This window comes from Lissotriton vulgaris, chromosome 2_1 (assembly GCF_964263255.1).
Source record: "Lissotriton vulgaris chromosome 2_1, aLisVul1.2, whole genome shotgun sequence".
NCBI classification, from domain to species: domain Eukaryota; kingdom Metazoa; phylum Chordata; class Amphibia; order Caudata; family Salamandridae; genus Lissotriton; species Lissotriton vulgaris.
The window spans coordinates 2,068,106,214-2,068,682,929 of NC_141687.1; the positions used below are offsets into that span (position 1 = coordinate 2,068,106,214).

Here is a 576,716-nt window from a genome sequence, read left to right on the forward strand (position 1 = left end):
AACCATGCTATTGCAGTATTATTTTATCTTACTGCTAATGCTGTACGTATTATACTTTGCATTCTATCTTACGATTTCAGCAGTTCATATCTCTTGCACGAGAAAGAAGACAGTTCAATAAACCATTTTTATTGAAATGTCCGTCTACCTATTTCTGTGTAAATTCTGTAGAAACAAAGCATGCATGATTGACTGAGTGAAACTGTTATCTATTGTTTCCACGATTCTGAGACTGTTCTGATTCTAAGGGAAACAAAGTTGTCATGTTTATGCGGTTGTCAGAAACGAGTCCCTTCTTGTTCATTCGAGAAGTTTCTAGTGACCTCTCAGTTAGCTGCACACACAAGTAATTAAGTTAATGTACTCGATAGAGGCATACTGACCTCAGTCCTATGCCACGACTATAGTGTATATTATTTCAATGTGCAGAGCCTATCAGGGATATGGAAACTATAGTACAATACTACCTCTTTAGGAAAACCCTCTCTGGAAAATATTCCCATAAGGGCTCTCGCCACAACAGGAGCTAAGAAGGATTGCCTCTGGATACCAAGAGGCACGGTCCACCACCACTCAAATGATTCTGTGCCCAGATGCAGTTTGAGGATCCATGGGACTAACAATGTCAATCCCAACCATCTCAAAGGGAACCCCCGCCACAGGTAGTGGTATCAGGGGGGCCTTTGTAGTACCACCTGCCTTACCACTGGCTTAAAAAGTGATACAGTTGCAACAAAACTCCTTTGTGTCCTCTGACATATGTGCCCAATGAAAGTGACGAACAAGTCTATCCCAAGTCTTGTTTTGGCCTAAGTGTCCTGCTAATGGGATATCATGTGCCAGTGTTAATAGGAAGTCCCTAAACTTCAGAGCCACAAGATAGCTGCCCACTGCTCTTGAGGGACCCTCTGTACCTTACAGGCCCTCTCTTGTGCAGTTATCCATTTGTGTATGTCATTCCCATTCTGATAGGGAGGGACTATCTTGTTCAGGTTCCTATGATCATGAGTATATGCTCTAGGTCTAGGGCCACTGTTGCTTCCCCCATGGGACTCTAGTCCCAACCTTCTGCAAACTCTCTGAAGTTTTAGGGATTCCCTGTCTAAGGCCAATTGTTCCTTCTTGAGCCTGACCTTAGCTCTTTCATAGTCAAGAAATTGGCACTTCTTATCATCGGAGGATTCTCTTTTATGAAAAGCAGAGATCCCTACAGATGAAACTCAATGCAGTATCACGCATCGCAGCACTTCAAAGATCCTGATTGGTAGTCTCATCAGAACGGATGCAACGTGACACCGTTCAAAGGAGGACCTTGCATCGCAGCACCCTGCAGCTCCTGATTAGCGGCTTCATTGGAACAGATAAAGTGCAAAGCAGAATCGCTCATCTTAGCCCAAGTTCCACTTTGTACACTTTCCAGGGGGGACACACCTGGTCATATTACCAGCCCGTACTCCATCAGGGTTTGCCTGAACTTTTGACTTTGTCCTGGTCTGGTGCGACAAGATAATCCCAGTTGGTACTGTGCTTTTTGGTGCTATTTTGAGATAAGGCTTTGAAATTGAATACATCCTGTTCTACTGATTGGATTTTTGTTGTTTTGGTATCCATTTATTTATTAGAATTGACTATTTTTCCAGATTAGTGTGGGATTTTTCTAGTATTGTGTTTTGATTTATTACTGTTTGTGTGCTGCATAAATACTTTACACATTGCCTTACTGCTTCGCGCCAAGGTATCAGAGGACCAAGCATAGGTTAATTTGGTGACTTTTGGTTCAGCCTGACAAGGATTGTGGTTGTTGCTTGAGTGGGGTTTTCACTCCCCTCAATCAATAACCCGATTTCTTACGTACAGTATGTGTCAAATGCAGCATCCTGTATTTCTTGTACGAGCAATGGTAAAAACAAATAGCTAAATAAAATAGCTTTACTGCAGACTATTAACTTTTCAAGTGGAAAAGACACTCAACTAGAAAAGTCAAGAACTTTCTTCTTAAAATATGTATTTATTATACATTTGTACATACCTTTTAAGTGCTTTTATAAAATTACAGGAAGAAAATAGAAAAATATTGTTATATATTTTTACAATAAACATATAAACGTACTCTTGATTGCAGCAGCCCATTCTTATATAGTAATACTTCCAGTGGTCATGTTCTGGGTTTCAAATATGCTGCTCAATTAAGCGAACGTCTCTTAAAACACAGTGTATACAACTAATATGTTCTCAGGCATTTGAAAGGCAACCTTTCATTTGAAAGGGAATTGTCCCTGAGCAACATTTTATTCCTCTCCATACTCACCTGCATACTCACTTATCTGGATGAGCCTATTGCGGTCTTTCATCAAAACATTTATCGTTGCCTCAAAGTCCAATAATAAAAAAGTGGCATTCAGTGCAATGAGCCCCATGACTTCTAGACATCCCAGGCAGCTTGTAATTCACCAAGTTATATTTGGCCACAACAGAAAGCCAAGTCCATTCATATATTGTCACCTAGTTTGCATAGTGATGCATCTGGAGGTCTTTGTGACAACAAAAAACCAAATATATGTTGCAGAGTACATGCATATTGAATAACATCCTATATTTGTTCTGATGGTAGCACTTTCACTCATTATTGATCGTCATACAACTTTAGAAGAGGTTTGCACTCTGCAAGGTCTACTTCATGCTTTGCGTACCTCATTCATAAAATATAAGACATGGCAGCGAACAAACTGCAAACAAATAAAGATAAAAGACATTCTATGGTGAATACTCCACGGGTGAGGGCTGTTTGGGTATGTAAACTTTGTCTTGCAATTGTTTGTAAAAGAGGTGCTATTATCATTAGTAGTTTTCCAGCTCCTCTTGACAATAGTAAACTAAACAGTCTGGAAGCATAGAAGACGGTGATCTAAACCACAGCACCAACATTCCCGCTTGGATCCTGCAGTGAAGCAAGCAGGGGGTTGATGGAAGTAGCTGGCATGCAACCAACCCTTCATCACCTGCATAAAAAATAGAGAACATCAGTTGATGAAATAACTTCCCAGTATAAGTTAAACAGAATTTGTAAATTATCATTTTAAATCATGAGAATCTCTAAGACATTCAATTAAATTTGGGTAGACTGTGTACAGAGCATGATGCTAACTGTGTGACTTACCTATTACCTCAACAATATGAAACCTCAGTTTTTCATGAAAGGTGTTGAGAGCAACAACCAGGGATTCCTGAGTGCGTGGCAGCTTTATGTTCTGCTTCACATCATTGGAAAATGAAAGCCAGAGCTTACCAAATTCTGCAGTAGTTAGTTTCAAAGGCCTAAAATTGCATAACCAAAAACAAAAAAAACTCAATGAGATTTGTACTCTTGCACCATTCTCCAATTATCTATCACATTTCTTCCCATTGACTGAGCCAGCAATAACTCAAATCCCTTACACCCACGCTGAACATTCTCTCCAAAAATTACATTTCTACCAACCAACTACATTTTCACTTATTCAGCGGACTAATAAAACTACTTCTTTGATTTGCCTGCCATAAAAGTCAAGAGCTGTCATAAAATATGCACCTACGTCTACATTTGTAGTCTATCATTACAGAGCTTGATGTTTCACCATGGCAGTTTAAAAACATATAAAGAAACTACCCTAAAGAGAAGTACCACCTTATTTGTATTAGCTGTAGGATAATGAATACACAACCTTTGTGATTGGCCCAAAGCCAGTATCATGAAAGGAGGCCATTGTGGTACCTGGGTTTAAAAAGGGGAACAGAGATGACCCCACTTGTTACAGGCCAATTTCCCTCATTGATGCCACTGTTAAGTTGTTGTGGAGGGTAGTTCTTGCTCGACTTGAGTGAGTGTCAAGGGTATTATCTCAAAAACCCAATATGGCTTCCGCAAGGGGTTGGGCACCACCGAGCAATGACTAAATTTGTCCCGGATTATGGGCAAGTACATGAAGGCAAGGAGGGGTTCCGTCCACCTTGCCTTCAAGGACCTGTCCAGTTCTTTTGATACTGTTAACAGGAAGCAATTGTGGGCGCTAATGGGAGAAACAGGCATAGCGGAAGCATTCATTTTGCTTCTGATAAGACTCCATGCAAATACCACACAACCCCCCCCCCCCGCCCCCCCCACCCTATACTTCTGTTCTGGAAGCATCTGTTGCCCAGACAATAAAACTCAACACAAACTAAAACTATAAAGCTTGATGCAGGAGCAGAGTGGTGGACCTGTCCACGGAACAGGATGTTAATTCCTCTGGAGCAGGATCAGTTACAATGCTGGATTCCTGTTCAGATCTTTGGGCATCGTGGAAGGTCGGTATCGTTTTATCCCGCTGCTGGAGATGTAAGGAGGTTTCCAGTAGCTAAGTCACTGCCATTATTTATACTCCACTGGAGATTTGGCGTTCCTCTGGGTTCCGGTGATCAGTTTGTTCTTTTGGACGTGCCGGCAGGCAAGGAGGAGACTACCATACGGTCACTGAGTCCCCTACAGGAACGGGTGGGTCGTCTGCAGAACCCAGTGTTATTAGTCGTTGTCAGAATCATCAGGGGGGCAGGTGGGGAAGCGGCTGCCCTTGGGTGGAGTGGACGTTCCTCGGTCACCCAGGTCCATGCTGCCTCCGGGGTTTCGAAGAAGTGGCTCTTTTTTTTGGAAAACCACTCTGATTGGGGCCGGAAACAGAAGTTGATATTGGAGGTTGAGGGCCTGCAATTTCTGCTTGACTGCGGAATATGATCTCCTTTGTGCCTGTAACTCTTTAATGTAGTCCGGGAAGTTCATCCCCTTGTTTCTTTGATAGGACAGGGTGGAATGGATGCAGGCTTCTTGCAGGATTCAAAAACCACAGTTGATGACCAGAATGCAGAACAATGCCATACATTCACCCCAGTACAGAGATCTGGGCCTAAATCCATCGTTTTTTTGCACTCCACACCACCCCAGTTCAGACATGGCCATATGCAAATCAGTCTGACCCTGTGCCTCATGGGAACAGTCCAGCCCGAACTGCCAAGCCATGCCTTCCCTGGACCGGAAACAAGCTCCCGAGGACCGGTTTCTGGCATTCCAGCCGTCTTCAGCCCATCTTGCTTGAATCCAGTGGTGTGGAGAGCATGGGACTCACGTCTGAGCATACCCATCCCACTCGGGGTGACAAATGCAAAAACCACAGTTGATGGACAGAATGCAGAAAATGTCATACATTCACCCCAGTACAGAGATCTGGGCCTAAATCCATTGTTTTTTTGCACTCCACACCACCCCAGTTCAGACATGGCCATATGCAAATCAGTCTGACCCTGTGCCTCATGGGAACAGTCCAGCCCGAACTGCCAAGCCATGCCTTCCCTGGACCGGAAACAAGCTTCCAAGGACCGGTTTATGGCATTCCAGCCGTCTTCAGCCCGGCTTGCTTGAATCCAGTGGTGTGGAGAGCATGGGACTCACGTCTGAGCATACCCATCCCACTCGGGGTGACAAATGCAAAAACCACAGTTGATGGACAGAATGCAGAACAATGTCATACATTCACCCCAGTACAGAGATCTGGGCCTAAATCCATTGTTTTTTTGCACTCAACACCACCCCAGTTCAGACATGGCCATATGCAAATCAGTCTGACCCTGTGCCTCATGGGAACAGTCCAGCCCGAACTGCCAAGCCATGCCTTCCCTGGACCGGAAACAGGCTTCCGAGGACCGGTTTCTGGCATTCCAGCCATCTTCAGCCCGGCTTGCTTGAATCCAGTGGTGTGGAGAGCATGGGACTCACGTCTGAGCATACCCATCCCACTCGGGGTGACAAATGCAAAAACTGGAGTCAAGCTATCCTGGCTGAAGACGGCTGACAGCCAGAAACCGGTCCTAGGATGCTTGATTCCGGTCCAGGAAAGACATGGCTTGGCAGTTCGGGCTGGACTGTTTCCATGAGGCACAGGGTCAAGACTGATTTGCATATGGCCATGCCTGAACTGGGGTGGTGTGGAGTGAAAAAAACGATGGATTTAGGCCCAGATCTCTGTACTAGGGTGAATGTATGACATTGCTCTGCATTCTGTCCATCAACTGTCACATGTCGCATTTGTCACCCCGAGTGGGATGGGTATGCTCAAACGTGAGTCCCATGCTCTCCACACCACTGGATTCAAGCAAGTAGGCTGAAGATGGCTGGAATGCCAGAAACCGGTCCTCGGAAGCTTGTTTCCGGTCCAGGGAAGGCATGGCTTGGCAGTTCGGGCTGGACTGTTCCCATGAGGCACAGAGTCAGACTGATTTGCATATGGCCATGTCTGAACTGGGGTGGTATGGAGTGCAAAAAAACAATGGATTTAGGCCAAGATCTCTGTACTGGGGTGAATGTATGACATTGTTCTGCATTCTGTCCATCAACTGTGGTTTTTGCAGGCTTCTTGCAGGATGGCATCCCTGTCTTTGAAGTTGAAGATTTTGGTAATGATTGACTGGTGTGGGGCTCTGGGTGGTGGCATGGGCGTAAGGGCACGGTGAGCCTGTTCCACAACAAAGCACGATGGAAGAGCGGCCAGAGGCACCCATGATTTAGTCCAGTCCTCTACGAAGGTGGCTACCTGTGTTGATTGTGCCCCTATGGGCATGCTCAACAAGCAGAGGTTCTTGCGGCGTGAGCGGCTTTCAGTGCCCTCCGCAAGCTTGTGAAGGTTGCTCTTGTGGGTAAGCAACTGTGTGACCGGCTTCTTCAGGCATGTTACGTCGTCTTCCACTGTGGATATCCAGGATTCAGATTCAGTTATGCGGGCAGTGGCAATGCAGAGGTCTTGCCATATGAGGGCAAGGTGGTCTACGCGTACCTCCCCTATTTTGGTTTTTACTGAGTTTTGTGAGGACTTTATTGCCTGTAGTATTGTGACAAGGTCTCCGCCTGGGAGAGGGGCTTTTGCCAGAGCGATGTCCTTGATGCTCATCCTACTTGTAGTGTACTGATCCATGTGGGTTTGTGACGGGGGTAACTTCATTCTTTTGTCTTTTCCTATCCTGGGATGCCTCGGAAGGAGCAGTACAGGATTATTGTATGCAGTTGTTTGCTCTTTCTCCTTTTTTAACTCTTTAATCCACCTCTATATTTATTAATTGCCCGAAGGAGGCACAAAAGCTCATTACATGGCTTATCATATCAGGGTGGCTAACATCTATTTAGCATTTCAGCCACTGGATCTGACTCAACTCTCTACAGCCCCCGTACTGCCTGCTGGGTTGGAGTCTTTCCCTCTGCTAGACTTAGTCACGGTGGAAAGACTCCTTGGGACTCTTAAATCAGGCTCACCCTCAGATGTTGCGCCTCCATCTGTCCTTAAGCTGGCCTCGGCCACTGTTGCTCCAGTCATCAGGGATGTTATCAGTTCGTCCCTGGCTGCGGGGCTGGTTCCGCCAATGTGGAAGCAGGTTAGAGTCAAGGCTCTTTTAAAAAAAAAAACAGCCTAGACCCTGAAGACTGGGCAAATTACCGCCCTATCTCCTTGCTGCCAGGGTTGGGTCAAAATCGCGGAGAAACATGTTATTTCCGCACTATCATCGTTCGTGGAGAACAACGAAGCCCAACATCCTACCCAGACGGGTTTTATAAGCAGGCAGGGTTGCCGTGGTAGAGGAAGCCAGGAAAATTGTCGACGCCGGAGTAGGCATGGGCGGAAAATCCGTTCCGCTCGCGGATTTTGCGGATTTTCGGGAAATCCGCAATCCGCGAGATTTGCGAATTTCCTGAAAAATCCGCAAATCCGCGAGCAGCGGATTTTGCTCGCACTGCTCGCACTGTTCGCGTGAGTTCGCGCCCCGCGAATAAGTGCGAAATTGCAGAAATACGATTTTAGCAAAACTGAAAGTAACTACTTACCAGGTTCAAAAGTTCAGGCTCATCATTAGTAGCCATTTCCTGTAGTGCTTCCTGAGGGGCCCCTCCAGAGTTCAGTTGCCAGTTGCAACTATTATGTGACCCTGCTCTGAACCTCAGAATAGTTACACATATGCCACAAAGGTCCTGAATTACAGCTAAGGGAGACAAGCAGGAGCCAGGCTGGAAGTTAAAATCCATTAATCAGCCCCTAATTCATTATTGTCAGTTGGGGCAGGGCAGGTGTTGTAACTAATTTTGCAACAATGAAAGCACTTAGCAAGTGCAAAAGATCACTAATCAGGGCGCACTAAGGAAGCAGGTGCCAGCTAAAAAAATATTCTGTGACACATTAATCAGCCCCAAATTAATTCAGGTCACTTGAGGCAGGGAAGGTGTGCTTTGCTTTGCCAAAAATAATGTACACTGGACAACCAGAGGGTGTGGTGATGAAACAGAGGGTGGCATGGGTGGGCCAGAGGGTGGCATGAGTAGTCAGAGAGTGGCAGTGGTGACAGAGAGTGGCAGTGATGAAGAAGAGTGTCCCAAACAGGTTGGACACGTAGAAACAACAAGTTCGCAAAACTTGCGACCCGAGAGGTAAGTTCGCAAATTGCGAAATTGTAAAAACCCTCGCGAACTGGCAGAAACACGGGCGAACACAAAAAAAAAAAAAAAATCCGCAAATTCGCGGGAATTCGCGGATTTTGCGGATTGCGAGTTTGCAAATCCGCAAATTCGCGGATTGCCAATCCGCAAAATCCGCTCATGCTTACGCCGGAGGCTGCTCTGCGGTGGTCCTTTTGGACCTCAGCGCAGCCTTCGACACGGTTAATCACATGCTCATGATCCAATGCTTGAGGGAGGTAGGAGTCACTGGGACTGCCCTCAAATAGTTGCAGTTCTTTCTTGCTGATAGAACCTTTGCCGTGTTTGAGGATGATGCCATTTCCAAACAGCTCCCCCTGCAATATGGCATTCTCCAGGGATCCTCATTGAGCCCTACCATGTTTAATATCTACATGAGGCCTTTGGCTGAGGTGGTCCTTCCCTGGAGAGTTCAGTTGGTCACCTATGCCGATGATACACAGCTGGTGGTCTCCCTCTCACGGACAAATTCAATCGAGATAGGGGAAAATAATCCGTGCCCCTGTCTTAGTAAGGTTCTTGCATGGATGGACTCCTCTTTCCTCAAGCTTAATGGTTCAAAGACCGAAATTATGATGTTAGGGTACAAGGCCCCTATTAATTTAGACCCTCTGTGGCCGGAGTGTCTTGGCCCCCCTCCCCCTCTGAAAAATCAAATTAAGAGTCTGGGCATATGGCTAGATCCGAGCCTAGGTGTTCAAGTGCAAGCTCGCAAGGTTGCGGATACTTGTTCTAGTCTGCTCAGACTCCTAAGGAAGGTCTTAACCCTGCTTCCTCCTGAGGCTAGACGCCTCTTAGTCCAGACACTTATTTTATCTCGTCTGGACTATGCTAATACGGTGTATGTGGGTGCATCCTCAGGGTACAATTAAAATATTACAGACTGTGTAGAACTGTGCGTCCCGACTTCTTATGGATGTCCCGAGACGCAGCTCTGCCAAGGCGGCACTGCGGTCATTACACTGGCTGCCGATGCAGGAAAGGGTCTGGTTCAAGGCCATGTGTATGGTCCATAAGTCAATTACTGACAATGGCCCGGCCCTCCTGCGCCCTATGTTTCATCTCCAGCAGAGCTCACGATCTCTCAGATCAAATCATAAAAACCTGCTTAAAGTCCCTAGGGTCAAACGGACGCGCATGGGTGGCCAACGTTTTTCATTTCATGCAGCAAAATTTTGGAATCAGCTCCCTGACTCTTTTCGGCTGGAATCCAATCATTTGGCGTTCAGGAAAAGGTTGAAGACCTTTCTGTTCCGCTGAGGGGTTGAATATTTGTTGGGTCTGAAAGCGCTGGGATGCCTCCGGGTAGCCATGCACTATAAAAATATGTAATCATTCATTCATTCATATCATGGCTACTTCTACTGCATCTCAGAATCTGCGACAGAAGCGACCAGCTCCAAGCAGCCAGCGTTTTATACTGCCAATTGTCAACTTTTATTTTTCGTAGAAAAAAAAATACCATTTGAATCAATCATCACCCTCTTTGATTGACACTTCCATTATTTCTCATCCTGTATTACCAAACGGAGCAATCCTGGTGCCTTTAGATTGGCAGTTGCAATGAAAAAGTCCATGTGCACCCTCTTAACCATAAACATATGAGAAAAAGACAAGGTAACACAAAAACCAACCAAGAAGAGATGAATTAATTTGAACTTAAAATTAGCTTTCTCAACAAGATAGCTGCAACACTGCAATCAAGTTGTTCTTTCATTTGGCTCTTGCTTTTTGTTTGACATAAAAAAAAACAAGTTAATTTGCCCAATGGAAGCATTTGTGTCTCCTCATCTTTTCCAACAACTATCTCAACATTCAACCAACTCTTTCATCATCCCCATTGATTATGTCCGAGCCATGTATAGCTCCTTAGACACTTTTTCCTACTAGCAACCTACCATCTATTCTAAAAACGACCTGGTTCAAACACTATTCTCTACCATACATTGATGACGCTCGTCCCAATATTTACTAAAATTGGTGTAAAAAATAAAATGCAGGGGAAGAGTCACCATCATTTGGAATGATTTCACAGCATTCAAGGTTCATTTGAATACCTCCTACTTATGTAAATTTCCTTCACCAGCACCTTACGTTATGATCCCATGACGGTAACAACCACTCCTTCCACACAGAACTACTTGACCTCGTCTGCACATATTGCTGATATCCATATCCTCAAAGAAAGAATTTGTTCCTTGCAATCTATATGCTTAAACAACTATTCATAGTATGGATAACCTTGAATGCGGTCAGGTCTATAAACAACTTACACAATGACACACCTTGTTTATATTTTTCTAACAGATCCCAGACCTTAAGATTTTTCACTATGAACAGTAATCCTCGACTAACCGTTACATTTCTCCATCGTCATTTACCTCAGGTAGAAATAAATGTGTCACTCCGATAGCTTGAAGCCTATAGCAACTAGAACTAGTACTGTTGGAACTGTGTGATGGTTTTGCATGCCATTCAAAGCCAAATCTTTCTTCTCTCAACATTAATTTCAACCATTCTTTATCATCAGTATTATCAATGTGCTTTACCAATCCTCTCCCCCGCCCCTAAAAAGTCAAACTCTAGCAAAAGATAAAAATAGTTCAACGAGATGACTGCGCACTAACATGCAGAAGTGCAGCTGCCAAGAGACGACAGGGAAAATCCCAACTTCAGTTGACTACCTTCTCTGCAAGGTACATGCCAGTAGCTAGAAAGCCACTTGTACCAAGGCCAAGAAACCTATATCCAAGTATATATCAAAGAAGCAAAGAACTGCTTCAAAAACTGTTTCAAACCTATAAAAAAAACTGGCAACACCTAAGCCTCATTTCTCAGCCTCCTTAACCCACCAAAGATCTCTTCTTTTATTTCATGAAATTTTCACCAACAAATTCTTCACGCTTAGGCGCCTTGACACCTTCGGGTTTAGTTTGCGCGGTACAAATTGCATAATAAATAAATAAATAAATAGTAATTACATTAAACCCTCTTCCACCACCTGCTCACAACTCTGAAACCACCAACCCCAAAATCCCCACCACCACTGGAATAATTACCTATTTTGCGAACGGTTTGGTTTGCACAGGAGTCATCACTCAATAACACAAACATGCTTAGATCCTCCTGTTCCTCAAAATGTTAATTCTCAGAAGGCATTTTAAAACTAACTGTAATTTAAAATATTTCAATAACGTACCTTATAAAATCCAAGAGAAGCAAAGTCAAGGAAAACTCAAACTGAGTATGGATCTCTGGCTCCATATGGCATTCAATGTGACCAATGATCACTCCTTGTGTACAAGGCTGTTTCATCTCAATATAACCTTGGTACATATCAACTGCTTGTGATTTGATCATTGGGAAATGACAGCTGAGATTGTCCACAACCTAATAATTACAATAAAAAACAGATTAAAGATTTGGAATAACTGTGTGCTGTTTACTATATGTCCCTGCATAGTCGTTTATCATTCAGAAAAAAAGATTAGCTGCCCATACTAATGATAATCTGGATACATTTGATTGCATATTAATTGCTTTTCAAATAAGTTCAACTGCCATGCCAAGGGAGAAAATGTTATCATGCAGTTGTAATGCCAGGGTAGGGTGAGTCTATGGTGTTGCACAGACATCTCATAGCTCGATCTTGAAGTGAATGACCCCCTGAACTATGCACAGCACTGCAAACATTCTGAGGTACCTGAGGGGAGGTGTATGGGTGAAACAGACTCAGCAGATTAAACCAAATGCCTGTCAAAATTAATATTACCGGTATCTGACTTTTTTCAACAGAAATTAGTTACTCTGCAGATTCTTAACTTGTGGAAGATGTAGCAAGCAATACTATGTACATTTGCAATACAAATAAATTTAGAAGGCATAACTCGGATAATGTACATAAAAAGAAGGCACTTCAATTAAATAGGATGAACATTAAACATTGATTCCGCTCAAGAATCGTGTTAAATCAATATTTTTCAGAAAGTATGCTGAGAAGACCATGTGGCTACACCTGAAAGTGGTCTAGAATCGGAATGTCTGTCAAGAATGTGATCAAAGTGAGCATTCCTTCATTGACATAAGCAATAATCAATTAGCAGAGCACTGTTTCCTACCTGAAAGCAGGCAGTCATAAATGCTACTTTTCATCATGTTAGTATCTGCTTAAACACCATCACTGCATTGAAGAATCCACCATCTTTACTACATTCACTAGTCCTACATTTACCCTGTACATTGGAAGATAAGATTCATTGTCCTTAGATTTGGGTAGTGGCCTTTCCTGAAACATCTAGCCAGCTGGCGCCGTCCAAGTGAGAACACAACGTGCAGGGGCTGAGTCCGCTCTGAAGAATCATTTGAACACGTCGTATGCCTTTTCCCAGTGCAGGGCTAGACTACGAAGAACATGGAACAAACTGGGAGCGCAGACCTGTCGGCAGGCAATAATTGCCGCCTTAAACCCAGACAACAAAGCTCTGAACATCTTGTTGACTATGTTTATCACCACTGTACCCAGCATGTTTAGTAGGCTGGGGGTCCATAGTGTTGGTCCTTGTATATATCCTGATCTAACGTTTACAGTGATCAGCCGCATCTAACTACAATTAAACCAAACCAGTTCCTTGAACCCTGCAAACCCGAGGGTGCCAGCCCTGAGGACCATTTTGCTGCAATTAAAGGCTATATTACTTTGCACCCGCATTTAAAAAGACCTCAGCTCCGCTGGTAATAAGGAACAACACACTACCCCCCTGGCACAAGCGAACCAGATGGGACATATCCAAGGCATTGGAACTGTACTTAATTCTTGTTTGTTTCCAACAAAGTACATTTAGCAGACGTTTTCAGCTAGCTAATTTATTTGTTGATCCTGACCCGCCACATTATCTTCTGCAAAAATAGCTGACACAATGCACCTGCACTTTATTGAATCCTTGTGGTGGTTTAATTGAGGAATAACCTGCAGCTTTTCCTGCATAGCTCACCCATGTGGTAACCTCGTCCTGCTGTCTCAATGCCTTTGCACTTTTTCTAACTTTTGTGCTGCTTTAGATGTGGAATAACTATCTGATATCCCTTTGTAGCTGTCCAATATGGTAACCATAGCAAGCTTCCTTATTACAGCCGAATATACTGTTTTAATATCCAAGAACTTGACTTCTGCTTAAATCGTATGAATCCAACTTTGTGCTGCTTTAAATGAGGAATAACTAGCGGATACCCCCATGTAGCCGATCAATGTGGTAAACGCCGTATGTCTGTCACTAGCCGATTAAGTTGTTTTAATATGTTCAACTCGCATGAATTCGACTCTGTTTTACTAATTGTACTTGCTGTTTTACATTGTAAAGGTTTTAAATAACCGTAAACAATAAAGTATTATTATTATTACTAATCCATTTTAGGGACACTTCTGCAGTACTTCCTCCCTATTAGTTTAGTTTGATGCAGGAGGAGGAAATCTAAGCAAACCGTCATGCCCCTCACAATATACTTATATGCAGAGCTGACGCTTTGTTCAACCAATGCACTGATCACTGAATCTGCAATCATCTGTCCCTGATACTCGGATAACAAAACAGAGTGAACAATTCTCTCCTCATAAGATGCTTTCATTGGTCCACATCCTTAGGTCCTAAATCAGTTTATGCCAAATAGTCAACAATTCTATATCTTACCTTAATGCAGGATTCTTAGTAATCTGAGCACCCACAGTAATTCTATTATTCTTAGCACTTCCTACAGCACCAGGATTTCATCACTCCCAACAATTTCTGTAAAGCTACTAATTGCAAATGCACTCTAAGATAAAAAATCGCTTTACCTAGAACTACAGTTCTACGACTCGAAAGAGAGTTTAGAATACGTTTTCAGACTTCACGAAAACTCGCATTTGATGGTACCAATCATTAAAAACAGGGGCGGTCTGCCCAGAGTATTCTAAGAAGAGCCAAAAAAAGCCCAGAAGTTGAAGGTGATCAAAAGGTTTGTATGCTGCTGTCTCACTTCTGACTATACACATGCAACCGGGCAGAGTTCAAATGTCCTCTAGGAATACAGAGGTGGGTACCTTCAATTTCACCCCAATATCATTATCCCAAGGTGTGTCAGTTAGACAGTTGTATGTGCAGGCAGGCACTGCCGAAAGCGTAGTTTGGCCTTGGCTCATGGCGAGACAACTGTAGGAGAGTAGGATCTGCTTACTATGGTTACCCCCACTTTTTGCTGGTGTTTTCACTGTTTTTCGACTTAAGTCAGGCTGGAGCCCTGCTAACCAGGACCCCAGCCTAGCTGCTTCCTCTCTAAAATGATTGGTTACTGGGTTCCCCTTGTGAGTCCCTAGTATATGGTACCCTAGGTACTAAGGGCATAGGTACCCCAGAGGCCTACTAGGGGCTGAAGCATGTATTATGCCACCCCTGGGAAGCCTTCCAAAATGGCACCACAGGTCTGCTACTGCAGGCTGTGTAAGGTGGTGCATGCACCCCTTACTAAGATATAGGTTACCTATATCTACCTTTACTCACTGACACATTTAAACCGATAAGTCACTCCTATGGCAGGCCTTATCAATCCTGAAGGCTGAGTGCTTGGTTTTGTGTGAGAGGATGCTCATGCATGAGCAGGACCCCTCTGCAACTTTCGGAATGTATTCTCTGTAGCTGTTCTGTTATGCAGCCAGACCATATGCTCTTAAGTGCATTATAACCTCGCGTAAATGCTAACTTTGGAATGGCTGCATGGAAACATGTCGTGTTTGGTGTCAAACACTTTGGAATCCTACCCCCCGCCAGACCTGGCGGCGGGGGTAGAATTTTGCCCTTCCATAGGGAGAGACATGTACATACTGACCTAACCGGTAATAGTTTAAAAGAGCCCCAGCATCACAAAATGGATGCTGCAGCCACAGACACGAGTCTGACCTCTTGCTGCTGGACGAAACTCCGGCAGGGGAAGCCTGGACAATAGGTTTCCTGTCACAGGGAGGTGTAACCACCTCTCAGACAGGCTTTAGTGTATTGGGCCTGGGTGGGTGCATTCATAGAATGCTTTTCAGACAAAGCTGGGGGCACTCTTGGTGTCCCTGTGCATACCCCAGTTCAAACCGGTTGCAGGGGTACTCAGTCCCTGCTCTGGCGCGGAACTGGACAAAGGGAATGGGTGTAACCACCCCTCCTCCCAGCCCCTCCCATAGGTGGGTCTCCAGAGTATGTCCAACCCCGTTTCTTAGTATAACTATGGGAGCTCAGTTCTTAGGACTTCAGATACACCTGGACGAAACTCTGCAACATATATCCTGGAACTTCATTTTATACCGACTAGAAAAATCTCCCTTGGGGTCAAGGAGTGACTCCACTGTTCAAACAGGCACCAAAGAAGCATCTTGCCGGTCTGCATTTCCAAGGCTCCCGCCGGACCCTGAAGTATTTGCGACTCAGGACATGGACTTCCAGACTTCTCAGAGGCCGACTTGAGATCCCAGCAAAGCTGAGACCCGCAGCCCTCACGAGTGACGTGGGACTGGAACTCCTGAAAACGTGCACATTTGCTAGTGCATCCACTTCCCGAGCTTTCCTGAAGTTGTGCATTGGGCTACTTCACCGAAGATTGTGGGCCTACACTCTACGAGTGTCTCATGAGCCCGCTTCTAGCATTTCTGCTCAAGGCCCCTTCGCGATCCCTGGTTCATCGACTGGTGGGTCCCCACGAAGGTTACTCTTCTTTTTCTTGGGCTTCCCTGGTTGCTCCAGATGTGCCCTGACTCCCCTCCAAAGGGTGAGTCCCTCAGACCTTGCTGGTCTGCACCTAAGCCAATCTCTGCTTTCTGCGTGGGCTGCTGTTGCCAAGCTCAAGGGTCCAATCCGGAAACCGACACTGCAGCACTTGACATTATTCGTGGGACAGCTCGAATCCAGCTCCTGGTCGTCCTCGACGCCTCCTGGTCCTCGTGGCTGAAGATTCAAGCTTCACCTTCTTCACCTGAAATCACCCGACCTCGGTTGGCATCTTCTCATCGCCTTCCTGGTCACCGGCAAGTGACTCAGATTCTGTCACCTCTACTTTCAGGTTCTTCACATCTCCGACCCACCCTTGGATCCACCCGGACACTTCGCACTTGGTCACCTGCAGCATTTTTCAGCAGCTCGCCATTGAAATTGGTGACTAAACCAGACACGAAAAGACACCTATGCACCCGGCTTTCTTAAGTGAGGTAACTTGAGTACTCCAGTGCTCCCGTGGGTGTTGACTCTAGAACCTCCTAGTTCTAAAGGGGTTTGCTCCAAGTCCTCTTCTAAGTGTCCTTAATTTGTAATTTTCCAACCGCGACTTTCCCCATAGACGTTAATGGTGATTCGCGGCTGTGTTTAGACACTGCACGCGTCCCCTGTGGGTCCCCCGTGTCACTACCTTAGGTGGTTCCTGGTGGCCACAGCGGTTCTAAAGGCCCTAGGCCTTGTATCTATGTCAGTCGTGGTTCTTATACCACTTTCTTAATTTATGGCTTGGTACGCCCCAAGGCTCAACGTATATTGTGCTAATTTACTGTGTGCTAAATAAGTTTACTGAATCTACTTCTGCCTTTAGCCTCATAAAGAGACTAGAGGGATGTGTTTAGAATTAATACATATATTTTATATATATACCTGGTGTGGTTCTCCTTTCATTTGGTCATTCATGAGATTATAGACTGGTAAAACAAGCTGCTTTACATTCCTTCAAGACTTAGCCTGCTCTCCACAGCTACACTAGGATAGCTTTCTATATAGGTTGTCTTTAAACCTACCATCAATAAGGGTCGTTTGGACTGGTGTAAGGTGCCCACTAGAATAATGGACAGCATATGCCAGGCCAACTTCTCACAACAACATCGTGGCCCGAGCAATGACAGTTGGTCAGCTCACAGGCGCCCATCTCTACTCCTAAGCCAATATATTGGAGGGCTAAGAAATTATGTGAAGAGGTGGGATCTGGGAACGTCATAACACGAAGCAGCCACTGCACTCTCTCAATGCTGCCTGCTTTAGGACTCCAGCCGACTCTGGCCTCTCCTCCACTGTCCATTATTAGGCCTTGTCGGGGCTGAGGAGGCAGAGAAGAATGCAGCAATCAGCCCTCCGGCAAAAGACTGTAAAACAATTGATAAAGATACCCAGAGCACGCTACCACCATCTGAGAGGTAGGTGAAGAAGGGGAGTTGTGGGTGTTTCCATGTGTGTGCGTGTTAAACAAAGTAGGTGGTGGATGATGGGCAGTTCACTGGTGATACTGATATGTTATGGCTCTGGTATATTATGGTCATTTAGCTATCATTGGCATAATCATGCCCTATACCTGATATATGGGAAGCATTACAGTGGACATTTAAATACAAGGGATTTTCGAACATTTGGTCTGCCTCTGCCATAATAGTTGCCTTACTTGCGCACAAGCTGCTCCAAAGGCAAGAAAGTATGCACCCGAACGCCACCCCCTGCGGGCCAGGCTTAATTAATTATAATTGTATTTATATAGCACTTACTACCCCTGACGGGGCATCAAATCGTTTTTTGAGGAGTAGCACTTCGGAACCCGAAAAGGATTAGGGGTGAATTAGTATAGGGAAGTAGGAGTTTGTTTGAGGGATGGACATATAAGTCTGTGAGTTGGACTGAAAAGGATGATGGAGGGATGGATAGCTGTGCTAACAAGTACTAACCTGTGGCATGGATCTTTGACTTACAACTCTGCAACCCCACTTTAACATATCTGTATGGAACAAGCCATAGGGACTGTCATAATCTCAAATTTAGGATAAAGAGCCTCTCTCATTCAATACCTCTTCATAAGATGGAATCTAACAACACACCAATGAAATCGAAAGAAATTGGCATTAAGGCCATGTTGTGTAATGTCAGTTCATTAAAAACAGAGCAGCTACCTGCACTGACGCAGCATTCAGTGGCAGCTAGCATCTACCAAGATGGGGTTGAAGGGGGAGGGGATGGGCGATGAGTGCAAACATAAATTAAAAACATACTTCACACGTCCTCTGCTACGGTCTTCTTCTGACTGCAGTGGGGCACAAGCAAAATCCCTTGCCCAAGTCTGGCGCTGCTCACATGCAGCATGAGAGCAGCGTCCTGGTTGGTAGGAGCGCCTTCTCTCGACGCTCCACAGCGCACTGGAGGCTTGCACTTGCTCTCTACCCATCTGTTTTTAGACAGCGGGCTGACAGGTTTAAAGGGAACATGTCTGGATGGCCGTCGCAAGACAGTCAGCCAAAAAGACATGTGCACTTTAAACAGTGCACAGGCACCCCTCTACCGAACACTCCTCCCTGATGTCACTCAGCAGGTCCCACCCAGTTCTGACACTCGGTTTAGGATAGAATGATGAGAAATAAAATGTTAATAAATTACAATTTTATTTTTCATTTCTGTGGTTTGGGGGGCATGTAAGTGGTGTGACGCTCTCCCCTGGTAACATTCTCTTGATCTTCTTTGTCTGCGGAGACCTGGTTGACAGGACATTCTGCTCAGATTATTTCCCAACTGATTCCTGAAATATTACAATCTAACTCATGGGCATATTGAATCGTAGTGGGAAGAGTTGTAGTTATTATTAGTGAAAAACTAAATCTGGTGTAAAAATCCCTTCCACTAAACTCTGCTGATGAGGCCATGGACCGCACACATTAGTTGCTTCTATTGAAGGATACACCCGACTCGTGCCTTAGTAAAAGTGAGATTATGGATGCCATGCTTTTCTTTGCCTTACAATACACCTACCTTGCCCTTCTAGGATGTGAATTCATGGCTTAAAGTTCTTAAAGAAAGACGGTTGATCTAGTTAACCTTTTGATTTTCAAATTTGTTCATCTTAAGAAAAGCCTACACATACTGGAACTAAGTGTACGTAGATCAAACAATAAATCATCATTATCTAAAACTGTCACAACTGGACCAACTGAAAGTCTTAAATCATAACATCACACATCCTATGAAATCTTCCATCTTAAACAAGTAAAGATCCCTACTTCTCATCCATCATCCCCACTTTTTATCCATCATCCCAGCTTCTCACCCCTCATCCCTGCTTCTCATCCCTACTTCTCATCCATCATCCCTACCTCTCATCCATCATTTTTATTTCTAATCCCTATTTCTCAACCATCACTCTCATCTCTACTTCTTATCCATCCTTCCTGCTCCTCAGTCATAATATTTAAGGATGATGGAAGAGACGTAGGGAGGATGGATGAGAAGTAGGCAGGATGGATGAGAAGTAGGGACGATGGATGAGACGGGGATGACGGATGAGAAGTAGTGATGATGGATGAGATGTGGGGACGATGGATGAGAAGTAGGGATGAGGAGTGAGGAATGAGAATTTCCTAAAATGGATGCAGTACCTCAGATATTAGGTGGATGGTGGTGAATGTAGGGCATTAGCCATATCGGACCTGCCAGCGGAGTCATAACCACCAACCACTTCAGAATAAAGATGTGGCTTCATGACCCTGTATTTGAGGGGCAGGTGGATAAATGGAAGCAATCGTCTTTGACCAACCATTTCCAGTGTGTCATTCTTTTATCTTTGAATCCCACCTTAAAGAACACAACTGTGATATCTCACAGCGTTCAATCCTATCCCCTTTCTTATTTAGCATCTATCTGCATTTTGCTAACTATTTAGATAAGGCAAGGGTGATAGTTTGTGCATATGACAGACAGATTTATTTAAGGTTTCCTAAAGACTCCCTACTCAGAAAAACCATGTGCTGCTATACATGCTAGCACTCATTGGATGGTGGATAGTAAATAACGTTCTGCAAGTAAACCCTGCAAAATGGACCTTCATCCAAAACTTCAGTATCATGTCATAACTTATCTACTAGTTATGGTCCAAGGCTTGATTCCTGCTAAATCTTTGTGCAAGATGGAGCTCTACGTTGACCAAAACCTCTGTTAGCTGTCCAAGCATCCAGAGGAAAGGGTACATGCATCTTCCAGTTAAAAAGTCTGACAAAAATTCTACAGTGGCTCTTTACCCACATACTCATTACCAGTTGTTATTGCTCTTATTTAATCATGCCTGGACTAATAAAAGTCAGTTTATCTGGTAACATTGAGAAAAGCAATACGCCGTTTGAAATAAATGTAAAGGTTGCAGCACTTTGCACATCTAGTCTTTCATTAAGGAAGTATTTCAATTCCATTCTACAGCCACTTCACTAGCTTCCTGTATGCAAGCACCGACCATAGTATCAGAGTCTCCAGACTTCATATCAGCTAAATTTAGCTGGAATCAACATTTCAAACTCTGTGCTCTGGCAATCTTGCCCTCCCTTTGCGGCCTAGAGCGTAACACAGAACTGGTGAAAAGTCCTTTATGGTGGCTGCAGGTAAAACCTGGAACTCCCTCCTGGTACAGATTCAGGCTAAAATAAGCATGTCAGATTTAGGAATTTTCCAAAGACCTGGTTGTTTACTCTTAACTTAAATATTAGATTTCCTTCTTTTAAATCAGAAGTTATGTTACCTACCTCTACAGTGCCAAATATTCTTAGCAGCATTCTAGCATAATTATCAGTTATTATAGGTTTTCTGGATGATACTACTCCCCTAAATTGCTCACGCTAAACGGTACTAGATTGATTTCTTGTTTGTACCTTTGGCGAAAGAATATAGGCACTTTTAGCTGCATACCATTCTGACTATGTTTAAACACTGAAATATGTAATTTGCAACACATTAGAACAATGGGAAGGATCACCTATAATGCATGTCAGGAATTTTAAAAGGTTTATAAAGTAGCATTGACTACAGTTTTTATTCACGTACCATGAAGGTCAACATTCTGCCAAACTCAAGAAGAAACATGCTTTGGTTTTGATTAAAAATGAACATTTCTAGACCAAACTGGGTTAATAAAATGTTAAAGGCCACAAAGGACTACAATGTCTGCAAATAAATGTTTTAAAGCATAGATTGCCCAACAAGCAATACTATAATAAAGTAACCAAACCAAAAGTCACCTAATGGAGCAAAACATTATACTGGCAGTGAAACCAAGTTACTTTGGAAATGCTGTTTCCAGTGAATACTCTATCTAGCTACATGTTCTTCAACTTTTAAATATCCAGGAGCTATATTGGATATTGAACCTTCTGCAGTATCTCCTGCACACCAAAAGGTGGTCTCATAAGCCCACATGCCAATTCCATAACACCTTTGGATGTTGCATCACAAAGCTGCATATAGGCTCAACCTAGTGCACTGTCGTCAGTTTTCTCTTTCACACTTTCTGCCCCCTCAGACAAGGAGAAACTACAAGTCCTGATGAAGCACCAAAAGGCAGTGAGGAATCTGTAGTTAGATAGAGTATCCACCACAAAAAATGCTGTTCTTGAGAATGATACTTCATACCAGACTTCTCACTTTTTGATTTGATAGCAAAGCAATACTATTAAAAAGATGGTGGGATTGTGGAGTGAATTATATACCTGGGAATCTTGCATGACTGACTGGGCAAAATGGCCATCCCTGCGATGCAGTAGAACCTGATGAGGATGTGGAAGGATTTCCATGTAGCTGCCCGACACACATTCAACATAGGAATAACCATAACTCAGGCCTTAGTGGTGGCTTGTGCTTTAGAGGAATGAGCTTGAATTCCCTCAGGCCCTCCATCTTTCCCAAGGTACAGGATAATTTGACACAAGGAACAATTAACCTCAATAAGGTCCTATTTTGCATGGCCTTTTCTTTCTTCGACAAAGAGGTGGTGGTCGATTTGATGCTCCTTAGTATTATCAAACTAGAAGCTAAGGGCTCCTTCAGGACCCAACCAGTGTCGCCTCTACTCCTCCTTACGGGTATTAACCGGACAAAAAAAGGCAGGAATTAGAATGGAGGGGCACACATAAAAGGATGACACTACCTTAAGAAGAAAGGACGATTAGGCCTAAGCACCAAGAAGGTGGTATTGCAGTAACACACAGAGTACCTGCAGCTCACTGATGTGACATGCAGAAATAATTGCAAGAAGGAAACTATTTTAATGGTCAATAACATAACCGAGCAACTATGGAGGTGCACAAAAGGAGTGCCCATCAAAAACGTAAGGAACACATTAAGGTTCCCCATGGCATAGGAGAATGGACAGGAGGAAACATATAGAAAAAACATTTTTAAAAATGCATCATTATGGCTAACTTGATCTGCCAAACAAAGAAAGACTGAAAGGGCTGACAACCAACCTTCTACAGCATCCACTACAAGGCCATGCTGGGCCAAGCTAGGTAACTGACTGTTAGACAAATCCTGTAAAGAACAGCCAAAGCTGCTGTGTCTCCAGACAAAGAGAATGAGAATCCACACCATCCTGCATGTTGCAGTACCACAAGGCAGTCATGTGGTCAGTCTCGACTTAGACATATCGGCTTTCAATAGATGACAGAAAGGTCTTCAAGGCCACCCGGATGGCACAAAGTCCCAGGAGACTGATATGATGAGGTGACTTCATTGGAGACTAGAATTTTCTGATCACATCATTCAGACAGCTCCCTAGCCAAGATGGATTCATCTGTCACAAATGTGAGGTCTGGGTAAGGCAAGAACAGTCTGTCAGATTGGCATCTGTCTCCATTAATGAAGAGCCCAGGCCACTTTTTCTGAGACACATATGTAGTCTGGCAGTCATTCACAATTTTGGGCCTCTGAAAATTAACGTTTCACGGCAGAACCCATGTGTGCTAGCAGGTATGAAGTAGCAGCAGGACGCACAGGGCCACAATACCAAGAAGCTTCAGAAACATCAGGGCAGGAATCGAAATATCAATAACATAGCCTAAATATCCCAGACACCCTGAGACGGAGGAACGGCCTTCTAAGTCGCTGTATCCAGGAGGCTCCAACTGAGGTAATCTGGTGGAGAGGCCAAAGATGGGATTTTGGTTTGTTGATGGAGAATCCCAGAGTAGACAGCAACAAAATAGTCGCCTACAGAAGTCTGAGTCCAGCAGAGATGATCTTGTCCTCAGGAGCTGGTTGACGAGGTATGGAAATACATGTATTGTGCCCAGGATTGCCCCAATTAAGGGACTGTAGACCTGGTCTCTTGAAAACATTCTTGAGTAAAGCCCACCTTCTCACCAAAGAGCATGGTTGCCCCAAATTGAAAAGCCATTTAAGAAGCTTGGGCATCACTGAAAAGCCGATGGTGTGCATCATGGCACATGCATGATTAACCACACTGGTGCCCATGGCACAAGCGACATGTCAAGATAGATTTTCCCTGCCATCAAGAGTGGGCAGGCAAAATCTCACTTACTATGTTACAAAAAGCACATGTCTAATGGTCTAGGAGGAACACTGTATTGAGAGACTTGTGGGTCAAACTATCAGATGAAAACACATATTTGCTGAAAGCATCTCTGCCAGTGGAGCCAGGGGAAAGGTGTCTTGTTTAATCCTACTAGTGAAAGTTTGCACCACTGATTAGTCAATAAGCGCCTCATTAAAAGGCAACCAGGGTCAATGGTGGATGACCTGGGTTGAATCACTTCTGTCAATAAATTAGCGTTCATGTCCATCGTAGGCAGCTACAAACTCAAAGTATCTGTGGCCCTGTGGCCATACTACCAACATAAAGGAGACACTCTGCTTAGTGGAAGGACATACAGGAGCATTAAGGTCAGATCCTGGATAAGCATTGAGACAAGTAATATTCCCTAAATCCAACTAAAGATCTTCAACCATATACACCGGTGGAGAAGCTGGTCTGTCAGGTCGTCATCATCATAGTCATGGGAACTGGGTCAAGCCCCAGTGAGGCGTCAGAGTCAAACCCAATCAAGGTCACATGCTTCTGATAAAATTAGTATTGAGGCAGGGGAGCAACAAAGGAACCAAACAAAGCGACAGGGCACACTTTTGATGTTTCACAGTCGGACAAGGGACAATACTTAGCAGATCCAATACCACAACCACTACGGAATTAGAAACTGGTGTACCAAGCCAAAGGCATCAAGGCACAGCCTGGAACTGGCAGCGGCCTGGATTGAGGTCAAATAGGGACAGACACCACCGGGAAGGTCCTGATGATGGAGTTCTAACTGGAGCCCCCAATGGATCCAGGGGTGCCCAGAGGCCCATTAGAGGGAATCAGAACACCTTGAAAAAAAACTTTGAAGGAATCAATTTGTTGCAGAGCCAATGATGGCTTGGGAAACTAGGGTGCATTGGCTCCAGATCCGGAATCAAGATCGTGACAGAGGATGGAGCCAGAGGGCATGATTTCTCCCTGCAATGGGATGACTAGGGAGGGATTGACCCCACTTGGATTTATTTTGCTTACTCCTCAAGACTTGTCCTTCGACCTCATCTTATACTCACCAGACAGCGGCAAACTGGAATGGGCCCATGAGCGACTCTGGGTCTTCGAGTGGTAATAGCCCCCTATTCTTGTGTTTGGCGATGCAAACTTTGGCTTTACACTCCCCGATAGCTTTCAGGTGCATAAATGATTCTGAGACATGCTTCGTGTTGAGGGACCACAGGCAAACGTTGTAGGATCCGCTACAAATATCTGCTTCTGGCAGTTGCAGCATGGTTTAAAGCCTGTAGTCTTCGAGTGATACATCCCTAGCAAGCTTTGTTAAAAAATAAATTACAGAGAAAAATGGCAAGAGCTGAAATCAAAGTAGTGCCCCGAATCCATGTCCAAGTGCACAGAAAAGACACATCCAGACAGCGTGGAGGCAACACAGAGGCTCACTGCACCACTTGTCAGCACATGTGAGCAACTGCAGAAGTTTCAAAATCCAGTCTGGGGCTTGGAAGATTCTAAAGGTGAGGACTCTGCGGCTAGAAGTATCCATGAGAATATATCTTACTATGCTGTTATGATTCTTTAATTTAAGAGAAAATATGAATATGCTCATGGAGGATATCGGGAGAGAACCACAGACTCAAAATCAAAACCTGAGCCAATGACGAACATTATTTTCTGAGCTAGATTTCCTTGGAAGGGGACTAAATAAAAGTAGATTTGGTTTGTAATAGAAATTAACAACTAGGAACTAGGAACAACAGTGTCTGCAGCGCTAGGCAATTTAATGTTCCCCATCTCTCCTGTTTTCCTATCCATGTAGTACAACGTTAGGAGGACATTCTCCTTCAGGAAAAGAACCATATCTCCTTATAATGAGTAAGGGTAAAAAGTAATTATAATGTCATATGGTGGTAGGCTGTGTTTCAGCAGCCGCAGCACAGTAGAGACTAGTTACTCTTCTCAGGGCATTGCTAAGAGAGGGAGAATGAGCATCAAAGAAGAGAAGTGCACAATGAGGCTTTGGCTAGGTTCTCTCTGTAGGCTTCATGTGTTTTCTTGGAGTACTGTACAGAACCCAGCATGATAATTGAAGATTACAAACTAGACTTGTGTTTGAAAGGGCTCAACCATTTACTAACTATGGGGAAATGCAGTGATACATAAGTGTAGGAAGCTGGCTCCTTCGAAGGTATACCGAAATGAGGTATACTGTGCAAACAGTCCAGGTATTCCCGTATCAGTGGACAGGGGCTTGCTCTAGCAATCCTAAGGTGCTCTTTTAGGGGGTAGTGTGGTCAAACAGCCTTAGGCTTATCAGAGAGGAGTGTTAGACATCTGCAAATACACACAATAGTCAATAAATGATGCACTTGACTCAATAAGGAGATCCACACCAGTTTATCAAAATAACATGCATCTTTATATGTTTAGGCACCAGAATCAATACGATCAGGTAACTGCATTTTTCAAGAGGAATACTTTTACATTTAACCCTTCCATGCGTGTGACGGCGGGAGCCATCCCACGCCACAGTGGGCATGGGTGTTGGATGGCTACCAGCTGTCCAAGCACCCACCCACGGGGAGCGCTGGAGCTACCCTAGGGGAATCCCTTTGAGTTGCCCCCACCAGGGAAGGCAGCGAAAGCCCTTCTGCTGCCCCCAGCACCCCCATTCCACGTCACCCAATAACCTCAGCGCGCGGTCATTAGATGAAGTTGGATGTGCTGTAAGTCATTTGCTTCCAGGAGACAGAGGTGAGTTTCTCCTCGGGGAGGGTTTTAAAAAAAAACAAAGAGGCATTGCGGGATAGGAAAGGTTCTTCCTTTCCTCCGATGTCTCTTTGGAGCATTCCTACATCAAGATGTCTCATGGGACACGATCGTGCATTAAGAATGCCCACTAGGCATCAGGGATTTTTTTTAAATCAATTTCGTGATTGTGGGGAGCAGTCTTTTGGGAAGATCGGCAGATGTTTTTTTTAAATCTTGTGTACCCCACTAGTCCCCCGGGGATTTCTATGTTTTTTAATGTTGTGCAAGGGTCAATCCCCTTTATGAGGGGTCATTATTGTGGCCTTATGGTTTTAGGCCCATCTGCCCCCAAGGGGGGTAGAAGACATTAGACACCAGGGATTTCTTTGGCAATGCCGGGGAGCTGCACCTGGGGCAAGGGTCGCGCCCTTTTATTAGTGTAATTTTTGACGGCTGTTTCTGCCCCCTTCGGGGCAGATAGGCCTTATATTTCTAGGCCCATCTGCCCCTAAAGACAGCAGAAGCCACTAGACACAAGGGATTTTTTTTAATCAGTTTTGGCGATGTGGGGAAGCACCCTCTTGGGGAAGGGTTGCTCCTGTTATTGGGGTGATTTTTTGGGCCATTTCTGTCCCCCTTAGGGGAAGATCAGCTTTATGTTTTTAGGCCCTTCTGCCTCCTGTAAGGGTCTGAAGGCAATGGACACCAGGTATTTCTTAATGGATCAATTTAGGTGATGTTGGGTGGGGGGGGCTTGGGGGGCGGCTCCTTGGGCAAGGGTCGCTCCCCACTAATGGTATGATTATTTTGATAGTTTCTGCCACCATTGGAAGCAGATCTGCCTTATATTTTTAGTCCATTTGCCCCAAGGGAGGCAGAAGCCACTAGACACCAGGGATGGCTGAATGTTGTTGGGGAGCGGCCCCTGGGCAAGTGTTGCTCCTCTTTCAGGGATGCTTATTTTGGCTGTTTCTGCCTCCCTTTGGGGCAGATCTGGCTTTATGCTTTTAGGCACACTTGCCCCCAAGAGGGGGCGGAAGCCACTAGACACCGGGAACGTTGGTTTCACAAAGTTGTTTTTGGGGAGAGGCCAATTTTGGGAGTGCATGATTTGGCTTTATCTTTATTCTTAGGCCCATCTGACCCCCAGCTAGGCTGGTAGATTGTGTGTGGACAGGTGCATTTTCATTTCTCTTTTTAATTCTAGTGCAAAGCTTTTGACTCCTGTTTGAGGTTTCAGCAGTTGCTGATCTGCAATTTGCGTAGTTGCAGGTGTTTGGTAAGAAAAACATTTTTGTTGTGTTTACAGGATCACTGTTCAGTAGGTGGTTGGTATGATTTTTGAATCTTCCTCTGACCCAGATTATGAGACTGACACTGCATCTGAGGCAGAGGATGAAGATCAAGATTCTGGCAGTGAGTTTTCTGTCCACAAGGACTCATTGGCTGATGAAGCTACTCTCAGTTTGGCTAAAGTGCCTGTTTTAGAGGAGGACACGGATGTGTTGATGGTGCAGCAAGAGGCATCTGGATTGCAGCCTGGGGCTGCAAGGTTTCCCATTGGAAGTGCGGGGCTCCGGGTTGATCCAAACATGGTGCAGCCAGTGTTGCCTGCCTTTAGTGGTAATGCGGAGTGTAGAGCGATTTGTGATTTCCTTGTCCTGTACAGTTTTTCCAATTGTTTATGGATGATGTATTGTCGGCTGAGATTGTGAAGCAGACTAATTTGTATGCTGAACAGTTTTTGAGGGAATACAGTGCCGGACTTAGGCCTGCTCTAGAGCTAACCGGTGGACTCCCGCAAATCTGGATGAGATGAAGACGTTTTTGAGCTTAACTTTTTTGATGGGCTTGATAAGGAAGCTGTCCCTGTCTTCATATTGGTCTACTAGTCCCTTGATGACAATGGCCATATTTCCTGCAATTATGAGTCATGATCGGTATTTAATTTTCCTTCAGATGCTTCATTTTGTTGATAATGCTTCGGCGTTGCCACAAGATCACCCTGACTGTGACTGTCTTTTTAAGATTCGGCCTGTCTTTGATCACTAGGTAGATTGATTTTAAGAGATGTATACTCCGGGGAAAGAAATGGCTGTTGATGAGTCTTTGGTCCTGTTCAAGGGCTGTTTGGTTTTTAGGCAGTACATTCCTAGCAACAGGGCTTGTTAAGGAGTTAAGACGTATATGTTATCTGAGAGTAGGACAGGATATGTCGATAATTTTCAGGTGTACACTGGTAGGGTTTGCACTATTGACTTCCCTGGTAGTTCGTCGACTTTAGGAGTCTCAGAGAAAATTGTGTGGAATTTTGGTAGATGTCTTTTTAACAACATTTGTACCTAGGTAACTTCTACACTGCTGTGCAACTGTAAAGGAATTGTTCAAAGTGGACACTCTTACTTGAGGCACAATCCACTCCTACCATAAAGGTTACCTAAAAGAGCTTGATTGCAAAAAGCTTGAGAGGGGACAGTTCAATGCTTCACGTAGTGATGAACTGCTACCTGTGACATTTGTGGACAGGAGGGATGTCTACAAGTTGACTACCATCCATGATTAAAGTATCTCACCTGTGACTAATTGGGGTCAGTATGCTGAAGTGTGCAAACCTGTGTGCAGTGTAGACTACATTAAGCACATGGGTGATGTAGATAGAGTAGATCAGAGACTGGAACCTTACACCTCTGTTCGTAAGCCTTACATCTGTTATAAGAAGTTGGCCATCTATCTCTTCAATTTGGCAACTTTAATGCTTTTGTTGTGTTCAAGGAGTGTTCTCCAGCACCATGGATGACTTTTGTTCAGTTTCAGGAGTCTGTGATGGGCAGCCTTGTATTGAACCAGGCAAGTGTTCCTAGCAGTGGTGTGGTGGGGGGTGTGGCTAGATTGAAAGATCATAACAGATGGATAACCTGCAGACTTAATTCAGTGCTCCAATTTTTTTTTCTGCTTATTATCAACTTACACAATCTATAAAATGGTGCAACCCGAGACAAACCTGACTGAACCCACGTCAGGTGAAAATATGTCAAAAAAGTCAAACAGAGCCTGCTTGAGTACTAGGGTGCACTATTCACATGCCCAATATGGTGCTGAATGTATTCAATTTTTCAAATAAACATTTCACTTAATGCAAAAAATCACTTCCTCAACAGTGAGTGAATGTACCGTAATTCCTTGGTTGTACATCAACCATAGTTAAAGGTTAAACATATTTTTAAGATAAACAAATAAAACAACACACACTGTGTTGAACTGCGATTATTTTGCCTAGAGAAATTTTTATTAAACACATATTTCTGTTTATCTTAACTTTTTTGATAGATTGAAAGATCGCCACTTTTCCAATGTAATTCCTCCCACACCTAAAAAAACCAATCCCTGTAAGAGATGTAGAGTCTGTTTGCTAAGAGGTATGCTGAAGGAAAGTCGTATGCGCTGTGCCGATTGTCCAACTAATCCCAGCTGTGTGTGCCCACGTTTCAGATTGTATCACACTCAACAATTTTTTGGGGAGCAACCGTAAGTCTAATAGTGAACTGCCTGGTCTGTATTATTTTATATTTCTAGCTCTGTTTCACGGTTGGCATTAGAATGATGTATTTAGTTATCACTATGGTGTTTGTATTTATAGTTTGTATCTAGTTCCAATTGGTTTTCTTTTTCTTTTTTGTTGAAAACAAATTTGATGACTTGTGCGTGGACTGGCGTTTGAAGTGGCAGTGTGCATGGACTGGTGTTTTACTGGCGGTGTGCGTGGACTGGCGTTTATCTTGCGGTGTGCTAAGACTAGCGCTTTGCTGGCGGTGTGCGTGGAGTGGCGCTAGGCTGCTGGTGTGCGTGTACTGGTGCTTGGCTGGCAGTGTGCATGGACTGGCATTTGGTTAGCAGCGTGCATTGACTGATGTTTGACTGGCGGTGTTAGTGAACTGGAGCTTGACTGGCAGTCTGAGTGGCTTGGCACTTGACTGGCAGTGTGCGTGGGCTGGTGCTTGGCTGTGGTGTGGATGGACTGGCGCTTGGATGGCAGTATGTGTGGACTGGTGCTTGACTAGCGGTGTGCAGGACGTGGCGCTTGACTGGCGGTGTGCGTAGGCTGGTGCTTGGCTGCTGGCGTGTGCATGGACGGGCGCTTGGCTGGCGGTGTGCATGGACTGGGGTTTGGCTTGCGGTGTGTGAACTGTGACTTGCTGCTGGTCATTACACACACTGCAAGCAAACACCACTGCACACACTAAGTCCACTGCCAGCCGGTGTGATTGCTGTGTCAGTCATGTGGGCGTATAAAAGTGATGGGCCCTTGAATGGCGCTGTCTGTTGATGGGAATGTTGTAAGGTGATGGGCCTTCGGCTGACGGTGTGAATTGTCTTGTGTGTGTCACATATGAAAGGTGTGTGAATGGCCTGCAAACATGTTGGTGCCTTGCAGTGGCTTTACAGCTCAAAAGCTGCGAGTCATTGGTTCAGGTTTTTTCCTTTGAAATATTAACAGTGCATTTCCTTTTTGTGAAATCTCTTGTTAATAAAATATTACGCTCTGAACCTTCACTCATCCGCGTGCGAAATCCAACCAGTATGTGTGTGTACTTACGGAATAGTTAGTTCTGAAATAACATTTGTCTTTACTGTCTTTCTCTGCCAGGGTGTACATTGTCTCTAAGTTGTCTGTTGATGTGAAGGTTTAATGTGCTGGGCCCGCAGCTGGTGGTGTGAACGTGTGTGTCAAGCATGAAAGGCATGTGAATGGCCTGTAAAGAGGTTGGTCCCTTGACGTGGCTTTACAGCTCACAAGCTGATTTATCGGTTCAGGTCTTTAACCTTTTAATTATTACAGTGCATTTCCTTTTTGAGAAATCTCTTGTTAATAAAATATACATTTTGAACCTTTCACTCGCCCTCGTGACAAATCCAACCAGTATGTGTGTGTATAAGGTTTACAGGGGATTCTGGGTAGGAAAACATTGGGGGATTCACACAAGCCATACCTACCTAGACTCCCCTGGGTGTCTATTTTTCAAAAACATCTGGGTTTGGTAGAGATGGCCGCCGCGCCTGGGGCTAAAAATCCAGGTGACCCCCCTTGCAATACCAAGTTGTTTTGTGATAGGTCATTTTGATGTCTCCACAATACCTTATGGACCCTTGCCTGTCCCGGTCACTTAGCCCACCTACACAAGTAAATTACAATTTGTATCTGGAGACCTGGGGGAACGCTGGGTGGTGTGAAATTTGTGTCACCCTGGTGATCCCACAACTTTCCCACACAGAAACAGGGAAAGAAGGAGTAGTTTCTGTCCTGTAACTCCAGTTCTGTAGTAGGGGTATCTCTGTTATAGTCATAATCTAGTGAATAGTCCCGCCCATGTGCGTGGACCCCGGCAATCAAAAATAATCTCTTAAATTGTCAAAAAATGCAGAACTGCAAAGACACTTAAGAGAGAATTTAAAGACAAATAATGCAGGCTACACTGTCCAGTACTTCAACTAGAAATTCCACCAAAAAAGACCACACACACAGCACAGCCTGCCCAGTTTCCTCCATAGAGAAACTTGCCTCTACCAGAAAAAGCCTCTGGAATGATAGAGAGGAAAGCATGGACAGACAAGCCCCACAGGCTGCCATTATGTGGCTTAAATAGGATACTGTTTTTTATAGTACAAGGGGACCCAACGGATAGCTAAGTACCATGGGTATAACTACGTTATAAAGAACAAGGGTCCTTAGCTTATTCAAGAATCAAAACAATACAGTATAGGTACACAATGGAAGCTATACGAGTTTAAGGTTTCCAGACCCAGCCGGGAAAGGAGTTTATTTTCTGGAGGCAATCTCCAATCTTACAATGTAGACAAAATAGCTAGACACAAGCCTGTGCCGTACAAAAAGGAGGGGAAAAATAGTAAGGATAGCGTAAAAGTGAAAGTGGTGTCTTTCAGGCAAAGGAAAGGAGCAAGGACAGGGTACTGTAAAGAGTCAAAAATTAATATCAGTATCGCCTGGAGTTGGGTATACACAATCACATTTGACAATAATACAAGTGTAAAACCCACTCATGGGTGTCGACGTTTCGATCCCTTTAGCTCAACTAAATACACGGGATCATCATCAGGACTTTTGTAATAGACAAAAACATGCCTGAATGAAATAAACAAAGCCTCCGTAGGTCGGGGGGAACGACCTCTAACGGTGGGTGGTCCTTCTCTTCAAATTACAGCGATGGTGCACGTAAATACACGTCAGGGAGGGCTTTAAGGGGGTCCGGAGGAAGGTTACTTAATTAACAGGTAAGTGGAAGTAACTCGAGGTCCGTTTCCAACTGCAGGTGATAGCAGCTCTTACTCCACTCTGTGTGTGATCAAGGAGTAGTTTAGACAATGCAGGCAGCGATGGCCGTACATGTAGAATGCCAACAGTGTGGCGTTAAGGACGCAAGTCTGAATGTAGACGCGTCTCTCGTGGGGCTGCTCGGTCGATACCGGAAGCATCCGGCATCGACCGAGCAGCCCCACGAGAGACGCGTCTACATTCAGACTTGCGTCCTTAACGCCACACTGTTGGCATTCTACATGTACGGCCATCGCTGCCTGCATTGTCTAAACTACTCCTTGATCACACACAGAGTGGAGTAAGAGCTGCTATCACCTGCAGTTGGAAACGGACCTCGAGTTACTTCCACTTACCTGTTAATTAAGTAACCTTCCTCCGGACCCCCTTAAAGCCCTCCCTGACGTGTATTTACGTGCACCATCGCTGTAATTTGAAGAGAAGGACCACCCACCGTTAGAGGTCGTTCCCCCCGACCTACGGAGGCTTTGTTTATTTCATTCAGGCATGTTTTTGTCTATTACAAAAGTCCTGATGATGATCCCGTGTATTTAGTTGAGCTAAAGGGATCGAAACGTCGACACCCATGAGTGGGTTTTACACTTGTATTATTGTCAAATGTGATTGTGTATACCCAACTCCAGGCGATACTGATATTAATTTTTGACTCTTTACAGTACCCTGTCCTTGCTCCTTTCCTTTGCCTGAAAGACACCACTTTCACTTTTACGCTATCCTTACTATTTTTCCCCTCCTTTTTGTACGGCACAGGCTTGTGTCTAGCTATTTTGTCTACATTGTAAGATTGGAGATTGCCTCCAGAAAATAAACTCCTTTCCCGGCTGGGTCTGGAAACCTTAAACTCGTATAGCTTCCATTGTGTACCTATACTGTATTGTTTTGATTCTTGAATAAGCTAAGGACCCTTGTTCTTTATAACTTAAATAGGATACTGTGCCTTTAAGAGAACTTTCCAGAACTTCTCCCAGTATCCCAGAATGCACAGCAGGTCCCTCTTACTTTCAGTTCTTTTTGAAGGCGTAACACGCCAGACCTGTAGCATTCCTTACATGAATATCTTTCTCCACCGGGGAGGAGTGCGGGCGCTTATAACTATAACAGAGATACCCCTACTACAGAACTGGAGTTACAGGACAGAAAGTACTCCTTCTGTAGTATGTTATGTTATGTTATGTTACTGGGTGTTTTGTAGAGCGCTCAGCTGCTCAAAGAGCGTCCCGGCGCTATAGATCCTCTTCACAAACTACCAGCAACCAACAAGACAGCCAAACGGTACTAGAAATCCAAGGAACAACTTACAGAACAAAGAGATACGTTTTAAGTCCTTTTCTAAAGGCGGACAAATTAGGGCACGTTCGCAGCATCAGGGGCAGAGTGTTCCAGAGATGGGGGGCAAGGTAGCTAAAAGAGCGACCTCCACAGCGAACACGTCTCACTACCGGTACCATGGCATAGGCCTGGGCAGCAGACCTCAAGGGTCTAGATGGAAGATAGAAATTGACCCTTCTCTGCAAATAGCCAGCGCCGAGATTGTGAAGCGCCTTAAAAGCTGTAGTTAAGGTCTTAAATGAGATGCGCTTGCGAATCGGCAGCCAGTGCAGAGTGGCAAGGAGATTGCTCGCCCTGGCTCTTCTGGTAAGGCCAAAGATTGCCCTGGCTGCTGAATTTTGGACTATCTGCAGACGGGTCAGCAGATATTCAGGAAGACCCAAGTAAAGGATGTTGGCATAGTCTAGGCGAGAGCCTATCAGGGCCTGCACCGTTATCTTCTTATGTTCCAAAGATAGGTACGGCAGAAACTTTCTCAACATCCTTAGGATGGCAAAGCACTTCCCTATCAGGCCAGCTACCTGGGCTTTGAAGGAGAGGGTGTTATCGACCAACATGCCCAGATTCTTTGCTGTAACAGAATCGCTGGCCGGGGGGAACATGGCCGAAGGCCACCAAAGCTTCCATCTCGGGTCGGCAGGACAGCCGAAAAACAATATCTCGGATTTGTCCGAGTTGCATTTGAGGCCGCTTTTCCCGAACCAATCAAACACAAACTCCAGGCACTTCCGGATGGCCGCCCCGTTGAAGTCACAGCCCCTGTCACACGTGAACAGGAGCTGTGTGTCATCCGCATAGGATACGATCTGGGCCCCTAGCTCCTCCACACGTGCCGCCAATGGTGTCATGAAGATGTTAAAAAGGGAGGGGCTGAGTATGGAGCCCTGCGGAACCCCCACCTCGAGCTGCGGCATAGGGGCGGAGAAGGGGGGGGCCCAGATCGTTTGTCTGCGGTCGGCCAAGAAAGATTGAAACCATTCGAACACCGTTCCCCTTAGGCCAATCTCCCAGAGTCTTGTAAGGAGAAGGTCGTGGGGGACGGTGTCGAAGGCCGCCAACAGATCTAGCATGATGAGCAAGGCCTTTCCACCCCTGTCCAGAGTTTCCTTCACAGCCTCGGTCACCTCGAGTAGTGCAGTTTCAGTACTCAGGTTAGATCTGAACCCCGACTGTGACTGATGTAATAAGGAATTAACCTCTAGATAGTTGGTTAAGGTGGTGTGTACATGCTTTTCCGCTAATTTGGCCAAAGCGGGCAGCAACGAGATTGGCCTATAGTTGGAATGCAATTTGGCATCTACATTTGGTTTTTTTAACAGGGGAAGGACTAGGGCCTGTTTCCAAGTTGAGGGGACTTTGCCCGTGCTCAGGGATAAGTTGATAATAGGGTTGATGATAGGGTTGAGAGCAGGTGCCAGAGTCGCAAGATACTTGGCAGGGCAAGGGTCAGATGGAGAGCCAGATTTCAAGTTGGATAAGAGGTCAAGCGAGGCCTGAAGCTCTAAAGCAGGGAAGCAGTCAAGAATAGGACCAGGGGTATACGTGTCCGATACAGATGAATGTACCCTGGGATTAAGAGAGCCGTCAGCCCCGGATCCCGAAACCGAGATGTTATGGGCTCCTTGCAAGGCCGACTGAATGGTGCGGATTTTAGTAGTGAAGAATGCTGCAAGCTCCGTGATCCATGGTTCCGAGAAGACAGATGTAGGAGTGCAGCAGGAGGGAGAGATAAAATCTTTAACAATCTTAAAGATCTCTTTGCAGGAGTTATCTGCTTCCTCAATCCTTTTAGCTATAAAGGATTTTTTCTCTGCAATGATTTCCTTATGATACTCCTTCACTGCTTCTCTATAGGACTGCTTAGCAGAAATATCATACTGCCTCCGCCAAATTCTCTCCAGCCTCTTGCAATGCCTTCTCTTGCCAGCCAATGTAGCAGAGAACCACGGCGCCGACACTCTTGCCGGTTCTGATCTAACCTGGCGGGGTGGTGCCAAGGTTTCCAGACGTGCGGTGAGCCAGTTCTGAAAACACACCACATCGTCCTCCAACCTGCCTGTAAGAACACAAGGATAGGTTTCTAAGGCCTGGGTAAGCATGGCTGGGGTGACTTTGTGAAAGGCTCTAGGCAAACGTGCTGTTTGCCGCTGCACCTTGCGAGTGGTCGTCAGATGATGTTCTATCACGAAGTCCGCTAGGAAATGGTCCGACCAGAGGACTGGGGCAAGGGAGGAGAGGGACACCGGAATGGTCGAAAAAATTTGATCCAAAATGTGCCCCTTCTCGTGTGTGGGGGCTTGCAAGTACATGTGAAGTCCCACCGAAGATGTCATATCCAGGAATTTTTGCACTTCAGGATCCTCACCCTTGTCCATATGGATGTTAAAGTCCCCTAGAATTAGGCAGTGTTTGGCCCTGAGACTAAGTGTGGAGATAATCGAGAACAGGTCCTCGGTAAAAGAGCCAAGAGGACCAGGAGGCCTATACAACAGGATCCCCAAACAAGATTGATGGGGAGAAAGCTTTAAGGAGAAGGCAAGAGTCTCACAGCCTGGTAGATCATCCACAGATAAGATAGTGCAGTAGGGGATCTCTGTGTATAGTCATAATCTAGTGAATAGAATGGCAAGCCCATCCCCACACCAAAGCGGCGGTGGAGAAGAATAAAGACATAACACCACTGCTGTGCGAATAAATTTCGCAGCGAAGCTTGCCCAACCTGAGCGTTTGCCCTGGCGTCAGTGTCCAGGCAGTAATGCTTAGCAAAGGTATGGACCGACTTCCAAGTGGCCGCCTTGCAGATTTCTGCAATTGGAACGTTACGGAGCAAAGCAGTTGTGGCCGCTTTGCCCCTGGTGGAATGATATTTAACAACAAGGGGTGGTGATGGACAGAGTCTCTGAATTAAGCAGAATACTCTCACCCAGTCAAGAGATCAGGGCTAGATCCAACACCGTTTTTTAGCTCACTGCACCATCCCAGCTCAGAACCTGGCTATATGCAAATTAGTCTGTTCCTGTCCCAGTGCATGATGGGAACAGGGCAAACCAAACTACCAAGCCAATTCTTACACTGGGAAGGAAACAAGCTTCCCGGGACCGGTTTCTGGCATTTCAGCCGTCGTCGGCCCGGCTTGCTTGAATCCTGATGGTGCAATGAGCAAGGGACTCACATCTGAGTATACCCTTCCACGCTTATGGTGGACAAAATATTTAAGCGTGGAATGGTATGCCCTGTTCCCATGATGCACTGGGCCAGGGACAGACTAATTTGCATGTAGCCAGGTTCTGAGCTGGGATGGTGCAGTGAGCTAAAAAACGGTGATGGATCAAGCCCTGATCTTTTGACTGGGTAGGAGTGTTCTGCTTAATTCAGGTACTCTGTCCATCACCACCCCCTTTTCTGAATCGTTTTGTCCACCATAAGCGTGGAACTGTATGCTCAGACATGAGTCCCTTGCTCACTGCACCATCAGGATTCAAGCAAGCCGGGCCGAAGACGGCTGTAATGCCAGAAAGCGGTCCCCGGAAGCTTGTTTCCTTTCCAGTATAAGAATTGGCTTGGTAGTTTGGTCTGCCCTGTTCCCATGATGCACTGGGCCAGGGACAGACTAATTTGCATGTAGCCAGGTTCTGAGCTGGGATGGTGCAGTGAGCTAAAAAACGGTGATGGATCAAGCCCTGATGGAGAAGTGTGGTTCAATGCTTAGAGCGGCAGACCTTGATGCAGAACGCTGGCCAGGGACCAGGGTTCGATTCCTGCCTCGGCGGGTTCGGGCTTAAATTCCTCTGACCGGATATTCTCGCCTCTGTGCCGATTCTAAGCATGGGTCCCACGCTGCAACTCTGGGCAATAGCTTGCTTAGTCTCCACAAAGGCCCCCTGATACACAAGGGATGCCTTGTTTCACCATGGGATGCCCAGGAGTGGACACCCCACAAGGAAAAGCCAGGAGGGGTTCCCTTGTGGTAGGAGTACAAGCGCCGGGATGCCTCCGGGTCACTGTTCGCGCTATACAAATACGCCACATTTACACATTTACCTGATCTTTTGACTGGGTAGGAGTATTCTGCTTAATTCAGGTACTCTGTCCATCACCACCCCCTTTTCTGAATCGTTTTGTCCACCATAAGCGTGGAAGGGTATGCTCAGACATGAGTCCCTTGCTCACTGCACCATCAGGATTCAAGCAAGCCGGGCCGAAGACAGCTGTAATGCCAGAAACCGGTCCCCGGAAGCTTGTTTCCTTTCCAGTATAAGAATTGGCTTGGTAGTTTGGTCTGCCCTGTTCCCAGGATGCACTGGGCCAGGGACAGACTAATTTGCATGTAGCCAGGTTCTGAGCTGGGATGGTGCAGTGAGCTAAAAAAACGGTGATGGATCAAGCCCTGATCTTTTGACTGGGTAGGAGTGTTCTGCTTAATTCAGGTACTCTGTCCATCACCACCACCCCCTTTTCTGAATCATCCTGGTGGAATGAGCAGTAGGTTTACCCCGTAAGGTCTTATTAGCTTTTTGTTAACACAACTGTATGCAGGACACAATCCACCTAGAGATGGACTGCTTAGAGGTAGCAAGACCCGTCCTGACCGATCCATAATTTATAAAAAATTAGTCTGACCTACGAATATCTTTGGTTTTATCCAGATAAAATTTCAACACCCTCCTAACATCCAGGGAATGTAGAGACCTTTCCGCTGGAGATGAAGGATTCTGAAAAAACGTAGGCAAAGTTATGGTCTGGTTGACATGAAAATCAGAAGTAACCTTGGGAAGAAATTTAGGGTGAGTACGCATAACAACCTTAGCAGCATGAAATACAGTATAAGGTTCTTGGCAACACAACCCCTGAATTTCACTCACCCTGCGGGCCGATGTAATGGCCACGAGGAACGCCGCCTTCCAGGACCGGTGCTGCAACGAGACCTTATGAATAGGTTCAATAGGCTCCTTCATCAACCTGGACAGCACCACATTCAATTCCCATGAAGGCGAAGGGAGCCCGACAGGAGGGAATACTTTCTTCAAGCCTTCCAGAAAATCTTTGATCACAGGGATCTGGAAGAAGGAAGTCTGTGAAGGGCATTTCCTGTAGGCAGTCAATGCAGCGAGATGAACCTTAATGGAATGAACATTAAGTCCTGACTGCACCAAATGTAGAAGGTAAGGAAGGATGACATCTTCCTTGCACGTCGTAGGGTTATAGTTCTTGAACTTACACCAGTTACAGAACCTCTTCCACTTGTAAGCATAGGAAGTCCGAGTGGAAGGTCTCTAAGACTCCTTCAGTATGTCCATGCAATCTTTGGGCAGATTTAAATGGCCATATTGCTCTATCTCAGGAGCCATGCTGCCAAACTCAAGACGAGAGGTTGGGGTACAACATCTGCCCCCCGAACTTCGTGAGAAGGTCCGGCCTGCACGGCAGCCGTATGTGAGGAAGGAGAGATCGGTGAAGCAGGTCCGTTAACCACCACTGCCTGGGCTATTCCGGAGCAATGAGTATCATCCGCGCCCTGGACCGGGCCAGCTTGATGAGTACTGCTGGAATCAGGGGAATGGGTGGAAAAGCGTACAGAAAGCGGTTCGACCAGTTGATCCATAGCGCATTCCCCAGCGTCCCCTGCTGGTAGTACCTGGAGGCGAAGTCTCGGCATTTGCTGTTTTCGGCGGTGGCGAACAGATCTATGTCTGGAGTCCCCCACCTTGCGAAGACTTCTCCTAGTACTTCGTCATTTATGACCCATTCGTGGTTTTCCGAAATCAGTCTGCTCAGTGCGTCTGCCTGAACATTCTGCACACCTGGCAGATGGGTAGCCGTTATCGTCAGTCCTCTGGCCAGAAGCCAGTGCCAGATCGCCTGCGCCTCCTGCGACAGAGTGCGTGATCTCGAGCCCCCCTGCTTGTTGAGGTAATACATTGTGGTCGTATTGTCCGTCTGTACAAGCAGAGAGTTGGTCTGAAAGGACGGATGAAAAGCCTTCAGTGCCAAGTGAACAGCTCTGAGTTCCAGGAAATTGATGTGATACGTGGCCTCCATCGGGGACCACGTTCCCTGAATCTTTAAGTCTCCAGAGTGCGCCCCCCAACCTTGGAGAGAAGCATCCGTCACGACAGTCTGCGTGGGAATGTCCTTGTGGAATGGAACCCCTCTGAGGAGATTCTCCGCTGAACACCACCACTTCAGAGACTGAAGAGCATGCAGAGACAGTCGTATCTTGACGTCACAAGATCCTTTCCTCTGATCCCACTGGTCCTCCAAGCACTCTTGCAACGGTCTCATGTGCAGTTGTGCGTGTGGCGTTAGGAAGATACAAGAGGCCATCGATCCCAGTAGAGAAGAAACCGTCCTCACTGTTGTAGATGGAGTTGTCATAAGAGCCTGAGCCTTCCGAAGGAGTGATAATCGTCGCTCTTCCGAAGGAGACACGCTTGCTGACAGCATATTGATGGAGGCTCCCAAGTACTGTATGCATTGGACCGAAGTCGGGACAGACTTGGACATGTTGATGTGCAACCCCAGCTTGTTCAAGAGAACGCACGTCTTCTGGAAGTGTGCTCGCGCTTCCGAGAAGGAGGAGGCCTTCATCAACCAATCGTCCAGGTACGGGTAGACGACCACCTTGTTCTTCCTCAGGTGTGCTGCTACCACCGCCATGCACTTCGAGAATGTTCTCGGCGCAGACTTTAGTCCGAATGGGCGTACTGTGTATTGATAATGATTGGCGCCGACTTGGAATCGCAGGAACTTCCTGTGCTTGTGTGCAATGGGCACATGGAAGTACGCATCCTGTAAGTCTATAGCACATAGCCAGTCTCCCTGTTGCAACTGAGGATAAATCTGATGCAACGACAGCATGCAAAACTACTCTCTGCGAATCCACTTGTTTGCCTGTCACAAGTCCAGAATGGGCCTGAACTCGTTCTTGTCCTTCTTGCGAACCAGGAAGAACCGGGAGTACAGACCTCTTCCTCTCTGAGACAGAGGTACGTCTTCTATCGCCCTTTTCCTTAACAGGATATCGGCCTCCGCCTGGAGCTCGTGCAGTTGATACTGCGAGCTGACCGGAGGAATTGATGTAGGCGGGCTGGTGAACCGAAGACTGTATCCATTGCAAACAATATTCAGCACCCACTTGTCCTGAGTAATTTTTCTCCACTCTGCCAGAAAAAATTGAACGCTTCCCCCCACCGGAGTGGGTAACGGATGTAGGGGAAGTAAGCGCTCAGGGCCTAGACCCTGCCGGGCCTTTGGTCGCTGGTGCCGACTGCTGGCCGCCTCTGCCTTTCTGGCGCTTCTGGAACGGCCTTCGGAACTGCTGCTGTTGTTGCTGCTGCTGCTGCCCCGAAGCTTGGCCACGCCCTCTGCACTGTCCACCGAACCGTCTCTGGAACGGGCGGTACGATTTCTTTGTCTCCTTGGGCTTTTCCAGACCCACAGCCGTGTTTCGGCCTCCGCCTTCATGCGGGCCATTTCGTCATCCGCCTGTTTCCCAAATAGGGTTTCGCCAGAGAATGGTAGATTGGCAACCCTTTGTTTTGCGTCAGGTTTTAGTGACGTGAGGCAGAGCCAGGCGTGTCGCCACTGGTTAATCTCATGGCAGAAGCCATGCGCCACCAAGAGGGAAGAATCGGCTGCAGCGCTGATGACCTGATTCGCCACCAACATCCCCTCATTTAACACCTCATGGAAATCTTCTCTCTTCTCACGAGGCAGGTGTTCCGCAAACTGCTGGAGGGATTCCCAGAGACAACGGTCATAGCGTCCCAACAAGGCTGTGGCACTCGCAGCCTTCATGGAGGTTGCCGACGTCCCACACACCTTCCTCCCAGCCGAATCCTGCCATCTAGACTCTTTATCTGGAGGGACTGTGGATGACGGAGTGGTGGCATGCTGTTTACGAGCCGCCGTCACTATCACAGAGTCTGGAGGGGGTTCCACTCTTAGAAAAGCCGGATCAGAATCGGGAGCCCGGTATTTTTTCTGTAGTCTTGAGGGGGCCGCCTTAGTCACCGCCGGGGTGAGAAAAAGGTCGATGGCCGGATCCTCCAGGCCTGGTACCAGTGGCAATAAAGGACGAGACAGATGTTTCTGGTGCAGTGTCTCGAAAATTACCGATGTCTTGGGCGTGGGCACCGTCAACGAGATGCCCAATTTTGCTGCACCTCTTAACAGGACATCGTGAAAAGCCACCAGATCGTCAACCGGTGACACCCTTGTCTCCGGTGACCCCGACAAAGTCGGAGAGTAGTCCCTGGTCCCAGAGAACCTCGTCTGGGAACGAGACCTGCGCCTCCTGTGGCGTCGTCTCGACCGCGTGGATGACCTGTTGCGCGATCGTTCCCTCCTCCTGGAACGAGAGCGCGACCTCCCAGCTCGTGGGCGTTCCGCAGGTTTCCGCGGAGGCGTCTTCCGTGGCCTATCCTGGGGTTTCGGTCTAAGCGTCCCCTTAGGCGGTGTAGGAAGTGGGGGCAATTACACCGACCTTGGCGGAGGAGCAGGAGGTATCTCCGACCGAGGAGCGGGCCCACGCGGCGGAAGCGGTGGTGGTGGTTGTCCTGAGGGCGGAAGTGGTGGAAGCGGAGGGTTGATGGGAGGTTCCTCCTTAGGTACAGGAGGAGGGGGTGACTTCGGCCGAGGTAGTGTATTTACCACCGAGTACACCGAGCCCGGTGACTTCTTCGGGGGAGGGGACTGCGAACCAGCCCCTCCAGTAGGAGACCGCCGTCTCCCGCGTCCTCCACCAGACCCAGCGTGACTTCTGTCGCAAGAACTCCTTCTGCGCCGCTTAGGAGAGTTGGAACAACTCCGAGACGCCGATCTCTTCCTTCTCGACGCTGAGCGCCGCTTTTCCGGCGTCGACCGCCGCCTCCGCGACTCCGGCATCGAACGCCGCCTCCGCGACGTCGATCGCGTCTTCCTCGACGCCGAACGCCGCCTCCGCGACGTTGAGCGTTCAGTCTTCGACGGTGAGCGTCGACTCCTCCTTGATGCGACCGCTTTCTTGAGGTCCACCACGTCGAGGATCCCCTCGACGCCGACCGTCTTCTCGACGGCGACCGGCGGTGTCGCCTCGATGGCGAGCGCCGACGCCTGTCGCTCCTTCTTCGACGCCGATAGCTCGACGCTGACGTCGACGACGAAGACGCCGTCGACGGTGGTCTCGACGGCGGCCTAGCCAGGCCCTTCGACGTCGATCCTTCACACCGTCTCGACCCGGAGCCCCGGGGAGATGGGGAACACACCGTCGTCATCCCTCTCGACGTCGTCGTCGATGCAATCGACGCCGACGGAGACTGGGACCGTATGCTGGTCTTTCTGCCTCTGGGGAGCCCCCCAGAAGCCTCAGCAGAGGCAGAGGGAACCTTCCCAGCCTGCCGAGACCCACCTGCAGCCTGCAGTCGTCTCGCCTCCAGGCCTTGAAGCCTAATCTTCAGCCTTTCCTTCAGGGTCCTTGCTGAAAGGTTCTTGCAGATGTCACAGTCTTCAGGGACATGTGCTTCAGGGAGACAGATAATGCAGACGTCGTGTGGATCAGTCTTGGACTTCTTCCTTCCACATGCTGGGCATTTGTCGAAAAGAGCAGGCATTTTAGAGCCCTAAAAAGCCTGAACAAACACACAGGAGAGAAGGGAAACACCAAGATACAATAACTGAAAACACTTTTATCCAAAAAGTGCACAAAAGATCCAATAAACCCTTGAAAAAAAGAGAGCTCAATGCCAGGGTCCTGTTAGCAGGAGCCGGAAAAAAGAACTTAAAGTAAGAGGACCAGCTGTGCATTCTGGGATACTGGGAGAAGTTCTGGAAAGTTCTCTTAAAGTCACAGTATCCTATTTAAGCCACATAATGGCAGCCTATGGGGCTTGTCTGTCCATGTTCCTCTTTATCTGGATAAAACCAAAGATATTCGTAGGTCAGACCAATTGTTTATAAATTATGGATCGGTCAGGACGGGTCTTGCTACCTCTAAGCAGTCCATCTCTAGGTGGATTGTGTCCTGCATACAGTTGTGTTAACAAAAAGCTAATAAGACCTTAGGGGGTAAACCTACGGGTCATTCCACCAGGGGCAAAGCGGCCACGACTGCTTTGCTCCGTAACGTTCCAATTGCAAAAATCTGCAAGGCGGCCACTTGGAAGTCGGTCCATACCTTTGCTAAGCATTACTGCCTGGACACTGACGCCAGGGCAAACGCTCAGGTTGGGCAGGCTTCGCTGCGAAATTTGTTCGCACAGTAATGGTGTTATGTCTTTATTCTCCACCGCCGCTTTGGTGTGGGGATGGGCTTGCCATTCTATTCACTAGATTATGACTATACACAGAGATCCCCTCCTACAGAAGGAGTAGTTTCTGCCCTGTAACTCCAGTTCTGTAGTAGGGGTATCTCTGTTATAGTCATAAGCGCCCGCCCTCCTCCCCGGTGGAGAAAGATATTCATGTAAGGAATGCTACAGGTCTGGCGTGTTACTCCTTCAAAAAGAACTAAAAGTAAGAGGGACCTGCTGTGCATTCTGGGATACTGGGAGAAGTTCTGGAAAGTTCTCTTAAAGGCACAGTATCCTATTTAAGCCACATAATGACAGCCTATGGGGCTTGTCTGTCCATGCTTTCCTCTCTATCATTCCAGAGGCTTTTTCTGGTAGAGGCAAGTTTCTCTATGGAGGAAGCTGGGCAGGCTGTGCTGTGTGTGTGGTCTCCTTTGGTGGAATTTCTAGTTGAAGTACTGGACAGTGTAGCCTGTGGATATAGGCTGCATTATTTGTCTTTAAATTCTCTTTTAAGTGTCTTTGCAATTCTGCATTTTTTGACAAATTAAGAGATTATTTTTGATTGCCGGGGTCCACGCACATGGGCGGGACTATTCACTAGATTATGACTATACACAGAGCTCCCCTACTACAGAATTAGATTTTTTCAGCTAAATTTTAGGTTTTCAGGGGATTCTTGGTAGGAAAACGTTAGGGGATCGACACCAGCCATACCTTCCTGGACTCCCCTGGGTGTCTATTTTCTAAAAACGTCTGGGTTTGGTAGTTTTCCCTGGATGGCAAACAGGCCTGTGGGAAAAAACCCAGGTGAACCCCCTTGCAAACCCAGGTTGTTTTGTGATAGGTCATTTTGATGTCTCCACAATATGTTTGAATTCTTCCCTGCCGCAGACACTTGGCCCACTCACACAAGTGAGGTACCATTTGTATTGGGGGAATACTGGGAGGGCGGAATTTTGTGGACTCATGTAGATTTGCAAACTTTCCATCATTGAAATGTGAGGAAAATGTGTTTTTTTTTGGGTGATTTATTTTACAAAGTTTGAGGTTTGCAAGGGATTCTGGGTAACAGAACCTGTTGAGAGCTACACAAGTCACCCCGTTCTGGTTTCCCCCGGTGTATAAGTTTGCTAGGTTTCCCCAGGTGATGACTGAACTAGGGTTCAAATCCCCAACTAGGCACTTTGTAAAAAAAGGGTCTGTTTTCATTGTAAAAATGTGGTGTGTCCACGTTTCAGTCTGGACCATTTCCTTTCACAGGCATTAGGCCTACCCACACAAGTGAGGTATCATTTTAATTGGAAGACTTTGGGGAATGTGGTGTGGGTGAAAGTGTGTGGATACACGCAGATTGCAGAACTTTTCATCACAGAAATGTGAGGAAAATGTATATTTTTTTTTTTTACAAAGTTTGTAGTTTGAAAAGGGTTCTGTGTAACAAAATCTGGTGAGAGCTACACAAGTCAGCTCATCCTGGAGACTCAGACACTTGTTTCTGGTGGCAGGCTGACAAAAGGCAGTCAGTCAGCACTAGGTGCTGGTAGGTTTTCTGGGGCACCTCGAAGGTTTGCTCTGGGGTCATATATTACTAAATCCGACACTGACATCTGTGTGGGTTTATGAATAGAAGATGTTTGACACCAAACATCCTCTTTTCATGTAGCTGGGGAACTCGTTTTCACCAGTGTCTAGCCCATGTTTTAAAATGGCTTCCCTGTTCACTTGCACTAGCAGTAATGGTACTGACCAGCAGTAGGGAATATCTACTCATGCAGATATGCACTTGCATATAATATAAGGCACCCTGCCTTAGGGCTGTAGTGGTAATTTGCATATAATGCATGCAGTGTTAGGGGGACATGGCACACAGGGATGTTGACATTCATGTTTTCACTTTTGTCTGCACCAAGACATGCAGGCTGCAGTAGCAGTTTGCATGAGCTTGGAGAGAGGTCCTTAACAGTGGCATAATTTGTGCTGAAGCCATTGGGGACCCTCTTCAGTGCCTCAGGCCCTAGGTACCAGGGGTACCATTTACAAGGGCGTTACAGAGGGTACTACAGGTATTGCCAATTGGGGGAAAAAATTGCACAGTTTTGAGAGAAAGATCGGTCTCTGGGCACCTGGTTAGGAGGAACCCAGTGCACTTCCAGTTGAAATCATATCAAATACCAGGCATAAAGTGGGGGTGACCATGTAAAAAAAGGGCCTTTCCTACAATAAAGTTCCAAATTAAGTACGAAATACTAACTCCTCTCATGAATATCCCGATCTACTAAATTTGGAGCAGATTAGTTTACAGAGAAATGCAATTGGTTTAAAACAACATACTTTATATGTCATGGAACACAAATCACTTGTAAATTTTAAAAATGACCGAATTGGGAGCATCCACAAATAACATAGCTTAGATTCATTTGTATTCACTAAACAGCATGAAAGTCTTTTTTGCATTGAATTTCCATGGAAATGAAACCGTATTGCTGAATAAAGAAACAATGATTTGTCAGATCAATACTGAGATTATCCCCTACATAAAACTCTTCAGAGGTCTCACAGTTTAATCTTTTTCCTGAGACGAGCATCTGAAAAGTGTACCTTTGGCAGTACTTGTGATTTCGAATATAACACAGCAAGCCTTTCGAACATAACACAGCAAGCCTCCGTATGAGGCTTTTTAGGAAAGAGATTAATACAGCACATCCGAAGAAGTGAAACCTTATGTTGATTATGTCATTAGGATGCATGCTATTCACAATGGCTGTATTAATTGAGATTTTCTGGCAAACAGCACACTTACTGGAAGTCAATCTTTAATTCAGGCCCAATATACAGTCCCCCCTATTCATTAACATGGGTAAATTCAAATACTAAATCTACCCACCAAATAACAGATCACCTACCACTGCAACTGGTTACAACACTCTTGTTTCCCATAACCCTATGAATAGTTTCCAAGGCATACAATCAAAGAACAGCCCACAGAGGAGGGAATGGGGGGTCACTAAGGTCCCTTTCAGAGTTGAGTTATCACCATCAAAGTATAATAGGTTAAAAAGCTTTGCTTTAGAAAACAAAATAAATATTATTTTGCGCTACATCTAGAATAGACAATAACGTTTTCAGTCATAGGTTTACTAACTTACCTTGAAGGTTTCTGTGTTTGCGAATGTTAGGCTCACAGAAGTAAGTGTTGAGGTACTCCTGTTGGCAATAATTAAAACAAGCAGAAAGCAATCTTCTTTCCACACTTTGTAGGAATATATACCCAAGGACTCCGTGCGAACAATTTCCTTAGCCTCTGAATGGGAGTGTTCAGCTAGGTGATCAGGTAATGGCGGAGACGGCTCAATCAGTGAGCTTAAAACAGTTTGTGGTTGCCGAAATACTTCAAGGCTAGTGTTTGCAAACAGGTAAGAAAGACCCTCATTGAAACCAGTTCCATTTAGAGATTTAGACTTGCCCTGATTCCTACTGGTGTCCAGCAAATCAGAAGCAACAACTGAGCTATTTCTGAAACTTAAAGGTTCAGTGTGTTGAAAAGGCTGAGCTGTATTTTCCTCGGTTTTTGGTAAAGGACTAAAAGAAGTAGTAGTACTATTTTGCAAACTGGTCATCTTTTCAATTGGTGTGGTATCTTTGGTTTTCGTTTTTCGACGGAATTTTTGAGTGCTGCGGTCAGCTTTTCCCATCTGCAAAGCAAAAAAAGAAGAAAATCTATTTTAAACGTCAGCCTTATAATTAACTAGTAGGTGCAGCAGGTGGTATTAAAGGAAAACAGTAAAAAAACATATTTTGTGAATATAAACTGTAATACATAGCCTAATAAAATTACAGACTTACGTAAATATCTCCGTGAAAACATTTTGATTTACATTTAATCTTACTATCCACAACTTGCTAAAAAATGTCCAGTATTGTACTGAGAGTAGTCGGTTATTGCAAAACCAAAATATGGGGGAAGTGAGTATGGCTGGATTTAAGAATTGAACGCCGGTCAACATTTTTGTGGGTAGATATTAATGTCAGGTCGAGATTTTGGATACAGTGGATGTTTCGAAATTCCAGGCAATGCTAATGTGACTACTTCACTTTGGCGAATGGAGCAAGCAAAAGGCTAAATAAAAAGAGCACAAAGTGTTATAAATAGGGGAAAACGCTGCCTAGTGCCTCTATAAATCTGAAAGGGTTCGAAGACCTTGCCATTAAGGGATATTGCTACAGAGGCTCCCTGATACAATGACGCTTTTGACAATGTGAACTGGGGTTGGAAACCCCTAAGCCTCCATTGCCAAAAACAAATAATCCCATTTCGCAAGAGTAAAAGCCTTCTCTGCATCAATGAACAAGTTACTTACCTTTGTTAATGATAAAGCTGTAAGAGACATATATTATTATAGATTCCTTACCTTAGAATTACCCCAGACGTCAGACTAGATCCGGAGAATTATTCCCTCAGCAGTACCCCTGCGCGTCGGCAGGTGGCGTCCGCCGACTCCACGTCTGTTGTCGGCATCTTGGTTGCCGGGATAACGTCACAGTGTCTACTTAGATGCCACCCCTATGGGCTGACGTCAGTTCTGACACGACTTTCCACGCCAGAAGCGCAGAGTCATTTAAGACACTGACCACTGGTGCACCACACTAGGGTCCTTGCAAGGGAGTACCTGTCCCTAGAAATCAGTTCGCAGAACGGGGAGGATGGGTGGGGCAGTAATGAATCTATAACTTATATATGCCTCTTACAGACAAAGCGTTATCGAAGGTAAGTAACTTGTTCATCTGAAAGAGACTACTAGTTATAGACTACTTACCTTAGAATAGATACCCAGCAATACTAACCCCGGAGGAAGGACTACGAACCAAGTTCACACCAGAAAGTCCTGGAGGACAGAACGGGCAAAGTAACCTTCCCTTCGGACTTGAATATCCAGGCAGTAATGTCTAGTAAATGTGTGCATAGAAGCCCACGTAACCGCCTGGTAGAAGTCAATGAGTGCGACTCCACATAACAAAGCAGTAGCTGCTGCTGTAGTTCTAGTGGAATGAGCTTGCAGCCCCACTGGAGGTTCCTTTTTAGCTACAGTGTCACAAATCTTTATACAAAGGATGGCCCATCTAGCGATGGTACACTTTTGCACAGCCTGACCTTTCTTGGCAATTACATAGCCAACAAAGAGTTGATCAACCATCCGGAAATCCCTTGTGCGGTCAAAGTAGAATAGCAGCGCACGTTTGGGGTCCAGACGGTGGAGTCTTTCCTCTTCCTTGGAAGGATGTGGATGCGGGAAAAAGGTGAACACAGTGAAAATATGTCTGATGTGAAAAGTAGTGACAATTTTAGGTAGGAACAAGGATCTCGTTTGAAGCACCACTTTGTCCAGATGCACCGAGAAGAAAGGGGGTTTAGAAGAAAGGGCTTGAAGCTCAATCACACTCAATCACACTGCAAGCAGAGACAAGAAAAGCAGACTTCAGCATGACAAGCCTAAGAGGGCAGTTGTGAAGAGGCTCATAGGGAGCATACATAAAGTAAGTTCAAGTTCCACTGAGGCATTATGAAAGGGGATGGTGGAAAAAAGATAAATTATGCTTTTAAAGAACCTACTTACAATAGGGTACTTGAACAAACAGGGCTGATCTGGTAGTCGAAGAAAAGCAGAAATCGCTGCCATATGTTATCTTATTTAGGCTTCTAAGGCACGCTTATACCCAAGGGTGTCCTGGCGCTGAGCACTGTCTAACTGGAATCCCTCTGCATCTGAACTAATCTGTAAACAACCATGTTTTCAACCACTTCTTAAAAGAGAGGAGATCCGTGGAGTTCCTAATGTTATGTTATGTTAAAAAGTCTTATACCGCGCACGTTCACCGAAACGGTTTCTTGGCGCTCATAACAGATGCGGAGGGCAAGGGCAGAAGTTTACTCAAATTCTGACTCAAAGAGGAACGTCTTCAGTGTCCTGCAAAAACATTCATAAGAGGGGCAGTGGCGGAAGGGGGAGGGGAGGGAGTTCCAAAATGTAGGAGCTAGAAAAGAGAAGCGGAGGCCACCATGTTTCTTGCGGTGGATTTGAGGAGTGAGCAGAAGATTGTCAGCAGAGGAGCGTATGTTTCTCGTGGGTATATACCGCTTCAAGCTGGAAGAGAGAAAAGCAGGTGCAAGATTATAGAGGGCTTTGAAGATGGTGCAACCAAGTTTGAAAGTGCAGCGTTTGGCCACCGGGAGCCAATGCAGGCTCCGTAATAGCGGCGAAACGTGCTGGTGCTTAGGCTGGTGATATACTAAGCGAGCAGCCTGGTTTTGTATCAGCTGTAGCCTCTGGAGCTGGTAGGCGGGGATCCCTGCGTATAAGATGTTGGCAAAGTCAACTCTGGAAATAACAAGAGCCAAGATGACGAGGATGAGTGCATCTCTGGTGAGGAATCTACAGATTTTGCGTATCCTACGTAGGTGGAAAAAGCAGGATGATGTTACAGAACTGATCTGAGAGTTAATGGATAGATCGCCAGAGATGACTACACCGAGGCTTTTCACAGAGTTGACAGGGCGGGGGGGGGGGATCCCGAGTGAGTGGGGCCAAAAGCTGTCGTTCCTTGGGTTGGCCTAAGATGCATTAGAAGCTTGTTCCAGGCATTGGTGGCACCTAGGAAAAAACTCCTTCCACCCCAATTGGCCTTTTTTGCTCTTGGAACAATCACTTGCTTTGCTTCCATGGAGCGCAGCACTCTTCCAGGAACATACCATTGAAGGCGCTTTCTTAGGTATTCCGGGCCACTGCCCATCAGGTACTTAAATATAGATAGCCTTTAAGAGTGCCCAGAGCCGAGCCCTGCTGGCCCAAATAGATAATGAACAAAAGAACCTCAGAAAAAGGGGCAGAACGGGGATCCACAACCTTTGCTTTGCGCCATGCCACAAACTTGTTCCATCGACAGGCGCATACAGTATTGGTGGAGGGACACCTGGCTGCCAAGATGACATTACAAACTTTGGAGGGTAGGTCAAAAGCTGTCAACTGTCGCCGCCCAATGTCCACGCATGGAGGTGGAGGCTGGATAGGTTCGGGTGGCGAACAGTCCCCTGCTGCTGTGACAGAAGATCCTCCCGAAGGTGGAGTCTAATCGATGGCCATGCTAAGGACCTTGGGGTACCTCTTAGCCAGATTCCTACTCTCTCCCTCTGCAGCTCCGCTGCTGTGCCGCTGCCCTGCGCAGTGATTGGTGCAGGTAAGGTTTCGAACATTCTGTTGTGCCTTGATTGTGTTTTGCCCTGTTTTTGCCTGCTTCACTGCCCTCTTGTTCCTTGATTGCGTTTTGCCCGTTTTTCTTTTTCTTTTTCACTGCGCCCTGTACCTAGGCTCTTCTCTTCTTCTTCTCTCTCCGTTTCCTGCTCCCTTTCCCGCTGCCGCCCCGAAGCACCCCTCCCCCTGCCGATTCCTGCCTCCCAGCTGCGCCTCCCTCCCCTTTCCTACTTAATGGCGGCCGTTGCGCGACCATGCTGAAGACGCGCCAAAGGTAAGCCCATCTGCGCCCGCTCGCGACCTGCGCCAGGAACTCTGAATCTCCGACCACCCATCGCTACAACTCAGCTGCCCTCCTCGCACTCAACCCAGGAGGAACAACAATTGCCAGTTGTCCACGCCGAGCACCACCCACGGATGGACCTCCTGCCGCCACTTCTACCAGATCTTCACCACTGTCTGCACCCCAACGACCTCAGCCCACACACCAAACACCAACACCTCTGGAGCCCTGAGATGCATCCTCCTCAACGTGCGCTCCCTGCACAGACACGCCGTAGAAATCTGGGACCTCCTTGACAGCCTCGCACCAGACATCACCTTTTTAACAGAAACCTGGACCAACTGCACCTCTGCCCCCGACATCGCCTTCACTATCCCCGACGGATACAAGATCCAGAGAAAGAACCGCCCAGGAGGAGGACTTGCCATCGTACACAAGAGCTCTATCTGACTCAAGACCTCCAGCTTGAGCGACAGCTCGCCCACCACCTCTACTTCCAGGTCCAGACCAGCCCCAGAATGACCCTGGGAGGCACCCTCACCTACAGACCACCCGGACCTCAAACTGCGTTCACCACCTCCATTGACAACCTCCTTGCACCCCATGACATCGCCTCCATTGACTACTTACTCATTGGAATCCTCAACTTCCACCTCCTGAGCGACCCCAACTCCGCTACTCTCCTGGACAACCTCACCAACCTCGGACTGAAACAATTCCTCACCACTCCCACCCACAAGGCAGGACCTACACTTGACCCCATCTTCGCAGGAGGTAACAACATCCACTTAAGCCACACCACGCAACCCCATGGATGGACCACCACTGCGTACACTTGCATGTCGACAAACCAACAGCGCCCAAACCTACCCCCACCCTCCGCAAAGAAACTGGAGCAAGATCACGGAGGACTAGCTAAACTCTGTCCTCAGCCGCAATGCCCCCACCACCTCGACCAAAGCCAACCTCTCAGCCAAAGAACTCCACAGATGGATCTCCAACTGTGCCGTCAAACTTGCACCCCTACGTAACCCCGACAGACTGCGCCCCAGGAATGCCACCTGGTTCACTGCCGACCTCCAAGAATCCAGGCACACCTGCAGACGCCTAAAGAAGAACTGGAGAAACAGGAAATCCTCACAAGACCGCACCACCTACAAGAACGCCATGACAGAATACCACCAACACATCAAATCCACCAAAAGGACCTTCATCCAGAACAAGATCCTCGCCAACTCCAGAAACTCCAAGGATCTATTCAGCTGTATCCAGGAATTCACCAAACCCCCCAGAAAAAACCACTGACATCACCCCCTCCAAGGACCTCTGCAACAAACTCTGCTCCTATTTCCATCTGAAGAGCAAGGGCCTCTAAGACAACTACTACGACTAGACATCTTACTCCGAAACCACTCCACCCTCCAGCAATGCCAGCCAACCCACCATCGCATCCTGGACCCCAGTCATCACCGAATACACTGCATCAACCATGAAAGGCATACACTCAGGAGCCCCCATGGACTTCTGTCCCCTGCACATCTTCCACAAAGGCTCTGCGACTATCGCTCCAGAACTACGAAACAGGCATCTTTCCCAACGGACCTAAAAAACTACTGTCTTATTTCTCTCCTCTCGTTCGAGGCCAAAGTCACAGAGAAGACAGTCAACATCCAGCTAACGAAATTCATTGAAGACAACTTCATCCTCGACCCCTCCCAATCTGGATTCTGCAGCAACTACAGCACCGCTACACGGTAATGCAGCAACGTTATGTACTGGACTTAATGCCCTTACTGGAGGGAGGGGTCTGTGCCAAGATTGGAGCAGCCTGCTGCACATTCATCCCAGGCAATGACATGAAGAATGGAACACTGACTCTGACCATTCAAGCACTGCACAATCTACAAAGAAAAATGTGTGAAGAGCGAGGTGTCACTGAGCAGGAGTGGTTTTTGAATTGGTTCTCCTGGCTCGGACGATGGATATCTGGTTTATCTAATCATTGTTGCCAGTTATTAATATGTTGCTATTGGTATGCAGGGTTGTACAATTGGGGATCACCTGCTGTAAAACCGCAGACCTCAGACTGGGAAGAATGCAGGTGATTAGAAAGGTAGATGTTGTCAAAAGCGAGCATAAGGAACAATAGGCCCCAAATAAAGTAAGTATCCAAATGTATCCGTTAGGTAGTGTAGCTGAAGAAATCGATGCATTCATCGATAAAAATAAAATCTTGTTCTTATTAACAGAATCGCCCGTTATGAACTCCATATCAACCTCGACAGATATGAAGTCAAGCAGGCCCTGAGACCCAGGCCTGGGATTGCTGATTGATAGGTCACAGGTGGAATGATACATAGCTGAAAGGCAAACACTTCGGCAGGAAACTCTTGCTCAATCCCACAGAAAGGCAGTAACCAAGACCCCTTAACATATATTGTACACTGGAAACTTTTATAACCGGTCATGCTTTGTATAAAAGAAGGACATATACCGATTGTAAAGGGAGACAGTCCTTAAACCTTGCACCTGTAACTGTTATCCCGGGAATAATGTTTAATTAAACAAACTCAAATAACATTTGGCTGAATGAGGCTGGTTGCAAAAAGACAGTGGTTGAAAGAAAAGCACCCAAAGCCCACTCTATGTAGATTATTAGCTGTGCTGTCAAAAATTGGACCTAAAAAGATAACATCAAAACATGCTAAATTGTATCAAAAATGTCTGGGGACAATTGAACTTCCACATCAGAAAATGTAGAAAATGTCAGTTCTTCTAGCAGCAGGAAAACAAAAAACAATCTGGATCTCCAACTGCCACTACTAAACATTATGGGACTGAAAAGTTGCAGCCCCTGTTAAAGTGCCAATTACTTTATTTTAGATTTGTAAAGACCGATACATACCTGGTCTTACGTTAAGACCTGTCATTTTGTTTGTTTTATTACAAAAAAGACTGTAGCAAGGACTAATTCAGTCCTTACTTTTTGCTTAGCCTCTTTTCTAATTGGAATTATCATTTTCAATAAAGGTACAAAAACAAAATAACTAAAACCCCCTAGGTATGTATGTATGTTTTGTATTACTGAAGCTTTCTACTGTAAAAGTGCTAGGGAAATTAAAAAACCCAAAGAAATATATTCAGTGTTTATGAATGATGAAGAACCCAGTTCATACTGAAACCATATGTAACTTGGCTTCCAATCTAGAGTCTATATGCAAGCACTTTCCTAAGATATGCCAACACTTATTCTATGTTGCACATTTTTTTATAAAAGAAAAACGTAAACTAATATTGTAGGAGCAGCTTTTTCTTGGTATCGAGTATTTTGAGGGCTATAACCTTTGACGCACGTAGGTGAAGGAGTGCTTCAATAAACAACCTATATATAGACCATAGCAAAGTGAAGGTCCACTAGTAGATGGCCTTTAGAACTACCATAAATGTTACTAAGGCCATTAATAGCCTGGAATATGAGCTGACTTTGGACTGGACTCGTGGTTCTAGTTATTATTAATTAGCATTTATTGAGCGCAGGGCTACCCTAAGGCATCCCAGCGCTAATGTGCCGCCAAGTGCCACTGTGCTTGACCCATTTGAAGGACAGCCAGTGGAAAAGCTTGAATCCCAAGGATACAAACTCCAGGGCACTCATGATCTAGGCCCACTTATACAAGTGTGATCCGCTTTGACAAATGTCTCACCAACTGCAGAGTAAGAAAGCCATCACCAACTATGTCACTAACCTCACATCAATGAATAAAATCCAGTGGGACAGGGTTTGGCAAACTTTTTATTATTCACTAATAGAGCCAGATGGAAAATAAATCAATGAACCAGATGAAGTGAGGCAGGCTAGTGACCACTAGAGTGTGGAATTTCCAATGGCCACCCAGTTGTCAAGATATGGGCCCATTCCATATCTCTCACACAGCTGACTTAAGCACAGAAAGAATGAGTCCTAGAGCACTATTTTGAAAGACTTGCGGATTAATATAAAGAGGTGGTAGTCTAGAACAGTGTGCAGACCTCTATTCCTTTTGTCCACAGCAGAAACCTCGGGAAAAAGTCTCAGATGCTACTCCTCAGTAATGGCAATCTTGATTGACTACTTTGCCTCCTAGGTTTCCAAGAGCTATTCAAACACTGGCTAGGAGCTAGGGAGAGCATAGGGTGGCACCCTGGAGATTAAAAGGCCAAGACTGAGACCCACAAACAATAAGGTCCAATGATTTAGGCATGCCCACTTCACCACCAACCCTTCACTTGTAGCCAGATTTAGCATGTTCAGATGATGATTGAGGGGGCCTTATAAGGAACCTTCATCTCAGGGGACTGGATGCTGGGTAAACAGAATTAGTGGAAGGAGTGATTACGGAGGAGGAGCTTACGGAGAACCTTCAACAGCTGAAGGCCGGGAAAACCCCAAGGCCTAATGAATTCACAGTGGAACTGTCTAAATTTGCTGGGCCAAAAGCTAAGCTTATCATGACGGCTCAAGGAAAAAAGGATACTGCCTCCAGATGTTCGTATAGATGACATTGTGGTAATACATACACCAGGATGCCCACATGAGTATTGTTCCTCCTAATACATAAACCAAATTCTTACCTGGGTATTGTTCATCCTGCCACCCTATTTCCCTACTGAATGTTGAAGGTAAAATACCTGCCAAACTCCTCGCAAATCAGTTGTCCAAGGTCATTGGCTTGTTAGTGCAAAAAGCCCAATCAGACTTATTGCCTGGACGAGAGACAAGAAACAATATATTAGGAGGGATTTCAATGCGTTAGCTCTCATAGACAGGCTCATGGCCCGCTGCCACTTTTCCATCAGTTTAGAAAAACAGAGGACTCCACTGGCCTGGAACCCCAGTTTCCCTTTGGCCTTGCAAACCAACTCCTTTACAGCTAGGGCGGCAGGGGTGTGCCACACGATTAGCGACCTATTTGAGGGGGACACCTTGAAATCATTTGACCAATGCAGGCAGGACTTCCCACTCCTGGCCACTGCGCAATTGCAGTACTATCAACTTCAACATTGGCTACATACACCCAATGGAATACAGGGAGCCACACGCCAACTTAACTTATTTGAGACATTGGTATGTGCTTTCGATGGCTCGCTGGGGCTGATTTCAAATACATACCGAGTCTTGCAACACTCCAATTCGCTACCAGGATATACCCAGGACCTACAGAACCATTCTCAGCAGGAAACAGCTTATAAGGTGATGACCCGCTGGTATTACACACCAGCACAAATCTACAAGATGTTCCCTCCCTCCTCACCCATGTGCTGGCGCTTTGGCTCTGACATAGGTTCCTACATTCACATACGGTGGTCTTGCTTCATGGTACGTTTTCTGGAAGGAGGTGCTGAGCCACATCAAATATATGGTTGGTTTCCCCATCCCAAACACACCACAAGCCATCATCTTAAGGATTTGACCCCAAACTCTCAAAGGCATGACACACTCTGATTGGCGCCTAATTTTACACATGCTACGGGCAACCAAGCAGGTTATCGCTCTGCTTCGGAAAAAGCATTCAACCTACCTGGCGCCGGTGGGACTCGCTCGCCTGTGGCTCAACATGGCAATGGAACTCCTAACTAGTAGTATCACACATACGGATGCTCACTTCACATGAGTATGTCAACCTCTAATACAACATCTGCCTAAAATAGAGCACTCCAGCTCCCTCCCACTGTGCTTGCGTGCCCTGCAGCTCTTTGGTGATTCCCTGCTTCCGCGAGGAGATGCACCCCAGAGTGAGGCCTCGCACGTGGCTTTTGGTGAGTGATCCTTTATTTCACCGCCCTACCCATCATCACACTAGTTGCATCTCTTTTAGTTCCTACCTATGCAACCTTGGCATCTACTGATACCTGCCTTGTCTTGAGTAACTTTCCCCAGGGCCCCCCCACCTTGTTCCCTCATTGCCCTCTTTTCTTCAGTTAAAATATTTCTATGGACACTGGTCGGATGTATACTTGTGTGGCAAATCACCCTCTGTTACCAGGATTATCTGCCCATAATGGACGCGATACCCTGTAATATATCTCAAATATGCAAATATATGACACTGGGCCGTGACCCGATGGACTTTCTTGTCTCGCCAGAAATGTAAATCTTGATCCTCCAGAGTGTTACTTGTCCATATGGGTGATATAAGCACTGTATGTATTGTTTGTTGGTGCACAGTTTTTATAAAACAGATTTAAACAAAGAAAAATAGAGGAATATTTACCAAGTAAAAACATACAGAGATCATTAAAATTCATTAAGGGAAACTGGAGATGTGATTTTTTTACGGTTTTAAGAGAAAAATCACCTAGAAAAACGAAAGCAAATTACAGCTTACTGGGACCTAAGCATGATATCAGGCTAACAGTGATGGAGCAGAGATCGGACAAACCAAATAGGTCATTCCGGTCAAAGAATTTACCTTTGGACTTAGTTTCTGAAACGGAGTCCAAGGCTATGGTCAGCAATAGTACCTCAAAGACAGACAAGTGGTCATCAAGCTCCCACTCAAGCATTAGGCTTTGGTACCAAAAGCTGTGAGCAGGACAAAGCTGGATTTTGTGGAAGGCAACGTTTGCTTAGTCATTCAGTAGTTTTGCCACCTTTATTTGTGCCAAGGTTTTACTTTCAGAATTTTCAGTATGGTAAAAAGCTGTGAGTGGGAAAAATCTGTCTTTATTGCCTGCTTCGGATGTGACCTTCCTGAAATCTCCTGGTCCTGGCCCTTTGGAGAGTTGTAAAAAAACTGCTAAGACTCACTTTTCTACAACTATTTTCTTGCAGACTCCCACCTCCACTTCCTTTTGAAGCATGTCCCCTTTGCCTTACTAAAAAATTACCCAGGAGCACGGTTTGAACATGGCAGATTCTTTTTGCCACCAGGCAGGCCTTTCTTCAGCACTTCAGGCACTCTCCTATTTAGATGAGCTCTCCTAAAGCTTGACTGAGCCCAAAAACTGTGACTGGAACCTGGAACTGTGAATGAATAGGAGAAGCTATTCCTTGCATCTCCAAGTTAAAAGAGATAGTGCTTTGGCTGTCCTATGTTCTGCCAAGTTTTCCCATCCCCTCCCAGACAGCTAGTCACTACTAAGTGGTCAGCATTAACAACCACAATGTCCTTCGTAGGCTAGAGGTAGGTCATTGTCTTTTGAGTCAGGGAATTTTCAGTCAGCCAAGTCTATGTATTCTAGCTCTGGGGGCGTAATGAGTTGCCAAAATGGTGTTAAGTCAGTTCTGGCGCAAACAGCGCAAAAACTATTTTATTAAGTTATATTTCCACTTACGTTGTCACAAATCTGACTTCACCATTCTAGGAAATGTGGGCAAAGGAAATAACCCACATAAATGGGTTCACCCATTTCATACTTCAGCTGTTTCAGAGTCAATTGGAAGGGCAAAGGGAGGGCTTTGCACTTTTATATCGAATAGTCTGGAATTAATGAAGACAGAGCTTTTCGCAGAGGAAACATACTATCAACTGAACAAAAATCCACGTTGCTAGAAAACATTGTATTGCAGTGACACCTTTTTATAATATTATTCCCCCGGTTAAAGCTAGGGATGTAATACAGAAACTGGGTAATGATTTAAAATCTTTATGTAGTAACAACACTAAAGATACAATGTTAATTCTGGTAGGGGATTTTAATTGTGTCTTGTGCTCGTCTGTTGATGACAAATTAAGCGGTTTATCAGATGAAGAAGGGATTAGCAATACCAACTTTCAACACTCATTTCTGGGGGAGCTCTATAATGAAATGATTTTTTGTCTTGATCTGAATTTTGCAAATGACCTAGTGCTTTGCCTGTTCCCATGTGCCACACCTTTAATGGTAGGGGTCTATCTAGTACTACAGATTATATACTCTTGTCCAATAGCCACGCGTGCAGACTTCACTCTTTCTCTGTAGACGATAACTCATTGAGTGATCATTTTCCATTGTGTCTTTCTGTATCATTGCCAATAAGCAAGACTGACAGTCAAGATAAGGTGTCCTGGTCTTAGCAAATATTACAATTGATAAAACACACAGCTCTTTGGTCCTTTTTCCTCCTACCTCGAATCTGAGGAGGCAAGGTTCAGGGTCAACCCTAAATACTAAATTTAGGGTTGTTACAGGGGTGTGCAGGTTGAGACCAATAGGTCTCTTCCTTGGGGTGAGTACACTCCCTATTATGCCACCCTCCAGTGACAGAGGGGGCATGGGCCTTTCTCTAATTGGCTGTGTCCCTCATCTTCACTCCAGGCCAGAAATTGCTTTTCTGCTCAGTTGTTTGGTTAAGATTACTTCATGGAATCTTTTTACAACAAGCATTTGCAATGCAATAGGTCTCGCATTTGCGAAATTTTAAGCTATTGGCATTGTGAATGACCATGCCTTTCATTTATACGTTTTGAAAACCAACACATAAATTAAGGGTTTGTTATTTACAATGCCAGTAGCTCAAAGTTTTGCAAATGCGAGACCTATTGCATTGTAAATGCTTGTTTTAATATGCGTTGGCTTTGAAAATATATAAATTATTAGCATTGTTATTCACAAAGCCAATAGCTTACACTTTCCTAATACGAGTCCTATTGGATATGGCAATGTTTGTTGGTAGCAAGCAAGGACAGTGCTGTTGTGGTGCTGAGTGATGATGTGGTTGGGCTGATGTGGTGGTGTTCCTGAGTGATGTGGTGGTGTTCCTGAGTGATGTGGTGGTGTTCCTGAGTGATGTGGTGGTGTCCCTGAGTGATGTGGTGGTGTCCCTGATTGATGTGGTTGTGGTTGTGCCCCAGAGTGATGTGGGGTGTCCCCGAGTGATGTGGCGGTGTCCCCGAGTGATGTGGCGGTGTCCCCGAGTGATGTGGTGGTGTCCCCGAGTGATGTGGCGGTGTCCCCGAGTGATGTGGCGGTGTCCCCGAGTGATGTGACGGTGTCCCAGAGTGATGTGGCGGTGTCCCAGAGTGTTGTGACGGTGTCCCAGAGTGATGTGGCGGTGTCCCAGAGTGATGTGGCGGTGTCCCAGAGTGATGTGGCGGTGTCCCAGAGTGATGTGGTGGTGTCCCAGAGTGATGTGGTGGTGTCCCCGAGTGATGTGGTGGTGTCCCCGAGTGATGTGGTGGTGTCCCCGAGTGATGTGGTGGTGTCCCAGAGTGATGTGGTGGTGTCCCCGAGTGATGTGGTGGTGTCCCCGAGTGATGTGGTGGTGTCCCTGAGTGATGTGGTGGTGTTCCTGAGTGATGTGGTGTTGTTCCTGAGTGATGTGGTGGTGTCCCCGAGTGATGTGGTGGTGTTCCTGAGTGATGTGGTGGTGTTCCCGAGTGATGTGGTGGTGTTCCCGAATGATGTGGTGGTGTTCCCGAGTGATGTGGTGGTGTTCCCGAGTGATGTGATGGTGTCTCTGAGTAATGTGGTGGTGTCTCTGAGTGATGTGGTGGTGTCTCTGAGTGATGTGGTGGTGCCAGTCGTTTTACGTCCCACTCTGCTTCAATGCAGCAGCCAGACAGGCTCTCCCGTCAGAGACATATGAGGCACCGCCGTGTTTGATTGTGTGTGTGGTGCGACGACCCCGTGAAGCGCCGACCTCACTTCAACTGACAGTCAGGCCGCTAGGTCCGCGCTATGTTCTGATGGGTTGACCATTGCATCGGGTGCAGAGAGCGACACTGAAACAAACAGACATGTTGTACGACGGCAGTTAGTAGTGTTGCTACCGCCACTGGTGTCTTTTAGAACCCAAAGTTTAGGCGCTATAGTGCCGAAATATACTGTATACCATACACGCAAATTCATAGACGCCAAACCTTACCACCCCACACAGTGCTATGCCATTACACAACGTAATGTGAGATAACAGTTCAGAACAACACAGACTTGCTTCATAATACAGCCTAGCATGGCATAGCAAACCATATGATACTGTACACTATAATACAGTATGAATATGGGCAGTGTGGCACAATATAAGAAAGCTTAGCACAGCATAACAAAGCATGGACTGACATGACAGTGCACAGCAGGATATAGCAACACACACAATAACACAACATGAAAAATTACGATATAAAATGAAGCTTAACATAACATAAAATATCACACAGTAACAGGTGCGGTTAAGGGAGAAACTCTATTTTCTGAAACACCCCAGAAAAATATATGACCACCGTTATACACAGAAACACAGAAATAAACTTAAAAACACATCCAGAAACACAGAGACACATACAGATCAAACATGCAGCCAAAGATATTACAATAAAACACTATCATTTCCACGCACAAAAAGGCACCTACACAGAGCCAAGACACCCAGCAGGAGGCTAAGCATGGATATGCACATTACATACACACATCCCACACCACAAGGGGACACAAGGCAGCACCATCAGTGCAATGGTAAATGTACAGCTATACAAGAACACAGAGATGGAAAAGGAGAGACATATTTGGGAATATATGCACAATCACCCTCGCATTCACACAGAAGTACAACAGACACAAGTGCAGCTTAAATGCACACAACCGACCCATTAACAACAGCTACATTTGGGAGCACACCTATACGTGACAAGCACTCACACGCACACACACCGATGAACATGCACGCGATCCATGCAAAGATAGCTAGACCGGAGAATAGATTGGCGAGGTTGTACACAGACATACACACCACACACACACACACGTAGCCAAGCCTGCAAGTCTGCACGCACACACTAAGATATGTCAGCATTCGCACACGCACACAAACATAGCTACACATTAAATATTGCACCCAGACTTACACTGAAACAATTCACTTCAGTTCCCAAAAAGCCTACACACAGACACGCACTTCAGCACACATATAAATGTTGAGACATGTGTATAGAATACCTAAACAGGCAATGTCGAGGAGACACACATGCTCACTTACAAGTGCAAAGCCACACTGTCAGAATGTCCCACCTCAGGAACAGCCCAATGGATAAATATGTACACGCTATAGGTTCACATACATATAATCTGAATACAGACATACGCCTATTGATTCAAGTGTGCACGGGTAGATTCATGCGCATCCATGCCTACACACACTCAAGCACACAGGCATAAAAACATCTGTAACCATGCATTTCCGGAAGATGCCCGGGACAAATCAGATCAAGCACACAGGCTGCAGATACATATGCACACGCATGTTCCTTTGACCCCCCCAACACACACAAATACATTGATTACACAATCAGGTACGCAGAAATCGGCATGCACCTAAACACACGTGCAAACACACATGCACCTAAAGACATGTAACCACTGTACATCTAAGGATATGGAGCTATAAACATGCATGGACGCAGACCTTCTTCAGACACAAGCATACATACTTGCACACCACACATGCAATGCACCCATGACGAGCAGGTGACTTTGCACGGAAGAGACGCCCCAGGCAGAGAAATGCAGAGAATAATTTCGCTGAAATGACTTACCCTCTTCTCTGCTGTCTCCTGACTCGTGCCCCTGGGTAAGAAGAGAGGCAGGGGGTTGCCGGCAGCAGAAGAGACGCACACTTGTAAGAGGCTCACACTCTGGAGAGACCGCTCACACTGAAAAGATTGTCCAGACAGCAGAGTCTGGAGAGACCTCACGCACCACGAGTAACCACACACTCCTCACGTTGGGTAGTAGAGACTGCGAGTAGGAAAGGGGCAGGAGAGGGCACGGCTCAGTGTAGACCGCATACTCCACCAATGGGCAGAAGAGACTGCCAGCTCGTGTTATCGAAGTGCCAAGGAGTGCAGTAAGAGAGACCATGGGTAGTTTAGGAGATACCTAGGGTGGGGACAAAGAGACTTGACTGGGGCATGAGAGACCACGAGTGGAGGGGGCAGAGCTCATGAGCGTGGTGTGAGACATCGTGAGTGGAGTAGGAGAGACGGCACACTGCAGACGAGGCCTGGTAGCAGACAACCATTCTGTGGGGTTGTGTTGGATGTGCAGAGAAGGTGGGGCTGCCCGGGGGTGTTGAGTTCTGTGGGAAGATCTAAAGATTTCGCCTTCCCACACACACAATGTGCAAAGGGAGCCTGACCACCCCCTCCCCCCCAAACAAACGCGGGCGCGTTATCTTTCTATTCTCATTGGGCTGTGAGGAGGCTGCCTCCTCTTCCTCGCGCGGTGCCAGGGCTGTACCCATCTCTGCGCCAGCTCACCGGTACCTCCGCAATGAGCATTAGAGGGGCAGACACAATGCGATAATGACAAAAGCAGGGGGAGGGACGGGAAGAGGCGGACAGGGGGGTGCGAGGGAAGCGGAGGAAATGAAAACGGAGGAGTCTGTGACAGCAGCGGGAAAGATCGCGCAGAGAGGGGGGTCGAGGTGAGAGGATGGGGGGGGGGGCATAAAAATGTGGGTCAGGGTGATGGGGTGGAGAGGCCACGCAACAGGGGGTGATGAAGTGAATAGGCAAAAGAAGGTCGCGCAGGTGAATATAATTACCATTCGTGGAAGGGGGGCTAGTAGGCTCGGGAGGACCACCCCGGGGGTTGGAGGAAGGGTGGGGAGGGGATCATTCAGAGACCACCCAAGCGTGGACTGCGGAAAGTGGTGAAGGGATGGAGAGAACACACAAAGGGGTGGCTGCGCAGTAGGGGTGCCTGCATAGACAGGGTGTGGGGATTGGACCACACTAGAGGGGGGCAAAGGAATGAGAAGACATTACGGGTAAGTATTGAGGGGTTGAAGAGGTGGGGATGAGGAACCACAGAAGAGGAGATGTTGGAATATGGAATGGAGAGCCCCCGTCAGTTATGGTGGCGGAAAAGAGGGGAGAGCTCACACGATGAGAGAACTCATAAGAACGGTCTAACGGGATGACACGACTTCGGGGGAAGGGGCGGCCATTGGAGGCGTGGAAAACACTTTCAAACAACGGGGGGCTATCTTTAGAACCAACATAAACACACAAAACAAGGGAGACGATGGAGGCTAAACAAAATATAGAAAGTGCTCCCCTGCAGCTCGCCCCCTGCTCGGTCTCTCCCGGGGAAAGCTCGGACTCCTCACCGTGCTGTGTGCAGCGCCGACGCCGTCACGAACTCGACCGAGGGGGTGGCTCCGGCTGTGACTCAGAAGAGCACAACATGGCGGGCGCTGATTTCACCGAGCAGCACAAGATGCAACAAGCACTGGCCGCGCGGCAGTAAAGCTGTGCGGCCGTGAAAGCCATCATTTGCATACACTGCAATGCCTCCTTCCAGCAAAGAGAACGAGGCAACAATGACGAAAAACGCACGCACCCAAAAAAAAAAAAGGGGGCGGAAACAGCTACTGAATCCCTCCCCCCCAGGACTCCGTGACCGGCCTCGTGGTTGCCTTAGCAACGTTTCTGGAAATCGGTTTGCGACACCAGAAGTCAGGTCACGGAGTCTTGAAAAGGAGGGATCCTAGCAGGACAAATCATCCGGACAGGGGCATTGTCCAATGGCAGGCCTCCGTTTCGCGAGGCCGGCCAATGGCAGAAGGGGCGTAGTTTCATGCCCCTTCTTGTTTACAAGAACTCTTGCCTGCAGCAGCGCATGCGCTGCAACGCAGGCTTCTACCTAAAAACACTCAAAATGTTACCATTAAAGTCGCCATCTGTTTCAATAAGTGTTTGGACGTACAAAAAGTATTTATGGATCCAATCCATAGGCATTCAATTGTATTAATATTTACAAAGATTCAATGATGGAGAAATACACGAGGTCTTAAGTGTCATATGTGTTCGGGTGAACGGTGAACAATATGTATCAATTAGTAAGGAGTTTTTCATCATAAATCAATGATAATGAGCTTGTAAAATTAAGTAGGGGAAAGGACCTAAAATCCTACTGCCAATTCAAGTGGCTCTACAGTACCAGCAAATAAAGACATTGCAATTTATAATTCTGAAGAAGCATCAAAAAAAGAGGAGGAGCCAGCTCCCATCATGGCCGCTCGGAGCTGATGCTCCATTGCGAACTCTTCTTTCAGCCTCCTGAACGGCATTCCTCTGCATGGTTTTCCCACCCTCAACAAAGGTTCCGCAACCAGAAAGAAGATGGCTCACCTAGAGACCAAGTTCGCCTGTCTCCGATCGAGCATTGCTGAAATATTTGCTGTGACGTCCCTTCAAGTGAAAATGCCAAGATGGTGCCCGGGGAGCTATGAACACTCGCCTGGTGCCGAATGAAATGCACCGTGATGCCACCGACCTCCGTTCTATACAGCAATCAACGCCCCCACCCCTCATCTTGAAGTCCTTGCTGACCCTACTGGGATGATTTTGCCGCATTGTACAACTTCGTTTACCTGCTCGGAACGGCTGCGGTTGGAGGGGGAGGGGCACTCGAGCCCGACCTGCAGAGTCCCCTGAGATCCACAGAGGAAAAGCTTCAGAGGCGGTGAGCGGGGAAGCGGAAAATAGCCTCCAGCGATCCCAATGGGAGTTTTGAGGACCTGATGGTGCCCAAATTAATCCCCTAAAAAAAACTGGCCAGTACTGGTAAACGTGATTCATCGAGCCTCACCCCAAAATGGCGCCCGCCAAGTTAATCCCACCTGAGCAGATGCGAAGAGGAGGAGGGATAGAAAGACGACGATCTATACAAGGCTCCCGCCTGGAGTCCGCTGAATCCGGTGAATTAACTTAATCTCCTAACATCAAACTGCAAGTAGTAACAACCCAATAATACTGGTGTGATTTGCTCTGCACCACCTCTGCTGATGGCTCAGTATGTGCCAGATAGTTGACATTCCAATGCGACATACCGAAGCGCTCAAGCAAAATGGTGACCAATAAATAACTCTGGAGCGTCGCTGAAGAGCCCGTACGACCACATGCTCAGCTGACCAACATACCCTATACATGCTATGCACGTTATCAACCAGTTAACACCACAGATCATCCTGCCTTACGTGTTATAGCCAACTCACGGGCTGCAATCACAGTTGGTGAAAGAAACGGTCTGCACACATCAGTCGGACTTGTTCACATGCATTAAAAAGGTCCAATGAGAGTGTCCACTAATGCTCATCAGACAAAAACAATCACTTTGATTCCCTTTTAATTTCTTGAGGGTGCTAGAGCATTGTTCTTGTACAATAGCCCCTTGCAGCTTGAATGATCGCCTCACAGGCTGCCTGACAACCTGCCTGTTCTTAAGATGGCGACTAACAGCAGCTCTGAATCATGCCATACGATTCTCAGCGTTCCAGGTGTTGCCTCCTTTAATCGAATCAAGAGAACTTTTATGACCTTAATATCCTACATCCAAAGAACTCCAGTGTCATTAGCAGTAGAGGCAAGCAGCGTTTTCCCTTAAACACCGGGACTGGCGCGGCTGATGGAATTATGACGATCCGCTCTGGCGGAAACCTTATATGTTTATACTGACTGCAGACACGAGCTACATAGCCATACAAATGCAATAAATAAATAAATAAATTTACCATAGGGAGCACTTGCACTGAGGCACTGAATAGCAGTGGCACAGTGCCCAAAGCATCTATAACCAGCAAAAACACGAGGCAACAGCAAAAAATGGAAGTGAGACCCACACGAACAGTGGCAGGTCTAACACTATGTTAACTCATTTTTATGACATCGTAACAAAGGCACACACAGAAGACTACTTCAAATTGTGCGGTTAAAAAACTTTGGGTGGGGACAGACAAACTGTCTTTGTTGACTTACATCCCTCCAGCCTGGTTAATTATAATATTTTGTGAACTTTAATTTGTAATTGTATTTTTTCTTAACTTCCACATCAATGATTTACCCTGAATTTCACTTGGTTGGAAATTCAAAACATGGCACTCACGCCAAGAGTATAGCCCTGCTTGAATTTTCTTGAACTGTGGCAAATAAATAGTGAGAATAGCTGAGCATAGGTGGGAAAGCCCTACTCAGGAAGCTAGTTATGGATCATGCAGAAGTTACTCCAATTACTCCATCTGATAGATACCATCAGTCTACAACCTGAAGTACAGATTCTACCTCCTAATAAGACATTGGGGGTAGATGTTTATTAAAATATGCAGATGAATCAACTGATATACTTAGCAGATGAGGTCAATAGACAAAAAGTGACAAGAGTGGACTACCATTTCTTTCTCCGACAGAAATAAACACTATAATTTGGCTTGCCAGGGCATCCCTGCCATTGCAGGTAGCTGGCTATGTTACAGTGGATGTTAAACTGTGTTTAATGACAAGAAAAACCAACAGGACACTGCTGGTCTTCTCTTGCCACTCAGCCATTAATTAATTTCCTTCATATCTAACATGACTCACTCTGACAGATGACTGGAACAAAACAGGGATTGATGGCAATCCAGCAGTAAAACATCACTATCTGCCACTGGAACTGAGCACAAACTATGGATATGCTAGTAACAGGTAGATTGGGAGCAAGATGATTGGTCTACGGCTTCAACAGAGGTGGCAAAGCATTCTAAGAGGATAGCCACCAATGCCATCTCAAGTACAGGAGGCACCTCGCTCACATCAAACAAAATACTACTAATCATGGTTACTGCAGGAGCTGGTGCGTCACTCTACACTAGAAGAAGCGGCATGATACAAGAGAAAAGATAAATGTGCAAAGTAGACTAAAAAGCAGGTAATTTGATCCTCTGTGATCTTGTACCAGACCCCAATTTGTCAATCTGACTCGGTCAGGATCACCATTTAAAGGTACTTTTCAGCTTTACTGACCAGAATGGTTCTCTCAATAACACAAATTTCCTCATAGAAAAAAATTTCTGCTGGAGGAGAGGGCAGGAGGATCTCTTTCCAACATATCATGGTAGTAAGTTCTTAAAGCGGGCTAATAAATTACTAGTTATACAAAATAATGAAGAGGCAACTTGAAAAGTCAATTAATGAAATTAAGCTCCCAGAGTCAAATGCTGCAATTTTCAGTAAAATAGTCTTTCAACAGTCCAATGTTTGTGAGAGGAAAGTCAAAATTCATCTTTCATAATTCGGAATCTTCTTCAATAATGGATATTCCGCACATACATCACAGTCAACACGTTTTATATCTATATATATGTGTGTGTGTGTGTATATATTTATATATATATATATATATATATATATATATATATATATATATATATATATATATATATATATATATATATAAAACTTTATCAGAGCTGTAAAGCGGTCTTTTATTTCCTATAGCACATAATATGTTTTAAATGACAAATTATGAGTTCGCTTAAGTACTAAACATGATCGATATCAGCTGTCGTCACCTTCTGCTTTTCTGTTTGGGTACTGATTACTCAATCTGAAGGGTGCATATCAATACCAGCAGTATATTGTGGTTATTTAACTTGATGCATTCTGTTTCCCTTTTCAAATGTATAACCATATATCAGGGTAATTAATTCATTTTTTAGTGGCATTTTATAATCATACAAATTAAACGAATCCGAACAAAATGAGTTACTTCCACCCCTTTCTCAAGGCACAATGCCATCATTAGTACTTGCATTGGGCACTATATGACTTAACCATATATGATATCTGCCCAAATTATCTACTTTGTCTTTGCATTTAAAGCAGGATCTGTGTGGATATTACCTGGTATTGCAGATACTGGAAACAATCATATATAGAAATCTATGTCTATATATAAAATTTGAAAGCATTCTTTGTTTTTGCAGCAAAAACCACACTCAAGGCATTATGGAGCATGTGGTAGATTTCAGGAATTCATAGAATAAGCTTATTTGTGTTAACCAATGATCTGCTTATTTGCGGTTATTATTCAGCTATGAGTCATATTTTATTAAATATTTCACTGTTTACAAACAGTAAACATAAGTAAACATAACCGAGAATCAGATAGCAAATTAGATCACTGTACCCATTTTACGGGGTCACATATGATTCTCTAGGAATGACATCAAGTGCACATGTTGAAAGCCATGCATATAGCATAGAGGTGCATCCGGTATATTTTTGGTGAATACTATGTATACCTACTCTGTACCCAATGTGTAAGCAGGTATTTTAAATAAATTAAGGTAATGGTGCTGCTATTTACATTACACCACCATTCCTTTGGACAATCCTTTCCCACGTGAATAGCTTGTAGAACACTCAATCAATTATAAATGTCTGACAATATAAATGTCAGGAACCAGGTCGCTCAAAAAACTAGGTGGAAACATATTTCAAACAACTTCATAAATTCCTGTGTACAAACGGACTGTTATTTCTTCATCAGAATACAAGGTTTGTGTCTGAAAATACCAGGAATTGGAAATTGATAGAGACTTGGTGTAGGAACACTGCTCGAATGCTGTGGATGTTATTGGGAAAGTTGTCAGAACTTCAATTACATATATCAATAAGAATATTTCATTACTTTAATAAAGTATGTTATTTAAATTAATTGTTCAGGGTACCTATAGTGTAGTGTACTCTACTTTCGACACCTATTATTATCATCAAATGGTATAGATGAAAGGAACAACAAGATGATACAGACGGTGACCAATCGTTAAGCATAAAGAAAAAAATAGATACAGCAAGTACAGTAATGTTCAACTAAGAGAAAAATAATATTAGTAATGTACTAAATTACTGATGAAGGCCTAACTGTTTTACAAGGTTCTGTGCAAGTTCCTTGAATGGTGGTAAACTACTATGGATGACTATACGGATTATGTGTTTAATAAGAAATGTTCATGCTCTTCGGGCGTGGCTACTTCAGTTGAGGAACATTTAAACATTTAGTAACAGTTTTAAGTTTTAACTTGTAAATATGTAAATGGTTTTAATAACTTTTGTCTTTAATAGTATGTGCACATATTATATATATATATATATATATATATATATATATATATATATATATATTCACTGAAAAAACCATAGGTTATAGACCATATATGGTTAGGAATTCGCATTTACAAAACCTTATTTTACTCACACAAAACCATTGAAGTTCCATATATAGTTAGTTGCACTAACTATATATCGCGCACCCGCAAGCCACTGCTGATGATGTCACATATTACATCATTCATGACATGGTCAGTGACATCACTAATGACATCACTGATGACATCTCAAATGACATCACTGATGACATCTCAAATGACATCACTGATGACATCTCATTTGACATTACTGATCACATCACTGATGATATCATTCATGTGATAATACGATGAACCTCTTCAGACTCTAATATAACCTTAGATACAATCAGTGTAAACAGACACTCACAGACTGTCACTCATCCATGGAGTTACTCACACACCTAGTCAGTCATGCAAAGAATCAATCACACCTCCATTTCCTCAACTATACAGTTATACAAACTTTACTTATTCAAACATATACTAACACATATTTACTCTCTTATACAATCCCTGATACAAGTTCACAATGATCCATACAGTCACTCACACATTCACTGGCTCTTATGCACAGTTATTTATATATGTCAACTCTCACATGTACTGTGTTTTACATATGTACTTACTTTGACATGTAGCACTGAGATATCCATTCACTCACCAATACACTCATGCACACAGTCAACCGCCCATACAGCTGTTTCCACATGCACTTTTGAAACCATACATCTAGTGAATCAACTGCTCACACATCTATGCACAGAGTCATACACCCCCCAGCCACCCACACACACACTCAGTCTCCCATACAAATACTTGGGCAACCAATCAATAACCCATATAGTTACTCATATAGCTACTTATCAACACATGCAACAGTTTACAGAACAACAGACATAATGATGCACAAATTAAGACAGTTTAGTCACTAACCCATGCACTCAGTGAGACACATTTAATCACTCACTCATACAGTCAGTCATGCACCTACTAAATCCTTCATCCAGACACTTATACATCCACTCATTCTTCAATATGTAAGACATATTTTAACTTTACAGAAACATACAGTCACTGGATGTTGTCATCAGTGATGTCATTTGAGATGTCATCAGTGATGTCATCAGTGATGTCACTGACCATGTCATGAATGATGTAATATGTGACATCATCAGCAGTGGATTGCGGGTGCGCGATATATAGTTAGTGCAACTAACTATATATGGAATTTCAATGGTTTTGTGTGAGTAAAATAAGGTTTTGTAAATGCGAATTCCTAACTATATATGGTCTATAACCTATGGTTTTTTCAGTGAATTTTCAAGGTTTTGTAAATGCTAATTCCTAACTATATATGGTCTATAACCTATGGTTTTTTCAGTGAATTTTCAAGGTTTTGTAAATGCTAATTCCTAACTATATATGGTCTATAACCTATGGTTTTTTCAGTGAATATATATATATACATACATATATAAACATATATCATCTGTATATCTATATAAATACAAACATAAATGCATGCATACATATACTTATATGCATACAGATGCATGTTATTTACATGAAAGTTGAAAAAACACTAATAAAAGCAAAGCTAAAAAGCCACCTCATTACAAACAGAATGGCTTTAACTTAAACGAGGGCGAGATCTATTGCATTTTCAATGCTTGTTTACTTTGGTTCCATCAAGAAGGCATTCAGATGTGTGACACATTTGCCATAAATTCTGAATGTTAGCACTCTAGTTGCACATTAGATCACTGTAGTAAAGCTACTGCTCACCAGGGACGTCTGCTGCTGGTATTCAAAGTGCATGTTTCAGTCTGCATGTCAGAATTTTTTTAATGAAATAGAAGAGGATTTGAGAAGTCACTCAAAATGATCCCTAATTTTTCTTTCTGAAGCACTAATCATACTTTCTATGGCAAAATTAACCCCCTCATGTTGTTCCTTTTTAAATTGAGTGTTTTCAGACTTACCACTTCATTCCAATCAAGATGGCTTCTGGTGTGCCATACTTTTGTCATAAGTAAGACTGTTAGCGCTCTAGTTGTTCTTTAGAACACTCTGGGACATTCTGTCATTGGGCTATACTTGGGGTACATCTGGGTGATATTTGGGCTACATTTAGGCTCTTTTGTCTCTGGTGGACATCTTGGGAGACTGTATGTCAGAATTTTTTAATGAAATTGAAGAGGGTTTGAGAAGTCACTCAAAATGTGCCCTAATTTTTCTTTCTGCAGCACTAATCATAATTCATATGGCAAAATATACCCCCTCATTTTGTTGCTTTTTAAATTAAATGTTTTAAGAGTTACCACTTTATTCCCATCACGATGGCTCCAGGTGTGCTATACCTTTGTAATAAGTAGGACTGTTAGCGCTCTAGTTGTTCTTTAGAACACTCTGGGACATTCTGTCATTGGGCTATACTTGGGCTACATCTGGGTGATATTTGGGCTACACTTGGGCTCTTTTGTCTCTGGTGGCCATTTTGGGAGACTGCATGTCAGAATGTTTTAATGAAATAGAAAAGGATTTGAGAAGTCACTCAAAATGTGCCCTAATTTTTCATTCTGCAGCACTAATCATACTTTCTATGGCAAAATATACCCCCTCATGTTGTTTCTTTTTAAATTAAATGTTTTAAGAGTTACCACGTTATTCCAATCAAGATGGCTTCAGGTGTGCCATACCTTTGTAATAAGTAGGACTGTTAGCGCTCTAGTTGTTCTTTAGAACACTCTAGGAGGCTGCAGTAGAACACAAAGGAATCAACTGACAGTCTCTGTCCTTGTTGGATGTACATGTTTTACTGAGAATGTCAGACTTCATTTTCACATGACTGAGAAAGATAATGTGAATTTACAGAAAATATGCTTTCAGTTTAGCTTATAGATCCCCTTCCAAACCACTGTGGGAAAATCATGAGATATTAGTTTTCTTTCAAACAATATTCATGATATCACAGCAGAAGGTTTTTTCACATGGTAAAATCACCTTAGAACCCACCACAATTCCTAAAACAAGTATGGTACCATCAACAAATGATTTATAATGTAACTAAAGTCCTAAAACCCTCTATTAACTACAATGCTTTTTAACGAGGTGCTATCATGTATATTGGTCCCAAGATGGCTGCCAACACTTCTTGGATGAAGTGCTGACAGCCAATCAGATCAGATGTGTGGTTAGGCTCCGCCCAGATATATATCTTTTTTTGAACCTAAATTACTCAAAATCCACTGGAGCACATATATTGAGACCTAGCAAAGGCACATCGGGCTAACAGTCCCTACAATTTTGCCAAGTTTCGTGCAAATCCATTCAGCCGTTCGAGCTAAAAGTGAGGCCAACCGCCCTATGGAAATTAACATGGGAAAAACGCGTTTTGGGACCCCCCTTTTTTCTCGGCCCCCCCTTGATGAAACCCCCCCAAATTGTCAGGGGCTGCTCAGAAACAAAATGTTCCATTTTCCTGAAAATTTCAGCCAATTCCGTCCACAAACGCCAAAGTTATTAGACATAGCATTTTCAAAAATCCCATAGAGAAAAAATCCTAACTATATATACCTACTGGCGACCGCCAGTAGGTAATATATATATATATATATATATATATATATATATATATATATATATATATATATATATATATATATATATATTTCAGCAAAGAGCCCTTGAGCTCGAAGAGGGCACAACCCATGCTGCCCACCATCCGGTTTTTCAGCCCTGAAATGCACGCATTGCTGACCTTCCTTCATTTTAAGGTAACCATGTCCACTCAGGGTTTTACACTGACACTCACCTTTTCAGGACCGCAATTACCAGCATGCAGCTGAAGTGATTCGAACTGTGCCACGCCCATTGGGGGCGTCATTTCCCTCAATAAAAGGTCGGAAATATTGAAATGGTGAGCCTTTCATTTCCTCTGAGCGAAGTCCATGATTAAGGGGCGACAGAGCCCTGAAATGCGTTGGACCTGGTTACTTTAAAATGAAGGAAGGTCAGCAATGCGCGCATTTCAGGGCTGAAAAACCGGATGGTGGGCAGCATGGGTTGTGCCCTCTTCGAGCTCAAGGGCTCTTTCCTGAAACACATTTTGCACGGCTACCCTTGGCCGTGGAAGAGGAGCACCACTTCTGCCTTCAACTAGAAGTAGTCGGAGCATGAAGGCGTTCCGGAAAGCAAACTGTTTCCTTTCCTCGGGACACATGCTGCCATTGTGAATTTCTGCGCGCATCAATGACTTTCTGCCTACTCAAGGACACAGAACGCTACAACTATCAGGGGAACTGAGCCCACTAAGGGTTTTACACCGACACTCACCTTTTTAGGACCGCAATTACCAGCATGCAGCTGAAGTGATTCGATCTGTGCCACGCCCATTGGGGGCGTCATTTCCCTCAATAAAAGGTCGGAAATATTGAAATGGTGAGCCTTTCATTTCCTCTGAGCGAAGTCAATGGAGAAGGAGAAGTGTGGCTCAATGATTAGAGCGGCAGACCCTGATGCAGAGGTCTAGCCCGAGACCAGGGTTCAATTCCCTGCCTCAGCGGGTCTTGGGCTCAAAATTCCACGGACCTGATAATTTTTGCCTCGGTGCCTATTCCAATCATGGAGTCCCACTCTGCAACTCTGGGCAACAGCTTGCTTAATCTCCACAACGGCCCCCACAACGCTAAGGATGCCTGGCCTCCACCTTCGGGGTGCCCAGGAGTGGACGCCTCACAGGGAAAGCCAGGATGGGTTCCACAGTGGTATTCGTACAAGCGCCTTGAGACCCTTGCGGGTGAGTAGTGCGCTATACAAGTATCAATTTACATTTACATGATTAAGGGGCGACAGAGCCCTGAAACGCGTCGGTCATGGTTACTTTAAAATGAAGGAATGCGTGCATTTCAGGGCTGAAAAACCGGATGGTGGGCAGCATGGGTTGTGCCCTCTTCGAGCTCTTTGCTGAAACATATATATATATATATATATATATATATATATATATATACATATATATATATACACACACACATACACATAAATAAAAAAATGCGTATCATTTGCGTATTGTTGTTTTAAGAGCCCTTAGGAAGTTCCATGTATAAAAGAGCAACATTTGTTGATTGTGATGTATGTTCTGAAGATCTATTATTGAGAAAATAAGGAAGATTTTGCATAATCAAAGATAAACTTTGACTTTCCTTTCACAAACATAGGCCTGTTTAAATAACCACTCATTGGGTCCTGGAATGTAGCAGGGTTGGGAACGAAGCTGTCAAATCCAGAGTGGGGAGAGCTGATGGACAGCTATGATCTATGCCTCTTCCAAGAGACATGGCTGCTGACCCCGCCAGTTAGGGAAGGATATGCTTCCTTCCATATTCCGGCAGTTAAGGGACTGAGGGGAAGACCCTCGGGGGGGGGTTATGCATTTGGGTTGCCCTCCATTTGGTATGCACAGTAAAGGTCATAGACTCCCACTGCCTGGACATCCTGTGTCTGCTACTTAATTTTACTGATGGCACGTCGCTGGCAGTGTTTAACATTTACTTGCGTACCCACCCGTTCCAGCTGGGTTTATCAATTCTGGAAGCTCTGGAGGTTCTCCTTCATTCTTTTCCCCCCGTCGGTTCACAAAATCATTGGTGCCGATTTTAATTGTCACTTTGAACCACTCCTGGGGATCCCCTCTATAACCTTGGACGAGGACGAAAGTTGGCTGATCCCGGATTGCACTATGTACCCCGAAAAGCGCCTACTGCCTTTGGCCCTTGAGATTAATAAAATGTTTTTCACACATTCATTGAGGGCCTGTAATGGTAGATTGGCCCCAGATGTCCCTGGAACTAGCACGTTTAATAGACCAGGGGGAAGCTCGACAATCGATTATATCCTGGTGAATGTAGAGTTCTGGGTTCGCCTTAGAGCTTTTTCCGTGATCCCAAGGGTCGACAGTGACCACAATTTACTGTCTTTAGAATTACTAGCACCTTTGGGTCACCAAACTGAACTCGGGCAAGAGGAGACTGCCTCCAATTTAAATCTAGTCATAGCAGCAGGAGGCAGACGGGTTAGATGGGAGAGGATTGCGTTGGCGCCTGATAAGTTGGCAGAACTCTATCAACTTGTTGTAAGCTCCTTCTCAGAGGTTTTAAACCTCCTGGGCACCATTAGTGATCTTCCTCATTCTAACTCCCAGGGGCTGCAGTGCATACACACAAGCTCTTTGGCTCCCTGGCTAGTCACTTCCACTCTAGTGATCCTAAGCGTCACATGGTAAAAAAGCAAGATCACTAGTTTAATAAAACATGTAGACACGCAAGGTAAATTCGGGGACAATGCAGAGCATTAGAAAAGCGAGGGAGACGTATAAAAGCCTGATCAAGGAAGCTAGGTCTGAGTGGGAAGCCTCAAGGTGGGATTACATCAGGGCAGCTCTGGGAGCTCGAGATTTTAGGTCATTCTGGAATCTTGTGCGAGTCGGGTCGGCCGAGGGGATGTCCGCCATCATCCCTAACCTTAGCAAAGATGTGTGGCTGGATCACTTTAAGCCCCTCTATTCACTTGGCCACGTGGAACACCATGGCGAGGCAGTACCTCAAACTAGCCCCCAAGAGTTTGCTCTTCCTGAGGCCTCGGTCCAAGTTTGTCCGCCCTGTTCTATCCATGAAGTGCGGGTGGCCCTCGGAAGCCTGAAGCTTGGGAAAGCTCCGGGCCTTGACAGGATTCCCGGTGACCTTTACTGCAGTGAACAAAAGGTCTGGGCCCCCTACATCTGTGTCTATTTCAACACCATCCTTCAGGGCCTGGAGATCCCCAACACCTGGCTGGGAGCGGAAATAATCCCCATCCATAAGAAAGCCTCTCCCCTTGACCCGGCTAACTACCGCCCCCATAAGTTTGATTGACGTGCTCCAGAAACTCTTTGCCCGCCTCCTGTTATCAAGGTTGCAGAGTTGGATGGATGAACAACACATCTTAACCTCCCTTCAGGCGGGCTTTCGTACGAAGGTTTCTACAATTGACCAACTGTTTAGGTTACAGTTGGTCTATTGGAAGACGGTCACTATTGGGGCGGGTAGTTTGTACCTGGTCTTTGCGGATCTTAGGTCCGCATTCGACCTGGTCCATAGAGACAAGCTCTGGTCCTTACTGCTGGAGATGGGTGCTCCGGCCTACCTGTGCCACCTACTTAAACGCCTGCACCAGGGAACTTATGCAAGGGTGAGGTATGGGAGGAGTGGGCAGTTGTCGGCCCCTTTCCCGGTGGAAAGGGGAGTGAGGCAGGGGTGTGTTTTGGCTCCTACCCTCTTCTCCCTTTTCCTCAACGGGTTGATAGACCACCTCTCAGGGGCTAAAGACCTGGACTCTCCCAGCCTAGCAGGGCGAAGGATACCTGCCCTAATGTTCGCTGATGACACTCTCCTAGTGTCCAAATCGCCTAGGGGCATACAGCGGACATTAGAGGCATTCTGTTCTTTCTGCAGGCTGAGAAATTTGGAGATTAATCTCTCCAAAACAAAGTTTATGGCATATAATAGCAAACTGGCCAATTGCCCCCGCCAGCACATGGATGGAACGGTGTTGGACCGAGTGTCTACGTTTGAGTACTTGGGGGTCACACTTAATGATAAAATGGATTGGGGGAACGATACGGCTAGGGCCAACCTAAAGCTGGCCCAATCATCGGGTGGCATCTTAAAAGTTTATAATAACATGTCATCAAAGCTGCTCAGTCCGCCCCTGGAGATTTAGAAGGCTCAGGCAAGAGGGGCCGCGCTCTATGGCGTAGAGCTATGGGGCCATACCAGCGCGGCCCCCCTGACGCTCACAGAGAACAATTTATTAGGCGCTTGCTCCACTTGCCTACGAGCTCTCCCCTGACTCCACTGCGGTTGAACCTGGGCCTGGTAACTACCAGGAGATTGTAGCTAATCGTCCTCTCCTGTACTGGAGATGTCTCTGGTCGACCCGTGAGCTTTTGAGCTATAGGGAGGACCTGATTGGCATCTTGCAGAGAGGGACCATGGGGAAAATACCTTGGCTAAATTACATTAAGCACCTCTGCCACGCTCTAGGTAGAGGTGACATGTGGCTGTCCCCCTAGGTGACCTGTCCCCTGCTCTCCAAGAAATCACTGTACATGGCACTAAGGAGTTACCGAATGGAATCTATCACGAGTAACCCTTCTAAGGGCAGGTTGACTGATACATTCTTGAATATTAAGGCCCATCCTCGGTTTGAAGTCTTTTTGGATGATATTCAGCCTCCTTTGGCCAAGAAACATTTTATACAGTTTAGACACGGTTCTTTGCCATTGAGGGCCGTAAGACATAAGTGGCTGAATGCCCCCCTTACGGTGAGACCTTGCCCGGGGTGTTTGAGCAGCAGAGAGACAGATCTGCACGTTCTGCTCTTCTGCCCCTCCTACGCCAAGGCAAGGGAGAAATGGATCCTGCAGCTATGTAGGGCCAGGGGCTTCAGGGACTACAGGGAGGTTTTTAGGATTCTTAAATACGACACCACCCCCGATAGTGTTTGCCATAGCTAGATTTCTTCAGTCTATGTGGTACACGAGGTGTGCAATAGTAAAGTTGGAAGCGCACACTTCGCTGCATGTACAGTGGAACATTCTGCTCTTTTTGATGTCTCTTGGCCAAGGGTTACTTCCAGGGGATGTCATACTTTTTTAATAATATTTTTATATACTGATATACTAGTTTTTAACTGATGCCTTTTAACATTTGTAAGAAGTGTACTATATGAGATTTTTATATTCAAATCTTCCATAATCTGTTTTTACTGTGTAATTTTGATGAGTGTATTGTCACTCATCAAAATGGTATTTTACCGAAATAAAGCTCTTTTGACTGACAAAAATAATATTAGGTTATTGAAGACTGAAAAATGTGGCCCTAGACTTAATTTAATGTATTGACTTTTCAAGTTACCTCTCCATTATGTTTTATTGGTATAGACTGCGTGAGCCATGGACAGTGAACTTGGGGAGGTATGCAAAGCTTTGCCTTTTTGACTAAACAAGATTATATTCTGGAGGGGCTGATCACCAATATAGTTGTTCATCTGTATGGTTGAGCTACTTTAACCTCCTCCTTCAGCCTAGACCAAACGTTTTCTTGGACTCAGGCATCATTTTAAGGCCATTTGGGCTCTTCTGCATGCACTCTGATGTACGGCTAACCTACGTTTTCACAACTTCCTCCCCAAAGAACTACACTCGATAAATCTCCCTTGGAGCTCTTCTGTAACAAATTGTTTTTCTCCTCTAGCAGGATTTTATGTCTGAAGATTGACATGGTGCACAAGGATATCAAAGGGACAATCCATCAAACTGAGTGGCGAATCTAGTTTCCCAAAAAATAACTATTTTACTTGCATTTTCAGTTCATCGATTTACCCACCTCAGAAAAGAAATTGCTATTTGTTTCCCACTTGACACAGTGCTTCTTCTTTTATCCTCTACAAGGTTTTGTAATGGAAAAAAGCAGAGAATAACTGATAAAATGATGGTGAGCCGAAGGACACCAGAAGCCAACTCTCATGACCCTGTTGAATTGACTGGTCAAAAAACTGGAAGGTATGAGCTCAGTTAGGGCATGCTGAATGTTAGGTACAGGCTAAACTAATCCATTGCAAAATTACGCTTGCAAGTCTTGTTTGTACAAACAGACCTATTCCACTACATTGTGGGTACGGATGTGGGTTGTATCTGCAAGAACAGTTTCTACATCTGCAGATTCGAAGATTAGATAGTTTGCACCGTGCAATAAGGTGGTGCCACTGCATCCTGAAGGGGAATACACTAACTGATCAAATCATCTGATGACAGTAGACTGGCACACATCAAGTGACTACACAGACTTAAGTCAAACTTACACCCTGGGGTAAGCCCCCAAATGACAATTCTAGAACACCACTCAGAACTGTGTTTTAAGAGGCATCCATAATGTAGCATTGTCTGGTGTATAATGCCTGCTGAATATATGAGCCCTTACTGCCACACAATGGTTAGGTCAGGAAAGAAAGATGGCTGGGACTAGTGTCCATGTGACAAGTCCTAAAACTGCTAAAGACAGTGCATACAAACGTTTTTCGTCCACCAATACATTCAATTCTTCAAAGGCCTGCATGCAAAGTAATCGCAAAATGGCTGTACGGCATGGCCTTAGGAAGCCACAAGCATTTTAACCACTTACTAAAACATACAAATGCTGTGTAAACTGGCACACTGACAAGGCAGTAAAAGAACAACCAAGCCCTACGGAAAAGAATTAAACAGCCTGCAAGGATCGGCATCCCAGGACTGGGCGCAGAAGCATTGCATCAATCCAGATATCTATGGCACACATTCAAACCCCCAGGAATCGGACAGGCAGAAGAAAACTGCAGTGGTTGCAAACAAAGCACCAAAATACACTAAGGCCATGCTGAACCCAAGGGCAGCCTATGCTATTCTTCAAGGCCTAGGGCGCATACAGCCACAGTTTTGTGCTGTATTCCAATGACCTACCATACAGACGACCTCTGAAGAAAGAGGGCTAAGATGTAAGATTTCACAATGTACAAATATAACATCTACTATTGCAAATTATTCTTCCATTGAAGCAAGATCTTGTAAAGAATACAAACTTACCAGATTCACCGAAGTGTTGAATCCAAGTCCAACAAACAATGATGATGCTAGCTGTTGTTTTTCCTTTTCTTCTGGCGAGACCAGATCAACCAACTGATCAGTGCAGGACAAAGAACGAGAAATGTCCTCTCCCAATGAAGTACAGTTCAATGTGGATGTTTTGACTTCAGTTGGAGCCTCTATTCTGCTTTCCTTTTTAAGAAGATATCCCTCTTTTCCCCAGACCTTTTTCACATTAGGTTTCCGATGATTTGGTCTAAAAAAAAAAAATGAGTAAACTTGACAATGCTTTGTCACAATCATCATGATACCACCCAAATCTTCCTAACCAGGGTCAAAAATGTTCCCCTCTCACAGACTTCATTGAGCTTTCAATGTGCTAAAACTTGGAAAGTGACCGCACACACAACTGTACTCACGTATAACCCTCACCACTTCATACCTCATGGCTGCCCGTTTTTCTGAATTACACTATCAGCAGTAGGAATCATTAGATGCAAAGTAGCTGCCAACAATGCAGTGTTTAGACCGGGGGGGTCTCCAACCTTTTCTGTAGTGAACTATACCTCTGATCAGGGAAAATCGTAATGAGCTACTAAAGGCCAAGCCACTCGCACAACTTTTATTGAAGAGTTAAATACCTCAGTTTTTTGCCCTCTCGTCTCCAACGACACCAGGAGTATGGATTCTACTATAACGGGGAAAGCCTGGGAGTCTCTTCACAAGAGCAAAGGGATGAAATAGCCATTAATTTACAAACTGCATGTCAACTAAGTTCATCCCTGTCCCTAAAAGAGGTTGAAGACGCCCTAGCAAAGGGCATCTCCGCAAAAGCCCCAGGACCAGATGGGGTGCCCTTGGACTTATTAAAAAGCAACCCCCCCCCCCCCCGACGCTAAATGTTTTTAAAGAGGTTATATTGGGCCGTATTCCATTATCATGGAGAAGTGCAATGGTAGTCCCGATTTTTAAAAAAGGTAACAGGAATAACCCCAAATGCTATAGGCCAATCTCTTTAATTGACGCCACGTGCAAGGTAAAGGGGAGGGTAATCCTTGCACATTTAGAGTCATGGGCCAATGCCTCTGGACTTATATTAAATACCCAATATGGCTTCAAACAGGGGATGGTAACAAATGAACAGTGCCTCAACTTGTCCATGATCATGGGCAAGTACATTAAGGCCCGGAGGGGGCGATCCACCTGGCCTTCATGGACTGGTCCAGTGCTTTCGACACAGTGAGCCGTGGTAAGTTGTAGACACCGATGGAAAATAAGGGCTTTGAAGAACCCCTCATTACCCTGTTGCGTTGGCTACATGCATCTACTACTGTAGCCATTCGCTTTGGCCCTGGAGGATAGAAGACTAGGCCAATTGCTTCTACCGAGGGGGTACCCCAGGGATGCATTCTGGCCCCTTTTTTATTCTAATATATACCAATGTTAGAACAGCAATTGGATTTCCCAAGAATAAAAGGTAAACGGGTCAATCAATCAATCAATCAATCAAAGCATTTATATAGCGCACTACTCACCCAGAGGGTCTCAAGGCGCTAGGGGAGGGGGGTCCGCTACTGCTCGAACAGCCAGGTCTTGAGTTGCTTCCTGAAGGCGAGGTAGTCCTGGGTCAGGCGGAGGTGGGTCGGGAGGGAGTTCCATGTCTTGGCGGCGAGGTAGGAGAAGGACCGTCCCCCTGTGGTGGCTCTTCGGATGCGGGGGACGGCGGCGAAGGCGTGGCCGGTCGATCGAAGCTGGCGTTTGGGAGCGTAGAAGTTGAGGCGGCTGTTGAGGTATCTTGGGCCTTGGTTGTGTAGGCCTTTGTGTGCGTGGGTGAGGAGTCGGAAGGTGATTCTCTTGCTGACCGGGAGCCAGTGCAAGTCTCTCAGGTGTCCGGAGATGTGGCAGTGACGGGGGATGTCCAGGATGAGTCGTGCTGAGGCGTTCTGGATCCGCTGGAGTCTCTTCTGGAGTTTGGCGGTGGTTCCGGCGTAGAGGGAGTTGCAGTAGTCCAGACGGCTGGTGACGAGGGCCTGGGTAACCGTCTTCCTGGTCTCGGTGGGGATCCACCGGAAGATCTTACGTAGCATGCGCAGGATGTTGAAGCACGACGAGGAGACGGCGTTGACTTGTCTGGTCATGGAGAGGAAGGAGTCCAGGATGAAGCCCAGGTTGCGTGCGTGGTCTGTTGGTTTGGGTGCGCTGCCTAGGGCGGGAGGCCACCAGGAGTCGTCCCAGGCGGAGGGTGAGGATCCCAGGATGAGGACTTCCGTCTTGTCCGAGTTCAGTTTCAGGCGGCTGTTCTTCATCCATTCGGCTATTCGGCTACCTCTTTCATCCCTTCGTGAAGGTTGGCTCTGGCGGTGGCGGGGTTGTTGGTGAGGGAGAGAATCAGCTGGGTGTTGTCGGCGTAGGAGATGATGTTGAGGTTGTGCTGGCGTGCGATGTCTGCGAGGGGGCTCATGCAGACGTTGAAGAGGGTTGGACTGAGCGAGGAGCCTTGAGGAACGCCGCAGATGACTTCGGTGGCTTCAGATCTGAACGGGGGGAGGCGGACTCTCTGTGTCCTTCCGGCGAGGAAGGAGATGATCCACTCCAGTGCCTTCTCCTGGATTCCAACGTTGCTGAGTCGTGGCACTAGTGTACGGTGGCAGACAGTGTCGAAGGCCGCGGAGAGGTCTAGGAGGATGAGGGCTGCTGTTTCTCCGTTGTCAAGCAGTGCTCAGATGCCATCGGTGGCTGCGATCAGGGCGGTCTCGGTGCTGTGGTTGGCCCGGAAGCCAGACTGCGAGAGGTCGAGGGATCCCATTGCTGTCTTATGCAGACGATACAGTATTGATGTCCTTAACGGCCAATACCCTCCAAATGTGTCTGACGCATTTACTGAATTCATGATAGAATTGGATTTAAAATGTTTTTTTATTGCAAAGTTATATAGAATTTTCATCACAGTACATATATGTGCCTACAACCCTGAGGCCGGCTTGCAGCATGACGTAATGACGATCTGAACAAAGACCTTGTAGCCTTTTCTGGTCGTAGGGACAGTATCAATTATTCAGGATATGCAGTCATGCGGAACGAATGAAATTCACAGTGAAATACAATTTGCATTTTGTGTTTTTGTTTTCATTTTTAAAACTTAACTAATAAACTTCACACATGAGTCAGTACGACATTAAGTTGCACATGGTGTATTATCTGGCATCGAAGCTGCCCTGTGAAAGAACAGTTGTGCAATTCTCCCAAATTCCCATCCCGCCTGCACACCCCCCCTCAGCCAAACCCCACTGCAATGTACCCAGCCCCGTTCCCTTCATGCGAGTTGCCTACCGCTGGTCTCGACCCCTATTCAGTGTCCTCCTCGTCCTCAGAGCCTTCAAGGTCCTCCTCCGACAATGGCTCACAAATATCCCCCCTATAAGTGTTCCACGGTTGCCTAACCCCATTCCATTTGCGTGGGTTATCTCTTAGTTTGTAAACTGCCCTTTCTGTCAACATGAGCATATCCATGTTCCTGCTCCATTGTGCCAATGTGGGGAGATCCGCCGTTCCCCATTTTTGTGCAATGTCTCGTTTGGCTGTGATCAATCCTATCGTAGTCCACACCCTCTCATAGAATGTAAGATCTGTAGGCCCCCACACATTCAATAAGCATACCCGTGGGTCCAGTGTAAGTGAGGTGTGAAGTGTTTGAGCGATAGTGCGGAGTACCCGCTGCCAGTAGCTGACAATACGTGGGCAGCCCCAGAGTGTGTGTATGAACGTGCCCTCCTCCCCGCAACCCCTGAGACAATATGGATGCTCTGCTCTCTGTAGTTTGTGTAGTGTAGTCCTTGTGTAGTGTATCCTGTGCAAGATTTTCAATTGTACCAGGCGGAATTTAGACGATATACCAGCCTCACGTGGAGATGCCATGGCTGCGTTCCAGTCGGATTCGTCTAGGTCTCCGACGTCGGTCACCCATTTGTCTTTTAGCCTCTCCAGCGGGTCAGGTAAGTTGTTGATTAACTTACGATATGTCAATGAGGTTGCACCTTCCTGCATGAAATCTGTGAGCAGACGGTCCTCCAGCGGGGAGGACTCAGGTGGAGTCGTGTCTGGTGGGATCGCCGTCTGGAGGGCGTGTCTGATCTGTATATATCTATACAGCTCGCTATCCCCCAGTTCGTACTGTTCCTGAAGGGTCGCAAACGGAATCACTCCCTCCCTAGTCCACATGTCTCCCACAGTCGATATCCCAATGTTATCCCACTGGGTGAAGCCCTTAGTGCGCCGTAGATGTCCCAGTGACTTGGTGTCCCACAGTGGTGTGAGCTTTGTGATGGCCCCATACCAGTGTAGCTTCGCTTGCGCCTTGTACCATAGTTGTACGGTTTGTTTGGTGGGTCCTATAAGTTTCGCCGCCGTGCCCCGGTTGTATAGAGGTGCTAGCAAGCTATTTGTACCTAATTGTGCCCTGTCTGCTTTGAATGCTGGGTCATCCTGCGGGGCATGCACCCATTGGTTGAGTATCTTGAGTTGGGCCGCCCAATAATATAATTGCATATTAGGCAGTGCAATTCCTCCATCATACCAGCTCCTATTAAGCTTCGTGTGGGAAATTCGGGCTGGCCGGTTTCCCCAGAGCAGACTTGAAATCTGTGCTGTTACTCTCTGGAGGAAGTTGGCGGGTATCAAGTGTGGGGCGTTTTCGAGGACATAGAGAAAGCGCGGCAGCGCCATCATTTTAAATAATGCTGCTCTGCCCAGCAATGTTAGTGGGAGTTCTTTCCAGTGTTGCACATTGTTACGGAGCCGAATTAAAGGGGGTTGCAGATTGAGCAGTGAGAACTCAGTTTCACCTCGAGTGATATGGATTCCCAGATACTTAAAGAAAGAGGGAGCTATCTCCAGCGGACAGGATTCTGGCAGGGGCGGGAGTGGCCCTTTGAGCTCAAAGATTATCGACTTCGACCAATTGATAGTATAGCCTGACACTCGCCCATGTGAGTTGCAGATTGCTAGGAGGTTCGGAAGACTGTTTTCTAAGTCTGTGAGGTATAACAACATGTCGTCCGCGTATAGGGACACTGTCTTCCCACTGTGGATCCCATCTTATCCGCTTCAGAAGTTGTGTAGTGCGGATAGTGACCGCCAGCGGTTCTAGGACCAGAGCAAACAAGAGGGGCGAGAGTGGGCACCCCTGTCGCGTACCACGGCCGAGACGTATGGCTCGTGACGTGTGTCCATTCGCTACTACCCTGGCCATGGGATCCTTGTAGAGCATCCTTATCCAGGAAATAAAGATGGGTCCAAAGCCCATGCGAGTGAGCATGATTTTAAACCACTCAATGGGCACCCCATTGGGGCCCAGAACCTTACCCGAGTGGAGGGAGTTAATGGCCGACTGAATTTCGTCAGTTGTTACGGGGGCGTCGATGTCCTTCGCCGCCTCTCCCGTCAGCGTTGGCAGAGGCACACTGTCGAGGGTGTCCCGGGCCACGTCCTCCGCCACTACTATTGTCGGAGTATATACTTCAGTGAAGTGATCAGTCAGTACTTCTACTATTTCCTCCGGCTGTGTGTGTACAGTGCCACATGAGTCCGTAATTTGTAGTATGTTCCTACCTCCCCCTTGTTTCTTGTCCAGCCACGCTAGGAGTTTACTAGCTTTGTCCCCAATGTCATAAACCCTGTGTTTAGTCGCGGCGATGTCCGCCATGGTCACACGCCTCAGATGGTCGTTGAGGCGGCGCTGATGTATCTGTAGGTCATGAAGTGTGTCTTCCGATGGGTCTGCCATATGGGCTGTGTTGGCCCTCTCGAGGCCCAACTCGAGCTCCAATTCTTCCCTCCTGTGTGCTCTCTTGTGATTAGTTATCGCCGCAATAGCCTGACCCCTGAACACTGTTTTGTAGGCTTCCCACAGTATTGAGGGGGAGTCTACCGAGGACTGATTCTCCTCAAAATATAGCCGGGTCACTTTCTTCAGGTCTTTACTGATCTGTGGGACTTTGAGATACCCCGGAAAAATCGGATACATCCTCCTACGTTTGGTGCCTGTACTAGCCACGGTCAGAGTGACCGGCGAGTGATCCGAGATGCCCCTCGGCTGTACCCCCGCCTCACCGATGTTAAGGAGACCGTTACCCAATGTAAAAAAGTAGTCTATCCTTGAAAGGCTATTGTGGGCCGCTGAGTAATAGGTGTATTGTTGCTGATCTGGGTGCAGTATACGCCACACATCCACTAAACCCTGCGCTTCTAGAAAGTTCTGTAGCTTGCTAGGGCCATCCATGTGCGTTCGTGTGGGGAACCGATCAAGGGTGTTCGTGAGCGTCTCCACCAATAAGTGAATGCCCTTCAGGGAGTTCCAGCTGGAACTTGCCGAGATCCGGCAGTGCTACTGCTTGCAGCGCCATCGGGATATAAACGGAGACCACGTTCATCAGTCTGCCCTCCCACTGGCCATGTACTGCTGCAAAGCGGCCTTGATCATCTATTTTTGTGGATTTCACAATGTACTGGGAAGACTTTCGTAGCAATATGCCTGTGCCACGTGACCCTGAGGTAAATTCAGCGTGCACTATCATATGGTACCCCTTCTGTCCAGAGCTCGTGTGGCCGCCCCCATCAAGTGTGTTTCCTGTAAAAGGACTAGGGTGGGCCCCTGCCTCTTAATACCTTGCAGCACCAGGCCCCTTTTGATCTTGTCGCCCAGGCCCCTAACGTTCCACGACATGATTTGCAGCGGGGCTGGTGGAGTGTGGCTATCTATCCTGGCCATAAGGATTGCTGGTGTTGGGGCCCGAGGGAGCCCATAGGGTGCAGTCCCTCTCCAGTCTTACGGAGGGATCACTATAGGCCGCCAGGCCTTTTCGCCATGTGTGAGGTATTGTATGGAGACATGTGCGAGGCAGGTTCGACTCTACCGTTCCTCCCGCCATCGGGCCGTCCCAGTGACTTACGATGCTTTCCAAATGCTGAGTCATTCCAATTAACATGTGTGTGTGCAAAACCAAAACTTGCAGGACCAAGTGGTCCCAAACTTTACCCATCCCAGTGCCTCTACCTACCCCCCTCTCTGCCCCCCTGCTACACGGACTCAAAACTGCCCGCTCCCCCAACTGAGCAGAGTGCATACCCCAACCCCAAACCAATGTACTTGCGCGTTGGGGTGAGGGACTCTCCGCTGCCAGCAGTCTCTCACTCACACCCTCAGAGGTCCATCACCCAGTGTCCAATGGCGGGTAGCATGGGCGCAGCACAATAAGTCAAGTAAAGTATGGAAACCTGGAGGATACAGTTCCTCGTTGTCCTCCTGGCCGCCGTCTTCTCTTAAGGGAGAGCTGTTCTCTGGACCCCCTCCCGAGGCCTGTGAGTCCGGATGTCTTCCTGCATTTCGGCCCTTTGGGGGCCGATTGGTTCGCCGAGGGTGGTGGCCTGGTCTCCATCCTTCCAGCCAGTCCTGCACCGCTTCCGGGGTGTCAAAGAACCAAGTTTTGTTTTCTGCTACTACCCTGAGCCTCGCGGGGAAGAGCATGGAGTATGGGATTTCTCGTGACCTTAGTTCTTTTTTAACCTCAAAAAAGGTTATTCGCCTGCGTGCGACGTCCGCCGTGTAGTCGGGAAAGAAGGCTATGGTGGAGTTCTGAAGCTTGATAGGAGGGGACGTCCTGGCCGCCTGTAAGATGGCGTCTCGATCTCGGAAATTGAATAGGCGGGCAACTATAGGCCGCGGAGTCGCCCCCGGCTTCGGTTGACCGCCTGGCACGCGGTGGGCCCTCTCCACGGAGAAGAAAGTGGACAAACCCTTTGGCGTAAGTTAGTCTGTAATTAGGCTCTCCACAAACAAGTCCATGGCTCTTGTGCCTTCCGATTCTGGCACTCCAATAATGCGGATGTTGTTCCGCCTAGAACGCCCTTCCTGCTCATCAAGCTTCTCCCGCAGCAGTTTATTGTCCTGTGCCATCTTCCCCATTGCCTGTTGAAGTTCTGAGACATCCTCCACGAGGGATTTTGTGACCACTTCCATGTCTTTGACCTTCTCCGACATTTTGTGGAGGTCGGCTCTAAGCAAAGTGACATCCGTGGAGATCGCGCCCAGCGTCGTTTGTAGCTGAGCCAATGCTTGCATCACGTCCTCTAACGTTGCCTTCTTGCCTCCCGGGGCATCTGCAGTTTTGCCTCCCGTGTCTTTCCCCGTCACGGGGGAGGTAGTTGGCTTGTCGGACGTGTATCGTTCAATGCGGGTCTGTGTGGCGCCGCCCTTCGGTCCTTTCCCTGCCATGCCTTTGAGTTTCGTGGCTTTCGAGCCTCTCCGTTCCAGCTTGTCCGGAGTGGCTCACCCATTTTGGCCACGGAGTGTTAGTGTTCTCGTCCGCACGTGAGCGCGGCCAGGGAGCCTCTCAAAATGTCCGCCGGCACCAACGAGCTGTCCCTCCCCGGGCCCCCGGGGGGTCGTATTGTGCTTCCGAACCGGGTGTAATCTGCTATGTTTGTTCTGGCCCACCAGCTGGGTGACTGTAGGGCGTTCCGCAGGGCGAGGTATGTTAACGGTCCATAAGTGCGCAGTGTCCTCCTCCGCCTAGAAAATGGCGGCTGCCCTTCACCAACCGAGGCTCCCCTCCGCGTGTGGCCGCCGGTCAATCAGTGAACAGGGCCGAAGGTGCCGGTCTCAGTGCAATAGTGCAGTCACACTTCCTTGGATCGTAGGCGGTGCCCAGCCTGGCTGCGTAGTTTCGGGTTTCGGCCGTCCTGTACGGCGTGCGGGCACTTCCGGCTCGGGTCCCCCGGAACAGCTGTACTTCCTGCCGGGCTATTCGATCTGGGAAGGTCCCGGTTCAAGTGGTCGATGTAGGCCAAACCGCAGCTTCGACGGAACTCGGTCCCCAGGCGTCGGATTTGAACGCCGCTTCTCGCTACTTGCTCCGCCCGGTCCTAGGCTCCGGTTCCCTCCTGCAGGGCTTGAAAATTGTGGCGGATTATGAGCCGGATAGTCGAAGAGGCCGCTTCAGCCGCGGAGCCTGTCCCTCATGCTGCCGCCATGATCGGCTGCTAGCCACGCCCCCGATAGAATTGGATTTAAAGGTAAATTTTAGTAAATCATTTATTATGGTATGCGGTCCCAATTCGACAAAAACAAGGAAATTTACTGTAAAGGAAAAAACAATTGATAAGGTGCCAAATTTTACCTACATTGGGAATGTTTTTAATAATAAATTAAATTGGGATAATCTAATTGTGGCCAGGAGTTAATATATCAGCAGAATAATAGAGGTTTTTTTTTCGCTTTGCTGGTAAACTCGGACATAAGCCTGTAGCAGAAATGTTAACATTATATAAATCGAAATGTCTGTCAGTATCCACCTTTGGCGCAGGAGTATGGGACTACCATAAAAGTTCCCAGATCCAGATTCTAGAGAAAACATTTTTAAAAAGGTTACTGATGACTCCTAGCAGTTCTTCAACATTTTTTGTCACTCTGAAGTGGGTCTGGAATATGTAAAAGATAGAATAAACTCTGCCCCATTGATTCTATGGGGGAAAATCTGGACCTCAGAGGACTTATTGTTTTCAAGAAGTATTCTAAGAGATTGCATGAATCTTGATAATGCAATGTCAATCCCTTGGCTAAGTTATATCAAAGATACCTTTTATAAAATTGGCTTGGAAAATTAGTATGATAACCCCAAGGGAATCCAACAAAACATGAAACAGGTTATAAAAAAAGCTTTTTGGACTGAAATATGTATGTCGAACCCGAATCATGGATTACTAGATTGTATGTTTCCAAGCCAACCTCAATTTTATTTGTCTTTTACCATGCAGGGTCAATCACATTTCCTAATGACCAGATTCTGTCTCTGCACATTGCACTTTCTGGTGACTTTCCCCAATCGGGCCGGTTGGTGTGAGAGACCCCCTGTGCTTGCAATAATTTAGCCCAGCAGAGCACAATGCACTTAATGTTGTTTTGCACACTTTATAAAGACCCAAGGGCACGTTTTATCAAACCCATTTTAAAGGAAATCTGCCCCTGCTCCCATCAGGAGGGTTTTAATTATTTGCTTTCATTATCTACTGCAGTCATATGAAGTGCTGTGCTCAACTTCATTAGAATTGCACTTTTAATCAGGAAACGTTATAAATTGTAAAATGAACTAACATTTTTAGTGATTTTAGGGGTTTTTAATATCTTATAAAAATATGTAGTAGAACGGTAGGAGGCTTCCTTTAAACTCTTAGAATTGGGATAAGATGATCTAGGAGAAGAAAATAGGTGTACCGCATATTTAAACTTTGCACAAACATTTTTCCCAATGCATATTAAGTCATTTTTTTAAATGTTTTTAATGTATGAATATAAATGTCAGATTTTCGGGGTTTTTATTATCTTGCATGAATATGTCATAGAACGTTAGTAGGTTTTTCTTGAAATAACTAGATTCAATGCTGTGATAGTATGACCTAGGAATAAGAAATAGATGTATTGTATATTTAATTTTTTCACAAAATGTTCCTATGTATATTCTGTCTTGCTTTTTTTAATGTATGGATGCAAACTTTTATGATTCAATTGAATAGGATAAAGAACATGAACCTGAACCTCAGTTTTTCAACTCTGTACCCCAACTGCAGCAGGGGTCGTAAATGTAACTGAGCACTGATCATTATCAGGCCCTGCTATTTGCAACCTGATGCTACCAATGCACAATTAACATAGCCTTCCCTTAACTTTAAAAGGAAAATGTGATCCTGTGCTTGGGCCGCAAGCTACTCTAAAGGTGTCTGGGAGCTAATGGTAGCTCACAAGCCACTGGTTGGAGACACCTGGTTTAGAAAGTGAGGTGGAGTGAGATGTCAGAGGGCTGGGGTTGTAAAAATTTCCTGCATGTGGCTGGCTGGTATTGCAGTAGATACCAAAAATATGGACTGTCATGGACCCTGCAGGATAGAGAAAACTATTTTGGAAATGCAGTTATTTTACCTTGAGAATGTTTTGAGTGGAGGCTATCTCAAACACCAATCACTTTCCCCCAGCATTTACGTCAGCATTGGTCAACATTTCTATTTCAGAAAACAAAATGCAACATAATATAGTAAGTCAGTTACACTCCACCTCCATTTTGACATCTCAGTTTTGTAGTAATAAACTAGCATTTTACTAAGAAATTGGCTGGTGGGGAAGAGCATACTAACAAACTGTTATCATAGAGTTCCATAGCTGTTGCCTCATATTTTAGAACTTGTTCAATTTTGAGATAATATGTACATTACAAAAATAATATGTAATGCTCTATAATTGTTCATCCATTGAAATACAAACGGAACAGGAAGGAATTATTCCTCGCATGCCGACTGGCTATTACTAATCTGGTGTGAACTTACAACGCTATTTGAATATCACTGATTCTTTCCTACACCTCAACCAAGAAGGAAGCATGACTTGTTTGATAATATCTGGCCTCAGGTTTAACTTTGAGTGCCAGTGAAATTTACAATTACCTCTTGCAGGAGGGCACAACAATTTTACTTGCTGCAGTTAAGTGTGTTAAATTATCATATGCTCTAAATAGTTGCAAAGATGCAGTTAAAGAAGTGTTGAGAAATGTGCTGGTCACCAACAGAGGCATATACACTTTGGTTGTTTGTTGTCGCAGGACTTGTCTGCTACTGATATCATAATGATGCCGAGGTGAATTATAACTCCTAGCTTTATGACTCGGTCACTGTCATAGTGGTGCCATCTCAAGTGGTAAGAATAAGTGATTGAAGGAGGAAATATTTACTTCTGGTGCTGGAAGTGTCTGATGATCTGGGTTCTGTGCCTGATATCGGGTCCTTCTTGCATGTGCATGGATAGCTAAAGTCAATATGTACATAGAAAAAAAATGAAGCATGTTCCTCTCCACCTTAATATAACATTTAGTAACTGACAAACAGAGGAGCACCGAACAAAAACATTCTACAGTATACACACCAAGATCGGATTGCTGTAGGGACCACACAGTTTAGAACTAACTGGCTGCGGTGCTACTTCACTGAATGCGAAGCATGAATTGGCTCAAGAATCCCTCACTCGTAGTGAGAAGACCTGAAAAGCCTGCTACTCAAGGAAAGCATGTCAAAGGTTGGCCACACATGGATGCATGTAGGATCAATGCAAATGGAAGGATGCTCAGGAACTTTTGGCTTAAATACAATGTGTTTTTCGCGCATTTCCTGTGACCACCCACACAGGAGTATCATTCCAAGACATTGAAAAGGTACAAGTAAGTAGTAAGAGAAAACATTGTTGGCAAAGTACATAAAAACTGATCAAGTATGATTAGTAGAATCATATTCTAGTCTTCTAACAATTGCTGGACATAACACCTTAGATTTCATGACAGATGTGAATTAAATATGTAAGATTACAAGAAAATGATATTGTTAATTATGATCTTGCAATTTTTTCACTGATCTATGAAGGTTTGTGAAATTCTCTTAAATTGAAGTTCAGCTGTTGTTCAACAATAAACTTTAATGAACAGAGCTTAGAAGCATGGAATGATTACCTTCTCGGAGTAAACAGATTGAGTATGGGCATCTTGACCCAGCATACAATAGAGACTTTAACATCTTGGTTGCATCTGAAAACTGTTCACTCATTTTCTCTGATTAATTTACAGACCATGTGAAGGCAATATATGCCCAGATTATAGTTATAATGTACTTCAAACAACAAACTTAGAATAAACTTACTCCTTTAGTCCCACTTCAGCGCTATTGCCTGAGAGCTCCGAAGCCAAAGATATGCCCGTGGGAGACTGCCTACCACTCACACCAGACAAAGGCACACTCGAAGGGAAGGACAGCTCGTAAGGCTCAAAGTTCAGGGCTGCAATAAAGAAGAGAATTATCATTCAAAATGACCTACAAGGCTTTCCATACTGCAATTTTTCTCTCAAAATTTCTGCTCCAAATTGTTAAGGGAGCCCAAATAATATCTCCTCCCAGTGATGAGTTTCCAGAGGATATGCGGTAGTTGATCTTTCAGTGACAAAAACCGGATTTTGAGGGAAAATCCACTAGGCAACGTGTGCTGTCTGTAATGAGACATACTGTGGGCTTAACAAGAACAAACAGGGGCTTGGAGTTTGTCCGTACTGTCACTCTAATTTTCCTGCTACTTAGTAGATGGTTTCCGCCAATCTTGTGTCAGTCCCTTCAGTGGCGCACTGTCACTTTACAATGTGTTTGACTGCCTGGTTCTCATGTTCGCTTTCAGGCAACTCCTTCTCTCTTTTTGAGAAAGCACTCCCTAAGAGTGCATGTGTTTTCCATCCCTCTATCTCATGTGATTCCCTAAGTTTCATTTGTCTGTTGCTACTTCTCCCCACCTCGCACTCTGTGTTGCTTCTCTTCACACACGCCAACCTCTCTCACTTGTTGCTTATTTTCGCCACTCCCATACTCTCACCCATTGGCTGCTCCCCCATGTGCTTCTTCATTGACAGCTCTACACTGCTCTCCCTCTGAGTCTACACAGGTCTCCCCTTGCTTCTGCGTCCCACCACACCCTCTCTGTCAAATCCTGCTTCCTGCACCTTCTTTCTTTTGACTGATGCTTCTCCTCCCCACTTCCCCCCATTATGTTGCTTCTCACCACCTCCACCACACCCCAGTCCTCTGTGTTGCTCGCCCCCACCGCGCTACAATAAAAAAAGAATTGCCTGCCTCATATTGCAGTCATGTGCCTGTGTGTTTTAAGTGCCTGCAAAATGACATGGCAGCTGTCTTATAGCAGCTTTGTTTTCTTTTCATGGAAGCTGCACAGCATGGCTAACAACCATCCTTAATGATAAAACCTATTGGCTTTATCAGTGATTGGTCACAGATGTAGTAGGCACCCTGAACATGCTAAGAAACCGTCCCCTCTTTGCATTCTGGAATGTGCAGTTTCCGCAGGACATATTACTCACATTTTGAATGTTTTTCATGCCAGTATAGGTGCAGCCAGGGCATATCGTGGTGTGTGCCAATCATCAGTCAATCAATCAAAATAAGCTTTATTCAATTTTAAAAGGAGAAAACTCATAAAAGCACATACAATACGCAACACAACGGTTAAATACAATATCAATAAAAAAAATGTATATAACATAAAATAGAATAAAAGCCAAATATCATTGCTATAAATAAAAACACAGCTAATACAGTCCATGTTGCCAGGTAGTACAGATGTAGGCCAGAAATCATTACTAGATGTGCAAACGCAACTAATGCAGTAGATATTACGAGGGAAGATCCACAAAAGACCTCAAGTAATTCTTGATCACAACTGTGCCAGTCTTATAGCAGCGTTCAAAAATGAGGTATGCTAAAAAAATCCCGAGAGCATTTGTAAGAATATGAGGGCTGGTGTAACCTGGGAGAAATATGCCCTTTTCAAGATAATAATGATGAACGCTTTCCTAGGCATTTCATAAAAACTGCAAAACATGGTAAAATTGAGAGTATCCTGTGGGACCTATTATCACATTTACGTGGTGACTGCCCCGAGGATGAGCTAGCAGGAATTGCAGTAAGTCAAAACAAGAAGCAGTTATACCTACTTTTAACAAGAAGACCATATGTCTCGGTATTGTATAATTAAATAAAAAAATACAAAGGCGGTTCATCATCACCCCTCCGGGTTACGGTCAGGGACGTGAGCACATCACAGGTATCATCAGTCATTTAACATTACAGCAGCTTTGAAACAGGACCCGATTCTAAACCAATGAACAAAAAATCAAATACCACTTTTACCACTGCCTTGATTTTCAGGTGAATTCCTGGTTAAATGCGTGCGCAGGAATGGTTTGTCTATGTATCGATTTAACTGCACTTCACATCGGTGTTTACTTTATTTCCGGTCTGGTCATGCAGGCGAGGCAGCATGCGAGAAACATGAAAACTGTTATTCGTGAAAGGTACAATGAATCACGCAATGTGTCAGTGCTGCTCGGGGGCTCAGCAGCAGAGGCTGAAACCGAAGCTCTGGAGGCCACAAAAGAGCTCAAGATGCGCTGCCTACGTATATGCAAACCGCGCCCCCAAGAAAAGTTTAAATCAATAGCTCAGAGTTGCTTAATTGCAGAATACAAGGAAAAAAGGAGGAAAGCAAATTTCTCCATACACGAGCAATAGCTTTGCGTAAATTCGCTCAGTGCAATTTGTATTCTTTGTGTCCGCAGATTGTACGGATGTGTCTACAACACATAATTAGCACTGTGGGGTAATGCAATCGTAGCATGTCTGTAATTATCTTCACATTTGCTTTTTTTAAGACTGAAATCATACGTTGGGTCCTACTTACAAAGGGCGGCAATGCACAGTGTTGTTTCGTTGCACATTTTTTTTCTTTGCATTCCCGAACTGAACAGCAAAGCAAGCTAATTCCATTGACTCTGGCTCTGCCAATCAAATCTCGTCCCAATGAAGCTTGATTGTCTTGGCTCGCACAGACGGGCGGGTTGACTGCACCCAACGTGTGCCCCAACAAAACCAGCATTGTCCGCATGGCTTCTTAGCACAAAAAGCCATCGCTAACAGCTGTAGTCCTCAAAATACTAGCTTGCAATAAGCATGGTCTGAACCAATGCTAGCTTTAACTTGATAATACGTGTACGCGAATAGCGTATAGTGCCAATATCGGCAACACTTCCCGTCCCTCCCAAAGCAATACTTTGCGATAATAATTAGACACAACAACATTTTTGGTGGAGAAAATTGCTGCAGGTTTATTTGCATAACAATATGCCAACATGGTGGGTTAACTTACGGGCGATCCCAGGGCAGGCAGCCCCTCACCGCCTGCCCACCTGATGAGCCAAAACACACGGTGGCCCTAGCCAACCGGTGTTTGTCGATTTAGGGGAGGGGATAGCCCCTCCCACCGGCGGACCGCCAGTCCAAACCCTTACTCACGCCCCTCTCCTAAAGGGGGCAGAGCGTTGCAGGCAACCCCCGGTTGCTCAGGTCCACAACCCCCCGTAGGACTAACGGGGCGCCGTCGCTCCTCCAGGGTCCAACGCGAGGACCTCCCTGGGGATATTTGGCTTTAGCACCCTTACTGTGCTCCTGTAGAGGGTACCCTTCTGTACCTTAAAGCCTTTGGATCGCCCTGTAACTCCGCCACAAACCTGGGTGTGGCCCCCGTCACCCCAGGGCCTCCCACCACTATAGACCTAGCTACCTCCACCCTGCTGAGTCCAAGGTCTACCTAAGATCAAGCAGGATCAGGTCCCTTCCCACTCTGGACAGTTGTGTTGACCAGCAACCACAAGCCCCTATCAGTTCTGCCACTCGACAGGCCTGTGAGCTCATATCCCGGGTCAGATTTATGGCCTCCTAACCCTTACTTAGACATGCCGGAGCTATACCTCACATATAAAAGGCCTGCCGACCGGCTGACCACCATGCAGTCCCAATATTAGCTGACCTCTCCCATGGAGACTTTGCTTAACTGCAGCGCCTGGTAACATACAATCCTTCTTGATCAGGGGACATGGAGTAAACCTAAGAGTAATGTCCTTGTACCCTCTCCACTAAGACTGCAAACTGTGCTCAGGTAGTTGTCTGTATTAGAGCTCCATCCACTCCCTTTCAGCACTATCAAGGCAAACCGCACCCTCTTGGGAATAGCACACTCACCTCCCTGCTGACAGAAAGTGCCTATTCGAAACTTTACTGCTACCCATGTGCGTAGCTGCTGTTGATAATGATGGTCCCCTATAGCACCGGAAAACCAGCTGCTGTACTATAGCATTAGTGGGCCAAAGCAATGATTATATACGTTTGTGGCTAACCTTGTCACAGATGGCAAAACAAGGGGCTCCTACGCCCTTAGAGATCACCATAAACCCCTGCAGTGGCCAGACGTCAGGCACCCAGCGGCACCTGTCCGTCCTAAATCTTACTAACTCCTTTCCGCCTGGCGGCACTCCCTGCTGCAGGCGTCTTATTGCAACCCCTACTCGCCCCCTTGACCCTTAATGCTTGACACTGCTGAAGATGTGTGGTTACCTGAATGGGGTCAGTGAAACGTATAACATGTTTCCTGAATGTATCATGTATGTGGTGTTGTGCCGGAGTAAAGGGATCAGAACCTGATGGTATTAAACAACGGTGATTCCTGATAATGCACGACAACTGTAACCTCTGGCATATGCGCGGTGCCGCACCAATTGGCCCATCAACTCCACTTATGAGTGATGTGGGTGTCACTGGGACCGCACTGAGGTGACTGCAGTCCTTCCTTTCTGGGCGGACTTTCTCAGTATTTGAGGACTATGCATTTACACTGTGGCGTTCCCCAGGGTTCATCCCTGAGCCCAACCTTGTTTAATATATATATGAGACCATTGGCTGAGGTGGTGCTACCTTGGGGGGGTGCAACTAGTGACGTACGCTGCTGATACTCAGCTTATCATCACTCTATCTGGACAGATGTCGACCTATGACAAACTTTCCTCTTGCCTTAGTAGAGTCCGTGAGTGGATGGATGACTTCTTCCTAAAACTTAACGGAGCAAAGACGGAGATCATGATGCTAGGGCATAACGCACCCTCCTCGGTGGATGGCTGGTGGCCTAACACTCTGGGCCAGCCCCCTCCCCCAAAAGAGAAAATCAAGAGTCTGGGAGTGTGGCTGGACCCAGCGCTTAACTTTCTGGGGCAAGCCCAGAAAGTAGCAGCTACTTGCTACGCTATGATGAGATCACTCAGGAAAACCATTGGGCTGCTCCTGTTTGAAGCAAGGCGGATATTAGTCCAGGCCCTGATTTTAACGCGCCTCGACTACTCCAACGCAGTCTACCTAGGGGCCCCACAGGGGACACTTAGGGTCCTACAGACTGTACAGAACTGTGCAACCCGGATGCTTCTACAGATCCCTCGTAGAACCTCAGCCAAACCAGCGCTCCAACAACTACACTGGCTGCCGGTACAACAAAGGATCGAATTTAAGGCTATGACCATTGTCCACAAAGCCCTAACCAAAACAGGTCTTGATCTTAGTCAACCTTTGTTCTGTCCCTATCAAACCAATAGGACCCTTAGATCCAGCAACAAGAACCTTCTGGCAGTTCCCAGAATAAGGAGAAGCCGTATGGGTGGCAGGCGTTTTGCTGTTCAGTCAGCAAAACTTTGGAATAGCCTGCCCGACTCTATTCGGATGGAGGAGAACCATCTTAGATTCAGGAATATGCTGAAAACACTCTTATTTCCCTAAATCATCGGGGATGAATTGGACCACTGAAGTGCTGGGATGCCCCCGGGTAACCATGCGCTATACAAATGAGTAGTCATTCATTCATTCACTTACAAACCCAGGAAGCAGACCTGTGCTGGTTACCCCCCAGGTATGACGATCTATGCATGTATGCCTGCTATACTGCTCAGTGTTTCAGATCTTACCCTGCTATCCCCAACCAGATACCTACTGTCTCTGACCGCAAGTGGTAGGATACTCAATTACTAAACCCAATGTACACCTAGAATGCAAGCAGAGCTTAACAAGAGACAATACATCCTCTGTCCTTCATGCGCAGTAAACGCGGCAATCAACGTTACAGTGCTGACAAGCCTGTGCTTAACTTGAACTCGAGGTGAGCCAACTGAGGCAAGCCAGGCCCCTTAAAGGCTAAGAAGATGGCATGGGCCAAGGGCAATCGTCACCCAAGCACTTAGCTTACTGAGTGCTTGTTGTAGTGGTCCTCTTCTAAAGAGCCAGACCGTGCCACCTTGTGGCCGACTGTCAGAGGTGCTGGTGTTGACAATAGTGACGGTCCTTGCATCAGAAACATGCTTAAAACACCCAGTCAGATTTAGCACGGGAGGACTTGCTGCTGGAAATAGGAGTGGCGGGCCCTTGCCGCACTTACGGAAGCCCAGCCTTGACTTACTCACCATGTGGGAATAAAACAAGGTACAAACTAGAAAATTGCGTACCCCGTGACTACCTGGACGGGTAAAAAACGTAAGGACCCCTCCCCCTGCTGTGTGTAAGACCAAAAGTGTGTCACATATACTGATCTGTCTGCAGATAACTTAAAGAAAAATCCCCCGTGTACCCCAACATGAGTACCAGACAATTCTACTATCATTCTACCCAAGTGGTTACTCCTCCTGTCACCTGTGAGCTGTGGCCAGCCCGAACTGTTGACTTTGTCGCTGTTAGGAATTGGATACGGTAATGAAGCAACAGCTGTGGCTGTCGTGTAAGAATATCAAAAGCCGCCATTCTGAACTGCTCAGACTGAGCCAAGGGAGAGTACCTTCATGATATTAGCAAATCCACTACACCTATCTGTTTTTCTACTCTCCCCAACAAGTAGTCTAGACCGGGTTGTCTCCTTGCCCAGCACTGAAAATCTATCCGGCTATCCTTGCGTGCAGCAGAGAACTGATCTAAAAAAGAAAACTTTCAACAACCTTGAAATCTGTCAGGCTCGAGGGATTCCAAGGAACACAGTTTTCTAAATGACAAAAATGTGCCTTTTCGGAAATCGGGTGACCCATTTCCCCTAGAGAGTATGAATGCACAAGTGATTCTTATGAGCAAGCAGTAGAAGGGCCCGTGCCGCATCTAATCTACCACTTACTTTCAGACGCATTACCAGGTGTATAGATCCACCCCCCTGCCCTAGACAGCACACACCTGTCCCACGTGAAAGGAATCCTCTCCCCCAATGTCCATGCAGGTTTTGCCCCAGCTCAGAGAATGGCCAGCACAGCTACAAGGACTCCTCAAAACTAGGGTGTCTGACAGATGGCTTAGGAGAGGCATTCATTGCTTACTCAGTTCCCTTGCCACTACCCTAGGGTGATCAGAATTTTAAAGCCAAAAAACCGGTACGTTTCATAAAATTAGAAGAAGACAACAATTTTACTTCAAGCGATAAGAGCGCTCCTCAGCAGAGAATTACAGAACAGGCAGTAAGAACATACATAAAATGCCATTTTTAAACCCAGTAGCTTGCATTTTAATTAAATTGCTTTCTTGAAACAACTGCTAACTATCCCTCTTTGTTAAATATAAAAAACACCCCCCACCGTTTTCAGTCGACCCTCTTTAAAAACCAGGACATGAGCTACATTTCGTGAAATTTGCTGGGACAGCTGGTTAAAAACTGGGACCGTCCTGGCAAAATGGGGACGCCTGTTCACCCTACACTCCCCTACAACGCACCTGCTAACCTTACACTATAACTACTTTATAGTCATGCCCATCAGCCAAAGACATCCATGTATGGCACGCAGGATGTTGACCCGAACCAGTGTTGGTACCTTCTTCCTGATCTCCAAGGACGGCATGCCTAGTGTTACTACAAAGACCATCCCTAACCTCACCGTAAACAACAAAAAAATGCATCACCCGAGGATGTATTACATAAATTAATAATGGGACAAATAGTTATGACTGCCCTAGCGCTAATGTGTCCACCATACCAAACATATTGTGCTTCAGCGTGGAGCTACCGGTCCACTCTCGATTGTCCTGTGTGTCTAGCTTTCCCGTCGGCAGGGCGGGATCGGCCAGTGTCCTATGTGAACTCCTTAATGCATTCTAATGTGGGTCCGTCTCGGCATGTACTTCCCTTGAAATACATGTGTCCGAAGTCTACCTGAATGTAACCGGTCCAAATGTAAATAGCAGACACCCGAGGGAAAACTACGCTCAAAACCACATTGCATTACCCAGAACAAGCCAATCCACCCCTGGTTGCTCTCTGTCCCCCCCCCTCCAGCACTGAATCCCTTGAGTCCTTGTATGATACGACCGCAACAAAGATTGTTGATCAGGGATTTGGGTTTAAGGATCTGGGTAATGAGAGATAGAAACAGTGACCTTTGGAATAGGAAGGTTTCTCACTGGAAACAGGAGAAAACCATCCTTTTCATGCTAGTGATGGCGGTGTGTCAGACCTGACCGGGGTATTGCAATAAAATACATCTTCGTACCCGTGAACTCTCCCGCAGGATAAAGCATATGGAGAAACGTCTACCCACTCATCAAAAGTGGTTCCTCAGATGTATGAAGATTAACAAAACTGCAGTTGCAATTCAGTGCGTAGGTGCAGTGCTTAAGGGTAGATTACCCTACAATTCAATGCAATTCTGATCCACCACTGATTAGAAGAGCCTAATTATCAAGTTCTAAATACGGGAGCTGGACCCAGCCCGCAACGCAACTCACCCTGAACGACCAAGGATAAACACCATTCCAGCCCAGAAGCGACGCATCCCGCGTGTCCAAATGGACACACATGAAAAACACGGGACCCGGAAAAACACGCCACCTGTCCCCCAATTAGCCTACGAAAAGGAGCCCGTTAGGCAAGGGGTAAAGTGTAAAGTACCCTTGACGTGTGCATTGAAGTCACGGCTCGCTAAACAGCTTGCCGCCAAAGAGAGGATGTACCGAGTTCCAGCGTCAAAATGCACAATCTTATGCCCCTAAAGATAAATGCTCGAATGGCCGGATACGAACCCCCTGTCCAGGAGCCTCCTGCTCCATCAGAGGTGTAGGGCTATCCCACTGATCTATAGCGGGCGAGACACACTGACGGAGGTTCGGACCCTGGAGGGGAGGCGTACGCGCTGCCCCCCTGTAAATTACTGCTTCACAATAAATAAATCCAAGTAAAGAATGAAGCTAGTACGGGCGCAGCGGGAGCGCCGTTTGCGCGCCGAAGGCGCGCCTAAGGCAAGCCCGTCTGCGCCCGTCCGCAGCCGGACGGGGCTAGGGGCACGACACCATGCCAAAATCATGTCATATTCCTCCAAGGAACTTATCGCCCTCCAAGGCCATTGGCCACTTCCGGATCCCGTCCGCAGGCTCGTCTCCTCACTAGGCCTTGCTCCTTCCTCCCCTACGACACCACACCCTCCGTTACGTGCTCCCCCGTCACCTTGTCCCCCCCACTCGACCCTCACCCCATCACTCCGTCATTGTCTGTCTTCCTACTCAACACCAGGTCAGCGGTCAAGCACCACCACGAGCTGTTTGTCCTACTCGACTCAGAGAAGCCTGACCTACTGCTCCTGACCGAAACCTGGTATTGTGATTCCTCCCTCCCTGTTCTCCTGGCTACCCTACCCCCCTCCTACGTGGCCTTACGTGCCGACCGCCCGGCAGGCAGGGTTGGTGGTGGGGTCGCCTTAATCGTTCGGTCGGAATTGAACTTTCAATCACTTCCCTTTCCCCCCATTCCTCCTGCTGACTTCCTGGTAGTCCGTTCTCTCTCATCCTCCCCCCCTATTACTTGCCTCTTAATGTACCGCCCTCCTCAGCCTTCGTCCTCATTCCTACCGGCATTTCAAGACCTGCTGGCCAACTTGGTGGTCAACTACGCCTCGGTCTTGGTGCTAGGGGACTTTAATTACTGGCCCTCAGACCCACATGAGTGTTCAGCCTCAAAAGAATTTACAGAATCCCTTTCGTCCCTCAACTTTGTACCGCATATAACTGTCCCCACTCACTCTCACGGGCACATACTTGACCAGGTCTGGTCCCTAAACCTCCCAGTGGCCTCGGCGGCTGTTTCTCGTTGCCCATGGTCCGACCATGCCCTCATCTCCTACTCCATTCTCCGTAACCCGTTATCCAAAACCCCGCATGCCAAAAATACCTGGGCACGGAATTGGAACAGACTGGATTTTCCCTCCTTGACCTCCCTGCTTCGAAACTCCATTCCCACCCTTTCTGGCTTATCATCTGCCTCTCAAGCCAAGGCCATTAACACCTGGCTGGCTGGAGGCTGCGACTCAGTGGCTCCCCTACGTCGCATTTCCATCCGTCGTCCTAAGGATTCCAACAGATGGTTTAACGACCACCTGAAAGAGCTTAAACTGAGCGCCCAACGGGCGGAGAGGCAATGGAGGAAAAATTACTGTCCCTTATCAAAAACCCACTTTCTCACATCACTGGCCAAATACAAAACAGCAATCCTCGCCGCAAAAACCACCTACTTCTCAACAAAAATAACGTCTGCTGAAAATAAACCCAGGGAAATCTTTGGCATAGTGAATGACCTGGCATTCTCAGACCGAACCTCCCCCCAAATCCCTCCATCCCAGCTTCTTTGTGATCAACTCAACACCTATTTCTTGGACAAGATCGTAACCATCAAGGCCAACATCCCACCACCCTCGTCTGCTTTTGTTGATCCCCCCCCCCCCCCCCCCCACCGTTCAATGCCTTTTCACCTCCATTCCCCCCCTCACTCAGGAATCATTTCTGGAGATACTCCCCAAAGTGAAGTCGGGGTCTCCGGCGGACGTCTGCCCGGCACGAATCCTGCAGCAAATTTACTCCGGCTGTCCTGAACCCCCCATCGCTTTCCTCAATAGCTCCCTAGCACGGGGTGTAGTGACCCCTGTGCTAAAGGCAGCCACCATAGTGCCCATCTTGAAGAAACCTGGCGCGGACCCTTCCATCTCGGCCAACTACCGCCCCATCTCCCTGCTGCCCTTTCTGGGCAAGGTGATGGAACGCCACGTCACCGCGGTACTCAGCGCCCATATTGAGGCGAATGGGGGGCTGGCATCCCGCCAGGCCGGCTTCCGTCCCAGGCATTCGACCGAATCGGTTGTGGTCTCAGTCTTAGACAACCTCAGAAATGGTATGGATGATAACAAATACCAGGCACTGGTCCTCCTTGATCTTTCCGCCGCCTTTGACACGGTGGACCATACCATCTTACTTTCCCGTGTCAAGGCGGCCGGAATCGGGGGATCAGCTCTGGTTTGGCTCTCCTCCTTTCTGAGGGACCGCACCCAGGCGGTCCGGCTAGGCGACTTGACTACCACTCCTCTCCCTGTCACTTGTGGTGTCCCCCAGGGATCCTCTCTTTCTCCCTTACTTTTCAATCTTTATATCTTTCCTCTTATCTTCGCACTCCAGCAGCTGGAGGTCACCGTGTACAACTACGCGGATGATCTCCAGCTCATCTTTGATCTGTCCTCTTCTTCCCTCTCTGTCTCCAACTTCCAGTCAACAATGATATTCATCAGGGACTGGATGAACCACAACCACCTTAAGCTGAACCCAGATAAAACCGAATTGGTTCTCACCGGTGGTTCATCCAGCCCCTGGAACTCCCTCTTCTGGCCCCCCTCTCTTGGTCCCGCACCCTCCCCTTCAACCACGGTCAAAACACTGGGTGTCAAAATGAATATTCAGCTCACCCTCCATTCACAAATCAGTTCCGTGGTCTCCTCCTGTTTCCTCACTCTCCGAACCATCCGCTCTGTCTCCCGCTTCTTCTCCCCTCAGGCACTTAAGATTATCATGGCCGCCTTGGTGATATCGCGGCTGGACTACGCCAACGCTCTCTATCATGGCATCCCTGCATACAGCCTGCGAAGACTCCAGACGATCCAGAACCAGGCGGCCCGGCTGGTCTATGGCCTCCCACGTCATCACCACTCCACCCCCCTTCTCAGGGAGCTTCACTGGCTTCCCGTAAAAGAACGCTCCCTTTTCAAGACCGGCTGCATGGTCTTCCAGGCCCGCCAGGGCACTGCCCCCGCCTTCATCTCTTCATTAATAAAACCTTATGTTCCCGCAAGAGAGCTCCGGTCTTCCTCTAAGTCCCTTCTTCAGATCCCACGACGTATGTACTGATTTATAATTATAACGCATGTGCTCCTCCTACAAGTGTGTGCATTGCTAGCAGTGTCATAGGCTGTCTGGAGGACCGGGGACCTGAAATGGCAGACTGGCAGGGGGCGCATCCCGATATCCACAGCCCGGACATGGGCACGCACCGTGCACACACAGCCGCGCCCGCAAGTCCTGGGTGCGAATTGTGTGAAGTCATGTGAGATCCCACATCAGTGATGCTTGGGCCGGATCCATGTGGAGCATACGCGGCGCATCTAGGAACTACTGCACCTTTGACCACAGGTCCCCTGAGAGGCAGGTAAACTGACTCGCTGAGCCGTGAACAACAAACTGGCCCAGAGCTTTGCACACTCTACCCTTCGCAGCTGCCTCATCAGTTTTCTAAAACGTGAGTTCGTCCCAGAATAAAAGCCTACTACCCACGCAAAGTTATCGGCAAGGACGGGATCGAACCCCTGGTCCCGAAACCTGACAACAAGCGTCATCGACTCAGCGTGGTTCATAGGTAATGAAAGCTGGCTGAGCACCTGGCACCCCCACCAGGAAAGGGGAGACAGAGACCTGCCGTGAAACACAGGCCGTCAAGGCTCGGACCTGGCTCCATTGAGCATAAATAGTCGCCACCAGGGCAACATTTTCATCACGAATCGGTGTCCTGATTTTGACTTGTGGATGAAAGCCAATTATGGTAGGCGAGAAAGACAGCATTCCAAAATGACCACCACCTATAAATATAGGAATAGAAGATGTTTGGGTGAACCACTGCCTTGTTCCTCTTCTTCGAGCTATACGTTTGTGACTATCGTTCAGACGTACTTCAGGTGACATCCTAAAGAGATGCTCATAGAGCCATAGTCCGCAATGCTGACCCGCGCATGCGTGAATCCTGCAATGTCACACCGCGGCCATGCCGAACAGCTCAACAAACACAGGGGACCCCTAGCCTAAACGTGCTGGGGCTGCATGGGTCTGTCGTGGGCCTCTAATGCCTGCTTCCTGATTGGTTAATGTAATAGCGTCAGGTTAAATTACTGATAGGCTGCGCCATGCCACAGTGTGTTTTAGCGGTAGCCAGCCACAGGGAGGCACGCACAGATGGCCTGAGTTCCCCAGTGCCCGGTAACTTACAATTGTACCCGGTCGGGGCTCGAACCAACGGCCTCAACCTTGATAATGCCCCACTCTCTCCCCAGTGCTAAGCACCCACACCGGGCATCCACTTGTCCTACCCAGTGCCCCGCCGTGGCCGGTCACGACCCAGGGGATGCAACGCGACCGCCCAGACTCCCCACTCCCATAGCGCCAGCCCTCGGCAGTGGGCGAGCCTTGGAGAAGCATCCGCCATAGACATAATGGGGAAGGGGGTCCGGGGGCATGCACTCACCCCCTCTCAGGCCCGAGGGATCGCAGGGCACGGAGTGCGACGGGACACGAGGACAACCAAAATGGCACACGGGCAGCCAGGAAGGAGGGAGAGCCGGCGTCAGGGCAGCAAGGAAAAGAGGGCGATCCGTAGGCGGGAGAGGTATAAGTACCTCTCCCCCCGCCCCCTCCTCACCGGATGAGACGCTTGTTTGGGGGACCCACCAGGATCCCCACACACACTGGGAGGCTGACTAGTGTGCCATTTTGTGGCACTAAGGGTGGCCGCCCTCTTAGAAGGGCCCACTGCGTGGGCCCGGGGGCAGCCTGTCATTGCCTGCCTGCGTTTGCACCTGTTAGCAGATTAAAGCACAACCTATTGGCTTTCTTTAAGAGCGAATATCACAAGACTACATTTCCACAGGCTGTTGCTAGGTTCTTCGAAAGAGGTCAGGACATATCTGCAGTACCACAGGCTGCTACTAGAGGTACTCAGCAGCACAAGCCTGAAGTGCCACATTCTGTTACCGGGTGTGCTGAGAGTGATCAGTACAAGCGGGTAGTGCCACATTCTGTTACTGGGTGCGCTGAGAGTGATCAGTATTAGTGGGCAGTGCCACGTTCTGTTACTGGGAGCACTGAGAGTGATCGGTACAAGCCGGCAGTGCCACTTTCTGTTACTGGGTGCGCTGAGAGTGCTCTGTACAAGCCGGCAGTGCCACGTTCTGTTACTGGGTGCGCTGAGAGTGATCGGTACAAGCCGGCAGTTCTATGTTCTGTTACTGTGTGTGCTGAGAGTGATCGGTACAAGCTGACAGTGCCATGTTCTGTTACTGGGTGTGCTGAGAGTGATCAGTACAAGCCGGCAGTTCCATGTTCTGTTACTGGGTGCACTGAGAGTGATCGGTACAAGCCAGCAGTGCCACGTTCTGTTACTGTGTGTGCTGAGAGTGATCGGTACAAGCTGACAGTACCATGTTCTATTACCGGGTGTGCTGAGAGTGATCGGTATGAACTGGCAGTGCCACGTTCTGTTACTGGGTATGCTGAGACTGATCGGTACAAGCCAGCAGTGCCATGTTCATCTACTGGGTACACAGAGTGATTGGTACAAGCTGGCAGTGCCATGTTCTGTGACTGTGTATGCTGAGAGAGATTAGTACAAGCCGGCAGTACCATGTTCTGTGACTGTGTGCTGAGAGTGATCGGTACAAGCCAGCAGTGCCACGCTCTGTTACTGGGTGCGCTGAGAGTGATTGGTACAAACCGGCCGTGCCATGCTCTGGTACTGGGTGCGCTGAGAGTGATCGGTACAAACTGGCAGTGCCACATTCTGTTACTGGGTGTGCTGAGAGTGATCGGTACAAGCCAGCAGTGCCATGTTCTGTTACTGGGTGTGCTGAGAGTGATCGGTCCCAGCCGGCAGTGCCACGTTCTGTTACTGGGTGTGCTGAGAGTGATCAATACAAGCCGGCAGTGCCACGTTCTGTTACTGGGTGTGCTGAGAGCGATCAGTACAACCAGCAGTCCTACATTCTGTGACTAGGTGTGCGGACAGTGATCAGTACCACATTCTGTTAAGAAGGAGTACCGAAGAGCAGCGAAAAGCAGGAACAGAAGAAGAAGCAACTGACCTGGCACCAACCCTGCCGACATGTTCATCTATTCTCGACAATGGCACCAAAGTCATCCTGCCCTGCTAGCTGCTGATCCTCCAAAGCCTGGGAGCACTGCCAGCACTTCTCTAAATACTCAGGAACCCCTGTGGAGCAACACAGCTGTTCCCCTCAACCTTGAGGGTACCAAAGATCAAGCTGTGAATGCTCCGGACCGCAACGACCTGACACCGGAGAGCACCACTGCACCGGAGCTGTCTAGTCCAAGGTGTAGTGGGCCAATGGTGCCAGCGTATTCCTCCGGCCCTTCTGGGACAAAGCCCACCTTGGACTTTCCCACTGTACCTCTGCACTTGTCAGTCGTGGATAAGAGGGCCAAAGGTGTCCCCATGTTTCAGAGAATCAAGAGGCCTGATCCACCCTGTTGGTACAGCCCGACTGGACTCCCAGTCCAAACCTACAGCCTCTTTTAACAAAGTCCGATCCCCACAGACTAACATTGGGCACCTCTGCACCCGGCCTCCCCAGTGCCACCCGGTGTGACCTCTTGGTCCTGTCTTGGACCTCACCCTAAATCCAGGAGATTGGTTTCTATTTCGAAACATACTTTCTGGTGCCAATATATATATAAAGATAAGTTTTATTTTTATAAATTGGTGTGATCTCCTTATCAAGTCGTGTGCATCATTTATTGACTGTGTATGTATTTTGCACATGTCTAACACTCTTGTCTCATAAGCCTAAGGCTGCTCAACCACACTACCGCCTAGAAGAGCACCTTGGGATTGCTAGAGCAAGCCCCTGTCCAATAGTAAGGGAATATCTGGACTAGTTGCACGATATACCTAACTTTGGTATATTATATAAAGAGCCAGCTTCCTACAACACATGAGTGGCTACTCTTTGAAATCCACCCGCATCACGCTGTCAGGCTGAATAGAAGAGCTGAGAATGCCGGGCTGGTAAAATGAAACTAAGCACCACACATCTCAGCCAATTTAAAAACTGCTCTCAAGCTGTTTACAATAGTAAAGATCATAGGAGCAGAGCAAGGATTGGTTGGGACTGGCGACCATAGCATTCCATTCGAGACCAATAAGGTTGTGTCTCTGCTTCACTAGCTTCCTGACACAGATGACTGGGGAAGCCTGAACTGGGCTTGTCGTGCTGGCCATAAACAAAACCTGACATGAACAGTTCAGTTAAACAGCCCTAGTTGGTTGCCAATAACCCATGCCTAATAGTAAGAATAGTTTGCCTACTGTCTGCTGGGAGAGACAGCTTCTTGGTGGTAGAAATAATGAATTTGTGGGATATAATGGCTCGCAGGCAGGGGGAAATGCCCCTATTGAGAAACCGCCCCTGCTGTATACTACAGTCTCCTGGCCATTAGGATGACTTGGACCTGGTCGTCCTCATTCCTGATCTTCTTCAGAAGAGGCAGTGGCGGGATAATCAATCAATCAATCATAGCATTTATAAAGCGCACTACATACCCGTGAGGGTCTCAAGGCGCTAGGGGGGAGATGCTGCTACTGTTTGAAGAGCCAGGTCCTGAGAAGTCTCCTGAAGGTTAGGAGGTCTTCGGTCTGCCGCAGGCGGATAGGGAGGGTGTTCCATATCTTGGCGGAAAGGTGGGAGAATGATCTGCCCCCGGCGGTCACTCTTCGGATGCGGGGGACGGTGGTGAGGGAGCGGTCTGCGGAGCGTAGCTGGCGGGTGGGGGTGTAGAGGCTGAGTTGGTTGTTGAGGTATGCCGGACGGTGTTCTGGAGAGCCTTGTTTGCGTGGGTGAGGAGCTTGAAGATATACAAGGAGTTCCACGTTAGATGGAAGGGCTTCTGAGTGAGAGCTGCCTTGGAAACTCCAACATATAAAGATGATGGTCGGAATGTTGAACATTGTCAAACATTCACCCCGGTCACAGATCTGGGTTTAATCCATCGTTATTTTGCTCACCACACCACCCCAATTCAGACATAGCCATATGCAAATCAGTCTTGACCCTGTGCCTCATGAGAACAGTCCAGACCGAATTGCCAGGCCATGTCTTCCCTGTACAGGAATCAAGCATCCTAGGATCGGTTTTGAGCTTTCAGCTCTCATCAGCCAGGATAGCTTGATTCCAGTGGTGTAGTGAGCACGGGACACACATCTGGGCATATCCTTCCCACTTAGGGTGAAAAGGCAACACAAAAAGAGGATGGACGGAATGTTGAACATTGTCAAACATTCACCCCCAGTCATAGATCTGGGTTTAATCCATCGCTATTTTGCTCACCACGTCACCCCAGTTCAGACATACCCATATGCAAATTAGTCTTGACCCTGTGGCTCATGGGAACATTCCAGACCGTACTGTCAGGCCATGTCTTTCCTGGACCGGAATCAAGCATCCTAGGACCGGTTTCGGGCTTTCAGCCCTCATCAGCCAGGATAACTTGACTCCAGTGGCGTAGTGAGTACGGGACCCATGTCTGGGCATACCCTTCCCACTTACGGTGAAAATGCAACACAAAAAGATGATGGACGGAATGTTGAACATTGTCAAACATTCACCCCCAGTCACAGATCTGGGTTTAATCCTTCGTTATTTTGCTCACCACACCACCCCAGTTCAGACATAGCCATATGCAAATCAGTCTTGACCCTGTGCCTCATGGGAACAGTCCAGACCGAACTGCCAGCCCATGTCTTCCCTGGACCGGAAGCAAGCATCCTAGGACCGGTTTCGGGCTTTCAGCCCTCATCAGCCAGGATAGCTTGACTCCAGTCGTAGTGAGCACGGGACCCACGTCTCGGCACACCCTTCCCACTTAGGGTGAATGTGCTGAAATTGCATTTCCTCTGCAGTCGTGAAAAAAAATCGAGCCAGAGTACTACCCATTGCTAGAAGACACTCTGCATCACCTGCAGGTACAACCCCTAGCCGTCACCCTTAACTCCAACAAATTGATGTGGAGTCAAGTGGCCCCGGAGATCAGGGGCCTCTGCTCTAAACCCTTCCCAGGTGGCCTGCCCAACCCAGTAGTGAAGCATGTGTAACCACCATCAGCTCTGGGTGAGGTAAAGAAAGGGGCCTGCCACTGATCCAATCGAGGTCCAGTATCTGCCACTACAGATCTTTTGCAGCCTCCTCCAAAATCTGCATACAATCAGCCTGCCTGATCTTGTGCCCATTAGGATTTAAGGTCCCACTGCAGATCCCTCATGTGTCATCTGGAATATGTGGCCAGCAGGATTCAGGAAACAAACCCAAAGACTAAGTAATAGAAACATTACCGCCACGTCCCTTTCGCTTCTCTCCAGTACGCAATAGAGACATAACAAGCCAAGAAAAACCAGGCCAACTTTCCTAGCCCAGAACAGCTTAACAAAACGCACCAAAGAAGGGCAAACAAACAGGAAAGGCAAGCCAGACGCAACACAGCCGACCAAAACCCAGAGGCAAGCCCAGCTCCCAAACACTGGCAAGAAAGAAGACCCAGAAAACAAGGAGCAGAGGACCCCCCAAGCCAGCAAGCTGACACAACAGGACGCAAAACAGCAGTGCCAGAAGGCGCAACCCCCACAGACAAAAGACAAAAGGGAGACCAGAGAGCCCGGCAAACAGGAGGGAAAGCCCCAAGAGGGACACATCGACGGAGGGAAGGACCACCCCACAAAGAAACAGAAGACCAAACCGACTAACAGACCCCAGCAACTTGACCGCGAAGCCCAGAAAGGCTAGCCCGGGGCACCAGAAGCAGAGAAACAGAAAAGGGAACCATGTGCGCGCAGACACACCAAGCTCCCAACCAAGACCCAATGCATAGCAAATGGAGACCAGGCAGACCCCCAAAAGGCTTCCAAAGCTGAGAGACCAAGGCAGTGACAGCTTCCCAGCCCCAACCGCAAGACGCCAACCCTGGAAATGCCTGAGAAGGCACCAGGAGAAAACGCAACCACAGGGCCACAGAACTGGAGAATACAGACCACCACCAGCTCAAGGAACCAAAAGAAAGGGACAGGCAGGAGGCCTCAGAAACCAGAACCCCAACCCACCGAACTAGGACCGCGGAGCAAGGCCAACAGAGGAAAACCAGGAAGAGGCCCGCAGGCCAAGGAAGCCGCAGGGGAGCCAACCCCAAAACAATAGCCCCCAATAGCCCCAAAACCGGTTCGAACAGACATCAGGGCAACCCACGCCCTGGCCCCACAGCAAACAGTCTAGAGCCCAAACGGCAGGAACTGGAAGGGCCCAGACATAACAGCGAACCCCCCCCCCCCAAAAAAAACGCAGAAGACCTGGACAAACGGGGAAGCACAGGAACGCAACCAGCAAAAAGAAAGCAGGCAAGAAGGGCTCAGAGTCAAAAGGCAAACACCCCAACAGGAAGAACCACAGCAACTAACCAGCCACAGGACAGGAGCGCACAGAACTACCTAAGCCAGGAGCCCATTCCGAGGGACCCGCGGCACGGTGGAAAAAAGACGCCAAACCCATTCAGGCCGAAAGGGCCCACAGAAGGAAGAGGAAAGGGAAACTACACACCGGAAAAAACGGAGACCCAGGCAGGAACAAGGAGCAGCCACAACAACCCACCAGCAACCAAAAGAACTCACCAGGACAGCAGAGGAGGCCCCCGCTGGCGCCCCAAGGAGCAAAAAAAGTAGAGGCCACAAGATGAGCCAAAAAGGAACCATGCAGAAAGCACAGGGCTACCGCGCCACCCCCAACCACCAGAAACGGGATAAGTAGGATCCAAAGAAGACCACCCAAGCAGGGAACCAAAGAGGGCAAAGCCCCAACCGGACCACAGAAAGCCACAAAACACAGAGCACAGGCCTGGAGTGCCGAGCCAACAGCCCCAGGCACACCCAGGTGGGCACCCAGCCAGGCAGGAACCAGTCCCGACCCTGCCTAACCCCTGGGAGCAGACGAGAACCGGCAACTCACGGCGACAGGGCCAGAGAAAGAGGAGGCAGCAAAGCCCACAGCACCCAGCAAGCCCAGACAGCCACACAACCAGGAACGAACCAGGGCCGACAATGTCGAACGCCGGAGAACAGGAACCACTATGGTTGAAAGGCCACAGGACCCGGACGCCTCCAAGCAGAACCGCAGATGCAACACCTTGGAAGTCCACAGGACGAAACAACAGCACCCAGGAAACCGGTACACAAGCCCCACCGGCACAACAAGGCAGGCAATGCCAAAACCTGAGGCCAGCCAACAGACCGAAAAGCCACCAGAAGCCGGCAAACCATCGGAGAAGCAGGCAAAGAGTCCCAGTACAAGAAAGAGCCAACAGGCGGAATCAAGACGGAACAACCAGCAGGAAGAAGCAACCACAGCACCCTGCCAAACAGAACACAGGGGAAGCCGAAGAGAAAAGACGACTGCCATACTCAAGGGGGAGAAACCGCACACAGAGAAACCCCCAGAGCAACAAGCAACAGCCCAAACAGACACCGGAGCCAAAAACAGGGACCCCGGCAGGAGCACACCCCACCCCGAAGGCACCCATCGCCCCAACCCATAAGAAGCTGAAAACAGATGAAGCACAAACGCAGGGGAAGGCTGGCCCGAAGGCCCGTCCAGCATCCAAAACGGACGACCAGCAAAAACAGTGCCAGACCTGCAAGCACCGTAATGCAGGCACAGAGGCAAAACACAGGAAAACCCACAAGCAAAGGGAAATGGATAGCCCACCTGCCAGGAAACAACCCAACAACAACAGACAGAGCACCGCAATGCAGAAAACAAAAAAAAGGACGTCCAACCCAAACGGACGGATGGGCAAAGGAGCACTGCACCCACTACCAACAGACCCCCCACCACAGAGGCCGAGAGGCCCAGCACCAAAAACAAAAGGGACACAAAAAAGTGGGCAGCACCCTTACCGAGGAGCCCAACAAGCCACTGCGACAGCCAGAGCACTGCTCCGAAGCGCAGCGCAGCAAAGCGACAAGCCCAGGGACAGCCTCAGGTGAAGGAGGCCCCTAAACCCAGGAGCCACGGCAGAGCTGAACCAGCATATGGAACAGATCAACGGCAGACACAGGTAGACAGGACCACCAGGACGAAGGGAAGCCCCTGCAGCCACCATAGGACAAGCCCCAATAAGGAAGGAAAGAGCCGAAACCCAGAAGAAAAGACACAAAGACTACTAAGCAAGACACAGGGCCCAAAGCAGCAAAGGAACCCCACCCGAGAACAAAAGAGGGAGGACTAGCCGCCGGCCCAGACACCCACAGCCAGAGGTCACAGCCAAAGACTAGAGGCCGGCCGATCAACCCGCGCAGGAGCAGGCCCGCACACCAACCCCGGAAGCAGGACCGGGACCCTGAACGCCAAGGCCAAGCATTAAACAGGCGCCAGGCCCAAGGAGCCTGCACGAGGCCGCAGCACAGCCAACGGCCAAGAAATTAACCCCCACAGAGGCAGCCACAACCACCCCCGAACACCACTGAGAGAGAAACCGGCACAACCCATCACCGGACAAAGGCACAGCAAACCACCAGGCAGAAGAACTAAATCAGGGAAAACAACCCGCCGCACCGCAAGCAGGCACAGCCCCCCACGTGGGCCACAGGAGAAACAGGACAGCACCCCAGGCCACACAACGAAACAAGAGAGGCAAACACCCCATGCGCCCCCAATGGAACCCAAGAGGCCAGAGGATGCTCAAAACTAGCAGCCGCACTCCCCCCACCGCTGCAACACCCGCATAAACAAAGAGGTGAGAAACAAGGCAACAAGGGTATACACGGAGTACGATACATGCGCACCAGGACAGCACGCACAGCAATGCGGAGCCACGTGCGGGTGCCAGGGAAGCCTACAGCACCAGGCTTACCCAGGCAGCTACCCCAACAAGGAACCAAACGGATCAACCCCGCACAACAGGACAAATGAGAACTGAAGCAGACCAGGGGAAATGGCGGAAAGCTCAACAAACACCCCCGCCAGCCACCACAACACAAACCACTCACCTGACCGGAGAAAAGCCCAGGCAATAGGCCACGCCCACCCCAACCAAAAGAAGGCACCGCCGACCCCCGGTCAGGGAGAAAAACAGGAGCTACACCCCAGGGACAGCCAGGAAGAGAGGACGACACAGTGGGGACAACAGTACCCGCATACGCCCACAAACCGGCCGGAGGCAAGCACCGCAGATCTCCGGTCCGGCAAGAAAAGGGGATGAAGGAGGTGTCCCATGCCCACAGGCAGACCCACTCCATCATGCACCAAAAAGATAAAGCCCCTCGCAGTCTACTGTGACGCCAGCCCACAGGCAGATACATACCCCAGCCAGAGGAAGGTACAGCAAACCTCCGGCCGGGGGAAGCAACTGAGACCACAGGCCACCCCCACCATGACCGGAGGAAGGCACCGCCGACCTCCAAGCAAGGCGAATAGCAGGCAGGAAACCAAAAAGGTACCAAAACACTGAAATGCCTCCCTGCAGTGAAGGCGACAGACCCCCCCCCCCCCCCCCCCTCCCCCCCGCAACCGCAAGGTTAAAACAGGCAGGCATGCACATCCAGAAGCTGGCCAGAGGCAAACATCGAAGACCTCCTGCCAGACAGAACAAGCATTTGCAATCAATCGGTTTCGCATTTACAAGCATTTGAGCTATTGGCATTGTAAATGACATGCCTTTTATTTATGAGTATTTAAAAAAAAAGATAAATAAAAGGCATTGTTATTTACAATGCCAATAGCTTAAACTCTCGTAAATGCGAGACCTATTGTATTGCAAATGCATTTAGCACCCGTGGTATAAAGATGTTAAAAAAAGCATTAGGAGAGAGCATGGCCAGCCTGCAGGCAGGAGAAAGGTATTTGAGAAAATAGTGCCCGGAGTGAAAATTGCCATTAATTGCCACTTGTGCTATAACACCCTTTGTGCCTAATCCGAGGTGAGCCTCTCAGGGGAGGAGGGTGGGCGTATGTGAATCTATGAAAGCTGCCAATACTGGAGAACTACATTTACAGGTAAGTAACTTGTTTTCTTACTCCAGTATTGGAGCTTTCATAGATTCACATACCTGAATCAGAATAGCGAGCAGTAAAACATAGCACATTCTGTTTTGTCACCTACTTCTCCCAAATAGGCAACACATGATCTTCACTCAGAGCAGTAGCTGTATATAAATATGCATACACAAATTATTCATAAATTATATACCAGGCAGCATACAACAATAAAATGTGCTTCTCTTACCAACAATGGAAGGAGGGATGACAAAGAAGGCTCACCATTACTGGAAAAGGTTCCTCAGTACAGCTTGTCCCACTGCTACATCGCCTCTTGCATGCGCGTCTAGGCAGTAATGTCTGGTAAAGGTATGCGTACTCCCTCAGGTAGCTGCCCTGCAGATGTCCTGAGTGGAGACGCCTGAAAACAGAGTAGAGGTTGACACCGTCCGTGTTGAATGTGCACAAACATGTGCACCCAATGGCTTCCCTGCCGCCTGATGACAGAACTGAATGGTGTTTGAAATCCATCGTGCAATTCCCCGTTTTGACAACGGGAACCCTTTCCTAGGGGTGCTAAAAGCCACAAACAATTGTGTAGATTTTCTGAAAGATCTTGTTCTTTGCAAATAAAATTTCAGACAACGCTGAACATCCAGAGTGTGGAGAGTCCTTTCTACAGCTATAGATGGTTGAGGAAAGCATCTTTTAAAGATCAATGGCTCATTCAAGTGGAAATCCGTTAGTACTTTCGGAATATATTTCGGATTTGTTCTGAGCACCAACCTGTCCTCTCTGAATTGCAGAAAGGATTCTTGCGTTGTAAGTGCCTGTATCTCTTCCACTCTCCTGGCTGATGTTAGAGCTAATAATAGAGCCACCTTCCAGGATTGGAATTTTACATCAGTATTGTGAATTGGCTCAAATGGTGGTTTCATCAATTGTGATAAATCAATGTTCAGCTGTCATAGTATAGGTGGAGGCCTGATAGGTGGGTAAGCTCTAAACAACCCCTTCATGAATTGTTTTACAATCCTTTCCGACCACAGAGACGGACCCAATGAGTTTCTCCTGTATCTAGCGATTGCCGCTAGATGCACTTTAATTGAGGCATGGACTTTGCCAGCCGTAGTAAACATGGGATGATCTGATGTGCCTCTACGCGCAGAGTATGTAAGTCGTTCTCCTGACACCACAAGCAGAATCTTTTCCATTTCATCTTATATATTTTATTAGTGCTTTCAGCCCTTGCTTTTGCCAGGATCTCTCTGCATTCTGCCGGAATGTTTAAGTGATGAAATTCTCTGTATTCAGGAGCCAGGCCGCTAATTGCAGTGATGTCGGTCTGGATGCCGCACTTGTCCCTGAGCCATAGTCAATAGTGCTGGTATTGGCTGTGGACGTATTGGATCGTTTTCTGATAAAAGGAGCAGTTCCGTAAACCAGTGCTGCCTGAGCCACCATGGGGCTATCAGTATCATCCTGCACGGCTCCTTCTTAATCTTTGTGAGAACTCGCGGTAGAAGGGGAATCGGCGGAAAAGCGTAGGCAAAGACGCCTGACCATGCCATTGAAAACGCATTCCCCCACGATCCCCGTTGGTGATGCCAGCTTGCAAATAATTGGCATTTCCTGTTCTGGGCTGTGGCAAGCAGATCCACTGTCGGCATTCCCTATTTGCGAAAGATTTCCAGTAGTATGTCCTGATTGAGTTCCCACTCGTGACAGGTTGTCTTCTGCCTGCTGAGAGTGTCCGCTGTCTTGTTTTGCTCCCCTGGAAGATGTACGGCTTTTAGAGTTACTTTGTGACTTATAGCCCATTTCCATATCTTCTGAGCTTCTCTCGAAAGGGAGAGTGATCTTGTGCCCCCCTCTTTGTTTATATAGTGCATCACGGTCGTGTTGTCTGTCCGCACTGACACCGATCTTCCTTCTACTCTTGGCAGGAAAGCTAACAATGCCAAATCTATTGTCCTCAATTCCAATAGGTTTATGTGAAGGTGTTGTTCCTGTTGTTTCCATCGGCCGCTGACCTGTAAGTCCTGGAGGACTGCTCCCCATCCTTCCAGAGAGGCATCCGTGGTGACCACTAATGGAGCTGGTCCGGTAAGGAAGGAAAGACACACCGAGATGTTGCTTCTGTGAGTCCACCACGTTACCGCCTGCAACATTGGTTGCGTGACCTTGATTTTGTCCTCGAAGGATCAATTTTGCTTGGCACCACTGTAGATCTAACGCCTCTTGTAATGGACGCATTCTCAATTGACAAAGGGGAATGAGTGGTATGCATGAAGACATTGTCCCCAGAAGCGGTTTGTACTTTCGGACTGAAAGACACTTTCTTCTCCTGAACTCCTTGGCTAGAGACACGAGTCCCAATTGTCTTTCTATGGAACGGAATGCCTTGTTCTGTGAAGTGTCTAGGATTGCACCTAAAAACGTGATCCTTCTGGATGGTTGAAGAGACGATTATTCCACATTTAAAGTCAGAACCAGATCTTCATGCCGAAGTTGAAGCTTGAGCCGCTTTCTCCGATGGTGCCTTTATCAACCAATCGTCTAGGTATGGGAATATTTGGTGTTTTTGTCTTCGGAGATAAGCTGCCGCGGGCGCCAGATATTTTGTAAAAATTCTCGGGGCAGACTTGAGGCCGAATGGTAGCACTCTGAACTGGTAATGGTTCCGGCCCACTGTAAATTGAAGATACTTTCTGTTGAATATATGCATCCTGCAAATCTAGGGAGGTAATTTGATCTCCTGGGTTTAAGAGTAGCAGAATATCTTGGAGGGTCACCATTCTGAAAGACTGTTTTTTGAGGTAGGCATTTAGAGACCTTAGGTCCAGGATCGGACGCCACTTGAGAGCATTCTTCTGGGTCAAAAAGAAACGGGAATAAAATCCTTTTCCTCTTTGAGAGTTAGGTACCGGTTCTATTGCTCCCTTTCAGAGCATTGCCCGAATCTCTGGACGCATCTGAGATAGATGTTTGACTTCTTGATACGTAGGTGGTGTGGGAGGAGAGAAGTGTAGAAATTCTAGAGTATATCCGAATCTTATTATGTGGAGGACCCATTTGTCTGATGTTATCCTCTGCCACTGATGTAAATAGTGAGTTACTCTTCAACCCAGGGGAATATTTGGAGGGGTAGGAGCATAAGAATCCGGACACCGGAGGTTGTCATTGTCTTTTATTGCTGTCTTTACCTGGACGACCTCCTCGGACTCTGGGAGCAGTTTTAGAGTAGCTTCCAGACTGTCTCTGTCCGTACTGCTGCTGGTATCGCTGTGATGAGGTAGAATAGGAGGTGTATCTTCCTTGTTGGTATCCACCTCTATAAGATGGATGTCCTCTTCCTCTGCGCCTCGAAAGGGCACCTTCCGATACTGCAAATGTACCCAAGGTCTTCGCCGTATCCATGTCCTTCTTAATACTTTGAAGGGTTTCATCTACCAGATGCCCAAACAAATCCTCCCGTCAAATCGCAGATCCAGAATCTTTTTTGGACCTCCGGTCTAAAGGCAGTGGCCCTCACCCAACCCTGGCGCTGTAAAACTGCTGCTCCTCCTAAGGAGCGAAAGGCTGTGGTAGCGATATCCATTGCGCATTCGATTACTTCAGGTGAAGTCCTCTCACCTTCTTGCAGAACGTTCCTCGTCTCCTGTTTACTGTCTTCCGGAAGGTCAACATATGGTGCTATATCGCACCACATCTGCCTGTCATATCTGCCCAGAATGGCAAGGGCATTAGCTGCTCTGACTAGGAGAGCTGACATCGAGGAGAATCTTTTTCTGCGTTGTCCAAACGCCGTCCCTCCCTGTCCGGAGGCGCAGAAATAGGCGCTGATGGGTTCTTTGATTTTTGTTGCGCTGCCTGAGAAATTATAGAGTCCGGTTTAGGGTGGCCCAGCAAACACGCTGGTGCGTCAGAGGGCGCCTTATACTTTTTGTCCAACCTAGCGAGCACAGGTGTAACCGTCGCTGGGGTTGTCATCACCTACAAGCCTTTCCATACATGGCCAATGATTAGTATGAATCTGACTGATTTATGATAAGGCTCTTTAAAGTAATAAAGAAAGCATTCTGCCTGAGTTGTCTTTATAATTCAGGAAAGGGGGTGGTGATGAACAGAGTGTCTGAATTAAGCAGACCACTCTTACCCAGTCCAAAGATCAGGGCTTGATCCATCACCGTTTTTTAGCTCACTGCACCATCCCAGCTCAGAACCTGGCTACATGCAAATTAGCCTGTTCCTGTCCCAGTGCATGATGGGAACAGGGCAAACCAAACTACCAAGCCAATTCTTATACTGGGAAGGAAACAAGCTACCGGGGACCGGTTTCTGGCATTTCAGCCGTCGTTGGCCCGGCTTGCTTGAATCCTGATGGTGCAATGAGAAAGGGACTCACATCTGAGTATACCCTTCCACGCTTATGGTGGACAAAATGATTCAGGAAAGGGGGTGGTGATGAACAGAGTGTCTGAATTAAGCAGACCACTCTTACCCAGTCCAAAGATCAGGGTTTGATCCATCACCGTTTTTTAGCTCACTGCACCATCCCAGTTGTCTTTATAGGCAGCTGAAATCTTTATGCAGCTCTCTCCATCAAGTTGTGGAATTCACCAATATCCACTGTTGGAGAATCCGCTGGCTGTTGTGTGGGTGATGCCGGAGATGGGATTAAATAGTCATCCCATTCTTTGTAGGGCTCCGTTAGCTCCCCTTCTTCATGATCGTCCTCATCCGTGGTAACCGAATCCTGGTGATGCTGGACCGGAGGTGTTTGTGGAGTAGTGTCAAATAGCGATTCTCTATTGCGGACTGGAGTAGCCGGAATAGAACGGGGACGTGAAGAAGGAACTTCCTGAGGGACTACTGATGGAGGGAACCTCTTCTTATAAACTGCCAACATGAACTGTAAGTCCATCATCATGGAGGATGGCATAGCGACTATCTCTTCCTGGGGTCCTTGTTGGTAATAATGCTGTGAGAGGCTGTGATATTCTTCATAACCCTCTTCATCCTCATCCTCTTGACAGATTTTGAAGGATTACGCCCTGGTCTTTTTTAGTGCCTTCTCAGGACGTTCCTCTGAGGAGTGAGCCTGAGGAGATCTTGATCTTTTTTGAGATCTCCTAGATGGTCACTATCACTAGAGACCACCTCCTTTCTGGCCTTGATCTTCTGAAGCCATATCAAAAGGCGTCCCTCACGATCTCTATGGGTCTTGCTAGAGAAAGTGCGACATACCTTGCAGTCCTTGACTTGGTGGTCCGGATAAAGACAATAAATGCAGTCTTCATGTGGGTCATCAGTGTAGAGTCTCTTCTTAGAGCAGGTGGCTCAGGCTCCTAAAAAGACCCTTCTTCTCTTTTCCGGACATTCTACAGAATGTAGATGAGAACAGGTCACAATAATCTCAAATCCAAGAGAAAAAAGGTAGAAGTCAAGTTTCTATAAAGCTGGATATCAAGAGTTTGAGCAGAGCTCAAAGGAGACTCCCTAGCACAACGTTCTGGTAGAAAATCTAAGGGGCAGAAGGTTCTCTCAGGAGGGTTCTAGAAGGTGAGGAGCTCTGATTGGCGAAGGGAAAAGTTTGGTCCTTTTTTACATAACAAAGGTTATGGGTTGCAAAAGAGAAATGGGCCTAAGCCTCTTTTCAGTTGGCTATACTACTAAGAATTGCTCTTTTATGTACCGGAGACTCCCGTCTCGACGACTGGGAAATGATTCAGGTATGTGAATCTATGAAAGCTCCAATACTGGACTAATGATTTAAAGTTATAATAAAGTAGTTTTTGAGGCCCACATGGAACATTTCTGTATTGGTCTGAAGGGTCGGGTTTTTTACTCGCTTAATTGCTTGGCTGAAGCAGCAACTTGATATACCTGGTCTTTGGGGCTGTGAAAGAAAGCGAGGGCTCTGCCAAAAACATAGCTACAAACTGGTATTGTTTTTTTTTTTAAACGTGTTTATGACAGGCCTGTACTGTGAGGGAAAAATCAATGTACCTTTTCGGACTAGATAGAGCAAATATTGGTTCAAAATAATTGATGCAGCCAGGAAGTTATTAGAACAATTTGGGGGGTGGGGGGGTGGGGGGGGGGATCTGCATCGTAAGACTTTTTTTGCTGCAAAATGCTTGTCTCAGGTAGTCTCAGCTATTCAGCCTCTTGTTTGTGGAGAGAGAAAAAGAATACAGAAAGATGAACAGAGGGTTTCCAAATATTCCCGACTGCTCAGTTCTGATACAGGGGTGAAGGTGGCAGGGTTAGGACACATTATGCTGCTCTGTGCGCAGCTCCGATTGTTTTCCCCTTTTAGCAATAACGCTTTGCAGCCTGTGGTGTGCCTTTTGGCAGGGCATGCAAAGTTATTTATTGGGCGTTTCTGATGTTTCTCTCAAAGTCATTATCTCGCAGTTTTAGTAGCAGAGCTGTACAGTCATCTAGAAGAGGTCAAAGGCCTGGACAGGGGTTTCCAAACTCTGTTCATGGTGCAAAGGCTAGTTTTGGTGGCGCACCAGGTTGCCACGGCACACAGATTGGGAACCACTGCCATAAACTGTCATCACTGCCTTTTATTTTTTAGAACAAACCCTCATAACGCCAGCGGTAGTAAATGGTAAAGTACACATGCTGTAGGTCACTCGGATTGCTTTTGTTTAAATAACCATTTCACATGCCTAGAGGAGATTCCTTGCACAGCGAGTGCTACGAAAGATTCCTGCTGTTTTACTTTACTTTTAGACCCGTTAATCTTGGGGTGGCTGGATGTCGTCCATCATGCCCTAGAGAGAAGGCCTGGGTGAGGGTGTAAAATGAGATTTGGAGTGGTTTATCTGCATGTCGATGGTACAAGGTCTAGGTAGAGATGCGGAGAGAGAAACGCTGCAGTAAGCAAGTCCCTATGGAATGCGCACAAAGTACATTTGGAAGAGGGCATCGAATCACATAATACATCGGTTCTATTTTGAGATTAATAGTGTCGCTGCTGTTGAGTAATCACATCGAAATGTAGCGCCACGAAAATTCAAGCAGAAATAAACGTAGCGCCAAGCACTTTTTTTTTTAATGGCCACATATGACATTTCCACAAATGTGCAAAAGAAGCACGAACATTTCCGAGGCGATTCTTACCGGACTAGCTTTGTTTAATGCTCCATCTTGTATAGCTCTCTACCTCAGGGGCGCCTTCATGCCACCAGTAAGGTCCCGCAGTGAGGTGCTACCTGCTGAAACCCTATAACTCCGTGTGGTGGCTGCCAGGGGTTCATCTGTCGGAAAGTTTCAGATAACTTTAAACATTTAGAAAACGAACCCGAGCTCTTGTGCCCTCCCTCCACTCGGTTGTTGATCAGCTCTTTCTCTCCGCAGCTTCTTTTAAGTTGTTGGCCGCTGGCGGGGAGCAGGAAAAAATAGTGTGTCATGCGCAGGAGGTCTGTTTAGCAGCTGCTGGACGACGCATGCGTAATATACCCGGCTGGACAAGTCAGGCAAAATAAAGTGCGCGACTCAGCCAGCCAATACGATGAAAAAACAAGTATTTCTAAATGCAATAGGACTCTTATTACGCGTGCCCTATTGCATTATAAACAAAAGTGCGTGCCTCCAAGATCGCATTATCGGGAAGGGAGTTACAGACATTGGGAGGGAAGGGGGGTAGAGGAACAAAAGAGTTTGTAAAGTAAAGGGGCCGATAGCCATGGAAGGAATAAAATTACGACACTGCCTTGAGGAGGAGGGACAAACAAGCCAAAAACAAATCAGAATGCAGCATTTCTGATTAAAGCCAATGAAAAACATGGACAGAAAGTGTGTGGAGCTTCCCCCCACTTTACTGTATACTGCATGTTTCGCAAAGCGAACAGTGAGATGCACTGCAACGCTATGCGAAACCTAAAAAAGAAAAGAGGGAGGCGCCCCACTCCCACTCCTCCAATGTACCTAAAAGCTCCGCACGACATGCAAGAGGAAGACAGAAAACTCCAAGCCGAACGGAGAAAGAAGAATGCGAAAGCCGGCCCATTCCAACCTCCCAGCAGGAAGCACCACGCCGGCAGAACCTAACACAAATGAAGAAACTCACCCAGGAGTGAGCGCACCGCACCCACCAGTACCATGTCTACAGACACAAAAGAACAGGTATTGTGGAGGGGGAGCCTTATTATTTTGGTAACGGGTGTGTCTACGAGGTGCAGGGGCCTCATTGCATAATGGAGAGAAGAGAGAGAGGGACGTGGAGGTAATATATCACACGTCTTTAGCTTGTGTCCAGAGCCCAGGGAATCAAGACACCTCATGCGGGACCCTGACCAACTTTGGATTCCTGTTGTTGATACCGTGCTTGAGTCCTGTCAATTTCAGTGGGGACATGTTCCCGAGCACACCGTGAAAAAACGTTTGTAGTCATCAAAAAAACAAAGCAGGCGGGAGCACAACTTTGGATCTGTGTCAGACGGTGCAGAAAGAAAGCAATTGACGTCGCTTATATGTGAGACAATCCATTGCGGAGTGAAGCACCACAACGACAACTGCACAGGATCACTACTACAACATTCTACTTATCCAGTTCGGCACGAGTGGGATGTTCAAAGGTGAGGAATCTGCGATTAGAAGTTTCCATTAGAAGTAATATTTTGTAACATTAATTCGGGAAAACTAACCCCCTGATCTGTGATGCAGGGTGTGAATAGAAACGTGCGAATTTCCTTGCACATTTATCTAAAACTGCTGTATTTTACCTAAATATAAAAAATCATGCCTAGAACATAGACTTTTGATACACTATGAAACTATAAGAAAAACACGGGTTTGAATAAACCTGAAAGTCTGCAGTGTCAACCTCTGTACGGGTTTGTTTGTTTTTTACAGAAATGTATTAATCTTCTGCTAACTGGAGCAGTCAGAAGCATTTATTAAGAGCCCGAGGTTTAAACATTCTCATAAAAACATGCAATATTATTTTTTACCACTAGAGGGTAGCTCCGAACCACATAAGAATCAGATTCACTAGAAAGTCTGAACTACATTTCAAAGTGTTACAAAGAGGGCAAATTAACAGTGCACCCTGCGCAGAAACTAAACGGGTTTAATATTTCATAATTATTATGATCTCAGAGCTGAGAAAAAGCATCTAAGCAGTAATTATCCCCGTTGATAATCGAACCAGTGATTCATACAGTAATGCATACTTGCCTACAATCTGTTACTGAACAAAAGAGGTAGGCATAAAGATGACATCTTTTTTTAAATTTTTTTTATTTATATTTTTATATTTTTATTGGGATAGTGGAACAGGAAGGTCATAGAAAATTCATACAAAATTACAGATTATAAACATAATCATAGCTCTCTCACTAAAATAGATATAATTTACATTTGAACTGCAATCAAACCATACACATTAGGGGGGATAGAATGTTAGATAATAAATCATATTCTTGCCGCCCACCAATTAGTAACCTGAGCCCATAATCGCTCCCCCATCTCGCGTTTCCTTTTTCCTTTCAATTCATAGAGGCAAGACTCGATATTGTGAATCCCCAACAATCTGGAGAGCCACATTTGAAAGGACGGGGCAGTCACATCCCTCCAACCTGCAGAAATCAGGATTCGAAGTACTGCGACTGATATAAATACTAAAGCCTCTTCATCCTTCCCCGGACCCCAGGCTCAATTTTGAATCTGTACCAAGCAACATCAGTGTCGGGGATAGGTCTATAACATGGTCTAGTAGCCCCACCCAAAATTTCATTATCTCACATTTAATGGGGTCAAGCCGATTACAAAGAAAAAACATATGTATTAAGTCTGCCTGACCATCTTTACATCGGGGGCAGCTATCATTTTCACTCAATCCCCATGCATATAACTTAGCTGGTGTATGGTACAGGTTGAATATAGTTTTGTAATGTTGCCACCGGAGATTGGAGGCTCTGAATACCCGTTTATTCAATAAAAGCGCGCGATCCAGATCCACTTCCGGGTCCCCCAGTTTTGCAGCCCAGTTAGATTCAATCTTCTCTATATCGTATGGAATTCCCTCCACAAGACAATTATAAACATTCTTGATCTTCTTACAGCCTCTTGCTAATATCCTAGCCAGAGGGAAATCCACTGTGGAGGAAATCCTAGGTCTTATAGCCCCTATAGTGCGAGCCAATTGGCCGTATAAAAGCCAATGACTCCCTGGGATGCCATATCTGTCCTGCAATATCTCAAACCCCAAAATCTTATCGCCATCCATAATATCCCCTAGGGTAATAATTCCCATTCTCTTCCATGTCAGTAAATTTTTATCATCTTTAAACTGAGGAAAGATACTAGAATTATATAAATGTAAATAAGAATTTAATCTTGGGATATTATAGAATTTCAAAATAGATTTCCAGGCCTGCTATGCACCAAACAGTGTCTTTAGGCGTGCTTTTTTATAAAATCTACGTTCTAACTCACACAGCAGCAAACCTGGTGCCTTGCCACCCAACGGCATCCAAAAAATTGGAGGTGGATTCTGTACGTGTAGAGGGTCAATCCTTAAATCAGCGTCAGGCTGAACTAAAATAGACATTTGTAACAGGAGGCACGACCAATGATATAGCCTTAGGTTCGGGAGAGCCATCCCTCCCCTTTCCTGAGGAAGCGACATTAGATTAGTAGAGCGCCTACTCCTGCTATATTGCCAAACAAATCTAATGAAGATTGACTCCAAATTTTTCATTATTTTATCATCTATTAATAATGGAATAGCCCTAAACATGTACAGCACTCTCGGAAACGTTAGCATTTTTAATGCATTTACCCTTCCAATCAAGGAAAGTTGCAGCACATCAATTCTCTTTAATTCTTTTTCAATAGATTTTATAAGAGGGAGAAAGTTCTCTTCAACTATTTTTTCCACCGATGCATTGATCTTAACTCGTAGATATGTTGCAGAATCCACAAATCAGTGATCAGATTTGATAATGTTTTCTGAGCATATGATCTGCGTTTTAGTCTCATTTAATAAATATCCAGACTCTGTTCCAAAAACTTTTGCCATCTGCCCCAAGAGAGTAAGAGCTTGTTGTGGATTGGTGGTAATCACAGCTAGATCATCAGCATACGCCAAGATTTTATTGGGATAGCCATTACAGATCACCGGTGTTATCCCAGGGCAGGCTAATATCTCCTGAATAAGGGGGTCAATGTACAGGGCAAAGAGAATCGGGGAACAGGGGCAACCCTGGCACGTTCCTCTCTTGATGTTTATTATCCCCGATTTTTCACCCATAACTGTAACTCTAGCTACCGGATCAACATACATTGCTCTTAGGGCTCCAACAATTTTAGGACCAAAACCTCTATCTACCAGGATATCCCACAGAAAGCTCCAGGCTACGCGGTCAAAAGCTTTCTCCGCGTCGAGCAGGATCATGGCGATTACTACCCCCCCCCCCACCCCGTCATCAAACAAACTTATTGCTCTGATTATATGGTCAGTTGTTCCCCGACCGGGGACGAACCCATGCTGCCACGGAGAGAGAAGGCCACCTATGACCCTGCTCAACCGTTTAGCCAAAATTTTAGAGTACAATTTAATATCAGAATTTATTAAAGTTAAAGGGCGGTAAGATCCTGGTTTTTCCATCGGCTTTCCCTTCTTATGAAAAATTATAATATTTGTTTCTCTCCAAGAATCCGGAACCACCCCTAAATACAGGATCCCGTTAAATAAATCGAACAAAAGTGGGGCGATTTCAGATTCAATAGTTTTATAAACTTCCAGGGGAAGCCCATCTGGGCCTGAAGCCTTTCCAGGGGCTAATTCCCGCAGTGCAGCTATGACTTCATTCAATGTAATGTCCTTATCTAATTCCTCTTTGCATTTTCCTTCCAATCGAGGGCCCTTATCACAGCAATCCACCCTCGAATTTCTACCTGGTACTTCATATTCATAAAGCCTCTGATAGAAGTTCTCAAAGGTCCTAAGAATATCTTTCACTTCGGTATATTCTTTTCCGTTTTCTTCAATGCAGGTTATAACATTCTTAGCCTTTGCCTGCCTTAGCCGGAGGGCAAGAGCTCTCCCTGCCTGCTCCCCAGTTTCATATCTTTTGGCCCTGGAAGATTGGAATTCCCCTATAGCCTTCTGTGTGACTTCTTTTTGCCGAGCTGCTTTCACTACTACAAGTGCATTTAGGCTCTCAGTGCTGTCCCCAATGTTGACTATATCCCTTACATGTTGTTCTTCCGCACTCCCTAGTTTCAATATTAAAGTGTCCACCAGACTTCTGTCTTCCCTTCTAAGCCTTGCAGAGCAGCTGCTTAAAGCCTTCTTGAATGTATCCCATACCATGTTCCGAGAAGTGCTGTATCTGTTTGCGTCAAAAAACTCTGTCACCCATTTCTTAAGATGGTCGGTAAACGTTCTATCAGCTAGAAGTTTTTTTTCAAAATACCAGGGATTTCTTTTCCTTTCCATGCTGCCCAAATCATAGGATAATATTAACGGGTTATGATCGGAGATTAACCTCGGAAGTTTAATAATACCAACTTTTGATAACTCGGATGACGAAATAAGGAAGTAATCCAATTTAGTATAACTCTTGGCTGGGTTGGAGAAATAGGTGTATCCATCTTTCAGAGGTTGTTTGACCGCCCAAACGTCCTGTAGACCATGAGAGCTAATAAGGGCCTGTACTGACCGATAAACCTTTGATTTCCGGCCTACATATGGTGTTAAATTGCCCCAATCGGCCCAGATATTGAAATCGCCCACTACTATTACAGGGGTGGCCACCCAGCTAGTTCAACTTCGAGGAAATTGAACATCTCAGGATCGTCCTGGTTTGAACCATAAATTACGCAAAGTGTAAAACCCAGTTCCAGTTCTGCTATTACCCATCTGCCCTTACAATCTGCTTTTACTTTTTTAACCTTCCCCAAAGATGTTCGAATCAAGATTGCAACTCCCCGGATTGTAGATGTTTGAGTCGAACATGCGACTAGCTCAAAACCACTAAGAAAAAGCTGGTTACGCTTAGCCCAGGGAAGAGGAGTCTCCTGTATACACAAAATGTCAATTATCTCATGCTTTACCAAATATGCCAATCTCTGCCTCTTTTTCCAGTCGTTCAGGGCCCCCCCATTTATAGTACAAATTCTAATGTTTGCCATTCAGTTGAGCTAAAATTACAAAAAATAAATCCTTAATCAACTTGTTTGTCATCATGCAACTACCTTGTCCTACACTGTACCACTTCACTTTTCCCCCTTTTTCCCCCACCCCACACACCACCCTCACCATACCCCCATGCCCCTCCCTCCCTCCACTCCAAAAAACCCTCTGCTCTCCCCCCCCCCCACACTCCCTGCTCTGTGAGGCGCTCAGACCTGGTCTGTGCGAATGATGGAGTGAGGTGACAGCAGTGAGGACAGATTTATACTAGTCAGTTGTCCAAATCTGATTTAGAGCCTCCCAAAACTCTTATAGAAAAAAACAATAACACAAAATAATATAAATGTCAGATATTGTCCTGGTGCCGCCCTGCCACTTCTTAATTTTCGTGAATCTCATCTAGCCATCGAGCAAACCTAACTAACCGCAAAGAGAGTCTAGGTATTCTTTCGCCTTAATCTCTGAAGAGAAGAACAGTGTTTTCCCATTATTAATTATTTTCAATTGAGCCGGGTTTATCAGGAAGGCCTGCAATTTTTTATCCTGGAAGGGCTTTATCATTTCTCTCAGCCGCCAGCGTCTCTCAACTGTTGTGTGGCAAAAGTCTGGCCTTACGTAAAAAGAAATCCCTTCAACATTCCGCTTTGCATTTGGCCTAGCTAGATCCGATATAGCTTGCCTCAAATTCCCCCAAAAAATCTGAACTGCCCTTGGCTTATTTCCCTCCTTAGTGTTCCTTCTCAATTTGTAGGGGGTGCAATGAATCATTTGCACTTCGGTGGACCAGTCCAATTCACTCAATTCAGGAAATGCCTTCCCAAATAATTTTATGATGATTGCCTTGATGTCGGACCCTTCGGCCCCCTCGGGAATTCCCAATACTCGCAAGTTGTTTCTGCATTTCCTCGAGCTTCTAGTGTATGTCAACCAATTGCGTATGTTGTGAGCGGACATTAGAAACAGCCTCAGCAACATCAGTTTCTGTTGTGACAATCCTATCCTCGAGATTCGCCACTCTGTCACAGGTATTTGTACAAACCTTTGACAGCTTCCGGACTACGCCCTGCATCTTTTTCATAGCTTTATGGGCTTTTTGACTGTCTTAGCGGGTTTCTTCTCTATGGGCTATAATTTCCTGATGTATTGTCTCTAAAAGTGACATCTGGGCAGATTCCAGCCCTGGACTGCCCTGTGGAGGGAGAACAGAGAGGTGATCCCAACTTAGTTCTCGCTGGGCTGCTAACGGGCCCTTGTTTGTTGCTCTAGATGCTTTTAAGGCAGTGGCTGGTTGATCCATCTCAAGGTCACTCTCGGAGTCAACGTACGAAGAACATACTTCCTCCTCCTCTTCGGACAACTCTAAGCCATCTGACGCTGAGAAAAAAGCCTCACTTGGGACACTTTCTTTCCCATCCCCAGTTCCTTCCACAGTTCCAACTCCATTTGTAGTCGGGTCATAGCCCTGTAAATCACTCACTGCATCTGTCTTCTTTGTAATTTCCAGATCTATTACTCCCAGGTCTGCCCCTGAACTGGTATCTAAGGTTGTAGTTTCCATTTCTTGGGAGCTATTTGCTTGCAGACTGACAGTTATAGGATCAACAATACACTCAGGAAGAGTATCCACATCATTTGGGGTTTCCCCCACTACTCCTATGATTCTGCAGATCCCGCCATTATCAATTGTTGCCTCCTCCTCCACTTGTAAGTAGTCTCCCGCTGTATCTAACATTGGGTGTGGTGCAAAAGAGATAAGGGAGCTGCTGTTGTCAGCGCTGCCAGCATGGGATTCCTGCTCTGCTTCTACCTCCGCTGCAGCCTTCCCTGAGGCACTGCCTGCTGTCTTTGAAGCGTTCTCAGCCCCCCTCTCCTTACCAGCTTTAGCAAACAAGTCGGCAATAGATGCTGTTGCTTGTCGAGTTCGAGTTCGAGTTCCGGTCTGCTGCAGTTGTTTTTTTTTTAGTGCGCTCCTCGGCTGGGGGTGTATGTGCTCCTATGAGCTCGACCATGGCTTCTTCACGCTGCTTCTTTCTCCCCGCTGCAGCTTTGCTCACAGTATTCACTTTGGGGGCCATATCGCTGAACAATGCAAAGCTTCTCCACCCAGGCTGAATCTGTGCACTTGGAAGCCGCCTCTTACAAGCCCTTACGCCGGAACAGAAACTAGAGCTCTGGGCAGCCTCAAATCTCTGCCGCGTACGCTGCCGAACCTTGCTCCGCCCTCCCGTCGAGTCTCGTCTTCTCCACCTGGGCAAGAGGAGGGTCAAAGCTCCCGCTAAGTCCAGCAACAGCTGATTAGCAGAGCCACGGCAAGAAAACACTGTTTGGACCGTTTGCATGCTTCGTGAAAGACTCTGTTTGCTCTGTTTAGGTTACTTTAAAAAGTTCTCCATTTTAGGCACTATGAAATGCGGCAACAGGGCAGGTGTCTAAGGCCATATCTGACACTTTCGGGCTCCGATCCGAGAGTCCTCACTGCTCTGCCGCTCCAGCCACAACTAAGCGGCGCCATCTTGCTCCCTCCCTCTAGCGTCGCGTACAGGCATAAAGATGACATCACTGTAAAGGACATCACGTGAAGCCCAATCACAGCAAAATCAAGCGTTCCGACGGGCAAACGAATGCTGGCTGTGCGCTGGGTGGCAGAGTGGGCTAAAGAACCCATACCTGTTGACATATCTGTTGACTGGGTGTGAGTGTTTGATTGGTTCAGATGCTCCGTCCATCACCACCCCCTTTTGTACCACTGTGCGCCAAACTGTGACACTCAATACGTGAGACTAGTGACCCAGAGGTGGCTCCTCCTCTAAGGCAGAGGAGCGTCACCCCACTGCCTTAAGATTATTATCATTTTATTTGTTCCTACTGTGGCATCTCAGCAGGGTGGGCCGGGCGGATCTGCTATGGCATCCGAGCAGGGGGAGTGGTGGTGGGCCGGCCAAAGGTGCATGCTCACTTTGCATGTTTTCCATGCAGGCTGCATCGCACCCTGCATTGAGAACATGCCCAGGCTACCATTCCATGACTTAGCACCGACCCACGGTGTTCAGACCAATCACAACGCTCCATTGCAGCCTAGGACAGATGAGAAGCGGTGGACGGCCAGCAAGCCAGACGGGTGGTAAGTGATTTTTAATTTTTTTTTTTAACCCTCCTCACCCCTTTCCCTCTCCCTGCCACACTTCCGGGAGCAGCCACCCCTGGAGACTACGCTCCAAGGTGTGAAGCTCACACTCCATAAGTGGATTTGTGCTCCGAAGTGGGAGACACATACGACTGCCAAGTTTAAATATTGCTTATGAGTGACATTTTCAAGGTTTCGGAGTACTTATGAGTGACATTCAAACCCTAAATGTGTGACACTTAGAGTGACACTTTCCCGGGAGCAAAATCAAGGAATGAAGTCCATAGAAGCAGATAAACATAAGAAATGACACCCATCTGAGCAAGGACAAGCTATAAAGAGATCTTGAAACTGCTGCAAAGCATCTGAAATGGAAAGGCACTTACCTATTGACCCTTTCGTGGTAAAATGATGTAAGGACAGCGTGTGGAAGGGAAGAGTCAGAGGGAAGAGTTTAGAAAGGCTTGTTTTGGGGGATCGGCATAGTAAAAGAGGTGTCAGATGAAGCAAGGAGGGGTAGAGTATGGGAGAGTCTAGAAAGGGTTATTTGGGGGATTATAGTAGTAGTATGAGATTTGGGATAAATGAGAGAGTGGATGCAGAGGATATAATGATAGAGGTATAGGGTGTGAAAGAGTAGTGCATTGGAAAGAGTAGTAGAAAGAAGTTTGAGATGAGTCAGAAAGTTGGGGTAGAAGATATATTGTATAGGGTGAGAAACAGGATAGTGCATTGGATATGCTGAAATGGAAGAAAGTGATAAATATATAGATCTAAAAGTACATGGAAAGTATATAGATGCATAAAGGAGTTAGTTATATGTAGATTAAAGATATTGATAGAGGTATTGTATGAGAAATTGAGTATGTGCATTGGGAATGCTTTTTTAGGAGAAAAGTAATCTGGTAATCTGGAAATCGAGATGGAACCAGTGTCTTCTTGTCTTTTGCACACTACTCGAGAAGTTCGGCGCACCTGCTTTTTGCCTACCCCAGACACTGGACGATCCGAATACTGTTCCCGAAGGCGTCTTACACGTCCTCGCAGTACGGCTCACCCGCCTATTGCCTCCTCCAGAAACTGGACGTACTAGTAATACTTTCCCTAAGGAATCTTACACTTCCTCGTGCACTCCACCCTCATTTCTACACATCACACCAAGACGTGTCTTAACCTCCAAGAGCCCTGAAGAAGTCACAGGATAGTTCCCTCCTGTGACGAAACACGTCGGCTGGTTGTTTCTTTGTTGTTGCATTATTAAATACTTTTGAACAATATACTGGTGTCGACCACAGAAATTGGTACAATACAAGACATTTCTCCCATTGTTATACCCCCATCACAGGTGTCCAGGACTGTGTTCTCACATATCTATAGTAAAATAAATGCTTATATACAGAGGGATGGGCTGTAAATTTCTGTTTGCGTATGGTGCTTATGTGGGAAAAAGACAATTCTTGAGTAGTTTTTTGAAGATAAGTTGGTTGTCCTTGGATCTTATGTTGTGGGGTAAAGAGTTCCATAGTTTGGCTGCTTGAAAAGAGAAGGATGTGCCACCAATGTTTTTTTTTCCTGCATCTTGGATTTTGAGGTGAGGTGCCACTTTAGAGCAGAGGATCCTTTGTTGAAGGTTTTTGGTGATTTTTTCCTGATGAAGAGCGGTACCATTCCATGAATTGCTTTGTGGGCGATACAAAGAATCTTGAAAGTGGATCTTCTGGCAACCAGTAACCGATGCAGGGCTTTTGAGGTAGGTGAGATGTGGTATCACTCTTTGATATGCCAGAGTAGTCTGGCAGCTGAGTTCTGAATCTGTTGTAGTCTTTTCATGGTTGTTAAAGATGATCCGTGGTAGAGGCTATTGGCGTAATCGAGTTTGGACAGAACAAGCTTGATGGTAGCTTGTTGAAATCCCCAATGGGTGAAGATTCGTAGCAGCGTTTTTATAGTGACAAAGCTTGATCTTGTTAGTTTGTCCACTTGGGCATTCATCAATAGCTTGGAGTCCATGGTCATTTCAAGGTTTCTTACTTCCTTCAATACTTTGGGAGGTGATCCCTATTCATCAGGCCTGGCGCCAAGCGGGTCATAATGTTGTCAATCGACACACGTGAGTATTTCCGTTTTGGAAGCATTCAATTTGAGATAGCTCCAAGTCATCCACTGATCCACGGCTCTGAGACAACTGAAAATTGGAGAGTTTCCAATGTCTTTGGGGCATTCCAGTTGAAGGAGTATTTGTGTGCCATCTGCATATTTATAGCACGTGAGGTGAAACTGAATGATCAGTACCAGTAATGACTTCATGTAGATGTTTAAAGCATGGGATGATAGAGCCTTGAGGGACCACTCCTTTTGTGGAGTATGATTTGGACGAGAAAGTTGGGTTAAGGATGACATTAGTTCTGTTTCGAAGGTAGGACACAATCTAGTCTAGAGCAGTCTCCTCTATGCCAGCTTTGTAGAGCCTTGTTTCAGAGTGTCATTGTCAACCGTGTCAAAAGCAGCCAAGAGGTCCAAGATGTGTTTGTTTTGAGCCAGGTACGTTGCAGCTTTCTAATTTGTTGTTTTATGTCTTTTATCTCCATATTTCCACAAGACACCTTTTTTCTTTTATTCTGTCAAGTGGTTTTGAGTGGTATCAGGATGTCAAAAGCTTCCTGTAGCCACACTTATAGTTTTTTAACACAATTTGTTTCCAGATCTGTACTGGATGTTAGTTGTTTTTCAAAGTGTTCCAAATGAATTATTTCCATGGTCGATAGTTGGATGCATGAAAGGCAGTTTCAGGTGAGTCGCTTATTGTTGCTTTATGTTGGAAAGCAAGCAAATGGTGGTCTGACCATGTGACTGGAGTTAAAGTTTGAAAGGTAACTAGTTCGTCAACTTAAGTGATATGTAATGTTTGCCTGAACACAACAGCTAGACCACCTTCTTTTTTGCCTATATGATTTTGGGTGATCGTTTGATAGCTTGGAGCAATGGCTTCATGCAGGATTGGAGCCATATCATCTCCCAACCATGATTCAATTATGAATAGTAGGTCTGATTTTGCATCGGTGAGAAGGTCATAGATGTGATGTTTGTTTTGAGAGCGATCGAGCATTTATTAGTAGACAGTTTAGAGAATGTGCTTTGGTGATAGTGAGACTTTGTTTTGTAGGAGAGTGATCAGTATTGTGTGGGATTGTAGTAGGTGTATTTTAAGTGCTGGTATTAGCTGTATCAGGTTAGCAATTGTATAGCTGTTCTGTATTGTGGTCCTCGTCCAGCAGGCTAAGAAGGCATCCCAAGGTTTGAGGCTCACAGTGAGAGAGTTTGAGCTTCTTAGTCAGGCTCACACATAACGTGCAAGACTGTGCTTGTAGAAAGACTGTTTTGCCAATTGACACTGCTGCAAACATTAAGACACACAATGTTAGAACCTCAACGAAGAAAAGAGGCTGTGTTTCATTGAGTAAGTGACTGTGCTTAAAGGTGTGAGGCTGTGCTTAAAGGTGTGAGGCAAACATTCAAAGACAGTGGGGAGTGAGGGGGTGCAGCTACGCTGTGAGCAAAGATAGCAGCTACCGTGTAAAGCTCCAGAGCCTCCTGCTTCATATGGCGACCTACCTCGGTCCTCCTGTCTACCTCAATACCCTGGTGTATTAAGCCATCCTCCTTATCTCTGCTCGCCCCACCAAGACACCCGAAGGCTGCTCTGTGTTACAGAGAAATGTTTGCAGCCTGCAGAGCCTTGACCACACCATGATCCCACATGGCGGCAGACCGTGCCCTTCTGCCTAGGTCTCTCACCACCTGACGGCCCTGGTGGTATTAGTGTGGTCAAAAGACCTCTTGCAGCAAGCCACCACCATGGCGTGATATTCCGCCAGCACCTAACCTCGGTAGAGAGTTCCCAGTAGCTTTCCTATCTGGCAAGCCGCCAACTTTGAGTTCCTTCCAACAGCTTTCTGACTTCTCCTGTAGCACTGTGGTGAGACCTCTGGAGGTGATAAGGACCTTGGCCTCTATCTCTGTTCCCATGGCCAGGGGTGCTGCGGGCGTGTTACCTAATGGCAAGCCGCCCCTCAGGTGCCTCTCTTGGGCCCCTCTTCTCTGAACTTATTTTGCTCCTATCTTCAGCAGTTTTTCCTCTTTCCTGGATGCTGCCTCCTGGGGTTCCTCTACACTTTGTGAGGATACCAGTTGATTTTGGGATTCCTGAAATTGTCTCACCTCCCACTATCTCAGGGTACTCATGTTTTCAGGCAAAGTAACATATCGATTAACCTTCGCGGGGGCTACTCAGGCCACCAAACAGCTCCCGGTCCTGTCTTCCCCTGGCCCCACCGGACGTAACCCTGGAATCTATAATGAGTGTCTTGAAGACTATGCAGACCTCAATCACCACTGCCGAATCCGCCACTACGGAAACGAATGCAAAACTCAAACTCTTGAAAGGCAATTTGACACAATTCAGACACTGAATAGATACCATAACACAAGGTGGATGACCTTGACCTACAGGTGACGGAGACCACGACTTGAAGCAATGAACTCTGGAACACCCAGAAGAAGCTGACAGACCTGGATGATCAGAGCCACAGAAGCAATGTTCGTATTTTGGGGTACCTGAATAGGCTGACTCGCACGATGTCCCCCAGTTCCTTCAATCCTTCCTTCCACAGCTAATGGGCTTCACCTTCACCTTCCTCTGGAGTTTGAACAGGCTTATCACACTGCTTCTCGTTTCACCTCCCTCTCACCCCCAAAGGGGCCGCTCCAGATCATAGCCTGCTTTCTCTGCCATCAGCAGGTTCGGATGGTCCTTTTGGAAGCCAGAACACATGGCCATTATTGTTATAATGGCAACCGGATCACTTTCTCATCAGACTTTTCCTACGAGACCCACATCTTGCGATAGAAGTTTTTGGCCCTACAGCCGATCCTGGACATACAATTTGGACTGTTACAATCAGCCACCATTTGAGTGACTGTTAATGGTTCAGTCAAGGAATTGCAGGATCCCCCCAAACTGGAGCTCTGGCTGGAGGATATGGAAAGCCAATGGCACTCATTGATGGATGCTACTAAGCTTCTTTCTCTCTCGTCAACAGTGCCATGTAAGGAGATAGCTAACAGGGCCAGCAATTAGAACAAAGATCTCCGGTTGGATCATCGCCATGATAGGGATAAATCCAGGTGCCTTCATAAACCATGACACTTACCAGTCATTGGCCGGACACTGACTGTTGTATATCTTGTCTCCCCTACACTCCTGGCAAGAACACCTCTTCTCCCTTTTATTTTTTATGGAGCGGTGGGCACTTGTGGTGACCTATCACCCCCTCGGAAAGTCAGGTTGACCCTTCCTATTTCACCATGCCTCATTATCTTGTTAAAAAACCTATCTCTTTAGTCACTCGATATGAACGGCATGACCCACTTCCTCAAATGTAAAAAGACTCTCACATTCTTAGGTTCCAAACATCTCGATATTGTCCTTCTGCAGGAAGTGCATCGTACAGCAGAGGACTCAGCGAAGATTAAACGTGACTGGGTGGGCACGGTCCTCATTTCCAAGGGATCTGATGAGGACCTGCCTACGACCTGCACGGACAAGTCTCCTCCCGGGAAAATGAAGTGGAACTTCTGTTACTGAAAAGGCTCCCGGTCAAAGTCCCAAAATCATGGTCGGATGACCACGGTTGCTATATTTTTTCACAAATCAGAATTGTGGACCATATCCTGGCTATCATTTTCATCTACGGCTCTGTTGGGGTGAAATGCCCTTGGATTTCCAATCTTCACAAGTCGCTTGTGGAATCTGACTCCCATAAACTCATCATAAGGCATGACAGAAAATTGATTCTGGATCCTCTCCTGGAAAAATAGCTCACAGCTTTATTGATATATTTAGTGTTGCCCTAGAGATTCTGCTTTTATTCTTTATGTTTGCAAACATTCTCTGATTTATATGAAAGAGCTATACACTAAATAATGTGGGAAAGGTCATGGTGTTACCATGGATAGAAAGGGATAAAGTATCTCAAGCAGCACATGATAAGGATATTGCAAGTCACTGAGGAATTTCATAACCAAATACAGGAACAAGGCTGATAGCTGAGTTCCTTTGTGAAAATATTTAACTCCAAGGTCAATATTAGGGTGCAATAGCCCTAAAATGTCTGACAGGGGGACTTTATCCCATATATAACAAGTAGGAGGCTGAAATCCTTGTGGGAAAATCACGTATCTAATCCCTTTATTGCAGGCGACATGTGACATTGTTAATCAACTGTAAGAATGAAATGATGCAGCTGCTCAAATGCAATAAGTTATTATAGCGGAGTTGTGACGTTACAATTCCTATTGACAGAGCCAGCAGCCAAGGTGAAAGCCAGTTCATAAAGCATAATTGCATCTGCAACATAAAAACTGTCTCTTTCTTCCTATAATCTGTTTTTCTAAAACAAATCATGACGTACAGAAATAAATATTTAAGGAAACATGTTGATTTTTTTGCACACTAAAGGTCATTAGAGGGAAAATTGAATCTTTCTTCCTTTTTCTACATATGGAGTATCAGCAATTTTTCAATCAGACTTACATTAAATGGACCTTACTATTTTTTTTCTACCAAATAACAAAATGCTTTTTTGATCTGTTTAATGTCACACTATATTAAGTTTGCATTATTCATGTCTTCAACCATACTACTACTTTCATATGCAAGAGAATGACACCAAGGATTTAAGTGGTTTGCGGAAAGGGTGATGGTATGACCCGGAATTATACGTAATAAAAAACCCTTTGCCGTATACTTTAAGTATACTGCAAGTCACCACGGAGTTCCATGACCATATAAAAGAACTTTGCCTTTAGGCGCGTTCTTTTACAAGGTCATGGAACTCATGTGTGACCTGCAGTACTTTTGAAATGTACGAAAGAGGGGTACTTTATCTCGTATATTATTTAGTTCAACAGCATCTAGATGATATTTATTTTGTGGCGTATGCCTAACACATAAAATACATAAATAACTGCCGAGTGCGAGATGTGCCGAAGGACCAACGACTGATAAGGCGGAAGCCTTCTCTCTTAAATTCAGGAGTACACAACTCAGATATGTAGCAAACAAAGTTGTCACAAATTATAAATCTGCATGGGATCAGAGGCGTAGCTTCAGAGGGGGTGGGAGGTTATCCCCCCACAAAAAAAATGTATTATGTAAGAAATAGTTGGGAACAGATGCTTTCAGTCAGGTATGGTGAGGAGTCTTTTGGATTTCACTCTGCATTTTTACATGCCCACACTGATAAACATCCATACTATTGGGATTTAAGTACCCCTAACAATCCTCCCTCTTTCCACTGCCTCTTAAACCTACATTGTGTCCTGCTTCTCATAACGTATTTTAACAAGATATGCCGGTGCGCTTCTTAGGAAATCTGAAGTTTACCCCCCTCCTCAATCTTACTGACCAAGCTACAGCCCTTCATAGGATCATATTGCACATACAAATGAAAAAATGAAAGTGTGACGGAGAACAATTAAAATAGACAAAAAAGATAACATTTGGACTGAAAGCTAATGTATCATTAAGATCAATGAAATTTAGTGTGTAAACAGGAAACTGATTTTTTTTAAACAGTCAATAAGTCAAAAAATTTAAAGGAAACTGATTTAAAAAAATTTTTTAAGTCAATAAGCAAAAAATGTAAAGGAGCAGCAAACAGGATTAGGAGGTCTGCTGAAAGCAAAACAAAAACCTGAGGTTTGGCTGTCATGAACAGCTTTATGTGGCCTTTTTGCTCTGAATCACGTATTTTTAGGCAGTAGCACGTTTTATATCAATACCTAGGTGTTACATGGTACTGCTACTATAGGGCTGTATGCAAACAAGTGGGTCTATGTAGCGCGTATTATGAAAGTGTTAAGGTTTAAAAAAAACTTGCAGTTCCTACATTCATTTACCAGTTTCTTTATTAAAATTACCTTTTTCTTGGCAAAGCTTTTCCTCTTGTCGCTGGTGGTGAGGCTTGTAAGGTGCAGCACCACAACTCAGAGCTTCAGCCACAAACTCGTCAAGGAAAGACAATGAAGCATCTACCTAAATTAAGACCAGATAGTGAAGATTTTATTACAAGAGACCATTACAAGAAACTTCTATGTTAATAAACAAGGCATATGTAACTGGATGTAAGGGTAAGGTTTTCTTGGTAATTTACTGTCCCCTGAAGCTTCAGGGCATCATAACTGAGTGAAGACACTTTTCAATGGGTTGAAAGAAGTATTCCACGCAAATAGCTTTCTGGAACCATTAGATTTTCAATAGTAAAACAGATGGAATGGAAATTATTTTGGAATATGTATATGTGTTACATGTCTAGGCTATATTTCAAACTGTGAGCAAATAGCATTTCAAGGTCACTTCCACCTAACATCATGCATTACTCACCTAACTAAAGAACCAGCACAATTTAATATACGCATGTATGTATTTATGAATGTTATTTTTTTTAACCTAGCAAAAGGCAGTGGATCACTGTAGAGTGTCAAAGACGAGCATAAAGTCGACGAACGACGAACTAGAGACAGTTATCTGGGTTGTGGACAGTTAACGCATTGTGATGCAGCGCTCTTTAAAGAAGTGAGTCTTCAAATCTTTCCTACATTTGAGCAATGCGGAGTCTGTCCTGATGGATACAGGGATGAGGTTCTAAATTCTGGGCGCATAAAAGGAGAAGACAGTCAGGCTTTTTTTTATATTAGTCTTTAGTCAGGCTTTTTTTTATTTTAGTCTTTAGTCTGATGGTGTACTGGCTGAGGGTGTGCAAAGAACCAGTAGAGATGGTGAGCTTGTCTGCAAAATAAGTGGGGGTGCTGGTCGTGATGGCTTTATAAATTATGCAGCTGGTTTTGAACAAGATGTGGGCTAGCAAGTGGAGCCAATGGAGTTCCATCAGGATAGGCTGCGTCTCGAGGGTTCCAGGGGCAAGCTGCGATCTCGACTCAGAGGTCCAGCCATCCCATGTAGGAATCAGGCAAAATCGTCCCGCTGACTTCTGGTCGGGGCGCAGGGACTGCGACACATAGGTCCAGCCTCCCTATACCAGAGTCCGTCGTCCCGGTGAGAACAGGCTCCGCTATTATCTGGTGGTCGACTCAGCAGCAGTCACACCAGGTCCTGCCGTCGTGGCCAGATGGACGCCCGGAACCGCAATGGGCAAACAGCAGACAGCAGACCTCCGGCAGTAGAGCAAAACAAAGAAAGAGTCCTGGCGTCTTCCTGCAGGATTGTTGGGACGCCCAGGACCGCAATGGGCAACACCGGGCAGCCGACCTCCGGTAGGAGAACAAGCATGAAAGAAAGAGAAAGTTTGGGCGTCTTCCTGCTTAATCGTTGATAAAGAGTCTCCGTTGTTGCGGACAGAGCGACATCCGGTCCGGGGCCCACATCCAGGTAAGCGCTGGTAGTATGGTACTGAGTTGAGTAATATGAAAGCTAGTTGATTCACGATGATGCTGGCGTAAAACCAATTACTCTTATGGGGTCGGTTGCAGTAGATGGTTGTCGCTGACAGGGATAATTCCGGTTAGGGGATCCCAAGCGGATGGAGCTCATTCGGAGAGCTCCCACTCGTCAGCCATCTTTCAAATGACCTGCTATTACTGCAAGTATATTTCACTAACAGTAAATACACTGACAAAGAAGTTACTTATCTTCTGTAAGATACTCTATGTACCCACAGATTCCTCACTTTCTGAGTATTCGCCAGGAGTCAGACTAGATATGGAAATTCTTTAGAAATACCCCTGCACATGAGTAGGTGGCATGGGGTGGCTCCACCACAATGTTGTCCAGGTCCAGATCAGCTTCTTTCTAGGCTGTCAGACTAAAAGCCCAACAGCAGATTGGGATCTTTTTATTCAGAAAAGGTTGGCGGGGGGGATGGGAGGGGGGGAAGGAACCATCAGTTAGATTAAATATCCACCAGAAAGAGTATTACCAAAGGTAAGTAACTTGTCCTTCTCATGCATAGATATATCTAACCGGAGATTCCTGATCTTTTGAATAGATACCAAAGCAGTACCACCCAGGTGGTGGTTTCGTGACACTGCTCAAAAAGTTCTTCAGGACTGCATGAGCAAAGTGCCCTTCTCGTCAGACCTAGCTTCCCAGACAGTAGTGATTTGTGAACGTGTGGAGCAACGCCCACATAGCAGCCTGGTAAAGAAATGTTGATGTGACACCAGACCTCCATAGGCGACCAGAGGCCTGTAATCTCCACCTCTACAAGATGGCTTCCCCTATCCAGATGCAATGAAGCAGTCACCATGGTTGGCTTTGTATGATGCAGGAAGAGGGGTCTGCCGATGACCCAATAGTGATCCAGCAGCCTCCACTGCAAGTCTTTTGTAATCTCCTCCGACATTTGGACATAGTTAGATAGATCCCCATGTTGTGTTGAATCAGACTTCAGATCCCGCTGCAGAGCCCATATATGTCCTCTGGCATGCTTTACCAGCAGGATGCGGAAGTCAGGAGGCCCGCAGCCCAGTGTTTAATTTGTGGGGGACAAAAGTAAGTGTCAGGGCCCTTCTTGAAGGAAGGCCACTGATGCCCGCCTCACACATTGCCTCTGCCAGCGTTGCCAATGATAGTACCAACATAACACCTAACCATCACACTCCTACATGTGTGACAATTCATACTATTAAAGTCACACTAGCTATAATAATGGTGTGAGAGACTGGTGATATTTATTTTCAATGCAATTTGATGTAGCAAACACATGTTGTTCACATCACAAAATTTAACAGACAGCGGCCGGGTCTAACACTAGGCCGGTGCTGACAATTAAGTGCCGGTGATGAGCACCGGAAACCACCGGCTCAAATTAAGCAATGCAACAGCCTCAGAGTCATATGCACTGAGATCTAGGACAGAGAGGGAAACAGGGATCATATAGCCAAAATGCCATGGACTATACACTAAGGTAGGATGGGACTTGGGGGTGGAAGTGCTTGGAACTGACCATGTCCTGAATAGCTCAAATAAGAGGGAAAGTCTGTGAAGAGTCAGATGTGACTTCAGCACATTGGAAGTGATTCCGAATGATGTTAAGAGTATCTCTGTAGCCTGGAGGTGGATGATAAATGCCTAGGGCGAGACACTTTTGGAACCCCTGACCTCTGAAAGGGAGCTGCAATCAGCATCATCACTCTTGTGAACACCCAAGCGGCACTAGTGAGACCAAAGAAGAGCACAGAAAATTGAAAATCCTTCTGCCCGATCGTGAATTGCAGGTAACTCCTGTGGGCCCGCAAGACGGGGATGTGCAAAAAAGCACCATGCAGGTCCAACATTACAATCCAGTATCAAGGGTCGAGGGCAGACAAAACCCGGGCCAGAGTGAGCATCTTGAATTTTTCCCTCCTCAGAAAAACATTGGGAGTGTTCAGGCCTAGTATGAGAGAAAGACTTTTTGTCTTTGTTTGGCACCAGAAAGTAGCGAGAGTAACAGCTAGATCCCAATTCTGATGCCAGCACCATTTCCATTGTTCTATTGGCCAGAAGGTTTGTGCTTCCTAATGTGAGACGGACAGATGGTCCTCTGTAGGCAATCCTGAGGTCAGTGGAACGTGCATTGGGATGGTAATAAATTAGAGGGCATAAATATGACAAACAATTTGCAGGACCACTTGTACGACGTTACTGATTACCATTCTGGGAGAAAATACCAGATCCTGCCTCCAAAAAGGTGGCATGTGTGAAGGTAAGGACGAACTTAAGAAGGTTTGCTGCTGCGGCAGCTGAAGGGGTTGGGGATAACAGTGAATGTTGCCCATGTTCATATTGTCTAAGGTCTTCTGGGTTGACTGCATGGTTGGCTGCTGGTGATATTGAAAGCTTCTATCATGGCCACAGAGGAGACAAAACTGTTGATGAAACTGATGCATTGGGGTAGACAGGCCCAAGGAGAGCAATGTAGCCCTGCGGTCAAAAGCTCTCAAAGGTTGAGACCATTTTCTTAACAAAGAGGTGATAGCCATCGAAAAGCATGTTCATCAGTGATAATTAGACATCCCCGGAGAAGTCTCCAGCTCTCATCCAGGCATGTTTCCAGAGTGTCACAGTGGTGCAGATTGCTCAACCAAGGCAATCTGTAGAATACAGCCCACTACAAATGATGAATTTGACTGCATAGTGGCCATCCTGAATGGCTTCAGTAAGGATAAGGAGAGAGCAGTCTGATCCAGTGGGAAGTACCTGGGTAACGGAGTCCCTAAGAGCATGAGTATATAAGTCCAAAAGCAATTGCCGCTGATGAAGCTTACTCAGGCTGGTGTTGGAGAGCATGTCCTTGAAAGGTAACAAGACACTCAGAGCCTCTATCCCATGGTGTGGTAGGGAAGGCATTTGGACTAACACTGCTAGTGGATGCTTGCTCTAAGCTTTCTGGGGTCGGGTCCTGCATTACGAAAGTTAGGGGTCGCGAGGTGGGGCCTCACTAGCTGCCTGTTTTTTAGCAGTCTGGAACATGGCTTTGAACATGTTCCAAGAGGTGTATATGGGGCTCAGAATAGTCTGTCTGGGATGATGGACATAGTAGTTGTTTGGTGGCCAAGAAAGTCAGCCATATTTCACTTCACTACTGCATAGAAAGCACGTTCCTGAGTAGCTGGTCCAGGTGTAGAGACCAGTCCAGAGCCTGAAGATGAAGCCAGCTCACAGGCATCTTGCAACTCATCATGGATGATCTGAGCCCTTCCGTGGGGCTAGGGCAAAGTGTCAAAGTCGAATGGATTTCTGAAAGTCTCCGAGCCAGTGGGATCAGAGTGCAGCACTGATCAAAGTTAAAGTAGAGTCAGATCAGAGTTGAAAACTACTCTTGGCTGCACTTTGTAATCCAGCATCAATGCTCCAGGTCAGGAATGGCTTCCTGAGCCAATGACCAGGGTGAGCACCAGAGCAGGTGCAGGGTCCGAAACTGGTCCAGAGGTTCCAATTAGCCTAGAGTGTAGACCCACCGGTGGAGTCCCAGTCAGAGTACCACACAGTTCCCTGGGGCCTGAAGGTTGAATGCTGAACAGGTGCAACATACCTTCATCGAACTTTTAGGTTTTCTGCAGTGTTGAGGAAAATTAAATTTTGGCCATGTTGTGTTCCCTAGCGCGTACCCCACCGACTCCATGTACCAGCTTAAAGTGCATGTAACTTCCCTCCTGTGCCAGCTATGAAGACGCAAATACATTTGCGTCCAACGTTAACATGTCCTCTTTCAGATCCACCATGAATGGATTATATAGTCCGTTCCTAAGTATGCTATGCCACCGTCTTTTTGTGGTACACTTTTCGTATTTTTCCTGCTCTAGCAAGAGTAGGCCCTGAATTCCTGCCATCTGAACCTCTTGTGTGGCTCCTGACTCTGCCCAGGCTACCTCTGTACCCGTGAACTCTGTCCTACTTTCAGCGCGGCCCCTCGCGCTCAGCTCAAGCCTGCTTTCTGCCAAGACTGACTATAACCTTCGAGTTATCTGTTCCGTTCCCCGAGAATACATTCCTGCCTACTAGATCCTGTAAACATCCTCCCCAGCTGCAGAACCAAAAGGCCAACCTGTCTTAATGCAAGTAATTCATAGCCTCTGTTGCCATGCTTCCATGGAAGGCCCCGTGCCCCACGCTTCACATGTAGACACTCAGGCGCTTATACACGCATCCACAGTTAGCATAGAACAGCTTCTGCCCTAGAGACCTTTCCGCCCAGATAGTATAGTTCCTAAACACCAGATATCAGATATGATAGAAGTACAAGTTGATCTGACATGCCAGACTTCTGTCTCTTTCTGTCAGTGTGAATGTCAAGTCCCCTGCACCCCGTCAATCACACGTCATGCAGCTGCGCGCGCACACAAGCTTCCGATTTCTGCTGACATTGCAACATTCTGTTAGCACCACCCCTTGGTGCCACCCACTTGCGTCACCTATCAGTGACGTTTCTAGTTCACGCCTAGTTTACGCCTCTTTGATGATGTATTAGTACCAAGTGTATAATGTTATCTTGTCTTCTCTCAGCTGTTACGCCTCTTACATTGATTCTTATGGTATAAATCAAGTATATAAGCTATGTATGGTTAATAAAATTCAGCGCTCTATCCCTTCTGACACCCCTGTGGTGGTCAGAACATGATATCCTGATTCCTTTATGAGGAATAAAACCCTTAGAAACTCTAACACCACGGACTCTGTCTTTTTTCATTCTGATTGAGTTATTATTGACTAGGTACTTACCTGCATAGAAATTAAGAGAGTAAATTAATTATTTACGTCAGTGTCACAGAAGGATCCGGAAACTCGAGTTGTCCCAGGATGAGAGTAAGAATCTTAGACCATCACAGGAGCTCGAGAGTGGAGGGAAGAAGTAGAGTCCCACTTAGACTGCTTGGGCTTCTTTTTCAACTAGTCCAAGGACTTTGATCGCAACTAACATCCGTCACAGAAATGACTTCAGGAGTGTGACCGTCCCTTCTACTTTGACCAGTCACAGTGTGGAGTTTTCCAGTGTGTTTGGTGATATACAGCTTTACCTCATGGGCCCAGTTGGCATTCGAGTTCATTAAGACGCAGTTGCCATAGGCCTTAGGGTCATGATCTAACCCCAAGCGCCAAAGACAAATCTCGTGGGGATGTGTCACAGATATTTCCTTGCGATAGTCGCTACAAGGCTTGAACTCTGCATTTTTAGAGGGTGGTACTATCCCTTGAACAATGTTATTTTAGAATATTTACATATTTTGGAAAGTAGCCTCATGAATAGACAAGGGGAAACTCTGGATCTGTGTCTGGTGGCGTGAAAAGAAAAGAACTGTTGTCAGCGCACTTGGGTGGCGCAAGACACCACATACGGTACTGCTAAAGATTTTCAAGATTCAGTTTGATACCTGGGGAACATTCAAAAGATACGGATTCTGCAGTTAAGGTATCTATCAAAAATAGTTGATTATGCCTAGTGGAAATCTAAGATGGTGTACACTGAGGGAACTGATTTACTGATCAAGTCAAGGAGTCCATGTTGACACATGCTTAAGGAACTCCATATCATCCAACAAAAATGCTGGACTCCTGGCACCACAGGCAGAGATACTACTTTGACAGTTGGTAAAAGTGACCTTCCATGGATTGCAAAATCCATGAAATCACCATTCCATAGTGAAACTGTGTGAGAAGTAGTGGTTAGAGGCCTCCTAAAACACCTTCATCCTACCATGCTGAGGAAACACATTCCATTTATGGTGTGCTGCATTACTACTATGAATGAGAAGAAGATGCTAGTAATTGTTTGTGTTGATTTAAGGAACTTCTTCCTTTGTATATTTCTTGGGGCTATCCTTTCCGGGCTGTTGGTGCACAGGTCTAAAATAAGCAATGAAACCTATTCAACCCATCTTGATGGAAATGTCAAAGACATTATGGTGACAGCTATAGTCTCAAACAAGGTTTGGCTGTCACCACTCAGAGGAACAAAAAGAACGTCACTGTCAAACAGCACGTGCAACGTCTATGTTACAAACGGTCAAAACATTCAGGCCACCAGTACATACATGCCAGTAAAGCCACTCTTCTGACTGAAGTACTACTAGAGTGCTGGCACTCATCAAAACCTGCACTAATGTGGCGGCTGAACTACTCTTCAAAATGTATTTTTGTTCCTTCGTCTAAATCAGTCTAAATAATTTCACTTCAAAAGAAAACAAAACCTGATATGGGTTCTCCAAACTACTGAAATCTTTGAACATTCTCTGGTTGTCACGGTCTTGACAATATCTTTGTTTTGACTGCACCCAGATCTTCCTGGGAAATTTCAACCTCCACTGGAATGACACAAATGACTAAGCTTTAAACAGCCTAAAAGCCTCCTAAAAGCCCTTAACCTGTCCAAAATCTGCAACAGTCCGAACCACATCTTGGGTGACTTTGGATCTAATCATTGCTAAAGCCAACTCTATTCAACTCGAGTCTGTAGTCACATGTGATTGGACTGAACACCACCACATCACCTTCCCCATTATGGAATCTGTTAGAATTAATAAGGAAACCCAGACACTAAAAAAGAAGCCTGCGAAATATAAACCTGAATGAACTAACACCCCTCATTGATCCCATTCTGCCTCCTCCGGCGGATAAGTTAGATATCCAAGTTAGATATCACTACAATAATTTCATGAAGAACATTCTGGACAAGTTTGTGCCTTTCAGCTAAAAAGACTGTCCACCAAACACACCAAGCCATGGTACAATGGCAGCATGAAAGCACAAAGATGTAATCCGAGACAAGCTGAATGATTATAAGGATTCTCACCGTCCTTCGAACACCTCCAGCAATTTGGATCACTGAGAAGCCTGTACAACAAGCTCATCAGAAGCTCAAAAGCGAATATTTTCAGAAACCAACTAGATCATGCCAGAAATCGACACAGAAATATATTCAAACTTATCAAACAACAAACCACTAGGCATCAGTGCAGTTATCCAAGGTGCTAATTTACATATTAACTTCCTTAGAAAAACAAAACCCTTCCTTCCCCCAGAAGACTTCAAGTCAGCTGTTCAATCTCTAGTGATTACCAGGCTGGGTTATGGAAGTGCAACCCTCTATGGCTTAACTAGATCCAAGATCTAAGCTTGCCCGCTAAAGGTTTCTCTTAACTCTATTGCAAGACTCATCACTGGAGCAAAAAGAAACTACCATATCTCTCCCGTCCTGAAATCTCTAAAATGGCTCACATAAGATGTTAGGATAAAATTTAAAATTGAACGAAAGACCCATAAAGCACTACCATTCAACACCCGAGATATCAGGCACAAAAACTTCCCCTAACGGGCGGCTGGAGATACTGTAGAAGCACCAGCACTTTATTGTTGAAACCACAGAAATTTCACACAAAAAAAATATATAACCAGGCCTTCTCGGGTATTGCTCTGTGTATTTGGTACCCCTACAATCAGAATGAACCCTTTAACTGCATCATTCCAAAAAAAAAAGTTTAAATGCTTTTTAAGAACACATCTCTACTCTTGAATCCAAAGGACCCTACTCCGGGAACACTGTTTTGATATCAATCCATGCTTTCACTTGACGGTTACCACTTTGTATGGATATCTGTCACCTTGGACCTTGTGATTGCAAATTCCTGAACCCTATGAGCTGTCACATTCTATGTTGTCTCTAAATTGGTGTTGTTTATTTCATTGTATTGCTCCACATGACCATTGGTAAAGCGTTTCGATACCTTCATGGGTCACTTTCTAGCTATGTAAACTTTTATAAATAAATAAAAAATCTTGTATGATCTCCACAGTCTCTCTAAATTGAGTGGTAGCAATGCTGCATGAGCCTGTAAGATTTGTGTAGCTCTAATAATAAACACATGTGGTACTGAAATTTGCAAAACATAATTTCACCACCATAGATGTAGATAACAATTTATAGTTTGAAAAAGAATTGCCTACATGAAATCGCATACCCAGATGTTATCAACTGCCTATTATACATGTAGCACTCTGTAGAATCTTTAGGGAAATTGTGCAGGAAAATCCACTGTTTTATTACCATTTGTCTATTGTGGTGAATATGGCTTGCCTGACACACCATGCTAAAAAACTGCACCCAGGTTGAATACCAAGTTTGGACACAAAAACTTCACTGCAGATGCATGCAATTAGTACAAATAGTTTTGATTAAGGCAATATTAAAATGCACAATTACAAAATTAGACAAATATAAACTTGAGCTCCTTCATAGTGTGTCACAACACGTGCACTGACATACACCAAAGTGAATGGTCAAATTTGAACTTCTCAATAGGACTATATCCCCTTGCATTTCTCCCTACACCCAGATTCTCCCACCAAGATAGAGTTACTGATATTGTTTTCAGCTGCAGCTCTTAACACTCACTCTTGAAGCTCTAGTGTCTGGTTACACAAGATAAACTAGAAATTCATTAAATGAATGTTATTACTGTATTGCCATAACATGTAATTTAGATATTTTGCCTGTACAACCGGAGGCCTGGTTCGCGCTAAATAGCTACTTTATGTGCACACAATAAAAACAAGCTATAAATGTCTCGTACCGCCAGATCTTCACAGCTTGCGTCAACTGGGAGAAGGCTCGTCATCTTTGCAGTGTCTTCATGTAAATGTTTTAATTCAAGGGCATGCTGTCTAATGCATGTGTCGGCTGATGTGCTAAAGTTCTGGACTAATTCATCTACAGTGTGAGAAGATGGAACAAAAGCTGACAGTTTGGTGATTGCTGCCATTGCCCAGGCTTTTGTTTCCGAGGTAACATAGATATTTTCAAGTAGCCTAAAAAGCTTTGACATTATTTTTTCTGGGTCAACATCCTTTTGCAGGTACGAATATTCTCCAAGTACCTGCAGGCAAACAAAGAGAGGTTACAAATCAATGCTGTGTCCTCTAAGAATTAATCTGTTAATTGTCTATTTTTACAATGAATCAATGGAATGACCACAGTAAAGAGGGCATCCTTAGGCTGAAATGACACAAACACAGACTAATGGATGAAGTCTCACTGAAAACCTCTATAAGTAACTAAACAAGATTTTAGCAGAAACAAAAGCTCCTGACTAACACAAATCCAAAAATCTCATCAGCCTGGTATTGGCTGCTAGCCTGCTGTCTTTGAGAAAGAAGGGATGAAAGAAAAAAGCCAACAAGGAAATAAATAAAGAAGTAATGAATGAAGAATTAATGAGAGAAGGAAGAAAACAAGAAAATAAAAATAAAAAAAGCCAGCAAGAAATAAAGAAGTCAAGATAGAAAGAAAAATAAGGAAATCAACAAAGAAAAAAGGCAAAAAAGAAAGACCAAGAGAAAGAAGGCAAGAAAAACAAAATATAGAAGCTAAGACAGGAAAAAGAAAGAAGGCAATAAAGAGAGACAAAATGTAAAACCAAGAAAAAGAGAGAAAATACAACAACAAAGAATACAAGAAAGAATGAAAGGCAAGAAAGAAAAAAGAAAGACAGGGAAAGAAAGAATGCAATAAAGAAAGAAGACAAAATAGAAAGAACGCAGGAACGAAAAATTAAAGGAATAAAGAACAAGGAAGATAAGCAATAAAGAAAGAAAAGATTGCAAAGCAGATTTGGATAGCTTACTCAGAATCAACCCACTGAGCTACCTCTCGGTAAGTATCAGGTTGTATTCGGGGACATGTGGTTTCAGCCTATAAATTAAAACCCTCTTGGGTGTCACAATTCCAAAACATAATTAAGAATAGTTCCATTGCCCCCAGTGAGGCTGCTGCTTCTGTCAAAGTCCATTTTTGAAAGCCCCACTGAAACTCTGTTTCTGTCCAGTGATTTTAGTCTTCTGCCTTTTCCCCTGAGTTTGACGAGAGTGCTACTTCGTCTTTCGTGGACAGGTTTACATAATATTTGAACAGTCGTCCATACCATGAAGTAGAACCGCTCCTAAGAAGAGAACAGTTGGTCCTTATGTCTTCGCACTTGCAGACTGAAACGGAGCGTCCATGGGGCTTTCAAATATTGACTTTGACAGAAGCAGCAGTCTCACTGGGGGCAATGGAACAATTTTTAATTATGTTTTGGAAGTGTGACACCCACGAGGGCCTTAATTTATAGCCTGAAACCACATGTCCCAGAATGAAACCCGATACTTACCCGGGGCCATTAAGAGGAGGAAACTAAATAAATATGCTGGTTTGGTTGTGAGTTGCACTTGCTTATCTGGCAGCCTGTGATAAAGATTGTGAAATCTGAAACGCGTTAGACAATAAAGCCAGTTCCAGTGATTTTAGTCTTTTGTCATCAAATCTACCAATGGGGACGATGTTCCCAATATTTGAATGAACTTAGAATGCTGCATGTTTTAATCCTGCATTCCTGCACTGAGGAAGGAGAGTCCTTCGCCGAAACGCGTCGGCAAAATGGAATAAACACAGTTTTTAGCAACCCCATGAGTGCCCCATATATTTATGGGAGCTTGAATTTAAAAGCGTGAATTCTGCCATCACGCTCACGGAGGAACCCGCTGAGAGTTCGGCGGCAGTTGGTGGAAATGGAGCAGAATTATATATATTGGTTTTTTTGTATGCTGCAAGGTCCCTGCACGTGGGCGAGACTATTCAGTGCTTATGACTAATAATGAGCATCCCCTGGAAGAGAACCGCAGAATCTAACATGTGAAGCTAATGTGTTCAATGTAATATCAATAATGCAATAAATAAATTAAAAAAAAATAGTTGCAGTTAAAAACAATGTCACCCTTCCTTCTTCATGTCAGGAGGTGATTTGAAAACGTTAGTAACCAAGCAAAGATCTGGTGTATTGGCATGGAAATATCTATCATAAAAGATGTAGAGGCTACATCATTTAGTTTCAAACTATGGTAAAACCCTTGTTTGCAGATACAAACTTGCATGTTTTGTGCATGATAATCAGTTTAGTATAATGAACAGAAAATTGAATGATCTTCAATTCTTATCAAATGTTTTGACATTCAATGCCCTAAAGAAAGCCATTATTTGTTATGGTATGCATATAATTATGATACTCTGAACATATACGTTTTAATATGCATGTTAACATTCCAGTTAAAAGTCATGAATTTTCAAGTATTCATCTTCTAATGCAACTTCCTGATTCAAAAATTTTGTTTGAAGCACTAAATACAACACCTTTTAGCAGAAAGCACATGAAAAAATTAGTTAATAACTCTGGAGAGCTGTACTTTCAGCCAAAGTAGATTGATATCCTTGCTAAGTCAGAGTCAAGTCTGATGCTAAAACCCGAAGGATTTTGCCTACAATACAAACTAAATCCAATTGCACAAATTTAAAGATCACTTTACCTATTCTTCAAATACCAGTCCATATATTTACTTTACGAGCTCACTGAAATATGTAAGTATTGTACTTTGTAACTTGTAACATACGTACCCAACAGATAACATGAAGGAATCTCTGAGGATAATATACATTTGCCTGATCTAGCAATGCAATATACGATCGGACTGCATTTAGTCTTAACTGCAGATTTTCTTTTTCATCCTCAAATCCTACAGGGAATGAAAACAAAATGCAGATGTTGAGTCTTGGTGTTACACAGGTTTACAGAAAATTAACAATTGCAGAATCACAATACATATTTACAGCAAAGTATTTCAAGTACGACTAGAGAAGCGAGTAAAACACCTCAATAACAAGACGTTTGAGTTGACCCCCAACTACAAACATAAAATGAAAGTAGATGATATATATATATATCACACCGATCCCGGTAGGAAACTGGAGGCTGTCCAACGGAGCTGTCCGTTTGCAGGGTACCGGAACCCCTCAAAATTCAAAACATAACTCTTTCCTTCTCAGGGTAGAGAAACGGACACCTTGGTTGAATGCACAAAAGTTAAAGTTTATTGCTGCCAAAAACAACGCGTTTCAGCTTTCGCCTTGATCACGCTGATCAAGGCGAAAGCTGAAACGCGTTGTTTTTGGCAGCAATAGACTAACTTTTGTGCATTCAACCAACTTGTCCGTTTCTCTACCCTGAGAAGGAAAGAGTTGTGTTTTGAATATATGTATATATATGTATATATATATATGTATATATATGTATATATTATTTTTTTTTACAAAGGCGTTTAGCCGAAACGCGTCTGTCGGGCCATTTTTCTGTGGAATAAAATATCTGAAAATTACCCTCTTGTGTGCTCCTCACTTAACGCTCCAGTAGAGAGAGGAGCGAGGGACAGGAATATATATTTATATATTTAGCTGGCTGGGTGCGCTTTGTCGAAATAAAACACCTAAATTGCTCACCTGCATTCCTGGCTCGACTCACGTTTCTTGTACTCTAAACGCTCCGTGCACTGGGCGCTCGGTGATTTGAACTGAGTCTACCGTATATATATATATATATATATATATAAATCTAAATTGGATTCAAGAAATCTGCTTCGTATTGTGCCCCCTGCAGTAACAAGGACGCTAACAGGCTACGTTGCGCGTTGTGGAGGTCGGGTCGAGTCTGACGGCGTGGTAGCCGAGGGGCTAACCGGTCGGCCGACTGGCGGGCAGCCCAGCACCGATTCTGGTAAGACACTCCCCTTCCATTTCGTGTACTTGCCTGAGCTTAAACTTCATAAACTACGGGTTGCGGGATACACCTCTAATACTTGTTTGCAGCGAACGTTTTGATCTACATTGAGCAGAGCTTCGGTGACAATTTTTAAAGTCTAATTAAAATACAGAAGAAAGATACTTTAACATGATATCCAGTGACGCGCTCAGGAACAGAGAGGCTACAGCCGAGGCACGTTTTGATAGCCTACCAGCCCGACTCCTAATCAAAGTAATGCAGCATCTACTGTTATAAATAATGATGCAAAAACACTATTGAAAACGTTAGAAAAGCTGCTCCGCAGCGAACTTTCAAAATGGTGGGAGAAAAAATCTCTTGAAAAGTACAGAGACGCTAACAGAGTTTCACGTGGGCTGCGGGTACTAATTGTGCCCACATATGAGAATCCTAATCCCCAAATGCTTCAAGAATGGGCGGAAAACAATCTAAAGAGCTTAATGAACATGATTCATATACTTATTAAATATGCTGAATCAGACAGGGAAGCATTATTGGTGGAAATCGACCGGATTAATAATCTCCTGGAAGCGACTGGTGAAACTGATTTCATCGCAAAAAGCAAGGCAGAAATTGATATTCGTATCAAAAAATTAGAAGAAACTATCATTGAAAGAAAAATTACAAAGTTTGCATGGGACAAAAATGATTATGCCACGGGCAGAATCTTCACTTTCTCCCGCAAGTATGATAACTTAAAACGCAAAGCTATGTCCAACAGAGGCAAACCGGCAAATGACCAAATCACAATACACAGTGATACTTCTTCAATACCTGCTGATAACACTGATGTTCTATCTCTTAATTCACTGACCTCCAACAGTGATGATGATGTTGCACCAGAAAGGTCCATACCAGGTCCAAGTGATCGTGAGAACTTTTCCTTAATCGAGGAACTGAATTTTGTAAGCGAGGACCGACGTTACTCCCTGCGCTCTCGGAATCCTCAAATAAAGCAAGGAAATGAATCAGCCAACGCATGCGCGCAAGGAAGCGGATCCGTAAACAAAAATACCACTCAAGGCAGAACAAAAAAGAGCTGGAAAAAGTAACAAGCACAATAGAAAATACAGTCATTAATCTCACTGACCTTGTCTTATCAAAAGCTGAAGAACAACTGCTTTCATTAGGACTTTCTTATTGCCCGCCAAACAGGTTTTCTTACAACCAGACAAGAATAGATGTTTTTAAGTTTCGTCGAAAAATTAAACTTATTAAACATTTTCAACTTGAAACTAAACGTAAAAAAACAATTGATACCATCTCAGCTGCAGATCCAGCTACTATTCTTCAAGTACAAGACATCACTGGCTTACTAAACCTATATGATTTGGCCTACATGGGCGACTCACAAACCACTCCTACTGTGAGTCAAACCATCAATGTTAATTGTCCAGTTACCAGTCCTTTTCGTCCAAAATCGACGTTTCTACCGATAATGCCAAGAGATGCGGTGGATGTTTTTAGTGACAGAGTAACTACAGAATTGAAAGCTTTAAATAGACAAGCCATGACCCAAAATAAACAACATGACTATAATAACAGCCAATATCATTTGCTTGTAAAAAAACTACAGAACAACAACAATGTGATAATAAAAAATGCTGATAAGGGAGGAAATACAGTTTTATGGCAAGTAAAGGACTATGTGATTGAAGCTGAAAGGCATCTATCTGACACTACTTGTTATATAATATCCACTCAATTCACAATGTCTCAAAGCCATGACAAAACCCGGGAACAGATTGCAATTTGGAAAAGACTTGGGTTACTGTCCAATGATAAATCTAAATTTCTCAACAACGAGCATCCAATTACACTGAGTTTGTATTTTCTCCCTAAAATACATAAACAAGTCACACCTACTCCCGGCCGTCCAATCATCTCTGCCATTGGGAGTATGAATGAAAACATTTCCAAATATGTATGCTTTTTTCTGCAACCCCACATGATTAATCTAACGTCATACCTGAAAGATACTACTGACTTCTTGACCAAAATCATGGATTTAAAATGGAGTGATGATTCCCTGTTTCTGGTAATGGACATAGAATCACTTTATACATCAATTAATCATCATGATGGTATCAAGGCTTGTGAATTTTACTTAAACAAACGTGATATATGTTCGAGAGCATAATGCAATGTTGATAAATATGATTAGAATCTGTCTTACTTCTAACTTCTTCCGATTTCAAGGTCACATCTACCAACAGCTTCGAGGCGTGGTGATGGGCTTGTGCTTTTCCCCCAGTTACTCATGTTTACATGTGGGCTGGTGGGAGGAGCAGGACCGCGCACCAACGTTGGTTGCCTAATATTGTCAACTATTGGCGATTTATCGATGATGTGTGTATAATTTGGAGGAGGACAGTGGAGGAGGCATCAACATTTGTATCTGATTTAAACACAAACACTCAATTTGAAATTCAGAGCTACTATAACATCAATTGATGTACAGATGTTTATAAAAGATAAACTAGAGACTAGTTTACACCGTAAATCTACAGCAGGCAAATCAATTCTTCATGCCCATAGTGCCCATCCTTCCCACACCATTAAAAGCATCCCGTATGGGGAGTTTATACGCATCTGTAGAATTTGCAGTGATATACCATCTCGAGAGCAATGTCTAATTGAATGCAAACAACGCTTCTTGAATAGGGGTTATCCAGAATATATTCTGAAACAAGCTTTAACTAAAGCTACTTCATTGGACCGCAAATACCTACTTGTACCTAAAAACTCTGGTAATAGCAGTTCAGAATGTTCAGTTAGACTTATTACCACTTTTTGTGCACAAGAGCGTAAAATTAGACGCAACATCTGCAGTGAATGGCCGTGTCGTCCGCATAAAGCAGAACGGGCAGACCCCTTCGCCCCACATATGGGAAATCAGCCCCTGTTTCTACCAAGATCTTGTCTAAATCATTGATATAAAGATTAAAGAGAAACGGGGCTAGAATGCACCCCTGCCGTACACCCCTTTCAGTACTGAAATCCCTAGAAACCCTGAGATCTTGAGCAAATCTAATGTTTGCCTTTGTATGCCTATGCAAATCCCTCAGAAAGTCAACCAGGTTTGCCTCCACTGCCATGGCCTTCATGGACTGCCACATCTTTCCCCGGTTAACACAATCAAAAGCGGAGGAGAGATCCATGAAGGCCATGTAGATCGTTCCCATGGCGGGCAACCGTATACTTTCCGAGGATCAGATATAGGTTTAAGGCATTGTGCTAGGGTAGTGTCCTGGGCGGAACCCATATTGAATGTCAAAGAGAATCTTATTATCTTCCGTCCAGGCAGCCAATCTATTTAACACAGCTCCATCTACAACCTTAACCACAGAGTCGATAAGGGATATTGGTCTATAATTCAGAGTACTATTACGATTGCCCTTTTTAAACACTGGTACGATTGTAGAGGTGCTCCAAGACTCCGGACACCCTGCCTTTGCCGCCGCATTAAGCACGGCCACCAAGACGGGAGACCAGAGGGAAGGATTTGATTTGAAAAGGTCCAGCAGAATACCGTCCGGACCCGGCGCCTTATTAAATGACAGACCGACAATACCTTTTCTCTACTTCACTCTGGGTTAATACAACCGTGGCATTATTTTGATCTCTAGCTTGCAGACAAGATAAGGTTGGGGCACTCTTAAAATAAGGATGAAGTGGGACACCCATTCCTCTTCCGTTATATTGGTGCCTAAATCTTCTGCTCTGTCCCTTTCAAAGAGGGGTCTATTAATAATACCCCAAAATCTAATGCTACTGCATAACTAGCTTGGATCTAGTAATTCCCGCCAGGTTGCTTCCTTCAATTCCATCTTACGGCTTGCCAGTGACTTTTTATAGATGAGACGGAGAGCACGAATCCGGGGTTGATCCCTCAGCTTTACTTTCAGTGCGGCCTTTAAGTCTCTGGCAGCTTTGGAGCATATTGGATTAAACCATTTGGGATCACCAGACAACATTCTTTATACGGGGACAGATAATAATGCCCCCACCTTGGAGACAATCCCTTCAAAAGCTTTAAGAACGCCCATAGCGGGAGAGTCAGGTTCCACACAAAAAGTGAGTTCTGCAGCACAAGATTCATGGACCTTTTCATAAAAAAGGGACAGGGCTACCTGGGACCATTTAAGGCGGCGCCTGCCATCCGTAGATTTCAGCGCTCCCGACGCTACCACCCTGGCCTGTCTCTTCAGCATACTGCCCACCAAATGCACACACACAGAATTATGATCGCTGTATGCGCTCTCCATGATTATAAATCCCCGAAGGATGGACTGGAGGCTAGTAGAGATCAAAATATGATCTTTGAAGGACCCACTGCTACGACCTTTAAAAGAGGGGATGGGTTATTTATTGGACAATGCTGCAAAAGACATGGACGAGATCAAATCGTATTCATTGAGCAAATCATTAAGTGTGTCTACCTGCACAGAGTGATCAAAATGAAGACCCCGAATCCTGGCACAACCCATATCGCCCATACTAGTGATTTCAGGATTACCGCACGGGTGAACATTAAAATCCCCTGCTATCATAAGGCTGTTACAAACATGACCACAGTACTGCCTAACAAAACTGTTCAGCTGTGTTATCTTGCAAACCCCCTGTCTGTTCAATGCATTGTAGAAATTGATCAAACACAGACTAGCGTTTCCACTCTTTAAAACAATAGCTTGGGAGTCACTTTGGGCAGAGGAAATATCCTTAATCCTGCAATTCAGGGATAAAGATGTAAAGATGACCAAACCACCCCTAGCTCCTCCGCTGACTGATGGGGAGGCGGGGACAAAGAAAGCTTTGTACCCCTCCAGAAATAGGTTGCAGTTCACCATCCAAATCTCCTGGAGACAGATCACAGAGAATTGCCTGATGAAATGCACCCATAACGGGTCTATGCTCTTCTGTGCTAGCCAAGCAATGTTCCAAGACAGAACAATATAATCCTCTAATTTGGATGGATCCTCAGATGGTACAATGGGTAAAGCCTCTAATAACTCAGGATTAGACAACCCAGACATCCACTGTACTGGTTTACCGGCACCCAAAGAACAAGGATCAGCGAACGCATGGGGCCGAGCAATTGGATCTAGAGGTTTTGATCTTATACTCAGTCAGTCACAGTCATCCAGCTTTGAAAGAGCTGCAAATCTATATGGCCCCTGCGTGATAGATGAAAAGTGGCAATTCCCTGTCATATTATACCTCTCAGACATGGGGGTTAAGAAATTTAGCACTAGTTGGCTCCGCCGGCTTCTGTGACCACGTATAACGTGATAAATTCAGGTTAACGCACAAGTTACTACTTGTGTAACGATATATCTGTAAGAGACATTAGTTAGTGATAGATTCCTTACCTTAGAATATCCCCAGGCGTCAGACTGGATCCGGAAATTTTTGCGTAGCAATACCCCTGCGCGCTGGTAGGCGTCGTCTGCGGCTCCGCGTCCGTCGTCGGCGTCGTGAGCGCCGGGATGACGTCGTCGGAGTATATAGACGGCGCCCATGCGCGCTGACGTCAGTTCTGATAACACAGCTTTTCCGCGCCAGATACGCAGAGCCATGATAGAACTAACACTGGTGCCATGAAACTAGGGCCCTGAAAGGGGATGACCTTAACCCTAAATATCGGTTCGCAGAACGGGGAGGATGGGAGGGCGGTAAGGAATCTATCACTAACTAATGTCTCTTACAGATATATCGTTACACAAGTAGTAACTTGTGCATCTGAAAGAGACACGTTAGTGATAGATTCCTTACCTTAGAATAGATACCCCAGCAATACCAACCCCGGTGGTGGGTCTGCGAACCAATATCACACCAGAAAGTCCTGGAGGACGGAACGGCCAAAGAAGCCATCCCTCCGGACTTGACTGTCCAGGCAGTAGTGTCTTGCGAACGTGTGCAGCGAGGCCCACGTAGCTGCCTGGCAAATGTCCTGCAGGGGGACGCCGCGGCCCAGGGCAGTTGTCGTTGCCGAGGCCCGAGTGGAGTGAGCCCGCAATCCAGCTGGGGGCTCCTTCCTCGCCATGGAGTAGCATGCTTGGATGCACAAGATGATCCACCTGGAGATGGTCCTCTTGTGTACAGCCTTTCCCTTCTTCGCGCCCACGTAACCAACGAAGAGTTGGTCATCCACCCGGAATTGGCGAGTGCGGTCTAGGTAGTAGGAGAGCGCACGTTTTGGATCCAGACGGTGGAGCCTCTCCTCCTCTTTCGAGGGATGCGGAGGCGGAAAGAAGGTGGGCAAGGTGATGGACTGCCCGATGTGGAAGGCCGTGACAACCTTGGGCAGAAAGGAAGGTCGTGTACGCAACACCACCTTATCAGGATGAACAGACAGGAAAGGTGGAGAAGAAGAAAGAGCCTGGAGCTCACTCACCCTCCTGGCAGAGGTGATGGCAACCAGGAAGGCCGTCTTTAGAGTAAGGAGACGAAGAGGGCAGTTATGAAGTGGCTCAAAGGGAGCACACATCAGATAGGTGAGAACCAGATTCAAGTCCCACTGGGGCATCACGAAGGGAACAGGAGGAAACATGTGCGTGATGCCCTTCAGAAATCTACTCACAATAGGGGACTTGAATAAAGAAGGCTGATCTGGTAGCCTCAAGAAGGCTGAAAGAGCAGAAAGGTACCCCTTAAGAGTGCCCAGAGCAGAGCCCTGCTGGGCAAGGGAAAGAAGAAAGAGCAGCACTTCTGAAAGGGGTGCAGAGAGGGGATCCACAGCCTTTGCTGCGCACCATGCCACAAATCTGTTCCACCGGCAGGCGTATACCGACTTCGTGGAGGGACGCCTGGCTGCCAGAATGATGTCACAGACTTCGGGAGGCAAGTCAAATGGCCTCAACTGCCGCCGCTCAATCTCCAAGCTTGTAGGTGGAGACTGGACAGGTTCGGGTGCAGGACCGTCCCCTGCTGCTGCGACAGAAGGTCCTCCCGAAGAGGCAGACGAATCGGGGGATCGACTGACATGCTGAGTAGCTCGGGATACCAGTATCTTCGTGCCCAGTCCGGAGCCACAAGGACGACCTGGGCCCGGTCGCGCCTGATCTTCTTCAGCACTCTGGGCAGAAGTGGTATAGGCGGAAAGGCGTACAACAGACCGCAGCTCCACTCGCGACGAAAAGCGTCTCCGAGCGAGTGCCGCCTTGGAAACTCCAACGCGCAGAACTGCTGACATTGCGCGTTCTCTTCTGTGGTGAATAGATCTAACCAAGGCTCTCCCCACTGTCGAAAGAGACCTTGCGCCACGTCCGAGTTCAGACGCCATTCGTGATCCATCATGCACCGGCGGCTGAGTTCGTCCGCCCTGGCATTCAGAGAGCCTGCCAGGTGTTGAACCACCAGGGTCACGCCCTGATGTTCCAGCCACTGCCAGAGGCGCAGAGCCTCCTGGCAAAGGGTCCACGACCCCACACCGCCCTGTTTGTTGCAGTACCACATGGCGGTGGTGTTGTCGGTGAACACTTGCACCACGCTCCCCCTGACAGAGGGGAGGAATGCCTTCAGTGCAAGACGAATCGCCCGCAGCTCCAGAAGGTTGATGTGGAGCCGGGACTCCGCCGGAGACCAGAGGCCTCTGATCTCCGCCTCTCCCATGTGGCCTCCCCAGCCCTGGAGGGACGCGTCCGTCACAACTACGTGCTCCGGCTGGGGTAGAGAGAGGGGTCTGCCACTGACCCAGTCGCGGTCCGTGAGCCACCACTGCAGTTGTTTCGCAGTGCCCTCCGAGATCAGGACATGATCGGACAGGTTGCCCTGATGCTGGGCCCACTGAAACTTCAGGTCCCACTGCAGAGCCCGCATCCGCCACCTGGCGTGACGCACCAGAAGGATGCAGGAGGCCATCAGTCCCAGAAGCCGCAGCGTCAACCTGACCGAGACCCGGGATAACGGTCTGAAGACAGGAATCAGAGCCTGAATATCCCGAACCCGCTGCTCGGGTGGGTAAACCCGAAACTGCGCCGAGTCGAGAACCGCTCCGATGAAAAGGAGCTTCTGAGAGGGACACAGGTGTGACTTCGGCACATTGATGGAGAACCCCAGCAAGTGCAGGAGGTCGGCCGTAGTCTGGAGGTGGCTGACGACTGTCTGGGGCGAGCCCGCCTTCAACAACCAGTCGTCGAGGTAGGGGAAGACTGACACCCCTTGCCTGCGCAGATGGGCTGCGACCACCGCCATCACCTTCGTGAACACCCGTGGGGCGCTGGTAAGGCCGAAGGGGAGCACGGTAAACTGAAAGTGCTCTTGGCCTACCGTGAACCGCAGGTAACGCCGGTGGGCCGGCAGGACGGGGATGTGGAAATAGGCGTCCTGCAAGTCCAACGCTACCATCCAGTCTCCCGGGTCCAGGGCAGCCAGGACCTGAGCCAAAGTGAGCATCTTGAACTTCTCCGTCCGGAGGAAGCCGTTGACGTTCCGCAGATCCAAGTTAGGGCGTAGGCCCCCTTTGCCCTTCTTGGGTACCAGAAAGTAGTGGGAGTAACAGCCACGTCCTACTTCTGGCCCAGGAACGCGCTCGACGGCCCTCTTGGCCAAGAGGGCCGAAACTTCCTCTTGCAGAAGTTGCAAGTGATCCCCCGACACACGGTGGTATTGAGGTGGCATGGATGGAGGGGAAGACTCGAAGGGGAGGGAGAAACCCCTTCGGACAATTTGCAGCACCCACCTGTCCGAAGTGACTGTATGCCAGTGGGAGAGGTGATGGCGAACCCTGCCTCCCACAGGCGTCACATGGGCCTGAAAACTCGGACTAGGAAGGTTTTGAGGCAGGGGCTGCTGAGGGAGGTGTGGACTGGCCTCGCCGCTGACCCCGACCACCGCCGCGGCGGTTCCCACGTCCGCCACCGCGCTGCTGGATATTTTGCGGCGTGTGGCTGGCGGTCCGTGGTGGGGCGCCCCTTCCGTGGCCACGAAAGGAGCGAAAGGCACCCGATTGCTGGCGTGGGGCCGTAAGGCCCAAGGACTTGGCCGTGGCCCTGGAGTCCTTGAAACGTTCCAGCGCATGGTCTGCCTTGTCGCCGAAGAGGCGACGGCCATCAAACGGCATTTCCAGGAGGGTGGCCTGGACATCGGCCGAGAAGTTGGCGGACCTCAACCAGGCGTGGCGTCGAACCGCCACCGTCGTTGCCATCGCCCTGCCCAGTGAGTCCGTGGTATCCAGCCCACACCGGATAGAAAAACGTGCCGCATCTCGGCCGTCCGCAAGGGTTTGGCTGAGTTTAGCCCTGACCTCCTCAGGGCATTGTGGCAGCACCTCCGCAACCGTGTCCCACAGAGTGTGGGTGTAGCGGCCCAAGAGACAGTTGGTGTTCACTGACCGTAGCCCTAGGCTCACAGACGAGAAGACCTTCTTCCCGAACTGCTCATATCTCTTGGATTCCCTGTCGGGCGGGGGCCGACGGGAATGCGGTCTGGGAGTTGGAGGCCTGGATGACCAGACTCTCGGGGGTGGGGTGGGTGGACAAAAAGCAAGGGTCGCCCGGTGCCGGGCGGTAGCGTCTGGCCACGTTCCTGTCCACAGGGGGGCCTGTGGCGGGCTTGGACCAAGTGCCCAGAAGAACGTCACACAAGGCCTCGTTGAACGGCAGGAGGGGCTCCGCGGAGCCGGACTGCTGTTTGAGGACCTCAGTGAGGAGATTAGTCCTCACGGCCGCGACGGGGAGCTGAAGGTTTAAGGCCTTAGCTGCCTTCGTCAACACTACACTGTAAGCAGAACCCGCCTCCGAAGCCACAGTCGGGGGCGACGTAAATCCAGTGTCTGGCGAGGTGTCAATACCACTGGTCTCCCCAAGCTCATATGTCCAGTCCTGATTCGACTGGCAATCACGTGCCAGAGGGTCCTCGGACCCCTCCCATTGCTCCTCGTCACCCGGCTCCTGGAGACCAGGATTAACAGCCAGGGCCTCCTCGTGGAGATAGAACTCTCCGAAGGCCGACGGAATCGGCGCCCAGCGGCGCCCCTCCGACTCCTGAGGAGGACCGCAGGAAGCATTGGGGGCGGCAACCACATCGGCCGCCGGGGACGACACCTGAAGGGACGGCGCCGGCGAGGTCGTAAGGTCGACCGGCGAGGTCCCGGATCCGGAGCCGGATCCAGCGAGGTCGTGCGGCGCCGGGACCGAAGTCGCCAGCGGCGCCGGGCCCAAAGCACCCAACGTCGTCGGGGCCGAAGCGCCCGACCCGGAAGGACCTCCAGACGGAGCCGATCGGCCCGAAGGTGCCACGGGAACCGACATGTTGTGTAAGGTGTCAAACACTTTGGAATACTACCCTCCGCAAGTTGTGGAGGCGGGGGTAGCATTCCACCCTTCTAGAGAAAGAAGACATGAAGTTACTGGTTTACCCAGTTAAAATTAAACAGAGCCTAAGCATCACAAAATTGATGCTGCTGCCACAGACATGAGTCTGCCCTCCTGCTGCTGGACGAAACTCCGGCAGGGGTGGCCTGGACAATATGTTTCCTGCATAGCCATAGGACGAGGCTGCCGCGCCCCGCAAGCCGCCCTGCTATTGGCGGCTTCGGGCGCGCCCTCACCACACCGCTCCCTGATTGGCCCTGACGTCGAGAGAAGGCCCTGAGGGATCGGCCGGAACACCGGCGATCGGGCTCAGAGGAAAGTACGAGCCCCCCGACCGGCCCACGCTTTGCACGAAGCAGAAGAAAGCCACAAGGGCCTCACCAGGGGGCGTGGATAAAGATACCATCCCTGGGGAGGGCAGAGGTCCCAGGAGAAAGCAGGGGCTGCTGAGGAGCCTTGAGTGTACAGAGAGGCAGCCCTGTGACCGCCCCTCCCCTCAGGGGACTGTAGCTGGGCCCTGTTGGCCCTGATTAAACCAGTGATGGCCCTAAAGAACTGAGGTGAGAGGGAAAAGTGACAACAGACCTTCTGAACTGGGCTTAATAACTGCTTTATATCCTGTTGTACCATGCCTAAGTTAACTCCCTTTTCTGGGAACTGATCATTCTAGTGTAGCCCAATTTAGGAAATGTGAAGCATGATTTTGTTGTGCCATTAATCATTCGGTTGAAGTAGTCTAATGATTCACTTGCACAAAGAGGTATTCTAGTATTGAGACCAGACTTGTACAATTTTACAGTTAATGAACCTGTTTAGGAGGAATGTGACTGCCTAGGCCGCCCCTTCATATTAACAAGGTATTTACAGAAATTTTGTCTGATGTTTAAGAAATGTTCAATGCCTTGTATATAAAAGAAGTTACTTACTTGCCCTAAAAAGTCTAGATAAAAGAGTCTTGTTGAAACAAGAATCTGGTGTGGTGTTATTTTATTGCGTGTTCCTCCTTTTCTCAGTGTGAGTGTGTGCTGCACTTCTGCTTTACACATTGCCTTCGGGTGCCTTCCTGCCAAGCTACTGTGGTGGAATTAGTGACCCCAGTTCTAACATATATATATATTTATATGTGTATATAAAGACCAGACTTTGGAATGGGCCCCAAAACGCTCGAAAATAGCATCGATGGGGACACAGGCAGAACAAAATTGCATTGATTTAAATTGACATCAACCACTGAAGGTTTAAACAACACAGGCCGAAGGATGCACTACATGGACCACAATGCTAGACATTGCAGACCGGAAGAGTCACCCACCTGAGGGCAATAAATTACGGAGTCATTAAAGGTCACAGTGGATATCTGGAAGGCCATCAGATGTCAAGAGGCTCCCCCTCTCCTCTGAAGAAGGCCGATGCGGCCGAAATGCATTAGGACAATGGAGCCGATGTAAAATGGTTTTAAATAAACGAGGTGTTTCCCGTACCTGTGGTGTGTGCTCCTCCCCTTTCTCCTGAAGCAGAGAAACCCTGGACGAATTAAATACAGCCTGGGTCCTGGCTGATGAGCGATGCACCCCCAAAGAAAGCGCGCCGGATTCTGCCAAAACGGGACCAACAACAGAAGACGGTGAAAGCCAAGCTCCGGCAGCGGCGCCACCAAAGACCAGACTTTGGAATGGGCCCCAAAACGCTCGAAAATAGCATCGATGGGGACACAGGCAGAACAAAATTGCATTGATTTAAATTGACATCAACCACTGAAGGTTTAAACAACACAGGCCGAAGGATGCACTACATGGACCACAATGCTCAACATTGCAGACCGGAAGAGTCACCCACCTGAGGGCAATAAATTACGGAGTCATTAAAGGTCACAGTGGGTATCTGGGAGGCCATCAGATGTCAAGAGGCTCCCCCCTCTTCTCTGAAGAAGGCCGATGCGGCCGAAATGCATTAGGACAATGGAGCCGATGTAAAATGGTTTTAAATAAACGAGGTGTTTCCCGTACCTGTGGTGTGTGCTCCTCCACTTTCTCCTGAAGCAGAGAAACCTTGGATATATATATATATATATAGATATATATATATATATATATATCTATATATGGAACAATCCTCAGCTACCTCTCGCCCGGAGCCCAAATGCAGGAGACCGCTGCGCAGGAAGAAGGAAGGAGACCTCAGGTGCAGTGAGCAATCTTTTTCTTTATTGTACCTTCGAGGAAGCGGCACACAGCATGACGTTTCGGCCTACACAGAGGCCTTGATCACATGACGCACGCTGGGAAAAGGCAATATTTAAAGTGCTAGTTCTGAGTGGGAATACATTCCAATTGGTAGGTTTATGGTCACATGATGCATCTACTTATAGATACTGACAACAGACTGTGAAATACAAACACATCTCGGGATAATCCCTGGCTAACGTCATGTTGTACTGGTGGATACTGTATCGGTAAAGTGCAAATGCAAATTCATGTATATATACAGTGTAAACAAAGATTACTGGTTAAATCCAATTGTGCAAATCACATGCGATGTGCAAAGTGCAATGTGCTACATGAAGATCCTACTTAACAAATGTATACTATACACACTATATACTCTGTACAGAAAGTCATGTATAACACCTAATACATAAGTTAGTAAATACAAAAATATATCATAAATATGTAAATATATATATATGTTAAAAACATGACTTTACAGTGCATTGTAAATAAATATACAAATAAGCACGACACCGTTCATTTGGGATGAGATCTATAGTACGCAAGATTAATTATGTAGCATAAATGTTTTCGCTTTAATACCCAGATCGCAGCATCCCAATATAAATGCACAGAATTGTCTACACGAACACTGAGCTGGAAAGATGACGGGCAGAGGAGATGTTGACCCCTCCCTAGGAAGAGAGGGGAAACCATCGCAGCCTCTGCCCTACTCCCATCCACTATGCTCTTGAATTGCCTGGACTGACCAAAACCTAGAACCAGATGTACCAAAGTGAAAAGTGAGTAACAAGAAGATAAACATGTGCACTTTTTTTATGTGAAATTTTTTTTCAAGCTGTTTTGTGACTTTGTGAAATTGTTTTCTCCTACTCATGAACAGTAGATCAAGCTAATGAGTTCTAAAAAAGTGAACAAAGCTCTTAGTACATCTTAGTGCAACCTAAGCCTAGGCTGCACCCCACTTATTAGAACCATCCAACCCTCTGATCTGTACAGTGTTGACAACACTAATCTCAATCGGAGGACAGACAAGTACACCACTATTATCTATTCAGAAGCAACAACTGACCCACAGGAGAGACAGATGATAGTATATGACAGTATGGAATTGTCATAGACATGTATAAAAATCTTCTGTAGAATTCAGTCCCCCCGGAACTCGACAGTCCATATCCAGTATATACCTGGTTTCCAGCTTTCTAAGGGCCCCGTCCCTATCACCTCCTCTCCTAAGAGGACCAACACAGTCGATCGCATAGTATCGCAATAGGGAACTGTTGTTGTTATGATGTTCCTTGAAATGACGGGCCACCGGATATGCTGGGTCACTAGTATTGATGGCCCTGATGTGTTGAAGTATCCTCTTGTGCACCTGCAGTTTGGTGCTGCCGACATAACGCAGGGCACACGGACACTCAAGCACATACACCACATATTCACTCTTGCATGTAAGCTGTTGTTTAATCTTGCGTGCCACAGGAGTGAATGGGATAGCGTACTCTGTTTTATTCAATCCATGCTGGCAAGCCTTGCAGGATGAACACTTCCTAAAGCCCCTACTTTTCCCTAACCAATTTTTGCTGGTTAGAACTTCTGGGCTAGACTTGACTAGGGCATTCTGCATGGAGTACGCTCGCCTATATGTGATGGAAGGGGTACTAGGTATTTTATCCCCTATCACTGGGTCACATTTTACTAGATTCCAATGTTTGGAAATTATTTTCCCCAGCGCGGCCTGTTGCCTGTTAAAGGCCCAAATCAATCTGACTGGTTGGTCATTGGAGGTGGTTGGCTTTTTATGGACCTTAGGCTCAAGGGCCTGGCTGCGTGGGATAGCATTGGCTTTAGCTATAGCTTTGTCCACTATTGCAGCCTGATAACCCCTAGCCAGGAATCTGGACCTACTAGCTTGCTGTGCCAGTTGGCACTGGGCTTCTGTGCTGCTTAAGCGTCTTATACGTAGCATTTCTCCATACGGAATGCTACGTATAAGGTGAGCAGGATGATGGCTACTGGCATGGAGGATCGTATTTCCTGCCGTCTCCTTGCGGTATAGCCTCGTTTCTAGACTAGTTGCTCCTGGTGTGACTGTCATGTTCAGAAAGTGCACCTGATCCCTACTGATGTATAGATATATATATATATATATATTCCAGGGTTCGAAACGCGTTGTGTGTTGGGTCTCTCTGAATAAAGGAAGATTTACCGCCCAGAAAACTGCGAGGTTTGTGTCTCTTTCCTCGCCAAAACCGCTGTGTGTGGTAGTTGGAAGTGGTTCGAGTGTTATATATATTTATATATACACATGTACATATACACACACAAACACCCACACACGTATATATCTCCCCTTTTCAGTTTTGACTGCAGTGGAACACCACTAAACTATTTTTCTGAGATCATGTACACTTTACCTTATTCTTCCACTGTCACTGGAGAGCAAAGAAAAAACATAAGAGAGCTTAAATGACACAATGGAATGCTGCCATCTTTGGTCTCTGTCCAGCCACCTTAAAAAAGGAGGGTAGTACTTTTAGGTTCAAGGCACCTTTCAGTGACAAGGTATCTGCAGGTGAATGATTGAGCTTTATAAATGGCTTAAAAATAAATAAGTCTCTTTAGCATCCTAGGCAACTAAAACAAACTATAAAATAATATAAAACAATTCACAGACTAAAACTGCATTTAGTCATAGCAATTATAGTGTATTAATCTTACCTTCAGCCAGAAGCCTCAAGAAATTGTTTGGAATGTCAGGGTGCATCACGTCTCCACCTACAGAGAAAACTGCATTCATCGTCTCTATAAACCACTCATTGTTAGGAGAGTATGTGCCAGTTTTATTAAGGAAAATTCTACTGCATCTTCAAAGCAGGAAACTCTAAGAAATCACAATCTCAAAAGACATAAAACACCATCAAGTAGGGTGAACACCTAGCCATAATATTTCCTTGAAATTAATTTCAAATGAGCCTTTACAAGCCTATGCGGGGTGTGACACCTCCATGATTTGATTTACTAATGTATAGCTGACATTCAGCCTAGAGAACAGTATACAAAATATCAATCTTACTCCTACAGTGGAATGGGGGAACTTATAAACACTGGCTGCATATTTGCAATAATAAATGGATGAAGTATTGAGCTACCAATCGCACAAGGTACTTACTTTCGTTAACACCTTACCTGGTACATATGATAGAGACATCTAGATGCAAATTTCCTACCTTTGAACAGATACCCGAGCAACACCTTCCCTGGAGGAGGGACTGCAGAATAGTTTTAGACCAAAAAACTCCTGCCAAAAGGCCCTCCCTGCAAACCTGAGAATCCATGCAATAGTGTCTGGCAAACGTATGCAGAGACGCCCACATGGCAGCTTGACAGATATCGGAACCCCACTCTGGAGGGCTGTGCAAGAACTTAAAGGTTTCTGAGCTGGCACTGTGTAAATTGCCTTTGCCCTGTGGGAATGGACCCTAAGGCCTTCAGGAGCCTGCTTCTAGGCCAAGGTGTAACAGATTTTTATACAGAGGATGACCCAACAAAAGGTGGTCTTTTTTGAACAGCACTCCCCTTCTTTGCTCCCACGTACACTATAAAGAGTTGGTCATCCATCCTTTACTCTTTAGTGCGATCAAGATAAAATGATAATGCTCTCTTTGGGGCCAAGCGGTGGAGATGCTCTCCTTTTTCTAGGAATTATGTGGAAGTGAATAGAAAGTGGGCAGAGTAACTGAGTGTCCCAAATGAAATGGAGGTATTGGCGGCAGCCACATAGCAGGCAGTCCCACACCCACCCACCCGCCCCACATCTCCTACGCCACAATAGTCATTGATAGATTGGAATGGGTAACGCCAATTCACACAACAGAGTGACACAGTGATGCAGCCAACTCGCCCACTGTAGGAAGGTGGCTACCTGACTATGGTTACCCCAGATTTTTTTGCCTGTGTTTAGCTGGTTTTCGACTTAGTTGGCCTGGTTCCCTGCTAATCAGGGCCCCAGGCTATCTGCTCTCTCTGTAAAATGGATTCCATGTACCCTAGGTGCATAACTAGATTGGCTTGGGTCACCTTATCAGCCCCTGTACAGAGCACTATAGGTGCCCAGGGCATAGGTGCATCCAAGGCCTACCAGGGGCTGCAGCATATCTTTTGCCACCCCTGGCTGGCTATCTAAATTGACACAACTGGCTGATCACTCAGCTGGGGCAAGTGGGTGTAATCACCCCTTGCTTAGATATAGTATACCTATATCTAAACCTATATCTGGACACATATATAGCCTGTAAGCCACTCCTATGGAAGGCCTCATCAATCCTGGAGGCAGAGTGCGTGGTTTTATGTGAGATGGTGCTCTGGCATGAGCTGAGCCTGTCTGCAGCTGTCGGGAGCAACTCCCTAAGCTGATCCGGGATAATGCCATACCATATACTCTTAAGCGCATTATAATCCTCGCGGTTATATAGCAACTTTGGTTTGGCTTTATCAAAACATGTCGTGTAAGGTGTCATACGAATTGGAATACTACCCCCTCGCCAGTTCTGGCGACGGGGGTAGCATTCCACCCTTCTAGAGGGAGAAGACATGTTACTTTACTGAAACGCAGTTGATTTAAAATGAGCCTCAGATCCACAAAATGGATGCCCCTGCCACAGACACGGGTCTGACCTCCTGCTGCTGACCGAAACCCGGCAGAGGAGGCCTGGACAAAGAGTTTCCTGTCACAGGGCGGTGTCAAACCACCCCAGACAGGAGATAGTGGATTGGAGTAGGGAGGTTTCAATGAAACCAGACACTGCCTGGGGAGCACAAGGCTGCCCCTTGCAGGATCCGGCCAAACCGGTTCTGGGGCCTCCCAGCCCCTGTCCCAGCGCGGCCAGGATCAAAGGAGAGGGGTGTAACCACCCCCTTCCTGGGTCCCACCCATAGGAGGGGACCTAGCAGGATGTCCAACCCCCGAGATTCGAATAAGAGGGGGAGCAGTCCCAACGGACCTGAGATCATCCTGAAGAAACATAAGAAACGAAATCTGGACCCTTCGACTTTCTACACGACGTGAGAAGACTGAAGAATCTCCCTTGTGGTCAAGGAGTGACCACCCTGTGCAAACAGGCACCATCCAGCCCTCGACCCTTGCTTTGTTGCAGTTCCCGCCGGAACTCGAGCGACAGAGATCGACGAGATCAAGCTTGCCTGCCTTCTACCTGCCCGATCCACAGTCCCTGCAGAGCTGAGACCCGTGGAGGCGACCGGAAGCGTGGGGCATGCCATCTTGAAAAGGCCACGAGACGCTGACCGTGCGGCCCACGAGTGACCCTCGAAGCTGTACACCGGGGTTTGAGAAGCCCCAGCCCCGAGCTCCACTTGCACCAAAGCTCACCCCTCCACACTCGACGAGTGCTGCGTGGGGCCCTTCTGCTTGTGTGCGCTCGACGCGTTGGCCCGGTCACTTGCCAGCTGGCTTGTGGCCCCTGTGCCGACGAACTTTGAAATACGACTTGCTTTTCTGGTTGCTCCAGATCTGCACCAGCTCCTGTGAAAAGGAGCACCCACTCTGACCCTCCTGGTTCGAGTGATAAGCAATCTCCCGGTTCCGCGTGGATTGCTTTTGCCAAGTGCTGTTTGCTGCAATCTTGAAGCCGACGGTGCTGACGGCGAGAGCCTACGTGGGACAGATCGTGACCTGCTCCTGGACGTCGCAGATGCCCCAGAGCCCACGTGACAGCGGAGAGAAGCCTATCGACAACCGCCTGATTGCGCCCGACATTGCCTGGTTCCGTCCTGGTTCCACCCTGGTCACTGCTGAGTGACCCAGACTCTGTCCCCTCTGCTTTCAGGTACTTTTCTACTTCGATCCACCCTTGGATCGCACCGGACACTTCTGCTTCACAGCGCCTGCAGCTGCAACAGCTCCAAGCACCAAGAACCTGCGTGACAGAACCCGACGCCACTTCGACCCTGTGCACCCACGGCCTGTGGGTGAGGTAACTTTGCAACGCCGGTGTCTTTACACTGGTACACACCTCTAGGGTCTGTGTCTAAAGTTTTGTGTTCCTAGGTTCAGCGGAAGTATCTTTTAATTCACTTTAATTGACTTTTACGCACCATTGACAGTGCATTGGTGCGCGCCGCACTTTCCGTGCTGCACCCGTCTCCTGTGGGCTACTCCCGACTTCTTCATTGCTTGTCCTGACTGCTCCCAGCGAATCTCTAGGCCTTAGGCCTAACCATTGTTCGATAAGTGTTACTTATACCACTTTTTTAATATATGGTCTGAGTGGCCACCCGCCCTCATCCATAAACGTGCAACTTTATATGTGTAACAGTGCTTTTGATTTAACGCTTGTGCCCCTTTCCTCATAAAGAGTACTGGGGAGTAATTTAGAAATAAATACATATATTTTTATAATATATACTTGTGTGGTGTCCTTTCATTTGATTACAGGATTGTATGTGGTAAAACAGCTCGCTTAACACGACCTCTTAAGTTAAGCCTTTAAGGCTGCTTAGTCCATGCTACCACTAGGATAGCTTGTCTACAAGGTTGACTTACAACCTGACATCTTTGGGGTTTGCTTGGACTGATACCCAGTGGTTCCAGAATTGGAAACACTACATATCAGGCCAACTTCTCACATTGGTGTGCAGCGGTGCGGATTTGAGCTTGCTGTTTGTTTTACCATTGCAATCTTTATCAAACTGAAAGATCACATCAAGTACCTCTAGGTACATATAAATCAAAAGCTTAGCATATTAAGTTCTACTGAACTTAGTAGTTGTAGGTTAAAGGGATTAGCACACCCTGACTACAACTCACTAGCAAGGTACAGTAGGAAACCACTTAGTGTAGGTAAGTGCACCACTTACACCTCACTAGCAGTCATGTCTGATACAGGTAGAGCTTCAGGCTCTGCTCCTGTAATAGTTGATCCTATAGGGACAACATCCAGATATGACAACCTTAGCCACAAAGACCTGAGTGCCTTGTGCACAGCCAGGGGGCTAAAAAAGGGCAGAGGCCCTACCATTCCTTCCCTAGTAGCTCTCCTAGAAAAGGATGATCTAGATAAGGTGAGTCAGGCTCCCTTAGATTCAGGTGAAGGGATAAACTCCCCTGAGAATGAGAATCTTCCAGAAGAAGAGGAGGAGGAAGAGGAAGAGGAAGGCTCTGATGTAGAAGAGCCTGAAGATCAGGATCAGGTGGGAAACCAGGTACAGGTTGCCAGGCTTAACCAGGCCAACTTGGACCTACATGGGAATGGAGAGGGCCAGCACCACTCCAGATCTCATAACCAAATTCTCCCAGGTAATAGAAGGGAGAGATCTCTGTCAAGGGACTCTCACCTTTCTAGTGCCTCAAGAGAATCTCAAAGAGGAATGACTTCCTCCCAGAGAAAAGAGCATAGGGCCAGGATGAGGGCTGTCCAACTCCAAATAGAAAGGGAAGAGGTAGCCTTGGCTCAAGCTAAACTTGCTTTAGCAAGAGAGAAAAAATTGTGTGGCTTAGATGCCACTGGTGGCAGCAAAATTCCTAAAGAGAAACCCAGGTCCTATGATAGTAGAAACCTGACAAAGATTGTGCCCCCCTATCAGGAAGGGGATGACATCCACAAATGGATGACTGCTCTGGAGAGAGCCTGCATGGTACAGCGGGTTCCTGAGGAACAGTGGGCAGCAATCTTATGGTACTCCTTTTCAGAGAAAGGGAGGGATAGGCTCCTCACTGTCAGACATGAGGATGCCAGCAATTACAAAGTCCTGAAGAGTGTTCTGATAGATGGGTTTGGCTTAACCACTGAACAGTACAGGTTAAAGTTCAGAGATACCCAGAAGACACAGACTCAGGACTGGACTGATTTTGTTGATTGTGCAACTAAGGCTCTGGAGGGTTGGCTGAATGGCAGCAAAGTACATGACTTCACAGGATTGTATAATTTGATTATGAGGGAGCAGATCCTTAGTAATTGTCAGAACCAGCTCTTACACCAGCACCTGGTGGACTCAGATTTGACCTCTCCCCAAGAATTGGGAAAGAGGGCAGATAAGTGGGTCAGAACCAGGATTAGGCCTAAGAATCAGGACAATAACCAGAAGAAGGAGTCTACCAAGCCTCAAGATAAGGGTGGGGATAAAAGTAAAGAAAACACTTCCCCAGGGCCCCAAAACTCCAAGAAGGGGGTGGGTCCCAAGACACTTCTTCAACAGAGAAAAAGCCTTATTGCCATGCCTGTAAACAGGTTGGGCATTACAAGACAGACAGCTGTTGTCCCAAGAATGGCAATAAAGAAAACATACCTCCAAAGCCAGCTCCAACACCTCCTGTTACTGTCAGCAGTAATCCCCCAGGAAGTGGGAGCACACCCAGGAATCTGGGTGGGTTTACTTTTGGAGCCCAAGGGGACCCTGGCCTATCCAGGTCTCCATCCCCAAATAATCTTGTCTATGAGACTGGCATGGGGTTTGCCAACTTCTCTGTTTGCCCAAATACCTTGAGCAAATATAGACAGGAACCCATCATCAATGGTTTGAAAGTTGAAGCTTTTAGAGACACAGGGGCTAGCATCACCATGGTGGCTGACTGTATAGTCCCCTCTAAGCAACTTTTACCAGGTGCCACATACCAGGTAACAAACATTGATGGTATCCAAACAAATCATCCCATGGCAGTAGTAAGTCTCAGCTGGGGAGGTGTCATTGGCCCAAAGAGAGTGGCAGTGTCACCAAACTTGCCTGTAGACTGTCTACTGGGTAATGATTTGGAAATCTCAGCCTGGGCTGAGGTTGAACAGGAAATCCATTCTAGAATGGTAAATTCCAATGGAAAGGTTAGTGGGGCTGTACTGGCTATAGCCCCAATTCAAGATGTCCTTCCTGAAAAGGTTGGTAGGGCTGAGCAACTCTCTGCCCCATCTTTACCAGAAACTCTTCCAAACAAGAATAGCAAAGCTGTTATGATAACAGCAGAAACCCAAACTGAGTCTCCTCCTGAAAAGGTTGGTGGGGCTGTGATGGCCACAGCCCAAACTCAAACAGATATGTGTGTTGTGAAGCCTGAAATGATGGATCACTCCACCCAAACTGAGAGCATGGAGGAGGAAGAGAAATCTCCCCCTCACCAGACAGTAGGACAGGATCAGCCTCCTCAGGGAACTGATCTTACCCCTGATGAAGGAACTGCCCCAGAGGTTGTTAGGCCTGGCCTGACAGAGCCTCTGATGGCAGTGGACCCTTCTCAGGTGGGATCCAGTCTGGAGCAGGTAACCTGCCCCTCTCTACCTTGCCTTAGTCAGCCCAGGGCTGCAGAGGACAAGAAGGACAGTGAGACCCAGAGGGCCCCCTGTCAAATAAAGCACCCCCATCAACAGATTAGGGGCACCAAAACTAGTAGGCCTAGTAAGGTGAAAACTTTAAAAACTCCTGAGGGAGCCCCCGTAAAAACAGTTAGGGACCTCCCACAGATGGATTCTGTTGGGCACAGCCAAACCTGGGACCCAAAGGGCCCAAACCTGAACTGTCCCTCCAGCAAGCCAAACAGAGGGACCCAGCCTCCAGCTTTAGGTAGCCAGAGGTTGACCCTGAGAGCTCAGTGCAACTCAGTTGAAGAAAGAAAGGCACATATGGTGGAAGATAATTGGAGGAAGTTGAGCCCAAAAATAGTGGAGCCTCACTTCAATACTCCATATCCAAACCAGCCTTTAACTTTGCATAAACACACCCAAGGTAGTGATTCCCTATGGTGGAGACCCTCTAATACCCCTAGGGTGAGGGACTGCTTAGTGGACCATGAGACAGGGGGTACCCATGCTAGTGCAGGTACTTCCTTATATGGCCACTCAGGCAATAAAGGCTTACCTGGCCAAGGATAGCCTTATCTCCTTTCGTTTGGGGGGGGGGGTTATGTAGGAAGGTGGCTACCTGACTATGGTTACCCCAGATTTTTTTGCCTGTGTTTAGCTGGTTTTCGACTTAGTTGGCCTGGTTCCCTGCTAATCAGGGCCCCAGGCTATCTGCTCTCTCTGTAAAATGGATTCCATGTACCCTAGGTGCATAACTAGATTGGCTTGGGTCACCTTATCAGCCCCTGTACAGAGCACTATAGGTGCCCAGGGCATAGGTGCATCCAAGGCCTACCAGGGGCTGCAGCATATCTTTTGCCACCCCTGGCTGGCTATCTAAATTGACACAACTGGCTGATCACTCAGCTGGGGCAAGTGGGTGTAATCACCCCTTGCTTAGATATAGTATACCTATATCTAAACCTATATCTGGACACATATATAGCCTGTAAGCCACTCCTATGGAAGGCCTCATCAATCCTGGAGGCAGAGTGCGTGGTTTTATGTGAGATGGTGCTCTGGCATGAGCTGAGCCTGTCTGCAGCTGTCGGGAGCAACTCCCTAAGCTGATCCGGGATAATGCCATACCATATACTCTTAAGCGCATTATAATCCTCGCGGTTATATAGCAACTTTGGTTTGGCTTTATCAAAACATGTCGTGTAAGGTGTCATACGAATTGGAATACTACCCCCTCGCCAGTTCTGGCGACGGGGGTAGCATTCCACCCTTCTAGAGGGAGAAGACATGTTACTTTACTGAAACGCGGTTGATTTAAAATGAGCCTCAGATCCACAAAATGGATGCCCCTGCCACAGACACGGGTCTGACCTCCTGCTGCTGACCGAAACCCGGCAGAGGAGGCCTGGACAAAGAGTTTCCTGTCACAGGGCGGTGTCAAACCACCCCAGACAGGAGATAGTGGATTGGAGTAGGGAGGTTTCAATTAAACCAGACACTGCCTGGGGAGCACAAGGCTGCCCCTTGCAGGATCCGGCCAAACCGGTTCTGGGGCCTCCCAGCCCCTGTCCCAGCGCGGCCAGGATCAAAGGAGAGGGGTGTAACCACCCCCTTCCTGGGTCCCACCCATAGGAGGGGACCTAGCAGGATGTCCAACCCCCGAGATTCGAATAAGAGGGGGAGCAGTCCCAACGGACCTGAGATCATCCTGAAGAAACATAAGAAACGAAATCTGGACCCTTCGACTTTCTACACGACGTGAGAAGACTGAAGAATCTCCCTTGTGGTCAAGGAGTGACCACCCTGTGCAAACAGGCACCATCCAGCCCTCGACCCTTGCTTTGTTGCAGTTCCCGCCGGAACTCGAGCGACAGAGATCGACGAGATCAAGCTTGCCTGCCTTCTACCTGCCCGATCCACAGTCCCTGCAGAGCTGAGACCCGTGGAGGCGACCGGAAGCGTGGGGCACGCCATCTTGAAAAGGCCACGAGACGCTGACCGTGCGGCCCACGAGTGACCCTCGAAGCTGTACACCGGGGTTTGAGAAGCCCCAGCCCCGAGCTCCACTTGCACCAAAGCTCACCCCTCCACACTCGACGAGTGCTGCGTGGGGCCCTTCTGCTTGTGTGCGCTCGACGCGTTGGCCCGGTCACTTGCCAGCTGGCTTGTGGCCCCTGTGCCGACGAACTTTGAAATACGACTTGCTTTTCTGGTTGCTCCAGATCTGCACCAGCTCCTGTGAAAAGGAGCACCCACTCTGACCCTCCTGGTTCGAGTGATAAGCAATCTCCCGGTTCCGCGTGGATTGCTTTTGCCAAGTGCTGTTTGCTGCAATCTTGAAGCCGACGGTGCTGACGGCGAGAGCCTACGTGGGACAGATCGTGACCTGCTCCTGGACGTCGCAGATGCCCCAGAGCCCACGTGACAGCGGAGAGAAGCCTATCGACAACCGCCTGATTGCGCCCGACATTGCCTGGTTCCGTCCTGGTTCCACCCTGGTCACTGCTGAGTGACCCAGACTCTGTCCCCTCTGCTTTCAGGTACTTTTCTACTTCGATCCACCCTTGGATCGCACCGGACACTTCTGCTTCACAGCGCCTGCAGCTGCAACAGCTCCAAGCACCAAGAACCTGCGTGACAGAACCCGACGCCACTTCAACCCTGTGCACCCACGGCCTGTGGGTGAGGTAACTTTGCAACGCTGGTGTCTTTACACTGGTACACACCTCTAGGGTCTGTGTCTAAAGTTTTGTGTTCCTAGGTTCAGCGGAAGTATCTTTTAATTCACTTTAATTGACTTTTACGCACCATTGACAGTGCATTGGTGCGCGCCGCACTTTCCGTGCTGCACCCGTCTCCTGTGGGCTACTCCCGACTTCTTCATTGCTTGTCCTGACTGCTCCCAGCGAATCTCTAGGCCTTAGGCCTAACCATTGTTCGATAAGTGTTACTTATACCACTTTTTTAATATATGGTCTGAGTGGCCACCCGCCCTCATCCATAAACGTGCAACTTTATATGTGTAACAGTGCTTTTGATTTAACGCTTGTGCCCCTTTCCTCATAAAGAGTACTGGGGAGTAATTTAGAAATAAATACATATATTTTTATAATATATACTTGTGTGGTGTCCTTTCATTTGATTACAGGATTGTATGTGGTAAAACAGCTCGCTTAACACGACCTCTTAAGTTAAGCCTTTAAGGCTGCTTAGTCCATGCTACCACTAGGATAGCTTGTCTACAAGGTTGACTTACAACCTGACATCTTTGGGGTTTGCTTGGACTGATACCCAGTGGTTCCAGAATTGGAAACACTACATATCAGGACAACTTCTCACACCCACTTACACATCTCTTCATATTCCCCACCTTCTTCTCCACCCCCCTTTCTACGAACACCCTACGCGCTCCATACACCGAAACTCTTATTCCTTTCCCCCCTTATGCCTTCCAACAGCGGACCTGCCCCCCCAGTAATAGTCATCCTCCCTACCTGCACCCTCTCTCTCAACAACTTCACTAACAACTACCGCCACCCCCCTTTTTCCTATACCATCTCTCACCTCATCCCACTCTCCACCCCCTCCCTACTTCTTTCACCTCGGACACGAAGACCTGCGGTCCCTCAGTAAAAGACTAACACCTCTCCTCCCTGATGGCAACGGTGGAGCCCACTGAGACCATGCAACAGCACTGTCCACCCCACCCCCCACTACACCCTACCGCAGGTAGTGACCACCTTAGCAGTGACATATGACTACTACAACACTGATAGCAAACATGGAGGAATCGGCCACTGACTATCCCTACCTCCCCATCCATTATTACCGTCACGCTACATTGAACACTCCATTCTCGCCCTTCAAGCATATGCCAAAATGTATGGCCCCAACTAAATCACTGCTGCCCCGCGTTTTCCCTACCCATCACATAGGACTTTCTCTCACCAGGTTCTCCTCTCCCGCTCCCTCCGATGTGCACACAGGTGCCCCTTAGGACACCCTAGAGAACAAAAGATACCTGATCACCCAACACCTGCGCTCAGTTGCTCAGACCCCCCCCACCCCCCATCCCTCACGATCACTACCACCACTCAGGTCTATGCATAGGCACCCCCTGAGAAGAGAAGGCTCATACCTTCTCTACCTGCCCCCCCCCCCCAACACCATCACCTCCTCCATCCCCTCTCCAATACGCCCTACTGTTAACTACGATATCTGATATACGATTACTGTATGCAGCTGCTGTACATGTTTGTAGAATGAAGGCTTTCCATGTTACATGCCTGTGACGCTTCTTAATAAAGAATTACAACACGAAAAAGAGTTACAACCTTGGGCAAAAAAGATGCCCTAGTTTTCCGTACTACTTTGTCTGGAAAAACTGTCAAGTAAGGAGGCTGTGAAGACAGTGCCTGCAGTTCGCTCACCCTCCTAGCAGAGGTAATTGCCACTAAGTATGCTGGTTTGATGGTGATCAACCGTAAAGGGCAGTTGTGTAAGGTCCCATTGTGGCATAAGGAAGAGAGAAGGAGGAAACAAGTGTGTTAACCCCTTCAAAAACGTCCGCACCAAAAGGGGACTTGAAAAGTGAAGGCTGATCTGGTAGCCGAAGAAAAGCTGAAAGGGCCAAAAGATAGCCCTTCAAAGTGCCAAAGGCAGAGCCCTGCTGGGCCAAGGAAAGGATGAACAAATGGATATTTGCCAGGGAGACAGATAAAGGTACAATATTTGCAAAATGTGTTCCATCTGCAGGTGTATACCGATTTCCTGACTGCCAGAATAACCTCACAGACTTCGGGAGGGAGATCATAAGCTGTCAACTGTCGCCGCTCATTCTCCATGCAAGGAGGCGGAGGGTAGGCAGGTTTGGGTGAAGGACCGTCCCCTGCTGTCACAGGGGGGCAACCTGATCGGAGGATCGATGCTCATGTCTAGAAGCTCGGGATACCAAACTCTCCGTGCCCAGTACCGGGCCAGAAGAATAACTTGTACCCGGTCGCTCCTGATCTTCTTGAGCACTCTGGGCAGATGTGATTTGGGCGGAAAAGCATATAGGAGGCCTGAGCGCCACTCACGGCGAAAAGCACCACTGAGCAAGAGCTGCCTTGGAAACTCCAACGCGCAAAACTGCTGACATTGTGCGTTCTCTTTGGAGGGGAACAGACCCAGCCAAGGCTCTTTCGTCCGCTGAAAGACACCTTGTGCCACCGCCGAAGGGAGATGCCACTCGTTATCCATAAAGCACCTTCGGCTGAGCTCGTCCGCCCTGGCAGTCAGAGAACTGGCCATGTGTTGAACCACCAGGGAAATGCCCTGTTGTTCCAGCCAAGTCCAGAGACAAAGAGTCCACGACCCAATCTGCCCTGTTTGTCACTGTACCACATGGGGGTAGTGTTGTCCATGAACATCTGTACCAGCCTTCCTTTTATGAATGGTAAAAAGGCTTTCAGTGCCAGTCGGATCGTCCAAAGCGCCAACAGATTGATATGGATCTTGGCTTCCACTAGAAACCAGAGTCCTCTGTTCTCCACCTCTCCCAGATGGTCACTGCCATCCCAGAAGGGACACATCTATCTATACTGTACGATCTGGGTGGAAAAGGGAGAGGGAGAGGGGTCGCACGTGTTCCAATTGCGGTCTGTTAGCCACCACTGCAAGTTTTTCTCAGTGCCCTCCGAAATCTGAAATAAGTCGGTGAGATTTCCTCGATGCTGTGTGCCCATTGGAACTTCAGGTCCCACTGCAGAGCCCGCATGGGCCACCTTGCATGGTTTAATAGCAAGATGCAGGGGGCCATGAGGCCCAATAGCCTCAGAGTCATTCTCACCGAAAGGAGGGGATCGTGGCTTGGCTTCTGGCTTCCCGATCAGCAGGGTCGGGGTCAACTGAGTCCACTGCCCCACAGAGGTTGCTGAACTTGTAGCGCCTGCAGGCCGGAAAAGGGTTGGCGCAGTTGGTAGCTCCTTCCGTAGCCACAAAAGGAGCGAAAGGTAGATGCAGGCCAGGAAGTTGTGGTGTGGCCCAAGAACTTGGCCATGGCCCGCGAGTCCTTGAAACACTCATAGGTAGCATCTGCTTTGTCTCCGAGGAGACGGGAGGCATTGAAAGGCATGTCCATGAGGTTAGCTTGGACATCCCCCGAAAAAACAGATGTTCTCAGCCAGGCGTGGTGACTTACGGCCAGCATAGTGGAAATCTCTCTACCCGGCGAGTCTGTTGTGTCCAAGCCACATCTGATGGCGAACTTTACTGCATCTTCCTTGTCTAAAATGCTTGGGAGAGTAGAGCTCGGTCCTTCACCCAAGACTATGGACAGCACCTGTGCAACCGTGTCCCATATCGAATAGGAAAAACGGCCCAAAAGGCATGCAGTGTTCACCGACCGCAATGCAGACTGGTAGAAGAAAAACATTTTCTTTCCAAAAGTCTCCAGTCTCTTGGATTCCCTGTCCGGAGGTGAGGAAGGGAACGCACCACAGGAAGTGGATGTCGAGACCACCAAGCTTTGTGGGGTGGGGTGGGCTGATGAGGAAAACTGGGTCGCCCGGTGCAGGGCAATGGCGGCAGGCAGTCGTCCTTTTCACATGAGCCCTGTGCTGAGTTTGTACCAGGTGCCCGGAAGGATGTCTGTTAAGGACTCATTAAAATGCAGTAAGTGTTCCGAGCTGGAGACCCCAGGCTGCAGGAACTCTGTCAAGATGATAGTCTTGACTGCCACCATTGGGAGCTGCGGTCCAGGACCTCCGCAGCCCTACACACCACCATAGCAAATGATGCCCCCTTCTCCATAGCCAGGTTGGTTGGAGACAGCCTGACAGAGTATGGGGAGGTGTCCAAACCACTGACTAAAGGATCCTGCTCCCCCTCCCAGTCCTCTTCATCCATCCCTAACCCTCCAGAATAGGGAAGGTTGAGTGGCATGGAGCTGAACGGCTCGTGGGTGCAGGCTCAACGTTGGAGGATGCCGGACGGGCTTCGTGTCGTCGAGAATGAGGATCGAGGAGGTGCCGGAGATGCGGAGGACCGCGGTGCTGGACACAGCAACGGGGAAGGTCGCTGTGGAGGTGCAACCAGCGCCGGTCCGGACCTGGAAACAGGTACAATCGGCGGCCGTACCGCCGGGGGCTGGAGCCTCATGCGAAGGTCCCACGGGAACTCTTCCATCATATGAGCCTGGAGGGCCCGAAGCTGCGCTGGCAGGGTCAGGCCACCCAAATATGGCGCACATGGTGTCATAGAACTCCTTAAGCTGGGCAGGGGTTGCCCCCAGTCCTGAAAAGGCAGGGAAACATTGAGCCGACTCAGGCACCTGCTCCGCGGAGGTGCCTCATACGCTGAGGTTCCTCAGCAACATCGTGAGAAGGGCGGGGTGAAGTTAAAGCACCCTGCAACTTCTTGTGTTTTTTGTGGCGCCTCTTATCTAGCTTCAAACTCTTTGTTGAAGAGGACTTCTATTCACCAGAGTGGTGCTCAGACCTTCCTCTCTACCGAGATCTGGACCGGGTTCAAGACAGATGAGACGACCTCTGCAGTACTGGACCACGATCAGCTTTAGGGACTGCTCCCGCAAAGTCTTCGGCGCATTGGCCTGGCAGTCGGAGCACGACTTTTGAGTCATGGTCGCACTCCAGGCACAAGAAACGCACTAAGTGAGGGTCCGTGACCGACATGGCGCAGTGACAGGCGCCACACAGCTTGAACCCCGAGGTCTTCTTACTTGACATCCTACACACCAAAAGAAGTAGACAAAGTGTCGAAAAAAGTATGTCAAAAATTGATAGGGGGTAGCTCTCTTCTACAGATCAGCGCGGGCTTGTGCGGAAAGAAAAGAACTGATGTCAGTGCGCAGGAGTGGCGGTTATATTGACGATGCGGACGTCACAACAAACAAGATGCGGATGAAGTCACGTGGAGTACTGCTAAGAAAAATATTACGGATCCATTGTGACGCCTGGAAGTTCCATGGTTAGGAATCTGTGGCTAGGTGTCTCTATCAGATATTCACCAACAGTGATAACAGATTGAAGAGGCAGTTTAAAATCTGTTTAAATACTGTGACATGATATAATGAATGGAACTAGAAGAGAGTTAGATATCAGTATGTACTGGATTCTCTGTTGCTCTACTGCAACTGTTTTGTTGTTCTTAGTGTGCCTTCTGTTTAGTCATCTTAACTACAACATATGATGTCCCACCACCACTTTCAATCAATCAATCAATCAATCAGAGACACTTATGTAGCGCGCTACCTACCCTAGGGTCTCAAGGCGCTGGGGGGGGGGGGGGGGCGCTACTGCTCGAACAGCCAGGTCTTCAGCTTCTTCCTGAAGGAGAGGTGGTCTTGGGTCAGGCGCAGGTCGGTTGGGAGGGAGTTCCAGGTCTTGGCGGCCAGGTAGGAGAAGGACCTTCCTCCCGTAGTCGCTCTTCGGATGCGGGGGACGGCGGCGAGGGCGTGGTTGGCTGATCGGAGGTGGCGTTTGGGAGCGTAGAAGTTGAGTCGGCTGTTGAGGTAGCTCGGGCCCTGGTCGTGTAGGGCTTTGTGTGCGTGGGTGAGGAGGCGGAAGGTGATTCTTTTGCTGACGGGGAGCCAGTGAAGGTCTCTCAGATGTCCGGTGATGTGGCTGGTTCGTGGGATGTCGAGGATGAGTCTGGCTGAGGCGTTCTGGATCCGCTGGAGTCTCTTCTGGAGCTTGGCGGTGGTACCGGCGTAGAGGGCGTTGCCGTAGTCCAGTCGGCTGGTGACGAGGGCCTGGGTGACGGTCTTCCTGGTCTCGGTGGGGATCCACCAGAAGATCTTCCGTAGCATGCGTAGGATGTTGAAGCACGCCGAGGAGACGTTGTTAACTTGCCTGGTCATGGAGAGGGAGGAGTCCAGGATGAAGCCCAGGTTGCGTGCATGGTCTGTCGGTTTGGGTGCGGTGCCCAGGGCAGGGGGCCACCAGGAGTCGTCCCAGGCGGAGGGTGAAGAGCCCAGGATGAGGACCTCCGTCTTGTCAGAGTTCAGTTTCAGGCGGCTGGTCGTCATCCACTCGGCTACCTCTTTCATCCCTTCGTGCAGGTTGGCTCTGGCGGAGGCGGGGTCGTTGGTCAGGGAGAGGATCAGCTGGGTGTCGTCGGCGTAGGAGATTATGCTGAGGTTGTGTTTGCGTACGATGGCCGCGAGGGGGCTCATGTAGACGTTGAAGAGGGTGGGGCTCAGAGATGACCCTTGAGGGACGCCGCAGATGACTTCGGAGGCCTCTGACTTGTACGGTGGTAGGCGGACTCTCTGTGTTCTTCCGTCGAGGAAGGAGATGATCCATTCCAGCGCCTTGTCCTGGATTCCAGCGTTGCTGAGGCGCTGTACTAGGGTGCGGTGGCAGACAGTGTCGAATGCCGCGGAGAGGTCTAGGAGGATGAGGGCCGCTGTTTCTCCATTGTCCATCAGGGCTCGGATGTCATCGGTGGCGGCGATGAGGGCGGTCTCGGTGCTGTGATTGGCTCGGAAGCTGGACTGTGAGGGGTCGAGGGATCCGTTCGTCTCGAGGAAGGCGGCCATCTGCTTGTTGACGGTCTTCTCGATGACTTTGGCTGGAAACGGGAGGAGCGAGATGGGGCGGTAGTTCTTGAGTTCGGTGGGGTCCGCTGTTGGTTTCTTGAGGAGAGCGCTGAGTTCGGCGTGTTTCCAGCTCTCAGGGAAGGAGGCGGTGTCGAAGGAGGTGTTGATGATGTCCCGCAGGTGGGGTGCGATGACAGCGTCGGCCTTGTTGAAGACGTGGTGAGGGCAGGGGTCGGTCGGTGATCCGGAGTGGATGGAGTTCATTGTGCGGATGGTGTCTTCGGTGCTGATCGGGGTTCAGGCGTGGAGGGTGGTGGTGGGGGGTGGTTGTTCGGTCATGGTGTGCGTTGGTTGGTTGTTGAAGCTGTTGTGTATGTCCGCGATCTTGTTGTGGAAGTATGAAGCGAGGGAGTTGCAGAGGTCTTGCGATGGGGTGATGTCGTTGTTTCCTGCGCTGGGGTTGGAGGGCTCTTTCACGATGTTGAAGAGCTCTTTGCAGTTGTGTGCGTTGTTGTCCAGCCGGTCCTTGAATGCTGTTTTCTTGGCGGCGCGGATCAGCTGGTGGTGCTTCCGGGTGGCAAGCTTGAGGGAGGTCCTGTTGTCCGGTGTAGGTTCCCTTCTCCAGACTTTCTCGAGGGCTCGGCAGTTCTTCTTGGAGCTCTTGAGTTCGTCGGTGAACCACGGGGCTTTCTTGCTGCCGGGTCTGCTGGGCGGGGTCCTCAGCGGGGCGAGCTCGTCCGCGCAGTTGCTGATCCACTTCGTGAGGTTGTCGGCGGCCTGGCTGGGGTTCGCTGAGCTGGCAGGAGGGTGCTGGCTCAGGGAGGTGGCGAGCTGGTCTGCTGTGATCTTGTTCCAGCTTCTGCGGGCGGCCTGTTGCTGGTGGTGGTGGGTCGTCGTTCTCTTGAAGGTGAAGTGGACGCAGCTGTGGTCCGTCCATTGAAGCTCTGTGGCGTGGCTGAAGTCGATGTCTGGGCTGGAGGAGAAGACTGCGTCCAGTGTGTGTCCGGCGAGGTGGGTGGGAGTGGACACCAGTTGCTTGAGTCCAAGATTGGCGAGGTTGTCGAGCAGGGTGCTGGTGTTGCGGTCGTTGTTGTTCTCCAGATGGAAGTTGAGGTCCCCCAGGAGGATGTAGTCAGCGGAGGGGAGGGCATGCGGGCTGACGAAGTCGGCGATGTCCTCGCTGAATTGTGTGCGTGGTCCAGGGGGTCGGTAGATCAGGGTGCCTCTGAGGGTGGTGTTCGGGCTGGTGTGGATCTGGAAGTGTAGGTGTTCGGCGGTGGTCAGGGTGTTGTCGGTGCTGGTCGTGAGACGGATGGTGTTCCTGTGGATGATGGCGATGCCTCCTCCCATCTGGTTGGCGTTGCGGTCCCTCCGGATGATCTTGTAGCCCTCTGGGATAGCGATGGCGATATCGGGAGCTGAAGAGGCGTTCATCCAGGTCTCCGTGAGGAAGGCAACGTCAGGGGCTGTGGTGTCTAGAAGGTTCCAGAGTTCGATGGCGTGTCTGTGGACGGAGCGGGTGTTGAGCAGGATGCATTTGAGGTGGGTGCTGCTGGTGTTCGACTTGGCGGGTGCTGGAGCGAGGCAGGTCCGGATGCAGGTGAATTTGCAGGCGTGGCAGCTGAAAGGTCCGTGGGTGCGTCGTGGAGTGGCTTGATGGCATTCTGGGAGTCGGCCGGTGTTGAGTGCGATGAGGGTGGCGGCGGAGTACGTCAGGCGGGTCGGTCGGGGTCTTTGTTGGCCAGGGGTCCTGGCGCTGGGCGCGATCCGGTCGCGGACGGGCGCAGACGGGCTTGCCTTCGGCGCACAATCGGCGCGCCCGCTGCGCGTGACCGCTGCGCGTTCGCACGGTCGCCATTTAAGGCGAAGTGCGCGGGTGGGCGGTGTAGCTGGGAGGCGGGAGCGGCGAGGGAACAGAAGAGAAAAGGTGCGGGCCACAGGCGGTGGCGGGAAGCGGGGAGCGGGGAGGGAGAGCGGAGGGCGTCGAGGTAGGCGGGCAAACAGGAAGGAAACTGGACACGGCACAGAGGATACAATTACATTAACAGGCACAAATGGAGGGCAAAATAAAGGAAAAACAGAGAGGAAAACGATGTTACGGCACATGGAAATACAGGCACAAATGACGGGCAAAACAAAGGAAAACAGCTAAAAAAAGCGATCAGACGGCACAAAGAAAACAAGCACAAATTATGGGCAAAAACAACTGGCGAAAACCAGAGGGGAGCGGCCAAGGCGTCAGCGAGGCCGGCGGCGAGGCAGAAGGCAGGCAGAGGGAAACACACGCAGCAGCACGCAGCAGCTGGTGGCCGTGCGGCGCGGGGGTGTCCCACAAGTTTTCTGGGCTTAGTGCTTGAGAATATGACTACCTATTATGAATAGTGAAGTACAATACATTTTGGCTTTAGCACATTATCAAAAGCTTTACAGCTTAATGAATAACATCGTTATTCAAAACACCACATATAACACAAAGTGTTGCAATCTGAGAGAGAATGAGAGAAAAGAGGAAAGGTAAGTGAGAGGGGCAAAAGAAATGGAAAGTCCAAACATAAAAGCTTTAGAGTCTTTGCTGATTTTAAAATGATCAAATTGTGTTTTCAATATTTGCACTTGCAGTCCTCCTCTTTACAGGAAATAATAATTTGTTGATTATCATTTTTTTAAAGGTCACAGTAGCGTTGATTGTGTTACCTCATGATTTGATTGTGCTACCGCATGCTTTCTGATACCCTGTACACATTGGGATGTATTAGTTCTATATCTTTGCCTTTTAAAATACATTTTATTGTTGGTTTTGAAGACATTTTATTGTTGTTTTTTGAGATGTTGGCTGTCAATAAGTATTTGTGAAAAATACATGCAGATTAAAAGGTACTGCTAGGCAAAACATATCTGTAAAGAATCTTTTGAGTACACAATTCTTTTACATGAGGATATCCATGATCGTAACTGATGGTGGCAATTTCTCCTAACATCATATTATTGGCTCTATTACTAGTATAATCACTGCCATTACATTTTTAACAGAAATGAAGAAGAAAAAAGCAAGAACTTAAAGGTTTCTGAGCTGGCACTGTGTAAATTCTAATATACAACGTAAATACAAGAAGATTAATTGTAAATATGAAAATGCACAAACAGAACAATTGTGCTAAGTTGATATTCCTAAAGAGTAAAAAAAAAAGGATATTTCTCAGCCAGTTCAGCAATTTTACCAACCAGGTTGATAACAGTATATTCTTCGTTGCTTTGCTTTAAATAGTCCAACATTTTCTCCACTATTACTGTTACATTTTGACCATTAGTAATTCTGTACAAAAGTTCCAATGTCTGTAAAAGGAATAATGCAGTTACATTTTCGTCCAAAACAAAGAATGATTACACAATTCACAATTAAATATAAAAATTGATTTCAAGCCAGCTAATGCTCTTGGGCCTGATTTAAAAAGCTTTTTGTGGTCACAAATTCATTGGCACACATAAAAATATGACATCTGTACAAGAACAAAACAAGAATGCCTCACAGGCAAAGCACTTAGACAGCCAACATAAATTAAGCACACTCCCGCAAAAGAGCAAATCTCAGCAAGATCCTTAGTGTTTCACAAAGTAGGAACTATTTGCCCATGTGTACTCTGGTTAGTGCTTGTCCTTTCATTAGCCTTAAGAAGAGATGAGCATATATACAGTTTTATTTCTGTTGCAATATATTCTATGATCATTATACACATCTGTGCAAACAGATGTTTGAAATGTTTCACATGGGAATTGTCAATTCCAAGGGACAATGCTTGTGAATTGCAAAGTGGTCTCATTCACTTGGCTGGAGAACATCTTTCTAGTCATTTAGTTAATGTTTTGTGACTCACAGAAAATATACATGTGTTCCGGGTGCAAGTACACTCTGCACCTGTATCAATGTTTCTGTATTCTTGCAGGTAAGTAATGTTGTTCAATTTCTTATGAAACTAATATATTGATTGTAAACCTAGATTCCTCCCTTACAGAAGTGGGTGGAAAATGGGGGTACTATCACAAACATATCTTAGTCACAGTTACATTACTGCTGCCATTTGTCTCATATGAATATCTGCAAAGTAATGCCTGATATACATGTGCACTGGTGTTCGTGCTATAGCTTTACATGTATCTGACAGTGGCATGCTGCTTTCTTGTAGAATATGTCCTTGGTCTCAGACAAAGTGAGGTGAAAGCTAATAAATCACATTGATGATTTCCATTCAAAACTTAGAGTCAAAATTCTACATCTGTGACCTCACTGCCCTTTAATTCAGATATAAATGATAGAAAGTGCTTATTAGTTTCATAAACAGCATTCATCCTATCATTGTAATAATGTAGACACTCCGGATGACTGCATGTACACAGAGTGGGAATTTGGAAATAAAGTTTCCAGCTCTATAGTTCAATTTACAAATATTTCAGATCCACTTTAGTCATGATTTGAAAATTTGTCCTCAACACTCTATTTTTTAGATTTGTAAGAAGGATTCTTGTTTTGATAAAGGCTGAAGCTCAGTTACCCTACATAATGATGGAAAAACATCACTCATACGTATGAGTACTTTAGTTCAAATGGCAATATAGTGACCACAGAAATTAAATCATGTGTAGGCTGGAGTTCACTTTGGGGGGAAATGGCCTCTTAGGTCACTCTAAAACGAGAGAGCAACCTTTATCTTATACTTTCACTGCCAGATTGCTTGTGCACCTCTGTACAAAAGGGGGAAGTCACTAGCACAGGCTGATCGTGATGGTGCACGGGCCAGATACAGGGCCCAAGTTAGTCTGGCTTAAAATGTTACCTTCTCAAAATCCAGCATGAAGAGTTCTGATCGCAGTGAAGGAGGTAGCAAGGCGCCGGGAGAGCGTAGCAGACGGTCGTCACTCTATTGCAAAAATCCATTTAGGTGTCATAGATGGTCGTTGCTGGAGATTTGCACCGGTGGTCACTAAGGTCGGTCATTGATGTAGTGCGAAGAGCAGATCACCCGGTGCTGGCAGTTGCTGTAGCGTGAAGAATCGGGTTTAACAGAGCTTCGCGCTGGTGGTCGACATGGATGGCAGAGCCAAGCGTGAAAGGGTCCGTTCATGGTCACATAGAGACCAAAAACTTCAGGATTTCCTTTTTCTACACAAACTATGTAGTACTAGTGCATGTCTTGCAATGCCGGTCGTCATGGATGGTTGCTTTTGATGTAAAGGGCAGATATCACCGGAATTTCGCATTTTGGTCGGCGCAAGTGGTAGTGTTTCACCACAAACGGGCCTGCTCACCGTGCAAGCAGCCCAAACTACAGGGTTTCTACCTTTCATTCTTGGAGGAGCTTCAACTGATGTCAGCCAAGGGCCCAGGCCCTGGGGGGTTGGCACTTATTCTGAACCACTGAACCAGGACTCACTCCAACAGCATCCAGTTGCAGAAGGGCAGCTGGACGGTTGCAGTGAGGTCTCTGGAGCTTGTTGTGTCCCTGTAGTTCAGACAGCAGGTCAGCCAATTGACCCTTCAAGTTACTCAGGTAGCCTGGGATGAAGGGAGAAGATCCAGTCATCATTCTGAGAGCATGGCAGTTTTCAAGCAGCATGGCAGTCCTCTGGGGAGCAAGGCAGGCTTCAAGCAGCAGGGCAATTATCCGGAAAGCAAGCCAGCCCTTCTTCTGTAATGCCCACAGGTCCAGGAGTGTACTGATGAGTTGCTTTGGAGGTCCAATATTTATACCTGGTGTCAGTCTTTGAAGTGGAATATTCCCTAAAATACCCCCACATCTGGTTCCGGAACTTTCTTCCATTAGCCTGTCAAGGCTCCCAGATGTCAGGGCGGTAAAAGACTAGCATCTGGTTCCTTTGTGAAGGCAGGAGGAAAACCCCTTTGAAATGCAAGTGGGGCTAGGTACACTTCTGTCCCTCCCAACCTTCCTGACAAGAACGGCCAATGCTGTCCACATCGAACCCCCGTTTATGTCATTATCTGGAATGAATACACAAAACTAAACAGCAGACCATTCACAGTCATGGGAACCAGGCCACTGGCAGAAGGCACACACACTGTTTCAACAAGAACATGGCAACTTTCTAAAAATGAAATGTTCAGAATTGTGACTTAAAATCTGACTTTACGGGGCGTGGCTTAGCAAGCCATCATGGCGGACGTGTGCTGAGTGAGCTCCGTCTAGCTCGCTTTACATCCTACAGTTATCCTGGCTCTCCTGACCTCTGACAGATTCTAACGGCGACTCTGCAGCACCAGTACACCCCTGAGACGCCCAGTGTGAGTTTGCGATGCCCAAGTCACCCGGGGGCGGGTAGAACAGACCCGGTGTGGAGTGCGACCTAGTTGGATGCAGCCTAGCTGCTGGCGGAGGAGCCAGGGTGTCGCGATCGAGGCACCCGGAGGGAGTCACGAGACGAGTGCTGACCCCGTCAGCAGGTGTCGAGAGTGATTGCGGCCCCCCCGGAGATCTCGGGGGCTGGAGGCGGTGGCCGGGCTGTCGACTGTAGATCAATGACGTATCCGGTACAGAGCCTGGAGGAGGGGACACGGCAGCTGGACGGACCGCGCTGGTGAGGAGAGGCGGCGCCGCAGCCCGTAGTGGAGTCCCCTGGCCATCGTTGTGCTCTTCGGAGGTTGGCGTCTTGGCGGAGGGGATTGGCGGAGGGGGATTCCTGCAACGTGAGTGATTGGACTGCTGGCAGTCCCCCCCCCCCCAATATTCTCCTGGTCGTCGGGACGCTTCCCGGTGGTGTGTGCTTTCGTGGAAGGAGCGGCCAGGGGTGATTGGATAGCTCAACGCGGTGCCCCCCCCCACCTCCAGGGCTGCAGAGGGGGATCTGCAACACAATCGGGACGTGTGGGGAGGGGTTGAGGAACCCATCCTCTCTGCCATAAACAGTACTGAGCGCCCAAAACCCCCCCTCGGGGGGCTACCCACATCGGTGGCCAGTCGGACTGCGAGGCCCCGGAGGGTGGTGGCTGCTGCAGTTGAAATCGATAGCCTGGGGTGAGTTTAAGGGGACCTCCCTTTTCTTGCAGAGTGGTTGCATCCGCGGACAGCCGGACAGTATTCGCACGCTGCAGGGGGCCTCTGACGTAACTGGACCCCTGGGTGCCGTCCCTGGCTCCAGGGCGACTGCATAGGCGCCTGTGTGGGGTTCAGATTGGACTGTGTGGATCTGTCCCGCAGCACTATTCGCTTTGGTGTACTACTTGGCCATTTCCGGATCTGCGAAGGGACCCCAGAGATCAGCCATGACTAGAGACAAGGGCGGCAGTAGCACGACCAAGCATGGGCCCATTGATAAATTCACCGGCCCGGGGGTCGGCTGGGGCCGCCAGGGGTCCATCTGAAGCCATACCGGACAACGCAGCTCTCATGGCGGCTATCACCCAATCAAGGGACATGTTGGATGCCAAGATCGGGGCAGTGGGTTTGGACGTTATGTTATTGCAGCAGGATTTTCGCAAAACAGAGTCCCGAATCTCTGGAGCCGAGACCCGTATCTCCGGGGTAGAGGACGACGTCATGATACTGAAGCAAAAGGTGGCTACCATGGAGACTGTCCAAAAAGGCCTGGTGCTTCGAGTCGAAGATGCGGAAGGACGGGCCCGACGCAATAATCTGCGATTCGTAAGATTTCCGGAGGGCAGTGAAGAGGGCAACATGGAACGCTTCCTCTCGCAATGGCTGGAAAGCTGGCTTCCTCCGGAGGATATGTCCCAGTGCTTTGTCGTGGAGCGGGCTCTCTGAGCATTCATGCAGAAACCCCCACCGGGGGCCCGCCCGCGGGCAGTAATTGCGAATCTCCTGAATTATCTTGACCGCGATGCCATACTGATGCAGGCCCGTGCCAAAGAACTTTTGTACTACAACTATGTGCACATTCTCATCTACCCTGACTATACGCAACAAGCGCAACAACAACGCCAGTCGTTCATGGACGCGAAGGCCTGTCGGAAAGACCTCAAGCTCCCGTACTCCCTCCTGTTTACGGCTCGCCTGCGGGTAGTCTACCGTTTCCGCACCCACTTCTTCAACACTCCGGAGGAGGTCTTCAAATGGACGGATGAGACGTGCCGGTGAGGGTGCACATCCCGCCTGGGAGGGAGTTGGATTCCTCATTGAGTGAGGTGGCCCGGAGGGATCCCCGGGGTCAGCAGCGGAGGGGCAATAGACACTCAAGATCCAGGCGGCCACCCTTGTCCTACGGGGCCTCTGCTCGGGAGGGCCCTACCCCTGGGCGTCAGACACTCGAACCCTAACTTTGAATATGTGGTGCTGCGGAGTTCTTGGACTGGTGCATACGTTGAAGGCTAATTTTCAAGGGAGTCTTAACGTGGGCTGGGTCTCCGCCAGACTCATGCTGGTTGGAGTCATGCCTGGAGGACATGGGCTGTTAGTAGGAGATCAATTGGTTCAGGAGGTCCTCGTCCCCCTGTTGGCGATTGACGGCTAGCCCAGCCGCGACAGATACTTTAGTATCTCTTGTCCAGCCTTCCACTCCTATATGGGAATAGACTGCATGTTGATGTTCACAGAATGTTCGGGTAACTACTCTATTAATCCTACCACACAGCTTCTACAACAGAATTAGACATTTCTGTACCTCCTGCTTGTTGTTTTTCATGGTCTGCTTGGCCCTGTGTTTGAAATAGACCTGCACAATGCTCAATATCAATAGCTGAGATTTTGAAATTAAGCTATAAACCCCTAACATGCTCTGCCCAACTCCATACTAGGGGGCATTATCTGCATTGAGTTGGGTTTCAGGCAGAGCGTCTAAAACTAAAAGGAAAGAAGAAGTCAGGGTTTTAGAAGGATAAGCAAACGGCCAGTGTGGTAGTTTACCTGGGGCAAAATCTCTCTGACAGAACTTCAAACCTGCCTAATCACCAATGAAAATGAAGAAAGAAAGGATAAAGGTGACCAATTTGTATTTTCTTGGACACTTCATTGTTGTCCATTCTTTAAAATACAGGGGTGCAAGACTATTTACCGGTCATAACAAACCTGTGCAACTAAAAGTAGATGTACATCAAAGTACTCCACTATTTTATACCGTTAGATGAATACATAGATAACACATAGAAAAGCAAATGTCAAGGATTGTTTTATTACAGGGCAATTTAACCAATAACGATACCTCTTTTTTAAGGATGGGATCCGGATGGTCTAAACATTCAATTATTGTCATTTGATGCTGAAGAGCCAGATTAGGATCTTGCTGGATTACATAGGTGAGAGCCTTTAGACCTGTGATAGATGACCTGGGTTAGAATCTTACAGCAGAGCACCACGCAATGGCATTTGAATCAAAGCAAGTATTCACAACTAGATTAGTAAAGATACCCTATAGTCTTACCTAAATATTTGAGATTTATTTTAGGAGACACAACAAATTTTCCAATACATTTGGCAGCCTTCTCAAAGAGATCTGATTTGGGGTAAATAGTGTATATTGTTTGCACACATTCAAATAAGATAGCTGCAACAAAAGAAGATACATTAAGCAAATTTTGGAAGAAAAACAATAATACAGTTCATACAAATGAAAAAAAAATGATTCAATTTACAAAATAAAACCCCCAATTAAGTACTCTTGCCTGTGCTTGAGGAATAATCATGACACTATATCCCAGTCAGTGGATAATGAACTATTAGGGGCTGCTAAAAAATAGAAATTTACCTAAATTGAATGGACAATCCAGTATCAAAGACCATGCTAATGTTAATATTGAAAAAGTCAATGACAATGTTAATAATGATACATCCATATGTAAGAACGCAATCACATCTCTATTATCGAATTTCATGCATTCCCAAAAGCACCATGTAGTCAGATGCCACATGAAGTTAAGAACGCACTGCCAATCAGGACATACCACAGACAGTATACACAGTGATCATGCACCTCTCATGCTGGACATATGGGCACATTATCCATTAGCCCCCATTGTATCCGCACAAGGTCGACGTCCATCTGCATTTGTTATTAGCTGGCTTATTTAGAACTCCAAAGCCAAGTCACGCATTCTTTGCCAAAAAAGGATAGACTAGACGGAAATATTTTATGATACGCAAATAAATGTATAAAACCTTGCTCAGATCGATTGTACTTTGAGATAGTCCTCAGACCTGCCTCTGTATCTGTACTCCCGGCCAAAGCATTTAATTAATCCAACTTTTCCTGTTTTGCCAAACGTCTCGTCTTTTTTTTTTTAAAGTAAATTCAGATTTATTTAACACTAATATTTTAAATCAGTATCATTGTGGGTGAAAAGGGGCCTATACCATAGGTCTGGTGAAGTAGCAGAGTGGGGATTTATTGCCATGCAACACATATTCTGTACAATTGGTCTTCCTATTTTTTAACAAGCTTTCAGACGTTTTTCACAATATTTTGAATTAACTCAGTGTGAGGTAAACTGAGGCATTTCTTCATACCATGGAATTCTATTAATTACTAGGATACTCCGGTTTTGCATCTCTGCACCAAACCACAATAAAAGCTTGCTTCCTCAACCAACAATATACTGCTTTCAATGACCTTCACTGGAGAGCAATTGTGACCACTTTGCTCTGGTACCCACTCCTTATCTAGCCTCTAAGCTCAGAAGCCTAAGAGGCGTGGGCTGATTCAAGCTGCGAGAGAACAAAAGGGCCCAATCAGCCCTGTCCAGGCTGTTTCCACACTAGGAAGTGAGTAGGCAGTGTCTAGATACTGCAGAGCAAAAACTTGAGCAAGTAGATGATTGGGCCCCTCTCTTGCCACCCGATGTGTAGACAAGACCACCACATGACCCACCTCAGTACCTCTTCATTGCTATAAGGCCTGGCGTTCGTTCACAAGGCAAACTGGATGCTGTAGTCCTGCATGTAATGGATCAGAATGAGCTGCTAAGGCTTTTGCCTCACCTCCTACCCCAAACGCCTGCCTAGGGGAGGGGCACAGCACCAGGTGTCTAGTAGGTGGATCCCTACTTTTGGATTGTGGTCCTGGAGCGATCCCCAAGCAGGGATTCATTAGGGAGAGGAAGTGCTGGAAATGGAACTCTGTCCCCTTTCCAGCACTATCTCTTGTATCTTGATCGGTGCTCAGGTGCAAATGTATGCCCCCGAGCAACGTTCAAAGTGAAATCAGTCTGCGCTTATTGGCACAAGCTGGTTTTAATTTTGTGATGCGAAGTGTGCTGCGCTACACTTTAACAAAAAGAAACTTCTAACCCATGAGATACAGTTTAATGAAAGGAATTCGTTCCGGCTCAACAGTTTACCTAACACTGTCCGGAACATCAACAAGCCCCAAGGAGACGCACCCGAACAACCCAGGCGGGTTGCATTACAACTCCATCCAAATCCTCTACTCATATCTAGGGCCACAGCCCATAAGACAGGGCGGTTGTTTTATAATTGTGCCAGGTAGGCAAATGTTGATATTGTCAGTCCTGATGATGGTCCCACTAATATAGAGCATAAGGGTTCAAAACGTCGACTGTTTACAGTGCTTTCACAAGCCGACTATTACGTTTAATCTTATTGTGTCTAGCACTTCTTTGGCAATACTTTAATGTGACACTGATTTAAAAGTGGCCAACTATGCTCATGTTTTGCCTGTAACTCCCCTTTATGTTGGTTTTTCTTTCCCTCCAGTATGATACAGGATTGTGCCTTACAACCAATTTTCCTAAATTGCTTACATTGATTGAAAAATAAAAAACCCAGTCCGGCTGGGCAGTGGATAAATATAGTCACCTATTTTGGCCTATATTTTATTCTCTTCTTGATCCTATATAAGCTAAGGACCTTTGTTTCTGTATAATTGTAGGTCGGAACTTGGGCACGGAGCCCAGCTCCACTAAGCATGTAGAGTGTAACTCTCTACTGTGCCTCCTGAGAAGTTAGAAGGACAAATACAGAATGATAGCAAGTTGTAGCAGATCTGTCGCTGACAGCTGGCACAAGAGGGTTTGTTGGGTTGATCGGAGTGGTTACCTATGGGCTCAAAAAGGTCCACTGATCTCAAGTAGGCAGCCATTGGGAGAGGTTTGATTTTACAGACCTTTCATCCTGAATAGTGGCCTGAACCAGACAAAATTGGAACAAAAGTCTTGATTTGAGCTGAATTTTAAAAGTGTCAAGGAGTCTAAATGTCTGAAAGTTTTGTTTAGCCGTGTAGAGCGGAATAGGTCCAACCAGCAGGATTTGTTCTCTACTGGTGTACAGTGACTGAGGCTGTTGCTGATATGGGCAACAATAGATTGCATGAAGTATAAATGTATGAACCAAGGTGGGAAATGGGTTGTTATGTCATTATCTTAAAGCTTTCCACCTTGGTAAAAGTACAGTCATTACACAAACCAAAGCAGTGGAGATAGTGGTTAAGTACAAATATCAGTGGGTCTATCTTTGACATCAGGCCCAAACGCACAGCTTCAGTAATGCCAGTATGTTTATGTTTGTCTATGTTTTTTTTATGTAAAGTGCATGGCTGACCAAGGGCTTCCCAGCGCTGAATGAGAGTGCTGCGAGCAAGGGTGAGTGAATGGAGGTTAATGTGGGAACAGCCATGCCTTAAGCTTCTTCCTAAAGCTGAGGTCCTCTTCAAGCATTCTCAGTTCCCGGGGCATAGAGTTCCAAAGCTTTGGGACCAGGTATGAAAAAGATCTGTGTCTGTGCATATGGGGAGATGAGGTATCTTAATTTAAAAGGGCCCCTGCCATTCATTGCTGTTTGAGCCAAACAAAGTGATTTAAACTTGATCCGGGCATCAATGGGCAGCCAGTTAAGCTGTTTCAGGGACGCCTATACGGATTCATGTTTTGGGATTTTAAGGAGTAACCTGGCCGCCGTATTTTGTGCAACCTGCAGTCTATTTGTGATATATTTTGGTGAACTCAAATAAAGGAAATTGACATAATCGAGGAGGAACACCACCAGGGATTGAATCACAATTCTTTTTAGGTGCTCTAGTATAAGTCCAATAATCTTCCAGATCATTCTAAGAAGGCCAAAGAATGTGGCCTCTAGTTTATTAGCTTAATCGTACATTGTTAGTGATTTGTCAAGCCACATGCCCAGGTTCTTCACGGAGGATTTGGGGACAGGAGGGTTTATCATGTCCTTTGGCCAACTAATCACAGGCCTGGGACCATGGTTATTCCACAGGATCATCAGTTCTGTTGTGGCGCAGAGGGCAAAAGAACGATGGATTTATCCCAGATCTTTAGACTGGGGAGAATGTTTGCATTGTCAGCATTCCGTTCATCATTTGTTTGCTGTGACACTTTTCGCCCTAAGTGGGATGGATATGGCCAGACGTGGGTCCCTTTCTCACTGTGCCACTGGATTCAAGCTAATCTGGCTGAAGAAGGGTGACATACCCTGAAACTGGTCCCAGGATGCTTGTTTCTGGTCCAGGAAGGACCTGGCCTTGCAGTTCGATCTGGACTGTTCCCATGAGGCACAGGGTCAAGACTGATTTGCATATGGCTGGGTCCAAACTGGGGTGGCGTAGTGGGCAAAAGAACGATGGATTTATCCCAGATCCTTTGACTGGGGAGAATGTTTGCATTGTCAGCATTCCATCCATCACTTGTTTGCTGCAACGCCATTTCATTTTAGGCAACAGTTGGCCATCCAGTTCAAGACCTTTTCCAGAACAGGCAATAGTTCATTGTGTTTCGAGTTAATGCCATTCGCAAAGAAGACCACCAGCTGTGTGTCATCAGCATAGGAGAGGACAGACTGCTCAAACTTGTGTATGATTTTCGCCAGCGGGCGCATATAAACGTTGAACAACATGGGGCTGAGCAATGAGCCCTATGGGATTTGGCATATAGCTGGCATAGAGTTGGAGAGACATGCTGTGCCCATGATTTGAAACAATCTGTCAGGCAGAGGTGAGTCATTCTAGGGCTTCCTAATAGAATATGGTGGTATACGGTGTCAAAATCAGTGTGTAAATCTAGGATTAGAATTGCGGTCGAGCCCCCCTGGTTTAGGATGCTTTTAAGCTCCTCGTTGACCACCAGGAGAGCAGATTCAATGCAGTGCTGTGGGTGGAAACCCATCTGTGTCTGATGTAATTAATGGTTCTCTTCCATAAAATGGGATAACGTGTCATTGACGTGTAAGTAATAGCATGAATAGTACTACCAGGAGCAGTCCAGGCACAGAAGTAAAGAATGCAAATGAAGCCGCAAACCCAATGAACAAGGTGGCCTATTGATGCTTTGTCTGAATTTAAGCAAAATTATCTATATGAGATTAGTCAATCCCAATCTTTCGATATGGAGGGAACTGAGGGCCTGGGTGGTCAGGATCTGATTACTATCAGTGTGCCTACTTGTCACAGTTGCCCCCCTACACTTTCAACCTTTCAATGGCTTTACTGGTCATGTTGCACTAGTTGGGGGTTGAGAAGGCCAGATGGGAAATGTATTAGTTAATGTAGTGAGCCCAGATCAAAAGTCATGATCTGCATTCAGTTCTACACCTAATTGAAGTACAAACTTGGATCCTCCAGTCAGAAACCGCAAAACTGAACATTTTTTTTCTTCTTATACACAAGAAAGACTTAACAACTAGCCCTATTTGAACTGGCGATAACAACCAAAGGAATGAGTTGTGATTCCTGCTGCTACCTTAGTGCCTGCTTTTTCTTAGCTTAGCCCTGATATAGGTTCTATAAGTTATCCTCAACCTCCTATCCAGACACTCGCACAGGACAAAAAAAGCACAAACAGATGTGCTGATTGTCAAAACAAATATGGCAAGCACTGCATCCATCTGCCATAGGAAGATTGTGGTACAAAAGGGGGTGGTGATGGATGGAGCATCTGAACCAATCAAACACTCACACCCAGTCCACAGATCTGGGTTTAATCCATCACCGTTCTTTAGCCCACTCTGCCACCCAGTTCAAACATGGCCATATGCAAATCAGTCTGAATCCTCATTGGAACAGTCCATCCCGAACTGCCAAGCTACGCCTTCCCTGGACCGGACTCAAGCTTCCTAGGACCGGTTTCTGGCATTACAGCCGTCTTCAGCCAGGCTTGCTTGAATCAAGTGGCAAATTGAGCAAGGAACTCACGTCTGAGCATACCCTGCCAACTTATGGCTAACAAAGCGGTACAAAAGGAAGTGGTGATGGACGGAGCATCTGAACCAATCAAACACTCACACCCAGGAAGATTGTGAGCTAGTTACAAGCCTCACATAGATTTCTCCCAAATACAATGCAGTCAATACATTCAATCTTAACAACCTCAGTGAGCTATATGAGACTCTGGTTTGTTCAAGTTGACTCGCCTATGATTTTGTTAGATTCTTTGGTTGCACAAATGTCTCTCATGCAGTCTCTCAAAAAGTCTACTGACCAAAAAACTAGTAACATATGAAATTGCCAAATCACTATGCTTTGCACAACATCAAATGAGTCAGCATCTAAGTCACATTCTTTTGAAATGGAACAAACGATTAATGTTTTAGCAACGTCTAAGCAACCAGACACTTTTGCTCATCTGGACTACAGCTGTTGATCCTTCTCTCAAATCGCTCCTCAGCTGAGGAATGACCTCCTGCTATACATAAGAGTCTTCAATTCCGCAAAAAACTGAAGACCTGGCTTTTGGAATAGTCACACTAGACCCTAGGTGTGGCTAAACTAGGGTAGGGTAGACTCACACCTGCTCCAGGCAGGAATACTCTTGCTGGTGATAGTGTGCTCTACAAATCTGCATAACATACTCAACTCAATAAAATGAGAAGTACTGCTTTGTCCTAGATTTCCTAGTTCCATGTATTGAACGGATCTGTCCTCTTATCCTTAATCTCTCCCATCATACAATTTAGGCATATATCCTCTTATAATATTGAGTTTGTGGCCTTTATTGAATCATCTGATCACATTCAGGGAGCATCTACTCTGTAAGTAACCCCCACGTTATTAACTAATAAAGATGATTAAGAGCAGAATAACTTCCTATGGCGTTAGCTGTGCGTTTGCCTTCCCAATATCTGTTTTAGAAGTTGGCTTTCTCAATCGAAGAAATTGTAGTTTAGCTGTTTTAATTTAAATGTTAGAGGCACTGGCAGAAAAGGATTACAGTATACTATTCCAAGAGAATGACTGACGAGACAATCACAGATCCTGGCTTTTGTGAAACAAATAACACCAAATTCCAGGATTAATCACGGCTGAGAGACACTATGCCTGTATAATGAAGCTACTGAAGCCTTTAGCTCTACGCTTGATCACAGTCGCCACAAAATATTTATCTTGCAATATTGGGGCAGTCCTCAATCCTACCAGTTTTGAAACCTGTTCATACAGTAAGGATTTTGAATTTATATTAACAAAAGAAAATTGGAAATACTTCTAAAAATGTACCAAAATTTAGTGGCTTTGAAAGGCTTCCACAAAAAATGCTCATGGATCACCCTATGTTGAATTATTAAAAGCAATCTCTTCAGATATATGTATCACTGGTTCAAAGATTGTAGCTCAATTTGATTGACTGCTTAGTACTACACATTACTAGCATAGTCACTCCTTCAGGTAGTTGTCTTTTTTTTAATTAACATACAGATTTTCTGCTTCTTTGTAAACAAAAGCATTTAAGAGAGACAAGAAAACATAATGAATCTGTATAGGAGTATGAGAATTATATTATGATTATAAGTGGCAAATACAATCTGAAGATGATGGGCCGGTTGACGTTAACAACAAACAGCATTTTATGTAATGTAATGCGAGAATAGCAGAACAGTTCATGTAGTCAGAAAACTGCAGGAAGGCAGTGATGTGTTCGGAAGACGTCACAGCACCTGTGCCTCGAAGGATGTGTAGCAGGCGAGGTCTTTGGTAGGACGTCACCACTGGTAAAGACGAGGGACTCCAGTAGATGGTTGAATTTAGAAGTTTATTCGGTAGAGGCACAGTACATCATAACAGCAGCAAGGTAAGGCAGTAACTGAAAATAGGGGCTCTAGAACATGGAACACAGGTTGTACAATAAAGGCACAGGTTCCATGTTCCAAGCAAAAGACGGAGCACAAGGGGAAAAGGAAAGGAAAAGGAGGATAAGGAAAAGGGAGAATGTATCACATCTCACCCCTGACAAAACAAAAGGAAAAGCACAAAACGAATATGACAAGTATCTTGCAGGTCACAACTTAAAATTAAGACAAGTATTTTGCAGGCAACAACTTAGGCCTGTTATTACTCTTGACTCTGGATGCCACAGATTGGGTGAGTCTAGGAGAGCTAACATTGGAATCAGAGATGTAATGCGATGGTAAAGCTTTTTCACTGTCAGTTCTAAATCCAAAAGGCTTGCATTTAGCAACTCTCCTTACATTTTCAAACCCTGCCATCCTGAGTAATGACGCTATTCGTACAAACTCTTCCAATCTTAATAGGATGACTAACTTAGAAACTCCTTTAGCTAAAAAAACTGTTTTCTTAATCCTAACCCAGTCACCCATAACAAAATCAGGAACTTTCACCTTCATGTTAGGATCAAACAATTCTTTCATCTTGTTTTGCTTTCCTTCCACACGTTTAGCGACAAGATTCAAATCAATGCTTTCATTACCCTTGTTCATTCTCTTGATCTACCATGGGCAAACTTCTGAACTAGGTTCTCTGCCCTTCAAAAGCCTAAAAGGGCTCACCCCAGTCACGGAGTGGGGTGAGATGTGGTTCATCCACAACCTTTTTATTACTACATCCTTCCAGGGTTCGTTAGACTTGTAAGCTGATTGAATACTGTCCTTAAGAACCCGATTGAACCACTCTACTTGGCCATTCTCCCTCCGTTCGTACAGGGCAGTGGTCACATGCTTGATTCCACACATATGGAGGAAACTCTTCATCTCTTGTGCCGTGATTTGTACTCCGTTGTCCATCACGAGAACCTCAGGGGAGCCCTCACGCGCAAAAAACACTTTGAAAAAAGACACAATGACCAGAGTAGAGGCGTTAGCCAAAAACTTTACTGCTGGACACTTAAAGTGGTAGTCCACCATGAAAAGGGCGAAACGAGCATTTGAAGGTAAGTGTCCGAAAGATATATCAAAAGCCACCTTTTGCCACGGACACTCAGGCCAAGAGACTGGTTTGAGGAAACTTGGAGTATTTTAGCACTGTTGATGCAGTCGGGACACTCTCTTGCAGCTCTATCGACCATTTTGTCGAGCCCAGGCCACAATAAATTGGCCCGGATAAGGCGTTTCTTAGAGGACATACCTAGATGTCCCTCATGGAGCAAAAACAAAATCTGTTCTGCATAGAGGCAGGAGGGATGATCTTTTCGCTTTTAAAAAGCAATCCACCATGTTCTTCAATCTCTTCGGAGACATGACAATAAGGGGCAATATAAGCGCTGGCGGATCTTTCCTTGGGCCAACCCTTTCTCAAACACTCAACAACCAGTTGACACACAGGATCTTTATCCGTCTCCGTTACCCACTCAGACTATGACAAACACACAAACTCAGGAGAGACAAAATCTTTGATGGTAGCAACAAAGTCCACCTCTCATTTGTCATCGGTTATGCACACATCAGAACAGGGCAACCTAAATAGAAAATAAGCAGTAACATTTCTCCTGGCGGGTACATAAACAACCTCGAAATCGTATTCCTGTAACCTGGATGTGTGGCGAGGTATGTGAGCAGTAGAGTTCCATCCTCCCCACGGAGATAAGATACCAATTAGGGGCTTATGATCAGTCCAAAGTATAAATCTGTTGCCCCACACTTAGTTCCGGAAATGTTCAAAGTCCCAGATGGATGCAAATAATTCTCTCTTGAGCATACTTTCTCTCAGTAGCAGAAAGGATCCTAGAAGCAAAAGCTACACACCATTCATCCTTTCCAAAGCATTGATTAAGCACACTCCCCAAACCATAAAGGCTGGTATCAACAGTAATAATGCATTTTCTGTTAAGACAAAAGAACTTAAGGGTGGGAGCATTGATAATCTCGTTTTTGATTTGTTTGAAAGCTGTTTCTTATCTTCCTGACCAAATAAACTCAGAAAACTTCCTGGTCAACTCTCTGAGGGGCTCCATCTTGGTGGCAAAATTCTGTATGAATTCACTAGAATACTCACACAGGCCCACAAAAGAGAGAAGTTTCTCTCTATTGTCAGGAGAAGGGGCATAACTGATGGCGTCCACTAAGGACTTTTTGGGTACCACACCATCGCCTGAAAGAGTATGACCAAGATATTCCACTGATTTGCAGAAAAAGGCACACTTTGTAGCCTGCTCATTCTTAGAGAAGACAAGGATATCATCCTGGAAGCACTTCACAAAATTAAGGACATTCTTAAAAATGTGGTACATGGCCCTCCGAAACATTGATGCGGCACACACTAGACCAAAAGGCATCTTCTTGAATTGGAATAACCCATGGGGTGTAATAAAATCGGTAAAATGTTTGGAATCCCCAGTGTGTTCAATTTGATGGTATGCAGACCGCAGGTCGAGGGTGGAAAAGATGCAGGCACCATCCAACATGCACACCATCTTGTTAATATTAGGAAGGGGTGGCAATCCGCAACCAAATTGGCATTTAATGCTCTCATATCAACACACAATCTAATACTTTTGTTGGGCTTTTGAGCTAAAACGATGGGGGAAATCTATTTGGATGACTTAACTTCTTCAATCATGTCACCACCCACGATATCATCCAGCATCTTCTTTAACTCAGCTCTAATGCTGAGGGGAACACCCCTTAGCTTCTGTTTGTCCAGTAGAGAACCTTCCTTGACCTTGATCCTGTGGCTGAAACCAATAAGTGTTCCAGGTTTATCAGAGAACACATTAGGAAACAATTTTGTGAAGTCAGTACAGGTAGAAGTTAAAGCAAGGACGGACACAGGATCCTTGTCTCTGAAATTCAATACAAAACCAAGTTTTGTCTGGTCCCACCACCCCAAAACATTAACACATTTAAAAGGTACATAGAATTTGGTCATAGCAGTACATTCTTTGAATTCGATACACACTTCCTTGAAACCCATGAAATCAATATTTGAACCATCATAATTCTGTGCTATAATGTCAGGTTTGCACAACGAGTTCAGGTCAAGAGACTCTAGGCAGTAATCTTTAGTGATGAAGGTCCAAGGTGACCCAGAGTCTGCCATTAGTTCCAGTTCCTTACCAAAAATGTATACAAGACTTTGTGAGGGGGTGGGGGTGAGGGGGGGAGGAGTGGGGAGGGGAACAATCTTATCAGCACCAGAGACGTCAAAGGAGTCTTGGATGGAAACAAGGATGCCAGATTTTAAATCACCCTGGGCGTGGTCACAACAGGACAGATCGCAAGAGACACAAGAAAATTTCCCTTTGGAAAAACTGGAGGACGACATATTATTCTTCCTACTGTCTGAAACACTCTTCCTAGTTTCCTTGCACATTTTAGAAAAAAGGCCTGAACGCCCACACTTACTGCATTCTTTGCCAATGGCAGGGCAATGTGAGAAGGATGCTAAGTGACCTGGATTCCCACATCTATGGCAATAAAAAAATGTATGCTTAGGGTTACTTTTGTAGTTGGATAGATCTTTGGAGGTGCCGGGATTGACACTGCTAACTTTACTGGAAGACTGAGATTTAGACTCTCTGTTAAGAGACTTCCTCCATTTCTCAGATTGTTCCACTGCTTTAGCCATACTGATGGCAGCCTCTAAGTTGGGATCACCCATTACCCAAAGTTGTTCCTGTACCTTCTTACTCCTAAAGTGAACAATGATTTGGTCCCTGATCATCTCATCAGTAATCAAACCATAATTGCAACGTAAAGACAAACCACGGAGAGCAGTCAGGAACTCATCAAAGCTCTCTCCCTCTTCCTGGGCTCTAGTATAAAATGTATACCTATTGAGAGCCACACTGGTGGTAGGTATAAGCCAATTTTTAATGCATACAATGGCTTCGTCATAAACATTGTGATCACCTCCAGATCGGGGCAGGAGGAAGAGTCCTATAGACTACCTGTTTTTCAGATCCCAAACAATGGAGAAAAATGTTCACTTCTTTCGTTCAGCAGACATGCGTTCTTCATTGATAGCTTTTAAATAAGTGATGAACTCCTCCTTCCACTTTGTCCAAGGAATGGGTGGTTCTTTGTTTTGTAAGAATTTGAAGGAGGGTCAAACTGCATTGTCATAATATACAGATAAAAAAAACTGTCTAAGGAAAGTATCAATGCAGCAACACTACATAAAACAGTGGAGATACTGTACTACGCACTGAGGTAAATACCCTGGGTTAAACAGTGGAACAGTATTGTGAAGCAAGCAAATGATGCCATAAAGCACAATTTTTCATTAGTTTGCACATGAAATGAAATTATAGGAGAGTGACCAACATGAGTTGCGAATGTAAACAGGTAACAAATTGAGAGGCACCTGGACGGGCAGTCAAAGTGTGCCCGTCACTGAATCAAGTGAATACAATTGTACTAAAGATAAGGTGTGGATGTCACCGAAAAGGAACAGGCCCTCTTTGCATGTCACCGAAAATGAACAGGTCCTCCTACCTGCGTTCAAAATGAAAAAATGTTCATCACCATGTGAAAACAAACGCAGGAGAGCATCCGAAATGGCGTGCTCATCGTCACAGGAACAACAAACTCCTGCAGCACGTAATTAACTTCCGCGAATCCCAGCAAAGCAGGGAGAAAATCCTGCTTCAAAATGGCTGCTGGCATATCAACACACAGCGTGCACAACGTAAGGAGCGGAACGTGGAGGTAGTGTAGACTCAAGGGAGTATCACAAAGTTACCAGGCAACCATGGGCAGGGTGACAAGAGCCAAGGAAAACCCGTCACAAACAGTAGCCAGGTAACAGTCGTTAAGGACAATAAAAGATTTATGAGAAATTAATAAAATAGTTCCCAAACGACATAGGAGGAGTGACAATGACGCAGTTTTAACGACAGTACCTGGAAATGTAATGTGAGAATAGCGGGGCAGTTCATGTAGTCAGAAACCTGCAGGAAGGCAGTGATGTGTCCAGGAGACGTCACAGCACCTGTGCCTCGAAGGATGTGTAGCAGGTGAGGTCTTCGGTAGGTCGGCACCACTTGTAAAGACCAGGGACTCCAGTAGATGGTTGAATTTAAAAGTTTATTCGGTCGAGGCACAGTACATAATAACAGCAGCAAGGTAAGGGAGTAACTGAAAATAGGGGCTCTGGAACATGGAACACAGGTTGTACAACACAGGCACAGGTTCCATGTTCCAAGCAAAGGACAGAGCATGAGGGGAAAAAGGAAAGGAAAAGGTAGAATGTAACAGTCTCTAAATGCCAAGGTGGTAAAATAGGTAACTACTGATCAGAAGGTTGACTTGACAAACCTTGGACTGATGATGTATAATCCTAAACCAATACTGCATTGAGCCAGAAGTGAGGTGTCTTAACTCCAGGGAATCTTACATGAGACTGGGAGCACTAGCCCACAACATATATCACCTTTGAAATTAAACCAGACTTGAGAAGACTGTTAGACCTGTCATGCTGATGTGGTCTTCCCCCAAACCTTTTAACTTCACCCCTCCTGTTTCCCAAAATTGCTTTTGTTGGCTTTACGACTCTGTGCACTTTACACTGCTAATCAGTGCTAAAATGCTTATACTTAGTTCCTAAGACATGGTATGACTGGTTTACATCTAATGGACATACTTAATTTCCTTTTAAGCCCCTTTAAATGGGTCTGTAAATTAAATGCGACCAGTGGGCCTGCATTACTCATTGTGCAACCCACTAAAACATTTCTTAGGCCTGCCATTGCAGTCTGTGTGCAGGCCCATTTCTGCCAATAGAACATGACAAAATACACTTTTTCTCGGCTTAAATTTTCCCTTTTGATACAGATAGGTCATCCATATATTTAAACAGTAGGACATGTGTTTTTATGTTTTACATGCACTGGTAGTGAAAAAATCCTAAATTCATGTTTTACTAATGCAAGTCCTGTCTGTCCTATTGGATAACATTGGGTTGCCTTCTTACTACATTTAATATGTGCTTACATTTGATTGGGAACAGATGAGAATGTCAAGTTTGGACTCAAATAAATTGTGATTTAAAACCCTCTTTATTGGTAAAGTCAGATTTCGTAATTCGGGAAAGTGGCACTTTTAACAAGTTGGCATTTTTTGTGCCCTAACAAGTTGGCATTTGTGTATACCTCCCAAACAGAGACAAAGGGGGGGGGGATTGTGGGGGGGGGGTAATTGTTGACACTGTATGGAGCATACAGGGTAGATCTGACGCAACTGTGTTGGTGATGTGCGTGCCTGGACTGATGAGCGGGATGGGGATTAGATTCTTGAATGAGGGTGCCCCTTGAGGGGGAGGCTGGTAAGTTCTGAAGGAAGAGATGGTCTGAATGGCAAATTGAGTAGAGTTGTTAGGAGAGGCCAGTGGAGGGGAATTAACATTGATGGTCTTGTAGGTAGCCAATAAGTTGGTGATCTCTGTGGGGGACAGATTGTGGTTGGTTCTATTGGGGCGCGGGAGCAAGGAACTCCTCGGGAGGTTATTAGGAGGGGGGATATCTTAGCACATAAGAGTGAAATGGACGCTTCAAGCTGGGAAATGGAAGAGATGAGAAAATCAAGTTTAGTTTCCAGAGAGAGGTGTGCTGAGCAAGGAGTGAAGGTTTGCTCAATGGTTAAGGGAGAGAGTGGCCTAGGCGACGGAGGACAGGAGGAGGTGGGGGACCGGGGAGTGTTGGGATGTGAGGGTCGAAGGTGGTGGAGGAAGTGAAGTATGCGGAGGACAGTGGGTTGTGGGGGATTGAGGAGAAGGTGGTAGAAAGGAGTGAATGGAGTTACTGTGATATTTTTACTGGTGTTGAGCAGAGGTGAAGAATAGAGATCATACATAGGAGGTGAAAGTTGAGAAGTAGAAATGGATGGCTGGAGGAGGGGGAAGGAGTGGGGTTATGGGACGGCCATGGATACTGTGAGATGAGAGGAGAAGGGGCTGAACAGCTAGAAGAGGGAGGGAGGTCAAAGGGAGACCATAGGAGTGGGGAGAAGAGAAAGGGTACAGGCCAGGTGCCATGGTAATGAAAGGGGAATGTGGGGGTAAAGGCACCAGGCAGAGTGGGGGAGGGGGTCGAGCAAGATGAAAGTTGTGGGAGGAGTGAGGGACTGTGCAGTCAGAGGGAGGAATTACCAAGAGGGGAAACAGGGTTGTGAAGCATAGGGGGGAATGTAAGAAGGAGTGAGATCAGTGGGAGGGAAGATGATGGGATTATCAAAAGGGGAGGAAGGGATGTGAGGCATGGGAGGGAGGAGAGAAGGTTGAAGAGAGATGGGAGAAGTAGGAACAGAATTGAGGGTACGAGGAAAGGGGAAGAGCGGAAAGGGGTGAGGAGAAGAGAGGAGGGAGGGGGAGGGTAAGGCGAGTTGATTGGTAGTTCAGATTGTAAGAAAGGTGGATTAAATAGGGGGAAATGGGAAGGAATAATGGAGTAAGGGGGTGGGAGAAGGCAGTGGAATATTGAGGAGATACAGGATGTAGAGGTGAAGTGGGGTGTAAAGCAGACGAGGTAAGGGGAAGATCCCGGTGGGAAGGTGGCAGAATGGGAGGGGAGGGAACGAGAGAAGGGGGGGATAAAGGGTCGACCTGTGACTCCCGGGAGAGCGGTCTGAAGGAATTTTGGGGGCCAAGGGGGAAGAAAGGGAGAAAGTAGACAAGCTAGAATCTAGAGAGATAGTAGTCGCAGGGGTGGAACGAAGGGAGTGAAAGATGTGGTCAAAGAGAGAGAGACAGAAGTCAGAAGCTTGGATCATGACAGTGCCATTGTTATAAAGAGTAATGGTGAGATAGCCATTAAAGCGAGTTGAGGGAGACATTTTTAATGCTTCCCATGCGAAAAGAAGAAGAGGAAGAGGAGATGTTGAAGGAATTGGAGAAGCTGGAGGACCAGGAAAGGATGTCATTAGTGAAGAAGATTAAGGCATTTTTAATCTTCCCTAGGCGCCCATTATGGAATTGGTCCACAAAGAGGGAATCTGGAAATTGTTCAATGATGTTATGCTTGAACCGTTTAGCTTGTGCTTTGGACATATAATGCGGATAATTTACTTTGAAGCAATTGATTCCAGACTTAATTCGACTGGAAGCCATGATAAGGAGATGAGGTGAAGATGTGGTGTAGAGGACAGAAAAAGGGGCCACTAGGATAGGGATGGCGCATACAGGTGAAATAAGAGGGGTGCGCAAATTCCGGAAATCAATGAGAATGAAACCAATAGGAGTGAGGTCAAGTCAGGACCAGAGGTAGATACCCGACAAGACTAGAAACAGGTAGAAAGGTACAGGGGAGAAGCAGCATTGAATCACGTGTGCATACCTCTTTTGTTTCTAATAGAGGAAGAGGAAGCACCAAAAGGGGGGGGTTGCCCAATCTAAGATGGCCATCAAAGATTTGAAAGCATTCCTCTTTCTGTACTAAGCACTGCCTGGTGGCAAAGGCCACCATCTTAGGGTCAGGCATCCAGGTCCTGGGCATGGGCATGGGGGGCCTGGAAATGGGGAAATAACATGGATGGTTGGGGTGTGAAGGCACCACCGAGGGCACATCAGAAAGTAACCGAGTAATCCACAGTAATTCAGTTTAAAACCCCCAATCACCCCCTCTGTGAACACATTGTCTGAAGGTACAATAGAGCGCTGACTCTTCCCAAAGTACGCAGCCGACCCTTCAAAATAGAATGGAAAGCAGCGCAGAACATTCCCATCCTGAAAAATATTAAGGCTCCTATAGATGATGTAACCAAGTATCGCCTCAATTCTCAGCTCCCCCTTCAGAGCAAGCTTTTGGAAAAGCATAATAACAAACATCAATCCAAATTTGTAGAAGCCTCAGATTGTCTCGATGTCTCTCAATCAAGCTTCCGGGCCAGACAAAGCACTGCATCTGCCCTGGTAGGTACTGTGGGTTTGCCTGTGGGAGTCTCTTGTGCTCTTGTACTCCCCAGCAGCCTAAAAACATAGATGTCCCTATCAGTTGGCGATGGACGTCCGGTAACATTATCTTGGTCAACTGGTATTCCCTACAAACATATACAGGTTAGCTGTTATTAATGCCAAACCAGGTAAATGCGAGTCCGCTTTGTTATATTATCCATCCGGTTCTTTTTTAATACTATCCTTAGTATATTTTAAATGTGTTCCTTTTTCCTATACAGTACCACGTGCACACGGGAACCTTAGAACATTTTATTAACTAATAAGGGTCCGATGCTCTATGAATCAGGTACAGATACATTTTTATCAATTCAAGATCTCTGTATGTTACACCCCCTCTTGAGAGTACAAAATTTAAATCAGTTCTCGTTTTGAAGTAAACTTTCTCCTCAACAGAGTTTTGCATAGTAAGGTTCGACCTTAGTCAAGATAAAATTGGCTTCTTTAGGATACATTTATCAAGATTCTTCTAGTGTGGATAGTTAGGAATAAAACGGTTTGCATAATATATAATGGCCGGACAGACATTCTTACTCAAAACAGATTTAGTTGCCTAGAAATGGTGGACTGACTACAGCCGACCAGGGATAATATACCAAGTGATGTACAGGGGGGAGGAAATCAAAATCAAAATCCTTTTAAGACGCATAGTATAACAAAGAAAAGTGACTTAGTGGACCATAATATTGAAATCAGTACGGGCAACATAGGTAAGGGCCCTCAAAATATATACATTGTAATAGGCGAAGGGGATTGAGGCGTGACCTTAACATCCATGAGCACAACGTAGGTATCCTTTGTAAACTGTTGGCAACACCCTTGGATGTCAAGAACAGGTCCTGTTAGACCATCAACAGGACATAGGACACCGTTTGGATCCTATGCTTCATGGCAATAGCTTAGTCGATTCCAAGATGGATAAGGCCCCAAGTAAACTCTCAGATAAGGAAGATATTATTACATTTCTAACTTGGAACGTAGCGGGTCTATCTAACAAGCTTAAGGACCCAGCGTTCCTACCCTTTATACGAAATTTTTCCTTTATTTGTCTTCAGGAGTGTTGCGAGAGGGAAGATATCCATATTAACGGTTACCGTACCTTTCACACACCCGCTAAGTTGTCAACAAGGGGGTCTTTGTACCTATATATCAAACACTGTAAATGTCACCGTTAAAAAATCTAACATGGGATCAAACTACTATCAGTCTCTGGTATTTAAAGTGGGAGGAAATCAAGGTATTAACTTGATCAACTTTTACAACAATATTCCAAAGACAGAATTAACCAATGCCCTTGAGGAACTCTCACAAAGTATGCAGAACCCTGATGAAAATTGTCCAGTGGGGAAATGTGTTTTATGGATGGGGGACTTCAACTGCTATTTATGCCCAAACAGTCATACAAGCGTTTGTGGGTTGGACAACCTTAAAGGTGACCCGTCCACTCATTTTGCACATACCACTATTGGGAACACTTTTAACAACCTATTATTCCAGCTGGATCTGGGATTTGTAAACAAACTTTGTAGCCCACATGCTGCTTTTGCACCCACATTTAATGGTAGGGGATGCAACTCATTGATAGACTTTGCTTTGGTTTCGAACAGTCACTCTTGCAACGTTCTTAATTTTAAAACATGTGACATTGCAATAAGTGACCATTTCCCCAATAGCTTTTCCCTATTCTTTGCTCGAAGCAATAAGAATAACGACAATCTATATACCCATAGGATAACATTTGCAAAATTGAATGGTTACTCCATAAAATGGAATAAAGTAGAGCTCACTGCCTTCTTTGAAAACGTATAAAAAAAATAAGTATATGGATTTTATGACTTGCCTCTCAGAAAATAATGATTGTGCGTTAGTTATCTCGGCTTTTCGTAGTATTTTAGAGGAAATCAGTAAAGCCCTCACAGGATCTATGAGGAAATGTTCGAGAACTAAGGCTGAGGGCTGGTTCGATTCAGTGTGCAGCAAAGCACATGCAATTTTAAAACTGACACTTAAAAGAGAACCAAAAAATGTCAATGAGATAAGAAAGGCCAGAGCCATATACTACAATGCAATAAAAAAAAAATCGGAAGAAGGAGTTGAAGCAGGAGGCGTGGCGAGTTTTACATCAAGCCTGTCTCTTGAAAGATAATATTGGATTCTGGAAGGTGGTGAATGCCCCTTTCTTTGTGGATAGGAAAACAGATTCCATAAAGAGGCAATAGAAGTAGACACCTGGGTGATCATTTTACTGAGTTAAATAAAAAAGACGACTTTGTAGGGAATAGGCATGTTGAAACTCCTGGGGCGGTGGAGAACAATCCACAGGGATTGTTCCCTATAGGCATTGACTTTGCATTGTCTGAAGTAGAAGTAGCCATAGCTGAAAGCGCTGCAGGTAAAGCCCCAGGACCAGACGGGGTGCCCGTAGATATTTACAAGTCTAATATTAAACTATGGGCATCCCTTCTGACTAAAGTTTTAAACAGCGGCAACAAAACTGGGTTTCTTCCCACATGGCAAGAGGCCTTCGTGGTCCCACCAATTTTTAAGAAGGGAGACCGTTAATGATTCTAAGTGCTACAGGCCAATTTCGTTACTGGACTCCCTGATGAAAGTAGCAGGAAGAGTCATATTAAACAGATTGCAGACATGGGCAGAAGACGCAGGCATCCTCTCAAAGTTTCAGTATGGTTTTAAAGCAGGACTAGGCACTGTGGAACAAGGGTTAAATTTGGCTATAATAATAGGTAAACATGTGGTGGCAAAAAAGGATAAGCTATTTTTAACATTTGTCGACCTAAGTTCGGCATTTGATTGCCTGAGCCATGAAATCTTATGGGATACCCTGTCACAATTAGGCATTGAATTAAATATGTTGAATTTTATTAAAGAACTATATCGGTGGGCTGGTGCAAAAGTACGATTTGGAAGTAAGGGTGAATGCACATCAAATTTCCCCATAAAAAAAGGAGTCCGACAGGGCTGCAACCTTGCGCCTTTTTTATTTAACCTATATATAAATAGCGTGGCATCCCATCTCACGCAAGATAAACAGAACTACCCCCAAATCAGAGGATGCCCAGCCCCGATTTTACTTTATGCAGATGACGCGGTAATCATGGCCAGGACCCAAGTGGGCCTTCAGAGAGCGCTTATCACCTTTTCAGACTATATGGGCGCCAGAGGTCTAAAAATTAATATTGGTAATACCTTTAGTATGTGCTGCACTACAAAGAGAAATGTCCAGTGCAATATTTTTTTTAGCAAAGTCGAAGATAGAATCAACTAATACTTTTTTCAATCTGGGGATTCATTTCAATAAGAAGGGAACATGGTCGTCAGCTGTTAACACGAGGAAACTAGCTTTTTCCCGTGCAATCGGAGCGGTGAGTCTTTGTGCCATAAAATTAGGGGGCAGACCAGTACACATTTTGGTGGACATTTATAAATCAAAATGTGTGTCCACCGCAACATATGGAGCTGGAATATGGGGGATTGCAGATATCCGAGATATTCAATCATGTGAAAATGCCTTCCTCCGGTATTTACTAGCTGTCCCGAAGTCAACCTCCACATACGTATGCCACAAGGAATTAGGTCTGGATTACGCTTCGGATCTTATTTAAGTGAGTCCTGTTTTGTTGTGGCATAAGGTAGGGACCTCTGATGAAACCAAATTAAATAGGGATATAATCCAGGACTGTCTAAAGCTCCAGGGAGCCCTTAAAATTGATTGTTTCATATATGTTAAGGGCTTCCTAAATGAGATTAGACACCCCAAATATTTTGATTCCCCGACTTCTCTAGCAACAATATCAAGAAACAAGTTGAAAAAAATGTGTCTTCTTTTGCTAGAGAATAAACGATGGCAGCTAGTGGGCAACAAGGTCTCCGTTTTGGAGAATCAATTAATTTCGCAGGGACAGGGTATTCAGCAATATTTAATTCTCACCCAGAGTAACTACACTCAGATGTTATTAACATGCTTCAGGGGGGGAGCTTTTTTAGACTAATTACATTCCCCGAAGCCAATACCTGGTCTAAAAACCTGACTTTGTGCCCCTGTGATGACATATCACAACAGTCAACGATACATTGTATTCTGTTTTGTACATTTCACTCACTGCCCAGGAAAAAGTATTTAATTTTCTTGTTGAAGAAATAAGGCCTGAGACAGTGTAGACCTGCCCTACTGAAACTCCAAATATTTGAAGATGAGATGTGCATGTATTTAGTTTCTATGTTTTTAAAAAGTGTAGTCAGATGCAGACTAACAATGAATTGAATTCTTAACAGAACTGCATCTTGGTATAGCTTTGTTCTAAATGATTCTTTTTTAAATTTCTATTGATGATTAATTATTACTGTTTTTCATCGTGTATTAACTTGTGCTTTTGTGATTTTTTAAATTGAAATCGAATAAAGCTATCTTTGACTTTGACTATATCAAGATGAGATAGGTGCCATTCCTATCTCATTCTATATCTCATAGTTTGTGAATTATTCTTGTTCACATAAATCTCACCAGTATATGTGTAGGTTGACCTAAAATCGATTTTGGTCTTTTGTTTTTGTCCCATTTAAATATAATTTGAGTTTGAGGACAAAACAGACAGATAGTTTTTTAATTTAGAACAACTAAGTAAATACATAAATGGTTGAACAACTTTGTCTCGCATTGAGGTAATAGTGAGATAATAGTGAGATATATATATCCACATACCTAAAGTTCAGATTATACAGAACAGGACAAATATAATAATATTGCATCTTTTTTATAGACCGCAGAATTACCTATAATACAGATATAACTGATTCCGGCAGAAATAATCACGAGGATTAAAAATTGATCATGATATTAAGGTAATTGTTAATATCAGCGAGTCTTGAGGGCATTCAGAAAACACACTAGTGTGAGACCTGAGTCCACTCTTTCTTTTTCTCTCTCTTTTTTAGTATGCTTTTGGAGTGACATTTCACATTGGTGATGGTTTAGACGTTTTTGCCAAAGAAATGCTATGTTAATCTACACACAATCACAATATAAATTCTTTTTTTCTCCTCTTTCCTTGTATTATCTTTTTCTATATAATTTTCTTACAAGTGACTAGTGTTTCCTTTTCCTTTTGTAAAAATATTGTTGTTAAATGTTTAGAATATATTAGTAAAATAAATTTTGTAAATAGGACCACATTGCAACACTGATATATGTCCTGGGCTGCTTGTACCTCCCTTCGCTCTCTTTTAGGTTTCAAATCATATATGTAGATGGCATCCGAAATTATTGAATAGAAAAGCCATGCTTACAAATAAGTTGCTCTTATTTTTGATAGCAATTTGCAGTTTGCACATAATTTATAAAAATGTTTAATGCACTTCAAAGAAAAAAGGGAAATAAATTACAGTATCCTCTGAAGTATATTCTTATGTAATAAACGATTTTGAATCATTTTGTATAGTGGCCATTGCTATTTTGAATGTATTTTTGCCTTCCTTATTTATTCTTACTTTGATCAGCTTATAACATAACAAAAAAAAAACTATATATTTTTGTAATAAATGGTACATGTATATCATTTTGTGTATGCTCTTTAGGTCCGTTAAGATAATTTTTATGTTCCTAAATTGGTGTTGCTTTCAAGCTATGGAAACTGTCCAACCCAGCGAGTTGGCATCTCGACCCTCAGCAAGCACGGACCAGGCCTCCTCCGTGCACTGTGACAGCACTTTCGCGACCGTATCCCACACCGTGTGTATATATCGACCCAAAAGACATGTGGTGTTCACCTGCTGCAGTCCTAACCTGGCAGAAGAAAACATCTTCTTCCCAAGATGGTCCAGCTTCTTGGATTCCCTATCTGGGGGAGCAGTAGAAAATGCACCTTTTGAGTACGAGGCTTGGACTACCAAGCTCTCAGGGGTAGGGTGTTGGGAGAGGAAAATTGGGTCGCCCAGGGCCAGGAAGTAGCGTCGGGCAATCATCCTGTCCAAAGTAGCCCGTGTGCTGGGCTTGGACCAAGTGCCAAGAAGGATTTCAGTGAGAGCCTCATTAAAAGGCAGCAGGGGCTCCGAAAAGGTAGGAAGCCTCAGCCGCCCTACGCAACACCACAGTGTAGGAAGCTCCCTCCTCCATAGCTACGATAGGAGGAGAAAGCATTCCAAGGTCTGGAGAGATATCCAGACCACTGTCATTACGCAACTCCTCTTACCAGTGCAGCACTTCAAGTTGGTCTACTAGAAGGTCAACAAACCCCCTACCAGTCCTCCTCACCCTCCTCTGGCTGCCACTCCAGTGCTTAATTTGTAAAATAGTAAGTCCAGGTGCTCACATTTTTGTAGGGGGCCTCACCCACTTCCCCCAGCTCCACCCACTTCCTCGATAAGCACCACCCATGTACTACATTTCCTCTACCCACATCTTCATCTGGAAATACTGAAAACCAGGTGTAATACCCGATCTGAATTTCAGCAAGCAAGCCTCCCTCATGTAAGATTTCGATAGGAGGTTCCTCTGCCCCGAGATCATTTTGAAGGGTCCGTGGGTTCGTCTCGGGGTGGCTCGGTAGCATCCCGGGATTCGGCCGGTGTTGAGTGCGTTGAGGGTGGCGGCGTCGTACGTCTGGCGGGTGGGCTGGGGTATGCGGGGCCAGGGGTCCTGGCACTGGGCCCGGTCCAGGCGCGGACGGGCGCAGACGGGCTTTGGCGCACCTTCGGCGCTCAATCGGTGCTCCCGCTGCGCGCGTCCGCTGCGCGGTCGCTCTGGGGACGTCATAAGAGAGGAGCCGGGAGGGCGGGTCAGCTGGGTGGCGGGAGCGGGGCGGGAGCGGGGCGACCTATGGGCAGGGGGGGCGGAGTCGGCGGGGGTCAGAGGCGGGAGGGGGCACTCAGGGCGGTCGGCGTAGGAGACCAGGGGGGAGGGCAGCGGAGGGGGTAAGGGTAGCACAGGGCAGCAGGACGGGTAAAGGAGCGGGAAAAAACGGAAAAACAAGGTAGGCAGCAGCGGGGGCAGCAGAAGGGGGGAATATGTCCAAGCAGCTGCGGGCGGCGGAGCAGTGCTCAGACGGCGGCGGAGCAGCGCTCAGAAGGCAGTAGGCAGCAGTGGGGCCTTGGAGCGAGGCTCGGGCAGGTGGCAGACAGAAGCAGCGGAGTGGGGGCGACCTCGCCTTGGAGAAGGCTCAGCGGTCGCTCACATTAAGGTCGGCCAATGCAAACGTAGCAGGTCATACTCACCACCACCAGTCTACTCTGCCTCTGCCGCCCTCTTTCCTCGTGGCTCGACGACAGTGGAAAGAGCATCACACAGTCTTGGTTCAATACTCGAGGCCACTTGAACAGAAGCACCCGGGGAGCACTGTGCATGTGTGCAAGTCAAGGGGCAGTCAGCAAAGGAGTACATATCAGAAGTGAGAGGCTCCTGCATACTGGGGAGTCCAGGCACGCAATTGCATATTACTTAACACCATCAGTGCTGCAGCAATTCCCCCTCTGTGTTACTTCTGATTTATTCCCATTGTTTATGACGAGCTCAGCTCGTCATGAGCACACGACCAGTGTACTGCATGAGTGTACTGTGAGTTCCGCTAGCAGCCAGCCCCTCCGTAAGCTCCACTGCCAGTGAAGACCCAGAGGCTTAGAGCTCATAACCTACTACTCAACTAACTCGCTCCATCTCGCCCCATCTCGCCCCACCTTGCTCCAGTAGTCTGCAGGAGTCATAGAAAATCACAGAAAAATCAACCATGAGCAACCGTGAGTAACCGGCGGCAAGGCGTGAGGCGGGAGTGAACTGGGACCGGGACTGCAGCGCAGCTGTGGCATAAGAGGATTCAGTGAGGTGAGGGGTGAGCGGCGCGAGGTGTGGGGCACACCAACTCCCGCACACTAAACCTCCCCCAGGACAAAAAAACATCCATTACCCAATACTGAGAAAATATTTTTCATCTGCATCCGGTACCCCGCATCATTAACATTAGACACTCCTCTCGTAAGGGAGGGTAGGGAGAGCCTCGCCATACCACAGAGCATCCCGTACCCCGCATCATTGACATTAGACACTCCTCCCGTAAGGGAGGGTATGGAGAGCCTCACCATACCACAGAGCATAAAACAGCTTTTGGGAGTCGCCCCCAGAGCGCCGCCAGCACAACACAGCAAATACTGCGAGCCCAGCGGCACACACAGTGGATAACAGTGGAAACCAGCAAAACTGCGTTCCAAGGGAGCTGAAGCAACCGCAACTCCTGCTAAATAGGATTTGCGCCTTGGGTTAGGCGCAAGAAGGTGCAACTCGGATCCTACCTGGGACTCGCTCTCTGGGTGGAAATATAGTGGAAATACAGTGCTGAGAACAAGAAATTCTACTCTCCTACAGCGCCAAGAGAAACCGCGCCCTCATAAGACAGCAAAGCGCCTTAAGGTAAAAATGCTTTACCCCCCCCCAGCGGAGGGGCCTCTTAACATGGGACTAGATTATAGAGAAGAATTAGCAGAGGAGGAGGCGGAGGCAGAGGTGAATTATAATGGAGATATCCTAATAGCACAACTCCATGGAAACAAGCCCCAACAATATCAGACTACACCCCCACACGGGTCAACGCCAGCGCCAGACAAGGGCTCACCTTCCAGTAGCCATAGAAAAACAACTCAACATTGCTAGCTACAGAGACATACGGGATTTCTTCCCTCATAAAATCTCTATTTGCACACACCTGCAGGTAGACCAAGAGAGCGTCATAGCTTACTCGGACACAGCCATTAACCCTTCAGGAGACAATATTCTTTTGAGCCCAGCGACTCCGCTATCACCAAAAATAATCATAGTTCCGGGTGGCCTACTAGCTCAAACAAAAATTACACCGACTTTGCCTAATAACAACGCCGGCCTAGTTAGCCCCCATGCTCTAGCAACTCAACAAACCGGAGACACCCAAAGGGCTTCTCCAGACGACGGCGTGATCAAAGCATACCAGGCAACAGGGCTGACCCACACCATAGGGGTTGGAGAAATCAGCACTTCAGCACTAAGTGCACACGCTGAGCCATTTAAAATCTCTGCAACACCCCACTCAACCCTAGCTAGCCCTGGATCTGATCATAATGGCATTGAATACAACCAACAACCAGGGGCGGGCCATATAACGGAGAGGCAGCCGGCTAAACTGGACCATCACCTTGTACTGATCAACGACGTCTTGTCCTCAACGGTAAACGCAGTTATAATGCACGCCGACAAGCTAGACGTCCAGATAAGCCTTCTACACACAGTCGCCGGCCTGATATCAGGCATAGATTCTAAACTTGAAGCCTTGAACTCTTTAATTTAACGCGCTCAGGCAAATACCATAGTCACATCCAAGCCACAGGACTGTGGGTGTAGCCCAGTGCTGCTCTGCCTGGAAAAACTGCCAGTAATAATGAACACACTGATCGAAGATCTAAAAACAGAATCCAGCAGGCATAGGAGCAAAGAAACTTTGAAGCTGTCAAATATTAACAGCATCCCACCCGGGACACAGACGACCACAGACTTCAATGGCAAAGAAGCAGAGCAGGACCTCACAAAGACGTCAGCAGCTGAACCAAGCAGGATATCACAAACAACTATAGACGAATGCAGCACCACGGCAAAAGAACAAGCAACCTCAAACAGCTTGCAGACGACAAGCCTTGAAACTGGTCACTTATCTCGGAAAAATAAGAAAAAATTAAAAAAGCTAAATAAACAAAGAAAAAGTAATCATAACCAAAATGGCTCAATGAGGCTGTGGCTATTACCGGAAATCAAAGAAACTCCTACGCACAGTAAGAACAACGTCGTGTCTATCACTCATCAAATTCCATTTACCCCAGATGGAAAAGTTATTTGGCCGAATAACCCAGGTAAATGTAACCTTGATTCAATCCCTGGTAATACATACGAAGGTGCAGGCCAACACCCTAAAAACTGGGAAGGAAGAGCCGCAATATTCAGCGGGCATCCTAATCTACACGAAGAACAAACAACTCGGGTAGGCAGTCAGGTTCCACCAGAATTCCAGGTACCACATCGAGATAGCCCCCCGCTGGTCAACGAGACGGATAAAGCCTTACATAGCAACACCAGAATTTCAGCAAAGGAAGTCACCCAGAGAATATGCTGGAAGGACTCCATGACTCCAACAAGATAGTAGTAAATAAAACAAGCGAGGTTTTGCTGCCGATAATAAAAACGGGCACTACAACCCATGTAAACGATGAAGCCAATGCTGCAGCACTGCAAACCCGACAGGATTTAATGAGCCATGACCCACCCACAACAGGGACATATAAGACCCAGACCCCCCACACACAGGATGATCTTAGACTATGTCTCTACCCAGAATATGCCTCACAGGGCAATTGGGACATACTCAACAGTAGAAACATACTAATAATTTTTGCAAACATCCCAGGCCTGGAAAAAATAAAGTCATCTGATATCGACACTGTCTCCTTTCTCATGCAAGGACCAGATGACACTAATGAATCCACAGAATTGTTTTTTTCGAACCCAGATATAGTCCATACACTAAAAAGAAATAATCCATTACTGGAAGACTGGGGCATAAAGATCACGAGTCGCCCGACAATAAAATACCCTATGCCGCTGAAATATGCCCACTTGAAGAATCAAAATGATTCTAAAACACCGGACACACAAAGAGAGACCGCGACAGTAGAGCTACCACTCCCCCCTTAAAAACACTCTCTATACTCCATGGGAGCGACAGTGGAACAAACAAAAAATTGATAAGTGGTGGCTTAATCAAACCTGGGTAAAAGGTATCCGGAGTTGCTCTATTCAAAACAACTCTATTGAAGATTGGTCTTGGGTGCCACGAGCCTTAGCTCATAATTCCTAAACTGCGTACTGTTGCAATTAAGACTACATCACTGCATTGGCAGGCAGATTTACCAAGCATAAAACAGAAAAGGGCGACTTTCGGCAAACAGAACTTATCTATTATGTCCTGGAACGTAGCTGGGATACTAAAACTAATACAATATCCCGCAACACCCCTGTTTTATGAAGGAATGGATATAATCTGCATGCAAGAAACGTGGGCTATCAAACCAGTCTCTATCAGAGGATTTGCGGACTATCACAAACCAGCTGTTAAGGAGAACATCTTCGGCAGACCGTCTGGAGGCATCTCCATATATATTAGGCTCTCTTGGAAGATACAATTTAGGGAAATTATAACAACGTCAAACTTGTACATGGCCGGCATTCTGAAATGCCTTTCATCAAGTAAGGGCACATTGTCTATACTGCTGATCAATGTTTACTATAACCCTAATGGACGGGGAACAAAGGAAAAGCTCTCCGAGTTATTAGAAGACATTGAAAACCTCCTCTTACAATATGCCCACATGGATTCAATAATTCTTGGGGATTTCATTACACACAACATTGGAGATAAATCAGCAGAAAGTTATAGCTCGCCCGCGACGGAAGCATTCAACGCTCTCTTGCATGCCTATCAGCTGGCATCGGCCCGTTCCTTATTCTTAAAGGATTCTCCAGGAAACCTCTGTCCGCCAACATACAACAATCATGCTACAATTGACTATATTCTTTTAAGTACCCGGCTACAGAGCCTAATGACAGGGATATAAAGTTGAACAGCGGAAGGAAAGCGACCATGCGGCTCTAAAAACAACTTTAAGCTTGACAGCAGATAACCACTAAACACTTAAACAACTGGGATCAACAACCTGCATTGAACATCATACATTGGTAAGAAGGATTAAATGGGGCGCAGGCCCTATGCACAAGTTTGAGGAATGGAAAAAAGCTTGGGCGGATGGCACATTAAAGGATACAAGCAGGGACATAATTAAAGAATGGGACCAGCTTGCCTATAATCTAGTATTATACCTACAAGGAGGGAAAACAAGTAAAACTAACTCTTACTCTAGGCACAACCTTGGTGATATCCTTGCAATCCGTGAAAGCGCGAAACTAGTCGGCACTAAACGAAGGACTTACCTGAAAACTGGTTCTACTAAAGATAAGAAACTCCTGCAGGAAACAGCAACATTACACTCCAAACTAGTTTGGGTTGAAAAACTGAAACAAACGGAGGCAAAGTGGCTAAAGATCTTTGGGTTGCTGAGCCCCAGTAAAACGCAAGAGTTCTGGCAATACCTCAATACTCTAAATCAAGAGAGTACGCAGAGAGAGAACTCAATTGACTCTGACACCTGGATAGTCCATGTGACATCTTTATATAAAGAGGAAGGCATCCTAAACTATTCACTTACAGAACTAGACAACGTATCACAACTACTGCATGACGAGCTGAGCTCGTCATGAGCATCGAAGGGGTTAAAGCTTATGCTATGTGCCACACGGAGCATAAGCATTACATAATATTTAAATACGTGTCAAGATGAGAGCGAGGCATGGAAGGCAGGGCTGCATATTATTTAATGCTTATGCTCTATGCACCGAGAATAAGCATTACATAATATGCAAATGTGTGCCAGGGTGACGGCGAGGGCAGGGGCCACGGGGGCAAGGCAGAGCAGCAACCACCACCTACGCAGTTTGTAGAGCTTTCGCGCTACTAGATTGAATGACGGCCGGCCCTAGGGGTGGGGTGAAGTTTATTTTAAAAAAGAGAAGAAAAGCGGGGCAGGCTTCAGCACTTGTAAAGACTGAGCATGCGGAGCCTGCGCTCTACACTGTGCTTGCTGCTGGTATGGGCCAGAAGGTATTGAGAAGGGGACGCTAGCAGCATCTTGAGCTTGGTGCAGACTGCAGACTGCACAGTGGCCTTCTATTTTTTTTTTTTTTTTTACTGTGGGACAATTCTGCCCCCAGTAACAAAGCCAGCCCCTTGTTTCGAAACTGGCCCCTGCCCTTCCAGCCTCTTGGAGGATTACACGGAGCTCTGAATGTGATATTGCTCCTCAGTCCCGCTAATACGTTACATTAACGGCAACCTCACTAGACATGTACGCACCCCCCAGGCACACTCCCTCTGCTCTATGGGTTCCTTCCTACAGAACTCTGCACCCAGACGTGGGGCACGTTAAATGAATCACCTTTTTAATCAACACTGTAAACCAGCCATCGCAACTAGGGGCATGCTGCAGGCAGAATATTCACAAGAGCTGTGCCATGACCGCTTAATTCTGCACTCAAAACGCTTTTTAAGACAGCAAAGTCACTGATATGGGTGGTCTCTAATTTCCCCTTAGCAGTTATGAATGGTGGGGTGGGGAGGGAAGTTGGTAAAAAACAAATTACAGTTCACCTGCCTGTCACAAAACTGTGTTGTCCGGCATGTTCAAGAAAAAGCAGCGTTACGCACTGCCTTCATTAATCTCATTATGAGGCCTTCTGCTGCACTGCACAACACACTGCTGCTTGGTTCAACTGAACAGCCCTAATAATGCTGGTGCGTCCTGTGTGTGTGTGCCTAATGTTAAGGTTATAGAGGCGAATTTTGAAAAGGTTACGCAGACGCTGCCGCAGCAGAACATAGGCTCAAATCCAGCCCAACCAGCAGTCCACCCACCGGAACACTAACTAAAGTCATGGATTTATTTACCGTGGATAGTATGAAGTGCCGATATTGTGTGACAAACGTTGCCACCGTGTTAGTTGGCACTCAGGTATGTATAGACCTGGCCCTCATAAATAAGTGCTGGTGCGAAGCACCAGAAAGCACCGGCCCTAATTAAGCACTGATCATGGTGGTAGGGAACTCCAGGGATGAACAGCGATACAAAAGTACCCTCCGGCGCCGGTACGGACGTTGGTCCGGCGCGGTGTCCAAATCGGGGGTGAGGCTGGGGTCGATGCCGGTTGGGGGCGCAACTAACGTTGGGGTGTCAACACTGGAATCGGCGCCGGGGAAGGTACCATGAGGTCAACCGGCGCAGATCCGGTTCCAGGTCTGGATCCTTGGGGACCAGGCGGCGCGAAGGCCTGAGCCGCCATCATTGAAGGCCCAAGATCACCAGACGAGTTTGTGGGGCCCGAAAGCGCACCTGCGGAGTTGGACTGTCCAAAGATGCTGTGCATCGCTTCGAAAAATGCATGAAGCTGGGCACGGGATGTCCCAGCGGGCTCCGAGGAAGGAGCCGGTGAGCGACAAAGCTCCGGGTACCGCGTCGGCCGACGAACAGGGAGAATGAGAAGAGCGATGATGCTTCTTCGCCTTCTTCTTGTGCTTCGATTTACCCAAGGAGTGCAAAGACTTCGAGGCCGAATGGTGGTGACTCCGCAACCGGTCCAGCGAACTTCCCCTCAACCGGGACCTCTAGAGGGCACGAAAAGCTTTCTGACCGCTCCCGCAAAGACTTTGGGTTCAGGGACCGGCAGTTGGAGCACGACTTCGGGCGGTGGTCGTGCTCCAGGCACCAGAGACACACGTGGTGCAGATCGGTGACCGACATCAACTTGTGACAGGAGTCACAGGGCTTGAAACCAGGCCGACGGCTGGACATCCCTCGTGCACCAGAATTCGAAGACTCAAAAAGATGTTGACAAAAGTCGAAAAAGGGTTAGTCAAAAAGTGACTAAGGGGCACGCTCTATCCGGATCTGCGCTGGCTGGCACGGAAAAAGAAAGAACTGGTAAAGGTATAAAGAAATAATGACAATTGTGGTTGTTCCGGAAACCCACCAGGCCTTATAGTATACTGCTTAGAAACAGCCATTAAGAAGGCCCCAACTGAAATGGAGGACCATGATGTGCGACTGATCAGGAGGGAAGATTTCTATGATATGAAACTAAGATTGTCTGATCAATATATTACTTCTCCCATTTGCCCTCTATCCGATGGATAATACTAGCAAATAGATGATGGTGTTTTAGACTGACATTCAGAACTGTAACTCCCTGATTGATTTTGCTCAGCCACGGACCATGTTATGTTATGACGTGTTAACAAAGGATATGATAGATGGCATATGCATTCCATATCCATAGCACTGAAAGTGAAGGGGTCTGCCAATTTCTTCTTCTTGAGTCAGATTCCACTCTGTCCTTTATCTGGAGGGGCCAAAAACCTATGTTCCCTTGAAGGCTCCAAGTTAACTCTCCCTCTTCGACTCTGAATGGATTTACTAGAACAGGACTGTCAACTAAATCATTCAGTGAGTTACAGGGTCAAAACAAGATTCTTCAATGAAAGAGCCTATAACGAGACGCTCCTCCGCATCTAGTCAATCAATCAATCAAATCAATCAGGGTTTTATATAGCGCGCTACTCACCTGTGAGGGTCTCAAGGAGCTGGGGGGGATCAGCTACGGATCAGTGGAAGAGCCAGGTATTGAGGTCCTTCCTGAACATATGCAGGGTCGTGGAGCGTCTGTTGTTCACAGGGAGCTCGTTCCAGGTCTTGGCTGCGATGTGGGAGAAGGCTCTCCCGCCTGTTCTGTTTCTGCGGATGATCTCTGCCAGGGCGAGGTCGGCGGATCAGAGGTTCCTCTTGGGTGCGCAGAAGGATAATCGCTTTTTGAGGTATTTGGGTCCGATGTTGTTGAGTGATTTGTAGGCGTGGGGTGAGGAGTTTGTAGGTGACGCTCTTCTCGACTGGGAGCCAGTGGAGGTCTCGTAGGTGTTGGGTCATGTGTTCATGACGAGGTGTCCCGAGGATGGCTGCGGCGTTGTGGACTACGTTTGTGTAGAAGGGTTTTGTTGATACCGCCGTATAGAGTGTTGCTGTAGTCCAGTCTGCTGGTTATGAGTGCGTGGGTGACAGTTCTTCTGCAGTCAGGGGGGATCCATTTGAAGATCTTGCGGAAGATGCGTAGGAAGTTGAAACAGTTGGCGGCAACGGCGCTGACCTGGCAGTTCATTGAGAGGAAGGAGTCGAGGATGACGCAGAGGTTTCGTGCGTGGTCTGTGGGGGTGGGCTCCCGAGGGCGGCGGGCCACCATGTGTTGTCCCTGGCGGAGGTCAAGGTCCGAGGATGAGGACCTCGGTCTTCTCAGAGTTGAGCTTCAAACAGCTGTCTTTGATCCAGGCTGCCACATTCTTCATTCCTTCCTGGAAACAGAGTCTGGTGTATTCGGGCTTCTTCATGAGTGAGAGCATGAGCCGGGTGTCGTTGGCGTAGGATACAATGCTGAACCCAAGCTGTCGGCTAGGGGGGCCATGTAGATGTTGAAGAGCATGGGGCTGAGCGATGATCCTTGGGGTACTCCGCAGATTATATCGGTGGGTTCGGAGAGGAAGGGAGGGAGTCTGATCCTCCGGGTTCTGCCGGCAGGAAGGATTGTATCCAGTTGAGGGCGGTTCCTTGTTTCCCCACGTCGTGAAGTCTGGCTGCGAGTGTGCGATGTGAGACTGAGTCTAAGGCTTCAGAGAGGTCCAGAAGGATTAGGGCCGCGGTGTGTCCCTGGTCGAGTAGCATGCGGATGTCGTCCGTTGCGGCAAGGAGGGTGGTCTCGGTGCTCTGGTTGCTGCAGAATCCAGACTGGGAGGAGTCCAGGAGCGAGTTCTCTTCAATGAAGCCGGTCAGTTGTGTGTTTATGAGTCCCTCGTTGACTTTGGCAGCGAAGGGGAGGAGAGAGATGGGTTGGTAGTTTTTCAGATCCGTTGGGTCAGCCGTTGGTTTCTTGAGGAGAGGTTTAATCTCCGCCTGCTTCAAGTCGTCTGGGAAGATCTCGGACCTGAAGGAGGCATTGATGGTCCGTCCTAGATCTGGTGCCATAGCACCGGCGGCTCTGTGGAATATGTGCGGTGGGCAGGGGTCTGTTGGGGCTCCTGAGCGGATATCCTTGTATCTAGTGGAAATTAGGTTGTATTAGAGAGATCTGAAGGCATAAAAGGCCTTCGTAATGTGAATATAGGCGTCCTTCAAGACGAGTATAGTCAAACGTCTGTTCTGCTGGCATATGTGAGAGAGGCATAGAAATTCAGTGATAGAAGAATGTGGAGAATAATCATAGGGAGGTCAGGCATGCACTTAGGCCACCAGCATGGATTTTCTGGATTGCTTGTTTTAACACTGTGTCCAAGTGGCCACATGTCTACCTATTTTGGGCCTTGACCACTTTCTGTGATGTACCATAAGCAAGATGACATATGGCGCAGAAAAACACTCCAGACATCTGCTCTGAATAGTGAAGACATACAGTCAGTATAAAGGGAAGGCACTGCAGAACAGAGTACTACTTTACTACAATCTGGGTTAGGAAATGTAAAACTGACAAGTTCACTAGTAAAATGAAAGGTCAAATATGCTGTAACTACTCATCACACTTTGTATTTGTAGTTTAAAACAAAATATTAGTTTTTATGTCTGACTAGTTCTCGGAAGAGACAGATCTGTGGGGAGCATTGGTTAAAATACAGTTGCTGCAAAGGAAGAGTTTCGTTTTTACATTATGACCCACCCTACCGCCTCTACTTAATTCCAACTGAAAATTTTATAAATAATAAGAAAAGCATGTCTTGGGATTAGGCTTAGTATATAAAAAGCCCTTGCTGAAATATACAAACTTAAGTTTTAATCCTTGCATGTTGGTTTTACAAAGTTAAACAAGATTCCTAAAACATCTGTAACATTGCAAGTACATAGACATTCAGCGATCTGATCTTAGTACAAAATGAAGCTGCTCACTTACCATATGTGATATTGTGATTAAGTTCTGCTCTTCTTAAGGATTCATCCAGCACATCATATATCAAATCACTTGCGCTGTTTCAATGCAGAAAAACAGCATTAAAAACATTATGAAGGTTGAACTTGTGACGGAACCAAATATAAGACTTTTACAAATCATATTTCATAAAAAGTAAAAGTGTCTTACTTGTAATCATATTCATCAATCATTGGTATCTCCTTTGAATTGTGGAACATTAGAATATGGCTGCCAAAGCGTGAGATCGAGAACACATTTAATTTTTTTAACATGTTTAATTTATACATTACACAGAAATCTTGTGAATTCATAAGGAGTATGTCTGTCTGTGTGTTGATTTTAAAATTAAAAAGAAAAGATGACACTTAAGAGGAATTTCATATCAGCTCACAGAAGGAACACTAAAGAGTGAAACAGTGAAATATGCACTAATTCCATGAAGGAGAATTGTCAGATTGCCACTTTAAGATTTTAAGGAGCTGCTTTGTCAGAGAATGGCAAGCAATAGAATTAGGGCAGTTCACTGTGAGAGCAAGAAGAGTGTTAGTCTCCCATTTGCAGATTTCAAGCTATGCTTCTAGTTTAACAAAGTGGTAGAGTGAATGTGCTTTTATGAATTCAAAGAAGCAAAAAATACTACAGTACTAGTACAAATACATTTGATTTTCCATCACAGATATTTGCTGGTCATTAAAACTGAGTTTGGGAGTGAATAAGGTTACAAAATAGCATTACACATATGAAAATCCATTAGGATTCCTTTGACTTAAGGCTTGAATATCAGTGACCCTCTCGTGAGAAATGTTAAAAGTTAATAAAATTACTTATAGGTTCAAAACACAAGCTCATTCATTGTTAAGGGATTTTCCATGAAAGTCAGGTGCTCCTAAACACAGCATTTTGTTTTAAATATATTCAATCACTGGGTAAGGGTAAAAGAATATATGAAAGGGCATTTTTTGCCACACAACAGTCACTAAAAAGCATAATAAAATAGATGAAAAATTATAGGCTAGATCTAACCAAGTATGTTCGATATGGTGGTACTGCCTCTTCTGGTCTATGGCAGATTTCCAGGGAACATGTAGTCCCTTTGAAATTTAAAGGCATAAACAGTTTGCATATGCTACAAAAATTTATATATTCTCACAGAAAAATAGAAGACAGAAACACCTGAAATGTCACTATAAATAGTAACAAATAAAGGAGGAAATGTACTCGTATAATAAAACAATTTCAATCTTGATTCTTTTTTAACTTTATAGAACATTATCTAGTCGGCCTGCTCTAATCTGCCCTGTGATAATACTTTACAAATACAGTATTCAGAAATCTATAAAGTAAAGAAGCAATCCACTGTCACTAAGTTTTTTCCATTGGTGAGTAAATTGGGGTCAGACATAGATGTCCACATTTGACCCACTACTGTAGGAATTCTTTAATATAATTGTAAACATTAATTCTGCAGATGGCACATCGGAGAATAACAGAAACCACTGGTGCTGCCTATATAGCTGAATAATATTCTAGTAAGTATTATGGGCGAATACACAGATCATACAGGCAGGTTACAGAACTAAATGAGTGAATTTTACTGATGAGTCTATACCCACCTATTTCAGGTATCAATCCATGATTATGTTCCATAAAACCCATACATTTCCCAAAAATCTTGTGTATTTGAAATAACTTGGTTCATAGAATTTAAACAAAGCTTCGCACACCTGGTTCCCTAGTAACATCTGATAGATGTTAGGCGATTCAAACTGCCTTGTTTCCCCCCCTATTACCAAGTACTTTATATTTTGCATAAGACATACTAAATAATAAAAAACGAAATTCGGGACCCCCCAGCCTCCACGTGCCAATGATAACATCATATATTTAGAAGCACGGCGGGCTTTCTTCCACCCCCAGATGAACCTGTCCGTAATAGATTGAAGCTGCATTAATAGTACCCGTGTCAACTCGAGAGGCACCGTCCGGAAGTAATAAAGCACTTTGGGGAGTATACACATCTTTAACACATTCCGACGTCCAACCATTGTTAAATGCAAGCATTCTAATTTTTCTAGCTGTCCTTTAACTGACCCTAATATATTGGCCCAGTTTACATCAATTATCTCCTGAAGTGACATCCTGATTTTAATCCCCAGGTATTTAGCCTCTGGTGTTACTCGTGGCTCACCTGGGCACAACCCCGCAGTACAAAGAACCTGAGTTTTGGACACATTCAATTTCTATCCAGCAACCTGCCCAAACTCTTGAGTCAACCATTCAATCTCTCTTAAATGCTTGCAGAGGATCCGATGTCACAACCACAATGTCGTTGGCATAAGCAAAGACTCGCACCTCATAGCCACCCACTGCCAATGATTTTGTAGAGTTAGTAGACTCCAATAATTGCAATAATGGCTCGATATATATGGCAAACAGCAAGGGGGGGCATGGACATCCCTGGCGTGTACCTCTTGTAATATTGACAAAAGATGATTCTTGCCCCATGGTACAAATCTTAGCCCGAAGGCGCCGATACATAGTTTGTAGTGCCTGCAAACCTTTTGGTCCAAACCCCATCTTGTTCATGATAGACCATAAAAAACCCATGTGACACAGTCGAAATGCCTTTTCAGCATCTAATAAAATAATTCCAATATCCTTTAGTAGTGTGGTTGCATAATCAATTATCGATATCACCCTATGCAGGTGATTTACCGTGCTTCTGCCTGTAAGGAGTCCATGCTGATGCGGAGATACAAGTGGTGGAAGAACTTGTACAAGCAGAATTGCCAAAATTTTCGAGTATACTTTTGCATCGGCATTGATTAATGATATGGGCCGGTATGACCCCGGAGATGGGGTGGCTGGTCTTTCTTTTTAAAAACCACTTATTTGCGTCATCCCAGCACTCCAGAGGGTTTTCACATTGAGCAGCCATAAAATTAATAAGCATATCCTCCTTTAAAATGGAAAATAACAACCGATAAACCTCCAAAAGAAGTCTATCCGGGCCTGCTGCTTTCCCCAATGCTAAATCTTCTAATGCTGTCTGTAGTTCTTGCATGGTAATTGGGGGTTCCAATGCTTTCCTCTCAAAAGGCCCCAACTTAGAAAAATCAAAATCCCGGAGATATTGTGCAATTTGATCCTGAGCTACGGGGTCTTGAGTGTATAGGTCTTTATAGTACTTACGAAAGACCTCCATGATACCATCCATAGTTTCAACCGTATCCCCTCTGTCATTCTCGAGAATCTCAATACGTTGAGACGCCTGTCTACCCCGCATTCTTTGTGCTAGGCATCTACCCGTTGCTTCCCCATACTCGTATCTTTGAGCCTTATGTATTTTAAACTGGGTAGCTGTATCCGGATTCCAGACCCATTAATCCTAGCTTTACAACAAGCGACCTTAGTTTGTGCAGCTTGACAATCTACATTAGAACGAATTGCAGAAACAAGTTCGCACTCTGCCTAAGTTCCTGAAGCAAGCCCGCTAGCAAAGCTTTCTGCTTCTTTTGTTTGACCCACCCGTAGCTGTATGTTTCGCCCCTAAGACCAGCTTTGAAGGAATCCCAAACCATGGATTGAGTAGCAGTGCCTCTAGTGTATTCTAAAAACTGCTTGGCCCATAACTTAATTTGGCTTATATATTCCTCGTCACTGACAAGCTTTTTACTAAATGTGAACACTCGCGCTTCCCATACAGTCTTAAGGCAAGTCAAGTCCAAAACCAACGGAAAAGAAAGTGTACCCTGGATTCCCAGGATTTAATGTCGACCACCCATAAACTAACCCATGTTGAAGTATCAGCTGATGCAAGGCCCTAAATACCGTTGGTTTACGCCCTTTATAATACTTAAAATGGACGTCCCATGTTTGAGGATCGCCATGTATGTTAAAATCAACAAGTAATACCGAAGGGCTTGCCCACTGAGCTAATTCTACATTCAAGAGCTCCAACATTTCTGCCTCATCTAAATTCAAGCCGTTTACTGTGCATATTGTTAGCTTGGTGGCCCCTATAATACATTCCGTAATTGCCCACCGCCCAAGATTATCAGCCCGTACCCTACCCGTATCTGTTACTGTACGGCTGCCCATAATAGCCACACCTCTATTCATTGTAGATTGTCTGGATGCAGATAACAAAGTAAATCCTAACTCTCTTAATATCCTATTATTAGACCAAGGTATATGTGTTTCCTGTAGACACAACACATCAGGGTTGATTAAACGGAGCTCGTTAATCACACGTTTCCCTTTCAAAATATTATTCAGCCCACAAACATTAAAGGAGCAAATACGAAGGCTCCTAACAGGCATTGAAACTTATGTATTCCTGGTTGTTAAAAGATAAAGATATAACTAGCCACAAATGCCTAAGACGGATGCTATGAACTGACATTTTCACTTTTCTCCCCCTTACCCAACCCCCCACCTTTCCCGATAACCCACCAGTGTCCCATGTACCACCCCTGCACCATCCCCCCCCACACACCCAATGTGAGTCCCCCACTTAACTAAGGCAATAGGGATAGACGCCCTTGTGATGCTCGGTGAGTGGCTCTCTAAATACTCGGCTCACCCGCAATCTAACAAAGAAACAAAAAAGAAATACCAATTGTCCCCCCCCCAAACTTGTAAGAAAAAAAAAAAGAGAATCAGCATTTTAAATGAGAGTAATACACAATCAGAGTGTCTCTTGAAAAATTAACAACGTCGGTTTAGGTCAATTAATCCAAGATTAACAGATAATCTTTTGCAGCAGCCTCAGATGTAAAAAAGCGAGTCTGTCCCTTGTTAACAATTTTTAAGGTTGCTGGCTGCAACAGAAAAACTTGCAGGCCCTTTGCTTGAAAAGGAGCTATTAACTGCCGTAACTTCCATCGCATTTCAACTGTGAAATGGCAATAGTCTGGCCGAACAAAAAACTGTATGCTTTTTCTGGTTCTTTTACGGTCAGGTCTGGCCATATCATACAGCACCTACCTTGCCAAAAAATTATTTAAGGAAATTAATATAGCCCGTGGTTGCTGGGGCCCTACTTGCCCGCTTCTTACTGGTCGTTGTCGAAATGGGAACCTATGGGCGCGCTGAATCTCGCGGGCCCAATTCCATTCTTTTACTTCAGGAAGTGCTTCCTCGAACAATTCCGCTATAAATTTACATATATCCTGTCCCTCAAGGCCCTCTGGGACTCCAAGGATATGTAAATTATTGCGATGAAGACTATTTTCTAGGTCGACAATCTTGTCATGAACATCGTCTTTATGTGCCTTTATATCAGCAACATCAGCCTTTTGAGTCACCATCTGGTCTTCTAATGACGATATCCGGGCCTCAGCCTCCACCATCTGATCAGTAAAATCATTGCATGTTTTAGCCAAGCGTCGAACGGTGTTTTGCAGTTTCCTACATGCAGTGTGTGTTTTTAAATGCTCAGCTCGAGCCTAAAACCTATGCTCGGTAATAGATCTATATATTTCCTTCAGCGACACTTGACTAGATGTCTCCACTGGGATGCTCCCACTAGCTTGTCCTGATAAGTTGAGTCTTTCCAGTAATTGTGTTCTATCAGAAAGGTTCCAGTCATCCGTTTCGGCCGCGGCCGATCTCATCTCTTTCTTCCGAATAGTAGAGGCCTAACCGAAGGTACCCCCAGAAGAACCATTTTTATGTTGACTATCTTCCAGCATAATAGGGGAATTATCACCATGACCATCTTCCGGTAGCGAAAGATCGCCTTCTAGATCTGATCCTTCGGAATGCTCCGAAAGGGAGTACAACTCACCATCCTTGTTACTTAATGGCTCATGGGCTTCTTCTTCACAAGCTACACCGTCACCTTCTTCCAATTCTCCGATATTTGTAGCCCCTACTACAGTCTGATCCGGAATTTGAGGTGTATCAAAAGGCAGTATAGATACATCCAAAGGTGTTTGAGATGGATGATGCTGTTCAATAATATCTCTTGCACTTCTGTCCTCGATTCCTACTTCAAAAGCTTTTTTCCCTACAACAGACTGAAACATTTGTGGTATCCTGGGGGCACCTAGAGCTGTACTACCACTATCTTCACTTCCCGATACCTCCTTAGATCTTGCAGCGAGTGCAGCACGTGTACCAACTGTGCCTTTCCCAGCAGCTCTTGTTTTCCCACCGCGAGCTACCTTAGGCGCCATGGTATGGCCAATGGTAGAGAAAAGAAAAGAGTAAGGCCATCTTTTTTTCCCTTTCTTTTTTTTTAATGATGTCACGCAAAACAGTCGCCTGCGAGCAGTCTCCTGGTTCAATAAACCGCCACAATAGTCTTCCAATTCACCCCATCCAAGGTCAGCACTCCTGCGTCGAGCCGCGGCGCCTCCCAGCTCCAGCCACCATACCTGAAAGTCGCTGTTCAAAAGTCATCACTCCTTCATCAAGCCGTGGCGCCTCCCAGCTCCAACAGCCACACCTTAGAACCACTCACAGGGCTGTCGAAACCATGCACCATGCACCGCGGGGATATCCCGCGTTCCAGCGTTCTCCAGCCGAGCTCCAGTGGTTCTGAGTCAATTCCCGCAGCAGTATATGCCGCCGCAACACTCCTCCTCGTCGGTCTCCTAGCACCGGGCCGGCTCACAGCAGCAGTCCGCGGCTCTGCCTCCAAGCCCGAAGGGCTGCAACCTCTGCTTCAGAAACGGGCCACAGGTGAGCGGGTACCGCCGCGGTACCAACAACAAGCAACTGCAAGGGGATACAGCAAACGCGGCAAAGCAGGTACAGGGCTCTAGGCAGGGCTATCGGTAAGGGGAAACAATGTTTCTCTGCAGGTGGGTCGAGTATCAAACAAGGAGCTCCTCACACACACGTCTGCTGTGCGGACGCCATCTTGCCTTCAGTCCAAAGTTATGATCGCAGCTTATAAGGGATGGAAATGGCTGCGCAAGAATCTGTGCATAAAACAGATTAATTTCTATACTCTCCTCGACTCAGTGAAAATATTTCCGTTGATATTCTGGGATGCCAAAATAAAAACATGGAGGCATAAGGGGGTCCACCGTTTAGGGGATATCTTTAAAGATGGAGCATTGGTTTCCTTTTCGTAATTCATGGGAAAATATACAATATGTGAGAATGATTTCTTTAAATATTTACAGCTACGTGATTTCTTATATAAACATTGCAGACCACAGACTATTCTTAGTAATGAATTTCTTGAAGCTGTGTTTAAAGGGGCAAAGATTGGGATTTTGTATGAAATACTACTTTCAAAGCAAAGTGACGATATAGCAGCTCAAGATGCGAAATGGCAGATTAGAATGGGCAACTCTGGCTGATCCGTGAAAGATCTCTGCAGGTGGGTCGAGTATCAAACAAGGAGCTCCTCACACACACGTCTGCTGTGCGGACGCCATCTTGCCTTCAGTCCAAAGTTATGATCGCAGCTTATAAGGGATGGAAATGGCTGCGCAAGAATCTGTGTATAAAACGGATTTCTATACTCTCCTCGACTCAGTGAAAATATTTCCGTTGATATTCTGGGATGCCAAAATGAAAACATGGAGGCATAAGGGGGTCCACCGTTTAGGGGATATCTTTAAAGATGGAGCATTGTTTTACTTTTCGTAATTCATGGGAAAATATACAATATGTGAGAATGATTTCTTTAAATATTTACAGCTACGTGATTTCTTATATAAACATTGCAGACCACAGACTATTCTTAGTAATGAATTTCTTGAAGCTGTGTTTAAAGGGGCAAAGATTGGGATTTTGTATGAAATACTACTTTCAAAGCAAAGTGACGATATAGCAGCTCAAGATGCGAAATGGCAGATTAGAATGGGCAACTCTGGCTGATCCTTGAAAGATCCGATTGATATGGCGAGCGAAGTGTTTTTGACTGCAAATTTACGCACCCAACACTATTAAACTGTTTTTAATTTATATCATACGCCAGTCAAAATGATGAAGTGGGGCGATGTCCATGATGGAAAATGATTTAGGTGTCAAACTGAGGGCGCAGACATTGTACATGTATTTTTTGATTGCAACGTGCTTAGACAATTGTTTTAAAGTCTTGAACAATTTCTGCTCGAAACAACTAAAGTGCATTGTTCTATAAACCGTGAGATGTTACTTTTTGGGGTGTGTAATGATAGAGAAACTATAGAGATTTGTTATCCTTATTTTATCTTTATGGCGATGGCTGTTGCTAGACTATGCATCGCCACGATGTGGTTGAAACCAGAGGAGCCAGCTTACAAAATGTGGCGAGCTAAGTTTTATAATGTATTAATTTTGGAATTTAATCTGTATCGTATTAAATCTTTAAAGAAAAAGCAACTAGGGTTGAAGATTTGGCAACTTATGTTGCAACATATGGAAATGTCGCTTTGAAATCATGTTAATTTAATTCCTTGCCCTGCTTTTTGTTTTTGTGTTCTGTTTTTTCTTCAGGGCTTTTTGTGTATGCTATGAACTGAACAATAAAAAAAAAATCTTTTTAAAAGAAATTTCCCCAAAACTGTGACCCTCAAAGTTTGGACTTGAGGTTGGAAAAGAATACAAGGTAATAGGCCTATACCACTATAAGATCAGCACAGCACTCTTGGGCATCTATGCACTGTTAATAATCTTGTTGTCACTTTTCTTTCTTGAATCCATGCTCATTGAATCACGGGTGAAGCTTTAGGTTTTTGGACGCTATCTTTTCATTAAATCTTACATGTTTTTACATCTATTCTTGGTGGTTTTAACTTATGAAGCAATGTAGATATTGCAATGAGTCATGTCTCTTGACAGGTCATAGTTGTTAGTAAAATGATTCTCGAGGACATTATGAATAAAGATGAAATAAAAAAAAGAAGCAGTATAAGCTCTTATATTTTTCAGATATAAGAGAATAAGGCCCAGAAATACGAAGTATTGTTTTGTTTTGTTTTGAATATGGGAATGTTGGTATTGATGTATTCACAATTGTATGTGTTTTATGTACCTTTTAGATAAAGTTGAGGCAGGTTCACCTGAAGAAGGCTTTAATGCCGAAACCCGCGTTGTGCCCCCTTTTTATCATCGACCGCCAGCCTTTACATTATGCTATAACCCCTCCTTTAGGTTTTTAAAATGTATTATGTATAGTATTGATTTGTTTGTTTGTAAAAACTATCAAGTGTGTATACAAAAAGAATAATTATATATAAAAAGTTAAGATAAAAAACAGAAACAATTCTGATAAATGTGATAAACGCAAAATGACTAGAATTTATATAAATAAAAAAACTAAATAATAAAGAAAAAATAATTTCATAATAAAACAAAATGTTTATGTAATAATTATATTACACACTGGTTTTGCATATATCTAGGCCCTATTCAGTGTGTCGCTAAAGTATTAATATATCTTGCTGTCAGCTAGTTGTTTACCCCAGTGTATATTCTCACAGAAACCTCAAATGTCTGTACAACTGAAATGGCGTTAATCTCATTGTGCCTTATGCCTATGGCTATGGCTGCACAGACGTCTCCTGTGTGGTTTCGGTAATAGGAGAGGAAAACTTACAAACCAACAGTATTGTGTCCTATGGACAGTAATGATAATCATATTCATAATATGTTTGTTGTTGAATTATTAGCAGAAGTCGAACTGACTAAATAATTAAGAAAAATGTAACTTTCTTTTAACTCTCAAGAAACTAGAGAAAGTAATGTTCAATAGTAAATAACCTGATATTGGATGTTTGGACATGCAAAAAGGCACCAAGCTTGGCTAAATAATACACCTCTAGAGATACTTGTGATAGGGAATGTGACATTTTTCAGGGGCTGAACATTGTAGGAAACAGTTAACACTCGACTTTAGACAAGACGACATGCTGTCAGATCAAAATAATTAAATTGCAACTATTTTAAAGGTCATTTAGGACTGTGCGCAATATCAGACTACAAACAGACATGGGTTTCTCCTACAAGAGAAGTAAGAGTACTACATATAGGAACCAAACAGAAGTATTCAATTGTGACCCTTACAGAATACAAACAATAAAAGATGAAATAATGAATTGGAAACCTATGTATCAAGGGGACAATTAAGCTTATAAAAATGAGAAATCTGTGGCAGTCATTCTATTTTCATTAACATCTTGTGGTCCAAAATCCAAGCAAGAAATTATTTAATTGTTGATAAGATGTTTGCAGAGATAATATGGAGAGGCAAAAAAAGTTGATATCATGATCCTGCCTACTGACCTCAGAAAAGAAGGGACGTTTTGGTTTACAAAACAAACATTATCAGAAATGTTTTATTGTAATTCAGGCAAGTAGAATCTTCAAGAGATGTGATGATGCCACAGACGAGCCAAAACCATTTGATTAATAACTTCCCAATAGCCCTCTTTTGGGAAAATGTCCCCCTATGTCAACAGTGACAATTTTACCATTAACGAACAGACCCTGTAGTCTGGATTGTGGAGGTGATTATGTATTGTGGAGGGAAAAAATTTCGCATTGGGTTCCAAAGCCAAATTTTGCTGAAAGGATGTGAACCCCTAACCTTCCCAGAAATAAGAAAGGTAAATTATAAAGTTGAATCCGAAGTGGACAGGTTTCATAAAGTAAAATAGGTTTTGGAGTGCAACCATCAATCATCTTTGCCTCAATCATCTTTGCATCTTTGCATATTCAGAGGGAATACACAAATATGTTCCCTAACAGACACTGGAGATATGCTTCTGCAAAGGACTGTAGTACGAGGTTGAAAACCATACTCTCCCACCGCCACTTCTGTGGAGGTTAGCGGAAAAGAGCTTCTGATTTTGGAGAAATGCTTTAGCCAAGGAGAAAAATGTGAATCAGCACTTTGGCAACTGCTTTCCCCGACTTTTACTGTACTTGGAATTACTCATTGGAGGAATACCATCATCGAAAAAGGAACATAATTTTCCGGTTGTAAGCCGAACAATGGCGCAGTTTTTCAGCCATATTCATAAAAAAACTCTGTGAATTCCTAAGAAAAATGCAAAAGCAGCTTACAACAAGACAGGAAATCTCTGAACATACTTTTGGTTGTATGTGAATTAATGAGAAAACAAAAATCGTCAAACTACTTTGTCATGGGGGCGTGGCCAGGACACCGACTAAGATGGCCACACGAAGCTGAAGCTCCGCCGAACAGGCCCAGATTAATCACAATATTCCCCCAATAATGGCCAGCTATAGCAGCTACATTACTGCATCAGACTACTGACTCGACTGGGAGAACGGCGATACCTGGCAAAGTCTGGGGGAAATGGCTATATTGCGTAATCAGGCCCTGAGATGATGGAGGTGTAGCCTATGCAGGCCTCGGCCTGCGCCACGAGCAGAGGGGCCTACCGGACCGTTTCCAGCTACTTGGATTGAAAATCGTCACCTGGCTCCAACACGTCACGTGGTGAGTGCCTCTGGTGCGGGTCCTTTGCGGCACACTACCTCCCCTCCCTTCCCACTAATCCAACTCGGCGTAGCTTCAGCCGATATCGCCTGGGCTGCGTCATCAGCACCTGTTCCCCCCGGATGCCCCGGGGGGACAGGGTCCGAGGGTGAGCCTGGGGGGCGGCCGCCCGGCCGTACGTAGGAGTGCTGGTGGGAGAAGTGAGACTCAATGCGCAGCACTGACCATGCCCGATTGCCCCCGCCAACTGCCAGTTTCCTCCTGCCTCCGTAGCAATACAGTGGCCTTCGTTGCACCAGCATGGATCGGCACCCACTTTCCTAGCGCTGCAAGAGGACTGCCCCATAGTGAGCCTCATTAGACATATCACCAACCTGCTGCCCGCACACAGCAGCCCATTTACATCGAGATTATCGGTGCACCCCATAATTCTCCGCCTGTAATTATCCCGGAGCGGCCCTCTCCGCGCTCTCCTGCTTGCTTTGGAGGCAACGATGGTAGCCGCAGTTCCGACCACACAGAAGTGATGACTCTTGGCATTGACCCCCCCCCCCCCCCCGGGAACTGGTCCGCTACTCTACCCGCCACTGTGCTTCGCAGGCATTGCTTTATTTGCCTTAATTTTTTGTAGCGGTCCACTGGAGCCGGTGATTGCTAGCAAGCCGGGATTGGCGGGAGAACAGTTGCGGTATCGCCATCTTGACTCCTCATTCCCCGCATATACCGGCATGGGCCGTAGAGACCCCAAGCAGAAGCTAATACCTTTCGCGAAAATTGTGAACAGGACCCAGGAGGGTGGCCCAGACATGGTGGAGGTTGGGCAGGGTGGCTCTTCGGCTGATGCTCCTTCCCCAACCCTATTGCAAGAATCGAGAGCCGGATTTAGGGCGCTGGATAGAAGAGTTGACTCCCTTGATAAGCGGCTTGAGAGTATGGGCGCCAAAATTACAGTTCATGACAACGCCTAGATGTGGCAGAGGCAAGAATCTCAGACATTGAATACAGCACTGCGCAATCCCAAAAATGATTAGAGCGCGTTGAACGCATCCTTAAAGAAGTTAATATTAAAAATGTAGAGTTAGAGGCGTGCCGCAGGCGCAACAAGGTCAACATTTTTGGGGTGCCTGAATCAACAAACACCGGCCGCATTGACATTTTTGTTGAATCATTACTTATTGAAATGTTCGGGAGGGAGGTCTTCAACCCGGGCGGGCCCTCGCCATAAACCAGGCTGCCCCCCCCGAATCATGAACTACCGGGACAGAGATAGCACTCTGCGCCTAGGGAGCGCGGGGACACCGTGTGGCAGGGCTCCAAACTGGCCTTATTTCCAGACTTCACAATGATGGTTCAAGAAGCCCGCAGAAAATATTACGGGGTTAAGGCCACCCTTAGGAACTTGGGGCTCAAATATGGCATGCTTTACCCCGCTCGCATGCGGGTTGACATATATGGCAGAGCTTGTATCTTTGACAATCCTACGGAGGCTCAGAAATTTTGCCACACTTACAAGAACAACAACAGTCAGGCAAAAGCAGATGGCTCAGGGCTTTCTCCTCCTAGTAGCGGCTCCAATGCCAGTATGGAACTTTTTTCTAATTATGAAACTGGCTGACACTCTCCACATTGTGGTACTTTGATGTCAGATATCTTTCTGGGGATATTATAAACTGGATGCTCATATCCTTTTATTAATGCTGGGCCACGGTCGGATCGTTGTCACACCCCATGGTGTATACCACCGACATGTTAACCGAGAATTTGGGGTATCATTGCATTTATCTCTTATTCCAATTCAAGTGCTTCTTTGATACTACGTTTGTTTTGCTGATGGGATTAGTTCCTTGCAATAGGGGACGCAAGGCTGGGTGGATGGTGCAGGGGGGATAGGATGTTTATAAATTAGCTCTTCTTTATTACTGCTATGCGCAAAGTTCAGTTTGATCACATTGCTTCATGCATTGATTTTGTGTCAAAGAGTGAATTTTAGGTATGACCAAGATAGGTAATGTTGCTGGTCCCTCTAATTTGATCCTGATGTCATGGAACGCCTGGGGTCTTAATGACCACAGGAAAAAGAAACATGTCCTTCACTATCAACCGCGGCATCACATTGACGTTGCCTTCCTGCAAGAGACTTATTTACCAAAGTCAGATACCACACAGTTTGCTTTGGTGGTGGCAACATCACTATAACCGAGGGTCCGTAGTGCACTCCTTGAATTATGCGACGCCCTGCTAATGCAAGACATTTGGCGCCAGTGCAATCCTTCCACTACTGACTACACACATTATGCTAGTCAATACAACACCTGGACCAGGATTGACCTTTCACCCGGCATTTGTCGCTGGTACAAGTCCATCATTACGCTCCCCAGGTCGGACTCTGACCATTCCCCAGTGATTCTCCATATTCGTATTCCCAGACCAGAGGGATATGAGCGCCAATGGCGCTTCCAGAGTCGAGCTCTAAATGACAATCTCTTCCACTCAGAGCTCAGGGAGGCAATCGAGGATTATTTCAGTATCAACACCGGGTCTGTGGATACGTGGGAGGTCCTTTGGGAGGCTTTTAAAACATACATCAGTGGGGTTTGCATAGCCAAACACTCTGGGGTATTGAAGGATTTGAGGATGACATTGTCTCATATAGAATCCCAGTTAGGCGAGCTAGATAAAGAAGCTGTTTCCCTAGTTGGGCCGGACAAGACAAAACAGCGGATTGCACTCCTCAACGATTACAGGGATTCTGACGACTGAGAGATACTCTTTCTTAGTAAATACCAGACTGCCCGCCGATATGGAAAGGGCGAGAGACCAGGCTGCACTATGGCACAGATGCTCAAGTCCCCATACAGTAAAGCCTACATCACTGAACTGAGATCAGAGTCTGGCCAGCTTCTTACAGACACAGTAGATATTCAAGATGAACTCCTCGACTACTATTGCACCCTATATATCTCCAGGTCCGAGCAACCCTTTTCTGCACAGAAGGCTTATCTATCAGGGATAGCGTTAGTATACCTGGACAATAATATTCAGGAATTTCTTTCTGAGGCTTACTCGGAAGAAGATATATTCAGTGCCATTGGCACCCTTAACAGCTTTATTGCCCCGGGTCTAGACAGTTTCACAAGGGATTTTTATAAATCTTATGAAGATCTCCTTGCGCCCAAACTTCTAGAGGATGAGGAGGCCCTTGAGAGGAAAATATTACCCCCCCGCCCTGCAGGACGCAGTGATTGTCCTATTGCCCAAGCCGGGAAAAGACCCTACATTAGAGGATCATATAAACCGCTATCCCTATTAAATTTGGATTATAAAATTCTCTAAAAAATGATTGCCCTTAGACTCTCCGTTTTGATGGATACTATCATTTCTCCCGCACAACTGTTTTTGTTCCCCATAGGTCTACCTCACTGAACCTCAGGACACTGTTCTAAGTCCTACACAGAATAAATCCAGCAGTTCCAGCTGCGACAATTCTATTGTACACTGAGAAGTTGTTAGACTCCTTGGAGTGGCCCTACTTCTTGCCTACCATGCGCAGGATGGGCATCCCAAATGGATTTGAGCCACTCACGGAATTATTGTTCTCTGATCCCACTTGCCGAATACATCTGAACGGTCCGCTTCCTCGTTCCTTGTCTCTCTCATGCAGTACTAAACAGGGATGCCCCCTATTGCCCCTGTCATTTATATTGGCTATGGACCCATTAGACCAGCATTTCCAAGAAAAGCATCTCCACAGGGGGTCTCGATTTAATACTAGAACACTACTGGTTTCTCTATATGCAGACAACGTCATCCTGTATGTACGTGATCCATGCACAAATCTGGCACCTTTAATACGGGAGATATTTTGCTTTGGACAACATTCTGGCCTGGGCATTAACTCGCACAAGTCGGTAATATTCCCCATAATGGCCAGCACTATCCACTGGGATTTCGAGTTCCCGCTTGAGTGGTGTGCAGACTCTACCTGATATTTGGGCATTCATATCCACTTAACACTGCCCAAATACTTAGACTTAATTGTGGTCAGGCGGTACACAACTTGGAATTGCAGGTCGAAAAATGGCTGCATCTGCCCCTATTTATAGCCGGCAGAATAGCCTTGATTAAGATGGTAGTTCTACCGAAATTCTTATATCTTTTTTACAACATCCCTATTCCATTGCTCAACAGTTTCTTTTTAACATTACGTTCACACCTCATTAGGCTAACGTGGGGGGGTGGGGGCAAACATCCCTGTGTAAAATGGCAAGTCATGACCCTTCCATACGATAGAGGGGGTTAAAGTGTCCCAGATTTTCGGTTATATTACTTGGTCGCACAATGCAGATATGCCCACGCCTGGTAACACCCTGACGCCAGGATTCCGTATTTGCGACCAGAGGCTGATTTGGTCCTCCCTGACGTATTTGCAGAGGCACTTCCCAAGGGACTTGCTAGAGATCCCACTGACATACAGACAGTGTCCACCACCAGCTGGGCCTGGGACAAACTCCGTCGTCTCACTGGTGCTCCCATACTGCACTCATCCGCCTTACGGCTCCCCAATGCTCGATGGTTTCCAATAATGTGTGACAAGCATATAAAACATACACTTTCCAAGTTTGATATTAGCAAAGTGGGGGACATATTCCCAGGGGGTCACATCTTTTCAATGCAGGAAGAGGAGCGTTTCCGCTCCGCCTCATTCATGGACTGGTTTGTAATGGGAAGAATACGCTCTGCATTACGGGCATTCCTGCTCAGCTTCCCCATTAAGCCGGACTCATTAGCTCCCCTCACCACGATTATAGAGAGCCCTAGTGGGGTGCATCTTATTTCTAAATTATATCACACCTGTTCAAATATCCTTCCCATTAATGATGACAAGGTTCGTAAGGCCTGCGAAGATGATTAGGGCATCCAATTATAGAAGAGCACTGGGAGAAGGGCTGTGCTGTCACCAAATTCCTACGCAGACTGTACATCAAACCAGTGAAGTTGCAAAGAAAGGACCCGACCAGGCCCCATAATTGTTTAAAATGTGGGGCACCAGACGCCAACTTTGCTCATCTCGCTTGAGGTTGTGTAAAAATACAGGCCTATTGGTAATCGGTATATAAGATGTTGGGTGACATGGTTGACTTACAACTCATTCCGATGCTGGAAGTGGCCCTTTTGGGTTATGTATTTAATTTTCCTAAAGGGGTTCGGAAATTTGTCACCATCAGTCTCTTACTGGCGAAACGAGAAATTGCATTGCATTGGGGCAGTAAATTTGCCCCCACAGCAAAATAGTGGCTAACAAGTTTAACATATTGTAAGATGAACCACAAGCTCTAAGTCAGCACTCTTCCACGTACCTCCCCATATTTGGGAGCCACTCAGAAGTTACACAACAACTGACCACCAACCTTCCTGGACATCAATTGGAGCAAGGTTGAGTCCCAGCTGGTGTGGGGTGACGTACCTTCTGAGCTGTCATAAGATCTGTGTGGAGAGCTCTTGTTCTGAGCTGTATCACTTGATAAAATTTCCTTTATTGTATTGCATTTACGTTGTGCTCTGGGGGGGTGGTTTGGAACCCGGGGGATGCGGTCCTGGTGCCGGATCTGGGCAAATCCTTGGGACCGATGTCATCACTAGTTGTCCTACTCGTAGGACACCCCCGCGCCGCACGGCCACCAGCTGTCGCGTGTGCCCCCGCCTGCCGCTACTCTCAGCCTCGCTGAGCCTTCCTGCCCTCGGGCCACGCCCCCCGCTCATTGCTTTGCCGCTTTCCTGCCATTCTGTAGCTTTGTTCATTATTTACTGTATCTTTGTTATTTACTTTGTTTCCTGTGGTAGCATTGCTGTCACCCCCCTGTGTTGCTGTCCCCCTGCACCCACCCGCCCCGCTCCTCGCTTTCCGCTTCCCGCCGCCGGGAGTGTAGACACGCCCCCTTCCTCCCCGCTCCCGCCTCCCAGCTGCTCCTCCCTCCCTGCACTTCGCCATAAATGGCGACCGTGCGCACGCGCAGCGGGCGCGACGACTGAGCGCCGAAGGTGCGCCAAAGGTAAGCCCATCTGCGCCTGTCCGCGACTGGACCGCGCCCAGTGCAAGGACCCCTGGCTCCTGCAGACTCCAGCCCACCCGCCGGACCTACCTCGCCACCGAACTCAACGCACTCAACGCCGGCCGAACCCCGGGTTGCTACCGAGCCATCCATAGACGCACCCACAGACCCTTCTGCTGCCACTCCTGCAAGTTCACCTGCATCCGGACCTGCACTACACCAGCACCGACCAAGGCGAACAACAGCAGCAGCTACCTGAATTGAATCCTGCTCAACACCCGCTCCGTCCACAGACACGCCGTCGAGCTCTGGAACCTGCTCGACACCATAGCCCCAGACGTCGCCTTCCTCACGGAAACCTGGATGAACGCCTCCTCAGCGCCTGACATCGCCATCTCAGACGGCTACAAGATCATCCGGAGAGACCGCATCAACCAGACTGGAGGAGGCATCGCCATCATCCACAGGAACACCATCCGCATCACGACCAACACCAACGACACCCTCGCACCCGCCGAGCACCTGCACTTCCGGATCCACATCAACCCCAAGACCACCCTCATCTACAGACCCCCGGGACCACGCACTCAATTCAGCGAGGACATCGCCGACTTTGTCAGCCCGCACGCCCTCCCCTCCGCTGACTACATCCTCCTCGGGGACCTCAACTTCCACCTGGAGAACAACAACGACCGCAACACCACCACCCTGCTGGACAACCTCGCTAACCTCGGACTCAAGCAACTGGCGACCACCCACTACGCCGGCCACACACTCGACCCCGTCTTCTAATCCAGCAAGGACATCGCCTTCAGCCACGCCAACGAACTCCACTGGACGGACCACAGCTGCGTCCACTTCAGCTTCAGAAGGACCACGATCCACCACCACCAGCAACAGGTTGCACGCAGAAGCTGGAACAAGATCACAGCCGACCAACTCGCGACTTCCCTGAGCAGGAACCCACCCACCAGCGCAACGAACCCCAGCAAAGCGGCCACCAACCTCACGAAGTGGATCAGCGACTGCGCAGACGACCTCGCCCCTCTGAAGACCCCGCCCAGCAGACCCGGCAGCAAGAAAGCCCCATGGTTTACCGACGAACTCAAGAGCTCCAAGAAGAACTGCAGAGCCCTCGAGAAAGCCTGACGCAGAGACCCAACACCGGACAACATGACTGCCCTCAAGCTCGCCACCGGGAAACACCACCAACTGATCCACGCCACCAAGAAAACTGCATTCAAGGAACGACTGGACAACAACGCACACAACAGCAAGGAACTCTTCAACATCGTTAAAGAGCTCTCCAACCCCAACGCCGGAAACAACAACATCACCCCTTCGCAAGACCTCTGCAACTCCCTCACCTCCTACTTCCACATCAAGATCGCGGAAATACACAACATCTTCAGCACTCAACCGACGCACTCCACGACCGAACCACCGCCCCCCACCACCACCCTCCACGCCTGGACCCCGATCAGCACAGAAGACACCGTCCGCACGATGAACTCCATCCACTCCGGATATCCGACCGACCCCTGCCCTCACCACGTCTTCAACAAGGCCGACACTGTCATCGCACCCCACCTGCGGGACATCATCAACACCTCCTTCGACACCGCCACCTTCCGGGAGAGCTGGAAGCATGCCAAACTCAGCGCTCTACTAAAGAAGCCATCAGCCGACCCCACCGACCTCAAGAACTACCGCCCCATCTCGCTGCTCCCGTTTCCTGCAAAAGTCATCGAGAAGACCGTCAACAAACAGCTGGCTGCCTTCCTCGAGACAAACGGATCCCTCGACCTCTCGCAGTCTGGCTTCCGGGCCAACTACAGCACCGAGACCGCCCTGATCGCAGTAACCGATGACATCCGAGTCCTGCTCTACAACGGAGAAACAGTGGCCCTCATCCTCCTGGACCTCTCCGCGGCTTTCGACACTGTCTGCCACCGTACCCTAGTGCAGCGCCTCAGCGACGTCGGAATCCAGGAGAAGGCACTGGAGTGGATCATCTCCTTCCTCGCCGGAAGGACACAGAGAGTCCACCTCCCCCCGTTCAGATCAGAAGCCACCGAAGTCATCTGCGGCGATCCTCAAGGCTCCTCGCTCAGCCCAACCCTCTTCAACGTCTACATGAGCCCCCTCGCAGCCATCGCACGCCAGCACAACCTCAACATCATCTCCTACGCCAACGACACCCAGCTGATCCTCTCCCTCACCAACGACCCCGCCACCGCCAGAGCCAACCTACACGAATGGATGAAAGAGGTAGCCGAATGGATGAAGACCAGCCGCCTGAAACTGAACTCAGACAAGACGGAAGTCCTCATCCTGGGATCTTCACCCTCCGCCTTGGACGACTCCTGGTGGCCCCCCGCCTTAGGCAGCGCACCCAAACCATCAGACCACGCACGCAACCTGGGCTTCATCCTGGACTCCTCCCTCCCGATGACCAGACAAGTCAACGCCATCTCCTCGTCGTGCTTCAACATCCTGCGCATGCTACAGAAGATCTTCCGGTGGATCCCCACCGAGACCAGGAAGACGGTCACCCAGGCCCTCGTCACCAGTCGTCTGGACTACGGCAACTCCCTCTACGCCGGAACCACCGCCAAACTCCAGAAGAGACTCCAGCGGATCCAGAACGCCTCAGCACGACTCATCCTGGACATCCCCCGCCGCAACCACATCTCCGGACACCTGAGAGACCTGCACTGGCACCCGGTCAACAAGAGAATCACCTTCCGTCTGCTCACCCACGCACACAAAGTCCTACACAACCAAGGCCCAGGATACCTCAACAATCGCCTCAACTTCTACGCTCCCAAACGCCAGCTTCGATCGACCGGCCACACCCTCGCCGCCGTCCCCCGCATCCGAAGAGCCACCACAGGGGGAAGGTCCTTCTCCTACCTTGCCGCCAAGACTTGGGACTCCCTCCCGACCCACCTCCGCCTGATCCAGGACCACCTCGCCTTCAGGAAGCAGCTCAAGACCTGGCTGTTCGAGCAGTAGCGGACCCCCTCCCCTAGCGCCTTGAGACCCTCCGGGTGAGTAGTGCGCTATATAAATGCTTTGATTGATTGATTCAATGATTTTTAATTGGCTTCATACCTATCTGATGTACGATGGTCATTATACTGCAATAGGTGAGCACCGATGTAACTTTACTTTGATTTGTTATATTTCAAAATGGTAAATAAAGTTAATAAAATAAAAAATATATATTCTCATTGTTACAATTTAATGGAAACATTTTTATCGAATTATGGTTTTATCATTGGTTTGCATGTTTATCGAAACCTTTTGGAGGAATGTCTTTTTTCTTGGAAAATAATATTTTTAATCCCTCTCGAACTCTTTTCTAGGGGTGCATGTGAAGCAGCAGTTTAGAGTGTTGATGATTTTTCCTCATATCAGCTGTCACCCTAACTGGAGGGCAGCAGAGTGAGCAGCACCACAAGACTTCTGTGAGCTCTGCAACTCATACAAAAGGTAAAGTTAGCCATCTACTGACACAAATGTCCACTGAGTGTAGAGTTCCTTTTCCTTGCATTCAACAGAATAGGCCCCATATATATTTTGTGTCCTATTCTAGTGCCAACTACTCTAAAAAAAAAATGGAAGTAAAATATATTAACTTCCAGCTTGGCAGACTGTTGTTAACTACAGGAGGGTACATCAACAGCAGAGAAAAAAAATTACAAAGAGAACGTTTTCTGGAAATGCATTCAATATCAAAGGGCAAACTGTCGGGAACGTGCCTACACTGTCTTTTAAAATCGAAATTTGCCTAGCTTACGTAACGGTAAGTTTCAATTCTATTAAGGACACGGAGGCGAGGATTATGCTATATCTTCCTTCGCTTTATTAACATAAAGACTCCACAGCAGCTTAGGAAAAGATATAATAAGAACAAAAATGCTTTAAACATAAAGCATTAACGTAATGTTCAACAAAAATAAACAACAACTCCCAAGAGTCTCTTGCGTAACAATAGTCCATAGTCCTTTTACACTGTCCATCATCACTATATAACCGGACTTCTCATCATCTTCCTCCTCTTTCTTCGCGCAGATCACGCTTTAGCCTCATTGGTCCTGCTTAGCACCGTCGTTGCCTGTCAAAAAAGGAACAGCGTCAGCGAGGTGGCCTAGGAATGCGACAACAAGGCGAGGAGCATTCAGTGATTAACACAGTACTGACAATGTAAAGGAAAACGCTTTACTTACTGCCATACGGGTGGGTAGAGACACCACTGTGGCCCGGGTGGGATAATCCTCGCCTCCGTGTCCTTAATAGAATTGAAACTTACCGTTACGTAAGCTAGGCAAATTTCGATTCTATGTCAGGACCGGAGGCTTCAGATTATGCTAGTTTAAAGCTTACTTACCACCAACTGAGCCAAATCCACCACCGGCTTGAAATAAAACCTCTTGAAGGTGGAATCCGAGGACCAATCCGCCGCGCGCATTAGGTCCTCCAGACGAGCACCCACCGAGAATGCCTTAGAGGCCATGGCCCCCCTGGCGGAGTGTGCTCCAAAGAGAGAAGTATTGATGCCTGCTTCTTGCATGACCCATCGCACCCACCGAGCAATAGTAGGGGAGGAGACAGCTTTGTGTGGCTTCCGCAGGTCAATCAACAACTGACGCTCGCCCGGAGGGCGCAGATCCAAGGTCAGGTCCTCATATGCTTTGAGGCATTGCACGACACACAACTTAGGAGTGTCAGTAAAGGCTGGATAAGAAATGGAACGCGACGACGTCTTAGTACGCCGGCCCACGGTAAAAGTAACCCCATCCGGGGAAAAAATGCGTGCAGAGACATCCAGCGCGCGCACGTCCGAGACGCGCCTACAAGAAACCAGACATAACAACATGGCTAACTTCGCCGACAGCTACTTAAGAGACAGATAAGAATTGGCTGGCCACGACAGGAACAAATTCAGAACCAAATTGACGTCCCAAAGGACGGAGTACCTGGGTTCTGGCGGCAGTGCGAGGCGAACAGCCCGCAGAAGCCGGCACACAAAAGGATGTTCCCCTACCGGGTGGCCATCGATGTTATCATGGCCCGCAGAAATCGCCGACCGGATAGCATTGATCGTCCTATACGCTAGACCCTTGTCGGCCAAATGCGCCAGGAAATTCAGCACGGGAACAAGGCCTGCGACCACGGGATCCAGATCCCTTCGTAAACACCAACGCATCCACTTAAGCCAAGCGGATCTGTAACGCTTCGTCGTACTATCGGCCCATGCTTTGGAGAGCAAGTGCTCAGCCGACCCCGAAAGGCCCGGGAGCGCCCAGCGTCTCCTGAGAGCCTCCACGCCACGAGGCGGAGAGTGTTCTGCACGACGAGAGGGTGAGGTTCCTGATCCGGGTTCGTCAGGAGCAGAGGAAACAGGGGGAGTAGGATTGGAAAATCCCAAGAAAGTTCCAGAAGAACCGGAAACCATACTTGAGACCTCCACAGCGGTGTAACCAACACCAGTTCCGCACCCTGGCGGCGTATTTGAGCCGCCGTTCGCATGATCATGGAGAACGGGGGAAACGCGAACGGCTATTCCCGACTCCAATCCTGCAGGAACGAGTCTGTGGCCTCCGCTAGAGGGTCCGGCCTCCAGCTGTAAAACCGCGGCAGCTGGTGGTCGAGACGGGACGCAAAGAGGTCCACCGAGAAGGGACCCCAAAGGGAGTGTAGCCACCGGAAGACTTCCGGATCCAGTTTCCACTGGCTGGCGTCCCTGAGATGTCGAGAGTGCCAATCCGCTACCTGATTGCACTGGCCTGGCAGATACTCCGCCGTCACCGCAATGTGACGAGACAGGCAATAATCCCAGAAATCCTTCGCTAAATCCGCCAAGGCGCGGGAACGAGGACCTCCTAGGTGGTTCACATACCGAACCGCCGAAATATTGTCCATCCGTAACAGGACACAAGCCTTGACCGAATCTTTGGTCCAACAGCGAACTGCGAAGGAGCCCGCAAGGAGCTCCAAACAATTGATATGCAATTGTTGTTCTTCTGACAACCAGGCGCCGCCGGTGGAAAAATCCCCGCACCGGGCGCCCCAGCCCGACCTGCTGGCGTCGGACTCTATGATCAGGTCCGGAGCCGAACCGAAGATCGCTCGCCCATTCCATGCCTCCATGTGAGACAGCCACCATGACATTTCCTCCTTCACTTCGTCCGTGAGGGGAACCCACTGGTCGTAACACATCCCACGGCGCAGATGCTGCGCCTTCAGGCATTGCAGAGCCCTGTAGTGCAGCGGGCCCGGGAAAATCGCCTGGATGGAGGACGAGAGAAGGCCCACCACCTTGGCGATATGACGCAGTGACGTACGCTCTCTTGCGATCGTCTACCGAAGCAGGTGTCGAATCTTCGCGACCTTCCGACCCGGCAGGCTCAAGACCGCCTGTACCGAGTCCACCACGAAACCCAAAAAGGTGATCTGCTGAGTGGGAACCAAAACCGACTTGGAGCCGTTGATGACGAACCCTAGTCTCTGAAGCAGGCCGACAGCTTGACGCAGCTGGCCCGCCAGCACCTCCGGGCACTGCCCCATGAGGAGGATGTCATCTAAGTATACAAGCATCCGGACCCCCTGACTTCTGAGAAACTCCACCACCGGGTGGAGGACCTTCGTGAAGCACCAAGGGGCCGAAGAAAGACCGAACGGCAGGGCGGTGAACTCGAACACCTTGTCGTCCCACAGGAATTGTAGGAAACGACGATGAGGGGGGTGGATGGTAACGACCAAGTAGGCATCCTTGAGATCCAGTCGTACCATCCAATCCCGAGGGAGGAGCACGTCTCGAAGGAGGTGGATCCCCTCCATCTTGAAGTGACGGTAGACCAACCACCCATTGAACTCTTTGAGATTGATCACCGGCCTCTTGCCCCCATCCGTCTTGTCCACTAGGAAGACGTTGCTGAGGAACCCATGTGGGTGGCGCGTTGATAGACGGATGGCTCCCTTGCGCAGCAAGTCTGAGACCTCCTCGTCTATCAATCGCGCGTCGGATTCTGAAAAAACCATCGGGCGCGGGGGCCTCGCCTGAGTTGGCTGGTCGTAAAACTCGATATGGAAACCTCTTACAGTTTGCAAAACCCAAGCGTCGGCAGTGAGCAATTCCCACTCCCCGTAAAAGCTTGCCAGCCGCCCCCCAATCGGAACTTGATCCAAGCAAAGTACACTTACCGGGGGCATTTCCTTGTCCGGAGTTCTTCTTGAACCCTCTGCCACCATAGCGCTGTCCCCTCGTGGGGTAGAAGTTGGTGTAGTTGGCTGAGGTCTGGTACTGACCTCTTCCGGAGCCTTGTCCTCGGTTGTTGGTCTGCTGACCACGGCCGATCGCGCGGCCCCTGCCGCGACCGGCCCCTCCAGAAAAACGCTGGTGGAAGACCTTCTTGATGCTGGACTGAGCCTTGTCCAGCGACGTGAACGTATTCACGAACTTTCCCAGCTCGCGGATGAAAGGCTCACCGAAGAGGCCACCCTGAGCCACGGCACCTGCCTCCGACGAGGCCAGGTCCCCCAGCTTCGGATCCAGCTTGATAAGGAGCGAACGCCGCCTCTCCGTGGACAGGGCACAGTTGGCGTTGCCCAAAAATACGATCACCCTCTGGGCCCAGTTGGAGAGCACCTCCGGCGAAATGGCAGTGCCATTCACTCGAGCCTCCTCCGCCATATCGAGGATCTTCGTGGCGGGCCCGACCGCATCCAACAACTTGTCCTGGCAAGCCCGCCAGGACCGGTCGATCCCCTTCCTGGGGTCCTTCATGAATTTCGCCAGGAAGGTGGCCATCTTGGGGTCCAACTCCGGTGTCATGGCCACTTTCCCTTCCAGGGTAGGCCGAGGGCATTCCCCACGCAGGCAACCCCTCGCCTCCTTTTCTAGGGGCTTGCGCAGCCTGCCCGCGACAAACTTCGCCACCGTCTCCCCCGGGGCCCAGGCCGCGGATCGGGGGTGGACAATCTCGTCCGGGTCCAGCATGCCCGACTCGTCTCGGGGCATCTCCTTCGCTGAAGGTGTCGGAAGCCAAGAACGGGTCGACTCCCCGTCGTCATCCGAGTCCGGAGAGTCGTAGATCGGGGAGGCGGGCGCCGTAGACACGTCGCCCGAAGTGCCAGGATCCACCAAGGGTGCAGGGGGCACCGCCGTCGCCTTGGCCAGAAAGGCGTCACGAAGCCGCTCGAAAGCGCCCCTGTCCACGCCTTGGGCCTCTGATGAAGGTCCCTCCCCACGAGGTCTCTTCGGAGCGGGTGGCAACCCGCCGGACGTCCCCGGGAGTTCGGGGGACGGAGGCACCTGCGCCGCTGCCAGCTTCGCGCACTCCTCCACGATGCGGGCGGAAAGGCGGTCCTCCATGGGCCCCACCACCTCCGTCACGCAACGATAGATGGAGTTGTCTACCGCCTGATAGAACTCATCATCCTGCAGATAGGGGCAGGCCTCCTCATCGTATTCCCCTTCCATCTCGGAACCAAGGGCAAATGCGGGGCACCCAAGAGGGCGGCAACCGAGAAAGTTCTCGAATGTGGGCAGGCCGAGCGGCTGCGATCACGTTTTGGGCCAGCTGACGTGGCAGGTGGGCTGCACCAACCCCCAAGCGCGCAGACCCTCCTCGCCGGGACCGGGTCTACGTACCCCTCAAGCGCGCTAGGCCACACACGGGTAAAGAGGTGCACAGATCTCGCCCGAAGGCGATTCACGCGGTCAGAACCGCTATACAGACCCCAGAGGGCGTCCAAAAGTGGGCAAAAGTACTGACCCGGATCACCAGGTGTCAGAGGGGTACGCGAGGATCGGCCCCCGCGCAAGCAGACCCTACGGCGTGGCTCCTCGCACTGCGGAGGCGCGCAGGCGGGCCGGCGAGACGACAGGCCGCACCCTTGCGGTCTATGTACACACCGCACACAAGTGGGAATAAAGTCGCGTAGGAACGAAAAACGTTCCCGCAACTGGGGACTCTGTAAGGAAATAAACCATGCAAGGAGTCCCCCCAAAGATCGTACACAAGACAATCAATCACGATAAAAAAGGTAACAAATAGAAAAGCACTTATTTGGCTGCGGGAGCAGCGAAGAAAGAGGAGGAAGATGATGAGAAGTCCGGTTATATAGTGATGATGGACAGAGTAAAAGGACTATGGACTATTGTTACGCAAGAGACTCTTGGGAGTTGTTGTTTATTTTTGTTGAACATTACGTTAATGCTTTATGTTTAAAGCATTTTTGTTCTTATTATATCTTTTCCTAAGCTGCTGTGGAGTCTTTATGTTAATAAAGCGAAGGAAGATATAGCATAATCTGAAGCCTCCGGTCCTGACATAGAATTGCGAGCGCTGCATGTGATCTTCAAGCTTTCTTCCAGTTATGCAATAGTTTCTTCCAGAGTAATATTTCTAGTGCCAATACTTAAAAATAAACATTTTACAACTGTTGCTTTGTTGTTCAAAATTCAATAAATAACTAATGATACTAAATACTAATTGTACTGTAGTTTCGATTAAACGGTGCCTTTATTTAAATGCACCTTTACATTGAATTCCCAAAAGTTTAGTTTTTTTGGTGTTTCGTTAAAAAAGGACTTTCCTTAAATAAGGTTTTCCATAAATTCGTTTCCTCCAATATGCCTTCTATGTTTTCGTTTTTCTATAATGTTGCATGTCATTTCATAGAATTTTTTTAGAATACAAATTCTAAGAAACCATTTAAATTAAGCAGTTTTCAGTATGGATGTCATTTACCTTTTGAAACAAATTGATAGAACGACTTTTTGGGAAAAAAATAATTTTACATTTTTTTGTTCTTTAAATGTGTTCTATTGGCTTGTCAATTACACTTGCATAGATCATTTCTACCCTTGCCGTTAAGGTGCAGTTTCATTTCATAAAGCGGTCATCCCCCCAAGTTCCCTTCCATCTTACATTGTTCCCTCCCCCCCCCCTCAATTGTTACTTCTCTGCACCACCTCGTTTTTTCCCCTCCTCTATTCGTTGGGGAAACTCAACTATTTTTAAATACAATCCAAGCCCCCCACACCCAAGATGCTGCTCGGTGTGACAAGGGTGGGTATCAGAGTGGGAGGGTCACTGTGTCAAAGGTAGCTGAGAGAACCAGCGATATCAGAGGTCATCATCTATGGTCAAGAGGGCATCAGCTACAATGTGTACGTAAGGTAGCAGTCTTCATGCTGCATCGTGATCTGAAGCTAGACCGATTGTCGTGCAGGATATGGTTAGCATTGATGTGATGCTGGAGTTGTACATAGACTGCTTTTTCAATGATCTTGCAAATGAATGGTAGGTCAATGCGGGCCGGTAGTTGGTGAGGTGATTCGGGCCTTGTGTAGGAGTGGGAGGATCTGGCCTGTCTTGAGAACTTTTAGGAAGATGCCTTGAATGAGGGAGGTATTGACAATGATGAGCCTTTTCCCTAACCTGCCTCTATCTAGAGTTGCCCCCCAACACTTTTCTTCTATTGAAAATTATTTTTTCATCATAAACTGTTCTTTGATTATTTTGTTTTTCCAAGAAATGTATTTTCGAATATTTAGACTCAATTACTTTGTTTTTCTGTGAATTACTGTGGGGCTCGCCAAAGTAGGAGGAAGGAGTGCCAAGCACCAGCAGACCTCTCCTTTGTTGAAAGAACTTCACCTCCTATCATTAAAAAAACTAGGAGGCGTGTTTGTAAACACAGAAAAAGAAGGGAGCTGGCATAATCTCCAAGGCCTTGAAAGGGCACTCTGCAATCCCGTAGAGCGAGCGTCAACAAAGTTGGATGAAGGGGTACCCGGCACCAGCAGACCTCTCTTGTTGAGAAGACTTCACACCACAGCCTTCAAGGTACCAGGAGGTGTGTTTGCAGAAGCAACCTCAAGAAGGGGGCGGAGCCCAATGTGCGAGGCCTTGAAAGACCACTCTGTAATCCCACTGTGCGGGACGTGCGCAGGCCAAGGACGGGCCTGTCTTCTGCTCATCAGTGCCTGGAAGAGGCAGCGCAGGGCCACCCCTCTTGGTTTTCCTGGTTGGGGCTACTTTCTTTGTCCTGCGCTGTGGTCATATCATCCTCCAAACAAAAGTACTTTTCCTCACTGCAGACTCCTATAGTGTTTTCTTTTGTTAGATGTGTTTAAGCCTTTTGAAAATGGAGATTCTGGGCTGTTTTGCACAGGGGTATTGCCATCTGACACTGCCATACTTGTCACTGACTCCCAGCACCCTCGCCCCCATTCCACTTTGGCACTCGGAGGTCAAATGTATTGGAGGAGAGTGGACCTTTGCAAGACCTACCCTTACTGTTACAGGCCAGGAACAGGGGCTGGGGAGTCCAGTCTTTGTTGAGTGCATGCATGCATGTTCAAAGGAAGCCACCCTTTGCTGGAGGTAGTCTGATGTAACTGTTATCCTCACTCGTGTATCATTGTTTGGGTGCTACTGTGTGCCTCTATCCGCCAGTTCAAAAATGGGTCAAAGGAAGGCAGTGGAAGGGGTCCCGGGGCCTGCAAAAGAGAAGCCTGTATCGTCAGCAGCTGGTAACTGTGTAATGGACAGAATTGATCATCTACATTCTGAACGAAAAGACATCATCAAACCATTTCCCTCCTCTAGCAGCAATGCTACTGAACACACTATAGAGGTGCCTACCAAACGTGTACCCCAATTGTTTAATAGACCCCAAGTGGGTGTTGGATTGCTGTCAGGGGAGAAAAACATAGTGCCCTCAGTGTCTGGTGCAATAGAGAAGTCTCGGTCTTGATGTAAAGATGATTGTCAAAACGGCTTTTCGGTTCTCTGCCCCAACACTGACCAAAATAAGGAGTTCCAAGTTGAGGAGACAATCGCCTCTAGTCTGGGGTGTTATTCAATACTCCGTAGTTTGATGGGCGTAATTGAGGATCTGAAGGGCAAGGTTGTGGCTTTGGAGGAGGTTGTGGAGGGTTTTGAGGAAAGGGGTTGTAGGAAGCAAATCTTTAAATGCACCGCAAAGGAGGGTGGTGAAAGGATGGGACCTTATGAACGGCAGTAATGGGGATCCCCACTCCACAGAGAACACTGTTATTACTCATCAGCTTACAATGGGAAACACTATCCAATCTCTCCAGATCCTCTCCATCCCTCTCCCCTATCCAATCAACAGCTATAGGCATGAGGGATATCAGTCTGGCTTTTTCTGGTTAGGATCCCCGAGGGAGTTGAGGGAGGGTCTAGAGTGGAGACCTAGAGCCATGAGTTTGTGTGCCCCCGAGACGCTTTGATGATGGCTGGTCCAATCAAGCTTTCAACCCCTTGATACTAGCTCTTCTTCATACAAAAGCAGTGGGGGAACTCGCACACTACATATTAATTGTCAAAAGCCTCCTGCGCAGCCCTTTAGAAGTAGTGGGCAAAGTGAGCCTGAGGATATTAACCTAGGTGGTGAGCTGGCGACTGGAGATCCCCCCCTACTACAACTTTGGCCGAGCAGCCATCTCTTAAAATACTGCTGTGAATGTAGCAGGGATCACCAAATTGCTCTCCGAGGTGGAATAAGGCAAAATTGTAAACATCAGCCTCTTCCAAGAGACATGGTGCATTCCCCACTTTCATAGGAGTGGGTTCACTTCCTATTGTGCTAATGCAGTACAGAGTAGAAGTGGCAGACCCTCTGGGGGGCAGGGAATCTGGGTAAAAACATCCCTACAGTGTACGATCAGGGAAATTACCACCAATTCCATTGATGTTATGGCAGTTGGCCTTGAGCTCTCATCAGAGATGATCTTAAAAATGTTCAATGTTTGTAATAGAGCAGGAAAAAGCACTGCAGAGACCAGAACTTTAAATGTATTACAGCAATCTTTATCTGAGCCCACGGGGAATGGTCTCTTGCTGGTGGCTGGGTATTTAAACACTACATTTGAACCCCTAACAAACACCGCTTCAGTGTGAGATGGACCCCAAAAGCAGCTCAAGTTTTAGCACCAATGCTTAACTTTGACCTTAGAGCTACAAATGGTAGGACTCACTCAGACCGACAAGGGAAAATGCAATTTAGCAAATAGGGCCACCATAGTTGAATTTATAATTTTCTGGCGATGTGAAGTTCCAGCCAGCCATTTTAGACATAGTAGTGGATGAGAGTTCCGATAGTGATCACCATGCACTAACACAGACACTTTTAGATAAATCAGCTACAAAACCAATACTCCAGGTTTACACAGATCTGGGTGACCTGTCTCCAATAAACAATAGGAAAACCATCAGGTGGAATTGGATGGAAAAAATCCTCTAGCCCTAGAGGCAGCCAAAGCCAGAGTGGGGAAAGATGTTGATTATATATCCCATCTCCTAGCGGAACAGAAGAGGTTTGTATTGAGATCTAATCATCTTTCTCTGTTTTCTCAAATCAGGGATTTGTTAGGTAAAACTATATATGGGGAGAGAAGTGGCCCAAGATCTCTCGCCGGTACACCAGTCAATGCAGGTCAGCCAAAAGCAAGCCTAACACCCGCTCAGACATAATGTGGTGTAGGGCCAGGCATAGGCAGGTTTTGGCACGAGCCAAAAAGAATGGGGAAAATTCCTTGTGGTCTTCTTTACATAAAGCTATTATTGTTAAAGATAATACATCTTTTTTGGAGGACTGCAGCAGTCTGCTCAAATGGTTACAAAACTAAATTAGATTTTTGTGCATTACCAGAAAAGTGGATGGCCCATTTTAGTAAGTTGTACACAAATAGTAGTGTTGTCGAGGACAGTGATACAGTGTCGCTAGACCAGGGTATTATAGATGATTCAAATACCTTTGTGTTCTCATTAAATGAGACACTGGCTCCAATTAATTCACATACCCTATGACCTATACAAGGCGAACCCGGAAGTGTGGGGCCCATATATAAACATATGATTTAATGCCATCCTCTCTGGACTGGATATCCCCACCTCATGGAGACTAGCGGAGATCCTGTCAAATTATAATAAGGGGGTCCAGGCAAACCCAGGGAACTACAGACCAATCAGCTTGATCAATTCCATCCAAAAAACCTTTCGCAAGGAAGTGCTGGTAGATCTGAAGGACTGGATTTCAGAAGAGGGGGTTCCGTCTCATTTGCAGGCAGGCTTTAGAGCCAATGTTGGCACTCTAAATCACATCTTCCGGTTATCTTGCATCTATTGGAGAGAGGTGCTTATCAACAAGAGCAAGCTCTTTGTTAACTATTGCACAGCTTTCGACCTGGTCCAGAGGGGGACGCTCTGGAAGGTGCTGGAGAATATGGGCATTCCTGCTCCCCTAATGCACATCTTGGTAAGGCTGTATGCTGACAACATAGCCCAGGTCAGATGGGGGAGAATGGACAGGTGGCCATACCATTCAAGGTAGACTGGGGAGTTAGACTGGGGTGCGTCCTTGCACCCACCCTGTTTTCGCTTTATATCAATAGGGTGGTTGAGTAATTAAGCAGGGATGGGTGTGACGCGCCAAAACTTTGAGGGAGGTGGGAGGAGTAGGGTCCTGTCCCTCCTCTTTGCAGATGATACTCTCCTCATGTCTAAGTCCCCGCAAGGGCTAAAGTCATTACTCAATCTTTTTAATTATTTTTGTGATGAACAGGCTTGGAGCTCAATACCGTCAAGACCAAATGTATGTTTTTCTCCATTCACAAGGTAAGCCGTTGCAATAGAGGCATTCTAGTAGGTAACACCCCTTTTATACTGGGTAGCTGTTTTTGACTATTTAGGCATCAGCCTCACACCAAACCGGAGCAGGGTTCCCCAGTTAGGGAAGGCCCAAATATCCCTTATCCAACAGACTGCAAATATAGCCAAGAATCTTTCTAGGACTATACGTAGAAGGGTTACCCACCCTTTAAATGTATAATGTACTGTATGTGCCGACGTATGGGAAAGTTCCAATACTAACACTTTAGATTCTGTGGAACACAGGTTTCTGAGGTCTATACTAACCCTTCCCCCAAGTGAGCCACTTATGCCACTATACCTAGATCGAGCACAGAGAAGGAACTTGCACAAAATAGAATGCAGACCTCTTACTTTCTGGCACCGGCTGTGGACTACCACAGCCCTAGAACCATATCTAGAAGGTATCAGAGATCTTATGGGTACACTGCATAGAGAAGATACCCTAGCTTCGAACTTTAAAGTCACTCTAGCAGAAACTGGGGCTTGATAACTATTGGTCCTCCCCAGAGTCGAGGAGTCTGCTCTCAAGTGATGGGATCAAACACAATTTTTGGGAGTCTGTAGCCATTGTAACTGTGAAACAGAGCAAAGATTAACAATAGAGCCATGTGCGCACGATGAAGTGACCATCGACAAAATATTTCCATCTCTAGCACGCAAGCTATTTCAAATTTAGATAAGACACAATACCCATTAAAGCGCTTAGCACCAAATGGAAGAAAAGTGTGAGCTGGAGGACTAGTATCCAACGTGCCATGGTGTACAGAATTGTTGGAATATATACTATTCTTTTGTCCTTGTTATCACAACCTCCGAGTGAAGTGGAATGTGGTCCTTTGTAAGAATCGGGGAACTAGTAGGTATTTAAACGTCCTAAGAATGTTGAGAACCAAAATAAACAGAGTACCTGTGCTTGGTTTGGCAAAATACTTATTGGCACTACAGTTAAGGTGTACTAAGTGTCTAGAAAGCGAGTGTCAAATACTGGTGGGAAGTGAGTACGTGCCTTGTGCCCATGTGCTACAAGACAGATATTAATTCAGAGTGGCAAGAGGCACGCAATGCACCTGCTTAGCCGCAAATGTAGGGATTACCTCAATAATATTGTAATATGTATGACAGTGATTTACAGGTTTTTAACTTTTCATGGTGTTATAAAACAATAAATACACTTTGCTTTTCTTTTTAACAATCCTATCATTTCGAAAAGCCAAAAGGTTTATTCAGATATGGTTCCTAAGGTTAGTGATATTGGCACTGCACTGGTCACTTTAGCTTGAACAAAAGTTGTGATATGATATTTATATACAATAAGCAATGTGTAAAAAACTGACAAGAAGCCTATTATGTTGTATATTGCAGACCCGAGTTGTTAGATGCTTTAATCCTTCATGTTTTTTGAACTGTGGTTTTATAAAACTGTATTTACAATATTGCATTTGTATCCATTTGATTGTTGGTCATTTATAAATATGTACTTGATATTTTTGAAGAATGTACTTGTATGACCTTAGTGATCTACACTACTATTATAAAGTGGAACACAAACCTTTGAGCCAGGTAAACTCAGGAACCACAGCGCCAATCCACACACCCGATACACCGTTGAAAATATCAGGGTGTGCAGATGAACATAGGCTATAAAAAAAAAAATTAAACGTAAATGTAAAAATGTAACTTAAAAAAAAAATTGGCCCCTGGAAGTAGCACCGGCCGCGACGTAGCGCTGGCTGCGACGTAGCGCTGGCCACGACGTGCGTGATGACGAGGGGGAGTGGCGGACAGGAGCGCGGGGAGGAGCGGCGGACAGGCGGCGAGGAGCAGTGACGAGCGGCAGTGAAGTCAGGAGCGCCGGCTCCGGTAAGTGAAAGGGACACGTAAAATATCGGGGAGGGAGGGGGCCGGGGCGGGAGGTGGCTCCGGGATATGGACAATGTCGGGCCGGGAGGGGGAGGGGGGCAGGAGGTGGCTCCGGGACACGGACAATGTCGGGGCTGGCGGGGCCGGGGCGGCCGGAGGCCTGGGCGGGCGGTTGGACATGAAGCCTCATTGCCCCCGGACAACGTCGGGGCGGGCTGCTAGTAGAAAATAAAGCTATAAATGAATGAATGAATTATAAAACTAGAGTTTACTTAGCTATGCTATGATTAACCGGTCCAACAAAAAGGGAGCTTTGTTACTCTAAAGGTTCAGCCGTGTCAGAGACAGGATGCCTGCCCAAACTTTGAATAGTAAGGGTACTGCAAATGTTATGTTCTGGATGGGTGACACCTTTGAGTCGCACACTCTCCCTTGCCCCTACGCTGCATTATATCACTCAATGTTTTTACGGAAGTGGGGATAGTGCAGCAAGGTTAATCACCGACATGTCAAAAAGAAACAGTTTGTTGTAAGTGTGATATGGCACCTGTCTGTGTATGATGGCAACAGCATTTCAATCTCTTTGCAGGTTTGTCGGTGCTGAAATACTTACACTTTACCAAATTCTTTGCCCTTCAATCTGTTATACTAGTGCCACCGCATTTGAGCTAGTCAGAATGTAGTGGTTTGCAGGAAGAAAGCACTGTCATGAAAACTGAAGGTACACTTATGTTTGACCCGAGACTAGGCATCAGAACAGTGAGAATCCAGTTCAGGGCACACCAACTGAAAAGGGGGGGCTCTTGGCCCCCCCGCCCGCATGGCGGCGCGGCGACCTTCCCCCTCCTCAGTGCTTCTCGGTGGAGGGGCGTGCCCTTCCGGGCGCGCCTCGCCACCGATTGGTTTGAGCCCCCCCTTGACCCGGATGTCATTTTAGGGCTTCCGGGTCGGGGGGGGAGTGGGGCGGGCTGCAGGAGGGGCTGGGTGGGGGCGTGTCCGCACTCACCTGGCCCCTTGGGAATAAAGAAGCGGGGAGTGCCCAGGAGACCATCTTGTTCTCTGGACGCTCCCCCACAGAGTGTCGTGCCCCGCGCTCGGGGCTTCTTGTTTTATTAATTTTCTCTGTTTTATTTTCTACAGGCAAGCGGGTTCCAGGGCTGCCGAGTTGGACGCATCGCGAGCGGATTTCAAACCGGGGCATCGCGCTGGAGCTGTAACCTCCGTGAAACTGAGTACCTGGGGAGCGGGTCAGAGAGCAATCCGTTCGGCGGTCTGACACGAGGTATTTTGCGGGGGGGGGGGGGCGCCGCATTGCGGACCCGTGGACCAGCCGGCTAATTTATTAGAAGGGACCGGCACCTGGGTAACACACGCGACCAGGGCTGTATCAGCGGAGCTGCTATTTCCTTTCCGGCACCTGGGTAACACACGCGACCAGGGCTGTATCAGCGGAGCTGCGATTTTCTTTGTTGGGGGCATTACGAGTGTTTCCCGCCGTCACAGCGACTCGGGAAGGATTACCGTCTGCTTTTGAATATCCCATTTGCGCTCTGTTTCTTTCACCGCGCTCGGGCTGGGTGGTGCAGCTTACACGGGGGGAAGTGAAGCAGGGTCGACCAGGGCAGCACCTGGATGGGAGACCTTTAGTTTAATTGGGAATTTCGTGTAAATCATCCGACTGTACAAAGGAAAGATTGTTAATTGTATCATAGTGTGTTTTTTCAGATTTAGTGAAGGTGATTACAAATTAATGATCTATCAAATTGGCTGTTTTGAGATTGCAAGAATTAGCAAATAGTAGGTAAATGTGGGTGTTTATAAATCTGCTCATGCTTTATATTCCACGGTATTGATACAATCTTCTATTCCAGGCAATTAACGACATTATTGGTGCAATTTGAATACCGGAAGGGCCGTAAGACGTCGTTGCTGATCCAATACCGTCTGGGTGCACGCAGGACTTATCGGTAAGAGGAGAGCGGGGGGCTAGCATTTCATAGCTTCTAGTTGCCGCCGGGTGGGTCTACGTTAGAGTTTACTCACCCCTGACAAACCGGATAAGCCGGGGCGTTGCGGTCGCTGTTGCATGGCGCTTACAGCCCCCTGTACGTCCTCCAGCTGGTGAAGGTACAAAGTGCACGGTCTGTCAAAATAAGGAGTGTAGGGCAGAGGCGTGCGAATCATGCCAGGGCAAAGGGGCGGTAAAAGGGGGTCTAGCATGGAGGCGTTGATGCAGGCCATGATGCGTGAAATGGCTCAGATTAACAAAAAGTTGGGGAAGGTTGACGAACTAGAGGCCCGCATGAATGATAGATTCGCTGACCCACCGGGCCCATCAGGTAGGCCAGTGCGGGAGAGAACAGCTCCTTTGCCAAGGGGGGATTTCGTTACCCCACCGAGGAAATCCAGGGCTAAAAAGCCGAGGTTCAGTGCCCCAGCTCCGGTGCCTTTGGCACCAGTCCCTACTGCCCCAGTACCTGCGATACCAGTTCCACTAGCACCACTGCCAGCGATCCCAGCGCCGATGGCACCGGTGCTTCCTGCTGCTCCGGCCCCTCCTGCAGCACCCACCCCGCCTGCACCTGGGGGACCGGTACCAGTATCGGGTGGGCCACCGTCACCGGCCCCATTGCCTAATATGCCTGGTCCCTCTGAGGTTCCTCCTGGGGTCCCAAATGTGCCAGCGGGTAATCCGGACCCAGTCCCGGTTGAGTTGGAGTCTCAGATAGCGGCATTATTGCCATGGCTGCGTAAAGGGGGTGTGTGTCTTGCCTCATCCGACCATGCGGCAGAAGCAGTTAAACTGGTAGAGAAGATTAAGGCTGCAACAGCGGCTGATAGTACTGTGGTGCCCGTATCTTCTTCACTTGCAGGTTCCAGTCCAGCCCAGCCAACAGGAGATAATGTGCCACCAGCACAGGTGCCCGTAAATGGTAAGGAGGTGGCGCTGCCCCTTTTGGGGGACAGCATAGTGCCATCCAGGAGTGAAAACTTGGGGCAACATGTGTCTCAGGCAGTGAAAGAAATGATTTGGGCGGGAAAGTATGTATACATTTATTCCTTGTTGTTAGACAATAGGGAGATGGAACAGGCTAAGTTATTGAAGGAATGGATGCATCCAAGTGAATGGAGGGCACAGTGCTCCAGGTTCAAGGTAGAGGAGACTTTGAAGAATTGGATCAGGGCGTTTGCTATGTCTTGCTACATGAGTAGGATTGTGGGGTGGAGCGATCAGTATACTGGCAATGCCTGGAAGGAGTATGATATTAATTTCAGGAAGGCCAAAGAGTTTGATGCATCATTAGCGTGGGACAGGGTGGATTCCTTGTCATGGCACAAGCAGTTCTCAGGGGACACAGCCCCTACACAGTCTACCAGTACTGTCAAGGTGTTCTCCGCCAGGCCCCAACAACCCTTTCGGTCACACCAGGGGAATGAGGTCCCCGGGAAGAATAAAGGGGGGGGGGGAGGGGAGTCAGAGAGAAAAGGGGTGTGTTGGGACTTTAATAAGCGCTCCTGCTCAAGGCCCCAGGGCACCTGTAGATTTAAACATGCGTGTGCAATCTGTGGTCACTCGTCCCACCCCGAGACAACGTGTAGGAACAAGCAAGGTAGCCATGGTCACAGCGGAAGGGGGGAAGCCTGAGTAATTCAGTCCAGCTGGCCCCCCCCAACGCCAATTGACGTTTTTGCAATGATCCCTTGGTTGAATAGATACCCTGATCGCACAGCGGCCACCCTACTGCAGGAAGGTTTTTCCCAAGGTTTTAGGATCCCAGCGATGGGTTACACAGGTAGCTCACACTGCAAAAATCAACTTTCAGTAACACAGAATCCAGAGGTGGTGGCCGCTAAGATTTCCAAAGAATTGTCCCTGGGCAGGATAGCAGGCCCCTTCCAGGAGGTGCCCGTTCCTAATTTTGTGTGTTCTCCTCTGGGGGTAGTACCCAAGAAGGAGAGGGGCCAATTTAGACTGATCCACAACCTATCGGCCCCGAGGGGGACATCCTTGAATGATGCGATTGATGAGGGGATTTGTAGTGTCAAGTATGCCTCATTTGATCAGGCGGTTGATTTACTGCGTGCTCTGGGGACAGGTGCATTAATGGCAAAGTCTGACATAGAATCTGCTTTCCGCCTTCTCCCAGTACATCCCCTGGACCACCACCTCTTAGGTTTCACTTTTGATGGCAAGTTTTACATGGACAAATGCATGCCTATGGGCTGCTCAATATCATGTGCATACTTTGAGACATTTAGCTCATTCCTAGAATGGGCTATGAGACAGGTCACTGGCCACCAACAGGTCATGCATTACTTGGATGACTTCCTTTTCTTGGGGGCGGCGGACTCTCAGGAGTGTGCTTGGGCATTGCAGGAATTTTGCGTGCTCATGCGTGCTTTTGGGGTCCCGCTGGCACCGGGGAAGACGGTTGGGCCAGCCACCTGCCTGGAATTCCTTGGCATCGAAATTGACTCCGTTGAGGGATGCTTCAGGTTACCCAAGGACAAGGTGTCTAAGTTTAGGGCGGCTCTGCGCCAATGCCTATGTAAAAACAAGGTTTCCTTGCAGCAGCTGCAGGAAGTAGTCGGGCAGTTGAACTTTGCTCTACGGGTCATCCCCATGGCCCCCCGTTCTCACGCTCCATTGCTCAAGCGATGAAAGGATTGCGGGAGAAGCATCACCGCACTAGGCTGTCATCTGAGGTGCGCCAGGACATGCATATATGGATGGCATTCCTGGAGGGCTTTAATGGCAGGGTAGTGTGGTCAGGTCCCCCTGCTACATCAGCAGAGTTAGGCCTGTGGACTGATGCGGCTGGGAGTGTGGGCTTCGGTGCCATCCTTGGGAACAAATGGGTCGCCCAGCGGTGGCCGGAAGAATGGAGAGCACAGGGTCTGACAACCAACATTGGCTTCTTAGAACTTTTCCCGATATGGGTGGCATTGAATGTCTGGGCAGAACATCTATGTAACCAGTCAGTGGTGTTCTGGTCGGATAACATGACAGTGGTGGAATGTATAAACCAACAAGGGGCTCGCTGTCCGTTTATACTACGCCTGATAAAAGAGATTGTGCTGCAATGCTTGAAGTGGAATGTAGTTTTTAGAGCCAAGCATGTGCCTGGCATCCTCAACAATGCAGCCGATTCCCTTTCTCGTTTTAAAATGCAGGTCTTCAGGGAACATCTTCCTGCAACAGACCCCTCGCCGACACACTTCCCGGCAGTTCTTTGGCAGATTGGTGCCCCAGATTACAGGACCTCGTGGTTGCTAGCTTAGCCCCCAGGACCAGGACAGCATACGAAGGGGCGTTTTTGTCTTACTGTAATTTCTTGGGTCAGGAATGGGCAGTTAAGTGGGCACAGGAGGCCAGTTTTGAGGCCTATTTAGAATGGATGCACATGGAAGGACGCACGGTGACAGCGGCAAGCAGGCATAGGGCAGCGGTCTCTTTCTTTGCGCAGACTAAGGGCATGCGAGATCCCACGAATACCTTTATAGTTCGCAAGGCTTTAAGGGGATGGCGCCGGCTGCAGGGACACTCTGTAGATACGAGAAGGCCCATTGGATTGGCCCGGTTGGCAGCATTACTGGGGGCATTGCACCAGGTCTGTAGCTCACAGTGGGAGGTCCTCTTGTTCAAAGCTGCATTTTCCCTGGCCTTTTATGGGGCCTTAAGGATTAGCGAACTGGTGGCAGGATCAAAAGAGGATAAATTGGGTGGCCTGCAGCGGTCTAGTATTACCATCAGAGAGGATTCTATGTGGGTGACAATTCAGAGGTCCAAAACAGATCAGGAATCTCGGGGTCACACCATAGTGCTCCACCGGGCCCGGGCCAACCCTTGCTGCCCAGTCTCCCACGTGGAGATTTTCCACGGACAGCGGGCGGGCACGGCGGGGGGTGCACTGTTGTGTCACGCTGATGGGACACCATTGACTAGATTCCAGTTTAGGAGAGTCCTTGAGTTAACAGTCAAACAGGCAGGGTTAGATCCTAGAGAATTTGGCACCCACTCCTTTAGGATAGGGGCTGCAACTGAAGCGGCATTAAGGGGTCTCTCAGCTGAGGAGGTGAAGAGCATCGGGAGATGGACATCTGAGTGTTATAAACGTTATGTACGAATTGACATGTTGTAACAATTCGGTGCTCACGCTTAGTATGTTTTGGTTTTCAGTTTCTCAAACCTGTGACGCGGGGGAGGAACTCACCACCGGGCGTCAGCGAACAGCACCATCTCAGCACAAGCAACAGGATGAACACAAGACAAAGGTTATCTGGATTGTGGGGCACTCTTACGTGAGGCGTGCTGAGCGTGTTTTTCTTTCAGGAGACCGTCAGGAAAGGGCGGCGCGTAAAGGGCTGGCTATCTCATTCTTTGGGAGGGGGAGCCTGTGCCTCAGCCAGTTTAGGGATTTTTTCCAGGGACTTTTAGCTCAACAGCCCTCCACCCCGTCGGTGGTGATACTCCATGTAGGGGAGAATGATCTGGCGAAGTTAGGGAGGCGCATCCTGATTGAAGAGATCATCTCCACGGCAGGGTGGGTGGCCAAGACTTGCCCGGGTTGCATTGTAGTGTGGTCTCAACTTATTCCTCGTTGGCAGTGGCGAGGGGGGGACTCGGTCAGGGCTTTGAATCACTTGGTAAAGAGGATCAACACTCAGTTGGACAAACTATTTCGAGCCCCCCGGTTGCAGACAATTTCACATGGGTGTATCTGGGGCGAAAGGTTCTACCTGAAGGATGGGGTTCATTTAACCGAGTCAGGGAATGTTCTTTGGTCTAATAATCTCTGGGCCTGGTTGGAGGGTTATGCTGGGTAAACACACTCCTGGGTGAATTCTTAAATAGGGGGAGGCCAGATCGTCGGTTAACAATGCTGGCCTGTGGCGGTAAGGTCATGACCGGTGAGCAGCTATTTTAAGGTCTGAGGGGGCGGGCATCATCCCATGGAGGTTCCCGCCCAAGGGGAGGTGCCCTTGGCACCTCATAGAACTTCAGGGGCAAGGTAATTGCTGTTCAAAGGGGCGCGGGTTGGAGTAGTCACGCTTTCCTTAGGCTGGTAGCCACCCCGCGCGCGCATACTCATGACGTCACCGGATGGCGCAGAGTAAGGGCCCTCCTTTAGTGGGTAAATGGAGTTCACGGCGTGGACCGGGTAATTACAAGGCCCGGCTGCGCATGCGCACATCTCTGGATGAGGCGCAGCTAGTAATTGGATTCACGGCGTGGACCGCGTAATTACCAGGCCCGGCTGCGCATGCGCACATCTCTAGGTAAGGCGCAGCTAGTAAGACCTGACACCGGTTAGCGACCTTGCCATATGGCCAGAAATGTAGTATACAAAAATCTAGCTGAATTTGTTAGTTTCGGTTAGGAAACAACCTGTATTAGAGTCTCTGTTAAGGTTAGTCTCTCAAGCTTGTTGACAATATTGTATCTAATGTCCTGCTGATTTTTGTATAAAGTATTTATCATGCTATTAAAATTTTTTAATTTTATATCTTAATAAATACGGCCGGGGGGTCCCGCGACCCCCCGCCTTCCAAAGATAACCATGTTTCGTGTTCATGTGTCCGGGAGTTGGTGTGGTCAGTTGGGAGGGGGGCGGCAGCCAGTCGCTGACCATGTGAAAAGGGGGGGCTCTTGGCCCCCCCGCCCGCATGGCAGCGCGGCGACCGTCCCCCTCCTCAGTGCTTCTCGGTGGAGGGGCGTGCCCTTCCGGGCGCGCCTCGCCACCGATTGGTTTGCGCCCCCCCTTGACCCGGATGTCATTTTAGGGCTTCCGGGTCGGGGGGGGGCGGGCTGCAGGAGGGGCTGGGTGGGGGCGTGTCCGCCCTCACCTGGCCCCTTGGGAATAAAGAAGCGGGGAGCGCCCAGGAGACCTTCTTGTTCTCTGGACGCTCCCCCACAGAGTGTCGTGCCCCGCGCTCGGGGCTTCTTGTTTTCCCGCCCACCATCCCTGGAACTACTTGGTTGAAGCTGTATTAGTTCAATGTATATATACTTTGCTGAGTTATTGTTAGCACAATGCCTGGTTTTAGCGAGCGTTATGTGACTAAAGTATTTGTTTGATAATTGTTTTCTTTTAGGACCTTTTTCCCCCGTTTTGTGAAATATGCTATAATATGTTTTGTTGTGGTGTTTGTTAGGACCTTTTTTCCTTTGTAGCGATACGTTGACTTTTAATGTGATTTAGTTAGAGTAGTTGTCCTTTAGCTTTTTCTCCCATAGGTCGTCGTATTTATTAGGTTTGGGGCATGTGGAGCTCAATACCGTCAAGACCAAATGTATGTTTTTCTCCATTCACAAGGTAAGCCGTTGCAATAGAGGCATTCTAGTAGGGAACACCCCTTTTATACTGGGTAGCTGTTTTTTACTATTTAGGCATCAGACTCACACCAAACCGGAGCAGGGTTCCCCAGTTAGGGAAGGCCCAAATATCCCTTATCCAACAGACTGCAAATATAGCCAAGAATCTTTCTAGGACTACACGTAGAAGGGTTACCCACCCTTTAAATGTATAATGTGTCTTATCAACAAGAGCAAGCTCTTTGTTAACTATTGCACAGCTTTCGACCTGGTCCAGAGGGGGAAGCTCTGGAAGGTGCTGGAGAATATGGGCATTCCTGCTCCCCTAATGCACATCTTGGTAAGGCTGTATGCTGACAACATAGCCCAGGTCAGATGGGGGAGAATGGACAGGTGGCCATACCATTCAAGGTAGACTGGGGAGTTAGACTGGGGTGCTTCCTTGCACCCACCCTGTTTTCGCTTTATATCAATAGGGTGGTTGAGTAATTAAGCAGGGATGGGTGTGACGCGCCAAAACTTTGAGGGAGGTGGGAGGAGTAGGGTCCTGTCCCTCCTCTTTGCAGATGATACTCTCCTCATGTCTAAGTCCCCGCAAGGGCTAAAGTCATTACTCAATCTTTTTAATTATTTTTGTGATGAACAGGCTTGGAGCTCAATACCGTCAAGACCAAATGTATGTTTTTCTCCATTCACAAGGTAAGCCGTTGCAATAGAGGCATTCTAGTAGGTAACACCCCTTTTATACTGGGTAGCTGTTTTTTACTATTTAGGCATCAGACTCACACCAAACCGGAGCAGGGTTCCCCAGTTAGGGAAGGCCCAAATATCCCTTATCCAACAGACTGCAAATATAGCCAAGAATCTTTCTAGGACTATACGTAGAAGGGTTACCCACCCTTTAAATGTATAATGTACTGTATGTGCCGACGTATGGGAAAGTTCCAATACTAACACTTTAGATTCTGTGGAACACAGGTTTCTGAGGTCTATACTAACCCTTCCCCCAAGTGAGCCACTTATGCCACTATACCTAGATCGAGCACAGAGAAGGAACTTGCACAAAATAGAATGCAGACCTCTTACTTTCTGGCACCGGCTGTGGACTACCACAGCCCTAGAACCATATCTAGAAGGTATCAGAGATCTTATGGGTACACTGCATAGAGAAGATACCCTAGCTTCGAACTTTAAAGTCACTCTAGCAGAAACTGGGGCTTGATAAGTATTGGTCCTCCCCAGAGTCGAGGAGTCTGCTCTCAAGTGATGGGATCAAACACCATTTTTGGGAGTCTGTAGCCATTGTAACTGTGAAACAGAGCAAAGATTAACAATAGAGCCATGTGCGCACGATGAAGTGACCATCGACAAAATATTTCCATCTCTAGCACGCAAGCTATTTCAAATTTAGATAAGACACAATACCCATTAAAGCGCTTAGCACCAAATGGAAGAAAAGTGTGAGCTGGAGGACTAGTATCCAACGTGCCATGGTGTACAGAATTGTTGGAATATATACTATTCTTTTGTCCTTGTTATCACAACCTCCGAGTGAAGTGGAATGTGGTCCTTTGTAAGAATCTGGGAACTAGTAGGTATTTAAACGTCCTAAGAATGTTGAGAACCAAAATAAACAGAGTACCTGTGCTTGGTTTGGCAAAATACTTATTGGCACTACAGTTAAGTTGTACTAAGTGTCTAGAAAGCGAGTGTCAAATACTGGTGGGAAGTGAGTACGTGCCTTGTGCCCATGTGCTACAAGACAGATATTAATTCAGAGTGGCAAGAGGCACACAATGCACCTGCTTAGCCGCAAATGTAGAGATTACCTCAATAATATTGTAATATGTATGACAGTGTTTTACAGGTTTTTAACTTTTCATGGTGTTATAAAACAATAAATACACTTTGCTTTTCTTTTTAACAATCCTATCATTTCGAAAAGCCAAAAGGTTTATTCAGATATGGTTCCTAAGGTTAGTGATATTGGCACTGCACTGGTCACTTTAGCTTGAACAACAGTTGTGATATGATATTTATATACAATAAGCAATGTGTAAAAAACTGACAAGAAGCCTATTATGTTGTATATTGCAGACCCGAGTTGTTAGATGCTTTAATCCTTCATGTTTTTAGAACTGTGGTTTTATAAAACTGTATTTACAATATTGCATTTGTATCCATTTGATTGTTGGTCATTTATAAATATGTACTTGATATTTTTGAAGAATGTACTTGTATGACCTTAGTGATCTACACTACTATTATAAAGTGGAACACAAACCTTTGAGCCAGGTAAACTCAGGAACCACAGCGCCAATCCACACACCCCATACACCGTTGAAAATATCAGGGTGTGCAGATGGACATAGGCTATTAAAAAAAAATTTAACGTAAATGTAAAAATGTAACTTAAAAAAAAAATTGGCCCCTGGAAGTAGCACCGGCCGCGACGTAGCGCTGGCTGCGACGTAGCGCTGGCCACGACGTGCGTGATGACGAGGGGGAGTGGCGGACAGGAGCGCGGGGAGGAGCGGCGGACAGGCGGCGAGGAGCAGTGACAAGCGGCAGTGAAGTCAGGAGCGCCGGCTCCGGTAAGTGAAAGGGACACGTAAAATATCGGGGAGGGAGGGGGCCGGGGCGGGAGGTGGCTCCGGGATATGGACAATGTCGGGCCGGGAGGGGGGCAGGAGGTGGCTCCGGGACACGGACAATGTCGGGGCTGGCGGGGCCGGGGCGGCCGGAGGCCTGGGCGGGCGGTTGGACATGAAGCCTCATTGCCCCCGGACAACGTCGGGGCGGGCTGCTAGTAGAAAATAAAGCTATAAATGAATGAATGAATTATAAAACTAGAGTTTACTTAGCTATGCTATGATTAACCGGTCCAACAAAAAGGGAGCTTTGTTACTCTAAAGGTTCAGCTGTGTCAGAGACAGGATGCCTGCCCAAACTTTGAATGGTAAGGGTACTGCAAATGTTATGTTCTGGATGGGTGACACCTTTGAGTCGCACACTCTCCCTTGCCCCTACGCTGCATTATATCACTCAATGTTTTTACGGAAGTGGGGATAGTGCAGCAAGGTTAATCACCGACATGTCAAAAAGAAACAGTTTGTTGTAAGTGTGATATGGCACCTGTCTGTGTTTGATGGCAACAGCATTTCAATCTCTTTGCAGGTTTGTCGGTGCTGAAATACTTACACTTTACCAAATTCTTTGCCCTTCAATCTGTTATACTTGTGCCACCGCATTTGAGCTAGTCAGAATGTAGTGGTTTGCAGGAAGAAAGCACTGTCATGAAAACTGAAGGTACACTTATGTTTGACCAGAGACTAAGTCGAAAAGCTATTCCCGCTAATTAGGCATCAGAACAGTGAGAATCCAGTTCAGGGCACACCAACTTGCTGCGGGTAAAATATTACCCTCATTGTGGGAAAAAAACAGTTTTGCTACTCTGCTACGGTGTCCAATATTCTACAGTTTTCTCTCGTCTAGTAAACTTTGTAAAACATTTATATCGTTTGTAAGCTGCAAAAAAACGGAATTGTTGAAAAGCATGGCAAAGCATAAAATGCATGCATATTAAGTCTACATGTTTCCATGAAGAGTGATTCATGATGAAGGAAATTTCTACCATTTAGCATACACGTCCAGATTTATTTCCACAAGAAGACACTCTTTAACAGTATTATTTATTTTAAAAACAAAATTACCTAGGATCATCCTTTCCAAGCAGTCCCAGGATTCTTAGGAGCTGAATCTGTAGCCATGGTGCTGGCACGCTGTGATAATTGAAATCTACTGGGAGTTTCCCTCCAACTACTTGCTTAAGGATTGTCACAAAGCTCCCAGTCAAGTCTTTGTACTCCGAAGGTTTGTCCTAGTTTTGAAAACGTGAAGTAATGAGTTGTATTGCAAACATTCTTCATGAGCAAACTAAATGCAGAAATATATACTTTACATTGCCATACACTACAATACAATATCATAAACCTTTCTTTGGGGTATCAATTTTGCCAAACATTACATACAGTTTTACATCATGGCACTAATATAAATGCATGTATTTAAATGTTTAGATTAGTGTAAAATGATTCTCGTCAAATTTTAGGATGTACATCTCGGCTTACATTTTAGATGCACCTATTTGTAAATAATTTTACAAAAAAGGATAGAGCAGTGATTGCCTTGTCATGCAATCTAACAGCAACAACTCAAAAATCAAAGTCCATGAAAGTAAAATATAGATATGTGGAGAGTAAATTGAAATTATAATAATAGTAAACATTTTCTGAACATAACCATTAGTCTGTAGATTTAGAAGCTATCCACCTATGAAAATTCAAAATAAATACAAAGTAGCACCTCCTCGCTTGGACATTGCAATCATTTTAAATGTGAATGACAAAATACTAGCATATGTTGATAACAGGGTTTACTGTACAAGTTCTATTTTCACAGTATCTTAATTCAGAGAAACAATCATAAAAAAGCCGTAATAAAAATGAGCAATTCGAGCCTGAGGCACAAGACATCATTAAACCTTTCAAATCATTACACGATGCTCCTGAAAGAAAGCAAACTACTGATTCAATACATAATAAAGACCGGGAGCCAGCTAAGGTTTGATTCACAAAGCTCACTGTTGAAAATTCCAAAATTGTTGCCAACGATTATGTCGACGCAAATTTCTGACTTTTCAGGCATTCACAAATATTACTGCAAATACTTATGGAAACATTTCACTGTCATATTTCCTGGAGTACTCAAACGCTAATATTCAGGTAAATGATTTTTCAATATTTGTGAAATTCTGCCAGAGTAATCATGATATAAATGTGCTTTTGCACATGTACAGAAATCCCTTTCCTTCACCCATATTAAATAGGTTTATTCTGATGTTTGGTAAAGTGTTGCATGTGACACTGCTGTCACTTCAGAGCACTTCATAAGCTAGAAATCAGTGTGCTGCGAAGAGGAGAAGGCCTTAATAATTTAATGAAAAAAGGACCCATCTGCATAATTTCAATGGCCCTTCTGTTTGGGTGGAGATCAGCTGCAGGAACGCTGGAACTATCATATAATTTCCTGGACCTTCATTCTGATGAAACAAAGCACTTACTTATCCCAGGATAGAGCTCTGACATCTATGTATCAACTTCTGTCCCCCTCACCAAGGATCTACTCCTTCACCGGTTTCCTTATTGGAAATTCTGGATGTTTAAATTGATCAAGGTCTAACACTACCCACTCTGGTTAATCAGTTAGCTTCCAGTTGTTCTCATATACGTTTGCTGCATAAAACTCTCCCGTATCATGCTCATATTTGGGTGTGGTGGTTCAGGAAATAATTATCAGCCATCTAGACTACTGCAATTAGTTTTTCTTGGTGCTCCAGATTACATCAAGACTCCAGTATCTTCAGAACCCAGCTACCTGCCTAGTTCTACACCTCCCTCGTTCATTGCCACAAAAACAGTGAAAGAAAGCCTTACATTGGCTTCTTATTTCCAAATGGATTGCATTCAAGGACTTCTATGTGTTGCTCAGGTTGAATAATGTGGCTGACTCAGTATGTCTGCCCAAGAAATGGCAGTCGTACATAACCTTTCAGATCACCTGAGTCTTCCTTGCCTAAGTTACAAACAGTCTAGAGCTGGAGGTCGTGCATTCTCAATCTCCAGCAAACTATGAACTACATCGGTCTATCCCGCTTGGCCAGAACTAACCATCATCTTATTTTTTATTTTTTATAGAAGGTTTGACTTTTTCCAAAACACTGGTTATTTATGTGACTTTTTAAACAAATCCAGTGCCCGGAAGCTTTACAGGCAACATTGCAGCTCTAAAACCAAAACCGTAACATACCTATTAGGTTTCCAAAGTCTATCATTCATATTTGAGCTATTTGAAGATGCATTGGATTATGTGGTGTGTCATTGTTAAGCATGAGGATCCATTGGACATTTAGTGAGAGCTAGTTTTATTTCTTTTACTCAGAATTCCTTATTGCGTTTTTTTCTTAATATAAAACAATAAACAGTTTAGCTTACATTGGTATTATTTACTATTGCCTCACTATCAATTGTAAACAGTGCGGATGACTTTATATTTTACATTCGTGTGCAAAGGGAGCCACTTCAAAGCAAGTTTACAAACATTCAAGCCGCTTTGTATCCGGTCACTACATTTATTTGAGGATCTGGTTTCGACAATGTTAAAACTAGCCTAGACAATCAACAGGCCTCTTGTCAGTACACAATACTGCCTATAAAGAGGAGCGAGAGAATTTTCCACAAAAGCAAGATCTTTAAGATTGATTCTTGGCAACTGTATGGTCTTAGGGCCTAAAGGAGAGCTCGGGAGTCAAATACGATTTGCAGCTTTATCAATTTCAGGGTAGTAGTAGGTGGTGCCCCTCAGTTTGAAGTAAAATCAAAGGGTGGCGAGGTGGAGTCAGTTTCTCCAAGCACTAGGAACGTAAGATTGACTCCATTCCATCATCCATTGGTTTAGGTCTTGGGATCTGGATTGCTGGTCCATTATCCAGCTGGAAGTCAATTTGGAAATTGCAGAAGGACATTTAAAGGTTCATTCAACGAAACCGCTGTAGAAGCTGTATTAGAGGGTGCATGTAGATCTTAAGAAACTAACCAGACAGGTGGGAAACCTGGGGTAATGCACAGGACAGCTTGCTTGTAAAGGATTCCAACAACCCAAACTAAATGTTGTGGTTGTATTTTGGCATGAATGGTTGGGCCCCAATCTACTTGGAAAATGGAGTGGTTGCTTAGAAATCAAGTTGTATGAGGAAACATATCCTGGTTTCACACAAGGACAGCAAGACTTCTCAGGTAGACGTTGGCATGGATCTCTGCTGTCCTATTACATTTCCTTGTATGATTTTGCTGGAAAAGTGCTAAATGGGTGATGCACAGGGCACGTGATATTTCTTGGTAAGAGGATGTTTAAAAATTTCTTTCTAAGCATCGTTTTCTTGAACATTGCTTAATCTACAAATAACAAAAACACAGACTATAGAAATATATTGCATTACATTTTGCATTTAGATTTCGTAATTTGAAATTGTTAACTCTAGGGCATGAGTGCTGTCTTATATGTTTAATACCATTCTATGGTAAGATCTTGGACATCCAGATAGTTTATAGAAACATGCCCCTGTGATGAAGGATAACCATGTGGTACAGTAAGTATGACCATCATGCAGAATGGGAACAGTCTGAGCCTTGCTAGTAGCATTTGTTGTTAACATAATAGAACATCATAAATGATAGTTGACATTGGCCAATGTTCTTGCAGCCTCAAATAGGTAATCCAAGTTTTGATGATTAGTTAATTACCAGAGATGTTCCCCTGTGTCGAAACTTGGGCCTAACCTTGTCTGGACCTTTTTTCCTATATCTAATCAGTTCACAATTATGGCGGCATTGTGTTGTCTTTCAGGAAAAGGTTTTCAAAAATCATTTAAGCCACATAACGTTTCAACACCATTCCATAGGTAAATAACCACAAATTATACATCTTGTTAGGTGACAGTTAGGTGGAGAAAGAAAAATGAAAGCAGAACGGCCAAGAATAAAGTAAAAGAATGACATGAGCACAAGCCATACAGGATATCTGGTATAATGGATTTATAGTAACCCGCAAATTACCTTGATTATCTGAAGATAAATATGCAAAGAGGCAGCCATAACACCAGCATCCCTATCACAGAGTGCCTTACGAAATCGGTCGTGAATGTGCTGTACCTGGTTAGGAGCAATAAGATAGAACTTGTGCAGTGCCAGAACTGCTTTCCTTCGTATTATTTCCCTGAATCAAAAGAAAGAAACAGCATGGCATATCTATCAGTTCGATACCAGTCATATCATTCAGCCATTAATTATGTATTTGAAAGTGTACTATCTTACTTTGTAGCAAGATAGTTTGTATATTACAGTTACCAAAGCATTAGGAACCTACCATACAAATATAAAGAGAATGCTGATTACATACCCACTGCAAGTGAAAAAACACTAAGTTCAGGCTTGCCTGGATATATAAAAGAAGACATATTATGGCTACGTAATCATGACATTACTAGGCCTAGCTTGATTACTATATTTCTTCAAATTTCAGACAAAAACCTGGACACTTCAAGCTAAGAGTGATATGGCTTGTGTTGCACCATTTTGTAACATACTATTCAGAGCACTTTTGTAAACCTGTGCCTTAATGGAAAGGTTAAAGGCACCGAGTCTAAAAGAAAAGTTGGGGAATGCAAGAGTGTCATGAATTGGTTATAGCTGGGATGAGGGGTGAAGTGTTGCTATCATGATTGTATAAGGGGTTCATAAAATTAAGTATGCTGAAACGTTCTGTTTGTAAATTAGAAATAAGGCAATCGGACCAATGGAATGCAATACATGCACGCTGGTTGAGAGCGCAGACAAAGAGCAAAACAAGCGATACCTCAAAAGGAATAACAAATGTTTGTCCAGCATAATGTTGATCTCCTCTTGCCTTAAGGCAGACTTTTGTTTGCTATGTTACCTACCTTACTACAAATGGTGCCTGATGTAGATTTTACCAAAGGGGATGATGGATGGAGCGCTTGAGCAAATCAAACACTCAACCCCAGTCAACTGATCTGGGTTTAATACATTATCATTCTTTAGCTCACTCCACCACCCCAGTTCAGACATGGCCGTATGCAAATCAGTCTGACCCTGTGCATCATGGGAACAGTCCAGCCCGAACTGCCAGGCCATGTCTTCCCTGGACCGGAAACAAGCATCCTGGGACCTGTTTCGGGCTATTCAGCCGTCATCAGCCAGGCTAGCTTGAATCCAGTGGCAAAGTGAGCAAGGTGCCCACGTCTGGGCATACCCTGCCAACTTAGGGCGAACAAATCAATACCAAAGGGGATGATGGATGGAACAAAAACATTGGGAATTGCAGTATTACGTCATGGTAACTCAGTCAGTTAATGTGAACAGTTCATATGACTGTATAATCAGCCAATCTAAGAATTAAATCCGGTTTTGCCTAGTGTGGGGAATACATAGTGACATGCATATATATGGTGCTATTAAGTCCCAGTCGGTTAAAAAAAAGTGAAGCGAATGTGCAAGTCATTATTTTAAAATTGTATTATCAAAATTATAATTGAATGATGACCTTGGGTGGCCTCTAAGTGAAAGAAAGGGACCAGGGGCCTTCTGTGCCATCAAGTCATAGGAGCGGCAAACAGTGAAAGAAAAAAACAAGCCACATGTGCAGTTGGCCAGTTAGCAAAAGTAAAGGCTGCTTGGAAACCAATGTGTATGGCTGAATTGATTTATTCATTTGAAGCTTCAAGGAGCCAAAGATGTAGAGATAATGCAAGCATGCTACCAGCTGAGTTTTGAAATGTGTCCTAATAAAGCAAACTTTGAAAAAATGTGCGCACTAGAGACAATCTGATTGAATTTTACCAAAAATGTATTTGTGAAAGCACTTGTTCTATCTTAAATGCTACATCTTTTTACACAGTGGGGGCCGAGCCAGCAAGGTGTCCAGACTGCTTCATGCTCTCCAAGACACCAAACAGCAGAATATACTGAGAGAGGCAGTCTGTTAATTCACAGGACATGGGCATATCATGCAATGCCCTAGAAAATGCACCATTTTAACACCAGATTGTTTTCTCGAGGGAGAACTACACAGTATAGCCCGGAGACATTTTTGGCTCGCTTCCTACGCTCGCAGGCCAAAGTCTTGCACCCTACCACTTTCAAATTGCAGCGGCTGCCACTGCACACAAAACTGCAGGAAGGTGACATGAGAGGACAGGCAGAGAGTTGGGAGAGCCGGTGATTAGTCACTAAGTGATCCAAAGAGACAGGAGAGAGGCCAGAGACCAGAGGGGTAGGCAAGAGGCCTTCAGGGAACCACAGGGATAGATGGCCTTACAGGTAGCAGGAAGGCCAAATGAAAGGCCTCTAAGGGGTTGGGAATCTGGGGGACAGGTACGAGCCTAGACAGACAGGGATTAGGAGCAGATGATCAGCAGAGCAAGAGAAGAGGCAGGTGAGCGAGTGCTTCAGCAGCAAAGGCAAGAAAGATATCTGCGAGCCGTCACAATTTTGCAGCAATTGAACATCTTGCAGCAGCAACCATTTGACAGTGATAGTCCTTCCTACTCACTTATACTTAGCACCAAAGTTAAGGAAAAACTAAGCCAGGTAAGTGTCCCGTTTCTCTTTCATCTATTTATTCTAGTAGCCAATGACCATTTCCCGAAGAGTCAAAAAGAGAAACTACAAGTCCCATAATACAACCTGCTGGTGACAAAAGGAAGAAAGGTAGCATACATTCCCAATGTATTCCGAAGAGATTTTGTAATTTTGCACAAAAAAATGTTCATTGTAGGTTCTCAACTCAGAACTCACCGCTTCCATGCAAATAGAAAATTAATTAAATCGACTTTTTTTTTTTAATCTCCCTCTTAGCTTTTTACACATGGTGGCATACTTGGGTTCGGAACCTTGCAGAGCTGCCTCCAGTGTTAGAGAATTCAAAATACATTTACACTAAAAGGGATAATTTATTAAGTTTATGGGAAAGCGTCATTCTAACTTTCACACTAAAAACATTTAAGCATCATGCTCAAGCATTCAAGAACACTGGAAAGGTCATATACGCAATCTGAGAGCCTGGCAGGTTTGTTACAGGATGTTTGTTGCACGAGTTACTTGCTAAAGATTTTCGGGACTCGGCTCGTGCACAGCCTCGCTCCCCCCACCCCCCGTTTATTTCTTGGATCGCTAACCCTCTATGGGGTGGGTGGGTGTGTGTCTGTAGGGGGGGGGGGGTATAAAAAACACACTACACACTCTTAACCCCTCACATAAGAAAAGGTTACAATTTAAAGGCTCATCACCGTTCTAGTAATGCCACAGAACGTAACGTAAACCAAAATACAGGTAAATACTGAAAAACGCATCACATTAAAATCGAAAACATAGAGCGGACTTTAAAAAGAAAGGCAGCCTAAAAAATGGCTACCGACCGTAGTAGTGCATATACACAGGGGTCCACTGATGAAAGTAAAAAAATGGCACAGTTCAAGGGCGAAAAAAGGCAAGTTCTAAAATTATAACTCACATACAGTTTCTACGAACCAAGCAACAGAAAAATTAGACCATTCAACCCAAGTCACCCTCGACACACTTATAACCATCTTAAAAATATATTTGTATAAAATAAAAAAGCCTCTAGTACAACGAACTTAACATCTAACCTGCATTCAGTTTGGCGAGATCCTTTTGAATACTCGTGTCCCACAGAAGTGATGTGGGGATGACGCAACTCAATGGCGCCAGCAGCAAAAACGAGTCATGTTGTAAGATCTCCGCTGTTTCTCCATGGTTTTCAAGCACCCTTCAGTTTGGTAACAATTAAAAACAAGCCTATATTTAGCAGATAGCTGGAACAAAACTGTCCCTGTTGGTGGTTTTGAATCCTCCATTTGACTTTTAAATATAAAAAGTTCCACTTGGACAACAGTTGCCACTGGAAATGAATAACTCCTTTTATATTACCTTAAAACTCTAGACCAGACGAGGTGGAATACCCATGCGTTTTTAAAAGCTTCCGAATGCTGTTCGTTTTGGCCCTTCTGAAACTGCCTGCAGGAAAAGTATCAAGACTTTTTAGTGCCTAGGCTTGTTGTCCGAGGTTGGGATGCTTGTTTGTCTGTGGTCCTTTCTGTGTCAAATTCCTATTGTATCTTTCAAATTGGGAGGTTTTACGTGTCTTGTTAGAAAGCTTGTTCTTTGTGGTTGGTTTTATCTCTGTGTTGGGCGTTCTTAAGGGCCGCCAAACTCCCCGGGAGCAGAGGGACCTGTAGCACGTTTGCGATATTGTTCAGAAAGGGGCAGACTTGCGGCTGGGCAAGCGGTCTATTTTTTGCAGTTTGAGGTCACGCGTTTCCTGCCCTCGGTGCCTTGCGCGGCCGCTGGTTGCTTGAATATTGCGCTGTGAGGCTATTTCTGGTGCGCGCACAATGGCCTTCTCACGTAGCGGCCTAAAAAGAGCTGGCCCTGCATTGGCCACTTGTGAGCTGATGACAGCTCTTACTTAGGCGGGCTCTGTCGCGAAACCTCCCCCACCTGAAATCCCTGGCTCAGCAAATATTTGAACCTGCCGAAGTTAATCATGAAACGGAGATCTTATCTGCGTTGGACGTGCAGGCTGCCAACTAATTTTTTCTCCGTACAGTACTTGAATTGCCTTCACTTTTCAATGATTAACCTGGTCGGAGAAGTCTGCTTCCCGTGCGCCCGCCCGCAGCTCCAGCCTTTAACAGCCGGGAGAACTGGCAGTGCTGCCTCTGTGACCGGCATTTATTTGTCTGCCTGTATGAAGGGCAGGTTTTAAAATACGCAACACTGTCGGACAGCGGGCGGGAGGGGGCAAAAACAATGACACGGACAGCGGGCGAGAGGGGGGCAAAAACAAAGACACGGACAGCGGGCGGGAGGGGGGGCAAAAACAATGACACGGACAGCGGGCGGGAGGGGGGGCAAAAACAAAGACACGGACAGCGGGCGAGAGGGGGGCAAAAACAAAGACACGGACAGCGGGCGGGAGGGGGGCAAAAACAAAGACACGGACAGCGGGCGGGAGGGGGGTGAAAAAGACACGGACAGCGGGCGGGAATGACGTCACGGGGGTGTCCCGGCCGGCAGATTCGGGGGCGTGTTTTTCGCGCTCTCCCCTTCCCATTGGCTGGAAGGTAAAATTCCAGCCAATGGGAAGAGGAGAGGGCGGTACTTAAAAAAAGACACAGAAACGCCCCCGAATCGCGTTTTCCCGAGAAAGCGTGATTGACAGCCTCTGTCTCCTAATGGCTAGCCTCCATTTATGGAGCTAGCCAATGGGAAACAGAGGCGGTCCGAACATCCCTACTGTAGACAAAAGTTTTCGATCTGGGAGGGGCACTGCGTGCCCCTCGCCAGGTCGAAACCTAAAAATTACAGTAAGTAATAAAGCAGCCTTACTGGGAATTTGAAAGGTACTGTGAGTCACTGCTGCATTATAGGAGCATGTAGAAAGGAGCAGGAAACTGCAGATCGAGGGCCTTCATGAGGATGTAGTGATTCAGGGGCCTCAGTTATAGGATGGGTCGAAGTGCGCTGTCCTTTTTGGGAATTAGAAAATATAGGGAGTATACTCCTGTACCGGCGTACACTGCTGAACTGGCTCTTAGGCTCCTTTGAGTAAGAGAGCTGAAATCTCTTGTTTGATGGTGTATAGATAGTTTGTGCTTGCAGGGGGAGGGAATTTGGAAGGGTAGTAATGATCTCCAGACATTAACCATGTTGGATAATGTCTAACACCCATTGATCTGTGACAGATGTTCATGCAGTGTAAAAGTTTTGAAGACATCCCCCAACAGGTGTTGGATGTTCGGGAGTAATGTTCAGGAAGTCATTGTTTAATCATTGTATTTGTGGTACGGGTAGAATTTCCATGCCTTTATAAGAGCCTCTGTAAAAGCTTTTAGAGGTGGATGACTGGCCTTGGTTATTGTAGGAGGACCCTGCAGTGTCCGTAGAGGCAGATCTGGCAACGTTGGACGATAAAAAGAATAGGTAGGAGTTTGGAGAGCCCCCATAGATTTTGTTACTTTGGTGCCTTTTTTTCATCTTTTCAAGGGCTGTATCTAATTGTGACCCAAAGAGGTGCTCCTTGTCGGAGGGAAGATTAAGTATTGCTAGTTGTACTAAAGGTTTAAAACCTGAGACACAAAGTCAAGCGCGTCTACGGAAGAGAAGGCTAGGATTGATGCCTCTTGCTGTTGTGTCTGCGGAATCTAGCACACAATTGTTGGAGTTATTAGTGATTAACTTCCACTCATTAACTATTTCATAAACACTTTTTTATCCTCCTCTAGGAGGTTTTGGAGGAGTTTATCCATTTAATCCCAGAGGACCCTGTCATAGGGTGCTAGAAGGACTTCACTGTTGGCAATTCACCAGGGATTTGTGGATTGGGCTGCAAACCGTTTCCTGGAGGAGTAAATCAGTTTTGCCTCCTTTTCTAGTGGAGGTGAATCCCATGTTGTTTGCGAGTTAGCCTTTTCCTTGCATTGGCTCCTACCAAGAAGTCAGGTGTTAAGTGTCCTTTAATATATATATATGGTTAGATGGTGCTGCCTTACATTTTTTGTCAATCCTTGTTGTGATTATTCATGATTTTACGAGGTCTTTAAAAATGTAATCTACATGAGGTACCACTCCTTTGAGCATTGATAAATATTGAGATCCTTGTTGAGCAGTAGTGAGGGTCTCAAAGAGGAAGTCATCTTCTATAAGGTCCTTATGTAGGGGCATCATCTGGTGGAGATGGGCATGTAGGATAGAGATCTGGAACTGTATCCCACTATGGCTCTATATCATAGGCACCCCATGGGTTCCCAGGATGTGTGACCTCTGCTATATTATCATTGTCATCTAATATTGGTGAATGTGGTGAGAAATCGCCTTCTTCAGATTGGTGTGGTGAAGCGGGGGTTGTGCTGGTGAAACTGGAGAGCTAGGAAGAGGAATGTGTAAAGTGCTAGTGGCAGTGCCCCTTTTCTGCCTCTTGAGAGGTGGAGGTGGAGCATCAATAGCCTCTTTAAAGGACAATTGTTTCTTACAAGGTTGAAGCACTGCCAGTTGGAGAATAATTTTCTTTGTTCTGGGCTGAATTTATAACATTTTTTGCCTAGGATCGAGCCGCTCTTGCATGGTTTTGAGAATTGGCTCCAGTGGTGTTTTTAGACTGAAGGTGTTGAAGCATGTTTAGCTTTCAGTGCCGCTGTGGTCTGTCCATCAATTGATATTTTTGCATTTGTCACCCCGAGTGGGATGGGTATGCCCAGACGTGGGTCCAGTGCTCTCCATGCCACTGGAGTCAAGCTATACTTGCTAACGAGGGGTGAAATCCCAAAACCGGTCCTGGGAGAACCTGGCCTGTCAGTTCGGGCTGGACTGTTCCCATTAGGCGCAAGGACAAGACAGATTTGGATATGGCTACGTTCAAATAGGAATGGCATGGGGAGCAAAAAAACGAGGGATTTAGGCCCAAATCCTTGTACTGGGGTGAATGTATGACAGTGTTCTGCATTCTGTACATCAATTGTTCTTTTTACACTTTTCACCCAGAGTGGTATAGGTATGCCCAGACGTGGGTCCTGTGATCTCCATGCCACTGGAGTCAAGCTATCCTGGCTGATGAGGGGTGAAACCCCGAAACCGGCCCTGGGAAAACCTGGCCTGTCAGTTCGGGCTGGACTGTTCCCATTGGGCGTGGGGTCAAGATTGATTTGCATATGGCTGGTTCAAACTGGAATGTCATGGGGAGCAAAAAAAAGATGAATTTAGGCCCAGATCTCTGTACTGGGGTAAATGTATGACATTGTTCTGCAGTCTGTCCATCAATTGTTCTTTCGGCAGTGGTCGGTGCCGAAGCACTAAGCCTTTTATCTTTTTGTACCGAACGTAATGTCCGCTACGTTGGTGCCGAATCCTATTTGTTGGAAGCCCTTGCTGATGGCTGAAGTTTGAGCGCCAAGGGTGGGGTTTCTGAGTTTTTATTTTGGTGCGCGCCTTGGCTTTTGAGCAGTTTGTCAGTTAGAGCCAACATTTTAGCTTCGGATTGGGGGTAAGTGTATTAACGGTCCGACGCCTCCCGGAAGACTCCAGAATGTCTGGATCTTGCTCAACCTCCGACTCGGAATCCGTTTCGGCGATGGAGAAGGATTCCTTGAGGACTAAGGCTTCCTCTTCTTCCTCATCCTGTGGACCAAATATTTCAGGTGTGTTGTCCGTTTGTCTACGCTGCATTTTGAATAGCCATGCGCGCCGATCGCGACTAGCCTTTTTAGATTAGCATGATTTGCAGACATCTTCCCTATGGTAGGAAGACAGACAAAGTAAATACCGAATGATGGTTGATGTGAGGGTATTTGCAATGGCAAGTCGGATAGAAGCGTAATAAAGTGCGTTTCATCAGCAGCTAATTTTTCAATTAGAGCTGTTAAATTGGCCCGTATGCCGTCAAGGAGAGTCAAAGTACCCTATGCGTAAAATTGTTCTTTTTCTCAGAATGCAAGATTGACTATGCGATCAAGGCCGTACCGTTGAGAAAGTGATCTACTGGAAAACCGAAGGGAGCCCTACATGATCTCGAACCAGAGTGCGAGAGAGTACATCTGAACCTGCTGGTGGAAAGAACCCATCTAACAATAGAGTCAATGCCCATGGGCAGTATCATCACAAGGAAGAGTCACACAGCCTTGTGACTCAAAAACTTCTTCAAACAAAAACAAATTGGAATCATGCGTGCCCAACACTAGGTGGCAGAATTATGAAAAGCATGTGCAGCTACAGCCACACATGCCTCAAAAATACATTTTCATTTCACAAATGACTAGTGGGGCTTCATATGCAACTAAGTCCAACTCCAACTAATGCAAAAAAATTAGGACATACACAGATAGTCTTTATCTGAAGCACAGAGTGCAATAACTGTATTTCTGTTGTGTAAATAATAACTCAATTGCCCCGTGTATTCAGGAGAATTTTTGCAACTGTTCCTAGAGGGCCAAACAAGCTAAACCCAATTGTTCTTCATGGGTTGGGTGCATCAGTGGAAAGGTTTGGGAAACCTAGGTAGTTTTCCAAAACAGACGCAAGGTTTCTTTAAAAACAATCCAAAACTAACATGATTTCAGAAATTAAATTGAATATTAAGCTGGTTCCCAAACGTGCTTGACTCCTCCACAACAGTAAAACCACTAGATAAAGTTCCATGTTAGTATTCCGTTCCCAGGTATGTTTGACTCCATAAACCACAGAAAATAAAAGATGATCATCTCAAAAGTATGCACATCATAGCACAGATATAGATTAAATATAACCCATTGCAAGCATATTGCCCCCAACCAAAGTAAGCTACTCAGATCTTAGCTACAGATCAGGTATATAGTATGAAAGACTCCACCTAAATAGGAAAGCCATGTTCACGAAGAGGGTTCTCAAACGTACAGAAGTGCTTACTGTTCCAGCACCATATCCTCTCCTACTCAATCCTACACCTACAAGGGGGCTACAGCAGATTATCCAAGTCTACTCCGGGCAGGGTTGCAGAAATGAATCCTTTTTAGGGGCCATGGGTGCTGGTTAGCCGGGTTAACCAGGTGTGTTAAAAATGTGTTGTCTTCCCCTAAGGCCTTTGATAAGGGGACAACTCTTATGGAGACTGGGTGAGAAAAGTAAGATGCAAGATATTTTTCAACCCTGATTGCCCCTCTTTAAAGACCGCTGAAAATGTTCATGGAGTGGTCAGTATAAACAGCAGATAAGCTTACTGCTGGATGTCTGCTTTAGAGTGCAGAAATCCATGAACTATTTTTACAGGCATGAGAAGACCATCTGCACAAATTAAAGAAATATAGTCCAGGATTAAAGGCTTGCTGCTTTGGTAAAATGGGTTTTTAAAAGTTTCCATTAATTGGATTTGCAAAACATGTAATGAATTCTGTTTAAGTAAAAATCACAGTGGCCTAGGCACAAGTTTAATTTCTAATTCCTCCACGGTGCTGTGGTAATGGTTTAAATGATGTAAAGTTTTCTGCACCATTACGTACTCACAAGAAGAAATATGGAAGTATGGGAGAGGACAAGATTGTAGTTTTTCTTTGTGTTTCGCATTACAACTAGCTGAACTGGAGAACATGGCAGTACAGAGTCTATGCATCTACTACAACCTGAAAATAAGGCCAAACAAAACAATGCACCAGTGCCACTGAGTTTCAGCTTATGGTGGATTGATGTTGTACAATTGCTCTCTAGAGGCCGATAGGTTTTCACTGGCCTCTAACAAAACTGGTGCACCATACCACAGAATGCTGATGATGCAGTTCTGTATCCACAGATTCTAGGATCAGTTGCAACGGCTTACAGAAATAATTTGATGAACTGTTTCGCATTTTAGTTACTATTTATATCACTTGTGGAACTCAAAATCCTTTTTACACATACTGGACAATGTATAGAATTTGTGTCTAATCCTCCCCACCGTTCAACTCTTTGTCAATGCAGACTTTCGGTTTATAATTTCAGCTCACATTTTATGTTGTATATGGTCACTTCACATGGATTGTTCTGGGTGGTTTGCACTAAAAACTTTCAGATCTAAAACTATTGTTTTGGTGTGGTGTCCTGGGGTACTATTCTTTCCATGACAAAATATTTTCAAATATTGCCCAAGAGCCTTTTAGTAAACAGTACCAAAGAGTTTGATAGTGCTGTTTACAATGTATACTCATTAATAAAAGGAAGCTGCTTGGCAAAAACAGATCTTTAACCCTTCTGAAAGACCAAAAGCCCAAATGAGTTGACAGGCGTGCTTAAAAGATTGCAGTTGCTGTAAAACAGGAAAATATTAGGTACTTTCTTTGTTGCCACATTCACATAAATGGACAGAAATACTGGAGAATGGAGATATAAGAAATTCGGTCACTGGTTGACTGGGGTGTGGGCACGGTCAAGCAGTAACCACATTCCTTGTCAGGGTAAGACACAAGCAAACCTAAAATTAACCAGTGCTCAACCCCATGGTAGCTTGGTACACAGCAGTCAGGCTTAACATAGAGGCAATGTGTAAAGAATTTGAGCATCACTTCAAACTGTTATAAAGTTAAAAAAAACACATTGTTGTGCTGCCAAAGCAATGCAGCGAGGTTGCAATGTGAGGGCCAAGGCCGATGTCGAGAATCCGGTTGATGCGGCTTGCGAAGTCCGGAATCTAATATACGGAGCACAGTGGGGGTTATGCACGTTTGCACCATGCAGAAGGGAGCTACGTCTCTTTCGCCAGCTCCACAGTGGCTGACACAGCCCCTTAAGCCCACTTCCATGGGTCCAGCCCTGCAGTTGCACCACATAGCAGCGTAGACTCACAGAAGGCAGAGTCCAGGCATAGATGCAAGGTTGTTGGAAGCCTGTTAGGTCACTGAGGCTACTGATGAGGAGGAGATCCAACTAGCCATTGGAGTCACTCTGGGTGCAAGAGATACAGGGCTAGTCATTCTTACCCAGGCAATAGAAAAACAGGTAACTAGTCAGCACAATGGCAGTCCTTTCAGTTGCATAGCAGTACTTCTTCCTGGTAAAGTTTTCTATTTACATGTCCAGAATTGTACTGAATTGGTGGAGTCTGAGGTCCAGTATTTATACCTAGTGAGCCTTTGAAGTGGGGAGAAGTTTCTAGAGGTTTCCTTTGGAGGTCTCAAGCATCCTGCCTCCCCTGCTCTGGCTCCAGGCTAACTACCGGAGGTATACAGCCCTTTGTGTGGAGGCATGGCACAGCCTATTCAGGTGTAAGTAGGGATGTGCCTAGCTCCTCCTTCCCATCCTGCCAGTGATGGTCTATCCAGCATACCTAAGATCCCTATTGGGTGTGGCTGTCTAGGAGGAATGTCTAGGAGGAATACACAAAGCTCATCTGTCAGCTACACTCAGTCAGGTGACCAGAGACAGGTTACAGGCACTATAGGGCTAAGCCAAAAACATGCTAACTTTTTTAAAGTGGCATTTTTAGAATTGCTGTTTAAAATTCGACTTCACCATAAGTTAGGATTTTAAATTGTGATTAAAGAGACACCAAACATGAACAGGTTATCTCTTCCCATTCAGAAATTACACTTATGAAATGTAAAACGGCAACTTCAATGTTATTATTCTACGGCAGAGATAAGCCATGCAGTTGTAAAAAAACAAATATTTCACTTCCAGGACGTGCAACACTTAAAAGTATATGTCCTATTTTTAAATACATTGCACCCTGCCCTCTGCACACACACACACACACAGGCTGCAATGGCAGGCCGTAGACATGTTTAAATGGCTACATAACTGGGTGAAACAATCAGTGCTGCATGTCCACTAGTAGCATTCAATTTACTGTCCCTGGACATATGTAGTGCCACTTTACTAGGACTTATTTGTAAATTAAATATGACAATTGGTATAAGCCAATGTTACCATGTTTAGAGGAGGATGCACAAGCACTTTAGCCCTGGTTAGCAGTGGTAAAGTGAACAGAGTCCTAAGCCCAGCAAAAACAAAGTCAGCAAAAATGGAGGAAGTAGGAAAAATATTTGGGAGACGACCACTCTAAGACTGATAGGTCTAAGAGGAGACCACTGTCGTTCTAGGGTGTGGTGTTCCTCAGGTTGCCATCTTCCTCCCCTTTTTTACTGCTGTGCGTCATTATCTCACCCAGGTTGTAATTTTGTTGTTTTCTTGTTGTTTTCTCTAGATGTTACCCATTCAGAACTCATTAGAGGGCAGCTTTGGATGGAATGATTCTTATCACAGCCCTCTAAGTAAATTCCTTGGGGTATACACAGGAAACTAAACATTGCATCTGAACACTATATTAAATCTACTCTTAGATCAAGGATCTCAATTTGAGACAGCCTCTTTCTCAAACTGGGCTAGAAGTAATATTTAAATTGAGTTTCGTAATGTGGTCTCGATCAGTCATCCATAGACACCACTGGCAGCAATTATACTACAGCCCTTTAAACAAGTTGGTGTACTTATGTAACATCAAGAACCAACTGAGCTACCACTGCGCAACAGAATACCATTTATTCCAACCTCCATTAGATATATAGTAATGCTTCTGTTCATCTGCCAGAGAAACTTATCAATTTAGTAACAGCTGGGGGTATACAGGTTTGAGAATTGACGAGATCTAAAGTTAGTTAATCTCTAGTGACACAGCAACATGATAGAATGCACTATAAGTGATGATAGGATTTCTGAAATTTAGAAATAAAAATATATTTTCTGCAGAAACACATTCGGAAAATTAGTTGAGACACATTTCCTTGCTTTTTCCAGGTTCTCCTCACCTCCGAAGCAAGCAGATATTAAATGGTTACCATCCCACGAATGGCCTTTAACATGAACCACTTCAACATCATTTCACAAGGGGAGATATTTTTAGTGGCTGAAATAAATGAAACCCTAGACATGGAGGGAAATATCAGTAGAGACTCCATACCAGTGTCCTAACTTTAGGTGATACTAAGGAGTGGGGCTAAACAGCGAAAGGGAGAGATGTCTGCACACACACACTTAATAAAGTTATCAGCCGGGTCTTATAATGAAAAGACAGTTACTGAGTAGCAGCATTTGAGAATGTATAGATTGTTACTCTAATTCATGTGCCATCAATGTCCCATCTAAGGAGGCTAAGATGAGCAAAGGGCACGTAAAATAACGCAATGTTGATAACCAAACTGACAATGTGATGTACTTCGTTATTATAAAGCAATCATCTAATAAAATAATAGGCGTTTAGTAACTTACTCACTTAGAATGTTTTAATTTGTCTTCAATTAATGGAAGAACAGCTGGAATCATTTCCCGTGGAAATATCTGGCTCACAACAGTAAGGGCCATGCACACCTCCACCAGATTGGTGCTCTGCAAATCCTGATTTGAGAAGAAATAAAAATTATAGGGAATGGATGCCCAGGGTCATTACAAGATTGAAGAGTACACTGAACATGTATTCTACTTAAATGTGGATTGCTAAAGAGCTAATTATTTCGCTGATTGGCATGGATAAACTATAGCTGAAGAATAAACAGAAATGCAAATGATGGGTATATTTCAATTATGCCTTTCTTAAATCAACAGTATCTTCAAAACCAGAAAAAATAAGTGCGGACTCTTTATTAGAACACTGGAATGTTGAGAGCTCCATTGAAGACAATGGATCAGCAGAAGCCTATATGAACTGGTATAGGCCTGCTGCTCTTAAAATTTCAATGTCCAAGCACACTGCCTATCTCTTTCCTCTGCCTCTAGAAAATGTATTACTTATTTTAGGCAGAGGAAAGCAAAAGGCAGAGGCTGTGCAGGAGGATACACGCAGCCTTCAACATTGCCTCCTCCTGTAACTCAGTGTCAATAGGGCTTCAGAATGAGGGAAGAGGTGAATGCTGCTCAGCTCCTATGTCTCCCTGGCTTGGCTGCACTACAAAAAGCAGTTCAGCTGAGCCGGGGATAAGCAGGGGCTCACTTCAGCCCCCTTTCCCAGCTCTTGCTGTCAATGTTCAAGAGCAACTGTTAACTGTAGAACATTCACAGTAATGCTCTATATATGTAAATCAGAAGTTATAGGTGAAGCAGAGTATGGCTGCAGAAATAGTGTTTTACTGCTTTAGTTCAGATTTTGTGATAGCTGGGTTGTTAGGATAATGTTTGTGGTGAGGGTGGTGTTTTACTGCAGATCAATATTTCCTCTGGAGACAAAGCTTTCAAAAGATGATTGATTACATTGTATACATTTATCCTGTTTACCGCGGCGGCAATTCCGCTGCAGTGCGGGCGTTCTATTAGGCAGGCGGGGCTGCGTCGGCCAAAGGGCGTGCGCAGTACTACCAAGGTAGTGCTCGCAACGGCCGTTGGCCGATGGGCTCACATAACGGGTTATATTAGCTAAAACAACAATAAAGTGAAGTTATGATTCAATTGCAAAACCTAAAAACCCTGTAATTTGCCAGTCTTGGTGTGCCATAAGAACCATAACTTGTGCTCTTGATGATGTCACCGTGTTATCAGTGATGTAATCAATGATGTGATTTCAAATGTCATCAGTAATGTCATGTGCAATATCATGAGCAGTGCATGCTGAATGCGTATGGTAAGATTCTCAGACTGGAGAATTGCTTGGGTTTTAAGATTTTATCACTTAATAAGTATTTATTTTTTCAGTAAAATTGTTAGGTTTTCTCCCACTGTAAGGGAAAAGTAAATGCACTAAAGTGTGTTTAGATTCATCAAAAGGACTCAAAATTATTAGATAATGAACACCTTTTTTTAACCCCCTTGAATCGCCACACTTAACATATCTGCATGGAATGCAACATAGCAAGAGCAAATTAAGCATGTTAACTGTCTGCAGAATTACACAGATCCCTCAAAAGCCGCCAACGTTATTAGAAATTGAAGGCTTTTTGACTGTGTGCGTTCACCGCCCCAGTCTGAGCTGCATAAACCAGATATTCTTGGAAACAGCTCAAATTGCTGTCTGTCAAGTTTCAAGCAGATTCATCAAACAGTGCCAAAGCTAGTAGTGAAAGAAACAATCATTGCTTCTTCCAATTTATCTTTGCCATCGCCACCTTAATAGAGCTGCCCAAAACTGATACACAATAAGAAAGCTAAACTTGATGAATGTTTGCCACATTTCTGGTAGATTCAAACAGAGCAAAATGTGTTGGGAAATAAACAGATTTCCACTCCCTCTTATAAGTACACCCACCCCTTTGACAAACCCGAGCTACACTTTAGAAGGTAAGAGTTTTTTGTTTTTTTTGTCAACATTCTTTTTATAGGGCATCAAATGAAGTCACAGTGACAGCATGAGAAGGTAAGAGTTTTTAAGGCAAGAGAAGGATCTTGCCTCGAAGGACACAAGACTTCTGCATTTTACAAGCCCTGTCGCTGGACCATGACAACTGAATCTGGCTGAAACCAAACTGCTTTAGAATCTTCTAGGAAAAGTATATATTTTGAATGGCATGTATTACTATATGTAAATTTGAATATAAATGTCTAGGATCTCCATTGGACATTCAAATTGACCATATTTTCCTTTTACTAATTCTTTGATTGGTCAATATTTTCTTACCATCTCTCTTGATTTATTGTACTAACATGAATAAAGATATGGAATTTTTATTCTCTTCTGTCACTTTTGAAGTATTGGTATAAAAAAGGGTGGAATATCATGACATAACATTTAGAAATTTAGGATTGTTGTATTCTACCATGGTTTTAAATAGTGCAATTTTGCATGTAATAGCAGGTGGGGACTAAAAGTGTAACATATGGTGGGTTATTTTTGATGTGTTGACAGATGGTGCTTATGTAGTTTATGGGGTAAATTCTGAACAACACTGGGCCTATCCATGCAGCTGGGCACACCCTGGATCTCATTCTTACTAACTCCCCTAATTTCTCTTCTTTACCTCCAGAACCCGTGATCTGGTTGGAACACTTCATTAATATTTTCCAGACCCACTGTCCAAACCAGACATCAGTCAACCCTAGATATACTAGTAATCCGGCACGCCAAAGGCGCTAAATTTCAGAAGAGAGTTTTCAGCAGGTGTTTAGATCTCCCGACTACTCCAAGTCTAACAATATCAACAGCAGGCTCAATGAACTACATCTGGCTATAGAATCAGCCTTAGACATTATAGCTCCTCTAAAACCAACTAAGTCCAAATCGGAAAGAAACTGGGCTATGTGGTTCTCTCAAGATTTACGCAGAGAAAAATCACTGTGCAAAATGTTAGAAAGATCTTGGTGCAAGTCTCCCCTCCAATCAGATAAAGAAATTTTTAAAGCTGCATCCAACATGTACCACAAAAATATTAAACGGGCTAAAATAATATATAGATTGGCCCAATTAACTGAAGCAGGGAACTCAGGGAAAGAGCTATATACAATACTCAAATCTTTTACCACTCCTAAATTGTGCAGTAATCATATCCCTGCCTCCTAGATCTTATGCAACAATATTTCTAATTACTTTGTAGATAAGATAGAAAAGAAATATGATTCTTTCCACAATAGGTCAGATGGGGACATCCCCAATGCAACCTATATGGAGCCTAGAACAGGTGATCGGCTGACCCATTTTTCCCTCCTACAGGATTCCAAAGTGTAGGAATTGATAAAAACAACAAAATCAGGATCGCCCAGTGATATAATGCTGTAAAAATGGTTTGCCGTACTGACATGTCCCCTTGCTTCCTCCATCGGCTCACTCACCAATTACTCTACGAGTGAGGGCAAAGTACCCAGGGCGCAGAAAGCTGTGCACATGTTACCAATCACAAAAAACAACAACAGAGCGCCCTCAGAGTTATCTAACTATCGTCCTATCTCCCTCCTCCCTCTTATGACCAAACTCATGGTGGGACATGTCAATAGGCAGCTCATGAAATTTGTGGAGGCGCAGCAATGTTTGGATCCTTCACAATTTGGATTGCGACCCAAATACTCTACTGAAACAGCCCTGCTTGTTGTCACAGGTGCTATTAAACTGGCCTTGGATAAGGACAAAACTGTAGCCCTGGTGCTGATGGACTTGTCCGAAGCCTTAGATACTGTGGCACATCAGAGACTGCTACAAAGATTAATGGAAATCGGTATAGCGGGATCTGCCCTTCAGTGGTTCTCGAGTTTTATGGAACAACGCACTCAAATGGTGAAACTGGAAAATTTCCACTCTAGAGTAAAATCACTGAATAAAGGAGTGCCCCAGGGATCATGCCTTAGTCCGATGCTATTTAATATATACACGGCACCCATGACGAAGATCATCAGAGGCCATCACTTTGTACCTTTTTCATATGCTGATGTTACGCAACTGCTATTTCCATTTGATAACAATTCAGAAGACTAAACAAAAGTTAGCCGCAGGCATGCGTGGAATTTCCAACTGGATGTCAAAGACTTTCCTCCAGTTGAAAGGCAACAAGACTGAATTCTCCTATTTGGTAAAGCCCAACTTCTCTGGGCCCCAGAGTGGTGGCCGATAGAGTTGGGCCCCGCTCCTGTACCCACTTGCAAGGCAAAAAACTTAGGAGTGTCCATAGACCTCTCTCTCACCATGAAAGAGCAGTCGACAGTCAGGTCAGGTAGCTGTTTTGGTTTACTAAAACTCCTACAGAGAGTGTTCGATCTTCTCCCCTTATCGACAAGCAAGACCCTGATTCAAGCCTTGGTGGTTAGCAGATTGTACTATTGTAATGCTCTACTGGGTGCTGCGAACGAGTGAACACTAAATAGGCTACAGGTGGTTCTGAATACGGCAGCACGTTTGGCCTTGAATCAACCACTGAGAACTCCCTCTTTGCCACTACTAAAAAGCTGACATTGGCTTCCTATTGGTAGCCGAATAAAGTTTAAAATATGATGTCTGACTGACAAAACCTCAATGCAAGCGGCCCTAGCTACATGACCGACTGTCTTGTCCTTACCATCCAAACAGACCGCTACGCTCCAGCGGAAAGGGGCTGCTTGTGAAACCCCGGGTTAACAGGATATGTACGGGTGGCAGAATCTTTGCCTGTGTAGCACCTTGTCTGTGGAATAAACTTCCTATGGCATTAAGGGTGTGTCTGGATTTGTTCAAATTCTAAAAATTACTGAAAACTGATTTTTTTCAGTCAGACTAGCTCTCCACCCTCATAGGTTATGCTTTGCAGATAGCGCGGAGATACCCCGGTAGGGGTGAATTCTTGCGCTCTATAAATACCTTATTCATTCATGTACTGGTATATGTGTTTTTTATATATTGCATTGTATTACAGCCCTGAAGAAGTTCACAGTGATGATCGAAATGCGCTGGCTTTGGTTGTGGCTGTAACAATTGGAATTTGAATAACAAGAATATAAGACTGTTCGGAATATAAAAAATAGTAGAAATTTACCATTCTACAATTTATTTGGGCTTCTGTAGTTTCCGTTGCACCACTGTTAGAAATCGGGTTTCTGTTTGGCAGAGGTATGCTCCCCGTCTAAGCAGGAACCACAATCCTAGTCATGGTAAGTCAAAAAAACACACTAAATCAACCTGTGTTCTCCCTCTAATAGGTTGGCACAGTGCAGTCAGTGTGTAAGTATTGTGCACCAGTTCAAACAGTGAAAACATCACACAAAAAGAAACCACACCTGGTTAGAGAAATAGAGCTTCATTTATTGAGCAAAACAACAAAATTCCAATAAGTAGAACCACAGTTATGAATTGTCAAAGAATAAATTGAAACATAATGCTTAAAAGCATAAAGTACCAACCAAGGCTATCCGGTCATGTTAGACCGGGTCAAAACTAAAAGGTTCTGATTGACTGCGAAGGAGCACAGGTAGGATACAAGAACTAGTTTTTGGCCGGCTTAAAAGTATCTTGCTTGCGCCGAGGACAAGATGCGGGGCGCCAACGAGGCAATGCGTCGTCGTCAAAGATGAGCTGCAAGGTGCAGAGGAGGCGATGCATCATCAATGATCTACAGGATAAAGCTGATGAGTTGACTCCCAGCAGTGCACAGTCGAGATGGTGATGCGATGCACTCAATCCTTGCTGATGCAGGGATGCATCATCGACGATGGAGATGCGCCAGTCCTGAATCTCACAATAGCGTTGATGCGTTGATTTCTGTTGGAGCAGCACTTTATACCCACTTCTAAGTGCCAAAGACTGGGTTGGAACCACTTGGCAGTGAATGACTCACACATGGCAGAGACAAGATGCGGTAGCAGGGGGGTTGGAAGTATTGGATGTCCCAGAGACTTCAGACCAGGAAGCAAGCCAGCAAGCCATTGGAGTCACACTCTGAGTTCTGGGTTCAGGGTATGTTGGGCCAGTCTTGCTCAGCCAGGCTAGGAGGGCAGCAGGTCAGTGCAGAGGAGCAGGAGTCTAGTAGAGTGTCAGTCCTTTCAGCAGCACCTCAGCACTTCTTCCTGGCACATTATCCACAGGTCCAGATGTATACTAAAGTGGTGCTGTCTGTGGTTCAATATGTATACCCAGTAGTGACTCTGAAGTGGGGGAGACTTAAAAGAGAGGCATATGAAGGGCAGAGAGTCCCTGCTCTTCCAGCCTTGGCTCCAGACTCACTACGGGGAGGTATACATCCCTTTGTTTGGAGACAGGCGACTGCCTATTCAGGTGTGCAAGGCTGTGTCCAAATCCTCACTCCCATCCTGCCAAGGATGGCCCATCAGGATGTGGATCGTCCATCAAATCTCACCTAAGCTCCCTCTGTATTCCGCTGTCTATAGCGAATACACAAAGATCAGGCGTCGCCCAACCAAGACATGCAATCAGAGACATGCGGCAGGCACTAATTGGCTATAGTAAGAAAATACCAACTTTCTAGAAGTGGCGTTTTCAGAATTACAATTTCAAATCCAACTTCACCATAAGTTGTTTTTTTAAATTGTGATTCCAGAGACACCAAACTCAGGGGTCCAATCACTTCCCAATTGGAAATGGCACTTATGAAATATAATAAGGTAATCCTGATGCTATCCAATGAAAAGCTAGGCCTTGTAGTAGTGAAAACAAAAAGGTTTTCACTACTAGGATATGTAAAACTTAAAAGTGCATGTCCTACTTTTTGATTACATTGCACCCTGCCCTTGGGCTGTTCAGGGCCTACTTTAGGGGTGGCTGACTTCTATTTATTAAAAAGGAAGGCTTGAGCCTGGCAAGAGCGTTAACCTGCCAGGTTGACATGGCAGTTTAAAACTGCTCCCACAGGCTTTGCAAATATTATATAACAATATTAGGAAATTATTTTGGGGACAAAGAGGAGGTTTAAATTGTTTTTCCTGTTGCTCTTTATATGTGTTTGTGTAAATAAAATTCAGTGATGCACGTGCATTTACATTGTACATCTGCATTTTTATTACTTTTCCAGCAAAAGCAACCCACTTTCTGTAAGAGACAATTAATGTGGGCTGGTCTGTACGGTTTATTTGGGTGCGTGTAATAGATAATTAACAAGAATGTTATACATATATATATATATATATATATATATATATATATATTGATATATATATATACACATATACATATATCTATATCTATATCTATATAGAGAGAGAGACACACACACACACATAATTTAAAATCAACCTTTAGTGTATACTTAGCACATTCACATTTGAAATTGGTTTAAGAAGCAACTTAAAAGTCTGAAAAAGATCAAAGAAAATGATGGTGACTTGAGCCCACCAAGAATGGCAATCCATAATAGAAATTAGAATCACCTACACAAAACTAGAATAGGCTTACCTTTTGCATTTGTAGGTGGTCCTCGGTCTACTTTCCTCACACAGAGTTATTATTATTATTATTATTTATTTTTATAGAGCGCATAGTCACCCTGAAGTATCCCAGCGCTAGGGACCCTAACTCTAAAGTACAGCGGGCCAGGGGCAAAACGGGGGGGGGGGGGAAACATGGGGGGGCTGCGGGGGAGGAAAGCAAGACTCAGGATGAGGGGAAAGCATAAAAACTAGGGAAAAAGATGAGTCTTAAGCTGCTTTCTGAAGCGTAGGTATTGAGTTTCAAGACGCAAGTTGCGGGGGAGCGAGTTCCAGAGACGGGCCGCTTGGACTGAAAAACGTCTTCCTCCTGATCGGACTTTCCTGAATCTGGGGGTGATGATGAAATTTTCTGTGTCTGAACGGAGGGATCTTGTAGCTTTATAGGGAGTGATGAATTTACTGAGGACTGGGGGGCCTTGATTTTGCAGTGATTTCTGGACAAGGCATAAGGCCTTGAATTTGACTCGCTCTCTTATGGGGAGCCAATGAAGGAGTTTAAGAGCAGGTTTAGCGGAGGTTCTGGCAGGGGTATTGGTGATAATCCGGGCAGCAGTATTCTGGATTCTCTGAAGCTTGTTAAGGGTCGCTTCAGGAGCGCCTAGATAGATAACATTACAGTAATCAAGCCTCAATATTATTAGGCCTTGTATTAACAGTTTTTGGGAATTGAAGGGTAAGAGGGGCAGGACTTTCCTCAACGATTTCCGGAGCCCAAAGCAGTTCCCTGATACCTTCTTTGCCTGTATAGAAAATGAGAGGTCAGTGACGATCCACACACCCAAACTTTGTACCTCTGTTTTTGGATCAGGGGGGGGACCCAAATAGGCTGGCCAGATGTTCGGGGAGAGTGAAATTCCTTTTGGGCCAAGAAGAAGGACTTCCGTTTTTGTCCCATTCAATTTTAGGGCTGACCTATTCATCCAGCAGTGAACTTGCGTAAGGCAGTTGAATAGGTCAGCTGTTTGTTGTCTAGGGTGGGACAGAGACACCACCAGTTGTGTGTCGTCAGCATAGCTGACGACGCTCACTCCGAATGGGGTGATAACCTCCTCCAATGTGGACATATAGATATTGAATAATGTAGGGCTCAGGGAGGAGCCCTGAGGTACACCGCATTGGAGGGGCATCTCGGAGGAGCGGGCGTTCTTCTCCCAGATCTGGTAGGTCCGTTGGGCTAAAAAGGATGAAAGCCAGGATAGAGCAGAGCCTTCCACACCAACACTTTTGAGTCTTTTAATGAGGAGTTGGTGGTCGACGGTATCGAACGCTGCACTTAGGTCGAGGAGGGTCACTGCCACTGATCCTCCCCCATCCAATAGCGCTCTGGCTTCCTCTACCGCCGCCAGGAGGCGATGTCCGTGCCCTGTCCTGGTCGAAAGCCCGTCTGGGAACTTTTTAGCTTGTGATTGGCCTCCAGAAACTGCGAAAGTTTCCTATTGACCAATTTCTCTGCAATTTTGCTGACTCCTGGGAGTAGAGAAATGGGTCTGTAGTTAGCCAGATTTTCAGGATCGAGTGATGGTTTCTTTAATAGGGCTTTTACGACAGCCGTCTTCCAACTCAGTGGTACGACTCCCTGTTGGAGTGAGGCGTTGATCAAATTAGTAAGGGGGGGAATGATCGTGGGGGCTACCTCCTTGAGGATCCGTAGAGGGGCGGGGTCCCTAGGGGATCCGCTCTTCATGGATTTGAGCGTATTTCCTACCTCTTCTGTTGTAACTTGGTCCCACGAAGAAAGACAAGTAGGTGACGTAGGGTATGGGAGAGCGATTTCTTCGCACGGACTCGAGGGAGGGATTGAAGCCAGGATTATTTGGATTTTGTCGTGGAAGAAATTAGCCAGTTGATGGCATTTCTCCTGATCGGTTTTAGGATCGGAGGGGTGTCCCAGTCCCTGTTCTGGGGTTTTTATAAGTTCTTTAAGGATGGCATAAGATTCCTTACTAGAGCATCCGGCTTTCTCTATTCTCTCCTGAAAGAAAGCGCACTTGGTTTTTCGGATGGTGGTTTTATAGGATAGAAGGGAGGCGGAATAGATGTTTTTGTTAATTTCCGATTTGTCTCTTCTCCAGGAGCGTTCTGTTCTCTTACACTCCTGGCGCAGACCTCTGAGCTCTGGGGTGTACCATAAGGCCGGAGATAGTCTTTTAGGGTGTTTAAGGGTCGCAGTTATTGGGAGCAGTGTATCTAGGGAGGAGGTAATCCACTCATTAAACTGCTTGTCAGCCATGGCAGGGTCGGACGAGAGCTCAGGAATGGAATCTGTAAGGGCTGCGGCCCATTCCTCAGGTACCAGTTTACGCCACCGTCGGTCGGTTACCTGAATTTTAGAGGTTCGGGGGTTCGTAGTGGGAATTTCCCAGGAGAAAGGGACCAGAAAATGGTCCGTCCATGGGAGGGTCACAGGTGGTTTGGTGGTGATGGTTACTATATTGGAAAAAATAGGGTCCAATAGGTGTCCCTTCTCATGGGTGGGCTCATTATTTACTAGTCGGATATTTAATGATGTTAGGTCTTGCCGAAGGTCTAAGGCCAACCGATTCGTAGGGTCCATGAAGTGGAAGTTTAAGTCACCTAGCATAAGAAAGTTCGGGGTGGACGAAGCTAGTTGAGACACTGATTCAATTACGGCATTAATAAAATTCCCAGGAGCGCCTGGGGGGCGGTAGATCAGTAACCCTGTCAGGGAATGAGCTGGGGAGGTTTGAATGGAGAATTGACAGCTCTTGCAGTCCTCGATATAAGCATTGGAGGTTCTACAACTAAATTGTTCCCTAAAAATTATAGCCACCCACCCTCCTCACCCTTTGGGTCTGTGTAAGGCTTGACAGAGATACCCTGGGGGAAGGGCCGTAACAATATCCGAGTCAGTGCTGTCTGATAGCCATGTTTCCCTTAAAAACAGTAGATCGAGATCCTGATCTTGAATTAATAGATTGGTTTCGACCGCATGTTTAGGGAGGGAGCGGCAGTTGAGAAGTCCCATCTTCAGTGCGGGTTGTGTCGGGGGCAGGGGGGATGGGTTACAGCGCATACAATTAGAGAAGGTCTTACCTTCAGTATGCGTGTGGTAGCAGGCAAGGATTTTCTTCGGTTGTAGGGCGCGCAGTGCATCTCCAGTATATCTCACTCGCTCATGAGGGCCATCTGGCAGAGTCACTGGGCCTGAGGCCGTCTGGGCCCGGACGGGCCCAGACAGGCTTGCCTTTGGCGCGCCTTCGGCGCGCTGACGGCGCGCCCGCTGCGCCCGTCCGCTGCGCTCCCTGAACTGACACATATTTTATGGTCGGAAGGAGTATTGGTAGGAGGTGGACGTGGCCACCCGGAGGGGGCGTGTCCTGGTCTCCTCGCGGCCGGGAATGGCGGCGTGCGCTTGGGTCCTGTGTCAGACAGCGATCAAGTCAGCTGTTTCCAATGACACAGGTCAGTGCAGGGGGAGAGGTGCAAGTGAGTTTAAAAACACACACAAAGTCAACAGTTTTAAAATTATTCAATTTTGGTTCAGCGTTGCTCCCGGCTTCCGCCTCAGGAGTTTAGGGTCAAAAAAATGTGCATTGCACAACTGGAATGCTTTGTACTCATATATGCGTTATTCCAGTAACATTTCTACTTCCCTCTACAAGACCAATAGTAAAGTAATGAAATTCAGTTTGGTAGTTACAAATAAAACAATCATTATCAAAGCAAATTATTCTCACTAGTAAATCAATGCTTGTTCTTAATTGCGATAGAGAAGGCAGAGGTCGGATGAACGGAGGTAGAAAGACAACCAGGGCTGTTAGAAAGACAGCAAGTAGGCCGCAAAAGTGAATACAAAGCAAGAGGGGGAAGCAGATGTGATGGGAAGTGAGAAAATGGGCGGGAAGCAGCGTGCAAGCATGAAGGGGAGCAGAGAGTGCAAACAGAGGAGGGCAAAGATAAAGGACTGCAGCAATAGATGGCGAAGCTTTGACTAACACAGAAGTCGCATAATAGCCAGATGCAGCCATTGGTTATTTTCAATACGGTGTGTGGCTTTGCCTGTCTTGTCTCAGGTCTGGAAGAGAAGATCAAGAAATATAGGAACTATTTTTTATGAGTCTACAGGTAACCCAGTAGCTCCCCTCTTTCAGTGATTCCACACTCTTACTACTAGCTGTGATCATTAGGGCAACACGAGAGACATCCTGAACAACGACTCTAGAACAACGGGTTCCGGAGCCACGAAAGCCGAACAACAACTTTCCTGAACAACTACTCAGCCTTAACCACGCATGTGCGTTGTTAAGGATGGTTCGGTCTAGTGTCCGGGCAGGGCAGAGTTCGGCTTGCGTCGTTGTTCAGGATGCACCGTCATGTGTACCTCTCAGCACTGATCTCGATTGAGCCCTCCATGCGGTCTCTGGTGAACTTCCCCGTTTTGCGTAAACCTCCCGCACTGACTCCACACTGCCCCCACTACACTGCCTCATGTGAAGCGTCCTGCTCTGCCTGCCTTTGAGCCCCACTGTGCCGTCAATTGAGAGCTCCCTTGCACTGACCCCCAGTTATACTGACCCACGTGAGTCCCACGTCACCGTCTTCTTGTGACCCTACTGCACTAACCAAATCTCAACCTCACTGCACTGACCCTGTTTGACTCCCACTACACGGTCACCATGTGAGCCCCTCCTATCGTTTCCATCCCTGTGTCACCCTCGACCGAGGACCATCGTCTCATCTTAGTCCCAAGCTGCTGTCACTGTCTCAAAGCAGTCAGTACAAAAGAACCTCACCCCACATAGCGTCCTTCGGGCCGGTCCCAAGCTACTCACCGTGGCATGTAGGAAACAAATCACCCTTCTACATCCGACCTCCAAGGCTGGTCCTTATACTGTACATAGCATAAACCGACAGCCGCTGTGCAATTTTATCTACTGACCTTTCCTCCCATCTCGAGTCCAGAGGAGCGTTGCAGAGGAACAGGTAAGAGAGGTTAATTTTCAGGGGGGTGGGAGGTTTTGGGTTAAATTTTAGGGGTTGGGTTTTAGTTATTAGGGTTTGAGGGTAATCATGTTTATTTTTAGAGTAGGGGAATTAGTTTTTAGAGGGCGGGTGTTTAGGGTTAATATACAGGGGTTGGGAAGCTTTGGGATTCGTTTGCAGGATGAGTTGGTGGTCGTGTTTGATTTTAGGGTGAGGGAGATTTGTATTTATTGGGTGGGGGGGATTGGGGTACTAGTTGGAAAGCATTTTTTTGACACACATTCCTTTACCACGAAAATTTGTGGTAAAGGAATGCGTGGTAAAAAAAAATCGTGGTTTAGACAAGGTCGTGGTTGTGACCTCGTTGTTAGGGAAGTCGTGGTTGGGGAACTTGTTCCGACATACAACCGGGCTACACACGTCACCAGCAACTGCCTCCAACTCAGTCACTCTCTCGCACGACCTCTGCCACAATCTCTCTCAATACTTGAGCAACAAAATCACCGCCATTTCAGCAACTTCAACCCGCAACCTGACCCTAGAGACATTGTGCACTCTACAAATCTGCATTTCATAATATAACACTAAGATCCACATGAACATTTTTCAGACTGTATGATGGTCATAGGTCTGTCCCATGCTGTGATTCTCTGAATATTTCTTAATAACCTGTAATTAGCTGCCAACTGTTTTTGAGCCCATGTCATTCCTTTTAGCTTGCTACAAACATTTTGTTTGTTCTGTAAAGAATTTTTTTTTTAGATAGTTATGTGAAAATACAAATTCATGCACCTTTCATAGAAATCACCTTCCCTACAGGCAACTGATTTGCCAGAACTGATTTAACGAGTCATGAGAAATGTGTGTTCTGTGCCTAAGATACAGCTGTTTTAGTGTCCTTCATGGTCCACAAACATGGGGGTTCTCTGATAATGTTTAGATCATGTGTCACATCTGTAACACTTCTTTAAGCCATCAGTGATCATCAGCTAAAAAACACCTGCACTAACAAACATATGGAAATACGCCAAGATACCCTTCTGGGTGAACATGTGCTTTACAAATACACATGTTAAATTAAGCCGTCAGCCTGGCCCCCAACTCCTCGGTAGGCCGCAAACTCTGCGGACAGCCTCAGGGTTCATCGCTCAACAATACCACTATCAATGCATACATGATCCCTCTAGCTGTCACCAGCACACATGACAACAACATCTTCTCCTATGCAAATCATACTAATCTTCTCATAAACATCATAATGAAGCTTTATCTCCATCGGAAAAACAACTGATCAACAATACAAAAGGCAGAGCCGTGGGTCACTGTGTGAAAATGACACACAGGGACAACACCAGCGGGAATTCGCCCGAACTGCCCAACTGGGCAGATGGTCGAATTTGGGCGCGAATGGGCTAAGCGGCAGAAATGTAAGCAGAGGTCGAAGCTTTAACTATGAAAAATATTGGTTTTGCATTAACCATAGATCTGCGGAATATCTTTTATACTGTATTGTGACTACATGTTCTTGATTTGCTGATAAAATTGCTGGTGGTTTTATCTGTATGATTGAATATGGTAATACTTGAGTTTGTTTTAATCTCAAGAGGTTGTTTACGTGTATATAGCATAGGATTATTATTTAGCAACAATCGTATTGCCTTGAATACAATTATGCCCATAGTGGAATGTGTGATACTTTGGTTTGTTTTATTTTCAAGTAGCGGTTTATTTACGTAGCATAGGATTAGTATTGCCTTGAATATTATTATGCCCCCCACTGGAATACAATTTTGCCCTCAATAGAATGGGCGATCCCTTAGCCGAAAAGTGGCATCAGTACAGAAGTTCTTCATCCTTCTCTATGATGCTTAGAGGAGCATGCTACCACATTGGTCGGGACAGTGTTGCTAGATTGGGCTATTTCCCGCACAATTGGGTGACATTTTTCCCAATTGTACGGGAAAAACCCATACCTGGCGGGGGCTACTTTTGGGCGGTATTAGAGTAGTGTGCGCAATTTACTGGCTGTGGGCGGCGCCGACATAACACTATTTCTGCCTTTCTTAAGCTTTGTTTCAACTATTGTAATCCGAGCAGTGCCAGTTTCACATGACAAAGTCACAGTGAGGACTGGTCTTAAAAATTAGTAGCATTAAGGCAGGTGCCCAGTTAACTCTCTCCCACTATCTGTATAATGAATAGAATGTATATTTGTCCTTAAAATTGTATATTGGAGGGGCTTTGGGCTTGGGATGGGTCTCAAAACCTGGCAACACTGGGCCGGGAGCCACTGTACAAGCACAATTACTGTGCGGGGGCCGCAAAAGCGAATTCCGGAAGACAATATGGCGGGGAGGGGCTGCGGAGTATAACTGAATATAGGTAAGCGCGAAAAGAGTTAGCAGGGGGTGCAGTGGGTCCCATATGAACGGCTGAATGGAATACTTACGGGTGCATGTTAACACTTTGTTATTAGAGCGCGTTGAAAGGACAACACAGGAATTGGATACGTGGTTTGAAGAGTGCGATTGAGTGACTCGACGTTTTGTGGAGGAGCACCCGGTGTACCACATAAGATCCAGGTACACAAAGCAGGTGTTTACGCTTTTGCCTCTGAGTTCTGTGAGTATAGTGTCCCACGTGAATAACTAAATATGATTGTTTTGCATCATTACACTCAGTGTGTGCCAGCGACCTGCCTCAATAACTATCGTACTCTCATGAAAGTGCCTTGAGTATGTGGATATCGCCTTAGAAGCCTATCATTGCCTGTGAGAGGCATTGGAAGTGAGCTTAGTATCCCTTCATTCTACAGAGTGTTTGTGCAACTTTTATGTATTGTTTAGATTTGTATTAATTCGTGAACAATTAAAAGAAGATAATAATTGTTCCATTCAGGAATAAATGTTGGTATGTGGTTTATTACTATACAAGTAAATAGAAGATGACTATGTACCATTCAATAGGTTAATTTGATGGAACCTATTACTAATATGAATGTATCCATTCCTCCACATCATAGTTTTGTATAGTTTGATATTTCTTTGCCCAGATGGTGGAGGGGTATTAGGGCAAACCCAGGTGCTTTTTCACTGCTAACTGCCCTACTGGACAGATGGTTGAATGTGGGTGCGAATGGGCTAAGCGGCAGAAATGTAAACAGAGGCCGAATATAACATAGGACCGCTGGACATCAGTCACCGTCTCAGCCGGCAAAATTGTGGATCAAGGAGTGTCGGTTTTCTTAAAACGGCTGACCCTGTGAAATGGTTATTCTACCTTGAAAATAGGTAATTACTTTTCATCCAGGGGTAAATGCAGCATCCCGATGATGCGTATCACTTCCTTTCATAGATTTCGAGGCTTCTAGCTTGATAGCATTCACAACTGTGCTTCACTGACATCTAGTGGCCATTGAAAGTATTGCACTATGAATGAAGTCTGATTTTCAGACCATACTTCTTGACTGTACTACAATCAGTCAATAAATAATTTGTCCGCATAAAATATCCAAAGGGTCTGATAAAAATATAAGTTCTAATGGAACTAATTGACGGTCTTCAACACAAAGTCCTTCATTTAAAATGAACAAGCCTCCTCATATTCCAAGGTTAATAAATCGTTCCAATCAATTCATTTTGTCACCACCCCATCATCACTTGAGGATATATTCAAATCAATGCAGCCAGCACGTGTTTTGCTTCTTCAGGGCTAAATATTTTAGATTGTTTCAACATCTCTTGCTTTCACACCCCACGATGTCCTGAAAAGCTTCACATTCTCTTAATGATGCATTTCACAAAGTTTTTCTTCCAAATTATACGGGAATGGCCTCACATGGTCGCAAAACCTGAAGAACAGCCCAATCAGCGCAGGGGTCGCACCTAATGAGCCAATAACTCTAGGCAGCAGACCCAATAAACCTTTATATTTGTATATGTTATATGTTTGTGTGTCTGTGTTTGCGCTGACATGAGGTCTTGCAAGACAGCCGTCTGGAGGGAGATATGAAAGCAAGCAAACAAATAAATGTACCGTATCTGCCCATAGCAAACATTATGTTACAGTACCTTCAAAACGGTGTTCACCAGTAGAACTAACAGCTCATGATTTTTCATGTAAAAATAAAGAAACAGCCAAGTAGCCTGCAAAACAAGGAGAAACTAGTAAAACGCCAATCTCCATTGGAAACTATTCCAGCTACAACCATCCAAAAGAAGTTAACGATACTGAACAATTTTCTTTAATTAACATTACTTATCTATACCCACTAAGTGTTTGTTTCAAGAACAGTTCCATTAACATTAAAACTAACACATTGTTGATAACTTCAGAACTAGCAGCATAACAGATAAGAACACTTCTAAATATCATATTTGTAAGAATTGGAAAATTTTCAATGGTATACTCAAGTGCCAAATGCTGCCATCTTGTTTCTGCAGTATTATAAATTGACATACTTGCTTAAATGTAGTCATGAATTCAGTGGAGGATATGAGGACGTTTCTGCGTGGGGTAAATAATGGCTCACTCTCAGCGATATGGGTTGGCCTGGTGATTGTCTTTTTTTTACCCAATCATTCCCAAGTGACTATCCGAAAAGCTTGATTAAGCAGTCAAAGTATTGGCCCAAGCAGGTGGTGCGATGATTGAGTAGAAGCACATTACAATACAGTTTTCATAGTTACAATTAAGATGAGAATGTTTGGCCAGAATCGGTCCCAAAGGGAAAAAGCTACAAAGAAGGGCTAATCTTTAGGCCAACTTGCCAATCTTGAGAATGGCAAAGGTTGCTGTAGACAGAACAAGGCAGCAGACTTTTTACTATTCAAGTAAGGGAAAAGAGCAATCAAACACGCTGGAATCCACAACGCCAACAACAATACTTGCGTCAAATAAATAGGCTACAAATGTGGGGACAAAAATTACAGCAGGAGGGTGACGATCAAAAATAAGACTTCAAATGTGTTGTAAGATATATGATCCAGACAGGAAACTGAATCATAGAAAATACATCAGGAGCTATCTTGAATTTGGGACACTCAATCAATCAATCAGGGGTTTGTAAAGCACACTATTCACCCGTGAGGGTCTCAAGGCGCTGTACAAAAAGACGTTTCAGCCATCTTTGATTAGGAACCATGCAGAATTTACCACGCCCACTAGAAGCAAAACATGACAAAATTGAAAAATGAATAAGAAGGATAACGCAATTTCTCCAACTGGCTCCCTAAACTGGTAAACTGAACAAATGCCAGCAAAAAATGCAGGACGCAACGGCAATTTTAAGGATGTAGTCCAGAGTCGCTTCGGGGCCAAACGGATAATCGCTTTCCAAAAACCAGTCATGCCCAGTGCCCCCAGAGCATGAGGATGCCCACCACAGACTGTGAGGTAAGGAACCGCAGTAGCTATAGGGACAGACAACACCACTGCTGCCGGAACCAGCACTGTTATGGTCACAGAAATCAAAGGTGATCCAAGTGGCAACACCATGCACAGAGATCTACAGGTGAAGTAGGTAATATATAGAGAGCACGCTTAAGCTCTCTTAAGCTGCATCTCAATCAAACCACACAAATATACACACAGCTTCTTCTTCACTGGTTGCCTCCTCAGGTTGACAAACTCGAGGGTAGGTCTCCAGCCCATGGCGAGACGTGGTCAGGGGTACTTTAACAGAGCAGAACAATGATGGCCCATCTAAGCTCAAGTTAAGTAGCTCCGTTCCTAGTGTGTCAGTCTTGGGCTTCAAGTAGATAACCGGTAAAAATGTCTGCTCATATAACTATAATCGTACTGAGAGCCCAATAGTCACTTTCAGAAAGGAAGAGTGCATTTGGCAGACCACAGACCTACTATCCAGATCTCAATCAGTTTAAAGTAGGTCCTTATCGTACATGCATAGTTCTCACGTATACAGAGATGAAAAATCAAACGTGAACAGAAAGTTTCTATGTAGGTGATGCACACCACTGAGGCATTTAGGTGACATTCCCCTCCCAACAGTCAGCGGTCTCCTGAAAAATACATATCCCATGGCCTGGGCAGCCTCGAACCTCCGGTGCAATGGCTCCTCAATCAGAATGTACACATCTGGGTACTGATGGCGATTTGAGAATTTTAAAACCCAGGGGGACAATCAGATTGGCAGCCCACCAGCGAAAGGGCACAAACCAGGACCGTAGAGGCCCTCCTTGATCTTTCAGGACAAAGCTTCTGTGGTATAACCAAAACTGTAAGGTTTATCACCTCACTTGCCCAAAAGAAGATATGATGGCATGCGGTTACTGGTAACAGAGCCAAAAGTGCATACAGCCAACTCCTCAAAAACAAGAAGGTCCATCAAATATTAACACCTGTCCAAAACTTGCTCTAACAGAAGGATTTCTTCATTTAGATGAAGTACTTGAGTTCATATGTCAGGTGCTCATCAAAAAATGTCTCGAATCGCATGAATAACTAATTCAATAGCACATTGGAATTATCATTGTTTTTAGTCATTGGTAATTGTGCTCACTACCAAGTAGGAGATTAGTTTAGAATCCCTGTGAATAACACTGAGCAGGACCAACTTGCTTCGACAGGGGCACTGGGTAACATGTTTAGAATCAATTAGACACACAATTGAGTATAATTTGAAGTAGTGCGTGCAATTGAAATGGAATGCCAGACTAAAAAACATGATGCACACACATGCCGTAAATTGAAAACAAGTATTCTCTGTGGTAACATACACTGCACACACTCTATCAAGAGAGTTCACATCCGAAGCAACATCCAATACACGTTTAAAGACATTACCACCTACTTTTTTTGTTGTAATGAGTCTGTGCATGACTGCAATTAAAAGCTCTAAATAGTGTCATAGTTTAAAGGGCAGCCCTAATGTATTGCAATCAGGCGAGCCAACCAATGGCATCTCTCAAACATGGGTATATCCGTCCCAAGTAGAGAAGAAATATTTTAATAAATGGTGGCATGGGAGGCTATGCTGTGGGTAGATCATGTGGAATAACTACCTCCATCAATGAGTGAAAGTGGGATGCAAGTTACCGCTGTGCACTCTAAAAGTCCGTCGGCTATGAGACGAACCAGTTACATACAAAAACAATGTAAAATAAATAAGACATCAACTACAAACATAAAACCTTATTAAATCATGTCAAACACTCACTAGGGAAGGAAGGTCAAGGTTAGGTTTCTTTAACTGAAGCTTGCAGATACACCAAAACCATGCAGTAGCATTCTGCATAGAGATGAACACTAGAGACCACATTAGGAAAAGATAGATCCCAAGTTATGGGCTCAACATATTCATTTTTTTGTTAACACATTATGTGTCAGTTCAACCTTGAGAAAGACCAAGGAATTTTTTGCCATCAAGCATAAAGCATGTGTCAGCCTAGAACAATACACAAGGGGCTAAGTAATGACATCTGGCATTTAAATACGGAGATTAAACTGAAAAACATAAAACAGTTGCAGGACACAGAATATTTTTATTTGAAATAAAAAGTTGAAAAAATTGGATTTTGAATTCTGGATAGCAGATCCCAGCGTTATCTATACTATACTGATGAACAACCGAGCACATGGTAATAGAGTGCGTACCCGACATGCTTCTCAAATTCTTTCTTTTGAAAAAGACATTTGATTCCACTTTACCAACGAGTATCTTAGTACATACCCACTCTCTTTTCCAACAAGTTCCCTTGTTGAGCCAATTTGATTGCATGTATGTAGCCAAACAAAGCTTCATACCCCAGCATTTCACAATAGATGAGTCGCACCATGCATTCCTTCATCTGCCTCTGAAAGGAAGAAGAAACAAACAAATGGAGGTCTAATAGCAGGTATTTACTTAAATAAAGCATTAGTCTTAATAGCTTGATTAGGCTCCGTTATAGATTACTTCATGAAACAAGGTATACAGATACATGATCTCAACATAATACAGCAGAACATTAGAGCTTACATGTCAGTTCACTAAATGCCTGCAGCAGAGGAAGGCGCTTCATAGGAGGTCAAAGAGTACATGACATCAAATGGTTGACTCCTTGGTCCACGTTTAACCTATTAACAGTCTCATATTTGCTGTGAAGGAGCTGTGGTGAGAGTAAGGAGTGAAAACAACACAAAATAACCAAGGCTCCACCGGCAACGCATTTTGCTGCCACCATCATGATACCTAAGACCAAGGGTTGTAAGGGTAGTGTCAGGCAAGCTAGCAGTAGCAGCAGCTGCCCCTATATCTTCCATAACAGATATTTGCTATTGCAAGCGTATTTAGCTTTACGCGGTTGACTAAAGCAAAATCAGAATAACTGGACATTGACACCACATCTTGCGCTGCAATTGCTTGTGTTGCGTATGCTGTAAGCATTTAACACACAGTTTGGGCTGAAACAATTGGATCTCTTCATTTGTGTGTACATGGGTATACAACTTACAATCATGATTGATGCTCCAACAATACACACAAGGGAGAAGATGATACATTTTAGTCAATAAAAATAGTTATCTATTGATGTACCATATATTTAAGCCTAAGAGTTTAGGACGCTACAGGACCTTTCCATAGGAAACTTTCTCATGATCATTCCCCAGATACAAATGAACTGAATTAGCAAAATAATGCATGTTAGATCTCCAACAGATGGGAGGAGACAGTTTGCAAGAGAGTGTGCTAAATGTCAATTGTAATGTACGCAGACATCCTGGAACGCAAAAGTGTTTTCTTGGGGAGGATAATAAAATGTCCATCTAATAATCCCAAGATCTGGCACAAAATGATGTAGAGTGTGATCTTATTGATGTGGAAAAGAAAATCCTTACATTCGTGAAACGATTAATGTTACTCAAAGATGATTACTCTCTGAATAAGTAAATATTACAGGGGTTATCCACCACGATAAGAAATCTTAATTCGTGAACCCAAATAAAGGCATTAAACAAGTCAAATTTGCCAGGTGAGTCTTTTCAACTTCTTTTTTAAACTGCCCCCTAAAGAAGAATGGATAGCCCCTGGAGCTGTACTGGTCATTATGAAAAAGCATCCATATTTGAGAAGTTTATTTGAGCCTACGTACCTTTCACACATGCCAGTTTTTCACCGGAGGAGGTGGACAAAGTGTTCGAACTTTGGTTGAAAGCTCTATTTATCTTGCACAGTTAAATTGAAGGATGTTATCATAAATATGTACACAACTTTAGCAACATATATTTCCACAGGCGGTGCCAATTTATCTCAAGACAGTTAACTTCATACAGTAGGTGGCATGCGAAATACTTCATTCGTTTTTTTTATTCTATGTCAGCACTAGTTGCAGGTCCTTGATATTCCTCAGTGTTTTTTCTTCGATACTACTGCTGTATGGTACTCGGTCAGTTGATTTTCTCTCTTTTCATCACAGTGGGCTTCTGCCTGGTATTCACACTGCGTATTCTATATCTCAGTATATTTGCCCGTAACAGTGATCCTGTTAGAGTCATTATTTGCAAGGGTGGAATGATGCATATATCTGTCAACATACCAAAATACATTCTGTGGTTCTCAGTGGCCTGATCAAGACCACAGATTTTTCAGACTGGGGTGACACTTTTGCAGTACATGTGCTTGTCCACGGGATTATTAAAAAATATGTTATGTGCTCATTGTATTTTATAACTACATTTGTATTCTACGAATTTACCTAGATAGGCGGAACGTTCAAAGCCAAAATGATTTTAAAGTTGAAAGTTGGTAAAAATGTGTTGGAAACATCTTTTCTGAATCATGGTAAGTTTATTTCAAAAAGTATATTAAAGCACAAATAAATTATATAAGACAATATAAAAATGTAAAAAATCACACTCAAGTTACATTTTAAAACAATTATTTAAAGCAAACGCAATATCTGAACTTCCCAAATGAATATTTAAATTTTATGTACAAATAAAACAAAATTATTTTACAAACCCATGTAGGAATGAACAAAACAAATTAAAAAATAATAATAAAGAATCAAATGGTTTAAAGGCAATTGAAAAACTAAAGTGCAGATAAAAAAAGCTGTTTTCTCACCATTCCACATCAACCCTAATGCAGCCAGGACAGATGCTAAGCCATTGCCTCAAACCTTCAGCACTTATCACTAGATTAAAATATTATTCCAAATATTTTACACATACAAGAGAGCCCCAAAAACTTTTTAGTGAATTCAACTGATGATTTAGCTGACAGTCAACTATCACACTTAAAGCTTTTCTAAATCATTTGTTTCAGTTCAGACAGTTCATAATAGAATTAACTAAGCAATGGGATTAGGTCATTTGTTCAGGAACTCATTTTCCACGCCCAACATGGAAAGGCGTGCATAGTGTTGATTGAATCCAATTCGCATGACAGTACTCATGACCTGCAGAAAGTGGTTGGCATTGAAATTGAAGGTGTTGTGAGAGAGGATCTATCTAATCAAAATGGATTGTGACTGACTTCCTCCTCATTGGTGACCAAAACTCTCAATCAAGTGCAGTAAACAGACCTCTCCAAGTTGAGACCAGTCTAATCAAAGGACCGATAGAGTTCAATAGGATAACAATCAGAAAACTGCCAACCAATCACCTGTACTCGGTACAGCATGGTCTTCAGGAATGTAAACAGAGGAACCCTGCTATAACCTAGCAAGAAATATTGCATTCTTCCTTTAGGCTTTGCAACACCTGCAGCAGCAGTCTTACAAAGGTAGAGACCAGAGGGAGCAGCAAGTAAATATTCAAACAGTAGACCTTCCCTTGCTATGCATCAAAGATGTGGCACTTCATCACCATCCAGATATATCTAGCACCATCTCTCATCAACTTTCAGAAGGAACTGAAGACCTATCTCCAGGTCAGTAAAGTTACATTATTCAAAACAATTCTACACACAAATATTTAGTAATATATTGAGAGATTTTGATGGTGTACAACTGTATTCAAAGATAACAAGTATTCACTGTTCCTGTTAAAGATTTTGGGCTAAAAGACTAGTCGCTTTGTTTTTAAGTCACTTTCAGCAATGCAAACATCTATTTTATTATGATTTTGCAAGCTTCCAAATGTTACAATTGCTATATGTCATTATAAGTAGCAATAAGTGATCTGTAGGGTTGACAGTAACTGTAATTCAATAAGCTGTTTAAACAAAAGAATGTTCTGTATTATATGGGCAAACAAACGCACAATGTCATCGCTATTAAAACACTTGAATTAAAATTTCCTTTCTGATACTATTACTCACCAAAGAAGTGCTGGGAGAGGAAACTGTGATTTTCAAATTGGCAAGTTCTTGCTGGATCAGTTTTTCTTCATCCTGCAGATAATTTAAGCAAGTTATCATTAGAAGGGCTATACACCATAAACAATGCATTTTCAAAGGACTAAAGGTTGAATTTTCATAGAACATAGGCATTCCTTTGAGAAACAGAACTCAGTGGTTAAAGCAGAGAATCTTATAACCTGACACCCAGGTGTCAGTTATGGTTGAAGCAAACCATACATATAATTATACCCGAGAACAATCATAGAAAAAGGGATGGGGTCATAATTTAAGGGGTTGGTTTCTGTGTGAAAAGGGCAATACTAAGGCACATTGTCAAAATGATTAGGGTAAAGCATTGCATTTCAAGTACATTTAAAAGGAAACAAGAGATACAGTTATCCTTTAAGTCTACAAGCACTTCGGTTCTGCACTAACATATAATATTTACGTCAGCAGCTTTCATTTACGAATCCATTTTAATCCACAGCATTTCATTCAACTCTGACTGCTCTGATAGGTTATGATTTATGTACAACCATACGTTTTGCTACTTCTGTGAGAATTGTAAATCCGAGGATAATTCATGTTTCCAAATTGTAACCTTATCATAGTATCACACTGCGAGATTGTAATCGTTATCTGCCTTTTGTTTCCATTTGTTTCCTGGAAGTACACAAACGAGTGTTGCACCATCTGAAGTAAATTAAAAACGAGGAGCGCACTTATCCAATAGCTCGCCATTTTGAGAGGTTCCACAATAAGGATGCAACAGGCTTTACTTACTATGTGGTAGATGCAGTAGCAAAGGAGATTCAAGGTGGGAATCGAGAAAAAAAGCTCCGGAAACTAGAATCCCGTTACATCATTGAATTAAACACTAAGCAACTGGAAGGCCTCAACGTGGAAGAAGACATGTAAATGCATTTGTAGTAAAAGAAAAAATGTAGCTAAATGTAAAGATTTGATTAAGTCTGTCTGCCATAATCGCAAAATAAGGTCAATGTTTTTAAATAAGATGTTTTTAATTCACTTTGCAGACACAGTAAGGTATTCCATTATAGTTGATAAAGTATGTGTTCTATAAAGGAGAAAATAGTAGGCATGGACACCATATGATCAATGGTAGTTAGCCCACAGGTGCTTGATTGTAAAACTGGATATTATGCCTAGTAGGGCAAAATGTGTGATATGATCGCAAACAATGCAAAATTGAAGCATGGCGTTTTGCCGATGTATTGGACCGTAGGAGCACTAGTCACTGTCTTTTTTCTCCTTTCTTTTGAAAACCATAAGTATTGCGCTTAATGATAATTTTTAATGTGTAGTTATAATTTCAAAGATAATTATTTGAAATAACTTGCCAAAGGATAAAACGCATATGAACAAAGGTAAATGTGGAAAAACCTTAAAGAACTACAAGTCTGTTTACACTGTTTATTGTATTGTAGTTTTCACGTGACATGCAATGTTGCACACTTTAAAATGGCTGCTCCCATTACTTCAATTATCAGTGAGCAAGGCTGCAAAACAGCTGAAACGCGTTCCAAAAGGCCGAAATAAAGTAATTTTGAGCCAGCTACACAAGGCGTCGTCATCCTCTTGGTTAAAGAGGAATATTGGAGAAAAGTTAGGGGACTTACTCCTGAGAGGTCCATAGAGGCGACATGACTTTCGAGAGAAAGGACAGTGGTATACGCACAGGAGAGTGTGTGGAGGAAGATATATATATATATATATATATATATATATATATATATATATATATACACACACACACACACACACACACACACACACATACATATATACACATATATACATATATACACACACAAACATGTACACACACACAAACATGTACACACACAAAAACACTGTGTTGTGATCACTTTCTGTGTGCATGGTCTGAGCAAGACTGATCAACTGGGTATGTTAAAGGGGATTCCACCTATGCCGATTCTTACACAAGAGTAAACTTACACTTTTGTCCAAGTTTACATATTTTTGTAGTTTACAAAGCAATTTTACGAGTAGTTTCTTTACGATTGTCTATCTTTTTATGTCCTAGTCTCTGCCACAAGTTCAAAGACTGCGCAGTGATAAAGATACTACTCGTAAAATTCCTCAGTAAATTCAAAAATCATAAACTTACACAAAACTGTAAGTTCACCTTTGTTAATCAGTCTCATAGATTGGTGACCTTGATAAGTGACTTATTACCCAGAGGTATCTGTTTTCATTCTGCTCCTTTCCATCACCAAGTTTGTTCCAGCATCCAGAGATGACTGAAAATTAGAAACGCCTGGGAGAGTTACCAGTCTGTTTCTGTAGCCGGCTTTGAATTGCTCCCCAAAATAAGCACGGCTCCAAACAGCTTTTTATGTAATTGCGCTAGTGCCAGTAATATGGTGCACCAAAAGGGTATAAAGCTTCATTTGCATGAGCCACGACCCCCTTCAAATGGACGGCCTCACAGTAGCGCATTTTTCCATAATTGATTGTGAAAGCATCTGAGGTCTCGTCTGTAATCCCAAAGTGCCCCTAAGGTGCAAAAAGCGAACAAAACACATATTGAACCACAGCGGTACTTGGTGTAATATGGTGCCGGATCTCCAGACATGCTCTCACACACTCTTGTACACTGTTTAGCCAGTAGGTGGGTCGCCTGTAAGAGGGCTATGTGGGCCCCTTGCTTATTCAGATAGGAGACAACTTAATAGCGTTTAGACATATTAATCATCCCCCTTATGTTACAGAGCTATTTGTTCAGCTCAAGAATGGTCCAGCTGGATCATCCAGGTTTCGGCCTCTACCTACTTGGGGGAGGGAGCACAGTTGCAGCTTCTGGGGCATCATTTACTGGCCTGCAAGGTCTACAATCCCCTTAACTATTTAAACCAGACAACCCTAAGGCCCACTCCCCAGGGCAAGTGAGCAAACCCCGTCATCCAAACATAAACAAACAATGCAAAAACGCTCTGCCCTTGGGGTAGAGCTAGCCTCCCTCGCATCGGTAGTGTCCCAATTTTCAGTCCCACGGTAACCTCACCTATCCATCGGTTGCTTCAACCTTTACTTTTCGGCCCTCTCCTGGGGCAAAACCCTCCCAGTCTCATCTCAAGGTGCATTTGTAATTATCTTCCAACCCCTTCTCTTAGTCCCCCAGTATACTTGCGGCTCTGGAATGAGGTCAGATTATCTTGTCTCCTGTCCCTGGGGTTATGGTCGGCAACACTTGGCTGTGCCCTCCCGTCGTGCTGGAGCTGTGATCTGAGTCTGAATCCCCTGTGACCTTCCCCATGGAGAGGATATTTCATCTGTCGGGCGCACTCAGTGATGACACTGCACCATCACTTTTTCCCCCTCCAGTTGTTTTTCGGCACAGGATGGAGCCACAAGTTGGCTATTCCGCCTTCCCCGTCAATAATTGTTTCCTCTTCCCAGCTGAACCAGGGGGGCACGTCCAATGGGGCACTAATCGATCCATTTCCATGCATCCTGGAGTGTATTAAAGAATCGAGTGCCGGTTGGGGTCACCACACTGAGCCGCGCCGGGAAAAACATTGCATGTTGTTTTTCCATTTGGTGTAGTTGCTTCTCTACACTTCTGATGCAACCAGGATGTCATCCACTTAGGCCAGAATTTTCGTCTCACAGCCTTGAAATTTGACCAGGACTATAGCTGGATTAGCTCCTAATTTGCTAATAGAAGGGTCTACATATATAGCAAATAACAAAGGAGAGCAGACTAATCCTTATAGACCACATATGATTTGCAACCTGGCCTCTGGATTCCTATACAGTGCGTCTATTGCTTTTATGAAGCGCATCCCAAATCCAATCCTTCTAATAAGCTCTAACAGATATACCCATGTGACCCTGCCACATGTCTTCTCTGCATCCAAAAGAGCCACAACCATAAGTTCCCTAACAACATCGTCCACGTCAAAACTGTATTTTATTGACTGACAATGCCTCTGACAATGTTATAAAGTACTACTATTGATTAATATTGCTAACAATTGTTGTAAAGCGCTCTGGTGCCCTCGGTCCACCTAGCGCTATAGAAAACTCTTAAAATAAATAAATAAATAAAAATAAGTTACAAAACACATATACACCAGCTTGAGCAATGCTTTTTTAAAAAACAAAAATCACGAAATAGTAGCTTAGCAAATCCTTGTTTTAAAAATGTGGTTTAAGTGCCATTCAAAGGTAGACGCTCGTTTTCAAAAAGTGTGTCCAGTGCCCTTAAAATTCAGAAAACGCCTAACCTATCCTAGTACGGTACATAGCTGTATGTAAAGTGAAAGCGTTTTGAGGAGTATACTATAATCAACATTAATCGCATATCTTCATTCACATACTGCCTTATCCCTGCCTATAACAATATTATTTCCTCCCAAAAATTAACTTAGGCCAATCCATGTATTGCGAATGCATTTGTATTGAAAGTGATTTTTTTTTTAACGAGTATACCTTCGATCCGTATATTTGTCACAGAACGGACTGGGCGCCAATGGGCAGAGCAGCACAAACACAGTTAAACAAACAAACAATAGCCAGTGGTAGTGTTCTTTGAAAACCTGATGTTAAATCCCATACTTGCAAAGTTAAATGTTAAAGTACAAGCCCCAGAATGCAATACGCTGCTGACCAAAAGATCAGGACTGGCATTAGGTGCCACCCAATGCATTTACCCACTTGGCAGCTAATATCAGTTTGTGCGGTAGGATAATGACGTTATGTCCATCTGCATTTGGGCAGTGATACAAATATAGTGGCATGCAGGACCCTATATAATAGCTGAAAGCGTCCTCCCTTTCGGCGTGTGATGTCACAGTCTGAGCCAACCCACCTCATAATGTTGTGCACGCCCAAACCCTGCTTGTCGCCAGATGCTCGAAGTGACGCTGAGGCGACACAATTGTTTGTTGACATATGTTTCGGGATGAACTACACTGAACTCCGCCCCAAAACCTGCTCTCGCAGTCAGACCAGCAGCAGGATGCAATAAACTATCCTAATGGGCAGAGCCCTCCCCTCCAATGTTGCGCGGGAGGGAGCCACTGCTCCAGACTGTGCCACACTTACACTTTGAAGTTGCCCGAGAAGACGAGCTGACCTTCCTACCATGACTCGGGAAATTTTAGGATGCTCCACGCTAATGGTTCCTCTCCTCACCTGCCTCGAGCTGAGCGCAGTGATGCTGCGGATCAGGGTGCCCAGCTTGGAGGTTCCCGCCAGCTTACCGCCCCCGGCATCCTGCGCCAGCAGCCCCGGTAGAGAACTCAGTGTCTTGCCCACGATGTCGCTCATGGTCAGGCAGCTGTCAGCGGAGCCGGAAGTAAACAAGCGGCATACGAGGCAGGAGCAGTCTGCTACCGGCATGCGCCATCTTTTGCCATAGCAACTTCCGGTTACAATTCATATACTAAACTTTATCAGTCAGCGTTAGCTAGCAAATTAACGAAACGAACAGAACGGGAACAGAAACGTGCCAGCAGTGACAGAAAATAAACGATAGTAACAAAACAGCAATACAATGAAAGTAAGCAGTACTTTCAAAAATTTACGCTTTGATTTAGACAATCCAAAAGGATGTTTATTTTAACAACCGTAGATGGTTCCAACACACCCGAAGAATCCGTACTGCTCGCGCGGGGAATTGTTCAAGATGCAGAATTATTTTAAATGGGAGGGCGTTCCCATTGAAATTGCCTCGGGACAACACTAATAAGATGGACAGGAGTGTTGATCGTATATCGCATTAGTGAAAGTGAATGATCCATCAAATTGGATTGATAGATGTTACTTACCACTTTAAACGGGTACTCCAGGTTAGATGCTGCGAATATATGATTATACCACGATTTCAATTACCACGCATGGCTTTACCACGCAAATTTTACATCGCAAGTGGCTTTACCACGCTGGTATTTACAACGTAGGATTTTACTACGCGTAGAAACGTCTTACCTGCACGTCTTTCTCTACTAGCCCTTACTTCCATCCTCCATGGAAACATGCGTCAAAACACGTATACCAAAATAAAAAAAGGACTGCTTTTTTGACGTACACGGCACGTCTTTGGGGGAGGCTCTTTCCTTTTTCTTCTAAAATTATGTTCGTTTTTTTTTTTAAGTAACCTGCTTGTTATTTTTGGGGGGAGACCCCCCCCCCCAACCCCCTAAACCCTCCCCCCCCCCCCCAACCCCACGCAGAACGACTGGAAGGAATACCACGTCTTCCCCCAACCCACGCAGAACGTGGTAAAGACGGTCGTGGAAGGCACCCGAGTTGAAAAAACGTTTGCGTGGTAAGTGTACCGTGGTAAACGTTATGCGTGGTGATGCCTTCGTAGTAAATTATGTTTCCCCACAGTGCACTTGAGCGCAAACGGACCGTAAGTAAGTAAAAACATAAAGTGCACGAAAGGCAAACTGCGTCTTGGCGCTAGAGTTCTCAAAGAAGCCCCACGGTTGAATCCTATAGAGAGAGGGAAAAAGCCAGGTTTTTCACATTTTCCAAAATCATATCAGATGAGATTGGGATCTTAAAGAGAAGGGCATGGAATTCCGTAGTTTACAGGTGGAGTAGGAGTAGCTCCTACCTCCCCATCTTGCTTTATATATTATAGGAATCTCCACCAGTTTAGCAGACCTGGACCGAAGATCACGGCTTGGCACATGCCAAAATAATATTTTTTAAAGATATAAATGGTCGGTTTTGTAAAGCGCCTTATGTACCAGGCCAAGGTCCTTAAATTTGATTCTCTTGCAGATTGGCAGCCAGTGAAAGCCAGAAATCCTTTGAGAGAAACAGCTGAATTATGTTTTTTTTAAAGTAGCTGTGGTGCACCATTTTGCCAGGATTGGAGCTTGATCAACAGATGTTTCTTTATGCCCATTTACAGAGCAAAATGGCAATTGTCGATTCTTGACATGCCAAGAGCCACTGTAATCATTTTCTGCAGATCAAGAGGAATGTAGGGAAAACTCTTTTTCAGGATCCTGAGCAGATTGAAGCAGGAATATGCAACATGATTAATTTGCTCAGAAAAGCAAAGCTTACTGCATCTTATAGCGAATAATGGGCTGCCCCCTTGACAGCTATGAACTCATCACTGCCATGGGGACAGATTCCTACCTCACTTCCCTGACGGCACATTAATTCGGTTATCTCACCATAAACGCCTGGATTATGCGCCCCCTTTCTGCCCTTTTATTTCTCCTGACCACCGCTTTCCCAATAACACCCCTCTCATCCCTCCCCCACCCTTCCTCGCCTCATCCTCCCAACATGGCCACCTCTCGAGTTAAGTCTGGAGCCAATTGCTACAAAATCATTTATCCTCCCGATCAGTCTAAGGCTACAATAAAACGACTGAAGCATAACACTATTGAACGTTTCACGGACTCCCTTTTTGTTGATCAATTTTACAATGGTTGTCTTGGGAGGCTCAAAAACGATTTCATTTTCTACACTCGCGACACACCCTCTTGGTCCAACAGTTTTTACAATTCCCTCAACGTCACCTCCTCCTCCTCTATCCCTTATGGGAAACAACTAAAAATCTCCCCCTCTCAGTGCTTCAATGGCTACCTCACTATCTCACTCTATAATAACGGTACTGTCATGATCCAAGGCAAAGACACCTGCCTCTCGCTTTTTGACCAACTCTTCCCCTCCTTACTCCCCTCCTCTGCAACCGGATTTCCCCCTGTCTCTCCTTCCAGCTCCACACATTACTCCCTTTCTCCCCCGCCGACCCCACCCCACTCCAATCGGCTGCACTCTCGAGAAGCACAGGTCGGCCCTCTTCCCTCCCCGCCCCAACTTACCTCTTCTCCTATTCCTCCCCCCTCACAGTATGTCCCCTCCCACATTACTTCAGCCTTACCACTAGCTAATACGCTCCTCGTCCCATCTGTACTATCGCGATACTCAAATCTCTTCTCCTCCCCCATACTTCTCCCTTTCACCCCACTTCTTAGTCCACCTCTCCTCCAACCCTCTCCCCCGATTAACGTTCCCTATGCTCCCCTTATCCCTCCTTTCATCCCTCCTCTCCACCCCTGCATCCCCTCGCCATTCATCCCGTTGTCGCCACATTCCCACTGCCTCTCTCTCCTCCCTCCTACTCCTCCAGTACTGCTGCACTACCCCCTTTCCCCTCCTAGTAACCCATCCCATCTCCAACCCTCAGGCCCAGCAGGACCACTTCCCTGCCACAACTTCCCTCTCTCTCAACCCCCCTCACTCTACCAGATGACCGTTCCCTCACTTCCACCTCTCCTAACTGACAGGACCTCCACAACCACTGCACCTCGCTTCCTCCCAAACCTCCGACATTCCCATGACGCCACTCAGGCATCTCCCCTCCTACTTCCCTACCGCCGTGTTCCGCACCTTTCTCCCTCTAAATTTGTCCTTAACTCCTCTCCCGCCTGCAACACCAACATTGACAACCCTCCCTTAACGCCCAATTCACTTGCTCCTCCTGTGAACCCCTCACCCCAACTTACCTCCTGTCCCCCCACCTCTCCCCAACTTACCTCCTGTCCCCCCACCTCTCCCTGCCTTCCACCGCCAATACCACCACCCCTGGTCTCAATCGAGCCACCCAACCTTCCATGCTCTGCCTCATTCTCACTGGAAAATTCGCTAGGCTCTCTGATCACCTCCATCTCCCAGCTTACAGCTGCCATTTCACTTCTATGCTCTAAGATCTCCACCCATCCATGCACCTCTACTCCCTCCCAACCTCCCATGAGATGTACCTCGCCCCTTCACCCCAATACAGCCAAGCCCAACCTCTCGTCTGCTAACGTCTTTAACTCACACAAGCCCTTGAACGCCACCCTGCTTCAACAGACATGCCCTAGCAACCCCACTATCTACACTATTCAGACCATCACCTCTGTCAGAACAAAGCATCCACCTAAACCTTCCCGAGCACCCCCACATAAGTACAATATCCCGATCACCCTTCAGAGCCCAAGTGCCCCCGTCACCAAAACAGTCTTGACAGAGCTGCGCTGTATGCTTCACAACTGCAGATCTGCAGTAAAACACAAACTTGAAATCTCCGATACCATCACCCTTCACAAACTTGACATGCTCTTCCTCACAGAGACCTGGTTCAAAGATACCTCTCACTCTATTTTTGACCTCCTATTACCCACAGGTTACTCCATATTTAGGAATGACAGAACTGACAACACCGGGGGAGGTGTTGCAGTCATCTTTAGAAACGCCCTCCAACTTAAGGCTTCTCCAATCGGTTCCTCCCTCACCTTTGAATGCCTTTCTCTTGAGCTTCAATGGAAACATCGTCCACCGCTCAGATTCCATATCATTTACCGCCCGCCTCGTAGTGGCCCTTCGTTTATAGAAGATCTCACTGACTTCATCAGCGACCAATACACACAAAGTGACAATCAGACCTTCGTGGGTGACTTTAATCTCCACTGGGGAGTACTGCAAGACTCCTCTGCGAACTCTCTGGCCACCTTCCTCTCTACAAACGATCTTATCCAACACTGCATTGAACCAACCCACTCTAAGGGCGCAATCCTGGACCTTGTTATTTCTAAAGCAGGCATGCTTTCTACCTCTACCCCAATCCATGTAGATTGGTCTGACCATCACCTCATCCCATTCTCTCTTCAACTCTCACACTCGATAACTCTTGGCCAACCCAAGAGGGCCATCTCCTGGTTCCGTGATGCCAAAAATATTGATGTCGGCCCCCTCTGTGAATCAGCTTTGCTTTCACTTCCAAGGCTAGACCCAAACATAGCTGTTGACGATCTCACCTCCCAATGCCTCACAGTGCTTGCAGCTGAAATTAATGACGTCGCTCCACTCAAAAGCAAAAGGATAAGGCCCACTCCCTCAGCACCTTGGTTCAACAAATCCCTTTATGAGGAAAGGAAGCAGCTAAGATTTCTGGAGAAGCAATGGAGACAAGTGCCCTCCACAGACAATTTAGCCATACTTCGCACAGCAAGATCCAAGTACCACAAGCAAATCTTCCTTGAGAAAGCGGCGCACTTCAAAACCCTCCTTGACTCCGCCAAAAATAGACCCAAAAAACTATTCGATCTCATCAAGATTCCGAGCTGCTCTCCCCCATTCTCCGAGGTGGAGGATTCTACTAAAAGAGCAGCGGACTTCGCTATTTTCTTCGATGAAAAAGTGAAATCACTTGTGGATCAGGTCGCTCATCCTACACCTCCAGAGGAGCGCAAATCCTTAGCCATTTGGCAGAGCTTTGACCCCATCTCTGAAGATGCCCTTCTCAAGTGCATACGCGAAACAAAGCCCTCCAACCATTCTCTTGACCCTATCCCCAGTGCCATTGCCTTGGACTTCTATACCCATTCCCTTTCCTATTGGACCACTCTGATCAACCTCTCCCTCTGGCAAGGCTCCCTTCCTGTCTCCTTCAAAACTGGGCAGGTCACCCCTCTGCTTAAAAAGCCCACTGCTGATGCGAAGGACCTCAACAACTTCCACCCAATCACTAACCTTCCCTTCCTTGCGAAGATCACAGAAAGATGTGTAGCAAAACAACTCTCTCGTCATATCAAGGACAATGATCTTCTTGACAATTGCCAGTCTGGCTTCATCCAAAACTGCATCACTGAAACAGCCCTACTGCAAGTGGTTGATGACGCACTGAGGATACTTGATTCGGGGGGGTCCTGTCTTCTAATTCTCCTTGACCTCTCCGCAGCCTTTGACACTGTCAATCACAAAACCCTCCTCAATATCCTTCAACAGAGAATGGGCATGGAGGGCACTGTGCTTAAATGGTTTGCATCCTTCCTCTCTGACAGATCCCAAATGATCAAAATAGTGAACAGTCTTTCTTCTCCTGTGGCGGTAGGTCAGGGTGTTCCTCAAGGTTCTATACTTGCACCCACATTGTTCAATCTCTACTTAGAACCACTGGGAAACCTCCTAAGCAAATCCGGGATTCACTATCATCTCTATGCAGACGATACTCAACTCTACCTCAAGGTTGCCTCCACTCATGATCTCTCCTTCCTAAGCTCTACTCTGGACTCCATCCAAAACTGGATGTCAACTCATCAACTGATTCTGAATCCCTCCAAAACTGAATTCCTCCTCTTCTCCTCCTCACTCTCTCCTCCCCCGGTCCAATCATGGATGGATCAGATGAATCTACTAAACAATAAGCCCAGCATTGTCGACAGCGCCAAATCCCTTGGAGTCATTTTAGACAAAAAACTCAACCTAACTCCCCACATCAATTCTATTGCTAAATCTGCTCGTTACCAACTGCGCCTTCTTTGGGGAATCCGACGCTTCTTCCCGGAGCAGGACCTCATCACCCTGGTGCAATCGCTGGTCCTCTCCAGACTTGACTACTGCAATTCTCTTCTTACTGGCCTCCCCAAATCTCACCTGTCCCCACTTAAGTCTGTTTTCCATTCTGCAGCTCGCTTCATTTATGGGGCCAAAAGAAGCGATCACATCACACCAATGTTATCCACCCTCCGCTGGCTTCCCTTTGAGGCTAGAGCTATCTACAAGACCGCTTGTATCACCCACAAAGCCTTGCACTCCTCCTCTCCTCGCTACCTGGCGAATAAACTGAAACTCTCTGGAGGCTCTAGACCTTCACGCAATGCGGAGAATCTACTACTTGAACCTCCCACTTTCAAGAAGGAGAGAACAATGGCCCAATCCTTTTCAGGCAACGCAGTGAGAATCTGGAACTCCCTTCCGCCTCAGCTCCGGACCACCGCCTCCTCCCAGGCCTTCAAAAGGGACCTCAAAGTTCTCCTCCTCCAGAGACACCTCCAAAAGTAATTCACGTCCTCTTGTTATTTAGAGGAAGGCTTCCCACTACTGATAATTTCCACGACCATGGAAGTGCCTTCCCAGTGTATCCCTGGGGTTGGAGTGTCTGCCTCTTTGGAGTATTATCCATCTACCTGTGTTTTGTGCCCTTTTGTAACATGCACACACCACTTTGCCCTTGTAACACACGATTTGCGACCTTTCACATGTTTTTACCTTTGATACTGGCACAAGTGCCACCTCTGCCTACATAACACTTGTTCTTGTGCCGGAGTGTCTAGCACCTTTTGCAGTATTATACCCCAAATGATACTTTGTCTTCTCTTGTAACTGCACACTTGTCACTTTTTCCTCCTGTGCACTTTTTACTACCTCATGTATTTTTGGATGCGCACAATTTTTACTACCTCATGTATTTTGTTTGCTCACAATTGTCACTATTACCTTTACTACCTCATGTATTTTTGACTGCTCACAATTTTTACTACCTCATGTATTTTGTTTGCTCACAATTGTCACTATTACCTTTACTACCTCATGTATTTTTGACTGCTCACAATTTTTACTACCTCATGTATTTTGTTTGCTCACAAATGTCACTATCACCTTATGTACTGTAACGTATGCGTTTGAAATCTGTTCTTTTGTAATGTTTCTCATTATGTTTCATTTCTGTTCCTTATGTGAAGCGCTCTGACACCTTCGGGTAAAGTCCGCGCTATATAAAAATGCATAAATAAATAAATAAATAAAATTTAGTAAAAGGCAGAGCGGCTGCATGACAGTTTTTGTTTTTGATTGTGCAGGTGAAAACCAAGCCTGCTTTACAAAGCAGGACAGAGATCCCCATGCATGCGGTGCAGTGAGTGTCTGCATCCGCCAGAAGGGAGGTAACTGGGAGGGTTCATGGGACCACCTCTTTGTGGCAAAGAGTCATTTCGGCTTCTCACAGCATCTTTGCCTCTGCTGCTGGGTCTATAATACGGCACAAGGGCAAAGGCAAAGTATTTTCATCATATGCCTCGGCCACTCCACCAGGCAACTGAAGAAAAGCCCCTCTTGCAGGGTAACGGCACTATATGTGTGCTGGAGCTATCTCTATTACAGAATGGACCACGGAAGTCTCTGTGACGTATTCTGTAATACCAAAGTACTAGGAGGCTCACAAAGCAGGCACATATGCCTGCCGTGCCCTCAGAAGTACATGCCAACCAACCTGATTCGGGTGGGAAACTCATGATTTTTGAAGACAAAAGTAGCTTTATTTTAGCATCTCCTGCCTGAAATTGCCTCTGCTTCCATTAGTTTACTGGTGGAAACCAGACCCTTGTAGCACCTTGCCAGAATGGGGCTCCTTGTACACAATTGTCCTCTTGCTTTATTGCCCCTGCCACTTTGTTGTTTTCTGCCCTCTGCCCACAAGAACATCAAGTGAGCCCCTTGGCTCCCCTTTCAAAGGTTTCAACAGTTGTCAATATCGATGCACCTGGAAATATGCTTCCAAGTAGGCCTGAAAAGGGATATTTCCCACAATGCTTAGAGTGAAAAATGTCTTACCGTATTCAGGTGTGCCTAATGTCCTGCTTTCATCTCCTTCAGTTATGAAAAGTGTTTTGAATGGTTCACCACAATACTCGTATTCACTTGCTAATACAAGGAAGAACAAGCATTGGCATAGCTAATAGCTCTCGCCTTTGGGACCTTAGAAGTGATTAGCCATGCAACAGTTAATGTTGTTGCACCAAGGATATTGTGCTGCCTAACTAAATACTTATAAGGTCCCAAAAGCGAGACCTATTGGCTATGCCAATGCTTGTTTTTTAGATCTGATGATGCAAGATACTGATACCCCAACCTCAACAAGTTATCAGGCACAGAGAATGATGTTGCACCTCAGGACACAGGGGCCTTTAGTGATCATCTATGCAGTGAGATATACAGTCATGAAGGTTGCAGGCAAATTGGTGTTTTCTGATAATCAAGTACACCGAGAGATGTGGTGAGACAGAGCTCATGAATGGGGTCCTCTCACAATCATTTAGGCACAGAGGTTTCTTCCTAATGTGACGTGCTGAACAGCATGACAGCTGTAGAGACCGCGCTCAGTAGTGTATGTAGGTTGAGGTAAAAGTGGTTCACAGCTCCTGTTCTTGGCCATCTTCTAATCCTTCAGCAGCAGCACCAACATTTCTGTGTGGAACAGAGGAGTAAGCAGGTAAACAGATAATTCTGACTACCTACTGCTATCTCTATCGAGCATCCTACAACCTTAGTGGATACATACAAAGAGGGGAACTCATATGAATCCCATTTTGCATGTTAAACAAGCACCATCAGGCACTGTCTGCTTACAATCAGAGATGTAGGAGGGTCTCATCTTTATACACTATACAGGTTTGCCTGGGGCAGCTGGTCAATCTCACCACTGGGATTCAGGGAAGAAGGGCTGCACTCCAGTAACATAATTGGCTGAAACCAACCACTAGTAATATTGTTTCCCAGTCATGGGTGCAGCAGTCACGTGTATCATAAGGAGTACTGCTTTGTGTGGACCCCCACCCCAAGCAGAAGACTATAACATAGATCTTCTCCATCAGAAAATGTAGTGGGTCAGCAAGGGTTTTAACATGAAGTTTAGGATGTTACATGGACATAAACAAAAAAGTATGCTCCCTGTGCAGAATGTACAGCACAAAGGGGCTCCCTTTGGAACAAGCATTTGCAATGCAATAGGCCTTGCATTAGGAAAGTTTGAGCTATTGGTATTGTAAATGACATTTTTTTTATTTATGTGTTGGTTTTGAAAATAGCAAAATTAATAGCTTTGTCATTTACAATGCCAATAGTTTTAACTTTCGCAAATGTGACACCTATAGCATTTGTAATGCAATATGTGTTGTATTTCCGTGACTTAGATGTATTGATATTACAAATAGCAATGGCTTTTATTTTTTTTAAATAATTAATACTTAAATAAAAGTTATTGTAATTTATAATGGCAATAGCTTAAACTTTTGTAAATAACTTTTGTGAAGATTATGTTCAGTGTATTTTATTGTGACGAAAATCCAAAAACAGAAGAGAAATATTAACTTCTTTTTGTGACATTTGTAATAAAGCTTGAAACATTGAGAGAACATATTTGAACCAGTTGTTGTTGAATGGTTGCACAGATTGATGCTGTGATGGCGCTGAGTGATGTTGTGGTGGCGACGGATTGGAACTCTCACACTTTGGGGGTGTGGGCTCAATTCTTTTAACCCTTAGAGAGCATAAATGCCGACATTCTGAACAAGAGGGAGGGAATAAAAAAGAATACAAATAAATCGAAGGACTTCATTTCCCTACTGACACACAATCGGCAAACTTTGGGTTCTAAACTATAATATCAGGGACGTTTCTTCTAACAAAAATTGATTTGTCTGTTTTCAACCCTCGGGAGATTATCGACAAATAATTCGAAAAATATATTTTTTATGTTTATTCTGTAGAGCGTCAAATTCGGTTCTGACTCCCCCCCAGTCAGAATTCAATAATTCGAATATGGATTGGAAACGCTGCTAATGCGATCAAGGCATTATCAATATTGTTTCTTCTAAAATCTTTTCATTAATTTTTCGAGAAGAGTTTATGATTATATTTGCGCTGAATAAGGGATCATGAAACGGCCCCTCTGGAGCGCAGAATCAGAATCTTTGGCGCCTCTTTTGATTAAATAAAAAATGCGAGCCCTGAAAAGTGTTTCCGATTTAAGCAGCCGTTGGAGCCAAACTTTCCAAACTGACATTGAGTTTTCCAAAATCTAATAGCGAAGTGGCCGAATATGCACTTCCGGTTGCAGCAGACACCCAGGAGGCCCGGAGGAGCGGTGGGGGAGGTCTGACACAAGGTGCTTCGGCGGGGGTGCTGGGAATGCTGCGCTCTGGGACAGGGTTTCTGGGGTGCAGGACATTCTGAAACCTGCAAATGAATTAAAGAAGTAATTATTATTATAATATAATGTACTGGCTATTAACACAAGCAATGGAAATTCAAATGAAATAAAACAAGAAAAGCAGACATCAAAGGAAGCAGTCTGCTGCTTTCAAGTCCGATGTAAATGTAAATGTAATTTATATTTATATAGCGCATTATCACCAACGGTCTCTAAGCGCTTGCTTTGGGAACCCGTCCTGGTTTTTCCCTGTGAGATAACCCGTACTGGGCACCCCCAAGGTGAAAGCCAGGCATCCCGCCACTGGGTGCCATAGTGGAGATTAGGCAAGCTATTTCCCGGAGTTGCAGTGTGAACCCATGATTCGGGCAGGCACCGAAGTGAGAATTATCGAGTCCGTGGACATTTTTGAGCTCAAGACCCTGCCGCGTCGGGAATTGAACCCTGGTCCCGGGTCTGACCTCTGCTTCATGGTCTGCCTCCTGTAACCATTGAGCCACACTTCTCCACCATGCCAGATGCCAGCTTTGCGCATGAATGCCCCACATGCACTGGCCATAAACCGCATTCCAAAGGTCTTTGGGTGCATTTTCTGGTGTCCCTTACTAAATTTCTCGCATGGCGATAGCTTATGCGAAAGCTAGGCTCGACCTAAAAACCACAGCTCCATGATCTGCCAGGGTGCAATATCCATAGCCCTGTGAGTTTCTCACGGTCGACAGCCCCTAAGGCATGTCACTGTTCGGAAACCGAAGCTGGACGCAGGGTGCAGATAGCGCATCTCCCAGATCTGTTGAAAAGCCATAATAACCAGGGCAAACACTTTATAAAATCTACAAGGTGAGTGAGGCGTGCTCACAGAATGTTGCGCAGAAACTACTGCTCAAATCGTGCTCACTTTACTGAAGCAGCAGTCGTTCGTCCTGTCACTGTGCAGGGAGTACGCCTAAGGTATTCTCACTGAGATGTAACGACCCCCCTAACATGTACCTTCGGGGCAGAAACCACAGTAAGGTCTTTCACTGCGGAGAAACTCCTCCCTCAGGCTCCTTGGGGTGCCAATGAGACTTCCTCAGTATGCAGAGTACAGAACCCCCTGGACGGCGTAGTATGTAGAAACAACAGGCCCAACATGTGCTCACTGTATAGAAACCACAGCGCTAAGGTCAGGTCTGTCTACGTAAACCACCTCTCTGAGATGTGTCACTGGGCAAAACCACAGCGTCAGCACTGTCAGTGTGCAGAAACCACAGACTCCGAGCATGTCTTTGTGTAGAAACCATCGTCTTACGATCTGTTCACTGGGTAGAAACCACAGCGCTCAGATGGATCATAATTTTTATTTACTTGCTGCATAAATTAGTCAACCCTGCCGCATAATTAGAGTGGCCCTGCTTATAGGTCGGAAAACCTCTTTACTGGCTCTCCCATTCCTACCCAGGTGCTAATTACTTTAGGAAGAGCCTTCCTTCCGATTTTTTCTGCGCAAAAACCCATTCGTGCTCAGTAGCCGTAAAATCAAAGACATTTTTTGGGCAGTTTATGTCTTAGCTTGAGAGGGGAAGTCTGAGAGTCAGAAGCTGAAAAGAAGAAAGGTGCGCTTGATTTTTAGCAGTCAGGCTCAGAATCTGTTATCAGGGGCCTTGCTGAGGCTTTGCCAGTTTTGGGAATGTGTCACAAAAGTGATAAGTGTTAGAGAACCCCGCGGCCACACCTATCCGAGCATGGTACGTCCTCCCTGAGTCAACAGCCCTAATCAGAGTCCACATTTCCCACAATCGATTGGGGCAATCGATCTCAAAGTACTTACATAAAAATGAAAGTCACAGGCAGCAGTTTGAAACCAAGAAAAGTTGCCAAAGTGGCTGCATGAAGCATTGCAAATGAAGAGGGCGTTGTCCTGATGCTACAGCCGGAGAACAGTTAGTGCAAAGGCCTCACGCGAACCTAGCTTGAACGAGGAATACAGAGTTGGCACTGACACGTTTCCCTATACATTGATTTAAGTGACTCAGTATACGCCAATGTTGATTAAAACGTATAAGTATTTTTACTTCATATAGAGAAAAAGCTTAATTCTCGCATTTAGAAAAGTAAATACATGTAGTTCCCTGCATCATTCTGTAACGGTTCTAAATAGCGAAGTACAGAAAACTGAAAAATGTGGCAGAGATTGCACTTGTGAAGGGATGAAATGTTTCATTCATAAATCTTATGGTTGCTTACTTACTAGCAGCTCTCTTCACATCCCTAAAAGTGCGCATTAGGGCCAATGTGATATCACATTGATGATTAGAGGTCCGGCAGTGGGAAGTGGCACCTAAGAAAGCATGCACCCTTAACCAAATGTAATATTTCACTTGCCACCGATGCATATTTCTTGTATGACTGTTTGACCGGTATTCATATATCTCCATGACTACTTCGCTCTTTCTATGTGTACTTCTCTAGACTCCAGTTCAGTGTCTCACTCAGAGAAAGAGATAAAACATTCAGAAATTGGTCCGCAAATTCCTAATTCCACATTTTGTGTCTCATTGTGAGCTGGTAAAATAAAACTCTCAGGATGCGGTAAAACCTCTAATGGTGAATACTGTAATAATTGCCACCAGCGATAATGCTTTACCGGGTGCAGTATTACACCGTCCTTCTGCCAGGAGACTCACCCAGCTTCTTGTGAAATGTTTACTCCCAGAGTGTTTTGCTCCCGGGAGACAAGAGCAGGTACGTTAATTAAAAACAGATGGCCCTGTGTGCTCATACCGCTCCAGAGAGCAAAACGTTCTGGGAGTAAACATTTCACGAGAAGCTGGGACCTCCACACGCCTTAGGCCAATTGCGTGCTGAAGCCAGACGCAAAGGCCAATCGCGTGTGAGGACCACAGGCACGAGCTTCTACTAAAGTTGTGAAGTGATTTCAAGAGGTCGATTTCCTATGCAGCGCATGCGCTGCCATAGGTTCGACTTAAAAAGCGGTTACCAAAACCAGTACTGCTTCCTGGCAACTCGTGCTGATTCATGGCTTGTTGGCAGATGCAGATTCCCACTGCACAACAGAGATGCCGCCTGCCATGAAATCCAAAACACTAGTCGAGAGGGGAGCTCCGATGCACCACCCCTCCAGACGAGACATAATCATTGCCAACACCACTATCCGCATAGTAGAAAATGATAGGAGGAGTGCCTCATGTCTCATCAGGCCAACACAGATCTCGACCACTTGGTTCGACAGGGTGAGTTTGGCATCTATTTTGATGCCTAAGATCTTTACGAACGACAATGGTGTGGGTGTGGTGCCTAACTCTTGTGGCCAGAAGATGTCAGTCAAAGGGTTACTTTCCGTGGTAATGGCTAGGACCTCTGTTTTTTTCAGGATTGACTTTGAGCGAGTTAGCCGTCATCCAGTTGACTGTGTACCTGAGAATACTTTGTACACGCAAATGGGCGTGAGAGGAGCTGTCAATTTGAAGGATTGATTGTGTGTCATCTGTGTAATTGATTACCTGACAGTACATTTGGGCCAAAGCTGCTACCAGTGGCTGGAGATAGATGTTAAAGAGTAGTGGGGACAGTGCAGAGTCTTGTGGGACTCCGCAGGTCAGTGACCTTTTGTCGGACATGCTGTCTGCTAGTTGGATCCTTTGTGTCTGATCTGTCGGAAAGGAGGAGATCCATTGATGTACCACCCCACAGTTACCCATATCAGAGATGCGGGCCATTAGTTGATCGTGATTCATTGTGTTGATCGCGGCTGAGAGGTCTAAAAGAATGAAGGCACATAGCTTCTTTCTTTCGACCGTAAGCCAGAGCTCATCCAACACCAATAGCATCACCAGCTCTGTGCTATGGTGGGCCCTAAAGCCTACCTGCCATGCCTGGAATAACTGTTGTTTCTCGATGAATAGTGATAGGATTTTAAGGACGTGTTGTTCCATTACTTTGGTCAAAAAGGGGCAAAGAGATATGGGCCTGTAGTTCTTCAGGTTGGCGACATCTTCCCCAGCCTTTTTCAGCAGAGGGGTTACCCTGGCTTCCTTGAAGTTAATGGGAAAGCAACCCGAACGACTCGTGCCCTCAATGCTTTCCGTGCGACTCGTGTCAGGGGATAAGTACGATGCATTTGAATGCATCCAGATAGGATTCGGTCGGACTCCCATCGACTTCAATGGAAGCTTGTGTACCAAACCCGTACACAGGCTCCCATTGACAAAAGGGGTGGTCGGGTATCATTGTGCACCCTGTGGCGAGCACCCCTTGGTGCCTGCTGCACTGTGCATGGCCTGAAAGGGGGGACCCATGGGTACCCCCATGGGCACAATTTAGAGGGCCCCGGGTGAAGGGGGGCCTGCTATGGGCCCCCAAAGACCGATTCCGGCAGCTTTTTAGATCCGGGCAAAACGATTCGTAAAGGCTGTCTGAATCGTTCATCATACTGACTCGCTTGAAAAACCTACTCCATAAAGCTGTATGATTGGGCCCGGAAATCTCGATCTCTCCGTATGCCTTCCGGAAGCGATTCGGTCAGCGCTAAGGGTTTCCAGGCATCGTACTTGGTCGTTCAGAATTGGGAAGGGGTCGGTCGGAAACAAGGGCTCCGGATTGGAGCCCTTCCACATGCGATCGGAATCGGGCCCAAAGGGCATCCGCTGGCATTATTCAGCAGTCAAAACTAAAAGTGCACATTTTTCACTTTATTGACCAGGCTAAGGGTTTTTTACTTTCAACAAGGTTGAAGGGTGGAAAGCAAGAAGTAGCACCTATCAAGGTACATTGTGTTATTTTTTTTTTTAATTGATTGATTTGATTGAAATCAGTGTAGTAATACACAAGACTATTAAGCCATAAAATGTTTTGCTTGGTGTTAGACTAAGCTGAAGAAATTTCTTCTGTGTTAGCTTTCCCTCTGTTACCTTCAGTTGCAGGCTTAGAGAAAGCCATGGAAGCTCATTCATCCAGGGGGGAAAGGGTGTGGTGGGAGGGGCCGGGGAATGGGCACATAAAGGTGGGTGACCTACTGCCTTGACGGGAGCCTAGGATGTGTAGGGCTTCAGGGTTGGTAATAGCGGAATGGGGTTTTGGGTCACTTTGATTTTGCAAAATACAAGTAGAAAGGACAGTGTGGTTTTCAAGTTTTGTGTTAAATGAATGGCTGGATCACATCGATGTCACAAAAGACTAAGTGGATAGGGTATGAGCAGTCAAGCGGGGAGAAGCAGAGCAGGGCTAAGTTGGTGGTATATCCACCATCATGAATGTTAAATCTTTTGGAGGAGCTTCATGTAATGTTAATGGGGTAAGCAACCAAGTTAAGTTTAGGTCCATACTTCATTGGCTTAAGGCATCGCACGTGCAGATAATTCTGCTTCAACAAACCCACCTTAAGGCACAATCACAATTGCCCAAAATGCCAAACTTTATCCCTCAAGCATTCTATTCATCAGCCAATGCGGTGTTCGAGGTTTGGCAATTCTGACTTTGCACAATTTTATGGGTGAAGTGCAGTAAGTTGTTAGGGATCCCAAAGCCAAGTAGATTTTAGTCAGCCTGAAATTTAAAAAAACAACTTTTCCACCTGGTTAGTTTCTATGGCCCAATATAGGACGATGTAACAGGCCCTTAGTGAAATATACAACATTATGCTCCCCCTTTCCGTTTTTTTGTGATGGGGGACTATAACGTCACACAAGATCTCAGGTTAAATTTGTTTACGAGGAATAAATCACAACACAAACCTAGAGCCTCTCGTTTTTTACCTAAAGTAATTAGTGATTTAGCCTTAGTAGACTCCTTGTGTCAAGTATACCCACAGGCACTAGAATTTACCTGTTTTCCTAAACGGTCTAATTTGGCCTCTAGGATCAACTCTTTTTAAAGATGGGCAAAGAGAAATTTCTGCATACTATTAAAAAAATTTTGGATCATTCGGTCTCCTCAATTGATGTAATCTAAACATTAATTGGGTAGATCGACCGCAACGGTTGCTCGATAAATAATTTCTAACAGATACTAGTTGGCTAACAATCATGCGGCCCACCCTTGAAGTTTCCATGCCATGAACATAGGCTCAGCCTCTACATTTGCAGTTTGGGGGGCATGCAAAGGTTTCATTAGGGGTGAAGCAATTTCTTATAAAGTTCAAATATGCAAACTGAGAAAGCAAAAAAACATTAGCTTTGCAGTGGAAACCAGACCAAGCAATGCTAACGCATTTGGCACTCTATTCCCATGCCCGTGGGGCCAGAATTCCGAAAGCAAGTTGGTGTTTAAGGGAGCATTATATGTTTCAGGAAATTATAAATCAGAACACATGCTTCCAACAATACTACGAAGAAAGTGTACACGCCGGGAGGTTTCTGGCCTGGTCCGTTAAGAAAAGACGTAATAATGCATCCATTATATCAATCTAAGATGAGGCTAGGCACCAGACGGTCAATCAACCAGAAGATATTTATAGCGTATTCCTAGAGCACTACACAAACTTGTATGTCTCTACGTCCATGACCACCTCAGAACAAATAGACGGTTATCTCAGGGCAATCAAACTGCTAATAGTAAACTTCAGACTTTGGCAAAGGCGCCAATTATACTTGGTGAAGTAAAAGACACCACCTAAACATCTCCTAATGGAAAATCCAGTGTGTAGAATATTTGAAGCTCAGATAGCTGGATTTCTAGTTATATTTTTTAATGAAATACTTGATGGCTGCAAGATGCCTAGTTCTTTCAAATAGGCATTAATCCTTTGTTTAAAAAAAAAAAAAAGATAAATCGTTGGATAGGTCGGGTTCATGTCACCCCATTAGTCTCTTGAATAGTGACTATAAGCTATTCACAAATATTATAGCATCTAGGTTAACCCTATTAGCAATAGCTGTGGTCCACAGGGATACATGTGGATTCCTACCAGAAAGATTAATTTCAGCCAATTCCAACTCCTTGCTGCAGACTACAGACTTTTTCTCAAACAATAAGGTTAAGCCTGCCATCATCATGCTTGATACAGAAAAACCTTTGATTTAGTACAATGGGAGGTCGTATTTGCTATTTTATATCGGTTTAATTTCCCCCCGAAATTGGTACGTTTGTTGGAAAATTGAAACCGTAAAGCAGAAACCAAAGTCATAGTTAATTCGTATACGACTGGAACTCTGTTAATTTGCTGAGGTACATGCCAGGGTTGCACTATTTCCTCGGTTTTATTTTTCCTATTCCTTAGCTGCTGTTTTGTGTCAAGATCCCCAGATTGAGGCCCCTCTGCACTGTGCACCAAAGATCAAGCTGTTTGAGGACAACATGACCTTGTATTTGACCACAGAGGAGCCTAATATTACCAGAGCCTTAGCCAAAATCAAAAAAGTTACTGATAAAGGGGGATACAGAATAAAGCATAGAAAATCAGAAGCCCTTCTTTATAAAAGCTCCCAATTAGTCCTACCTATGGATATGTGGCCGCACTTCCTAACCTCTCATCCTATTAGATATTTAGGTATATTTGTGTCCCATAATTGTTCTTACTTATATCAACTCAACTACTTAACAACTCTCAACAAAGCGCAGAGTCTACTGCTGCAATAGCAATCTTTTCCCCTAACAATCATTGGACGCATAGCTCTGATTAAAATTATGATTCTCCTGTTGTTTCTATTAATTTTTTCTAATGCTATGATTGAGGTTCCTCAAATATATTTTACCAAAATAAATCATATGCTGCGCCAATTTGTGTGGCATGGGAATAAAGTTCACTCTAAGTTGAAGGCACCTCACCTGAACATTGAGGACGGGAGTCTTAGAATTGCCTCATTTCAAGAAATATTATCAAGCTGCCTTTCTAGATTGGATTATTTAGGCAGTAGTACCATGCAATTTACTTAACAACTTTTACCTCAAGCAAATTCTCCTTGAAGGTGATGTTCGGCTCTCCCACTTTCTAAAAGTTTCCAAATTTCCGAAATGCGCCAGATACAAGTCTTCCCATATATTGTTATTCAGATATACTCAACTCAAAGAATAGTTTAATTTCCCCCAATTCCATCATTCCATGCCAATAAGGGAATGAGGCCTGCTGGGCTTACAGGTGGAGATCGGAGTCATTAAAGGCTGGGAAATGGTGGGAATTTATTAATTTAGCAACTTTACACTGGCGGATGCTATGAAATTCTGGGATCAGTTGGTAACAGGCACTCCCGCGATCCTCCTGCACTGTTTTTTTCCTACCTTCAAATCTATCATTTTATGCAAAGTATTCAGCCATCAATGAATGTGAGAAAGTTCCATCTTTCTTGCATGGTATGCCACACTTTTTGCTGAATTGCTGATGTGCTTTCATTGAGTGTGCCCTGGGCTCGTGCCAATCAGGTGCCCAGGGCCTGTGTTCCTTCCCTAAAACTGTATTTAAGCTAAAACCCAATTGGCATCTCTGGCCACATGTCAGCCCCTAGTAAATGGTACCATAGGTAGCCAGGGTATTGTGACCAGAGAAGACCCCTAATGGCTGCAGCAGTTATTGTGCCACCCTTAGGGGCCCTGCACCCTGACACACACACTGCCTTTGCAGGCTGGGGGTCCTGGTGCAGAACTAAACAAAGAGTCGACATGGAACACATCCCTGTGTTCCATGCCCACAAACCCACTGCCCTGGCATACATCAGTCACCCCTATAGCTGGGTGCCCTATGCCAGTCGTGTGGGCACAGGTGCACGAGCACTGTGCCCCTACAGTACCCAGGGCCATTCCTGGTCACTGTAATTGCAGTGATTCCATTAGGAGTATATGGTGCTGGAAGGCTGTCAGTACGAACTCAACAGCACCATAATGGCTACACTGAAGACTGAAAAGTTTGATACCAAAGTTCTCAGTACATTAAAACCACACTGATGCCAGTGTGAGATTTAATGTAAAATGCACAACCTAACCTACAATCCACGTCTTTTCTGAGAGGATGCCTAGTCTGCCACACAGCACCCATGTTGCTGGACCCCTGGGAGGAGAGCCCCCCACTGTCCTGGGCCTGCAACAATGCACATCCTGGGCGAGGTGCAAGGTCTCCTCTCCCAGGATAGGCAGGGGGAAGCTTCAAAGGCATGCCGCCTTTGTGAGCTTCTCCTGGCCCCCACCAGCTCTGACCCCCACTCTGGCGGGAAGATTGGTGGGAAACCCTACGTCAGGAAAGGGGGTGGGCCAACCTGTGCCAACTCCACCCCTCAGGTGGGAGAGGCAAGGTGAAGCACGAATCCGGGTTACCACCATCTTGAGGATGGGGAGCCCTACTCACTCACAGCTAGGCTCCAGCCCCCCTCCCACAGGATAGGATTAGGTTAGGTGGTGTACCCACCTTAGGACAGGGACCTATTGTTCCCTGCCCTCACCCTACCTGTAACACCCCTAAATGTACTATTTAGGGGCACCCTGAACCTTCCTACCTCAGATCCTGATTTCGAAACAAGAAAAGACCAAGAAGAAGAAGACCTGCCATGCAGCTGCTAATAAGTGGACGATACCAACTGACTTGGCCCCAGCCCTACAGGCCTGTTGATCCTTGAACCTGCTCCTGCTAAATCCCGGCGTCTCCTGCGGACAGCAACATCGAGAAACCCGGAAGACCTGCCTTTCTAGACCCTCTTAGAGACTGGGACTCCCATGAGCAGTGGTTCTCCTTAAACAACAATACCCCTGGTGCCAGCCAGGTACCGCAAATCCAGCCCACTCTGCACCCGCCGAACCCGGCCTGTGCCCGAGTGTGCAAAGACCCTGAGGATGTCCCCCCTGGCGATTGTGACCTGAAATCCGGTGCCCAAGGACCCTCCTCAATGACCCAGATTATACCTGCAGACTCAGAACCAGGGACCCCTCCTACCGCGAGCAGCAGAGGGTAAGATTTCCCAACGTCCAAAGACACCCCTGCACCCACCGCCCCCCGGCCTTCTGTGCCCAACTCCGGGGTGCCTACCTATCCTCCAAGATCCAACTTACCCATCAAAGTGTTGGTCGCTCCAGAAGATCCTCCGTCCCCAAGCCTGCAGCCTTTGTTCCCTTTTCAAGATCTCCATTGAATAACATTGAGCGCCCGACGGTTCAAAAGCACCCTACACTCAGCCGCCCGAGTGCCCCTGGCAGTGCAACCTTTGTCCAATCCTACTTCCCCAATTGCCCTGAGCAAGTGACCAGGAGCCCAGCTCCCACAGCTGCGTGGCCTTCTAGCCAGCAGTCACCAACCGAAGGCCCCCTGCCTCTCATTGGATAACATTAGGCCTAACTACCTCTGCACCCGGTTGCCCCTGTGCCGCTGAGGGTGTACCAACTGTACCTTCCTGACCCTGGGAGACCCCTGAGTCTTTGCCCAGAACCTTAACTCTGCCAGTCGAGTACTTACCTAAAAGCTGATAACTCACTTTTCTTCCATAGGTAACATTGACTGGTTTCCCTTGGAAATTCTTCTAAGTGTGGAGTTTTGGAACTTTAAAATATTCATCTAAAATCAGCCAAACTAAAAATTCTGATTTACTCACCTGTTACCAGGAGAGATCTCAGTGGTGCATCTTTGAGCCCAGTACTGACCCTGAAAAGTAATTCTAACCGTACTTACCAGTAACTTGAATTTCCTTCCATAGGATAGCTATGGCTAGTCGGGCTGCTTTTTGCTGAAAAAGTTTCTAAGTGTCGATTTTTGAAACTTACTGCTCGACCAAGCTACCACTTTAGAGAGTAAGGTTATATCTAACTTTAGCCTCTGCCAAACCTCTGGGGACTGGGGATTCTATGCACACTGTACCTTACTTTGGTCCAGTATATATAGAGACACTTTCCTACAATGAATGCATCAGCATTCACTATCAGCCCACCATACTTTATTGGTTGCTTAAGAGGAGTGGACAACTGGTATTGCATGCTTCAGCAGCAAATTTATGCATTAGTAATCCCAGCCACTTTAACTAAGATTAAAGCTGCCACTGGGTGTACAATTGACTTGTACACTCAGAATCGGTACAATCAAATGGCTCATAAAGCCATTAGAGGGTCAAATTTGAAAAGAATGTCTCTTTTCCGAAATGGATGCTTTATTTTACACCATCTTGCAAACACAAACAATTCCTTTCTACATCTGGGGAGTGTTCTAGATTCAGGCATGGTATTGGAAATTGGCTAGATCTCAGCTACACCTGTCCTGCTCGAGTCCATTTTTGGTGGAAGGCATTTCAGTGGATCAGTGCTAAACTTTAGGTGGCCATGACTCCAGATCCCCTTGGAGCCCTTTTTTGAATTCCGTCGGCAAAAATACTTTCTGTACAGCAACAACAGCTTTTTTAAATATATCCCTAGTGGCTAAATCTTTAATATTACAGTGGTGGAAAATTGCTTCTTACGATTCCTTTGTAAACAAAATGTAACAGGTTACATTGAAAGAAAAACTCTATGCACAAAGAGTGGGGGCACTAAAGAAAATGTCATGATATCTGGGATTGTGGGCCTAGCCAATGGCTAGATAATTTGATAGGCATACAGCATTATCCCCTTGCGTGCGGTGCCGATTTTGGCCATGTGCGGGCGATTTAGAGAGTGGGTGGGATTCGGAGGGCCCCCTGCCATCCTCCGCACATGCACACTGTGACGTATGACGACCGGGGCCGTCCGAAGGGGTTAAAGAAGACATAATATTATTGATATTTATTAGAATCATATAAATGAATTTTGGGCACAGGAGAATCAATGTCTATCTTCTAAATGTAATATTTCTTTAATGCGAATGACATACAGCATTAAGACATAATATTATTGATATTTATTAGAATTGTATACATCAATTTTGAGCAAATGAGAATCATTGTCTATCTTCTTTCTATATCTAATATTTCTTTATTTTCTCTTCATATTAATAAATGAACAGCTATTCAGAAATGTTCAATGATTGTTTTCTATTTCTGTTGTTAATAACCTTTTCCACCTGATCAGCCAAATAAATGTGTTTTTTTAAAAGTGTGAGGTTATCAGCTCAGTCCCTGAGCAGCTTCTGTTGGTCACAAGGACACATAAGGAATCCTGAGGATCCACCTGGTATCACATCTAAACACAGAATCATGACAAGACAATATATCAGCACAAGGAAGAGAACAAGTGGTTGACACAGTAAACATTGCATCTCCCTCCGTGAACAAACAGCCAAAAGAAAAAAAACTCCCTACTCTCCAAAGCCAAAATATGCAATAACCCAAAAAATCACTCAACCAAGATACTCCAAATGCCTATAAATAAGCATCCAAACCAAAACCTGCTCAATCCACAAAACTGATTCCTTGGTGGGGAAGTGTAGTTGTTCCTCTCCTGAAAAAAAGGCTCAAGAATGAATCCTGCCTACTATAGACAAATAGCCCTTCTTGATGCCACCGGCAACATTTTCGCAGCTTGTGTCTCGGAACATTTAAAAGACTGGGCTTTTTCGAATAAATTGATTCCTATGTTCCAGGCTGGGTTTCGATCAAAGCACTCTGCACTGATAGTGCCAGCATACTCCTCGCGGAGTGATAGTCGTGCTCTACAAGCACTGAATCACATCACGTCACATCACATCACTGGATAATATTGCTGTGTTTCAAACAGTCCTTGACAAATACGTTATGCCAAATGCTCAAATTTTATATTGTGCTTATATTGATTTTTCAACTGCTTTTGACAGTGTAGATAGACTGATTTTATGGAGAAAATTGGAGAATTTGGGAATCTTACAGATCTCTTAACAATTATAATCTCCCTTCATACGGCAACAGGGTGTGAAGTCCAAATGCAGGGAGAAAAGGGCCTAACTGAATCATTCCCCATGAAGAATGGCTTGAAACAGGGATGCTTACTAGCTCCCTTATTATTTTCTATCTACATTAGTGATCTACCAAGGCGTTTCTCCCGAATTAAAAACTACCCCCCGAAATTGGCACAAGTTCACTTACATTGTTTAAAGTATGCAGATGATATAGTTATATTTGATTGTACCCTGATAGGACTGCAAAGAAACCCGAACAAACTAAATCAATATACAACTGAAAATTTTCTGCTTCCAAATATTACTAAAACAAAAGCTTTTCCTTTCAGTGGTAGAAGGAAACCTTTATTTTTTATATGGTCATGAGGAGGTAAACCAATTGAGACAGTAAAAGAGTACATGTATCTGGGCCGTATTTTCACGAATAATCTACAAGATACAGCCCACCTTCAACATTGAAGTCATAAGGCAGAGTCTCATGTAGGGGCTTTACAGAGACAGTATCGTACTACGGGTAATAGACACTTTAAAGCTATGTTGGAGGTTTATCATATGAAAATCCCACCGATTTTATTAAATGCTATGGAATTCTCACAAATTAAAACAGGGCAATCTATAAAGGTAAAGGAGGGATTCATACTTCGAAAATTAGTAAAGGTATCCCAGTTGGTACCAGTTCAAGCTCTTTGTCTGGAGTTATCTCTAACGGGAATCTTTGCTGGAATAATTTCTAACATCATAAGGTGGGCGTATAATCTATTACACGTAGCACCAGACACAATAAGGTGTAGGAGAGTAGGGTCTGCAATCCTATGATCACCCAGATTTTTTGCTTTTGTTTCACTGGTTTACGACTTTCTCTGGCTGTGGGCCTGCTAATCAGACCCACAGCCTGGCTGTTCTCTTTCTAAATTACGATATGTACCCTAGGTGCATTTACCAATTGGTACTGGGCCACCTTATCAGACCCTGTAACTCAGGGCATAGGTGTACCCAGGGCCGCCAGGGGCTGCAGCATGTATTATGCCACCCCTGGCTGGCCTCCTAAATTTGACACAACTGGCTGCATGACAGCTGGGGCGAAGTCGTGTAATCACACTTTGCTTTAGATATAGTAGCCCTATATCTAACCATACAATGGACACTCGAGTTCCTATCAGTCACTCCTATGGCAGGCCTTGACAATCCTGAAGGCAGAGTGCATGGGCTTGTGTGAACTAGGCTCTGGCCCGAGCCGAGCCCGGTTGCAGCTTGCGGAACCAAGATCCAATGGCTGTTCCATGGTAACGCGTACCACATCGGTAACTTCGGTGTCGCGTTATCAAGACATGTCTAGTAAGGTGTCATACGAATCGGGATGCTGCCCTCTCACCAACTCTGGCGACGAGGTTAGCATTCCACCCTTCTAGAGGGACACGACATGTACGTAACTGTGAACCCCGGTTAAAGTTAACTAAAGCCTCAGCTCCACAAAATGGATGCTGCCACCACAGACACGAGTCTGACCTCCTGCTGCTGGGAGTCCTTCCAGCAAGGAGAGCTTGGACAAAGGGTTTCCTGTCGAGGGCGGTGTTCGCACCGTCCCAGACAGGGTTTGTGTATTCTGGGTAGGTAGGGCTTTTGCGAGAAGGTGACTGCGGAGTGGCACCCCGGTGCTCACTACGCATCTGCCGGTCAGAACCAGTTCCAGGGGCGCCAGCCCTGGCCTGGGGAAAGTCCGGCAGGGGAGAGGGGTGTAACTACCCCCCTTCCTGGTCCCACCCTTAGGGCAGGACCTAGTCATGTACCCACCCCTTTCTTTAGAATAAAGGCCGGAGCGGGGACCCTTCCAAATTAGATCATCTTTGAATCAAGAACTACTTTCTACGAAAGGACACTCAAGACTCTTCTCAAGATTTCTCCCTTGTGACTAAGGAGTAGTCACCCTGCATCAGCGGGCACCATCTAAGAACTCTGCGGTTTGCTGTAAGTCCTTCCTCAAGGAATCCGACGGCCCAGCTCGACGAGAACCGGCTTCCCTGGCACCTCTGACCTCTACCCACGTCATCAGCTCAGCTGTGATCTGTGGGTGCGACGAGACCTCGAGGGACCGGCCATCATCAGAACCTGCACGCTCTTAACCAGCACGACCATCGAAGCAATTCCCTGGTGAGTGCTCTGGGGTCCGAGAAGCCCCGACCCTGAGCCGCTCCAGCACCGAAGTGCAGTCCCCCAGCATCTCCACGATCTGCGTGGGGCCCTTCTGCTCGCTGCTCAGCACGTTGTCTGGTCACTAGCCGCTGGCTTGTGCCCTTCTGTGACGACATCCGTCAATCAACACTGCTGGTCTGGTTGCTCCAGACTGGCCCTTGCTTCCATCTTTGCGAGAAGCACCCCGGACCCTCCTGGTCCACTCAAGACGCCATCTTAGGCCCACCACGTGGCCCTGAGATCTGCCAAGGCTTGTTGCCCCATCCTGGGCCCAGCGACGCCGACAGCATCATCCTTCGTGGGACAGCTCGCACCTCCACCGTGGTCGCCGACAACGCCTCCTGGTCCGTGAGACTGCAGAGCCTAGCGTCGCCCACTCACCTGGTCGAGGTGACGGCCAACCGGTGCCCTCCTGGTACCCTCTGACTACTGGCTAGTAGTACGAACTTGGTCCCCTCTGCTTTCAGGTATCAACAATCTCTGATCCAGGCTTGGATCTCTACGAACTATTCATCACTGGTCGCCGGCCAGCAACTCCTTTTCTTCCGGCTCCTGGCTCGTCAGCGAAGACCCCGACGCCTGTAAGACTTGTGCAGCCGCAGCCCTCGTGGCTAGGTAACTCGGCATTTCGGTGCCTGCATAGCCTCTTTACTCTAGGGTCCCGAGTCCCTCGCTCCCGACTTGCCTTATCGGGTCCGCCCGAGACCTTAAACTTTCCGTGTCCTCGCACACTTGTTAATTGTGCACTTGAAGTATTTTCCTAAGAGATTTGGTTTGTGCTTAGTACCCTGTCCTCATACAGAGTCCAGGGCTGTTGTGAATCTTAATAAATATCCTGTTTATTTTCATAACACTTGGGTGGTGTCCTTTCACTGGGTGTTCAAGGGGTACATGTGTGGTAAACAGCTGGCTTAACGCGCCCTCTCGAGTCTTTAGCCTTAGACTGCTCGTATCCACGCTACTAGGATAGCTGGTCTATAGGTTGACTTACAACCAAACACCATAAGGGTCGTTGGAACGATACATAGCGGTCGCTAGAATAGCGAACGTTGCATATCGGGCCAACTTCTCACATTGGTGGCAGCGGTGGGATTTGAGCTTGCTGTTGTTTTACCACACGTATCCTAAGAATATCTTGTTGAAAGATCACACAAGTACTGTTAGTACATATAACTAAAGCTTAGAATACTCTGAGTTCTACTGAACCAGCTGTTGTAGTTCCTCAAGGCTTAGCACACCTTGGCTGCAACTCTTAGCAAGGGAACAGTAGGTAAACACGTAGTGTAGGTAGGTGCATCACTTACACCACACTAGAAACAGTATGTCGGACAAAGGAGGAAACTCTGAGTCTCCCCTTGTGTCAGTTGACCCTCCACAGGTCATCCCTTCAAGATATACTGTGCTGAGCTTCAAGGAGTTAAGACAGGTGTGTCACTCCCGGAAGATCAAGCAGGGGTCTAACCCCACCACGTCCTTTCTGATTGGTCTCTTGGAGACTTATGATGCCAGAAAAGCTGAGACCCGTCTTAGCTCTTCTAATCCAGAAGGAGACATGCCTCCCCTCGAGGGAACCAGAGACGATCCTGACCTCATCCACCTCGCAACTGAGAACGAAGATGTGGAGGATGATGAGGATGAGGATCCCTCTGGGGATGAGGCAGATAAGGGACAGGTAGAAGTCGTTAGACTAAGCAGGTCCAACTTAAGCAAACATGATAGTGGTACTGGGGGACCCCCGGCGCTACTGTCAGGTCCGCTTAACATTGGGAATGGACGAGCCCGATCTCTGTCGAGAGACTCTGGCAGATCCCTTCAAACCAATGGCTCTCGCAACTCTTCGCAAAGAGGGATGACGTCCCCTCAGCGGAGAGTGTACGAAGCTAAGGAAAGGGCAGCTAATCTGAGGATCGAAAGGGAAGAACTTGCCCTGGCCAAAGAAAGGCTTGCCTTTGCGAGAGAGCAACAGTTAAGTGGGGTAGTCCCCACTGGTGGCAGCAATGTACCTAGCAATAGGGAAAAGAGTTTCGATACGAAACACCTTGGTAAGATAGTGCCCCCCTTTAAACAAGGGGACGACATCCACAAATGGATTACTGCTTTGGAGAGGGCCTTCACGGTGCAAGGTGTTCCCCAGAGTCAGTGGGCAGCTATCTTGTGGCTCTCCTTTGAAGGTAAAGGAAGAGACAAGCTCCTCACCACAAGGGTGGAGGATGCGAACGATTACCAAGTCTTGAAAAATACACTCGTTGAAGGGTTCGGCCTAACCACTGAGCAGTACAGGGTGCTGTTCAGGGATACCCAGAAAACGCAGTCTCAAGATTGGTCTGACTTTGTCGATTGTGCCACTAAGGCTTTTGAGGGCTGGTTGCTGGGCAGTAAGGTTACTGATTACAAAGGATTGTATAATTTGATGATGAGAGAACAAATTTTAAACAATTGTCAGAACCAGTTGTTGCATCAGCATCTTGTCGACTCGGATCTGACCTCTCCCCAAGAATTGGGAAAGAAGGCAGACAGGTGGGTTCGTACGAGAGTTAAACAGAACCAGGGCTAGAATCAAGGTGGTCAGAAGAAAGCAGACCAGAAGGGTAAAGATTCTAAGGGGGAACAAAATGACCAGAAGTCTTCGACAGGTCCCCAACAACCCAAAGAGGGTGGGGGTCAGGCTCCCCAAAAGAAGAAAGAAGGCCAATCCAAAAGATGGTGCCAGTACTGTAAAAGTAAATCTCACTGGTTTAGTGAGTGCACCAAGAAAGGAGGAGGGCAGACTCCTGCCACTGCAGCCCCTAAGGCACCTGTGCCCCCTAGTACAGTCAGCAGTGGTAGTGCGCCTCCCAAGGGTTTAGTAGGGTTAACCCTGGGTTCTGAGGGGCGTGACAACTTAGTTGGCACACTCACTCAGGCTGTCCTTGTCAGTACAGGGGACGCGGACGTGTCCCCTGACATAAGTCCCAATACCTTGGGCAAATACAGACAGACGCCTTTCATAAATGGAAAGATGGCTCAGGCCTATAGGGACACTTGTGCCAGCGTCACCATGGTGACGCCTAACTTTGTGGACCCTGGACAGATCATGCCAGGTACAGAATTCCTGGTGACCAATGCAAGCAATGTCACTACCAATCACAGTATGGCAATTGTAGCTTTCTCCTGGGGAGGGGTAACTGGCCAAAAGAAGGTTGTAGTTAGTCCAGACCTCCCAGTGGATTGTTTGTTGGGCAATGATTTGGAGTCATCACAATGGTCAGAAGTGGAGCACCGGACTCACATGGAAATGTTAGGTTTGCCAGCACATGTGTTCGCTGTGACCAGGTCACAGGTCAGGAAATGCCCCACTGAACAGGTGCTGGATCCTGGAACAACGGACCAGACACCTCCCAAGAAAAAGAGCAGTAGGGTTAAGGCTGCGCCTTCCCCCTTGCCCCAGGTCGTGGATCAAGTCTCAGAGGAGGCTGACCTACAGGAATTGAGGGAAACTGAGCCTAGGGAGTTCGAACTTGATCAGGTTGAATTCTTGGGTTCAGGGGGACCCTCAAGGGAAGACCTGGGGAAGGACCAGTTAGACTGCCCTTCTCTTGAACCCCTCAGACAGCAGGCTGCTGCTGAGGCTGCTGGGAACGCCACAGGTACCCACAAGGTATACTGGGAAGATGGACTCCTGTACACTGAGTCAAGAGACCCCAAGCCTGGCATGACCAGGAGGCTGGTTGTACCCTTGTCTCAGCGTGGTTTCCTACTTACCTTGGCCCACGAGATTCCCTTAGCAGGCCACTTAGGCCAGACGAAAACGTGGGACAGGCTTGTCTCACACTTTCACTGGCCTCATATGAACGAAGATACCAAGGAGTTTTGCCGCTCCTGTGTCACTTGCCAAGCCAGTGGTAAGTCAGGTGGCACGACAAAGGCCCCCCTTATACCAATGCCTGTGGTGGGGGTGCCCTTTGAACGGGTGGGGATCGACATCGTCGGTCCCATGGAACCACCAACAGCATCAGGGCACAAGTTTATACTGGTGGTAGTGGATCATGCCACCAGGTATCCTGAAGCTATTCCCCTTAGGACCACTACAGCACCTGTTGTGGCAAGTGCCCTAGTTGGAGTATTCTCCAGAGTGGGCTTCCCTAAGGAGGTCGTCTCCGACAGAGGTGCAAACTTTATGTCGAGCTACTTAACTGCTATGTGGAAGGAATGTGGTGTCAACTACAAGTTCACTACACCCTATCATCCACAATGCAATGGGCTTGTTGAGAGATTCAACAGGACCCTTAAAGGGATGATTCATGGACTACCTGAAAAGCTTCGGCGTAGATGGGACGTCCTCATCCCCTGCCTCTTGTTCGCCTACAGAGAAGTCCCACAGAAGGGGGTTGGCTACAGCCCTTTTGAACTTTTGTACGGGCATCCTGTAAGAGGACCCCTGTGTTTGGTGAAGGAAGGATGGGAGAGACCTCTCAAAAAGCCTGCAGCCAACATAGTGGACTATGTGCTTGGCCTCCGCTCGCGGATGGCTGAATACATGGAGAAGGCATCTGAAAACCTTAAGGCCAGCCAAGAACTCCAAAAAGCTTGGCATGACCAAAAGGCTGTCTTGACTGTTTACCAGCCCGGACAGAAGGTGTGGGTGTTGGAGCCGGTGGCCCCAGCAGCACTCAAGGACAAATGGTCCGGGCCCTACACCATCCTGGAGAAAAAGGGAGAGGTCACCTACCTGGTCAACCTGGGAACTCCCCGGAGCCCCCACAGGGTGCTTCATGTCAACAGGCTCAAGGCATATGTCGACAGGAAGGACATGAGTTTGCTCATGGCCCTAGATGAGGGACAGGAAGAAGAGAGTGACCCTCTCCCCGACCTGCTCACTCAGAATCCTGACGATGGATCGGTAGATGGTGTTGTCTTTTGTGGCAGCCTCTCCGAACATCAACAGAGCGACTGTAAACAGGTTCTTCAGTCGTTCAGACATATGTTTTCTCTAACACCCAGTCAGACCGATTGGTGCACCCATGAGGTTGACACTGGTGACAGCTTGCCCGTTAAGAGTAAAATCTACCGGCAGCCTGATCACGTTAGAGACTGCATCAAGAGTGAAGTGCAGAAAATGTTGGAGCTGGGAGTCATTGAACCCTCGGATAGCCCTTGGGCTAGTCCCGTAGTTCTAGTGCCGAAACCTCACACCCAGGGTGGTAAGAGAGAGATGAGGTTTTGCGTAGACTACAGGGGTCTCAATGCAGTCACTAAGACTGACGCCCACCCAATACCAAGGGCAGACGAGCTTATCGATAGATTGGCTTCGGCCAACTACTTAAGTACGTTTGACCTGACAGCTGGGTATTGGCAAATCAGGTTAGCTGAGGACGCCAAGCCTAAAACCGCATTTTCAACCCCTGGTGGGCATTATCAGTTCGTGGTGATGCCCTTTGGTCTGAAAAATGCACCTGCCACCTTCCAAAGGTTAGTGAATCAAGTCCTTACTGGGCTGGATGACTTCTGTGCGGCGTATCTTGACGATATTGCTGTCTTTAGCTCCACCTGGGAGGATCACCTGGTCCACCTGCGGAAAGCGTTAGAGGCTCTGCAAGCAGCAGGCCTCACTATCAAGGCCACCAAGTGCCAGATAGGGCAGACACAGGTTGTATACCTGGGCCACCTTGTAGGTGGAGGCCAGGTTCAGCCACTGGAGAGCAAGATACAGTCAATCAGGGACTGGGCTCCTCCAACCACCCAGACTCAGGTTCGAGCTTTCTTGGGCCTGACTGGATACTACCGGAAGTTTGTCAGGAACTATGGTTCCATCGTGACACCATTAAACGAACTGACAAGCAAGAAAATGCCAAAAAAGGTTCAGTGGACAGCGAGCTGTCAAAAAGCATTCGATGACCTAAAGCAGGCCATGTGCACGGCGCCTATCCTCAAGAGTCCGGACTACTCCAAACCATTCATTGTCCAAACAGATGCTTCTGAGTTGGGTGTGGGAGCTGTTCTTTCTCAACTGAATTTTGATGGTCAAGACCAGCCCATTGCTTTTATAAGCAGAAGGCTGACCCCTAGAGAGAAGAATTGGTCAGCTATTGAGAGGGAGGCCTTTGCTGTGGTTTGGGCCCTGAAGAAGCTGAGGCCATACTTGTTTGGCACTCACTTCAAGATTCAGACCGACCATAAGCCCCTCTTGTGGCTAAATCAGATGAAGGGTGAAAACCCCAAACTGCTAAGGTGGTCCATTTCCCTACAGGGGATGGACTTTACAGTGGAACATAGACCTGGTACTGATCATGGCAATGCCGATGGGCTCTCCAGATATTTCCACTTAGAACAAGAAGACTCACCTGGTCAAGGTTAGCTTATTGTTCCGACGTTTGGGGGGGGGGTTCATGTAGGAGAGTAGGGTCTGCAATCCTATGATCACCCAGATTTTTTGCTTTTGTTTCACTGGTTTACCACTTTCTCTGGCTGTGGGCCTGCTAATCAGACCCACAGCCTGGCTGTTCTCTTTCTAAATTACGATATGTACCCTAGGTGCATTTACCAATTGGTACTGGGCCACCTTATCAGACCCTGTAACTCAGGGCATAGGTGTACCCAGGGCCGCCAGGGGCTGCAGCATGTATTATGCCACCCCTGGCTGGCCTCCTAAATTTGACACAACTGGCTGCATGACAGCTGGGGCGAAGTCGTGTAATCACACTTTGCTTTAGATATAGTAGCCCTATATCTAACCATACAATGGACACTCGAGTTCCTATCAGTCACTCCTATGGCAGGCCTTGACAATCCTGAAGGCAGAGTGCATGGGCTTGTGTGAACTAGGCTCTGGCCCGAGCCGAGCCCGGTTGCAGCTTGCGGAACCAAGATCCAATGGCTGTTCCATGGTAACGCGTACCACATCGGTAACTTCGGTGTCGCGTTATCAAGACATGTCTAGTAAGGTGTCATACGAATCGGGATGCTGCCCTCTCACCAACTCTGGCGACGAGGTTAGCATTCCACCCTTCTAGAGGGACACGACATGTACGTAACTGTGAACCCCGGTTAAAGTTAACTAAAGCCTCAGCTCCACAAAATGGATGCTGCCACCACAGACACGAGTCTGACCTCCTGCTGCTGGGAGTCCTTCCAGCAAGGAGAGCTTGGACAAAGGGTTTCCTGTCGAGGGCGGTGTTCGCACCGTCCCAGACAGGGTTTGTGTATTCTGGGTAGGTAGGGCTTTTGCGAGAAGGTGACTGCGGAGTGGCACCCCGGTGCTCACTACGCATCTGCCGGTCAGAACCAGTTCCAGGGGTGCCAGCCCTGGCCTGGGGAAAGTCCGGCAGGGGAGAGGGGTGTAACTACCCCCCTTCCTGGTCCCACCCTTAGGGCAGGACCTAGTCATGTACCCACCCCTTTCTTTAGAATAAAGGCCGGAGCGGGGACCCTTCCAAATTAGATCATCTTTGAATCAAGAACTACTTTCTACGAAAGGACACTCAAGACTCTTCTCAAGATTTCTCCCTTGTGACTAAGGAGTAGTCACCCTGCATCAGCGGGCACCATCTAAGAACTCTGCGGTTTGCTGTAAGTCCTTCCTCAAGGAATCCGACGGCCCAGCTCGACGAGAACCGGCTTCCCTGGCACCTCTGACCTCTACCCACGTCATCAGCTCAGCTGTGATCTGTGGGTGCGACGAGACCTCGAGGGACCGGCCATCATCAGAACCTGCACGCTCTTAACCAGCACGACCATCGAAGCAATTCCCTGGTGAGTGCTCTGGGGTCCGAGAAGCCCCGACCCTGAGCCGCTCCAGCACCGAAGTGCAGTCCCCCAGCATCTCCACGATCTGCGTGGGGCCCTTCTGCTCGCTGCTCAGCACGTTGTCTGGTCACTAGCCGCTGGCTTGTGCCCTTCTGTGACGACATCCGTCAATCAACACTGCTGGTCTGGTTGCTCCAGACTGGCCCTTGCTTCCATCTTTGCGAGAAGCACCCCGGACCCTCCTGGTCCACTCAAGACGCCATCTTAGGCCCACCACGTGGCCCTGAGATCTGCCAAGGCGTGTTGCCCCATCCTGGGCCCAGCGACGCCGACAGCATCATCCTTCGTGGGACAGCTCGCACCTCCACCGTGGTCGCCGACAACGCCTCCTGGTCCGTGAGACTGCAGAGCCTAGCGTCGCCCACTCACCTGGTCGAGGTGACGGCCAACCGGTGCCCTCCTGGTACCCTCTGACTACTGGCTAGTAGTACGAACTTGGTCCCCTCTGCTTTCAGGTATCAACAATCTCTGATCCAGGCTTGGATCTCTACGAACTATTCATCACTGGTCGCCGGCCAGCAACTCCTTTTCTTCCGGCTCCTGGCTCGTCAGCGAAGACCCCGACGCCTGTAAGACTTGTGCAGCCGCAGCCCTCGTGGCTAGGTAACTCGGCATTTCGGTGCCTGCATAGCCTCTTTACTCTAGGGTCCCGAGTCCCTCGCTTCCGACTTGCCTTATTGGGTCCGCCCGAGACCTTAAACTTTCCGTGTCCTCGGACACTTGTTAATTGTGCACTTGAAGTATTTTCCTAAGAGATTTGGTTTGTGCTTAGTACCCTGTCCTCATAAAGAGTCCAGGGCTGTTGTGAATCTTAATAAATATCCTGTTTATTTTCATAACACTTGGGTGGTGTCCTTTCACTGGGTGTTCAAGGGGTACATGTGTGGTAAACAGCTGGCTTAACGCGCCCTCTCGAGTCTTTAGCCTTAGACTGCTCGTATCCACGCTACTAGGATAGCTGGTCTATAGGTTGACTTACAACCAAACACCATAAGGGTCGTTGGAACGATACATAGCGGTCGCTAGAATAGCGAACGTTGCATATCGGGCCAACTTCTCACATAAGGTATCTCTTAAAATTGGGGACTTTCAAAGAGGAAGCATCTCGGAATAACTTTAATAGGAATTTGTCAAAGGCTGTTGAGGTTTCTCAATGCACTGTAGCACTTTTACAGGAGTGGTCCCCAGTGCGTTTGAAGCTCTTTTTAAAACATCTGACTCCTAGAATCAGTTACGAATATGACAAAGAATATTGCATTCAGGTAAGCAGTATAAAGCGTTCCCTGAAGGCATAGATTTCAAAATCCATGCACCCTATTTACAATTTCAACAAGAACACGGGGTAAGACATTGTTTTCTTCTTTTACGTATGGGAATACTCCCATTAGCAACATACCTAGCCAGTTGGGACGGTATAAATAACAATAAAGGCATATGTGAGTTGTGTAAAGGAGGACAACAAGATTTACTTCATGTTTTTCTAATCTGTCCAAACTCGAGAATGGTAGAGGCTTGACGACGATATATTCAACCTTAATTATGCTGTGTAATACTCCAGCCAATGAATTAGTCTGTCATAACTTGTTTAAATTTACATTTTGTAAAAGTTTTTTGAAACTTTTTTAAAGTAGAGCACATAATTGTAAAATTTTTATTCAATAGAATGTTGAACAGGTGGATTTAAAGCATTATTATCCCTCATATTTTATGATGAATTTTAAAAGTTTTGTGATTGTATTTTGATAAGGATGAGTTGAAGTGTATGTATTTGTTGATCTCAGTAGAGGTTTGAATCAAATAAAAAATATTGTATTTTGGTGTTGTTGTTGTATTGTATTATTATATAGCAGCACCCTGTATGACACTTTTAATAGGGTTTCACAAAGGTAAATTACACTTTGGAGTAAGTTTACTACTGTTTGCTTATTCACAAAATCTGAGTGTAATCTACTACTGAAAAAAACGATTGTAAGTCCAGCACCAAACACAATCAGCACTGTTACTGCAACACCCTCACATAGGAAATAATGAAGGCAGGGAATTAAATTAAAATGCCATAAGAAATAATGTGAAATTTGTTTTTTTAAATAATTAAAATATAAGTATGTTTAATGTTAATAATATATCAAAAGAGTACATATTTAATATTTAATTATAAAATATGTTAATGTCCAATTTTGAATTTAAAGATGAATGTAACAATATTCTCATTAAAATGTAACTCAAATAATCCTAATTAATTCTGTACATCACTTATAATAATTATTAATTCATATTTAAAATGTTGTTTGTTTTATGTGGCAATTATTTTTGAAAATTTAAACTTTAGGAAAATAATTGAAAGTTAATTTATAACATTTCCATTATGAAAGATTTGTTTAAAAAATTAAGTTAACAGAGATGTAGCCTGTTTTATTTTTTTCTACATTTAAAGTAAATATATTCAATGAAATAAAATCCATATTTAATATAAAACATATTTAAATACAATGCACCCTGCGGTGTGGGTACAATGCCTACATAGGTGGGACTTATAAATATTTAAAGGGGAGGTTTTGACCTGTCGAAAGGGTTTAATTTGACAGATCAGATTGCAGTTTTTGCACTGCGTCAGTGAGACCACAATGGTAGGCTCGAAGCTATGTTTGCACTGCTTCTATAGCAGATAGCACAATAGGTGCTGCAGACCAGTAATGGCATTTAACTTCTGACCATGAGAACATTTTGTACCACATCCTAGATACTTGCAGGCAAGTTCAACATACCAAATAGGAGTATGCCAATTCAACCTTGTTTAAAAGGGAGAACAGGCAGTTCACTAATGGTTAGCTTGGGTAAGGTGCAAGAATTCTATAGCCAACAAAAATAAAGGGTCCAGCAAAAGGCAAAAAATCTGGGGTGACCAAGCAGAAAACGCGGATTTCCTACACTGGCCACCCCCAGTCCAGAACTAAGGTAGATTTCCCTGCTCAGGACATGAAAAATTTCCGCTTTTGCAGTGGCACTTGTCTCTTCTACGCCCCTCTTAACCTACCTATACCCCCATGTCAACACAACATCTTCCCTAGTCACTAAACCTGTCCATGTGAAACCCTTCTTCTTATCTGCAAACCACACTTGTAAGAAGTCTAACTCTAGCTTGCTCACAGGTGCATCCCAGTAGGCAAACAGTACCACCATGGCCAATAAGTTGATGTGGCTCATTCTCCCCCCTAAATCAGACTTCTGTTCCTAACCTAGGGCAAGCTCTGCCCAAAATGCTTACAACCAACAGAGGTCACTGACAGCTGTTAGCGTCAGGAACCAGGCCCCCGGCCATCAACTGCCAGGTGAAGAATTCAATCTGAGGCCTTGGTTAGATCTCACCTCAAGCCATGGGGCTGGCAAGAAGTCTCCTATTTGCCCCTGAGGTCTATTTGGCCTCTTACATTTGTCAGAGTGGGGGGGGGCTACAACTTGCGGACACACTCCTTCCACTCTTACTTCCATTCTCTCAGGGTTGACACACTGGGACTGACTCCTCTGCTCAAGGTCTTTACACAGAGACTGAAAATGTGCTCGGCAATACAGAACTTCCTTTGTAGATGCACAGTCCCTCTCAAGCGTGACACACTTTGGTAGAGCATGTAGGGATCCTCCTGGCACAGGTCTCCTTTCCCCTATCTCTGAGAGGGCAGTCAGTACCTCAATGTCAGAAGTGGCCTCACCACGGTCAGTCTTAGGGTGCTCTTATCTCACAGCAGGTACTCCTGACCATCTGGTCCTTCCACTATGGATGGCATCCACCTCCTCCCCCTTACTGCTTGTCTGGGGCTCTTTGCCCTCCATTTAGGTGTACTCCGCCCAGGGTGCTCCAGCACCCTGGGCGGCTGCAGCTGCAAGCTGTTTTCTCGCCAGTGGGAGTTCCTTGCCAAGGATACAGTCAATGGCTATGTAGGGAGTAACAAAGAGCTTCCTCTGGGTAAATACCCTCTCCTAATCTAAAGATAGCAGGGCCATAGCGTGGACAATAGCTGCTCCAGGGCCTGTATTGCCCTACAGACGTGCCCTGGCAGATGCTGCTTTGGAGAAACCAGTCTTGCTACCACCAAGAACTGGTTGACACATGTATACCTCAAAGCAGTGTCAAGGACCCCCTTAACTCTGACTTCCTGAAAGTGATGTCTACTACCCTAAGGGATCACCAGCTTACCTTCTGGGGCCACTCACAACTAAGGGATATTAGGTCATGCACTACCCTCTTGTGCTGAGATAAGCCTCCTCCGAGTTACAATGGCCACTTCTGTTTAGGTTCAGTGGGTGGTCTAGTGGGACAAAGAGAGTCCCCTTTTGTGTGCCTTGACTGGAGGCAGTAATAACGCTGGGTGTATTAAAGGGCATCCTGTGTGTCTGCTCATCACAAAGTCCCGTTCTAGGCTCTGAAGTGAAATTCGTTCCCTCTAAAATCTTTTGTGGACTTTTGGTCAACCTTCTCCATATTATCCTGCCCCCCCTCCCCTCAGACTGTGGACGGAAACCTGATTGTAACGTCCTGTGGTCGCTCCAAGGTACCTTTTTGGACACTCTTTTGCAGATCCAGAGGTCAGCTTCCTTCCCAGGAGCTCTCAGCACTCTGGCCTTTGTATCTAACAGGTGCTGGATCAGCTCTGTAAACTAATCACATAAAACATGCTGTTTCCTCTACTAACTGTACAGCCCGTTGTAATCATTTACTTTTCTGCCCTTCATCCAAACTTCCTGTGCCTTAGTGGCGGAATGTCTCCAAAATCCACCCAAGACTGGGGAGCCTTCAGGCAATATGTCTCAGGGGTTAAACCAACCCTATGGACAAAGTCTTCCTTCATGGGGGCATAGGTCATCTAAGGCCATTAAGGTGCCCCTACCAGCAATGAGCATGTGCTTAGACAAGCATGCTCCCTAGTCCTTGTCTGAGACTCTATGCATAACCAGGGCCACCTCACCTGCCTACAAGGTCTACATATGGGTGGCTTACTAATATTTAAAAGGGAGGGTTTGACCTTTCAAAAAGGTTTATTTGGCATGTCAAATTGCAGAGCTTACTCTGCTACAGTCAGGGTACAAAGGTAGGCCGAAGCCATGTTTTAAATGCCGTAGTAGTGGATGACACAATATGTGTTGCAGTCCATTAGTGGCATTTAACATCCTGGCCCTCCACATACTTGGCACCATATATTGGGGACTTATAAGCAAGATAAGTATATAAGTTAGGTGTATGCAGATTCAGCCAGGTTTAAAGAGGAAGCTCAGACCATATACTAATGAATAGCTTGAGTAAAGTGCACAGACTCTAAAGGCAACAAAAATATAGGATTCTGCAAAACGCAAGCGTTCCAGAGTGGCCTTGCAGAAAAGATAGATTTCCTACTGATATGAAGCAAACCTATTTATTCCCAAAATGTGCACAATGTTTAGGAACAGTAGTTGTGTGTGCACCTCCAAATTTGGGATTACCCATACTGTCATGTGATTCAGAGGGTCTTTTGCAGAATGTCTCTTTTTTGCACACTGGCTTACACCTGGAAGCCAAAAATGCATAGAAATGCAATTTTAATAACAAATGAGCTACTTCTGTAGTCCTACACGTTTCCAGACATGGGAGATGGGCTTAGCTTCCACGACACAGAATACCCCAAACCACAACCTGGAGACATCATATTTTACCAATCAAACACTTTTTTGTACAGGGTAGCTGTGGAAAATGAGGGTACAGAGCAGGAATATCGTCGTAAAAATATCGACTAACATAAATATCGCTGCAAAAATATCTACAGGAAGAAATATCGATGACAAAAATATCGTCTGACCAGAATATCGACAGACAGGTAAGTAATATCGTTAACATTAATATAGTTGTAATAAATATCGTTTACAGAAACATAGTTTACAATAATATCGTTTTTTAAATAATTATAAGTAATGTAGTGTTTTTAATGATTATTTTTAGTCAAAGTAGTATTTTTAGTAGTATATTATTATTTAATAATGTATTTTCAGTTGAATTTAGTATTAATAGTTCCGTAGCGGGTTGTGGGTTTATAGGGGAGTAGGGTGGGAAGTAATTTAAATATAATGAAATAATACATTAATTAATGTTTTAAATGAATATAAATAGTGTACTAAATAATAGTTAATTAATTTCAATTAGTTAATTGAATAATAATTATGTAATTAATTATGTTAATTTTTTAATAATTTTTAGGTGTGTGTACAGGATTTTTTTAGTGAAAATGTTTTTGGGTAAAGGGGTATTTTTAGGGTTCAGGGTCAGTTTTCAGTTTTTGGGTAAAGGGGTATTTTTAGGGTTCAGGGTCAGATTTCAGTTTTTGGGTAAAGGGGTATTTTTGGGGTTCAGGGTCAGTTTTCAGTTTTTGGGTAAAGGGGTATTTTTAGGGTTCAGGGTCAGTTTTCAGTTTTTGGGTAAAGGGGTATTTTTAGGGTTCAGGGTCAGTTTTCAGTTTTTGGGTAAAGGGGTATTTTTTGGGTTCAGGGTCAGTTTTCAGTTTTTGGGTAAAGGGGTATTTTTAGGCTTCAGGGTCAGTTTTCAGTTTTTGGGTAAAGGGGTATTTTTAGGGTTCAGGGTCAGTTTTTAGTTTTTGGGTAAAGGGGTATTTTTTGGGTTCAGGGTCAGTTTTCAGTTTTTGGGTAAAAGGGTATTTTTAGGGTTCAGGGTCAGTTTTGGGTTTTTGGGTAAAGGCGTATTTTAATTATATATATGTATTATTGTTGTTATATAAAGTAATGTGTAAAATCAATTTATATGTCCACATTTATTAAGTTTATAATTAAAAAGTGTAGTAAATTTTTTTGAAATAGTTAAAAAATAAAAGTAACGTAATGTATTTTGTTAATAGTACTAATATTTATTTATTATTTAATGTAATTTTAATTATTTTAAAAAGTCGATATTTTTTACATCTATATTAATTACAACGATATTTTGGAGTCGATATTTATGTACTTACCTGTTTAAGTATAGGGTGTCGATATTTTTGTAAACGATATTTTTGCAACGATATTTATGTCAGCTATATTTTTGTTATCGATATTTTAACACCCTACCGAAAATGAGCCCTAGTTCAGCCACCAACCAGGGAGTCCCACCAAACGCCAGACGCCTGAAAGCTAGACACCAAGGGAATTCCTGGGTGGTGTAACCTTTGTGGATCCCACAATGTTTAATTTGCCCAGAAGGCCATGCAAACCTCAAACTTTGCCCATTTTAGACATGTTTGTGTGCAAGAAAGGTCTGGAGTCCGCAAGGATCCACAAATTTCCTACCACCCGGCATTCTCATACTTGTACTGATAAAAATAGTACCCCACTTATGTGAGTGGGCCTGGCACCTGAGACAGGAAAGAAACGCAACATGGACAGACCAAAGTTTCTCACTCAAAACTGACTGTTTTGTTTAAAAACTGACTCTTTATTACAATGTGGGTAGCTACAGGTATTAGGCCTGGACTTGGCCACCACCCAAGGAAACCTACAAAACCCATACATTTATGAAAGCTAGACACCCACAGGAATTCAAGGTGGTGTGCTTTGTGTGAATCCCAAGACCGTTTCTTACCCACCATGCCATTTAAACTTCAAACTTCACATTTCTGTAAGAGAAAGTTTTGGAATCTGTGAGAATTCACTCATTTCCCATAACCCAGCTTTCTCACAGTTGTCACAAGAAAAATGTTACCCCACTTGTGTGGCTGGGCTTAGCGCTGTAACAGGAGCAGTTCTACACAAAGTCCATTCGAAAACCATATTGACTTTGCATGATCCCTAATTTGATCCATTCTGGTCACGTGCGCCAGGCGCAGCCACACAAGTGGGATAGTGTTTTTATCGTGAGAAGTGCAGGAATTCTGGGTGGTAGAATTTTGCGGCCCTGCACAGATTCTGGACCTTTCACTCACAGAATTGTGAACAAAATTCATGATTATGGGCAACGTTTGAGGTTTGAAGTGCATTATGGGTAGGGAAACATAATGGGACACCACAATGGACTCCCCCTTGGTGTCTAGTTTTCAAAAATGTCTGGGCTTACCTGGTTGCTGGCAGACCCTGTGCCTGAATAGTGCAGCTATTCGGATTGTTAAGTGAGAGAAGATTGGGATTTACCCTCAAACTGCTGGTTCAGATGTAAAAAGCACACCCAAATGAAACTAAATCTCCTCTCACTCACCATGGGGCTGGGGATACTTAAGTCCCCAGTAGAGCAATTATACATACACGAGGGGACAGAACCATCATAATATATATATGTATATATGCACACACACACATATATATATATATATATCAAAACACACTTGTTGCCTTTTGTAGTTAGAACCAACACAAGGAGGTAAGTTTCGCATTTCTTTATTGAAGATAAAAGCCAGCTAGTGCAGCACGGGGTCTCGCCAAAAGTCTCTTGTCCTCCCCGACGCGTTTCGTACTCTGTAGGCACTTAATCATGGGCTTGGGACAAAGTTACATCACAGACGGCCGCTGTATTTCAACACTCGTGATAATTAAGTTTCCGCCTTAGTGGGCGTGGCCACAGCGCGTGGCCTGCTGGAACTTGCAGTGTTTTAATCCTTCCCCTGTGGGTAGCTTGCCATCATGATGATTATAAGTTCACTGTTTCCCAAGTGGGTTGCCAGATGCACCCGGGCTGCCCGCCTGCTTGCGTGAATGCCTTCAATTGCTTTCCTCGTCCTGGATCTGCCTCGGCATAAACCAAGACCTCAGGGCTGCATCCGATGCAGCGGGGCTCCTCCTGCGACCCGGCAAGGCCGCCAAACATCAAAACACACTTGTTGCCTTTTGTAGTTAGAACCCACACAAGGAGGTAAGTTTCGCATTTCTTTATTGAAGATAAAAGCCTGCTAGTGCAGCACGGGGTCTCGCCAAAAGTCTCTTGTCCTCCCCGACGCGTTTCGTACTCTGTAGGCACTTAATCATGGGCTTGGGACAAAGTTACATCACAGACGGCCGCTGTATTTCAACACTCGTGATAATTAAGTTTCCGCCTTAGTGGGCGTGGCCACAGCGCGTGGCCTGCTGGAACTTGCAGTGTTTTAATCCTTCCCCTGTGGGTAGCTTGCCATCATGATGATTATAAGTTCACTGTTTCCCAAGTGGGTTGCCAGATGCACCCGGGCTGCCCGCCTGCTTGCGTGAATGCCTTCAATTGCTTTCCTCGTCCTGGATCTGCCTCGGCATAAACCAAGACCTCAGGGCTGCATCCGATGCAGCGGGGCTCCTCCTGCGACCCGGCAAGGCCGCCAAACATCAAAACACACTTGTTGCCTTTTGTAGTTAGAACCCACACAAGGAGGTAAGTTTCGCATTTCTTTATTGAAGATAAAAGCCAGCTAGTGCAGCACGGGGTCTCGCCAAAAGTCTCTTGTCCTCCCCGACGCGTTTCGTACTCTGTAGGCACTTAATCATGGGCTTGGGACAAAGTTACATCACAGACGGCCGCTGTATTTCAACACTCGTGATAATTAAGTTTCCGCCTTAGTGGGCGTGGCCACAGCGCGTGGCCTGCTGGAACTTGCAGTGTTTTAATCCTTCCCCTGTGGGTAGCTTGCCATCATGATGATTATAAGTTCACTGTTTCCCAAGTGGGTTGCCAGATGCACCCGGGCTGCCCGCCTGCTTGCGTGAATGCCTTCAATTGCTTTCCTCGTCCTGGATCTGCCTCGGCATAAACCAAGACCTCAGGGCTGCATCCGATGCAGCGGGGCTCCTCCTGCGACCCGGCAAGGCCGCCAAACATCAAAACACACTTGTTGCCTTTTGTAGTTAGAACCCACACAAGGAGGTAAGTTTCGCATTTCTTTATTGAAGATAAAAGCCAGCTAGTGCAGCACGGGGTCTCGCCAAAAGTCTCTTGTCCTCCCCGACGCGTTTCGTACTCTGTAGGCACTTAATCATGGGCTTGGGACAAAGTTACATCACAGACGGCCGCTGTATTTCAACACTCGTGATAATTAAGTTTCCGCCTTAGTGGGCGTGGCCACAGCGCGTGGCCTGCTGGAACTTGCAGTGTTTTAATCCTTCCCCTGTGGGTAGCTTGCCATCATGATGATTATAAGTTCACTGTTTCCCAAGTGGGTTGCCAGATGCACCCGGGCTGCCCGCCTGCTTGCGTGAATGCCTTCAATTGCTTTCCTCGTCCTGGATCTGCCTCGGCATAAACCAAGACCTCAGGGCTGCATCCAATGCAGCGGGGCTCCTCCTGCGACCCGGCAAGGCCGCCAAACATCAAAACACACTTGTTGCCTTTTGTAGTTAGAACCCACACAAGGAGGTAAGTTTCGCATTTCTTTATTGAAGATAAAAGCCAGCTAGTGCAGCACGGGGTCTCGCCAAAAGTCTCTTGTCCTCCCCGACGCGTTTCGTACTCTGTAGGCACTTAATCATGGGCTTGGGACAAAGTTACATCACAGACGGCCGCTGTATTTCAACACTCGTGATAATTAAGTTTCCGCCTTAGTGGGCGTGGCCACAGCGCGTGGCCTGCTGGAACTTGCAGTGTTTTAATCCTTCCCCTGTGGGTAGCTTGCCATCATGATGATTATAAGTTCACTGTTTCCCAAGTGGGTTGCCAGATGCACCCGGGCTGCCCGCCTGCTTGCGTGAATGCCTTCAATTGCTTTCCTCGTCCTGGATCTGCCTCGGCATAAACCAAGACCTCAGGGCTGCATCCGATGCAGCGGGGCTCCTCCTGCGACCCGGCAAGGCCGCCAAACATCAAAACACACTTGTTGCCTTTTGTAGTTAGAACCCACACAAGGAGGTAAGTTTCGCATTTCTTTATTGAAGATAAAAGCCAGCTAGTGCAGCACGGGGTCTCGCCAAAAGTCTCTTGTCCTCCCGACGCGTTTCGTACTCTGTAGGCACTTAATCATGGGCTTGGGACAAAGTTACATCACAGACGGCCGCTGTATTTCCCGCCACTCAGACGGCGGGCTCACGACGGGGTACGCCAACCCCTCAATTATAAACACACTCCTGGTCGCAATCCATCCATGAAAAACCAGAGTCGGAGCCCAAATTGTAGTACGGTGCTGTCAGTTTATTCAGCAGAGAAAAAACACCCTGGGTGTTTTTTCTCTGCTGAATAAACTGACAGCACCGTACTACTTTCATGGATGGATTGCGACCAGGAGTGTGTTTATATATATATATATATATATATATATATATATACCAAGATTGTCTCCTCCTCTCGAAGTCGTTAGAACACAGCTCGGTCCTGCCTAACAGTGAGTCTGTCCAAGAAGAACCAGCTAGACCAGAGATGACCAACACACAGCTCCTCTGTGAAGCAGGTTTTACCATTGACAGTAGCTCAGCCTCAACGTTCAAGCCCAAGTCCACTTTTATCCCCATCATGGCACATGACGCTATCGACACATTCCATGAATGTGTCAGCAAACAGCTCAGCACCCATAGGTCCAAGATCAAGAAACGAATCTGGAAACGGGATAATCTGTCCAAGAGCCAAAGAGAAGCCCTTAACGCTCTCACAGATGACCAGGCCATCGTCATACGCCCCGCAGACAAAGGGGGCAATATTGTCATTTTAGATAGGGAGCAATATACAATGGAAGCCCTAAGACAATTATCTGATGAAAAGTATTATGCTTTAAGTGATTTTGAATCATATAACAACAGTGTATCTTCTATGTGGGAAAAGTTGGAGTGCTGGAAGGATAAGGGAATACTTGAATGGGAGGAATATAGATATTTGAGGAACAACAACCCGACCTTACCCGTCCTATACCTTCTTCCCAAGGTTCATAAGTGTAGAGAAAATCCTCCAGGAAGACCCATTGTCTCTTCTTGAGGCAGTGTGACAGAACATGTGTCTAAGTACATTGACCATTACCTCCAAGAGTGGGTACAGGGTCTTAACAGCCATATAAAAGACACCAAAGACTTTTTGACCAAACTTAACACCCTCACATGGAATGAAGATTATCTCCTCATTACCATGGATGTCCAGGCCCTCTATACTATAATTAACCACCAACAGGGCTTAGAGGCCTGTGAATACTTGCTTAGGAATCGTCCATTGCGTTTCAGAGAGCATAACAAAATGCTCCTTGAAATGTTGGCATTTTGCCTTGCAAACAACTTTTTCCTGTTTGATGGTAAGATCTACAGGCAGGAGACAGCGACGGCGATGGGTTCAAGCTTTGCCCCAAGTTTTGCGAACCTCTTTATGGGACAATGGGAACAAGAGATTTTTGCGGATCCATCATTCATAGATGAGATCAGCCATGTCATCACCTGGTGGAGATACATCGACGATCTCTTCCTGGTATGGCAGGGCACTGAAGAGCAATAACAAGAACATTAGATTGACGAGCAATATAAGCAAAGACATGGCTGAATACCTCGATGTCAGAATTGACATTGTCAGCAATCAGATTCTTACATCACTCTTCAGAAAAGAAACCGCAGGCAACAGCATTCTCCATGCCCTCAGCGGCCACCCTGAACCACTGAAGTGGAGCATCCCCTACGGGGAGTTGCTGAGGGCAAGGAGAAATTGCAACACTGATGCCAGCTACCAATCGGTGGCCAAGGACATGTTGGATAGATTCAAACAGCGTGACGACCCTGCTTGGGTGCTCAAAAAGGCCAAGCAAAAAGCAGACACCGTCAAGCGCTGTGACACCCTTAGCAATATTGTCAAGGACAACATTTCACCCGGTGACAGTGTCACACGCCTTATGTAAATGTAAATGTAAATGTAGTTGAGCTTATATAGCGCACAGCTACCCGCAGTGGGTGTCCCGGCGCTTGCTTAGGGAACCCGTCCTGATATTCCCCCGTGTGATAGCCCCAGCAGGTATCCACAAGGTGAAAGTCAGGCATCCCGCCGCGAGGGGCCGTTGTGGAGATTAAGCAAGCTATTGCCCAGAGTCGCAGAGTGTGAACCCGTGAGTCGAGAAGGCACCGGAGCGAGAATTATCGAGTCCGTGGAATTTTTAGCCCAAGACCCGCCGAGGCGGGGAATTGAACCCTGGTCCAGGGCCGATCTCAGCTTCCGGGTCTGCCGCCTCTAACACCTGAGCCACACTTATCCTCACCTTTAACAAGGAATCTAAGCAGATCCAGAAAATCATCACCAAAAACTGGCATATTCTGAAGAGTGATAGCATTATAGGCAATCTCATCCCTGAAAGACCCAGCATCACCTATAGAAAAAGCCAAAACCTGAGGGACATATGTGTCCGCAGTGACATCACTGATTATTCCAAAAACAAACGCCTTGGCCTTAAGGGGTACTTCCCATGCGGGCATTGCAAAGCCTGCAAGAGTAGCACTCTGGTCAAAAAAGTGGAATACAATGGCTTAAAGAAAGAGATCACCAAATTCTTGACTTGTAACACCATGTTTGTAGTATATGTGATTGTCTGCCCATGCGAACTATGGTATATTGGCAGTACCACTGCCCATGCAAAGAAACGCATCCTAGAGCACTATCGTGCAATCATCCACAAGGATGCGAAATACCCTGTGGCACGCCACTTTAGTGAATTTCACTTCTCTGATCCCACTCTCATGAGATTTTTCATTCTGGAACAAATAGAGAGAAATCCCAGGGGTGGGAACCGTGTCCTCAAAATGAGACAGAGGGAATCTAGATACATAATCAATTTCCAAACCAAGGCCCCGGGGGGGCTGAACCTTGATGAAGAATTAGCAATTCATCTCAAGGACGATTATGTCTAAATACCCTGTCATTTTCTTGTCTATATCTCATTAATTTACTGTGATGTAACATGATCTCCATGTCCTTCTCTTCCTCTCCCTAGCGCCTACTATCAGGTTTATTGACTTCATGCATACGCTGTTTTTCATGTTAGATTTTAACATCTGCTATTTTAAAATCACAGGAACATCACTGGGATTGAGGCCCTTCACTGCACCTGCACCAGCCAACTTCCTCTCACGTTCCTGATATAAGATAAGAGCACGCCTTTCACTGGCTTCACTTCACAGACTTTGACTTTTGTGACCAGGCCGCCTGATAGAACTTTGGCGCTTCGCCGCCTACCGCAAATCCCTGTAGGCACTCTGGGAACCCAGGTATTTCACCTAGTTGTTGTATAGTATTTACGCTGTACAGATGCGTTGCACAAACTTACGTGATCAAGGCTTCTCGTAAGCCGAAACATGTAGTAAGGTGTCAATAAACACCCTTGGACTCTGCTGATTTCTGGCGTTTACTTGTTGTCTGAGAGCGTGGTGAATTGTGAGACGAAGCATAGTCATTTGAAGTTACCGGCATGCTCTGCCGGCATTCACGCCACTTCCCACGGGGCCGACCGCAACCCTTTGGAGCAACTTAGAAACTTGGATATATATATATATATATATATATATATATATATATATATATATATATATATATATATATATATATATATATATATATATATATATATATATATATATATATATATATATATATATATATACCCGGATAAAAACAAAAGGTTACAGGAAAGGTATGCCTGGAGGTTAGTGGGCTTTCTGATGCCCTGGGTGCAAATTAGGGACAATCCCCTCCATTCAGGGCAAACCTCTTATCTGCTTGAGGGGGACAGAAAGACTCTATTGCCCCTTCTGTGGAGGTGTTATGGATCGATGCCAGTGTGGGCTACCCACATCCATTTGTTTGGGGTGCCACCATTTTTAAATCCCTGGTGTCTAACTGCCCCCTAGAGAGGTAGAAAGACTGTATTATCCTTGCCCCCTATTGAGGTGGGGTTTTGGCCATATGCCAGGGTGGGCCGCCCCACTTCTTTTCTTTTTTTCTTTTTTCTTTCCCAGGTGTCTATTGAGCTTTCTTCCTCACCCAATGGGTTTCCCCCAGTCTTCCTTGAAAGGGGCATAACAACTGTTTTGTCCCTTTTGGGCTTAATGTGTCAGGGTGAGAACGCCCCCACCCCTTTTTTGCCCCACTATATAATCTCTGGTGTCTAGTTTGCTTTCTACCCCGTGGTTGGCAGATGATGGCTAATCCTTCTATCTACCACCCAGGGTATAGAAAGACTGTTGCCCCTTTAGCGATGGGGGATATGGCCTGATGCCAGGTGGTGTCATGATCCTAACCACTGCACGGTCTTCTATGCCCTTGTGATTTGAGTGGGCATTTCACAATGCAGACTTCTATTTAAACAAGAATATCTAATTGCTTTGATTAGAACTTATTCAATACCGGGCCAGTGGATTCAATTCAATAATGAGCATTCATATTTCCTCTAAATAGGCATTTCAACTGTTTACCAGAATTGACTCACAGAATTGATACAGCAAATGTCTGTTTCCGTCTGCAACTCAATAATGTAATTTGGTACAGGAAAGTTTATGATTCTAAACAAAAAAGTAGGTACGCTTTATTTTATACCAAACACACCACATTTATGAGCATTCCTCTTCCTCAACAAGCCTTAAAAAAATAGTTACAGTGCAAGCAATTTCTGAACAAACCAAGAAAGTTGCAGTCATGATACGAGGTACTTTTCGTTATGTGCCGTGCGTAACATTGGAAAATAAACACAATACAATTTAGTTGATAGGTGTTAGTAACCCACTCCTGTTTTTTCTGATTTTTCCTAATAGATACCACCATGTCCAAGTCCTGATGAAAACCCCTTAATGGTGACGGGGTTGGAAACGTGTTGACGACAGCGTCTGGGTAAAGTTAACCTTTGATGCTCAGGGAGAAAGCCTAATTAATTTTCCTTCCGTGTTGCCCCAAGTTTGATTCAAAGGTCCCCCAGAGCTGTACATTTAGGCAGGAGACATTGCAGTGGTTGGTAAGTTTCGACTTCCCACTCCGCCTAATTGCCTTTTTTGATTTATGGACTGGTGCTTTGATTACCTTTTTTTGTTTTTCTAACTCTGCACAACATACTGATGTATTATACACATTTATAAATATTTGTTCATGTGTGTTATTTGTCTATGCAATTCATATATTGTCTTTAAAATGTCATTATTCTGTGTTTTCCTTAATGTTTTTTTTTTTTTTTTTTTTTTTGGTGTTCAAATCTGCTTTATTGATACAAGCATAGTAGGATACACAGCCTGAGGAGCCCACAACCCGGAGGCCGGCAGCAAATAGAGAAGTAACATTACACAGCCTTGTAGCCGGCATCCCGGGGGCCCGGCGGCGCATTACAGAAATAAATATTGTCCAGCATTGTCCGGTGGGGCAGGTCAAGGAAGGATGTGCCGCAGTCGAACAGGTTTTTTGTGAGTGAGGGGAGAGCCCCACTCCATTTTCTGTAACTTGGAAAAACAAGAACCAAGAAAAAGAAAAGAAATAGAAAAAACAAACATTCCAACAAGGTTACATTAAGGCGGTGGTGCATCACTGTGCGACATTAATGTACGGTGGTGGTGTATCGTGGCGGCTCTGTCAGGTGCTTTTGTGTGGGGTGATGAATGTCCCAGGCCCAACTTTCTAGAGTAGCGACTGTTCGTGGGGTGACAGCGCAAAGCCAGGGGGGATATGCAGGATAGTGCTTCCCGGAGGGGAGGGGGGGGGGGGGGGAGGGGGGGGGGAGGGGGCCCTCGTCTACATGGTTGGGAGGGAACGTGGGCATAGGAAGGGGCGTGGGGGTAGCACCATGGAGACTAGGGCTGCATGCCCTACGAGGAGACAGCAGGGGCACAGAGGATCTTTAAGTGGAGGAAATCCGCACGCGGTCTACACAGCCAAGAGTCAGAATGTAGTGGGAAGTGTTATTGTGATTGAGAAAGGGTGGGCTCATCGCCCGATTGCGCATCATCGCCAGAGCGCTTAAGCAGGTAGTGTACCAGCGGGTCCCAAATGTCCCTAGGTCTACTTGTGAGCGGCAATAATTCAGAGAAAGTGGTATGTTGATCCTGGCAATATGTTAGATCAGTTAGCCAATCTTTGAACTTGGGCGCCCTGCCTCTGCTCCAACGGCAAGCGACACGTCGCTTGGCCAGGAGGAATGCTATGTCGGCGAATTTTCTGCATCCCTTAGATAAGTGCTTTGTGTACCCAAGGATGGCTACCAGAGGGTCCTCAGGAATCTCCTCATCCACCATCTGTGCAACAGCCTCAATGACCTGTCGCCAGTAATCAGCAATCTGGGGGCAGGACCATGCTAAGTGGAGAAAGTCTGCATGTTCAGCTCGACATCGTTCACAGCGGTCGCTATCGGCCAGTCCGAATTTATATTTCTGGACCGGTGTGTAGGAAACCCTCTGCAGGTATTTATAATGTATAATCTTTAACCTGCAGCTGGCAGAGATGCGGGAAGTCAATGTACAGCAGTACTTCATTGGTCGTCTGAGACTTCAGTATCAAGTTCCGCTGACCAGCGCAATCGGGCGGCTGAGACTGGCAAAGGAGCAGCTCCGCGACATTGGCGGTAAAGCCCAGAGACCAAATGGGCCCCATCTTGTGACTCCAAAAGGTGATGTAGCGGTGGCAAGGTCGCAGGTCCAGCAGGTTAATCAGGAAGGATGTCCCGCATCCCAGCTCGTAGGCGAATATAGTAAAAAAGTTCAAGGGGCGTGTGTGTCTGCAGGTTAAAGAAAAGATCCGCCGATTTGAAAAGTCCGTTGTGAAACAGATCTCCCCAGCAGGTGACATGAAGTTTAACACAGAGTTGCCGGAATCCCAGTTCCGATAACAAGGCAAGCTTTGGGTGATAGGCAAGAGGCAGTTTAGGGGAGTAGGGCAGCGTGCAGAGCAGCCGCCGAGCGATGCGCCGCCACGCATCTAGCGTGCATGACACTGAGGTATTTGATGTAGAGATGGAAGTCTCGGGACAGTGTATCAGGCCGTTCAATGGAAGGGGGTGTGCTATCCAGTCTTCCACTGCTATGTGCGGCATGAAGGGGGTAGGAGCCATCCAGTGGTGGGCAAAATGCGCTTGTGCGCACTGGTAGTATGCTTCAAAATCAGGGATGTCGAAACCGCCCTGGTCATAGGGAAGGGTCAATGTGGACCATTTTAGTCGGGGAGATTTGCCACCCCAAAAAAGTCTGCGCAGTTCAGCACAGAGTGTCTTGAAGAAAAAAGCGCCAGGATAGTAAGGGATATTGAGGAAAAAATACAGGAAACGGGGCAATATACCCATTTTTATGAGGGAGGCCCTGCCAGCCATGGAGAGTGGCAACGTGATCCACCTGTCAACGGAGGCAGCCAATTTGGTTATGGCTACTCCATAATTGGAGCGGAGTGTCTCATCTTTATCACGTGCCACACGGATTCCCAAGTAGCGAAGATCATCTCGGTACCACACTAACGGGTAATCCAGCGGGAAGTCACGCACCGCATCCGTTAGGGGAAAAAATTGTGATTTTGCCCAGTTGATGTGGACACCTGACAGACCTCCGAAAAGGACGAACTCACGAAGCAGGGGGTTAAGATGCAGATCCGGGAACTTGACATATAGCGTGATGTCATCCGCATAGAGGGACACATCGATTTGCCGCTGCAAGCATTGTATCGCTCCCTCTCGGTGCAATTAGCGCATGCGGCATGCCAGTGGTTCGACCGCAATAGCAAATAGTAGGGGTGAGAGCGGGCATCCCTGGCGGGTACCTCTCGTGAGGCTGATGGGCAACGACAGCTTCCCATTGATCAGCACCCTCGCTGTGGGGTCTGTGTAGAGGAGGCGCACCCAGGCTAAGAACAGTTTAGGGAAACCCATGCGGGCCAGGACCGAGAAGAGGTAGGGCCATTCGACAGAGTCGAATGCTTTGGTAGCATCTAAGAAAACAGCCGCCACTGGCATATCAGGATGGACCGAGCGAAGCAGGGAGAAAAGGGTGCGGAGATTATGGGACGTGGATCTACCCGCCACGAAGCCAGATTGGTCGGGCAGGACAATTCTAGTCATGAGCAGGGAGAGTCTCGTGGCGAGAACTTTGGCAAGGATCTTCACATCACAGTTTAGAAGGGAGAGTGGACGGTAAGAGTCACAAGAGGCGGGGTCCTTACCAGGTTTCAGGAGAGAGGTGATAACCACCTCGCGCATAGAGCGGGGTTACACCCCATCAGCTAATGATTCGGTGAAGACTTTTCTCAGCACGGGTGCCATAATATCAATATAAGCTTTGTAGAATTCGGCTGGGATGCCATCGAGTCCCGGGGCCTTCCCGTTTTGGAGGGACATAATGGCCTCGCGCACCTCCTCGAGCTCGAAAGGTGCCGCAAGGAACTCTCTATCGCCATCGCTGAGCCAGCATAGCGCCACGTCGTTCATATAGTCAGCATATGGAGCATCCGCCTCCGCCTTGGAAGTGTATAGTGTTGAATAGTGCGTCGTGAATGCAGCAAGTATCTCATCCGATTCTCTAGTGACAGCGCCAGTCTCATCAGCGAGCTCTAATATGATGTTGTGTGCTCGCGGTGGACGCGTGAGTGAGGCCAGTACTTTACCAGGCCTATCCCCTTCACAGTACTTCCGGGCCACCCAATGTTTGCCCCGGTATTTCGCCTCCCTAGCAGCCTCCTCCTCAAATTTGGACAGTGTGTCCCTAAAGGCTATCTGTAGGTGTGGGTCGTCACCTGCCGCCATTTGAAGCTCTAGTGCTCGCAGCTCTCCCTCTAATGTGGTGATGGTACGTAGAATATCCCGCAGAACCCCATGGCTTTTAGATATGCAGAAACCCCTTATGGTGACCTTAAAAGCTTCCCATATGTGTTCCACTGATTCCACTGAGCCCTTGTTTCTAGGGAAGAAATCCCGAATCTCCTCGCCCAGCTCTGTGCGGAAAAGCTCATCAAGAAGTGTATCTGGGCTTAGCCTCCACTGCGGCCTCGGATTGTCCCACCCAGGAGTCCGGAACTGCAGTCTAACAGGGCTATGATCTGAGTAGGTTCTGGGCAAGTGGTCGACTCCTAACAGTTCCTTAGTGATGCTCCGGGTTACCAAGAAATAATCCAAGCGCGCCCAAGTCCCGGTGTGAGATGTAAAGTGTGTGCCCTCCCGTCCGTGGGGATGTAGCTGTCGCCAGGCATCAAACAGACCACCCTCCTCTACCACCCCCTCCAAAACCTCCCTAGCTCGGGGCTTGTAGGAGCTAACCCCATCTGCCCTATCCAGGGAGGGCGCCAGCGCCAGATTAAAATCCCCACCCCAGATGACATGTCGCGCCCCAATCGAGACAATTCTACCCCACAGTGTAGAAAAAAAGGCAGGTGAGTCTACATTCGGTGCATACATTGAGACAAATAAATAGATGTCATGTCCCACCCTCCCCCATAGCAAAACATACCTCCCCTCCATGTCCGCCTCCTCCCCAATGTGGTGGAAAGGTATGCCACGGGCCACAAGTATCGCCACACCTCTTGCATAGGAAGAATAGGAGGAGAATGCGCTGGCCCCTGCCCATTTCAGTCCAAACGGGGTGCTCTTGCGTATAGGCATGTGTGTCTCTTGCAGCATAGCTACTTGTATATGATGTCTATTTAAATTGGCAATAACATTCCTGCATTTCCGAGCATCGTTCAACCCCCGAACATTCCAAGAAAGACATGTCAATCGCGCAGTCGAGTTTACAGCAGCCATGGGCATAGTGACCGTAAAGATGAAGGGGCCCAATTAGGCCAAACCATGAAGCCACACTTGCGCCCGGAGAGCCAAGTCCAACACCAAGCCAGTATATATATGCACAGTTCAAGTAATGGTAACCTTACGAAGTCCAATCCCCCCCCACCCACCCCAGCATCCCAATCATGCCAGTAGCCATGAGCTCCCCAAGAACAACCCCCCCTCATTTCCCTCCCCCCCAACTCCCGGGTGGCAATCAGCCAAACAAGCAATAAGTCAACGGGGAACACCCGACAGGGGAACATCTGAAGGTGCGCGCTGCCACTATCCGGCCCATAGCTCCAATCTGTACCGCCCTCGGTGGAGGCTAGGGCCGAGAGAGCGGTCCTTGGTATACGTTACCACTGGGGTGCGATGTCCAGTAAATGTCCTCACTCGTGTACCTCTCCATCGCCCAAATGGTGATCCAGCGCCAACCAGCAGATAGGTGCAATGTTATCATAGATCAAGGTTCATGAAGGCCATTAGTCTCCTTGGCGTTCTGGAGGTAGTTCATCATTCTCTAATTCGTCCTCAGGCGCCTGGTCATCTCTGCGTGCTCTCCGGATCGACTTAAGGTAATCCTCGGCCTTCTGCGGGTTGGTGAAGAAGCGCTGCTTGCCCTGGTGGGTAATTCTCAGCTTCGCCGGGTATAAGAGTGCATAGTCTATTTGGGCCTCCCGTAGTTTCTTTTTCACTGGGAGGAATTTGCGCCGTTCATCCTGAACCATCGGTGTGAAGTCAGGGTAGATGGAAAACGTGATGCCTTCAAACCTCAGTGACCTTTGTGTCCGGGCTGCTCGGAGGGCCGTGTCGCGATCTCGATAATTCAGTAGTCGAGCAATTATGGGCCTCGGTGGTAGGCCAGGTTGGGGCATGGGTGCCAGCGAACGATGGGCCCTCTCCACTATGAACTGGGATGAGAAAGCTTCCTCCCCGATTGAGCCCTTTAGCAATTTCTCCACATAAAGCTCCATTCTACCTGTGGCAGTGGATTCCGGCACGTTAGTAATGCGAATGTTGTTCCGGCGGCTTCGTGCTTCCAAATCCTCGTTCTTTGCCGCAATTATGCGGAGGAGGTTATCCATTCTTGCCAACTGTGTCGTGTGGGATGCGGCGGCGTCAGTGTTGTCGGAAATTCTTTGTTCCGCAGTCGTGAGGCGTTCCTCATGGCGGTCCACTTTGTGGACCAGGGCATCCAGTCGGGCTGTGACGCCGTCCACCTTCTCCACCACGGTAGCAAATCCTTGCCGCATTTCCTGTAGCAGGTTGGTAATGTCCGTAGCAGGGGCAACAGGTGGGGCAGGCTGCGGGGGCGACTCACTGGGCCCCGGGCGCGTCTGCGTCGATGTATTGCCCTTGCGGGAGTTATCGAAGCTCAGTTTAGGCTGGCAAGTGTCAGATCGCCCCATGGCGGTGCCTCGAGGTAGGCGAGGGCCCAGCTAGAATAGGGAAGGTAGAGAGAGAGCCAAGTGGGTGATAAACAGCCAGCTGCACGCCAGGAGGACCACAGGTTCGATGCTCTGTAGTGTCACGCAGCATGCGCCACCAGCAGCGCCATGTGTCCAAGGATTGTACAGAGGCAGCAGCCGCCCGCCTTGTCCTGGGCCCCCAGCAGTAGTCCCAGGTACCTGTCAGATAGCGGGAGAGTCGAGGCACCGGTCCTCCTGCTGCGCCGTAGGGCCAGACCCTGGGAAGCGCGCCTCACCAGACACCACCAGGCGCGATGCGACGCACCGGGCAGCGCTCGCGATGTACGGCAGTCCGGTATCCCGGTTGTAGCCCCCGGCGCCTCCAGCGCCCGAAGGCCCCGTGGCGCCGTGCGGGCAGGGAGCGCGGGAAGCGACAGGGGGATCCTGCCAAGATGTGGTCGCACCGTCCCCCGCCCGATGAAGCCGGCGGGCAGCGCCGCGCGCAGGTCCGGGCCCGCGGCGCCACCAGGAGCAGGCACGGCAGCAGATGTCCCGGCAGGAGCAGCTCCCACTCCTCACCGGCAAGGCTTTGCCCGAGTGGTGAACAGATGCTGGGTCGCCGCGTCCGCTCACCCTCCCCGCTTCCACCGCACTCCGGTCCGGGGAGGCAAAGCAGGCAAAGCAGGCAAGGCCGCAGCGCGGCCTGGGCACCTCGTGACAAGCCCCGGGGTCGCGTAGCTGCAGCGGCCGGGCGCCCTCCTCAGTTAGCTCCAGGGCAGGCGCCGGGTAGATTTCAAGAGCCCGTATCTCCGACCCTGAGGATCACAGCCGCCTCAAACTTCGTACGAGTGTGGGGATCAGTCTCTAGGTGCAGGATCCGGTCTTTAGGTGGCAACACGGCACCCCTTGGCGTAGGATCAATGCAGGATTAGTGACCAAGGAGCGGGAGCTGCAGAGCTAGGCAGCCATTCCGCAAGCGCGCCCTCTAGCGCCCCCTTTTTCCTTAATGTTTGACATGATTTTAATGTTATTGAATCTTACGGAATAATTCTAAAAATTGTGAAATTAATCAAACGAGCCTATGAATTGAATCCACTAGCCCGGTATCGAAAAAGTTCTAATCAAAGCAACTGGATATTCTTGTTTGTATAATTATTAGTGGTCCCATCCAGTTAGCTTAGGACCCAAGCCTTCCTCTGGTTCCAAGACTTCTATTTAAAGGCAGCTTTCACCTCAGTTTCCTTCTTGGCCTCTTTGTCCTACAATCACCTGCTTCCCTTCAGCAAGTTCCTTCTTCGCACTGTTCTGGCCGTCCTCAGTTTTCCAATTCAAGCTGCATCTTCTTCTTGATCCTGTTGTAACCTGACCACCGCTCCAGCATCGGATTTCCTAGTAGAAGAAAAAGACAACAAAAGAAGCAATCTGACATCAGGTATTTTTGTTTAAAAAACTGTTCTCGTTTCTTGTGCTTTGAGCTTAGTAGCCATTATCATGAATGGGGTGACCCAAAAACGGTCCGGGACCTGGGTACAGTGCGTTCACAAAAACAATGGTCCTTGACCCAATTCAATTCGGTGATTTTATCACATTAGTATTCATTAGTTTACTAAGTTTGAGCCCACATTAATTTGCTCCTCGGATGAAATCCAGAATTATTCATGTAAATACAGAGCCCAACAAAAAATATTGTATTTCTAGAAAAAGTAGTACATTTTATTTATACCAAACAATGTATTTGTCCTTTTATAATTCAAAGGTTCAAGATACAATTTTTACAATATTTACAATGTTTTAGGTACGAGATTCGGGGTGCTCATAGGAATGTGCATAGAAATAGTGCTCAAGAATTGACGCGTGTGATTGAAAGAAGAGGAAAAGAAAGAAATTGGTGATAATTTTTACAAATATATATACTGGTTCGGTAATTTCAAACAGTATAAACCTGTCCACATTCAAAATTCAGAGTCTAGTGTATCAGAATCTGATTCATTTATTTAACACATTGTCACACTAGAATTCTAAGTGGTCCAGGGGGTTTAATAGGGGTGTCGACTTTTCGACCCGACTTAATGCGTATGGGGTAGTTGATAGCCTCTGCTTGCGGGTCTTCTTCAGGACAAGGGAGCACCCTCCGTACCTGACGTGTAAAAGTACCCTGATGGTAATTCAGGTAGTCGTCGTCAATAATCGACCCAGGATCTATGTATCCATGTCCCAGAATTTTATTGCACCATAAGAAGTTAATCCACTCTGAATGGTGGTGAAATCACTGTACCAGTTATTAAATTGTTTTAGGGAGTGTTTCCTTTCATGGAGTCGGGATCCAGTGCATCATCCCGACTTTTTTTTTTTTTTTCAAAATTGTGCCGGTGAGGTCACTCTAGTTTCTATCACTTAGCCCTTCCCCAACACCAACATACGTCGTAGCTCGCTTAATACCGCCCTTCCCTATGCTTTCCATTAGGGGCACTTATTATGATTAAGTATTGATGTATTTTATGAACAGTTTTTTACTGTACACGTTGTGATTAAAAACAATGTTGTGATATCCTTTTTGAATTCATTTAACATATTATCCATTTTTGGCCTATTTGCTCTAGTATCTGGGACCACCTTGTTTGTATCACTAACCTACCCAGGTCCCAGCGGCTTATTGGGTCAACACGTGTCTTTACACCAATAGATGATCCAGCCTGGGTTTTTGTATTTGGCACTTGGACTGACACCTATATTTTGGGAAGATTACATTGAATCATTGACAAGGATAATATGAATAATTTGACATTACACAATGGGATGAAGCACTATAATTGTTGACATTTTTGTATATCTATAGGCAAATGTACTTTACAAAATTTCAACCGCACCAATGCAGACAGAAACATTCCTACTCATCGAATTGGTAGGTTGCAATTTGCTTACATATATAGCTTGCCATGCTGGATGTTCTGATTGGTTACATTGACTTCTGTTTGTGTGATAGTGCACACAAGGTTTGGATGCATAGCTTATGGGCAGTTACAATCTTTTGACTAACATATTATAGATTTCAATATTGACAAGAAATATGAAATTACATTTCTTGCAACTGGCAATATTGTATACTTAACTAGATTAATAGTGTCAATATGTTACTTAATGGGGTGCATTTCAGATATTGGATATGTGGGTTGATGGAATCTCAACTGCATAGGATTAACATTTTGATGTTAATATGAATTTAACTTAAATAAGTGATTTTAACTGTAATGTTTAAAATATTTTCATGTACATACTGTTTACAAACAGCCCTGAAGAAGTTCATGTTGGAAAGGAGCATAAAGGGGCCCATTATCATGTTGGTTGTAAGGCCTACGACCTCAGGTCCAAGGCCTTAAGACCGATATCATCGGTTTCAATTCAGACCGGCTGATTATGGTTCAGCTGGTCAGAATTGACACAAGCTAGTCATTCCGGCTGGTTTACAACAAGCTCAAGGAGCCTGACGGCCAGTAGGATCTGGCCCTTAATCCAAATTGACGGTAGTTTACGCAGTGTGGATTACAATGCTCAGTTTCCTGTCGGGTTTCCATGCCAGCCTTTCCGACATGGAAATCCTGTCGGAAGGTGTGTTTGAGGGCCCTTAGCAGGGCCCCCTTTCCATTGCATCCTTTACTTGGTGGCCACATTAGCACCAATGGTGCCCCCCTGTTAATCCCCACACCCCGTGGCAGACACTTTGAGGTGCCTGCCATGGGGTGCAGGGATTAACACCACCTCACATTTCCCTAATAGGCCCCAACATGTTTGCCTGGGAAATATTATTGGGAATATGAAAGGTTGGAGAAAATGAGTCTGAAATTTGAAAAGAAGTTTACAGAAATCAAAATTTCGACTACTGCAGAATTCTTTTTTGGACTGATCTGCAAAGACTCGGCATTGACCTCGCAGCCTGCCTCAGACTCACCGCTGCACAACACATCCCTGACACAGGCCCTTGCATCACAAAGCTCATCGACGGCAGCATCCACAACGACACAGGTGCTTGCAGCTCATCCAAACCGAAGCATACCCTCGACTGCGCTGCTCATCGTTGACACCAGACTTTGAATCTCAAGTGTTCATCAACCGGATCCTAGATGATGATGCAGGACCTCACATCACAGCTTTGCAGCCCCTCAGAAGTGACACATTGCTGACGTGGGACCTCGCATCGCTTCCCAACCAGGATTTTAAGGTAGTCTTGTCAGTGGGCCTAACTGGGTGCCTGTAGCCTGCCTGTGCTCCGTTGCGGTTACCTAAATATAGAACTTAGTCCTGGTCCTTCATGACCAAATATCCACAGTTGACACTTTGTGCGTTTTGGCACTATTTTCACTGTAATCTTTGAACCTACATATCTCCCTTCTACCGATTAGATTTTTTGTGTTTCCGGTCATGTATATTATGTATTAAACATTACTCTATTTTTCTAATCGGGTAGAGGATCCTTTTGTGTTGTGTCTTCACTGTGTTACTCTTTGAAGTGTTCCACAAGTACTTTGCACATTTCCTCTGAGTTAAGCCTGACTGCAATCGCCAAGCTACCCGAGGGTTGAGCGCAGGTTCATTTAGGGTTTGATTGTGACTTTACCCTGACATGGATTGTGGTTGCTGCTTGAGTACCTCTCTCAACCAGTAACCCAATTTCTTAAATTCCCACTATATGTTTATATAGTTGTTTCTGCAATAATATTTGTAGTTTAAAGCTTTTGAGAGTGAGGAGTGTAGTAGCTAATCCCTGATGGCGAGGCATCTTGATTAATAAGATAACTTTTGAAAATGATGTGAGTGCGCAACATCTCGTTAGCTCTTAATATTTAGGAAGTAACATAGTTCCCTGCATCTTGATAAGACCACATAGAAATGTAAGAAGATGAAGCTGCAAAGGGAATGGGAGGAGATCCCACAAGAAACCTGCTCTTACAAAATGTTGTAGGTTGATCCAATGACAAGACAAGGTATTGAAGGAAGAATAAAAGGTTTATTCTTAACAAGTTATCCTGAGTAAAGAAAGTGTGGCTCTCCCCTGGCCAGTCAGACAGCAACTGCCAGGGTAGAGAACATCCACACACAACTGGAATGTAGAATGCACTAACACAGAGCTCCACGCTCCATAATGTACATAGAAGATCATAACATATCCTCTTCTCTTATATAAATAAATAAAGGAGAAAAAAACAAGGAAAGAAGATAAGAAAATATGACAGTAGTATAATGCTAGTGAAAAAACACATCCTATTTACAAATGTAATCTTTCAGATAACCTGGAGGATGACAATTTCTATACACCCTTACATGACGTACATAAAGAGAACCGGAAGGAAGAGAAGCAGGAGCATCACCTCCTCCTTGTACCACATTTTGGGGAACACTAATCCTCTGAGGATTGTGAATAAAATCATCATCTGCCATTGACAAGAAAGTAATGCTAACAGGAATATCATGACGTTTGGGTTTGGCATTAACACTTACATCATCATTACCTTTCTGGTACAATGCGACCCTTCTATAATTCTATTTCTCACCATTATTCAATATTACACCATACGGCAAGGTAACCTTGACCTTAAAAGTTCCAAGACATTTTGTAGAGAAACTAGGTCTACCAGAACGTATTTTGACCCAATCTCCAGGACAAATTTTCTTTTCAAGGCTTTTCTTGCAGTTCACACGTTTTTGAGACGAAACCGAAGGCGAATCAAAAGGAATACTTTTTTTTGTAATAATGTCTCTCATCCAAGTAGGTACAAGCTTAGTATTTGATTGTCTCCCACGCATCATTTCAAATGGTGACTTACCCGTGACACCATGCACACTTGAGCGATGAGCCCACAGCATCTCTGATACCATTGACTCTACATCTTGCCCATTGGAGATTGCCATCTGTATAGCACCCTTTATTAATCGGTTAGCCCTCTCAACCATGCCATTACCCTGTGGGTTATGTAAAGAGGTACGGCTGTGCCTAATTCCACAAGTGGAAAGAAATTTCTGCATTTCATCAGATGTCAATTGTGTACCATTGTCTGTTAAGAGAACCAAGGGTATACCTTCCTCTCTCCAAATGCACCTCATGGCACTAATTGTCGTGGAAGTTGTGATGTCTTTAGTGAATTTAACAATCAACCATCTCGTGTGTACATCAACAACTACAATACCAAAACATAAACTCTCTTTCAAGCTATTCATTGGCCCAATGAAATCCAAACATATGGTGTGCCAAGGCTGACCTGGATCGGAGATATGTCCTGAGGAAGCCTGAACACCAACCTTCAGACGTTTATCACTCTCTTTACAAGCTTCACACTTAGTAACCCAAACATTTACATCCAAATCCATACCTGGCCACCACCAATTCGCTCTCAGTCTTTGTTTAGTTCTAGTTTGACAATTCACAAAAAGATCCCTGTTCCAAGGACAGTTAGTAATGTCTATCTACTCAACATGAGTGTACACTATTCTGGATATATTACTACAATGTGCCAGAAAACCCCCCTTTCTCTTCACGGTGAGGTGTGTGTTCTCTAATGTCTTGCAGTCCACAACAAACCACTGTTTGTATCTAAAAACCTAGAGTTTCAGGGTAGCAATCAACTCAACATGTCCAACGATGTCTGCCCTCAATCAGACAGTACATCCACCCACAATTAATCAATCGACAATTTTTTTGTCGATTGATGCATCAATCGTACAAATGTGTAGCCAGGACCATAAATCATCCCAGGAACCAAAAGGGTGGACGGTGGCTTGATCAGCCGATATGAGAGGACAGGGCTGACTCAGGTGTCCAAAAAGAGATGTCCAAAATCGGTGCAGTGACCGAGTGTTAATACCCTGATGAATCTGCCAAAAGCATTGGGGCAGTGAAACATGTCGGTATCAGGTAGTGGTATGCACTATTAAGCTACCAGCCGTTTTAATTCACCAGTACACACTAGTACGAATAATAAAGATATATAGTGAGTGTGTCTGATGATTTTATATCACTCTTATATGTTGGTACACCAGTGAGCTATTGTTGTAAGCTTTCTGTCTAGCACCTCTTTGCACGCATTTTTGCTTTTGTGTTGTACATTTTCTGTGTTTTGTACACTAATTTCTTTTGGAATTGGAATGGCAACCAATGATGAGAAAGGGGCATAGAATTGGTAACATCTGCCAAGTTCCCCGAGGGTTGTTCGCCCGTGAGGTGCCTTCCTTTCCACCACACATTTTTTCATTATTTCATCTGTTTAATTGTGGGTGGATGTACTGTCTGATTGAGGGCAGACATCGTTGGACATGTTGAGTTGATTGCTACCCTGAAACTCTAGGTTTTTAGATACAAACAGTGTTTTGTTGTGGACTGCAAGACATTAGAGAACACACACCTCACCGTGAAGAGAAAGGGGGTTTTTCTGGCACATTGTAGTAATATATCCAGAATAGTGTACACTCATGTTGAGTAGATAGACATTACTAGCTGTCCTTGGTACAGGGATCTTTTTGTGAATTGACTGATCAGAGTGGAGGGCGATCCCTCTTGTACCTTTCTGTTCCCTCTGTGCTCCTTTGTGTTATTGCATAGTTCTAGTTTGACCCAAATGTCCTTCATGGGCTAGCATAATCAAACTATTTCTTAAGGAAATCGGAGGAATAAACAAATCACCCCGCATGATCACAGTATCTTCACAGACTAACAGTTCATCTAACATCTTAACAAATGGCCTATTGGTGAGTGAAACGGTGCTCTCTCTCTTACATCCCATTTGTATTAGTTTCTTCAGTTCAGTCATAGAACTGTCTGTAGACATAGCATTAGTCCACTCACTTTTTGGTCAAGGCCTGAGGTTCACATATATTCAAAACATCCTGTTCAAAAGCAACTGTTCCTTCATTTTGTTTCTTTAAAACAGCTACTTCATCAACTGTTTTCCAATCAAGTGACAGTCTCGACAAACAATCTGCTTGTATGTTTTTCCACCCTTGAATGTACTCTATGTTTTAACAGTACTCTTGAAGACGAGAAGCTAATCTAGCCAACCTAGCTGAACATTTGGCATCACCACCTGGTAACAGTACTCTAACAAGAGGTTTGAGATCTGACTTCAATGTAAACTTAGATCCCCATAAATAAGTTCTAAAGTATTCACAAGCCCAAAGAGCAGCTAAGGTCTCACGTTCTAAAACAGAATAATTTTTTTCTGAACAAGTTAAAGTTCTTGATGCAAAAGCCACGGTCTTTTCTTGACCGTTATGAATTTGTGCTAAGACAGCACCCAGACCTGTGGCACTCGCATCAACAGTGAGTACCGTCTGACATTTAGTGTCAAATGGTGTGAGAATTTCTGCCTCACAAATATCCTTCTTTATATTTTCAAAGCAGGTTTGTTGTGAAGCACTCCATGAAAAGCTAGTACCCTTCTTCATCAAACACCTTAAATCAGCTGTCCTAGACGAAAAATCTTTGACAAACTTGGAATAGTATTCTACTAAACCTAAGAAAGACCTAAGTTTGTCTTTATCTGAAGGAACAGGAGCTAACCTAATGGCATCTAACAAATTCTTTCTAGGTTTCACTCCCAAATCTGAAATCTCGTACCCCAAATAATCCACTTTGTCTACTAAAAACGTACATTTATCACGCCTAAGCGTTAGTCCAGAATCTTTAATCTTTGACAAAGCCTCACGGAGTGTATAATTGTGTTGGACAACCGTGTTACCAAATATCAATATGTCATCTTGAAAGAAAACGATATTTCTCACCCCTTTAAAAAGTACATTTATCATCCTTTGAAAATGCTCGCTGCAGAGCAAAGTCCAAAAGGCATCCTGGTGCATTGGTAGATACCTTCTGTGGTGATGAAGGCTGTAAGGCGTTTTGAGTCTACATGTAGCATGATCTGGTGGTAAGCATTTTTCAAGTCTAACTTCGAAAAGAATTTACCACCACTCAACGCTAAGATTAGTTCATTAATTATTGGAAGTGGGAACGTGTCAACCACCACATTCTGATTGAGTGACCTGAGGTCAATGCAAAATCTAAATTTGCCATCAGATTTCTCTGTAATCACTACCGGAGAAACCCATGATGAGCTTTCAACCAGTTCAATCACCCCAGAGGTGAGCATCTCTTGAAGCATCTCCTTAACCGCTTCTCTAGCTACTAAAGGTGTCCTTCTTACTTTATGCTGTATTGGAACAACATTGGGTTTCAACACTATTTTGTGTACATACCCTTTGAAACAACCCAATTAATCTCTAAATACCTCTTTGATTTCTTCTAAAATCTTCTCTAAGGGCAGATCATCCACCACCAGAACCTCCGTTGGAGCTCTGGGATTATTAATAATAGATAGATCAAATTGGTGCATCCAGCCTAAGATAGGTGGACCATCACCTGCCACATAGACCTTGCCCTCAACAGATCTGCCTTTGAACTCAATGACAGACTTCATGTAACCAAGAATATTTATCGTTTCACCCTGATATCCTCCTGGATTTATATCTTTAGGTAATAATGCACTATTAGGCCACAAATTATCATAAATATCTTTTGGTATGATGGTGTACATTGAACCACAATCAACCATTAAGTCTACTAAGACATCATTAATCTTAAAGCTAGCTTTAGGTCTATTTTTCCTGCCACTCTGATCACTAGGATCATCAGCAACTAAAATCCGGTCAACCTGTAAAGGAACATCATTAGTAGCACCAGTTAAATAAACATTTTGAGTTAAGTTGTTGTTATCATCATCTATGACTGCTACTCGTTGTTTAAATGATTTCCTACACATATTTGAAAAGCGACCTTTACATCCACATTTCAAGCAATTTTTATCTAAGGCAGGGCATTTGCGAAAGTCAGCATTGTGGAACAAGTTCCCACACCTAAAGTAAGATCTAACTTGTTGCCTTCCTCTTTGAGAAAATCTTCCTGATCTGGAAACAGCTGCTACGTCTGAGTCTGCACTGGAAACTGAAGAGACGGTTCCAGGGTTACCTCCCTCTTTTTTATTCAATTCACGCATACAATATTCAGAGTGTTCTAGAACTTTAGCTATATCGATAGCATCCTTCAAGGAAGGGTTCTTCGCCGCCCAAAGTCGTTCTTGCGTCTTCTTACATTTGCATTGTACTATGAGTTGGTCTCGTACCAACTCATTTGTCATTGCTCCAAATTTGCATTTTAACGATAACTCTCTAAGTTTGGACACAAACTCATCTATAGATTGATTCTCTTCCTATCTATGGGTGTAAAATTGGTATCGGTTCATGACAATGTTTATCTCTTTTGCAAATCTAACTTCCAAACGTTTCTTAGCTTCAATGTAAACATCTTCAATTGCATTTCCATTGGGTAAAGTCACTACCGGTAAGTACTTAAAGATGCGTTGACCCTCTTTGCCTATGTTGTTTAAAAGTAAAGCATTTTTTCTTGCAGCACTGAATTTTGAGCCATCCAAAGCATCTAAGTTTATTCCTCTTCTGCCGATATTTCTTTCGCGTATGGGTCCTTTCCCCACTTCCACTCAGGATGGTGCGATGCTGGCCAAAACGTCGCCAAAAATGTTGTAGGTTGATCCAATGACAAGACAAGGTATTGAAGGAAGAATAAAAGGTTTATTCTTAACAAGTTATCCTGAGTAAAGAAAGTGTGGCTCTCCCCTGGCCAGTCAGACAGCAACTGCCAGGGTAGAGAACATCCACACACAACTGGAATGTAGAATGCACTAACACAGAGCTCCACGCTCTATAATAAACTTAGAAGATCATAACACAAAACTTAAAGCCCATCGACTCCCACACCTGAATTATCGACTAGACATAACACCGACTGGGAATGATACCCATCTCCGCTAGTGTCAGAGTTCCTAGTAGCAGGAATGGACTCTGCACGCCATTAGTTTCACAAAAGTTTCAGACCGCCTATTTTGAGCTGGACATATATAGTCTCTTCCCTCAACAAATCTAGATTTCACCAGATGTCACAAGGATGCCTGATCTTCATGCTGAGCAGTTCTGTTTTTTAAGGGTTTGAAGTGCCTGCGTCCCTCTGTGTAGTGTGGCTCAGTCTGGAAAAATCTGATTTAGCAACCCTTTTAGAGACAAGTCTTCTAGAGGCAGTACACTTCACAATTTTAAAACTGGTCAAGGAACCTAGGTTCACAGTGATGGTACTCTCTCTAAGCTCCCTCTTGCCAGACTCTCTCATGGAAATACGAACCACCTTACTGATCTCAAAAAGTAGAACCAGCGGTACCCCAACATCTTAACTGCAGGAAAAGATGTACGGTGTTAGATTCTCAATATCTTCCCCGGCCACTACGGCATATTCTCCTAGAGCTCTAACACTTGATGCTTTCGCTGCATTCTCTTGGGTTTATGTCTTACTTCAAAATTGTGCCAGCGACATCACTGTGCACTTCATAAATAGCTCCTTTACTTTGTACACTCCCAGTGTTGCTGATTGTCAAAGGATGACATCTGTCAGGGGTCGAAACAAGACTAAACAAATAAGACCTATGGCTAACCAAAATCGTATGAAACGACGTCCAATTTCCCTTCTTACCCATAGAGAACACAGCTTATGATCGGGAAACATCATTTACAACGATGTCTTTTCCACGCTTGATGTTTTAAACGATCCACTTACCCCGCAAACGTCTCTTCAACGAGGGAGCCTTCAACGACCGTCTTGACCACGAAAAAACGTTCAGCGTGGGTTGGGGGGAGACGTGGTATTCCGTCCAGTCGTGCTGGGGGGGCTGGGGGTGGGTTGGGAGGGGGTCTGGGGGGGCTGGGGGGGTCTCCCCCCCAAAAAATAACAAGCGAGCGAGCGAGTTAGATTAAAAAAAAAACGCTCTGTGGTATTGATGAGGAAAAAGGAATGACCCTCCCCCAAAGACGTGCAGTGTACGTAAAAAAAACCAGTCCTTTTTTTATTTTTGAAGACGTGTTTTGACGGTTGTTTCCATGGTAGATGGAAGTAAGGGGCTGCAGGAGAAAGACGTGCAGGTAAGACGTTTCTACCGTGGTAGAATCCTTCGTTGTCAATTCCAGCATGGTAAAGCCACTTGCGATGTAAAATTCGCGTGGTAATGCCATGCGTGGAACTTGTATTAGTTGAAAAATCATATATTCCTTATGATCAAGACGAATGGGAAAGGGTTGGAAGTTATGGAAAATGGGCCAGTGAAGGCTGGAGCTAAGGAGACATCTAGGCACTATAGGCATCAACATAATTGGACGAGGGTCAATAGGAACTCGCCACGTACTTTGCAGAGAGGGTAAATGTTGACAGACTGTCAAGTGTTGTGTTGCCTCGAAACTTCCCTGAGTTTTTTTAGTTCTTTCTCCAGTACTTTTCACATTATTTATGATTTTAAGCCCTTTTATTTATCCGCTGCCTATCAATATGAATACTTCCCTCTCCAACTTGTATTGATGGGCTTGCTAGCCACTATTCTGTCCAGTGATTCCTCTTACAATTCCCATGACATGCTGGCATTCTGTGGTGGTCCAGTATTTTTAGGGGTCTCATGTTACCTTGAGGATATGGTTGCAATCTTGTGCACACATCATCCGGGACTATAACCTATAAGATAAATATTGTATTGCTAGATAATTTTTAAACACCATATATGTGATTGCATTTGCTTTCATTGATTCTTTAGAGGACTTAGCAGTTCTACCCATCATCAGCTACTCCATTCATGTGTCAAGAATCATCCAAAACAGAGTTAAGTATGATAGGCTGAGTTCACCAAAGGTCCTGATCTCAGACGCAGGGAAAACAGCCTTTACTCCGACGTTTTTACTTCGTAGTACTTTTTCTACTATTTTTTAGATCGTAAAGACTGTTGGCACACAAGTTTTTACATCGCAAGACAAAACCACGCATTTGAGGATAATTAAAAAAAAAGGGGGCTTGGGGAATCTCACTCCAAAAATATAATATGTTCAATTGCTAACAAATGTGTAAACGACAAATGGAAATAAAAGATGTATTAAGAGGTAATGTATACATTTTCAACAGTAGGTGGCAGTGTTACACTGTGATAGATTTTCTCAGAGGCCATAAGCGTTTTAAAAGTATGCGTGGTAGTGGAATGTGTGGTGAAGGTGTTTGTAATGTGAATGAATGTAAATGCGTGGTTTTGGTATGCGTTGTGAAATGTGCAATGTAAAGACGTGCGCGGTAATATCATACAACCAAGATGCAGTCATCTCTCTTTCTCTTCCCTGCCTCCATTTTCTGTTGATGCTAAGGGCCCCATTAAAATGGCAATCGGACGGGCTTCATTACATTGGCAGTCAGGCGAGCTTCTGACCACCATCGTTTTAGGCTCAAGTCCGTCCGACAAGGAGTCAGCATTCCCGACAGCCCAATTATGATATGACCGCTGTGTAGGTGGTCGTCAACATCCCTATTTCTAGTGTGGTTTGTACTGCGGCACGGAAAAGCGCGGCAGCACAAGCCGCAAAAGAAAAATTTATGTTTTTAAACATCTATGCATCGTGTGCCAGGCACCACCTGGCACACGGTGCAGGGATGTTTGTGTTATCATAATCGGGCCCTTAGTAACGGGTTGACTACCTCTTCCTGTCTATTTCTTTCCTCCATGTGGCTTTTGGAACAATTGTTGTCAGGGGGCCACCCCCATACTAGTCCTCTCTTTGAGTTCCCCAGAGCATCTTTCGATCTATGTTGTCCATAGTAGCGCTCAAGTCCTTCAAAAGTTACGGTTACAGCTTCCCCCTGTGTCATGTGTCTATTCAGGGATTCAGTCTGTTACATTTTCTATTCTCTTCTCTTATTCCTTGATCTGTCACTTTAACTCTTCTGCATCTTTTAGTAGTACTTATGTTCTATTTAGAACCGTATATGCTGCTAGGCACCAGGGTAGTTGTGGCTGTTCCTGTCTGCCAACCAGATGTTGTATGGTGCTGTGCCGCAATACTAGAAATACATCATTTGAAATATACCTGTTCCAGTCCAGTTTCATACCCAGATCTATTGACTGGGTGTGAGTGTTTGATTCGTTCAGATGCTCCGTCCATCACCACCCCCCTTTTGTACCGCCTTGGCCGCCATAAGTGTGGCAGGGTATGCTCAGACGTGAGTCCCTTGCTCACTTTGCCACTGGATTCAAGCAAGCCGGGCTGAAGACGGCTGGACTGCCAGAAACCGGTCCTCGGAAGCTGGTTTCCGGTCCAGGGAAGGCATGGCTTGGCAGTTCGGGCTGGACTGTTCCCATGAGGCACAGGGTCGGACTGATTTGCATATATAGCCATGTCTGAACTGGGGTGGCAGAGTGGGCTAAAGAACGGTGATGGATCCAACCCAGATCTTTTGACTGGGTGTGAGTGTTTGATTGGTTCAGATGCTCCGTCCATCACCACCCCCCTTTTGTACCGCCTTGGCCGCCATAAGTGTGGCAGGGTATGCTCAGGCGTGAGGCCCTTGCTCACTTTGCCACTGGATTCAAGCAAGCCGGGCTGAAGACGGCTGGAATGCCAGAAACCGGTCCTCGGAAGCTTGTTTCTGGTCCTGGGAAGGCATGGCTTGGCAGTTCGGGCTGGACTGTTCCCATGTGGCACAGGGTCAGACTGATTTGCATATAGCCATGTCTGAACTGGGGTGGCAGAGTGGGCTAAAGAACGGTGATGGATCAAACCCAGATCTTTTGACTGGGTGTGAGTGTTTGATTGGTTCAGATGCTCCGTCCATCACCACCCCCCTTTTGTACTGCCTTGGCCGCCATAAGTGTGGCAGGGTATGCTCAGACGTGAGTCCCTTGCTCACTTTGCCACTGGATTCAAGCAAGCTGGGCTGAAGACGGCTGGAATGCCAGAAACCGGTCCTCGGAAGCTTGTTTCCAGTCCAGGGAAGGCATGGCTTGGCAGTTCGGGCTGGACTGTTCCCATGAATCACAGGGTCAGACTGATTTGCATATAGCCATGTCTGAACTGGCGTGGCAGAGTGGGCAAAAGAACGGTGATGGATCAAACCCAGATCTTTTGACAGGGTGTGAGTGTTTGATTGGTTCAGATGCTCCGTCCATCACCACCCCCCTTTTGTACCAGTCCAGTTTCGAACACAAATTGGCGACGAGGGAAAACCAAGAAGCAAGGACACTCTACCAACATTCTAGCGGCACAGGTGTGGAGTGTAAGATTTATTCTACCGGGAAGATTTACTTCATGAACGAAGTGTTCGTTTCAAGAAGGTACCGCTTACATTTTCCTGGAAATCCGATATTTATATGTTTTTCGGTTCGGGAGATGCCGATTTTAATATAAAAAGGGAAATTTTTAAAGTTACTTACTTTTAAAAATTACGTGAGCATAGCATACCGGAAAGCTTGCGAGACGTGATCCTGCAGGTGTATAAGTCTGCGCATGTGAAGCAGCATCACCGCGCTCTATTGCACATGAAAGAGTAAGTGATTACATATGCTGGATGACGGAGAGTTTGAGCCGTACACGACGTGCAACATCATCACGCACGCACAACGTGGCGGCCGTTTTGGTGGATGTCCATCTCCATGGTAACGGGTTTACCGAGCCGAGGAATATCTTCATGGTGCAATTTCGGGAGCATTTAAGCAAACGTTTTGTGCTACTTTTGGTGTAACGATTTGAAGCTATTCACAATTTCCGGAGTAAGTTCGGCGTTTTCAAGTTTTAACAAAGAACAAGATCTTACTTTATTTATTTCATGTTGAGACTGGACACATTTTTAACAGCTCATTTTTATGTTTGATCTGTGCCATTATAGGAGCATCTGAATTCATTATAAGTCTTATCTACTCAAGACTGAACATAATTTTAATACGAGACTAAACACATTTTAAATACAGTACCCAAAATAATATATATTTTTTTTAAGGGAAGGTTGTTTTGATTCTATTTATCGGGTTTACTTTATTTGTATATTTATTTTTCTCATATAACTATTTACCATCTGTATGACCATGCAATTCGTTCCGCCAGATAAACAAAGGGGATCCTCCCAAACCTTGGACACGATGGAAGTAGGAATTCATTAACTATATGAAGGCTATTGATGGCGAACGCATGGGAGCGGAGAGAAAGAAGAGTATTCTGTTACACTGTCTAGAGTCAGAGGGACAAATGGTGTTTAGAGCAGCATTAGGATCATTATCTATACACTGCAATTTTGGCAGTATGTGTGATGAAATGTTAAGGGACCAAATTATTGTGCATGTGAAAAATAAGAAAACTCAAGAACGTCTGTGGGAGTTGGGAGATCCTAAATTATCTGAAGCCATTGCTATTGCCAAGACTTTAGAACAATCTGAAAAATGGATGTTTACAGTTAAGAAACACAATGAACACAAAACTGAGTCTACTGATGAAGTTTGTGCTGTTAAACGCACAGACTTACATACTAACGAGAATGTTCATTCTGGTTCTAACTCTAGTAGGTTCAACTTCTATGGCAATGTTAGGAAATTTGATAAGTCATTCATGTGTTTCAGATGTGGAAGTAGGACACACATGGCTTCATATGGTGGATGCCCCGAAATTAACAAATTTAACTAAATTTAGGAAGTGTGGCAGATTGGGGCATTTTTCTACTGTGTGTAAAGATGTGAAGAAAATTGTTCCAAATACTCGTGGAAAAGTATCATCTGTCATGGAAGAGATTCCAAATGTATGCAAGTGTGAATGTTCTGGAAGGCACACTGAAGAAAAAAAATGATTTGTGGTGTATTTGACTGAAGGCATCTCAAATCTCAATGATTCTGTAGAGTGTCAATATATAAAAAAAAACCTTTGGGTGATGTGGAGGTGTTTGGTATCAAATTGGAACTTATGGCTGACTCAGGGTCTCCCTGGACGATTATATCTAAGGACTATCTTGATTTGCGCTTAAGTTCCATTCTGAATTTTGCAAACATTTCTCCATCTGATATTTTTGCAGTAAGCTTTGATGGGTCCAAAATCGATATGTTAGTTTTTTTAAAGTAGATCTTACATTCAAAACTAGGTGTATGACAGTCAAGTTATATGTAGCGTTCAAGGGCGTGAATGTACTGGGTTGGGGAGACCAGTGGAAGTTTGATATCATTCTTAATCCTCGGGCCACAGAGCCAGTAGTGTTGGATGAAAATGCAAGTGTAGATAACATTGCTTCTGTCAAAACTGTAGACAAGGAAATGTTAATTAAAACAGAACTTAAAGATGTATTTTCTGATAGCTTGGGAAGAATTAAGGACTACTTCCATTAAATCAAATTTAAAAGTGGTGTAATTCCCCTCAAACAAAAGCTAAGAGGTGTCCCCTTTAATGTTAGGGAGGAACTTAAAAAAATGCTAAATGATTTAGTTGCTGAAAATATTATTGAGCCCATAGATTCTGCGGAATGGATTTCTCCCATTGTTTTGGTGAGCAAACCGGATAAAAGTTTAAGAATGTGTGTTGATCTCAGAGCCCTCAATGCTGGAATCATTGTAGACTGTCATCCTCTGCCCAATATTAATGAGGTGGGTTCTATGTTGGAAGGGGCCAAGGTATTTTCGACACTCGCCTGAGATCGGCCTACCATCAGATCCCTCTTACAGCCTTTATCACTCCTAAAGGATTATACCAGTACACCAGACGCTGTTCGGTTTAGCCTCGGCGGCATCGGTATTTCAAAGAGTTATGTTCAATATATTCAGAGATGTTGATAATTTTGTTAGTTGTTTTCAGGATGATATTTAGATTTTTTCTAGTACAAATGATGAGCATCTACAACATTTACGGAGTGTCTGTGAAAAGTTAAGGGAAAATGGCTTGACCTTAAAATCTAGCATATGTAAAATGTTTCAACACTCAGTAGAATATTTGGGACACACATTGTCAGGTGATGGTGTGGTTCCGAAGAAATCCAATGTTGATGGTATTACTAATGCTCCTTCTCCTACAAACAAGGAACAGTTGCTTTCTTTCGCAGGGATGTGCGAGTATTATAGTAAGTTTGTATTCAATTTTGCATCCAAAATGGAGCCTCTTAGGAAGCTTCTTAGACATAACACTCCTTTTGTTAGGGAACAAGAACAACAATCAGCTTTTGACCTTATCAAATCAGATATCCTACAAGCTCCTACTCTCAAGCCTTCCTGTCTGAATAAAATGTGTATAACCACTGTGGATGCCAGTATGTATGGTTTGGGGTCTGTTCTGTCCCAAAGATGTGGCAAGGAAGAATGGAATGTTTGTTTTGCTTCTCGCACTCTGAACGAAACTGAACGTAGGTATGCGGTAATAGAAAAATAACTTTTGGCTTGTGTGTGGGCTATAGAACACTTCAGGAATTACATTTAGCGTAGCAAGTTCCTTTTAAGGACCGATCATAAACCTTTAGTCAACATTCTTTCGACGGGCAGTGGATGGAATTCTACTGCTCGCATAGCTAGATTGACTTCTAGATCGCAGGAATATAGTTTTACACCAGAGTTTGTGCCAGGTAAGAAGAATGTTATTGCGGACTTTACGTCTCGTATGCCTTGCCAATCAACTTGCAATGAAAAGTCTGATGAAACTGAAGTTATTACCTGTTTACAGGATATTTTGTCAGGTTCTTTTGAGGACATTTCTGAAGAGGCTTGGAAACTTGCAGATGATCAGGATCTTACTTTGCAAACTATTAAGAAGTACATTTTGGAGGGTTGGCCTGATAAAAGGAATTTATCAGAGAACTTTATGCCTATGTTCACCGTATTAAATGAGTTAGAATTAAAAAGTGATATGATCTTCAAAGCTGGAAAATGTGTACCTCCTTTTGGCATACAAAATGTCATTCTAGATTTGGCTCATAAAACGCATCCTGGCCTGGGGTGTGGCTTGGATGGCAAGGAGGCAGCAGACCTAAGTCCGGAGCTCCCGACCCCCAAGTCAAAGAACGGCGAGCAGAAGAAGCAAATGCCAACGAGCGCTTAAGGAAAACAGACGGAGAGGTGTATGAACGTAAGGGGCACCAACCACGGGCGACCATAACCAGCAGCATCCACGGGGAAGGCAGATATAGCCAAGAAAGAAACTGGGAGACGAGAGAACATAAGCGCAAGATGGCGGCAAGCTCCTGAAAGAGGACCCGAGACCCGAGACCACAACAAACCGCAAACCTCCAAGTAAGAGCGACCCGGGCAGAGGCCGGAAATCGGCCGCGCGCTGTTCTGTTCGAGTAGCAGCTCCCCCCCCCCAACCCTAAAAAGCCGCCTAACCAACACTAACCAAGAGCACAGGGGGAAGAAGGGGCACAGCGCGAACAACCGGAGCAGCCATATTGGTCAGGTCTGAAGCTACGGCGGCCATTTTAGTGCAGGCGGGAGGAGCGATTCGCCGACCAACGCCGAGCAGCGCCAAAAGCCACAGAGGGAAGCGCGCACACCAGGCAAATCCCTAAAGACCGAACCAACACCAGTGCGGGTGCAGAAAAGAAGGGAGGACAGCCCGAACACCAGGGAAGGCCATATTGGTTAGGACGGAAGCGGTGGGCGGCCATCTTTGGCTCAGGCGGAAGGAGCGGAACGCTGAGCTGCGCGGAAGAGGCACAGAAACACGCGCACAGAGGCAGCCCCTGCGCCCCCCCTTGGCGGAAACGCTAAAAGACCAGGCCAACAGTAACGCTAACGCAGGGGGGAAAAACAACGCAAACAACAGCGCGGAAGAGCCATAGACAGAGAGGCGCCGCAACGAACGGCACCGGCTCCAACAGGGATAACGCGCTGCATCGAGGGAACTCCGGAAGGTGGAATACAGAGCTTGCGAGTCACGGCGAGCGAGGAGAGCCAAGAGACCCACATACCGTCCGAGAGACTGTGCACAAGGGAGAAGCCACTACATCGTGGTAAGTGGTAAGCGACAGCCCAGAAATAAGCCCCACAGATAAGTTGGCGCCAACTGCAGCGGCCAGAACAGCGCACACCCGCCTACAAACAGAAGGCAAGGAATAAAAAGGGCGACACCGCAAGAGGCTGGCGGAGTCTAGGACCAAGACCAGAGTGGTCAAGTGGCCACCCCGATTCAGAGACTGTAATTTAACGACCGCGCCTATCCCAGGCAAGAGAGAGGACGGAAGACAAAAAAAGGGACTAACAAAACAACACCCAACAGAAGTGAGACCTCAAACACACCAGGTCAGAAGAGGTTTCGACGTAATGGCAGGGAAAGAAGGCACCCAAATTACAAATGCACAAAAGAAGAACAAAAACGACCTAACTGCATCACCCTCGAAAGAACGCGGAGATCAAGGCAGCGAAACAACCACTCTGGATACACTATTAAGGAAGATAACAGAGGGTAACGATCTAGCAAAAGCAACAAAAAAAATAGTGGACAACATCCAAATGGAACTAATAGCGATAAGAGCCGAGCAAAGCAAAGCCAATGGCAGAATAGACGAGGCAGAGAAAAGAATCAGCCAGCTAGAAGACCGCGCCAATATAACACACAAAGACCATGGCTTAGTCATAAAAAGAACAACAGCTCTACAGAGATCCATGGCAGAGCAGGATGGCAGAAGCCGCAAGGGGAACATAAGACTACTGGGCATACCCGAGGAAGAGGGCGACACCCCAGGAGCGTGCGCCCAGATGCTGGAGGCCATGATCCCCAAACTGACAGGTCTCACTTTCGACAAACCGCTCGAGCTCGTCAAAGCATATCGCATCCCAGCAAAGAAACAAACGAACAGCAACACCCCCAGACCAATCATATGCAAACCACTACGTGACAATCACACAGATGCAATATTCGCAGTGGCCAGAAAGGGCAAGCCAATGGTGATAAACGGAAAGAAGGTGACAATCACACAGGACTTCTCTAGGCTAACGGTGGAGGTGAGGAAAGGCTTCCTAGCCCAGCGGGTTACCCTGCGGAAAAACAATATCACCTTCTCCTGCGCTGGCCCCTCAAAACTGAGAATCACAGACAGACATGGGAGCAAAACCTTCGAAGACCCCAACGAGCTACACAGGTACCTACAAGGCCCGTCCCCCGAAGAAATGGAGCACCAAAGCCCAGGAGCAAAGAGGAGAGCCTCCACAGACGGAGCAGAAGAAGAGGACATATGATAAGAGCAGGAGGCCCGCGTCTAAACACCCTTGAACCTTGATCTCAAGCGACAATGTAAGATCCGGGGGGATCCGTCGCACTCCTAGTTCTGAACCCACATGATAAGAACAGAAAAGCCAACACCTAAGAACCACTGAACTTTGAACTCAAGCGACCACATCTACCTCGAACATGCACACATAAGTCAACGTATCTACCTCAACGTCGGGAACGACACCTAAGAACCACTGAACTTTGAACTTTGAACTTTGAACTCAAGCGACCATATCTACATCTAACATGCACACACAAGCCAACGCATCTACCTCAGGAGCGACAAAAAACAACAGGCATATGCTTCTCTTGTTTCTGCAGGGGGCTGCACATGCCTACGTTCTCCACCCACACTCAAGGCGTGGCAATTAGCCCTCACACCAGCAAAAGAGACAATGTCAGACTTGGGGGGGGGGAGTGTGAGGACCCTTGCTGTCGCGCACCCGTTTTTCTACGGGCGGGGGCAGGGGGGAGGGGTGGGCGGGGGGAGGCCAGATGGGGCGGGAGGGACAGGTGGACATGAAGACTAACGAGATAACAGACATTTGTGCAACGTATAATTCCTTTTTCTTTCCTTGTCATACCCATTCCTTACTCTTATCCCATTCCCGCTTACTCAAACCCGGGGGGGGGGCACTCAGGTCCCACAACGGAACAAGGGCTGGCCTCTGGGAATCAGGTCAGGAAGAAGACAGAAACACAAGCGGATACAAAAAACCCCCATGACAGATCAAACAGCAGTCAGTCTAGCCACGAACCTAAAGGTGGTATCTATGAACGTTAAAGGCCTGAACCATCCAATCAAACGCAGGAAAATACTAGAACACCCGGCAAAACTCAAAGGGGGCGTATACACGCTACAAGAGACCAAACTCTCAGAGGAGGAAGCTAAGCTACTCAAGGCAAGATGGATAGGAGACATCATATGCTCGCCAGCAAAGGGGAAGAAACAAGGTGTTATAACTATCCTAAGCAAGAAAGCCAATCTCACCATCCAAAAGACAAACACGGATGAAGACGGTCGCCTGCTGATAACGAGCGTCCAGAGAGGAAACGATCGAGTACACGTGGCGAACATTTATGGACCAAACTCGGAAGACAAAGAGTTCTGGCAAATGGTGGATAGCAAGCTCAGCGACCTACCGCAGGAAGACCTTCTGATCGCAGCAGGCGACATGAACAAGACGATGGACCAAGCTACGGATAGACACCCGATCAGGCCAAGCCACAACTCCCCAAGCAGTAACACCGTCAAAGACCTATGCACAAAGCACCACCTAGCAGACCCATGGAGGCTACAACACCCTGCAGTGCGTGAATACACCTTCTACTCTCACCCGCACAACTCCTACAGCAGGATCGATTATATATTGATGTCCAACAACCACACACACCTAATCGACAACACGGAGATAGCCCCAATAACCATCTCTGATCACGCGCATATATCTCTCGCCCTGAATGGCAAACACAACGACAGCCTGACGAGAAGATGGAGACTGAACGACGACATCCTACAGAACAAAGCGAATGTGAAAGAAATAGAGGAGGCACTGAAGGACTACCTTGAGAACAACGACAACGGCGAGGTAGGGAAAAGCACTGTCTGGGACGCACTCAAAGCGACACTAAGAGGCAAACTGATAAACATCAAATCAAGAATGAACAGAAGCAGGAACAAGAAAATCTCAGAGATAGAGGGCGAAATAGCAGCACTGGAAAGAGGCCGCTGCGCAAACATAACAGACAAAAACACACTTACCACGCTCACAAAAAAAAATACGAACTGAACAGAATCCTGAGCGAACGAGCAGGTTCGTGGCTAACAAAATTCAAATCTGTGAATCTGTGCAGAGCCAACAAAGCAGGGAAACAGCTAGCGTCCTACCTCAAAGCGAAGCAAAGGCAACATACAATAGCAGCAATAACTGATAAAACAAACAAATCGCAAACAACAAACAAAGGAATACTAGAGGTCTTCAGACAGTTCTACCAAGAACTATACTCCGAGGATAAGAACCTGAGCAGAGACGGAGGCTGCGCTCTCCTAAAAGACATCAACCTGCCGGAACTCAAAGAGGAGGAGAGAACACCTCTAGAAGCAGACATAACGGAAGAAGAGATTGAAGCGGCAATCAGCTAACTGAAACGGAACAAAGCGCCAGGACCGGACGGATACTCCACTGTATTCTACAAAACGATCTGCCAAAAAATAAAAAAAATACTATCGGAAACATATTCCGCCTGCATACACAACGGCGAGATGACGATCACTATGCGGGAGGCCAACATCACAATAATACCCAAGGAAGGGAAAGACCCTCAATACCCACAAAACTACAGACCCATCTCGCTCATAAACGTCGACTGCAAAATCTATGCGAAAGTGCTGGCGAACAGATTGAACAGAGTCCTACCGAACATCATCCACAACTCACAAGTGGGGTACATCAAACACAGACTTTCGCAAGACAACACAAGGCTGCTATGCCACCTAATCAACCACACAACACAAAGCAATGAGCAAGCAGTCATGATAGCACTGGATGCGGAAAAGGCTTTCGACAGGGTCTCGTGGCCCTTCCTCAGGAACTGCATGGCAAATTCGGCCTAGGGGAAAAATACATAGCAATGGTGATGGCCCTATACAACAAACCCAGAGCAAAAATAGTGGTGAATGGAAGCACATCTGAAACGCTCTTATTAGGAAGAGGAACTAGGCAAGGATGCCCGCTGTCACCAGGCCTCTTCCTACTGGCACTCGAACCACTACTAGCAAAAAAAAGAGACAATGAGGGAATCACCGGTGTTAAGATCAGAGAGAAAACAGTGAAACTGGCAGCATACGCGGACGATATCCTCATCACAACCACAAACCCGTCAACGTCAATCACAGCACTCATGGACACAATAGGAGAGTACGCAGAAGCATCCGGGTACAAACTCAACAAGGACAAATCGGAATGCAAACCAATGAACATCCATACCACAAGATCAGTACTCGGAGACTCAGGCCTAGCCTGGCAAACAAAACCACTCAAGTACCTAGGGCTACAGTTTGGAAGAGACCTAACATCCACAATACAACACAACGAGGACTCATTGTTAAAAAAAGTAAAAGAACGACTAGAGCTGTGGTCACCAAAATACATCAGCTGGTGGGGAAGGATAGAGACGATAAAAATGATGATAACACCTGCAATAAACTACACGCTAAACATGCTACCGATCCCAATGACAGAAAGCTTCCACAAAAAACTGGACAGCATGATTGACACCTTCTTATGGAGAAACAAGAGACCAAGAATCGGCCTACCCAAACTGAGACTAGTGAAAGAACTCGGAGGCCTCAACCTGGCAAACTTTAAAATCTACCAAACAGCATGCCTAGCGAAACAAGGGATGGCATGGATCGACGAAACACAACAGTATAAGCCAGTCTGGCTAGAGCTGGAGAAAGACCTCCTGGGAGGCCTGCACCCGGCAGCGATACTAACGGCAAATAAACACCCCCTAGGGTCGAACATAATACTGAAACACACCAGAGAAGCATTGATGAAAATAGACAGGCGAATGATACAGAAGCTGAGAGGTACAACATGGGAATCCATCTGGTTCAATACAAAAATAACATATCAAGGGGCAACAATGAACAATGACACATGGATCAAGAAGGGAGTCACACTCCCCAAACAGATGGAAACCAAGGGGAAACAGCTGACCTTTTCAAACATCCAACAACTATATGACCTCCCCAACAGAGAGCTATACACCGTTCTAAAGATCAGAACCGCAATAACTAGAGCTAACCTACACAGAGGGGAGCCAGGCATCGTCAAATATGTGGAAACACTAAACTCGGCAGGTCACCAAACTGCGAAGATCTATAAACTACTAAGCCCTACCACCCTGTCGCTAAACAAAAAAACGACAAAATTATGGGAGACACATCTAGGCAGACAGTTAAACGAAAAAGAACAGGCACAAATGTGGGGCGCAGCTACAAAAAACAAAATAACCCCACAGCTGGCGCAAACGAAATACTGGCTCCTCCACAGAGCCTACTGGACTCCCTCCAGGCTCCATAAAGCTGGGATTGCAGAATCAAGTGACTGCTGGAACTGTCAGAAGGAGGAAGGCACCCTCGAACACCTCATCTTTGAATGCGTGAAAGTCAAGAGGCGCTGGGCCCAGATAAACGCTTTCATAAACGACATGCTCAAAACAGACCTAACAATCAACTATGCTAGCTTGGCGACAGGGCATTTAACAATGAACCTAAACAACAGAGAAGAGAGAGACCTACTAGACCTGTTGCTTACAGCGGCCCTAAAGATAATCCTAACGAACTGGAAGAACACTGCGAAAGCAAACTTCAAAACATGGATCAACTGGGTCACCTTCCTAAGAGGAGCAGACAACATCACAGGCAGTTTCTCGAAAGAACACACCGCCAAGGAGCTCATGTGGGAGCCACTCGACAAACACTTAAAGATAACACAATGACACCTCTCTTTCTTTTCTTCTTTCCCCTTCGACAAGCCAAGAAATGTAGATAACACAAATGTACTGTATACAACTGCCAATGTATATGTCACTTATATTTTTCAATAAAAAACTTTAAAAATAAAAAAAAATAAAAAAAAACGCATCCTGGAATGTCTGCTATGAAACGCCTGATAAGAAATTATTTTTGGTGGCCTGGTTTAGATAGGATTGTGGATCGCAAAGTAAGAGATTGTGAGGTTTGTATGGGAAGTGAGAAAATGTTGAAAATTAATGTTCCCCCTTTAAAGACTTCAACTTGGCCTACTGAGCCGTGGAAAAAAATTGCCTTTGATATCTCTGGTCCGTTTATGTGTCTTCCTAGCGATTCAAGTTATGATTTGGTTCTGGTTGATTACCACTCTAAGTGGCCAGAGGTCAAGTTTATTTCTTCTGTTTCCACTAACATGATGAAACTGAAGTTATTACCTGTTTACAGGATGTTTTGTCAGGTTCTTTTGAGGACATTTCTGAAGAGGCTTGGAAACTTGCAGATGATCAGGATCTTACTTTGCAAACTATTAAGAAGTACATTTTGGAGGGTTGGCCTGATAAAAGGAATTTATCAGAGAACTTTATGCCTATGTTCACCGTATTAAATGAGTTAGAATTAAAAAGTGATATGATCTTCAAAGCTGGAAAATGTGTACCTCCTTTTGGCATACAAAATGTCATTCTAGATTTGGCTCATAAAACGCATCCTGGAATGTCTGCTATGAAATGCCTGATAAGAAATTATTTTTGGTGGCCTGGTTTAGATAGGATGGTGGATCGCAAAGTAAGAGAATGTGAGGTTTGTATGGGAAGTGAGAAAATGTTGAAAATTAATGTTCCCCCTTTAAAGACTTCAACTTGGCCTACTGAGCCGTGGAAAAAAATTGCCTTTGATATCTCTGGTCTGTTTATGTGTCTTCCTAGCGATTCAAGTTATGATTTGGTTCTGGTTGATTACCACTCTAAGTGGCCAGAGGTCAAGTTTATTTCTTCTGTTTCCACTAACATGGTTATAGAAATTTTCAAGGAAGTATTTTCTAGAGAAGGTTGTCCTTCCACTCTGGTTACTGATAACGGAGTCCAACTTACCTCCTTGGAAATGAAGAATTTTCTTAAACAACAAAACATTAAACACTGTACTGTGTCAGTTTATGAACCTCATGAGAATGGTTTAGTTGAACGTTTCAACGGGGGTTTGAAAGGATTTGTACCTGATGTTAACAAATTGGGTGGTGGTTGGAGAAATATATTCAGAGAAAAACTTTGGCTATACAGGATCACTCCACATTCAACAACGGAAGTTAGTCCTTTTCACCTACTTAAAGGACGTGACCCAGCATCTACTATTTGCCCGTGGTGGTTCAAAGACAAATGTGTGAATAAATAATTTTCTGATGATCTGGTAAGAGATGTTGCACAAAGAGTAGAGTGCAAACAAGCCAAGGTAAAGGAATGGTATGATAACAAATGGAATGTGAAAGTGCCAAATGTTTTTTTGGGTGATTTTGTGAGGATTAGGAAACCAGGGTTTCTCACCAAGTGTTCTGACAAATTTGGTAAACCAATGAAAGTTGTAAAAGTTTTTAGTAACAGTGTCATCACCCAGGATGGCAAGTTATGGAAAATCAAGCAGCTTGCCAAATGCCCTTCTTTGCAAAATTCTACAGTCCCTGATGTACATTTGGTTCCCAATGGTGCTGTAGCCTCTAGAGTTAAGACTTCTGTCCGTTCAAGGTGTCCACCTAGGAGACTTGCTGATTATATGACTTGAATGTATTTTGTTTTAACATTTTATGTTAATTTTATATACCAATATATTTGGTCTCAACGCTTAATTTTAGTTTGTTAAAAAAAAGGGAGATATGTTACATTTTCTATTCTCTTCTCTTATTCCTTGATCTGTCACGTTAACTCTTCTGCATCTTTTAGTAGTACTTGTGTTCTATTTAGAACCTTATATGCTGCTAGGCACCAGGGCAGTTTGTGGCTGTTCCTGTCTGCCAACCAGATGCTGTATGTTGCTGTGCCGCAATACTAGAAATAAATCATTAGAAATATACCTGTTCTAGTCCAGTTTCTAACACAGTCCCTTCCTCAGTAGATTTAGTTGTAAGCCAAGTGCGGTACTGCCGTGGTTTAAAAAACTGAAGTATGTCCTTTGGACAGATTATTATTGTGCTTCTTGGGTGATACGTCCTTAAAACAAGTAGCCTCATATTTCTATTCTGCATGAGACTCCTTCACTGCCTGATAACGAACAATCTAGTGGCCTGCCTGCTCAAATCATGTACTCTCCTACCAGCAGTCATGACCTGGGGGATGTAGCGAAACAGACCAACTGGTTCCAACCCAAGTCCTTGAGCTAGTTCTGATTTTATGAGAAGGACCATTTTTCTCTAAGATTGTTTTCAAGTTCAGCAATTTGTGGTCTTCTTGCCATTCCTAAAATGTGTAAGCTCATTGCTGGCAGTTGTGCCTTTTCTCTTGCTGCAGCTTCACTCTAGAACTCCAAACCTCAATTCTCTTGTCTCGCAAAGGATTATTTTCTTTGAAAAAGGCTGTAATAACCTTATTATCCACTAATTCTTCCTGGTCTAGGCTCTCTCAGCACCAAGATTCCCGCAAAGGTAAGTGAGTGTTTTTTAAAACACATAAAATAAAAATTAAATCAAGCAGTAGGGGTTCCTACAATAATCTGCCCCACTCCTGGATGTCTAACATCCTCTCTTAGAGGAGAAATACAGAAGAGTGAGTTACTGAACTCTCGGGAAAAAGAGGTCAGGAGTAGAGATAAAGAACACTGGTACTGCCTTGTCACCACATAGCTGGAGATGCCTCAGAGTATTGTATTGTATTGTATATTGGATTTATATAGCGCTTATCACCCAGGGGTCTCTAAGCGCTTGCCTTGGGAACCCGCCCTGGCTTTTCCCTGTGAGATAGCCCCTACAGGGCATCCCCAAGGTGAAAGCCAGGCATCCCGCCGCGGGGGATGATCCAGTGATGTGTCTGGGAACTGACTGCGCATAATGGCTAATCGAGAACAGAGCCCCCATTTTGTTGTTTCTTGTCATCTCCCTCGGTCCATTGGACTTCATCCTGCCGACCCTCAGACATTGCTCCTCGGCTGGACAGCCTTATCTCTTTCTCCCCCCAGGCCCCCGTCTCTCCTGTCATCTGTCTCCTCTCCCTCCCCTCCCTCTCTCTATCCCCTTGGAGGTCCTATTTCTCCATTCACTATGTTGAAAAATAATATACAATCATTTTTAGCCTAATTGTTGTGAAAATGGAACCCTGAGAGAATTTACTATTTTGTATAGTTACAACTCCAACCAGTAGTATATGTAGTAGTTCTTTGAACTTAATATATCACTATTTAGTGATTCTGCACTTTCCCGTTTGCATCTCTTTCCTGAGTGACTCTAAAATGTATACATTTCCTTTTCTGCTATCCGTATCTCTTCCTTGTGGGACTCCTCAACTTGCTGACTCCCTCCCTTTGTCCTCCCTGACCCTTACCTTTTGTTGACCCTGGCATTGAATGTGTTATCTTTCTGTAATTAATGCGATTTTATTTTGCCGTATGTTCCCCCCCTGTTAAACTGACAGGTCCGACTCGCCTTTTAGCCCCCTGTCCCTTTTTGCCCTTTGACTAAGCACTCCATCCCCCCTTGTTGGAGAAAGATCCAGTATTCTTACTCTGGAGTCTTAGTAACCCATCTGAGAGAGTCCACAGCATCAAGGGAACCATGCACAGCTGAGGTATGGTATGTGCCCCTTACCAAAGCACTCCCTCTCCCCTTGTTGGGGAAGGATCCAGTAGGTACAACTTGGAGTCTCAGATACCCTTCTGAGAGAGTCAACTGTGTAAAGGGAGCCTCATGCAGCGGAGATGTGGGAACGATACAACTTCCCCTGGGATCACAGCTTACCGGACCTTGGATGAGCTTTTTACCCATTTACCGGTTTGTGCCCCCTTCACCCTCCCACCCTTTCATGCTCTCTCTCACCCTCCTCTACCACTTTCCCTCTTTTATTCTTTGTCTACTTCCTCTGCCCCTATCCCCCCTCCCCTTAATCTCTCCCCTTGCCTGCTACGCCGCCTAGCCCTCTGTCCCTTGTAACCTTTAACTAAGCACACCTTCTCCCCTTATTGGGGAAAGATCCAATTACTTATACTCTGGAGTCTCAGTGATCCCTCTGAGAGAGTCCACAGCACCAAGGGAGCCATTCACAGTTAAGGTATGCTATGGCGCCCCTGGTCAAAGCACTCCCTCTCCCCTTTTTGAGGAAGGGTCCAGTAGGTAGGCCTTGGAGTCTCAGAGACCCCTCTGAGAGAGTTCATTGCGTGAAGGGAGCCTCTCGCAACGGAGTTGGGGGAATGATACCACTTCCCATGGGATCACTGCTTACTTGACTTTGGTCGCAGCTATTACTCATCTAATGGTTTGTGCCTCCATCACCCTACCCCTCTTCGTTCATACTGTGTCTCTCACCTTCCCCCTCCTCTTTCCCTCCTTCATTCGCTGTCTACTTTCCCTGCTCCTAACCCTCTCTAATGAATCTCTCCCCTTGCCTGCTTTTTCCCTTACGCATATTGTCCTTATTGCTTGTCTCGACCTAACATGTAACTATGTAGCTATGCTCTAATAATTTTGAAACCTTTGTAACGAAGTATCCTGTAACTAAGGTCTGATAATCATGTAAAGCGCTCTGATACCTCAGGATCTAGCCAGCGCTGTATAAAACCCTTCAAATAAAATAATTAAAATACTCATCTTTGTAGGCTTGAGAATGGATCAACACCATTGTTGACCAGCGGCACTCTCTATGTATGGTGTTGTAGGAAGGAGAACCCTCTGTGTGATCTCCTGCTGTTAAGAGCCCAGATGCAGTGAGTCTAGCGCACAAACAAAAGTATGATCTGGATTACTCAATCCGGATTACTCATGCAGCCACTCAATGGGATACGGCTCATTGGTAACATGCAAAGTTCCAGGAAAGCACAATCCAAAACAGGCCCTGGATGCCCGGGAGACCATGGATATGTGCACAAACTTGGAGGACACAGAAGCCGGAGAGACAAACTGAGTGATAGCGAAAAGGCCACGAGACATGAAGCATTGTCAGATGAGGACTGACTGAAGACGGCATTCTAAATCTGTTTCTGCCTTCCATAATGTGAAAATACCTGCTACGGATCCGAAAGGTCACCAAGACACAGTCACTACCCCAGCTTCCACTATCTGATCTGCTAGTGCTGCCAACCTGCTGGCAATTGCTGGACAGATGGAGAGCGGGACCAATGCAGGGGATATCTGACAGTTCTACCTCCCCCACCAAAAGGCACTCCTCCCCTGGGCAGAAGACAAGAGGTCCAGGTGTAGCAGTAAGCAAGTGTTGAAAAGTAGCTACAGACCGGGGAGCATGAAAAAATGAGGTGTGTTCTCACCAAGTGTTCGAAAATGTCATACCTGTTCCAGTCAACCAGATATTGCAACTGACCGGGAAAATTCTGTGAATCTACAATGGATTCCATCTCATACTCCAGACAACCATCCAGCAAAACTGGAGGAGGAGGAACCCTCCCCAAGGTAAGCTCAGATTTTACCCCAAAAATGTGAAAGACAGGATAGATCTTTGAGACTGAAGTAAAGCCAGATGAACTACACCAGGGCCTACCAACTGAAGGACCAAAAAAGAAACCCAGAAGACGATTGACAAACTTGGTATGGACAGAAAGCATGTAGACACTTTGAGAATGATAGGGAGTGGTAAATGTTTGTAGGCTGTTTTTGCCTTACATTGTGTAAAAATAAGACAATTGATAATACAACCAGGGAAAAGCACAGTATGAAAAGCACAACAACCAATTAAAAAGTACAAAATGTATTCATAAGTGTACATCTTCATATTAAAAAACAGTTAATGCAAAATCATGAGAACCAAATATTTAAAAAAAGCAATCAATCATATATAAATAATGTATTCATAACACAATTACACAAAAAAGTATATATAATAAAATAGTGGCGAACAATATAAAACATCATGCAACTATTGAGGCGTTTAGTTCTTGATGATAGGAGAGGTGTAGCTGAGAGAATTGAGGTACTGGATGATAAAGTGGGTTACAAATGAGTATGGAAGCCACATGAGCTAAAAAAGAAGATCCTCCCAATAAAGAGTAGAGGGATTATTATTTGCAGGTTCAGCTAGAGAAAGCCAAGTTGCAGTGTGTCTGCTGATTGAGTATACATATGGATGGTGGTTAATAGTCACTCACTTTTCCCATGTTTTTTAACAGTTGCCTCTAAATTCTGGGAACAAATTGTGACAACCCCCACCCACCCTCCCGCCTCTAAGATGGCAATGGATAAAAGCCTTTATAGACAAACGATTTCTTTCAGGATGCAGGGGTTGTATTTTATTTCTTGAGAGGTATGAAATTAGCATAGTTCGTAAAATAACGAATGCCTGTCAAGATGGTGCTATACCTTTGTGATTGGCGAACATCTATAATAGGATCCTGATATATAATTTCCCATGAGAAAACAGCGGTTGGTAGTGGATACTACAGGCTAGCAGGTTTTGTATGGGTATTATTCATCTGAGCACAAATACTACATTTGTCAATATAATGTTGTATGGCAGTCTTGCATTTGGGCCACCAAAACTGTCTAGCAAGCAGATCTTGCATCTTTTTTAAAATCTCAAAATGTCATCCTAGGGTGAGTTATTACACCGAGATAATACTTGTTTGGAAAGAAGACCTTGATGGAACAGAAGGCAGTTGTGAACTCTTAGGTCTGAAAGGACTACTTGAACCCAGTGGCGCCCACTTTGCTTTATCTGTTGCAGGAACAGTTCAGCAGTTTTCCTGAAAGGAAGCGAGTTAATAATTTGAAAAGGGGTTACCATGAACAACTTTATAAGCATGCCTTGGATGTCTCAACTCAAGTCTCCGTGAAACTCTTCTGAACCCCTGACAGCTTTGGCACAAGCAGAGAGGATTTCCCCAGAAAAAAATATTGCTAATTTCAAATAGTACCACCAGTTAAAAATCAAGAAAACAGCACATTAAAACGTTGAATTGGATTCTCGATTTTCCTTCTCGGTTCCAGGCCCACAAGCAGCCGCAGAGTTGCTGATGCCCAAGAAGAACCGAATCTCTATCCATGAGCTCCTGTTCAAGGAGGGAGTGATGGTGGCTAAGAAAGATGTCCATATGGCCAAGCATCCGGAGCTGGCTGACAAGAATGCCCTGATGGTGCAGGGTGAAGAACAAAATGTTGTTCTAACATGTGAAGTTAATTTCCATAATATATAACGGACTAATAAGCATGTGGTAAAAAATATTAATCAACTTAGTTTAAAATTGCAAACATTACACGTGGGATTAACTAATGTGCTTTATGTTGCATACGCAAAGAAGAAAATAATAAACTAACTTTGTTTATTGTCTTTGTCAGTATTACATGCGGCTGATTAACTAATGGCATGTGCTTATTATGTGTGCTTATGTTATGTCTTTTGTGACAAAAGCCTTTGGAGTTCGTGCAGATCCTGAAGACAAAAAGTAAATATGTTGCTGCTTACATGTGCTTTGGCTAGGTAACATAATTAATCTGGTTAATTATTAAAAGGGGGGCGGGTAACAGAATGGGTCTCAATTCTTTAATTAATTGATGTCTTGTGTTTGTTTAATAATAGTTTCCAAAGTGAGGCCTAAAAAGTGGCTCGGAAAAATATGGCTGACAGAAATGCAGAAGTGAAAGAAACCTTGTCCATAGTGGAGCCTTGTATTGGCGCATGAAGATTTTTGCTGCATAAAACATTATTAATAAAAGGAAGGAAAAAGACTTCTGCGAGAATAAAATGTGCTCTTGGAGAAAAGGCCCAAGGACAGGATCCGTGATTGTCTGCCAGGGTTAGGAAGTAGAATGTTCAGTGCTCGAAGAAGAAAGATACATATTTGAGGAAGTCAAATGTCAAGGAAGAAAAGACAATGGGCTTATTTATGTGAAGTCCGGACTTGGTAATATTCAAAGATGACCTAATGGTGGACTGATATGGCTCAGCCAATGGAAAACCTGAATTTTGTAGAAATGTAGAGAGTTTTAGATAGGGAAAAGGTATAAAACCTGACATCATGAGCAGGGCAAAAACTCTTGCTTCCCGATTCCTGAATGACATGCTGATGGACTTCTGGCGCACGTAAGGACAGCTGATAATAATTATTTATTTTCATTCAGGTGAAGAGAGACATAGACAGGGAAATAGATTTAGGGTATGGAAACTGTTATTTGCTAATACTTCATGTTTCTGATCTTGCTTTAATAAATGTCAGTTCAATATTTCAATTTGCCTAATAAAATGCTGCTTTCTTATTTGCTTTAAAATAAAGATTTTCTAAACATAAATGTTCTTTCTTTATGAAGAATAAAGTCAATAAAAATTAGATTCGAAAAGACAAGCTGGTCTTGTTTATTCATGGTCTAGTTACTATCAGTTGATCCAATCGCCATATTTGGTTTGGTTTAATAAATGACAAATGTTTAAATCCATGGTAAGAGATGAGAAACTGCAGTTGTAAATAATATTGTAGATATAATGTGAATAGTTTTATAAATTAAACCATTAGATTCAGTTGTACGAAAATTGTCTCATTGGTGTTATGGGCCTGTTTAAGTGTTTCATAATTAATGGTGAGTATTGAGGTAATAGATAGCGTTGGTGACACAGTTTTTCTATATGAGCGCTGGATCAATAACTTGGTAGCAGAGGATGGTTACTATGGTAACTGACATGTTACATGGGAATACATAGGATACATGTCTAAAACATGTTAAGTTTGTTCAGTTGTTACATGTAGTCGAAAGGTTTTTTCCAGCAGTGTGAAAACTCCTAGTTGTGCCGGCCTGAGTAGTGTGACAGGTGAAGTTACACAGTGCATTTGTTTTGTTTCAAAATAGTGGTATCGTCGTATATCACAAGTGTTGTGGACGTACAGCACAAGTTTAGGGATTTTAGGTGTGTAAGGTAGAATGCATAGTGAGGTTTGTCTATGAAATTGTAGCTTTCGAGTATAGGGATACTTTGATCCTGTTTTTAAACTCACTGTGAAAAGAGTAATAGAATTTATCTAAGCTTGAGTGAAGGGTAAGGAAGCATCGTCTATCTTACCGGCGAATTAGTATTTCTGTTAGCAGGTTAAAGTCCTAATAAAGAACTATGTATGAATGTTTAGGGATCTTTTATGTATGAATGTGTGTGAATGAATGGGTAAAGTAGCCTTATTTTATTGACGAATGTAAATATTCTGTGAAAATAGCGTTGTCTATTTCACGCGAAAGAATACTTGATTGTTTGAGAAAAGCTATCACTTTATTTAGCGAAACAGACAAATGGTTTGTTTTTGTGGTGTTTCTAACTGAACTAATTCCAAAGGTTTTTAAATATGGTGCTGTGAATTTTTTTTGTAAAGGATGTGTCAGTGTAAGGAGCGAAGGAAGAGACAGAAGCTGCAGCGGTAGCCTACGTCACAAGAGTCGCGCTGTAATTGGCTAACATACGTCTCAGTATTCGCGCACAGATTGGTTCACGTGACAAGATGAGCTTACAGCTGATTGGCTCATTCTGAACAACTGTAATTCTATTGGTTGAGCAGAACAGTGACGTGGCCTAACCTGATTGGTTAGTTAGTGAGTTTCGCGCACGGGACACCCGATCTGGGTAGCCGTGCGCTCAAGAAATACAGTTCTAACATAACGGATTGGTTAGAGTGGCGGAATAACAAGGAAACTGCTACGATCTTTACTAAAGTAGGAACATTTGTTTAAAAGACATGGATTATTATTATTTGACAGGGAAAAAGAAACTTACATGGTTTCAGAAGTTGAAAAATAAAATTAAACCGGACAAGAAAATTTCAACGCGAAATGGAAGATTAATTCATAAGTACAAAACACCAGCAGCTTATATGTTAGGTGAATATGGTTACCATACTTGTCTTTGGATTGAGAATTGGATGAAATATACTGAGAATGATGGTATTTTAGCATGGCCAGAAGATGGATTGTTTAACATAGCGGTCTTGAGAAACTTGAGAGAAAGGATGATGGAACTTGTACCAAAGCCTAGACCTACTCAATTTGAAGCTTTAGTTGAATGGGAGGATGAAATGTTTGAATTAGAACGAGAAAGTAGAGGCATACCAAAGGGAACAGGAATTTATGATAGAGAAACACATGAGGATAGAATGCGTCGATGGAGAAAGGCAGACATGTGTGATGGTTTGTACCCAGTGAGACTAATTGATGAGACATCTGGAAAAAAGGGTTCCCAAAAGAAAAAACATGTTAGAGAAGAAAGTGATTCAGAAGATGAAGTATTAGAAGAAATTTATACCAGAAAGCCACCACCTTATCAACCAGTTTGTACATGGACTTCTCCAAGTGTTGTTCCAAGTGCCCCTTCAAGGGAAATAATTATTGAAACATCTCCTGAAATAAATTCGAATTTTAAAAGAATGCCTGAAAGAGTAGAGACATCTCCAGAGACAAATCAAAGCTTCAGAAAAACACCTGAGAGGGTAGAAACAAGATGTAATTCGAGTATATCAGGAGAAAATAGTAATTTCACTGAAACTCCTGTTCAAAGAAAAGAAACCCCAAGAAATGGAAATAGAACAGAAAGATATGATGGATTGCCAGATACTTCAGAATACATTCGTTCTGCGAATGAAATAATACAGCAGTTAACAAAAAGTATGGAAGCAGTAACAGTGCCTGTAACAATTGGACCTGTTCTCTCAGTGTTTGATCAAAAAGAAATTAGACATTCAGCTTTAAATGTCCCATTAAATTCAGAAATACAAAAAGTGACTGAAAATTTTTATTCAGATTTAAGTGAAGTACATCGAGAAAAATTGATGCCTGACTTAACTTTTAATCAAAGTTTGTCATGTAAAACCCCAACTGGTGCAGATTCTGATTCTGGATCTCCAGTAAAAAAGTTTAATGCAAAGCCCAGAATGTAAATCATTTGATGTTGCAAAATTGAAAGCAGACATAGAAGAATTAATAATTGGAACAATTGGAACCGACAGATTAAAAGCATATCAGGATGATGAATTATTATTCATTTGCAAAAGCATAACATGGAGAACGAAAAACAAATATGACCAATTAGAGGAAATGGCTTTTGAATTAGAAATAGATTTAAGCAAGAAAAAGAGTTTGCAGAGAAATTATAGAGTGGATTTTTCTGAAAAAGACATTGAAATTTTGAACTCTGCAGGAAGAATCACTCATATAAAAGATTTAATTGTGATCCTGAGAAAATGGGGTGAATTAAGTAAATGGAGAGCAAAGTGGGCAAAGAAAAAATATGAAGACACAATAACCTCAGCTTATCCTATCAAAGAAAAAGAAAAAGAAGCAAAAGAGTTTCCAATGAGAGAAATAGCAGGAGGAGATTATGTGCATGTTCCTTGGAGTAGGCAGGACATCTTAATGTTCACCAATGATTTTCCCAGATTAAGAGAAAAACCTGTAGAATGGCATCGATAGGTAGACAGATTTGTGAAAGTTTCAAAAGTCCTGTGGGTTGATCTTGATGGATTCTTTGATATAGTTGTCCCGTCAGATCTGTGGACAGAATGTAAAATTTCCATAGATTGGCCTAGAGAAGAACCTTCTCGAGATAAGGTAACAGGTGCCCCTTCATCAGATGTATTGAAAATGTATGATAAAGTAATAGTGTTTTTGAAAAACAAGATTCCACCAAAAGAAGTGGATTGGGTCAAAATAGACAGAACAATCCAAGAGCCGAAAGAATCAGTGCATTCATTCTATGAAAGATTACTGCTGGTACTTAAACAATACAGTGGTTATGAGCACCTGAGTGAGAAAGATATGACCCATTTCATATACAGATTTGTATATGGCTTAAGACCTGAAATTGGTGAGATGATAAGATCTGGAATTGTCGGTTGGCAGTCTGTTGGACTTGGCCCTTCTGGCAGGTCCACCCCTGAAGTTTTTGTTGTTATATGTAACCTGGGGATGGTGATTCCCACTCTGAGTGCGTGTGAAGAGAGAGAGAGACCTGCCCTTCCATAGGAATGCATGGGGAATGTATGTGTCATGGGTAGTTCCCGATGCGTAGGGTGTGCAGGGTCAAGTCTGGTATGTATGAACTCGTGAGATTTAATGCTGCGCAACGGTTTATGCGGCATGAGTGTATCTAGTGTAGAAGTCCCCCTTTTAGAAGTTGGCATATTTGTGGAATGTGTGCCTGGCGAATGATTGGCTGAGGCTGGCTGGTGAGCCTTGCTCCCAGAATCTGGGAGGGTCTGCCGCGGTGGTGAATGGAGTGTTTAGCATGCTGATGAGAGGGGAGGAGTGAGCCTTGGTCTGCTTGTGGATTGACTGTCTGGCTTGAGTGTCCTGAATGAGGCTGGGTTTTCCCCACACAATGCTGGCTCCACCCCCTGGGGTGCGTCTGATGTCCCTAGCCTGGCCAGTGAAAAGAATCCCCCTTAACCAGTTCCAGCTGGTTCTCTCCCTGCCTGCCCCTTCAGACCAAGGATGTGTCTATAAAAAGGGTGCTGTGACACTCTGGAAAGGTTCTTGTTCTCAACTTGAATCTACCAGGAGCTGCTGATGCTTGGGCTCAGGGTTGGCTTGCCTCCCTGGGCCCTGCCCTACTCCTGGACATCTGATGGCTTTTCCCTGCTAGGAGCTGCTATGCCCCACCTAAGTCCCTGGACTCTTTCTGGACTTTGCTGTTTGCTCTGACCTCTAGCGCTTGGGAGCGCTCCATTCTGCTTATAGCGCTGGGAGCGCTGCCTTCCTGCTTCCTGCGATGGGAGCCCTGGTTCTTGCCGGCTAGCTGGATGATATTTTGAGAAAAGCAAAATACTGTAGTGATGAATTAGATGCGAAAAAAAAGAAGCTGAAAGAAAAAGTTATGTGGGCACAGGTAAAAGTGTCTGAACAGCAGGAAGCAAATTTAAACAAAAATGTTGATCAGAATCAAGGGAAATTTAAAGGTAATTATAATAAACCAAAGTTGATGGGAAACATAAAAGAGTTAAAAAAGAAACTCCCATGTTTTAATTGCGGCGAAATTGGACACTGGAAGCGTGAGTGTAAAAATCTGCCCAGAAATTTTGTAAAAAATACATCATTAAATCCACAGATGCAGAATGAGATAAATGAACAGCAACAGCTACAGCAACACATAGTGAATCAGCAAAGTCAGATACCACAACCGCCACTTCCAAACTGTGTAAATGTGCAGAGATACAATACAGACACAGGATTCTGCGGAGGTGAACAGGTAAACAGATCACCGAGAGTGAATGTGTCAAATGTGTCTCAACAATTTTGGATGAAAGAGGATGGAAGTGAATCAGAGGATTACTTCTGACGGTGCCTGAGAGAGGAGGAAGAGTGTGTGGTTGGAGCCACTCTTGAGGTAGATCAATCTGGTCCATTTGTAAATGGTAAAGTAAATGATGTAGGTTGGAAACGGTCTATAGCCAAGTATTCGAATCTCATAAAAACTGTATGATATTTTTTATGGTATATATGTTTTTGTCAATATCCAGTGTTTAAGTGAAAAAGTCACCCACCAAACCAATTTAGAAAAAGATTATTTCATTTATTTATTGTTGAAGTTTTTTTTCCAATATATATATCTCTTTTTGTAGTATTCTTGTTATTTATAAAATTCTTTTTTTCATATTATTACATAACAGTTAATCATATACTTGATAAATCACATACATAAATTCTTTAAACAGTTATAGACAGACAGTGGATAAAAAAGAACAAAAGGTGTTAGCAATACGGCAAGATGGTTCACAACGCGCGTTTCGGCCAATGTAGCCTTCCTCAGGTGGCCGTATATTGATTCAACCAAAGATATCCAGACCTTGATATGCAAACTAAAAAAGGGGGGGTGTTTATTTTAGCTGCAAACTCTTGACAATAGAATTGGATGAGATTTTAGTGGTCTTCAAATAGCCACGCTTTGCTAATAGTCGCGTTTTCTAAGTTTCTGTCATAAATTAGATACTTATGATATCATGAATCCGCCGGATTATATGTAAATAGCTGTCCCGAAAATTGGTGTCCAGATGTAGCTCTGTTTTTTGTTGCATAAGCTTCCTAGGGTATCTTTTATTATTGATAGCTTCTCTTTGTTAATTGTATGATCGTTGAAATATCTTTATTTGACGAAGGTGCTCTAGGCGATCTAGTATTCGGTCGGCCAAGAGGCTCGGTTCCGTAATATAGGGTCATTTTCTTAGGCGTTTCGTAATGTTGAGTCTGGGCGAGGGCCTCTCGGTGTTACGCTTTTAGTGCCACATCACGGCGGATCCGGCATGGTACGTGGCTGCTAGCTGGATACAAACAATGATGTACAAATTACTTTCCTAGTGGATACAGGTGCTACCCGTTCCACTGTTAGATCAGTGGAAATAGAAAACCTGCCTCTCCCTGGTGATAAGATCCAAGTAGTAGGTGTAGCTAATCAGCAAATTAAAACAGATTTAACTGAACCAGTTGAAGTTGAAATAGGTAAATTTAAAGACATGCATAGATTTGTAGTTTGTGATAGCAGTCCTGTAAATCTTTTAGGTAGGGACATTCTCTGCAAGATGAATTGCAAATTATACGGCTCACCGGATGGTATAGAGCTGCAAACTTTAGAAGAAGATGGACTTTACAAATTAACAATTTCAATGGTTGAGGCAGAAGAAAGCAGATTATTTCCTGTGTTTGATAAAAACAATTTGCCTGAAGAACTAAAAGAGAAAGTGAATGTTAAAATGGGATTTCACTGGAGATGAAATGGGTTTAATGAAAAATGTAGATCCAGTACAAATAACAGTGAAATAAGGAGCAGATTACCTAAACATTCCTCAGTATAAAATGAAACCAGAAGTAATGAAGGTGTTACACCTGTAATTGACAAATTCATAAAACAAGGAGTTCTAAGAGAAATCGAGAGTAGCGCATGTAACTCACCGATTATGGGAATTAAAAAGCCAAACGGTACTTTCAGATTTGTTCAGGACCTGAGAAAGGTAAACAAAATTGTTGTCCCATGTTGCCCAGTTGTACCAAACCCAGCGGTAATTTTATATCAGATTCCGCATGATGCAGAATGGTATACAGTTATTGATTTATGCAACGCATTCTTTACTGTTCCATTGCATCCAGAAAGCCAGAAAAATGTTGCGTTCCTGTTCAAGGAGCATATATTAGCATGGTGTAGAATCCCACAAGGGTATACTGAGAGTCCATCTATTTTTAATCAGTTGCCAAAGAAATCCTTAGAAGATTTAGAATTACCTGGAAGGTCTACATTAGTGCAGTATATTGATGATCTTCTTGCAGCTGCAAAAACAAGAGATAACTGAGTAACAGATTCCATTACTCATTTTTCCATTTTTCCATTTCCCATTACACAAAGTGTCACCTGCAAAATTACAGTTTTGCAAACAAGAAGTAAAATATCTTGGCCACAGAATTGCAAAAGGAATCAGACAAGTGACAACAGAAAGAATAAAAATGATCCAAGCAATGCAACCTCCAAAAACAAAGAGACAGGTTAGAATGTTTCTAGGAATGGTAGGTTATTGTCGCCAATGGATTAGTGGATTCTCGGTAATTGCAAAACCACTGCAGAGACTGACAAAAGCAGACATAAAAGACAAAATTCAATTAACAAAAACTGAATTAGAAGCTTTTGAACAGTTAAAGAGAAGTTTGTGTGAAGCTCCAGCATTGGGAATGCCAGATTATGAAAAAGAGTTTGAGCTGTATTGCAGTGAGAGAGAAGGTTGTGCATTATCAGTTCTGATTCAAAGACATGGAAGACTGAGAAAGCCAATAGCATACTTCTCAGCTGTGTTTGACCCTGTTGCAAAAGCATTACCAGGTTGCTTAAAGGCAGTAGCTGCAACAAGTGTGAGTTTGGAACAAAGTGAAGGAATAATAATGGGATTTCCAGTTAAAGTTTACGTCCCACATTCAGTTGAGATTCTCCTTACCAGAAGCAAGACACAACATTTGACAAACAACAGGTTGACAAAATATGAAAAAGTTATTCTGGGATCAGATAACGTTTCCATCTCGAGATGTGTGAATTTAAATCCTTCCACATTGTTGCCTGACACTACTGAAACAGAAGTCAGAGATTAGGTTGATCATGAATGTCTGGATGTATTAGATTATTGTACAAAACCAAGGCAGGATATAAAAGATGTCCCTCTGCCTGAATCAGATCTTGTTTTATTTGTTGATGGTTCATGCTTGAGAACAGATGATGGTGTACTGTTGCAGATGTGATTGAAGCTTCCAGTCTGAAAGAAATTTGTTCAGCTCAAGTGGCAGAATTAATTGCTTTGATTCGTGCATGTGAGCTGGGAAAAGATCAGAAGGTTACCATAGTGACTGATAGTCAGTATGGTTATGGCGTAGTCCATGACTATGGCCAGCCATGGTCTCAAAGAGGTTATTTAACTTCTGCGGGATCACCAATAAGAAATGCTCAGCTGATCAAGAGGCTAATAGATGGAATACAGCTTCCAGAAAAAATTGCTGTGGTAAAATGCACAACTCACAAAAAGGGAGTGGATTATATAACTTTGGGAAATGCATATGCTGATGCAATAGCAAAATTCTGCGCAAGACAAAAAGTGTCTGTAAATCGGGAAAAAATAATGAACATGTTTTGAACTTACTTATGCTAATATCTGTAGTTGAAACTTGACAGGGAGTAAAACAGTTACAAGATGAGGCAAGTGATGAGGAAAAAGATGGCTAAAAGCAGGATGCAGGCAGAGAGAGGAAGATGAGATCTGGGTTTACAAAGATGACAGACCAGTAATGCCAGACAGCATGATTTCAGACATGGCACGTATGTACCATGGTCCAGGACATATCGGAAGAGATTCCATGATTAGGTTGTTTAGGCAGACTTGGTACAATCCGAAATTCATAATAATTGCAGAATCTTTTTGCCAGAGATGCCTCATATGCCAACAGATTAACCCAAACAGAAAGACTGTTATAAGCATGGGAACCATAGGACGGGAGGGTGGTCCATTTACCAGAATACAGATTGATTTCATTGAAATGCCACCTCGAAACAGACTCAGATATGTGTTGGTAATAGTCTGTTTGTTTTCAAGTTGGGTGGAAGCTTTCCCAACATGTCACATTGATTCAATTACTGTGGCAAAATTGCTTTCGAGAGAACTCATACCAAGGTATGATTTTCCAGTATCGATTGAAACAGATCGCGGCACACATTTTGATAACAGACTCCTAAAACTGATTTGTGAAGCACTAGGAATAAAACAAACATTGCATGGTGCCTACAGACCAGAAGCATCAGGAGTTGTTGAGCAAGTGAATTGTACAATAAAAAATCGGCTAGCTAAAATGTGTTTAGCAACAGGAATGAAGTGGACAGATGCACTTCCACTTGTTTTAATGACTTTGAGAAGCACTCCAGACAGAAAAACAGGTCTGAGTCCACGTGAGATCCTTATGGGAAGGGTCATGAGACAAGCATTTGTTCCAGTTGATAAAGTATTAAGTATTAATGACAGTGCAATCATGGATTACTGCAAGAATCTCTCTGACGTAGTGACTTCTGTGTTCCACCAGGTAGGAACTGAAGTACTTACAAAAGAGAAAGAACAAGCTCATGATCTTTTGCCAGGAGACTGGGTGAGAACAAAGGTTCATCAAAGAAGGAATTATCTAGTACCAAGGTGGCAGAAGGCAAGACAGGTGATACTAGTCACAACAAAGGCAATTAAGTGTAGGGGACTGAAAAGATGGATCCATGATAGTCATACCATACGAGTCCCTCCACCTGAAAATCCTGACGAAGAAGGTGATACAACAGCTGATTCAGATTCAGAACAGGAACCTGACAGGAATCCAGATACTGAAGATCGACAAGAAAGTCGAGATCTGGAAGATTCAAATGCGAATGAAGCATTGAATGAAGAGAATGATGAAGTTGTGATACAAGATTCTGAAGAAAATGAAAATGATCTGCTAGATCAAGTAGCAGAAGAGCAAACTGAACAAGAAGTGATTCAAAATCAAGATCAGGAGAGTATTGAAAAGCAGATTGGAATCTTTGGAAGAAGGAACGAAAATTTTGAAACTGGTGGATTGGAAGTAATCGAAGAAGAAGAAGAAGAAGAACAAGAAGATTAAATTCCAAGTACCAGCTATAAGGATGCTGTTCCTAACAAAGTGAAACTGTTGAGTAAAGAAGTACCTGAATCTGAAGAAGAATCTGATACAGAAAAACTGATAATTGATGAATCAGCCAATAACACAGAAAGTGAAACAGATGACAGTGAAGATGAATCAAAAGTGAAAAAATCAAGGAAAAGAGCTTGGAGAGTGGAATATAACTTGACAGAACCAAAAAGGAGGTTAACAAGAAAAGGAGACAATTGGCCGAGTGAAAAAGAAGGTCTGAAATTCAAATTAGTGAATAAAGCAAAAGAACAGGTGAATGAGATTACAAGTCAAAAGGAAGAAGACTTGAATAAGAAAAAGCAAAAAGAGAAAAGAATAGAAGTGATCAGTAATAGGCCAAAAAGAACAGTTAGATCAAATCAGACGTATAAGTCACCTGAATGGTCTTAGATAGTGATTCCACCAGTAATGGAAATTAGTAGTAGTCAGATTAATTTAGATGAAGAGAGTGACAATGACTGATTTTCTTTGAAGTGACCCAAGGTCGAAAAAATTCTGTTAGGAGACACAAGGTCGAAGACATTGTGTTAGCTGGAAAATACATTTGATGTATGACATAAGGTTGAAGAAAAACTGTTAGAGAAACAAAGTTATCTGATATAAAAAAAAAAATAGGGGGGTATATTTAGTGATTTAGAGATTTTTACATTTTTATTTTTAGTAAAGATGCCTTCTTATAATAACAATTCGAGATGCTCAATTCTCAAAAGATGTTGCAAACTGTCTTCATTATGTGTAGTTCTAATAATTTTAGTTTGGTTACTTTTAGCTGTCATTTTCCCTTTGGGAATAGACAAAGAGGTGTATAAAGCTAATATGACTAGTAAAGCTGTGGTCAATCATGACAAGATTGTTGACCCGAATAAGGTCATTGTACATAAACCAGAGATTCATCAAGATAGATCTGTGCGAGATCCTTCGAGAAGGAGGCAAGATGGCTGCCGTGAGGTTGTGGTGAGCAATCGCATCAAGCCACTCTCTCTCGCACAGACACGCTGATGGAATACTGAGAAGGATGCTGTGCTGCCCCCGAGGCCTTAACACTTTGGATACAGACAAGATTATCAGATTGGAAACCTGTGAAAAATCGACTACCGGTCAGCCTACGATTAAACTGGCTTAAAGAAAAACTAAACAACTGGGTCGCCGCTATCAGATTCTGGGAGAAATATAACTCAGCAAAGATGCCCCCCTGTCCCCCCTGCCCCCCGGTCCACGAGGCAAGAGAAGACAAAAGCACAAATGGACCTGGGCACAGCAAGATCAGCCGTGATTAACAGCAGAGGAAGTAAGGCTGGCAGTGATGTTGTCGGGCCCCCGCAGCGTGCACCGGGAGCGATTCGAAAGACCATAACCCCCTCAATCAAAGAGGAAAAGCCAGAGAATCGAGCAAAGGAGAAAGCACGGACGGAACAACCCAGCCCTACTAAGGATCAAAGCGGCTCTGCTGTTAGACAAAAGCAGGGGAAAGTGTCCGAAAAAATAGCAAACAAAGATACCGGGTTAAGGCAGCCTACTTTGGTTGAGGCTTTCACTCCGAGACACACTGCACCAGTCGATGGAAAGCTGAACCAGAGCTGAAACGTCCTCGAGGACGTTCAGGACGCAGAAGCAACGGTTGCTAGGCAGCGCTCCATCTCGGATCACGGCTCTGGAAGCAGCGCGCCTTCGAGCAAGGAGGCTGAATCAGAAGGTTCAAATCACGGTGAGAAGGGCACGGCCACTGGGGGGGGGTAAACTTCATGGTTTCAGGCACGGGGGCGGTGAATAACAGCACAGGGAACGCAGGCATGATGGAGGCCCTCTTGCTGGTTGAGGCTGAGCTCAAATCACCACAGCAGGCTAGAGGCACCTGGGGGAGTAATGCTACGCTCGAAAAGAGAGACAATGGTGGCTATGGTGAAGGAGAATGCTTCTTTTCACCCTTTGAGGACACAGATACAACTCGAACTAGCGATCTTAGTTCAGAGGAGGGGTCAATGTCAGGCTCTAGTACTTCAGACAAACAAAGTACGCAGAAGAAAAGGTGGCCCCGATTAAAGAGACATGGCTCTGGCTCGGGCTCGGCGCCCCCTAAAGACCCTGGGTGTAAGCTGGCATGGGATTATTCTGCTACCTCTCAGCTGCATCAGGAAGACCATAATTCCTTGGATGTTTCTGGGAAAGCGCCCCCGAGCATACCCCCTCTAGGCCCCCTTCGACCTACTACTCAACACACTCAAACAGATGAAAGGGGAGGCAAAAACAGAAAGTCGCAGGGCAAGGCAAGCCACAAAAAAAATTCACAACACCTTGAAAAAAGTTAATAAACTATACGATGAAATGGCTGTTAGAGTCACCAAGGTAGACGAGAGAACAGGGAAACTGGAGGAGGATATGGGTGCCTGGCAGGACTTTAAAGAAACACAGGAAAAGATAACGGAGGACCTGCAGTGGAAACTCGAAGACTTTGAAAATCGCCAGAGGCGCAATAACATTTGTCTTTTGGGTGTGGAAGAAGGGTCAGAGGGACAGGACATTATGAACTTTGTGGTGAAATTACTAAGGGGTGCTTTCCCTGACTCTGAGTGGCAGTGGGAGAAGGAGGTCCAATGCGCCCATAGATTCCCCTTTACGCTAAAGAAAGAGAGAGGAGCAGGGGGTGGCGGGCCTGCGGGTCTGCCTAGGGCAATACTCATAAATGTAGGGAATTACTTCCTTAGACAAGAGATAATGGACAAGGCAAGACCGAATAGCAAATGGACATTTGAGGGCATTACCTTTTTTGCCAGGGCCGACTTCTGCCATGTTACGGTGGAAAGAAGGTGGAGGCTTAGGCAACTAATAAAGCCTCAGGTTCAGAGGCATACCTCCTATTTCAAGCCAGTCTGAAGGTAGTTACTAGGAGGAAGGTGAGGATGTTTCTATCTGAGATTAAAGCGCAGCAATTCTTGGAGGAGCTCAAATCTCAGAAGGGGGGTTAAGTAGCTTAGTATGAATTAAATACTAGGAAATCTGAAGAATGATAAAGTACAACAGTTCTGGGTAAGGGCTTTTTTATAGAGGGGTGGGCTTATGGACTTAGTGGTAGAATAGGGGCACAAGGAGTGGGGAGAGCATAGGGGAGCACAAGGTAGTAGGATGTGGGAGGGAGGGCGGTGCGACTTCCACAATCCAAAGCAGCCACATATAGGTCATTTCTGACCTATTTGCCAGTAGAGGGGAGGGAGGGGGGGTGGGGCAGATCAGGGAGGGGGCGCCAGGGGGGTAGGGGGAAGGGTGTAAGGGGGGGAAATTCAAGCATGAAATGATATATGTTGCGAGGAGCAGCACAGAACAGGAGACAGCAGTTTAAAGACAAAACAACGAAAGCACTATGGCACAGTTTATTTAGTCTCTGGAATTGTAACTATCTGTCAGTACAAGTATCAAGAAATGTTTTATGAATGGTTTTCTATGATGGGCAAGATCTTTGATGTATTTTAATGGCCTGTAGGATAGCTACAATCAATGTCTGCGGACTTAACAATGCGAACAAAAGACTTAGGGTCACATCATTACTAAGAACACTACGGCTGGATTTGGTTTGCCTGCAGGAAACACATTGAGGCATCAAGAGGAAACCTGCTGGACTATCTGGGGTTTACTGTACTGGCAAACTCCAAACAGTCACTAAGAACTAGGGGGGTGGCAGTATTAGGGAGAAGAAATGATGTGGTGGTGATAAGAAAGAAAGAGGATTTATGGGGCAGATAGGTGCTATTGGAGATAGGATTTAAAGGAGATAAATTAACACTTGCCACAATATATGGGTCAACGGAGGATGACCCGGAGGCCTTTCAATATTTAGATACAGAGCTGGCACAGTGGCAAGAGCCTATAGTATGCTGTGGCGACTTCAATATTCATGACCCTAGTAGTATCTTTCTTCACCCACAGGGTCAATATATAGGGAGGAAGAAGAGGGTACATTGAGCACTTTCGGATATGGTGGTGCATAACTCTCTGGATGACCCATGGGTGAAGACCCACCCCTATATAGATGGAAGTACTTTCTACTCATTTCCCCATAAAGTTATGGTTAGGTTGGACTATGTTTTGATCACCAATACCCTGATGACTGATGTACAAACAGAAAGGAAACCCCGAATCATCTCTGATCATAGCCCATTAATTTGGACAATTAGACTAGGGCAGGCACAAAGAAGGGCCACCCAATGGACATTCAAAAGAGCACTATTGAAGGAAGAGACATATAAAAGACACATAAGCGGATGGATTAAGAGTTACTGGGAGATCAATAGAGAAACCGCTCCCCCGGGGGATGGTATGGGACGCCTTTAAAGCGGGAGTCAGGGGTGAGACACTGAGCTTTGTACTCTCCAGCCAGAAAAGGGAAAAATATAGAATAGAGGAACTTTCTAGAAACCTTCTTAAGGAAGAGAATGAATTAGCGTTAGCTATACAGCAGCACCTACCCCTAGATCAGCATTTGCTGAAAATTACAGCCCTCAGGGCAGAAGCTATGGAAAATATTGCCAAGAAGGCAGCTTAGAATTACCTGATTAAAAAAGAGGCCACATACAAGCTAAGCGAAAGGGTGGGCCACATACTAGCCATAAGAACCAGGCAGAGGCTAGCGGCGGCAGACATCAAGGAAATAGAGGATGGGCAGGGTAGTACAGTCTCCAAAGCGGATTCAGTGAGGGAGGTTTTTAGGCAGTTTTATACAGAGCTATATGCCAGTGGTAACACAGGAGGATTAGCAGAGATAGACACCTACCTAAGGGATATTCCCCCGCCATTCCTCACAGAGGAACAAAAGGAGGGGCTAGACTCTCCCTTCCGCCTTGAGGAATTTATGCTAGCCTTGGTTAGCCTCCCTTCGGGCAAAGCAGCGGGCCCGGATCAGCTGCTGGTGGAGTTTTATAAGGTCTTCCACGGAGACATTGCTGAAGACATGTTAAATGTTATGCTGCAGGCACAAAAGGGGGAGTCAATACCTGAAACATGGGGAGAAGCGGACATTATTGTGATTTAAAAAAAGGGAAACCAGTAACTATACCTGGTTCCTCCAGACCGATCACATTAATGAATGTCGACGCCAAAACGTATTCCGAAATGTTAGCTATGAGGATTACTGGGATTATAGAGGGGGTGGTAAGTCCAATACAACATGGGTTTATTCCTGGCAAGGGCACTACATAACATGTGAGGCAGCTGATTACAATTTTCAATGCGGCAGGTACCCTGGGAGACCCTATGGCAGCGCTTTTTCTAGACGCTGAGAAGGCGTTCGATAGGGTCTCTTGGGATTACCTGTGGCAAGCACTGAAATGGAGTGGCATAGGAGAGGGCTATATAAAAGCTATTCAGACCCTTTACAAAGAGCCAACGGCAAGGATTAGGGTCAATAGGGGACACTCGGCAGCAGTTAAGATATGTAGAGGGACTAGGCAAGGCTGTCCATCATCCCCCTTGCTATTTGCGATATATTTGGACCCTTTTCTACGGAGATTGGAAGGCAATCCTGGGATTCTCCCAATGAGAGAAAACAGATGTGAAGTTAAGTCGTTGGCTTACGTGGACGACGTGGCCATTTTGACACCTAACCCATCTGAAGCTATCAGTGAAATAGAATATGAGGCTCAGCTATTCGGGCAGGTATCGGGATATAGTTTAAATAGAACTAAGACTCAGGTAGTAGGCAATAGGTTTGTAGACTGCAACAATCAAATGGTGGTAAGTTCGGCAATATACCTGGGAGCAGATTTAGATACAGTGTACAGAGTAATATCTCCCCCCTAATGGATGGGGTTAAGCTAGACCTAGGGATAATGAACAATCTGCATTTATCTTTAGTGGGCTGTACCAATGTCATCAAGATGTTAATACTGCCAAAGTTTTTATATTTTTTAGGTCGATTCCGTTATTTTTTGAAAATAGATGGTTCAATGCACTCGAGATAATCCTAAACAGATTCATATGGGCACAGGGAAAGACTCGGAGAGCCTATAGGTTCATATCCCTGCCAAGAGAAAGGGGGCGGGGGGTGCACCAGATTTTAGATTATACTACTGGGCAGCTGCCATACAATACATGCAGGGGTTGGTGGGTGGCGATGGCATTGACCAAAGAATCACGAGCTATTCCACCAAAATCTACACTGCGGTGCTAGGGGCGGAGGCGGAAAACTGCTTTTTAAATTGTATCGACTTTGGATACTACAAAAGGACAAAGTTTAAGACAGTGGGTGCCGCCATCAAAGTCTGGAATGCTTTTCTAAAAATATCTGGCCTCGGGAGATTCAATTGGTATACCAGACTGTATAAAAACAGGTCCTTTCCAGTAGCAGTCTTTGCAGATATGGTAATGGCAGGATGGGCAGAGAAGGGGATTCATCAGGTTGGCGACGTGATGGATACGGAGGGACTCGTGCAGTTCTCAGACTTGGTAAATAAATTCGGAATAGATAGGAGGGACTTTCTTAAATATTTGCAAGTGAGAAGCTTCTTAAACACTAAACGGGGAGGACCGGCGGGCTTTGTCAAAATAGATATACTGGAGAAAATTAGGCTAGGGGGGATTGTACTATCCGTAGTTTCTATGCAAGTCTCTTAGAAGGAAAAGCTGATGATAGAGAGAAATACAGTAAGAAATGGGCAGAGAAACTGAATGGAGAAGAAGGCTGGTTTGAGGAGTCCTTGGATTTAGGGCATACAGGGCCAGATGTAGGTAGCCCTTTACCGATCGGAATCGGCCGAAAATACCGATTTTCGGCCATTTCCGATCGGTAAAGGGCTATGGAGATGTAGGGGCACATATTCGGTAATTTTACCGAATCGTTATTATTACCGAATCGGTAATAAGTACCGATTCGGTAATAATTACTGAATCGGTAATATTTACCGATTCAGTAATATTTACCGATTTGGTAAAATTACCGAAAATGCTATGTGGGTAGCCAATTTTCCATTGGCACATGGCTTACAGAATCGGTATTTTACCATGGAATACAAATCCATGGTAAAATACCAATTCCTGTGTACATGCACATCTGTGCATGTACACATGTGCCATGTGACAGACAGACGTTCCCTAAGGGCATGTCTGTGTGCCACATTGCACACATGCCCGTTTTGGGGGTGCTAGAGGGTGTCAAAGTGACACCCCCTGCACCCTTGACAAATTCGGTGTTTACCGATTCGGTAAATACCAAATCGGTATTTGAATTGAATCCTATGGGCTTCAAGGCCCATAGGATTCTATAGCAAATACTGATTTGGTATTTACCAAATCGGTAAATACCGAATTTTTAAGGATTCTGTAACATATCCAGATGTTGGGACCTACATCCCATTTACCGATTTTGAAATACCGAATCGGTAACATTCGGTATTTCAAAATCGGTAAATGGGATTTACCTACATCTGGCCCACAATTCTTTGTTCTGCCCCCTTACAATCACAACATTATAAAACCCTATATTCATTGTATTTTACACCGGCAAGAATAGCAAAATGGGGTGGTACTACGGGTACATTATGCCCACGATGTAATTCAGCAGAGGCAGATATGATACATACCTTTGCTACCTGCCCTCAATTGCACACTCTAATTAGGGATATAGAGAAGTTTCTAGATCAATCCCTAGATATTCAAGTAACGCTTAACCCTACGAGAATATTATTAGGGATAGGACCAGAGGCAAATGAGCCCCAGAAAGAATTTATGTTTATCGCTATGGCAGAGTATGGCAGTGTATGGATCCATACACATAAGTGTATGGATTAAGTACAGCCAGGGCTTGGCTGGATAAAAACCCCCCAGCAATGCAAGTATGGTTGGCTAATCTTCTGGCGACATACAACTTGGAAAAGCCCATTAATGCACGAAAAGGTAGGAAAGGGAGGCAGCTAGGCCTAAGAATATGGGAGCCCATTTGCAGATGGAAGCAGCGACTGGAGATTAACTACTTTTCCGGATATGTCGGTCCCACGTTTTAGGGGTATCTCCTTCATTATATTGGTTATTTTTTTCTCTTATAAGCTTATGTTTGTCTTTAACCAGGAGGCGGCGCCATAACAAAACAAAGTTGACGTAATGAAATGTAATTGCAAACAAAAGATACTGTTTATTAACTACGGAGAAAGTAGGACAGTAAATGTGTTATGATGTGTAATCTGTGCAACTTGGAAAAATAAAAAAATATATTTAAAAAAAAAAGATAGATCTGTGGAAGATTTTTCTAGAAATACATTCTCAAGACTTTTATCTGAATATGTTAAGGTGATGAATACAAAAGACTGTTATGTTTGTGTAAAATTACCAACTTCTGTGTCAGAGGGTGTTACTTATAATATGCTCCCTCTTACTTACGGTGTGACATGTAGTGTAATAGCTAGTTTTTTTTATAGAACTGGAGTGAACGTCTGGAATACTATTATTCAGACTTTGATGACATTTTTGCAAATTTAAAAATTGTAGAAAGCTTGAATAAAGTAAAATTTGCTAAACAGATGAGGGAATTTTTATTAGTAACTAATGAACTCACCTATGAATATGCTTTTAAAAATAATCTAACATGTAAATTGAGAACAGAAGAGAAAACATTTTTAAATATGGTGGAAGAGAGGAAAGCAATTTATAAACGAAACAAGATGATGAAACAGACTAAGTCTAAATTCTGGCAATTAGAAGATGAAAAACTTATTGGTGGAAATTTAATGTCGCAATTCACATAGATAAACCTGTTAGTGGAAAATTTTGTATAAGAAGAGATAATACTCAGTTTGACAACTACTTCATTGGTGCAAGTCAATGTGAAGATACATATTGTATTGTAGGGGGTTGGGGATTTAAAGGAGGCAAAGATCCCATTTTTCCTGGAATTTATTTTATTTGTGGGGATAAAGCTTATTATAATCTTCCCAACCACTGGTACAGGACATGTTATGTGGGTTTAGCTTTTCCAAAAAATGTTCATGTAGAAAGAAATGCAAAGGGTTCATTTGAAATTGGTAATCACCTGAATAGATTTAGAAGAGAAAGCTCTTCAGAAATTTTAGTAGAGATATTTGGTGCGTTAATACCTATGGTGGGAATAACCCTGAATGCAAACAAAATTAGAAAATTGTCCACAATTGTTGACAGATTGTCAACAGAAACTGCAGGTGAATTCCAATTAGATGATACAGAACTTGTTGCCATGAGATCCATGGTAATGAAGAACCGTCTTGCATTAGACATTCTGCTAGCTAAAGAGTGTGGAGTCCGTGGGATATTGCATGTCCAACACTGCTGCACATATATTCCTGATAAGAGTCAGAATATAGAGATGTATATAAGAAACATTACTGAGCTTCATAGTGAAATAGTGCCTATAGAAGATGAAAGTTTTTCAGAACGCTTAGCTAAAAGATTTGCAACAATCAAACGCTGGTTTCAAGAGATTGGTAGTTCAATTATAGGTAAAATAGTTTTTCCTTTAATAGTCATAGCTATGATAACACTTTTGCTTAAAATTAGTTGCATGATACACAAGAGAAGAAAACACTTAATAGAAAAGAAAAGAATTTACAAACTCAGAAAGGAGAAAGAAAAAGAGATAGAATTAGAAGAGTTCCGTAGATCTCAATATGAAAAATGCAGAAAAACAGATGAGACTAAGGTTTAGAAATACTAATATTAAGAAAGTCCAAAACATGTTCGAAGGATAAAAATTTATACATTTTGGAGGGAGTTGATGGAGCAGGGTGAAGAGCAAAATTTTGTTCTAACCTGTGAAGTTAATTTCCATAATATATAACGTGACTAATAGCATGTGTTGAAAAATATTAATCAACTTAGTTTAAAATTGCAAACATTACACGTGGGATTAACTAATGTGCTTTATGTTGCATACGCAAAGAAGAAAATAATAAACTAACTTTGTTTATTGTCTTTGTCAGTATTAAATGCGGCTGATTAACTAATGGCATGTGCTTATTATGTGTGCTTATGTTATGTCTTTTGGGACAAAAGCCTTTGGAGTTCGTGCAGATCCTGAAGACAAAAAGTAAATATATTTCTGCTTACATGTGCTATGGCTAGGTAACATAATTAATCTGGTTAATTATTAGAAGGGGGGCGGGTAACAGAATGGGTCTCAATTCTTTAATCAATTGATGTCTTGTGTTTGTTTAATAATAGTTTCCAAAGTGAGGCCTAAAAAGTGGCTCGGAATAATATGGCTGACAGAAATACAGACGTGAAAGAAACCTTGTCAAGAGTGGTGCCTTGTATTTACGCATGAAGATTTTTGCTGCATAAAACATTATTAATAAAAGGAAGGAAAAATACTTCTGCTACAATAAAATGTGCTCTTGGAGAAAAGGCCCAAGGACAGGATCTGTGATTGTCTGCCAAGGTTAGGAAGTAGAAGGTTCAGTGCTCGAAGAAGCAAGATACATATTTGAGGAAGTCAAATGACACGGAAGAAAAGACAATGGGCTTATGTGAAGCCCGGACTTGGTAATATTCAAAGATGACCTAACGGTGGACTGACATGGCTCAGCCAATAGAAAACCTGAATTTTGTAGAAATGTAGAGAGTTTTAGATAGGGAAAAGGTATAAAACCTGACATCATGAGCAGGGCAAAAACTCTTGCTTCCCGATTCCTGAATCGATCAATCAATCATAACACTTGTATAGCACGCTACTCACCAGGGAGGGTCTCAAGGCGCTTGGGGGAGGGGGTCCGCTACTGCTCGAACAGCCAGGTCTTGAGTTGTCTCCTGAAGGCGAGATGGTCCTGGGTCAGTCGAAGGTGGATGGGGAGGGAATTCCATGTCTTGGCCGCCAGGTAGGAGAAGGATCTGCCTCCGGTGGTGGCTCTTCGTATGCGTGGTACGGCAGCGAGGGCGAGGCTGGTAGATCGTAGCTGGCGGGTGGGCGTGTAGAAGGTCAGTCGGTCGTTGAGGTACTTGGAGCCCAGGTCGTGGAGAGACTTGTGTGCGTGGGTGAGGAGCCTGAACGTGATCCTCTTGTTGATGGGGAGCCAGTGCAGGTCCCTCAGGTGGCCGGAGATGTGGCTGCGTCGGGGGATGTTCAGGATGAGTCGGGCGGAGGCGTTCTGGATGCGTTGGAGTCTCCTCTGTAGCTTGGCTGTGGTTCCGGCGTAGAGGGAGTTTCCGTAGTCCAGTCGGTTGGTGATGAGTACCTGGGTGACCGTCTTCCTGGTTTTGGTCGGGATCCATCGGAAGATCTTGCGGAGCATGCGTAGGGTGTTGAAGCACGATGAGGAGACGGCGTTGACTTGTCTGGTCATTGAGAGGGAAGAGTCCAGGATGAAGCCCAGGTTGCGTGCGTGGTCTGTTGGATTGGGAGCGGTGCCCAGGGCGGGAGGCCACCAGGAGTCGTCCCAGGCGGAGGGCAATGGTCCCAGTATGAGGACTTCCGTCTTGTCCGAGTTCAGTTTCAGGCGGCTGTTCTTCATCCACTCTGCGACGTCTTTCATCCCTTCGTGTAGGCTGGTTCTGGCGGTGTCGGGGTCCCTGGTGAGGGAGAGGATCAGCTGGGTGTAGTCGGCGTAGGAGATGATGTTGAGGTTGTGTTGGCGTGCGATGGCTGCAAGTGGTATCATGTAGACGTTGAAGAGGGTGGGGCTGAGTGATGATCCTTGTGGTACGCCACAGATTACTTCAGTGGCCTCGGATCGAAATGGGGGGAGGCGAACTCTCTGTGTTCTTCCGGCGAGGATTGAGATGATCCACTCCAGTGCCTTCTCTTGGATGCGGATGTTGCTGAGGCGTTGAACTAGGGTGCGGTGGCAGACCGTGTCGAACGCTGCGGAGAGATCCAGGAGGAAGAGTGCCGCTGTTTCCCCGTTGTCTAGGAGGGCTCGGATGTCGTCGGTGGCTGCGATCAGTGCGGTCTCGGTGCTGTGGTTGGCTCTGAAACCGGATTGCGAGGGGTCGAGGGATCTGTTCGTCTCGAGGAAGGCGGTCAGCTGTCTGTTGACGATCTTCTCGATGACTTTCGCAGGAAAAGGGAGGAGCGAGATGGGGCGGAAGTTCTTGAGGTCGGTTGGGTCCGCTGTTGGTTTCTTCAGTAGGGCGCTGAGCTCGGCATGCTTCCAGCTCTCCGGGAAGGTGGCGGTGTTGAAGGAGGTTTTGATGATGTTCCGGAGTTGGGGTGCGATGGTGGAGTCGGCCTTGTTGAAGACGTGGTGGGGGCAGGGGTCGGTCGGATACTGTGTCACTGCCCCCCCTTCCTTCACCTGATTGATCCTTTGTTGGGCTGATCGCTTCTCTTTTCCCCACGCAGCAGAGCTAATCGCTGCAGCGGGAACGCCCAGATTCGCCGCCAGCAGCGAGTGAGCCGGTCCTGTGGCCACACCCACTCGCTCGAGGCCACGCCCCCTTCACCTTCTTAAACATGTGTATTTCACGTACGCGCAGAGGACGGGCGCAGCGGGCGCGCCGTCAGCGCGCCGAAGGCGCGCCTAAGGCAAGCCCGTCTGGGCCTGTCCGTGCCCGGACGGACCCAGGCCCATGGACTCTGCCAGATCCACCCCCCATTCGTCTGATGTACCCAGCAGACACGCTCCTGGATCTCCGACCTGAAAAAAACCAAGGATGTCGTTACACTCACGACGCAGGTAAACCCTTATCAAACTGTACGCGCTGCTACCCAGCCACTCAGACCCCAGCCAATTCTAGATTACAGCTGAGTCTCCTCAACTGTCGCTCCCTCCCCAAGCACGCACTCGAAATCAATGAGATGATCCAAGACCAAGGCTTAGACGCATTGTTTCTTACAGAAACCTGGCTTTCGGACAGTACTGACGCGGACATTGTCCCCGCCCTTCCCCCAGGCTACCTCATCCAAACCCTTCATAGACCTAGAGGAAGAGGAGGCGGGTTGGCTATAATCTACAGAGAACACCTCAGCTGTAGAACCAATGACGCCAACATTGAAGACTCTGAAAGCTGCCACTTCTCCCTCCAAACCTCCCCGACGCACTCCCTTTCGGGACTACTAATTTACCGCCCTACGGGTACTCTTGGGAAATTCCTCAACGCAGTCACCGAAACGGCTTCTCAACTAGCCGCCTCCGTTTCTAACTTTCTTATCGTAGGCGATCTTAACCTCCACTTCACAGATCCCACTGACCGGTCTGCTTCCGACGTGCTAGTGGACCTTCTGTTACTTAACATTGGATTGGTGAACAACGAGCCCACCCACGACAAGGGACACCTCTTAGATCCCGTCCTCACCAATGTCGCCAATATCACCACCAATCCTCCTCTGCCACTGCCCTGGACCGATCACTTTTTAATCCCCATCTCCTGGGAGTCTCCTACTGTTACCACCCAGTCCGCAAAAATCAAAGTCACCGACAGACGTTGGCACAAACTTCTACCATCCGAATGGTCCTCCATTCTCTCTAATTCTATTCCAACGTTTTCCTCTGACGCTATTACTGCCGATAAACAGTTCAGCTTCTGGATCACATCCTCTTTGGACACACTCCTCCCCAAAACCGCCACCCTCAGACATACCAAACGAATACCTTCGGCCCCGTGGTATACTCCAGAGCTCAAGTCGCTACGGCAGGACTGTAAAAGAGCTGAACGTTCCTGGAGGAAGGAGAAATCCAATGCTAATAAGGACGCCTATCTCACCTCCCTATCAATATACAAATCTTCTATTGGCAAGACAAAAAGTCTATTCTTTCAGGAAAGAATTGAAAAAGCCGCTTGCTCTAGCAAAGACACCTATACCATCCTGAAAGAACTCCTCAAGGTCCCCGACCCAGGCCCGAGAAACCCCCCAGACCCCAAAGCAGACCAGGAAAAATGCCATCAGCTTGCCAGCTTTTTCCAAGAAAAGATTCAAAAAATCCTTGACTCCATCCCTTCTACCAATCCGAGCGAGCTTGGCGATCCCCCGACACTCCGATCTCCCCTCGCCTATCCTCATGGGGGCAAATAACCACCGAAGAAGTCGAGAATACACTAAAAACCCTCAAAAGCGGATCTCCCAGGGACCCCGCACCGCTACGGACCCTCAAGGAAGTAGCTCCCATCATCATCCCCCCCCTCACCCATCTGATTAACGCGTCATTACAACAGGGAGTCGTCCCCCCTAGTTGGAAAGCGGCAGTTGTTAAGGCGCTTCTAAAGAAACCCTCCTTGGATCCACCGGAATTGGCCAACTACAGACCAATATCCCTCCTCCCCAGGACCAGCAAGATTGCCGAGAAACTGGTGAACAAGAAACTTTCCCAGTTTCTTGAAACCAATAACCTGCTAAAAAACTTGCAGACAGGTTTTTGCCCAGGACAGGGCACTGACATCGCCCTCCTGGCGGCGGTGGAGGAGGCCAGAGCACTCTTAGACGAAGGAGGATCAGTGGCAGTGATCCTCCTCGACCTGAGCGCGGCCTTCGACACCGTCAACCACCAACTCCTGATCAAACGGCTCAAGAAGGTAGGAGTGGAAGGCACTGCTCTATCCTGGCTTTCCTCCTTTCTGGCCCAACGTTCCTTCCAGATCTGGGAGAATAACACCTGCTCCTCCGAAACACCCCTCCAATGTGGGGTGCCTCAGGGCTCCTCCCTGAGCCCCACATTGTTTAACATCTACATGTCCCCATTGGAGGAGGTCGTCACCCCGTTCGGAGTGAGCATCGTCAGTTATGCGGATGACACACAACTAGTTGTCTCCCTATCCCACCCTAGTCAACAACCTGCGGACTTATTCAACTGCTTGACGCAGATACAAGGGTGGATGAACAGCTCAGCCTTAAAGCTGAATGGTTCAAAGACGGACATTCTCCTTCTGGGTAAGAAAGGACTCACCTTCCCCCAGAACATCTGGCCACCCTGTCTGGGTCCCCCCCAAGACCCAAAACAGGAAGTAAAAAGCCTGGGTGAAGACCCAAAACAGGAAGTAAAAAGCCTGGGTGCAGCCGCGTAGCTAGGGGAGGGCGGGGGGGGCGGTCCGCCCCAGGCGGCAGTTTTTTTAAGGCGGCAGCCGCGCGGCACTGGCCCATTGCGGAGACCTTTATACATTATTTGGGGACAGTCACTGACACACACTACTGTCAGTCAGTGTAGCCAAATTATAAAGGCGGCCGCAACGGGACAGTGCCGCGCGGCCGTCGTTTGAAGTGCAAGCGCTGCCTGCTTAGTGCGAACCTGCTTGCAAAAACGAAAGGCAAAATATGCAGCACACTGCGCATGCACCACGGTGCGCGACGTACGTACCTCGGCGTTTGTGATTGTTTCAGAACCACGGGCGGGACAGTCATGAAACGGGGTCTGAGCTCAACATCTCGAGGGGCCATGCCGTGCTGTCTGTCATTTGTCAGACGCAAAGTAATCTCTACCGAAATTATGTCCACCAGGGGTATTTAAACTGAAAGCTGCTGGGCGCGAAGACAAGTTTGTTTTTACTCTCCCATTACACTTGCGGGCAGAGAGACCTTCCCACACGATTTTTACTCATTCGCGGCAGTAATCTGCCATGTGCTCTAGAGTTAGCCTTTGAAAGCTAAAAAGGGCCCTGTTTGCCGCAGCATTGCTTCAGAACGGGCCCGTGCTCTGGGAGGTGCTGTTCTGGCAGTCAGCCTTCGGGCTTGTCCTCGTGCACGGCCAGGTCCCCTCGGGCATGCATGACGGTGGAATGATCGCTGGTCCATGCAGACAGTGCTGCCCGCAGCTAGTGCCGGAGCCTTCCAACGTGTGCAGTTCTCTGCAGAGCCAGGGCAGGAGCGCGCCGGTGCACGTGGACGAGCGGCCTGTACAACCTGCGGAAGGTGTACCACTACCACTGGGCGAGTGGCCGGGCAAGTTCTTCACCAGACCTGCCAATGTACAGGTAAGAGGCGTGCAAATTGCAGAGAACCGACATCTTCGAGCCTGAGGTACGGCACGCGTTACTTAATTCTGTATTTGTACAGTGCTTTCAGGGTTCCCAGGTCCATGAGAGGAGCTCAGCGTCCTTGCTTTCTAGGTCTCTGATCACACCCTTATTAAATCAGGACTACAAGTCCCAGAATGACGTTAATTGGATTTTGTCAGGCAGTTATTACTGGGTGGTTATGGCAGTGACTTGAGTAATCGTGGCCAAGTCTCTTGCCTTGTTTCTCTTAGCTGCCAAAAGCGAATCCCTTTAAAGCAGTGGCAGCTATTCAGCACAAAAATGATTAAGATCTCAGATATAACGCAAATCACCCTGACATGGCATGCACACCCCTCTTCATGTTGTATCCCCTGGGAGCGTGAGCATGAATGTTTTTGCCCAAGTTCATTTTCTCTATGGGCACACGTCTTTCCCCTGTGCCCTAGCTACGCTGCTGGGTTGACTACATTATGCGGCTAGAAAGTCAAATTATGCAGCATACTATTGCACCTTTTTTGATAGTATTACTTCATTGTTTTGTCACTTGTAGCCGTTATCACTGTGTGAACAATGGTTTCAACCCAATACTCAAATACAGCAATAAGCAGCTTTCCACTGCGCAGCAACACATTGCTGCATTTTTAGTAACCTTTCATCCATTTTAGAAGAAGAAAAATTGTTTTTGTTGTTGAAACCTGCAGATTGTGCAGTAGCTGATGGGTTATGTGACAAATGTTCCTAACCCTGCAAAAAATGCTGCAGCCGTAGAAGTGCTTAATTGCAGTGGCACTGCTGTTAAATTGCCCACCAGGGCAGGGGTTGTGCCAAATGAAGTCACCTGTGCAGATCTGTTGATTAAAATAATTTTCCCAGTTTTGTTAATGTGTCTAATTCATATGTTTCACTTGTGTACACATTATGACCTGTTAGCTTTGGACACATTTCTACTATATCCACAATTATGCACACAATCCTCTAATGCCTTCATCATTCATCTTGTTTTCCTACCTAATAATAATCCACTCCTTGTGTTTGTCACTACTGTACACAATCCAGTTATTCATGCCACTAAAGCACACTAAATTACACACTTCTGTAAGCATTTCCCATTATTCACATAACCCCTCATATTTGTCACCACTGAACCTGTTCCTTTTGTATGTTCCATATGCATTTATCTCATGTCTAACACTAAAGTAGCCCTTGAGCAGCTGTGGGCTTCAATGTTGTACTTGTACCTGGAGTCTGCTACCTCAGTGACGGTCTGTTAATTAAGAGTAACTGTTTTATCATGTTGTTAATTCTTCGACCCAACCGAAGCAAGGTCAGTTTGAGAAAAAATTCTATAGCTGACATTTCTGTCTCTTACTGCCTTGTTGTGATTGAGAGTAACTTGAGTTAATCTGAAGACACGTTCGATTAACAAGCCAGATCATGGACTTCATTGATGGATTCTAAGATTTCCTCACCACCTCTTCCATCTGACATGCTTAATCGTTCCTCTTGGGTGAATTCAACCTCCCAGATAACTCAAGATAAGCAAAGAAAAACTTAAACTGACTCTTCAACCAAATCTATACACTTAACTTGGTACACTGTTTTTCACAACCAACACACTCCAAAGGCCACAACCTCAACCATGTCTTCTGAATGTAACCATCAATCAATATACACCACCCTTACCCATGGTCTGGACCAACCACTTTGCCATCCCAGTCTCCCTGCTCGGGATCCTACCACCAAACCAAGCTCAAAACAAAAGAGAAGATCAAACCTTCAGATCCTTCAAAGGCTTCTCTGTAGGCAACCAATACTTTAACTCAGCTCTCACCCTATCAAATCCACATCGGACTCTAGCACCCTTTTAAAAAAAATTGGGTAAGCCATGCCCCAATTGCAACACTCAAGTGCAGGCCAAAACCTTCAGCTCCTTAGTACTCTAAAAACCTTGCTTGAAAATAAAAGGGACAACCAGCTACTCCACAAACAGCAGAATAAAACCATGTTAGGCTTATAAGGAGTCTCCCACTCCTCCCCACTTAGGACAGACTAACAAAGCTGCTATTCGATGGATAGTGAAGACTAAAGTAGACCCGAGTGTACCCACTTTGCTTAGCACTTGTGTTTTAGGAAGGCATCAGTGCTTTAAATGGGCAGGTACTGAGTACTGGATCTTTTTTATTTTGAGACGGAGAGTACATGCACTTCTCAAGAGTGACGTAATACGTTTAATTGGAGAGTACCGGCACTTCTGAAGAGTGACGTAATACGTTTAATTGGAAAGTACCGGCACTTCTCAAGAGTGACGTAGTACGTTTATTTACAGAGTACCGGCACTTCTCAGAAACAAGCAGGTACTCTGGTACAGGGTGCCTGCTCTTCAATATTTCCATTTCTAGCTTTGGAAGGCATAGGTAGGTAACATGCCTCAAGCTACTGTACATTTTTCAAGGACGAGTACAGGAAGTGATTCGTTTTTGCTTGTTTCATTGTAAGTAAGTTCTTTCACACCCAATTCCAGAGCTCAGCTTAGCAGCGGGCTGCCTGTGTAGGAGAAGTTGTGAGCTTCGTCTGACTAGTAGCGACAATACTATGTGTCTCTCAGACCTCTTTCAGGTGCTCGCCGTCCTTTTTCCCCAGCACTCCACCCAGGGGGCGGCAATCTGAAGGATAGCCCCGGGCGCCACAAGCTCTAGCTACGCCCCTGCCTGGGTGTATGGATCAAAACCGACCTTTCATTCACCACGCAGGCCAAAAAAGTAGCCGGTACCTGTTTCGGGCTACTGAAATCAATGAGAAAGATCCTGCCCTACTTCCACCCACATCGCAAAGACTTCTAATCCAAGGCCTTATACTTTCCAGGCTCGACTATAGCAACGCAATCTATCTGGGCGCACCCGAAGCAACTTTAAACAAACTTCAGAAAATCCAAAATGCGGCGGCCCGGATCCTCACTAACACCCCTGCCAGAGCCTCAGCGAAACCTGCACTGAAGCTCCTTCACTGGCTCCCAGTGAGGGAACGAGTGATATTCAAAGCCTTATGCCTGGCGCATAAACCACTGCAGAATCAAGGTCCCCCTATTCTTAGGAAATTCATAAAACCTTACAAAGCCCCAAGATCCCTTCGATCGGACAAGGAGTCCCTTATCATCCTTCCCAGATTCAAGAAAGCCCGCACGGGTGGAAGACGCTTCTCGCTCCACACCGCACGCCTCTGGAATGCTCTCCCCCGAGACTTGAGAAAAGAACCTAACTACTTACGTTTCAGGAAACGGCTTAAAGCTCACCTGTTCCCTTAATTTAACTTTCTTCCGTCTGAACCTGTCGTCCCCCCCCCCCTTTTCAGCCCCCGAACCCACAGATGTAGGGATCTTCAGCGCTGGGATACCTCAGGGTGACTACGCGCTCTATAAAAATGTTTAATAATAATAATAATAATAATCCGGAGTGGATGGTGTTCATCGTGCGGGCTGTGTCTTCGGTGGTCACCGTGGTCCAGGTGCGGAGGGTGGCGGTGGGGGGGTGTTGGTTCGACGGTTGGGTGCGTGGATGGTGCGCCGAAGCTGTTGTGGATGTCGGCGATCTTGCGGTGGAAGAACGAGGCGAGAGAGTCGCAGAGATCTTGTGAAGGAGTGATGTCGTTGTTGCCGGTGCAGTGGTTGGAGAACTCCTTGATGATGCTGAAGGGTTCCTTGCTGTCGTGGGCGTTGTTGTCCAGTCGTTCCTTCAGTGATTTCTTCTTGGTGGTGTGGATGAGCTGGTTTTGCTTGCGGGTGGCTTGTTTGAGGGCGGTCATGTTGTCTGTGGTCTGGTATAGGAGCCAGGCTTTCTCGAGGGTGCGGCAGTTCTTCTTGGAGTCCTTGAGTTCGCTAGTGAACCAGGAGGCCTTCTTGCTTCTGGGTCTGCTGGGAGGGTTCTTCAGTGGTGCAAGGACGTCGGCGCAGGTGGTCAGCCACTGCGTGAAGTTGCGGGCTGCTTCGTTGGGGTCCGTTGTGCTGGCGGGTGGGCTCTGGCTAAGGGAGGTGGTGAGCTGGTCGGCGGTGATCTTGCTCCAGCTCCTGTGAGGAACCTGTTGCGGGTGGTGGTGGGTCGTGGTTCTTCTGAAGCTGAAGTGGACGCAGCTGTAGTCGGTCCAGTGGAGTCCGGTGGTGTGGCTGAAGGTGATGTGCTTGCTGGAAGAGAATACGGGATCAAGCGTGTGGCCGGCATAGTGGGTGGGGGTGTTGACCAGTTGCTTGAGTCTGAGGTTGGCGAGGTTTTCTAGCAGGGCGGCAGTGTTGCGGTCCTTGTTGTTCTCCAGGTGGAAGTTGAGGTCCCCTAGGAGGATGTAGTCGGTGGAGGGGAGGGCGTGCAGGCTGATGAAGTCCGTGATGTCTTCGCTGAATTGGGTGCGTGGTCCCGGGGTTCTGTAGACGAGGGTGCCGCTGAGGGTTGTCTTTGGGTCGGTGTGTATCTGGAAGTGGAGGTGCTCCGCGGTGGCGAAGGTGTCATTGGAATCGGTCGAGATGCGGATGGTGTTCTTGTGGACGATGGCGATGCCTCCTCAGGTCTGGTTAATGCGGTCCCTCCTGATGATCTTGTACCCGTCCGGTATGGCGATGGCGATGTCGGGGGCTGAGGAGGCGTTCATCCAAGTTTCTGTGAGGAAGGCGATGTCTGGTGATGTTGTGACGAGGAGGTTCCAGAGTTCCACAGCGTGTCTGTGGACGGAGCAGGTGTTGAGCAGGATACACTTGAGGTGGTTGCTGCTGGTGTCTGGCTTGGCGGGTGCGGTGCAGGTTCGGAGGCAGGTGAACTTGCAGGTTTTGCAGGTGTAGGGTCCGTGGATGCGTTTCGGGGTGGCCCGGCAGCAGGCGGGGTTCCGGCCAGCATTGAGTGCGTTGAGGGCGGCGGCCTCGTAGGTCTGTCGGGTCGTCTTGCATCGGCGAGGACCAGGGGTCCTGGCGCTGGGCGCGGTCCAGGCGCGGACGGGCACAGACGGGCTTGCCTTTGGCGCGCCTTCGGCGCACAATCGGCGCGCCTGCTGCGCGTCAACGCTGCACGTGGGCGTGGCCGTCATAAGAAGGTAGCCGGGAGGGCGGGTCAGATGGGTGGCGGGAGCGGGGCGGCGAATGGGCTGTCGGGGGGCGGGTCCGCAGGGAGCGGGCGGCGGGAAAAGACTGTGGCAAGCGGGCGGCTAATCGGCGTGCTTATGGACTTTTGGCGCACGTAAGGACAGCTGATAATAAATAATTATTTTCTTTCAGGTGAAGAGAGAAATAGACAGGGAAATAGATTTAGGGTATGGAAACTGTTATTTGCTAATACTTCATGTTTCTGATCTTGCTTTAATAAATGTCAGTTCAATAATTCAATTTGCCTAATAAAATGCTGCTTTCTTATTTGCTTTAAAATAAAGATTTTCTAAACGTAAATGCTCTTTCTTTATGAAGAATAAAGTCAATAAAAATTTGACTCGAAAAGACAAGCTTGTCTTGTTTATTCATGGTCTAGTTACTATCAGTTGATCCAATCGCCATATTTGGTTTGGTTTAATAAATGACAAATGTTTAAATCCACGGTAAGAGATGAGAAACTGCAGTTGTAAATAATATTGTAGATATAATGTGAATAGTTTTATAAATCAAACCATTACATTCAGTTGCTCAAAAATTGTCTCATTGGTGTTATGGGCCAGTTTAAGTGTTTCATAATTAATGGTGAGTATTGAGGTAATAGATAGCGTTGGTGAGACAGTTTTTCTATATGAGCGCTGAATCACCCCCAACCTACATGTCATGAAGGCCATCCAGTCTCTAAAATCACGTGGTTACGTGCAGAAGCAGTTTGCCTGGAGGCATTTCTAGTGGTATCTCACCAATGAGGGCATCCAGTACCCGAAAGACTTCCTGCATCTGCACCCTGAAATTGTACCAGCTCTTCTGCGCAGAAGCCTCCCAGAGACTGGCAGGCCAAGGCCCAAAGGTCTTGATAGTGAGCGCCCTGCACGTCTCAACCGTGGTGAGGCTGATGGGGACACTTATAGACGCAGTGATGCTCCTCCTGGTCTGGTGCTGACAAAAAGGCAGAAGCTGGTGCCAGAGCTGCTACAGAGTTCCAGTTCCGTGGTGGATTTGATCGTGGACGTGGCCAGCCTACTCAATAAATTCTCTTTTGGATTATCGGTAATGTCATTGGGCTACATAGGAAATATTAAAATGCAAACTTCTAGTTAACACCAGGAAATCTTCCTGGCGATGCTATAGGTATTACAGGTTGAACTTGTGAACATGAATACCTGTAAGAGTTTGGGTCTCTTACAGTGAGTGGTAGGGCAATGGAATCTGACTTTCATTCTATTTGGTTGTAATAGAGCACCTAGGGCCCGATGTACAAAGCCATTTTGTCGTTGTGATGCCAACAATTCTTAAAGCTGCATGTTTCTGATCGCTAAATGGCTGTTTGTTATGTACTAAACCACGTTGTGATTTGGTAATAGGTTACTGAACCACAAAATGGTTTCAGAAACCCATAACAAGTCACCATTTGGAACGGGTGTGTTAAAGAATGCCTTCCAAATAGTGACTTATTAAGAGATTGATCAGTATTTTGTGACCATAATCTAATTGAGTAGTTACTGCTTTACACGGGGTGGTGACATGTTTGCAAAAAGGAAGGGGTCGATGTTTGACCCTTTCCCCTTTTGATGCAACATTTTTTGGTCTCGCCTATTATTTCCCGCAGGGATTAATAGGCGAGTATATAGTAGGCAAAACAAAATCTCTTCCAAGTGCAGATTACGTCCAGTTCATGTGATGCACTTGTGTGAGATGCGCGTGCACGTCAAACCAATCAGCCTCGCACCCATTTGCTCCCCAAGCCAGGCATCATAAGCATCAGACTTCAAAGGAATCCCTTCAGCTCCCCCGCCCCCCGCCACACCAGCCACGTCACATACCACCTTTTGTCGCATCATCGCATCAGACCTGCCACAGCAATGCAGAGAGCTTCAGACTTCAAAGGAATGCTCTACCCCGCCCCCCTCTGCACAATGCCAGAGCTATTTTTAAAATCATTTTTGCGCGCCACTCGCGGGCTGTTAGTGCCTTACAATCCCTGAAGCACTCACAAACGTCATGTCCATACAGTTGTGGCTCCAATTTTTTTTCTCCGGCATCTTTCATTTTCAGTGTTGTTTTTAATGTGTAGCCAGCTGGGGCTGAAATCAGAATCGTTTTTCAGTTTGGCATTCACACCATCGCGCTTCAGACTTCAAAGGAATGCTCTCCCCCGCCCCCCTCTGCGCAATGCCAGAGTTTTTTTTAAAATCATTTTTGCGAGCCACTCGCGGGCTGTTAGTGCCTTACAATCCCTGAAGCACTCAAAAACGTCATGTCCATACAGTTGTGGCTCCGACTTGTGTTCTCGGGCATCTTTCATTTTCAGTGATGTTTTTAATGTGTAGCCAGCTGGGGCTGAAATCAGAATCGATTTTCAGTTTGGCATTCACACCATCGCCCGGGGAATGAAAGCATAGTAAAACGTGCAAATAGCAGCAATTTTGTGCGGGTACTTGAAACCCGACCAGTCTCATTTTTGTTGTTGTTTTTTTTTCATTCAAGCTAATTACAGTGGAGGAATTAAGGGGATTCAGTCTATCGACTTTGTCTGGTTTAGACTTTTTTTTAAAGTGCATGTAAAAAAGGTTAAGGTAATCTATGTCATTAGTATTTATATTCCTGCCTTTTGTCATGGCTCATGGCGCCTCTCACAACTGCCCATCCCCCACCCCCACTACAGAGCGCGTCTCACGGCCGCGCGGCCATGTCATCGCTTTTCACTTCGCTTTCACTTTCAAGTCCGCGCAGCCGTGTCTCTTTAAACTTTTCTTGTATTGCTATTGAGTTCTATTTATTATTAGGCAGCCAGTTTCACCACTGTGTATGAGAGAAAGTAATTTGCATGCTGTTCGTTGTAAACACGAAGGCCTTTACATGTGATGAATATGGCGGGATGGATAATGTGCGTGTTGGCGGGGACGTGTGCATCCGGTGCTGTGTATTCTATTAGTAAAACAAACGTGAAATCTGCCCAGTGCGACATCGGGCTCTCCCTGGAGCTTCTACATAAAAGGAAATGTATTAACTACAAAAATGTACATGCGACCTTCCTGACAATTAACTCACGAATAACCTGTAAACACCACCAAGTAATGACACACTGTCTACACTAAATCTGTCTACACTAAATGTACAATGACTTATCTATCTACTCATATTATGAGATCATATTAATCTGCTTTACACACTCCCTTCGAAGCAAGCACTGCAGTAGCTTTTTAATGAAGTTGCTGTGCATCTATTCTAATTAAGCACCGCTATTTAATGTATACATTTGTTTCATGCACGTAGATTGTTTTTCATATAGGCGAGAGAGTATGTCTGTGTGTAATACGGGAATACTATTTTTGGTTGTGATGACAATGTTATGTTTTACTGATCAGTGTTGTTTTCGCGATTATTTTCCGTGTTCAAATAGAACTATGCAGCAACATAAAACTTAGAAGGCTATTCCATTTGTTGTACAGCGTTTGTTGTTCTATACACCGTGGTCCTCTAAATCCAACTCCACCCTCCAAATCCAACTCCAACTCCACCCTCCAAATCCACCCTCCAACTCCACCCTCCAACTCCACCCTCCAACTCCACCTTCCAACTCCACCTTCCAACTCATCCTCCAACTCCACCCTCCAACTCCACCCTCCAACTCCACCCTCCAACTCCAACTCCACCCTCCAACTCCAACTCAAACTCCACCCTCCAACTCCACCCTCCAACTCCAACTCCACCCTCCAATTCCAACTCCACACTCCAACTCCAACTCAACCCTCCAACTCCAACTCCACCCTCCAACTCCAACTCCAACTCCACCCTCCAATTCCAACTCCACCCTCCAACTCTAACTCCAACTCCACCCTCCAACTCCACCTTCCAACTCCAACTCCACCCTCCAACTCCACCCTCCAACTCCAAATCCACCCTCCAATTCCAACTCCACCCTCCAACTCAAACTCCACCCTCCAACTGTAAATGTAAATGTGTAGATGTAAATGTAGGGGTACTTGTATAGCGCACGACTACCCGGAGGCATCTCGGCACTTGTACGAATACCGCTGAGGAACCCTGCCTGGATTTTCCCTGTGAAGTGTCCACTCATGGGCTCCACCAAGGTGAAGCCAGGCATCCTAGCGTTGCTAGGGCCATTGTGGAGATTAAGCAAGCTATTGCCCAGAGTTGCAGAGTGGGACCCATGATTAGAATAAGCACCGAGGCGAGAATTATCAGGTATGAGGAAATTGAGCCCAAGACCCGCTGAGGTGGGAATTGAACCCTGGTCCCAGGGCAGACTTCTGCATCAGGGTCTGCCGCTCTAACCATTGAGCCACACTTCTCCACATCTCCAACTCCACTCTCCAACTCCACCCTCCAACTCCAACTCCACCCTCCAACTCCAACTCCACCTTCCACTCCAACTCACCCTCCAACTCCCCCCTCCAACTCCACCCTCCAACTCCACCCTCCAACTCCAACTCCACCCTCCAACTCCACCCTCCATCACTCAGGGACACCACCGCATCACTCGGGGACACCACCACATCACTCAGGGACACCACCACATCACTCAGGGACACCACCACATCACTTGGGGACCCCACCACATCACTCGGGGAAACCACCACATCACTCTGGGACACCACCACATCACCCAAGAACGCCACCAAAATTTCAAAGTGTAAGCAATTGGCTTTGTGAATAACAATGCTATTAATTTATATATTTTCAAAGCCAACACATATTAAAAAAATGTGTCATTTACAATACCAATAGCTCACAGTTTCCTAATGTGAGACCTATTGCATTGCAAATGCTTGTTTATATTGCAGACTAGGCAGTGGTCAGAGGACCATTGCCAAATCTCAAACTTAAAAAAAATAAACTGTCTTTCTAAATGGAGTCCTGTTTCTTTTAATGCAAACAGGCTGAAACTAGAAAAAAAGTTTACTTCATTAAAATGCAATCACAGACGTGGTGGTCTACCGACCAGAGCTTGCCACCAACCCTATAATGAAATCCTGTTGTACTGAGTTGAAACTAGTCTCATGGATATTGATACGGTAAGTTGGATTGTGACCCACTCCAACTTTCAATTTTGTAAACTGGCCTATTAGTACATGGGTCGGTTCATGAAATTATTTTCCATTTACAAAAGGTAAGTGCACAATTTGCGACCACTTTTTGCAAATTTTAATTTCGTACATCAGGGCCCCAATTCTTTTTTAGCTTGAAAATTCAGATTGTAAGGTACTATTCTCTAATTTCATTAAGTTGGGGAGCTATGCCTAGGGTTTGAGACTTATGGCCCTATTATAACTATGGCGGTTCATATGACTGCCGTAGTCGCTGTGGCAGTCCGACCACTGCCATACTGCGGCAAAGTGTGCCGCACAATGAGTGTAGTGGTCGGATCGCCACTGAACCCCTATGACTGATGCAGATCAAGGATCCAGCGATGGTGCAGCGTTCTGAGCCCAAATATGCTGGCAGTGCCACAGCAGCGCCGCCAAGCATAAGGTAAGACCGCCACAAAAAGAGTGGCAGTGAGGCAACAAAAAGGGCCCTAACAGGGCTTCCTTTTGCCTCTGGGCCTGGGGGTGTATGCAGGAGGGCACATGTTGTGCCCCTGTAGATTTGCACCCCAGTTCCTAACTGGTGCAGCATGGTGCATGCTGCACAGTGCAAGAACGTGCTGTGGTGATGTCACAGTGGTGCCTGTCTAAGGGTCTTATAAAGAGTTTGGCAGTCTTGGAGCAGGCCGCCATGCCAGCACCCTGCTCCAAAACCGCCACACCCATACTGTGACCTCCTGCCCAATTCCAGTTGGAATCTAGGGGATGGTCCTGCGGCAACTGTCCCATGGCGGTGCCTTGTGCTATGGCTCATATGTAAGCCTTAGCAAGGCACCGCCATGGGAACGCAGTTGCACGTTCCTGCATGGCATGGACTGTTAAGTCCATGCCTTGCAGTAACTGGGAATGCGTGCAGACGTGGGCACACCATGTGCCTCCCTGCATTCATCCCCTTGCACAGAGGCAACAGGGAGCCCTGTAGGTCCCCCTTAGTTTCCTCACTGCCACACTGTACATGGTGGTCACACTGACATGAAAACTTGAGATGAGGAAACTAGTAATATGCTTGGTGGTGCTGCAGTTGCACCACCAGCATATTACCAGCCTCACACAGCCTCAAGACCGCCAGATCCCTGGCAGTGGTTCTGGGGCGGTCTGACCACCAAAGTTGAAATGTGGCAGATTGACTGCCATTCTGGCAGTCCACTGACCACCACCACCATAAATGACATAGAAGCTATCATTGGGAATTATAAAACTGTGAACGAATGGTTTCTGAAAATGTTCTATACATGGATGAAAAATTGATAATAAAGTACCAAAGTTTGAGAGCCTTGAATCAGGTGAAATATGAAAACTTGAAAAATATTTTGTGATCAAAGTTTAAGATCAGTTCTATTTACACAGATACAATGCAATTACTGTATATGTCATTTCAGCATCATCAGGAGCAGGCAGAGGAAACATTGGCCAGGTAGGTGAGGAATGTAAAAAGAACAATTGATGGACAGAATGCAGGAAAATGTCATACATTCATCCCAGTACAGAGATATGGACCTAAATCCATAGTTTTTTTGCTCACAATACCATTCCGGTTTGGACCCAGCCATATGCAAATCAGTCGACCTTGCGCCCAATGGGAACAGTCCAGCTCGAACTGCCAGGCCAGGTTCTCCCTGAACTGGAAACAAGCATCCTAGGACCAGTTTCGGGCTTTCAGCCCTCATCGACCAAGTAGCTTGACTCCAGTGGCATGGAGAGCACGGGACCCACGTTTCGGCATAACCGTCCCACTCAGGGTGACAAATGCAAAAAGAACAATTAATGGACAGAATGCAGAACAATGTCATACATTCCATTCACCCCAGTACAGAGATCGGGGCCTAAATCCATCTTTTTTTGCTCACCATGCCATTACAGTTAGGACCCAGCCATATGCAAATCAGTCTTGAACCTGTGCCCAATTGGAACAGTCCAGCCCGATACTGCCAGGCCAGGGCCTCTATGGACTGGAAACAAGCATCCTAGGTTTGTTTCGGACTTTCAGCCCTCATCAGCCAGGATAGCTTGACTCCAGTGGCATGGAGAGCACGGGACCCACGTCTGGGCATACCCGTCCCACTCGGGTGACAAATGCAAAAATAACAATTGATGGACAGTATGCAGAACAATTCATACATTCACCCCAGTACAAAGATCTAGGCCTAAATCCATCGTTTTTTTGCTCACCATGCCATTCCATTTTGGACCCAGTCATATGCAAATCAGACTTCACCCTGCACCTTATTCGAACAGTCCAGCCTGAACTACCAGGCCAGGTCCTCCCTGGACTCGAAACAAGCATACTAAGACCGTTGTTAGGCTTTAAGCCCTTATCAGCCAGGATAGCTTGACACCAGTGGCATGGAGAGCACGGAACCCACGCCTGGGAATACTCGTCCCACTCGGGGTAACAAATGCAAAAAGAATGCAGAACAATATCATACATTCACCCTAGTGCAGAGATCGGGCCTAAATCCATCATTTTTTGCTCACCATGCCTTTCCAGTTTGGACCCAGCCATATGCAAATCAGTCTTGAACCTGCACCCAATTGGAACAGTCCAGCCCGAACTGCCTGGCCAGGTTCTCTATTGACTGGAAACAAGCATCCTAGGTTTGTTTCAGGCTTTCAGCCCTCATCAGCCAGGATAGCTTGACTCAAGTGGCATGGAGAGCACGGGACCCACGTCTGGGCATACCCGTCCCACTTGGGTGACAAATGCAAAAATAACAATTAATGGACAGAATGCAGAACAATGTCATACATTCACCCCAGTACAGCGATCTGGGCCTAAATCTGTAGTTTTTTTGCTCATGGTGCCATTACAGTTTGGACCCAGCCATATGCAAATCAGTCTTGACCCAGCGCCAATGGGAACAGTGCGGTCCAAACTGCCAGGCCAGGTCCACCCTGGACTGGAAACAAGCGTCCATTAATTGTGTCTTTTGCCACGTAGGTGAGGAAGCAGCTGGCCACTGTGGTGCGGGTGCTGAAACCACTGAGGGACCAAGTGGTCAAGAAGGTGAGAGGACTGGACTGGAGGCCTCCAGCTCTTCTTCATCTTCGGAGGCCTCCGCAAGTAACCAGTCCCTAGTGGTGGCGGACCCTACAGCAACTGTTTTACCAGCATCCTCTTCCACCACCCTAAGAACCATCTCTATCCTTCCTCTGAGTGAGGAGGCTATTGACCTCCTACGGAACATCTTTGTCAGACAAACACCCTCCTAAATGCTATCTAGGGGATTGGTTGTCATATGCAACAAGGAGTAGCCTACCTGGAAAGGCATTCACAGTGCGATGTCTGGTCTGCGAAGGTCATTTCAGGGTCTAGCCTCCTCACTGACCGCAGCCTTCCATCCATCCCAACCTTGTGTTCCAACTCCTGCCCCTTCTGCATCACTATTCACGGCCCTGTCCCAAGCACACTCACTCCTTTGCATGCCCACGCTACAACAGACACATGCAGCACATGCACACATAAACACAAACACAGCCAGAAACACACCTTTACAACATTCAGACACCACACCAACATGCACTTCCACTATCACACCCAGACACCCCACCACCACTCTCCAGTGCACCACTACCACCAGAATGCCCACAGACACCCTCCACCACCACACCCACACGCACCAGCACACCCACAGACATGCCCCCACCACCACACCCACATGTAATACCAACACCAGCAAGCCCACAAGACACCCCCCAATACATACCCACATGCACCACCACCAGCCCACCCACAGACAGGCCCGCACCACCACACCCACATGCACTGCCACCGGCACACCCACATACACCACACCCAAATGCACCACCACATCCTCATGCACCACAACCACACCCAGCACCTCAACAGTGCACCCATCTGTAAATACACATACATTAGAAACTACACCCACAAAACACAAACGCCCACACTCACCCGATCCATACTCCCTAGGAAAAAACACACACCCAAACATAAACCACATACATCAGACCCACAGGCATCTGTAACCTCAACAGACATATGCACAAGACACATTGCCCCTCCCTTTACCTCTCAAACCCAACTCACTGCTGGCCATCCTACCCCTTTTCCCCATAAGGATGTCGTTTTTGCCCTTGCCTTGACCCCTTCCATTGCCCACCCCACCCCTCCTAAAGGCAGACCCACCCCTTTTAAAACCCAAGCCATCCCTCCCATACCCAAGTCCAACCTCTCCCAAGCAAGAGCATTTATCATGTGCCCAATGGATGGACCGTCCTGAGGAGGTTCCCCTTGTCAGTGATTTAGGACACAGGCTAGCCTAGTGCCACAGCGCAACAGTGCACTTTATATTCCCATGGGCTGCCATTTGGGTATGATTTATTTTGAGAGATGTAACTCATTGTTGGAATAATCACTGATTTTCCTTTCATCAATGTTGTTCTGTCATTATATTTCCTTTGCAATTCTCTGATTCCTAAAAATGCTTCTGACTAAAATGTGAGGTACACATTTTATTAACCATTATGGCAGGAAATGCAACAATTTCTATTAAAATGTAACTTTGTTCAGTGCATACACTGGTTAAAATAGTATGTGATGGTTATTTGAATTTAGGCGCAGGCATACAGCAAGATAAAGGACACTTGAACCCACTAATAGATGTTTACATTTATTTTTTGAAGTGTTACCACAGGTGTGTTTATTTTACCTTGAACACTGATTAGTATCAACACATATACATTACACCATAAAAAAAGAATGTTACTATTGAATTTGGATACAATACAGGGCTTATACCAGACAAGAGCAAATGTTGCATGAATGAATATGTTGAATGATTCGTATTTGGGACTAACATTGATTTTAAAGGTAATTAAAAAGGTAAAGGTTGCACTATGTCTAGCGCACATTCTACATCATGGAACATTGCACTTATCCAAATTATGTGTAAAGTATATGTTTTCAATTTGACAATTTTCAAAAAACACGTCTGTATAGTGACTTTTTGAATCTTTTTATTGACATCTATTTTTATGCAAGTGTACATTTTTTGGAAGGCAGCTTGCACCAAGATATACAATGTAATCATACAGGTGTGTTTTTTTTTAATCGTTAACTCAACATTAAACACACACATAAGCCTTGTGAAATGGAATGATATTGATTGTAAGAGAGATGTAAAAATGCACGAGTGCAGTGCAAATGTTAACAGACAATTCAAAAGGTAACAGGTAAAAGTGGAGCTTACCATCAATTCCTGCCACGATGGTGTTGATTTTATTCGTTTTCAAGTAGAAGCAGCAGAGGCAGTACTTGGAAGACCGTGTCCATGCCGGAAAAGGAAGTGTGAAAGTGGCAAAAGGTGAGTTTTGGCCTTATACCCATCCAAACTACCATCTCTTGTTTGAAGGTTTCCCCGCCACAGTCACGTTGGCAGGAAGATTCAGAAAAGGGGGTGGTGATGAACAGAGTGTCTGAATTAAGCAGACCACTCTTACCCAGTCCAAAGATCAGGGCTTGATCCATCACCGTTTTTTAGCTCACTGCACCATCCCAGATCAGAACCTGGCTACATGCAAATTAGTCTGTTCCTGTCCCAGTCCCAGTTCCAGATCTTTGAACTGGGTAAGAGTGGTCTGCTTAATTCAGACACTCTGTTCATCACCACCCCCTTTTCTGAATCGTTTTTGGCCACTATAGGTGTGGCAGGGTATACTCAGACATGAGTCCCTTGCTCACTACACCATCAGGATTCAAGCAAGCCGGGCCGACGACGGCTGAAATGCCAGAAACCGGTCCCCAGAAGCTTGTCTCCTTTCTGGTGAAGAATTGGCTTGGTAGTTTAGTCTGCCCTGTTTCCATGATGCACTGGGTCAGGGACAGACTGATTTGCATATAGCCAGGTTCTGAGCTGGGATGGTGCAGTGAGCTAAATAACGGTGATGGATCAAGCCCTGATCTTTGGACTGGGTAAGAGTGGTCTGCTTAATTCAGACACTCTGTTTATCACCACCCCCTTTTCTGAATCGTTTTTGGCCACTATAGGTGTGGCAGGGTATACTCACACATGAGTCCCTTGCTCACTGCACCATCAGGATTCAAGCAAGCCGGGCCGACGACGGCTGAAATGCCAGAAACCGGTCCCCGGAAGCTTGTCTCCTTTCTGGTGAAGAATTGGCTTGGTAGTTTAGTCTGCCCTGTTTCCATGATGCACTGGGCCAGGGACCGACTGATTTGCATATAGCCAGGTTCTGAGCTGGGATGGTGCAGTGAGCTAAATAACGGTGATGGATCAAGCCCTGATCTTTGGACTGGGTAAGAGTGGTCTGCTTAATTCAGACACTCGGTTCATCACCACCCCCTTTTCTGAATCGTTTTTGGCCACTATAGGTGTGGCAGGGTATACTCAGACATGAGTCCCTTGCTCACTGCACCATCAGGATTCAAGCAAGCCGGGCCGACGATGGCTGAAATGCCAGAAACCGGTCCCTGGAAGCTTGTCTCCTTTCTGGTGAAGAATTGGCTTGGTAGTTTAGTCTGCCCTGTTCCCATGATGCACTGGGCCAGTCACAGACTGATTTGCATATAGCCAGGTTCTGAGCTGGGATGGTGCAGTGAGCTAAATAACAGTGATGGATCAAGCCCTGATTTTTGGACTGGGTTAGAGTGGTCTGCTTAATTCAGACACTCTGTTCATCACCACCCCCCTTTTCCACCCCCTTTTCTGAAACGTTGGCAGGAATGCACATCGTGACAGCCACTTTTGCAAATGGCGGCGTTGATGCCTGTGAACATACCTGGCAGAGTCGGTGGCCCTCCTACGGTCTTTAGCTCGTCATACTGCCAGCATCAAAATAGAGTGGGAGGACCGCCTCGTAGGCAGACGGGAACATTACCACCAAAATCTAAATCAGCCCCATAGGTTCCAAAGGGGCACTCACATACTAGTCCTTATTGTATTTGTATGCCAAGAAATGTGAAAAATTTTGCACAAACGTGCATTTTTCTGAATACTTTCATTAAATATGACTAATAAGCAATAGTAATTAAAGACATTTCAAATAAAATTGGGTATGCAATTTCATGTGGCCTATTAGAGTTCAGAATGTTCTTCTCATTTTCTTCCACTTCTATATTCCACTTCCTACCATGCTGCTTCCTGCCCTTTCAAGGCAGCCTATCATTCATTATGAATAAACACCGACATAGAAGGGACATGGTGGAGGTAGACAGCACGGATAGACAGGTCTTACAAGCTCAAACTCTAGAGATGCTGCTACTGTAACTACAGGCTCAGCACTTAAAGTGAAGCAGCCATAATCTTTTAACTAGCAAAATCAATGAATGGAATGAAATACCGCCAATCATGAAAGCAAAGCCAGAGCAGAAAGTGTTTTCTGGCACCAAGGAAAATATATACTCAGTACGTCTCCTGGGGTCGACATGAATTGTATTAATTGGACTAATTTATTCCTCAAACATCATCTTGTCAGTTTTTGAAACTAAACTTACTTTTTTGTTCATATACCATTGTTTTGTTCAAATAAACTCAGATTTCCTCAAAAAATAGCATGACATTAATTGATATCAAAATGTCACATGTGCGCAGAGTATACCTTTCATTTGAATATCGCCACAACACAAAACAAATGTATATTTAATTGCAAGTATTTCCACAATAATTGTGCAAGGGTGGCCGTGGAAGCCTTTGATATGCCAAGAATTACCACCATTATATCCCACCCTTATGTGCAGAATAGCATTCTGACGGGATCCCATCATTGTCACACATGCCATGGAAGCCTAAAATATGCCAAGAATTACAACCAGTGTGCCAGCTGGGGCATTATGCTAGATGTGGACACCTTTGTGTCATGGATTCCAACATACCAAAAAGTACCACCATTATGTATTGGGCAGCATCATGTCAGTGTTGGGCACTAACGTGTAACGGATGGCCACAATGTAACACAAATTTCCACTTTCATGCACAAACATTGCTTAATATCTCCTTAAAATGCTTACAGGTACTCATGTGGGTTTAATTTGATGATGCAAAACACACGCAGAACGTGAACGCTAAGGGGGGGAGTAGAGGCATAAGTAGCACTCTCTAGTGATAGAATAAAAGAGGTCTTCACTGATAGCTGAAAGTATACCTAAGCTTGTCAGTGAATATCTATGCTTCAGATAGAATGAGCCTTATGCACCTTAAAAGCGGCTTTCTTGGGGAGTTTGAAGACCTATTTTCCAGTGGCACTCCTGTGCTCCCAGTTGTTCTTAATGGAGCGATCAGATAAAGTCCTGAGATTGGGACCCAGGTACAGGGTGCGAGGAGTGAGAAGCCATGGGCATAAGGGCAACATAAGGATCGATAGGCATTTGGCCTGGAAGTGTGATGAGCCTAAGCCCTACATACATACTGTGTGTAGAGCCAGCGCAAGTAACGCGAGTCTTATAAGCAGTTAATTGGGGCCCATGGAGAGTGTTCTATGCAATAATGTACAAGTTGAAAAAGTAACAAAGGAGCAAAAAAAATAGAACCACACTATTTGAGTATTTTTATGTCTATTGTCTGAACTTGTTCTTTCTGTGTTTTTTAAATAAAATAAGACCCACCCCACATTTCTTCAATGTGGTTTGCCGTATATCTTTTACTATCAACTTCCTTTAAATGTGGTGTCGTTACACTTAACTCTTCTCCAGAGTTCGGCACTTTTTTTAAGTGCCCAGTTGTGTTTCTTTCGATCGTATTAATCCAGAACAGATATTGTGAGAGACTTGAGCGCCCTGGCGCAGGAAGTAGGAGTAGGTAAAATTAATACAAAGTCCCATTTGATATAGTCTTCCACCCACATACAAGGAGAGAGGAAAGGAAGTGGTCTAATCACTTGGCTAACTAGATAAGAGTTCTATTACTAGCTTCATCGTCCCCATCCCCAAAGCAAAAAGGCAATTCCCGAGGGATTGGGTCGATGGGGCTGAAATGGGCCATGTGAAGGGGGTCACCGACCACCAACCGATTGTCCCACTGTTCAGAGGTACGGCCCTACACCCCCTACCACGAATCAAACAATGGGCCATTCAGCTGCAACACTACCAGATGGAGCTAGTGTATCGTCCAGGGGCGAAGAATCCTGCGGATTTCATATCCCGGCACCTGCCAGATCCCAGAGAAGACACCATCAATAATAATGCAAGGGTAGAAGAGTGTGTTGACATGGTGACACAAGGATCATGTCCCATGCCCTCACCATCGAGGAGATCAGTGCAGCAACCAAGAATGACCCAGTCCTAGCAACTGTCGTAGAGTCCCTACTCCGAGGGTTGTGGGAGAACTTTTTATGCGACGCCAACAACTGGGGCGGCCCAGGCAGAGAACGCCTTGGGAAGTTGTGGAGAGTGCGGGAAAATGTAAGCACGACAGTGGAGGGTTTGGTGTTAAGAGGATCTCGAATTGTGATTCCTGAGAGCCTCCAAGAGAGAGTGACTACTCTTGCACACCAAGGAAACATCCGAATTGTTAAAACGCATGAGGGAGAATATCTGGTCCCCAGGGCTAGAAGCCACTGTCGACGACCTGGTACGGAACTACCACTCCTGCCAGATCACCAGCAGCCAGCAACCCCTGGCACCGATCATCACTGAGGACCTGCCTCGGCTCCTTGGTCCCAATCAGCCTCAATTTTGGGACCTTCCCAGAAGGAAGAGTAACATCGGTACTGGTCGACAACTATTCTAAATTCCCAATAGTTGAAGTGGTGGATTCCACCGCATATGCCCATATAGTGCTAGTCTTAGAAAAATCTTTTTCTTTGTTCAGACTACCCCAAGAACTAAAGATGGACAATGGTCCACCCTTCCAGGGATGAGAATTCAAAGATCTGCTCGCATCACTTGGCATATGATACTGCTGCATCACCCCTCAGTGGCCGCAAGTCAATGGGGTAGCAGAACACTTTATGCACACGCTGACTAAAGCGCTCCGCATCGCAGTGGCAGAAGAGGCCAACCCGGAAGTGGCACTACATCGATTGTTATGAGAATACTGCAGCACCCTACACTGCATGACACAAAGGTTCCCCTGGCCCTTGATGCTCGCCGGGTACAGACGGGACACCATCCTCGTATCCGACTACTGTACTCCAAACCCTTATGAACCAGCCAACACTCAAACCCGTCAAGCCCAAACCAATGAGCGGGCAAGCAAGAGACGAAGAGCCAAGCCTCTGCTCCTCGTGCCAGGGAGCCTGGTGCTGATTCGAAACCGCTGAGCTGGATGGAAGTTTAGGACACCCTACGAACCAGGAGCCTGGAGTGTTAGTGAATGGAACAGCCATCACTGCCGGCGTGGGGACGAAGTAGTCAACAGTAACATGTCATGGTTCCGGAGAGTAGAATGACTGAATCAAGGAAGTGTTGATCTGGGAGACACCGAAACAGGTAACAACTGGGTCAAAGGAAACTCACAGCCCAACCCTGGAGGGTCAAACATGGCCAGTCCTCCGAGCCATCAAGCAATCCTACCGGCAGTCAGCGAAGAGTCGAATGTCAGCTCCCAGCCAGACCCAAACACCCAGAGTGCATGCTATCGGTCCAACTCCCAGCGCTACAACCTGAGGCTGAATCCATCGCCCAGTTAGAGAATGAAAGACTCTGATTGTTGAATTTTGTTGAGACAGTTTAATACCAAGTAGAGAAGGGATGTCATGACCCTAATACTGGGAGAGCGGGCTGTCAACTTGACCTGGCAGGGCCCACAAATATTGTATCACCCTAGGATATAAATAAAGGGGCGAAGACCTCTCGGGGTCTTCCGCCCGTACCACTGTGACCGAGTGTACGTGTATTCCTTTGATGCGCTGGTAGGCAGCACGCTTGCCCTAACACTTTGGCCCTTTTCAAATGCTGCAGGCACAGAAGTAGCATTTAATTTACAGGCCTGGGTACATGTAGTGCCTTTTCACTAGGGACTTAAAAGTAAATTAAATGTGGCAAAATATGTAACCAAATATTACTAGTTCTTTATGAGAGGGCACAAGCACGTTAGCACTGGTTAGCAGTTGTAATATACACAGAGTTCTAATGTCAACAAAAACGAATTCAGTAAACAGGAGGGGTGAAGGCAACAAGTTGGTTGTAACTTTGCAGAGAGAGCCAAGTCCAACGATCTGTTTAGTGCCTAATACGCACTGTCTCCAGGTAAGTTGTAGTAGATGCATGGGTTACTGGCTGTTGTTTCCTCCTACTCAACCTAGTAAGATTGAAGATACATGTGCTTGCCTAAATGTGCACTGAATGATGCCTTCAGTGTATGTGCTCTGTTTTTGAATGTTCTCTATATGTCTATTGAAGCACAGCAGTAGGATGACGGACGCGGATGGGGGAATGCCATTAGATTATCTCTGCATTGACATTTACTCACATTTCACTGATACATACATCATCAACCTCCATTGGGAAAGAGTGCAGTGACAAGTACTCATCATTGTGAAGTTGTGCCCGCAGTGCAGATGCCTTTCCTGACTTTCGTACTGTATTGCCCATGCAAGCACACGTCACAGTTATACGAGACAATCAATTGAAATGCAATGTGTGAAAGTGTTGCACCAGGAGAGGTCGCACACACATGCACGAGGCAGCCCATAGCATCACGGATTGCACATTGATGGAGTGCAAGCAGTGTTAGTTGCAGTAATGCTAAGCCATATGCCAGAGTGGCAGGAGTGCTAATTTAGTGCAGTCAGTTCATCCTAACATGAAGGGGAAACGGGCAGTGACATATGCACTGCCACCTGTTGCCTGTCCTGCAGTGACTGTGGCAGGGGGCGTTTTGCTGCACTCAACAGGTAATGCATCTCAGTAGCTGGTGCAAGCACCCGCATTGACTCCAGCTGTAGCCTCCCTCCCCCTTTAAAATGATCCAGGCACAGGAAGAGAGGTGTAGCCTTGTCATGCACATGGATGGCAAGGGAGAGGACTGTTAGTACAGTGAGACCCTGCACCCATTCTACAGCCGTGTCATAGACATCGGGAGGAAACTGGTGCCTACAGACAATCTATTTCACATGCAAATCAAAGGGAATAATACTTTGCTTGTATAGAATCTCCTCCTCGAGAAACAGTGCAGCAAAATACTGATCACGACGTTGTAGAAAAGTTTGTCTGTTGCTGGGTGTTTATGGTGCTGACCGGTGGTATGATTGTTTGGTGCTTTGATGAGGCAAGTTGGTGAGGGGTGTGGGGCAGGTGTTGTCAATGAGACCCCTCTTGCAATGAAAGGAGTATAGGTATCTTGCGATAAGCTTTTTTCCTGGTGAATGTAGGTTTACAGGATATACTGACCCTGACATTGTGGGAACGTTGTAGTGTATGTGGTTACTCTCCTGTGGTGCTGGTATACGTGTGACTGGTTTGTGTTTTGATTGGATAAAACTGGTGTGGATTGTGGCAAATGTGTTTTCAGTGAGAGGCCCCCGTCAGGTGTGTATGTATCTTGAAATGAGCTTTTCTAATTGATTTTTCTTTTCTGTGTATTCATTAGCCTATGCCTTTATTTGTTTGGGGTTGATATTAACTAACCCTGGGCGTAGTTCGCGGAGTCGGACTCCGCGGAGCTACGCGAAGACGTAGTTGCACTCCGCGAACTACGCGTAGCTCCGCAAGCATGCGGAGTTGCTTGCTGGGCCCGTTCGCGCGCCGTTTTTCGTCTTCGGGAGCGCGGTGCGCGTGTTCGGGGCGTTGCCTGCATGCTCGGGATGGCTAGCGCGCTAAATTACCACAGAGGTTTGTCCCGCCTGCTTGCGTTCCCTTATTTCCTGTTCCGGGTCACAATTAACGTGGTCGCGTTGTGCAAGACATGTTCGGGAACTCATCTTCTCGTTCGCACTACAAAGGTGCGTGATCGCGCTAAATATCGCGCGAACCTACCCATGCGGTCGCGATGGGCGCAGCCATCTTGTGGATCACACACTCTGGCTATGGTTTTGGGCCTACTTTTGCATCCTGTTAAAATCTCTTTAATCCTTGTCTTTTTACCCACTTTTTCTAACTTTCTTTAGTTATTACCTATTTCTCTCTGTGCCTAGGTTTATATTTTTCATTTTATTTCTACTTTTACAACTTTTCTATTGCTTTTTACTTCCTTCTTGTTCTTTTACCTTGCTTCTTCTTTCCCCTACCTTTTTGTCTTGAACTTTTAGTTTTCTTCTACCCTCCACCCAGAACCATGGTCAAGGGCACCAGCAGCAGCGGCGGCTCAAAGGGCAAGGCGCCAGTGCCCCAAAAAACTAGGCTGCCTTGCGGCAGAATGCGCCCCCAAGGGGTGAGGCCCCGCCAACTTTTTGGGGAGGAGGAGGTGGCTGCCCTGGTTTTTTTTATCCAGCGCTACCTCCCCTTGATGTTGGCAGCAGGTGGCTGGCCCGGCTCCGGCTACCAGCATATTGAGGAGCGTCTCCGGCGGTGGGTGAAGGTGCGCCGGGCAGTCTTCCGCTGCTCCGGTATCCGGCGTACCCACCACCAGCTGACCCACCGTTGGGCAGACATTTTGGACCGGGAGCAGGACCTGTTGGACCTGCTTGGCGTCGAGGTCGTGGGTCTTGGTGAGTGGCTACCCAAAAAAAAAAGTGTGTGTATAATATATCACTATAGTAGTATAAGTATTGTTGTTGTATCTTTGTAAATCTTGGCTGAATAAGTAACGCAATGACTGGTGCTCCTAGTTACATTTCCGATGTATTCCGTTATTATATCTACTGTAATTGTATGACACTGGTCTATGCTAACCCTGGGCGTAGTTCGCGGAGTCGGACTCCGCGGAGCTACGCGAAGACGTAGTTGCACTCCGCGAACTACGCGTAGCTCCGCAAGCATGCGGAGTTGCTTGCTGGGCCCGTTCGCGCTCCGTTTTTCGTCTTCGGGAGCGCGGTGCGCGTGTTCGGGGCGTTGCCTGCATGCTCGGGATGGCTAGCGCGCTAAATTACCACAGAGGTTTGTCCCGCCTGCTTGCGTTCCCTTATTTCCTGTTCCGGGTCACAATTAACGTGGTCGCGTTGTGCAAGACATGTTCGGGAACTCATCTTCTCGTTCGCACTACAAAAGTGCGTGATCGCGCTAAATATCGCGCGAACCTACCCATGCGGTCGCGATGGGCGCAGCCATCTTGTGGATCACACACTCTGGCTATGGTTTTGGGCCTACTTTTGCATCCTGTTAAAATCTCTTTAATCCTTGTCTTTTTACCCACTTTTTCTAACTTTCTTTAGTTATTACCTATTTCTCTCTGTGCCTAGGTTTATATTTTTCATTTTATTTCTACTTTTACAACTTTTCTATTGCTTTTTACTTCCTTCTTGTTCTTTTACCTTGCTTCTTCTTTCCCCTACCTTTTTGTCTTGAACTTTTAGTTTTCTTCTACCCTCCACCCAGAACCATGGTCAAGGGCGCCAGCAGCAGCGGCGGCTCAAAGGGCAAGGCGCCAGTGCCCCAAAAAACTAGGCTGCCTTGCGGCAGAATGCGCCCCCAAGGGGTGAGGCCCCGCCAACTTTTTGGGGAGGAGGAGGTGGCTGCCCTGGTTTTTTTTATCCAGCGCTACCTCCCCTTGATGTTGGCAGCAGGTGGCAGGCCCGGCTCCGGCTACCAGCATATTGAGGAGCGTCTCCGGCGGTGGGTGAAGGTGCGCCGGGCAGTCTTCCGCTGCTCCGGTATCCGGCGTACCCACCACCAGCTGACCCACCGTTGGGCAGACATTTTGGACCGGGAGCAGGACCTGTTGGACCTGCTTGGCGTCGAGGTCGTGGGTCTTGGTGAGTGGCTACCCAAAAAAAAAAGTGTGTGTATAATATATCTCTATAGTAGTATAAGTATTGTTGTTGTATCTTTGTAAATCTTGGCTGAATAAGTAACGCAATGACTGGTGCTCCTAGTTACATTTCCGATGTATTCCGTTATTATATCTACTGTAATTGTATGACACTGGTCTATGCTGCGCTTCTTCATCTTCACTAACTCTTGCGTGTTCAATTTGGCGCTAGCTTTTGCTGTTTATTGGTGTGAGATTTTCTTTATTGTAGAGAACTGAAGTTAGTTAATGCTAATAATAGAGTCTTGTCCTTCCTTTGTCCGTCAGTGAAATAGCCGTTGATGGATAATTGTACCTGTTTGCAATGCATATTGTATCTTTTTTTCACGGCCTTCTCTTCTGCATGAATAATACTCCTCTGGCAATGAATGCAAAAGTTACTTTGTTCTTCTTACCTCAGCCAGGGCCGGATTTAGGCATGTTCAAGCTGTGCAACTGCACAGGGCCACCAAACGCCAGGGGCCACCCCACCAATATATATCCTTAATTTAATAATCCTCAGAGGATGGATACATATTTGCGTGGCGGCCCCTGGCAGGGATTTGGTGCCTCCGGCTCTGTTCCACTTCCAAACACCCTGACTCCCCCCTCTTCACTGGCCTCCGTGCTCCGCCCCGACCTCCTCTTCCGGGCCCCCCACCTACGCTCCCTGGCCAGGAGTCCAGGACCACCATGAGCCTATAGCCGCCCCTGCCTCAGCCCTCCATAGAACTGATGTAGTTTGTTTATTGAGTGGGTAGGGCAGCAGTAGCATTCAGTCAGTAGCAAAACAAAATATGATGCCATGAACGTACAATTTCGTGTTAGTTAGTATGCACAAAGTTAAGCATGTCTCCTCCTTGCGATCTATGCATTTTGCTGGCAAAAAATGAAAAAGAAATGGCTACTTACATTCTTGAATCTGTGGTGTTGTTCAGGTCTTACTGCCTCTGTGTTACTTAGTAATCTGCAATCAGAATGTTTATGGAACATTTGATTTGTTTTCACCAAGTACACTAGTCAGTGAATCATGCAAGGCAGTAGTCATTTGGTAGACCAATGTTTGTTTCTTTTAATGTTGTAGCAGTGGTTTTTGAAATGCTTGCTGTCTATGTTTCACAGCACTCAATGTTTTCTCTTTCATTATTATTTCTTACATGAACCACAGAACCCAGGGGCAAGCAGAAGGCTGGGACCGAGTCGGCGGGTGAACGTGATTGTGAACCACAGGCACAGAGCTCCTCTACTGAGGATCCTGCTGCTGTCCCTAGTAAGTCCAACAGTGTTTTCTTTTGGAACAATGATATTTCCCTAACTTTCTAACGGAGCTTTTTTTCCAACCGATTAATGACATTTCACCTAACTGTTTAGTTAAGGTATCAATTTTTTCAAAAAATCTGTGATCGAATAGCGGAAGGCACAGGGTCCACTCCTGTCTTATGCTTTTTCCTCTGTAATGTCTCTTCTTTGGCAATTGACACCAACCAAGTATGCATGCAGATGTTGGTCTACTATTTTGTAAGCGTTAGTAATGAATACCACTACTACTCTTGCGGGTATTCTTCTATGCAGTGACATACATAACTATGTATGCACCCCAAAATTGGATGTTGTTGTTGATAGGCAGGTTGGACCTTACTTACTTACAGTCTTACACCTCAGTCACAGAACTCAGAGGAACCCACAATTCAATGAACGACAACCTATATGGGCTCAGTCATTGGTCAATTATTCAATTACCCCTTTCCTGAACCCCAATATGAAGATGCCAAATGCTTTTATTACACAATCCATAACCTAAGTAACCCCCTTTTTCTCACTCTCTCGTGTAAGTCTACAAGACAACAGACACTGAAAATATACTTCCGAGTCAATGTGGTACTTCAAAACCTTTATTTTGTTAGAAGTAACTAAGTAAGTAACATCAATGTTTTTAAGTTGTTCTGTCAAATACGTCAAGGGCAGGGCCACCAGAAGAAATCCAGAGTTAAAAAAGGCTCAATAAAAAGTATTCTACATTTGTACAGCTACCAGTGCACGATAGGGAAATGTGGGAAATGTACGAGACCCCTCACCATTGAACGTATACTGGTTGCATATGCCTCTTGTTGGTAAGCTCTGCAAATCTTTGCTTCGTAGAAGTAAATCTTCTCATCTGCCGAAAGATAATGACAAAAGTGGTGCACGTTAGACAGTATGAAAACATTACATACATTTATTCAACTTTTTAGCTGTCATGCTAAAAAAAAGGTGTAACCTGAGGCTGTAAGGAAACTGGACTCCACAATCCACATTCAAAAAGTAAATACGGGCCTCTATTTTCCAAACTCTTCAGGTGTATGCTTTGAACTATCATGTGGCCTCAAAGGCGTCTCCTCGTACTGCGCAACAAGCTGTGAGGTAGCATGCGCAAAACTGTAGACATGTCATTGATGTACAAAGTAAACTGGTTAGGTTACATGGTTCAGTCTAACTTTCCAAGGACTAGAGTACCAGTATAGATGAGATGAGCTTGGGTACCATACCATACCAAATAAATGCTGATATGTGTAGTGTGTTACTTACTCTGCTGTACTAGGCAATGTGGACTACTAGTGATTACGTTGTACTTAACTGTTTTGCAGAACTCCGTTCTTGGTGAACAAGTACAATGGGGGCTGTGCATCCATCTAAAAAGGTGTACTTAATTACTTATTTTTATTTTTGCAGAACCGGTACCATCCACCAGTGCCGACGGGGGCAGCGGCGCTGCAACGCCGTCAGCAGAGGCGATCCCGGAGGGGAATGGAGGACCACCAGAGGCACCTACAGCAGCACCGGCAGCAGCGGGGGAGGAGACAACAACGGTGGGCGATGGTAAGTTACATTCAATAGTGATCCGCATTACTTGGTGGGTGGGGAAAACTTCCTCACTGTACTCTGATATTTATAGTGAACTTGAAGTTCTACTGGACAATATATGACGCCACTGTTCTCATTACCAAGCTTAGCAAAAGCATTACCACCGGCCAGAATTGATAAAATTAGTTATACATGCCTCTTCTATGTGACTACAACTCAGCTGTGAAAGGTTGGTGGCAGACTAAAAAAGTCTTATCCACAACATTACATGACCGCGATGGATTAACATGAGATTGATTTTAAGTATGATGAAAGGTGCAAGGAAAAAGCTCTAATCATATAATATAGAAGGATACTTTGGAATCAGCAATGCAGGTGTTTGAGAGCAGTTGGATGCGTGGGTTGTTGTGGAAGCATAGAAAGTGGAAAACACAGCTGCCTGCGTGGGTGGGAGACACATCCAATATTGGTGGTTAGTGGATAGTGGATACTAGTGTTGGCAGCGGTGTTTTGGTTAAACACAAAGGCAAGGGAAGGAGGGGACGACTAGATGCATTCCGGGTCGTTGCTGGCGAAACACAAACCACCTAACGTTTGTTGGCGATATAAAGAATGATAGTCTCTAGAGTAGACATTTATTAGTACTAGATGGCCACTGTTAATTTAATGTTAGTTTGAGACTGTCACTTTTCCCGGAAGCACAGAGTATATGATATAAAAAAACGAGATATGAAAAAGACAGGTGTTCGTATGTGACCGTTGAAGTACACCCATACTATGTTACTAGGGCAGGCATAATGCCGTGCCAAAAAGGCAGACAAATGAAGTATATAAGGCGTAGAATGTTCAAGATAGATAAAACAACATTTTAGGTACTCAACTTGCTTGCTATTGCTACTGTACTGTGCCGCCCACTATGTGTTGGATCCATTTTGCGTTCTTTATTTGCTGGGATTTTTGATTACAACAATTCTGTCTCTTTCTTTATAGTTACTCCTTCTAAACCAACGAGGAAGGAGCTGGCAGTCCGGGCCCGTCAGCGGAAACTGCAGGCCATCGTTGAGGCCTACCGCCGGCTGGTGGCTCAGGCCGAGGAGGAGGAGGAGGAGGCGGCGGCAGCAGCTGCTGCCTCTTCCAATGCCCCGGCCCCCAAGCCTGCAGGAGTACGTCGGCGTGCTCAGGCAGCCGCCCGCCGCCAGATTTTCCCCGCATCGTCCACCCCCCCACAACAACATGGCTGCCAATGTAGGTGCCGCCAGTTCCAGCGAAAAATTCTCCTCCGGGTAGCCAGGCTGGAGGCTCAAAGCAGTCAGACTAAAAAACAGATAGAGGAGCGTGTAAAGATCCTGGTGGATCAACACTTAAAAGCCCGCCGGCTATGAGATGGACCCTGTTTGCCCCTTTTTCAATCCTTTTGTTGGTGGGTGGGAATTGGGTGTTGGGTTTTTACTTTTTTTTTACATGACATTGAGCGTGGGAATTTGATGGGGTTAGGAGAGGCGGGTAGGGGGACAGCTTGGTGTAGGATTTATATATATTTTATTTTTGTATCATCTTTAGTTATATATTACATTATGTTAAAATAAACGAGACACAAAGTTATGTTAAAAAGAAAACATTTGAAGTTCATTTGCGTTTCTTGTGGGGTTGGAGGGGGGAGTGTTTCACCAAATAATGTACGTTGTGCAACCTCGCAAGGTTTAATTTGGCCATGCAGGTCGGCGGACAGTGCTTTTTAATAATTAAATATATTGCCCACATCTTTAACATGCAAACAGATAGATGCAGTAAACCCTCACCGAGTTATATTTGTAGTATTAGAAGAACGACCAGTCTGTCTTGCGTTATACCTCACTGCAAACTTATCTTACCTGTGATTGCTGATGAGATGATGATGATTTATCATGAAGTGTGGCACTGCAAGGGCTGCATTTGATTTCCAAGACAATGGCGAAGAATCTGTGGTTCAGAATCAGAACTTCTGTGATAGTAGTAGACAGACCCTGCCAGTAGCGACAAAAAGAAAGAGACAGTCATTTGCATGACAGACAATGTGGGGGTAGTATAAGTAAGTACAGTACATTGCATGGGTGACCCAATATTGCAACTGCTAAACTGAAACAAAACAATGGTTTTGGGGACTGGAAACAAAGTGCAAGAGAAGATAAGAAGTTCAACTTTACTTGTAGTACTCACGGCAACGTCAAACTTTTCTAAATCATAATGCTTTACACTTTAAACCCAAAAAATTACGCCAATTCATTAAATGCATTCGTTGTTTGATGTTAATGGTAAATTATTTGGCGTTATACACAGAGCTTGAGTTGGGAAGCCGCAGAAGATCCTGGCCATGCCTTGTTGACATTTCACTATTGTTGCTTTGACCACATCTGCCCCAGCAAGCGCGTGATCAAATTGTTGGTGTATATTTAATGTAAGAAACATCACACCTCAATGTAACCACGCAGCCCGGGGGAAGAGGGTTAGGGATTGTTTAATGGATGGGTACGGGGGTTTTGGGAAAGGTTTGAGAAAGAAAAACAGTACGCATGGAGATTGGAGACAACAAAAGCAAAACAATGAAGACGATGATTTATGATGTTGATCAGCTAGCTAATGATTGTAAGCAATGGACGTAAGAAAAGGACACGCTGAATATGATTCTTGGTTTCCCGCAATCCAATTGCTTGATGATGAGGATCTGTGGTAAGGATGAGAGTTGATGCTCATAATATAAAGCAGTGGGTGAACCGTGAAAGATGTCCAGCCTGAAAAAGAAAAGGCAAATACAAAAGAATGTGAATGACCTAAACAAATTGTAATACAGTGAAGATAAAAAAAACAATACAAGAGGAGTAGTCGTATGAGAGGACTTTCAGACTGAGGCGGCTTGGATACAATTTGTATAAGTCTACTAGTTGCATATCATTTTTAATGTAGAAGTACAAAAAAAGACAGGAGCCAGCACACAACAACAGGCCCACGACGACACAGGTTTGGCCGTTATACAAACTGCATTTCCCTAAAAATGTCAGAGCCACAGAAAGGTGAATGAAATTGAAAAAGCAACCTAGCATTTACAAAATTAATCAACAAAATCAATGCGTCATTCTCAGTCATCAATCATACCACTATTGTACTCTACCACAGCACTGTGCACAAACATGTAGTAGCCTGGGTCTACTGTGCTGTGACTCTTATTTGTATTTATTTATTACCTTGTATTCCACTCCAAGAAACATCGTGCATCAATCAGCTCAGATCCAACCGCCTGACAGCAAAGATAAATTAAGTCCTGACTGCATCTGTAGTAGTAGGAACACAAGTGCGTAAATAATTTCTATTATTAGTAAATAACATGGAAGAATTGGCTATCACGTGAGTCTGAACTGAAGTTACTAGTATACTTCAACTCCATGCACATTAGCTCAGAGTCAGCCAAAAAATACATCCAATGCAATGCATGGCATCATTCATTTTTATACCTGTTTTGCTCTTCTTCTCTTTCACTGTCAGAAGATTGATCACAGATGCTGCCGAGCCTTTGTAATGCGAGTCATCACAACAAGTTGACTTCAGTTGTGGATGCCTGCTCAAGTTTCTTTTGACACAGAAGAGTCGTCTCTGAATGCCTGCAGACAGAGGTGGTAGCCTTAACAGTAAGACTCAGCAAGGCAGTTATTATGAGTTGCAGATTTCAAATGAAATAGAGGATGGCTGTAGTCATGTACGGTTCACTTATTATGGAGGGACTGTTAGAGGCTACATTATTGTTATTGTACTATACTCCATCTACAACATCAAATGTATGGCTGCCAAGATGGAATTTTATTGACTTGAGTGGGAGTCAAGAAGATGCAGCAAGACTCTGAGGAGTGCAGTCAACATGGAACATAAATGCACAGGCGTGCAACTCCAGGAGGTAACTAAAAAAGATACAGCGAAAATAAAATGCACAGGTGTGCAACTCCAGTAGGTACATTAAAAGAATGAGTGGTGGGGATGGATTTGGTTGAGCTTTTTATTTTAAGATTAGCAGTTTTGCACCAGAAAGTCATTTTTAATAAGAAAATAAATAACACAAATAAAAGAAGGGAAAAAGTCACAATTTAACAGCCTATTGGTCAGGGAAGAGGTGCTCGTCCTCAAACTCTGCGGGTCCGGACAGCAGTAGGTCATGTAACCCAGCAGTGATGAATTCTTCGGGCTCGCTTTCTTTATCCTGCTCTGATTCACGTACAGTATAGTCTGGTGGTATGAAGTGTTGATTCATTTTTATCATTGTCAGCCTCTCGACGCTTTTGGGGGAGAGACTGGTCCTTTTCGATGTCACAATGGCACCAGCAGCACTGAAAACCCGCTCAGAGGCGACACTGGCTACAGGACAAGCCAAATACTTTATCGCCAGCCTGCTCAGCACTGGCCACTGTCTCCTTCTTTCATACCAATAGACCAATGGGCTTTGCTCCATGAACACCTCTGTTGTGTCATCCAGATAGGCCTGAACCATCCGCTCAGTGTTCATTGGTGCTCGGCTTTGCTGCTCCTCTTTCCCCTTTGCAACAGCAACGGACTTACCCATTCCCTTCTGTAGAAAAAAAGCAGTTATGCTTTTGGTTGTGTCTGCTGAATCAGATCGTGTAGGTGCTGCTTTTGGTACTGTTGGTGCCTGCTGGGAAGCGGACGCACCGCTCTCATGCTGTGATGAACTTGCCAGAGTTGCCTCAGGAGGATGGCCTGGAGTACTTTGACTGTCCTGGGCTGGCACTGTCAGGCCTTTAAGTAACAGCCGTTCAGTTTCGAAATCATTAGCTTCCACAGCTATGGAACTTTTGTAATTGGCAACATCCCCATCTGAAAAAGGAATGACTGCGCTACTGCTGACAAACAATTTGTACCGTGGATCCAAGATTGTTGCAGTTATGTAATTTGGATCTGACACAATCATTTTAAGCCTTGCATTTACAGATAAGCGGTTGCGTAAGGCCTTGGCCAAGGTACATGCATCAACTTTTTCTTCGTCACCTTTGTATGTTTCACAGACCTCCTTCAGCTGTTGCTCGAGCACGTACAACAATGGTATGGCTTGGCCCATAGTACAGTCCTCCCTGCTAACTGCACGTGTGAACACCTCAGAAGGTTGTAGCATCTCTGTCAAGCATTTAATGATGTCCCACTGCCACATCTCAACGGTCAGGCTTTTAAGATTAACAGTAGGATCCACTAATCTTCTTGACATTACATAAGCATTCAGTGGTATGTACTGCTCAAAGAGACGCTCAAGCATGAAATAAGTCGAGTTCCAACGTGTTGGGACCTCCTGGATCAGTGCTTTGACTGTCAAATTATGCTCCCGCTGAATGACGCGTAGCAGCTTCCGCGCTTTGAAAGAATGGTTAAAATGCGTGCATATTCTTCTGCAGATGGTCAGTATGGTGCTGACTTGGAGTTCATTTTTCAGAAAGTCTTGCACGACTAAGTTAATGCAGTGTGCCAAACAGGGTACCCTGAAATACTGTCCATCTTTCATTGCCCTCACTACATTACTGCCATTGTCGGTGGCAACAAAACCAATCTTAAGGCCTCTTGGTTTCAGCCATTCAAAGACCTTGCTGTTAAAGTCAGACAAAATGTTGTCAGCAGTATGATTTTTCTCCATACCAAACATGGCTACAGTTGCATGTTTGCGAGTGTCATTGAAAATCCCAGCAACATCAAGAAGGCCTGATGTTAACTTGTCTTTCACACCTGCAAAAGAGATCCAGTGTGCGGTGATGCACATGTAATCTGCTGTGGCTTCGCGACTGCTCCACATGTCGGTTGTCAGGTGGATACAATGGACAACACTCTGTTGTAAGGCTTTCCCAATCAATCCCAGCACGTCGTGGTGTAGTGCTGGAATAGCAACTCTTGCAAAATAGTAGCGACTGGGAACTTCCCATTTTGGGGCGAGTGTTGCCACTAATTGCCGAAATCCCACTGCCTCAACAAATGAAAATGGGAGAAGGTCCAGTGCCAACATTTTTGCAAGTTTCGCATTGTACAAACGTGCTATTTGGTGGTTACGCTCGTACTTTCCCTCCTGCCTAAACATGCCAGTAATGGTAAGCTGCTTGGTAATTCTGTCTGTTCTGCTAGACGGACCACCTTTCAACGCAGACTTTTCACTCCTTGCCCTTGGTGTCTCCGGCTGACTCTGGTGCCACTGAGAAGTTGCTGATGCTGAGGATTTGGACTGCACCACTCCAGTGCTGGCGACAGGGCTCATTGGTGTACCACTCCCAGATAGAAGGTCATCGTCTCCCTCTTCTTCCATGAGTGGACCTTGTAGTACTGTATCCTCCCCACCAACACCAGTGCTTACATCTTTTTGTATGCTTGCAAGGTGGTTCTCCCATACAATTGTGTGTGTTTTTTTCATATGGGTCGTTGGGCCTCCAGTACCATAGTTTGTACCAATCTTACCACGACTAACATTGGTGTGACAAATGGAGCATATAGCAATGTTCTCCTGATGTGGGTGAACCGTAAAAAAATCCCAGACTGGGGAGCTAAACTTTTGTCTCCTGCCATAGGAAGAGGAGGACCCACTTCCAATCCCGGATGAACTGGAGCCTTTTTGTTGAATTTCCCTATGTGACAGTTCAGTACTAGTACTGCCACTACCTCCTTCTGTTGAGGTGGCGCTTGCGCTGGATGTCGCACGCTGCCGGGCCTTCGCTGATGCAAAAATGGGAGCTGGTGTTACTTTGGGCGCTGAGTGTGTAGGAGTTACACGTGCTACCTGCTCATCACTAATCGCAGCCCTTCTGGATAGGGTGAAAATGCTGGTCTCTACATCCTCTGCACCAGGAATAACGCTTGTGATGATGACATTGTCAGTGTCAGACCCGTCTTTATCACCATCAGTATCCTGTTCACCTACATCGAACTCCGGAAGTTCAAGCCTTGACGGATCCTTCCTTTTTCCCAGCCTGGTCTTTTGATGCCTCTCCTTTGAATGCTCAGTTCTTCGTTGTGGATGCCAATCCTTATCAAGGTCATCTGAAGGGATGCTATGCGAAGAACTCGATGCACTGCCACTAACCCTCCTTTCCTTTCGTAAATTTAAAGACAGTAGATCACCTCCAGAAGTGGCTTCCTCTTCTTCTTGCTCGGAATGAGGCTCTACTTCCTGAACTGCCCCGACATCGGGAGGAACAACTTCCACTATTGCGTGCGGAGACGGTGGTTGTTGTTCTTGAGGAAGTACTATAGCGTGCTGTGGTTCTTCAACAACTACTACTGTGGGATTTGGTTGTTGTTGTTGAACAACTATTGCGGGCGGTGGTTGTGGTTTTTCAACAACTATTGCGGGAAGTGGTTGTGGTTGTTGAACATCTACTGCTGGCGGCGGTTGTTCAGCACTTTCATCTTGCGTGGATTGTGTGCTACTTTGAGACAGCGATAAGTTAAGTTCAGGCTCAGTATCACTGCTTTGTAACACTAGGTCGGCTACCTCTTCGACCCTCATGTGCTTGGCCCTGGGTTGGTGGCTTGCCCCCGCTAATGCGGATGTGCTGGCTCCAGCTTGCACCACGGACACCGCTGCTGCAGGCGTACGTTTTGGGGGCCCAAAAAAGGTTTGGGGGTCCATACCAGCCTTAAGTGACACTTCCTTCTTCTGTACCTTCTTCTCAGCAACTTTCTTGGTGGTGGAGGACCTGGTACCTGCTCTCTTAGGACCCATCTTCTTCTGATGTCAGCAGCACACAGCAGCACTCAGTAGCACAAATTGCAGAGATGTGTGGTCAGATGAGTCACACACCACACGTGGCGTACAATTGAAGGACGTCCGTCTGGCAGTTGAACGGGCGATGGATGAAAACAGCCAGCACCTCCTCAGTCTTTTTCTGTGCACCTACAAGCAAAGAAGACAGAAAACGTCAGTCAAACAAGCAGTAAGCCAACACATGAACAATTGAAAGACACACAGGGCAATGTATAAAACACAAAAAAGAAGACTAATAGTACGAGCACCACAGCTCCCAGCCACATGAAGTCCAGAAATAACCAATAATAAAGTCAAGCAGGCCTATCATATACCAATATGGACAGAAAAAGGAGGTTGCCTGCTACACATGAGTCATGACAGGTTAATGCAAGGAAAATCAAAATACCCCATGGCTAAGAGTTTGTAAAACTTCACTGCAAAAACACATACAAGTCATAAAATTATTACACACACAAAAAAGTTACCTACCCCCCTGCCCAGACAACCAACTTGGAAATGCAATGGCATACACACATGCCGTAATGATGGTAATTAAATAGACCAAATAGAAACAGCTACATAATAACTAGTAACTAACTACCACCTCTGGGACTCTGTCCTACTATCAGATCAGACCAAAAGCAGGGAGGCCAATGATAAATGCACAAAGGAAGTACCTACAAAATGGCCGCCACCACATGGCCTGTCCAGGAAGACAAAACTACAACCAAATAACACAAAAATGAGGACTTTTTGGTAGCACAGGGGACACATTAAACATTTTCGAGGAACTTTTATGCAACTCGGGACATATTGTTCGCGAGAATGCAAAATCGGCGTGTTCGGCAACGCGAATCGAGTAAAAAGTCGTTATCCCGTTCCCGAGCCAGTACATTGAGCGCGCGAACAAGACAAAAAAGGTAAGGTCGCGTTCTCACACGGCGCGACGTTACCAAAACTACCCGAGCTGTATTCCTAGGGTTACCTAATGGCAGGGAGTGCCATAATAGCTACACACAAGCAACCAAAAAACTAAAAGTACCACCATTACAAAAAAATGTGAAGCAATCCAAAGCCATACACGGTGTAATTAAAGTTACACTACAAAAATAGTTGATTAACTTGAATGCACCTATGGCTGTGAGTGGTAGTACCTACAAAAGCCTTGGATGGCTATGGCAAAAGAAGAGAACCAGGGAAGGACACAGAAAATGGCCGCCTCCATAGGGCCAGGAGGACAGGGACACCCAAAAACAACATGGAAAGGGGATGCACCCAAAATGGCCTCCACCACATGGCAAAATCAGTCACAAAGGAAGCATACACAAAATGGCCGCCACCACATGGCCTGCCCACCAACAACAACATAGCAGAATCATCACAAAGGAAGTAAGTACACACAAAATGCCCCTCACCACTACATGAAAAGAAAGAGAGGACAGACAATAAATGCCTATGCCAAAGGGACAATGCTTAGCTTCACAAAATGGACACACCAGACACCACCCCCCAAATTGGTCACCCCAACCATAAACAAGAAATCATTACATAGAGGACAGAAAGGAACTGGGAGTGGCCCATGCTCCAGGAAGACAAAACTACAACCAAATAAGTAAATAACACAAAAATGAGGACTTTTTGGTAGCACAGGGGACACATTAAACATTTTCGAGGAACTTTTATGCAACTCGGGACATATTGTTCGCGAGAATGCAAAATCGGCGTGTTCGGCAACGCGAATCGAGTAAAAAGTCGTTATCGCGTTCCCGAGCCAGTACATTGAGCGCGCGAACAAGACAAAAAAGGTAAGGTCGCGTTCTCACACGGCGCGACGTTACCAAAACTACCCGAGCTGTATTCCTAGGGTTACCTAATGGCAGGGAGTGCCATAATAGCTACACACAAGCAACCAAAAAACTAAAAGTACCACCATTACAAAAAAATGTGAAGCAATCCAAAGCCATACACGGTGTAATTAAAGTTACACCACAAAAATTGTTGATTAACTTGAATGCACCTATGGCTGTGAGTGGTAGTACCTACAAAAGCCTTGGATGGCTATGGCAAAAGAAGAGAACCAGGGAAGGACACAGAAAATGGCCGCCTCCATAAAGCCAGGAGGACAGGGACACCCAAAAACAACATGGAAAGGGGATGCACCCAAAATGGCCTCCACCACATGGCAAAATCAGTCACAAAGGAAGCATACACAAAATGGCCGCCACCACATGGCCTGCCCACCAACAACAACATAGCAGAATCATCACAAAGGAAGTAAGTACACACAAAATGCCCCTCACCACTACATGAAAAGAAAGAGAGGACAGACAATAAATGCCTATGCCAAAGGGACAATGCTTAGCTTCACAAAATGGACACACCAGACACCACCCCCCAAATTGGTCACCCCAACCATAAACAAGAAATCATTACATAGAGGACAGAAAGGAACTGGGAGTGGCCCATGCTCCAGGAAGACAAAACTACAACCAAATAAGTAAATAACACAAAAATGAGGACTTTTTGGTAGCACAGGGGACACATTAAACATTTTCGAGGAACTTTTATGCAACTCGGGACATATTGTTCGCGAGAATGCAAAATCGGCGTGTTCGGCAACGCGAATCGAGTAAAAAGTCGTTATCGCGTTCCCGAGCCAGTACATTGAGCGCGCGAACAAGACAAAAAAGGTAAGGTCGCGTTCTCACACGGCGCGACGTTACCAAAACTACCCGAGCTGTATTCCTAGGGTTACCTAATGGCAGAAATTGACAGACACCCGAAACCTGACATACCCCACACATAAACATAAGATTTTCTAAATCAAACCAGTCCATCCGTGATTTCCTAATTAGAGGTACACCAGAAAAACAGTTGATTACCTTTCATGACCCTATGACTAGTACCTCTGGCCTACTGGAAGAGTAGGCCACAAGTTTGGAGGCCTATGGCAAGACCAAAGTGGCTGGGAAACATAAAATGGCCGCCAACAACACATGGCCAGGCCAACCACAGAAAGTTATTACAATGAACTCAAACATGCCTACACACTAACTACATGGAGTACTAGGGTCAGCTATTAGCTTAAAAAAATAAAAAAAACTTTTTCATTACACAAACAGAAATTCCACAGCAGACATTGCTATTGCATAATGATGACCATAATCCAATGCCAGCCATGATGTTTGTTTACAAACTTAAATAAAAATTTGAAAAACAGAATTATGATTTTACCCATGGGTACCTCTCTATGTAATTTAAAAAGAAATACAAGTTGGGACCTCATAAAAGTAGGCACCCATCAATAATTTAAATCAAGGAATGAATACTGTAGTTAAAACATTTTAAATCAAACAAACACAAGTCTACAACATCATACTCACTCATACATTACTGAACTTACTTGAAAAAGAGAATTCAAAATCCAAAAGTCCTCAGTAAGATTCAAAAAAAGCAGTAATGCAGCCAACACACACAGAAAGTGATCCTGCCAGCTCAAAATCCAAATGAAAGTGACCACCTCATGGACAAAGCACTGGGAGGAGCCTGGTGGACAGGAACAGGAAGTTGTAAACTCCAGAGCCCTTCCTCCTTAATATTCAAAAATACAGTAGAAACAGAAAGAGGACCCCTTCCCCCCAAAAAATACATCCAAAGGTACAACTTTGAGGGGTTTCTCACTTGTTTGCTAACCAAAATGGTAATTTATTATTATGGTTTAACTTTTAACATGCTCGCGAGTTATTCTGTGCAAGATTGCAGGTTCTGCGTGTTCGGCAACTCGATCTTACCAACAAACATACTCGCGCGTCCTTATGGCTTTATCGCGCTTCCAATGACGTTATCGCGTTCGCACAGCTGCACGGAAGGGTTTACAAACATGGTGGCCGACGCGACCGGGAAAAAGCGAACGCAGAACCAAGGTAAGCCATTGCCGCGCACGCGATAATGTTATTTAGCGCGCGACAATGTTATTTAGCGCGCGACAACTACGCTCCGCACCGGATAGCGGAGTTATCGGCAGCTACGCGAACTCCGCGGAACGCGGAGTTGCCAAAACTCCGCAAACTCCGCAAACGGAGCGTAGTTCTTCGCCCAGGGTTAATATTGATATGTCTTTTTTGTGTGTTTATGTGGCAAGTGAGTGTTTGTGAATGCTTATACTTTTCATTGACAATTTTCTCCAGCCATCTGAATTATTTTTCTTCCTTAACCTGGTTGAGTGTGCGGATGTTGTAATGGTGATAACTTCGGATGGATGAACTTTTGTTCCATTATCCTTTTATTTGTTGTTTATTTATTTGTCCTTTTACAGTTGTTCCTTGCCTCCATTGGTTCCTGTGTGAGTCCAGTTCAGGTCCTATATGTGGTTTGTGACTTACTTTAAGTGTAGGTTGGAAAAAATGTGACCCTGATTGGTTTGTAGTACTACAGGGGTAGTTCTGAGTGTAAAGTTTATGAACTGGCCCTGGTTTTCACTTTTGTGGCTGTGTTGGATCTCAATGGGTTACTCCTTGCTTTCCCTATTTTGATGACAATACTCCCCATTTTGGACACATTTACTTTTTGACAACCATATTTACAACTCAGTAGTAATTTTTATGTCCTCAAAACTGGTGCAGTGTTCCACCATTTAGGTTAGACTTTTACTACATCTATATTTCCAAAAGGGCCTTTGTGATTTGCCACTACACATATGGTACAGTTGCATATTTAGCACATATTTTTGAATGTCCTTAAATAGCTTTCTGAATGAGGGGCCATGGGTTGAATTACCTTTATGAAGAGGGAGCACAGTCTTCTGTTGTGTGTTGCACCTAGACACAGCCTTCATCTCCCAATAGCCAAACAGCTTATGCACCCTTCCCTAGGAAGCAGAGCCCGGTCCTAGGATAAGGTATTCGAGCTAACAATATGCTTTTCTTTTCTTTGAGCAGCATTATTTCAGCGCGTAATATTCTCAGTTAAAACATGCGATACTTTCGAAAATGTCCTTCTACCAGCTTATTCAATTGAAATAAAAACGGATTCGATTTTGGAACCGGAGAGAGTGGACACGGCATTATTATTTTGTTCTGCTGATTCAGTGAATTTGATTCTTTTCCAATAATGTTCCAGGGTGTAATATGCCATGAAACGAAATTACAGAACAGCGTGGCTGAATTACCATGGACTCCCTATCAAGGCAGTGACTCACTATTTGTTTGCAAATGAGTCGCTGCCTGCATGTCAACCATCCGCCACAACACAGCATAAACCAGATGCTTCAGACGACTAATCATCTGCGCTCCGGATGAAGTCATCCTATTCTATAACTAGTGTGTGCCAAATTGCAAAATCTAATGTCAACACACGATTAAGGCGTAGAGAGTTAATTAAGGAAGAAGGAAAAATTTATTTATTTATTTATTTATAAAGTTTTCTATAGCGCGAACTTGATCCCAAAGGATATCAGAGCGCTTTACAATAATTTTTATAACAACAGTTGAACCGCATTGTAACAGTTAGGAACATAATTCAAAGCAAAAAGTGAGACAACAAATCACCGTGGGCGCATAAACAGCCTAGATGAGACTTCTGCATCGCAAACCCAAAGGGGGGTTTCTGAAACACGTGTACTAAGGGCCTGATTACGAGTCTGGCGTTCCGGCTCCAGGTCCGTTCAATGGCCTTATCGCCAAACCTGTGTTCGGGCCGCCCCCCCAGATTAGGAGTTTCCTCCTGTCTGGTGAGTTGTTTTTGGGCGTTCCCTCGACAGTGCCTCTAAAAATGGGCACTGCAATGGGAAAGACAAAAACAGTTCCTGGACAGCACAGACTGAAAAGTCCCAGGATGCTTGTTACGGGCCAGGGAAGACCTGGCTTGGCAGTTCAGGCTGGACTCTTCCCATGAAAAACAGGGTCAAGACTGATTTGCATATGCCTGGGTCTGAACTGGGAGGCGAAGTGAGCTAAAGAATGATTCAGCCCAGGTTTGTGACTGGGGGTGAGTATCTGAAAAGTTTCAGCGTGCCGTCCATCATCTCCTGGTGTTTGCTTTGTTCGCCCTAAGTTGGCAGGGTATAACCAGACTTGGGTCCCTTTCTGGATTCAAGCTAGCCTGGCTGATGCGGGGTGTTACCCTGAAACCAATCCCTGGATGCTTGTTTCCAGTCCAGGGAAGACCTAGCTTGGCAGTTTGGGCTGAACTGTTCTCATGAGGAACAGGGTCAAGACTTATTTGCATATGGCTGGGTCTGAACTGGGGTGGCAAAGTGAGCTAAAAAACAATGATGGATTCAACCCAGATGTCTGACTGTCTGAAAAGTTTCAGCACACCATCTATCATCTCCTTGTGTTTTCCAGTAACTGAGGTGCATGCACCTAGGGTGTCACGTGTTGTGCCCTCTGCATGCACCCCATGGTGCAGAGGCACAAGGGGGGACTGTTTCCTTTCTGCCAGGATTTTCATGGTGGCGGAACCCCCATGAAAACCATGGCAGAGAGCAAACTCTTAATATGCTTGGCGGGACTGCAGCGGTCACGCCAAGGATATCAATGCCTCCTCAGCACCGCAACACCGCCAGGAAACAGCGGTTTCCTGGAAGCTGAGGCGGGGCAATGGCTGTCCGACCACCCTAATCACAATAGGAAGGTCTGGAGACTGCCACACCCTCATGAGTCTGGCGGTCTGTGGACCGCCAGACTCATAATAGGTCCCTCAGTGTAGATTATAATGACCTATTAGGAATTTCAAGACCTTTTGAAGTTTTATTACCTTTGTGGCGAGTGCACAGAGATCTTGATATCTGCCTGGCTAACCCTTTCTTCAATTCACATGATATAAACATTAAATAATTGTAATAATTTTTGCCTGGCAGTGGAGAGCTGAAACAGTGGGGTGTTTTGCTCTAGCAGCCCACAGGCTTCAAATACTTTGAAGACTGTGTAAGCGAATTGTAGCCAAACTAGAGCTGCCAGAAGATAAGGAGCAGTGATAGACAAGAGTCCTTCTGGCATGAGGGACCCATAGTCATCCAGTTGTACAAAACACTCATCTGCCTGTCTCTGCTGGGTGACAGCCTTCTCTTTTGCAAGAGACCAAGGGTGAGTCACATGAAGTAAGCACTAAAGAGTTTATTTGTGACATGCTCTCTTAACGTAAAGTCCTAAGGTCATTCTCAATATTATGTAGGGCCGACTCCTTCTTGGATAATGGAAGTCGCCAACTTCTAAATCTTAGGCAATGGAAGTCGCCATCTTTCCCGATTTATGCAAAATCATGTTATGTCTGCCATTCAATGCAGATGTTGTCTGACTTTATCTTTCTAGGAAATATGAACGTGCCAAGTCATTTGTCTAATGACATAGATATAACAACTGATGTAACATTGTCTAGGCCAAATGCCTACTTTTTATCGTGTCAAGGTTTAATAAGAACAAATACAGACATATAGTTGAAATATTGTAGTCTGAATCAGTGTCCTTTTACCTTATATGTTCATAAGGTAATGTCTGGGATGCACACCTTGATGCGCATAATCTATGTCAGACATTCCTAAATTTATGTCAGAAATTACAATTTCTGATGAGATTTATTATATAAAGACTGCCACTTAAACACTTGTCAAGAGAGATTCTTTGTGTATATTATCTCACAAGATTCTGACATAGGCGGTCTCATGTACTGCCAGAACGCTTTGCAGATGCCTCATCTCGCCTGAAGCCGATAAGGCTAGTACCAGAGGAAGACCGCAGCATGTGTTTGCCCTTTGCGGGGCACTGTCTTCATACCTCTACTGATAAAGACAGCCTTTGCGGTCAACAAGGTATGCAGTGTGTCTCTTCTCCCTAACAAACTCTAGACTGCAAGTGGCTCTTTCGTCCATGCTCTCTTAATGTAGCACACAGAAGTAGACGTTAGGGTGTTAGGTTCAGAAGACATTTTAACCATGTTAGAAATGTGTGGCGGGATCGAGGTAAACACGAACGCCTTGGGTTTCGGTAAGGCTGGCTTTATTGATTTTAACAAGCGCCTTTGCCGCGTTACACTTCTATAGTATGGTAGTGGAGGTTCGGTGTCTCGACGTGCTGGGGAACTCCTCTCTTTCCTCTGGTCCACGCCTGGTTTTCCTCCCTCCCGTGGACTTCTGGGAGATGTAGTCGCGTCCGTCTTGAGTGCCGGGCTCAGGATGTGCCGGTGGTGATTTGAGGGGATGGGGAACAGTGCAGGGTTGACGGCGACGGGTGCTCTACGGAGGTTTAAAACCTCTTCTACCCGCCCAGCCCACGATACGGTCCCGTACCTGGCTGAGCCACACTTCCCTTGAAGTGCGGCTGGGCGAAGCGCCTTGTCGTTGGCCTCCTGGCTCTGCAGTCGCCGGCCTCGCCTCTTCGGTCGGTTCTCTTTCCGCCTCTCTCTCGTCACCGTTTCTGCTTCCTCTGCTCGGTACATCTCCGTCTCTGCTCCTCGGCTCCTCGACTCCTCCGGGTGATGAACACACCTCCGGCTCGGAAGACTCGGCTTTTAGTTCCGGCGTCCCAGCTGACCAGTGGGCGTGGTCGGGCTCGAACTCCGTCCAGTTAAAGAAACAGCGCCCTTCCTCATCGGGTGTGCTGGATGACTCCCAAGGAGACACTCCGTTCCAAAACTCGGGCTGCTGTAGTGAAGAGAAAGAGGGCAACAGACATTGAGGGGGTGTTGGAGAAGGGGGAACCCCCTCCGCCCCCTGGTCACAAAATGTTAATTTTTTTCTTGATATTTATGTCATTCGTTCTTGCTGTTTTTATCAAATTCTGTGTAGATGTTTTACATGTACTGTGAAACAGGTTGTTTCTGTAGTAATAAATACTTTTTACTTATCAGTGTAAATTCTTATTAGTGCAGTGGGTGTGTGATACTTTGAATAACGAAATCGTTTTGTTACTGTCACCACATGTGCCCCTGATCCCTTCATAGCGATTGTTACTAACCCAAAAGTAATACCTCTGTTTCAACAACACAATGAGTAGAGTTTTGCAGGGCTTAAATAACCTGCCTTTCACGTTGATCTTTGGTACTATGAACCAAGTTCACCTGTGGGTGGGAAAGCACACCTAACAAAACTTTGCTAGCGTCATAGTTAAAGCAACACTCTGACATAGTTTTGGACTGACTGGTAATATTAATAGCAGAAGAGGTGGAGCAGCAGTACATTACCTCCTTAAAGAGTGATACATATTTGTTTGAAGAAATGTTCTGCTTTTGGCTAGAAATGTAGCACCATTGTTGACATATGTAAAGTAACTACAGAGCACAAAAGAAGACAACACCATATACCAAATCAAAATAACATCTCAAGAGAGACATAACAGGATACAGCACAGCAAATCAGTAAAAAAAGAATGCAATACAATAACCAATGTGTAGCACAACAATAATATTATGAAACAATACCGAACAAAAACAAAACAGCACAAAAAACTATAAAATTGCTACAGAATGTGTGCTGGCATGATCAGACAGGGTGTCCTCTGTTTGCATGGGGAGGGGGCCCCTTGCAAATTATAGAAAGCCTTTTCCTTTGCGCCTACACCATATTTAAGACGTGGGTGCATTGGCAAAGAAGGTGTCTGGACGGGCACTGACTACACCACTTTGATTTGGTGCACAGTCAGTGCTCATCCCTACAATGGCACTTGGGAAGGACACATAGGGTTCTCAGGGACCTCCAAGTCTCCCACACTGCACACACTAGACCCACCTGAGTGGGGTCCATGCCTCCTCCTGAAAATCAAGCCAAATGAGCTGGAAGTGAAAGGCAGTGCCTTTGTCCAAAGCATGTCTCTGCCTTTCACTAATGCTCTTTTCTGAGTGCAGGTGCATCCTTGTCACTACAAGTGTACTGTGCCTACTGTGTGAGTGCACAGAATGACAGACTTCTCAGGGTCTGGATGGAGGGGGAAGATTGTGCAACACTTATAACTCAGAGGGAAACATGCAAATATATGCACAGCGTTACTCCTCCCTGAGCCCAACGCTTTTTAATCTGTATGTTATACCCCTAGCCAGATTAATAAAAAGCTATGGTTTTGTACTTGTATCATACACATATGATACACAGATCATTGTCTTAGTGAGCAATCCATCCGGACCCACAGCCATCAGCTTTCATGACTGCATGAGTCATAGAGCCAATTGCATGACAGACAATTGTCTGAAGTTGAACTCGTCCAAGACTGAGCTTTTGGTATTTGGTAATAATCCCTCATTCTGGACTGGTAGCTGATGGCTGGTTCAACTTGGTCCTCTTCCTAAACCAGTGCCTAAAGATAGAAACGTAGTAGTCATCTTTGATACTAAGCTGTCTTTTGAAGCACAAATCAATTCGATCACCTCGGCTTGCTTCTTCAATACTCAAAATCCTAAGGAAGATTCTCCTCTCAATACCTATGAATTTAAGTAAAACAGTGGTCTCTGTGCTGATATCATCAAGATTGGACTATTGCAATGCTCTTTTGACCAGTGCTTCCAAGCTCTGTATCCAAAAGCTGTAGACCGCGCAAAATGCAACAGAAAAAGTACTATTAGGAATTTCCAAATTCGACTCTGTATCCTCAGCCTTACTCTGCACTGGCTGCCGGTTGTTAAACGGTTGCAGTTTAAGTCACTTTGCTTTGCATTTAAATCACTCAATAACTTGGAGCAAATGCAGCTGGCGAATTTACTGAAGCCATACACTCCAGAAAGGTCTCTTAGGAGCTTCACCATGATAGCAACCAAACTCTCTGCCAACCCCGCTTAAAAAAGATTCCAGCATGTTAAAGTTCAGGAAGGGCCTAATAACTTGGCTTTTTAGGGCAGATTCTTAGGGTACAATTTTCTTACTAGTCCAGTTTGATTGGTATGTGATTAGGACAGCGCCTAAACACCCTAGGGTACATGTCACGCCTTATACATTCTTCTTCATCATCATCACTCACAAAGGCAACCCCATCTGCTTTACCTCCCACTTTAACTTCCGCTCTAAGGCTTGACAGACAAATATTGAAATTCTCACTGTGATAGACCTAGTGCTGTCACTCGCAGTGTATGAGCATGGGCTGAGCCGCCAGGAGTCCAGTGGGGGCAAAGTATTAAAAAGGAGCAGGGATTCTCTCCGCTCCCCCTCCAGGCTCTATTTTTCCAAGCTTCTGTTAAATTCCTGTTCTGGAGTTCAAAATAAAAAAACTATTATTTCGATGACCGAAACTGCCTCTGGCAAGGCGCGGGGCACTGCGGGAATGTGAGCAAAACACTTACATTATCACCTCCTTCTTGGGCCCAGGAGCAGGCCAGGGGCTTCCAAAATGGAACATACAGGTGTCATTGACTCTGGTTCACTCATACACCCAATGCATGTACCACAAAGGCTGCACACTCATGCAACATACACTTTGGATGTTAGCACTAGGATCTGGGTTAGTGCATAAAAGCGGAGTGAATGCCAGTGACACAGACACACAGGTCTAGTTAGAACTATGGATTCTCAAAACATGTTACCCTGCCATCACCACTCTACATGCTAAATCATGGAGAGTGTTACATTGTCAGTAAAATGAGACACACTTGGTGTGCCCTTCAAGATCAGAGGAGAGGCTCTGGACATCACTCATGTCAAGTGAAAGGCCTAGCACAGTGTGCACAGATTAGATTACTATGAGGCTAAGGCCAAAGTAAAAACCCAGGATACCAGATACACAGGGGTGGTTTCTGCTTTAGGGGTCCGGGTCTGCACCCTTCTGAAATTCCTACATCTTTTCTGAACAAAACAAAATATTAAATACATTCATTGCCTGCCATGCCTCGCTCTGAACTAGGAGCCGGAAGCCTGGCCGTAAATCAACTTTCTGCAATGTGACGCACAATGCAGGGCTTACCTTTCTAATGCCTTTCAGTGCTATGGGAGTCTTTATTGATGTCCATTGTAGGACAGTGAATCTGCTGGCATCACAGTTTCGAGTGTTGCAGTCTGAATCCCTGCATGAGGCCATATGTCATTCACAGGCATAGATCTCATAGGATTAGATGCGAGCTCTGTAAGTGACATTTGGCACCTTGTCCTTGGTAATGGTAAGTGGTAATGTTAAACTTGTATGGTCCTGAGATGCCTGCTCATGCTGACCTCCCCACTGAGACACCCCAGGTTGTGGCTGTCCCAGGTTGTGGCTGTTGGTCTATGGCCCCTTAAAAAGTGGAGCTGTTGTATTAGTTCCCCAGTGAAGGTGATCCAAAAATCCTTTTGCTCTCATCCAAATAGCCTCAGCTTTTGAGGGAGTTAAGCGCAAAGTGAAACATATGTGCATAAGCTGTGCTGATTTGTGGAATATCAGAACATTTTCAAAAAACATTAAATGCCATGATTTCTGCAATCCTACATTATGACATGCATACCTCCGTGCCGAATACGTTCTGGTGGTCCACGGACCGCCTGACTGTGGGGGCGCAGTGACGGTCTCCCGACTACCCTGTTACGATTAGGATGATTGGACCACCATTGCCAGCCGCAGTCGCTAGGGAACTGCCATTCCGTGGCAGTTTTACGATAGTCAGTAGGCCTCAATATACATGGTGGGACTGCAGTTGTCTTGCCAAGCATAATAGGAGTTTCCACTCCACCATGGCTTTCATGGCAGGACCTTCTCCATGAAAACCCTGGCGGAGAGGAAACAACGGGGGCGCTATTGGGCCTCCATATGCCTCTGCTCCCTGCGGTGCATGTTGGGAGGAATAATATGTTCCCCCCTGTTTGAATGCACACCAGTTGCTGCATGGCATGGACTTTTCAGTCTATGCCGGAACTGTTTTTGGCGTTACCATTGCAGTGCCCATTGTTAGAGACACCACCACGGGAATACCCCAAAAAACACCAGAAAGGAGGAAACCCCTAATCTGGGGGGAGCCCGACCACAGGTTTTGCAGTGCAGCAGCTGGGCAGAATAGGCGCCGCACCACCAAACTCGTAATCAGCCTCTTAGTGCTTATTAAGGTCCTGATTTATTTAGATTGACTGTCACACTGGTTCTAGAAGGTTTAATTCCCACTCTGGACATGTTTGGATTTTAAAGACAGACACTGTAGCGTGCTAGATGTTTGTGGTAGCATAATTCTGGGGATCTGCCTGTGTCATATGGCATTAAAACAGTTATTGAAACAGGTCCCTGTCAGGTCCTAGATTCATGCCCTTAGCATGAATGCCAAAAACACAGATTGATTTCAGAACAATTAATGTTAGAAACATTAGAGTAATACCATTTTATTTTAGTTTCTACTTCACATGTTTTACTTAATCTTGAATTTCTTAAGAGTGTTGGCTATTTCCATCTTGTTGAGTTTCTGTGGCAGGTTTTTCATGCATCTTGTTACTCTTGTTTAGAGCATACTTTAAGCTAAGTTGCTCCAGGTGTTTATGACGGTCTACAATCCAGAGCGCCTTCCTGGAGAGCACACAGAGCAATGGTTATGTATTCCAGTTCCAATTGAAATTCTGTGTAAATGTGTTTGAAGGGTGTACACAGTTGGCAGAATATTGACAAGGTGAAACAAAATGAAAATAAAGGGCCTGATTCACAAATGCAAAGTGAGATGAAAGTTGTAAGCTACTCGTAAATGCCCTTTGTGAATGCTGAAAGTCGAACCTCACAAAGGGCATTAACGAGTAGTAAATGCCCTTTGTGAATTCCCAAAGTGCTTTAAACTTTCGTCACACATTTCCTTTGTGAATCGGGCCCAAAGTTTTAAATCTGAATGAGTGCAGTATATGTTCGGGAGTGGAGAAGGAGATGTGAGATGTGAGGAAGTGAATTCGGGAGAGAGTGAAAAGAGGGTGCTGAAGAGGAAAGAGATGCAGATGGACACGGTGTGAAAAGATAAATGGCATACATGTTTAACATAAAGTACACATAACCAAAGACCAATTATTTTTCCTTCCCTATGTCTCAATAATATTTGATTCACAGACCCACAATTTCAGAATTGAAACAGTTTCAATATTATTAATTTACAACAAAATTACTGTTGTTAAAAATGTATCTTAAACAGCAAACTACCATTGACAAAGCCAAAAGTACTGGCAGGTTTTAGGTGTATATCAGTTGGCGTATTAAATAGCAGGATGCAATAACAAAAACTTAAGAGAGAAACCAAAATACCGGTCAGGTTGCACACTATAGGATTCAACGAAATGTAGTTTATATGTTTAAATCAAGTTCCTTTTACAGACCCTCAATTTTTTTCATCCCACCTAAAGCCCTGTTTGGACACATTTCTATATGAGCGATTTCAGCCAATAGCTGTGGGTGCTTCCCCAAGCCTGGTTAGAGCATTTTATTCCAGTGTCGGTACTGCATGCAGTGCAAGACACTGAGCAAGCACACACTTTAAAGGGCCTCAAGTTGGCGCGCTGTACAATTTGCACTATATAGTAATTGTGGCACATATTAATGCAGGAAGATATGGGACAGTTTTTTTTGTAAAATCTTTATTTATTGCATAGTAAATGAAAAGAAAGAAATATAGAAAGAAGAAAAAAGCGAGGAAACAGGCGGCAATAGTGCAATATTACATATGCGGGACTACGCAGAGTCCACAACAGATGCATCTGTTCCGATAGTGTCCAGCAGATAGGCTGTTCCGGGGGCAAGGAAAGCCAACAACAAATCAAGAGCCGAAGGTCCAACATTACTAGAAGGCTCGGCTGCCTCCTCTAGGGAGAAAGGTAACCAGCAAGTCCTGGGGCTCGGTTGCCCCCGGGTAAGCAGAGTCTCCCCGTAATTATGCAGTGCCGCAACAAAGATAGAGAACCCCCCCCCAAACTCCCCTCCATCCCTCACCCCCGAACACTCCCTCCCCCCAAGGTGGTGGCGCCCACACACATACCCATTCAAAATCACATGATCACTCAAGCTACTTAGATCTGGAAGAGATGGAGGGCTCGCAGGGCCGATGGGCAGACCGAAGACGGCAGACCTCGCGTTAAGAACCGGACCAAGGGTCCCCACCTAAACATAAAGTTCTTAAAGTTGCCCAGAAAAATGTCCGCCATTCTCTCCATGCCCATCAACCTCCATAGCTTCACGTGCCACAAAGACAGCGCGGGGGGCGTCGGCTTCTTCCAGGCCGCCGCCAAAGTAAGTTTAGCTGCCCCCAGACAGAGCCACAGTATTTGTTTGTCCACCTTCGTTTGATGCTCCAATAGCGGGTCCCGAAGGCCCAAGATGACAAAGGCCATGGAGTCCGGAATCAGATATCCTAACATTTCTTTGATATGTGACAAGATCTCTGTCCAGAAGGGCCTTATAACCGGACAGTCCCACCAAATGTGGCTAAAATCTCCCAGCAACCCGCAGCCCCTCCAACAGCGTTCAGAAGATGTCGGGAAGATGCGATGCAATTTCGATGGGTACAGGTACCAGTCAAACATGGTTTTGAAGTGGGCGTCCCGTTGGTCCACTGAGTGATTATGAGTCCTAATGTCACGCCAGATACCTTTCCATTCGTCCTCCGCGATGTCCCTACCTAGAAGGCCCTCCCAGTGGGCCATGTAACGTGGACAAGGAGAGATCGCCGTACGTAGTAAGAGTTTATATAAAAAAGAAATCGTCCCTTTCATTGTGGCTGTCCGCAGGAGAAATGCCTCAAAGAGTGAGGGCGGTCTAGTCGCCGCTTCCCGCAGGCCAGTCGAGGTGGCCCAGTGGATCAATTGAGCATATCTAAATTGCTCCGTAGGAGGAAGGCCATAATCGCGCATGCAATTAGGAAAGGAGAGGGGCTCCAGGCCGTGAAACAGGTGCGTGAGGGCCCTACACCCACCCTCTCTCCAGACTCGAAACGGCCCCTCCTGCAGTGCCGGCGGAAAGGCCGGCTTAAAATGCAGGGGAGTAAATGGGGAGGGGAATGTCGTCCAGCGATCATCCCCCGTCACTGTGTCCCACACTTTCAGGACAGTGCTCGTGGGCGTGCTAATGTACGCGTTACTAGGCCTGTCCACTTTGGGCTTCCAGGCCAGATCCCAAATTGACCTTCCCGCCACACTCCTACCCATATGCAGCCAGTGTTTTTCTGACTCTTGTTGCGACCATTCCACCAGCACCCGCAACTGTGCCGCTTTATAATACAGGTGCATATCGGGGAGGCCCACCCCGCCCTCCTCCCGTGGGCGCCGCAGAGTCGCGAAGGAAAGGCGTGCCCGGCCTCCCTGCCAGATGTATTTCAGCAAGAGGGTCTTAAGACGCCGGAAGAAGTCCATCTCAATAGGGATGGGGAGCGCCTGGAAGAGGTATAGAAATCTGGGGAGGAGAACCATCTTAACGGCATGGATTCTACCTAGCCAGGAGATGTATTTCGGCTTCGATCGGTCCAGTTCCCCCCGTACCGCCGACAGCATAGGAGGGAAATTTGCTGTGAATAGGGACCCAATGGAGGGTGTCAACCGCACACCCAAATAAAGCAGGGAGGCAGATGCCCACGCCAGTGGCGTAATGGGGCGAAGTCGCTCCATCTCGGCCTGCGGAAGCGTTAGGTTCGGGATATACGATTTGCCGAAATTGACTTTGAATCCGGCCACATCCTCAAAGTTTGAAAGCAATGATTGAATTTGCGGTAGGGATTGAGCCGGTTCCCCTAGCGACAGCAACACATCATCCGCGAAGAGGGAGATTTTGTGCTGCTCCACCGTAAAGGGAATGCCCTTTATTTGTTCCTTCTCACGCACCGCCATAGCCAGGGGCTCAATGCTCAAGGCAAAGAGGAGAGGCGATAGGGGGCAGCCCTGCCTGGTTCCCCTGGAGTGAGTGAAACTAGCGGAGCGGTGACCATTTACGACCAGCCTGGAGGTAGGAGTGCTATAGTTTGCACGAATCATAGTGATAATTTGGCGGGTATAGCCAAAGGCCTCCAGGGTGCGAAACAGGAATCCCCAATCCACCCGGTCAAAGGCCTTTTCCGCATCCAGCCCCACCAGTACTGCTGGGATACGGAACCGAGAGGCCTTCTCCACCAGATGTATAACCCTTCAAGTTGTCATGCGTCTGGTGGCCCTTAATAAATCCAGATTGATCTGGGTGGATGATTGCCGGAATTAGATCCTGCAGCCTACGCGCTATGATGGTGGAGTATAGCTTAGCATCAACATTGAGAAGAGCTATCAGGCGATATGATGAGCACTGAGATAGATCTTTACCCGGCTTGGGGAGCACTGTGATCACTGCTTCCACCATGGAGCCCGATGTTCGACCCGTGGTCGCCATTTCGTTAAAGAGGGGCACCAAAATGCCACAGAGCTCCGATGCGAACGATTTATAAAACAGCGCTGTGTAACCATCGGGTCCCGGAGCCTTGTGGAGCTTCAGGTCTCTGATAGCTTCCAGCACCTCCGACCTGGAAATGGGGGCAGCAAGATGGTCATTCCACTCTTTCGACACCTGCGGGATGGGGAGATCCGCCAGGAAGCGGTCCTGAGCCACGGGATCCAAGGAGTCATCCCTATACAATGTCTCATAGAAACGGCCAAAGATAGCGGCCTTGTCCCCATCTCTATGGTGTAACAACCCTGCGGGGTCCAGAATGCCACCAATATAGTCTCGCTCCCTTTTGTCGCGAAGTTGACGGGCCAAGTGCTTGCCTATTTTATTCCCCTGCGAGTAGGAAGTACGCCGGAGCCGAAGGAGGGTGAATTCTGCGCGATTGTTATAATGGGCCTTCAATTTACCCCTGACAGCGGTCAATGGTCTAAGGGTCAATCTAGACGGATTGGCTTTGTGGGCTTGTTCCAGAGCCGCAAGTTCCGCCTCCAGGTCTTCCCGCTCCTTCCTTCGCAACCGATTATTGTTAGCATTGAGACTGAGGCAGGTGCCCCGCAAGGAGGCCTTGCATGCATCCCAAGTGTTAAAAAGGGAAGTGTCTGAGGCCGGGTTGAGGGCCAGAAAGTCCCCAATTGCTTTGCGCAATTCCCTACAGGAGGTGTCATCCCGAATAAGGGCCGGTGGAAAATACAATTTCTTCGTCCCGTCTCCTCGGGTCGGCCAGTGGAGCCCCAGTACCAGTAGGGTATGATCAGATACCGATAGAGGGAAAATGCTAGAGTCACGGACGTCACCCCTGAAGGCCTGGCTTGCAAAGATATAATCGAGTCGAGAATAGGTATGGTGGACATGGGAATAAAATGTATAGTCTCGAGTGTGTGGATGCAGGAAGCGCCAGCCATCAATCAAGCCAAGGCCACCAACCATACTCTGGGTATCCTGAGAAAAAACCCCAGTGCCCGCCCTCCGAGTTCTGGAACAGTCCAAACCCTCATCCCATACCATGTTGAAGTCCCCCAAGAGAATCACATGCCCTTCAACAAAATACCCCGCTCTGTCCAGCAGATCACGGAGAAACACATTCTGCCCCGAGTTGGGAGCATACACCACCACAAATGTACAGCTCGTGCCATGAAGCACCCCTTTGACCATCAACCAACGCCCCTCCTTGTCACAGCTGACCCCCGTAGGTTGGAAGTGCAGGGATGCTCGGAACATAAGTGCCACCCCTCTGTGTTTAGTAGCCGCTGATGACCTATAAATGAGTGGGAAATGCTTATGCCGCAATCGAAGCTCATCTTTACGCGCCAAGTGAGTCTCCTGGAGTCCCACAATGTCCAATTGGTGATCAGAAATATATTTCCAAATTTTTTGGCGCTTCTGGGGCGAGTTGAGGCCCTTCACATTCACATGGAGATGAGTCACACTCCCCCTCTGCATACACATCCCCAAAATCTGCCCACGTTCCCCTCCCCCCCAAGGCAGCCAAGCACATTTCCCACAGCCCCGATCACCAGGTTCAATGACACCTCCCACCCTGGCAGCTAGCCCTCCAATGAGCCCGATCGACAAGAGCACAAGCAGCACAAGTGACAAAGAACTAAAGCATACCTCACAAACATTCCAGACGCCACCACCTAGCGATCCAACTCCCCCCCAACCCCCCAACACCCCCCACCCACCAAAGCTCCAGAGCTTCCCCCCGCTCCCCCCCTCAAGACCAGAACTAAGTTCAAAAAACAACTAAAGGAACTTAACGCTCCCAGGAGAAGGTAGAACGGAAGAAAACTCCGGGGATGGGGCCGGGGGACCACAGCGGGTGCCCCCAAGGACAACGGACCGGGGTGTCTTCTCCAAAAGTACATTCAAACCCACGGTACCCGAAGTCATGCGCCCCTCCGGCACCTGCCAGCTGGCGGCTAAAAGATCAAGCAGCTCCTGAGCTTTGCTGGGAGGACGCCAATGTCGCCGAAGCCACCGAGGCTACCACAGCCCCCCTCTCCTGCAGGCTAGTCGAGCGGTCAGGCCGTCTGGTATCCAAATCCGGGCCCACCCTTTGCCATGAGGAGGAGCGCCTGCGCCTCCGGGATGGAGAGCCGCCTGCGTCCTGCGATGGAGACACATCGTCCAAGCCTAGGAGATCCTTCGCCACCTGGAGGGATCGGATCTGCGCCAATCTGTTCTCCCACCGAAAGATGATGCGGAATGGGTGGCCCCAGGAGTAGGAAATGCCACGCTCCCGGAGAAAGGCAGTCACTGGGCGGAACTCCCGCCTCTTCTGGAGGGTCGTAGCCGCCAGATCTTGGTAGAGCTGCGGCCTATGCTCCCTAAATTGCAGTGAAGTGATGGTTCGAGCCTTCCGCAGAATGCGTTCTTTCAGTTGAAAGTCATGAACACAAACTAATATGTCCGGCGGTGGCCCCCCTCTCCTCGGCAGTCCAACTCTATGCACCCTGTCCATCCTGATTTCCTGGACGTCGTCGTCGCCCAGCACCTGCAAGAAGAGGGCCTGGACATAGCCCCGGAGGTCCCCCACCTCTCTGTCCCATGGTACTGCTCGAATGCGGATGTTGTTCCTGTGGGAACGGTACTCCAGGTCTTCCGTATGGGATTGGAGGTCCAGGTTTTGCTCCGGCAGTCGAATGATGTCTTGCTGTAACTGGTGCACATCATTTGCCACACTTAGATCGTGGTCCTCCAGGGTAGCCACCCGCTCCCCGATACTGTCCACATCCCTTCGCACCTCTCGGAGGTCCGATGCCAGTTGGGCACGCAGTTCCGAAATGTCTTCCTTGATGGAGGTGAAGAGCTCCGTCATGAAGGCCTTAGTCGCTGGGGCCTCATCATCCGACTTCTTAGGCGACGCGCTGGTCCCGGGGGATGCCGGGTGCAAGGTAGACTTCGCCGCACCCTCCTTCCCCGCATTCCCTTTGTTGCGGGATGCGTTCGACATTGCGGCACTTCTCGCGGGGCGCAGCGTGCCCCTCGCTTCAGTGGGTGACTCCGGTACTTCAACTGTCCGCTTCCTCTCCCCGACGCCCAGTGCTGGTGCGTCACCCAGGGTGCGCTATCGAATCCCCTGCAGCGGCCGTCTCTGGGTGGGCCCAGTACCTGTTTCAGGCGTCTTCGATGTCCCCCTCTGCAGCGCAGCAAGACTAGGCCCAGGTGCAGCGTGAGGCCGGGGATCACAGGCCTGCGGGCCGCAAATGCCACCACTCCCAGTCGAGGCCGAACTCTGGTGCACCCCTCTGTGCGGCTGCGGCAGGTCGTAGGCGTCAAGCACTCCTAATGCGCCCCTCTTGTGTGGCAGACAAACTCCGTCAACCCAGATACGCAGCCACAATAAGCAGGGCCAGCCAGTCCCCAATTCGGTGCCTAACTCTCAGGGGGCAGCGCTCCAGAAGGGCTCCTCCACTTTCCAGGGTGCCTCGGGGTACGTCGGGCCGAGCCGGGGGGGTGATAGCGATGTAGCTGGACCCCTATAATCTGCTGGATCTTCAGCAATCTCCACCGCTTGGCTACAGCGCCCAATCGCTCTCCTCCCGGGGCAGCTCCCCAGAGCTAGGCATGGGCGGAAAATCCGTTCCGCTCGCGGATTTTGCGGATTTTCGGGAAATCCGCAATCCGCGAGATTTGCGAATTTCCCGCAAAATCCGCAAATCCGCGAGCAGCGGATTTTGCTCGCACTGCTCGCACTGTTCGCGTGAGTTCGCGCCCCGCGAATAAGTGCAAAATTGCAGAAATACGATCTTAGCAAAACTGAAAGTAACTACTTACCAGGTTCAAAAGTTCAGGCTCATCATTAGTAGCCATTTCCTGGAGTGCTTCCTGAGGGGCCCCTCCAGAGTTCAGTTGCCAGTTGAAACTATTATGTGACCCTGCTCTGAACCTCAGAATAGTTACACATATGCCACAAAGGTCCTGAATTACAGCTAAGGGAGACAAGCAGGAGCCAGGCTGGAAGTTAAAATCCATTAATCAGCCCCTAATTCATTATTGTCAGTTGGGGCAGGGCAGGTGTTGTAACTAATTTTGCAACAATGAAAGCACTTAGCAAGTGCAAAAGATCACTAATCAGGGCGCACTAAGGAAGCAGGTGCCAGCTAAAAAAATATTCTGTGACACATGAATCAGCCCCAAATTAATTCAGGTCACTTGAGGCAGGGAAGGTGTGCTTTGCTTTGCCGAAAATAATGTACACTGGACAACCAGAGGGTGTGGTGATGAAACAGAGGGTGGCATGGGTGGGCCAGAGGGTGGCATGAGTAGTCAGAGAGTGGCAGTGGTGACAGAGAGTGGCAGTGATGAAGAAGAGTGTCCCAAACAGGCTGGACACGTAGAAACAACAAGTTCGCGAAACTTGCGACCCGACAGGTAAGTTCGCAATTTGCGAAAGTGTACAAAACCCTCGCGAACTGGCAGAAACACGGGCGAACACAAAAAAAAAAATCCGCAAATTCGCGGGAATTCGCGGATTTTGCGGATTGCGAATCCGCAAATCCGCAAAATTCGCGAACGCGAGATCCGCAAAATTCGCTCATGCTTAATAGCAAGCTATGTAGCGGCTTTAAGAGGGTTGTCTATCAATTGTCAATTCAAGGATTTAAATGATTCTTTAATTCGCGATCAGATAGTGAGATGTACCAATAACAAAAGAGTTAGAGAAAAATTGCTCATAAAAGACTGCACGTTAGAGGAGGCAATTCAGATTGCTAAAGGACTTGAGAATACTGACTTTTGGATTAAAGAAATGGACAAATGCACTAGTTCAGTACTGTCCAAGGAAGGCTCTGCAAAGCAATCTGAGGTTAATGAGCAGCCTTCTCTTGTTCAAACTAGTGTTAATGAAACGAAAATCGTTAAACCACTAGGAAAGTTTGATTCCAAGTCTTGTGGTAAATCTCCTAACAATTTCCGTCCTAATCCTACGAATTCTACTCAGCAAGGACATTTTCGTCAAGTGAAGTGTTATAGGTGTGGATCTCCTGCACATATAGCTTCAAGCACACGTTGTATGGCAAGAAATGCCATTTGTAGAAGCTGTGGCAGAAGGGGGCATTTAGCTAAAGTTTGTAATGCAAAAACTCAACATGTTAATGAAGTTGATGATTGTTGTGAGAATGTTCAAGAGTTTATGCTATGCATTGATGGAGTAACTGATGAGAAGAGCTGTGGTTCTTCTCAAGATCCTGTATGCTTAATTGATGTCCCTACTGAGAGTACGGATAAGTTAGAGAAACCACATAGTTTAATTAGTTTTTACTGCAGAGATCCTAAACATCCTGGGTCTAAAGATGTGAAGATGCTAATTGTTTCTGGAAGTCTTTACACATTACTGTCAAAAGACATGTACATTAGTGTTTGGGCGGAGGATGGTGATCTTTCTTCTTGGGGGTCTCCTGACATCAAGGCTGTGGGATATGGTGGCAAGACTATAGACATCTTGGGGCTGAAATGGATGGTAATAACCTTTTCTTCTAGGAAGGTGTTTGGACGAGTTTACTTAACCAAGCAAGGTTCTAATTTGCTTGGCTGGCGTCACCAGAAAGATTTAGGCATTATGTTAAATCCCAATGCACCGGAACCAGTGTCCTCTTTTACTGTTCTCAATGTTGATGGTTTTGAAATTGATATCATGAGGAAATTTCCAGATGTCTTTACTGATAAGTTGGGTAAGTTGAAAGGGTTTTCGCACAGAATAATACTCAAAAATAACGCAGTGCCTGTAGTTCATAAGGTTAGAAACGTACCGCATTTAATGAGGGCTCTCCTTAAAGATGAATTGGATAAGTTATTAGATTTGAAAATAATTGAGCCTATTGAAGCCTCAGAATGGCTCGTGCCCATTGTAGTCGCGCCAAAGGATGGGGGAGCAAAGATTCGTCTGTGTGTGGACTTGCGCTATTTGAATAGGAATATTTGGGTAGATAGGCAACCCTTACCCAACATTTCTGAAATGCTGAGTGCGATGGGTGGTGGCGTGATTTTTAGTGTGATCGACATGTCGGCTGCGTATCACCAAATAGATTTGAATGAGGAATCACGTCACCTTACCTCTTTTGTGACTCCGCTAGGAGCCTTTAGATATTGCAGGATGCCTTTTGGGCTAGCATCTGCTTCGGCAGTATTTCAAAGAGTGATGCAGAAGGTTTTAGCTGGTGTGGAGAATGTCTTGTGTTTCCAAGATGATGTATTGGTTGTGGGGAAAGATTGTGAACACCATGATAAGGTTTTGACAGAGGTGTTGGTGCGAATGGAAAAGAATGGGTTAATTATAAAGAAAGAAAAGTGTCAACTCAAGCGTGACTGTGTGACTTACTTGGGTCATGAAATATCTGGTCTCGGAATTAAACCAAAGAAGAGCATAGTTTCTGCGATCAACAATGCTCCCACACCAACTTGTAAAGATCAACTTAGATCTTTTTTAGGCTTAGCCAAATATTGTTCAAAATGTATTAAAGGTTTTGCTGATGTTGTAGAACCCTTAAGGTTGTTAATGAAGAATGGAGTTATGTTCAAATGGAGTGAAAGCTGTGAGGAGGCGTTTAAGAGTGTGAAAGATGGTATACTACATGCACCGACCTTGGGTCATTTTGATGTTCGGGCCAAAACTTTGGTTACTACAGATGCAAGTAGTGTGGGGCTTGGAGCAGTGTTGACTCAAATTTCTGATGGCGTTGAAAGAATCATTGGATTCGCTTCTAGGAGGCTTCAAGGAGCGGAAGTTTCTTATTCAGTAATTGAGAGGGAAGCTCTCGCTTGTACTTGGGGTATCAAGCACTTCAGGTATTTTCTGTGGGGTTTACCTTTTAGAGTAAGGACAGATCATAAGCCCCTGGTGCATTTGTTCAAAGGTGGTAGAGGCCTGGAGGGGAATGTGACTCATAGATTATCAAAGTGGATTCTGTCAGTTCTAGAGTACAATTTTGATATGGAATACGTCAAGGGTGAGAAAAATGTGGTTGCGGATTATTTGTCAAGGATGCCAATTGATGTGGTATCTGAGGAGTTTGAGGGTGATGAGTTTAGTGCCAGTTGCAATGAAATTTTGGCATTTAATAGAGTCGAGTGGGAAGGTGCTATGGGTGATGATCAACTTTTGAAAATAGTTATGGAAAATGTGTCTGGGGGTTGGTCTAAGGAGTCTTGTGCTGATGTTCGGTTAAAAGGTTTTTATCGTGTGGAGGGAGAATTGAGTGTTGCGGAAGGTAAATTATGGCGTAGAAATAGATTGGTTCCACCATGCAGTCTCAGAACTAAAATTATGAGTTTGGCACACGAAGGCCATTTGGGTCGTAATATGACAAAGAGGAGAATTCAAGCATCCTACTGGTGGCCAGGCATGGATGGGGAAATAGACGATATTGTGAAGAATTGTTATGCATGTGCAAGTAGTGACAAGACCAAAGTGGTTAGACAACCTCCCCTCCAATGTGTTGAGTTTCCAGAACATCCTTGGGAGAAACTAGCTATAGATTATTTGGATCCAATTCATAGACTGGGTGTGCAAAACAGGTTTTTGATGGTACTTGTGGATTATCATTCAAAATGGTTTGTAGTGGAGTTTACTGAATTTATTGATACTAGAAGAGTGATTGGGTTTTTGGAGAGAGTGTTCTTGAACGAAGGGATTCCGAAAACTTTAGTGTCGGATAACGGTGTGCAATTGGTTTCTAGGGAGATGAAGGAGTTCCTGGATGGAATGGGAGTTTGTCATGAAAGGGTTGCGTTATTTAGGCCACAGGCTAACGGATTAGTGGAAAGGGTGAACAGGTTGCTAATGGAAAACATCCAATTATCTCTTGCTAATGGTTTGGTTTGGTCTGATTAACTAAAAAAAATGATGTGGTCCTACAGAGTTACTCCGCACTCTGTTACTGGTGTCTCACCGTTTGTTTCTCTTAAAGGTCGTGAGCCAGGTGTGAAGGAGGTTCCTGGTTGGTTGAGAAACAAGGAGTGTGTATGGGTCGATCGTAAGGGAGTGAAGTGTGGTGTTAACAAACAGCAAGGTGATTCTGCTCTATTGTATAACTTGAGAATGAGGGTACGTGAGAATGATTTCAAAGTGGGTGATTGGGTTGTGACAAGAAAGGGTGGATTTGTGGTTAAAGGTGACAGTAAGTTCTCTCAACCTAAGCAAGTCAAATGTGTCAAAAGAAATGTTCTTATTTTGTCAGATGGTTCTGCCTGGAGCTGTGGTAATGTTGCAAAGTGTTCAGCTCCTTAATGAATTCTTGTTCTTCTGTACTTTGTCCTTATGTTTTAGGCGTGTAATTGCATTATTATTGTTCATGTTGTATTTCTTTTATTATTTGTAATGGGGGAGATGTGTAAGGATCTATGCTTAATGGAACTCTCTGTTAGTTGCTAGGTATTTAGAATGTTATGTGTTGGAGTTGTACCAGTAAGAATAAGCTGGGGAAGGAGCTGGAGGTCTCTTCATGTATGCTGATTAAACTGAACTTATTTATCTTCTCCCAAACTGTGTGGACCCCCTCTTTACAAATACGCTTGTCTAGGACCATAACCTCTGTCCTAAGTTTCAGACAGTTTAGGTCCATCCGTAAGGCTACTTCTGATAGGTTTGTGTGTCATCAGCATAGGAAATAATGAAAAACCCATTTTGCTCCACAATCTTCACCAACGGATGCACATTTATATTAAAGAGAGTCTGGATAAGTAAAGAGCCCTGAGGGACTCCCTGCCGCAAGGGGCGAACTGTAGATTTAAAAGGTTTCTGAGAAACCCTAAAAGTGCATCCTGATAGGAACGAGGGCAGCCAGCACAGAGCATTTCCACAGGTACCACAAGACAACATTCTTTCTAACATAATATTATGTGATACCGTGTCAAAGGCAGCGCTGAGGTCCAGCATCAAGATGGCCGCAGTGTATCCCTCATCCAAGGTCTGACGGACGGTTTCAGAAGCCAACAGCAAGGCAGATTCAGTGCTATGTGATGGGCGAAAAACGGATTGGGTCTCATGTAGGAGCTTATTCTCCTCCAAATAACTGGACAACTGCCTAATAACATGTCTCTCAGTTAATTTAGAGAAGAGTGGGAGCAGTGATAAAGGCCAGAAACTTTCCTGTTTAGAAGGATCTAAAAGAGGTTTTTTTCAACAGAGGTACTACCAAAGCATGCTTCCATTGCTGGGGGACAGATCCAGAGGCTATGGACAGATTGATAAGTTCACATAAAGCCTTTTGGAGGGTTTCACACCCATGCTCCAAGATAGAGGGAGAGATAAGGTCAATTGGGGGCTCAGATTTAACAGTAGCACAGGGGTCCATGAATTCCTCCATCTAAATAGGATGGAAATGACACAGCGTGATGCTATCATGGGTTGGGTCAAACCAAGTCTCCAGTTGTGATTGGTTTCTAGCTTCTGATGAGAAAGAAGAGTACATTTTCCCCACCTTTTCAGAAAAGAAGGAGCCAAAGGTGTCATAACTCTCCAACCTAGAGTAAGCCATGGGTGCAAGTGCTGTAAGTGAAGTCAGATATTTTAATAATCTGAAAAATTGCACGTGAAGAGTTCTTAGAAGCAGATATTTCTTTAGAGTAGACATTTCTACACACCTGAATGATACTCCTATGTTAAGTTTTCAGAGCAGCCTTGTAATTGTCTCTGCTGTAATGATCATAAGATTTACGCCATAGGCGTTCTTACTTTTCAGGTCTCGGCTAGCGTAGGCTGCGCACATGTGCAGTCTCGCTGGCGAGATTTAATGACTCTGAGTAGCAAGGGTTAACCCCGCCCCTCTTCTCCACTGACTGGACTCCTGAACGGCGTCCAGCCATTGGAAAAGAGGTCTCAGTGTCGTCATTCTCGCGCTGTAAACCCCCGTTCTTTTCGGATTGGGGGTGTGTTTTTTAAGTTTGTTCTACCCACTTCTCCATTGGCTGGAATGGTAGACAATAAGTCAAAAACATCCCCGTTGTTTACATTCCAGCCAATGGAGAAGAGGGGAGAAAGAAAAACACGCCCCGTCTGAAAAGGATGCAGTTTAGTTCCTTCGTGTTTACCTCATCCTCGTCGCCTCCTCTCCCCCACCCCTCTTCTCACCTCTCTCCTCTCCTTCCTCCTGGGCTCTCCCCCTACCATCCTGGCCAGTGCGCTCCCTGGCTGCTGCTGGGCTCTGTGTGTGCCCGCCTTCCACCGGCTCCTCCTCCCCCCTTCCCCGGCCGAGACAGAGCGCCAGCCCAGCCTGAGCCGCCTGCACGCGGCCCAGGCTCTGAAGCGCAGACCCACGCTCCCACTATAGTGCTTCTCGAGCGGGCGAGCAGCGGGGCCGCCTCCATTGCTGGTCGTGTGGTGACCGGGGTGTGGGGTTTTAATTAATTATGGCAGATGGATGAGTTCGGGAGGCCGCAGGTTTCAGGTTCTTTCCCGTAGGCTGTTCCGGCGCCAGGTCGGTCAGTCCTTCATTCGAGGATGGGGCCGCCGTGAATTATGTGAAGTTGAATAGAGGCATCGGTGCTTAAGGCAACAAGAATTTACAATGATGTATTTGGATGACTGCATTGGCACTGCGAGCCTTCTTAATTTAAACGAGGACTGCTTAAGTTCACGCGCCTTTTCATGCATCATATAACGTTTTTTCGCACACGGTTGTTCTTGTTAAATTGTGGTATTGCGGGTGAAGCGGTAATGCACGAGGGAAACATTTTGGAACCTCGCTCAGCCTCCCCTCCCTCGGCGATGCAACGTGCGTGATTCTTTGCTACTGAGGAGAGCGTGCAACACTGCACAATTCATGAAAGATTTGAGCCCTCATCAATCCTGCTCTTATATATTATCCGCATCCTCGCTCTTTCGAAATGCCTCACAACTCCAGCTCTCCTCTTTCCATAAATCACTAGCACGTTGCTCATGTAAAGCGCCTCAATACCTAAGGGTTGATTTACCTGTAACATTTTTAATCCTATCCCGTTTTTACATTTCCTTTTATGTATTAGTATGACAAAATGTATACGCTACTGTTGGGACCGAGGCTTTCATGGTAAAGAGTCGTTAAACAGTTTAAAGCTGTTGTGGCACTTTTGGCTAGAATTTTTTCTTGTATTTCTACTTTCTGTCATTTTATACAGAATCATAAATATCCATGATTTTGGTACAGAAATTCTAGAAACGCCAAGGCAAAACGACGCATTGCAGCAGCAAGAGCCAGTCCCTGTTCTCCACTTTTGTTTAAGTTGAGGGGTATCCGAATACACTTCCGGGCAAGTCGTAAAAACATTCCGGTTCATGGATTTTTTTGAAGGCGTTGACTTCTGGTGAACACAGCTTTCTTCCGTGTTCTGCGGGTCTTGGGTTCAAAAATTCCACTGACTCGATAATTCTCGCTCCGGTGCCTTCTCGACTCACAGGTTCACACTCTGCAACTCTGGGCAATAGCTTGCTTAATCTCCACAACGGCCCCTCGTGGCGGGATGCCTGGCTTTCACCTTGTGGATACCCTGCCGGGGTTATCTCACAGGGGAATACCAGGACGGGTTCCCTAAGCAAGCGCCGGGAAACCCTTTGTGGGTAGCTGTGCGCTATATAAGCTCAAATACATTTACATTTACATTTACATTTACACCATGGAACACTATCGGTTTCTGCATTCAAACTTCCGGGGATTCATGGGAGTGGATAGTTTGTAATTTCTTGGAAATGGAAGAACTCCAGCGGAGCTTCCTGAAGTAGAAAAGGCTGCCTCTGGTCACTCAGCTGCAGGTGGCCGGTCTTTGGGACCTGCTGTTGCAGAAAGGGCTGTTCACTCAGGACATGATCGAAGACATTCGGGTACGGGTGGGCATAGCTTCAACGTTTTTGCTTTGCTTGTGAGTGATATTTCCATATTTTCAGTGTGCTTAGTATGGGTGAAGTTTCAGTACATTATGTTTAATCCCTCGAGTGACACATTAGCACCAATAGCGCTATTATGTGGTTCTACTGATGGGCACTCCAATGGCCATTTTAATACACATAACTAACAAGACAATACAAAAATCACAAACTCTTCAGGGAAGTAAGTGCATTGACTTACATTCTGATCCCAAAGGGTCCACCCCCGCCCCTCCAGGCACACACCCACAACGCCCTCGGACACCTCGGCGGTGTTCGTGCGTGTGTGTGGGGGGCTTTGTGTGTGTGTGGCTCTGTGTGTGTGTGTGTGGCTCTGTGTATGTGTGTGTGTCTCTGTGTATGTGTGTGTGTGGCTCTGTGTGTGTGTGGCTCTGTGTGTGTCTGGCTCTGTGTATGTGTGTGTGGCTGTGTGGGTGTGGGGCTCTGTGTGTGTGTGTGGCTCTGTGTGTGTGTGGCTCTGTGTGTGTGTGTGTGGCTCTGTGTGCGTGTGTGGCTCTGTGTGTGTGTATTGGGCTCTGTGTGTGTGTGTGGCTCTGTGTGTGTGTGTGTGTGGCTCTGTGTGGCTCTGTGTGTGTGTGTGGCTATGTGTGTGTGTGTGGCTCTGTGTATGTGTGTGTGTGTGGCTTTGTGTATATGTGTGTGTGTGGCTCTGTTTGTGTGTGTGTGTGGCTCTGTGTGTTTTTTTTATTTTTTTATTTATCAAACTTTTATTGAGCATACAATATTCATACATTACATGCATATCGGTTCGTCAAATGTCAGCAGAGTAACGCTCAGTGAACTCCAACATAACAAGGACAAAGAGCACAATGATCAATGTAGGAATACAAGCACCATACATAAAGCATGATGGAATGGGCTTTCTCAATGTGCATCAACCCCCCCCCATCTCCAACATTCCAGGGTGTAGTAATAAAGTCCGGGTATCACGAGGAGTTCTGATACCAGAGTCTTTAGCTGCAGGGCTCATTCAGAGTCTAAATCAGTACAAGTCAGTAAATACTCCCGCAGGGGGGTCCAGATATCTTTGGGCTGTTACGAAAGTGTAAGTTCTTCTGCATAGGTCTCCAACTGGTCCCTACAATACACCATGTCCTTTAACCAGCTGTCCACTTTAGGGTACATCCAACTATCCCATGTGAACAGGGTGCGCATTTTTGCCAATAGCAAGGCCAGCTGTACAAATTTCCCCACCATACCTTGAAGCTGAGGATCGTGACCCAGCAGACACCGCTTCGGGGGAATTGTGTAAGGTTAAGCCTGTCATGTCGGTAATAAGAGCTAGTACCCTCTCCCAGTAATTAAAAACCTGCTTGCACTACCACGCCAGATGTATAAAGCCAGCCCGCCCCAACCCACATCGTTTACCCTCATCATTCGCTCTGAGGCCGATCCTCCATAGCCTGTCAGGGGTGTGGTATGTTTGGTGGAGAAATTTAAGGTGAATGATACAGAGGTTACTGCTGGATGTTAAGCGCCCCGTTATCAAGCATATTTTCATCCATTCCTCCTCTGTGATGGAAGGATCTATCTCATTGTTCCAACGTGTCCGACTGGCGGCAGTGTTGTGTGAAGTGTCCTTCTGTATGGCCTTATACAACTTTGTGACTAGTTTCTTTCTCGTTGGGGTCGTGAGAATCAATTGCAAGGCTGACAGTGTCTTTGGTTCATCTGGGAAACAAGGGTAATGTTCCTTTATCACTCGTCACAATCGATAGCAGGTGAACTGAAATAGTAGTGTAGGGTTGTGGATGTAAGATAAATCATCCCCTGTAAGGTATGTACCCTCTGGGAACAAATCACTCATGTGTGCGATGCCCGCCTCACGAAGTGCCAGGACAGAACCCCGATCTTGGGCTACGGACAGTGCGGCATGTCCCTCTAGGGGCATTGCCGGTGCATAAAAGGGAAGTTTTTGCGTTTGCAGGCCAATCGCCTGCCAGGCCGCCACCGTGGCATCGAGTGTATTAATCTCTGCCCTGGGAGTGTGCCTATGTATATGCGTGATGATAGCCCACAACGGGACAGGGTGGCCGTCTCCCTCTTCCACCGCAACATGCAGGATGTAGTCGTATGGCCTAGTGGCTCAGTGTGTGTGTGACTCTGTGTATGTATGTGTGGCTCTGTGTATGTGTGTGTGGCTGTGTGTGTGTGTAGCTGTGTGTGTGTGTGGCTGTGTGTGTGTGTGTGGCTCTGTGTGTGTGTGTCTGTGGCTGTGTGTGTGTGGCTCTGTGTGTGTGGCTCTGAGTGTGTGTGGCTCTGTGTGTGTGGCTCTGTGTGTGTGTTGGGCTCTGTGTGTGTGTGTGGCTGTGTGTGTGTGTGTGTGTGTGGTGGGGGGGGGCTCTGTGTTGTGTGTGTGGGTGTGGGGCTCTGTGTGTGTGGGGGAGCTCTGTGTGTGTGGGGCTCTGTGTGTGGCTCTCTGTGTGGGTGCAAATGCAATAGGTCTCGCATTTGCGTTGTAAATGACAATCCCATTTATTTATATGTTTTAAAAACAAAAACATAAACAAAAATAATGTCATGAGCAATGCCAATAGCTCTAACATTAACAAAGACGAGACCATTGCATTGTAAATGCTTGTTACATTCCTGTTTCAGAACCAAAAGTTCAGCAGAGACCATGCAGCAGAAGGTTTACTTCTGTGGATTACCCACCTTAGTAACAAGGTCAATCTGATTGAACGCACCCCTGAGCCTCTCATCAAGTTGCATTTTCGACAGATACTTCAATTCCCAAAGCATGGAGTGAAGGGGGGGAGTTCTTAGTTTTAAATATAGGGTTAGTATAGTTTCCTTTTTATGTATCATCAGGTGGTATTTGTCTATTGCCATACATATTTGGCATGCACATCTCTGTGTATTATAACGGAAGACTTCAGACACAACATATTTTCAGTGTCTCTCATGGCCTCATGGACAAGATTATGGTTTTGAGAATGGCAAAACACTATAATCCAAGGGCACTGAGACTCTAAAAGAGATATCTGTTAAGAACTAAATGTAATTTCCTGGCCAGGGGGATACTTCTTAGTTTACCACGCAGGATTCACAAGGGGGTCCGAAGGATTTGCCATATTACGGAAGAAGTAATCTCCCAAACAAATTACTCGTACACGGCTTGACATGCAGGGACACTATGTAATGACAGCAGACATGTTAGCCTGCCTTACTGTAGCAATGTTGAACGTATACGCACTCCCATCTACAGCATCAACATTCCGATGTGTCATTGGCACTGTTTTATTGGATGCACCCCATGGTCTTACTATTGTTGGGGGAGATTATAAGACTGATGGAATGACTAATGGACAGGCAGGGATCTCCCCCCTCCCCAACTAAACTTAAGCCCACTATTAGAATCCAGTGGGAGCATTCACATCTTCCTATGCCCTTTGGACTTATAGTGCCACTTCCATCCCACTCAGAGATCTCAGCAGCATATAGATCCTTTTTCCACATTGACTACATTTTCAGTCTGGGGACTGATGTTGAGAAACCACTGAAGAAAAAAAACTGTTTCCAAATGTCATGGCATGTGGTGACTTAACGTCTGGAGGTTGAGGGCCAAGTTAGAGAAGAAATCATCCACAAGATTGTGGATAATCACGGCTTGGTTTCCTCTCCACTGACCTTATAGGAGGCTCTGAAGTCAGCTTCATAAATTTGACTGTATGAACATGGCAATAAAAACTGGGAATCTGATAGATTGGTTCAGGTGTCAAGAAAGAAAATCACAGGCAAATAGGAGCAATTGAGGATGATAGCAGATCATTGATTTCAAATCCCCAAGCGATAGCACAGACATTTTCTTAACTCTATTCGAGGTTGTTCTGCCCACATAATCCGCTGTCACAGGTAGCACTGGAGACCTTTAAGAGCATGCTTGCATTTACTTATTGAACTGGTGATCGTTGTTCACTCGACGATTCCATTATACCAGAAGGAGTGGCCGAGGAACTTGGTAAATTAAAACACACAACACCTGGGCCCAGTGGATTACCAGGAGAATTCTTCCAAGCATATGCCTCACTGCTAATCAGACCATTACACCATCTTTTCCGCAGCCACACAGGAAATGGGTTCACTCCCCACTGATGTGTGTGGAGCTACTAACAGAGTGCTACTGAAACCCAATTCTCGGCCACTAACCATGTGTTTTACATGCCCATGTCTCTTATAAACATGAAGCTTAAAAAGTTAGCCAAAATACTTGCAAACCCTCTACTTAAGGTAATTCATAAACTCGACCAAGATTAAAATGGCCTTATGACATATAGATCCATCAGATACAAAACTAGAAGTGTGGCAAATGCAATCCCTCTTTTCTCATATGATCTGAGTTTTAGCATGCATTGCTTCTAACAGATTTTGAATGAGAATTGAATTACTTAAATTGGCACTACCTCTTCACTCTTTCGAGCGAGACGAACTTTGACCCAAAGTTCATAGCTAATACACTCCTGTTGTACACATAGGCAATGGGCAGGATTCAAATAAATGGAACTATATCTAACCCTATCTCAATACACAGAGGCAACTGACAAGCACTTGCAACTGGGCCCTGGAGGAATGGCTCTGGAGAGATGACAGGGTAGAGGGCTTTCATTGGGCAACGATTGCGGAGGATAAGATGTTGCTTTACGTCAATGGCTTATTGCTCTATCTATCACATCCCAACACTTAGGGTCTCACGATAAAGCAAATTCTTATTGATTTTGGGCCCAACAGGTCAACTGGCATAAATCCTATGTATTCACACAATATATCGTGAAGCCACAGAGGGATGGACCTCCGAATCTCTAATGATTCTCTGCTCATTCAAATATTTTGGTATCCATTTGTCCCCAGAGGAATCCTTTTAATGGGTAGCAAATATAGCCCCAGTGGCAAATGCCTAAAGTGTGACCCTGAGTACTGGAATTCAATTCCACTCTCCTTAATAGGTAGAGTGGCACGAATAAAATGATAGCACTTCCCAAATTCCTTATTCACTTTGCAGAACTACCCTTGTGCCATTCCGAAATCATTCTTCCAAAAACTACCCTGTACCATTCCAAAAGTATTCTTCCAAAAACTTACGTCCAATCTCAGCAAATTTTTTTGCTGAATAAAACTCGATGGTTAACCATGCCAAAATGCAGCGTATCAACTTATGATGGTGAACTGTCAATTGCAGACTTCTGTGGAGTTGCTGGGCCTAATAGACTCGACCGAATAAGACACTGGAAACATCATTAGTCTATTGGCCAAGACCCCGGGTCGAGACCCTGGCCATCCTTTTATTATCTGCTTCCTGTGACCTACAGCCTGAACCACCCACTCCTTAACTTGGAAGTGGACAACTCCACCCTCCCCCACCCCCCCAACATGGTATGTACCTGTCACATCACAGAAACATTACATTTTCCCTCAACAAAAAATACATAAATTTTGAACCACACATTCTAAAACCCACAGAATCTGTTCCCCTCAGAACAGACGTCAGCAAAACACAACACTACCATCAAATTGGAAAATCTCGAGGTCGGCTGGAAGGAGCAGGATTAGTACTTAGATGATAGTGAGTCCGACCACCTCTCGAATCTGACTTGTCCAATTCTCGCATTTCCGAAGGGGCGTGGCTCGGTAAGGGAACACTGAAGTTGGTCCCCGATACACCTTTCTCTGCTGGCGCCCTGTGAGTCTAACTTCCAATCAGACTCAACCCATCAGTCGGGGAACACAAACCAGGGCTTGGAAAATTACCCTCACCACCACAGTCAAACGAACAGCCAACATCAGGACTTTCTACTTTACTCCTGTAGTCCAAAACTGGTTGGGGAACGAAATGTTTCATGTGACCTCCTTGACACCCTGTCAAGCAGTTATCATAGTGCCTTGTCGGCAAATCACCCGCCAGGGTTCCACCTCTAACAGCAGTCAGAATCTGCTTCCAGGGTATCTGTCCTTAACTAGCGTCCCAAGTCCCCAGCGGCTATGCTCGACTCGCTAGCTCTTCATTTGGTGCTCATCTGGGCATTCCGGTCACAGTGCCACCATAGCATCAGATCATCATTGATGGCATGTGGCACTCGTTGATGACTCTGCCCATTCACACATGCCCTAGGGCCCAGCCGCTGGTCGCATTGGGGTTTGGTGATAGTCGCTCGAGAATGGATAGCCACTCCACTGGTTGAGAGTTGGCCGAGACAATATGAGTTACCTTGTTTAATGTCTGCATGAATCTTTCCACTTCCCCATTTGCCTGGTGCCACTTGGTGCACTTTCTTGTGGACAATATTGTACGACTTAAGATGCTCTGCCAGCTCCTGATGGTGAAAAGGGGGATAATTGTGCGTTCTCTTCTCTTGGATCAGCCCATGTGTTGCCAAGATCTTTTCTAAGTATGGGCGAATTTTGCGAATCTCGCGTTCGCGAATTTTGCGGATTTGCGAACTCGCAATCCGCAAAATCCACGAATTCTCGCGAATTTGCGGATTTTTTTTTGTGTTCGCAAGTGTTTCTGCCAGTTCGCGAGGATTTGGTACTAGTTCGCAATTGCGAACTTACTTGTCGGCTCGCAACGGTCGCGACTATGTTGTTTCTACGTCTGGTTCATCATCACAGCCTCCCAGCACCCTCTGTTTCACCACTGCCACCCTCTCTTTGACCCATGCCACCCTCTGTTATATCAATGCCACCCTCTGGTTCATCATCACTGTAGAAGATGGGGGGGAAAAGCAAGCCCACCTGCCCTGCTTGAACTGACATGAATTAATTTGGGGTTAGTTTATTAACAACACCTGCCCTGCCCCAACTGACAATAATGAATTAGGGGCTAATTAATGTGTCACTGAATTTGAAGTTCCAGCCTGGCACCTGCTTGTCTGCTCCCTTAGCTGTAAATCAGGACCTTTGTGGCATACAGTTAAGGTCAGAGCAGGGTCACACAATAGTTGCAAGCAGGCAACCGAATTCTGGAGGGCCCCCTCAGGAAGCACTACAGGGAATTGTTACAAATCATGAGGTTGACCTTTTGCACCTGCTCATTGCTTTTGCTTTTGCAAAAATCGTTTTTCGGTTTTTTCGCGCTATTCGCGGGGCGCGGCGTCGTGCGAAACCGACCGCGGAAGCCGCCAATTCGTGCGAATGAGCTTTATATTTTTTTGCGGCTTGTTGTTTCGCGAGTTTTTTTGCAGTATTCGCGAGCCGCTTGCAGCGCAACACGCGAATTTACCCCAAGGTCGAGTACGGGCGCAGCCATTTTGTTTGCGTGACGTATTTCCGTTTCCGCCCGCTATGTATAATCTCGCGCAGTAAGCGCATTGCGAGTACAAGTTCGCACGAGATTGCGAGGAAAACTCGTGCGAACTTACTTTCGCGCTCGTGAACGGGCGCCGGCCATCTTGTTTTTCATTCATTTCCTGTGTCTGGGCATGGTGTTTAATCCTCTTGCTATCTTTGCCATCCTTTGCTTGTTTTCATTTTTTTTTAACGATTTTGCTTCTTATCTATCCCTCTCTTTTCCTAGCTGTATATTTTTGTCTTTTCTGCTATTTTTCTTTACTTTTAAACTACTTTTTTAAACTCTTTTCTTTTCTTCTTCCCTATCCTATTCCTTCTTAATTTTCTACTTCCTACCTTACCTGCCCAGACCATGGTGAAGCCAGGCGCTGTGAAGCTGCACAGGCACTTGAGGGCGGCAGCGGCGGCGGGGAGGAGGAGTCCTGGACCCCGTGCCAGGACACCATGCGGTCGATTGAGGGGGGAGCAGGTGATGCGACGGGAGATATTCAGCCCGGAGGAAGTGGGCGCGCTGGTCTACTTCGTCCAGCGCCGCCTGCCTAGGACCATCGCGGGAGGCGGCAGGATCGCGGCCGGCGGCTACAACATCCGGGAGCGCCAGAAGCGGTGGGAGAAGGTGTGCTGGGCCATATCCCACCTCTACGGGGTCCAGCGCACCTACAGCCAGGTCACCCATCGCTGGACGGACCTCCTGGACCGGGAGCGCGACCTGCTGGACCAGCTCGGCTTGGAGATCCCCGGGCTTGGTGAGTAGTAGTAGCCATTTCATCACTCACTACTATGATGTTTTCTCCTGCTCTGTGTTGTTGTATTGCAAATATTTGTTTTTTACATGGAGCAAGCCAATAATGCCGCTGATGACGATTACATTGTAGTTAAATTATATTTCAAAATCTTCTGTGCATTTCAGGTGCACTGCTCTCCTTCTCAGTGGCGTTGCTACTATGCTTATTTGTTTTCTATTTTGTGGTCTCATTGGCCTGAGTAACTATTATGTATGAGTGTACTTTACAGAACTGCGTAATGCTAGACACTAGGGGGCAGATTACATTTACAAGCCCCTTGCGCCACGTTTACGTTGCCTTGCGTGAGGCAGCAGCGGCGTAAACGTGGCGCATCCCTGCGAGTCATTTACAGCATGACGCATCTAGGGAGATGCGTCACGTTATAAAGCCATGGGCCTGCACCACAATGGGTGCGTTCCTAGTACGCAGGGTGGGCGGTCCGGCGGCTGTGCGCCTCGCCAAAATTGCATGCGTGAAATCTACAAGATTTAACGCAGGCACTTCTGCGACTCTGCTACGTCAATTCAATTCCTTATGCCTGCTTGAAGCAGGCGTAAGGACTGACACAGCATGTTAAGTATTGGGTGGCCCTGAGCATTACTGGAGTTGCATTGTGTTGGCGACGTGACTCCAGCGATGCGCCGCTCTTACGTGACGAGATGCGTCACGCAAGTGCCTACCCTTGCGCCAGGGCGCGCCGCATTGTAAATGAGGCGCATCTGCCGTGTCGCAAGGGTAGTTTTGCGTGACGCATTTGATCTGGCGCATCTCTGGAGATGCGCCAGAACGCGTAAGTAAGTATGCCCCAAAGGGGCAGAATTGCAATTACCGTCGCATCCCTGCAAAGTAGCAGGGATGCGCCATTAATTGTGCGGCCCGCTACCACCACCAAACATGGTGCGCCATATTTGCAATGCGGCGCACCATGGGCCCAAAACGTCACCGAAGCTTTACTGCTGGAGTTGCGTCGCAACAATGGCGCAGCTCCAGCAATGCTCTGGGGTACCCTACCTCCCCAATGCTGGGTCAAGCCGTACGTCTGCTTCAAGCAGGTGCAGGGTTTGTGTGACGCATCATTGTCCTAAAGGTGACTGATTGAAATTTTGTAGATTTCCCTCAGCCACTTTTAGGATGTGTTCCAGCGCAGGAATGCCCTCCCTTGCGCCGGAACGCCCCCTGATGGCGCAGGGCTTTATAACGGGATGCATCTCCCAAATGCGTCACGTTGTTATAATATTATACGTCGCACCATGGCGCCCTTTTTTGTTTAGCTGCTGCGTCACAAAAGTCACGCAAGAACGGAGCAAAAGAGCCGCAAGAGGCTTAAATCTGCCCCTTCCTTTGTACCCCTGACAATAAGAAAAATAGTGGCGGTGGATTGATAGTTTGACTATTTAAATGACTGGTAATGTAGCAGGCAACTGTTAGTGTTGTCACTGATCTGACTGAAATCACAATGGAGTTTGTCTGTCACTTTGCGTCTTGCCTGCGGACTGCTGCCTGCCAGTCCTAGGTGAGCCTTTCAGTACTTTGTTTAGTGAGTTACATGACTTTCGAAGTCACAGGTCCGCAAATAAATGAAAACTAACCCTAATCAATAAAATTTCGCGGAAATATTTTGTTATTGTTCTTTTGAAATGTTTGATTTGGTTGACATTGACAAGCAACAATCATCCATGTTTTCTGTTCTTTCTTTCATGTTGTACGTCAGCTCCCCCCAGGGGCGAGGGGAGGACACAGGAGCAGCAGGCGGCGGATGCTGTTGAACAGGGCCAGGATAGGGCAGGCGAGGGCTCCTTTGCTGGCCCCAGTAAGTTTTCATTTTAGACTAGTACCTATTTTTCCTAGCATTCCTCATTTGATTTTTTCAAAATCGTCTTTGATCTTCTTGTAGACTGTATCTAAATTCTTATCCTGCCTCTACTATGACTCCCTGTGGTATTTCTAGATTATTCTTATTAGTCTGTCTGTGTAGCTAACTAAGATTGCACGGTTGGCGAAACTCCCATTCTAGTCAGCAATATCTCTATCAACTTAGTGCAGTCCTCTGGGATTGTCCATAATGTCTTTTGAAGTGTTCTATCTGCTTTGAAAATTCCCAACTATAAAATGTGAATGACCACCAAGAAAGAATAAGATACTACCTTTTGGTTTAGATAGGAGAACAATCCATACCACTACAGTGGCGCGGACAATTCTTCTGCAGAAACAGAACTATGGACAATAAATAGTGCATTGCTTATCAATTATAATAGGCGCTGTTAGAGTTTCCACATACCTCTGTGATAACAGACTTTGAACCCCCAATGTCCTTACTGACTGACTACATAGTGTGGCACAGTCATTTACCTCCCGAATTCATCGATCATTGATCCCCAATGATGATTATTATCCAACGTAGCTGAAGAGTACGGAGTCAGAGTCAAGAAGTGTCAGAGGCACGGACTCATGCTTGCAAACATTGCAAAACCTTTCGCCTAGTCACTCTAGTCACTCTGGACCAAAAAACACAGAGTCTCTCTAAGTTTAAAAGCTTTATTAAAAGTAAACACATTTATTAAAATGAAGTCATAATAAAAAAAACGAAACGTTTAACTGAGAATGTAAAAGTGGTTAGTGCTGACGATTAATTGAAGACATTTCTTGTGGTCGAGCCGAGCTCTCACCTTGTTTCAACTTGATCTTGTTGTTAGAAGTCCATCTTCTGTCTGTGTGGAAAAAAATGGTGCGTGTTAAAAAGCCAGCCTTCATCATTTGTGCCAAAAAGTGCTGCATTACATTGTTTTCACATGTCTTCATTCCTAGACCAAATACTAGTGAGTGGTTTATTCTAACATTCTTAAATGTACTTTGTAGGTGGAACATCTGGTGGCGGGGCCAACGCGGAGGTGGTGGTGCTCGACACAGAGGCGGAGGGCAATTCCTCAGGGGAGGATGCGGCGGTTCCAGTGCTGGCTGTAAGAGTTCAGACGGTGGTGGTGGCAGGCAGAGGTAAGCTCTTATATATTCCTTACTTATTGAGATTGAAGACGTGGCTGGGAAGGAAAGAATATGAGATGCATGGCTGGGTGAATGATGAAGCAATGATTGCTGGAAGGGCAACAGCCTGGGTGGGTGACACAGAAACTGTATGTGTCCATATACCTGGATCATGCTACTATCTGACTCTTAGATAGCATATGTGTATCTAGAGCAGGGGTACTCATAGTACGGCCCACGGGCCGGTGGCAGCCCGGCAAGCCTTCCTTGGCGGTGTGCAGACCTTGCAGACAATCACTGCTCCCCCGGCCCCCACAGAGCAGAGTGGAGATGCAGGGCCACAAAGAGGTGAAATAGAACAAAGCCTCTGCTCTGTGGGGCCAGGCAAGCAGTGATTGTCAGGGTGGAGATGCAGGGGCGCTACAACAAACAAAGCCTCAATAATATGTTAATGGTCTTTTAAAGACCTGTTAAGTACTTTGGTGTGGCTGTCTGTGTGTGCGCGTTGAGGAAGCTGTCTCAGCCCGGGCTGAAGACTGACACAGACAGACACACACACAGTGAGATGACAGAGGGGGAGGGAGAGGGAGGGCAGGAGGGAGAGAGAGATGGAGAGGGAGGGCAGGAGGGAGAGCATGAGTGAGAGAGATGTATGTAAATGCTGGGTCTGGTGGCTCAGTGGATGAAGGCATCTGCTGCAGGGACCTGTGTGCAACCTCATGGTCACAAGTTTTCATTTTGCTTTAGCCCCACCCCCTCTGACTCCGCCCCCACCAGTGCAGCCCTCGGCCACAAACTACACTGTAAATTTAGCCCCTGAGAGAAAGTTTGTGAGTACCCATGATCTAGAGAGAGTAGACGGTCAGTGGATGAACTAAGTGTAACTTTGAAGAGCATGTAACACTGCACCTGCACGTCCGTTCCAGTGTAGGAAAGGCAAGGAAAAGAAGTTTTAATTTTGTCCAAATACTACCATCAATAGTAGCAGTAGTTTGTATTGCAAGCACAGCATAGATCCGGTTATTACGGTGGCCGCTCCCTACCTCTCTTAATAAGTTTAGTAGTACTCAGTCATTCATGTGTGGATGTATCACTGGTCACTCAATAAAAAGCATAGCACCTAAAGTCATCCCATATATAAGCAAAAACATCCCATGTGAAGTGATAGATAATCAGATTATTTATCTTCTTCAATTTTCCATTTCTAGTACTCATTTGCACTGTAGGGTGAAAGTTAAATTAATTAAGCAGTAGCCCTTGAGTTGTAACAGAGTATTCTCAGTGCCACCCGTAATAGAAAAGTAAGAGCTTCACCACCTGCATGTACTGGACGGGTACAGTAACGCAACCCAAGTCTAGGTCACTCATCATGGCGTGCGTCTCTTTTTCTCGGGTTCAAGTTTACTGCGCTGGCATTATGCCGTCTTGCAGAAGATAACGTACCAATTTTCCTAAACAAGAGACAAGAAGAAGAATAAGACTGGTGTACTTTCATAGTCGACTCCAATGGAAGTCCATAGTGCTCGTAGAATTTGTTCCTTAAACTCCCACTAATGTTAGAGCAAGGATGAAGAAGTGTGAGGTTAGATAGATACTGGCCTCAATAGTTATGTAATGCGCTTGCAAGTTGCTAGTTGTTCTGCAACACAAATTTCTGCTGAATGATTGAGTTAATCTTAAAGAGCATTGGTTACAGACTATGTCTTTCTTTCTTCATATAGATGCTCCTTCCAAACGAACAAGGAGGAAGGAGCTGGCTAGAGCGGCCCGGCAACGGAGGATCGATGCCACTGTGGCCGAATATCGGCGGCTGGTGGCCCTGGAGGACAAAGAAAGTGTGCAGTCGACCACAACAACAACGTCGTCTGCATCGGCCTCCGTGCCCCCATGGGCTGCCACCCAGCACAGTGGTCCACCCAGACTGAGTCGGGCTGCCAAAGCCAAACGCCACCGCCGAGTAGCAAGGACAACAGCTTCCTCTCACAGCCGTTGCACCTGCAAGGCAGTGAAGGCACGCCTGCGCCGCAGTACCCTGATGGTGTCCCGCCTTCAGCAGGAGCTCCACCACTTTTCAAACGTGTTGGAGGGGCTCCGCGTAGAGCACGCCTTGCTCCGCCAGGAGCATGATGCCCTGGCCCAAAAAGTAGACAGCATCCACCCATAGTGTCCCTTGCCCCTTTTTTAGAGACTTTTGGGGGGTGGGAATTGGGAGTTGGGTTTTTGGGGACTTTTGAAGGACAATCGTTGGGGTTAGGGAGGGTCTTGCGGGAGATTATTTTGTTAGGGATATAAATATACTTTTTCAAACTTTATCTGAGCATACCTGTTTTTTACTGCTTGCCTGGTGGGTGGGGGTTTAACAGTGACTTTGTTTTCCTGAAAGTTTAGCTCCATTTTCTTCCTTTAAGTGTAAATGCCCAAATGTTTTCAACACTAAGTGCCTCTCACAGAGTAAGTGAAGTGAATCCAAGAGTCTAGGACTTTAGTAGTACTACCGTCAGTCTCTCGTCTCTCCTCCTAATACTCCATTATACCCCCAAACCACCAAACGCTTATCTTACCTGTAATTTGTGTTTGAAAGTAGGGCTAGACCCAGGGCTGGCTCCACGGGAAACAGCGAATAAGGTTGGCAATCTTGGTCGGATAAAATTTCCTCATAGCGGTGGTACTAGTGGTGTGACACAGTGGCAGTTGCATGCCTATGAAAAAAAAGAAAATTAAATCTGGTTTGTCCTCCTGAGCAATTCAACGGTACAATAGAGAATATAGCAGGTGACAGAAGTACACTAGAACAGTGCCACATTGTAGCCTAACAAATGGTAAAGTATAACTACTAATTCGGTTGAAGTTCTTTGACATTAGCCATGGGTCTTTGTCAAGCAGTGTAAGAATATATCCTCGGATTTCTTCACCAGCCTGTTGCTATCACCTTATCCTCCCCAGCAAGTGTGTGGATTTATTGCTGTAATTTAGTCACACATCAATCAAAACCACACAGCCCGGGGGAAGAGGGTTAGGGTTTGAAAAATGGATGGGTACGGGGGTTTTTGGGAAAGGTTTTGGGAGACAAGAAAAAATAGCACAGCATGGACAAACAATTGTGAACATAAACAAATCTTTGGGTACAAACCTATCCATCAATCTTTGAAAGTGCATACACTACTGCATGCATGTCAGTGAAAAGTAAGTAGTACTTTCGACAACTGTGGAAGAAAGAATGCGACAGTACAGGGCGTGTGTGGAATTATTGATAACTATATTCAACATAAGGTCTCTGTTGCCAGATACCTGAGAGCCTTGCTGGTCACTATAAATCCATTCACAACACTCAATGGGGTTGGTCTGGAAGGTATAGTAGATATAAAAGGAGAAATTGCTCTTTTTCTAGGTGTCCCCTCACTCACCAGGGTTGCCCCTTGGTGACATGCTTCATCATTGGGGCCATCCCAGTCCTCTACGGGCTGGGGCGTGCTGCGACTTGCGAATTACGTAGGAGCACTTACAAATGACTATGTGTGGTGCAGATGTGATAGTGGAGTGGACTGAGTGATGTGTTAAGGGATCAATTTAGAAGCAGAGAGAGATCCAAGAAATGCAGTCACAGTCAGAGAAAAAGGCAAGGGATACTGTATCTGTATGTTGTTGTAGTTGTCCTGTTGAAAGTGGTAAGTAAGCTGCCTGCAGAAAAAAAATCCTCTTATTAGCGGCACTCCTCCATTGCAGCCGACGCTTCGTCCATCGATGTTGGTCACCAGAAGACACCCTGTAAAAAAAGCACAGCATGGACAAACAATTGAACATAAACAAATCTTTGGGTACAAACCTATCCATCAATCTTTGAAAGTGCATGCACTACTGCATGCATGTCAGTGAAAAGTAAGTAGTACTTTCGACAACTGTGGAAGAAAGAATGCGACAGTACAGGGCGTGTGTGGAATTATTGATAACTATATTCAACATAAGGTCTCTGTTGCCAGATACCTGAGAGCCTTGCTGGTCACTATAAATCCATTCACAACACTCAATGGGGTTGGTCTGGAAGGTATAGTAGATAGAAAAGGAGAAATTGCTCTTTTTCTAGGTGTCCCCTCACTCACCAGGGTTGCCCCTTGGTGACATGCTTCATCATTGGGGCCATCCCAGTCCTCTACGGGCTGGGGCGTGCTGCGACTTGCGAATTACGTATGAGCACTTACAAATGACTATGTGTGGTGCAGATGTGATAGTGGAGTGGACTAAGTGATGTGTTAAGGGATCAATTTAGAAGCAGAGAGAGATCCAAGAAATGCATTCACAGTCAGAGAAAAAGGCAAGGGATACTGTATCTGTATGTTGTTGTAGTTGTCCTGTTGAAAGTGGTAAGTAAGCTGCCTGCAGAAAAAAAATCCTCTTATTAGTGGCACTCCTCCATTGCAGCCGACGCTTCGTCCATCGATGTTGGTCACCAGAAGACACCCTGTAAAAAAAGCACAGCATGGACAAACAATTGAACATAAACAAATCTTTGGGTACAAACCTATCCATCAATCTTTGAAAGTGCATGCACTACTGCATGCATGTCAGTGAAAAGTAAGTAGTACTTTCGACAACTGTGGAAGAAAGAATGCGACAGTACAGGGCGTGTGTGGAAATATTGATAACTATATTCAACATAAGGTCTCTGTAGCCAGATACCTGAGAGCCTTGCTGGTCACTATAAATCCATTCACAACACTCAATGGGGTTGGTCTGGAAGGTATAGTAGATAGAAAAGGAGAAATTGCTTTTTTTCTAGGTGTCCCCTCACTCACCAGGGTTGCCCCTTGGTGACATGCTTCATCATTGGGGCCATCCCAGTCCTCTACGGGCTGGGGCGTGCTGCGACTTGCGAATTACGTAGGAGCACTTACAAATGACTATGTGTGGTGCAGATGTGATAGTGGAGTGGACTAAGTGATGTGTTAAGGGATCAATTTAGAAGCAGAGAGAGATCCAAGAAATGCAGTCACAGTCAGAGAAAAACACTAAGGATACTGTATCTGTATGTTGTTGTAGTTGTCCTGTTGAATTTGGTAGGGAAGTTGCATTCAGAAAAAAATTCCTCTCATTAGCGGCACTCCTCCATTGCAGCTGACACTTCGTCCATCAATGTTGGTGACCAGAAGACACCCTGTCGACTGCCTGCCTGATGCTGAATTGTGGCTCGCTAATGTGAAGCCTGACTCCATCCTTTTTTCCCCATTGCAGAGACTGAAAACCGGCCTGTAATTATTCAACGAAAAACAGGAAGTGATATAATATTACAACACCACTGATAAATAAATATAAGGTATGTAGGCTGTGGAGTGCAAAAAGTCACACTTTGATTTTCCTAGTAGACAGTACAATATTTTTGAAAGTGCGTACTCTGTCTGAGTCACCTTTTGAAGGATAAATAAGTAGGGGCAAATTAATGTAGCGGATCTTTCCCCGCAAGCTAGGTGTACTGTAAACTGTGTTTTAGAACAAAATTAGATCTTCCCAGCAGTGCTCCCACGGTCCCAGACCCTTACTAAAGCCAGTCGCAAAAATGTAGAAGACCCCCAATCAAATCTCAAAAAACGAGGTCTAGCAGAAAACTGGTGACAAAACGTACTTTGAAAGTAAAAGTAGGCCCAAGTACCCCTTTACCCACCGTGGATTGCATTCAACCCACTTGCAAGCAACCAAGCAAAAGTATCCATAGCCAGCATCGCTCCAAGACTCGAAAACCCCCCCACCCAAACACATGCAATAGAAATACTGCTAACCCTAACGAACCCTAAGTTAAGAATAGTGGCAAAGGCTTTCTTTAACTATGCCAAATCCCCCCTTTCCCACCATGGATTTTCTTCAAATGACTTGCAACCAAAATAACACATTCTCACAAGTGCTCTAAGACCCCAGAACTCAGTTGCAAAAATCTAGAACACCCCGAAACACATGCAATCCTGCTGCTAGGGCTAACCCTAACGAACCCTAAGTTACAAAAAGTGCCAAAAGGCTTTTCCGCGAGGATTTTGTCCCAACCACTTCTACCTGGTATTAGACCTTCCCAGGAATGCCCCAAGACCCGCCAACCCACCCGCCAAGAAGCATAACACCCCCAAACAGGCCAAAAGCAAAATCTCATACTTGCAACATTTCTCGGCCTTCGGTCCAAAGGCGCTGCGTAGCTAGGCCATAAGTCGGGGTTGCCACCACGGATTTCCTGAAAAGCAAATGCAATCAAGATTAGAGTGTCCCAGCAGTGCTCCCAGACCCCGAAACTCACCCACAAACAGACGGAACACCCCTTAAGAGCACCCCAAAGGCAAGCAAGTCAGCAAAAACACTAAAAAATTTGCGCCTCGGATTTGGTCCAAACCACTTTTATCCGGTATTAGAGCTTCCCAGCAATGGTCCCAGAGCCGTCAACTCACCTGCAAAGAGGTAGAACAACATCCCCACAAGTGCTGAGTCTTTCTTCATTGGGCGTAAACCAGCCCTCTGGTTTGATGGAAATAGGAGTCTGGAGGAGGAGGATAGAGGAGCATGTTCTTCTGAACTTGTGAACCTGAGGAATGCAGACTGCGGCAACTTCAAATCAATTAGCAAACCAGTGAAGACAGTTCTGCTGATGGGCTTGTTTTTGTGATTATCTGATTAAAGTTTGAAATATATTAACTGTGCACAACAAAGAAAGACAGACACACAGGAATAAAAGTGAATAAGGACGAAAAAGAAAGTTATTGATTCGTTGTCTCATTTTCAGGGCTCGGTATCACGGTCCAGGAATGAGAATAAGGCTTCGTCATCATACTCTGCGAATTCAGGCAGGGTGAGCTCAGTGTCACCTGACAGAGTAGAAATTTTCTCATCTATGTTGCTGGCCACCTCGTCTTCATCCGGCGCGCTTTCTCGTACTCTGAAATCTGGTGGTATGAGGTGCTGATTCATCTTGATCATTGTTAACCTCTCCACATTTTTGGGCGAGAGGTGGCTCCGTTTGGGAGTTACAATGCCACCAGCAGCACTGAAAACCCGTTCAGAAGACACGCTTGCGAGTGGGCAAGACAAGTAGTTTAAAGCCAGGTTGGTGAGCTGTGGCCACAATTCTTTTTTCCCATGCCAATACGCCAATGGGTCAGAATTAACATAGACCTCTGTTGAGTCATTCAGATAGTCCTTCACCATCGACTCAAGGTCCTCATCCAAGGTTCCTCCACTTTGCTTAGCTCTTGCTGTGCCTCTGACCTTTTGAGAACCAAACCCACGCAGAGCTAGCCAATCCTCTTCAGCCTCCAATGTTTCTGTTGTGTCTGGTGCAGATGATCCGGTTGCCGGTGTCTTTAACGGCTGAGAGGTCACTTGTGCCACAGCCACAGGTGCAGAAGTGGATTGTTTTGACTGGGGATGGCCTGCTGATGTACTGCCATTTCCTTCAATTTTCAGCCGTTCTCTTTCAAACCTCTTGGCTGACAAGGCTAGCCAATGTTTGTACTTTGGAACATGTTCATCATCAAAAGGAAAGAATGCTTGGCCTGCCAGCGCCTTTTTGTAGCGTGGATCCAGAATAGTAGCACAAATGTAATGCTCTTCTGAGTGGATCTTTTTAAGACGTTCATCACCTTGTAGGAGCTCTAATAATTTCTCAGCCAGAAGAAAAGAGTCTTGGTTTTTTACATCTTTTTCAAACACAGAACACACCTCCTTCAGTTGGTCCTCCAGCATGTACAACAATGGGATAGCTTTTCCCAAATTACAGTCCTCCTTGCTGACTGCACGCGTGAAGAACTCAAAAGGACGAAGCATGCGTGTAAGGCTTTGAACTATGTTCCATTGCGACGCACCCATCCTCAGGTCCTCTGTACCCTCTGTAAGGAAATATTGATCGAGTACCGTATACTGCTCATACAGACGCTCAAGCATGTAGAAGGTTGAGTTCCAACGTGTTACCACCTCCTGGATGAGTGCTTTCACTGGCATTTTACGTTGATTTAGCAGGCTCCTCAGCTGCTTCCGGGCCTTAAAAGAATGGCTGAAATGGTTGCACATTTTTTGGCAGGTGTCCAATACTCTGTACGCTGCACTGCCTTTATTACCCAAGAATTTTTGGACAACCAGGTTTATACAGTGCGCCAAACACGGCACTCTGAAATAGTTACCCTCCCTCATGGCCTTAACTATATTGGCGCCATTGTCCGTGGAAACATAACCAACCTGGCGTTTTAGTGGGGACAGCCAGTTAAGGACCTTTGTGTTAAAGACATCCAAAATGTTTTCTGCTGTGTGACGTTTCTCCAAACCAAACATGGCTAGTGTTGCATGTTTCCGAGCAGCTTTAAAAACAATGTCCGTGTCAACACCTGTGTTTAGCTTTGCTTTAGCCCCTGAAAAAGAGACCCAGTGTGCAGTGATGCACATGTAATCAGCGCCTGCGCCACTGGTCCACATGTCTGTTGTCATATGTATAGTGTGAACAGCACTCTTCTGCAAAGCTGCCCCAATCACCTTCAGAACATCTTCATGTAGTGCTGGAACCGCAACTCGGGCAAAATAGAACCGGCTAGGAACCTTCCATTTAGGGCAGAGCGCTGCCACTAATTCTAGAAAACAAACCCCTTCTACAAAAGAAAAAGGGAGAAGGTCCAGAGCTAGCATTTTAGCCAGCTTAGTGTTATACAGACGCGTCAGTGGGTGGTTGCGTTCATATTGCGCTTCTGTAAACAACATCTTTTTAATGTTGCCCTGGACCAAGGATTTACGGGATGATGATGATGATATCTTCGACCCAGTTACGCTCGCTGATGAACTTTTTCGCATTGGTGTCTCACTCTCTCCCACACTCTTAGTGTGGCTCACATGTGGTGTGCTGCTGACAGGGGTACTGGGTGTAAGTGAAGTGTTTGACACGTCTTCTTCCTCCTTGTCATCATCAGATGAAACATCAACGTTTTCATTTCGTGCAATTCGGGCTTCCTTGATCGCCTGTAGGTGCGCAAACCATTGGACAGCGTGCTGTCTCTCAAGATGACCTCTCTGGCCTCCGGTACCATAGTTGGTACCAAACTTACCACGACTAACTCGAAGCTTACAAATGCTACAAATGGCTACGTTTTCCTTTTTTGGGCAAACACTAAAGAAGTCCCAAACTGCAGACTTGAAATGTCTTTGGGGGCCGGAGGAGGCGGCGATACTGGTGGTGGTGGTCCTGCTGCTAATGCCAGATGAAGTGGAGGATGTGGATTGCCGAACTTCAGTACGTTTTGCACTTTCACCACCACGAATTGAGGTCGAGGTGGATGTAGGTCCCTTCTTGCGAGGAAGAAATATGGAAGCGGTAGGTGTTGGTGTACTAGTTAACTCCAAATCTAATGATTGTTGTGTTTCCATTTCCATTGCCTCCCCGTCGACATCATCATCACGCTCAGCAGCTTCTCGGGATAGGGTCAAAATGTCTCTTTGCTGCATGCTCGCTGGGGCTGCAGTGACATTTATGATGACTGGATCGTCGTCGTGAAGGGCTTCATCAGCAGCAGTATGCGTCACTTCTTGTTGAGCCTCATCACACTCCATAGGTATGAGTTTTTCGACGACCTTCCTTTTACGCTTAGGTATCTTTGTCAGATCATGGTGTGCCTCACTCTCAGACGGCCGTGGTGGTTTCCAAGTTTCATTCAGATCATCAGAAGGAGGTGGGCTTGAAGAAGATGTAGACACCCCCCTTGACGTTTTCCTTGCTAGGGATGTGGAAGACAATGAATAATCATCAGGAGGAGTGGCTTCCAATGATACCTCGGCTTGATTGTCGATTTCCTGATGTGCCCCTACTTCGGGAGGGACAACTATTGTGGGAACTTGTTGTGACCCTCCATGCACCTCTACTTGCGCATCTCCTTGCGCTGCCTCTCCTTCCACATGTACTTGGGCTTGTAGTACTTGCACATGTTGTTGTTGCGGCTGTGGTTGTTCAACACTTGTCAGATGAGTTACAACAACCTGTGTTGATTCAGGGACATTGCTGCTACTTTCTTGCGATGAGCCAACATCACTGGTCGATGGTGATTGGAGAAGTACACTGACTGCCTCTGAAGCACTCAAGGGCTTTGACTTAAGTTGGCGTGGTGGTGGAGGCACTGAACCCAATGGAGCGGGGGTGCTGCTCCCAGCTTGGTCCCCAGCAGATCCTGCTGCTGCAGGCGTACTTTTTTTTTTGCTCCCAAAAAACGTGGCGGTTGGCACACCAGCCTCCTTGGTAACTTGCTTCTTCTGCTCCTTACTAGCAACTTTCTTGCTAGAGGAGCTACGGAGACCTTTTTTTGGGGCCATCTTCTTCAGAGCAGGTCAGACAGCAGGCCGCAGTTGCACGAATTGTAGAGTTGTCTGAGGCCAGAAGTGACGTCGCGTGACGTTATGCTGCACACACACACCGCTGCAGGACTTCTTCCTGGCACTGGTGGTTCTCTTGAGTCTTGTGCACCTACAAACAATGGAAGACAGAGGAACATCAGTTCAGTTATACACCCCAAAAAAATCGAAAAAAAACCCAGAAAAATTAGCACAATCCCATTCCATCCATGCCCTCCATGATGTTTAAGTTCAAGACACCCCACAGAAAGACTAGGACCATGCAAGACTCAATACCCCTGGTGAAAAGGCCACAAGTACAGCCCCAAAAACAGAAACTCACTGAAAAATCAGCACAATCCCATTCCATCCATGCCCTCCATGATGTTTAAATCCAAGACAACCCACAGAAAGACTAGTCCCATGCAAGACTCACTACCCCTGGGCATAAAGGTTGAAAATTAGGCAAAATGGTTGCAGGCCTAACAACAATGCCTGCATTCAAAATGGCCACTTGCCTCCCAGCACATGGCCAGGGGAGGGCCTGTAGCAGCACTCAAAATGGCCCCCAGCCACATGGCCTGTCCCTCCCCATGAACACCCTCAAAAATCGAAAAACACTGCATAATCAGCACAATCCCATTCCATCCATGCCCTCCATTATGCTTAAGTTCAAGACAGCCCACAGAAAGACTAGGCCCATGCTAGACTCAAATACCCCTGGTGAAAAGGCCACAAGTACAGCCCCAAAAAACGAAAATCACAGAAAAATCAGCACAATCCCATTCCATCCATGCCCTCCATGATGTTTAAGTTCAAGACACCCCACAGAAAGACTAGGCCCATGCTAGACTCAAATACCCCTGGTGAAAAGGCCACAAGTACAGCCCCAAAAAACGTAAATCACTGAAAAATCAGCACAATCCCATTCCATCCATGCCCTCCATGATGTTTAAATTCAAGACAGCCCACAGAAAGACTAGGCCCATGCAAGACTCACTACCCCTGGGCATAAAGGTTGAAAAGTAGGCAAAATGGTTGCAGGCCTAACAACAATGCCTGCATTCAAAATGGCCACTTGCCTCCCAGCACATGGCCAGGGCCTGTAGCAGCACTCAAAATGACCCCCAGCCACATGGCCTGTCCCTCCCCATGAACACCCCCAAAAATCGAAAAACACTGCAAAATCAGCACAATCCCATTCCATCCATGCCCTCCATGATGTTTAAGTTCAAGACAGCCCACAGAAAGACTAGGCCCATGCTAGACTCAAATACCCCTGGTGAAAAGGCCACAAGTACAGCCCCAAAAAACGAAAATCACTGAAAAATCAGCACAATCCCATTCCATCCATGCCCTCCATGATGTTTAAATTCAAGACAACCCACAGAAAGACTAGGCCCATGCAAGACTCACTACCCCTGGGCATAAAGGTTGAAAAGTAGGCAAAATGGTTGCAGGCCTAACAACAATGCCTGCATTCAAAATGGCCACTTGCCTCCCAGCACATGGCCAGGGGAGGGCCTATAGCAGCACTCAAAATGGCCCCCAGCCACATTGCCTGTCCCTCCCCATGAACACCCCCAAAAATCGAAAAACACTGCAAAATCAGCACAATCCCATTCCATCCATGCCCTCCATGATGTTTAAGTTCAAGACAGCCCACAGAAAGACTAGGCCCATGCTAGACTCAAATACCCCTGGTGAAAAGGCCACAAGTACAGCCCCAAAAAACGAAAATCACTGAAAAATCTGCACAATCCCATTCCATCCATGCCTCCATGATGTTTAAGTTCAAGACAGCCCACAGAAAGACTAGGCCCATGCTAGACTCAAATACCCCTGGTGAAAAGGCCACAAGTACAGCCCCAAAAAACGAAAATCACTGAAAAATCAGCACAATCCCATTCCATCCATGCCCTCCATGATGTTTAAGTTCAAGACAGCCCACAGAAAGACTAGGCCCATGCTAGACTCAAATACCCCTGGTGAAAAGGCCACAAGTACAGCCCCAAAAAACGAAAATCACTGAAAAATCAGCACAATCCCATTCCATCCATGCCCTCCATGATGTTTAAGTTCAAGACAGCCCACAGAAAGACTAGGCCCATGCTAGACTCAAATACCCCTGGTGAAAAGGCCACAAGTACAGCCCCAAAAAACGAAAATCACTGAAAAATCAGCACAATCCCATTCCATCCATGCCCTCCATGATGTTTAGGTTCAAGACACCCCACAGAAAGACTAGGCCCATGCTAGACTCAAATACCCCTGGTGAAAAGGCCACAAGTACAGCCCCAAAAAACGAAAATCACTGAAAAATCAGCACAATCCCATTCCATCCATGCCCTCCATGATGTTTAAATTCAAGACAGCCCACAGAAAGACTAGGCCCATGCAAGACTCACTACCCCTGGGCATAAAGGTTGAAAAGTAGGCAAAATGGTTGCAGGCCTAACAACAATGCCTGCATTCAAAATGGCCACTTGCCTCCCAGCACATGGCCAGGGCCTGTAGCAGCACTCAAAATGCCCCCCAGCCACATGGCCTGTCCCTCCCCATGAACACCCCCAAAAATCGAAAAACACTGCAAAATCAGCACAATCCCATTCCATCCATGCCCTCCATGATGTTTAAGTTCAAGACAGCCCACAGAAAGACTAGGCCCATGCTAGACTCAAATACCCCTGGTGAAAAGGCCACAAGTACAGCCCAAAAAAACGAAAATCACTGAAAAATCAGCACAATCCCATTCCATCCATGCCCTCCATGATGGTTAAATTCAAGACAACCCACAGAAAGACTAGGCCCATGCAAGACTCACTACCCCTGGGCATAAAGGTTCAAAAGTAGGCAAAATGGTTGCAGGCCTAACAACAATGCCTGCATTCAAAATGGCCACTTGCCTCCCAGCACATGGCCAGGGGAGGGCCTGTAGCAGCACTCAAAATGGCCCCCAGCCACATGGCCTGTCCCTCCCCATGAACACCCCCAAAAATCGAAAAACACTGCAAAATCAGCACAATCCCATTCCATCCATGCCCTCCATGATGTTTAAGTTCAAGACAGCCCACAGAAAGACTAGGCCCATGCTAGACTCAAATACCCCTGGTGAAAAGGCCACAAGCACAGCCCCAAAAAACGAAAATCACTGAAAAATCAGCACAATCCCATTCCATCCATGCCCTCCATGATGTTTAAGTTCAAGACAGCCCACAGAAAGACTAGGCCCATGCTAGACTCAAATACCCCTGGTGAAAAGGCCACAAGTACAGCCCCAAAAAACGAAAATCACTGAAAAATCAGCACAATCCCATTCCATCCATGCCCTCCATGATGTTTAAGTTCAAGACAGCCCACAGAAAGACTAGGCCCATGCTAGACTCAAATACCCCTGGTGAAAAGGCCACAAGTACAGCCCCAAAAAACAAAAATCACTGAAAAATCAGCACATCCCATTCCATCCATGCCCTCCATGATGTTTAAGTTCAAGACAGCCCACAGAAAGACTAGGCCCATGCTAGACTCAAATACCCCTGGTGAAAAGGCCACAAGTACAGCCCCAAAAAACGAAAATCACTGAAAAATCAGCACAATCCCAATCCATCCATGCCCTCCATGATGTTTAAATTCAAGACAACCCACAGAAAGACTAGGCCCATGCAAGACTCACTACCCCTGGGCATAAAGGTTGAAAAGTAGGCAAAATGGTTGCAGGCCTAACAACAATGCCTGCATTCAAAATGTCCACTTGCCTCCCAGCACATGGCCAGGGCCTGTAGCAGCACTCAAAATGGCCCCCAGCCACATGGCCTGTCCCTCCCCATGAACACCCCAAAAATCGAAAAACACTGCAAAATCAGCACAATCCCATTCCATCCATGCCCTCCATGATGTTTAAGTTCAAGACAGCCCACAGAAAGACTAGGCCCATGCTAGACTCAAATACCCCTGGTGAAAAGGCCACAAGTACAGCCCCAAAAAACGAAAATCACTGAAAAATCAGCACAATCCCATTCCATCCATGCCCTCCATGATGTTTAAGTTCAAGACACCCCACAGAAAGACTAGGCCCATGCTAGACTCAAATACCCCTGGTGAAAAGGCCACAAGTACAGCCCCAAAAAACGAAAATCACTGAAAAATCAGCACAATCCCAATCCATCCATGCCCTCCATGATGTTTAAATTCAAGACAACCCACAGAAAGACTAGGCCCATGCAAGACTCACTACCCCTGGGCATACAGGTTGGAAAGTAGGCAAAATGGTTGCAGGCCTAACAACAAAGCCTGCATTCAAAATGGCCACTTGCCTCCCAGCTAGGCATGGGCGGAAAATCCGTTCCGCTCGCGGATTTTGCGGATTTTCGGGAAATCCGCAATCCGCGAGATTTGCGAATTTCCCGCAAAATCCGCAAATCCGCGAGCAGCGGATTTTGCTCGCACTGCTCGCACTGTTCGCGTGAGTTCGCGCCCCGCGAATAAGTGCAAAATTGCAGAAATACGATCTTAGCAAAACTGAAAGTAACTACTTACCAGGTTCAAAAGTTCAGGCTCATCATTAGTAGCCATTTCCTGGAGTGCTTCCTGAGGGGCCCCTCCAGAGTTCAGTTGCCAGTTGAAACTATTATGTGACCCTGCTCTGAACCTCAGAATAGTTACACATATGCCACAAAGGTCCTGAATTACAGCTAAGGGAGACAAGCAGGAGCCAGGCTGGAAGTTAAAATCCATTAATCAGCCCCTAATTCATTATTGTCAGTTGGGGCAGGGCAGGTGTTGTAACTAATTTTGCAACAATGAAAGCACTTAGCAAGTGCAAAAGATCACTAATCAGGGCGCACTAAGGAAGCAGGTGCCAGCTAAAAAAATATTCTGTGACACATGAATCAGCCCCAAATTAATTCAGGTCACTTGAGGCAGGGAAGGTGTGCTTTGCTTTGCCGAAAATAATGTACACTGGACAACCAGAGGGTGTGGTGATGAAACAGAGGGTGGCATGGGTGGGCCAGAGGGTGGCATGAGTAGTCAGAGAGTGGCAGTGGTGACAGAGAGTGGCAGTGATGAAGAAGAGTGTCCCAAACAGGCTGGACACGTAGAAACAACAAGTTCGCGAAACTTGCGACCCGACAGGTAAGTTCGCAATTTGCGAAAGTGTACAAAACCCTCGCGAACTGGCAGAAACACGGGCGAACACAAAAAAAAAAAAATCCGCAAATTCGCGGGAATTCGCGGATTTTGCGGATTGCGAATCCGCAAATCCGCAAAATTCGCGAACGCGAGATCCGCAAAATTCGCTCATGCTTACCCAGAGCTGCGGGGGCAGCCAACTCGAGCTCCAGGGACCGGGACCTTCCCCGCCTTAGTCCCCCTCGTCGTCCCCTCCTGCAATGCGCTGTGGTCCGATCCCTAGTCCGCCGGGCTTCCCAAGCCCCAGATCACGAATCCCGGGTCGCCAGTGGTCCGGGGACCTCCTTCAGGGCTCCTCCAATTCAGTGAGACCCTCCGGCATTCACCGCTCCACGCCTGGGTGATCCTCAGGGACAGAAGCAGGCGGGAAGATCGTGGTCGGGCCGCTCCGCCAGGTCGCCGAAACCGGGCTGGGGGGGAGGGGAACCAGCAAGCCTGCCGCACTCACCTGGTCCCGCCGATCGGATCCTCAGCACCCCCCGCCGGACGCCGCCTCCAACGTGGTGCAGAGGCACTGCGTTGCTCCGCGAGGGCCGATCGCCTGCTCCTCGTCCCGTCTCCGGCAAAGCCTGCCCCGTTCACCCGCGGACCGGAAGTCCGGCGTCTCCCCTCACGGCAGGCTGGGGATTGCAAGGCCGCTTCAAGGCCGCAGATTGCCGCCGCAGCAAATTCCACTCTCGGGTCTCCGCGGCCACATCCGAGACTCCGGACCGGACCCCACAACTCCAGGGGCACAGCGGGTCCGGTTCAGGCGAAAAGCAGGCCGCCTACAGTGCTATAACAACGCTAAACACGGGCTTGGCGCCGGAAGGACTCGAGAGAGCGTCCTACTCCATCGCCATCTTGGCCACGCCCCTCTATGGGACAGTTTTTAATGTGTTTAAATATTTCAACATTGCACAATCACAATTGCTTTATGAACCTTCTTGATTTCTCACTAAATCATTAACTTTTTCTTACAAATGCACCATTAGCCAATCTTTTTCAAACTTTTCTCGGAGGGAGGATACCCCCACCCCCCCCAATACCCAGGTTTGTCAATCATGCACTCTCACTTAGCTTGCTACTTAAAAGTCATACCCACATTTTACGCCTCACCGCTTTCAAATGTCACCAGCTGCCACTGAAATACAAGCAGTCACATACTAGACGCCATTCACAGCTGCTCAATCAAGATTTCGAATAAGGGGCATGAGGGACTTTCCAGAGAACAGAAAATATTGACACAACAATTGATGAGCAGGTGTGGTTTGTAACTGCTGGATAGCAGCAATCGATTTACTACTGGCTTTAATATTGTAATCATATATAATCAAATTCATTTATTTTCTTTTATGCAGTTCACGTTTTTAAATGTTGAAATTCTTGGAAACTCATGTTTTATTGACCATTATTATCCCTCATGTTCCCCAGCTCTGGGAAACTAAACAGTATTGTAAACATGGTATGTACCGGAACTATCGAAACATTAAAATATTATCCTCATAGAAATATGAACCTCCATGTTCTACTTGCTGTTCTCGTCGGAAATTGCGTGGGAGATAAATTCTGTTTTCTGTTTTGCTACAAACGACATTGAAAAGAAATACAACACGTTTGTCCTTGCCTGGGCTGGAAATAGTCAAGCTGTCTCCTTTCACGAGACAGCAGCTCATCACAGACAGCAGCTTTACTGCTCAAACAAATGTGTGTTCTTCTTCGAAGAACACAGCCTTCAGTTCCCTTCGACATCATATAAACTTCTCTACTTGCACACTTCATCTCTGATTGCACTGAGAACGATTCTCTCTTTTAACTACTGAACAAAATACAAATTGTAGCATTTATAATTAAAATAGTTGCACTCCGTATTGGTAACCAACTTTACAGGGATCCCTTCCTAATGACACCGCTATGATAATTATTATTATTATAATCATCATCAACCTCAACAACAACAATTATATTAATCCCACATCCCATTGCCTGCATTTGTGCTCAGAGAACTGCAAGCAACCTTCTGTTCTTTTCCACCCATGCTCAGAAAGGAGGCCAAGTCATTGCAAAGAAAACATGCGTGCCCATTAATCAGTCTGTTGCTGTTGGACAAGAGAGCTCCTAAGCCCACCCGGCAGTTATTCACTACCAGTCCACTGGGCTGCCCAAGATAGTGGCTTCATCGGACAATGCATTCGTGGTTTGTTGACAGGATACATGCTGCTCTGTTGACCATGCCTGTTAGGTGCCTGCTTTGAAGAGCTCATGTAGAGTCTTGGTTATCCTCTTCAAATGTAGGATAAACCCACTACAATAAGTACCCATGCCTAAAAGCTTCGCACTTCGAAAATGCTGGGCAGTGGCGTAACAAAACATGAGGGGGCCCCCCTGCAAACTACATGGAGGGGGCCCCCCTCCCATTCTCCGTGCCAGTCTAGAGCTCTCAGGCCAGCGACCCGCCATACTGCAGGGGATGCAGGGCGATTGTTATGCCACTGTCACCAATACAGCCGTTATAAGTAACACTTACCTTGCATCCTTCTCCTCTATGCCTTGCACCCTTCTCCCCCGCCGCCTTGCACCCTTCTCTACCCTGCATCCTTCTCCCCTCTGCCTTGCACCCTTTTCCCCTCTGCCTTGCACCCATCTCCCCTTTGCCTTGTACCCTTCTCCCCTTTGCCTTGCATCCTTCTCCTCTCTGCCTTGCACCCTTCTCACCTCTGCCTTGCACCCTTCTCACCTCTGCCTTGCACCCTTCTCTACCTTGCACCCTTCTCCTCTCTTCCTTGCACCCTTCTCCCCTCTGCCTTTCACCCTTCTCCCATCTGCCATGCACCCTTCTCCCCCTCCGCCTTGAACCCTTCTCTACCTTGCACCCTTCTCCTCTCTGCCTTGCACCCTTCTCCCCTCTGCCTTGCACCCTTCTCCCCTCTGCCTTGCACCCTTCTCCTCTCCACCTTGCACCCTTCTCCCCTCCGCCTTGCACCCTTCTCCCCTCTGCCTTGCACCCTTCTCCCCTCCGCCTTGCACCCTTCTCCACTCTGCCTTGCACCCTTCTCCCCTCTACCTTGCACCCTTCTCCCCCTCCGCCTTGCACCCTTCTCTACCTTCCACCCTTCTCCTCTCTTCCTTGCACCCTTCTCCTCTTTGCCTTGCACCCTTCTCCTCTTTGCCTTGCACCCTTCTCCCCTCTGCCTTGCACACTTCTCCCCTCTGCCTTGCACCCTTCTCCCCTCTGCCTTGCACCCTTCTCCCCTCTACCTTTCACCCTTCTCCCCTCTGCCTTTCACCCTTCTCCCCTCTGCCTTTCACCCTTATCCCATCTGCCATGCACCCTTCTCCCCCTCTGCCTTGCACCCTTCTCTACCTTGCACCCTTCTCCCCTCCACCTTGCACCCTTCTCCCCTCAGCCTTGCACCCTTCTCCCCTCCGCCTTGCACCCTTCTCCTATCTGCCTTGCACCCTTCTCCCCTCCGCCTTGCACCCTTCTCCTCTCTACCTTGCACCCTTCTCTACCTTGCACCCTTCTCCTCTTTGCCTTGCACCCTTCTCCTCTTTGCCTTGCACCCTTCTCTTCTCTGCCTTGCACCCTTCTCCTCTTTGCCTTGCACCCTTCTCCTCTTTGCCTTGCACCCTTCTCCTCTTTGCCTTGCACCCTTCTCTCCTCCGCCTTGCACCCTTCTCCTATCTGCCTTGCACCCTTCTCCCTCCGCCTTGCACCCTTCTCCCCTCCGCCTTGCACCCTTCTCCTCTCTACCTTGCACCCTTCTCCGCCTTGCACCCTTCTCTACCTTGCACTCTTCTTCTCTCTTCCTTGCACCCTTCTCCTCTTTGCCTTGCACCCTTCTCCTCTGTGCCTTGCACCCTTCTCCCCTCTGCCTTGCACCCTTCTCCCCTCTGCCTTGTACCCTTCTCTACCATGCATCCTTCTCCCCCTCTGCCTTGCACCCTTCTCCCCCTCTGCCTTGCACCCTTCTCGGCCCCCCATTTCCCTCTCCCTGCGGACGCCCATGGTGTGTTCTAACAAGCGTGCTTACCTGAGGGCACCATTTTGCTGCCTCGTCCCTTCTCATGTGAGCTTTGCCCTGGAGAATACTCTGTCTGGGGGCCCCCACTCCCACCCTTGTCAGGGTCCCGAGCACTGCTCTGTGCTGTCTCTTGCTGTTCCTCTCTGAGGCCCCCACCCCATCCTTGTCCCTGTCTCTTCTCTTCTCTTGTGGGTGGGCCCCCACCCCATCCTTGTCCCTGTCTCTTCTTGTCCCTGTCTCTTCTCTTCTCTTGTGGGGTGGAGCCCCCACCCCATCCTTGTCCCTGTCTCTTCTCTTCCCTTGTGGGGTGGGCCCCCCACCCTCTCTTTTTTTCTCTTGTGGGGTGGGCCCCCACCCCATCCTTGTCCCTGTCTCTTCTGTTCTGTTCTCTTGTGGGTGGGCCCCCCACCCCATCCTTGTCCCTGTCTCTTCTCGGATGGGGGCCTGTCCCTGTCTCTTCTCTTCTCTTCTCTTGTGGGGTGGGAACCCCCACCCCATCCTTGTCCCTGTCTCTTCTCTTCTCTTGTGGGGTGGGCCCCCCACCCTCTCTTCTCTTCTCTTGTGGGGTGGGCCCCCCACCCCCCACCCCATCCTTGTCCCTACTGTTCCCTTGTGGGTGGGCCCCCCACCCCATCCTTGTCCCTGTCCCTTCTCGGATGGGGGCCGGTCCCTTTCTCTTCTCTTCTCTTGTGGGGTGGGCCCCCCACCCCATCCTTGTCCCTGTCTCTTCTCGGATGGGGGCCTGTCCCTGTCTCTTCTCTTCTCTTGTGGGGTGGGCCCCCCACCCCATCCTTGTCCCTGTCTCCTCTTTTCTCTTGTGGGGTGGGCCCCCCACCCTGTCCTTGTCCCTGTCTCTTCTCTTGCTCTTTGAGGCCCCCACCCCATCCTTGTCCCTGTCTCTTCTCTTCTCTTGTGGGGTGGGCCCCCCACCCCATCCTTGTCCCTGTCTTTTCTCGGATGGGGGCCTGTCCCTTTCTCTTCTCTTCTCTTCTCTTGTGGGGTGGGCCCCCCACCCCATCCTTGTCCCTGTCTCTTCTCTTCTCTTGTGGGGTGGGCCCCCCACCCCATCCTTGTCCCTGTCTCTTCTCTTTTCTTGTGGGGTGCGCTTTGTTGAGAGGAGAGAGTGGGGGCCGGGCTCTGTGCTGCCTCAGAGGAGCAGTGGAGACTGCTGTCTCTGGTGCCCCCATCCTCTTTCCGGGACTGCCTCTGGCTCTGACTGAAAAGAAACAATGTATATTGATACTTTGTTTCTCTTCAGTCAGAGGGAGGGGGCGAGGGGCACCGAGCAGGCTGCGCCTGCTTCAGATGCAGAGAGAGAGATTCTTGCTTCAGCGCAGACCTCTCTCACAGCTCTCAGAAGAGCTGAGGGGGCCGGGGACCCCTGGGGGCCCCTTCATTAACTGTAGAGAGTGAGGCCCCCCCGCACTGCGGGGTCTGCGGGGGCGTTTGTTACGCCCCTGATGCTGGGGGATTGCCATCTTGATTTTCTGGACATTCTTGGATCAAGCGACAAGCCTTCCATTGTAAACATATGCCTGAAGAACTTGATATCTTGTCTGCAGAGCTCACATTTCTGCATCTGAAGAGTCTTTGATCCTACTGAGCAAGGACGTAAGACAAGAGTTATGCTCTTCATACATAAAGGAGAATGTTATCACTCATGTTTTGAACTCCCAGTAAACCTGACAGCACCTCTTTACTGCATTGCTGAAACACTTCTGCGGCCCTGGAGATCCAAAAGTTTAAACACTTTTATCTCCTGAGATCAACATATATCCAGAATGTGGTAATATGCCTTGGTGAGGTATGCAGCTTCAGTACGTGGTATCCTGATATTAAGTCTGTCTTTGAAAAACATTTTGCTCCATTAAACTCAGCCTCTGTGCTGTCTACTTGGAGGGTCAGGTGGCGCTACCTTTTATGGCTTTGTTGGGTTATCTCTTCCCAGACAAATTCTCCCCTCTTCTGGTTGTTTTTTTTCTCGCCTTCACAATGGGTGGCACCCTTTGACTTAGGTCTCTCTACTTTCTCAATGTCAAGTCAAGTCAAGACTTATATCGTACAACAGTGCATTTCATTAACACATTTTAAAAAATTCAGAATTTTTAAAAAAGCATTCCTTAGATCAGCCAGGTAACCAAAGTTTAAAATACAATTCGACACAAAGACTTTTATACAATGCAAAGTGCAAATGAGCAAAACATAATCAAGTACAAATAGACTTCATTATGTTGTTCCAGTAATCATCCAGAAAAAACAAGCCCTGGGATACATATAGTTCGGGGACATTTAATAAAGTGCAGAGTGCAGAAAAAGAGCAGACTCAAAGTGAGAAAGCCCATGTTTGTGACACTCCTGGTATCAGTCAGAGAACCAAGTCCCGCTATACCTAAAGTACAAAAATCCAGTTGCAACTGGTCATCTGGGTAATCCTCTCTTTGGGCTTACAGGTGACTTCTTCCACCTTTATTGAACCTTTTGATGATCAGGGAGTCCATTCCATTTCCTTTCTGTCAAGCACAGTCCTTTCTTTGTCGAGCCTTGTGAGTGCAGCAGGTACGGTCCTTCTGAGTTCAAGCCTTCTGTGGTGCAGTCCAAGTGTCCACCAGGGCAGTCCTTATTCTTCCGAAGTTCCAGACAGTGATCCGAGGAGCTTCTGCAGCTCCCCCATAATTAACTTTCATTCTTGGCTGGCAGAAGGGAGGGACATCCCAAGCAATAAGGGTAATATTACTTCTGTCTGCCATGATCACTTCCTGTGAAGTGTAGCAAATCTCTCCTAAGGGTTTGTGCCGCCTGTGTAACGCACCCCAGAGGTGTGACTAAAAAAAATCACTATACTCCCTTTCCAGTCCCTTTACTAATCTAATTAGGGGGGCTCCCACCTGGCTGGCGATCAAGGAAGTGGGGCGTGGTCTGGGTCCAGTGACAACTGTTCTCTTGCCTTTGAAGTACAGCTTATCTACCAGATCCCTTCCACTCCCTGACTTCTCCAGGAAACAGAACTCCGCCCACCAAATGGCTGTATTGCTTCAACCTCAGGCCTCGTAACACCTACTTAGGGAGCAACTTCATTCAGGCTGTTAAAGGCTGGCCAATTCGAAGAGGCTGCTATAGGGCTGCTTAGGAATCTTCAGGGTAGTAAGTTCGAAAACTACTTTCCTGTAATAGTAGCTATACATTTTACCACGGCAATGTGTAGGATTTATTGTAACCATTATTTTTATACTTTGTATGAAATTGCTATCCAGCTCCCAAGCAAAGATAGAATGTATAAACATTTAATAAAGCCTTCCCATCTTAGCCTATGGGGCTAGCAGGATGACAGTAGGGGAAACCAACTTTAGCTGTTTTTAACTACCAGGGCATACACAACATCCTTAATATTGTCCCTGCTTATTTTAACAATGAACCCTACCCTTGGGGTGCCTAGGTTAGACCTTAGGGGTGACTTGAAAGTTATAAAAAGGTAGTTTTTGGACTCTGGAAGTACCTGTAATTCCAAGGTCGAATTTGGACACAGTTTTATTTTAAAACCAACCTGACACTAGACACCACAGCAGTGCACACTTAAGTGCATTAATTCCAATGGAGTCTCTAAAACTACATGCCATACCATTTACCAGGGTTGTAAAGGTAGGTTATCTTGACCAATTAGAATTATACCAATTACCATATACCTTTAGAGGACAGAGCGCTGGTTAACAGGGCCCAGGGCACTTTCAGAGCCAGTACCTACCAGCATTAGTCATAAAATTGAGGTGATCAGGGAAAAAGGATGGCTTTCCTACACCTTTAAATTCTGTGTTTATTTTGTCACTTTTGCTGATGCTTCACAAACAGAGGTCAAGTGTCAGGCTAAGTTTTCTGCTAAACTGCTTCTTATTCTGTTAACATGGGGATTGATGTTTAGTTATTTTCCTTATTGCAAAGTGAGAGGCATTTTCAAAGTGAATTAATTGTCAATCTTGCTGGAGTACAGGGAGTAGGAAAGGAAAGGCAGTAGGATGTCACTTTTTGTAACACTTAATACAATGTAAATACCTATAAATGAACTGTATGCATTCAGCAGTTAGCAAAGCAAAAATGAAGCACAAGTTTCTGTAATTCTGAAGTGTACTGGAAGCAAAGATTTTAATTTGAGCAAAACAAATTAAGACACTTTATGTGGTGATGCACAAATTATAAATATTCACAGAAATCCAATTTCCACACATTATCCTTTGTGTGTATATAGTTTTATTAGTAAAACTGTATGCTGTGCAAATTTAGTAGCCATTTCAATGGAAAATGTGCTGTCTGCGAATAACAATTCACTACAAAACAATGCTTTCATTAGATTAAAAAACTGACCGACCTCTTGTCCATAAAATGTAGGTGGGTTGTGAGAGTTTGTCATTCTAAAAATTGGGTCGTGGTTCTAAGAGATTTGGGGAACACTGTTCTACACAATTATTATGCTATGGGTAATCATTTTATCAGACTCCAAAGTAGGAAAACCAGAGTCAAACTAGGAGAGATTCAGATCTGCAATATGCAGATGACAGAACTGAGTTGTTGGAACTCAACTCACTGTTGTGTAGTTTCCACTTTCCAGTAAGAACTGAGCATTTGTTGGGCAACATAAACTTCAGGATGGTGCCAAACCGATTCCGAGCAGCGCCTCAGGATATGTTGTCCTAAAGACAGCTAGCTCACTGTGCCACAATAAACCTAGACAGGTAGCAAATGGATTTGGCAACCACAGAATATGATATCCCTGATCCCTCCAAGGCATCGTGGTAACAGATATTGAACCCTTTTGCTCAGTCACTCGTGTTGGCTTTCTCTCATAGAAATATACAAGGAATACACAGAAGGGCATTTTCAATATTTAGTAAACCATTGTGAGTCTTGTATAGAATATATGCGCTGCAATGATGAATAGACAGAAGCAGATAAGAGTAATTAGCAATATAAGGACAGTAAGCAGGATGAACAGTTAACCCATCTTGCTAAATGATGTATAAATGCCAGCATATAAAACATTATATATACAACATATATAAAACATTATATATAAAACATTATATATATTTAGGATGACGCGTTTCACTCTACAAGAGAGCTTGTTCACACAGCGCGCCAGAAACAAAAAAAGTGTTTAAATAGTAAACAGAAACAAAGGGCTGAAATGAAAACCACTAATGCTACACGCCTTCTCCAAGTAATAAACACAAAAGATGGACTAAAAAGGAACGTAATGTGGAAACAAAGTAACAAAAAATGTAACATGTTGAATACTGAAAAGCGCATGGTCACAAAGGATTACATGAAGTTTAAACACATTTAAATGTATCAAGTATTAATACTATGTACACAGGGATAATTTACAAAAGGGAGCAATGTATTTACAAAAAACATATATATATGTAGTAGTAGAAAAGCTTTATTCGAGTTATAGACTCATAAAAGCACAACATGCATATTATAAAAACATCACACTTAATCAAGGCATTTCATCCAATACATTAAAACAGTTGCGCAAGCTTAAACATTGTAAAACAACACATTATACAAGTAAAACATAATCAAGAAGCATTAGGAGAAACAGAAAGGGCTCTCCGCCTAATGGACCAGGCCCACCCCAGGTACTTTGCTATTCCCATGACAATAGGCTCCTCAGAAGTAGTGCAAATAATTCTCTGCGCCTCAGCCGCACTGGATGTCCCAAGGTTCTTGCAGATAGGGGTTAACCAGACCCTTCTTGGGGAGGCATAAGCCTTACAAGCAAATAGGAAGTGTCCCACACTTTCCTTAGTTGCGCCGCACGCTGGGCAGCACTGGGTGTTCAAACTCTTCCACCTGCCTGTTAGATCTCTCAACGGGAGGGAACCAGATCTTAATTGGAAAAACAACTTTCTGTCCTTAGGAACAGTTATACTGTCCCAGTAATTTTCTAAAGCAGGACACATTTTACTTTCCAAAAAGCGACCTCCCATTGAGTCAAATTTAACCCTTCTCCAAAGCCTCTCGTCTATCCATTCCCAATATAGTGCTTTAAGTGTGTTTTTACTTGGGAACACTTCCCCCGACGGATTGTCCCAAAGGTTGGAAAGACCTAGTTCACCTAGCAATACCCTTAGGTTTTTCAGCCATGATATTTTATGGAATGTATCAATCTTGATTATTGCCAGGAAGCCTTCCCCATAATGCCTAATTTCAGGGGTAGACCAAAGTCGCCTCCAAAATAAGATGGGACGCAGTCTGGCTCGGTCGGTTACCGATCTTCTTCCCAGGTCAAGACTAAGAGGGATTAATGGTGTACTCTGGGGCAGTCCCGTAATACCCCTAAGAAACCTGTTCTCAGCTATCTGTAATGAGGTTAAGTTGTCAAAACCAAACAGCTCCGCCCCATATAAGGCCGATCCTATTGCCTTAGCATCGTATACAGCGAGGACAGGTTTTATGGGTTTAGTTTTAGATCTATTGTGCTCCACCCGTAAGGCCCCCGATATTTGCTGATGTTTCAAGACCGCCTTTTCTATGTGGTGGGACCAACCATAATTACTTGCGATTTGTACCCCTAGGTAGGTGAACTCCCTTACGACCTCAAGCCCAATATTATTCAAATGTATCCTAGGGCGAGGCTTCTGTCCTCGGGAAAAAGCCATCAGCTTGGTCTTGCCTATGTTAACTTCCAGGCCATGCTCCTGGCAAAAGTCATCAAAGATATTCAGGGCCCGTTGCAATCCAGCTGGGGTTTTGGACATTATCAGAGTGTCGTCAGCGAACATCAGGATTGGAACCCTGATGCCCGCCAACGAAGGCGCATCCACACTAGCGTCCTGCATCCTGCTGACTATCCCATTGATATATAGAGCAAGGGCGCCATTGCACAACCTTGGCGCACCCCACGCTCCACAGGGAAGTCAATTGAGGATTGGCCATTTGTCCCCCACTGTACTTTGGCAAAATTGCATTCGTGCAACCTCATAATTAAAGTAAGCAATTCTGCGGGAATGCCTATCTTACTTAACACTGCCCAGAGCTTACCCCTTGGGACTAGGTCGAAGGCAGCCCGCAGGTCGACAAAAGCGACATACAGGCTGCCCCCACCAACAAGAACCGTCCCCCACCGTAACATAGTGAAGCGAAACACCTGATCGATGGTACTGGTAGCCCTTCGAAAGCCTGCCTGACAAGGGGAAAGAGAATCATTTTCATCCACCCAGTCCATAAGTTTGTTTACCACCATCTTCCCAATTACTTTTTGGACGGTGGCAATCAAACTTATGGGCCTGTAGTTAGCTGGAAGGGATCGATCTCCTTTTTTGTGGACGGGTATAATAATGGCTCCCTTCCACTGTTCTGGGACTTGCGCACCCTTTGCAATTGCGTTCCTCAATAGGAGCACATATCTACCCCACCTATTTTTATCATTTTTAAAAACGTCCGAGGGTATCCCGTCTAATCCCGACAGTCGTTCTCCTTTCTCTCCAACAGAACGACACGTTTCGGGAAACAAGACCCCTTGGACACTCGTGAACAAGGGGACTTGTTTCCCGAAACGCGCCGAGTGCGTTTGTGAATAAAAACACTTTTTGAACTGAGCTGTGGCCTGGATATCGTTCTGTTGGAGAGAAAGGAGAACGACTGTCGGGTGAATACGGGGGAGTGGCGATCCCGTCCCGGCCCGCCACTGCTAGTGGCCATCAGAGCTTTTTCGCCAAAGGAAGGTGGATATATATATTTATATACATATACATATACATATATATGTAGTATTCCTACTATGTGGTCCCTAACCTAAGAGTCTAGGGTGTGTGTATGTGTTCTGCCAAGAATCCCCTATTGGATGACCAACCCCCGTTACCCGAAGCAAAAGAATGTTAGTTCCCATCTTGGTCACAAGATTTGTGTCCAGACTGATTCTGGACACCCACAAAGGATATGTTAATCTGTAGACCAACTAGCTCACAGTGCCACTAAGAACCCCTTACCAAGGAGCGAATTGTTTCTGGCAACTATCGAGCATGACCACCCTGACCCCTCTGGCATCGTGGAAACAGTACTGTGCTTTTCGCTCCGTCACTCGTGCTTATGGTGTCCCTCCAAAAGTAGAAACCCTGTTCGGACAGCTGGGAAAGAAAAGAAACACAGTATATCAGCTTAGTATCTGGTAGCATATTTTTCTTTGCAGGTGATTGTGCCAGCCTATAGTAATAAGAGGCAGGGTCAGAGGTATCATACCCAGAAAAATAAGTAAGCTTCTGTGCAAATGTTTTTGAGCTACCCTGTGGTGGTGTAGGGTAATGTCCCATTTAGTGAAACTATAAACAGCACGTGGAATACTTGCTTAGTACAGAAAATGATGACTGTAATGTTAGAAACAAAACATTTCATCATAATTAGATGCACCTTCATACAATTTATTAGAATAAAATACAGTAGAATGCTCTAGATTATCTAGCATTTCATGCACGGTATCAATGTCTCAATCATCTGAAACAGTAATTGGGGTAGTTACATCATTCAATGATATTTTAAACTGGTATCGAATTTGTAAAAGCTCAGTGGGGCTATACACATCATGCGTTAACCCGATCCCAAACAATACCATTAGGAACTGGAATAACTAAATTGTTCACCAAGGAAAGGTTTCTTCATTCTCGGTGTGATGGCAAATGTAGTTTAAAAACTAAGTTCACTAGTTGTACTGCTGAGCATTCTGGGGATAGTGTCAATTCAGAATAAGGAAAAATACTAACCCATGGCGTAGTGGGGCTATACGAAGCTACGCAAAGTGGGTGAGAAACTACGCCCACCCACGCACTTCACGTAGCCCCACTACGCGCCGCATGCCCCCCTCCCCTACATACCTAAATTTACTAAATGGGCAATTAAAAAGAAACAAAAGGCACTTACCTTGTCTGCGGCGTCCCTAGGCTCCCTCTGCTCGTTCCCGCCGCAGTTTTGATAACCAATGCGCATGCGCAGCCGCCCGCACATGCGCATTTCTCGCGAGAAATGCGCATGCGCGAGCGGCCGCGCATCTGCATTGGTTATCAAAACTGCGCCTTGAACGAGCAGAGGGAGCCCCGGGACGCCGCGGACAAGGTAAGTGCCTTTTATTTATTTTTAATTGCCCATTTAGTAAATTTAGGTATGTTCGGGAGGGCGGGAGGGAGGCGGGTGGCGGGCAACTTCGCTACGCCCAAGGAGTGGGCATAGTTTTTTTTTTTTTTTTGGAAATTCTTTTTATTGTTGCATCAGGCAAATCATATATACGGAGCACCAGCTATCTCGGGGGAGCGTCAACATTCCGCTCTTCCCGACATTACGCAACTTTTGTAAATGTTCAGTTACATGGCATACAGTGTGACAAACTTATTTTCATTATTTTCACCCCGAACACCCCCCCACCCCCGTAACAACCAGTGAAGTGATCAACTGAGAGACCTCTACCCGAGGCCCCCCTTCCCGCCCTCCACTTCCCCCCACCCAAGCAGCATAGCACCCTTCCCCACCTCCTCCCCCCGACATCCGTGACTCATTAGGCCCCCTGTGTCATGTCACAATTGAATATAGGCAATCCCATGGGCCGTACCCTCTAGAGGTAAATTTGCTAGAACCTGCGACACAAGTACCATCCCGGTGGTCCACCCCCTCTCCCGCCCAGCTCCCCGGTCAGTTACACCCCCCTACTCCAATCCATGGTAGTGCCTCCACTTAGCCCATATTTTACGGAATTTCCGCGGGCACCCTCTAGCTTTATAGGTAACTCGTTCAGCTGCCATATACATATCCAACCCCCTTCTCCAGTCCTCCAGGTTGGGTTTCCCAGGCGCCCCCCACATTTTCGCAATGTCCCTTTTTGCAACCACCAGGGCCAGCTGCAGGAAAATGAGGAGGTATCGTGTGACCTCCGTTGACATGCCCAGAAGTGCCAGTTTGGGGTCCTTAGGTATCTCCACCTCTAGTATCGCATGCAGGTCATTGAAGACCCCGTCCCAAAATTCCTGTATCACAGGGCACCCCCAAATGATGTGGAAGAAATCGCCTGGTTGGTGTTGGCATCGCAGGCAGGCGGTGTCATTTATCCTCCCCATCCGAAAGAGCCTCACTCTATCAAAGTAGGCCCGATGAAGGACCTTAAACTGTATGAGGCGAAGCCTCGATTTTATGGCCACTTCTCGAGGGTGCATGAGTATGAGTTCCCAATCTAAATTCTCTAGCGTGCCCACATCCGCCTCCCATCTCTCCCTGAGTGTCTGTAGATCGCCCAACATGTTATTTGTCAGTGTTTTGTACGTAATGGACACCGCCCCCCTCTGAATCCGTTCTTGGAGTAGGCGGCCCTCAAGTGGTGCAAACTGGGGTATGTCAGTGAGAGAAATGTTTTGTGCTCCCCATGCGTGTCGCAGCTGAAGGTATTTATAGTACTGGGTTTTCTGGAGTCCAAAGTCTTGCTGCAGCGCCTGGAAGGTTTTAAGTTCCCCCCTTGCTATGATGTCCCCAATTGTGGAAATGCCAATATCGTCCCACCTTTGGAATCCCCGTAGCTTATTCAGTTCGGTCAGCCACCTGCATGACCACAGGGGTGTTTGGCGGGTGGGCCTTTCGTGCCAGCCCATTCTGACCGTTGCTCTGCGCCACGCCAATAGGGTAATCTTAGTCGCCGGAAGGAGCTGGCGACCCCCTCTCCCCCCATACAGGAAGTGTAGCACCGTTTTATTGTCCCATTTAGATCTCTCTAGCGCATAGGTGGGGTGATCAGCCGGGGCGTGAATCCAGTCATTGATCGGGGCAAGGTGCTCTGCCCAATAGTAGGCCTCCAGGTTGGGCAGTGAGATTCCCCCACTATACTGGTGGCGCTGCAGAGTCGCGAGTGCCACCCGGGCCTGCTTCCCCATCCACAAGAAAGAACGGAGATCAGAATGAATTTTTTGCACTGTCATGGCCGGCAAGGGATAGTACTCATTCTGGAGGGCGTATAAAAACTTTGGTAGCAGTATCATTTTATACAGGGCGGCCCTGCCTAGAATGGTGAGCGGGAGCGGTCGCCATCTGTCCATCTCCGCTTTCGCTGCCACCACTACCCTGTCAACATTGTCCGCGTAGGAGCGCCGCTTGTCTCGGGTGATAAAAACCCCCAAGTATCGGAAGCCTTCCGTGGTGTGGATGAGCAGCTCTGGCAGTTCCTCCCCCCGCGGCGCACCTTGTGGGTCGTAGAGGATCGACTTATGCCAGTTTATAGTGTGTCCGGCCACTGCCCCAAAGTCGCACAGTTCTTTGAATAGGGCCGGTATCGTCCTGGCTGGGTTTGTCACGTACAACAGCACGTCATCGGCATACAAGGAGATCTTCTCCTGATCAGTGTCCGAATCCCCCTTGTAGAAGCCAGTCACGTCACCATTGACCCGGATACGGGTTGCAAGGATCTCTATTGTGAGAGTAAAGAGGAGTGGGGATAGCGGGCACCCCTGACGGGTCCCCCGCTCTATCGCAAACTCCTTTGACATCCGCCCATTGATCCGCACTCTGGCCCTGGGGTTCGAGTAGAGGAGTCGCACCCAACGTTGGAACTTGGGCCCAAACCCAAACTGTTCAAGGGTCCCCATCAGGAAGGGCCAGTGGACCGCATCAAATGCTTTCTCTGCGTCCAGGGAGAGGAACCAGTGTGGCTCGCTTCTGTCGCAGACTTCCTGGAGCCAGTTGTGCGTGCGCCGCAGGTTGAGTTTAGTGGCCCTGTCCGGCAGGAACCCGGACTGATCCGGGTGTACTAGGTCCGTTATGACGTGTCGCAATCGCCTTGCCAGGATAGTGGCCAGGAGTTTGGTCTCGATGTTTAGAAGGGAGATTGGGCGGTATGAGGAGCAGTCCCCCCTGGGCTTGCCCTCCTTGTGAATCGGGATTATGGTAGCTAGGGCCAAGTCCGGCGGAAGAGCGCCAGAGTCAAGCGCATCCGCATACAACGACTTTAAGTGACGTGAGAGTAGGTCCCCCGTCCGCTTGAAAAACTCCGCCGGGAATCCATTAGGCCCCGGGGCTTTCCCCGGTTTCAGGGCAGTCATCGCTTCCGCAATTTCATCCAGGGTGAGGTCCGCTTCCAGAGCCTCGCTATCTTCGGGGGTCAGCTGCGGGACCTCCATATTGCCCAGGAATGATTGCACCGCCTCGAGATCCACCAGGTCTCTAGCCCTGTAAAAGTCCTCAAAATAGGTCGCAAATGCCTCTGCTATAGCTTGGTCTGAGGACGCCCGCACCTGTCCCGGGACCTCAACCCAGTCCACCCACCTGGTAGCTTGCTCCCGCCTGCTCAGCCATGCCATGAGTTTCCCCGATTTGTCGCCGACATCGTACAGGCGATGTAGGGTAGCCAGTGCCTGAGTACGCGCCTCATCCGTGATCAGTTCCCTGTACAGCCTCTGGGTGTCTAGCAGTATTCTAAGATCTACCTCCTCCTTCGTTCTGTGGTAGTCGGCCTCTTGGGTCAAAACGTTTGCCTCCTCCCTCGCTATGGCTTCAGTACGTTTCCTCCTGGCCTCCCCCACCCTGGATTGGAAGCGGTCCCTCAACACAGTTTTCATGGCTTCCCATAGTGTAACTCCAGACTGTACCGACCCTTCGTTTTCCGCCACAAAGACTCTAATATCCGCTCTTATGCCCCCTAAAATTTCAGGAGTCTGTATGTCCCATGCCGACATATGCCAGTGTGCCTGCCCTCTCCCCCGTCCACGGCCTATGTGTACAATCAGTGGGGAATGGTCCGAGATACCCCTCGCCTTGTATTCCGCCGAGTCCCCTGCCGAGAGTTCCTGCCTGAAGTGAATATATAATCTAGTCTGGGGAAGACTTTGTGCGCTCCAGAGTAAAAGGGGTAAGCTTACTGTACAGGGTGAAGCCACCGCCAGACATCAGTGAGACCGATCGTGGCCATTCTACGCGCCAGAGCTGTTTCTGTAACTGCTGTGTGAGTGTTCCCTGATCTATCGCGTGTCGTGCTCATTACATCATTAAAATCCCCCCCCACAATCTGTACTGTGTCTGCCGTGTCTAGTAGTACATTTGTGATCTCCTGCATCGTTCGTGTCTGTAGTTTGGGTGGAGCATAGACCGATAACAAGGTGTACCTGCGTCTCTTCCATGTCCCCTGCACCGCGACAAATGTGCCCTGTGGGTCCAACCACGTGCGTGTTACTGTGAAAGGCGTCGTTTTCCTAATAGGTATTGCAGTGCCCCTCGAGCCCATGGTGTATCCAGCGTGTGCCAGGACCATGTATTGCCCGCACGCTAGAAACGCACAGCGGTTGCCCCTCAAATGCGTTTCCTGGAGGAAAATGATGTCAGGAGCTGCGCGCTTAATGTATGCAGTAACCAGGCTCCTCTTAATTTTGGAGCCCAGGCCGTTCACATTCCAGGTTAACACTTTAATCCCGGTGCCTTCACCGTTCGGTGCAGCTAGTGTACTTCCCATTGTACTTTACATGGTCCATCAAGGACCGGACCCCAGGGCCAGGATAGTAGTAAGGGTGACTGTTCCAGAACTCGCTGCTTTATAGACATTCGTTCCCCTCCCACCCCAACATCCCAACACCCCAACGTGGGGTAACAACAACACCCATGTGTCCCCCCCACCCCCACCCCACCTCCCTCCCCTTCCAGCCGCGTCCCAACATGGGACCAAACCATCAGTGGGAGCAGGTCAGTCGCCCTCCCGCACATCCCTCCCCAACTTAACAGTAGTTAACTCAAACCCTAGGGGAAGATGAGTATGTAGGGGGGGAACTGTGCCAACTTGCGTGCTCCATTCGCGCCGAGTTGCCATCTTCATCGAGCCATACCGCACTAGGTTCATGAATGAGAGTCTTGTGTGTCCGTGGTTAGGCCGTGGCCTGAGAGGTCCTGTTCCATGTGACGGATCTCCTTCGCCAAAGGGTGTAGTGATTCACTCAAGAGTTCCATGTCCTCCTCGCCGGACGATGGACCCTCAGACTCCTCCACGTCGTCGCCCTCCGAGCGTGCGCCCTTCCGGAGTGCACTAAAGCGGGAGCCTGGCGCCGCGTCAGGGGATTCCGATCTGCCGACCCTCCTGCCTGCCGATCCCCGGGTCCTATATGGTGTCGCGGAAGCCTTGTGTTGGGTTCTCCGTGGCCTTTGCCTCTGTGGTTTCGGCAGTTCCCACTGTGACCTACTCTTCGCAGTTTTGTCCATTGCCTCCCGGCTGGCCACCTCGCGGCTATTCAGGATGGGGCGCTCCTCGAGCCACTGCCATGCGTCCTCAGGATGAGTGAAGAAGATCGCTTTGTCTTTATAAATCACTTTCAGCTTGGCAGGAAAGAGAAGCATGTACCTGATTTGCAGGGATCGCAGCTTAGCCTTGACTGAATCATAGGAACGGCGTTGTTTCGATACCTCCTGGCTATAGTCCGGGAAAATCATTATCGTCGCGTTCTCCAGTCGGATCTCCCCCATTGCCCTGGCTTCTCGGAGGATCAGGTCCCTGTCGGCAAAGTTCAGAAAGCGTGCGATGACCGGCCGGGGTCTCGCACCCTCCGGGGGTTTGGCCAAGAGCGCTCTGTGCGCCCGCTCGATTATGAAGCAGGTGGAAAATGGCGCCGTCGGGAAGGTGGTCTTGAGCCAGGTTAGCAGGAAGGCAGCCATGTCCTTGCCCTCGATTCCTTCTCTAAACCCCACAAAGCGGAGGTTGTTGCGCCTGGACCTGTTTTCCGCATCATCCACTTTCCATTGTAGGTTACGGTGTGCCGCCTGGAGTTCCGCCATATCTCTCCTGAGTGCAGTGATCACCTCCCCGTCTTCCTTCAGCCGGTCCTCCGCGGCCGTCACCCTCTCGTTCAGGTTCCTAAAGTCTTGGCGCAATAACGTTACCTCCGCCCCGACCTCTCCAATTTTCGTCTCCAGGGCTGATCTCGATGCCTGGATGTCCGTCCTGGACGCTTGAATGGCCTCCAGCAACATGGCCATATCAGGGCGGGCGCCCGGTTGTTCAGTCCCAGTCCTCGGGGCCGCGAAATTGTCCATGGGGCCTTGCCTCGTATTCTTGGAAGCCGTCTCCTTTTTCCCCATTCTCTCCACGTGGGTGGGGGGCTCGGGCCGGCTGCTCCGCTGATGTCGTGTGGTATGAGGGTGTCAGGGGACCGCACAATTCACCGCCTTCTCTCCCGACACCCCCGCCACCTGACGGCCGGCCAGGCGTGGAGCGCGGGCCAGCACCCACCAGGGGAGTCCGATCGTGCCTTGGTCCTGGTACGGCTCCCTCGTTACCACCCCCCGGCCACAGAGCCTGGTCTCCGCTTTTCACTCTGCTGCTGTGCCGTTTTCCTCTATCCACAGCGAGAAGGGGGGCGGGGGCGGCAGCTACCCCCGCCGGCGACAGTAATCCCCGGGTCAGGGTTCAAGGTCGACTCGTTCCCCAGCCCACCACCGCTCCTCGCAGGGCAACGCCGCAGCTCAGCGCTCCCCGCCGGCCGCCATCTTGGGATGGGACTGTTGTCCGCCGTGTGTTCCGCGCGGATCTGGAGTGCTCTCCCAGCCTCGCGTCGCAGTCCCAGATCGCGGTGGGGGTCTCCGGATGTTTCCGCCGCTCGTTCCTTCAGGCAGCCCGCCGGGGCCAGCGTCAGCGTTTTCGCCGTCCTCCTCACCTCGCGGCCGCCATCATGGCCGTCCTCACCCCGATGCCGCCTCCAGACTCGCCGAATTACAGGCAAAGACCTCACCGCCACCCTGGCCGCTTGCTCTTCGGGATCCGGAGTGGTTGTGCCTCAAATTGGTATGTGTTATCGCCCGATTGCAGGGCTTTGAGTCGGATATTGGGGCAACTCGGCCGGAGCTCCGGCGAGGCACGTCTAGTCGGCCATGCTGTTGGCCACGCCCCCCTCAAGGAGTGGGCATAGTTTTGCCTGCTTCGCCTACTTTGCAAAGGGCGAAGTAGGCAACACTACACCAACTTCGTGGGAGTAGCGAAGTCCTTCGCCCATGGTTAAAAAATACAGCTACAAAATCAATCCAAAGGACCAGCAAAAGTAAGGAAATTGTAATCTAATGTTATAGCCATGGAGAAACAAAATATGTTCTTTTCAGCCAAAGATAGAAGACTCACACCTTCAGTCTAAAAGGCAAAAGTTATAGTGATGGAAGATCAGATGAATCAGAACAGAAGTCATCAAAGTCATTGAAGTAGCCAGAGGCAGTTCGATCTTTTTTTGGCAGCTCAGCAAGTTTTGTAAAACTTGGACTCGATCTGTGGTATAAGGCTGTAGATTGTATTCTTCTCAGGTTTCCGAACTGAAATCTGTGTTTCTGTACCAGCTGATTGTACAGTTCTAGTAGTGGTATCAGCAGGTAGAAGACATACTTAGTTGTTGTTGATTGTTGTCTCTCAGAGCGAGAATGCTTCATTAGTTATCAAAGCTTCCATCTGAACTTCCTGTACGTCGGTGAGAAGAGGCAGGTAGCAACCCAGGAGCCCTTGTGGCTTACTGTTGAGAATCGGCCACATAGTGTGGTTTAGTCAGATCAATGTAGACAAATCTTTTGTCTTTGCGGCCGGCAAGAGGCAGAAGAAGTACAGTTCTAGTATGAATGAATTACTTTATTTGTGCGGTTAATCAAACTCATTACAAAACGCAGCATATTTAAAAGGAGAAAACAGCTTTTAGAAATATAAAACAATAAATATTGGTTCAAGAAATTGTTAAAATCTCCGATTGTTAGAATTCATAAAATAAAACAGTGTTCTGAAAAAAGCCATAATGGAGGAGCAGATCAAAGGTTCGGCGTAAGCCGGGCAACCGCATCCTGGGCCCCCCCTTCTAAAGAACTCCATATGAGCAAGTGAAATAAACACATTTCCAAAAGCTGGCCATATGCTTTACAATATCTAAAGTATAAAGTTGTTGGACTGCTTCTTTTGCTGTACGGGTGCCCAATTGGAGGAGGTTCGGTCTAAGGTAAATTCTACAAGCTGGCTGTAGGGCTGGACAGCATAGTAGAATATGGGCCAAGGATTCTCGTTTGTAGTTGCAAAAGCTGCACTCCCTTATGCCCGGCCTTATGTTCACAGTTGGGTATAGTTCTTTTTAGGGAAGGGGATGTAATCTGGCAAATAAAATCCTGTGTAGTGCTTGCCTCCCCACGGCCTGCCTGAGATGCCGTTTCTGACTGGTCCGTTTATGTGGGATGCTTTGGGTCTCGTGAAAGCCTCTTGTTGCTAGGGTTTCCATATCCAAAGCTCGAGAGCATAAACACAATTTCTTTTTTATCGTTGCTTTGATAATAGAGTAGTTGGTTTAAATAGGGTCCCAATTCTCTGTAGCAAGTTTCAGACGGTCTTTAGCTAAGTCAAGGCAGGCGGACTATGGGTTGTTGGTTTATAAGAAGATTGATTTTAAGTCGGCCTTCATAGAATTTGTGGGGGCTGCCATTGTTAAAAATAAATATTGCACGAGTGTCGCCAGCTCTTCTAGCTTTTGTTGATTGAGGTCGGATTCCAGGCGAATTAGAGTGTTCCTGGTGAAAGCTGGTAAACGAAATATATTTTTGTAGGCGGTGCAATGTATTTTTTCCAGGTCTTATGCCAATTTCCCTGGAAAGGCCTGTTGCGCATAGTTGAGGGATGGTAGAAGTTTGGCCCTCAAGACTCTTTGTATGGCCATTGTTGTTGTACGCATAAAATTTGCAAAGTGCGTAAGTGACCATTCTCCCCTTCTGCTGCAATTTATGGAGGTGCACTATTGGGCATCCCGATTCGCTGATCCAAACCCCAAGATAATTATAGGATGGGCACTGTCCAGAGTCAGCGTGCCCAGCTGCCACTTTCCCACTTTTTTTTTCATACATTGGCCAAAATCACAATTTTAGACTTGGTTGAGTTGGCGACCAGCTTGTTCTGAGCATTGTATACCGAGCAGGCCGTGAGTGCTTTTTGAAGGCCTATTTTGGTGTGATCAAGGAGAACTAGGTCATTGGCATACTGCAACAGCTGTATCCTTGTAAGGCCAAACCTATGCGTGGCTAAAGAGGCTCCATGCCGTGCCAGGCCCATGTCTGCAGTATACAAGTTGAAGAGCATAGGGGCCAGGACACATCCCTGCTTTAGCCCCCGGTCCTTGAAGATTTTCTCTTTCGAGGACTGCTTAACCAAGTGTGCGGATAAAGTGATCTTATAGCTTGTAGTAAGGGTGGGCTGATGTTCCATCATGCCAATTTCTGCCAAAGGATTGAACAGTCTACTCCGTTGAAGGCTGCTGAGTGGTTGATGAAGCAGGCAAAAAGCAGCTGGGTGCGATGGGATGCCGCTTGATGGGCTAGATAGGACAGGGCGACAATGTTATCCAAGGTTGAGCCCCCTGGTGTGAACTCAGTCTGATAGAAGGGTAGAAGACATTCCATCTTGACCCAGTCCGCTAAATCTGCCAAAAGTGAACTTGCATAGGCCTTACCCTCGATGTCCAGCAGGGCGATCATTTGGTAGTTCCTTGGGTCGGTGTTTGGTCCTTTTTTATATATTGGTTGCTACAGTGAACCCCTCCAGGAGTCTGGGACGTCCCCCAGTAGTCTACATTCCACGTATAGTTGCGCCAAGGTGTCTGACAAGAATTCTGTGTCGTCCCTAAAAAGGGAGCCTGGTAGACCACTGGGGCCAGGGGCTCCATTCTGTTGAATCTTTTTTAGGATTAGTCTGACCTCGCCTTTCCTAGGAAGCTTGAAGCAGCTGGTGGAACAACGGGCTGTACAAGGGTGTTTCCGTATCCCTTCCTGTGTGTCATAGTACTGTTCTGCAGAGTGTAATTTGGGTCGTTAGTATACAGTCCTTTGGCATGGGCTGCCCAGGTGGATGCATAGAGAATTCTCTCAGTTGGCAGTTCCATGAAGTTCTTGGTTTAGAGATTGCCAAAATTCCTGGTATTTACGCGGCGCCAATAAGTCAAAGATTGTCCCCCATTTTGCCTCTGTGAGTTCAAGTTTAGCCTTCCAAACCTGATGAGAATGAATTTTTGCTGTTAGTTTAAGTTCATTTTTGTCAATCTCTATCCTGGTTTTTGATAGGCCCTTCATTTGGCTTTTAAGTGTTTTGCTCATTGCGTTATCACTGGTGCGTGACCCAAAGCATGTTTTGGGTTTCGGGGGGTGCTGTGTGTAGTGTTTCCCGGCAACAGTGTGGCCAATGCGTATGCAAGATGTCTCATTTGCCTATCCGGCCCCAATTGTTACGGCCGGCCTGCCATCCAACCCATGTTGTTTTCCATGAGGTAAATTTGTTGATTGTCTTAGCCCCCCCATTTGATCCTTCTGAGGAGCCTGTACTGTTCTTCACCCTGAGACGCTCCAATGCAGCTGGAGGTGTAGCGGATGTCCGCTGTGATGGTTAAATGCATGATTAAGGTGTTGTGATCGCTTTCGGTCTGTGGGAGCACTTCAAAGTTTAACATATGTTTTTGGAGCCTCTCGCTTAGTAGGATATAGTCTATGGTGGTCTGGTTGTTATAAGTGGGTGCATAAAATACCCTTGGCTTAGACTTTGTGGATAGGGAGTGCGTGGAGGCCAGGTCATATGCCCCCATAAAGGTATTGAATCTCCCAGTGCTCCCAATGGGATAACATTTCAATATGTCCTCTCCTATTTTGTGCATGTTAAGATCCCCAAGGATGATGGGTTCCAAGGAAACAAACTGTGTAAGCAAAGACTCAATCTGGTCAATCAGTTGAATTAGCTTGGCCTTTGGGACCGGCCCATGGGGGTTATAGTATACGTTGATTAAGAGTAGGGATAAAGGGCCCTCACCCATATTAAGGCCTTTCAAAGTCCTGGCAAGGAACATGTCTGAGCCGTTTTTTATCTCGGTGAAGTGAACTTTCAAGGCATGTTTGATGTATATGGAGATGCCCCAGCAGGTCTCCCGAAGATACTACCTTTGATTGCAGGTTTAAAGTATTCCGCGAAGCCTCCTATTGAACTGGACATGGTTGCCCACGTTTCTTGAACACAGATTAAATCAGCCCCTGCAAGGAACGTGGTCACCGAAGTACTTTGCAGAACCTTGGCCAACCTTGCAACATTCCAGGTCATGATCTTTAACGATTGGATGTTGTTAGAAGGGGGGTTGGGTTGAAGTGGGCTGTTACTTGGAGCAAACCTAGCCTTTGTTGATCTGGGCCCCTTAGTTCGTAAGGCCCTGAGATTTGTTGGCCAGGTTAGCCGCGACCCAGCCCCAATAGGCCAAGTTTGGGGAAGGTGGGGGGGTGAAAGGGGGAGGAGATATTCGATATAGAAGTAACCTGTCTCCCCCCCAGGCCCGTCTACGTGCACTGAATGTTCAAGTTAGCTTGTGCGAGGGTGCCCTCCCCACCACGGATCTCCTTCAATATGCTAGCAGTGGAGGGGGGTTCTTTGTAGAACCCTGGAGGATAAATGGGTATTTTTCCTGTTCCACCCTCTGCACATCAATCCCCCATTCTGCAAATTGATCTTTTTCCATGAGGACTCTGTCGGCAATGTCCATTTTGGCCCAAGTTACGATGGTTTGTTCTTTCCCCGGATGTAAACGCAGGGAGGCGAATTGGACCCTGACGATGTCCCCGGTTGAGATGTGGGAGAGTGTCTGTGTATAGTGGAAAAGTGTCAAGATATTTCCTCTGTTAAGAGAGTCATGATTGCCCTTTGAAGTATAGCTTGGAATCGTGCTCTTGTTAGGGGAATGGGCTCCTCCCGAAGTTCCAGTGGGAGGCCCAGTTGGCCCAGCATTGTGAGGGGGCCGTTGCATGATGATAGTAGTGCCCACGTTGGTAATACCAGGCTGCGGGGCTTCCAGGGGCCTGGAAGGTCAAGTTACGACTCTTGTTTTGTTCTTGAGGATCCAATTCTGGACGGGGCAGCATTGAGCTGATGAAGTGGAACTGTTGAATGACCTTGTAAGTTGCCCGGGCGAGTTTTAAAAATCCTCTGTGCCTAGTGTCGTTCTGGGGGCTGGTAGAGAGGGTTGAAGTCAGGCCATTAGGCTGGTGGAAATGTTTCATTGATGGCCTTGTACGTTGCCCATGCAAATTCTAAGATAACCTCCATGTCTGATGTGATTCTGGGTGCTAGAACGGGTGGTAGGTGACCAGCCGTTGGGCTGGTGGAAATGTACCATTGGCTGGCCTAGTACATTACCCAGGCCAGTTGTTGGATGTCCTCCATCCCTGGTGTGGTTCTGGATGTCTCTAGGGGTACTAGTGGGGAAGTTTCCCCCGCTGAGCCCCAAAACGTCCTGGGGAGGAGGTGGGAGTGGCAGTTACTGGCCGCAGGTGTGATTGTATAGGCTCCGTTTTTTTGCCCCCAGCCACTCGCTTTTGGGATCTGGGGTCCTCCTCCGCACTGTCTGCGACTGGACGTGTACTGATGCTGAGCTTTAATTCCTCCACCAGCAAGGAGAGTACGGTCGGGAGTGAGGCCAGTTTGTCAATTAGGACTGGGCATCGACATTCAGGGGGAGGGGTGGAAAGAAGGGGGTTGGCCCTGTTTGCGGTCAGCTTGTCTATTTTAGAGGCCATCACTCCCATTTTTGATGCCATGATTTTCAGGGTGTCCATCTGCAGTTTGAGTTTCCCTGATTGCCAAGTTAATACATTAATGGCCGTGGAGTGAAATGTGCTGACTGACCTTAGCAAGTTATCTTGAGTGCATGGGAGCTCAAAAAGCAGTTGCAATGGTGATCTAAATAAGGAGTCCCTTGTCTCCGGATCGGGCTCAGTAGAGGATCCTATGGAAATGCATGATCCGCCTTTGCTAATGTGGGTTACAGTACCCGGGGTTGGAGCCACGTTGCCCATATCTTCTTTCGGTATAAGGCTGGTAGTCGTTAAAATTTGTGATATGTTATGCAGACTGATGGTACCAGTCAGCGACCCCCTGCTGTTCCCAGGTCCAAACCCTCTACCTGGTTAGCTACCTGTTTTATTGTGTGTAGATCAAATAGAGCTGGATAGGCTCCCACATTATGACAAGACAAAGATCTTTTTGTCCGCCCCCTGAGCAGTGAAGATGAAAGACAACGGAAGCATGTCTCCTTCCCCATTGGAGGGAGCGCTGGTTCTGTTACCTCTCCACCTGTTATTCTACTGGTCCTTGTGGATTTGTGATTTGCGGTTATGACTCTAAGGGCTGTTTTATCTGTGGAGAGCTCTGAGCCCTTGGAAGCATCGTCGTCGTCCTGTATAGATATGGGGGATGTTGTGTCCATATAGGTTTCTAAATGCTCTGAGGGCTGATCAGTCCTGAGTCCAGTGCCCAAATTAGCCCGCTCTGGGCTGCCTGCTGCGGAGCCGGGTCCTTGGCTCTTGCCAAGCTGCACAGATCATACGTACTCCCGTTCTTGGTGTGGCCTTTTGGCTGGACCTTCGACCGGTCCGGGACCCCACCTTGACCGCATGGTTGGTGGACATGTCCACGGCTGTGGGATCAGCCCTCCTGAAAAAAAAGGGGGGAGGTAAGGCAGGGGAGCCATGAGACAGGTAGGAGGGCACTCGGGACAGATCTACTGCCTATAGGTGGAGTGCCACGTCTTACAGTCTGTAGTTGGGAAGCAATTTGGTGAAGTAGAGAAGTAAGGACTAATGAAAAAAGATTGTCCCAGGTGAGGGTGAAATGAAGCTGAGGGGGGCAGTATCGTGCTGGTCAGATGCCGTGTGGGGGTGTATTTCTGCCCGGATTACAGTGCGCGGAGACCGCAGGCCTCACTGGGGTGCCCCAAGCCGCTAAGGGTGGCCGTGCTCTCACTTGGCAGCTTCGCACTTGCCTGTCCAAGTCTGTGTCCGGCATCCAGCATCCTGCCACTCTACACTACCAGGCCCTCAGCACTTGCCTGTCAAAGCCTGCGTCTGGCGTCCTGCCACCTGTACTACCAGGCCCTCAGCCTTGCAGGCGCAAGCCCCACGATAACTGCTTCTAGCCACTGAGGACAGTGAAAGTGTGATCCCATTCAGGGATTTTCTAGGCAGGTTTTTGAGTGTCCTCTGAATCTCATATAGGTGATGGACCCAACTGTGGCCTCAGCCTAGTACTCTTGCTGTTAAAGACTGCTTTAAGTAATATTTTTTCCTCTCCACCACCGAATTTCCATCAGAATCATGGGGAGATGAGAAACACAGGATCATACCCAAACTTTGCATGGCCTCTTTGTAAGCCCGAGAGCTAAATGCTGGACCCTGGTCAGAATGTAATGTGTCTGCTGCATATGTCCTATTGAAGACTCGCAGATCCTTTATTATAATTTGAGCATCAGCTAATCGCCTTGGCCATACCCATAGTAATTGAGAGCATGAATCAACTGCTACCAAGATATATTTGTACACCCCATCTAATGACGGAGGGCCGCAGTGGTCCACATAAACACAAGGCTGTGGCTTATTTGAAATCAGTAGAGGTGCCTATGGTGGATGGTCCATGGTGGAACCCTTCATCTGCTGGCATATGTTGCATTTAAGAACTAATTACTTGGTCTGTTTGTACAAACCCAGCCACCAGTAACTTTGCTGGAGTAATGAAATTGTAGCAGCCACCCCTGCATGTGCAGATGCCTGATCCTTGTGTGCAGCTGGTATTGTACCCATCCTGCAATCAGTGTTTGGTATTAATCTATCCCCTACTTCAGGCATGAGCATATGGAATGTTATGTGATTCTAACTTGCAGGAGTACTTGAGTGGAAAGCCTTTCGGCAGGCGAACAGTGTTTACAGCCACCATGATCATTGTCTGTCCTGGTACTTGCACGAGGGATTGCAGCAACTGCAGCAGTATGAACTGTTGCTTTCGCTGCTTTATCAGCCATGTAAGTCCCTATAAAATGAAAGCCAGCACGTTGATGACTCAATGTGTCTATTACATCAGACTGTGACAATCAATCTTTCAGCTTTGCCACCTGTTCCCAAAGCATTGCATGCTTAATTGTGCAACTCTTTGAGTCTCTGAATCCATTCTGGCTCCAATAGTGTAGATATTCCTTATACAGCTGGGCACAGTAATACAAATCACACACTATGACTGTGGGGAACTCGGGATCCGTATTTTCTATTACCAGAATAGGAGCCTTTAGTTCTGCCAGCTGTGAAGTCACCAAGTGACTGTGTGTAGGTTTTCTCAGGATAGAATTCTCAATCATGCATGCACCCTTTCACAATTGTGCATGCTGCTGAAGATTGGTGCTTCGTCTCTACAGCCAGCAGGGCAGAACCATCCGTGTATATGATGTAATCATAGCATTCTAGAGGCAATATTTCATCAGACAGAGAATATTCTGTAGCAAGGCTTGTGTTTGTAGTGTAGAATCAAATCTGTAATCTACATCTGTTGTCATGAGTGAGTTAGCCCATTGAATCCATCATGCATGTAAGACTTAGCATCTGGGATACTCACTGGTGATCGCCTCTAAGGTCAGTACCGGTGTCACGACAATAATCTCACCACAACTGTCGGTACTTCTGTCAGTATTTTTTCAGTAGGTGTAAAACGCATTTCAGCCTTAGTGTATAAATGCGATTTGTATGCTATCTGTACCAATTCACCTTCATTGAACGTGACAGAGGTGTACCCTGATGCACCCGTGATGATGCAGATCGCCATGTGTGTAAGTGTTTGGAAGCTATCATGTCAGCTTGTACGGAGTGTAAGATATTTGTGTGTTTCTGAGTCCAATGTGTATTGGAAAAGTCATGTTGCATTAAGTTGTAGACAGATTTCACTTGATCTACATAATCTGTAATGTAAGTTCTGCCAAAATTTTGAAATACTAATATGGATTGTAGTCTTTTCAACAAAGTTGGAGGTAGAAGTAGCACACACTTCTCTAAGTGGTGTGTTGTAAGGCTTTTCCTTGACTTGACAACTCACATCCCAGAAAAAGGACATTGAGCTGGCCGATTTTAGATTTGTTTTTATTAAATGTGTAGCCCCTGGGTGCAAACCCCAGTATTATGCGGTCTACTCTTGTCAAGTGTTCCATGAAGTTCTCATCTGTCAGATATGTGTCTGTTCATCAAACTTTTGTAGTAGCTCTGTTACTCTGGCTTAATCAGCCTAGGGCTATTCTTACACCTCTGGGGCAATTGACATATTGCGTCTGAGAGCCTAACGTTGAAAATGCAGTCAAATATCTACTTCCAGGTGCTAAATTTTTGGCAGAATAATTTATTCGAGATATCAAGTGTTGGTTTGTATTTCTTCTGCACTATGTTGTTCATTAGTGTCGCAATATATGCATTTTGTACTGTAATGTGCAAGTAGCTGTGTTTAAGTCTCTGTAGTCTAATACTAGACAATATGAACTCTCGGGTTTCATTACAGAAAACAAGGGATTATTCATTGATAAGGTTCAACTTTCTATTACAGCTTGGTATTTAAGTTGTTGGAAAATGTCCCTAATTTGTTTTTAACTCCATGATTTATCGGGTATTGTCTTTGAGGTTGTGGGGTTGTCCTCTGTGGTGTTTTATGATAAGGGTAACTGCCATCCCACTCCATATTGATGCGGTATAACGCAGGAGCTAGCGCTAGTGCCCACACCTTGGTGTATAAGTTTATAACTGATTGTGGAACAATGTCAGAGAAAGCTGGTAAAATTAGTTTGTCTGTTTGGGCACTTCATCACGAAATCAGGTGGTAAATCTTTTTCAGCCTAAAGAATATTGTACCCTTGGGTCAGGTCCTACCAAAAGAACACATTAATGTTCCTGGGTACACCCCCCTCCAATTGGAGTAGTATTTCTTATAAGCAATGCGGGTAGCTTACCCTAGTATCAGGTTTCTCCACTGTGATATACTCACTCAGCGCTACTCCCACCTGACAATCTATCAGGGTCAGGCAAACTATCATAACTTCTGCTGTGCTTTCCAGCATTGCCACTGCCCATTCGTAGCTCAGAAGCAGAGTCCTCAATATCAGGGGCATGCCTGACCTTAAGTCCAACTACCTTCTTATTTTTTAATTGAGGCTTGGAAAGCTTTGGTTTATCTTCCTGTTTAATGATGTAGTCAGATTAGCCTTGTGAGTCCTTCTTCAGTTTCACATGCTCTTCTGATCTGCACCCTGACTGTTCACATCTCTCTGAACACTTATTGGATGACTCCTGAAAGGAACGAGACAAACGTGTATCAGTAGCCTGATACCTGTCAGGCGGTCTAATATTATCATATTTTTGCAGGTTATAGCATTTTCCAGGGCCTTCCTGTTGAGGAGACCCATCCTGTGATTTCATTTTGTCTTTGTTTTCCTTACTCTCCCACTTCTTCTTTGTAGATGAGTTAGTGTTTGTTTAGAGTCTTTTTCAGAATTACTCTTCAACTGTGGTATCCCAGGTCTGGTTCCCAAATTTTCTCTACCCAGTGTAGCATAGGTTTCTTTGATAATTTTAGATAATTAGTGCTCCTGCTGTTCAGGAGTCAAAAATCCGAGATGCGCTGGCCTATTGCCAACTCTGCTGGTTCTCAGTTTTTTGTTACTTAACATAATGGTGGATACTGCTCGAAATTGCCCATCAGTGTTTTCCCCAAGTCCAGGGTAGGTGGTGCCCCGTACTTACTCTGGATCTGTTTCAGCACTTTGTGCAAAACAACAAATGAAGGAGTACCATGTGTTCTGGTATATACAGCAGCAAAGACTGTACCCCCAAGTTGTACAGTCTTCTACAGGGGGAGCCATCCTCATTGCCGAGCAAATTGTTAGTATTCTGTATCTTTCCTGCAGGCCTGTATGGGAAAACGTTGCCTCAAGCTGACTTGTTTTTTGTGCAATCCAGAACTTAATCTCTTCCCATTTGATAGGAACTTTTCCGATGACTACATTTGGGGCCTCATTTATGAAAAGTGACACAGTTCTGTGGGGAAATAAGCGATGAATCACTTTTCATTGCGCTGTCCTTGTGACACCAATGATAATTCATATCTACAGTAAGGCACATCATGTCACAAGAAGTTACAGATACGTCAGTATTTCTGACGTATCTGCAAGCGCAAATTGACCATTGCTGGAGTGTGACACAAAAGTGGCGCAACTCCAGCAATGGGTCATTACACATGGGCAAGTCCCATGTTAAATGTTCATGCATCAGTCTTACGCCGACCATGAGGCAGGTGTGAGAGATTGACGCATTTGCATCCTAGAAGTGGCGCAGTGACATCTTATAGATTTCACTGTGTCACTTCAACAACCCTTTTTGCGTCGGACGCCCCCCCTGCATACATTATACATGGTGCAGGTATAATGTGGGGCAGGGGTTTACAAAGTGACGCATCTTCTTAGATGCGTCACTTTGTAAAAATGGCGCAACATGGCGTATTTTTTACCCTGCTGGTGCATTACAAAAAGTGACGCACCAGTGGCGCAAAAGTGATGCAAGACCCCATAAATAAGCCCATTGGTGTTTGTGGGCTGAAGCCTGGAGTAGCCAATTGTGGTTGGGCAGCTTGAGTAGTCCACGCAGGGTTAAGTGTTAATGTTCACATAACGAACTGTGTAAGACATCTATATATTGTTGAGACCATGTTGTAGTAATTTCTGAGTGTCTGCAGTTCTCAGCAATGTTGAGTCCTCAATCTTTAGACATTATTGAATATCTATAAATGACATTGCTGAGAGGGTAACACTATGGGAATAGATCCTATGAAAAGTTCAAGCTTGAACAACCTACAGTCATACATAGGGATTACCTACTGAGCTGAGGAGGATGGTCCCTACTACAATGTACGTCTCTGGTTAGGAGGTAAATAGGGGTTTCTGAGAAAGCACAATACAACTACTCAGGTGATTAATTAAATAGGAACCAATTGTACAAACGATGGCGGCGCCATGTGGTATAGTTTTCACTTTCCAGTAGGAAGTGTGCGTTTATTGGCAACATAAACCTCCTGATGGTGCTAGACTGATTTGGAGCACCGCCTTAGAATATGTTGTCATAAAGTCTAGCTAGATCACAGTGCCACCTTAATCACCCTTAAACCTAGACAAGTAGCAAATGGTTTGGGCAATGCCAGGACATGACAACCATGATCCCTCCCAGGAATCATGGTAATAGATCTAGAACCCTCAGTCATTCGTGCTCTCTATCTCTCAGAGAAATATACAAGGAATACAGAGAAGGGCTTTTTTAATATTTGTTGAACCATTGTGATTCTTGTATAGAATACATGTGTCGCAATGATCAATAGAGAGAATAGAAAAGAGTAATTAGCAATATAAGGACAGTGAACAGGATGAAAAGTTCCACCATCTTGCTAATATATATTTATATACTGAAAGACTCCTGCTGACCTCCAACCACATCCGCCTGGCGGGGCTTGTGCACCATACACCAAAGCAGGACCCGTTTAAAATCACAAAAATAACTTTGTCATCAGTACTTGAAAAAGAAAAAGTTGGCACACCAGAAATGTTACACCAATGAATTAATAAAAGGCTGATGTGGGACGGCTTTTTCTTTGTCAGGTATTGACAACAAAGTTACTTTTCTGATATATATATATATATATATATATATATATATATATATATATATATATATATATATATATATATATATATATATTTGCCTGCTGTAGAGGATGCACACGACAGGTAGGGTTTCGCCAAATAAGCTTTATTGGCAGAGCAGTGAAGGACAAACACCTCATCCACACAAAATCGAGTCCATTCCCAACGCGTTTCGTAGACCAACTTCCTCAGGGGCTCAGGACTAGGAGGTGGCAGCAGGGAAATTTGGCGGCAACCTAAATGTTCAAAGAGGACCTCCCTTCTTGGGGCGTGGCCACCACTGTGGCATGCTGGTACTCGTGGTTCCGGCGGAATTGGGTTGGAGACAGGTGCCGCTTGTTGGAGCAATGTTGAGTGGTTTTGGACATAACACTACTGCCACGATCCACTTGGATAAAAACTGAGAAAGAGGGGGATGAGCAAAGGGAAACTCACTGGAGTAAAACTGACGGAACCACGAGTACCACCATGCCACAGTGGTGGCCACGCCCCAAGAAGGGAGGCCCTCTTTGAACATTTAGGTTGCCGCCAAATTTCCCTGCTGCCACCTCCTAGTCCTGAGCCCCTGAGGAAGTTGGTCTACGAAACGCGTTGGGAATGGACTCAATTTTGTGTGGATGAGGTGTTTGTCCTTCACTGCTCTGCCAATAAAGCTTATTTGGCGAAACCCTACCTGTCGTGTGCATCCTCTACAGCAGGCAAAACTTGTGTTTTGATATATATATATATATATATATATATATATATATATATATATATATATATATATATATATATATATATACATATATATACATATATATCCCGAAAGTCGTCTCACCCACATGAATTCGATCTCAATCACCTCAGAGAAGACGCAAACCCAAAGTCGTGCTGCAGTATATTTTATTCTTTTTCACCCAGCACCTCCGCCATGACGCGTTTTGGTCCTTCTCGGACCTTGATCACATATATATTCACTGAAACAAACATAGGTTTCACACACGCTATAGTTAGGAATTAGCATTTAAAAAACCTTGCAAATTCATTGAAAAAACCATAGGTTTCACACATGTTATAGTTAGCTGGACATTTCACTCATAAAAAACATTTGAAATGTCATCAGTGATGTCATGAGTGATGTCATTGACCATGTCATGAGTGATGTAATATGTGACGTCATCAGCAGTGCATTGCAGGAGCGCAAGTTATAGTTAGCTGAACTAACTATAACGGGGGAATTTCAAAGGTTTTGTATCAGTTAAATGTCCAGCTAACTATAACATGTGTGAAACCTATGGTTTTTTCAGTGAATTTCAAAGGTTTTGTAAATGATAATTCTTAAATGCATTAATTATTATATTTCTTTCTTTTTATACTATTTTCTTAAATTTTTATAATAAATATTTATATTTATTTTATTTTTAAAATTATATTTCATATTCTTAAGGTAAAATAATAACAATTTTTTTTTATTAATGAATTTTTTTTATATATTAAAATTAAATTCTATATAATTCCTTTTTCATAGTTTTTTTCCCGGTATTTGTACCGTACGCGTACAGTGATCACACCGTCCATTGTACAGTAAATCGTCCTCTGCGCGTACCCCCAAACACGTTACGGATACGCTTTGACGTTACACTCTCCTTGCAGAATTGTAATCATTCAGCCAGTACCCAAGTACTCATAGTGAAAGTGTGCCTTAGAGCAGGGAGTGCTTCAAACACCTATAGACTATGCATTCAGTCTTCTATGCACCGACAAACTTGTCTTTTATACCTTCAATTCCCCAATCTGTTTTCTTAACCTTCCAGTAAACACTATCACACTTCTGTTTCAGTATTGTAGTGACCACACAGCACTATGTGATTATCTATACACTGTTCTAAAAGAATCCATTTACTACATTAAAACACTAATCAGCAGATGTACAATAACTGCTACATCCCCAGAGATATGCCAGTTATTGTGTACTGTGACATCACCTCCTTGTGGCGCAGGGCTTTATAATGCGATGCACCTTCCAGATGGGTCACTTTGTAAATACCACATACCATGGCACATCTTTTGCACCACCAGTACGTCACAAAAGTGATGCAACAGCTGTGTAAAAGAGGCACGAGGGGGGGTTGTAAATCCACCCCTAACACATACAAATTCATCCAGGCAGTTTCACCAGCAGTGCAAATAGAAGCATAGACTTGCAACATATTTATGTGCATATGTTACATTCAAGTGCTTCGGAGGTACTGCAGTATACTGTAGGCAAACAGCTTATAGATTTATGCTGCAGCACTTCCTTATAGTTCTGCACTTTCACATTCACCATACACTAGTAATGTATTCATTCATTCATTTATGAACGACACATTCATTGTGAGAAACTTTTATACACTAACATAGAAATATAGTTCTTTCTTTGACCAGTGAAGGTAGTTCTAAAAAGAACTGGTTTTTTTTCTGTTTTTAGTTTTCAATTTTTTTGTGTTTTGTCAACAAGTTTTTTTTTTAAACCAAAAAAATGGAACTGGAACCCGAAAAAGTATCCAACAGGAACAAAAGAATGAAAAAAAAAAACCTAAGGTCGAGGACACTGATGCTCCTGCTTCCTGCGTTTTATCAGGTCGATAGACTGTTCCCCATAACACAAAACTTTATCGCAATAAATGCATACAATTTTAACTTCTCAAAAATCAGGATCAACTCGTAGGTGTGGACTGCTTGCTGAAAATGCTGCTGCAGCAGTTGATGTGCTTGGTGCAGTAGCAGGTGGGTTGTCCTGCAAGCTCCGTCTTGCAGCTCGAGCAAAGTTGTTCGAAAGCAAGTTCTTCACGTGTCGCACCATATTTGCTGTGCCAAAGGAGTATTTTTTAGATGGATCACCCCTTGAAAGAGTTGTTCGGCAAATTTTATAGTTTACTTTTGGAGCATTAACCTTTTTGGCCCTTCTGGAAAAGTAAAAAAACTTCCAAATTACAGCTTCTTTCCTCTTCTTTAGAGGTTCTTCAGGAATGAAATCTCCTTCTGAAGAATGGCTAGAATACGAGTACATTACTGATATTATGGTGATCTTCCTTCCATATTACAGGATTCTCAGAAGAGATGCTTCTTCTTAGAAAGTCAAAGTACAATGATTAAAATGGGATGAAACTTTCAGTAGTTGCAATAGGAACTATTATGAACCAATCAAATCCCTTCTTTTAAAGTCACATGGCTTTCTGTACGCTTACGCTAAGCTTACTGTGCTCTTTCGATGCGACTACGAATAACGTTCCACTGCGATTTGTATAATTGCTTTTAAAAGTAACATACGATTGTTCAAAGTTTAAAAAAACAATTTTCATAACTACTCTACATAATGTATTCTATTAGTATGTTCATTAAATACATAAATATATGTTTTTAAACACTTAAAAACATTTGCGCCTTTCGCGTATGGGGCGCCGTACATGACATCACACGGAAGCTTTGATGCGACGCGTAACGTCAAAGCGTATTCGTAGCGTATGCGCGGGTACACGGATATGCGCTGAGAATGATAAGCAGTACAAACTATGGTGCGATCACTCTCTCACTGTCAAATCAGTGCACAGGGGGTGGTACGAGAATGGTTACAAGTAGTAACTCATTGGACATCCGATTCTGGGCCTGCCTCTGCGCACATGAAAGCCCCGCCCGTCTCTCTGTTGTTAATTATTGGTGCACACACTCACACTTGTGCAGTGCACGCCCGCCCACACTTTCCCAAATATCACCACGTAGCTTTCTTGCTATTACTAAGCCTGGAAGCCAATACATTAGCCAATGGGAGGTCCTCCAGGGCCGTCATTCTTCTAGACCGCGAAAACTCTACCAATGACGGCCCTGGACTTAGTTTGGTGAGCCCCCACGGTTCCCATATAAAGCGGATAGTGATGTAAACACGCTCTCTTTTGCCTGTGCTGCAGTGACAGACAGACTCTCATCATCGTTGATTGTACTACGAACTGTTTGCTCAAGCGGAGGAGGACTCGTGACACTTGACGTGGTGTCACTGCTGCTGCCGTCCAGCCAGGCCACCATAGCCGCAGTCGTGGTGTCGCCCGCGCCCATCCACCCAGGCCCAGCCAACGCCCCAGCCTTTGAAGACAAGACAAGAGACGACAGAAGCAAAGGTAGGAGAAGCCGTCACAACATTAGCCTCCGTTGTAAATTGTACCTGCATCATAGTATTTTTTTTTATATACTGTGTCACGTGGCTCTCCAAGCTCTGGTTTGCTTTATTTTTGTGCGACACACACTTTGTATTTCATTATATTTGCTCCCTCCTAATCCTCCCTTCACTTTTAATATTTATTACTGCCTCACGTGGCCTTCCCTGGCCTCTATTATTATTCATCATATATAATTGATCATAATATTTCCTTCTGCGTCACGCAGCCCTCCTAGGCCTTTTCTAAATAAATTGTATGTGCATGAATTTCTGTGTCGTATTTTTGAACTGTGCCCCGGGCTTTAGCCTGTATTGGTCCAATTTGTGTATTCATATTAGTATTATTTTATCACTGCGTCACGTGCCCCTCCCAGCTGTTTTGCTTTACTTTTCGGAGGCACATACTCTGTGCTTCATCATATTTGCTCCCTCCTAATCCTCCAGTGACTTTTAATATTTATTGCTACCTCACGTGGCCTTCCCAAGCCTCTATTATTATTCATCATATATAATTGATCATAATATTTCCATCTACGACAGGGAAACCCTCCTAGGCCTTTTCTAAATAAATTGTACGTGCATGAATTTCTGTGTCTAATTTTTGAAGTGTCACGTGCTTTACCCGGTATTCTTATAAATTGTGCGTTCATAATAGTATTTTTTTTTGACTGCATCATGTGCCACTCCCAGCTCTGTTTTACTTTATTTTTTTCCTCCATGTGCTTTGTACTTCATCGTATTTGTTCCCTCCTAATCGTCCTGTAACTTTTAATATTCATTGCTACCTCACGTGGCCTTCCGAGGTCTCTATTCTTATTTATCATACATGGCTGATCATAATATTTCCTTCTGCGTCACAGGGCCGCCCTAGGCCTTTCTTAAATAAATTGTGTTTGCACGAATTTCTGTGTCGTGTTTGAACTGTACTCCGTGCTTTAGCCTGTATTGGTCCAATTTGTGTATTCATATTAGTATTATTTTTTTACTGCGTCAAGTGCCCCTCCCAGCCGTTTTCCTTTACTTTTCTGCGGCACAAGCTCTGTGCTTCATCGTATTTGCTCCCTCCTAATCCTCCCGTGACTTTTAATATTTATTGCTACCTCACGTGGCCTTCCCAGGCCTCTATTCTTATTGATCGTATATAGTTGATCGTAATATTACCTTCTGTGTCACTCGACTGTTCTAGGCCTTTTTTAAATAAATTGTGTGTGCATGAATTTCTGTGTCGTATTTTTGAACTGTGCCCCGTGCTTTAGCCTGTATTCTTACAACTTGTGCATTCATATTTGTATTGTTTTTTTACTGCGTCACGTAGCCCTCCGAGCTCTGTTTTGCTTTTTTTTTCTTCTCCCATGTTATGTTATGTTATTGTGTTTTTGTATAGCACCTATCACCACTGGTCTCTAAGCGCTCACACAGAAAAGGAACATAACCTGCTCTCTCCTAGATCACTCCGCCGTCCGCCCCAGTTAGGGCGAAGATATTGACTTTTTAACCCCTTCGACGCTGATGACGAGCTGGGCTCGTCATGGCGTAGCCTCCTCGCACGCTGATGACGAGCCCAGCTCGTCATGTAAAGTGCGTTTTTTAAAAACCCAGCGTGCGAGGGGAATTCCGCTAGCGCGCATGCGGTTAAACAGATGAGTCTTCAAGTTCTTCCTGAAGGACAGTAGCTGCGAGTCTTCCTTCAGGCTGCCTCATATGGCCTTCCCAGGCCTGTTTTCTTATATATTGTGCTTTCATAAATATATATGTTGCATTTTTGTGCTACGCCACATGCTTTGTGTTTCAACATATGTACTCTCTCCAAATCATAATATTTGCTCCCTTTTAATCCTCCACTGACTTAACATTTGTTGCTTCCTCACGTGACCTATAGTTGTTTTTTTCTGTGCTTTAGTTGGCCTACGAAAGTTTTGCCTCCTCAGACTAGCATAGTTTTAATTCATAATAATTGTTGGATTTATAACCTTTACACTACGGTGTTGTATTGGCCCTTCATTTGGCTTCGGTTCCCTAACCATTTTTCCCTCTATCGTACATCTTTTTATGACATGCTTTCGCCAAAATACATGTTTTGGACACTTCACCACTTCATGATCAGTCTTTAAGTGCAATTGCTTCCTTTTGAAAGTGTAATGGTAATTGTTTGTCCATGATTAAAATGTTATTCTTGATAGTATGTATACTATGTATACCAAGGTTGCTAATGTAAATGCTACTACTGGGCCTACAGCAGTAATTGTGCCACCCACACAAGAAACTTTAAATATAAAAATCAAGCCTATCACTGCAGAGCCTGAGCGCCATTTGTTAAACTGTTGTGTTTTCAAACTGCATCCATTTGACAGGCTTTACCTCTGTATTTGTATAGACTGTACTCTATATCCCTCGCTTAAACTTTCTGCACACAACATATTTTTCAAACTACATTAATATAAGAAAGTTATTTTGGATAAACTTTTTGTGTTTGAGAAACCCTTGTGTTAGGTTGTTAAACTAATTTCTTCTTTAAGAAATGTTACTTTTTCAAAATTAATTTGCAGGAAGCATAACCAGTGATAATTCACCAGCACCTGTTCCATCTCCAGGACCTGTTTGATCTTCACAACCTGTTCGATCTTCACAACCTGTTAGAACTTCACAACCTGTTCGATCTTCACAACATGTTCGATCTTCACAACCTGTTCGATCTTCACAACCTGTTCCATCTTCACAACCTGTTCCATCTTCAGCACCTGTACCAGGTACACCACTCTCTGCTACATGTAAATTGTGTATACTATAGCTAATAGCGTATGATGTACATATTGGTTCCTCTTTAGAAGTTCATGTGCTTTCATATATTTTTACAAGTAATTGATGCCTTCCTCTCAAAAATATGTCTCTCAACATGAAATATATTTATATTTTCATTCCTATTACAGTTACTTATCTTTGAGTAATAAATTCCCATCAATATGTGTACTGAAATTCTCTACTCTGAAAACCTATGATTGCTTTCACATTCAGGTTCGACTTTTGCTCAACATATACATTTGTTATTATGTTTGCAGTTAGCAGAATGCTACCCAACTCAGCAGCCAGTAGCCCAGATTTTTAGTAATGTAATATTTCTGGGGAATAATGGACTAAATTTCAATGAACCTAATGGAGTGCTCACGTTTGACTTTAACATCTCAATGATAAATAAGGTCTCACACTCTAGTGTTGTCCTGAACATTGGATTCTTCTTTATTTTGTTTTTTCATACAAGATCTTTCATAGATAAAGACATATCATTACTTTTTAACATAGTATAGTAAGATATTGTCATTATAGTTGTGAATTTTCAATATTGTTTCCAGTGAAGCCATTTGAATATGTTTGCAACAGTTGTAACTGTCTCTAATCCTGGATCTAAAAACACCTAGACTCATGCATAATATATTGCAAACTAAGGGGCCTATTACGATTGCGGATTTCCCGCATCCTCCGGGCCGGCAGAAGCCACCGCCGGCCCGGAGGATGCGGGAAAACCGCCGCGGATGCTTGAAAGACCCACCGCCAAATTAGGATGGCTGGTGGGTCTTGGAATCTGTCCGCCGCTTTTCCGCCGCGGTCGCCTTCCGACCGCGGCGGAAAAGCATAAACATGGCTGGCTGTGTCTGTCAGACACCGCCAGCCATATTATGATGGAGTAGTCAGACACCGCCAGCCATATTATGATGGAGTAGAAAGTATGTTTTTCCACGGCGGCTTTTCCGCCATGGAAAAGCATACGGACCTTCACTTCGGGGGCCTGTTGCGGGCCCCCTGGGTGAAGGGGCGTGGGGGTTGCACATGGGGGGTACCTATGGTACCCCCCTGCATTTGCGTGAACAAAGCGGCAGGCACCGCGCAGTGCCTGCCGCTTTGTGCACGCAAATGCCGTGCATGCATTTTTAACATTGCGTTGGGTGCAGCTTGAAGCTGCACCCGCCGCAATGTTAAAAATAAAGGATGTGACCGCCACCCTGGAGGTCACATCCTAATCTGCATGGAGGGACCGCCGCTGCCCCTGCGGACGGTCCCTCCTACTCTGTGGTGGTGGACGGACTCAGGTCCGTCCGCCATCATAATCAGCCCCTATGTTTTTAATTGTTAGCATTGCTGTTATGATGTCCTAATGTACATCATTTTTTACATTTAGAGTCTGTTGAAAACTATTGTGTCGTCTGCAACCAAGATACTTCAACAACATATGTGCAAAAGTTAATGGTAAGTACCCTCAATGAGTGTAAATGCAGAATATCAAAATTAAGTGATATAAGTCCTTGGAGTCTTTAGAACTCATTAACTCTCCAGTTCACATTTGTCTGATACAGGGAGTATGTTACTCTCACTCATATAACTGAGGCATTTGCAAGGGTCTTTTTAGAGTTACGTCCACCATGCTGGAAAGCTGGCTATGCACCCTTCCAAGTCATTACCACGTTTCCACTAAGTGATGAGAGATAACTATGTTTACCATGCAAATACATATAAAGTTTTGATTTCAAAAAGCTATTGACCTTTAAACAATGCAATGTTAATAACAAGTTACTTTTCACTATCTTCCCAACAGGCCCAATGTGTTAAATGCAGCAGATGACTCCACCTTGACTTTATAAAAACAAATGTAAATCTTACTTACTTTTTACTGGTTAGATATGTACAAAATATATGTTTTAAGTAACATATGATCGCATTCAAGATGTCTAACTAGATATTTGCACACTCCTGCCATCTAGTGTTGTGTCTGAGTTATCATCAAAACTAATGTTGAGACACACTTCTTTCAGCTGTCACGATTTGCACAATCCTTTTAGAGTTGGACCAGGTTTCCTCTAATACTGCTCCTCTACCCATGATTGTTCAATGGTAGTCTAAAAAGTAGTGGTAATTCCACTATCACTAAGGTAGATATCTGACAATAGAATCTATGATATAGTTACACCACTATTCCATGGTCATAATCGAAAAGGTGTGCTTAGACTCCACAAAAAGAACAATCATGCACTTTTTATGCTGGACAGTATGGCTTCTAAACACCCTTTCACTGCTTTCTTCCATACCTTCAAAAAAGATTTCATGGATTTACATGCATAGTCTTTCAGGTCTGTATATCTCTAATGTAAAACAAGCGTACTTGATTTTCTTTTCTTTCCTCACTGACATATATAAACTCATCAGTCACTCCTATGGCAAGCTTTTACAATCCTGAATACTGAGTGCTACGTTTTGTGTGAGAGGATGCCCATGCATAACCTTGCTAAGTTTTCTTTAGCTGCATGGACACATGTAGTGTAACCTGTAAAACACTTTAAAATGCTACCCTCCACTAGTCCTAAAGGCGGAAGTAGAATTCAATTGTTCATCATAAAATAGAATTGGATGTCAAAGTACAAAGTATTTCTGTATTATGGAAGCCCTAATGTGTCCCTTAAAGATTCCAGCGAAGTCCAGACACATACTAACTGAAACACACCAGCCATTAGTAACCTGTAAAATTTGCTAAACAACTCTTTCAAGGTGTGATCAATCCAAAAAACACTCCTTTGGCACAGAAAATATAGTGCAACACGTAAACAACTTGCACCCCAACAACTTTGCTTGAGCTGCAACACAGAGATTGCAGGACAACCCACTTGCTGCTGCACCAAGCACATCAACTGCTGCAACAGCATCTTCAGCAAACAGTCCATACTCACATATTGATCTTGAATCTGGTAAACTTAAATTTCTATGCATTTATTGCGATTAACTTTTGTGTTACGTGAAACAGTTTATCAACCTCATCAAAAACAAGAAACAGAAGCATCGCTGTCCTCAATAATAGTCATTAGACATTTATCAAGCTTTTTGTTGTAACAACTACCCCGGCTGAAGGCAGTAAGAAATTTGCACGTTTGTTACCTTTCTTGGCTGGGGTTATAAATTATTCTTTAATTTCATATTCTGATTAAAAGTCAAGGCCCTTTATCGAGCCTTTGTGTTGTAGCTACTACCACGGCCGAAGGCAGTGGGAAATTTGCACACTTGCTGCCTTTCTAGGCTGGGGTTATCAATTATCCTTCTTAAAATACAAATTCAAAGTGCAGGCCCTTTATTGAGCCTTCTTGGTAACTATTACTCATGAATGGCAGTGGGTAATTTGTTCACTTCCTGCCGTTCATGTCTAAAAAAAAGCTTAACAAAAGTCTACCAATATTTAAAAAAAGGTATAGTCTATGGTTATCAAACCTTCTGTTTGTTATTCTAATTCAAAGTACAGGCCCTTTATTGAGCCTTCTTGATAACTACTACCCGTGAATAGCAGTAGATAATTTGCACACTTGCAGACTTTCTTTTTTTTTACATTATTCATCTACCACTCAATCAACACATCATCTACACGTACACACACCTACTTACTGCCTTTCTTGGCTATGGTTATCAACTATTCTTCTATTTCATATCTGTATTCAAAGTGCAGGCCTTGTATCAAGCCTTTTTCTTGTAGCTACTAACCTGTCCGAAGGCAGTGGGAAATTTACACACTTGCTGCCTTTCTTCGCAGGGATTATCAACTATTGTTCATTTCATATTCTGATTCAAAGTCATGGCCCTTTATCGAGCCTTTTTGCTGTAGCTACTACCCCGGCCGAAGGCAGTGGGAAATTTGCACACTTGCTGCCTTTCTTGGCTAGGGTTATCAATTATTCTTCAAGTAATTGAAATTCAAAATGCAGGCCCTTTATTCAGCCTTCTTGGTAACTACTTCCCGTGAATAGCAGAGGGTAATTTCCACACTTCCATCCTTTCTTGTGACGCACAGTCTGTGTAATGAGCTGGGTATAGATCTACTTCCCTGATAAGGCAGTGGTTACTTTGCGCGTCTGCACCCTTTCTAACTTTTTACCTTATTAATCTTCCATTAAATGAACACATCATCCACACACTTACTTGCTGCCTTTTTTGGCTGCGATTATCAATTACTCTTCAATTTCATATTCTGATTCAAAGTCAAGGCTCTTTATCAAGCCTTTTTCATGTACATACTACCGCGGTAGAAGTCAGTGGGAAATTTGCACACTTGTTGCCTTTCTTTGCAGGAGTTATCAACTATTATTCAATTTCAGATTCCTATTCAAAGTGCAGGCATTTATCAAACCTTGTTGTTATATCAACTACCCCGGCCTAAGGCAGTGGGAAATTTGCGCATTTGCAGCCTTTCTCCGCAGAGGTTATGAACTATTGTTCAATTTCATATTCCTATTAAAAGTGCAAGCCCTTTATCGAGCCTTTTTGTTGTAGCTACTACCCCGACCGAAGGCAGTGGGAAATCTGCACACTTCCTACCTTTCTTGGCTGGGATTATCAATTATTGTTCAATTTGATATACTGATTCAAAGTCATGACCCTTTATCGAGCCTTTTTGTTGTAGCTACTATGCCAGTCGAAGGTTAATACTGCAAAAGCAACCTTTAAAATTTGCCAAACAACTCTTTCAAAGGGTGATTCATACCACAAATACTTCTTTAGCACAGCAAATATAGTGCGACACGTAAAGAACTTGCACCTCAACAACTTTGCTTGAGCTGCAACACAAAGATTGAAGGGCAACCCACCTGCAGCTGCACCAAGCACATCAACTGCTGCAACAGCATCTTCGGCAAACTCGCATATTAATCTTGATTGAGGTAAACTTTAATTTCTATGCATTTATTGCGATTAACTTTTGTGTTACGTGAAACAGTCTATCAACCTCATCAAAAATAATAAACAGGAGCATCGCTGTCCTCAACATCAGTCACTACACATTTATCAAGCTTTTTTGTTGTAAGAACTACCCCGTCCGAAGGCAGTGGGAAATTTGCCCACTTTCTGCCTTTCCTGGCTGGAGTTATCAATTATTGTTCAATTTGATATTCTGATTCAAAGTCCAGGCCCTTTATCAAGCCTTTTTCATATACATACTACCCGGCAGAAGGCAGTGTGAAATTTGCGCATTTACTGCCTTCCTTCGCAGAGGTTATGAACTATTGTTCAATTTCATATTCTGATTCAAAGTCAAGGCCCTTTATCTAGCCTTTTTTTTGTAACTACTTCCCCAGCTAAAGGTAGTGATTAATTTGCACACTTGCAGCCTTTGTTATTTTTGACATAATTCATCTTCTACTCAATCAACACATCATCTACACGTACACACACCTACTTGCTACCTTTCTTAGCTACGGTTATCAACTATTCTTCTATTTCATATCCTTATTCAAAGTACAGGCCCTTTATCAAGCCTTTTTTATTGTAACAACTACCCCACCGAAGGCAGTAAGAAATATGTACACTTTCTGCCTCTCTTCGCTAGGGTTATCAATTATTCTTGAATTTTATAATACAGTTGTGACGAATTTAATTAAGAAAGTGAAGAATTTTTGTTTTAAAAAACGCATATTATAAGAAAAATAAAACTAGAAAATCTACTTGAGAAGACTTTCGAATTGATTTTTTTTAAATTTGTTATACTAATCAATACAATTCGATCACTAGATAAACCAATCCCCTTAATGAAGGCCGAAAGTAAGTGGAAAAGAGTAACTAACAGAAGTAATTTTTCAGAGTTTTTTTTGGGTGAATAGAACCTTAGTTCTAAAAGCGCCGGGACACTCTATGGAGTAGCCGTGCGCTATAAAAAAAAAACCAAATAACATAACATAACATAACATAGTTCAAGTTCTGAGCCTTTTTTTAATGATGAGAGTTATCCTCAGAGCAATGATCTGTTACATGCAGTTGACACTAGTGGTCGTGCTTATTAGGTTAGAAATGGTTGTGCTATTGTGAAAGAGAAAATTGTTCCTAGAAATGCAAAAGAGGTGTTAGCTGAGGAAGTTTTAGGGAGACGTCCTAAAGCTCCAGTGAACACTTGCAGTTGTAGTAGTATTTATACTGTAAGTCAAGAATCTATTGATTTTTTTATGCAATTTCTTACATAACTTCAGTAAGAAAAGTGTTAAACAAAAGATTAAGATGTTGCAAGAAAAAGACCCTTGCAGAGTTACAGAAAATACTGGTTTGTAAGGTCATTCTCTGGCTTGTCTTTCTAAAAAGTATGGCAAAGTGTTTTTCACCAATTCAGAATGTTACCAGTTCATCATACTCACATGAGAAAATTAGTCAGAACATTGTAGTACGCAAAAATTCCAGCACTAATGTTAAAAAAAGTTGAACAGTACTCCTTTCCGTGCATCTGTATCAGATGTAACGAATGTCTCTGATGAAATTCAGCTTAGTTACTTTGGTCCTCAGGAAGACAGTGCAGAAACTGAGATATTAATAGAAGAAAATGTGGAAGAGAATGTACAATGTTGTACTGTAGAAAATGTTGACAAGATATTACAAAGTTTAAGGTGATTTCACTTGAAACGCCAAATTATTCTTCTATTTGTTTTCAACGAACTCATTATAAAAATTAAACCAGGACTGTCATCAGTATGTAAAAAGGAAAATAATAATGAATGGAAGCATTTTGCAGCTTATTTGTTGGGAGAGAATTCTTTTGATCTGGGTTCTGATGAGTGTATTTGTAAATATTGTTATAACAAATTAGATGAGAACAAAATGCCTTCTAGAGCTGTGCATAATAATCTTGAGTTGGTAATTATTCCTTCAGAACTGGTGGTTTTAAATACCTATGAGTCTATTCTTATTCAATGTGTGCATCCATTTCACGCTATTGTTTGTATGGAGCCTAAGGCAGGAAAATTGCTTCCTTCAGATTTACAAACAGGATTAAAGGGAAGAGTTGTGTATTTGCCTGTAGATTTTTTATAAAAAATTAAAACAATTGGCGTAGAAAATGTAGAAGATCCACCTTTTAGTTATTCTTGTTAATGGCGTTCCTACTAGGTGTAAGAAAATCTGGCAAGAATTAGTGAATGTTAGGAAAGTGAGAAAGGCAACGTATCTAGTAAAAAAACGAATCAATATTATAAAAATGTGTATGTGAGCTGTGCTGAGTACGCTTGGGATGATTTACTTCAATTTCTTCGAGACACAAATCCAAAGATACTAAATATTGAATACAG

At 45.9% G+C, this 576,716-nt stretch overlaps 1 protein-coding gene and 1 pseudogene across 1 annotated transcript; one reads left to right on the forward strand and one right to left on the reverse strand.

Annotated features, from left to right (window-relative positions):
* Positions 1–1,988: 1,988 nt before the first annotated feature.
* AP4E1 (adaptor related protein complex 4 subunit epsilon 1) lies at positions 1,989–323,669 on the reverse strand. Its single transcript, XM_086958294.1, is given in 22 exon segments — positions 1,989–2,999; positions 3,158–3,315; positions 11,721–11,911; positions 47,692–48,237; positions 81,637–81,892; positions 94,363–94,498; positions 141,485–141,599; positions 151,631–151,933; positions 154,483–154,601; positions 170,946–171,058; positions 190,264–190,403; positions 196,233–196,342; positions 196,452–196,574; positions 230,710–230,783; positions 276,780–276,946; positions 280,740–280,899; positions 294,490–294,611; positions 311,051–311,092; positions 311,094–311,125; positions 314,671–314,794; positions 318,244–318,315; positions 323,449–323,669. Coding segments are annotated over 22 exon segments (3,471 nt in total). The 5' UTR covers positions 323,656–323,669; the 3' UTR covers positions 1,989–2,838.
* An 87,906-nt stretch (positions 323,670–411,575) lies between these two features.
* Positions 411,576–444,776, forward strand: LOC147733735 (small ribosomal subunit protein eS10-like; annotated as a pseudogene).
* The last annotated feature ends 131,940 nt before the right edge of the window (positions 444,777–576,716 follow it).